Genomic DNA, 517348 nt, shown 5'->3' on the forward strand with positions numbered 1-517348 from the left:
TCTGGGCCTCCGTTTTACCATCAATATAAGAGAACACTTCCAGACTTGCTGCAAAGACTTGATGGGATGATTTGTGCAAAGTGGCTGGCACTTAGTAGGCATACAATAAACACATGTGGCTGTTTGAGGCCACCACATGATGGAGAATTTTCCAGAAAAAAAAAAAAAGAATGATGATATGCACATTGTTCCTTGTGAAAAGAAGGCATTTAGGACAGTATACCTGGCACCTAGTGAGCACCCAGTCAGTGCTGGTGATGCTCCTGGGGGAAACCAGACAAATCCTGGCACTGCCAGTTACCAGTTGTGTCTCTCCATCTCTCTGAGCCGCTGCGTCCTCATCTCCACAATGTACATATAACAGTACCTACTTCGTGGGACTATCGAAAGACTCAAATGAGGTAACTCGTGCAAAGAAACTGGCATTTGGCCGCACTCGATAAGTGTCAGCTTTTGTCACTTTTGCTTTCAGTAACTGGAGGATGATCATTTTAGAAACTACGGCTTGATGATAGACTATATCCTCCTTGCAGGGCAATTTAAGGATAGGGGAAGTGTGAGGTTTTCATTAGGAACATGCTCTGTCTTCCCTTCTGTGTCTCTCTTCTCTTTAGATGTGGGCCTTCTTCTTTGTCTGGGCTCCTAAAATCCTTTCGATGCCCTGGCTGCCCAGGCTTCTACATTCTGAATTAACCAGACCTGTCCCCTCTATAGCTTCTTTTTAAAATGTGCATTTTGAGATCACTGTATATTCACATGCAGTTGTAAGAAAGAACGCAGAGAGATCCTATATAACCTTCACCCAGTGGGATCCCTGGGTGGCTCAGTGGTTGAGGGCCTGCCTCCAGCTCAGGGCAAGATCCTGGAGTCCCAGGATCGAGTCCCACGTCAGGCTCCCTGCATGGAGCCTGCTTCTCCCTCTGTCTGTGTCTCTGCCTCTCTCTCTCTGTGTCTTTCATGAATAAATAAATAAAATCTTAAAAAAATAAAAGAACCTTCACCCAGTCTTCCTTAATGGTAACATCCTACATAACAAAAGTACAGTATCGCAACCAGGACATTGATATGATACATCCACCTTATTCCGATTTCATTAGATTTACATGCAATCACTGAAGTGTGTGTATTTAGTTTTGTGCAGTTCTATCACACATGTAGATTTGTGTGGACACTACCAGTCAAGATAAAGAACAGTTCTATCTTTGTCTACCGCTGTTTTCATCCCAGACCTCCCCTGATGCTACCTCCCACTATTTTCCCACAAAATTTCTGTCTCGGGTTCAAGGATTTGCTAAGTGCATGCTTAGCCCAGCACAAATCCATTCAGGCTAGGGTTGGTGGACAATCGCTGTTGAAGGGGTCATACCACCAAGATTGTTGTATTCCCAGGGACAGCTTTAATGATTTTACTCTGGAGAATGAGCAGTAGACAACCCGAAGAAAAACGCGGCTCACAATTATCAAATATGAATGTGCATGAAAAAGGTTGGGAGTGGGGAAGAAATATGGAAGCTTCCTCTATAGCCCCAAATGCTCCAGGCTGATTCACCTAAGTGGAAATTAAAACACACACACACACACACACACACACACACACCAGCCTTAATCTGTTCAGGCATCTATAACAAAGTAGCAGACACTGGGTGGCTTTTTAAAAAGAAGACATTTAGGGGATCCCTGGGTGGCTCAGCGGTTTGGTGCCTGCCTTTGGCCCAGGGCGCGATCCTGGAGTCCCGCGATCGAGTCCCACCTCGCTGCATGGAGCCTGCTTCTCCCTCTGCCTGTGTCTCTGCCTCTCTCTCTCTCTCTCTATGTCTATCATAAATATATAAATAAATAAATCTTTAAAAAAAAAAAAAAAAAAAAGAAGACATTTATTTCTCCCAGTTCTGGAGGTTGGGAAGTCCAAGGTCAAGGCCCGAGCAGATTCAGTGTCTAGTGAATCTGCTTCCTCATAGATGTCACTCTTCTCACCGTAACCTCACATGGTGGAAAGGATGAGGGAGCTCTCTGGGGCCTCTTTTATAAGGGCACTAATCCCACTTATGGGAACACTGCCCTCATGAGCACTCTGCCCTCATGATCTTCCAGAGGACTTACCTTCTATATCACATTGGGGCTTAGGATTTCAACAGATGATCTTGGGGGACCCAGACATTCAGACCATAGCACACACACCTTTTTTTTTTTTTTTTTAAGATTTTTTTTTTTTATTCATGAGAGAAACAGAGAAAGAGAGAGGCAGAGACACAGGTAGAGGGAGTAGAAGCAGGCTCCATGCAGCGAGGTGGGACTCGATCCCGGGTCTCCAGGATCACGCCCTGAGCCAAAGGCAGGTGCTCAACCACTGAGCCACCCAGGCGTCCCTCACACACACCTTTAAAACAAGAAACCTCTTGGGAACTTCTCTCCTCCCACTCCGCGACCCACTGGAATAAATAAAAACTCTCTTTGCTGCAGCTGAAGAATTGGATCTCGTTCCCATTTCCTTTGAATAGCACAGGGCAGAAGTTAAACAATCAATGCCCGGATTTGCAATCGCTACCCCAGAGCCCCACTTGACTATCTGTGGCCAACCACAACCCTCCGTGCCGATGACCCTGACTTGTTCTATAAGGCGCAGAAGGCACTGGCTTAACGCCTGACCAGGCCTGAGGATGAAAAGCATTCCTTTACAAGTTTTGACATAATTAGATTGCATAGTGGTCCACAAACATTTCCCCCCACAGACTTTTAAGAGAGCCTGACAGCTATAGCACGCAGTCCCGGGAGGAGGAAAGTGGAAGCCTTCATCCTCAAGCGCTTTGTCTCACATGATTGCCCTCCTACAGGGGAGCAAAGCCAGCCCTGCTGCCTTCCTGTGATGCTACTGGCGATTGCCAAAAGGGTAATGGGGTCGAAAAGAGAAAGGTGTGAAGGAGTGATGTGACTGGAGGGGACAACTGACACACGTTCCTCATGTTCTAAAAGCCTGGGGCCTGGATCACAAGGGCAGCAGCACCCTGTTACCTGTTAGGGTGCAAGCTTTCTGGCTCCACCCCACGTCTTCAGAATCAGAAACTGAGATTATGTTTTTATAACGTTTCCCATCCGATGAGCACTGGTGTTATGCTAGATGTTGGCAAATTGAACTCCAATAAAAAATAAAAAATAAAAATAAATAAATAAATAAAACAAAATATATAAAGCAAAAATAAAATGAATAAAATAAAATAAAATAAAATAAAATAAAATAAAATAAAATAAAATAAAATAAAATTTCCCCATCCCCGCTCCAGGTGATTCTGAGGCATGGTAATGTTTGAGAGCCATTAGAGCTTCCAACAAGAGGTGGCAAAAATAAATTTGTTGGCCCACTAGGATGGAGAATCATCCCCACAGAGATATTGATGGAAGATTCAGGATTAGATTTAAAGTATTTATTTATTGTTTTAATTTATTTATTTTTTAGATTTAAAGTATTTAAAGTATAGATTTAAAGTAGATTCCTACTTTAAATTCAGGAAAGAAATGTTTGAGCATGTACAGATTCTAGGCAGTACTTTACGGACAGAGGAATGAACAAGACAGTTGAGCTCTTAGCTTCATGGAGCTTACATTCTAGCTGTTTGGTAATAAGTGCTCTAAAGAAAAAAAAATGCATCGGATATGGGGTGCGGCTTTAGCAGGGTGGTGAGAAAAGGTGGTGGTATTCGAGTAGGACCCGAGCAAAGCACAAGAGCCAGCAGGCCATGCTAAGACCTGACAAAGGACATTCTGGCAGAGGGGATTGAAAGTGTGACAGCCTGACATGCACATGAGTTTGATGTGATCAAGGAAGTCTGACAGGTGGTGTAGATAGAAGAGGAAGAGGAGAGCAGGTTAGCTAGAGGTGGGATGGGGCTAGATTATTCGGGGTCTTCTAGGACTCCTGGGGTTGTTTGGATTTCTTCTGAGTGTGATGAGAAATCATTGGAGGCCACTAGGTAGGAGAGAGGCATACTTTGTGTTGTGTGTTTAAGACAATTTGGCTGCTGTGTGAAGGTTTGCCTATAGGAAGACTAAAGTGAAAGCCATAGTATTAGTTGGGAGACTAGTGTGATAGTCCCACTATGAGATGATAGGTGCTAGAGAAATATGGTAGCGGTAGAGGTGCTGAGTTTGGTTGAATTTGGGTGTATTTTGTTTTTGTTTTTATTTATTTGTTCATGAGATACACAGAAGAGGGAGAGAGAGGCAGAGACACAGGCAGAGGGAGAAGCAGGCTCCAAGCTGGAAGCCCAACGTGGGACTTGATCCCGGGACCCCAGGATCATGCCCTGGGCCGAAGGCAGGCGCTAAACCGCTGAGCCACCCAGGGATCCCCGAATTTGGGATGTATTTTGAAGATAAAGCTGGGATGTGGGAGAAAAAGGAACCAAGAATGATGTCTAGGCTTCTGTTTAAGGTACTGGGTAAACTGCAGTACCATTTACTGAAAGGAGCAAAACTGTAGAAAGAATCAATGTGTAGAGAAAGCCAAGAATTCTGTTTTGGTCATGTTTTGTTTGAGATGCCTGTGTTAACATCCAAGTAGGTCAGGGCATCAGATAAATGAGTCATTTACTCAACGGGTAGATGGAATTGGACTTCCAAGTGTGCGTAACTGAGTAAAAGCACTATTCATTAAATTATAGGCAAATATTTTTTTAAGATTTCATTTATTTGAGAGAGAGAGGCAGAGAGATCACAAGCACAGGGGAGGGGCAGAGGGAGAAGCAGACTCCCTGCTGAGCAGGGAGCCCCATGTGGGACCTGATCCCAGGACCCTGGGATCAGGATCTGAGCTGATGGCAGACACTTCACCAACTGAGCCACCCAGGTGCCTAGGCAAATATTTTAAAGTAAGCATTGTACAAAATAGTAACTTCAGCTTTTAAAATTGCTTTTTCCATTCTCACACTCCTTGGATCTATTTTACCCATACTTTCCATATGGGTCTTCTATAGCAGTGTCTTTTCTACCACTAGAACCACGTTTCCAGTCTTCTAGCAGTTTTCCAGAGCACATGATGTTCACGGACTGCTGAGCTGTGTAGATCTGTGTATGCTGTTGCCTCTGGACACTTCATCCCAACCACAGAAATCCATCTGCTACTTGCGAGCTCCACACCAAAATCACACATGATCTTGCCTTGTAAGGTGATGTCTAGAATTCTTTTTTCCAGTTCATGTAGCACTGGTGATCCCAGGAAAAGCTGCCAAATCTAAGTTACATTTCTTTGCCTCCATTGTTCAAAATTTAGGGTTCGAGTGAGCACCGTGGTAAAATAAGAGATGTCGTAAAGTCTAAATATAAGCTCTGCCTCTTTCTTGAGGGACGATTTAAGAGATAGAGTATCATGCATTTCTGCAGAAATATTAAAGGCTAAAGGATTGTCAGCAGACTATGTCTGGGCCTTGGGCCTCAGGCCTCATACCTACCCTCTGCAATGGGAGAAGAGCTGAGGTCCTTGCGGAATAATTTTCAGATGTTCATTTTGGTGTAGTCTGGCATAAATGCAGTGGTGACTGTGTAACCCAGGGGATGCAGAGAGAAGGCTGGTGTTGCTGGCTTGGGTACACTTTAGGGTGCCCTTAGGCATGTTGATTTGAGTGAAAAAATGAGATTGTCAAATGCCTTCAACATAAGTATTCACATTTCTCTGTGCCACTGAAATCATGATTTTTCTTCATTGAGAAGAGAGGATGTGACAGTCGAGGGGCTTCTCCATAGGACCGTCTAACACATCTGGATTTTCCTCTCTAGACCGTTGAGTCCCGTAGGAAGTGTGGGGATGCGCCTGCTGCCTTCTCCCACCGTGCCCGCTGAGCTGCAGTCCCACACAGAGTCGTGTGCAAAAGCAAGACTACGTAGTCTTTGGACTGAGAAAGTGGAAGAGAGCAGTTATTTTCATGAAACTATCCTGGCATTGCAATGTATGTGTTTCCATCCCCCAGGTGGCCTTCCTGAACTCTCCCTGCTGTCCCTATGCCTTTGCTCCCTGCACCACACTCCCCCCGCCCCACCTTTTTATCTCTCCCTGCCATGTCCTTCCTGCCACTTCATCATCTGGTGGATCCCCGGTTACCCTGTGACACTCGCCTTTGGCAGGACCTCATTCCACGAGCCCCCCCGCCCCATCACCCTGGCCACCTGGCTTGCTCCTCCATGATCTGCTAGTGGATCAGGATCGTGTCCTCCCAGAGGCATGGCAGTAATGTGTTCCTGGGTGGGTGTCTTCTGGTTGAGGGGGACTCTCAAGTGAAGGGACTAGGTAGTGACCTGGGCATCTCAGAGTCTTTGCTGGACTCTCAATAACCTTTGCTGAAGGACTAGCCAGCTGTATGATGAAGGGCTGTCTTTGCTTTGGTTTGGTTTTGTATTTTTTAATTTGGTCTCATGTGTAATCCATAGAAGGAGACAGAATGTGCAGCTATATGAAATGTGCAGCCGTTTGATGTCAGAAGGGGTTCTCAGCTTCTAAACATGATATATCCCCTGCCATCTAAACTGAACCTGAAATTGCTCCCCTAAAAATTACATCCCGTTTAAGCTTTCATGAATCCACCGGCCGATCTATAAATACCCCCAAACAGCCTTGGTGAGAATAAACTACCAAGTTCAGTGCTTCTTAACTAAATGTGCATACAAACCACCTGGGGATCTTGATAAAATCCGGATTCCAATTTGGGGGAAGGAGAGGCTGAGATTATGTATTGCAAATTAGCTGCATATCTACAGACCACACCTCAGGTGGCCACAGTCTGCACAGTGGTTCTCAAACTTTAGTGAGCATCAGAATTCCCTGGAGAGCTTCTTAAAATGCAGACCGCTGGACCTCACCCCCATATTTTCTGATTCAATAGACCTAGGGCTTAAGATTTTGCATATCTAGTGGGTTTCCAGGTGATTCCACTGGTTCATGGAGAATGGATTTTGAGCCACTCCCATGATGGCTTTGAGAGAAACTGGAGAATGTCACACAGGCCTGCAGTGACTTGGCCTTGACCTGCATCTGCAATTTCTCCCATTCCCCTTTGAGGCCAGCACCACTTTCCATCACTTTCTGTAAACCTACCAGCATAACCTCTGCTATTTCACAGAGAAAACAGAAGCCTTTGCTAAATCAAAGTCTTTTTTTTTTTTTTTTTTTGCTAAATCAAATTCTTATCTGGTCCCCTACCTACCAAAATGTCCACATCTATTTCATTCTTGAGGCCTTTTCTCATAAGAGACGAGTAAGCGACGCTCTGCCCAAACAAAATCAATCTACCTACGGGGCTCTGGATCTTATAACTACCACCGTTAGGATCTTTCTTCTTCACTTACTTCTCCAGTTCCTTTTTCTTCTTTCTTTTATTTTAATCATACCCAGGCTTTTCTCATCCTCAAAAATTCCTTTCATACAGTTTCCTTCATTACTCCCTTTCTAGAAAAAAAAATGAAAACCTGAAATGGGTACTCATTACTTTCTAAAATTCTCAGACATTTTAAAAATCGAGGGGATCCCTGGGTGGCTCAGCGGTTTAGCGCCTGCCTTTGGCCCAGGGCGCGATCCTGGAGTCCCGGGATCGAGTCCCACATCGGGCTCCCGGCATGGAGCCTGTCTCTCCCTCCTCCTGTGTCTTTGCCTCTCTCTCTCTCTATGTCTATCATAAATAAATAAATCTTTAAAAAAAAATCCACTGTGACCTGGCTTCCATCCTCAGGAGTCCCCTGGAAATGCCCTTGTTAATAGCACCTACTTGGTACCAAATTCACTCGATGTTCAGTCATCTACAGTCAAAACACATTCAATTACCTTAACAAACATCTATGTATGGTAATGAGTCCTGTGTCAGGCAGGAAAAGAGAAAACATTCTAAATTTAAACATACAAGGAACTTCATCCTTACAGGTGCTGAAGAATTGGGAAAACAAACAAGCGGTATTGAGACAACCTAGAAATCAGTGGCAGGAAACTGCTACCTCCTGGCTGGAGGGATGGAAGGAAAAAGTGAGGCTATACCATGGCTCTGTTGCCAATGGTTCTGGTGCCCTGGGGCAACTGGAGCCATAGTGGAGATGAGCCCAGGAGGACAATAGTCTAGAGTAGAGAAGGGGGTGACATTTCCTGGCTTCTGCCTTATTCTCTCCCACCATGGCATCTCTTTGGCCAAGAGATGGGCCAACCAGCAGCCCCTGAGAAGGGAGCCTGAGACAAAACCTGTTGAGGTCAGCAACCTGTTCTAAAGGGCAGAGCAAGAAAAGCATCCAATGGCAAGTTGGCCAAGGACCAACACAGCTTCTATATCAGTGTAGGCTCTCTAGATCTATTTCTTAAACATCAAAAAACTATCGTACATCTTGATCCGGATGCCCATAGGCACCTCAAACTCAACATTTCCCCAAATAGAACTGCTATCTTCCCTACCCAGCCTGGTTCTCTCCTGCTTCTCCTACCTCTGTGACTATCGCTAAGATCAACCTATTTCCGTGAGTCTGAACCAGACGATTGTCCTTGGCTCCTTCTCTCGTGCTGCCCAATCCTACTGGTCACCAGGTTTTGCTGATTTCTGCTTTGTATGCAGTTGTCATAACTACCCCCTCCTCACTTTATGTTGCAGCTTTGTTCAGACTCTCTTTGTTTCACCCCTGGACAAAGGCAGAGCTCCCTGACTCTGCAGTCACTGCCATATCTTCTAGATAGACTAGAACTAGAAGTCTGCCCTCCATGCTGCTGCCAAAAAACCCCTTCCTAACATGCACATTGAACCACATCCCTCCACTGCTCAAAATCCTTGTTTCCCCAGTAAGATCCCAAGTCCTCACAGAACAAATAAGTTCTGAATGCCTTCAGGTCTAAGCACAAAATAACACTCAATTCCAAACAGTGGACTGTTGTTTTTCCAGGAAAAAGAAGAATCTAGATTAAAGGAAGTGGAGGAGACCGTAAGACATGAAGTTTTGCTGCTAGTGATCATGCGCACCCTTCCCAGTATCATAGGACAAAACTGCAAACGGGGCTCACTTCACGGCATTGCAAGCTGTCACTCAGAACCCCAAGCTTGGAAGAGCCCACTTTGGTTAAATGCTCCACTGTCTCTGTCCTTGATAATTTTGAGCAAGGATCCCCACATATCCATATTGTCACAATGGGCCCTACAAATTATGGAGCAAATCCTGACCAGGAATATCTTATGAGTCTAAATAACATGAATTGAAAGATGGGAGCCCATACGCCTAAGCATACCTAAGCTACATCAGACTTTATAGTCTAGAAAATATAAATATCCCAGGTAGGGAATGACATGATCCATAAGGTATGTGAAAGGGGTAGACGGGTCACTGAGGACAACACGTGGAGTGAGAATGGGAGAAAGGTATTTAAAGCTAATAGGAAAATATCACTAACAGTACAATCATGTGGAAGTCGTACCAAAAAAAACATTCATAAAACAACATGAGTGAAATGACTATAGCCAGGGGGCTGAAACTCTGGATTGAAAACATATTGGGGATGATTTAGAAAAAAAAAAAGTAAAGGTCATTCATTATTTTTATATCCAAGATCATAAGTAGCTATTTTTTTTCTCTTCACTGAGAATTGGAGAGTGGGCAGGGAGGATCCCCTAAATTTCTGAAGGACATGCTTTGGCTAAATCATGGAAACACCTTTTATGTGTGGATTATTACAAATAAATAGTAAATCACCAAAAAGCCAAGACTCTTCTTCTATTTTCTTGTGGCTCACCTTTCTTGTCTCTTCCTCTTTCTTCTCCTTCCTTTTCTGTTCATCATCTTCTTTTTTTCTCTTCCCTCCTCTCAACCTCAGGAAAGGAGCAAGAAACAACAATATTTGTACCAGGTTTTGTTTGAAATTTCAGTTTAGGCCAACGGTCTTGGAAGTCAGCTTTGCGTGTCATGTGGCAAGAGGAAGCAAAACATCAAGCGCCCATAGTGGCTATGACTAGGTAAACAGATGGAGCTACCAGGGACGTGGGGATAGTGGGGTTTATAAATAGGAGGTGGTGGGACAGGCAGCTTCACCACTGCTTTTACAGAGATGCAAAAAAAATTGCAAGTGACCTCTGTATCCATAGTGAAAGGCACGCAAGACAACAGGGGCTGCTATCCCGCATCCCCCTGCCCTCCTCCATCCGTGCATGTGGGCCAGATGGACAGTCCTCACACCTACCACGGTTTAGGGAAAATTCTATTCCCTAGTACGATATCGTGAGCACTGAGGAATTTTTAGATGCTTTACAAAATTCCATCTCTCTTCCCCCCGCCCCGTGTTAACAGACATAACAATAACAACAACGAAAAGAAACTTAAAATTAGCATTTAAGAAATCCCAGGGGCATTTATATCAGCATGTGCTATGTGCTGATGTCTCATTATATTTTATAGCTTTCAAGACTCTTATTATAGGTTGCTGGGGTTAATTCAGGTCCTCCTTCCCCTGGAATAATTTGAGAATAAAATAACAAACATAGGAACTAAAATGGTGTAGATAAAAATAGTACTGGAGGCAGAGGGACGGATTAGGAGCTTTTGACATCTCACCATCCTTAAACCTGAAAATAGCCTAATTGGAAGCCCAAGGAAGGTAATAAGTGACAATTGTTAAATAAAAGCTAATGATTCAAAAATATTAGGTTTTTGAGGTTAGGTGGGTAGATGGAAAAAAAAATGTGGTAGTATTGATTTTGCATTTGCAGCAAAGTATGATGAGTGTGATTTCTGTGTCTTTAATGAGCTCAGTTAGGTTCACCCAAAAATGAATCTGAAAAGCAGGAAATAACTCTGAAAAGGTCTGAGCCGACACTGTCTAGTAACATAGCCACTAGCTATATATAGTTATTAAACTTAATTAAAATTAAATACAATTAAAACTACTTCCTCATTTGTACTGGCCACATTTCAAGGGCTCCATCACTACATGTGGCTAGTGGCTACCATATTGTACAGTGCAGGCACAGGCCACTCCTGTTATTGGAGAATGTGCTAGCAGATGAAAGATTTATGTGCTTACACTTGTGTTAATGTTAAAAATGTTAAAGGGGTGGGGTTTAATATTTTGGAAAGCATTTATTAGAAATATTATGGTGGCAATGATGCTAATTTAAACAGAAGTATTTCAATTAAGATGAAAAAGTTAAGCAAAGAGTTTTTAACAGGAGTATAGACAGGAAGGCATGTAATCAATAACTGAGTAAATGATGATCAAATCTGAAAATTTAAGAATTCATCCCAGCAATAGCACATCCTTCTAGTATAAGGAAGTGATTACATTGGATAAACATATAAGCAGAATTAAAATGAAGCTTTGCTGCAAAAACCTTTTTTTTAAAAGGAAATAAAATTTGAAGGAAAATGATAAGGGATAAGGGCTAGCCCTAAGCTATTAGTACAAAATGGGGGAGGGGGGCAGTGATGAGAGTTTGTAAATAAAACCAGCAAAGAAAGGGAAAGAGGAGCCCATGAATAAATCTAAAGCTCTGGAGAAGATAACACAAAGAAATTTAGAGAAACATTTGCAAAAAAGTAGGACAAACATTTGCAAAATACTAGAGAAGTATTTGCAAAAAAAAAAAAATGACAATAGGATTTGTAATATGGAGAGCCCATGCAAGGGGAATATCCAGACTCTTGCAGGCATATGGGCAAAGGATAAGAAAAGAATTCGCAGAAGGGGAAATAAAACTTGAACACATGGGGAAATACTGTCCTTCGTTAATGATCAAAGAAATAAATTAAAACAAAATGAGGTTTGATGGAACGTTTATCAAAGCAGCAAAGAGAGGGAAAGACGGAGGGACTGCGATATGATCAAAGCAAGGGCCAGCGTGAGAGACCAGCCTCTTTCCCATGGTTGTCAGAAGGGAACTTGCAGCAACTCCTTCAGCATCTAGTAAAATGTAGCAAGAAACTGTGCACACTCTTTGACCACGAATTCCACTTCTGGCTCTGATATTAAAGCATCCCAAAGCTGTATGATACTTTCTGTACAAACGTTGATGGCACCCTAAAATACCAAGCTGCGGCAAAATCATAGCACAGTGGCTGGACAGAAAATTCTGGGATAAAAATGCTGTGAAGAGTTTTTACTCTTTATTTATTTATTTATTTTACTCTTTATTTTAAAATGCACTATGTGAGGGGGCGTCTGGGTGGCTCAGTGGGTTGAGCGTCTGCCTTTGGCTCAGGTCATGATCCCATAGTTCTGGGATCCAGACTCACATTAGTCTCTCTGCTCAGTGGGGAGCCTGCTTCTCCCTCTCCTCCCTGCTCCTTTTCTCTCTGGCTATCTCTGTCACTATTTCCGTTTCTCTCTTTCAAATAAATAAATAAAACCTTTAAAAAGAAAAAGCACTGTGTGATATTCAAATGCATCTTTTAAGTCCTTTGAATACATTTAAGTCAAAAATAGAGAAAGTGGAAGACCCCCTTCGCCTCCTCCTTCCATCCAGTCCACTTCCTAGAGGTTGGAAGGTATACTTCGGACACCTTCATATCCATCTATCCATTTTTCCATCAGAAATCACACCATGTAGGAGTAGATAGCATACTTTATGGGGTTTTGCTTTACACACAAATAAGATCGTGTTTAAACATTATTTTATAACTTGCCCTTTCACTTTAATATTGGAGCCCCTGCCCTTATGGTACACAATGACTTCCCTCACTCTTTTTAGCTGCTGCCTAGGGGTTCACACATTAGCAAAGGCTGCTTTTTAAACAATTCTCCTGTGGCTGAATATTTATGTGGTCTTCAATATTTGGCTAATAAAATCAGTGCTGCAACAAGTCTCTGTGCTCCTTTGTGCTCAAGTACCACTGATTCTTCAGGATACATAGTGGGAAGTGGAATTGCTGGCTTCAAATGACAAGTGCATTTTAGAATCATGATTGATATTGCAGCAGTATACCTGAGTCCCTATTTCTTCAGACTCTCAGTAACACTGCATGTTATCAAAGATTTAAAATTTCTACCTGTCTGATAGGTGAAGAGTATATGCAATTGTTTTAATAATATTGAGTTAGTTATATTTTGGTCTATATTAATTCCTGGTTTTAGATTTAAAATATTTTCTAATCATCTTTCACTTATTTTAAAACTTTACAATAGCGCCTTTATCATAAAGTTTAAATTTTTTTTTGTGGTCAAATTTATCAGCTTTTTGCTATGGCTCCAAGTTGATATCTTTTTTAAAATGGCTATCGTCAGGCACCTAGGTGGCTCAGTTGGTTAAGTGTCTGCCTTCTGCTCAGGTCGTGATCCCAGAGTCCCGGGATCAAGATCAAGTCCCATGTTGGGCTCCCTGCTCCATGGGGAGCCTGCCTCTCCCTCTCTTTCTGCCTGACACTACCCCTGCTTGTATTCTCTCTCTCTCTCTGTGTGTGTCAAATAAATAAAAAGTCTTTTAAAAAATAAAATGGCTATCATTCCCCAGAGATCATAAAAATATTTATGCACATTTTCTTGTGATATTTTCATGATTTATTTTTTTCCTACTAGCTCATAATCCATCTACAAGCTGTACTGCAATGTGTAAGAGAAAAGCTCACATTATAAAAGCAGGTGGAAAAATAATATGAAACAAAACACAATGGTAGAAAAGAAATTAAAATAAATATATCAAAACAATAACAGAGTTGTCTTTGGGTAGGGAGATTAGATATGATTTTTTTCCTTCTAATTGTTTCTATGTTTCAGATTTTAGATAGTATTGGTTGTATTTATTAACGCATGATGGCCTTCTATGTTCTTTTTCTGCCGAGTACAGTAACCGTTCTTTTTCCCTTTCACCTTGTGGTTTGGTGAAGACTTCTAATCACAACACTCCACCCTGGCCACAGATGTGGGCTCACCACAGAGTCCTTCGCTGGGATTTCCCTAACTGCTGCAGATGGTGAAGAGCTTCCCTGCTCATGGTCGCAAGGCTGATGGGTATGTGGCCCGAGCTGCCAACAGACCTGGTTCTAGTTGACCAGATCATGACACAAGTGACCGACACTCAGAGAGAGAGAGAGACAGAAAGAGAGGACCATACATCATGTAAGCCTGTGATCTAATTTTTTCCCCAAGCTCAGGCTTATCTGTGGTTGAGTTACCTGGGCTGATAAATCCATTCCCTCCATTTTTTTCTTTAGGGTGGCTAGGATTTCAGTTACTTGTACCAGAGTGGCCTGGATGAAAAAAGGGGGGAAAAAAAACTATAGGAAAAATAAGGTGAGAAAAAAAAGCTTCAGAGATATGAAAATATCATTAGAAGGAAGTAAATACACATCTAGACTAAAGCAATCCTCACTCTGTAGAAGGGGGCACTAATACAAATAATATAAAATTGCAACTACTTGGTTTACAGCCATTAGGGCATCTTATCACCAGAGAGATAGCTAGTAAAATAAGGTGGTAGCAAGTGTATGCATAATTTCATAATTTTTGCATTCCCAGAAAAGCAAGGACGGCCCCTGGAATTAAGAGTGATGTTGACAGAAACAGAGATTGTGGTCCTAAGATATAGCACCTCAAACTAGCTTTGAAGAGATACCTATAAATAAACATATGTACATACCTTTGTAGGCATATATATTAGACTCCATTTGTGGATTTTATTTTTTTAAAGATTTTTAATTTATTCATGATAGAGAGAGACAGAGACATAGGCAGAGGGAGAAGCAGGCTCCATGCAGGGAGCCCGACACGGGACTCGATCCCGGGTCTCCAGGATCACACCCTGGGCCGAAGGCAGGTGCCAAACTGCTGAGCCACCCAGGGATCCCCCATTTGTGGATTTTAATAATGGGCATTTGGTTTCATCATAAAATCAGGTCAATGTCTTCTTACATCATGGAACTCAAGAGTCGGAAGGCCTGAAAGAATACAATTCATTAATCTTAGAGTTATTATGTACCCTGCAGAGATTAGGGGACTTAACTAGTGTCCCATGGCTAGAAATCCCCAGAACAGGATTTGGACCCAAGCCTCTGGGATACATACCAGTCAGCGTTCCTTCCATTGCTTTCAAGTGTCAACATGAGATGACAATATAAGATCACACACACACACACACACACACCCCACATACACCCCAAAATAGCAAATATGTGTTACACTTAAAAAGACAGTTATTCTATCATTTTTATGCTCAAAAAGAATTCAAGACTCTGGGAGGTATTTTAAAGTTGAAAGTACATTGTGTTGTTAAAGAGGGCTTAACTTAATTGCTCATGGAAGAAACATTTATCTAGGTAGAGGTTTATGCTTGACTTACACAGGCTTTCAGCCTGAAGGTTGTAATAAATGAGTGATTCTCTTAGCCTTAATCTATTTTTCATATGGTGGGATGACAGTCATCATCTGAAATCATTTTGAAGTTTCCCAGAAGTGTGGAAAAACTAACCTAATCTTACTTTTCTAAACTGTTTAAAGGACAAATTTTTACTTTTAGTTTTAAAATAACTTTTAAAAGGAGCTACCATTCTCAAGGAATCCAACAATTTAAAGTTCGCAAAGACATGGAAGAGCTACTGCTGGTGAGTAAAAGTCTGTTGTATTTCTGCCCTGGTTATGGCTATGCCTCATTTGATAGCCAGATTTGATTTGGGGAGCATGATTATTGTTTTTCTGAAGACTGAATTTAAAAAAATTGAACAGTATGTCAAACTGAGCCTGATTTTTTTTTTGCTATAGTTTTTCAGATATATGTTGTTGTTGTTGTTTAATGCTCTGGGTATCTTAGGGGCTAGGAACTCAAAAGTTTAAGTATTATTTAGGATTATAAGCAATCAGGCACAAGGCAGCCAGTTGTCCTGGGGTTATGGAGTGGTGCTTACTGCAAAGCCCACTCTTGGTCTTCATCAGTGCTTCTCACACTGTTTGGCCAAAGCACCCTGGATACAGGGGAGAATGGATCCCATCCAAGGTTGAGAAAGTGGAGTTCAGTGTGATGCTTGATGCTTGACACGGCCACTGCTGCAAATTTTCATTCAGATTTTACATTATTCTCCATATGATCCTTATGTTTGTTTTAATACATTTATTTGTGTTAAGTATATATGAAATATCATACATATCAAATACAAATAGCAATACCGTGTAATAAATATAAATATAATTTTAATTTTAATACATAATTATCATTTAATAATGACTAAGAAATTAAACATTAAACATTATTATTTATTTGTGTTAACCTTCTAGCACCTTGTTTTACCCCCTTCCTCTGCTTTGTTTTTCTCTATAGCACTTATTGGATCTGTGAAACCATATAATTCATTTATTTTCTTTGGTTATTGTCTACTTCCCTTCCCACTGAGGGTTATTTTGTTCACTGCTGCATACCAGTACCCAGAACAAAGCCTGGCACTCAGCGGGGCTCACTAAATACATATTGAATGAATGATGGAATGTTTCAGATGATGATGTGTTAAATCAGACTCTCTGGAAGATTTGTCTTCCCTAGCCTATGACTTAGGGGCACACCTCATCCTTGGCGGGAAGCGTTCCTAGTTTTGGAAGTAAAACTGCTATGTTTAGGGAACAGGGGGGACAAAGCATCAACGAATCCTCCCCATTTGCTTGGCATCATGAGCTACTTATTGACTTCTGAGCCCGCGAGCACAGTGTGTCATGAGCTCATATCATGAGATACTTCTTGATTCCTGATGAATCAGGTAATTTGATTTTACTTCCTGCCAAATGTACTCTCATTTCATGAGGTTGGTCTTCAGTGGCCTGCACAATGCTGCTTTCCCTGCCCATCTAGATCCTTCTCAGCCCTCAAAGCCTAGATTGAGCCGAACTGCTTTTGTGACATTAGCCTGCACTTAACGGTCCCGATATTAAGGCCAATCTTTTTCTCCCAATCAGAGGGCAGTCTCTCAGGCCCAATGGGGGTATGTATGAGCTCTGTTGAGGTGACCTAAGAAAAAGAACAAGCTGATTTCAAAGCATATATAGCAATTTTGAAAGAAAGTACAATGGTGTAAATTAGTACCTCTCCTACTAATCCACAAATATAATCACAGACTCACTTAACTCTGTGTTTCCGCTCAGTTCTCAGGAAAACATTTACTCTCTCTCATCTATGGCAATTTCAGATGTAAAAAGCCTTATCCTTGGCCTGACCATAGCTCCTTGATAAGATGTAGTCAGGCTTTAAAAGCATGTTCTTGCTAGTTATGGACAGTTCTGAGTTTACTAAAAAGAGAGCTACCTCATTATTCTTTGAGAGTAACCCAAGTCACTGTGTTTGTATAATGCCATCAAAATATTTAACATAATGAGCTTTTATATAGACCTTCCTTAGGCTAGGCCCTCTTCTAAGATGACTGCACATATTAACTCATTATCCTACAAAAGAAGTTTACTATTAGGTAGGTGCTACTATTATCTCCATTTTACAGATGAGCAAACTAACGCACAGTGAGGTGGTGAGTAAAGGTATATATATTGTTGGTAAGTTCAAGAGCCGGGGTTCAAACCCAGACACTCTGGCTCCTGAGACCACATACCTAACCACTAGCCCACTTGTCTCACAGCTTTGTCCCCTACTATCTCCCTGTCCGTATCTGTCAGCCAACTCCTTGTCCTGGATCTTCATTCTTCCTGGTCAAAAAAGATCCTGCTGCCTCTCTCTAAACTCATCTCCCAGATCTACCAAGGAAAATTTCTTGTATTTGGGATGAAACCATTTCAGTCACCCTTCTTTATTCTTTGGAAACACTCACTGATACTGATTAGTATTAGGCTTGCCTGATACTAATCAGCCATGCTTTGGCTGGCCTCATGCTTTTGATCAAACACACCCATCTGTTAAAATGCTCAAACTATCTTCTCCCTCTGAATTCTTGAATGGAATAATTATAAATGAAAAGTTCAACCAGGATATGCTGTGATCTAAATGGATTTTTTTTAAAAAATATTTATTTATTCATGAGAGACACACATACACACACACCCACAGATAGAGAGAGAGGCAGACACAGGCAGAGGGAGAAGCAGACCCCATGCAGGGAGCCCGATGTGGGACTCGATCCCAGGACTCCAGGATCACCCTGGGGGGCTGAAGGCAGACGCTCAACCGCTGAGCCACCCAGGCGTCCCTCTAAATGGATTTTGGGGGAAGAAGAATCTGGTGGTGTTATCTAGAGGGGGTTTAGGAGAGGGTGTGTCCCTTGAGAAACTGGGTGTAGTGAGCCCTGTTAGAAACTTTCACTTTTGAAGCCACGAAATACCATAGGAACTTTGGACATGGAAAGGAAGTGGTGGATGCGACAGGCATTTCAGAAAGAACAATGGGTTGGACTTGTGGGCACCTGCCTCTAGGGATAAGGTAGAGAAGGGAGTTAAAATGATACCGCTATTCTGGGCCTGACTGATTACAGAGTGTCATTACCTGAAATAGTCATATCAGGAAGCTAATCTGATTCAGGGAGAACAAAAAGTTCATTTTAGAGTCTCTGTCATCATCCCAGTGGAAATGTTCAACAGTTGGAAGACACCATAAGTGAGCATTTAATGAGCTCCCTTCAAGTGTCTAGCAGGGCACATGATGTTAAATCTCCTACAGTAATTATGGTGGAAGGAAGCTGAGGTGAGGACACCTTCCACGCTGGCCTCATGGAGGCACCTACCAGAGTATTTGGCGAGTTAGATCCTCCTCAGCCCTCAGCTACGAAGATGGAATTGGGCGGAGGGTTTTGGATGTAAAGACAACGACTTGCTATATATCCTAATCCCAAACGATAGCCCGCTTTTCTTTATCCCACGTAGAGATCCCCAGAAAGCGACAGTGTCATTGGTTAGATGGTTATGGGCTTGGTTTTCAGGCCCTCACTTGATAGCAGTTTTAGAAAATAACAAACCCAGGCAGGCTTGAACTCTTGCCTCAGTTTGTCTCTCCAAAGGCCTCGAGGGTACCAGCGGCCTACGGACTGAACGGTGAGAGCTGAAAGCTTCTAGGCATGTCGCCTTTACCATCAGGCCCTGAAAGACTTACAGACTTAGCTGGTCACCCTTATAGACCTAGCGGTGGCCCTTACAGACCTAGCAGGTCGTCCCTACAGACTCAGCGCGTCACCCTTACAGACCTAGCGGGTGACCCTTACAGACCGAGCACGTAGCCCTTACAGACCTAACGGGTGACCCTTACAGACCGAGCACGTAGCCCTTACAGACCTAGCAGGTCGCCCTTACAGACCTAGCTGGTGGCCCTTACAGACCTAGCAGGTCGTCCCTACAGACTCAGCGCGTCACCCTTACAGACCTAGCGGGTGACCCTTACAGACCGAGCACGTAGCCCTTACAGACCTAACGGGTGACCCTTACAGACCGAGCACGTAGCCCTTACAGACCTAGCAGGTCGCCCTTACAGACCTAGCTGGTGGCCCTTACAGACCTAGCAGGTCGTCCCTACAGACTCAGCGCGTCACCCTTACAGACCTAGCGGGTGACCCTTACAGACCGAGCACGTAGCCCTTACAGACCTAGCGGGTGACCCTTACAGACCGAGCACGTAGCCCTTACAGACCTAGCAGGTCGCCCTTACGGACCTAGCACGTCGCCTGGGCAGCTGGGCCTAGGGACGGGGCGGTCAAAGGGACTGAGACGGTGGCCGGCGGTGTCCGGAACCGGCATCTCGGAAACCCAAAGGACTCTGACGGTTCGCGCTCGGACGGGGCCCCACGTCTCAGACTGATAGACCTTCCGGGGCTTCACCCGAGGCCGAGAGTCGTCGCGCCGTGCGCCGCAGGCACCAGGAGAACGACCTGCGGCCAAGCTCTTCCCGCCAAGTCCGGGTCTGACCCAGCGGCCCGCTTCCCGCCAATCCGGCGTCCACCCTGCGGAAGGGGCAGCCTTGGCCGCGGCGCCCGGGCCGACTGCTTGGAGGCGCCGCGTTTGCGGAGGCTGAGGGCAGGGGAAATAAATCCAGTCCGGGTTTTGTCTGAACGGGGGGACCGGAGAGCGGCGAGGAAGGGCTCGCGAGGCGGGGGGCGGGGGTGGCGCGCGCACAACACAAACAGCTCGCGCCGAGGGCCGGCAGCGGTAGGCCAGGACCGCGCGGCGCAGCGGCCCGGGAGAGGCGCGCGCGGGCCCGGCCGCCGGCCGCATGGAGCGCAGCGCGGCCCGCGGCTCCGGGGCGGCGGCGGCGGCGGCGGCGGAGGCGGCAGCGCGCCGCTCGCTCACACCCACCCCCGCCCGCGGCCGCCGCGCCGCCCCGCCGTAGCCGCCGGCCGCCGGCGTCCCCGCGGGCCGGTCCAGCGAAGGCGGCGCCCGCGCCTCTGCAGCCAGTGGCAGCTGCAAGCCCGGGGAGGCGGCTCCCGCGGCCCCCCTGCAGCCCCGCGCGCCCGGGGCGCCTGCGACCACAGCGGCCGCCCGGGGAGGAAGAGGAGGCGGCGGCGGCGGCGGCGGCGGCGGAGGGGGACAAACTCTCCGGCTCCGCGCCGCGGCTGGCAGCCCGCGGTCAGGCATGCAGGCGCGGCGTCTAGCCAAGCGCTCCAGCCTGGGCAGCCGCCGGGGGGGCGCCGCGTTGCAGGCGCCCGGCCCCGCGCCTGCCAGGGAAGGCACCGTGCCCGGCCTCCCGCCCCTCGGCCCGGGCGCGAACCCGGCCCCGGCCCCGGCCCCCGCCCCGGCCCCGGCCCCGGCCCCGGAGAGCTGGAGGCCGCCGCCGCCGCCGCGCAGCGCCGGGACCGGCCCCCCTCGGGCCGCCGCCGCCGCCGCCTCGTCGCCCGTGCTGCTGCTGCTCGGGGAGGAAGACGAGGACGAGGAAGGCGGGAGCAGGCGGCGGAGGGGGCTCGGGCGGGTGGAGGAGAAGCCCCGAGGGGGCGCGGAGGAGGAGGATGACGACGAGGAGGACGAGGACGAGGAGGTGGTCGTCGAGGTGGACGACGACGACGAGGACGGCGAGGAGCGCTTCCCGCCGCTCGGCGCGGGCCGTGCGGTCCCCCGGGCCCCGGCGCGGGGCGCCCTGAAGGTGCGTGCGGGGCCGGGCAGGGCAGGGCAGGGCGCGCGGGACCCGCGGCCGCGGGGGGCGGAGACGGGCGCGGGCCGGGCCGGGGGAGGGGAGGGGAGAGGCGCGGGCCGGGGGCCGGGGGCCGGGGGTGTGGCGGCGGCGGCGCGGGGGGGGCTGCGGAGCTCACGCCCCGGGCCCCCCGCACCTCCCGGGGCGGCCGCTCCCGCGCGGCTCCGGGGCCCGGCGGGCTGGTGGTGCCGTGTGGGCGCAGGAAGGGACGCTTCTCCCCGGCGAGGTAGGGAACTTGGAGACGGGACCCGGTGGGCGCGGGTTGGCGCCGGGGGGCGGGGGGGGTGCGGGGGGGCTTTATTCTTCGCCCAGCGAGCAGCACTGTCCTCCCTGCTTTGCGGGCTACTCAAGCTTAATGAAACTAGCAAGCGGCTTCTCCTGCCAGCCTTTCCCAAGCCCGCCTTCATCCCAGAGCAATTGTTGATGAGTTTCCATCACGGATGTTTGTGAGGGACCCGGTGAGCCCAAAGCGAACCCCCAGCCCTTGCTTTCTGCGTGCATTTTGCAGGCTTTTGGCAGTGCCCGCCACCCTCCCCTCCCCTCCCCTCCCTTCCCTTCCCCTCTTTAAACATTGTTTTAGCATTTGGGGCTTTTTTTTTTTTTTTAATGTTCCCCTCCTTGCTCAGAATTGCACATGGGGAAAGAAAGAGGAAATCGGAAAAAGTGGGGATCATTTGGCATTTAAAAATGGATGTGAGTTTCTGCTGAGAATTGTAGTGAAGTCTCTCCGGTGCAGGGAAGCACGGCGAGATCGTTCCGTTTGTGTATCTTCAGGAGATAAGGGGTTTATTATTACACAACTGACTGGCTGGGCTTTCAGGCCTGCGATTGGACAAAGCAAACCACGTTGAGGTTCATGCACAGTGTATGTTGCTAAGAAGTTTTGAGGGCAGCAAGTGGTAGGCGATGAAGTTAGTGCTTTTCCTCAAGAGTGGTTCTGAAAATCAACTGAGTAACTATTTACTGGAGTTTTCAGAGGATCGTGGTATATCAGGAAGAAAAAAAAATACATAAACAAGTGAGCTTAATAGAGACTATTTATCTTGTGGGGCTTGGGGGGGGATAAAAGCTGCTCAAAGCATGAAATTGCAATTCCAAAGAAATGCTAAACATCAGCATTTAGAATATCCCCAGAATAGACATAGGCACACATTTCTTTCCTAGACCACCCTGGAAGTACCAGCTCTAGGAGTGAGAAATTCTCAGCAAGTAGTCTTTCGGGATGATAGTTTTTGACAGTTGCTTGTTGGAATCCAGACCATGAGCACACTCATTACCATGGCCTGCTAAAAAGCCTGCATTGTATAGGCTACAGGATATAACTGGGTTGGGAATTAAGTCACATGGCATCAGTGACATTAACAAGAGTAGCGGTGATTCCTTAGCGGTTTTTGTTCAGCAATACTGAAAATAAGTCTTGGGGCTTGTAGTTTGTGACAGAAAAATTCATTATAATTTATGCTCTGTGATCAAAGTAAACCCAATGTAGGAAAAAATCAAACCTATAGAAACAGAATAACTGGGGTGCGATATAATTCACATGATCAAAAAAGATTGGGACGCCTGGATGGCTCAGCGGTTGAGTGTCTGCCTTCTGCTCGGAGCATGCTCCGGGAGTCCTGGGATCGAGGCTCCATATCGGGCTCTCTGCATGGAGCCTGATTCTCCTGTCTCTCTCTCTCTCTCTCTGCCTATTTCTGTGTCTCTCCTGAATAAGTAAATAAAATCTTTAAAAAAAAAAAAAAAAAAAAAAGATTGTTCACATCTCCGAACAGATTTATCAAATTTTTAAAAAAATAGGCTTCATTTTATAACATTTTTTTGTGGCCACAGCTTTTCAGTAATGTATATATTGAATAGTTTGAGGTATGATTCTTCCCATTTTTTGCTGTTTTAATGACATCTTGACACTGTATCTGAAGAGATTTTCCAATGGACTATATAACAAGATCACTTTATTCTAATGCATATAAAATGTCAAATATATATGTATATGCATTCATTTATTCAGATATTTATTGAGCATCTCCTAGGTGCCAAGTGCTATTCCGGAGCATAGCAGTGTACACCTTCCAGATGCTAACATCTAGTAAGAGGAGTCATAGCAACGATCCAACAAACAAACAAACAAACAAACAAACAAACAAACAGGTGTGGTGCTGGAGATTGTGATGCATGCTATGAGGGAAGTCATGATATCACAGAGTCTAGGAGAGAAGAGAAAAATACTGTGAGGTAGACCTCCCTTAGGAGGAGACATTCAATCTGAGACCTGAGACATATAGCTTGGGAAGATCTGTCCAGCAGAGGGAATAACAATTGCAAAAGTCCTGGGGTCGGAAGGAGAAAAAAGTGTGTATGGCTAGAACTTGGTAGGTATGAAATATGTCAGGGAGGCAGATAGGAGCCAGCAACATAGCCCTTTGGTGGACTTCTTAGAGTGTGAAGTCTTTGAAAAGTCTTAGACAGTAAAGGCATACAAGGTGGTTTGTTTTTTTTTTTTTTTAATTCCTGCTGTATGGATTATAGAGGACTGCAGGGAGAAGCAGGGAGACCAGTTAGGTGGCTATTGCTGCAGTCTAGGTGAGATGTGAGAGCAGTTTGGACTAGATTAACAGGAGTGGAGTTAGAGAGGAGTGGACAAATTGCAGATCTATTGTGATGATTGACCTGCAAGGACTTGCTGATGGATTAGGGGAGGAGGGTGAAGGAATGAGAAGCTCCAGTATGAAGGTTTGTTACATGTGCGGTTTGCTGAGAGTGAGAAAACTAGGGGAACAACAGCTTTTTGTGAAAGAAAAATCAAGTGTTCATTTTGGACATGTTAGGTCTGAGATGACCATAAGACATGTAAATGGAAATGCAGTTAGACAGCTGGCTGTAGGTCGTGGAGCTGAGGGGAGAGGTCAGGGCTAGAGAGAAAAATTTGGGAGTCAACAGCATATTGATGTCATTGAAAGCTAGGGACTAGAAAGGGAGTGTAGTAGATCAAGAGAGGACAGCGTTAGCCCAGACTTGGGCACAGCACTGTTCAGGTTTGGGTGTAGGAGGAGAAGACAGCAAAGGTGAATGAGAAGCAGCAGCCAGACAAGTCAAAGGAAACTAGAGAATGTAAAGTCCTGTAAGCCAAGAGAAGAGATAATGCTAAAGGTGGACCATGGTGAGTTGTGTTGAATACTCTTGGGGTATCGAGTAAGATAAGCATAGAGACATAACCATTTAGGTTAAGTAATGTGGAACTTATTGGCATTCTTGACAAAAGAATCTGAAGGCAGTGATGTGAATACGGTGGGCCGAGCAGTGAATGGGAGATGAGGGCATAGTGAGAAATTTAAAAACTCTTTCAACAAGTCTTGTTTGAAAAGAGAGCAGAGAAAAGGGGGACTACCTCAAAGGCAAATAGAGTAAGTACTATAGCATTATGGGAATTTTCTGGTGTGCGAGGGGGATGCTTTCATTTTCTATTGATGTGTAACAAATTACCACTAACTTTTGGCTTACAACAGTTTTCACAGTATCTATGGGTTAGGAGTCCAGGTTCCACTCAATTAGATCAGCTGCTAAGTCTCAGAGCTGCAATCAAGGTGTTGAGAGGGCTGTGTTTTCATCAGGAGGCCTAACTGGGGAGGAATGGGCTTACAGTTCTCTTCAGGATGTGAGCAGAATGCATTCCCTTGCATCTAGGTCTGAGGGTCCCAGCTTCTTGCTGGCTCTTGCCTGGAAGCTGCCCTCAGCTCCTAGACCCCCTTTCCCCCACGCCTGCTCCTCACAGTGCTTTGTTACTTGGGCTTCTGCAGCATGGCCTCTTACTTCATCAGGCCAGCAAGGGGAATCTTCACGCCTGCCTGTCTTAGTAAGGTAAAGTCTCATATAATTCACTGTAATCACAAGAACAATACTCCATCATTTTTGCCATATTCTATTGATAAGTAGTGGGTCATGAGTTCCAGCCACACTTACTGGAAGGAGGTATTATAGAAGGGCATATATACTGCCCTTGGAGCAGGGTGAAGAACATTCTTGGGAAAGCCACAGTGGAGGGACCGATAACCCAAGCCCAGGGGTTGGCCTTTGCCAGAAATGAGGAAACTTTCTCACACTGAATTAAAGAGAAAGTGGAGAAAATGGGTCCAGATGCAGGTCGCTGTATTTTGGATGATGGTCAGATGAAGTAGTATTTGTCTAATGGCCTCTGTCTTCCCCATGCAGCAGGAGGGAGATTCATCAGCTGAGTGTGGAGGAGAGTTGAAGTGAGAGTTGAAGGCATGGTGCAGTATTTTGGGAGAGTAGGATAACAAACATACGGAAAGTGAATAGAGTTTCTAGATAGTATCAAGGGCCCATCTGATGTCTGTGGTTTTCCATTTATGGTTAAGCAGTCTGTCTAGGTATGTGATTTTCCTAAATTCATTCCACTGACTCATATGTGGAGTAATAATAATAAACAATGCTTACTGGGTGCCTACTATGGTCGGTGCAAGTCTAAGTATATAGTCTCATTTCAATTTCATTACATATCCATGAGTCAGGCATTATTATTATCATCCTCATTTTACAGAAGTGATAAGTAACTTAAAGATCCACAGGTATTATTAGGTGGCAGTGTTTGAGCCCTAGGAAGATGAACTCCAGAGCTGCCACCCTTATACCTTAAACCATACTATCTCTTGGTAGACAAAGCAGAGAGCAGGATTGAACAAGGATAGGGTTTAGCCAGGTGGGTGAGCAATGGAAACAAAGAGAGGAACATACTGTGGAGGAAGTTGGCACGGCTGTGACTGTAATGATAGGCTATGGGATTTAAGAAAAAGTAAGGACAGGAAGGGGTGAGAGATGGTATAAAGGCTGTACATAGGTTAGTAGATTGGAGAAAACAAAGAGTTAACCAATAAAATCAGTAAGAGAATGGGAATGAAATGCAGGACAGTTTGGATTCCAAAATATCATTAGTATAAATGCATATTTGCCAAATATTTATGAGGCAAGAAGTGTACTAAATACTCTGTATGAAGGAGGATCACATTAGAAATGATGATTTGGGAATCAGGGTGGCCCCTTCTCCACAGCTGAGGACACTGACTCAGAAATGAAATACTACACCTGACATGGTGTAGCCACAAGTGGGAGCATGGTTCACATCCATGGCCTGTGTTTTAGTCACAGAACTGGAATCTCCCAGAATTTATTTGCTCATTTACTTCCAGGAGGACTTGGGATGGCTAAGAAGGTTGAGGACTAGATGCCATGAAATATCTGAGATGTGTTGCGTGATTATTATAATGGACACTAATTTAGGCTTTAAATGAGATAACAAGAGACATTTTGTATTACAGTTTTCAATTTCTGATTAAAGGAAGCTGACATATTTACCCATGGTGATAAGATTCCACCTTCCACTCCCCCCAAAATCATGAACCTCCTGGGCTCCTATATGAGGAATACTAAGTAGTACAGTAAACAATATCTTTATCCAGAGTTTAATTTAAAAAAAAATACAAGTTTGGGGAATATAAATAATAGTGAAAGGGAATATAAGGGAAGGGAGAAGAGATGTGTGGGAAATATCAGGAAGGGAGACAGAACATAAAGACTCCTAACTCTGGGAAACGAACTAGGGGTGGTGGAAGGGGAGGAGGGCGGGGGGTGTGGGGGAATGGGTGATGGGCACTGAGGGAGACACTTGACGGGATGAGCACTGGGTGTTTTTCTGTATGTTGGTAAATTGAACACCAATAAAAATTAATTTATTAAAAAAATAAAATAAAATAAAATAAATTAAAAAAATACAAGAACACTGTCAAGTGGAGGAAGGATTCCTTAATAAGTGGTTATTTAATGACGCAAAACATTAGGAGTGGAGATGACAAGGCCTAGGATTGTGTTCTGGATGCTATGTATTAGTGTAAAGATTAGAACGGAAGCATCTGAAGGGATTGATAGTTTATTGGCATAAGTTTAGGAAAACACTGGACATGAGAGACTGCTAATGCTTCTGTCAAGATAGAAAAGCTGAGGAAAGGCTTTTAAATGAGATATTATATGTCAAAATCCCCACTGCAGGTGCTCAGTAAATATTAATTGAGTGGAATCTGCTTCCTATGTGCCAGCTCTCCAGGGATGGTGAACACATCTATTAGATTATATCTTGAATATCAGATGACTTGAAGAATCCTTTGGCAGGGTCTGTGCCGTAAACACTGAATTCGGATTTGCTAACAAGCATGTGTCTTGCAAATGGTCTGTGTTGGCTCCAGTGAAAGACATGTGCTTAAGATACCAGACAAAGTTGTCATTCACTGAATCGTAGACTGCTGGAGCTGGAAGGGAAACAGAGATTATCTAGTAATCCAATACCCTCATTTGACCATTGAGGACAGGGAGACCATGAAAGGGGAAATGCCTTGTGCAGATACAGCTGCTTAGCAGGTTTGGTGGGGCCGGGATTAGCACCCTGGTCTGCCAACCCCAAGTTATGGCCCTCCTCTCTGGGTTAGTTTCTCACACCTGGGAATGTTGTATGTACAGTTCACTCCCTTAGACTTGTGGCTGGAGAAATCACAACTGTCCGAAGTGATCTGTCACTGCCTATCAACTTCTGTTTTTGGAATGTTCTTCCTAGATAAAGCACCTTAGGTAGCCGTGACCTCACTGTGGCTATGGTAGTGTGTGATAGGATGGGTAGGCCCCTCCTGGGAATCCTGCCTGGGCTAGTCCTCCATCCCTGTGCAGTTTCCAAGGGATATATATGTGTATGTGTACTCAGCCCTCAACTAGGACCAGGCCTCCTTTGCCAAAATTTTACTACTATATTTGACTGTGGAAGCATTAGAAAAAAGAGGAAGAAAAGTGAGAAGTCAAGCCCAAGCCCAAATCTTCTTACCCCTGCCTCTGAGTGAGGAGTCAGAGAGAGAGAGAGAGCTACAGCCCTGTGTGTGCTTGGTTTCTGAAAACACAGAGACCCTATTCATTTGTAAATCTGTCCCAGTCAGATTGCTGTGTCTTCCACCTTAAGGAAGGCTCAGAGAGAAACGCAGGAGCATTTTCCTCCCCAGCTTCGTACCTACACAGAACAACTAGTCTTATTACAGTGACTTGATATAAAGTGTGCTAAAGCAAAAGAAATTTGACCTTTTAGTTGCCCTGTGCAATCTCATGTTAAAGTAAATGCGTGGTTTCCATTAGGCTTTCTGAAATGGTTGAGAATATTCGGAGGTTCTCATAACCAGAGAGAACCTCCTGGCCTAGCCAAATCTATATCATTGAAATAAGGATGCTTTTCTTTGGGTTTGCTATTCATGTTCCTGTCCACTTCCTCAGTAAACATTTACTGTAAGCTATTGTTTATCATGTTCCTAATACACATGTGGGAAAGAACAGTGAATAGGACCTATTTTCAGGGAGCCCGCAGTCTAACAAATTCCTGCTAAATTGCCTATGAAGTTCTAAGCCCCTTTCCCTCCTTATCGCTGAGACCAAGATTAGATCTGCTGAGAGCTTACTTGGCTACCACAATTTGGAGTGTAATTTTAGTATATTATATTATATACTAAATATACTCTAAAACAATTGTAGCCAAATAATTTTGCAAATCTATATGAAAAAAAAGATGTTTTGGTTTGGCCAGGAGGTAATTTCTGAGTAGCTAGTTTAAGCATGAGTTTAAATCACTGAATTTGGCAAATAACCTTGGTTATGCTCACTTACTGGATGAAATGGAGCAGAATATAACTCTAAGATATATGTAGTATGATTAGAGCAATTACATTTTTACACTTGATTGAAGATACTGTTTTGGAAAATCCAGTGTTATGATGTATATGTAGGGAAAATAGGCTCAACTCTAGAATTTTGAAGGTGGGTCTGTAATTTCAGGGTAAGAGGGGTATGTTTGTCCTGCAGAACACTATGCAAAGTGCAAAGAAATAAAAGGATCCTGCCTGTGTGTTGCTCCATGAGGACTGAGTGCTTAGAATGCATTGTCTTGACGCTATGCCCGACCGTTACCAGTGACACACTTGCTTTCCTTATGTTCTTGTCATAATGGAAGGTTAAGTGAAAGTAAAATCTCCCTGATTCAGACTAATTGGGGATGGCTCGTCAAAATCAGTGAATGTCAAAAGTGCTCCAACACTTTAAATTAAATCCAATTTTTAAAGAGGCTGTGTGCCTTGAAATATGATTTTATAAAACCTGCAGACAGAATAATTTTAGTCCATTAGTGTGACCTTCATTGTGGGCTCGTTGGTGAGATGGGAGAGAACAGGCTTGAGTCAAAGCAGGTGATCTGTTAGCTACTCGTCACTCCACTGTTACCTCTCTGTAGATCAAGAAGTGAGGTGACAGGCTCTGGTTTCAAATTCTGACATCCCCTCCTGCTAGTTTCATAGCGTTAACAGGTTGCTTCAGTGTGAGCATCTATAAAATTGGGATAACAGTGTCTTGTCATTGCCTATTATTATCGGATATGGCCCAAAGACCTCCTGAAATGTGATAGGATGGCAGTTTGTTTCCTTTATGCTTTCAAAAAGGAATCTTTTGTAAAATTTTGCTCAAGGATCCAAAATCCCACAGTTATTTTGACTATTACAACCTCTCTTTTGTTCCATGCTACCGAGGTATTTAAGAAAGCTACTTCCTGAAGTGACTTCATTCATCCGAACTCTCTGGTGTTCCCTCGTGTATGCGGTGAGCTTGAATCTTCCTTTTCATCTCAGGAAGCTATGAGTCATTTATCAACTTGTGCAAAGAGGACAGCGATATTCTATCTCTTAGGTTCATCAGTTTGTTAGCTCTATAGCTCTTATATTGAAATAAACCTGGCTACTGTCCAAAGGGGCAGGAGGAGGCTTCCCAAATACATTCAATGTGTGTTGTTAAAAACTGTGGTTGAAATACAGTGATGTCACCTTCCACCACCTCTAACTTGTATATGGCTAAGAATCTCTCAGGTGTGGGTTTGCCCTTCCCATCCTCCTCTGCGTTTGTGTCTAGGACCTCTTGTACTTTGGTGAAGAAGTCATTCTTTGCTTTTTCAGTAGATGGGGATGTGTAGCCTAAAGTGTACCTTTAAACTCTTGTATCTACTTGCTTCTACTACTGGAGAGATATCCACAAGGAGAAGAAAAGGACACTATGGCTAAACAGCTTGGGGAAATTCCAGTTAAAAAAGAGGCACAGATTTTTTTTTTTTTTTAGGTTCCAAAATATTTTAAACATAGAGGAAATTGGGAGAGTAGTCCAAACTCATATATGTATAAAGAAGTTATTGGTCATGGATACCAAGGGCCATTTTGTTTCTAAGAAGATGAATATAGGTTGTGACATTTATATATTTATTAGATTACAGCAGCTTTTTTTCTGGAGCATCTTCTCCTTGGTGTACATTTTAGGAAATAATGGTTTATAATTATTTTTATAAATGATAAATCCATGGATAAGCATATTATACTTCGGACAAATAACTAAAACTGCATTATTAAAGAAATAAATTGTCACATGTGCAGACAAAGATTAAAATGTTGTTTATAGGGGGCACCTGGGTGGCTCAGGCAGTTAAGCCTCCAACTGATAGATTTTGGGTCAGATCATGATCCCAGGGTCATGAGATTGAGCCCTGCATCAGACTCTGCGCTTAGCATGGAGCCTGCTTAGATTCCTTGTCTCCTCCTCCCTCTGCCCTTCTTCCCCATTCGTGCTCTCTCTGAAAAAAAAAAAAAAAAAAAGTTGTTTGTGGGTCATGCAACCTTCAAAATATTTTCCGTCATAAAGCTGATAATTTTTTCAATATCATTTCTAAAAAAAACCAGAGTATTTCATGTGGTAAAATTTCACTTGTGTATCTGTGAATACTGTTTTTGTGTGTGAAATTTAAAAACTGGTAGAGAACATTACCTTTTTCGGTAAATTAGGCTCTACTATGGGTCTAGTGGAGACAGGAGTTGTGAGAGGTGCTATCATAACAGAATTAAGTGCTGAGGGAACAGAAAATCACAAGGTGTTTACACCCAGGAAAAGGTATTCAATATGTTTTCCACATTCTAAAGGAAAAATCTAAAATATCAGAATAGTCCAAATGAAAAGAGCATATGAAATCACTAGGATATTGGGATTAACACATTTTCTGTCAACAATGGTATGACTGTTGCAAAAAGGCATTTGTGAACACTGAATACCTTGTATAAGGAGTCTTTATTGGATACTGTTTAATATTTCTATCAGCATTACCCAACATTTAACGTATTCTAATTTACAGAGGGCTCTCATAGTTAACATCGTTTGACTCTCTTTGTAATCTAGAAGACCGATTATCCCCATTTATAGGTGTGGAAAATAAGTCCCAGAGAAGATGGGACAATTGTTTTCTTTTCTTTCTTTTCTTTTCTTTTCTTTTCTTTTCTTTTCTTTTCTTTTCTTTCTTTCTTTCTTTCTTTCTTTCTTTCTTTCCTTCAGTCATAATTTTGTATCAAATGACATAGATATTTGTCAAATATTGCAGAAAACAATGGGGATCAGCATATTTTAAAAATAATTGAAATTGGTATTTAAGCAACAGTGGTAATTTAAAGAGCAACAAGACTTTATTATAGGGTAAATTATAAAAACCATATGAAATGCAATTTTCATAAACACTTTCTATATAGGTTGTGTGTGCTTTACAGACCAACTACAAGTGCTTAGTAAAGACCAAATCTGACTAATTTCTATTAATTTGGGTTAGGACCCAAAGTTTATTTAAATAACAATTTAAAAAAAATAAACTTTTGAAGCATTAAGAGAAAAACAACATACATAAAAGGGAACCTCCATAAGACTATCAGATTTCTCAGAAAAAACATTAATAGGCCAGATGGGAGTAGCATAATATATTTAAAATGCTAAAAGGAAAAAGCTTCCAACCAAGACTACTTTACCAAGAAAGGTTGTCATTCAGAATTGAAGAAGAGATAAAGAGCTGTCTAGAGAAACAAAAGCCAAAGGAATCCGGTGCCACTAAACCAGCCTTACAAGAAATGTTAAAGGGTCTTCTTTGAGCTGAAAAGAAAGGGGACTAATTAGTAACAATAAAACATGTGAAAGTAAAATTTTCACCGTTAAAGGTAAATGTAGTGAATTAATCACTTATAAAGCTAATGTAAAAGTTAAAAGACAAAAGTAGTAAAAACAACTATACCTATACTAATTAAGGTACACACAAAATAAAAAGATGTAAAATGTGACCTCAAAAACATAAAACTTGGGGAAGATAAGTGAAATGGCAAAGTTTTAGAATGTGTCCTAAACTTAACGTGCTCTTAGCTTGTTATAAAATAGACTGTTATATACATAGGTTGTTATTTGTGAGCTTCCTGATATAACCACAAAGCAAAAAACCTATAGTACATCCACAGAAAATAAAATGAAAAAGGAACCTAAGCATAACACTACAGAAAATTATTAAACTACGAGGGAAAAAAACAAGAGAACAAAGGAACAGAGAGAAATATTAAACAGCCAAAAAACAATGAACAAAATGGCAATAATTACTACCTATCAATAATTACTTTAAATGTAAATGGACTAAATTCTCCAATCAGAAGACAGAGTAGCTAATGGATTAAAAAACAAGACCCATCTATATACTGCCTATAAGAGTATAGGCACTTACTCGGATGTAAGGACGCACACATACTGAAAATGAAGGGACAGAAAAAGATGTTTCATGCAAATGGGAACCAAAAGAAATATGGGGTAGCTATACTTATATCAGACAAAATAGACTTTAAAGCAAAAGTTGTAATAAAAGACAAAGATGGGCATTACATAATGGTAAGGGGGTCACTTCAGCAAGAAGATATAACATTTGTAAATATTTATGCACCCAACATAGGAGCACCTAAATATATAAAACAAATACTAAGGAGATGCCTGGATGGCTCAGTGGTTTAGCACCTGCCTTCAGCCCAGGGCATGATCCTGGAGTCCCAGGATCGAGTCCCATATTAGGCTCCTTGCATGGGAGCCTGCTTCTCCCCCTGTCTGTGTCTCTGCCTCTCTCTCTCTCTCCCTCTGTGTGTCTCTCATGAATAAATAAATAAAATCTTTAAAAAAACAAATACTAATAAATTGAAAGGGGAAAATGACAGCAATACAATAATGTTAGGGGACTTTAATATCCCATTTATATCAATGGATAGATCATTCAGGCAGAAGATCAATAAAGAAACAACAGCACTAGATGACACAATTGGTCAGTTGAGCTTAATAGAACTCATAGAGTTCTATTAGAACATTCCACCAACAGCTGCAGTATACACATTCTTCTTCAGTGCACATGGAACCTAAGTGTACATATTGTCCAGGGTAGACATATGTTAGGCTGAAAAACAAGACCCGGTAAATTCAAGAAGGTTGAAATCATGTCAAACATCTTTTCTAACCACAATGGTATGACACTAGAAATTAATTACAAGTAGAAAACTGGAAAAATCACAAATGTGTGATTAAAAGACATGCTACTGAACAACCAGTGGGTCAGTGAGAGATATAAAAAAATACCTCGAGACAAATGAAAATGAACATTTAATACACCAAAATCTATGAGATGCAGCAAAAGCAGCTAGTTCTAAGAGGGAAGTTTATAGCAATACAGGTCTACCTCAAGAAACAAAAGAACCTCAAATAAACAATCTATTCCCTAAAGGAACTAGAAAAACATTGGTAAAAGGAAGGAAATAATAGAACAGAAATAAAGACTAAAAACGCAATGAAAAAGATTAATGAAATTAAAACTTGGTTTCTTGAAAAGATAAACAAAATTTGCAAACCTTTAGCTAAGAAAAAAATGAGAGAGGGCTCAAATAAAATCAGAAATGAAAGAGAAGTTTCAACTGATACCAAGGAAATACAAAGGATCATAAGAGACTATTATGAATAATTATATGCCAAAAAAATTGGATATTCTAGAAGAAATGGATGAATTTCTAGAAACATACAATCCTCTAAGACCAAATCATGAAGAAATAGAAAATCTGAATAGATTACTAGTAAAGAGATTGAATCAATAATCAGAAACTCTCAACAAACAAACGTTTAAGGGACCCCTGGGTGGCTCAGTGGTTGAGCATCTGCCTTCGGCTCAGGGCATGATCTCGGGATCCAGGATCAAGTCCCACATTGGTCTCCCTGCGATGAGTCTGCTTCTCCCTCTGCTTATGTCTCTGCCTCTCTCTATATCTCTCATGAATAAATAAAATAAAAATCTAAAAACAAAACAAAAGTTTAAGACTAAGTAGCTTCATCGGTGATTCCTACCAAATGCTCAAAGATTTAATATTATCTTTTTCAAACTTTTTTAAAAAATTGAAGAGGAAGGAATGCTTCTAAATTCATGTTTAGAAGTCAGTATTACTATGATACCAAAATCAGACAAGGACACCACAAAAAAAGAAAATTACAGGCCGATATCACTGTTGAACATAGATGCAAAATCTTCAACAAAATATTAGCAAACTGAATTCAACAACCCATTAAAAGAATCATAAACCATGAGCAAGTAGGATTTATTACAGATATAGAAGGATGTTTGGGGCAGCCCCGGTGGCGCAGCAGTTTAGTGCCGCCTGCAGCCTGGGGTGTGATCCTGGAGACCTGGGATCAAGTCCCGCATCGGGCCTGCTTCTCCCTCTGCCTGTGTCTCTGCCTCTCTCTCGCTCTCTCTGAATGAATAAATAAATAAATCTTAAAAAAAAAAAGAAGGATGTTTGAACATCCATAAACTAATTAATGTGACACAAACACCTTAAAAAATGAAGGGTAAAAAATCATATGATCATCTGAATAGATGCACAAAACATTTGACAATATTTAACATCCATTTATGATTTTTAAAAAACTGAACAAAGTGGGTATAGATGGAACATACCTCAGCATAATAAAGGCCATATACATATAGGACAAGCTCACAGTTAACTGTGACACATTATACTCAATGGCAAAAATCTGAAAGCTTTTCCTTTAAGATTAGAAAGAAGACAAGGATGCCCACTCTCACCACTTTTACTCAACATAGTATTAGAATCTTAGCCATAGCTTTTAAGCAGTAAGAAATAAAGGCATCCAAATTGGAAAGGAAGATGTGAAACTGTCACTATTTGCAGATGACATGATTTTATGTGTAGAAAATCGTAAAGACTCCACCAAAAACCTGTTAAAACTAGTATGTGAATTCAGGAAAGTTGCAGAGTACAAAATCAATATGCAAAAATTTGTTGCATTTTATATACTAACAATGAACTATCAAAAAGAGAAATTAAGAAAAATAAACCCATTTGCAATTGCATTAAAAATAATAAAATACCTAGGAATAAATTTAGCCAAGGAGTTGAAAGACCTGTACACTGAAACTATGACACTGAAGAAGACACAAATAAATGGAAAGATTACATATTCATGGACTGGAAGAATTAATATTGCTTAAGAGGTCCACATTCCCAGAGCAAATGGACATTTAATATACCAAAATTCCTATTAAAATTGAAAAAGGCATTTTTCACAGAAATAAAACAAACTTTTTAGGATTCGTATGGAACCACAATAGATCCTGAATAGCTAAAGCAATCTTGGGAAAGAACAAGCTGAAAGCATCACACTTCCTGATTTCAAGCTTTACAAAACTATAGTAATCAAAACAATATATTACCATTAAATATCGATGGAACAGAATAGAAAGCCCAGAAATAAACCCATGCATATATGATCAATTAATTTATGACAATGGAGACAATAATATACAATGAGGAAAGGGAATTCTCTCCCACAAATGCTGCTGGGAACACTGGACAGCTACATGCAAAAGAGTGAAACTGGACCACCATCTTACACCATACACAAAAATTAATTCAAAAAGAATTAAATACTTGTATCTAAGGCCTGAAACCATAAACCTCCTGAAGAAAACATAAGAGGTCAGCTCCTTGACATTGGTCTTGGTGATGTTTTTTTGGACTTATCCCCAAAGCAAGAACAGCAAAAGTAAAAATAAACAAATAGTACTATGTCAAATTAAAAAGTTTCTCTGCAGTGAAGGAAACTATCAACAGAATGAAAAGGCAATGTACTGAATGGAAGAAGATACTGCAAATCATATATCAAATAAGGGATTAATATCTAAAATATGTAAAGAACTCTTACAATTCAACAACAACAGCAATCCAATTAAAAAATGGGCAGAGGATCTGAATAGATATTTTTCCAAAGAAAAGTGTTAGCCAAAAAGTATAAGAAAAGATGCCCAACATCACTCATCATCAAAGAAATGCAAATCAAAACCACAATGAGATATCACCTCACACCTGTCAGAATGGCTATTATCAAAAACAGAAGAAATAACAAATTGTGAAGAATGTGGAGAAAAGGGAACCTCATGTGCTATTGGGGTGGGATGTAAATTAATATAGGCACCATGGAAAGCAGTATGGAAGATACTAAAAAATGAAAAATAGAACTACCATATGGTCCAGCAATTCCACTTCTGGGTACGTATTTAAAGAAAATGAAAACACTAATTCAAAAAGGTATATGCAGCTTTATGTTTATTGCAGTATTATTTACAATAGCAAGATATGGAAACAACTGAAGTGCCCATCAGTTAATGTATAGATAAGGATGTGAAATATATATATACATACACCTGTACACAATGGAGTACTACTAAACCACAAAAATAATGAAATTTTGCCATTTGTGACAACATAGATGAACTTCTTATGCTAAGTGAAATAAGTTAGAGAAAGACAAAAACCATATGATTTTACTTCTATATGGAATCTAAAAACAACAAATGAACAAAGCAAAACAAAACTCATGGATACAGAGAACAGATTGATGGTTGCCAGAGGGGACAGGTTTGAAGGGAAGGTGAAATGAGTGGAAGGGATCAAGAGATAGAAGCTCCCAATTATAAAATAAATACGTCATGGAGATGTAATGTACAGTGTGGGCACTGTAGTCAATACTATTATAGTTCAAATTTGAAATTTACTAAGAAAGTATATCTTAAAAGTTCTCATCACAAGAAAAAAAGAAATTTTGCAATTTTGTACGGTGATAGATGGAAAATAGACTTATTGTGGTGATCATTTATCAATGTATACAAGTGTCAAATCATTATAAGGTACATATGAAACTAATGTATGTCACTGTATTTCAATTTAAAAAAGTAAAATTTAGAAAATGTTTTCAATTAGCAGGTTCACACACAACTGAAAGTCAGTTTAACAAAATATAGAAAAATAGTGTAAATGTTAGAATAAGGATCTTAGAACTTAAAAAACTAAATATGTGAAGAGCATGTGAAAGAAAAATAATCTTGTGTCATCAAATATTAGTTGCAGTATCTCAAGAAGGAAGGAAGATGGGCACCTGACTCCATGGAAGCCCTGACCTAGTGGCATCAAAGTGGGAAAGTACTGGTTGGCAGTGAGAGAGGAGTTGCTTGAAGGTTTGAAATGACCCAAGGTAGGGTTCACAGAAAGAGAGCAGGGACTGCTATTTGCATTTCTTGTTACATGAGTGCTTGGTGGGTGGTTAAGAGGTTCTGAAAATGTGCTTTTAGCCATCTGTTGGGTGACAGCAATTTTTTTAGCTTTTTATTCTTATTCTAAAAGAGATTTCTGTTCAAATAGGTCGTTCTCTCAATTCCCTATATTGATTTTGGTCACTCGAATTTTTCTTGCAATCTAGCATACAGGTTACTAGGAGAAACTATTTTTACTTTAAAACTTTTAATAGAAATGATGTTGTTTTCATTGTTTGCAAATGCTGCCTGTGTTTTTATGTTAAAATTGAGATACCTTAAAGATCTTGTTTAAATTCAGTGATAAGTTGATGGTTTTATTTTTTTAAAGATTTGATTTATTTATTCATGACTGACAGAGTTACAGACAGAGGGAGAAGTAGGCTCCCTGCAAGGAGCCCAATGTGGCACTTGATCCAGGGCTCCGGGATCACGCCCCAAGCTGAGCTGAAGGCAGACGCTCAACTGTTGAGCCACCCAGGCGTCCCTAAGTTGATGGTTTTATTGTTTAAAAATTTTTTTTGTTATTTCATTCAATTTTGTGGTTATTTCATTCAACAAATATTCACTGACCTCCTCCTCTTTGCCAGCTGCAAGGATACAGGCAAGAACAAGACTGAGAAAGAGTTCCCATTCACACTTTACTTGGGGAGATAGTATACTTTGTACACAGTGGTATGTTACTGAGATAGGAATGCATGGAGGAGGAAATATGTATGTCATAAATATTATATAATTGATAAGCCCCTAAGCTCTACTGATTTCAAAAAGAGAGAGAACACAAATTACTAATATCAAGAATGAAAGAAGATGTCAGTGCAGATCCTACAGACATTTTTTTTTTTAAGATTTTATTTATTCATTCATGAGAAACACAGAGAGACAGGAAGGCAGAGACACAGGCAGAGGGAGAAGCAGGCTCCATGCAGGGAGCCCGACGTGGGACTAGATCCCGGGTCTCCAGGATCACCCCCTGGGCTGAAGGCAGCACTAAACCGCTGAGCTACCCGGGCTGCCGTGATCCTACAGACTTTAAAAGGAGAATTAGGACATATTACTATATGTTAGTAGAGGAGTTTATGCCAGTGCCTTTGATGACTTGGAGGAAATGGGAAAATTCCTTGAAAAACATAAATTAACAAAACTGACTACAAGAAGTAAGAGGATATTTCAATAACCTGCCATCTGTTAAATAAATGGAATTTATAATTAAGGACTTTGAATATAGAAAACTCTAGGCCAGAATGGCTTTACTAGGGAAATCTATCAAATACTTAAGGGAGAAATATTACCAATCTCACAAAAACTTTTACCAAAAAAGAAGATGGAATCTTTTAAATACATTTTATGAGGCCAACATAATCCTGATAACTCAAAATACACAATGACATTACAAATAAAGAACATTATAGACTTTTATGTACATAGACACAAAAATACTAAACAAAATATTAGCAAATCAAATCTAGACATATAAAAATGGATAATATATCATGATCAAAGTTTTCTCTTCCTAGGAATGTACTTTTGGTGAAATACTTGACAATCAGTTGGTGTAATTAAGTATATTAGTAGATCAAAAGGGAAAAGCCACATGATCATATCAATATATGCAGAGAAAACAAAGTTCAAAACCCATTCATGATTTTTAAAAATCTCAAGAAATTAGAAATAGAGAAATTCCTCAAACTGGTAAAGATCACATACACGAAATCTCTAACTAACATCACACTTAATAGCAAAATCAATCCACCAATATAAGGAACAAGGCAAAGATGTGTGCTCTAACCCCTTCAGTCAACATTGTGTTGGAAGTTTAGCCAGTTTGGTAGGGCAAGAAAAATACATGAAAGATATAAAGATTAGAAAAAAAGAAAGTAATGACAAATACCCACCATTTGCTTCGACCTGGATGGAACTGGAGGGTATTATGCTGAGTGAAATAAGTCAATCAGAGAAGGACAAACATTTTATGGTCTCATTCATTTGGGGAATATAAAAATAGTGAAAGGGAATAAAGGGGAAAGGAGAAAAAACGAGTGGGAAATATCAGAAAGGGAGACAGAACATGAGAGACTCCTAACTCTGGGAAACGAACTAGGGGTGGTGGAAGGGGAGGTGGGCGGGGGGTGGGGGTGACTGGGTGATGGGCACCGAGGGGGGCACTTGATGGGATGAGCACTGGGTGTTATTCTATATGTTGGCAAATTGAACACCAATAAAAAAAATAAATTTATAAAGAAAAAAAGTAAAACTGTCTTTATTTGCAGATGATATGACCATAGAGAAAATTCTGAGATTGACTAAACTACTAGAACTAATGAGTGAACTTAGCAAAGTCATAGTATACAAGGCCATTTTATAAAAATCCATTGCAGGGGGCAGGAGGTATCTGTGTGGTACAGTTGGTTGAGCAGCCAACTCTTGGTTTTGGCTCAGGTCAAGGGTCATGAGATCAAGCCCACATTGGATTCCATACTCAGTGCCAAGTCTGCTTGGGATTCTCTCTGCCCCTCCCCATCACACTCTCTGTCTCTCAAATAAATAAATCTTTAAAAAATCAATTGCATGTACTGCATTTGGAAAATCAAATTTAAAAAAAATTACAGTGACATCAAAAACTAAACATTTGTGAATAAAATTCAATAAAAATATAAAAAAAGATGTGTGAGATCTATACAACATTGATAAGAGTAATTTAAAAAGACCTAAATAAATGAATCAATATGCCATGTTCAGTGAGACTTAATATGGTTAAGATGTCAGTTCTCTACAAATTGATTTATAGATTCAACCTAGTCCCAAACAAAATCTCAACAGGAATGTTTGTGGAAATCGAAAAGCTAACATAAAATGTGTGGAAAATGCAAAATAACTGTAATAGCAAAACAATTTTTAAAAAATAAGAGTGAAATTGGAGGACTTGCTGTATTTGATTTTGGGACTTGCTATAAAGTGAAAGTAATCCAGACAGTGTGCTACTGGTACTACAGGATAGACAGGTTTATGCAGCAGAATAAAGAGCTCCCAAATTGACCCACACAAAAATGGTTCAACTAAGGCACCAAAGAAATTCAGTGAAGTCTTTTCAACTAGTAATCCTAGAAAGCCTACCCATATGAAAAGAACAACAACAACAACAAGCCCCGGTACCCTTACCTTGTACCATATATACAAATTAACTCAAAATGAATGAGATACAAATATAATAGCTTACAAGCTTCTTGAAGAAAACAGAAGAAAGTATCTTTGTTACTTCAGGATAGGCAAAGATTTTTCAAACAAGAACCAGAAAGCACCAATATAAAGGAAAAATATTGCTAAATTAGACAATCAAAATTGAAGACATTTGCTCAGAAAGATACAAGAAAATAGATCAATGATTAAGTAAATTTCTTCTGCCGTCACTTTCATCTTGGGACATCCAAACATTAGATTCAGTTAGTCCCTGCTTTGTACCATCCACTTTACTGGATGCAGAGAACTGAACAAGAAGAAGGACATGGTCCTCACGGAATATTCAGTTTGGTGGGAGAACAAACTAATAAATAATATGAAATGACAACTGCAAGAATAGTGAAAGCATAGGACTCATATTACAGTTTTCATCTTACAAATGTAGAAACCTGGCAGTGGTTAATAATTTGCTAAGTGGGAAAGCCAGTCTAAGCTCATTTTTGCTGACTCCTATTCTCCTCCCCCCACCTTCTTTTTTTCCTGTTGTTTTAAGCAAAAAAGAGTGGAATTCAAAACTTAGGCTTACTGACTAGGATCAAGTAGTAAACGGTATTCATGTTTTTAGTTTACTACAAAGAGAAATAGAATTGTAGCTATTTAAAGAAATTCCATTTTAATGTTGCTGTCTTAACAGCCTTGTTTTAAAATTAGTTTTTCAGACTCTGATACCACCACCAAAGTTAAGCAAGTTTCTCTAATTATATTCTCTTGTAATGTAATGCCCAGTGAGTTGGAAAGGAGAGCTCTGCTCAGGCAGTCCCTCTAATCTTTGCTGAGTATTTTTGGTGTATCCTTTTTAAAAAGTTGGCAAAGTTGACAGGAAGGCGCTGGGGAGTAGAAATAGGAAAAATATAAGACTTTGAGTTTATCACTTGAGAAAGAAGTCTTTACTTTTTAAATATGTAATGGGAAATGAATGTTTTTGTCCTTCTTTCCACCCTTCAATTTGTGACAGCAAAACATTGATTATGTCTTAAGTTCTTATCGTGCTTTATACTCTTTAAAGTCATTTCGTATATAGTACCTCATACTTAATCCCTGACAGTCATTATTATTTCAGTTTAATCATGAAATCAGGCAACCATGGCAAAAGGTTAAAAGGTTCCTTCTAGATGATGTAATAAATGACTTTGAATCCTTTCCTTCTGATCTTCCTCACTGCTTTGGCCTCATCTGCCGTATGTTTGTAGATTTTCTGTTGATATGTTCCATTCAGACTCATTCTTGCATTAGTCTTCTGTTTACTCATGTCAAACTAGTGATACTCATCTTGTCTCTCAGCAACTTCCAGGCCATCATCATTGCCTCTCCTTCTTCCAGAACGACCTATTGATTCCCATTTACTCCATTCTTAGTGGTAGTAGTACCCAATAAAAATACCTGTGTGGGATTGGGTGCTCAGTAAACACTCAAATGAATAGGAAATGAAAGAGCAAGCAAGCCATCGTACAAATACTCTTGACGATTTTCTTCTATCTCCTTTCATTCTGTATCTCATCTTTTACTACGTTCTGTTTGTTTTTTCTGTCATGTTGTTTTCTTCCCCAGTAATTATTCCCTTCATTCCTGTGGTATCCTCACTGCTTACTTTTTGCTTGCATTTCCTCCTCATTTAAGTCTGTTTTTCACAGAATTGGAATTTGATATTTGGAAACTGGAAATTGGAAAATTGGTATTTCCATCTAAAATAATCTAGGTTTGACATAATTTTTACATGATAGAAGCAATACTTGTAGAATATTTTGAAGTGCTAATAAGAAGAAAGAAAGAACTGAGGCATGTAAGTGGATCAGTTGATTAAGCGTCTGCCTTCTATTGAAGTTATGATCTCAGGGTCCTGGGATTGAGCCCCACATTGGGCTCCCCGCTCAGTGGGGAGTCTGCTTCTCTGTGTCCCTCTGTTCCTCCACCCTGCTTGTGTGCTCTCTCTCTCATAAATAAATAAATAAATAAATAAATAAATAAATAAATAAATAAATAAAATCTTTAAAAAGAAAAAAGGAACTAATAATCACCTAAAATTATCTTTCACAGGTAACCACCATTCAGTCACCTTGTGTATATCCTTCCAGACCACAAGAGTGTGATATCACTTACAGGGAGATCACTTACCTAGCAAACTATTCTTGGTGACCTACCTTAAAACAAAAAATGTAAGCTAACTGCTTGAGTAGCTGAAAAACACATAAAAATACAACTCATATTGCTTAAGTCAAATCAGAAAACATCTACTAAGTGCTGTGGTATACAAAATACCATGATAGGCTCTTCAGGGCTCAAAAATAGCAATAGTTATTTCTTACTTTCTAGAAGTTTTCAGTCTAGTGAGAAACACACACCCATTACCTTATTCACTCTCAATACAGTCCCCACAAATGTGGTATGTGGTTTCTTGGATTGCAGCAAATTAAAAGTTGGGAATTAACAGGAAGAAAGTACATCTCCCTACTAGCAGTCAGTGTCCGAAGAGCAGCAAGCATCAGCTGATGTTGATAGAGGATACGGAATCTATATTTAAAATACTGTGCAAGTTGAGCATATGAAATAAGAAATTTTAACACTCTGGATCCATTTAATGTGGTGGCAAGGAGCTCCTGAGGCCATATCACTCTGTATTACTGTTTAATATTTCCATGAACTTATACCATTAAGAAAAGTTTGCTATGTTCGATAGAGAGACAAGAGGCAACTAATACATTTCAGAGAAATTTGCAACAAAAATTATTAACGTTTATCAGTCAAAGGGGTAGAAGCTTGTTTTATTAAAAGCTGATTTATGTGGCATGGATCCACTAACATTGATGGGATTATTATCTTTATCATGAGTATGACCATATGGAAATACATTCCCAAATGGTTTTATCCATTCCCAACAGCTGTCTGAGGGTTCTTGTCAGCAAAGCTGCATATTGCTTTCCTTCCTTGGCTTTCTAGGTGCAGATCTTAAAGGTCCAAGAGATGATATTCTAACCTCAGGGTCCAAAATATGTTGGACATATACTGTAGAGTGTGTTTTTCAGGAGGTCCCTCCTAACTGAAGGCACTAGATTCCTTTCTTAGCATTGCCCTCGAAGTCAGATTGCCCCATAGAAAAGTGAGTCCCACCCCTCGTGTGCCTTCTAACATCCAGGGTCCTGAACAAGCATACATTTTCTCTCTCAGCCTTTGCTCTTTAAATAGGGATCCTGAGGGATCCCTGCCAAAGTCAGCTGGAAAAAATAATTATGTCCCTGCCTTGTAGTTGGCACATGCATTTTCCTTAGATCATGAGAATAAACTTGCTGCTGCTGCTTTCCAAAAACAAAACAATAGCCCAACCTAGCAGGCTGATGGCTGGGGACAATCAGGAAGCGAGCCTGCTTTACTTGTCACCTGCTTTGGTCAGGCACTTTCCCATGGTCCCCACCTGAGGTGTTCCTGTCAAATAGGGGAAACAAACCTAATTGCAGATATTTATAATACAGCCTCCTGAGTTTGGTAGTAAATGAACTCAAACGTATCCTGAGAGTACAGGAAAGGGAAAGTTAACTACTTACAGGAGTCCATGAAAGCTTTGGAATAAATGATATTAAAACTAATTCTAAAAGCTGAAAAAGAGATTGTAAAGTGGAGAATGAGCTGAATGGTTCTCTAGGCAGAAAGCAAAGCAAAACAATGAAAGGCACATAGTAAGTGAGGAGACCAGTGGATAGGAAGGAGCCTGGTGGAGGGCAGGGAGATTGGGGTGGCATCAGCTTTGCTGGCTTTGCTAGAGACACACCATGCCACTGTCATCCCATCATATAAGAAGCATTTCAATTTCGTAGGGAGGTTTTTTGGGGGGAGGGAGGCAATTAAGAACTCTTTATTCCATGCATGTATTATGTACGATTTTGAAGTCGTGTTCTTATAAATACAGGAATAAGCTACAGAAAGATCATATCTCACCCATCCACTGTGTGAAAAATGTGCACACAGCTTAGTTTCTATGTTAAAGAATCCTAACAACAAACAAAAAACGACCAGTTTCTGGTGAATTTAATATCCTAGCATGCATGTGATATAAAGCATATTATGGGGCTATAATTAAAAAGCAAGCCACAGTATTAACCACAGTTAGGAATGAAGTTCCATCTAGGACATGATTAAAAAGCAAATATGAATATGGGTACAAAATCAGCAAAATCAAAATAAATTTGAGTAAAATTCCAGAAAGTTGTCATTGCTGATTATTGCAAAATAATACTTCAACAAAAACTGATACAAAACATAACAAACAACTGAATCCCAGTACTAAGCTGATAATGTAAAAAAAAAAATATATATATATATATATATATATTTTATCGGGAGCAAGAAAAATTGAATTCTAAAAAATAAACATATTTGGGGGCAGCTGGGTGGCTCAGTTGGTTGAACATCTGACTTTGGCTTAGGTCATGATCCCAGGGTCCTGGGATTGAGCCCCATGTCCAGCTCCCTGTTCAGCGAGGAGCCTGCTTCTCCCTCTCCCTCTGCCACTCCCTACCCCTGGTTTGTTGCTCTCTCTGTTAAATAAAATCTTTAAAAAGTAAGAAAATAAAAGCAAATATAGACGTATTTCAGTGAACATTAAAGTTACATAACCAGTGCCCAAAATTTACAAAACTATCATAAAGGTTTTCATCTTCACCCACACCTTAAAAATCCACCATCCTCAGGGCCAGGTAAACAGAACCTGAGAATCCATCACCATTACCAGAACCCCAACGATACTCTTCATTACCAGAACTCACTGCAGTGCAGATTGAGTCAGCCCTGTGTGCAGAACACCGCTTTCCAGTCCTTTTGCAGTGTCCTGTCACAAGGTTGATAACTATTAAGATGGAACTGAATATTAAGTAATACTTTTATCACTTTGACCCACAGATTACAATTATGATAAATTTAAAACTAGACTCTGAGGTAAATAAGAAAGTCCACCTCAGATAGTCCAGATTTATTTGTGACACCTGGCTTACTTCTGTGAGGAAGAGGACCTGTGTCTTCCTCAGGATGCTTTGTGTTGCTGGGCTTCCCATTGAGGAGGGTGGGGGGCCAGGGAGCAGACACCAGTCTGGTACCCATGACGTGCCCATTTCCTGTGGTGGTCCTCCTTCCACCCAGAATGTGGTATCCTAAGCATAAAATATATTTAAGGATAAGTCTGTGCATCTGGATAAGAAAAAGATAAGAAATCCTTTTCTTCTAGGTCTTTGTTCGTCAGTGAGGTTATTTGCCTTGGATTTGTTCGGATTTGTAGTAGAATTGTATGACAGACATGTTTGTGCCTTTTTTCTCTGAGTTCTTATTATATCTAAGTTAGAACTGTGTAATACTTAAATTTATTACCCACTTATTGCCTTAACATTATTCCATGTATCCTTAACTAGATTTTTAGCTGCTTGATGTTATCTTTATTATTTTCCTCTTTTTTAAAAATGGGTTATTTGTCTAATTGTTGAATATCTATTTTTTTAAGTAAGCTCTACACCCACTGTGGGGCTTGAACTCATGACCATAAGATCACAAGTAGCATGCTCTACTGACTGAGCCAGCCACATGCCCCTGTCTTTATTATTTTAATCCCCCAGTATGGGATGGAACAGTAGTGGTTGCTTAGTTTATTATTTGTGTTAAGGATTATGGCACAGAATCCTTAACTGGATTCTGTGGAAGGTTCAGAGGCCTAAGTCTTATTTTTTATTTAGCTCTTAACTAGCAGTGCAAATTGAGTAAATTCCTCTAGTGTTTGTTCCTTTTTTTCACCTGTAAAACAGAGGTAGACTCTGCATCTTTCTTTATCTTTTTTTAGCTTAAAAAAATTCAAAAGATAATTATGAATTCACCCACAACTATAAGAAATAACACAGAGAGGTCCTGTATAACTTTCATCCAGTTTCCTCCAATGGTAACATCTTACTTAACTACAAAATAATATCACACCCAGGACAATTGATATTGATACAATCCACTAACCTTATTCAGATTTCATCAGTTTTAACGCACCTGTGTGTGTGTGCATGCAATATTATCACGTGTAGACATATGTGACCAATACGACTGTGAAGATAGGGAACAGTCCCATCACCAGGATCTCTCCTGTTACCCTTTTATAGGGATAGGTACCTCTTTCCCACCGCTACCTCCCTAACCCCTAGCAACCACCAGTCTGTTTTCCACATCTTTAATTTTGTCCTTCAAGAATGTTATATAAATGGAATCACACAGTGTGTAACCTTTTGAGATCAGATCTTTTCACACAACATAGTTCCCTTGAGTTCCATCCAAGTGTTGGCAAAGGTAATTGAGAGGACGTGACTGCCAGCTGACCTGAGAGTGGGACCCAGGCAATCAGAGGCTCCTCACCCCTCCCTTGCTCTTGGAACGTACATTCTGCTCACTATTCCCACACTAGGAGCTATTTTAAGGTTGTAGGCTTCAGAGACTAAGGTGTATTGAGACCATCTGAATGGTCTGACTGAACCCAACTAAGGCCTCTATATAAACTTTTAAGATTCTGCTGGGCAGGCGTGGAGATCTACTTGTCTTGTGGCTGTCTAAGAAAAGCCTGGAATGTTAGTTCTCTTGCCTCTGAAACCCGCCCCCTACCCATCTGGAACTCTCTGCCTCTTTCTTCAGTCTTTCCTTGCCCTCCAATATATGAGGGCCAGTTTCAGATTTCGTCAGGAAAGCTCCTAAGGTTTTGAACCAACACCAAGTTGTTGCGTGTATCAGTAGTGTATTCCTTTTTATTACTGGGCAGTATTCCATGGTGTGGATGTACCATAGTTTCACTAAGTGAAGGACATTTGGGTTGTTTCTGGTTTTGGCTATTATGAAAAAAACTACTGTATACATTCACGTAAGTCTTTATTTCTCTTAGATAAATACCTAAGAGTACAATTGCTAGATCAATTATGGTTGAGTGCATGTTTAGTTTTATAAGAAACTGCTATAGTGGGCGCCTTGGTGGCTCAGTCCATTAAGCATCTGCCTTCGGCTCAGGTCATGATCCTGGGGTCCTGGGATGGAGCCCTGCCTTGGGCTCTCTGCTCAGTGGGGAGCCCGCTTTTCCCTCTGCCCACTGCTCCTTGTGCTTGTGCGTGCTCGCTCGCTCTCTCTTGCTCTCTCTCTCTCCCTCAAATAAATAAATAAAATCTTAAAAAAAAAAAAAGAAACATTCATACCAGCAGGGTACTTTGAGTTACTTTTTATAGAACATATGAGGTGTAGGTTGAGATTCATGTTTGCCTATGGATTACCAATGCTTCAGCACCATTTGTTTTAAAAAATCATCTTTCCTTCATTACATTGTGTTTCTACCTTTGATAGAAATCATTTGGACATATTAATGTGGGTCCGTGTTTGGGCTCTCTACTCTGCTCCATTGGTCTATGTGTCTCTCCCTTTGCCAGTGTCACTCTGTCCTGAGTATGGTAGCTGTATGACAAGCCTTTATATAGGATAGAGTGACTCCTCTCACTTTATTCCTTTTTTATCAAAAATGTTTTGGGGCACCTGGGTGGCCCAGTCAGTTCAGCACCCTACTCTTGATTTCAGCTCAAGTCATGATCTCAGGGTCATGGGATCAAGCCCTGGGTAGGCTCCGCGTTCAGCAGGGAGCCTGCTAGAGATTCCCTCTCCCTCTGCCGTCTAACTCATGCAAGTTATTATTTATTCTCTCAAATAAATCTTTTTTTTTTTAAAGTTGTACTTTTTCCAGGTATCTGTGCCTTTCCATACACATCTTAGAATGAACATGTCTGTGTGTATGTAAGAGCCTCGCTAGGACTGATGAACTTACAGATCAATTTTGTGTGAATTGACACTTTTACCATATTGAGGCTTCTGACCCATTGCCATGATATGTCTCTCCATTTATTTAGGACTTCCCTTGTTTCTTCAGCAGCACTTTCATATTTTCAGGAAACAGATCCTACATGCTTCTGCTAGACTTATACCTAAATATTTTATTTTGTTTTATTTTATTTTATTTTATTTTATTTTATTTTATTTTATTTTATTTTATTTGGAGTGATTGTAATTCTGTTTTATTTTACTTTTTGTAATTATGTTTTAAATTTCAGTGTCCATATGTTTGTTATAAGTATGCAGAAAGTGCATTTTGTTTTTGCCTCATTTGTCTTGTATTCTGTGATCTTATGGAGCTAGGTATCTTTAGAAGTCCATTTAGCTCTGAAATTCTAAAAGAATATTGACCAATTATTCTTTATCTCCAATGAGGATTGAATGAGTGGAAGCCAGTTTAAATTTTTCAGGAGTGGAAACCAGGTTAAGTCCAACCAAAAGCATGACTACATCAATAGACTACCTAGAAAATACCTCCTTCTTTGAGAGCTCTGACAGTGCTATAATTAGCTTTTTATGGAAGACATGCTTCTTGACTTTAGATAATCTATTTAGTCCCCCAGTAAATCCCAAAGATCTCTTGATTCATTTAAAAATGTACCAGTAACAGTATTCTCAAAGTAGAGGATTTAAGATATGTGTGTGTATGTGTTAAAGTCTCTGTATTTTAAAAGCCGAGTTAATAAATTGGAATGCCTTTTAGTACATGTCCTTCAAGACAAAATATGAATTTATTTTAAAATATTTGCTTAGGAAATGAATAGCTGCTAGAAGCTACATGTTAGTCTCACTTAAGAGCAACTGCTAAAACACACTAGTGAAAAGCGTGCAAATCATTAGTCAATGAATTGAACAGATCAGTGATATTGGTATGGCCCTGGACTACCTAGGTAGGGATGCAAATCTCTGCAAACCAAAAGGCTGATTTAGTCATGCATGATTCATGAGCAGCATTTCCTGATAAGATTAAGGGAATAAGGTAGCTTTGTGGTCCATCCTTCTAAATTTTGAACATACAGCACAACACTCAACAGTATAGAAAGCAAAAATACATGCTTTATATTATTTATTTAGTATTGCTAAATGTGGATAGTGTCACAGCAGAGGTTAGGAGTTTCACCATTTTACTTTAGCAATTTTTATCAAAATCTCCTAAAATTAAAGCATGCACTTCCCTCCCCCAGTCAAGGGTGAACATGGTAATTTGGGAGCATCAGATACGGAGGTTTTAATATGGAGACTCTTATGTCATTCAGGGCATTAACACCTGAGTAAATTGACCGCAGGCTGCTATGATTTTTCCGATTTTTTTGTGTTCTTCCTCCGTTTTGGGATATTCGGGTGTGACTCTTCTGCTTCAAAATATTACCCTATAATCAAGTCTGAATTCTTGGTTTTGAGGATAGTTCCTTACCATTTTATTAATATTAAATCCCAAATCTCCAAGACAGTTCTTTCATCAGTGCTGAAAGACCTTCTAACTTCTCAGCAATATTTGCAGAAGTTTAGATATGTGGAATATCTCATCCCTTAAAGAGGAATGCAGAGTATTGGAGCATACTAGCTCTTTTTTGTTCTGATATAAGCCAGGCGATTAGTGTGAGAAAGGTAAATAGCACAAGTCACACAGCAGCACTTTTAATCAAATGCTTGAACTTCCTAAATGTAGCCAAGACTCTTCTTATCAGCAGGGTCAGCCTCCGGTGTGAGGAAATTAAAGTGCAAGTGCAGGAAACGTTCTGCATTAGATTTGGCATTGAACGGGGCCCTACTGATGACTGTGTTTGCATGGAGCTCTGTGGGACTAGAATCGCTGTAAAAGTGAGGAAGGGTGTGGCATAGGTGCTGTAGGGCCATATATACTAAAAAATATAACATCTATGAATATTCGTTTTTGGTGGTCTTGAGAAGGTAAATCTTTATGGAGGGGAGCATAAATATATAATAAGAAAATAGAATTGTCCTCTGTAACTTCCATTCACATATCTTCCCAGTTAAGTACCTTAAAGGCTCCAGGTTTTTTTGAAATCAAAGTCAAGAAATATTTCACATTCAGAAACATTTTTTTAGAACTAAAGAATTTTGACCATTTCCACATAAAATTGTAATAGCATAGTTTGGAAGTCAAGCTTTAAAATTTAAAAACTCCAAGATGAAGTAAAATGAGAAACACAGCTTTTGTTTTCCTGTCCTTCAAATCTTTAAATGACTTATCAGATCCCTTCCTCCCAACATGAGATGGCAAACTGACTGCTCGGACAGTGTCTGATTGTCATTGTGGAAGGCTGGTGCAGAAAACAAAAATCTTCTCTCTGGCTCCGCCTCCTTCACCTCCCCTCTAGCTCAAATCCAGCATCCATTCCTAGTGACTTTACTTCCTAAGTATTTCTCAAGTATCCTCACCATGGCAGCCACCATCGCAGACAGACAGTGAGCATCTCTCCACTAGGCTGATACTGAACGCCCCATAGTTGATCTCCCCATATATTAGGGTCCTGTTGCCATTATAGCAAATTACCACAAATTTAAGGACTGAAAACAACACAATTTTATTCTCTTTCTGTTTTGGAGGGTAAAGGTCCAAATGGTGCTCACTGGGTTCAAGTCAAGGTGTGGGCAGGCTTGGTTCATCCCTTCAAGAGGACTCTAGCGGTGATTCCGTTCTCCCAGCTTTTCCAGCTTCCAGTGGCCACCTACATCCTATGTTTTGTAGGCCTGTCCTCCATCTTCAAAGCACATTGCTCTGCTCTCTGCCTCCATCATTACATGCCCTTCCCCACTGTGAAATCTCCCTTGTGATTATAGTTAGAGCCCACCTGGATAATTCAGGATAATCTCCCTATTGCAAGACTTTTAACTTAATCACATCTGCAGAGTTACTTTTGTTATATAAGGTAAAATTCACAGGTTCCTGGGATTAGAAAGTAGATGTTTTTGGGAGACTTTATTCAGCTTACCACACCCTGCCACACTTGGTCTCTGCAGTTCACCCTGACACCACAGTCAGAGCAACCCCTTCCACCCCCAGTTTAAACCCTATCCATGGATTCCTTCGTTTTAGGATCAAGACCACATTTTTTATTACTCCCTATGGCCTTAGTTTGCCAAGGCTGTCATGACAAAATAACATAGACTCTGTTGCTTAAGCAACAAAAATTTATATTCTCAAGGTTCTGGAGGCTCAAGGCACATTGCTGAGAACCTTGGTTTCTTCTCATGTCTCTCCTTGGCTTGCAGATGGCCACTTTCTTGCTGCACATTGTCATTTCTTGGTCTGTGTGTTATCTATGTCCTAATTTTCTTATAAGGACACCAGTTGTATTGGATTGGAGCCTACCCATATGACCTTATTGTACCTTAAGTACCTCTTTAAAGATCCTATATCCAAACATAGTCACATTCTGAGGTATTGGGGGTTAGGATCTCACCATGTGAATTTTAGGAGGACACAATTCAGTTCATAATATGTAGTATGGACCCCTCTGTCACTTTGGCTTCATCTCATGCCCTGTACCATCCCTAATTCTGGTTGTTAGCTTTGGTGAATTTTTTTTTCAAGTTCTTAAACTTGCCATGCCTTCCTGTCACAGCTGCCCCACAATTTTTTTTTTTTTTCCATTTCCTTGTTTAATAAGTATCAGGAAGCAGCATGTAGTACAGAAGTTTACTAATTCTGTGGATGGCAAGATCACTTGCCATCTAAATAGGTCCACCTCTCATCAGACCTCAATCCAGCCATCACTTCCTGATATGGACTGATGATATTTGGAGATGGGACCCTTGGGAGATAATTAGATTTAGGTAAGGTGGACACCCATGACAGAATTCATGTCCCTATAAAGAGATAAAGAGTCTGAGAGCTCTCACTTTCTATCTTGTAAACCAGGAAACTGGTCTTCGCCAGATAACAAATCTACCACACCTTGATCTTGGACTTCTTGGTCTCTAAAATTGTGAGGATCAAATATTCATTTAAGCCACCTAGTCTATGGTATTTTTGTTATAGCAGTCCAAACCAACAAAGACACTTTCTCATAGTCGCCTTCCCAGACTAATTTATCGCCTCCTTTGTGTTCATAGCTTTTCCATATACCTCACTATCAGAGTGTTTCATACAGCTGTAATATTGTTTACATTTGTGTAATTCATTTATTTAGGCCCCTCACTCCCACTAATCTTCAAGTTCCATGAGTGTAGGCACCTTTATACCTTTTTTATTAGTTCATACACACACACACATATCATTATTATCTCCTTTGCCTATATATAATACCTAGTAAAAATATTTATTGAATGAATGACTACTTTTTCAAGCAAACATTCTTTTCAAAGATCTACTAAGATATCTTTCTTATTATCATTGGGGAAAAGGAGACTGGTGTGTGTGTGTATGTGTGGGTTGGAATAAATATTCAAGCTTTAGAATTTTTATCTTCTTTAAAGCTTTTATACAAACCTCTTTTATAAAAAGTCCCAGGAGAATGATCTTTAAATAAGAAAACTAAGAGGTGTTTTAGTTGGGAATTAATGTATTAACATATACTTAAAAATTGTGTGTTATACGGAGATACAGAAGGTGTTTATATAGTGTCTATCACTTGTCTGCTGTTTTCCTGGAAGAATGTACATGTTTTTGGCTGTAAACAACTTATTTGCCTTTCGAAGCTAGAGAATAAATTGTGGCTTATTCATATTTTACCTTCTTTTTATAGAATATCCTTCAAATAGCTAACACATGAGCAAAAAGTTTCAACTTTTAAAAAAACAGAATATGTGACCTTTGACATTCATAAACACAAGTCTTTGCACTGTGTAAGGTCCTGGGATAAGCACTGCTTGGCTGCCAGCCAAGTTTCATTTCTTATACCAGGGGTGTCAAGGCCACATGGTGTGTTTGTAAGGAGAATATTAGTATATGAAGCCTGTAAACGACTGACAAAATCCCTTCTCCTACAAATTCCGTCTTTGAAAGCACTAAATTAAATAGCACCATTCTAGGATATACAAATGAATACACAGGTCCTACTTTACTAAATTGGTGAAGTTTATACTGATAGACAGTTCCTGTTTTTTTTTTTAAACAAAACAAAACACTATATATGGAGTTAGTCCATAGGCCAAATATATAAGATATATTGGTGGAAAATAGTTTCTTCTACAAGTCACCAGTACGCTTTAGCAACAACCAAAGTAGGGTAGTCTTTTGGCTCATTCCCTGAGTTGAAGACGAAAGCGCACATGGGCAGGCGAGAAGGTAAGCCTCCTTTTGGCATGTTACCCAGCTTGCAGGACTGCCCTCTCTGTTAAGGAGACTCTTCCACTGATTTGAGGAAGATTGCTGCCCTTGTTGAATCAAGCTCTGCGACAAGGAAGGCGAGGGATGGTGTGCCCTTGCTGAGCACTGTCTCTTCCTGCCCATCTTTCACTGTGGTTTCTATTTCTCAGGCTTTTCTGAGGCAGGTTAGAGCTCAGCAAGTAGGATAATGGAGACAGTGGTCAGAAACACTGAGGGCATCCCACTGGGCTCGCTCCGGGCACCAACTTTTAAGCCAGCGAGATGGATTTCATGATCTCTTCCTGGTTTTATTGCTGTCCCTATTTTTCTTATGACCCACTTCCCACTTTACAGTGGCCCATACTGTTCTCTCTGAGCAGAGCCTCATTGTCCTCCACTGGGGCCTCCTTTTCTATGTGTTTCTAGTTCCTTTTACACATGAAGCCTATATCAGATTGCTACAACCCTCTGCCTTTCATTAGCCATCACAATGGATATTAATCACTCTCACAAACTAATTCTCAAGAACGTATTGAGAGAGAGAAAGGGCTAGAGTTCATTGCTTGATTACCATGGATCAGTCACTTTGTTAGATATTTCCGTTTAATCCTTTCTACCCACCTGTTATCACTTTAAAGAAGAGGACCAGATCTTAAAGTGCAGAAAGAGCTAGGATTTGGCCCTGGTTTTATATAATTTCACAACAAATATAGACTCCTTTTCCTGGGATATATATAGTTTAGCCAGAGGTGCTGGATTCATGATATAAATACGACTTAACCCTATTGTTGGAATTTCTGGCATTATTCTTAGCCACTGGGATATAGATCCCCACCAGGGATCTTTCTACCACCTTCAAGTCGTGATACATATGTAGCTGCCTACTCTAATGATGTTTTTAAAAGTTTAAAAGTTAGGGGCGGGATCCCTGGGTGGCGCAGTGGTTTAGTGCCTGCCTTTGGCCCAGGGCATGATCCTGGAGACCCGGGATCGAATCCCACATCGGGCTCCCAGTGCATGGAGCCTGCTTCTCCCTCTGCCTATGTCTCTGCCTCTCTCTCTCTCTCTCTCTGTGCGACTATCATAAGTAAATAAATTAATTAATTAAAAGTTAGGGGCACCTGGGTGGCTCCGTGATTGAGTGTCTGCCTTCTACTCAGGTCGTGATCCCGGGGTCCCGGGATCGAGTCCCTCATCAGGCTCCCCATGGGGAGTCTGCCTCTGTCTCTGCTTCTCTCTCTCTCTCTCTGTCTCTCATGAATAAATAAAAATATTTTTTAAAAAGTAAAAGTGTAAACATTATAACTAAACAATAGTTTATTAGCAATCGTTTTTATGTGGGATGTTACAGTCCTAAGATCTTTTTAATTTGATTCTCTCAATACCATGTGGGTTCTTGGGATTAAGAATGGAAGTCGGTAGTTTAGACTGGAAAGCATTGTGGTAGTCCATGTCAAAAATGATGGAAGCATTAGAAAAAGAAGTACATAGACTAAAAATATGTGTTGGGGGGATGGCTGGGTGGCTCAGTGGTTGGGCTTCAGCCTTCAGCCCAGGGCATGATCTCAGAGTCCCGGAATTGAGTCCCATATCGGGCTCCTTGCATGGAGTCTGCCTCTCTCTCTGCCTCCCTGTCTCTCATGAATAAGTAAATAAAATCTTAAAATATATGTGTGTGTGTGTGTGTGTGTGTGTGTGTGTGTGTTGGGAGTAGCATACAGAAGAGTCTGCAAAGACCAAAAATTTTGAAATCTAGAATTCGGTAGATCCTAGCTCTATGGTGGTGTGATAGAAACTGTAGATTGGTTCCTTCAGTCCCCCTGCCATCCCTTTCTGTGTTCTTCTCTTATGCTGCCATGGCCAGGGTTTCCCAGAATGAATAAATACCTTGCGGCCAGAACTGTGTGTAACTTAAGTTCTGCCAATACCGTGCCTCCACCTGAGGCGCAAGCAAGGCTGAGGGGTAGCCACGTGCCGAAGAGATCTTCTGGTGGAGTCTCCTGGTGCTGCCAGGGCATCTGTCATGGAAGCTCCAGTTGTCCCTGTTGTCGTGGGATTTGAGTGGTGGGAGCAGTGCTGTGGTCCTTTTGTTGGCCCAGACTTGTGATATGGTGGAACTTTCCTCCTGGCTCTGAGCTTCCTGCTCATCTTTCCCCATGGTTTGTGTAGCTGCCCTTTTGAACATCCCGGTCTGACCCTCCAGGTTTCTTGGAGGTTTCTGAGCCAATAACCCTCTTTCTGTTTACACTAACTAAGGAATTCTGTTGTGTTCTCCTGCAGATAAGATTTGGGACTCATCCTGCTATCATAAAGCCAAGAAAAGATGAGGCTTCAAGGAATCTAATGGTGCCTAGTGCTATGGAGAATGGAAATTGCAAAGTGTGCATTTATTAAATTTAGTGATCTAGAGTTCATTGTGACTCTAGCAAAAGCATCTTTTCTTTTGGTGGAAGTAGAAATCAATTACAGTAAGTCAAAGAGCTAGGACAATAGAAGGTAGGGAAGTGAAGACAGCTCATGTGGACATCTTATTGGTAACTTGACTGTGACAGGGACCACAGCAGAGCTGTAGTAGTTGAGCGGGGTCAGAGGTCAAAATAGAGCTGTTGGGCATATTTGATTACTGTTGGGAAGTAGCCAGTAGAGAGGTAGGTACAGGAGAAAGCTGGTGAGGGGAAAGATCTGTGAGACCTTGAGTCAGTTATGTACTTTCTCTGTGCCTTCGTTTCTTTACCTGTAAAATTTGGATAACAGGATCATTCTCAGAATTTTGGAGGCGGGGATTGGAGTGAAATAATGTGTATGAAGAAATTTTAATGCAATTTCTTGTATTTAGTAAGGGCTTAATAAATGTAGTCACTATTGTCATTGCTACTATTATTCTTATTATCGTCTTCTGTACACTTCAGAATATTGCGAATATGGAAGAGTGATCACTCTGTCCTCTGATTTTACATACCTTCCTTTCAGCTCTTGCAGACTGGCCCAATGCCATATTATCATCACTTAATTACTTTAAGTAAACATTTATCAAGCACCCAGTGTGTTCCAAGAATGCATATAACAGGTGTCAAATAAATCTGATATATATATCAGATACAAAGCTAAGCAAAACTTGTCCTCTGCCTCCAAAGATCTTCTAGACCACTGGAGGAGAGAGATGGACAAAACATACTTTATACTAAGTCTTATATTATGTGAGTCTGGTTCAGCAGGAGCAGAAGTGCTAAGACATATGTATGTGTGTATTTATTCACTTACATATACATGCACGCACACTTACACACACACACACACACACACACACACACACACACACACACATTTGCCCATTTATTATAGCTGGCTAAGCAAACTTGAAGCATCAAAGCAGGAAGGAAGGATCAGGAACAGGCTGAAATGCCATAAGCACACCTTTTTTATCTTAAGGCCTGCCTGCAGTCATTTATCATGGGTTAGCCCATTTCTTCTGTTGACCCATTTGCCTCCTTATGAAAGACTGTGCTGAAGTGGAAGATATTTCTCCTTCTTATTCCTATCTTCTCCCATATATACCAGTTGGACCTTTATTTTAAAGGATTAAATTTATGATCAGCAGATATACAAATTTATTCTAATATGCACTGCTTAATTTTTTGAATACACTCTAGCTGCATTTATTAACAGATTTTATTTAGTCATCTGTGCAGCTAGTTAAAGTGATTGGCTGGCTGTGAATTTAAGAGCACAACCCAAGCTAAAATGTGAATTCATTAGTTTTCAACTTTAGTTTTTAATTTCACCTGCTGTTTACTGCTCCAAGGAATAATAAATTGTATTTTAAATGAAATGTATATTCAGAGAAGAAACTTTAGCAACCAGCTTTGTTTTTTGTTTTTCTACTGAAAATGTGCATCTTAATCTCTCTGCAAAACGAGTTGTGTCAGGCTGTGGCAACCGTTTTTGAGTTTGAAAAGCTATTTTTATAGTTCTCTTGCCAAAGGAATTAAAGGTATTGGGTTAGTCTAACACTTTTGTTTTTCATTGCAAGACATTGAAACCCATGCAGGTTTTACAGAGAAGAAAAGTGGGGTGAGGTGGATGGATGGGGGTTATGTGTGTGAGGGGACTATCGATCAAGGCCTGTAGCTGGAGACAGCTGCTGCCAGCACTCAGGTGTGGATGGGTAGAGGACTGGGGGTGTGGAGAGTGAGGCAGCTCTCAGATCCCGTGCGTCTGAGGATCCTTCTATCCTCTGCTCCTGTTTCCCTCCAGAGTCTGTGTATCCCTCCTCTTCACTCTTCCCTGTTTTTCTCTAGTTTCTCAGGTGCATGTGGCCTGGCCTAATCACCTGCACATCAATTTCTATTTTTATTTTTATTTTTATTTTTATTTTTATTTATTTTTTTCAAATTTTAAAAATACTTTATTACTAAAAAATGCTAACCATCATCTGAGCTTTCAGAGAATTTTAATCTTTTTGCTGGTGGAAGGTTTGCTTCAATGTTGATGGCTGCTGACTGATCTGGGTGATGGTTGTTGAAGGTTGGGGTGGCTGTGGCAACTTCTTTAAATAAGACAACAATGAAGTTTGCTGTATCAATTGAGTCTTCCTTTCATGAACATTTTCTCTGTAGATGCTGTTTGTTTCTTTGTAGATGCTGTTCCCATGATGCTGTTTGATGGCATTTTACCCACAGTAGAACTTCTTTCAGAATTGTAATCAATCTGGTCAAATGCTTTATCATCTAACTTTATGTAATATTATAAATCCTTTGTTGTCATGTCAACAGTTTTCCCAGCATCTTCATCAAGAGTGGGTTCCATCTCAAGAAACCACTTTCTTTGCTCATTCATAAGAAGCAACTCCTCATCTGTTAAAATTACTCTTTCCTATCAGACTCCTGAAAGGAAAGATTCTCTTGGCCCTGTCTGTGCCCAGAGAAATTGTGTCATATGCTCTTCAAGAACTGATTTGCCTTTTTATTTATACATATCAGAAGTACATTCAGCAACTTTCCATAAAGTTCTATTCCAACCACGTTTGGGAAATGTGTGGTTTCATCAGAGAAACTCTGTTTTAAAGTCTGATTTGACTCCCAGGTCAGTGGCAAATAACTATTTAACCCATTTTTTAAAAAATTAGCTTTTACATACTGCTTGAGTTCCCATGAATCTCTTTTTCTTGCTATGTGTTTGTGCTTAGGATTCAGGCCAGGTGGGGACCAGGGAGCTCAGAGATGCTCAGCAGGGGAGCAGAGAGGCCCTTTGGGAGATAGGGGTCTCTCTCCGGTATCTTTCTATAGGGGCCTCTCTCCGGTATCTTTCTGTATCATATCTCCTATAGGGATTTGGGAAAGGCCCTGTGAAGTTTGTGGTCTCTAGAGTAGCCCCTTGCTTCAGCGTGATGAGACAGGGTAAGGTTCCAGTGACAGGGGTCCGGTGAGAGGCTCCAAAGAGGAAAGATCAGAGACAACGAAGGTCTGTTCTGTGCCCCAGCTCCTCTTGGCAATGGCAGTGGCAGTGGCAATCATTGAGACTCTCTGCGTGACAGTCACAGCAGTTGGTATGGACAGTCTTCTATAGGTCAGCTGCCTCTCAGTAAAACAGCTGCCTGTACTCTTCAGAACGAAGCTTCTAAGAAAAAACTTCAGGTGGGGCTCAAGTAGTCACTGTAGACCAAATGTGGAAGAAATTGAAGGTGACATTGATTATCATTGTTCTTGACTATAAATGTTAGAATTCATTGGGAGAGCAAGGGGGCTGGATCTGCTGGGAGCCGCAGGCAGGTGTGAAGAAGTGTCCCTCGGCATCCCTGGGGATCAGGCTGCTTGATGACCTGCCCCTAACACTTTGCTCTCTAGGAATCTTCACTCCCCAGGAGTTTGAAAATCACAAAACTTTAGCTGTGACTTGCTTCTGAAATTATGCCTTATTTTCTCTCTATCCTGGTTTAACCTGGTGATATTTGTAGAAGGAAGGTCCAGAGTCCCTTAATTTAGAGAGTAAAATAAATCCTATATTTTCTGTAGATTTTATTTTAAAACAAGGATTACACTCCCAGAGATAAAATCCTCCAAGAAATAAAGTTGAATACTTTGATAAGGAAAGGATTAAGATGGTGACCGTTCTGCGCTTCACTTATTTCTTCCCCAAATATAGCACAATCCACTATTTCCTTCTGGTAGCTTAGGAAATTTCTTTTAGACCGAGGAACCCCATGCTTTGCAGCCTCAGGAACCTGGCGTCCATCCTCCTTAAACTTTATTAGTAGGTGCTACCATGTATAATCACCCAAAATTCATTCATTTATTCCACAAATAGTTAGTGAGGCCCACCCACTGTGTTTCAAACATTCTTATAGGTGCTGGGAAACCATCAGTACACAAAATTAAAAAATGTCTCCCCTCATAGAGCTAACATTCTGGTGGAGCAGCCCGGACCATAAGTGTAATAAATAGTCAATTATATGGTTTGTTGTGAAATGTTAAATGCTAAAGAACAATGTTAAATGGAATATGGCAGATGTGGAGAGGAAGAAAGGTGTGCTGCAACTTTAAAGAGGGTGGAGACATTTGCACAAAGAATGAAAGGGTGAGAAAGCAAGCAATGTGGGTATATGAAGGAAGAACATTCCTGAAAGATGGAGTGGCCAGTGGAAAGGCCCCAAGACAGGGGTGTGTCTGGCATGTTCAAGACCATCATGGATGGGGGAGAGAGGAGAATGGAGGGAGGGAGCAGGAGAGGGAGAAGGAAGGATAGAGGGGAGCCAGCTCAAGTGAGGCTCTGGAGGCCACTGCAAGGACTTTGGCTTTTATTCTGTGCAAAATGGGGAGCCATTGGGAGGTTCTGAAATGAGGAAGGGCATGATCTGACTCTTGTTTTTCAGAGATAAGACTAGCTACTGTTACTGAGAAGGAACTGGGGCATGTGGATGGTAGGGCAAGGATGCAAACAGGAATCCAGGAAGGAAACTATTGTACAAATCCTGGCAAGAGGTGATGGTGGTTTGGCTGTGGAAGGTGGTGGGAAATGATTGGATTAGGATATATTCAGAAGGTAAAGGCCAGAGCATTTTCCCATGGATTGAATATAATTGGTTGAGTTTAACTTTAGTTTATATAAAACAAATGGAATACCTAATTGATGTGATAAGTTACAAATTCTGTATACTAAAGTTAAATCCAATAAGGCCAACAACCCATGTTGATATTGATTTCCCTTCTCTCCTTACATCTGGTTTGAAAAGATATGCAGGCAACTTTAACTGAGCCTGAGTCTATATTGGACTTTAAAGAAATAGGTATTTCCATTTTGGGGGCGCTTTTCAGAAAACATTTTTAAAAATACTTAAGTTGTGTGTTCTCACTTGCATAATTTGTTTCCACTTGCATAATTTTAATAGAAGACTTGAAACCTCAGCCAAGAAGTCATCCACCAAATATTTTTGCAATAACTTTCCTAAATGTGCAGCTGACTAATTGCCATCAGGCAAGCCAAGTCATGCTTTGTTGAATATTAAGTCATCACGATATTAAAGTTAAAACCTGCTATAGTAAACCCAGGATTAACAACCCTGATTGCTGAGATAGTGGACTTGTATGGCTAGAATGCACAATGCCAGAACTTAACAAGGATTTCATCTCTGTTGTGATTTTTACTTCTTGCCCCATCTTCACACCACCAAACCATTCTGACTTTCATCTGCCATTTTACGGTCTTGGTACAGAGAAATAATGTACTTGAGGATGAAGCAGTCAAATACTTTGTTGGTTTCAGAGGGCTAAGGGATATAACCAAGGGCCTAGTAATTGCAAGCAATTGTGTTTAAAGTGTTTCTATTACACCTATTTGTTAGGACTGGATAGATTTGCCACACGACTTATTTTTCTGTGTAGCTAGCATGAAATTTGAAGAATTTAATGTGAAGTGACGAGTAGAGTTCTGTTGACTATTTTCGGACATACTTCGTAACAACTGACTCAAGAGTCCAATCTTTCTTTGAGCATGACCCTTAGTGGTAATATTTTAAGTTAATTTAGAGTCAGTTTTTCCTATTATTAATGTAACCTTTCCTTTTTTGGTGACACATTTGAAAATCTTTGGGTCTGACTACTATTCCACACTGTGGTTGATGTGCCATTGTCATCAGTCACTAAATATGTAGTATATATTTGTATGTTTTGAAAGCAAGCTTAAAAAATAAATCCTAATGTAGGAAAATACTATCTGAAATAGGAAAAATTCTCTTACAGAGCCTTTCAGGTGTGACTGTGTGGTTTCCTGGTGAATTGCAAAAGTCTTAAAGAGTTGATTGGCCAAGTAGACCATTCACTTGCTTCCTAAGGCTTGCTCTCCAAGAGTGGTTTTGCTGTGGCATGAATTTCATTCTCTTTTCCAAAATTTTGATTCTGCTTTCTTACTCTGCAGAAAGCCCCAAAAGGGTTGGCTTTCTGCAGATTGTTCCTGGAAATCCAGTTAATCTCCAGAGCCAACTCCTCAAATTTTATTGGTTTGAGATGAGTAAGCAAGGACGGTTTCCAAGGGTGAGTGTTGACACATGCTTTTTGGCATCTTACTACTATAAATCCATAGGGAGGGTGTTAGGATCAAGGTGGCCTGGAATGCACTTGAGTATAGACAGAAGAAAGGATTGATCAAGTTAAGTGGGCTGATGTTAGAAGCCATCCTCTTTTCTGATGAGCTGTTAGAATCCTCCTATGAAAACCAGATGTTTTTGTATTGAGAAAAGCTGATGAGCTTCAGTCCCTGTCTTAGAAAGTGGCATCCAATTTACAAAGGACACCATTTAGAGAAATTCAGGATTTAAATAGATACTGTTAACTTCTTGTTTAAGATATTGCAATTTTCCCAAGTATATCATATTTATAGTTATGCTGTTTATCTTCTTTTAGGAAAACAAAAGCTGTTCACTGGAAGAAAAATTTTGAGTTTTATTTGTTCATTAACTCAGTAATTGGTAGTATTCTCATATAATTGAACACTGAAGCTTTGTTCCCATGCAAGAAATTACACTGGATAATGCGTGTATCTGTGATGTGCTGTATGAAGGGCTTCTGTGTTGGGTAGAAGGAAGGAATTCAATGGTAGTTATTGTAGTACAATATGATTGAGAGGTACTGATAATCAATGAAAGTAATAGTGCAAGCGAATGTATTATTTTAAGTAATTCATTTTTCCCCTTTAATATATGCATATATACTAATAATTGCAAGTTAGTAGAAGAAAAATTATTCTCTATATAAATGCCAGATTCTTGAGAAACAATTATATAAAAATGATGCGTATTTTCTCATCATAGAATAACTGCATAGGTTGGTTTGTTTATTTATTTTTTAATTTAAATTCAGTTAATTAACATATAACCTATTAATTGGTTTCAGAGGTACAGATCAGTGATTCATCAGTCTTATATAATACCCAGTGCTCATTACATCATGATCCCTCCTTAATGTCCATCACTCAGTTATTCCATCCTCCCCAGCCTTTCCCCACCAGCGACCCTCAGTCTGTTTTCTATGATTAAGAGCCTCTTATGGTTTATCTCCCTCTCTGATTTTGTCTGGTTTTATTTTTCCCTCTCTTCCCTTAGGATCTTAGGATCCTCTGTTTTGTTTCTTAAATTCTACATATGAGTGAGATCATATGATAATTGTCTTTCTCTGATTCATTTATTTCGCTTAGCATAATACACTCTAGTTCCTCCATGTTGTTGCAAATGGCAAGATTTCATAGTTTTTAAAATACCAAACTATATGCAAACAAAACAGAAAGCAAAATTGACCTATAAGTCCGCTCCCAAGGAAAATGATTCCTAATATTTTGGAATATCCTTTCAGAATTTTCCCTTCTTTATGTGGACACATCCCTCATCCCAGAGATCATATTTCATATACTCATTTGGATTTCCTTTGTTTTCAGTCAATACATTAAATGTCTTTCCATTTTAATAAATACAAAGATATGTCTCAGTTTTTAGCCAGACATTTTGTTTATACATACTTAACCCCAAATTTATTGATTTTGCATTTGTTTAATGTTATAAGAAGTTCTGTAAAAAAAAAAAAGTTCTGAGATAAATATCTTTGTGTGCTTTTCTTTTTTCCCCCTTAGATGTAGAATTGATGCACAATTAAATTTGCTACCTTTCACCAGATCTGCCTCCTACAACATGTGTTTTCCCTCCAACAGTACTTGAGAATCCCAGTTTCCTTTATGTCATCTAGCAGAGCATTATTCCTCATTATTTTTGTGATTCTTAGTTTTTAAATTGTCTTTATTTTTTTTTAATTTGAGAACCTTAAAAACATAAAGGTCTTCCATAATCTCACCACCTAAAAATGTGTGTGTGTGTGTGTGTGTGTGTGTGTGTGTGTGTGTCCCCATCCATAGGTATTTCTAATTATATAGGAAAAGAAGTCAAAGTGCCCTTTTGACCTATTCAGTCTTCTGTTCCTCAGGATGTATAGCTTTTTAGCCAACTACTCTGTTTTTTAAATGCAGTGCAATTATGTCTAACATATTAGTCTGCAACTTGTCTGTTTCTCTTAATTGATCATGGACAAATGTTTTCCGCTTAATAGATCAAGGATATAGTCTGATGACCTTCTTTTAGTGACTTCATGGTATGTCCATTGTGTGGGTGTTCCATTCTTTGTTCCCCCATGAAGAAAATTTTGGTTGTTTGATTCAGAAATTTCAGCCTCCTGGAATTTTTCCTACAAAAATGCTTGCATAAGTGCATAAAGCAATATGCGTACAGACACAAGGATGTTCATTGTAGAATTATTTTTCATAATGAAAAATTAAAAAGAAGCTCAGTGTCTGCCAAGAAGAGATTTAAAAATCTGATCTCATGAACTGTTATAATTTTCAGTGTTTTAAAAATTGGCCTATCTACTATTATAATGAAAAGTTGCCCATGATTTATTGTGAAGTGAGAAAATAAGTTGCAGAAAAATATATGTAGGGGCACTTGGGTGACTCAGTGGTTGAGTGTCTGCCTTTGGTTCAGGTCATAATCCTGGGGTCCTGGGATCTGCATCTCCCACTGCCTGTGTCTCTGTCTCTCTCTGTGTGTCTCTCGTGAATAAATAAATAAAATCTTTTTTAAAAGAGAAGAAAAGTAATGTAGTATAATCACATTCATGTTTAGACACTCCAAACAGTATATGTACATGGATAGGTATTTAATGCATTTTAAGTAATTTAAAGTGTTGCAGTACATTGTTAAAAGCTGTTCTGTCGAGGGGTTGGATTTGACCAGGCAGGGCTGGGAAAAAGAGTGGGGAGGAATAAAAGCTTTCCCCCATTTATTTCATACACATTTTTATTAAAAATTTAATAACAAGCATATATTTTGTAATAAACATTTTAAAAAATGAAAGATCCATTTAAACTCTGGAAAGAGTGAAAAATTAAATGTTTAAGTGAGACAAGGTAACTTCTGAGAATCTACCTACTTACCAGTTTATGACTCCATGAAGATACAGTTAAGTAGAAAGTAGTATTTCTTACAAAGTATTTCTTTTACAATGTGGTAAAAAAGTAAGAAGAAGAAAAGAAGAAGAGACAGTACCATAAGGTCAGAAGGGGGTTAGCTAGAAGCAGAGGTGGGTGCCACTGATCCTGTTTCTAAAGGAATACAGAAGGACTCAAATTCCTCTTCTTCCAAGAGAGCTCTCCATTCATCTAAGAGCAGCTGTGTGGGGCATAACCTGTCTGTTTTCTAGACAAAATATTCCCAGTTCCTCCCAATAAGATCCTTTGCCATGCTGATCATTCTTGTGTTTGTCCCAATTTGTGAGTGACTGTCTTGAAATGTGACAACCAAAATCAAATACACTACCTTCCAATTTACAGTCTCATTACAGTGAGACAGATTAATCCTTTCCTGGGCAGGAGACACTTTTTTTTTTTTAATCTAGGCTAGGATTAGTCACAAACTTTAGCCTTGTATTTTCTCCTAGAGATTACTAGTCAGTGATCTTGCTGTTTTTCTTCGTTGTTTGTCACTGGGGCTTCTAGATTGGGCTTGTTTTCTGGCTGTCTTCTGTGTTGAACCCTTTGCCGCCTTATAAACTGTAGCATAGAGTGCTGCTTCTTCTAATACCCTCAACATTTTTACTATCAAAACTATCCAGCTTATATGAGTCACCTAATGAATTGATATCTGCTTCCAGGAAGGAAGCTAACTTGGCCCAGGCCACGTAGGTCATCGGAAGACTTTCCTTTGGTCACCAGGGCATTGTGCAAATTGGGGAAAAAATGAATAAGAGTGCCCTCTTTGGGCAGATGAAGTACAAAAATTCCTTTCGGGTTGGAAGAATTGGAAAGTGTCCCTCTTCCATGGGTGACAAAGCCAGAGGACATAGCTTGAGTGGGGCTGGATTTTAGCCACATCTTACCAGTATGCAGGATATAACCATACAGTTGCTTGTGGCATATTACCACCTGTGTTTCAAAAAAAAAAAAAAAAGAAAGGAAGAAAGAAAGAAGAAAGAAAAGAATAGAAAAGAAGAAAATATTTATAGACTTTATGGAAGCCTGTTTACAAGCACAGTTTCCCAATATCTGGTCTCAAGGTCCTTGTAAATATACTTTCCACATCAGTTACTCCTGGTTTAGTTCTTTTTTTTTTTTTTTAATTAACAGTACTGTTGAGGTAAAATCTACATACCATAATAGTCATCTCATTTTAAGAGTTCAGGGCACCTGGGTGGCTCAGAGCTTGAGTGTCTGTCTTCGGCTCAGGTCGTGATCCCAGGGTTCTGAGTTGAGTCCCATATCAGACTCCCTGTAGGGAGCCTGCTTTTCCCTCTGCCTATGTCTCTGCCTCTGTGTGTGTGTGTGTGTGTTTCTCATGAATAAATAAATAAATCTTTAAAAAATACAGTTCAATTATTTTTAATAAAAATATGCATTATGCAAATGTTGTTATAGTCCAGTTCTAGAATATTTCCCCCACCATAGAACATTCTCTGGCATGCATTTGCTGTCAATTCTTGCTCCTACTCCCAGCCTCAGGCAATCACCGATCTGTTTTCTGTCTTTATAGATTTGCCTTTTCTGGAAATCTCATATAAATGGAATCATATCTTCCTTTAGCTTCTTTGTTCTGCTAATCTAATAGGGATCCAAATTTAATCAGGGTTCATATGTTCCCTTTGCTGTATTCTTTGCTAATCTGCTAGAGGTGCGACAACTGGATGTTAGTCCTATCCCCTTCTACTGCTACTACTATCCTTACTCATCTCTTTCTCTCCATTCTGACTCAGCTTTCAAACATGCTCTATTACCTCTCATCTTAGAAAAGTCTCCCTGTCCAGCATTCTCTCCAGCCAACACCCTATTCCTCTGAGCCATTTCAGAGCCCAGCTTCTCAAGACTTGACTTCATGTACTCTTCCCACTCTCTACTTTCCTGTGAACGCTCCTTCAAAAAAATCTTTTTAATATTAATATCTAATATCTATAAAGGAATGTTAAAAACATATAATCTCTATATGTAAATTTTAAAGCATAGTAACATAATGAAGACTACACCTGTCACCCACTCCTTCCACCAACTTTACACATAGTGGAATCCATGACTCAAAGTACCTAAAATCTCTTACTCATCACTATATTTTTTTGTCCTCTTTGGTCTATCTCTGACTCCTTTTAATTCCACTTTTAATATAAGGAGTTTGGGCTAAATAGTCTCTGAAATCCATTACATTGCTAAAATTCCCTGATTACTATTGAGAGATTAATTTTTTGCTTAGGATGTATTGTGGAAAATTTATAGCTTACATTGTTGAATATTAACTATATCTTTATGAGGTCTTGGCTAAAAACATGACATATAATTATAATATAATTTCTATAGGAAATTTATTCTATTTTCTATTAATTTGCCTTAGAATGCTGGATTATTTTTTACCTAAAATTTTGAAGCTAAAAGTTTAGCTTCCTATAATGTTCTCCACTAACCCTGTCTTTGAATTGAATTCATTTAACCAGTACAGTTAGCCCCAAGGGAGGTATAGATGTCAATTATTGCCACAACTTAATACTAATGACTACTTAAATATTTAATTAATGTAATACTTGACACCTAGGGGGAAACTATTTATAATCATCAAAACCAGGCTTTTGGGGAATCCCTGGGTGGCTCAGCGGTTTGGAGCCTGCCTTTGGCCCAGGGCGAGATCCTGGAGTCCCGGGATCGAGTCCCACGTCCGGCTCCCGGCATGGAGCCTGCTTCTCCCTCCTCCTGTGTCCCTGCCTCTCTCTTTCTCTCTGTGTCTATCATAAATAAAAATAAATAAATCTTAAAAAAAAAACAGGCCTTTGTTTTCATGTGCTATACCTGGTGTTTAGTGTATCCGTGTTGTAACACAGGTTTGGAATGAGGTGCTATGGAAATGAAAAAACACTTCCCTCTCCTACCTCCAGGCAGAAAAAATTACATAGAAAGTGACTTGTGGTGGATATGTGAAATACTCATAATTACATTTGTCAGTTTTCCAAGCTACATTTTTATTGGGCATTCTGCATTTTTTGAATTTTTAAATATTTTATCTTTTTCTATTGTATATTGATGTCATTAAAACAGCTCTTAAAAGCACTCATTTCAAGAAATATGGTAACTTTTTTTTAAGACCTTTTCTTTTTTTTTTTTTAATTTTTATTGATTTATGACAGTCACACAGAGAGAGAGAGAGAGAGAGAGGCAGAGACACAGGCAGATCTGACAGGAACACCACAGGAAGAAGATCATTTTGCCTTGACAAGTACAGGCCAAGGAGAGAAGAGAGCTCAGTTTAAAGCTCCGTGTTCATAGGAAAAATACATTCCAGCCAAGTGGATTCCAAGGCATAAGTCATCTCTGGGTTCTGGAAATTCTCATATGTGAGCAAGTCCTGTGACTCTAACGTGCATACCTCAGAGTTTCTCTTTAGTCTGGGAATTTCTGGTCTTTAATATCATACTTTGCCAGTCTGCTATTATCGAACACATATGTTCTCATTTTATTCTGAAAATGCCTTGTTTGTGGCTTTAGCTTCTGTAATTCTAAATCTATTTGATCAAATTTTGTGTGCTTTTCCTCCTATCTAAAATTAAAAAGAAAGAAAAGCATATCCTCCATTTAAGTTGGTAAGTGAAGATTTATTGTTTTTATAGACTAAGTCCACACAAGGGAGGAGCTGTCATATGGGCCAGTGATATGTCTTAACAGGTGTGCATAATTTTGAAACATACTCCACTTATCAATAGAGTACTGATTCCTTTTCTGGTTTTTTTTTCACTTTTTTTAAAAAAGATTTTATTTATTCAGAGAAAGAGAGATAGTAAGAGAAAGCATGAGCAGGGTAGGAGCTGAGGGAGACGGAGAAACAGAGTCCCTGCTGAGCAGGGAGCCTGACACGGTGCTCAATCTCAGGAGCCCGAGATCATGACCTGAGACAAAGGTGGACACTTAACTGGCTGAGCCACCCAGGTCCCCCCTCTGCCTCTTCTTTGTACACTCATGACTTTAACAAGTTCACTCCAAACCTCACTCACAATACCAGCCAACCACCTTTACAAAAATATTTCTTTAATTTCAGGCTTTGTTTTTAGTTATCACAAATTCTGAAATTACCAGAGTCAATGCCCTGAGGCTTAATTTTATGTCTGTCTTAAGCCTTAAGCATTGTTGGATTTAGTAAAAAAATGATAAGAAAAATTAATGACTTTTTAATCATCATATTAATGAGGGATTTCATTAAGATCTTAACTGTTGTAGATAAAAGATAAAACCAGTTCTTCCTGAACTAAAGAGTATGGTTAAGATCATTATTTATAGTCCAAGATAAAGCTCATTTTATGTTTATAGCACTCTTCTATTCAACATAATGAGTGTGAAATATTTAAGGATTTATTTACTTGAGTTTCTCAGTTGTAGAAAACAGTGATGTATTAAATTTTTAGATTTGTTTTAGAAGTATTATACTTTCAAGTCTTCAAAGTTTTTGTATGACTGAAAGGTTCCTCTTATGTTCGTGATGCTGCTTGTTTGCATTATGACAGATGATGCATCAATCATATCTTATTTTATAATGTCAGTTATTTTATTTCTCTGTTACATTTTTCTCTTTTAAACTATAAAATCTTCAGCAAGGAGGTCTCTGGTCTGTGGTATTTTCTAGGGTCATCTACATGGTCATGCAAAGCTTGATGTTCTGGGTGAGTAAGGATTTTTGTGTTTCATTTCACAGGTGGGGAGCATTAAGCGGGAAATGACCTTCACATTTCAACCAGAGGACTTAAAACGTGACTCTAGTAAAAAAATGTCTCATCAACACTTGTTTTCCTTGGCAATGGAGGAAGATGTGAAAACAGCAGACACCAAAAAAGCCAACCGAGCCCTTGACCATGAAAAAGAGAACACTCGCTCCATCTGTCTCCTTGAGCAAAAACGAAAAGTTGTTTCTTCTAATATTGATGTTCCTCCAGCAAGGTAAGGGAACATTAGTCTTTCTATGTGTCTGCCTCAGAAAGCCAATGGAGAGTGTGTATACAATCTCCACCACACTATCTCTCTAAAGCATATAGACTTTGGAAGGGTTTTCTGCAAAGAATGTTTTCATGTTGCTTGTGTCAAATAGAGTTTGTAGCCCTGCTCTTCACAACTGACTTTGAGGCTGCACTGGTTGGTAATATTGTAGGTTTAGAAAAGAATGTTTTATTCGATTTTGGAAAATGAATAATAAAGAGTAAAAGATTAAATGTAAAAAAAATAAAAAGCCATGAAATGTAGTACTAAGCATAGCCACCTAAAAAGCAGGGATACTCAGATACTCAGATTTGGGGCAAAGGTTGGAGAGTGATGACCGCAGTCCAGATTCAGTCCCAGGCATGTTTTTTTATAGCCTATGAGGTAACAGTGGTTTTACATTTTTTAAGGGTTAAAAAAAATGAAGAAAATGTGGCACAGATCATAGGTGGCCTGCAAAGCCTAAAATATTTATGTGTGACTCATTACAGAAAAAGTTTGGTGATCCCTGGTTTATATCATGGTAATCCTTTTATGACAGATCAACCTTAGAACTGGGCCAACAGGGTTTATGGAAGTATCAAAAGGTTTTTATCACATTATAATTTTACTTATGCTACATCCAGTAGCATTAAATCAAAGGACAATATTATGGCAGAATGACAATGGAACAGTAGTAGGATGGAACATACTAGATCTTTTACTTATTTTCGCACTTGTTATTTATTTCACGTAGAAAATTAGTTCCATATCGGCCAGGATTTTAGTCCATCTTGTTCATGCTGTATCTATAGCACTAGAATGATGCTTAATTATGTGCTAGGGGCTCCAAAAATCTTTGTTGGATGAAGAAAAGAATGAAAATGCTGTAGCATGAAAGCTTGATATATGTACGCCATATTTTGTTACCATAAACTGTTTATAATGAAGCTTTGTAAGCAATTTTTTGAGATGTCCTCTATTTGTTTGAAAGGTTTCAGACAGCTAACTAGGAAAATAGTATCCTTGGAAAAGGAATAAATGTTTCTTTTCTACCTATTCTCTTATTATAATTAGAATTTCATTGCTTTCTATATTAAGTCAAAAATATCTCCTCTAGAAAATATGTATTTTTCCATTCTGCTACCAAATTTGTCATACTTTCTAAAATTATAGGTCTTTTTGTTTTCCTTAACCTTCGGTTGAAAATGTTTTTATATTCATTACTTCCACTTAACTACTTGGAATTATTTGTTTTTCTAATTTTTTCATATCAAACACATATTAAATTCTTCAGGATTAGTTCCGTTAACTGGGGGCTCATTATAAAATGTTTTATCATGCCCTAAAACTGGTAGGTACTTCAATTCGTATCTGTTATTTGGTTGACTCATAGGAAAAGTGACATGTTAATTTGAAATGTGAAGAGCTATGGTTTTACTTTCTTCCTGAGCTTGTAGTGCAAAAATTAGACTTCCTGGTGTCAGATCCTTTAGTGACAACCTGCAGTTCTACAAGATTTACTCTACCTAAAATTTCCACTAGAGCATTTTATATGTTAAAAGACCTGGGATTAATCATTTTAAATTACCATAGATTGTTTTAGATATATCTTTCTTCTTTAATTTCATCCCACTTGCAGTAGGTTCTGGAGAAAATAATGAAAAGGAAAGGAAGAAAAATGTTTTCTTCCTTTTTTGACTCTGATATGTGGAATATTTTTCCTGCTTTCTCCAGTTTTACTAAGTGTACTTAAAAGTTATGAGTCAAGACAGTGTTACTGTAGTGTTGTTAAACAGTATAGAAAAGTTAATTAGATTTTAAATCCATTAATATACAGCAAAAATTCCCCAATGACAAGGTATAATTTAGAGGTATTCATCTATTATGGGAAATACTAGTTAAAAGCTTCATTGTTTGAGATTTCCACTTATACACTTGTTTTCATTGCTATAGTAAGAATTTAATCATCATAAATATGCCAACCGTTGGTTAAATAAATTGTTGTTCTTCTTAATGACAATGAAGGAATCAGAAATCGTGAGATCTAGTTATCTAACTCTCAATTCTTTTGGTCCTATTTCTATTGACTGTCATGGAATTATTTTGTAATGTCAAATTTCCACTATCATCTAAGTGGACCAATATTTTGTTTCAAAGAAACTCCTTTACCTGACATGGTAGGAATATACAGGACTTTTCTTTTTGTTTAGAAGGAGAATATAATTCTGTCTATTGGCAATGTATAAATAATGAAGTTTGAGTAAGTCTACGGGATGAAAGTTTATTGGTGGAAGGAAATCTATATCTTATACAATATATAGTATACATATGTATTATATATAGCAATGCATTATATACATATATATTATATATATTATATATATAGCTCTAGCCACATGAGTATTTAAACTTATTATCTTAAATCCAAAAGTTATATATTGGATAGTTCTTAGAAAGACAGGATAACCATTTTTGACCAATACAGTATCACTGTTACAGAGTTTCTCAACAGTTTAAAATCAATTCTTTATAATCTTCCTTGCTTTATCTTTTGCTTATTCCTACTATAGCTAAAAAGATTTTTGTTGATGTTTGCTTTCTATATTTTGTGAAATGGAACTTGAAGTTTATTTTCTATGGTTTGTATAATGAAGATCATAGATATGTTTTATGTTTTTTTTTTTCAAATCACTAGAAGGGGCTAGGTACTACCCCCCCCCCCCCATCTATACTTCACTGTGATTGAGCATTTCCTGCTTCTATTCAGTGGATTATATACTGAGTATCTACTATAAACCCAGAACTCAGTAAAAAAAAAAAAAAAAAAAAAGAAAAGAAATGGAATGGAATGGAATGGAATAGAATGGAATGGAATGGAATGGAATGCCAACCCTCTAGGAACTCACAGTTAAATCATAGAAATAGACATCTAAGTGCCAAAGTAGCTAATTTCAAGTAACAGTTCCTATGTTGATCCCTTCTTATTAGACCTGGATGAATTTGTACATAAAGAAGAACCTTTTTCTATTAGGAAAGATATTAATTTGATACAACTATTTAAAAGCCAAATTTTTTTTTGTTAGTATCTTTTTCAAGGTGGGGAATCAATGGAGCAGAGAAGGAGGAACTCTGTATCTGAGATCTACTTTACAAAACCCCTGTTTATTTATCTACTTTCTGAGGCCCCATTTGAAAGTTGCTAGTTTCGGGGAAATATAAATTTTTATGAGTCATTAATCTTGATGTGTTAGGCTGGGTCTTCCAAGAAGCAAATGCCAAGACAGGATTAAATGCAAGAGTTTTATTGGGACAGATACCTGTGGGAGAAAAGGGGTGGGGCCAGGGGTCAGGGGCAGGGGCAGGGAAGGAGGGAAATGCATGTGAGACCTACCTCAGTTGTAGGTCTGAGTCCAGTGAGGGAGAGAGCCAGGGAAATTTGGATAGAATGTCCCGGACTACCTTGTAAGGCCATCAGGAGTCCTGCATTACATAAATACAGTAGAGCCCACTTATCTGTGGGATATTGCATGATCAATTTTAGGAAGAAACAGTCTTTGTGGGGTCATAAGGGTTGAAGTGAGTGCATTATAGAGTTGAGGTGCTCAGAGTATTCCAAGTTCTTCAGTGGAGAAAACTAGGCAGAGAGAGCAGAGTGTATGAGAGAGCATGTGAACAAAACAGTGTTTCTCTGGAATTAAAGATCTGTTATTAACAGAAAAAAAATTCTTTGCAATTTGAAGGACTGTTGGAGAGCAATAGTTTGGGGTTGAGGGTTACTGGGAGTGTCAGAACTAATAGTGGAGACAAGAGTCTCCAAGTGATACATCTCTTTTTGAAGTTTTCATCGCTTATTCACTTGTTAATGTCTGGTTATAAAAGACAACAGCCCCCTCCAAATGAGATTGTGATTGGGGAATGAAGAATTACTAATTATAGTTATGTCCTATTATCTCTAGGAGAAAATACTAGCTGTCTTGATCTCTATGGAGAGTTGAGAAAAATGAACTACAAGAGTGTAAAGAGACAAGGGTGTGAATTCTTGAAGAGTCCATCTAGAATGCAATTCCAATACTGTAGTTCAGCTCAAGGAATGAATAAGAGGCCAAAGGTCAGTAAGTAAGACATTGCCAGTCAGAGGTTTCCTGTGGGCAGAGTTCAGGGATTCCTTAGAGAAGACAGTGATTTTAGCCTGATTTGAAAAAAATGAACCAGGGCCCAGAGAATAAATGAATCATGCCCAGATTAGTGGTGGAAATCTGGGGAGAAATAAAGAGAGATTTTAAATCCAGCATAGGGAATTTACAGACTAGCCAGGGATATGAGGCATAAAAGTAGTTGGAAGGCATTTTTCAGTTCTTGGAGTGTGTGCCAAGCTGTTGGAGTAACGGAGTAACATGAGACTCCTTGTGAATTGGCTTGCTTGAATGGAGTTGCTAACACCAAATTCTTTCACAGTCCAAAAAGTGTTGGAGTGTTTGAACTGAAAGGGTAACTGGGCATGGTGGTAAAATCTTCGAGTATCAGAAAAGAGAACATGAAGGACTCAGGAGAGTCCATTTTAGAGGAGAAACTTCCACTCATGTTAACTTTCCCTGTTGTGGAGAATCGCTGGGGATGCACCTGGGCTGACTCCCTTATATGGTTCATGAAGACAGCTCTAGTATTTCTATATGTTTTAAAGATTGTATGTAGGATATTTTGGCATATATTAATTGAAATATGCTGCTTTTAAAGTAAACAATTTTATAAAATCTGATTTTTAGTAAACAGTGTAGATACTTACCAAAAGAGAAACAACTGCTGGACAACAAGTTCGATAACATCATGCCAGAATTAAGAAATTGTAAAAGAGTTGTAAACTATGAGAGAGTATAAACGATGGTAATAAAAATGAAGGTTTTTGTTCTCTGTGTGCCAGATATCTGGAGCAAGCTTGGATTGAATTGGGTACCCCCAAAATATGACAAAGTCCTTATCCCCCAGTACCTGTGAATGAGATCTTATTTGGAAATAAGGTCTTTGCAGATGTAATCCAATTAAGATGAGGTCTTTAGGGTGGGCTATAAAACCAATATGACTGGTATCCATATAAGAAAAGAAGGGGGAGACAAAAGATACACAGGAAGAATGCCAATGGAAGCAGAGATTGGATTGATTTGTCCACAAACCAGAGGACACAGAGGATCAGCAGCAACACCAGAAGCTAAGAGAAAGGCATGGAATAGATTCTCCCCCAAGAGCCTTCAGAGAAAGTGCTGTGGTGTGAATGTGTCCTCTTCCAGGTTCATTTGTGAAACCTAATCCCCAAGGTGAAGGTATTAGGAGGTAGAACAGGTCATGAGGGTGGAGCGATCACGGATGGGATTAGTGCCCTTATACAAAGACTCAGAGAGCTCCCTTACCCCTTCTACCAAGTGAGGATACAGGAAGTATGCAACCCAGAAGACAAGAAGATGGCCCTCAGCCAACCATATGGCACCCTAATCTCAGACTCCCAGCCTCCAGAACAGTGACAAATAAATTTCTGTTGTTTGTAAGCTACCTAGTCTATGGCGTTTTGTTACAGCAGCACTAAAAGACTAAAAAAATATGACTCCCTGACATCTTGATTTCATCCTCTAGCCTCCAAAGTTATGAGACAATAACATTCTAATGTTTTAAGCCAACAGAGTTTGTGGTAATTTGTTACAGCCACTCTAGGTAAGTTAATATAGGTTGCTAGTACTGATGATCTATAGATTGCCTTATAAATTTACTTTGAATAGAGTAATCATTCATATTCATTAATTAAGACTTAATAACATTATTAGTTATCTATGCCTCTCAGGGAGAGCACTGTCATTGCATTTTCTATTATTTCTTATTATGAAAGAAACTTTAAAAAAAATTTATTCATTCATTCATGAGAGACACAGAGATGAAAGAAACTCTTATTCAATCTTTTCATAATAGCATTTTCATTAGGACAGTAATTTATTGTAACTTACCTCCTCTAATACATCATTAGGTAGAATTTTGCTTTTCCTATAACTATTCAATTTGTGGATATTTGTTCAGTTTGTCTCTAAATCAAGTTTATTGAGGTATAATTCATGTAGGAAAATGCACCCACTTTAAATATATATTTTAATGAGTTGTAACAGATATATGTACCCATGTAATTAATGCCATGATCAAGATACAGAAAATGTTCATCCCCCCAAAAAAGTTTCATTGTACCCCTTCCCAGTCAGCCTGTCCTCTCACCTTCAGTACTAGGCAGCCAATATTCTATGGATTAGTTTTGTCTTTTCTAGAATTCATATAAATGGAATCATACACACTGTATTTTCAGGAATCTTCATTCACTCAGTGTGATTTTTTTTAAAAGATTTAGTATATTTTTCTTTTGTGTTTATCAGTAGTGTATCACTTTTTATTGCTAAAGAGTATGCTATTGTGTGATTATATGATAATTTGATTATCTGTTCACTTCTGATGGACATTTGGGTTGTATCCAGTTTAGGGTTAGTAGGAATAAAGCTGCCATGAAGGAATATGTTTTCACTTTTAAATACCCAAGAATTGAATTAGTGGGTCATTGCATATTAAACTTCTTAAAAAACTGCCCCACTTTTTCAAAGTAGTTGTACCATTTTATGTTCCCACTGGTAATGTATGAGAGTTGCAGTGGCTTTATGTATTCAACAACACATAGTATTGTCAGTATACCTAATTTTTTTATGAAAGTAAGAAAGTATTCTTCCTAATTTGCTGAGAGTTTTTTCCTCCAATAGATATTGAATATAGTAACAAAAAATTTTACGTCTATTTACATGAGAATACTTTTTAAAATCCTTATGTTGAATTACATTGATTGGTCTTTGACCTTTGAGTGAACTTTGCAGCCCTGTACATACCAAAGGAACCATTTTTGCTAAAATTATGTTAAGATTCATTCATTTCCATCCATTGACCTGTCACTTTATTTACTTGGATCTCTTTGTCTGATTTTAATATAAGTTTAATGATAGCCTCATGAAACGAGTTAGGAAGTGTTCCCTCCTCCCCTATTTTTCAGTTTGTTTTAGGCCTGGTATTACTTTGTCTTAAAGGATAGATCCACCAATGAAGCCATCTTGACCTGGAGTTTTCTTTATGGACCTGCTTTTAATTACAGATTCAGTTTTTAAAATTGATAATGCTGTTTAGCTTCTGTGTTTCTTTTTGATTCGGTTTTGTAATCTGTGTCTTTCAATATATATTTATCCATTACATTAATTTAGATGTCAAATATAGTTATTCATAATATTGCCTTGTTTTTTCTAATATCTGAGGATTGTGTAGTAATGTTCCCTCTCTCATTTCTGATACTGGTCAGTGTGTTGTCTAACTTTTTTTTAACCAATCTAGCAGTTTATTAGTTTTATGACTGTTCTCAAAGAGCAATCTTTGTATATATTGATTTTCTATTATTTGTCCATTTTCTATTTCATTGATTTCTTTGTTCATCTTTGTTATTTTCTTCTCTCTGATTATTTTGACTTTAAGTTCCCTGTTTTGCTAGCTTCTTAAAGTAGAATTTTATCATTAACTATAGATCTTTCTTCTTTTCTATTGTTAGCATTTAATACTTTTCTACTTTTAGCAATAATAACTTCTTTGAAGCACTTCTTTACGTGTCCCTCTCAAATTTTGTTTCTTCTTAAAATTAGATGAGTAGAATTAGCTTTTATTGTAAAAAGCAAGGGGTACAATACATTTTTCTTATTAATAATTGAGAAGACCATATAGAAATATATAGGATATTCTTGAAATGAGATAATTCATTGCATTCATTATAATTAAACTGACATGTTTAGAATTTTTTGCCATCTTTTCTTTTAAAACCATGCTTTACTATTCTCTTTCATAGTGTTATTCAAGAATTCTGCATAGTTACTGACTTTTTTTTTATCTACCTGTGTCTACCGTTTCTGTATGTTATTGATTTTTCTTGTCTACTTCTTTACTGATTTTGTCTACTTCCTTCTCTTTTCAATTTATCAGAATTTGTTTCATGAGTTTTAAAATCAGTATGTATTCTTTTTTTTTTTTTATCAGTATGTATTCTTGATGAATTGACCTTATTATTACAAGATGTTTCTTTTTGAGAATTTTTGCATCCATGTTCATCAGGGATATTGTTCTGTAATTCTCCTTTTTGGTGGGGTCTTTGGTTTCAGAATTAAGGTGATGCTGGCCTCATAGAACGAATTTGGAAGTACTCCATCTCTTTCTATCTTTCCAAACAGCTTTAGTAGAATAGGTATGATTTCTTCTTTAAACGTTTGATAGAATTCCCCTGGGAAGCCATCTGGCCCTGGACTCTTGTGTCTTGGGAGGTTTTTGATGACTGCTTCAATTTCTATTTATCCTTGATAATATACTTTATTCTGAAATCTACTTTGTTATTAATATAGCTACATTAACTATCTTAATATTATACCAGTTCACATCTGATACAAGAACCTTACAACAGGGAAGCCCGGGTGGCTCAGCGGTTTAGCACCACCCTCAGCCCAAGGTGTGATCCTGGAGACCCAGGATTGGGTCCCACGTTGGGCTCCCTGCATGGAGCCTGCTTCTCCCTCTGCCTGTCTCTGCCTCTCTCTCTCTCTCTCTCTCTCTCTCATAAATAAATAAAATCTTTAAAAAAAAAACTTACAACAGTATTTTTTCATTTCCCCTTTTGTTCTTTGTATTATTTTAGTTATAAATTTTATTTCACTAAATGTTAACAATCCTCAAATTACATTTATTGATTTGTCTTTAGTTATCTCTTTTAAAAATAGTTTTACTGAGATATAATTCATGTACAATACAATTCACCTATTTAAGGTGGTTTTAGTATAGACCTGTGCAACCATCACCATAATTAATTTGAGGACATTTTCACCACCCCCTCCCCCAAAAAACCCTTGCCCACTAGAAGTCACTCTCCATTATTCTCCAACCCCTGAACCCTAGACAACCACTAACCTACTTGCTCTCTCTATACATTTGGCTATTACAGACATTTCATATAAATGGAATCATAGAATATGTGGTCTTTTGTGTCTGACTCCTTTCACTTAGCATGTTCTCAAGTTTTAATAATTGTCTTTGCTGTTTAGGCTGCTATTACAAAGTAATATATTGACTGAGTGGCTTATCAACAGAAATTTATTTTTAATGGTTCTAAAGAGTGGAAGATCATAGTCAGGTTCTGATGAGACCCCTCTTCTGAGTTGCAGATTGCTGACTTCATGTTGTATCCTCAAATAGAGGAGACCAGTTTTGAGAGCAGTGGAAACAAGCTCTCAAAACTCTGGATAGGGCACTAATCCCATTCATGCAGGTTCTAGTCTTATGACCTCAGCTGATCTTAATTAATTCACAAAGGCCCCACCTCCTATGGGGGAGTAGAGTTTCAACATATAAGCCACATTAGAGGGAGATACATTCAGTCAGTAACGTTCATGTTTTAGCATTATCAATACTTCATTCATTTTTATTGCCAAATAATATTGCATGTTATGGATTTATCACATTTTATTGATCCATTCATCAGTTGATAGATATTTGGGTTGTTTCCAATTTTTGGCTATAATGAATAATGCTGTGTGAACATTTCAAGTTTTTGTGTGGACAAACGTTTTTAGTTTTCATAGGTGTATATCTAGGAGTAAAATAGCTGGATCATATGGTAACTCTGCATTTAACTATTTGAGAAACTGCCAAAGTGTTTTTCAAAGCAGTTCCACTATTTTACATTCCCTCTAGCAATGTATGAGTGTTCTAATTTTTTCATACTCTTACCAACACTTGTTATTATCAGTCTTTTTTTTACTATAGTCATTTTAATGGGTGTGAAATGATACCTTATTGTAATTTCGATTTGCATTAATAGCTAATGATGTTGGACTTATTTTCTTATTAGCCATTTCGATGTTATTTTTGGAAAAATATCTATTCAGATCTACTGCCCATATTTTTTACTTTATCATTTATTTTTACTTGATTATTGAGTTGTAAGATTTCTTTTAAAAAAAATTGTTTATTCGAGAGGAGAGCAGGAGCAAAGGGAGGGGCAGACAGAGAAGGAGAAGCAGATTCCTCACTGAGCAGGGAGCCCTATGTAGAGCTTGACCTGAGCCAAAGGCAGACACTTAATAGACTGAGCCACCCAGACACCACAAGTTGTAAGATTTCTTTATATATTCTGAACACAAGTACCTTATCAAACACATGATTTTCAAGTATTTTCTTCCAATTATGGATTGTCTTTTTCTTTCTCAGTAGCATCCTTTGATAACAAAGGCTTTTAATTTTTATGAGATCCAGTATATCTGGGTTTTTTGTTTGTTTGTTTGTTTGTTTAGTTGCTTATGCTTTTGGTGACATATCTAAAAATCCATTGTCTAGTCCAAGGCCAAGATTTAATCTATATTTTCTTCTAAATTGTTTTATAATTTTAACTCCTATATTTAGGTCTATAATCCATTTGGCTTATGGTATTAGAAAGAAGTCTAAATTCATTCTTTTGCATATGGACATCTAGTTTTTTAAGACCATTTGTTGAAAAGACTACTCACTCCTCACTGAATTATATTGGCATCTTTGTTGAAAATCAGTTGACCATAATAGAAGATTATTTCTCAACTCTCAGTTCTGTTTCATTGAGCCATATGTCTCTTTATGCCAGTACCACAGTGTATTTATTGATCACTGTAACTTTGTGGTAAGGTTTGAAGTCAGGAAATGTTATTTTTCAATATTATTTCTGAGTCCTGTGCATTTCCATGTAAATTTTAGAATCGGCTTGTCAATTTCTGTGTAAAATCAGCTGGAATTTTGATATAAATTGCATTAAATCTATAGATCAATTTGGAAAGTATTCCCATTTTAGTAATATTAAGTTATCTAATTCATGAGCACAGAATTTGTTTCTACTTATTAAAGGTCTTTAATTTCTCTCAACAGTGATTTATAGTCTGATTCAGAGTACAAGTTTTATACTTCTTTTTAAAAACTTATTCTTAAGTATTTTATTTTTTGTTGCACTTAAAAATGAAATGATTTTCTTAATTTTATTTTGAAATTGTTTATGGCTAGTAAATAGAAATAAAACTTGTTTTTGCATATTAATCTTGTATCCTACAACCTTGCTAAATTCATTTACTAGTTGGAACAGTTCTTGTGGATTCCTTAGGATTTTATATATAGAAGATCATGTCATCTGTAAAAGATAGTTTTACTTCCTTTTAAATCTGGATGCCTTTTTTTTCTTTTTCTTGCCTAATTGTCCTCAGTAGAACCTCCACTATAGTGTTGAATAAAAGTGGACATCTCATCTTGTTCTTGATCTTAGAGAGAAGCATTCTGTCTTTTGTATCAAGAATGATTTTAGCTGTGAGTTTTTGGTGGATGCCTTTTATCAGGTTGAAAAAGTTCCCTACCATTCCCAGTTTGTTGAGTATTTTCTAACAAATGTATTGGATTTTGTCAAATGCTTTTTCTGTATCTATTGAAATGATCACACAATTTTTGTCCTTTAATATATTCTACATGTTATAGTAATGATTTTCAGACATTAAACCAATCTTGCATTCTTAAGCATCATTATGGGGTGTAATCCTTCCTGTATATTGCCTGAGTTGCTTTGCTAGTATTTTGTTGAGCATTGTACATCTATATTCACAGGCAATATTGATCTGAGGTTTTCTTTCTTGTGATGTCCTTATCGGATTTTGTTATCAGAATAATACTGGCCTTGGAGAATGAATGGCGAAGTGTTCCCTTCTCTTATATTTTTTTGAAGAATTTATAAATCACTGATATTAATTCTTTAACGTTTGGTAGCATAATCGATTATCCTTTAAAAACTCTTTAAACAAAAATTATGTTTGTCTACATACTGATATAGTTGAATCTCTCACTTTGCCTGCCTCCTATTTTCTCCTCATTACCAATGGCTTTCACCACCTGGTAGAGAAGATGAATAGAAAAAAAAGGTTTTTTTCCTTCCAGCACTTGCCCAGAGGCAAAAGGTTCACTGTGGCCCAGAAGCAAGAGAGTATCTTACCCTTTAGGTTCACAATTTTTTTTTTCTTTAGTAAGGACCCTGATTATCCCAGCTTGTGTCAGTGCCATTCCCAAAGCCATCACTATGGCCAGGCAATAGAACCTGTGACCAGCCTGGGCCATGTGCCTATCCCTGTTCTCAGGAAATTGTTGGAACAGTCAAAAACATTGCTGCCACCCCGCTACTTTAAAAATAATTTTTATTAGTCGCTTGTAGGTTTCCAAGGTTGTTAGTCCACCATTAACAATTGTGGATTCATTTAGGATAGAATAAAAAAAAAATAGGATGAATGGTAGCCTGTTTTCTTTTTCTCCTTCCTGTCCCTAAGGAGCTCACTGTGACTATTTGGAAAAAAAGTTTTGTGCTTACTATTGTTAGAATACTCACAGATAAAGAGTTCTCATTATAGACGCACTAAAAGTTTAACCATGTTTTTCTGACTCTATTAATTGGCTTATAACCAACAACAAGCTAGTTGTATACCTTGCTAATAGTTTGTGGATTTATTAACAAGAATGTAAAAGTATATGTATACTTCTGGTGAGAAGAAATACTGCCATGTTGTTCAACTCCAATAAAACCAAGAAGATGATATGATATGAATATGAGTGACCTGGTAAAATGTCTGTTAGTGAGTGCTAAGTCTGGTGAGAAGTCCATTTCATTCTTTAATTTATTCAACATATTTCTTAACTAAGTGGATTTTATGTACCAGATACCAGAATACAGGATAAAATAAGTTAGACATATTTCCCACCCTCATAAAATTGAGGAGAGATTCTAAATAAATAATACACATATAAATACATAATAATAAATGGAATGCACAGGATATTATGAGAGCCATAAACAGAAACACTTATTGTAGGCTGAGGCATAAAGAAAGGTCTCTTTGGGATCACTTTAGCTAACACCTGAAGGATAAGAAAGAGCCAGGCTGAGTTTGGAGGAAAATATTCCAGGTAGAGGAGAGCATACAGGAAAGCCCCCAAGATGAGAAAGAGGGCTGATGTGGCTAGAGCAGAGCATGGGGGAGAGTGGCAAGAGATGAGGTTGGAGAGGTAGACAGAATCTGAGGAAGCAGAACCATGTTGAGCTATATTGAGTTGTGCTACAGATCTTTAAATTATATATTTAGATCATGAGAAGGAGTTTGTGGAGAAGAATGAATGATTCCTGTTGTATTTAGGAATGATCACTCTAACTGTTACACATAGATCAGCTTGGGAAGGTAGCAATAATGGATGCAGGGAAGCCAGTCAGGAAGCTACTGCATTAGTGCAGAAAAGATATCATGGAAATTTGGACCAGTGTGCTGACAGTTCAGATGAAGAGAAGTGGACAGATATGAGGTATATTTTTGAGGTCAAAGTGAGGTTTCATGGTTGTAACCAACAGAAAATGAATGGCTGATTTAATAAAGGATCAATTTTTTTGAAAGGCTAACAGTTTCTGGGAAGGCTGGAGAACCAGGTTAGAAAGTGGATAGGAAGGTAGACAGCCAGAAGCACGGTTATGTTCATTCATTCTATAGAAGCAGGATTGCAAACTGGGCTCTTTGACTTCTAAAGTGAGAGCTCGGGCAGCCCCAGTGGCCCAGCGGTTTAGCACCACCTTCAACCCGGGGTGTGATCCTGGAGACAGGGGATCGAGTCCCACATCCGGCTCCCTGCATGGCGCCTGCTTCTCCTTCTGCCTGTGTCTCTGCCTCTCTCTCTGTGTCTGTCATGAATAAATAAATAAATAATCTTTGAAAAATTTTTAAAAAATAAAGTGAGAACTCTGTGTGCTTGGAAATTCCTTAGACACAGGAAGGCACTGGACACCCACAAAAATTGACAGATGTCTATCATAGTAAAGTATCATAAATCCCATTTTACAAATGAATAGATAGACTCAGAAATGTTAAATGATTACCTAAGACGCACATTTAACAAATGACAGACCTAAGACTAAGCTTGGTTTCCAACCCCCGGTGAACTTTTGTTCCCTATTACCACTATTAGTGTTTATCAGTGAATATTCATTTACTGTCACTTGCAAATGTGATGCCTTAAAATACATTGATTATTCTAATATCACTTGTTATCTAGCCTCTTAAAAAAAAAACTCAACAGTTAGGAAACATTATTAGATAACCTAGATTATTAGAGCATGGCATTTGTTATTCTCTTTTTGCCAGACATTGTTTTTTTAGAAGTGCTGATGTTTAAATTGGTTGGATTTCACCCAAACAGCAATTACAATTTGATTATGCAAAGTAGTAACTGTCTTCTAATTATAACTCTAAAGCTAAAGAAATCTATTAGCAAACCAATTGTAACAAAGAAAAAAAGAGAAATTTAGCCAAAAATATTCCTAGAACTAATAGTAGTTTATTAGAATACTCCAGATTGTTAGTTTGCTGTTGGAAAAAAAATGAACCATAAAGTACTGTTTGTTTTGCAAGGTTTTTAAAATACAATGATGTCATATTTGTCACATGCTGGATAAGATAAAATCATCTTCTCCTTGTAAGATGCCATTCTGGGAATTGTCTAGTCTAGAAGGAAGTTCAGAAATGCATTAACCTTTGAGTTCACAATTGGGAAATGACCTGAGCTAAAAGCAATATCCTACCTGTACAGTGGAAAATTGTGAATTAATTTGACTAGTATTTTCAGTGGTGGTGTCTATAGCTTCTGCTTTGTGTTTTATGTACTGTATACCATTTATAGAAAATTCTTGTGTGTCAGATTTGGAACTAAGTGAGACATAAGGCAAGATTGCAAACATTATTTCTGAATCTCTAGAAACATAGCAATTCCTGGAGCAAATGTTTAATTAAATGCATTAAAAACTTCAGGTCACAAACTCAGCAGCCAATATGAAACAACTGAAAAAAGAGAAAGGATTAAAAGTTCAGTTTAAGCTTCTTGAACATTTTTTCAAAAAAAAAAAAATGTGTTGACAGAAGAGTTGGGTGGGAGGATGGATGAAATAGGTGATAGGGATTAAGGAGGGCTCTTGTGATGAGCACCGGGTGTTGTATGGAAGTGCTGAATCACTATATTGTACACCTGAAACTAATATTACTATATGTTAACTAACTGGAAGTTAAATACTTAAAAAATATATTGGCAGGGGACCGTATAGATACCTACCTATGATAGAGAAATACTAATAATATATAATTTGTGGACTCTTGTTAAGAACAGAAGCAATCCCCATAACTATAATGATTATCTTTTACAGGAAATATTTATCCATTTCTGTCCCTGCTCATCATCTTTGTAATTTGGGTGAGCAAGTCACTGTTATTCCAGTTTTCTTGACACAGTCTGTTTGTTATACAGCAGCCAAAATGATCTCTCTAAAACATAAATATAATCATGCAGGTAGAGGAATGGAGATCAAAAAATGCCAGGAGCCAATATAATCGATATTAGGATTTAGTGAAACACATTATGCCATCAGTACACAATCTTGCCAGGTATTTAGATTCTAAAGTCAACAAATAAGTCAAGATTAAATAGAGACAAAATTATTCCTTACAATGTCTTCAAACACCTGTGAGACCAGGACCCACCACGAAAGACTTGGGGTTTAAAACAAAATGAAAAAGAGACAGTTCTTCTCACTCTTCTTATTCTGGGACAAAATTTCATTGAATGGAATCGGAGGAATTTCTGTTGTTAATTTAAAGTAACTCTTCCTGCCAAGTGCCTATAGTTGAAATTGAATTTCTGTAATTTAAATGCACATATGTTGCAACTCCACTCTCCAGATATCCTACTAAAATCTGAAGGAAATTAGAAAGGTAAGACTGAAAACCTTTCTAAACTAGCAGTCCTCTTTCCTGTATTAACACTGATGACACTGATTGCTGTTATCTTTATTTTCTTAGTTATAACTTAGGAAAACTTCTGTGTTGTGATATAAATTTGGCTCAGGTTGTGTGTGTGTGTATGAAAGAAAACTTTATACCCATATTTGTGCTAGCTTTAAATATGACATTTAAAATTAATCAATTTTTGAATTGTTAATTGTGTGTTATATCCCTTCATTATAAGCACATGTTAGTGTCAAATTGTGCTATATCAATTGTGTGTTATTAATTTTAAAAATTAATAATTCATGTCACCTTGCTATTAATGAAGGATATATTCTCTAGATTCATTACATAGGTATTATGTAAAATACTACAAGTATGATGTTCAGGCATTTGCAGACATTACTTCCAAAGAGTCCTTGGGCAATTAATAAATGTATACCATTTCTGGCAACAAAATGGAGAAGATTTGACAACTGAGATATCAGAGGACTAGGAGCACCTATTGTGCTAGGACCACTGGCTTTGTTGCACAGGCTGGGTATATGTAAATGTTCCAAAATGCTTAGGTGTGCCATTATTTTGCTTTCATATACCTACCCCTGTTCAAAACTTACGCATGTAGTAGAAATCATTGGATTCCTATTGGCTCCTACTCTCTACCTCCTTCTGCCAATATAGATTCTGTATTCTGCTTTTATCACAGAAAGACAAACAATAATGGAACAGGATGTTGGTCATTATTATTTAAAAATAAACACGTTTGAAAATACTGGCAAACTGAATCCAACAGAAAAAAAGTCATTCACCATGATCAAGTAGGACTTATTCCCTGGAGGCAAGGGTGGTTCAATATGCTTAAATCAATCAACGTGATACATCAGATCAGTAAGAGAAAGGATAAAAATTATATGATCATTTCAATAGATGCAGAAAAAGCACTTAAGAAAGTACAACATCCATCCATGTACAACATCCTCAGCAAAGTAGGTTTAGAGGGAACATACCTCAACATAATAAAGGCTGATATGAAAAACCTATAGCATATATCATGCTAAATATGGGAAAACTGAGAACTTTCCCCCTAAGGTCAGGAACAAGAAGACAAGGATGTCCACTCTCACCACTTTTATTCAACGTAATACTGGAAGTCCTAGCCACAGCAATCAGACCACAAAAAATAAAAGGCATCCAAACTGGTAAGGAGGAAGTAAAACTTTCACTATTTGCAGATGACATAATACTATATATAGAAAACCCAAAATACCCCACTAAAAAACTACAGAACTGATAAATGAGTTCAGTGAAGTATCGGGGTACAAAATTAATGTGCAGAAATCGGTCGCATTTCTATACACTAATAATGAAGCAGCAGAAAGAGACATTAAGAAAACAATCCCATTTACAATTGCACCAAAAAAAAAAAAAAAAAAAAGAGGATACCTAGGAATAAACCTAACCTAAGAGGTAGAAGACTTGTACTGCACTTGATGGAATGAGCACTGGGTGTTATACTATATGTTGGCAAATCAAACTTCAGTAAAAAAAATAATAAATTGAAGATGACACAAAGAAATGGAAAGACATTCCATGCTCATGGATTCGAAGAACAAATGCTAAAATGTCCATGCTACCCAAAGCAATGTACAGATTTAATGTAATCCCTATCAAAATACCAATAGTATTTTTCATAGAACTAGAACAATCCTAAAATTTATATGGAACCACAAAAGCCCCCAAATAGCCAAAGCAATTTTGAAAAAGAAAAGCAAAGCTGGAGGCATCACAATTCTGGACTTCAAGTTATATTACAAACAGTAGTAATCAAAACAGCTTGGTAGTGTGTGATTTGACTCATATGTGGAATCTAAGAAACAAAACAAGCAAAGGCAAAAAAGAGAGAGTGAGAGAGGCAAACCAAGAAACAGACTCTTAAATATATAGAGAACAAACTGATGGTTACTACAGGGGAGATGGCGGGGGGGATGGGTTAAATAAGTGATGAGAGATTAAGGAAGGCACTTGTGATGAGTATACGGTGATGTACGGAAGTGCTGAATCACTATATTGTACATCTGAAACTGATCTTACACTGTACATTAACTAACTGGAATTTAAAACTTTTAAAAACATATATAAAAAACAATGTGGTATTGGCACAAAAATAGAGCCATAGATCAATGGAACATCATAAAAAACCCAGATAAACCATGATTATATGGTCAGCTAGTCTTTGACAAAACAGGAAAGAATACCCAATGGGAAAAAGAGGGTCTCTTCAACAAATGGTGTTGGGAAAACTGGACAGCTACCTGCAAAAGGATGAAACTGGATCACTTTTTTTTACACCATACACAAAAATAAACTCAAAATGGATTAAAGGCCTAAATGTAAGACCTGAAACCATACAAATCCTAGAAGAGAGCAGAAGCGGAAATGTCTGTGACATCGGCCATAGCAACATTTTTCTAGATAGGGTCTCCTGAGGCAGGGGAAATAAAAGCAAAAATAAACTATTGAGACTACATCAAAATCTTCTGCGCAGTAAAGGAAACAGTACATAAAACTAAAAGGCAACCTACTGAATGGGAGAAGATTTTTGCAAATGACTTATTTTATAAAAGGCTATTAGTACCCAAAATATATAAACAACTAATGTAACTCAACCAAGAAAACACCCAAAAAATAAGTAATCCAATTTAAAAATGGGCAGAAGACATGAAGACACATTTCTCCAAAGAAGACATGCAGATGGCCAATAGACATGTATAAAGATTCTCAACATCACTTATCATTAGGGAAATACAAATCAGAACTACAGTGAGCTATCACCCCACACCTGTCAGAATGGCTAAAATAAAAAAATTCAAGAAACAACAAATGTTGGCCAGGATGTGGAGAAAAAGGAACCCTCTTGCACTGTTGGTGGGAATGCAAACTGATGCAACCAGTTTCCTTAAAAAGTTAAAAATAGAACCACCCTACAATCTAGTAGTTGCACCACTGGGTATTTACCAAAAAAATACAAAAACACTAATCCAAAGGGATACATAAATCTTTATGTTTATTGCAACATTATTTACAATAGCCAAATTATGGAAACAACCCAAGTGTCTATCAACAGATGAATGGATAAGAAAAGGTGAGATAGATAGATAGATAGATAGATAGATAGATAGATAGATAGATATAGATATAATGGAATATTACTCAGCCATAAAAAAGAATGCAAACTTGCCATTTGCAATGACAATGATGAAGCTAGAGAGTATAGTGCCAAGCAGAATAAGTCAGTCAAAGAAAAATACCATATGATTTCACTCATATGTAGAATTTAAGAAAACAAAGGACCAAAGGTAAAAAGAGAGATGGGCAAACCAAGAAACAGACTCTTAACTATAAAGAACAAACTGATAGTTACCAGAGGGGCAGTAGGTGAGGAATGGGTAAAATAGGCGATGGGGATTAAGGAGTTCAGTTGTCAAGATAAAACATTGGGTGATGTATGAATTGTTGAATCAATATATTATCTACCTAAAACCAATATAACATCGTATGTTAGCTGTGCTGAAATTAAAATTAAAACCTAATAACAAAATGATTAAAAATAAAATAAAAAGAATTAGGTTTGAGCAGCACTGTCCAATAGAAATTTCTCATGAGCCGAATTATATATATATTATATATATATTATATTATATATAATTATATAGAGCTACGTTAAAAACAGAAAAAGAAAATAATTTTAATACTATATTATTTAACTCAGCATATCCTAAATATCATTATTTCATGTAATGAATATAAAAAGTTAATAGTGAGATATTTCACATTCTTTTTTTACATACTAAGACTTCCAAGTCCAGCGTATATTTTACTCTTACAGCTACTCTCAGTTTGGACTGGGCACATTTTGAGTGACCAATAGCCTCATATGGCTAATGACACCTGCATCAGACAGTACAGCTTAGATTAAAGCATCTGTTAATTATACATTTAAAAAAAATTATACATTCAATAAAAAACTGCTGATCGTTTTTCTCTGAGACAGTGCTTTCTCTTTTTTTTTTACCCAAACACACATGAAGAGAATTCTTCACTCACACCAGTAAAGTGGAACGGTGACCTCCTATGGCAATATTTCTTAAGGGTCATGGAGGAGGAAGGAGCATCCCAGTAAGGAGGGGACAGTCAGCATCTGTGGGGTCAGGGAACATATAGTTGTGAAAAATCTGCATCATGATTCCAGAATGTCTTCTAAAGGGAGAATGTCTCCCAGTTGTGAATCACTGATGTTTTTACAATTACTATTATGAAGATGTTTAAGTTCTAGCTAAGTCAAAGAAAGGTTAAATTGGTATTATCACAGTCCTGGCTCTTTAAAAACATAAAGGCTGCTGCATTTCCAAAGTTTAAGAGCTCCTCTTCAGTTGTTACCAGATGGACCCTGACACTCCCTATGGCAGCAACCGTTAGGACAGTACAGACATGCCAGGTCAAGGTACTTGAGGCTTGGACCTTGCCTACTGCCCTCAGTGCATTTGCTTATGCTTTTTGATATAATAATAAAGTAGTTAATACATGCCACCTGTAAACTAGGAAATGCAAAAAATATATCAAAAACTCTTAAAAACTCCTAAGTACAAACCGTTTACTTTGGCTTAAACTATAACTGATTCTCTTTTTAAATATTAACTTGTTTTTTTTCCTCCTACAAACAGAGTTCTGGGTGGAGAAGTGTTAAGGAATAAGCCTGGAGAGTTAGGCTTAACTTGAAATACTTTTGGAATTTGATTTTTATCAGGTAGGTGATGGAAGTCTATTCCAGTGATGCCTTAGAGTGACATTTCATTTTTTTTCATTTCTTTTTTTTTCTTTTTAATACCGTTTTATTTATTTTTTTAATTGGAGTTCAATTTGCCAACATATAGCATAACACCCAGTGCTCATCCCATCAAGTGCTAGACTGACATTTCAGAGCAGTCACCTGGTATGCTGTGAGGATGAGGAGGCAGGGAGGAATTACATACATGTTTTGACACGTGGCGGGTGGGGGGCAGAAAGAATAATTAGGAAGCGCCTGGGTAGCTCAGTGGTTAAGCGTCTGCCTTTGGCTCAGGTCGTGATCCCAGGGTACTGGAATCAAGTCCTGCATTGGGCTCCCAGCAGGGAGCCTGCTTCTCCCTCTGCTTATGTCTCTGCCTCTCTGTGTGTGTCTCTCATGAATAAATAAATAAAATCTTAAAAAAAAAATAAAGTAAAGAATAATTAGGAGGCAGGTGTAGAATCTAAGAGAGATCATCATCAAACTTTTACGCAGGACAGAGCATCTGGTAAGAGGGCTGATATGTTCAAGGGGGTATGAGGTGTAGATGCCACAGAATTTGAGGTGAGAGTAAAGCAGATGGGGAGCTGAATAAAAATGAAAAGGTACTAGGAAATTCTGGCTTGGGCATCTTCAGGGAGAAAGTGGTTGGTGATGCTATACCAAAAAAGAAAAAAAATTAATTCAGAAGTAATGCAAAAGAAAACAGGTGTCGGGAAATAAGGGGTTTGGGTTGTAGACATGTTGACTCTAAGTTGCCTTTACAATTAAACAGTAGCAAAGGCTTGCAGACTTTGAACACCTCCAGGGCACAATGCATGTATTCATGAAGGATGGTTTATAGATCAACTTAGAGTCAAATCATGATCATAATGTAAATAAATGTACCACAAGTGCTTGCTATTTTAAGATATTTTGTTGTAAAGTAAATATCGCTTCTCTACATCTTGATTTTCATTTCATATCGGCTTTTCTTAAGGCAAGCTTTACTTGCACAGCTTAATCCCTAAATGATGAAAAGATTCTGATTGCTCTTCCTCACTCAGGATTTGTTTTGACTGGATGTGGCAAACATTCACTTCTTCAATGGACTGCATAAACTCAGAAATCAGCCCCAAAGATAGTACACAGCCATGTAATAGATTTGCCTAATTTTGCTACCCCTTTCCAAGAATAACATCTCATAAGGTCATCTGCTATTTTCTACCACCCATTTGCCACCACATACTAAAAAGGGCATAAAGTGGGGCTTTCATCTACGGAGCGTGAGATTTCATCAAATCACAGTAGAAACATACATTTTTATTCCTTGAGATTGATTACACCAGGATAGCTCTAATCTTTAATGTTGCTTGGATGTGACCAGACTTCATCAAGTCCTTTAAAGTCCACTCAGTAAAACACAGCTCTGAATTTTAAATACTGGAAAGCAGGACCTGTTTGGGAGAAGAGACTGTGCTCTCGAAGCACGGTTGGTAAATGCATTACTCGCATGGTTTTCAAAATATCACCTCAGTTTTTTGCACATGTGATGTAATGTCACGAATACTAAGCAGGTAGCATTGAGGATCATACAGAACTATGACCGTTGAAAGTGCCAGACAGCTGCCCGTTGACAAGGAGGGGCAGAGGCATGAGGAACACGGCATTCGGCTATTGAGCCTCTCAACCTTTCCAGAAGGCATTACCCCCCCACCCCCGCACCAAAAGCTAAATATTTTTCAAGAATTGGATTCTCCTGCATATTTTTCTTTCAAGGCTAACAAGTGTCCCTTTTGACCCATTCCTAACCATAAACGGTGCAGTCATATGTCCCTCACATCCACAGAAAATGAAACAACTTGAAAATTAACATTTGCAGTTGTAGGGAAACATGGCTACAAATCTGAAGGAGTCGCATTTTGTCTCCTGCAGTCTGTATTCTCACTCAATTTCAAATTGACCCTTGCTCTGTAGGCAATCTAAACAAAATAAAATTCTCAACTTAAAAAAAAAAAAGTCTTTCTGCTGTCTGTTGCAGATCACTTTGGGAAGAATGTGATTTCAATCAATAGGAGTTCTTAAAGAGTGTGTTCCTATACTGATAAAATAGCTTGGAAAACAGAACTGGTAGTTAGGAGGGAGGAGCTTGGGTGTTGTGCTGCTCGCTGATCACAGGAGGTTCTTTGACCTCCTCCCATATGTCCAGGGCCAGGTGTGGTGGTGGGAGCCTGGCTTTCTGGCCATATCCTATCTCTCTCCCCCTGGTGGAGAGTTTCCCTTCTCGCAACATGTCCAAAGAGAATTCAGTAACCTGGACTTCCCTTTCATATGACCAGGTTGGATGGAGAAAACCAAGAAGATGTAGAACTGTATTGCCTTCTTCCCAACTAGGGAGGCCCAATAATCTGTGAGGTTAAAAGGAAATAAAAGCCCGTTTTTTGCTTTTGAAATATTCAACTCATGTTTACAAAATGCTTATTGTTACTATATTAAATTTCAATATTCTTCTAACCACAGTAATGGATGTGAAAACATTAGGTCATTCCTCTCACCAAGGGATCAGATGATGGTGTACTATATTTTTACATTTATATTTTCATATTTCAACTATTCTCTATGGAAACAAATGAAAAAATACATGAAGCAGAGCTGATACAGTCATAAATAAACCAGGCTGGCATATGTATTGCCCACATTTGCTACTCTAAGAATGTTGGTTCATTGTCTATTGGCTAACTTTTTCTGGGGAGGGGGCTCAGTTTTTGGATAACCACTTAGAAGTCTGTTGGATGTCCACTTGGAAGTGACAGTTGTGATATGCTGTCCCAAGACCTATCCTATATAGCATTCAGTAAGCTTTCTTTTTCATTATTTAAGAAACACACTTTTCTTCACTGGATAGGTGCTCTGATGGAGAATAGGAATCTGATGAAATGAGTTCTTAGCTATTACTAGTGGCTGTGGGGCCTTCCTGCCTCACTCATCAGATCATGGCAAACTCCATTTAGCAGTGATGAAGAGCTGCAGCCCTTGGACTCACCTGAATGTGGTACCCACAGGCAAGGTTATCACCTCGCCTCTGGACAAGCAAGTGGCCAGGTCAACACATCTACTAAGAAACAGGTTTTCACAGCTTTTCATTGATATGTGTGATGTTTCTGGGCTCAGAATTTTCTATATTGAGTCACTCCTTCTGTTGCCACCCTCGTAAATACAGGGAGACATTATTATGTTGGAATTATGCTACTTGCATTTCCTTTGGAATTATGCCCAGCTGAGCTCACCGAGTCTGCTGTTGGCTTCCTTTGATCTCAAAAGTGAAACCACACCAGTTTGCAAGTGTGCTCCAGTATCCACACCCAAGACGGAGAGCTTCTGCTTCAGTCATTCCTCCAGCGTGTGGTGAAACTATACAAACGAGAAACGATTTCTTTGTGTACACATGGTATCAACCTGAGGACAACCTGGCCCTGAGTAGCAGATGTCACATCTAGAAGTGACCCAGTGACAAACATATCTGCCATAAAGGATGTTGCTCTGTTTGGTTGTCGGTCTTATTCTTTATTGACCCTGGTCAAAATCAGACAGAAGTCCCTCCATTTGCAAAAATCAGTTGGTGGCTTGAGGATGGCTTTTACTCTTCTTTAGGTCTTGTCTCCATGTTATCAAATCTCCAGATGTCCTATTTGGTTTCAGAAGAACCAATCTTAATGGGGGGCGGGGGGAAAATTCCCAGACTAGAATTTTAAAACAATGAGTTTTTCTGAGCCTATGGCTGAAACTTGAAGTCCAAATATATTTGTTGCTTCTTTATTTCCCAGACCCTGAGTAATTTAATTATATTGATTCTCATTATCCACATAAAGGAAAAATGTAGGCCTTTTCTTCAGCTTACCTGGGCTAGAAGTAAAACAAGATATTTTGTCCAGCTGTGGTAGTGCTGAGTATGATTGTCATTATGTTATACGAAAGCCAGGTTTTATATCTCACAGAGCAGAAAGAATTATGAGCATCTTAAAAATCATCTGGTCATCCACATTTTTAAAAGTTGGGGAAATAAGGTTTCTTTAAAGCTGAGAGTCTGAGTTTGAATAATGGACTTAAACAATTTTAAAAGCTGATTTTTCAAATTTTGCCACATTTTCACTTGTAAGGCAGCACTTAAAATTCATCGAGCCCTACTTTATTTGCTGATGTGCTAATAGTCTTCCTTCTTGTTCGAGAGGAAGAGATGCTACTTTCTGCTCCATCCTCTGAAACACACCACCTGCTTCACCAAGCTGGAATGTGGTATTTTTCCACCAAGGAGTGCACTTGTTTTTGCAGTTAGAATGCAGCAGCGGTGTTTAAAGACTACACTGATGATAGCAAGAGATCAAAGGTGGAAGGTGATAGCAGGTGGCAGCTTAGGGGATGATCAGTGCAACTAGTGTGGTGCATGGCTGTGTGCAGAAGCATAGGAACCCAGTGAAAACCCTAGAGTTAGGGAAAAAATTAAAAATCCAAGGCAGTCATAGTTTCATATAAATCTGGCCATTCTAGGTGAAGGAGGGGAGGCCATTGTTACTATAGTCAGAATTAAGATCAAGGACGCTTAATTCAATGGATAGAACAACTCATCTTTGTTTTCTTATTCCTGTACCTTTGGACACGAAAAACAAATCAACATATTTTAAGCAAATTTAGTGAGAAAGAAAAAAATTAGCACTCCTACAATGAGAACGATGGTATCTAATTATAATATTCTTTCCTTGACCCTTGAGAGCTTTATTTCTCTTAGTTGACTGAAATATTCCCAAGCAATGTTCTGTGTTATCTAAGGGTACATATAAGATCAAGGCTGGGTCCCCCAGGATTGCACTAAAGACTCTGCAGTTGAGCTGGTGTTGGTTGGAGGTTGTGGACTTGAGAATGCAATGCTGTGTCTTGTCTGAGTTTCTTGTTCCTCTTTGTTTACTGTGCTCCCCAGAGCTGTAGCATCACAAGCCAGTAGTGCTGGGGAACAGCATGGATTGTCAGCTTTAAAGGCACTGATAATTCCGTTAAATGACAAGGTGGATCCTCAAGCTTGAAACTCCCACAGCAGGCAACTGGTCTATTGTTGAAGGGTGGGGTCTTATACACCTAGCCTTTGCCTGCCCCAATGGGAAGCCTTTGATTTTTACAGCTTGATCATGTTACTTACAGTTACATCCCCGTAGCATTTTAACAGGAAAAATCATAAAACTTAGTGGTCACTAGCTGGATGCCTGAAATGGTGATCAGAAATAAGAATTAGTAAAAAAATGTTTGTCCTTCTCCGATTGACTTATTTCACATTATATGGTCTCATTCTTTTGGGGAATGTAAAAATAGTGAAAGGGAATAAAGGGGAAAGGAGAAAAATGAGTGGAAAATGTCAGAAAGGGAGACAGAACATGAGAGACCCCTAACTCTGGGAGACGAACAAGGGGTGGTGGAAAGGGAGGTGGGCGGGGGGTGGGGGTGACTGGGTGACGGGCACTGAGGGGGACACTTGATGGGATGAGCACTGGGTGTTAGGCTATATGTTGGCAAATGGAACTCCAATTTAAAAATATGTAAAAAATAAATTAAATTAAGTTAAAAGAATTAGTAAAACAAAACAAAACAAAGCAAAAGTTACAAAAACACAAAAAAATCAAGAGGTATATTACAGCCTATATACATTGGTCCATGATGAAGTTTTCACCCTAATGGACAGCCTTTTGTTTTGTGTAGTACCTATATCTTTGCTGTTAAAATGGCTTTCCTTTTATGGAATCATGGTGATAGATAGAAGGTTGTTCTTAATATTTAGATTGTGGGCAACTTAACACATTAACAATTTCACGTTAGGTCCCAATTTTTTTTAAAGATTTTGAGGTCTTGAAATTCCAAAGTCTGTAAACTAGAGGAAAGAACTGTTCCCTAAAAGTCAAGAGACTTGGATTCGTATACTCTATTGACTGCATACTGTTGGTAAACAAAAATCTCCATTTTGACATCTGTTTTCATAAATATTTTAGACACTTGGACCAATTGAGCTCTTAAACTCTCTTCCAGAATGGATAGTCAAGAAACATTGGGATTCATTATCAAATATTGCCTTGTCTCAGGAGAAATCAGCATTTATCTTAGAGTTCAGGTCTACAATGGAAAGATAAATCCAACTAAACCTAAAGCAATTTAGGTTAATGTGTTAAGCACGTGTAACACATTATTATAAGTATTTACTTGTGACTTTTAATATGTATTATTGAATAACATCCTACAACTTGGAATGTTAATAGTAACTTCCAGGTTTTATTTTTTTTTTTAAATAATCAAATTTTTTTCAAAGAAGCAAATGGTTATGCCACTTAACACAGATTTTGGAGCAGTCAAAATCAATTTCTTTCAATGGATTATTAGTATCATCACCAAAACCCAAGTGCCTTTCTACCCACAAGAGGTATTTGGAAATATCTAGGAGGCAGTTTTGGTTGTGAAAAATAGTTCAGCAGAGTGAATAACTCTCCTGCCCCAAATGCCAATGAGAGATGCTGGCTGGTTTCATATTTATGATACAATGGTGGAATAATATTGGACATAACATGATTATTACATTAACTACACAAATACTGTACACCAATATCATTGTAAAATACTGAAGATAAAATATTGTTTAACCTCAAACGAGCCTTACTGTGAGTCAGAACACTGTTCCAATGCAGTATTTGAGGGATTTTATTTCATTTTATAGCTTAACATAATGTGAAAGCGTATTTTCCATGTTCCAGTCAGTCCTGGGTATATTTGGCTGATAGTTTGAAGAAATAAAATCTTCCTGCAGCCTTCAGTTATTAAAATAGAACCAACCACCCACTCATTTTATTACGTTCAGTGGAATGTTTTTGAATGACAGTCTAAGTATTTTAATTGGTCTCTGGCTGATTTATAACCCCTTGTTTTATGTTTCACATTTTATATCTCAAAATTACAAGTTACAGTCCCATTTTTATACTGTGCCATTTAAACAGAGCGAACAGCATTTTTTTTAAAAAGGAAAAGGCAAGTTCCATTCAGAAACCCAAGGGTTATTCATTTGCATTGTCTCCACATTTTTAGGTGCTGGTGCTTTCCCGTCTGTCCCTGCTGAGTATCTCTCATGCTATTCATAGAAGTTCTATGTGTTGAGATGGGGGGTGGGCCGGGGAAGAGGAGCAGTTCCCCCAAGTCTGGATTCTCTCTGCAACCTGGAAATAAGATACGGCACCTCATCTCCTGGTTTTGAACACAGACTCACTCACCCTGTGTTCACCCTGTATACTTCCATCCCCATGCAAGGCTTCATGCTCCGTGCATGTATTCTGTGGCTCTTCGCTTTTGTTTTCATAAACTTACATGCAAAAGTTCCTTGGAATTCCCCTTATTGGACCATAGGGACCAGAGAGGGAAAACAGTGCTAGTTCTTCCTCCAATCCTAAGCCTTGAGTCATGCCACACTTGCGTCATTTTACATATCTACCATCACCGCTTCACTTATTCAGAATGGTAATTACACATCCACTTGTCGGTTTGTACCCAGGCACAGCTTTGTGTGTGTCCAAACAAAAGCAAAATCCGTAATTAACTGTACTTGTTTGCAAGGACCTTGGCAGTTTTGCTGTTTGACCACCTTTATCTAGGTGCTTTGGTTTTATGTTGTATAGCTTTCTCTCCGGGAGAAGGTGAGCATGTTAGGAAATTAAAATAACTTTTCTGTTCTTTCAGTGTGATATCTTGCTGCCCTAAAGAGTTTTTTTCTTCTGAAGAATATATTTATATTGGGTGGTTGGCTCTTTCTGGGCTGTTTCCAAGAAAGATTTTTGAAACGTGGAACTATATGATGAACAGCAGTTTTCTTTGACAATCAACTTGCTCTGATGGTTTTCTTGCTTAATTGCATCAGAATCAAACTCTGAATTATTACTATACGGGTATATTTCTTCAGAAGGCTAAGAGAATTGAGGAAACTCAAGCTTCTGCCCTGAAAGTACTTGTATTGGAAGGAAACCGGTCATCCAAGCACAAAAGTCCAAACACACCAAAACAGTATTAAGAATTCCTTAGCAGTAATACGTTTCTCTTCCTCTGCGGTGTGCATACCTCTTGTCTATTTGTGTTTGCACTGCTTAAACCCCCTCAGTTTTGTAAGTGTGTTACTGCTCAGTTTTGTCCAAGTGATGTCAATTTTCTTACTATTTGCTTCCAGTATAGATTTCAGATGCTGTCTATGTAATGATTCCTACCCAGTTGCGACACTCATTATGATGGCTTTGCCACATTTGAAATTCTTCCACTTTCTTGTTTATATTGGATATTATCCAATGCACTTAGCACGTAGGAACAGATCACCCTTCTTTCACTGATTAAGAGATGACACTGCGTTGTCTCAGATAACCAGTTCCCTTTTCCCTGCCAAATCAAAACAAGTAACTCTTCTCAGTTTTCATCCTGGCACATAGAAAGCAATCAATAAAAAGAATGAACGAGACCTCCTTAATTTACTGTGGTGGCCTATATGGCTTATGATCCTTTTTTGCTTATTGTTATTTTCTTCTTATTGATGCATTTAATTGTTCTTTTTATTATAATGCAGGATACAGTCATTTTAAACAATTTGTATAGATAAGCAGAAGAAACAAAACAAAATGTGCCCATAAACCAGTCATTAGATAGTAACTACTATTAACACCTTAATGTGCATTTTTCTGTTCATTCCTTTAGACTTACGTACACAAAGCATACTTATTCCAAGTAATAGTTTATATGACTTGTAATTTTTGAACTTTTAAGAAACGTATTGTAATTAATACATTGCAGACAAATTTTATGAATATCTACATTCATCTAGGACATAAATTTAATTTTAATTATATCATATGTATATACTATTTTTATTTAACCAATAAATAGTGGCCACTTTGGTTGTTTCCTTTTATGTATTATCACAAACAGAATTATAATTTACTGAACTGGTTATCGACTGCAGTATAACAAGTTATCCCAAATTCCTATTGGTTTAAAACAATACAAATCAGTTTCTGTAGTTCGGGAATCTGGGTGTGGCTTGGCTGAGTCCTCTGCTTCAGGAGCTTTCACAAATCTTCAGTTAAGGTATTGGCCAGGGTGGGATCTCATCTAAATGCTTGACCAGGGTTACTTGTACTTTAAGCTCATATGATTGTTGCAGAATTCACTTCCTCAAAGTCTATTGGACTGAGGGCCTCAGTTCCTAGCTGACTGTTAGCTGGAAGTGACTCTCAGGTCCTTCCCATGTGGGCCTTCCCAGCGTGCCAACTTGCTTCAGCAAAGTCAAGAAGAAGACTCCTTCTTCACTCCTGATATGTTGAAAGGATATCATGCACTTACTTTGCCAGAGAGAAGGTCTGCCAGCAAGACAAAAGTCAGCACCTTAGGTAGCCTAATCAAAGAAGCGATGCACCATCAACTTTGCTGTGTTCTGTTTTTCAGAACCAAATCACTAGGCCAGCCCACTTCAAGGGGAGGAGGTTATACAAGGGCATGAATACCAGGAGGTAGGGATCACTGGGAGTAATTTTAGAGTACACCACCAGGGTTAACTGTCCTGTAGCTAAGCCTTGTGCACACTCTTACATATTTCTAACTGATAAACCTGAGAAGAAAATATTCCTGATATGCGGGGGGCCGGGGCGAGGGCGGTGATGTCTATTGCCAAATTGCTTTGCAGAAGTTGTTCGAGTTTGCATTCCCAACAGCGCCTGCGCTTCCAGAAAATCTGAGCAGTTCTGTTTAAAATCTTAAACAGTCTAATAGGTGAAAGAGGTACCACTTTGAATCCCTTTCCTTTGACTTTCATGGTGTTGAATTTTCCAGCATTCCTGCTCACTGGCCTTTTCTTTTCTGTCTCTTTTCTCTACTCTTCTTTCTAACCCCATATAAGATGGTGCCCAAGGGGTCTGCTCATCAGCCTAGTTTTTCTTTTCCCAGCCATTCAGCAAATGTTCAAGGGCTGACAATGCCCCATACCTTCAGTGAGGTCACCTACTCCAAGGTCAGGCACCCCTACTGTGAGCTGATTGTCAAGCAAAAGTCCAACTTGGCCCTTCCCCTGGATTTTGTTACCATGTTCCAACCACCTGCAGATGTACCTACGTGGATGTGCCAGACATACCTTGGACTTAACCTGTCCACCAGATCACATTTTTGCCTTGGCTTTTTACTCCCCACATGTGCTTCCCTTCCTAGCTGTTCCTTGCTGCCTTCCTGACAGTACTGCCACCATTCTTTCAGTCCAGATGACTATACACAAAAAAACTCATCCCTGGGAGCCAGCACAGAGTAGGTTTTGGAGGTATAGGCAGTAGTCACTTTGGGAGTAGGGGAGTTCAGTGATCCACATTCTCCAATGAATCAGTCTGCTAATAGGACTATGGTTCCCACAACCTAGATTCAGTAGTCATCTCTCTACTAACACTGAGCCACAAAGGTTCTAGACATTTCCTGTGCCTGGGATAGCCTGCTCCTTTGATAATATATAATTCTGGGCCCTGCATTTCTCCCCTGCTCTGATTGGTGATGGAAATCTCTTTCCCCCTCTTGGGAAGATTTTGCTGTTTGTTTTTGCTTAGGGATCTCCAGGGACAGGGACTGCTCTAGCTACAGACACACTATTGTTCCACTTCACCTCTACATATATTCTTCTGTCACAAAGGTGGAGTGGGAGCCAAGGTCTTTCTTCGCTATTCTCTTTTACCCAAAAGTGCAAGGAGGCTTACACATGGAAAATACTCTTATATTCCTCACTCTCATTTTAATTGTTTCTTTTCTTTAAGATTTTGTTTATTCATGAGAGACACACAGAGAGAGGCAGAGGCACAGGCAGAGGGAGAGGGAGAAGCAGGCTCCTCACAGGAAGCCCGATGCAGGACTCGATCCTGGACCCCAGGAGCATGCCCTAAGCTGAAAGCCGACGCTCAACCACTGAGCCACCCAGGCATCCCATTTAAATTCTATTTCACCTGAATATATTGGGCAAAGCAATACCTTTATCTCCCAATGGGCTGAAAGATCTCGTGCATGTACTAAACCAGCTCCACTTCAACTTGCAGTGCTCTGCTCTGGCGCCCACTTTTCCCGCCTCACCCCCAACCTTATGCTGCATCCTAAAATACTATGTGAGCTCTTCTCTTCATTCATTTCCCTCCACCCTGACACATGGGCCTTGTGATGTACATCTTTTTTCCCTCTTCACAAGGGTCTCTCAACCTGGATTTTTAGTTCATCCTTCCTTCGTTGTCTGCAGCACCTTCTACGTTTCCTCCTATCTTAGTCCTTCCCCTTTCCTTTGAGGATCCCACAGCATCCTCCAGTAGTCTTACTTCCATGCCCTCAGAGCTTGCCCAGTATGCCCAATGTGCTCCTCACTGAAGCCTGCACCTCATCCTCTCACTTGGGATTTTGGCACCTGCCATTAGCTGCTCTTCCTGCTTCTCCATGCTGGCATTCATCCAGGAGGCTCCTGCCACACCAATCTTTCTTTAGGATCCTTGTCACCTGGTCAGTTCCTCACCCATAGTTTCCCATTTCCCACCATTGTTTTTTTTTTAAGTCTGTAAATGGACCCCATCTTATGTATGTATGCATGTATGTGATTTTTATTTCCTGTAACTTTCTGACACACTGTCATCACTGTTCATCACTGTCTTTTGCCCATGGTTCTTCCTTCCCTCATCCCTTTCAAATCTTCCTTCCCCCTAATTGATCTAATGTCCCACCCATCCCCGAAGTTCAGCTCAAGGCCCATCTACTCTCACTCCAGCCCAGGGATCCTTCACTCTAACCACATGATAGAGTCACCTGCAGTATTTCTCAAATAATACTTAACCTGGGCCTGATCCTGAAACAATTGAAGACTGAACTCTTGGGTGAGACTCAAGCAGCTTTCTTTTTTATGTATTCCCCCCATGTGATACTAATGCACACTAACCAATGAGAATGGCAACTGCTAGCTGAATACAATCCATGGGCAATGCTGTGGCTCTTAGAACCAGCCCCATACAGTTTAATCCTCTTTCCCACCTCGTTTGCTTTTATTCTCTGACCAGAAGCTGATACGTGTGCTCATCGGTGAATATCTGTTGACTGACAAGTCACTTGATTTTAACATACAAATAGCACATTCATAAAAATTTATCCTTCATCTGTTTCTTCTTGGCAGCCTTTGTTGAGTCTGATAATCTATATCCTCATCAGAGACAGAAGCCAGCCTTGTGATAATGGCAAAAGCTTTGAAGACACTCACTTTGTTATATTCACCCAGTGTTTAATCGTTGAAGCCGAACCACATGATTTGGGGGTGGGGAGGTTATTATTTCTGATCTTTGCAGTATTCTTGGTATTTACCATCTTTAACAACCCATTTTTATTTAGCCAATGACAATATTTTGTCTAAATTTACAATATCTAAATATCTACCTATCTAAATATGGTAGCTAAAATTAGACATGATGATCAAGAGCCAGTTGCTCTGCCACCAGAACCTGACCCAGGGACGCTGAGACCCTCTCAGAAGTATGCCTTAGTGTCCATGCTGTGTAGCTCCTCACAGTAGGCCAGTTTTTAATCATCTCTTCACTTTACAATTATCATCAAAATGCCTTTTTACTCTTTCACAGCATCACTCGGGTTTCTTCCTAATGAGTGTTTTTGGAGTGTGTTTACTTATGGTTTCCCTTGGGTTTAGCATGGTGTCATTATATGGGAAAGCTCAGTAACTGAAGCCAGAGGGGCACAGAATATTATTTTACTTTAACACTTTGTAATGCTTTGAAGTACATCATCCTCCAAACAACGGCAATTTTAATTTTAAACAATTCTTAATGAAAACTTACTTCCAGAAGTTCATATTTATTCAAAGTCAGCCAGCAGTATTTCAGAGTAGAGGTCCTTAGGAGATCTGCTTTAAGAATAAAAATGGGCAGCGGTGAGTATCTTAGTTGTTTTTAAGTGGGTATTTTTAAATTACTTAAGGGTGCTTGACATTATTTTTATCAGTTAAAATTGTTTTAGCAACAAGTAGTAGAAACTTCAGTAAGAGTGGCTTAAACAAATTCATTTTTTTCTCCTCTGCGTAATAAGAAGTCTTAAAGAAACCACTTCATAGCTTATAGACCCCTGGATCATAACCGGAGCCGAAGGCAGTTGATTAACCGACTGAGCCACCTAGGTGCTCTGAGTTTGCTTTTTTAAAGGCCTTCACTGAAGGCCACCTTATGCCTTCCAATCATATCTCATAGGACAGAATTGTCACTCAGCCACTCCTACAGCCTGGGAAGTGTACTTTCTGAATGGGAACATCACCATCCCAAACATTCTGATAGTAAGAAAGAAGGAGAAACTGGTTATAGAATTGGCAGTGTCTGCCATTCTATTTCAATGATTATTTTAATTCTTTTTCATAATTTGTTGTTAAAAGTTATGAATTTAATGGTCTTAAAAGACAAGAAGGGCTATTAACTCAAGACCAGCATATGTGAGATTTTTATAAATTATAAACAAGTTGGGTTCAACTGAGCAGTTTTACTCTATTGGTTTTCCTTTTTTATGTTTATAGTAGTATTCAGCTATTTTAATTGTTCCAACACTTTTTAAATATCTTGTCATTGCATCTGTACGAAATACTGATTATTGTCATGCATGGAATTTTATTAATAAAAATAAAATGTGTCATAAATTCATGCTGCCTGGTGTTTTGATTTTGAAATTTGCAAATATACTTGAAATCCTGCTAATATGGGAAAATAGGAACCTGCTGAATCATTATGGCTTCAATATGGCAGAGAAACTGTGTATCCCCCTCCCCCCACACTCCCATCAGAGTGGGCATTTTTAGATGAAAAGTTTATTATAATTAAGATAATTTTATAAAAGATATTAATTCCTTTATAAGTTTTTTTCTTCTTTCTTCACAACATCCTGGTGGTACTCGTTGGTCATTCTCTGTCACAAACTCCATTGTGAAGCACAGACCTCAGAAATTGGAGGGAGGGAAGGCGAAACTGAGCTGTGATTGTTGTCAGCAGAAAATATACTGGGAAGGAGTGAACACAAGGCAGTAAAGATTTGTCTTAACATTTAAAAGAAAGAAAATAGAAGGGAAGGGAAGAGAAGGGAAGGGAAAAAGGGAGGGAGCGAGGGAAGGAAGGAAGGAAAGGAAAGAAAAGGAAAAAAACTACAATTAGATGAATCAGCCATTCTCATTGAGTCAGCAGAAATACATTTTTATTCATTTAATTTCTGCTGATCTCATTCTGCACAGTTTATAAGAATATAGGTGCATGTGTAAAATGCAGTTACCCTCCACGTGATGCCACGGCTGTGTTTATTGAAAGTTTAGCTTAGGAAGCTCTTTCATCTTCTGACAGTTGTGGGGTGTGTGTTATTCTTTCTCTGAGTAGGAACATCTGGGGTGCTGATGACATGTTGGTGACATGATTAGACCTTTATCATTATTTACAGAGAGTGAAGGTATGTGAGTGTACGTGCACGTGTGCAAATGTGCATGTACACACGTGCTCCCATGTGCATAATTTTTAAGGAAAAGGGGAGGTAAAGAGCAAAAGAATCTGGCAACATATCTGAAAAAGGTGTTCAGAATTGCCTGATTTCCTTGGATGCTATCCCAGAAGCTTCTCATCAGATGAACTAGCACACAGCACACAGCAGATGTAAAATAGAGCTCAAAATCTTTTCTCTACATGAGGTTATTGCAGTGGTTCAAATATTTGCTGTAATCTTTGCAATTAAAGTGTATACTATCCACCTCTACTTCAGTCACATTTATTCAATAAAAACAAGTCTCTTCTGTTCTTTAGTATATTTTACTTCTGTATTTAAGAACTAAAGGGAACTTATTAAAAATGTGTTCTTTTTGTATAATAATAATCCGGAGTCTTACCTATTCATTTATTGATTAAAAAATCTTAATCTTTTGGGCCATAAGTGCATGGGTTTATATTATAAGACCATTTTTGTAAAAGCAGCTCTTATTATAGGGTTAAGACTTTTTGCCTTAGGAGACATGGCATCGCTGCTCAGCCTTTTGGCTAAGATCAAGTGTAGTATCTGTTCTTATCAACTTGGGAGACATGGCTCTCAGTGAGTCCAGTCTGTGACCCAGTATAAGAATCTCCATCATAACATCCAGGGCAAGCTAATGGTCACTCAGTCTCTGAGCTTGTCTATTTATTCAGAGTTTATGACTTTTCATGACCAGCTCATTCCTTTTTAAGACAAAGTTCCGATTTTTATAGATTTTTCTTCATGTTAACTTCAAATTGTCTTCCATGTAACTTCAATGGTTGGTTCTGGTTCTGCTCTATGGAGCGACCCCAAATTACCCCTCTTCTATGTAAGTTACTCTAATATTTGAATGTAACTATTATATGCTTTCTAAATATTTTCTTCTCCAGACCAAAAATCTCCATAAAAGTTCAAAGCAGGGCAACAGTAGTGTATGGAGGTGTGGCAGGGCATTTTTCAAGTAAAGGCCAGTGGGCCCCTGACAGACACAGAAGTTGTATGTCTTAAGAGTTGACCAGATAGGTGAATGCAACTCAGCACCTAGGCAGCTCACATAAGAAGGGGGTTTAAATGCAATGCCACATTTATAGGTGTGTGTGTATAAACAAGGACTAGTATAATAGTTCCTCCTTCAGCTGAGATAACCTAGAAGTAAAAACACTCTGGTAGCAACAAGCGTACCCCACACCCAGATGGTGGTTTTCAATACCATCCTCCAGTGAAAGGAACCGGGTCGACGTTGAAAAAATGACTGATTCTAGAACCAAGGAAAGAAATATACAAGATGAGCCTAAAGAATCTTGTCAGGCCAGGAAGTAAAGAATTTAAAAAAGCACATTGCTGGGTACATGTCAGAGACCACAGGATCCAACAGAAAGAGCTTCTAATGTCCAAAGCTGAGACTATTCTAAACAACAAAATAAAATAGTATTGGATTATAACTCAAAGCATAGAATAAGTATCCATGAGCTCATATAGATATAAATGAACAATCTGAGAAATAAATTATAGAGGAGAAAATCTCTTGTGCAAAAGAATTCCAAATAATTTACATAAATATTTCCACTTCAAGAGCATAGGGCATAAATCCACTCCTTCAGTGTTGGTTGCTCTTAGTGACTCCTTCCAATGAGTACAGTATTAAGGAAGAAAAGTAACTTTACAGTAAGAGAAACCTAACAAATACTACTTCAGCCAGGTTATCTGCAGTGATAAGTCATGTTACTATTATATACCCTTGATACAATGTGATGAAAGTGACATTTTACTTGTGTGATCTTCTTCCAAACCAGTAACTCCATTCTAATCACGCAAAAGATTTATACAAATCCCAGTTGAGGGATGTTCTATAAAATACTTGACTGCACTCCTCAAAACTGCAAAGTCACCAAAAACAAGGGAAGTCTGAGAAACTATCACAGCCAAGTGGAGCCTAAGGAGACATTACAATTAAATGTAGTGTAGGTATCCTGGATAGGATACCAGAACAATGAAAGGACATTAGAAAAACTAAGGAAATCTGAATAAATTAAGGACTTTAGTAAATAACAATATATGAATACTAGTTTTTCAAATTGTGACAAATGTACCATATTAATATAAGTTGCTAATAATTGGAGAAACTGGATGAGGAGGTTTAGGGGAGCTCTGTACTACCTTTTCAATTTCTCTGTATATCTAAACTTCTAAAAGATAATGTTTATTTTTAAAAAAATTTTTTACAGATGTCTAGGAGGGACACTTGGGTGGCTCAGTGGTTGAACATCTGCCTTTGGCTCAGGTCATGATCAAGTCCTGGGATCAAGTCCCACGTCAGGCCCTGCAGGGAGCCTGCTTCTCCCTCTGCCTATGTCTCTGCCTCTCTCTCTCTCTCTCTCTCTCTCTCTCTCTCTGTGTGTGTGTGTGTGTGTCTCATGAGTAAATAAATGAATCTTTAAAAAATAAAATTAAATAAAAATTAAAAAGTTAAAAAAAGACAAGATGCCTAGGAGAAAACCTGGAAGACCTTGTGTATGTTGATGCCTATTTAGATACAACACCAAAGGCACAACCAATGAAAGAACCAATAGATAAGCTGGACCTCTTAAAGTTAAAAACATCTGCTCTATGAAAGACCGTGTCAAGAGAATGAAAAGACAAGCCACAGACTGGGAGAAAATATTTGCAAAAGACACATCTGACAAAGGACTTGTATCCGAAATATACAAAGAACTCTTAAAACTCAATAATAAGAAAACAAACAACCCAGTTTAAAAATGGGCAGAAGATCTTAATAGACGTCTCACTAAAGAAGATATACAGATGTCAGATAGGCATGTGTAAAGATGTTCAACATTACATGTCATGAGGGAATTGCAAATTAAAACAACAAAGGGATACTGCTACCCACCTATTAGAATGGCCAAAATCTGGAACATTGTCAATACCAAATGCTGGAGGAAGAGCAACAGGAACTCTCATTCACTGCTGGTGGGAATGCAAGATGGTACAGCTACCCCGGAGGACAGTTTGGCAGTTTCTTACAAAAGTAAACATAATCTTACCATAAGATCCAGTGATCACACTCCATGGTATTTACCCTTGGTATTTACCCATGCTCCATGGTATTTGCTCCAGCTACTCTGAAAGACAGTTTGGCAGTTTCTTGCAAAAGTAAATATGTTCTTACCATATGATCCAGCAATCACGCTCCATGGTTTGAGAAGTTAAAAACTTATGTTCACACAAAAGCCCGCACACAGATGTTTATAGCAGCTTTATTCATAATTGCCAAAACTTAGAAGCAACCAAGATGTCCTTTAGTAGGTGAATGGATAAATTACAGTACATCCAGACAATGGAATATTATTCCCTAAAATGAAGTGAGCTATCAAGCCATGAAAAGATATGAAAGAAACTTAAGTGCACATTACTAAGTGAAAGAAGCCAATCTGAAAAGGCTCCACACTGAAGAATTCCAATTATATGACATTCTAGAAAAGGCAAAATTATGGGAACAGTAAAAATATCAGTGGTTGCCAAGGGCTCAAGATAAGGAGAAATGAATAGGCAATGCACAGAGCGTTTTTAGGACAGTAAAACTCTATGATATACCACCAAAAGTGAGTCCTAATATCATCTGTGAACTTTGGGTGATAATGATGTGTTAATAATATAGGTTCATCCATTGTAACAAACATACCACTGTGGTGCAGAATGTCAATGATGGGATAATTTGTCCATAGGGCAGGGAGCGGGGGGTGGTGGGCAGGGAGTATATGCAAACTCTCTGTACTTGCCATTCACCATTGCTGCAAACCTAAAACTATTCTAAACTATTGTTTATTAATTTTTTAAATGCCCATAAGAAATCTATTACATCCTTTCCTAGTAGTCAAGCTGAATGGAAGTCAGATTTCTAAAGTTTATCTATTTATACAGAGTTGCTAGAATTAAGTAAGTTGCTAGAATGTGGCATGAGAACAAGGAGAGACTTAAATTGTATGATTTAAATGTTGGATGGCGCCAAACTCTGATAATAGAATGCTCTCATCTTTCTCAGACAGATAGGCCTTCTCTCCGTGTGCAATGCAGGATGGGCAAGATGAATGTTTGCTTCTGTGACTCCCACTTTGGATCCTGCTTCCTGGTACATATACATCCCTCTGCTGAAGCACACATCACATTTTCTCTGCATTCCTTCAGGTCTGCTTTCCGGGAATCCAAATATGTAGACTTTACACTTTTATGGCTTTGACCTATTTTTCCTTGATTGTGTAGCTTAACTTTGAAAAATGTGACACTTACTTCATTTCCAAATATTTCCAAGTACTCCCTCAAAAGCACTGCTGACAATTCCGGCTCCTTCAAATATTCTCAATAAAATACATTTTCAGGCTGTCTCTTCCCCTGGCCCTCCTCTGATTACAGTCCCATTACTGAATGACTTTCCTACTACCTTATTTTAACATTCATTTTAAAACCGAATGCCCAGAACTGCGGAAGGGCTCTTACGTGTCATCTGATTATCTCAGAGTCCAGTGAACTCTTGTATTCATCTGGACATTGTAATTACATTAATGCAGCCAAAAATTGTATTAAGTACTTTAGCAGCCCCATCTCACTAGCTTTGTTGAGACTGTAGTTAAAAACATCCCTGAGGCCTTTATCCTGTGAACTGGTGCATCACGCAGCTGCTCATAAAGTCTCTCCTCCAACTTGTGCTTTTATAATTGAATCTCTTTAAATGTAAATGCAGACAATTACATTTGTCCTAGTTAAATTTCATCTTATTTTGAGCCCAGAGTTCCCGCTTATTGAAATCTTCTAGCATCTTGGTTCTGTCGTGGGTCTCTGTTATGTGTACTTGTTTTTGTCTGTGACCCAGGTAGAGGAAGCTTGCAGACGGTTCTAGCCTAGCTGGGCTAACTCAAAGCTGGAGGTACGGAGAGGAGACAGCAGCGGTGATTGCCCAGGAATGGAGAAGGCAAGTTGCCTTCTCTCACCAAGTAGCAGTTCCCTGAGGTTTTGGTGGCAGGTCACAATCCAACATCATAAAATACATTGAAAGTCTTGTGTTACTCATTGCATTTAGCATACTGGAGTTTATGAAGGACTGATAAATTAGAAGGAATTTGAGGCTGTATCCTCCCCTCCACGGCTCTGCATTCTCTGAGACATTCTTCAACGGGGGAATAGGGGGCAGAACTGAACTAGTGAAAACCTGGCTTTTTCCTGTAGGCTGCAGTCTATACATTAGGTCTGCCCAGCACTACTCAGGACAACGGCCCTCGGTCTATTTTTAAGTCTATAGCGTGCCTGAAGGATCGTGTTCCCACGAGTGACACCCTTTCACAAGTGTGGTTGCACGTTATGGGCTGCTGCTTTAACAGAGGTTGCCAGCATGCTGGGGGTTATTCTAGTGCATCAGATGTTTCCCCTACTCCTCTCTCTCCTGCTGCTTCATGGCATGCCCCTGACTTGAAAAATATCTCAGCTCTAACATTTAAAGCAGTGATTTGCAAACTGCAGCATGTTAAAGCTGGGGTTGGCAAACTATGGCCCGTGGACCAAATCTGGCTCACCACCTGTTTTTGTACATTGTTAAATGGATGAGGGGCAAAAAAGTTTTTTTAAAAAAGAATATTTCCTTACACAAGAAAATTATATGAAATTCAGTCTCATGTAATAAGGTACATAATAAAATTTGATAAAGTTGTACTGGAGTACAGACACTCTCGTTTGTTTATATATTGTCAACAGTTGCTTTTGTGCTACTTTAGCAGATTCAGGTCTTGGGACAGAGATTTTATGGCCACAAAGCCTAAATAGAAATATATCACTTGGCCCTTGACAGAAAAACGTGTCCATTCTGTGTTAAAGGATCACTTGCATCAGACTCACCTGGGATGCTTTCGAAACTAGATTCCTGAGCTCTACCCCATATGAAAGGCATCAGAAGGGGCACCGGGGTGGCTCAGTGGTTGAATATCTGCCTTTGTCTCAGCTTGTGATCCCAGGGTCCTGGGACCAAGCCCCGCATCAGGCTCCCCACAGGGAGCGTGCTTCTCCCTCTGCCTGTGTCTCTGTGTCTCTCATGAATAAATAAATAATTCTTTTTTAAAAAAAAGAAAGGCATCAGGATTTGAAGATAGGCCCCAAGAATGTGCATTTTCAGCTAGCTCATGTGGTTCACATCTTGACAAATGCTAAGACAAAACTAATGATAATGAGCTGAGTGTGTGGGAAAGGAAAAGAGTCTACCCTGCTTTCTCGGCCCAACCTACTGTCTTTTTATCCCATGTGATGTAATTTTTCTACAAACTGTATAAATTATATTGGTCAATTTTTAAACACTTCTCCAAATCAGCTCTCTGGCAAACTTTTCTATTCTGTAGTAAGAATGCTATATTAGGGGGCAGCCTGGGTGGCTCAGCGGTTTAGTGCCTGCCTTCGGCCCAGGGCATGATCCTGGAGACCCGGGATCGAGTCCCACGTCGGGCTCCCTGCATGGAGCCTGCTTCTCCCTCTGCCTGTGTCTCTGCCTCTTTCTGTGTCTCTCATGAATAAATAATAAAATATTTTTTTAAAAAGAAAAAGAATGCTAAATTAGTTTTCTAGAGCTGCCATAACAAATTCCCATGAATTGGGTGACTTAACAGAAATTTTGTCTCTCACAGTTCTGGATGCCAGAAGTCTAACATCCAGCAGGGCATTATTCCTCCTGGGAGACCTGAACAAGAGTCCATTCTCTGCCTGTTGTAGTGTCTGGTGACAGTTAGCATTCCTTGATTCATGGTCTCATCACTGCAGCCTCTGCCTTCATGGCCACATTGCCTCTTCTTCCCCAAGTCTTCTTTTCTGTCTCAGATCTTCCTCTGCCTTTCTCTTATAAGGACACTTGTCATCGAATTCAGCACCCGCACAAATAATCCAAGATGATCACATCTCAAGAGCCTTAACTTAATTGCATCTACAAAGAACTTTTTTCCAAACAAAGTCACATTTCCAGGTTCCAGGGAGTAGGGCATACATGTATCCACCCGGCAGAGATGCCACCGTTCTCCTCTTGCTCCAGTGACCATTCGGCTTACAAGTCTTGAAGATCCCTCCCTCCCTCTCCAATCCTACTGGTACCATTTTTATTCCATTCTGTCCACAGGAATCTCTTACTTAGGAACGTATGGTGGGGTCCTGTTCTCTGAAAAATTTAGAACACATTTCTGAGCCTGGAAGTAGGGGCTTTCTAGAGTAATATTGCCAGTGGTATATTCTGTTTCCTTCTCCCTCTCCTTCCTGGTTTGTGTCCTTTACCTTCCAGCCACACTGTACTATTTGCTATTACTGTTCCTGCTTGTATCTTCTCTCTGAATTCATTCACGCTGTTCCTTCCTTCTGAAAGACTGGATTTTCCTCCATCCACCACTAATCCTGCCCTTGTATTATCTATGACCCAAACATTGTTCAAAGCTCACTTGTCCTACCTCCTCAAGAGAGCTTTGCTGTTTCTTCCCCCTGGATGTGAATCTCTGAGACTTTGACACCTGTTATGGCATTGACCTTATTCTACCTCATGTTATAATGTCTGTATTGGCATTGCCATTATTCTACACGTAAACTTCTTCAGGCCAGCGATGGTGAGACAGTATACTGAGTGGTTAAGAGCTGGGGCTCTGCATCAGACTGCCTGGTCAGCTCCAGTCACTTACCAGCCATGGATCCTTAGGCAGGTTACTTAAAATCTCCCCATTATAGTCTTCATTGTAAGTGGGAGAATAATAACTCCTTCCTGGAGCTGTTGTGAGGGTCACATGCAGTGATGCACGTAAAGTGCCTAGAATATTATAAACGTGCAACATTTAGCTTTTTGTTATTGTCTGTCTTCTGTCTCCTGGTGGCTAAGACAAGGACTTCTAGAAATAGGTACGAAATAAATACCTCTAGTGTTTAAATCATGAGATTCGAACCCGAAACCAGAAGCAGGTGACCTGAGTTTCTCTGTTCAGACCCCACGTTTATCAACTCTAGATATGACGTGTCATTTGCAAGAACCAATATAAACAAACCAACTTTCTATCTTTTGCTGGATGTGAGTATCGTTAGAAATTCTGTGATGGTGTTCTTTTCAATACTGTTTCTTTCCATCAAACAAATAGTTGGGTGTTTAACTATGGTTTTAATTTTTTTTTAGTGGTTTCTATCATACAAACTAGTTTATAGCCAAACACTAACTAGCCTGAAGTAACCAAACCATAGACACTTCTGTTGTTATGAAGTCCATGGAAAGGAGCAAGCGCCTGGGAAAAGGAAAGCAGCCGTGGGCCTGTGATGCCTGTCAGTAACTGGTACATTTATAGATTTCTCCTCAGACTATGGTGATGCTCATAAGGAAGAGCACCCCCGTGGCAAGTCTCATTAAAAATGGCCCTTGAATACTGCATTTGCTTCGTGATTCGTGATCTGACACACTGCTGTGGGCATGGGGGCTCCAGGCAGAGAACACTCTGGGTGGCTGCAGGGGTGCCCAGCACTGGCAGGCCTTGAGACTGGACTGGCTTACAGGTGGCCAGTCTCTCAGCCTCTTAGTCCAGTTGGTGGACATGGTTCTAAAGAGGATTTAAAATGTGTTTTTCAAAACGTGAGGTCTGGGTATCATGGTAGGAAGTAGTAAAGGAATGTGGGCAGAGCTCTGGCTTGGAACCAGATTTTGAATAAACTTCAGAGGAGTTGTTGTAATTATAGAACTTGGCAACACAGTTGGGTTGCAATGCCAGATTAATCTTCCCCAATAGAGAGCCTGCAGTTTTATAAAGTAGGGACCTGATTAATCTGATCTTGTATTCTGGGGTTGGACTTTCCAGTCTCTCTTACAGAATTTTGCTCTTTGAGACTTCCCTGAGAATGTACTGAGCAATCCCATGCAGAAGCAGCTTTTAGATATTATTAAACTTCTTCCAGACATAAATTCCCCCCCCTAAAATGGATTTTAGGATTTTAGGATTTTATTTAGGGGTATATACTCTGGAATTAAATGTATATTTTTTCCATAGAAACACAGTTACTAGGTTTACTTCAAAGGATAATTTTAAAAAGCAAAGCAAGTTTAACCCCTTATGTAGCCAAAATGTAGTATATTGGCAATAATATATACTCTTAAGAATGTACCTTTTGACAGTATTTGACAGCTATCCATACCTGGAAGGCATCCTACCCCTCAAAGAACCAGAGAAAAATAGCTGGGTAACGACTTTTTATCTTTCCCTCCAAGTCTCTCCTTGTACGGAGGTTAAAACTGAAGCTCTCTGGATTCGAGGGACAGTATCAGATGGGAGTTCCTTTGGAAGAGGCCAAGTTTGTGTCAGGCTTGGCATATGGGATTTTTCATTCAACCCACATGGGACCTCTGGTGCCTAAAGAATAATAATTACAGTGATTTTAGAAATAACAACTAATGCACACTTACTATATACTATGCATGGTCCCAAATGCTTTATATATGTTAATTCATTTAATCTTTACAAAAACTTTCTGAGATTGGTTCTCACCATTTTCCACACAAAGGAAACCAAAGCATGACAGAGGTTGAAGAAGATGCTAAGATCAAACGGCTAAGGAAACAAGACCCAAGATGCCAAATCAGGCAGTCTATCCTCAGCGTCCAAGCTGTGGATACTGTTCGACCACCACCGATTCCTCCCTGTGCAATCTTAGATGCATTTTTCTAGCATCTAAGATGTATATAACAGTCTGTTATGACCTCAAGGAAATGAGGTCACACATCACCTACCCAGGGAATGCCCCACTGCCCACCACTGCACTATCCAGAATTGCCGTTGGCCTTTGTGTGGCCCTGGCCTGTGTTTAGACTCCATTGGTGATTGTTGATGTGTCTTCAGGCCAGCTTTTCCCATTTGTCCCTCTTCCACTTGCATTTTCCCCTCATCCTGGCTGACCCCATACGGGCGATGGTGTCCACTAACTTTCTGGATAGCTAAAGCTGAAACCAATCTGATACCACTCACTAAAGCAAAGCAAAACGAAAAACCAACACGATGATCTTACTCTTAATGCTGACAGGAAAAGAAAAATGAGTCTAATCAGAGGAATAGGAAGGGTAAGAATGTAGATGGAGATTTGTGACAGTCTACAGGAAACTTAAGGTTTTTCAGGAACGTTAAAGATTCAAGGACCTGAATCTATGTTAAGTCTCATTTCACTTCGTTTCTTATAGTACAGTCTTATCGGCACCTGTCTTGCCTTTCAATTTGCAGATGTAGTGAAGTGAGGAATGATTTTCCTGAGATATCTAAAAAAGAGTGTCAGACTGTGGAAAGAGAGCCCGTGTGAAGGCACCTGTGCCGCGAGCAGCAGTTACCTGTGATGACTGATGAGTTGTGATTGGTGAAAAGAAAAACACAGCTTGTGCATGCTCTTTTATGGAGGGAAAATGCTCATTTAGGGAGAGAGGTGAGGTGGTTTCCGTGCGATGATGGGAGGGGATTGCTGACCAGAGAAGCAGGTGGGGGTGGAGTGGGGATGGGGTAAAAAAGGGCAATGTGCAGGGTCGTTGTTAGCATATCGTTTTTTAAGTGACTATACCCTGGGCCTTGTCTAGAAGAACACTAATCACATTTCCTCTACAAGTGCATTGTCTATAAGTATTGATCACCTACCTAGAAAAATTAAAATAATGAGACATTTTGAAAAGTAATTCTAGAGTTCAGTGAAGTGACTGAAAGTAAAACTAATAAAAAAAGAAAGCAGTTGCCTCTAGTTAGAGGGTGATTCCAGTTTATAACCAGTAAGAAAACATAACTTTAAAAAATTCTCAACAGCAGAGTAATGTAAGAATACTTTTTTTAATTTTTTTTATTTATTCATGAGAGACACACAGAGAGGGGCAGAGACACAGGCAGAGGGAGAAACAGGCTCCCGTGCAGGAAGCCCGACGTGGCACTCGATCCCGGGTCCCCAGGATCACTCCCTGGGCTTCAGGCAGGGGCTAAACCCCTGAGCCACCCAGGGATCCCCTGTAAGAATACTCTTCGTGAAAAGTGTATGATCTATACAAAGTTTTTTTTAAATTTTGCTATACAAAAGATGACTTAAAGAAATATATACTCTTTTATATAATAAAAAGATGGGGGAGCCTGAGTGGCTCAGTCACTTAAGCAACTGACTCTTGATTTCAGCTCAGGTCATGATCTCAGGGTTGTGGGATACAGCCCCAAGTAAGGCAATCTGCTTAAGATTCTCTCTCCCTCTGCCCCTCCCCACACTGGCATGCACATACGCTCTCTCTCAGATGAGATCTTTTTAAAAAATGTCTATTCTTCATAAATTGATTTTAAGGTTAACTGTAGTTTTTTTTGTAAATGTTACAAATTTTTATTTATATAATTATATTACTGATCAAAATTCCAATAGGATTTTGGGTTTAGAACTACAAGTGAGGAGAGGAAAAGATGAGACTGGGACTTAAAAGGATTCTAATATCTGTTAAGAATCACACACAAGTGAGGAAATGGTCAGAGAAATCTAAATTAAAAGAATGCTGTAGGGGTGCCTGGGCGGCTCAGTTGGTTGAGTGTCTGCCTTTGACTCAGATCATGATCCCATAGTCCTGGGATGGAACCCCTTGTCGGGCTCCCTCTGCACCCCCCCACCCCCACTTGAGCACACTCTCTCTCTCAAATAAATAAATAAATAAATAAATAAACTTCAAGAAAAGCATGCTATAAAGCAGCTGGCCTGTACTTTTTTTTTTTTTTAAATGTCATGTCATGAAAGACAAAAAAGGGAGAGAGAGATGGAGAGAGAGAGAAGGAGGAGGAGGATACAGAGGGAAGGAAGGAAGGAAGGAAGGAAGGAAGGAAGGAAGGTAGGAAGGGAGGGAGGAAGGAAGGGAGTGATCAAGACAGAGAAGAAAGACAGGTCAAAGGGCCTAGATTAAAACACATTAAAGAGGGCAGCCCCAGTGGCCCAGCGGTTTAGCACCGCCTTCAGCCCAGGGTGTGATCTCGGGGACCCGGGATTGAGTCCCCACGTTGGGCTCCCTGCATGGGGCCTGCTTCTCCCTCTGCCTGTATTTCTGCCCCTCTCTCTCTGTCTGTCATGAATAAATAAATAAAATCTTAAAACAAAAATAAAACACACTAAAGAGACAGGACAACAACTAAATGTAATGGGTGATTCTTGATCAGATCTCTCTTTTTTTAAGCTATAAATTTTGGAAGCATTGAGAAAATTTAAATATTGATTGTGTATGGGATAATAGTTCAAATGCAATAATGCTATTTTTATAAAGGAGAATGCTCTTGTTCTGAAAAGATATATACTGAAATATTTAGAGATGAGATGTCATAATGTCTCTGGGTTACTCTCAAATAGTTCAGTAAAGAAAGTACGTGTGTATGTGTTGCATGTATACAAATGCAGAAAAATAAAATGTGACAAAATTATAGTAATTGGTGAATCAAGGTGAAGGCTCTATAGGAGTTCACTATCTTTCCTTCAGCTTTTCTGTAGATGTGAAATTGTTCCAATTAAAATGTTGGCAGTGGAAGGGGAGGCGGGGTATAGCAAACAAGAGAGAGTATTAAGGAAAATTCTAAAAAATTAGTAACGAGAGCTGCTAGTCCTGCCAGATTCTGTATTCATTAAACAAGCAGTTTTTTAACTGTGTATTATGGTCTGTGTTGCTACAGTAATGGCACAAAGTTAACCAGGAATCAGTGGACTGACCAGACAGCCAAAGGACCTGGCATCACTGAGCATTTCTCACATGGTAAATCAGTGAGGAAGGTCAAGATTATGCATGAAATCATAATGAGACAAATTCTTAGCAATTTTTTAAAAAATCAACTTTGCCCTTCCTTTCAAAACAGACACTGAGCTAAATTATGTTGGATAGAAAGTCAAACTTATAAATAAATAAACATCAAAAGAAATAGAAAGAATGAAGTGAATAACATTCCACGCGTAAACAGAACAAGTCACAAAGAAGAGTCAGAAATTTTAACTACATAAAAGTTAAAAGCTTGGCAGACAGCCTATCCTCTGCTGTCCTGCCTGCCACTTCTCTAATGTATCCAATAGACTTCTATCTCCTAAAAAAAAAAAAAAAAACCTTGTCACATTAAAAAAAAATGATTTGGAAAACAATGTGCAGGTTGACATTTTTAAAAATATTTTATTTATTTATTCATGATAGACATAGAGAGGCAGAGACACAGGCAGAGGGAGAGGCAGGCTCCATGAAGGGAGCTCGACGTGGGACTCAATCCCAGGACTGCAGGATCACGCCCTGGGCCAAAGGCAGGTGCTAAACCGCTGAGCCACCCAGGGATCCCCAGGTTGACATTTTTTATTATTATAAAGAATTCATTCAAATTGATTTTTTTAAATCCCCCTAACCAAGAAAATAAATGGCAAAGGTCACCTACAGATACTTCATAAAAGAAATGAAACTAGTAAACCACAGCTAACTAAATCATTGCAAATTAAACAATATTTCAGCTCTAAAAATCACTTTTTTGTTAAATAACAGTTGACTTGCAGAAGAGGGTGGAGATAAGCTCCTACTTTCATACGTCGTTGGTGGCATTATAAAGCCATACAATTCTGTTGGGAAATAATTTATCAACTCTTATTATGAGGCATAAAAATCATTATAACATTGATTCGATAATTCTATTTCACAAGCTCTAGCTTAAGCAAACTAAAATAGTGGGTACAGTGAAAACTATACACAAAAACTTGTCACTCATATTATTATTTATTCAAATGAAACATTGCAAGTGCATTAAATGTTTAACAATAATGGACTATTTAGTGAATTATGATATAGTACCCAAAGGAATATTGTGCAGCTAATAAAATAATGATTATGGAGATTGCGTGAAAAAATTACTTTGAAATGTGAAGTTTAGAAATGTTGAAAACTTACGTGCATAATACAAATGCCAACTTTATGAGCTACTCTTTATCATTATGATAAATACTTATTCATCTTACTGAAGTTTTTATCCTTTTTTTTTTCTTAAGGATTTTATTTATTAATGAGAGACACACAGAGAGGCAGATACACAGGCAGAGGGAGAAGCAGGCTCGCTGCAGGAAGCCCGATATGGGGCTCGATCCCAGGACTCCAGCATCACGCCCTGAGCCAAAGACAGACGCTCAACCCCTAAGCCAGCCACCCGGGCGTCCCAAAGTTTTTAATCCTTTATAGTATATCTTTTTTCCCACTCAAGGAGGGAAAATAATTCAGTGAAGTCTCCTGTGCAAGGCAGCAACTTATCTGGGTATTAAAGACAATTTTCTGGAATTTTCCAGAAAGATAGGTATTCAAACAACTATATTTTATTGTTGTTCTTGCTGTATATTTTTTTCTGTTTTGCCCACCCTCTCATTTTCACCACACTGAGTAAATCAAGAAAGCAGATTGAGGGAAAATATTCTCAGAGAATGATGTATTTGAGATATGGGTACCCCTGGCTTTCTGAAAGTACACCACTTTGCTTTTACAAAAGACCTACGTTAGTGCCTGGTTTTTCTAACCAAAAGAAATTCAAAGTGGATTTTTGCTTTTACAAAAAAAGACAAAAGTGAAAACATCATTCCATGTTTGTTTTTGCAGCAAACTGTTATAGAAGCAGTACAAACCCCAACCAGCAAGGGTGGCCCCGCCAAGCTCTTTCCCTGCCATAACTTTGAGCTTCTGTGCTTTATCTCTATTTATTTTGTACTTCATTAGCAAGATGGGTGCTAAGGTATCAGAAAAGCCTAGAAGAGGTTATTTGGGGAGTTTGGGAGGCACCTGGTTGGCTCAGTGGGTTAAGTAGTTAAGCATCTGCCTTCGGTTTGGGTCATAATCCCAGGGTCCTGGGATTGAGCCCCTCATCAGACTCTGCTCAGGGGGGAACCTGCTTCTCTGCCTGCTGCTCCCCCTACTTGTGCTTTGTCAAATAGATAAATAAAAAAAAAATTAAGTTCCTATATAAATTAATGGTAATTGTTTCTTTGTTTTACACCATTTCAGCTCAAAAAAGATTTAATAGGAACACTCTGCTTTCTGATAGCAGGGGAAATCTGTATTTAAATAATGGTTACTATTCTAAAATATTTACCTGCGATAGATTTGCCCCATCTATGTACAGACCACGCAGGTCTACCCACACAGCTGAGTACAGTTTGTACCAATCTACTCAATAAACACTGAAAAATAATTTGTTGAAAACAACTTTGTAATTTATTTTACCTTTAAGCATTTTGTATGTCTTCTCAGGTGCCACTATTAAAAATACCAAAAAGGCAGACCTATAGGACAATCAATCAATAGCATCCATGCTTTTATTCAAATGTAAGTAGAAAAGTTGATATTCTAACTTAAAAATTATTCCATGTTATGTAAATAGAAAATGAAACAAAGATCACAAACCCATTATCTTCTCTACAAACATTATCAGTAAATTCTTTGCAGGTTATCAAAGCACAATTGTGGGGGTTTTTTGTTTTTGTTTTTAAAGATTTTATTTATTCATGAGAGAGAGAGAGAGAGGCAGAGACACAGGCAGAGGGAGAAGCAGGCTCCATGCAGGGAGCGCGATGCCGGACTCGATCCCAGGACCCCAGGATCACACCCTAGGCTGAAGCCAGGCGCCAAACCGCTGAGCCACCCAGGGATCCCCACAATTGTGGTTTTATAAGCGAGATATTTGATGCTTCATAATCATGGCAAGAATATCAACTAATTTGTTGAGAATCTAATGGTGTTTTGTTTTGGGGTTTTTTTTTATCCCTAAGGTAACAAAGTAGTTTTAAAAAAAATAGCCGGGGGGCACCTGCGTGACTCAGTAGGTTAACTTCTGACTCTTGATTTCAGCTCAGGTCATGACCTTAAGGTTGTGGGATCCAACCCCGTGTTGGGCTCTGTACTCCGAGCAGTCGGCTTGTTCCTCTTCCCCACCCCGTCTCTTTCTCTCTCTCTCTCTCCCTCAAACACATAAAAAAATAAAAGTCTTTCTTAAAAAATAGCTGAGTGGGAGATTGCAACTTTCCAGAAGATTGAGTAAACATACTTTTATCTATTCTTTCCCATAAGAACTAAAAACTCTGGACATTTTATATTTAACAAACATAAAGATGAACAGTGGAGAGAAGTAGGCAGACTAGTTAGAGACCTCAGGACCAGAGGAACAACAGGGTGGTGAATTCCTTGGGTTTTCTTGTTGTTTCATATATCCAGAACTTGTTGAAGAAGTTGGCAAGCCATGGAGCACCTGGGTGAGTCAGTCAGTTAAGCATCTACCTTCAGCTCAGGTCATGATCCCGGTGTCCTGGGGTCAAGCCCGGAGTCAGGCTCCCTGCTCAGCAGAGAGCCTGCTTCTCCCTCTCCTCCTCGCTTGTGCTCTCTTACTATCTTTGTCGCTAGCTCTGTCTCTTTCTCAAATAAATAAATAAAATCTTCAAAAAAAAAAAAGAAAAGAAGCAGGCAAACCAGAAATGCCAACTACACAGACAGAAAAAGCTCCAACAACAAAAATGCCTGTTCCCTCCTAACCAAAGATAGGCAAGGGGCAGCCTAGCAAGACAGAAAACTTTTAGACAGTAACCCCTCTCTTTCAGCCAAACATCTCAGAAACAAATATGGATCCAACCCCACCCATACCAGCAAAGGTACAGTGAGGAACCTAGACTTCCACCCTTGTCAAGCTATCAGGAAGGCCCCAACACTCCTGCTGGGGTGGCTTCAGAGAAGACAAAGTAGGAAGCCTAGACTCTCATCCCCACTGGGCAGTAATGACCCCTTCAGTGGAGAGCATGCGGCGAATCGGAACTCCCACCCCTACCCAACAGGATCCCCATAACCTCAGATACCAACAGACCCAAGTGGGGAAACTTGACTTCTACCCCCACTTTGCAGGAACAAGACCGGACCTCCCCATTTCCCTTGCCAGAAGCATATCTAAGAAAAACGGTTAGAACAGGTTTAAATGGCATCTAAGGTTTCATCACATACTACACAATGTCCAGGTTCCAGTTGGAAATCACTTCTCATACAAAAAAACTAGGAAGATCTCAAACTGGAATTAAAAAGGCAGTCATTAGAGGCCAACACCAAGCTGACAGAGATGTTAGGATCATCTGACAATTACTTTAAATCAGTTGTGATAAAAATGCTTCAGTGAAAAATTATGAACATGCCTGAAACAAAAGAAAAAATAGAAAATCTCCACCAGAAAATAGAAGATATAAAAAAAGAACCGAATGGAAATTTCAGAACTGAAAATACAATAACCTAAATAAACAGTTCAGTGTATGAACAAAATTGCAGAATGGAGGGGACAGAGGAAAGAATTAGTGAACTGGAAGAGAGAACAACAGATATTACTGAGTCTGAACACAGGGAGGAAATAGGCACCCTTGGGAATATAACAAAAGATCTAGCATTCATGTCACGAGATCCCTGGAAGGAGAGGAGAGAGAGAGGCTAAATAAAGTACTTGAAGAAATAATGGCTGAAAATGTCACAAATTTGGCAAGAGGCTTAGACCTATAAATTCAGGAAACTCATTGAACCTAAACAGAATGAATGTAAAGAAATTCATGCCAAATGTATTAGTCAGGGTTCTTCAGATGCGCGCGCATGCGCGCGCACACACACACACACACACACCTACCTATTGATTTTGTTACCTTGCAGATTTTGGACTTGCCAGTTTCTACAAAATTGTAGGCCAACTTTTTAAAATAAATCTCTCTCTCTCCCTCAGAAAGACAGAACTAATAGGATATATGTGTTATATGTGTGTGTTTGTGTGCATATATATATAAAACATACATATAACACATATCTAACATATATACATATGTGTGTTATGGATGCATATATGCACACAAACATATATGTATTGTATATGTAATACACATATGCACATATATGAATACATGTTCCTATATGTGTGTATATAAAATAAACACATACACATGTATATATGTGCATAGAATACACACACACACACATACACACATCCTGTTGGTTCTGTCTCTCTGAAAGAGAAAGATTTATCTTAAGGAATTAGCTCTCATGTTTGTGGAGGCTGGCAAGTCCAAAACTGGCAAGGGAGTCCAGTAGGCTGTAGACCTGGAGAAGTGTTGTTGTAGTTCCCAGTCTGAAAGGAGGCTACTGGCAGAGTTTCCTCTTCCTCAGGTGAAGTCCATTTTCTTTTCTCTTAAGGCCTTCAACTTATTGGATGAGGCGCATCCACATTATAGAGGCTAACCTAGTTTCCTCAAAAACTACTGATTTTAATCTCATCCAAATAAAACTTCACAGAAGTTTTATTCTAGAAATATCTAGTATCATATTTAACCAAATATCTGGGTAACATGCCCTAGACAAGTTTACGGATACAATTAATCATCATACCAAGAATTAAACTTCTGAAGGTTTTTATTTTATTTTTTTTGCCTGAGACAAAAATCTTGGAAGCACCCAGAGAAAAACGACACCTATAGGGGCGATAAAAACAGCAGATTTTTCATGTACTAAAAGGACTATCAACTCAGCATCCATACTTGGCAAAAATATGCTTCAGTAATGAATTGGGAATCAAGGTATATTCTTGGGTAGAAGAAAAACCTTGAAACATCAGGAAAGAAGAATGAACATGGTAAGCAAAAATATGTATAAATACAATAGGCTTTTCTTCTCCTCTTGTAGTTAATATTACCCTGATACCAAAACCAAAGACAGTAAAAGAAAGAAACTATAGAGCAATATCTCTCATGAATATAAAGTCAAAAATCCTTAACAAAATATTATCAAATAAAATTTAGCAGTATATACAACAAGTTGTATATTATGGCTAAGTGGGGTTTATTTTAGGGATATAAGGATGATTCAATATTTGAAAATCAGTCCATGTCATCCACAACACTGACAGGCTAAAGAAGAAAAATTATATGATCATATCAATGCAGAAAAAGAATTTGACAAAATTCAATATTCATCATGGTAAAACTCCAAGAAAAATAAGAATTGGACATCCAAAGGCAAAGGAAAAAAAAGAACCTTGAGCTAAGTCTCATACCTTATACAAAAATTAACTCAAAATGTCTCGTGAATTTAAATGTAAAATGTACAATTATAAAACTCTTAGAAAAAATAGGAAAAAAATCTTTGGAATGTGGGGCTAAGCAAAGAAATCTCAGGATTGACACCAAAATTATAGTTCATAAACTGTAATTGGACTTATTCAATTGGATAAATTGGACTTTATCAAAATTAAAAACTTTTATTTTGCAAAAGACCCTGTGAAGAGGATATAGAGGTAAGCTACAGAGCGGGAGAAAATATTTGCAAACCACATATCCAACAAAAGACCTAGAATATATAAAATTTCTCAAAACTCAACAGAAAAAAAAACAAATGATCCAAGTAGAACATGGGCAAAGGACTTGAACAGACATTTCATTGAGGAGGATATATAGGTAGCAAATCAACACATGGAAAGATGTTCAACATCATTAGCCATCAGGGAAATGCAAATTAAAACTATAATGAGATATTACTATGCATCTATCAAAACAGCTAAAAATTTAAAATTTGTGACAACACTGAACACTGGCAAGGATACAGAGAAACTGGATCACTCATATATTGCCAGTGGAAATGTAAAATGCTGCAGCCACTGTGGAAAAATTTTCTTGAAAATCTGCGTAACTACCATATTACACAACAAATTGCACTCCAGGGCATTTATTGCACAGAAATGAAGACTTATGTTCACACAAAAACCTGTACATGAATGATTTATAGCAGTTTTATTCATAATAGACCCTAAGCTGGAAGCAAGCCAAATGACGTCAGTGAACGAATGATTAAACAAATGGTGGTGCACCCATCCATATAATGGAACTCTAAGCAGTCAATAGGAATTACCAGTGAATTATGCTGAGTGAAAAAAAGGCCAATCCTCTAGTATCGTATACTGTATGATTCCATTTATTTAACATTTTTGAGAGGACAAAACTATAGAAGTAGTAAACAGATGAATGGTTACTGAAGGTCAAGGAGAGTGTCAGCGTAGGAGGTGAGTGTGGCTGTAATGGGATAACATGAGGGATCCTTGAGGTGATGGAAATGTTCTCTATCTTGAGTATACTCATGGCAATATCCTTGTTGTGAGATTGTGCTGTAGTTTTGCCAAGACTATGAAGTGGTAAAGGGAAGTGGTCTCTATCATTTCTTACAACTTCATGTGAATATGTAACTATCTCAAAATAAAAAGTTTAATTAAATATAGCTGAGTAAGTGGGTCCCTGCAGAATCACCAAATCAAGTATTTCAACAATAAGTATTCTCTCAAAAAAGGGAGGGAGTGCAGTTTTCTTAAGGTTCCATGTCATTCATTGTCTAATAGAATTTTTAGTATCTCTCAAGATGCTCACACCATCATGGACCATCTGATTCAACTGGGAAGGATGGTCATATATTAGGACTTTAACTGGTTCATACATTTTATTACACTAAGCTGTGAGCTGCTTAATGGCACAGACTATAGGCTTGTCTTTGTACCCTCAATATTTACAAGGTCTAGCTAGCACACATTAGATTTCAATAAACATTTGTTAGATGGTTGGATGAATGGATGAAAACAGTGTTTCCCTGGTGAATGTTTAACACTTAGCTCTCCAGAAAAAAAGAAAAAAAGAAGCTCTGATTTGTATCATTTCTGGATTTCTCTGGTATAAATACTCCTATTTAGCCAATTTCACCCACAGTGACGCTCTAAATGCTCAGGAAGAGATATTAGCAGTCGCCCTTCATGAGCCAGCATGAGCTGATACCAGCACACCACTGGCTGGAAGCGAGTTGGGTAGTGTTAGTGTGTGATGCTGAGTGCCCTTATTTTCTGATGCCAGCCTTACATACTCCAATTAAAATTATAAAGGAAACCAGGCCTCTTTCACATGTACTGTTAAGATGTCATATATTGGTTTAAGAGATCCATCGAAAATCAGCAAGTAATTATTTCAAAGCAAATTCATGATCTCCCCCTAGAAATGAAAAATAAAAAGGAACTTGGCTTATTGTTAGTGAATACAAACAGTTTTGTGATGAATAGGACATTCATGTAGGGAGCTAGGAAAGGTGTGAATTACAGTGATTCGGGGTCCAGCTCTTGATGGAAGCAGGCTAATTTTTCCTGATTAGCCTTTTTATTTCTCCCTGAGGGTAATTACTTATAGGAGATGTACTTAAAAGGACATACAAAATAAAGCTTTATTTTTTTAAGGGGTCTGAAAGGAGAAATCTCCACTTGGCTTTGTGAAATGGGCTTATTTTTGGGATTAGAGCCTTGTTTCTAACATCTGAGTAATCACACATACCCTCAGCTTGTTTTCAGTCTTGTTGAATATTTCTGAAAACTGTCTCAAAGACAATATTTTCTCCTCACTCTATCCTGCAGCTGCTACATAATCTACACTCAAAGTTTGTGTTGCAACACACATGCCCTTGGGCCATAATCTCTGCTTGCTTTGGCATGGTTTATTTGTTCCAAAGATATCAGTGCATTTGGGTTGCTATAGAGATTTCAAGTGAGCTAAACTGTCCGAGAAAACCTCAGAGAAGCCAGTTGAGTATCCTCTGAAGCTCACAGTAATTAGTAAGACCCAAATATTTTTAAAATTTGTGCTGTAAGCAAAGGAACCCCCAGGGAAGATGGTTTGACACCCCTGGCTTGAGGGAGTAATTTTGAAAGCAGCAAAAAAGGCTGAATAGCAAGAAGTGGGAGAATTTCTTTGTAAACATGGTTATAAGAGAACACCTAGGGTATTGATTAACATATTAAGGTCTATTTCTTTGGGACATTGAATGTTAGCTGTTCAGTATTAAGGTTTATTCAAACTAGCCTAAGAATTATGTGACTCAAGGTCATTGCTTAGACCAATTTCAGACATAAGACATGAGTGTTTTCTTTCTGCTTTTCTATATTTCCATATTTTCTTTAATATGCATTATTTTATTATTAAAATCATACGTTATTAGAAAATGAAGCAATATCAGTATTATTGCTAATTATTATATGTGTAGCAAATATTATACAGTCTAGAAGTGAAATAGTTAAACTGAGCCAGAGTTAGATTAGTAAACAGAGTTCCTTTTATTAAAATAATTTGAACACTGGTGACCATGTGTTTCTCCATGTGGTTAGAATCAGAAATGAACACTTCTATGGGTGAAATTAAATAAACTGTTTTTAATTTTTGTAAGTTTTTTATTAATTAACCAAGCTAATTTCAAGTCTTTGAAAGATGACAGATTTGTGAGAGATCTCTATAACAAAGCTCAAACTCTTTAAATTAAGCCTCTATAAATTCCTTGGAGTAATGCCAGAGGATAAATAGCACTCACTGAAATGGGTGTAGAACGTCATGTTTCAGGAAATTCTGGCATGGACTAATTTTTTATATTGGAAAGTAGATTCACCTCCCTATGGTGCAGTTTTCTCACTTATAAATGAGAGTCAGATTGGATACCTCCTAATGTTTCTCTCTCTCTCACTTTTCTATTCTATGGCACAGCAATCAGCTGGATGTGTTGTAATTTAGTAATAGAACAATCATTTATAAGCAAATACAAGGGACCTGGATATTTCAAGACATCAATAACATAAATTGGGAAAGGGCAATTCAGAATAGTGAAAAATCTTGATCCATGTATCAGCTAAGTCTCTTTCGATGGGGATGAGTGAATCTCAACTTAAATTTGCTGGGATCTCAATGTAAGTTTCTGGCTAGGCCTCTGTGACCCAAAGAAAGAACAGGGGTGCAATTGGACTTTGGGAACTACAGCAGCAAGGACTGGAAGGAACCAGGCTCTCCCTGTCTGTCTCTGCTTCTTCCGGAGTGTCCATGCCATTCTCTCCTCCTACAGAATGTCTTCCTGCATACAGCAGGGAGCATGGCTGTGGAGCATCCATGTTTGATTCTGACAAATATATAACTCAGGGACTCTTCACTAGTCTCTCCTGCCCCACATTAAAACAAAATTCTGGAGAAAAGTACTCGTTGGCCCAATTGAGACGAGGTGCCCAACCTTAGATAAGCTGCGGTGAGCAGGGAAGTGAGTCGTATAATATAAAGAACAACTAGAATAGAGACTAGAATAATACGACTGAGATTAGGAGAGGTAGCATTTTCTAGAATGGAAGGTTACATTTACCAATAGAAGGGAAGAGGTAGAAACTGGACAATAAGATGGTAAAGTCCACTACCTTTTTTCAAAAATTGTTAAATGAAATGAATATTTAATACTTCTTGTATATGTTGTAACTACACTAGTGAACTATTATTGCTTAGTAAATGTGCCCACAGTTTCATTGATACTATACTAGAATTTACCTGGCCCCAGCGGGTGCTAAATAGATACCTATTATTTTTATGACCTAACCAAGAGATTAAAATCACAATTAGAAATTGTGATATCAACTCTTTGAAAGTAGCATAAAGATCCACAACACAAAGAAACTTACTTTTAACCAAATGTAGTAGTTATGTATCACCACATAACAAATTACTACAAATCGGCAGTATAAGACAACACAGATTTATTATCTCATAGTTTCTATGGGTCAGAAATCTGGGCACAGCATAGCTAGTCAACCTAGGTTGACTACCCAGGTTCTCTCTCCTGAGGCTCTATGTAAGGTGTCAGCCAGGATGAGGTCTCATCCGGAAGCTTAATTGGGGAGGGATCCTCTCTCCAGCTCACTTTTGAAGTTGTTGGCAGGAGTCACACCTCCTTTTGGGTTGTTAGACTGAGGGCCTCAATTCCTAGCTGGCTGTTGGCCCAAAGCAGCCCTCAATTTCTTGCCATGTGGACCTTCCCAAAATGATGACTTGCTTCATCAAAGGAAGTGAGATGGGGAGTCTGCTACAAGATGGAAGTCATAATCTTACGTAGCCTAATCATGAAAGTGACATCCCATCAACTTTGCCATATTTTATTGGTTACAAGCAAGTCACTGTTGCCACCCACTCGTGGGAAGGGCATTACACAAGAGTGTGAATAATATCTTAGGGCCTGTCTATCACACCAAAATATTGATTTAAATAGTATTCACCCAGTGTAAGGCTGATGTGTAGGAGTGAGATATTTAGCTAGTGAAAAAGCAGCTTTTAGAAAAAAAAATAAAGTCCTGTAAAGAAAGCCCAGCCTTAGATCTGGTGTTACTCTAGAGTCCAAAAAAAGTATATAAAAAGCTAAGAACATTCTAGTTAACTGCTCAGATACCCATAGTCTCTAATTAGTTGTATGAAAAACTCTTTTATTCATATTTTACCACCAGAATTCCCAGCTTGGTAGCTAACTCATAATAGATGCTAAGTGCTGAATAATGAATGTTTTTTTTAAAACCTACCATTTCCATATGGTAGGAAGCCATATAGTGTACCAGTTCAGAACATGGACTTTGAAGCCAAAAAAAACCTGGGATTACATCCTTTTCTCTGCTAAGTAGAAGTAAATTGCCATGTGACCTTGGGCAAGTTACTGAAATTCTCCAAGCCTCAGTTTTCTTCATGTGTGAAATGGGGATAATAAGGCCATATTGAATAGCATCTGAGGCACCATGGGTTTTAGGATGCATCATTATTTTATGTGTAATTCATAAAGAAAAATGGCTGCCAATTAAACCATGATATGATTTGATTGGTTATAAGGTCTACTCTGATTTCAAACATACTGGAATGTGGGAAAAAAGTGTGTAACTTTAAAATTGTTGTATCATGCCAGGGCCTACCTTTTTAAATAAGGTTTCAATGAGACAGCATGCATAAGACACTTAGCAAACAGTACTTTTCATATTGTAAGAGCTTAGTATCAGCTATTTAATCATCATGAGCTATTTGGTCATCTTACAAACCCTAAAACAAATCATTATATTTTGCTTTTTTTTTTTTAATACCTGAAATCGGGTTGCAGGACAGAACTACATGGCCAGTGTTGACTTCTGCGCAGAAGGAGTGAGGTATTAGCAAAATGACTGTCTCCGACCTGTCGTTCTGTCCAAAAAGCTTAGTAAGTGTGGCACTTCACGAAAGCCTTTTGGTGGAGAGAGCACTTGCCACATTTCATCTCTTAAACGAAGGTAGAATAAAGGCCCAAATTATACTTAGTAATTCAACAGGTCGAAAGCCAGTTTTTAAAGCAGCTCTGCTCTGCTTGCCTGTTCCTGTGATAGATGATAATTTGGTGACTAGCTGAGCAATTGCTCCACAGTGAACTGAGGAAGGCCTTTATGCATGAAGCCAGCAGTACTTCAAAATGACAATGAAGGTCTATTTGAAGCAACATGATATTGATAGCAGTTGCTCTAAAGGAACAGCTAGAAGACAGCACCAGAGAAGGACAGAATCTAGACAGAGAGGGTATCTGTTAAATTGGCTACACGTCTAAGAAGGAAAATCCAACACATTTCAAGTATATGGAAGAAAAGCTGACCACTGTTTGTCTCCTTGGACACCTTGAAAGACTTCTTAATACTTGTCTCATCATCACCCTTAGCACACTACTCTTGCTATTTAATTGCCTGTGTGCCAGGCTGAACTATAAGCTCTGAGGGGATGGTGAGTGTGTCTATCCTGCTTCCCACTATATCTGCAGTAACTAGCACTCAGAAGGTTCTAAAATCTTCACTGGACAAATTTGTGGATACTGTGTAATCTTAGGCACAGAAGTGGTTTATGTATAATGATGCCAAACTTTAGCAAAATTTAAATAAAATAAATACATTTGAATTTGAGTAGGAATGATTATTCAATATGTATTTGTCAGAATTATGCTTTATGGTCTCCCATTAATAAGACATGTTCTTTCGATTAAACCAAGTTCCCAAGAAATAGGTAATATGACAGCTAGAAGAGCAATAGAGAAGCTGCTATAAACCACCCCTCTCTCAGTTTTACTCCAAATTATAGGGCAGTATGGAACCCCCTTATTCTTTGGTCATGTTCAAAGCCATGTGACAGTGGGCAGTCACTTGTACTTGTAGACTCAATTGCCTAGCCTATAACATGGAAATGATTATACCTCCTCATGGGGTTGATATGAGGATAAGAGGAAACTGTATCATTAAAATACCTAATACTATTCCTGATGCATTGTAAGTAGTGAAGGAATGGTAAACAACATATGGTCATCATGGTGGAAAGCCTTGTGTTCATTATATCTGGGTGCAAAGAGACTATGGAGCTCTTAGGGGAAATGAGCTTATAGAGTGTTCTTGAATATTTCCCTGCTGGCATCCAAAAACCTTGGGTTTCTGATGCAGCAAAACATGTTCTTTGAGGGGCCCCAATGATACCCTAGCTCTTCAACTACATTTTCTCTGCTAACAGACTCCATATGTCTATAGTGTTCTGTAGGTCCAGTTGACTTACTGCCCTGAGCCTGAATTCACACTGACTTCATGTTCAGAGTCCTATAGGACAGCTGACTCTCTGACTATTGGGCTGACAAGTACTAAAGTGTGGGTAGTAGAGCTATGGCTTCCGGTTACTCCAGGGATAGGATACTAAGAGTGTGAGATGACCAACAAATAGAACTGGGAACATGTTCTGCTGGACCAGAGGAAAATCAGCAACCCCTGTACCTGAGGACACTCATTTCATGTAACATGAACATGCTATTTGCAGGTGCTATTATTTGTAGATTTCACTTTTTCCCATAATATTTAATGTCCCAGGATTGAGTTTTGGAAAATAGAAGCGTCTAGTAATGCGAAGTCATGGTTCTCAAGCCTCGGTGCACACTAAAATCATGAGGGTGGTGGAGGGCAGGGAGGGGGTGCTTAGGGAGGACTGGGAAGCAGTTCAGATCCCTGGATCCACCTGGAACCAAGTCAATCTGAATCTTTGGGGCTGGGCTCAGATGACCACTCCATATTAAGAACCACACATATAGAGATTCTGGAAGTCACTTTGTTTCTCAGCAGTCGTATCTGCTTTCCTTAGCTGGATCCATTCTGTCTTTCTTTTTCTTTTTCTTAAGTTTTTTTTTTTTTTTTTTTTTTTACTTTTGGTTTCAATAGAGCTACCAGAAGATGTCACAGGAGTTGACAAGATGAATCTTAAACTGTGGTGGGATCAGATCATTAAGTAAGGATCAGTCTGAGTGCCTTGTGGTTACCAAGACTTGTGAGGGACTTTCACACAATGATCTTCTGATAATTATTATTAATTGTTGACTAATTTTCTTATGAGTCACATTAGGCTTAGTTTGCTTTAGTAACAAGCAATTTCCAAATCTCACTGGATTTAAACATTGCAACAGCAAAGGTTTGTTTCTGACTTGTGCTTCATCTAGGATTCAGGGACATGTGATGAGGAAGAGAGCAGAGGCCTGGGCCCCAAGCATCAGGAAGGTGATGCATGTCACTTCCTCTCACATTCTACCAACCTTCAAGGGAGCAGAGCCCACAGTTCCACCATAGGCCTGGAAGGAGGAGAACAAGGAATAGTCCAAAAGACCCAAACACTAAAAATTTTGTTGTTGTTGTTTAGTAGCAAGTCAGTTTCCTTTGCACTTATCCATTTATGAAATCCCAAACAACTCTACAACTTTCAGAAGTGTTTGTATCTCACATCCAGTGAAATTACTTTATGGCCCATATGATTTTGGTATTTTTAAGAAATCTTGTGGAGCTTTTTTAAATTTAATACTTGTTTTAATTTTTGTTGTATTAATGACAGCATGGGAAAATAGCTGCTTGGCCGCAGATATTTTTTATTGTTTTGTTTTATGTATTTGTTATACTAGTTAGATGTGGCTACATGTGCGAGCGTGGAAGAAATATTCATCCAAACCACTAAATGGCTGTCCGGCTTGGTGGTGCATTGATGAGAGGTCTTGCTGTCTTGGCCACTACATGTCCAAGCAGTCAGTGCCGTGATAGAATATTGAGCCAAAAGAAATGTTGAAATTAATTCAGAAAATATGATTGTAAGAAAAAATACCCTGGAAGCAAAGAGTAGGGAAGAGCTCTTTAGGCTTGGGAGCAGACAGGAGAGAGTTTTGTTTTGCTCAGTTCTAATATGGCATGACATTCTGTGGTTTGGAACTCATGTGAGTAAGACCTGCAGCCACTTGCTCTGGGTGTCTGTGTCAAGGTCTCTGCCCATGCCACTTCTTCTCCACCTGATATTCCCAATGCCAGGTGTTCTTGGGACAAAACAGCAAAAATGCTAGGAAGTGTTTTTCAGTGGGTCAGAGAGTTTTGGCAACTTCACACCACATATTCTTCCTCCATCACCTCTGCAGCTTGCTTTGGGATTTAACTTTTCTCAAGGGCTGCCACATGTTGGGGAAAGTCGACAGCTCCAGCGTGGATGATATTACTTTAAAAATTTCAAAACATGCTGTCCTCTTCATAGAAATTTGCTTCACTGCTTTCTGCTTTACAGAATATATCCCCTCAGAGAAGAGGACACATTTTACTCATTAGAATTAGGAGAAAAAAAGCATTCCTCAGAGCTACAGCCAGTGCTTACTGCTTTTGAAGAAGGAGTGATATTTGACACAGAAATGCATCAATGAGAAAGGCCACATTTAATGTTTGTTGTTTGGGTTCAGCACTGGAACCAAACCAGTTTTTCTTGTCCCCTTTTTTTTTTTTTTTGGTCTGAGTGGCAGAAAGCCCAGAAATATAAGTTTGCATGCCAAGAGATGGCTCTAAATATAGTGCTGGGTGGGCAGGAAGATTGTTTCCTCATGAATGCAACTGGTGTGTGCTGAGTACTTCTCGCCGTCCTCCACGGGAAGGGGCGAGTTTGGCTCTGCTAACCCTCAAACCGCAGGCTCTCCTTCTGACGGGAAAACTATAGAAACATGAGCCTGGACAGGTTTGCTTTGCACTCACATCTCCAGCCAAGGTATGTAGATCAAACAATCACTACCTAGCTGGCTGGTTTTACTCTTTCGGATTTAAAAGTGCAATTAAACACATAACAATGGTCAGCTTTTAGAGACTGGGAAGAAGGCATTGTGTATGTCTTGTTTAAACACAGATTGTTTATAAGAGGTAGAAAAAAAAAAAACAAAAAAACTTTGCTTTGCCCCTGTTTGCTTGGAAACCAGGAGGATGTTGCTGGCTACTGTCTACCAGCCAGCTTTGAAAGTTGACCACTTTTTGCTTGTTCACCAGGGCGATTTTTTGCTCCTTCCTACCTGTTTACTCTTGCTGCAATTGAAAGGAAATAGAGCTAGTAGGATTACTAGACCTGCTTGAAAGCACTAACTTAAACATTGTTTTTTCATTTTCCCAAAAGCAAAGCAGGCCGCCACCCGAAAGGAGCTTAGCTCAAAAATGCCTACTATTCTCTTGCCCTCGGTAATTAAATAAAATATACTTGGAAACTGCAGCTTACAAATCAGATTGCTCCGAGGGGTTGGAGAGAGCCGGTTTGATGATTATTTGAGTCCAGTTTCTTGATAAGGATTTACTTTATCTCACTCTTTTTTTTCTTTTTTCTTGGCAGTGGCCATAAAATGACAGCTTTGCAGATTAACATTGATTTGGGTTTTATGGTAAAAGCTTGTTATGCCTAAGGAAATACTGGAAAGTAGCCAGTGCATGTTATGTAATGAAATCATCTATGTCGAATGTATTAACATGGAGCAATTAAACTGAGCACTCGGTTGGTTCTAAAACCCAGTGTTTCTTCACCAGAGACCATTAACTCAATAAACAAAGAAGCAGGAGGAGGATCTCCTCTCAGGGGGATCCTGACTGACAGAGTGCCCTACCACTCACGGAAGACAGATTCCACTGATTGGGAAAATGCAAGGCAGAGACAAGGTTTTGCTATGAATTTGTATTTTATTCATTATAATATCTCCTATGGACATTTGGAAAATAGTACAACTATATGGTAGACAATTCGAAGCCCCTGAAACAGTGTTTGCCCCATAATCAGCAGCCAGTAAATAGTTTCAACGGAGAATTAAACATTATTTGGTGGATTGTTCGTGTCCATGCCAACCAACAAAAACTTTAAGACCCGTCGTTTGGAAACCAAAATGCAATCTGTTTCTGTGCCTCTTTATAGGACTCTTGTCTTGCCCCTGTTAATGAAGACCAGGAAAGAAGCAGCGGGGTGACCAAGGTGTCATTCATGGGTCACAGCAGAGTGCCCCAGTGGTGAAAAGCACCTTACTGCCCACTTCATGTCACACTGTGATCATTAATGTGATTGCCTGCTGGAAGTTTAAAGATTTTTATTTGTTTATTTGAGAGAACGAGAGAGTGCACAAGCAGGAGGGAGGAGTAGAGGGAAAAACAGGCTGCCCATGGAGCAGGGAGCCCAATGCAGGACTCGATCCCAGGACCCTGGCATCATGATCCCAGCCAAAGGCAGGCGCTTAAGCAACTGAGCCACCCAGACACCACAGCCAGCTGCAAGTTGAAAGACTTCCTCAGCTTTGCCACTTCTCAGTGTGTCCAGATATTAAGATTGCTAAAAAGAAGCAAAACTTTTCTCATTAACATTCTTCTGTTAAAACAAAGTTAGTAGGTGAGATGAGTACTGGGTGTTATACTATATATTGACAAATTGAATTTAAATAAAATATATGTATAAAAAAGCAAAGTTAGTAGTTTACACTGCAAGAATAAACATTTTACCACACAGAACTTATTAGATCTACTATCTTATAGACATTTTTAATTTATCCTTAACTGATCTCTATGCAAAAAGATGTGTCTTGGAACAACCATCCCAAGATGTCCTCATAGATTTCACTAAACTCCTTAGATCTGTGCTGTCCAGTATAGTCTCCCTGTGGCTGCTCAGCCTTTGAGATGTGGCCAGTCAGAAGTGAGGTGTGTTCTAAGTTTAAAATATACAGTGGGTTTTAAAGACCTTGTATGGGGAAAAGGATGTAAAATAGCTCCTTAATAATTTTTCATATTGATGATATTTTTAAATGATAATATTTGTATATGTCGTACTAAATAAAATACGTTGTTAAAATTAATTTCTACTTTTTTTTTTAATGTGGCCACTAGAAAATTCAGATTGATGCATGGGGCTTGCACTATAATTCTGTTAAGCAGAGCTTCTCCTGAGACTATGAGAAGATCCCATTCCTCTGAGTCAGTGAATGAGAAATAATACAGGCCCTGAACCCCACACCAGTTGGTACTCACTGCCCCTTCTAGGAGTAGATTAGATTGATCTGAGTGGCCTTGAGGCCAACCCTGACTCGTGTTGCAGCTGCCTGAGGGATATGTACTGAGAAGGAACAGAGGCCATCCCCTGGCTGAGTGGAAAGCAGTGCCCAGAACTCCTGGTCTGAACTTTGTTGGTCCACCCAGGAGGAATTCGATTCAGTTACAGGACAGTGGAGCAGACACTTCTAAGGCACCAGACTAAGTTTAAGCCAAAGTTAAGGTGCTTGCTTGTATTAGAAGTTGAAGGAGTTGACATGGGGCTGGGAAGGGAAAGTCTGAATACCTGGGATGATCCAGGCTGGTTGACCACCTTTGGTAAAGAGGGAAGAAAGTGTGGAGTGGGGAAGGGAGGGCCGATCCTCTGCCCAATCACTGACACCACAGGGGTAGGGTCACAGGTGCCCATTTCCCCGATCAGCCACAGATGCCACAGGGGTGGGGTCACAGGTGCCCATTCGTTGCTATGCTTCACAAGGACAGTGTTCCCCAGCAGTAGTTACTGAATGTTGGCCACAGTAGGCCCTTAAACAACACTGCACTGAACGGCATGGATCCACTTATATGCGGATTTTTTTTTTCAGTAAATACAGTATAGTACTGTAAATGTATTTTCATTTCCTCATGAGTTCCTTAATAATATTTTCTTTTCTCTAGCTTACTTTATTGGAAAAAATACAGTATATACAATGTATAACATATAAAATATGTGTCAATCGACTGTTTATGTTCTCAGTAAGGCTTCCTGTCAACAGTAGACTATTAGTAGGTAAGTTGTGAGGGTGGCAAAGCTAGACACCAGATTTTCAACTGTGTAAGGGGCATCAGTCCCCTAATTGCCACGTTGTTCAAAAGTCAACTGTACACATTTATTAAATGCTAACTACAGGCTAGAAACAAGGTTTCTTTCTGGGCATTAAATGCTGAAATAAAAAAATACGATACAGTCTTTGACCTCAAAGGGATTATAATGTACTCGGCAGGTAAAGGCCATTTGTCATTTGAAGATTGTAAGGTACACTCCTTAGAAGTACCTAGGGACATTCTTCTGTCCCTGGGCAAAGGGGCTGAATGCACACCTCACTTGTTGGGCAATGGCCCTAGATATCTGGCTGCTTTAGACCTTCCCACAGAATCTGAGTTCCATGAGAGCAAGGATTTTTCTTTCTGTTTGTTGACTGCTGAATCTCCAGCACCAAAAACAATGATTGGAACTGCTAAGTGCTGAATAAATATTTGTTAAATGAACCAGGGTTTGGATGAAATTCCTGCACACTCCGTTTCTCTCCAAAAAATAGGCCCAATATGGTTCTTGAAGTCCTAGAAGTGGGGAAGACATCTTTAAACTAGATGCCTCTCTTCTTCCCTCCCTCTTTTTTTTTTTTTTTCTTTTCCTTTCCTTCCTAAACTTTCTTCTAAGATTTAATGTCTTTCCTGATTCTAGGCCAAGTTGCTCTGGCCTCAATCAGTCTTTCTCTTTCCAGAACTTTTTCCTACCCCTCTCTTCTTCCCACCCAAAAACAAGTTGCTTTTTCTCTTGCTGTTTCCCATGGTCATTGCCAAATCTAAGATGTGGATTTTATACTGTGATTTGAGCCCAAAGGCAATGAGAGGATCCCGTGAGATCTTCCCAGGGTAGAGATAGGCGTCTAAGCTCAGAAGTCTGATTGCCTACAAATATAAGGCATTGATGCCAGGGCTGGGAGGCTCAATGATGGCCTTAACCCAGATATGTAGGCACAATCTATTGTTGGTAAGCTTGTCCTTTCCAAAGACATAAAGACACCTCTGGTTCTTATTTCATCATACACACTTTCCCTGTTCACAGGGGAGGACTCTTGAGTGTACCCAGGGTGGGGAGAGGGCTCCATTACACTTTGCATGGGGCTGCCTTTTGTTAGACATACCAGTGATTTTGTGTCCGGGTAAATCTGTTTCTGAGGATGGAGTATAACGTTCACGTACACCCTTGCCATTAATAGGAGCATTGCTCTGTGTAACAGCTTTTGCAGACTCCCAGAGGAAAATGTAGTACTTTAAACTTTTTTTTTTTTTCAAAATCTATGTAAATAGGCTAAGATTCATGGGGCCGGAGTGACTCATCATAATTACTGCTGCAATAGTAAAGGCCTTCAGTCTGCCTAAGTTCACGCCATGGAATGAGAATGGCTGAATATAGTCTGTGTTTCTCTAATGACATTCTTAATATCTTTTTTTTTTTAAGATTTTTATTTACTCATTCATGAGAGACACAGAGAGAGAGAGAGAGAGAGAGAGAGGCAGAGACACAGGCAGAGGGAGAAGCAGGCTCCATGCAGGGAGCCCAACGTGGGACTTGATCCCGGGACTCCAGGATCATGCCCTGGGCCAAAGGCAGGCGCCAAACCGCTGAGCCACCCAGGGATCCCCATCTAATGACATTCTTTATCCAAGTTCATTTTGATGCCACAGTTTTTGGAAAGAATCATTTTCTGAGCCCCCTTCCCCAGTCCCACTTCCTACTCAGGTTTTTATTCAGAGGCTTATGTAGCACATGCAACAAAGCAGCAAGTGAAGATCAGAAGTTTTGCAGCAGAGTTAGTGTTTTCTGAACACCTTTATAGTTCTGCTTATTTATGGTGTAAACTGTATTTAAGGGGCACCTGGGTGGCTCAATGGTTGAACATCTGCCTTCAACTTAGGTCGTGGTTCTGGGGTCCTGGGATGAGCCCTGCATCAGAGTCCCCTCGGGGAGCCTGCTTCTCCCTCTGCCTGTGTTTCTGCCTCTCTCTCTCTCTCTGTATCTCTCAGGAATAAATAAATAAAATCTTTAAAAAAATAAACTGTATTCAAGTCCCAAAAAACAGAACCTTTCAATTAAATTGAAAAAAAAATTATTAAGTGCTCAATGGGTTCCAGAAGAGCAAAAATCTTAGTTGTTTCAAAAACCTATTTCATGCTTAGAGGCCAGTACAGCCTACCACCGAACCACACCACAGACTGCAAATTTGACAAACCCAGAAACTTATCTGGAAGTCAGAATTGGCCCCATATGATTAAAAGCAATTTATTCAATTACTTGATTCCTTCAGGCAGAAAGCTAGAAGTGCTGGGATCTAGGAAACAGATGTGGAAAGCCCAGATTAACCACGTGCATTAGGACAACAACATATTGTCAAAGAGACAATAAACCGGATTCAGGACCACCCAACGGATTTTCTATTTTAACACTATTGCCCTTAAAATGGAAATAGTACTGCTTTATATGATAAAGGACTTAGGGAATGATTAGTGCCTTCACAACTATGTTTTTATTTCATCTTCCTAATAATATGATGAACGTGTGTGTACATGGTAGCTGGTTTACTCTGCAAATTCCTCCAGGAAGCCTTCTGTGGCCTATTCCCGCAACCAATATCTATATCACCAAGTGCTGGGTTCCACATACTCCACAGCACTGAGTCCTTACCCCCCTCAGCACCTCCCTACTCTCCACTGAATTTACCTCCACCATCTGCTGCCCCACATTAGACCTGTAAAGTACTGGAGAGCATGGTCCTGTCTATGTAGTTCTATCTAGTTGATTTTTGTGCTCCATGACCTAGTACAACACCCAGCATGTTGAATGCACTGAATTGAATTACAGAGGTGGAAACTAAAACTCGGAAAACTTAAAACATCTCGCCCGAGGCCCTAGAATGTGAAGGCCATAAGAGTAAAGACTTGGACCATCACATTCAATACAATATCCCTAACATCTAGAAAGAGTGCTTGGTGGGCACTCAAAAATGTTGAATGAATGAAGGTAATAGGTGACTAGTTGAGCAAGGACATAAACACAATTCTACACTATTGAAACCCTATACTCTTCCTAACATCTCCAAAAACATGAAAGGAGATCAAAAATATTATTATTAAATAATAGAAGCTCCTACCATGCACACAGCTCTGTGCTGTGACATACATGATCTCATTTAATCTTCATGACAGGCCTGGGGTTACATTGGTGTGAGGTTACATTTCTCTTGAATAAATACCCAGAAGAACAGAAGAGATGCTTGTTTCACTTTGTAAGAACCCGTCAAACAGTTCTCCAAAGTGATTCCATCATTTTTGCTGTCCTGAGAAAGTGTGTGTTATACTGGGAAATTAAATCTACCCTCCCTTGACAGAAATATATTTAATCAGCTAAGAGTACTTGAGACAATGCTGATGTTTTTCTTATCTTTCCAAAGGGCCACTTGTTTCTGTATTGACTTTAGAATCGCTGGCTCTGAGCTCATGTTCCACATCATTTCAAAATGCTCTGATTTTTCAACTGTAATCTGATACGTGGAATGTGGCCTTGCTTCTGTACATTTACTGGTGTTCTGCGATGTGAAAACACTTCCAAAATTACAGAAAGAAGAGTTGCAAAGCTTTTTTGTTTTTTTTTAATGAACACACTCATGCATAGGGATACCTCCTGTTATGATATATATGTTTTATGGCAATGTTGCAAATTTTCTAGAGTATTCTATTTATTAAAATGGTAAGGGATCTCCCATATTTTTAAAACTTGGTTGAGGTAGGTGGCCAGTCTATTAGGATGCTGAACATTATCAACATAAGGTTTTATTTCTCCTGGGAGAAATCATTCCTGCTTATGGTAAAATTACCCTTGAGAGCATTTTTCTAGTGCTAGAATTTAGCTGCATAATTGCCACAGCCGGAGCAACCAAAGCTAAGGAATTTCCCTCTGTGCTTGGGGAATTCCTTGAATTGAAATTTCTCTTTTTCTTTTGACTATCTTTTAAACTTAACAGTGGATAATAACATGACAGAAGTAGGGGCTGCCATCAAAAATATAACACGACTCTAAAGCAAAATTCCAAGGGGACTGAAAAAGAAGTAAAATTACTTAGTTTCATAATTATGAGCTTGGGAATTTCAAAATTTTTATATCAAGTATATTGAGCTGATGATACCTATACTTAAACTATAGAAAATTTTAGGAAAAAACAGAAATGGAATGCTACACAATGTTGTCTTCTACACAATATGGGTCTTCTCGTTAAAAATAATTTTTTTCATTCTAAACTTATACATTAAAGAAGTTGATTGTCTGAATTGTAAATATTTTTTTCTAAATAACTGACCATAGATTTTTTTTTTTAAGTAGAATCCATCAATCCAAGTTTTGTTTGTTTTGTATTGTTTTGATTTCCTTTTATAGCAATTTACTACTACAAGGGAATAAGTTAAAAGTTTAGGAGCCAGTGAGCTTTGAGGAACCATCAGAAATGAAAATACATCTGTTTATCCTCTAGTTTAAATAAACCATGTAATTATCTAATTGAATATTTAATATTCCTAAGTTTGTGTCTGTTTTTCCATTTCCTCTGGCCTTTCCAACAGTAAAGGGGGCATTCCATTAGTTAAGCACATTAGTTTAAACAAAGACCACCCTTTCCTTGGCTCTGTGCATAAATAAGTATATTTGTGCCAGTTGAGTGCATTTGTGGATTGTGATAAAACTGTCATGCACTAAATTGCAGCCAGATTAGATCATGACAAATGTAGCAGGGATGACAAGAAGATTTCTTGAATGGATATTTGAAATTTTCCATGATTTGAAAGTCCCTGAGCATTTTTCTCTCATAAGTGATTACATTCTACAACGGAGGAGACAATATTTAATGATGTGATTAGCAGTTTGTGACATATTTGGCTTCATTTTTCCCTTGTGATTGAGTTACTTTCAAGCAGTGCCTTGGGGAGATGTATTAACTCTTTCATGGCCCTAGGATGCAATTCAGTGGAGTACTTCTCTCAGTGCTACTTTGGTGTTTTAGCACGGTCCAAAAAGATAAATTGCAAGACACGTGTAGTTTTATGTTTTCTAGTAGCCACATTTTAAAAAGTGAAAGGAAGCAGTTGAAACTAACTTTAATAATGTATTTTATTTCACCCAGCGTGTCCAAAATGGCATTTCAGCATGTAATCACTATTTTTTATTATTGATGAGATATTGTAGATTCTTTTTCAAAATAATTCTTCAAAATCTGGTGTTTATTTTATACCTACAACACAGCTCAATTCAGACTAGCCACATTTCAAGTCTAGAAAGAGCTTCTTATCTTGCAGCCTGGAAGCCACTCACTTGGTTGAATCATGAAAATTCCTAACATTTTTTTCTTCATTTAGAGCCACATTTCACTCTCAGTCTTTTTTTTTTTTTTTTTTTAAGATTTTATTTATTTATTCATGAGAGACACAGAGAGAGAGAGAGAAAGGCAGAGATGAGACACAGAGGGAGAAGCAGGCTCCATGAAGGGAGCCTGATGTGGGACTTGATTTTGGAACTCTGGGATCATGCCCTAAGCCAAAGGCAGACGCTCAACTGCTGAGCCACTCAGGCGTCCCACTCTCCTTTAGTCTTAAGATCATTAGAAAAGGAAGTTTTTTATTTTCATTGTTCATAAACATTTATTGGAACACAGCCACACTCATGTGTCTACATAATGTCAGTGGTTGAGTAGAAAGGGAAGTTTGGATAATTGTGAAAGCCAGCACTTATTGAACCATCCACGGTGCTAATAAGCCAAGTCACACTAATTCATTTTCTCATTTAATTCTCACATGACCCTAGGCAGTTAGGCATCAATTTCTTCGTGTTACACTTGAGGAGCAGAGAGATTGATCCACCTATTTAAAGTCACGTGGGTAGTAGGTGGCAGAGTGAAGATTTGGATCCCAGTTTGCAGACCCTTCCCCCTAGCTAACTGTGCTGACCACAGTCGTCTGAAGCTCACGGCTGACTGGGCTGCCAGGAGCCCTCAGAGATGAGCCAGAATGGAGATGGTGCAGAATGGCAGTGGCAGCTGAGAAAGCTGCTAGATCAGCTCTGAAACCTACCTGCTTTCCTGAACATCCTCAGGTGCTTCTCTCTTCTCAGACCACACTTTAGCTCATATTTATTTAGCGGGACACATGAGGATATTTACTTACTAACATCATAGAGACATATCTTTAAGTGTATTTATAAATTCTGCTGAGTCCTTACACCCTGTATTATTTGATGAGGAAGAGGCTTTTTCTTTTTCCCTGGAATCTCGATCTGGACCTGGTTGTCTCCTAACTGTGAATATAGGTGAGGAAGCAACCTACCCTTCCTTCTCTGCTTCTCCAGCAAATAAACAATGCTTCAAATGGAGAAGAAGGAAAGCAGATGTGGCTTCTGAAGATATTTTCTAGCTAAAAGGCTGAAGAGAAGGAAAATGTTTTGCAGTGTAGTTGATCTGATGAGCTATCATCTTCCTGTGGAGGGCTTTGCCAAGCCCTAAGTTGTTAGCATTTTGACCATTTGACCAAAGCTGGCCTTTCCTTTGGATCACATCCATGTGTCCATCTACACAGCAAATAGGACAAGGTCAGGAAGGATGGGGAGAGAGGATTGGAGGTTTGCTGCCTTTTTCTCCATAGCTTTGCCCTTGTATCTCAGAGAGACAGCATTTCAATTAAACCAACATGTGGGCCATCTACCTGAGCCATCTGGGTATCTAGAGGAAAGGATCGGCTGAAACATTGTTTGTTTTCCTGAAATCTAGAGTTCCAAATAAAGATTTGGAGAAAATTAGTTATTAGATATGACCCAAAAATATGATTTTTAATTTTTGATGGGATGAAAACAACCCACTACCTTAGAAAGCCAAAAATTACACTCATTTTGCTTGAATGGATTTCTGGGCTGAATATTTGCTAGGTTACCCGAATTGGCATCTGTCTTTAGTCATAATTGTCCATCAAAGTAGGAGCAAGGAAAAAGTAAACTAACATCTCCTATTTACCCTACAGTTCTAGCCTGATCCTCAGGTTCTTTTCAGTCATTCTAGTTTGAGCCCTATTGTTTCTCAACTCTTAATCTGAGGATTAAGAGATCAACCATTACAAGTTCTGGCATCCCATGGCAGACATTCAGGACATTGTGGGACACTGTGAAGAAGAATCTTTTTCTTTCCAGCCAGTAATTATTCACTGAATACTAGGTGCTCAGAGGAGACAAAGTATATAAAATTATGTCACTGCTTTCAAAGTCAGATTAGAGAAGTAGGTATGCATCTGGGAAACAATATGCAACAAGACATAATCAAGCAAGCCTTGCATTGCCCTTTTTAACATGTTCTTGGGAATTTTGTATAATATTAAAAATATATTTGAATGGGACTAAAAACAGGTTCTTATTATTGCAAAGTCTAGGGGGCTCAGTGACAAGAATATAGACTCTGGAATCAAACCAACCTTGTGTCAAAAGCAAGACCTTACTAGCTGTGTCACATGAAGGAATAGCAATAGTCCTTAGAGGATTGTTATAAAAACTGGGCAGCCCAGGTGGTTCAGCAGTTGAGTGTCTGCCTTCAGCCCAGGGCGTGATCCTGAAGACCCAGGATCGAGTTCCACATCTGGCCCCCTGCATGGAGCCTACTTCTCCCTCTGCCTGTATCTCTGCCTCATTCATTCTCTCTCTCTCTCTCTCTCTCTCTCTCTCATAAATAAATAAATAAATAAATAAATAAATAAATAAATAAAATCTTTTTTAAAAACTAAAAGAGATGGATCCCTGGGTGGCACAGCAGTTTGGTGCCTGCCTTTGGCCCAGGGCACGATCCTGGAGACCCGGGATCGAATCCCACGTCGGGCTCCCGGTGCATGGAGCCTGCTTCTCCCTCTGCCTGTGTCTCTGCCTCTCTCTCTCTCTCTCTCTCTCTGACTATCATAAATGAATAACAATTTAAAAAAAACTAAAAGAGAGAATATATGTGTGCAGCTTTAAAACATGTCCAAATATGGTGCCTGGGTGGCTCAGTCGGTTAAGCATCTGCCTTCAGCTCAGGTTATGATCCCCGGGTCCTGGGATGGAGCATCGGGCTCCCTGATCAGTGGGGGAATCTTCTCCTTCTGCCTCTGCACCTCCTCCCCACTTGTGTTCTCTCTCTCTCAAATAAATAAATAAAATCTTTAAAAAGAAATAAAACATGTCCAAATAAATCATACAAAAGAAGCTCAGATAATTTAAGTAGATACTCCTCCAATAGGTAAAAGTTATCTCCTTCACCTTGAGTATGGGCTAGATTTGTGACTCACTTCCAAAGAAGAGAGCGTCCAAAGGAAAAAAATACTAAATATATGGAGAAACCTGGTGGATACCCCTTTAACCAAATGATCAAGGTTAACATGATGAGAGAGAAGTCATGTTAATGTGATGTATCTCCTGAAGTGTTCTCAGGAGAAGAGCACTTCGCTTCTGTGGTAATCTTTCTAAAAACTCACAACCGCAGTCTAATCAGAGAAAATATATCACACAAACCCAAATTGAGGGACATTTTGAAAAACAAATGACCAATGCTCCTTAAAACTGTCAAGGTCATGAAAAGTATGGAAAAATTAAGAAATTGTTACAGACCAGAGTGGAATGGTAGCCAAATGCAAGATAGTATCTTGGATGGACCTTAGAAGAGAAAAAAGGACATTAGTAAAGGAAAGCAGTGCTATCTAAAGGAAGCCTGGAATTTCATTAATAGTAACATACTAACATCAGTTTCCTTAGCTTTGACAAATGTACCAAAGTATCATGAGATAATGACATTAGAGGACAGTGAAACTCATTGTGGGGTATATAGGAAATAACTGTATTATTTTTGTAATTTTTCTATAAACCTATTCAAAAAAATTCTTCCAAACAAAAAGCTCATTCTGAAATGCATCAAATTCTTTGATACTCCACCTTCAAAAGATGGAGCTTGACTGCCCTTCCCTTGAGTGGATTGTATTTTGTGATTCACTTCTAATGATAAAATGTGGTATAAATGATGACATGTAATTTCAAGACCAGGTCACAAAAGGCAAGTGACTTCCTCCTTGTTTTCTATGGGATCATTTGTTCTAGGGGAAGCTTACTGCCATATCATGAAGTTCCTCAAGTAGCTCTAATTGGAGGCCTCACATGCTAAGAAACTGGTGACTTCTACCAACAGCCAATAAGAAACTAAGTTTTTCTGCCAACAGCCTTGCCACTGAGCTTTTTTATAAAAGGACCATCAAGCCCCAATCAAGCCTTCAGAGGACTGCAGCCCTGCCTGGTATCTTGCCTACAGTGTCAAGAGGAACCTTGAACCAGAATACTGAAGGAAGTGGCTCCCAAATTCCTGACCACAAAAACTATGTTGTTTTTTGTTTGTTTGTTTGTTTTTAAAAACTATGTTGTTTTAAGCCACTAAGCTTTAGGGTAATTTGTTATGCAGCAATAGATAACAAATACAGTATGAAACATGGTTAGCACACTGGCTATTATATATATTAATATTCAATAAATTATAATTTCTATTATTGTTATTCAGAAACAATTATTTTTTTCCTGTATTATTTTAGACCTCCCATTTCCTGTCCACTTGAAACAGTGATTCTTAACTGTAACTACACATCAAAATCAGCTAGTGAGCTTTTATAAAAATACTAGGGCCCAAAGCCTTAGACTAGATTAATTAAATAAAAAATTCTAGGATGTGCCCCATCAATATTGTTTTAAAATTTCCTTAGTAATTTTCATACAAACCCAGGGTAAAGGACATGCCTATAGAAACAGCAGCATTTAAATAGGAGCCACCAGATTTCTAAGACTTCTGAAGCTAGGTGCATAAAGTTGTATTTCTTGTTAGTACATCAAAATAGGCTTCATGCATTGGGAAAAATGTGTTACCAAAAAAAAAAAAAAATTCAGAAACTGTCCACTGAAATAGCATGTGATTATATAGCATCCCTTGAAAGGACTGAAACAATCTTTAACTAAAGGAGTTTATCAACTAGGCAGAGAAACCACAGGATAATTCTATTGACCTTACAGCAGCAAAACAGATTATTTGTGAACTGTATTCCAAAGGACAGTTAATGTTTTCCTTGGTTAATGTACTGAACTGGAATTTCTTCTTTCCTGTTTACGTTTTCTTTCTGTCAAGCATAACTACGAAAGCAACATTTGCTGGGTATGAGTCTAAGAGAATTATCTGTGTAAGGCATTTAGGAAAAAATAAATTACCAATTTGTTTAAATATTCTTTATTTGATCCCCCTTTAAAAAAGGCTTCATATTTATTTTTTAATTAAGTTTTTAATTTTAATTCCAACATAGTTAATATCCAGTATTATATTAATTTCGGGGGTACAATATAGTGATTCAATAATTCTATACATTATTTAGTGCTCATCATGTTAAGTGTACTCTTTAATCCCTATCACCTATTTCACCCACCCCCCCCCCCGCCCACTTCCCCTCTAATAATCATTAGTTTGTTCTCTACAGTTAAGACTGTTTCTTGGTTTGTCTTTCTCTCTTTTATTTTTCTTTGCTCTTTTGTTTCTTAAATTCCACATATGAGTTAAATCATATGGTACTTGTCTTTCTCCGAATGAAGTCTTCATATTTTATACTGAAAACATGAAGCCATGAAACAGAGAACATATAATTAATGTAGACGAGTTTGTCATTTCATCTCTTGTATAACCCAAGGAAGAAAATAATCTACCAGGAATGAGATCTCTATCAAAATGAGTTTTGACCTTTCTGTTTTGTCATCTGGATAGCTCATTGGTAAAGGAAAGAAGAAAATAGTAATTTGGGGGATAAGCAGACCCATTATGGTCCAATGAAACTTTGTTACTTAGGTTTGGACACTAGGTTAAATATATTTTAAAGGCATTTGTTTAGCATAGATTTTGTGAGTGGCATTTCAGAAGATTACAGAGATTCCACCCCTGACTCAGTAAGTTTGTAACACCATTGATAAAATGAAAGCTATTATAGAAGGTACTCCAACTTTTTGTACTTTAAACCATGAATAAAATATAATTTCAAAAAGAATGACAGTGGAGCACCTGTGTGGCTCAGTCAGTTAAGTGTCTGCCTTCGGCTCAGGTCATGATCTCCAGGTCCTGGGGCAGAGACACATGTTGGGCTCCCTGCTCAACAGGGAGTTTGTTTCTTTCTCTCCCTCTGCTCTTCTCTCCCTACCTCCCTGCCTGCACTCTCTGCTCTTGTGCACTCTCTCTCAAATAAATATACAAAAGATATTTAAAAAAAAAAAAAGAATGACAACCATAAATCAGTTTTGACAGAGAAGATATGTAGGAAAAGGTAGTATTTGGTCCTTATAAAAAGAGTTCTAGGTCCTTGATATTTGGGTATCATTTGGACAAACAGGGAGAAAGGAGAGCACCTAAGCTGGAAGAGAATCACAAAAGCAAAAATACGCATCATGTAGGGAATAGTGAAACAATTGACTTACATAAAGTGGAGGTTTATTTGAAAAGTAATGGGAAGTGATTTTGAATAGGTAGACCAAGAGCAGAAGATGTTGAAGCCTTGAAGGTCAGACTGAGTACCCAAAAATCATTGAAGATTCTTGAGCTCACTGAAATTGTATGGATGGTTATGTACCAAAGAGAGGGAAGAAGTCAGCAATTCAGGATGATTTGAAAAGAGTAGGAAATAAGAGAGATAGACAAATCCAAGACATGGTAGAGATGAATTGAAAAGCTTGAACTTGATTTATTAGATTCATAGTCTCCTCTTAGCAAATATGTCTTGGGCTGAGGACCAGCTTTAGGTGGCAGATAGCCATCAATAGTTAGTGATGGTGGTAGCCATATAATCAACAAATAACCTACTTTGAATATTTGAACCCCAAATCTATAAACCAGGAGTGTGATTCTATAATTCCTGTAAAATTTGAACACATGGTAAAACTTGCAAAGGTATTTTTTTTAAAATGTTCATCTTTCTATTTTAGGTAAACTCAAACAGCATTTCTGTAGAAAAGTTTTGTCTGTAATATATACTTAACATGTTTCTTTTAAAATGAAATTTTTACATCTAGGAATTTGTTTTCTCCATTTCTGATCAGTAGTACCTAACATTTTAAGTTGTAGTATATCATGTTCAAGCATGTGCTAGATATCTAATTCCTGTTACTAATAATCATATCACTTCAAAAATAAGATTTCCTTATGTATTTGAAACATTTCTAACTGTCTTTTGTTCAGTAACTATCTTCAAGGTAAGCTTTCTAAAATAATGATGATATCAAACAATCCAGAAAACAGTGGGGATTATTCTCAGTGGCCTGTAGGCCTCTCCACAGTGCTGATTAAGTATCCTTACAACATGGCTACTAGTTCTCCATAGAACTATAGCCTGCACCCTCTTCTGAAGGCTAAATGTTAAGAGAAATGGCCTGCTTGTTTAGTGATTTGGCCTTGGAAGAATTTGCTTGACATTCCCTAAAAACTATTTATTTCTATCAATAGGGTTTCTTCACATTCTGCTATGACTAGCTGACTTGTCACAAATGAGTGGATTGGCAGTTGTTCACAACTTAATTTAAAGAATACTGGTTCCTATAGTATGAGAGTAGTTTGAAGAAGTGATGCTGTTAGACCCTTAGCCAAATAAATTAAAATAATGTATATATATTTATATGATTATATATATTGTATAGTTTTTTGTTTACTGAGGTAGCTGTAATTCTAGATTCAATAATAAAATCATGCAAGGACTTCAATTTCTGTAAAGGTCAAAATTTAGGCCAGATCACCTACTGAGAATAATAAAATCTGGACAAAATATGCTACAAGGAATCACTTGGAGGCACCAGAGACCTAACAAGTCACAATTATTGGAAAGATGGGGAAATGAAGAAATTCTAGAGAGATGAGTCTACCATGAGAGGCCAGTTTTCCACTCAGATATATGTTGGTCCTGGAAGATATAACTGAGAGGCTGAGAAATTGAATAGGGCTTATGACAGCCCTGTAAACAGAAGAATAAAACTTGGAATCTAGAACCCACAGAAGTTGGAAATGAGGCTTGTAAATACCTCAGGCTCTCAATTAAATCACTGAATGTCTCCTATTAGGAATAAGAATGAAATGTAAGTAGATTGTCCTCTCCAGCCTGAAGTTCAACTTCAAGTGATTTTTAATCCTTGAAATTGAATCAAGATGATCCCAGATTGCTGGGTTTTAAACCTGCCAATAACAAAGGAAAGCATCACTCAAGGAAGAGAACATCATCAAGTCTCAAATTATTTCTACAGATTTTCACATACTGTGTCTACTACTCAATTAATAATAATCAGATGCATGAGGAGATAAAACAGTATGGATGAGAAAAAAAAACAAGAACAACAACAGGTGATGGACACATGGGACTCTACATAATAAATTTAGCACACACGGGGACTTAAAAATGTCTTTTTAAGTTTTTATTTAAATCCCAATCAATTAACATACAGTGTAATGAGTTTCAGGTGTATAGTATAGTGATTCAACATTTCCATACAACACCTTGTCCTCATCACAAGTGTACTCCTTAATCCCCATCTCCTATTTAACCTAGTCCCCCCACACATACCACCCTCCTAGTAGCCATCAGTTTGTTCTTTATAGTTTAGAGTTTGATTCCTTTTTTGCCTCTCTCATTTCTCTTTGCTTGTTTTGTTTCTTAAATTCCACATGTGAGTGAAATCACAGGGTATTTGTCTTTCTCCAACTGACTTAGTTCACTTAGCATAATACTCTGTAGCTCCATCCATGTCATTGCAAATGGCAAGATGCCATTCTTTTCCATGGCTGAATAATATTCCACTGAATATATATGCCACATCTTCTTTATTCTTTCATCAATTGATGAACACTTGGGCTGCTTCCTTAATGTGGCTGTTGTAAATGATGCCACAGTAAACATAGGGATGCTTGTATCCCTTTGAATTAGTATTTTTGTATTCCCTGGGTACAATTGCTGAACCATAGGGGAGTTCTATTTTTAACTTTTTGAAGAACCTCCATACTGTTTTCCACAGTGGCTACAACAGTTTGCATTTGTTACTAACAGTGCAGGAGGTCCCCCTTTCTTCACATCCTCACTAACACCTGTTGTTTCTTGTATTGTTGATTTTAGCCATTTTGATATGCATGAGGTGATATGTCATTATGGTTTTGTTTTGCATTTCCCTGATGATGAGTGATGTCAAGCATCTTTTCATGTGTCTGTTGGCCATCTATATGTTTGTTTGTTTGTTTGTTTGTTTGTTTGTTTGTTTGTTTGTTTGGAAAAATGTCTGTTCATGCCTTCTGCCCATTTTTAATTAGATTATTCATTTTTAATTGTGCAGTTGTATTAGTTCTTTATATATTTTGGATACTAATCAGTTTATCAGATATGTCATTTGAGATATCTTCTTCCATTCCATAGGTTGTCTTTTAGTTTTGTTGATAATTTCCACCACTGTGCAGAAGCTTTTTATTTTTGCTCTAATCCTGAAAGTGTATTTTTGGGTTTTTTTTCCTTGCCTCAGGAGACCTATCTAGAAAAAAGTTTCCACAGCCAATATCAGGAAAAATAACAGTCTGTATTTCCTTCAAGGACTTTTATGGTTTCAGGTCACATTTAGGTCTTTAACCCATTTTGAGTTTATTTTTGGGTGTGATATAAGAAAGTGGTCCAGTTTTCCCAGCATCATTTGTTGAAGAAACAGTCTTTTTCCCATTGGGTATTCTTTCCTGTTTTGTCAAAGATTAATCGACCATATAATTGTGGGTTCATTTGAGTTTTCTATTCTGTTCCATTGATCTATGTGCCTATGTTTATGCCAGTACCATACTCTTTTGATCACTATAACTTTGTAATATAACTTGAAGTCCAGAATTGTGATGCCTCCAGCATTGCTTTGCTTTTTCAAGCACTTGCTTTGTCTATTCAGGGTCTTTGTAGTTCTATACAAATTTTAGGATTATTCTAGTTCTGTGAAAAATCCTGTTAATATTTTGATAGGAATGCATTAGATATATAGTTTGCTTTGGGTAGTATAGACATTTTAACAATATTTGTTCTTCCAGTCCATGAGCATGGAGTGTCTTTTCATTTCTTTGTGTCATCTTCAGTGTCTTTCATCAGAGAGTACAAGTCTCTCACCTCTTTGGTTAAGTTTATTCCTAGCTATCTTATTATTTTTGGTGCAATTATAAATGGGATTGATTCCCTAATTTCTCTTTCTGCTGCTTATTAGTATGTAGAAATGCAACAGATTTCGGGATCCCTGGGTGTCTCAGCAGTTTAGCACCTGCCTTCGGCCCAGGGCATGATCGTGGAGTCCCGGGATCGAGTCCCACATCAGGCTCCCTGCATGAAACTGGCTTCTCCCTCTGCCTGTGTCTCTGCCTCTCTCTCTCTCTCTCTCTCATGAATAAATAAATAAAATATTTTTTTAAAAAAAAGAAATGCAACAGATTTCTTTACATTCATTTTGTATCCTGTAACTTTACTGAATTATTTATCAATTCTAGCAGTTTTTGGTGGAGTATTTCAGGTTTTCTATATACAGTATTTTGAATATGTTCAGTGAGTTTTTTTAATGGCTGGAAATTTTATTTTTTAAGGATTTTATTTATTTATTTGAGAGAGAAAGCAGAGCATGAGGGAGGGGCAGAAAGAGAGACAGACTAGGGAGCCTGATGCAGGCCTTGATCCCAAGACCTTGGGAGCATGACCTGAACTAAAGGTAGACACTTAACTGACTGAACCACCTAGGTACCCCAAGGCTGGAAGTTTTAGAAGAGAATTGGAAATTATAAAAATAAACTAACTGAAAAATCCAAGAGCTGAAATTAAAAATTTTACAGGTGGGTGAATTAGCAATTTATTGCTATGTAACAAATCATCCTAAGACTTAATGATTTAAAGCAACAATAATTATTTAATCTTTTTCATAGTTCCTATGAGTCAGGAATTCAGGAGTAGTTAATTTGGCTGGTACTTGCTTGAGGTCTATCATGAGTTTGCCATCAGATACTGACTGGGGGCAGTCTAAAGACTTAACTGGGACTGATGCCATCTGAACAGAACTTATTCATATGGATGGGAATTCGATTCCTTTCAATATGGGCTTCTCCAGGGAGCTGCTTGAGTGTGCTCATGACATGGTGGCTGGTTTTTCTCAGAACTAGAAATCCAAGAGAGCAAGGCAGAAGCTATAATGCTTTTGATAACCTAGCCTCAAAAGTCACACACACCCCTACTATCATACTCTTTTCATCATAATGATCAGCCCTGATCTAACGTAAGAGGAAACTACCTAAGGATGTGAACATTAGGTGAGAATTATTGGTGAAGGAGGTAGGGAGCTACTTGATAGCTGGGTACCACAAGTAGGCACAGCAGAAGAATTAATAGGAAAAGGGAATTGGCAAACACAATAGAACACAATGAGACAAAGGGATGGAAAATGCAGAAGAGGGGGTGTGGATATAATATGTAATTAAATTTTCAGAGACCAGAAGAGAGAAATTAAGGCAGAAGCAGTATTTGAAGAGATAACAACTGTGAGTCTTCCAAACCCAATGAAAGATACAAAGGCACAAATTCAATAAGCACTATGAATTCCAAACAGGATAAAAAGTGAAAAACTGTAGACTCTCCCACGTTGTATGCACATATAATTGATCTTTACTTAATATTTTTAGCCTGTGTTTGAAGACATAATTGCTTGTTTGAATGAAGTTATTCATTTTTGTAATTTTGGAGAATTCCTGCCTTAATGTGACAGGAGATTTTGCTACTGTTTGTGTTTTATTCTTAATTGTTTCCAGTCCCTGGTTACTAGCTTTTGGGCAAGCCTGAAGCACTATACAAAGGGAAAATGTGCTTTGTGGGAGAAAACACAACTCCTATAAACTTGATGTTATCCAACTGTCTAGCATTCAACTATTCCTAACTTTCTTACATACTTCACACTTACATACATCTAAAAAGCAATGATAGTTCAAATTTGTAGAAATGATTCTGAAGTTCGAAATCCCATCAGAATCTTTCTTTCAATGTTCAGTATCTACTGTATTTGGGGGTTAAGTATGTCATTATATAATCCAGTTCTTTAAAAATTAACCTTGTGCATAAAGCATTGTTAATTGAGTCTCTGAATAACCACACACACCATTTATTGACCATGCTATATTAGCAGGAGTTAATTTGACAATACCTGACTCTTGTTTAGAAAAACTACCATTTTTACTTCTACTAGTTGTTTTTAAATGGCAAGCATTTTAAATAACGGCAAGCATTTAACAAGAGAAATGTTTATTGACATTAAGCTCCCAAAATGTTGGTATGGATTGTGAAACAGTGAATTCTGTCCATCTAGAGATGGAATCTGTTCACAACAGGTGGGGACAGATGGCCATTCCAGCTTCAAATAGAGATTTGTTAGCTGTCATAAGGAAACAACTACCTTAAAGCAGATTGGGCTTAACCCACTATCTCTCAGATTGGCTTCTTTCATTTAAAAAAATACTCAAATGAAATTGTTTTTCTCCAAATGTAAGCATTCAAAAGCAGGGTCCAGTTATCAAATTATATGATTTGATTCTATTCATTTCTTCAAAGTTTAACACAAACTTGAGGGAGTCCAAGATGGTAGCATAGGAAGAACCTAAACTTACCTCCTCGCATGAACAAACCAAATCTACATCTACATGTGGAACAATTGAAAAAAGACCTGAAAATTAGCTGAGTAGTGCTATCACAGCAAATGATAAAAGGGCCATATCAAGACAGGTAGGAAAGGCAGAGATGTGATCTCACCAGAAACTCTACCTCTGGCATCACAACCCACAATCAGGATGAAGCTCACAAATCCAGAGCTTCGCCCTGAGGAGCAAGAGGTTTTGCCTCAGGTACCCCAACACTTGGAGCTTGCATCAGGGAGACAAGACCTCACAATGTTTTTCTTTGAAAATCAAAGGTCTGGCACACCTGGGTGACTCAGTGGTTGAGCATCTGCCTTTAGCTCAGGTCGTGATCCTGGGGCTCTGGGATCCTGTCCCACACTGGGCTCCCTACAGGGAGCCTGCTTCTCCCTCTGCCTGTCTCTGCCTCTCTCTCTGTGTGTCTCATGAATAAATATCTTTAAAAAAAAAAAAGAAAAGAAAAGAAAAACAAAGGCTGTAGGGAACCAAGATGCTGCTCTGAAAGGACTCACACACAAACTCACTTGTCTGAGGACCCAGTACAAAAGTAGCAGTGCCTAGACTTTATGTGAAAGGAGATTCAATTGTTAGATTTAAGCATCTGCTAGAGGAGCTGGGCCCTATTGAGACTCTCCAGGGATGGAGCACTGGCAAGCATCATTTTTGCATTCTCCCTTACTTGCTGGCCCTAGAAGTCATGCACAGCCCCTGCACTCTCACTGCCATCCTAAAGCCAGTGAGCATGCCCCAGAACTCTCCCACTGTCTTGCTGGTGGTGTACTCTAGCCTCTAATTCCTTGGCTCAGGCATGCACAGTCTACATAGGGGACACTCCTTTATCACCTGGCTCTGGTGGCTAGGGGCTCTTGCATCCCTGGGTCCCATGTGACTATAACAACTGGAGAGACAGTTCTTGGCAGGCTACCACCCCAAGGCACTGCACAGACAGCCGACTGAAACACATCTCCCATTTTGCTAATTTTTTTTTTTAAAGTGAATTTACTTCTCCTGTAGCTTTAGCCTAAAGGGCAGACTTCATATTTTTTACACATTTCGAGGCTACTGAGGTGCTGTCTGGGAAAGTAACATCATCTTTGTGTTCTTCCCCAGCCTCGACATGACTCTGGTATCTTTCAGAAGGGAGTGTATCCACTCATATGGAGCAACTGTCACCCAGAAGACACCTCCAGATCACTTGGTCTCCAGACCAGGGTTTGTGACTGCATACTTTAAAAGCTGCTGCCTGAGGGTCTGGCTTCCAACCAGCCTAAAACTAGGTGCTGGCTGAGATTCCTTTTTTTGGAACATTGTCAGGTTTTGACAAACTGTCAATAACTGTCAGACCTATTGAGAATAAATCTGGCTGTTCAGACAATCACAAAGGTTTAAGAGATGACCAAGAGCTAGGGCAAGATTAAATTATATGTCCCACTTCCTACACAAAACCACTCCTTTAATACTGAGAGAAGTGGGATCCCTGGGTGGCTCAGCAGTTTAGTGCCTGCCTTCAGCCCAGGGGCTTGATCCTGGAGTCCCAGGATTGAGTCCCATATCAGGCTCCCTGCATGGAGCCTGCTTCTCCCTCTGCCTTGTCTTTGCCCCTCTCTCTCTGTGTCTCTAATGAATAAATAAATAAAACCTTTTTAAAAAAATACTGAGAAGTAACTATCAAGTAAGACTATCAAGTACTATCAAGTAACTATCAGTAAGAATCAAGCAAAACTAGGAAACAGAGGAATATATTCCAAGTGAAAGAATGAGATAAAATCTCAGGAAAAAAAACCTTAATGAGATAGACAATTATTTTATGTGATAAAGAATTTAAAGCAAGTTTCATAAATATGTCGCTGAACTTAAGAGGGTAATGGATGAATACAGTGATAACTTCAACAGAGCAAAAGAAAATATAAGAAAGTATCAAAGAGAAGTCACAGCTGAAGAATACAATAACTGAACTGAAAATACAGTAGAAGGGTTCAAAAACAGACTAGATGAAGTAGAAGAAAGGATCTATAACCTAGAAGACAGGGCAGTCTTCTCAAATAGAGCAGCAAAAAGAAAAAAGAATTTTTAACAAGTGAATATAGTTTGAGGGACCTATGGGACAGCATCAAAAGGAATAACATTCACATTATAGGAGTCCCAGAAGTAGAAGAGAGAAAGAAGGAGAAGAAAACTTATTTGAAGAAATAATGACTGAAAAATTGCCCACCCTTGGAAATAGACATCATTATCCAGGAACCCATTGAATTCTAAATAAGATGAGGCCAGTGATATCCACCCAAGACACATTGTATTTAGATGTCAGAAGTTAAACATAAAGAGAGAATCTTTAAAGCAGCAAGAGAACCTCCATCAACCTATCAGCCAATTTCTCAGCTAAAACATTGCAAGCCAGAAGGGAGTGGTATGATATATTAAAAGTTTTGAAGGGAAAAAAACTTCCTACAAAGAATACTTACCTGACAAGGTTATCATTCAGAATTGAAAGATAGATAAGTTTTGCAAACCAGCCTTACAAGAAATGTCAAAAGGCCTTCTTTAAACTGAAAAGAAAAGGCAGTAGTTACAAGAACACATATGAAAGTATAAATCTCACTAGTATAGGTAGTGGATTAGCACTTATAAAGTTAGTATGGAGATTAAAAGACAGAAGTAGTAAATTAACTATTACCATAATAATTAATTAAAGATTCACTAAGTAGGGACGCCTGCGTGGCTCAGCAGTTGAGCGCCTGCCTTTGGCCCAGAGCATGATCCTAGAGTCCTGGGATCAAGAACCACATCGCGCTCCCTGCATGGAGCCTGCTTCTCTCTCTGCCTCTGTCTCTGCCTCTGTGTATGTGTGTGTGTCTCTCATGAATAAATAAATTAAATATTTTTTAAAAATAAATAAAAGATTCACTAAATAAAAATAGGTAAAATATGATATCAGAAACATAAAATACGGAGGAGAAGGTAGTAAAAATGTTGCGTTTTAGAATGCATTCAAACTTAACTTGCTATCTCTATGCAATAGACTATAATACACATAGGTTGTTATATTTGAGCCTCATGGTAACCTCATAGCAGAAAAACCTAGAGTAGATACACAAAAGATGATGATAAAGGAATAATACTATAGGAAGTTATGACTTTTATTTAAAAGTGTTGAAAATCCTAGCCAGAGCAATTAGGCAAGAAAAAGAAAGAAAAGGCATCCAATTTGGAAAGGAAGAAGTCAAACTGTTACTATTTGCAGACAACATGATTTTATATATAGAAAGCCCTAACAAAAAAGAAAGCCCTAAAGACTCCACCAACAAGCTATTAGAACTGATAAACAAATTCTGTAAAGCTGCAGGATAAAAAATCATTACGCAAAAATCTATTGCATTTTTATACAATAATAACTATCAGCAAAAGAAATTAAGAAAACAATTTCATTTATAGCCTTATTAAAAAGAGTGAAATACCTTCAAAGAAGTGAAAGTCCTGTACACTGAAAAATTGAGACATTGGTGAAAGAAATGGGTGAAAACATAAATAAATGGAAAAATAGTCCATGCTCATGGATTAGAAGAATTAACATTGTTAAAGTGTCCATACTACCCAAAGGAGTTACATATTCAGTGCAATCCCTATCAAAATTCCAATGGCATTTTTCACAGAAATAGAGCAATCCTAAATTTTGTATAGAACTACAAAGGACCCCCACATAGCCAAGCCAATCTTGAGAAAGAAGAACAAACCTGCAGGCATCACACTCCCTGATTTCAAACTATATTATAAAGCTACAGAAATCAAAACAGAGGGCAGCCTGGGTAGCTCAGTGGTTTAGCGCCACCTTCAGCCCAGGGCGTGATCCTGGAGACCTAGGATTGAGTCCCACATCAGGCTCCCTGCATGGAGCCTGCTTCTCCCTCTGCCTGTGTCTCTGCCTCTCTCTCTCTCTTTCTCTCTCTCTCTCTCTCTCTCTTTGTCTCTCTCTCATGAATAAATAAATAAAAATCTTAAAAAAAAGAAATCAAAACAGAAAAAAACAGTATGATATTGACATAAAAACAGATACATAAGTCAATAGAATAAAATACCCCAAAAATAAACCCATGTATATATGATCAATTAATTTATTTCAAAGGAGGCAAGAATAGTCAATGAAGAAAGAACTGTCTCTTCAATAAATGGTGTTAGGAAAACTGGACACTCACATGCAAAAGAATGAAACTAGACTGCTGTGTCCACCATATACAAAAATAAACTCAAAATGGACTAAGGACTTGAATATAAGACCCAAAATCACAAAACTCCTAGAAGAAAACACAGGCAGTAAGCTCCTCCAATAGGTCTTGGTAATGATTTCTTGGCTTTGCCTCCGAAAGCCAAGGCAACAAAAGCAAAAAATAAACAAACAGGGCTGCTTCAAACTGAAAAGCTGCTTTCTACCCGGAGAAGGAAACCATCAACAAAATGAAAAGACAACTTTCTGAATGGGAGAAAATATTTGCAAGCATATATCCAATAAAGAGTTAATATCTACAATATTTAAGGAACTTACACAACTCAAGAGCAAAACAAAACAAAACAAAAAAATACCCAATCTGAATTAAAAATTGGGAGAGGATCTGCAAAGACCTATTCCCACAGAAGACACAGATGGCCAACAGGTACATGAAAAGATGTTCAACATCACTAATCATCAGGGAAATGCAAATTGAAACCACAGTGAGATACCACCTCATCCCTGTTAGAATGGCTCTTACCAAAAAGAGAAGAAACAAGTGTTAGTGAAGATGTGGAGAAAAGGGAACCCTCATGCCTGTCAGAGGGAATGGAAATTGGCATAGCCACTATGGAAAACAGTATGGAAGTTCCTTAAAAAATTAAAAATAGAAGAACCATACGATCCAGTAATTCCACTTCTGGGTATTTACCAGAAGAAAACAAAAGCACTAGTCAGAAAGATATATGCACCCCTGTGTTTACTGCAGCATTATTTACAATAGCCAAAATATGGAAGCAGCTTAAATGTCTCACACACACACACACAACACATACACACACACACACACACAACACACACACACACACACACATACCACATGCCATGGAATATTACTTCACCATAAAAAAAGACATTTGTGACAAGATGGGTAGACCTAGAGGGTATCATGCTAAGTGAAATAAAACAGAGAAAGACAAATGCCATACGATGTCACTCATATGTAGAATCTAAAAAATAAAACAAATGAACAAAAAAAAAAAAAAAAAAACTCAGATACAGAGAACAGAATGGTGGTTTGCCGGAGGGGAGGAGGGATAGAGGACTAGATGAAATAGGTGAAGGGGATCTAGAGCTACAAACTTACAGTTATAAAGTAAATAAGTCATGGGATGTAATGTGTAGCATGGTGACTATAGTCAATAATATTGTAGTACATAGTTTAAAGTTGATAAGAAAATAAATCTTAAAAATTCTCATCACAAGAAAAAAAAAGTTTGTGTAACTTTGTATGGAAATTATGGTAACTAGACTTACTGTGATGATCATTCCCCAGTGTATACAAATATCAAATCATTATGTTGTATGCCTGAAACTAATATAATGTTATATGTCAAGTATACCTCAATTAAAAAATCAAAATTTGAGCTCGCTTCACCAGCACATATAATAAAAAATCAAAACTTGGGCCTATGAGGCGTTCATATGATACCTTTTTACCAATTTGTAATAAATTCAACTTGTATTGTTCAAGTGGTATTCCATTTCATTACAGAGATTAATTTCCTGGTATAAACCACCCACTTTACTGTGCCAGGGGAAAGTTCAAGTAATATTATTTGCAAACATCCAGTTTGAAAAGGTGGTAAACTAGATGCTCCCACAGAGAAAAAAAAATCTAACTTCTTTCTTAGAAATTAAAAATATTTTTTACTGTTGGAAATTACTATACTCTATCACCTGGAACCACAATTAGCTAAATCTACAACTGTCGTTAAAGGATTGCTACACTAATACAGCATGGTTTCAGACATAGTCATGAAGTGTACAAACAGTATTTTCTGATAGCATATGTATTTCCTCTTTGAAATGTAAGAGAAGAAATGCTTTCATAGGAATTATATTTTTTAAGGGTACTTCCTTGCCAAGTTCCTTTCTTAGTGCCAGTATGACATCTCCCCAGAAGCTTCTGTTTCTGGCATCCTATGGCACAGATTTTGGTGCTGGTAAATCAGACTACATAATTTGTTTAATAGGTGTCAGAATTGGACATGTAGTTTTATGGATAGCTATCTTAGGCACGGATAAGCCGCCATCCAGGTGATTCTCTGCAGTAAGATAGATCAGAAGTTTGATCTTGGTGGGGGGATGGCGATCCAGTAGTAATCAAAATCAATTCTCCGTGGATGAGATTTCATTATACCTAATCTTCCTAGATTCAAAGAAATCTCATATGTAGAGGATAGATTCTCTCTTCAATGGGAATCCCCCAGAGCCATGATTGCATTTGCCATCAAAGATCAGTGCTACAGCTGAGCTGAAGTGCTCAGTTACCTGCCAACCAGATGGTGCTTCCCCAGTTTGCAACCAGTATTGGAACGAAAATGCCTGAGAGGGGGTGGACTGTAAATGAAAAGGATTTCAGTAGAAAATCCTCCCCCACCAAATTCACAGAAAAGTGATAGGCTCCAACTTAATCCAGTGAGGGTGACCCAAGAGGATGTCAGGTTTCAGGTATTATGAGGGGGGGAGTGGATTCTAGGTCCCTATCCTTAGTTATCACGCCCTACCCTTCATTGAGCTCTTATTGCATGCCAGGAACTGGGTTCAGAAGTGTACTCTACCTTATTTGAGCCTGACAATGACTCTATGATAGGTTTATTATCACCTCATTTTATAGATGGGGAAACTGAGGCTCAAAGCCTTTATATCTATTGTACAAGGCCACCTAGCCTCAATAGTAGAGTTTGTACCCAAATCTAAATCCTTAAGACCCTAGAGCCTCCCTCCCACAACCACTGTGCTACATTTCCTTTCCTTTTAGTAGTCTTCATCCCACCTTCTCTTCTCCATCAGCATCCAAAGCCCCACAACACCTCCCCCCCTCCCCACTTCAAATACCAATCATAAATCTAGGTTCTTGCCTATCCTTCTGACCGATTAGCTGTAAATTGGAGGTTCCCACAGCCCTCTCCTCAGGTTTGATTAACTTGCTAAAACAGTTCACAGAACTTGAGAAAACAGTTTGCTTACTGTTTAGCAGGCTATTATAAAGGGCACAGATGGAAGAGATGGGTAGCAACAAGGTATATGGACAGGGGCAAAAGATTCCATGACCTTTCAGGATGCACCATTCTCCCAGCATTGCCATGTGTTCACGAACCTGGAAACTCTCTGAACCCCATACTTTGGGGATGTTTATGGCGGTTTAATCACATAGGAATGATCACTGGTTAACTCCATTTCTGACCCCTCTCCCCTCTCTGAAGACTAGGGGGTGGGACTAAATATTTGAAGCTTCTTATCATTGCTTAGTCTTTCTGGTGACCAGCCACCATCCAGAAGCCCATCAGTAGTCACCTCACTAGAACAAAAAAACATTCCTATCATCCAGGAAATTCCAGGGGGGTTTAGGAGCTCTGTGTCGGGAACCAGGATCAAGGACCAGTGAAAACAAAAGATGCTCCTAGTGCTTAGGAGATTGCAATTTTATGAGCTCTGTGCTAGGAACCAGGGGCAAAGACCAATACCTAATTTTTTTTATTTCATAATATGTTCTTAATAAATATTACTCTCCCTGAATTTTCCCTTTACAAGTTGGGTATCTAATGTGTCTTCTGAAATGAGAAATGCCAGGCGTGGAAGATATCCCAGCTTTAGTCATCTATGATTTCTTGGTAGAAACAATACTTTCTTCTATATGTTTTTAAGTTGTTATTATTAAACATCGCCATGCATCCAGCAGAGCCATGCTGTGACCTACAGAGCAATGTAGCACAGTGCAGGGCTTTGGACCGGGAGTCGTCAATCAGCTTTGCCAGTTGCTGCTGGCAACTTGGTAAATTATCTACTTCTCTGCCTCTGTTTCCTCGTGTGTGTGTGTGTGTGTGTGTGTGTGTGTGTGTGTGGTGGGGATAGAGGGTTATGCCTACTTAGTAAGGTTGTAATTGGAATTAAATGAGATAGTACGTGTAACACATTTAGCATAGATCCCAGCATACAACAAGAGCTAAATAAGTGATGATGGTGATGATCATTACTATTATTTAATATTGTTGCCGCAGTTTTTTGTATACTCTTGGGCTAAACACCTTAAAGATCCAATTGCAATCTCTCACATTGCAATTGGACCCTGTTTTTGAAGAATGCTGGTTACCTTCAGGAGTCTGAGAAGTGCAGTAATTAATGACTTATTTACTGATAAGCTCTGTTTTCCTTTGATGCAGGAGCTGATACTAATGCAGGCGATGTGTTATGTTTCCCACGACACCTTTGAATAAAATGCCATTTCCTCAGGAACAGCTAGAAATACCGATGCTAATTTTTCCCCGAGCTCAGGAAAAGCAAGAGCGCTCCCGCTGCAGTGGGCTGGATGGAGCTCTCCAGAAACATTATGTCATCCTCATTTGCGCTGCCAGGGGATGAGCTCATGGGGCGGGGTCTCACAGGGCTGCAGCTGTGCCAGGTCCTCACTTGTGGGATGTGCGTCCTCCTAGCGCGCCTCTCCCTGCTACCCCCTCAACCCACCCCCTGCTGCTGCGCCAAACAGGAGGCACTGCGTGGTGGATGATTGAAAACCGAGATGAAGTCCTGCAAAATAGAATCAGGCATCAGAAGGCACAAAAAAAGGGCAAATTGTGCGTTTTAGTGGTTTTGTGTGCCCAAAACCAAAAACAAACAAACAAACAAAAAAAACAGTTGCAGAACTGCTGTTGTCAATGAGAGGAGACTTCTGTTGGTTCTCTTTGCTTCTCCTCCTTTGTCTGAGAGCAGCATCTTTCCCTTTTTCTATTTCAAACAGCAGCTTGATCTATGACCAAACCCTGTGCAGGAAAGGAGCTGATAACGGCTGGCCCCAGGCCACCTGACTGCTCAAGGAAGAAACATGTGGGTGATTTCCCACATTCTTCTCATTATAATACGTATCATGGGTCTGTATATACGCCTTCTAGTCTACCTGGCAGCACAGGTAATGGTTAAACACACAGACTTTTAGAGCTGCCAGGCTGACTCCAGATCCCAGCACAGACACAGGTGACAATTGTGTCACCGCCTCAAGCCTCGGTTTCTCTACCTGTAAAATGGGGGTAATAATCAAGCCGAAATCAAAAGATTATTGCAAACATTAAATGAATATTGTGTAGTAATTATTAAGCACAATGCCTGGCCCATGGAATATACTCAGTAAATGTGAGTGATCATTAATAAGATATACATGCTCAACTGCCTTATTAACCAGCCACAGCAAGAGAATATATATAATATATAAATATATTTTTGAATATGAATTGGAAGGTTATAAAAATATATATACTTTCAAGGATATACTTTCAAGGAAATTATTCACTCATTAAAAAAAAATACCTGTTTTGGGTTTTACCTTTTATTATGGAAATTTTCAAACATACACAGAAACAGAATCATATACTGAGCCCCCCATACACCCATCACCCCACTTCAGCAATCATCAAGCATTTTAGGAGCTTTGTTTCATCTGCTCCCCATGCTTTTTTTTTTTAAGGTGGGGTATTTTAAGGGCAAATCTCTGACATTGAGTCATTGCACCCACAATACTTAAGTATGTGCCTCTAACACAAAAGGATTTTTTTTAACTTAACCACAACAATAAAATCATTCCTTGTTATCATCTAATAATGTCCAGTCCATATTTAAATTTCCCTAATTGCTCAAAAATGGCTTTTAACACCTTTTATTTAAAAATTGCAGAAAATATTTCTCAATGCTTAGATTTTTTAAAATGATTTCTAAATATGGTATATGAATTCTTTTTCAGAGCTAAATTGCAAGCATTGAAAAAAGCAATATACAGTAGAAAAGACAAATTATGAATTTATTAATTGTTAATCTGAATGATTTGTTTTAAAGTAAGAGGTTCTGTACTGGTTAGGGTACCTAATAATAAATATGTGTTAATTTTTTAATCATTAATTTTATGTGATTTAGAGGGCCAATATTCTGATGTGCTCATTTTCTAAACACATGATTTAAAAATCTTACTTAAACCAATACTTAATGTATGAACAAGGTCATAATTTATTGATTCTTTCCCTGCTTGTTTCGTATTAATTTAATGTCTATAAATCACTATCTACACTAGAAATTTGTTTAGAAAAACATTTAATGTTCAGTATTGCCAATAGCTGTTCTCAGTTACATGTAAACATTTAATTTAACTTCCCGAAAATATATCTCTTTCCATTCAAAGGCAAGCTCTGTATGACTCCCAATGTGTTTAGAATTCATATAATCAGTGTTAACAGTAAGTCCCCACGGAGGCATGAGTTATGTGCATAAAAATTTATGTGTACACTCTATTTTTCATAAAGGATAGTTTCTGTTTCATTGCTGAACATAAGTTCCCAGAATGACATCATATTTTTCTTTGACAAATCAAGGTCATTCAAAAGGCTTTGTGATCTGGCTCCATTACTTCCCTGGCACTATCTCTCGTAACTTCCTCTTTTCTCTGTCCTCCATACACACGAGGCTGCAACTGTGTTGGCCGACTAGCCATTCTCTTTGTGCTTTTCTGTCCCTGCCCTTCTTGTTCTCAAGCTATTCCATATACCTGAGGGGGAGTTGCCAAATTTAGTAAATAAAAATCCAGGAGGCCCAGTTAAATTTGAATTTTGGATTAACAATGAAGACGTTTTCAGTGTAAGTATATTCCAAATATCACATAGGACATACTTAAACAAAATTTATATTTGTTTTTCTATCTGAAATGCAAATTTAACTGGCAGGCCTGTGTTTTATCTGGCAATGTTCACCTAAGGAAACACTTCAAGGGCTGGCTTTTCTTCCAGGAAGCCTTCCCAAGTACCCTCCTATCCTGCTACCACAGCATTTTGCTGGAACCTCTCATTAAATACATAAGTACATTAACATTTTAAAAGCAGTCATATGTATATGTGTCTCCCTACCACTTTTCAATACAAACAACATTCCTTATTCCTAGAGTTCTGGATTTAACACTTTTACCCACTCCCCCTTTCCACTCCAGGGATTAGATAACACTAACCCATCACAAAATCTTTCCTGGTGAATTGTTTTTTTGGTTTTTTTCATGTAAATCTGTATGGCCTATATCCACTATTATTGGTTGCTTCACAGTATACCAGGCACTATGATAAGCAGTGGAGGTAAAGAGGGGAATTAGATAAGTTTCTGTCCATTAGGAACTCACAGATTGTGATCTCAGAACAGAAACACGTAACTGGGCAGGGGTTTTGGTAGGTATGATTTATTTAATAAATACTCATTAAAAGCTCTCTATATGTCAGGCCCTGTCCCAGGCAGTGAGTGTGTGGCTATACACAAGGAAAGCCCATGCCCTCCTAGAGTTCATTTCCCGAGGAAGGAATATCCGACTGGTAAATATGAGTGAGAGGTCCAGGTAACCTTCCAAAATACTTAATCAATAGGTTAGGTCCTGAAGTAGAATAGGATTTGCTAGACAGATGAGGGGTGGGAAATTGGCCCTCCCGAAAGAAAACTGGACCATGCAAAGGAACAGACTATGAAAAAGCCCAGAATATAACCTCTATAAGGGCAGAGACTTGGTCATCTGCTGCTGGAAATCCCATGCATTAACTAGTGTCTGGCACAGAGAAAGCACTTGGTAAATAGTTGAATGGGTAAGTGAAAGCAAGCATGATGTAGTCAGAGAAAGGCAAGAGGATTGGAAAGGCCAGGGAGAAGGGCAGGAGGCATTGCTCTAAAAGTAGACAGAGGGCAGAATCAGGAAGGGTTTTATAAACCACACCTAGAAATGTGAATTTGTTTTTTTAAAGATTTCATTTAGGGCAGTCCGGGTGGCTCAGCGGTTTAGCGCTGCCTTCAGCCCAGGGCGTGATCCTGGAGACCCGGGATCAAGTCCCACGTCGGGCTCCCTGCATGGAGCCTGCTTCTGTGTGTGTCTCTGTCTCTCTCTCTCTCTCTCTCTCTCTGTGTGTGTGTATTCTCATGAATAAATAAATAAAATATTTTTTTAAAAAAGATTTCATTTATTTATTTATTTGAGAGAGAGAGAGAATGAGTAAGAGAAAGAAGGAACAGGGAGAGGGACTGAGGGAGCTGGAGAAGCAGACTCCCCACTGCCTGAGGAGCCTGATCTGGGGCTCAATCCCAGGACTCCAGGATCATGACCTGAGCCAAAGGCAGATGCTTAACTGACTGAGCCACCCAGGTGTCCCAGAAATGTGAATTTAAATTATAAACAATGAAGAGCCACTGAAAAGTTTTCAGGCCTGGAATGACATGATTTCAATTAACTTCTGAAGACACTGCTTGAGTGGTGTTGTGGAGAATGGATTAAATAGAGTGGAGATTAGGGCAGGGATATTGGGTAAATGGCTATTGTTTTAGGAGGGTGAACCCAGCAGAGAGGAAATAAGTGTCTGTCTACATTAGGCAGTGGTGGCACAAAATTAGAATGGGAGAAGGATTTTAGGTTATTTCTGAAGTAAGACCCATACTATTTTGAATCAGTTGGGTAAAGGGGTCAAGAAGAGGAATAAGCCCTGGACAACTCCCAGTTTTCTGGCTTTCACAACATTTGGACAAAGATTCCAGTGTGGCACACAGGAAGCCAGTTATAGAAGGACTGGACAGGAGGGATATTTGGAGGAATCATTGGTAGTATTGAGAGATAGAGCCATGATGATAGATGAAGCCACTCAAGGAGAGTGTATAAACTTAAATTTGAGGGAGGCCTGGGAAATGCCATTTTGCAGATATGTGTTTATATTTGTCATTTTGCAGATATGTGTTTGTCATGTACATATACACATGCATGTGGTTGAATGAACCCAAATCCAGCACCAGCTTGGAAAACGAATAGTGCGTCATTAATATGGCTTTGCTATTCTACATATAGAATATTTTTATAAATTAGAAAACTCATCAATTTTATTTGATATATTATTGACACTATCCGTGACTCTCCAAAGAAATATCACTTGGAGCGCCTGGGCGGCTTGTTGGTTAAGCATCTGACTTTAGCTCAGGTCCTGATCTCAGGGTTGTTGGATCAACCCTTCGTGGTCAACGGAGACTACTCAAAGCCGACAGGCTACTTTCTAGATAAGCGTCTTCAAACTTTTTATTCATGAATTCTCTACAAGAATTTTGAAACCTATGTACCCTTTCACACATGTAAAGGTTGGCATCTTCAATTTTACATTATAGGTTTAAATAGCAATACTGTATTTAGATAATTTAAGTAATAATATTGATATTTTAATAAAAATCATAGCATCACTTTTAAAGTACCAGTGGAATCTAAATACCATAGAGATTTGATAGTCACCATCACATATTTATACATTTTTTAAGTACACAAATAGAATTTTTTTTAACTGGCAGAAATTTAATTGTTCATTTTCTTTTTAACTCCATTTCCACTCCACTTTCTCCACAGAACTTTATCCTAATGAAATATATTTATGTTTTAAAGGTTTTATTGATCACCCTACCATATTTCCCTACAACAAAAATACACTTATAAATTTCATTTAAAATATTTTGTTTCCTGTGGCCATGGTTTTTTACTAGTAGGTATAAGTTATACTTACTAGTAGTCAGCATTGGACTAACATACATGTTTCCATTAAAAATTTGATATGCAAGTGAATATAAAAATATTAAGTATTGAAGCCACATCTCTTTATTGGTGTATAAAAATGCAACAGATTTCTGTACATTGATTTTGTATTTTGTGACTTTACTGAATTTGTGTGTCAGTTCTAGTAATTTTTTGGTGGAGTCTTTTGGATTTTCTACATAGAGTACCATGTCATCTGCAAATAGTGAAAGTGCAACTTCTTCCTTGCCTATTTGGATGCCTTTTATTTCTTTTTGTGGTCTGATTGCTGAAGCTAGGACTTCCAGTATTATGTTAAATAATAGTGGTAAGAGTGGACAACCCTGTCTTGTTCCTGACTGGAGAGGAAAAGCTCTCAGTTTTTCCCCATTGAGGATTATATTAGCTGTGGGTCTTAGGTATATGGCCTTTATGATGTTTAATTATGTTTCCTCTATCCCTACATTACTGAGGGTTTTTATCATGAATGGATGCTCTACTTTGTCAAATGCTTTTTCTGCATATATTGAGATCATATGAGTCTTATCCTTTCTTTCATTAATACACTCTATGTAGAAAGCCCAAAGACTCCATTCCAAAATTGCTAGAACTGATATGTGAATTCAGTAAAGTCACAGGATACAAAATCCACATACAGAAGTGTGTTACTTTTCTATACACCAATAATGAAGCAGCAGAAAGAGAAATCAAGGAATCGATCCATGTACAAGTACCCCAAAAACCATAAGCTACCTAGGAATAAACCTAAGAGAAGAGGTGAAAGATCACTACTCTGAAAACTACAGGACACTTATGAAAGAAATTGAAGATGACACAAAGAAATGGATAGACAGTCCATGCTCATGAATTGGAAGAATAAATATTGTTAAAATGTCTATCCTACCCAAAACAACCTAACATGTAATGTAATCCCTATCAATATACCACCAGCATTTTTACAAAGGTAAAACAAACAATCCTAGAATCTGTATGGAACCACAAAAGACCCCAAATAGCCAAAGCAATCTTGAAAAAGAAGAGCAAACCTGGAGGCATCACAATTCCAGACTTCAAGCTATATTACAAAACTGGAGTCATCAAGACAGTATGGTACTGGCACAAAAACAGACACATAGGCCAACAGAACAAAATAGAAAACCCAAAATTGGACCCACAACTATATGGTCAACTAATCTTCAACAAAGCAGGAAAGAACATCCAGTGGGAAAAAAGACAGTCTCTTCAAAACTCGGTGTTGGGGAAACTGGACAACAACATGCAGAAGGATGAAACTGGACCACTTTCTTTTTTTTTTTTTATTTATTTATTTATTTATTTATTTATTTATTTATGATAGTCCAGAGAGAGAGAGAGAGAGAGAGAGGCAGAGACACAGGCAGAGGGAGAAGCAGGCTCCATGCACTGGGAGCCCGACGTGGGACTCGATCCCAGGTCTCCAGGATCGCGCCCTGGGCCAAAGGCAGGCGCCAAACTCTTGTGAATAAATAAGTAAAACCTTTAAAAAAAAAAAAAAAAAAAAGACATCCAGATGGCTAACAGACACATGAAAAGATGCTCAACATCACTCATCATCAGGGAAATACAAATCAAAATTACAATGAGATATCATCTCACACCAGTCAGAATAGCCAAAATTAACAACATAGGAAACAATGGATGTTGGTGAGGATGTGGAGAAAGGAAAACCATCTTGCACTGTTGTCGGGAATACAAACTGGTGTGGTCATTCTGAAAAATAGTATGGAGGTCCCTCAAAATGTTAAAGTAGAACTACCATACAATCCAGTATTTGCACTAGTCGATAGTTACCCAAAGGATACAAAAATATTGATTCAAAGGGGCACATGCCCCTTGATGTTTGTAGCAATATTATCAACAATAGTTAAATTATGGAAAGAGCCAAGTGTCCATTCATCGACTGATGAATGGATAAAGAAAATATGGTGTATATATACACTATGGAATATTACTTTTCCATCAAAAAGAATGAAATCTTGCCATTTGCAATGATGTGGATGGAGCTAGGGTGTATAATGGCAAGCTAAGTAGGTCATTAGAGGAAGACAAATACCAATACCATATGGTTTCACTCATTTGTGGAATTAAGAACAAAGCAGAGATCATAGGGGAAGGGAAGGAAACTAAAATAAGATAAAACCAGAGAGGGAGGCAAATCACAAGAGACTCTTCAACTATAGAGAACAAACTGAGGGTTGCTGGAGGGGAGGTGGGCAGGGGATGGATTAAAGGGGTGATGAGTATTAAAGAGGGCACTTGTGCTGAGCCCTTGATGTTATATGTAAGTGATGAATTACTGAATTCTTCTCCTGAGACTAATATTCTACTATCTGCTAATTAACTAGAATTTAAATTAACACTTAGAACATTAAAAAAATAATACATTACATTTAAAAAGACACATCTCTTAATGGCACAGAGGGTTTATTGTTTTTTCTTTTTAATTCTCAATTTTATTTTTTCTTTTTTAAATTTTTTAAATTTAAATTTCAGTTGCCAACATACAGTATAACAGCCAGTGCTCATCCAATCAAGTGCCCTCCTCAGTGCCCATCACCCAGTCACCCCATCACCCCACCCATCTCTTTTTCTGCAACCCTTTGTTTGTTTCCCAGAGTTAGCAGTCTCTCATGGTTTACCTCCCTCTCTAATTTTTCCCACTCAATTTCCCTCCTTTCCCTTATAGTCCCTTTAACTATTTCTTATATTCCACATATGAGTGAAACCATATGATTGTCTTTTTCTGATTGACTTATCTCACTTAGCATAATACCCCCCAGTTGGGATGGAGGGTTTTTAAAATGTATTTATCTGTGGATGAAGATTCATATTACTAGAATGAGACACTATTCATTATTAATGTTATTCCTATTTTTCATTTTTAATGTGAGCACTGAAAAGAAGTTATAAGTTATACATACGGACAAGTAAATGGGAATGGAAAGAACTGTATAATATCAGCGTCACTCAGTTATTTGAACTATTTTCAAGAGTGAGAAATTCCAAATATAACATAGTACCATATCATCAAAAACTATTTTTTTTTCAAAAACTATTTTTAATGATCTAATCTTCCTTCAGTTTTCTTAAACCAAAGAATTAGAAACCACTTGAATGTCAAAAGATTTTTTTTTAATCCAATACTCAGGGTCATTCAGGTTTTTTTTTCTTTAGTTACCCAAACACTAATTTTTCTAATTGACTCCTCAGTTGCCATCCTGGAGCTTTTGCCAGACTGGGGCAATTTATAGAAACATGGATGAAAGGTTGCCCTTTTCATAAAGTGGGAGAGGGTATTTTGGGGATGTGGACAAAAAGGATCTACTTTTCCCAACAGCAAGTATATTCCCAGATCAGTTGTAGAAGAGAGAAGAACACTGTACAAAGTGTACATAAAAGTTGAAAAGTCATAATGAATTATTTTCATAAAAAATTGCTTTGAAAAAGGCAATTTGCTTTAACAATTGATGACACACTAGGTGCTACAAAACATTATAAAAAGCTGGAAAAATCTTTAAACTGTGCACTCCTCTTGCTTGGTAAGTGTCTTTAAGTTCTTGTTTCACTTTAAATCACAGCTAAATATTTTCTACAGTTCATGGCTTATGCAACAAAAATGAACGCTTAATAAAAAGTCACCAGGTGTCAGGACTGTCCTAATTTGTTTTTAATTTGTTTTCATTTGCTAGCTAACCCTAACCACAGCCCCGAAAAGTACATAACTTTTCGTTCCCATTTTACAGATGAGGAAGTTCAGTTGGAGAGAAAGTAACATGCTTGAGATCACACAGTTAATAAGTGACACACCAGCCAGTTTGTCTCCAGAATCTATGTTCCTAATAAGTAAGCCTGTCCTCTAAGATCTTGATTTTGTTTTTTGTTTGTTTTTTTAAAGATTTATTTATTTATTTATGATAGACACAGAGAGAGAGAGAGGCAGAGACACAGGCAGAGGGAGAAGCAGGCTCCATGCCGGGAACCCGATGTGGGACTCGATCCCAGGACTCCAGGATCGCGCCCTGGACCAAAGGCAGGCGCCAAACTGCTGAGCCACCCAGGGATCCCCTAAGATCTTGATTTTGGATTGAAAACAAAACATGTAAAGGGGCACTTGGGTGGCTCAGTCAGTGAAGCGTCTGACTCTTGATATCAGCTCAGGTCGTGATCTCAAGGTCGTAAGATGAAGCCCCACATTGAGCTCTGGGCTCAGGGCATAGTCTGCTTGAGATTCTCTCTCTCCCTCTCCCTACCCCCCTCACACTCGCTCTCTCTCAAAAAAATAAATAAATCTTTAAAAAACAAAATAAAAATAAAACAAGTAAGGTCCATATTTAGCCTTCTTATGATTTTGCTCTTGGTTAAGCCTTTCTGATTAACTGATCAAGCAAGCATGTTAAGGGGTCTTCCACTGGAGTGTAAATGCTAAATAATAGTGATAATTTTAGAAACTCTAAGTCAGCAATGATGCAGGGCATCTTCTAGTGTCCAAAATCTGCTTAGTCAGTTTGCTTACAAAAACAAACAAAAAAATCATTATACACATAGTAAAAATGGATACTAAGAAGTTAGAAGCAATTTTAAACAAGTTCTCCTGATTTTTAACCCATACCTACTATGTCTCTCCTTTTAGTAGGTCTTTGGAGAAAAATTGTCATTATACCTTTAGGTACATCATGGAATATGGTTAACAGTGTAAATACCCAATATTTTAATTAAACAGACAATTAAACCCCTGTGCAACTTCTGTTATGAAGCACCCATGATCACTTTTATCCCTCCCTTTCTACCCAATCTTCCATGCCTTCCCCCACTCCCTACTTTCATTTCGCATGTCTAAGATATTCAGACTGTGACATCCTCATTTTCCTTCCTTTTGATACAAAGGAATCTCAAGCTTCTTCCCCCTTCCATTTCTTCAAAGTTAGCGCAGCGTTCCAAAATGAAAATTCCTTTTCTCAAGATTTGACACTTAATTTGCAAATCTCGGTTTAAGCATTACTTCAGGCCAGACTCTGTGTTAGGCTCTGGATATAAAGCAAGGAGCAGAAGAAAAGTGCTTCCTCCCCCACGGAGCCTGCAATCTAGAAGAGGTGTGAGCAGTTGAGCTGCAATCACAATAACAGCATGATCAGTGTAGAAGAGGGATGGTGGGCCTACTATGTGAATGGTGCCCAGGCAGGGCGGAGCAGAGGAGCCGTTGGAAATCTGCCTTTGTGTTGTCAGTGCTTGACCTCCACCTGCCTGTTTGGCTGACTGATGACCCTCTCCCTTGGTGACTGGCTGCATGACTGAGATTGATGAGACTAACCAAAGAGCAGTTGCTGGTTAACCTTTTCGGTGGCTAAGGGCAGGGCTTTGGTCCCAGCTTTTCAGTTTTCCCTTGTAGATGAGAAGGCGGGGCGCTGGAAACAGTTCTTCCTGCTATTTCTACTTTACCACTGAGGGGAATGAAAGGAGTTTTTTCTTGGTCCCCCACACCTCCCTCTGGCTTGGGCAGCTCTTACTGCCCCAGCTACAATTAAGGAGGAAAGACCATGGGCAGCAGGAGAATACACCCCCTTCCTTACCTAGGTACTTAGCCTCCTCCATGCTGAGTTCCAGAAATGGGACATTCTGGGCTAGTGCAGAAAGAAGTTCACTTTGGAAGTTTTTGTGGCTACGATGCAGAGACTGCTCCCTAAAACAGTCTTGAAAATTCACTTCGTCTTTAGCATTTCCTATGTGCAAACATTTATAAAAAGAAAGTTTGGAAGTTCTCTTATAACCTGCATGGCCTAGGCTGTAAAACTTGGAGAACAAGAAGGAGGAAAGAGGATGAAAATCAGAAGTGCCTTGGCAGATGGGGCTAAAAGGCTGTCTTAAAATGGAGGCGTGGGACACAGAAATATAAATCTCCTTGTCCAGGGGGCTGGTCAACCTTGGGATACAACTGATCTTCAAGGAGTGGCATCTGGGTAATGGGGAAAAGCTGCCAGAGTCATCAATAGGAGGCACTGGTGTCCTAGGAGAAGCATGGATTTTAGATGAATCCAAACCCAGGCTTTGCCATTTAATAGCTGTGTGACCTTGGACAAATCAACACCTTTAAATCTCCTCACTTTCCCCAGAGTATTGGCCTTAGGATGAACTGAGACCATGTGGATAGGCTGACGACATCCCATCAATATCAGTTCCTTCCGTGTCAAGTAGGCTAATTGATTTCCTGAGGTCACACAATTGGTTAAGTGGAAGCCAGTCTGGGCTGGATGGCGGACCCACTTCTCAATATGGAGCCTGCTCATTTCTCATGTGCTTGGTAACCTACTTCTGCGAGCTGCAACCGTGACCTGCTTTCTCCCAGTCCTCAGCTTCTAACGCGTTGCCTAAAGAATAGACTGATAAACAAACCTCCGTTAAGTCAAACAGCCTTGAACTAGCCAAAATCCTCGGTGAAAAGGAAAAAAGAATGCCTCCAAAGAAGATTTGCAGAAGCAAGAAACCTTTTGAGTGTATGTCAGAGATCCCCAAATCTGCCATTTATAAGTAGGAGCTCCTTTGTCCTAGTCCCTTAAAGCTTTGTGATAATTGACCTGTGTCACATTTTGAAAAGAGTCCCCCTGCCATTACTGGCCTAGCAACTAATAGTTATTTGTATACGAATCAGTAGTTACTGTTACTCTGATCTTTCCTGGAAGCATGCCCTGGAAGCCGGTCAGATGGTTTCCATACTGCCACAGGGGGCACAGTAGGTAGTCTTTGATGATAATCAAGACATCACTAACTAAGGGCTCCCTCTGTTGATTGTTAACCTTGGTAAATTGTTTGTTACCCAGTTGGAACCAATACAAACATAGAGAGTGCCTACTCCGTGCAAAAAATGGACCTGGATGCCTGGGTGGCTCAGCGGTTGAGCGTCTGCCTTCGGCTCAGGGCATGATCCCAAGGTCTAGGATCGAATCCCACATAGGGCTCCCCGTGGGGAGCCTGCTTCTCCCTCTGCCTGTGCCTCTGCCTCTCTCTCTCATTCTCTCTTTCTTTATCACGAATAAATAAATTAAAAACCTTTAAAAAAACAAAAACAAAAAGAAATGGACTAAGTCACTAAAGGACACAAGGACCGAGACAGTGTGGCTGCTGGCCACTGGAAGGAACAGACCTGTGTATATGGAAAACTAAAAGACAAAACCACACAGAAACGGTTAGTTTGCTTGGCACACCAAGGCTGAGTAGCAAACCATTCCAATGTCAAGGGCTTAAACAACATTTATATTCTCACTCATTCACATGCAGCCTGGCTGGCTAGCTTTGGCAGAGCTGCACTCCAAACTGCTTAAGTTCAGGTTTGCTCCACGTGACTTTCATCCTCCTTCACTTGGTGAAGGGCCTGGTTACAGGGAGGAATGAGGTTCAGTTACAGAGGCCGCAGAGCCTCTTTTTTATTTCGATCATCCTCCCGCTAACGTCGACGTCTCATGAGTTCAGCTCTCTGGTTTTCTATTGTGTCCTCGGTGCCTGGCACAGAGCTGCACATAGTAGGAACCAATGAATATTTGCCCAAGAAATAATGCAATAAGTGGTGCTGTGTTCATGAACAGTGCTGTGACAGAGCAATGGGATGCTTGAACATCACCTCACAGTAGCCCTGAGTAGGGCACCTGGGTGGCTCAGTCAGTTGGGTATCTGCCTTCGGCTCTGAGGTCCTGATCATCGGGCTCCCCTGCTCAATGGGGAGCCTGCGTCTCCCGCTCCCTCTGCTGCTGCCCCTGTTTGTGCTCTCTCATTCTCTCGCTCCCTGTCAAGTAAATAAATAAAACCTTTTAAAAAAAAATAGCCCTGAGTAATAGCCTTGCTGTTAATCCAAGATTTATGGAATGATGGGAAAACCATGGTTGGACTTAAGACATTTCACACACATATTTTTCTATTTAAACCTTACCCTGTCGAGAAGGCTTTTACATTAGCTAAAAGTGTGCAGAGAGGCTTTAACTGCTGGAGTTATTTAAAGAGTATGGAATGCCTTTGCAACTTAAAAATGGAAGTGTGATGAAGTTTAAGCAGTATTTTAATTGGCCTTTCTTCATTTTCCCTGAGGCGGATAAACCAAACCCACAGAGGAAGCTGACAGTGAGTAACAGCAAGTAACAAATCTTGCTGATCTGGCACTTAGGTATTGTTCCTGACGGCACATGCCTTCCATGTAGAATCTAATATAAAGCTCCTTTTGTAGATAAAACTGATGCATATTATAATCCCACTTTGAATAGATTCTTGAGTTCTTGTGTTCAGATTTTAGGAACAGACATGCAATCTCAAGGATACAGAACAGAGACCCATGCCAAAAATGTAACTATTTTGCTTGAAATAGCTTTATTATGAACAAAAACAATTTAAATGACTCAAAATGAATTAGTGGAAGTTTTCTGGACATGCAATTAGACATCTGTCCAAAAACTCCTTCTGTGGATGAGGTCCTGACATAATAAGTTTCCTGTGAGCAATCAGTATCAGTTACACTGTTTAAGAATGGCAAATGTCGTCTTGAATGCTTGGGCTCCAGATGCTAAAAGACTAAGGGAAGATGTCTTTGGGTGATTCAAGGATAGAGGGTCTCAGATGAACTAAGTCCTTCTGTGAATTGTTGATTTCTTTTTAGGCAATCTGATTTCCTTTCACACTACAAAGGGAAAGAAATATTTTAGAAAATAGGCTGGGCAGAAGGATATGGATCTTTTGGGGTACCTGGGTGGCTCAGTTGGTTAAGCACCTGACTCTTGATTTCAGCTCATATCATGATCTCAGAGTCATGAGATCAAGCCTCTCATTGGGCTCTGCACTCAGTAAGGACTCTGCCTCAGATTCTTTCTCCCTCCCCTACTACTTCTCCCCCTACTCATGCTCTCTCTCTCTCTCTTTCTCTCTAAAATAAGTAAAATCTTTTTTTAAAAAAAGCATATAGGTCTTTTAAGTGTTGGAGAGAATTCTAAAGTTACTTGACCTATTTGCACCATGGCCTTTGAAATTAAACTCCCATAATTCCAATGTCATGTGACTTGGTTTAATGCCCCTATTCCTAGTGTTTATAATGAAATTTAAAAGAAAGTAGATGATACCAAAAGAGACCCTCTGAAAGGCCTCAGTAGAAGCCCCAGTCTCTTGTCATGAGGACTTCTTCGTCTGTCAACCTCTGAAACAGCCTCAGTAGTTCTTAACCCAGAAGATTTATTATTAGACTCTCCTGGGAAGTTTTAAAAATATCATTGCCCCAGGCCCATCCCCAGAGATTCTGATTTAATTAGTCTGGAGTGGAGCTGGACATCTATATTACTTTTTAAAATTCTCCAAGGGAGCCCAGTGTGCAGGAAGGTTTGAGGAATGCAGGGCTAGACCAATCTTACCAAGTCTCTGGAAGGTGAGAATGGAGGCATCTCTGGCCTCACTCTCTCATTTGAGCCTCCTGTTCCTCCATAACCCCAGATCCCCAAAACAGAAATTGGAAGCCACAGAACATAGGGTCTTGGAGTTGCCACTCTAGTCCACATGGCAAAACCACTGTCATAAATGAGTTGCTGCCAGTGGATGTTGTCCCAAAGTACTGTGCTCTCTGGAACCTGTTCTGAGGCTTGTAGGGCCCTCCAATTGGACCTCAATGCCCCTTTTACAAGAGAAGGAATAAAATGCTTACTTTTTAAGCATTTTAAGCATAAAAACATGCACCTCAATGGTCTTACTGAAGATAAATGGCAAGGGCCGCTTAATTCACATCTTGTTCAGGCTTAATAAATTAACAGTGATCCTAGAAATACACCCTATATTTCTGCACATGAGAACAGGGGAGTAAATTATTCTTTTGCAATATTTTCTCATTCCTTTTCCATCTGATAGACATCAGTACCTGAATGCAGAGTATACACATTTGGCCTGTAATTTAATGAGCAATTTAATTTGATGAGTCAGAATTTGGGATTTGGCAGCCAAGAAATATGATCAGCATGCATCCATAATTCTTTTTCATCATAGAAATCACTATTGTTTCCATGGAATCAGTTGAAATGATGAATATTAACTCTGACTTCTCCTTGTGTGCATGGAAGCAAAATGGCAGACAAGAAAGATCAGTGGCAATAGAGAGATTTTGTGTTAAGCAAAATATTTATACTGAAATATCACAGTCCAGCCTTATCAGCTTCCTGCTACCACCCCCCTTATATGACCTATAACAGGACCTGTATGTTACTCACATTTGCACTTACGAGATGACTTATCAATCAAATGGAAACCAGTGGTTGGAGCTCTTTTTTCTTGAAGAAACTGCTGATGTAAATATGTAAGCCAGGAAGAAAAGATCAAAGGCATGCAGAGGAGATTGATCAGAGGAGATCGTTAGTAGTGTCCAGTGATCTTATGGAATGAGATTGTCTACCAGAAGCTTCCAGGCAGTCACTAATACCTCCTCAGGGCCTTAGGAGCAGTCAATGGTTCATTGACCAAGAAGGAATTAAAAAACAAAACTTAGCAATAACAACAAAAACCCAGAAAGTTTGAGACATGCCGATGAACATTTGAAAAGTCTCATGGACAGAAGAACCTACAGAAGAGGCCAAGGTTTTGAACCATGCAGAATTTTTCCTTGATTCACTCATTCATTCAACAAATAAGTATAAGCCATGTCAGGGATTGTTTTTAGCACTGGGGATAAGGCTGCTTTTCATCAATATTGATAGAACTTCACCTCAAAGGTGATAGAGGTTTCAGGAAAAGGTTTTCCCTGTGGTACATTTAATTTTCATTAGCTTCAGTAGAACTTCCTCCTAAGTGAAATATTGTTTTTCTTTGACTCTCAAACTTCCTGCAAGATGGCAGTTTTCATCAAGAGGAAGAACATGCATATTATGCTGTGGCTGCTGGTGAAAGAATTTGGGACCAAAACTTTGCTCAGACAGCTGGTATTTATCTAGAAAAAAAGTGGCAGCAGTGTTAGCAGACCCTCTCAAATATAACAAGTTGAAGGAGTCATTTTAGGATTGCAGTGCATTCTTCCAGAACCCAAAGTAAGACTGTATTGGGTGAAGCATGAGTCCCAGCTGTCCCTGTGTACGCTCCCTTGGTACCAAAGAGGGTATTCTCTTCGACGTCAGTATCAGATACAAAGAGGGCACATCTCAAAGTACAGCACTCACTGAAATAAATCTTAAGCAATGACATTGAAACACGACTGGCTTCTAAGATGACAGTGAAGACATAATTGCAATTAAAAGAAATTATAGATTAAAGGGACTCTCCTAAAAGACTATTGAAGAACATCACTATTTGAAATTATTTTATTAGTTTACTTATGTAATATCTGTCTTCTCTATGCCTGCTCCAAAAAGACAGGTCTTCATCTTATTCACCAATACCTAGACCAGTTGCCTTATATGAAGTTTATTAAATATCCCATGACCTGAAAAATTGATGTAGATGATACAAACCTGGAAGGGACATCAGACTCTACATCCTAAAGCTCTCAATTTAGTGGAATGGCCAACTGAACTGAAAAGGTGGCATTAGAGCAATAAAGATGAAATCTATTATCTGGTTCACAATTAACATCTACACAGGGGCAGGACTGAGGAGATTTGGCTTCATGGCAACATGTATGAAACACTTAGATGGTTTGGTTGACCATAAAGTCAGTATGAGTCAACAGTCTGAAGAGCAAATGTCCAGTATCATTACTAGAAGTGAGTCCCCATTATAGTCAATTGATTTTCAACAAAGGGGCCAAGATAATTCAAAAATTGTCTTTTCAACACATGGTACTCAGACAATTGGATATTCAAATACACAAAAATGAAGTTAGACCCCTAAGTCAATAATACAAAAAGTGGATCAGGGACCTAAATGTCAGCGGTGAAACTATAAAAAAACAATTCTTAGAAGAAAAAATAAGCATAAAGTTCATGACCTTGGATTAGGTAACTATTTCTTAGATGACACCAAAAGCACAAATGACAGAAGAAAAAAGATAAATTGGGCTTCATCAAAGTAAAAAATCTTAGTGCTGCAAAGAGCACTATCAAGAAAGTAAGGACAGCTCACAGAATGGGAGAAATATTTGCAAATCCGGTATCTGATAAGGGTCCAGTATCCAGAATCTTTAAAAATGCTTACACACAATAATGAAAAAAAATAATTAAAAAGGACAACGGATTTGAATAGACGTTTTTTGAAAGAAGATTGCAAATAGAAAACAAGCATAAAAAATGCTCAACATCATTAGTCTGTAGGACAGTGCAAATCAAAGTGATTCCACACACACTATCATGATGATTATCAAAAAGATGGATGTTATCGAAACACTAAGCGTTGGAGTGGACGTGAAAGAATTGGAACCTTCATACCTAACTGGTAGAATTGTAAAATGGTGCAGACTCGGTGGGAAACAGTTCTCAGTTCCTCAGAAAGGTTAAAAACATGGAGTTTCCATATGACCCAGCAATTCCTCTCCCAAGTATTTGTCCAAGAGAAATTAAAACACAAGACAACACAAAACTTGTGCATGAATATTCATAAAAACATGATTCACAGTAGCCCAAAAAAGTGGAAACAACCCAAATGTCCATCAGCTGATAAACAAAATGTGATATACCCATATTGTGGGATATTATTCATCAATCAATAAAAAGAAATGAAGTTCTGAGACATGCTACAACATTTAACAAACCTTGAAAACATTATGCCAAGTGAAAGAAAACAGTCACGAAAGGTCACATTTATATGAAATGTCCAGAATAGGCAAATTCATAGAGATGGAAAGATTCGTGGTTGCCAAAGGATCAGGAAAAGGTAGTGACTGCTAATGGCTACAGAATTTCTTTGGGGGATGATGCAAATGTTCCAGAAGCGGTAGTGGTTGTACAACTCTGTAGATAAACTAAAACACACTGAATCATACCCTTTCACAGCATAAATGTTATGGTGTATAAATTATACCTAAATAAGGCTGTTACCAAAAAAAGGAGTCCCCCAGAACCAGGTTCCCTCTCATAGAGCCCTGATCATCTCATACATGAAGTACTAAATTCAGTCCTAGGCATAGGACAGAAGCAAATCCGAGCTTAGCTCCAGTAGAAAAGCAGCTGGGATAATTAGGACATTTAGATTGTTCTGGACAACATATAGAAGACACGTGGAAGTTTAACCTGATTTAAAAAAGAAAAAGATTTACAGGGAGCATTCTAGTCCTTCAAATCTGAGTGACATTTGTATGGAAGAGGGATGAGAATTGCCCTCTGTCACCGTGGAACACTCAGGTATCTAAGAAAAAGGTCCTTCCACACAGAGGAGAGCTTTCTAAACATTGAATATTGTCTGAAAAAGAAGGAGCTCCCTTTAGGAATGATGCGTTCCTCGCCATGAAGCAAAGCCTCAGTGTCCATGTGCTAAGGAGGCAATGAAAGCCACCAGTGGCTTCAGATGACAGGTTGGACTAGTTGACCCTGAGATAGTTTTCCTATTACCGGATTCTATCACTTAATCCCAGGAAGCTCTTCTGGGTTGTAACTGATCACACAGATCTCATGTGCCTGAAAGTCTCTGATACTTTTTTCCCTTAATGTATTTCTTACTTTGCACTTGCTCACATTAAAATGCACCAATGTTTTTATCTATTTAATCCACTCTTAAAATATCTTCTGAAATCCATCCTTATCCACTAGAAATCAGGATCATCCGCCAGCCCAGAAGTTTTTCTGTACCCTTGTCCAGATCACTGTAAACTGGTCCTAAGTGACAGTTTTATGGAAACTCAATACCCATTCGTTTCTACCTTTTTTTTTTCCTGTCTCTAAACTGGTTCTTTATTTATGACAAATCTCCCTCGATTCCATGATAACGTCATTGTAAACAAATAGTACATAAGAAAGAAACCTTATTACAGGTGTTTTTTGAGGACAGGGATCGCCTTCGGTGTACTTTTTGCCACAATTTGAATTGGTTTGGGAGACAAGCGTGGTCTAACCTGCTAGGGGCTATCGCTAAACATCAGTAGAGATGGAGGCCAGTGAGCCATTCCATGCACTGCTTCCCCCTAAGCCACACGCATATTTATCTCCTCAAAGAATAGTAGTAGATGATTCAGGCATAACTTGCTTTTGCAGAAGTTATGTCACAGGCTTAGTGTTCTGTGGCCCCACCTTTTTAATTTCACCAGCATAAAATGTAAAAAAAAAAAAAAAAAAAAAAAAAAGTCCATGCCTCAATAGTTGATGGTTTCCACTATCCCCTGGGAACCCTTCTTATAAAACAATTATACAAGACCATTTAAAGATAGATTGTTTATTTTAAGCTCCACAGGTCCTTCCTGAAGTTTCTTTAATACAGTGAGTTTTTAACGTACTGGAGGTTATAGGTCAATTTCAAGGAATCCATTAACCTACTGAAATAATATACAAAATCTTGTATGCATGTGTATGGACTTTTTTTTCTTTCCTGACACGGATTTTACACCTGACCTGCCACTCCATCCTCTGGTACGTGATCCAAACATCATTAGTCCCACTGTCCATGAGACTGTTGCTGTTGCTGTTCACGACTATTCACTCCCATCGCCTCTGTGTGACCTGTCATCAGGGTCGCTGTCAGTTCCCACCTTCCCACCTGCAGCTTTGTCAAAGTCTCTAATGTCTGCCACTTGCAGGCCAGACCACGCGCAGCTCTCAGAGCAGTTCTGATTGCCACCAGAAGTGCGCTAGGAGCCACCAGCTATCAGGAAGAGCTGGGTGGGCCTGGGCCTGGGTGCCTGCCTGCCTGCCTGGCGGGGCTGCAGTGCACCCACGAGGTGAGCCCTTGCCCCTCTGCTGCCGAGCCGGCCCGCTTGGACAGTGGCTGCCTCCCTGGTCTCTGGCCCGTGGCAAACTGCACTCATGTGTCTGGCCCCCGATTTGTTTCCCTAACCTTGCCAACCTCTTTCCCTGGCATTCTGGGCAAAAATCACTGTTTTGGTCCGCTCGGACTGCTTTAACAAAATACCATAGACTGGGTGACTTAAACAACACACATTTACTTCTCAGGGTTCTGGAGGCTGGGAAATCCAAAATCAAGAAACCAACCATTCGGTTCTTGGTGAGGGCCCTCTTCCTGGCTTGCAGATGGCTCCCTTCTTACTCTTACTCTTCTTAAAAGGCTGCCTCTTCTCCTTCTCTTCTTATAGGGACACTGATCCCATCGTCGGAGCTCCACCCTCATGACCTCATCTAAACCATTACTTCCCTAAAGCTGTTCCTCTCAATGCCATCACCCTGCGGTTAGAAGTTCAACATAGCAGTTTTGAAAGGACATGAACATTCAGTCCATAGCAAATGCATACTGTGGCATTCAGCTGCCTACAGCTCCACCAGCCTTACATCTCTGTGTCTCAGGAACATCACCCCCCAAAATGGTGATAATAATAGTCTTGGCCCCATAGACTTGTTAATGAGGATTCACTGAGTTCACGAAAATAAAGGCCAGAGCAGCGGCTGATATAGCACAGATACTGCATAAAAGTTAGCTGTTAGGATTTATTTAAGGAGATAGATTACACCGTGGGTTTGACCCAGGAAAGACCATAATCCAGAGGAGTTATCATAAAGGCAACTCTTGGGCAAATACTTTGAAAAGTTCTGGTGACAAGAAGGCCTCCCTGATGTTTTATTTAACTCAACCATCTTGTTCCTCTGTACCGTCACAGCAAGCATCACCCCTGCCAGCTCAGGAAAAATACGTGGCCAGCAGCTGGTCCTTAAGGAATGTCTCACATCTTCACCTGGTGAAGGGGTCCAGCAGGGTGGTGGGGGTGAGGGTGAGCTTTGAAAGAAACAACATCCCCTTATTAAATTGCATAATCATCAAAAAGAAACAGCCCTTGGTGGGGGGACATGGAAGCGTACCAGTCAGATCTTTCTAGAGAAGCAGAGCCTCCTGCTGCTGCTCTTTTGGATGCCCTGCAGCCACCAAGAACACACTTCCCTGGGCCGACCCAGTGCACACCGGGCTGCTAGAGCCAGGCCATCCTGACACAGGCCACCCTTGCTCAGATGCCTCATCAGACTTCCTTAAAACTGCTCTGAAGTACTTGGTAGCTACCCAATCTTCCTGTTCCTGGCTTCTTTCTCACAGGGGTCAGCCCTGCCTGGGAGCCTGAGGCCTTCTCGGGCCCCACCCACCCGATCTACCATACGCTTCTCCCCCAGGAAGTTGCTTACAGTACTCATCCTGTCTTGGGGACAGCAGACTCAAACTGACTTTACAATTGCTCCCTCTCTGAACTTCTTCTAGAAGTTTACCTGCCTACAAATGAAAGCAGGTGCTTATTTCTGTCTATGCTGGATGAACCTTTGTAAAAACAACATATCAAGTAAGAAAAGAAATGTTAGTGGAGGGACGCCTGGGTGGCTAAGTCAGTTGGGCATCTGCCTTTGGCTCAGGTCATGATCCCAGAGTCCTGTGTCGGGCTCCTTGCTCCACAGGGAGCATGCTTCTCCCTCTCCCTCTGCCTGCTGCTTCCCCTGCTTGTGTTCTCTCTTTCTCTCTCTGTCAAATAAATAAATAAATAATATTTTTTTTAAAAGTTAATGAAGCTAATGCTATATAATACTGAAAAAAGGCTTTTTTTCCTCCGTATTTTTATAATCATTTTTAATTGGATCATTTTCTCATCAAATTTCATGTGAATCCAGATTCTGTAGTCTATGCTTGTTAATTCCTTATCGTGAGCTCATGGGTTCAAGAATGCAGAAAGGCAAATTTATAAGTCTTCCCAGTGATTTAAAAAAAAAAAAAAAAAAAGGAAAGAAGACAGATAGGTAACCACTGAGCTGTTGACTAATAGAGGCCTATTTGCATTTGAAATATTTAGAACTTCAGAATAGCGTAGATTTGAAGATATATTGAATTGGTAATTCCACCATGGTTTAATCAACATGCTGTTACAGTAAGTGCACCTATAAACCGCTAATATGACAACCTAAATGAGTGAAAAATTACCAGCAGCGGTGGAAATTATTATTTATACCTGATAGCTACACAAGCGTTTTTAGTGATGCTTTTTACATTAAATATTAACTCCAGCATCCTAAGCTTATAAGCCATTTATATTGTTTTCAGAAGAAATGTGAAACAGTAGCTGCGATGTTTTCCCTAGACTGTGGACCTCCCTCGGCTTTAGCCTAAGCCCCGTTTTGGCATCACTAACCCGTATGCGTCCACCTCTTCTTACAGGAAACTAGATATGCCCTGGCCAGTAGCCAATCAGCCACATTACTGATCTGCTGTTATGCCCAGCAGTAACCTCTGCATTGTGCTCCTCACTATATCAGTTTCTCCTGCTTATTCCTTTGGGGGAAGTCATGTTCCTTGTGCATAGAGTATACATAGCTAAATGTGCAATTGTTCGGCCTTGGGTGTTTCAACAAATAGGTTTGATTTCATAGTCATTGGACTGTACTGTTACAAACAAATTTAAGAATGATAGAATTACCATTTTCTAGGGACAAGACAGTGTGAATTGATCCGTCATCAAATAAGAGTTGGATGGATTGACTGGGACATATATTGGTAGCATGGGTAAAAAAATAAATGAAACAACACAGGAAATAGAGCCAGTATTGTTGTGTGTATGGGAATTCTCCCAAGGGCAACATAGATACTTCCATTTGTTCCCAAAACCTGGACATCCTGAGTGCCTATGTAGCACATTGACCAGTATGGGGCAAAGGAATCTGCCTAAAGCAATACCTTGCACACTGTAGATATTATCGAATTGAGGCTTGCTCGAACTATATGAATAGATTGCCTTCAATAAAAGTCAGCTCTAGAAATAAAATCACCTACAGTAGACACCTTAGGAAAGAGAACTATTGTCTGGCTCATTGATCTGAAACAATCAATTTAAAATGAGGATAAATTGGCTCACTTCTGGCCTGTGAAATGAAAGATAAATGTTTAAATAAGAGCAAATATCAGATGGAACTGCTACTTTTGTGGATAAAAAAAAATAGTGCATGTCAGCAATTTCACACGGTTCCACCTAACAGTATGAAGGAGGTATTGGTGGAGGGGTCAGGATTTGGTTATGTGAGTTAAATTGAAGTTTAATCATTCAAAACATTTTAAGCATATTATAAGAACCCCATTAAAGAAATCCATATAGAATCCTTTTCAAAGCAAAACACTCTTTTTTAATGAGTGATAAACCCATAATTTCATCTACTTTTTTTTTGTCAACTTGATCTTTTACATGCTAAAAGTTTTCATCAATTTGGAATGTTTTCATCAATTTGGAATCATTCACATCTATAAAAAATATATATTTTTAAGATTTTATTTATTTATTCATGAGAGACACAGAGAGGCAGAGACATAGGCAGAGGGAGAAGCAGGCTCCCCTGCAGGAAGCCGCATGTGGGACTCGATCCCCAGACCTGAGGTCACACCCTGAGCTGAAGGCAGACACTCAACCACTGAGCCACCCAGGCTAAAAGAAATCTTTTTTATTATAAGAGAATTGTATTTATTTTTTAAAGATTTACTTATTTTAGAGAGAGAGAACACACATGCCTGAAGGGAGGGGCAGAAGGAGAGAGAAGAAAGAGAAAATCTCAGGTAGACTCCCTGCTGAGTGCGGAGCTTGTTGCCAGGCTCAATCTCATGGCCCTGAGATCATGACCTGAGCCGGGATCAAGACTCTGAGGCTCAACCAACTAAGCCAGCCAGGCGCCCCAGATTACTTTAAATGTAATAGAGAAAAGAATTGCATAATCTAAAATGAATTGCATTTGCTTTACAAATACGTTTCAATTATAGAAGATGGCATGTATGCCTCAAATTTAAAACAAGATTAGGGAGATGATCGTGAGAACAGCATTAGTGTGTGGCATGAAGACTCCATTGGCCCCTGGAATAAGGCAGGCCTGGCTGACTGGCCTTAGGCAGACACCAGTCTCTGTATTTGTAAAATGGGGAAATAATAGCAACCCATGGTAGCAATCTAAAATAGTGTACATAAAGTGTCCAGCATTGGAAGTGCTCAATAAATATTAGCTATTATTAGAAAGAAGACGAGGGTTTTGAAAAAAAATATTATAATTTTTTTCTCTTTTTAAGCCAAATCTGGAACTTAAGCAGCTTACAAGGGATTAATTCCCCTTACCTCCCTAACCAGTCTGTTCCCCTCTGCATAGCCTCAGACAGTGGAGGCATCAGCCCTACCATGGAGTAGCCAGAGGTGGACAAAGTCTACAAGCAGGTCCCAGACAGGTTAAACATGAAATAAATCAAAATTCAAAAATATATTTAGAAGTCCAAATTCACCCTCAACCTAGAGTATGAGAGCAAATGAGCCTCAACCTAGAGTATGAGCTTGACCATGTCTGACAGTTCTGTGCCCAGCTTGACTGGCTGCTCCTGGATGGGAAGGGCTTTCCCTCAGAGCTCATACCCCAGTGCCTTTGCAACATGTGGGCAGAGATGACTCCACACCTGCTATATCAGATGGAGAGCTTTCCCAGGGAGCCTGGTGGGTGACTTGGTTGGAAACAATATGAGTCCTCTCTCTTTGAAAAAACAATTAAGATAAAATGGCTACAACCGTCACTTCTAGCCCACATAATAATGTTACTATTTTCAGGTAAGAGAAGCAGCAGAAATAAGAAATCCAGTATTTTTTAATCTTATTTTTTTTACATCTAGAGGGAAGAAATTATCTTATTTTTCTTTAATTGGCAAACTAGAAAACCCTGGATTTGTTTTCTCCCAACTGAAGTATGGTCAACATAAAGTACAGCTGGGAGTTCTTTCTATCCCTGAGGCCTAAAAAGATTTGAGGCCTCGAAGCAGTAATATAATGATACCAACTGGTATCTGGAATGGCCCGGCTGAGGCACTAACATAAGAGAGAGATGCAATTTTGATTATAGTTGTCTTCTTGAGGATGGCTACGGCATTTCTCAGGTGCATTGTTCCCGCAGATGGCCTGAGTGACCCAGTGCACTTTCTCCCCAGTAGCCTGGGCCCCACCACCACTGGACACATGGAGGCCCTGCTCACACGGAGGTCCTGCTCACATGGAGGCCCTGTACCTATGGTAGACCCAGGTCACATGGAGGCCCTGTTCACATGGAGGCCCTGCTCACATGGAGGTCCTGCTCACATGGAGGCCCTGTTCACATGGAGGCCCTGTACCTATGGTAGACCCAGCTCACATGGAGGCCCTGCTCACTTGGAGGCCCTGCTCACATGGAGACCCTGTACATATGGTAGACCCTGCTCACATGGAAGCCCTTCATGATGAAGTGCTCCCCAGGACTTCAGCTGACTAAATGCTTCCTCAGACATCCACACGCTCTTTTCAAAGAGTCTAACAACTTTGCTTTGGCCATTGCTGAGAAGCAGCAGACGTTTCGTACAGCAGAAAGAAGCCAGCAAAGATTTTCCCATCCCAAAGAGCTGGGGAGAAAGAAGCTGGCCACCCATGGGTGAGTTACAGGGCCTGAGGGCACAGCCATCTCCCTCTCCTATCACCTCCACCTCCACACACAAAACACACCTGTGCACACAGCATGGTGTCCACGTACAGATACACACACAGACCTAGACACGCAGATAAGCACACACAGACACACAGACACACCCAGACATTCACACACACAAACACACAGATACACACAGGACACAGACACACAGATAGGCACACAGATACAGACACACAGAAACATTCACACACAGACCCACACAGGACATCACCCCACATAGAGACGTGGAGAGAGACATACACACACTATCAGGAAGGGAACCTGATATGTTCCTTCTGGTCTCCTGTCCCCTGGTGCCTAAATGGCAGCCCCAGAAGGGCATCCCAAGTGCACAGAGGGCTTTGTGTTCAGAGAGAACCTCATGGATATGAGACCGGCCTGGTGACTCCCAGAGAACATGCCAGCTTCAATGAAAAGCGCCAAACCTACAAAGCGCAAAGGCCATTGGGGGATGTTCACAATGCTTCCCTGAACTACACTTTGCAGCCTGCTCACATCAAGAAGTCCAGATTACACACAGAATTGTTTTCAGGGGACTTGGAACTTATTATTTAATAATGTTATTGCTGCCGTTCTAGAGTTCACTGATAGGTCTGTGAGCCTGTGTGAATATAGAAGAATTATCGCAGACACTGGAACAAAATCAATTCTGCATAGATAGGCCACCATCTTTTAGGCCCAGTAAAAAAATTTATATAAATGATTAATTTAATAGCTGCATTTTTGAGGAATTGTTTTCCACCAAAGGAAATGAATAAATTACCAGATCTAATAAGATGAGAAAGAGAGAATGAACACAGAACAACGACAGAAGTGTCTGTGCTCCTCCCTGCCATCCCTCAGCAACTCTGAACCACTATTACTTAGTGCCAATTTGTCAGGGGGGGGGGGGGAAAAGTTTATTAAGAATGTACCTTAGGCAAGGTTTTGTACCAGATGTTAGAAATAGATGCCAGACTGAGTCCTGGTCTGGAAGGTGGGAGGAGGTGAGAGCACCAGCAACCCAGGTGATATATCGCAGGAGCGGAGGCCCCTGGCACCGCTTGGCAGGTGCAAGCAGGCTTCCTGGGAGTGGGACTGAGCCTGGTGTGGGAGGGGAGTGGAGTGGGCCAGGTGCAAAGGCAAGAACGAAGAGGGCGAAGCTTGTGCAAAGGTGTGGAGAGGAGGAGGTTATGGAGAACCGCCAGGAGTGTGGAGCTGCCCCTCAGGGTGCCTTGTGGGGGGTGGGGAGATGCTGCAGAGACGCAGCTAGAGAGAGCCCAGCGATCCCTGCTCCAGGGCCGGACCTCACCCCGAAGGCTGTGGGGAACCTCCCAAGAATGTGGTTCTCCGTGTCCGCGGCCATGGACCAGCCCTCTCCTCTCCTCACTTGTGCAAACCTTCTGCCTCAGGGAGGCCTCCGCCTTGTGCCCTGGGACACTGCCGCCGCCTTGCCCATTCGTTCCTTACTGCAGGCTCCCCAGGGACAGCTCCCCCTCCTGCTCGGGGCTGCCACCCCCTGGATGGGCACAGCTTCCCCTCCTGCTCAGGGCTGCCACCCCCTGCATGGGGCCCCCGGGGACCCCGCCTGCCGCCCTCGCCCCCTCCTCCCCGTGCTTGCAGCCCCTCTGTCCCCAGCCTCCAGCACACCTCTGTGTGGGACTCGGTAGGATCTCAGGCTGCTCCCCCTCAGCCCCCTGCAGTCCCCCGCCCTGACTCGGGGCTCAGCCCCTGGAGCTGCGGTCACTTCACTGGGACAGACCCCACGGCTGCATCCTCAGCAGAGCTGGCGCTGCAGCCCGACAAGCTTGCGAGCGTGTGGGTCTCCTCTGAAACCCTTAGCACACCAGAGGCCCCCCCCCCCCCCCGCCTCGGGAGGGGACCGCGCTGCCCTCCGAGGAGGGGTCAGAGCCACTGCCTCCAGGAACATCATCAGCTTCGGAGCCCCACACCTACAAATGTGCCCGCACCCAGGCCACGGCTGCTCTCCATGCTCCCCTTCCAAAGGCCAGTTGTTCCTCCTTCATCTAAAGAGAACTCCACCCAAGCCGGGGACCCCACTCCAAGGCAGCCTTGTCCCTTCATAAGCCTTTCTCTCCTGTATCTGCTACCTCTCCAGTGCTGTGGCTCTTTCCTGGAATGTGCTGGAGTTCCATTCTTCTGAAGCAGAAAAAAACCCAAAGAGTTTAACTCCCTCAAAGAACCACGCTCTTCTTCCTTCATGGCCAGGCTTCTTTAAAGAATCACCTACATACATACATACATACATACATACATACATACATATATAAAAGATGATGATAGATGATAGATAGATGATAGATGATAGTCACCTACAGTCACAGTTTCTCACCTCCTGGTACCCATTCACCCCTCGAGCCACAGCCATCCCCCTTCTGTTCCTGCTGAGGTTGCTGCCTGCTTCTTCACGGCTAGTCCCGGGGAGCCCTGAGGATCCCGATCCGGGCTGGCCTGTCTCCCACATTTGAAGCTGCTAACCTGTCCCTCCTTGAGAGTCTCTCCTCTCTTCTGTGCTCTAACCACCCTCATTTCTTTTCTACGGCTCTGTGCATCCCTGCTCCGTGTCCCTGTGTGCAGCTGGGAAGACATCTGGGCTGTCAGTAGACCCAGGGAAAAGCCAGTGCGAACGGGAGGGAGGAGCAAGGCCTCAGAGGCAGGTGCGGAGAGTACAGGCGGAGGCAAAGAGGAAAAAGCAACACCTCCACCTACCTTTGAGACTGCAGAAAGGAGGTAAAAAGCTCAGGGTCAGTGGCCTGAATTTTCCCAATAAGGTAGGAGGTAAGAGTGTCTGCTGTTTGGGTGTGTAAAGAGGTGAAGACAGAATAATTGCAAGTGTGAATGGGAATAGGTGCTGACCCAAGGCAGGCGGAGGATCTGAGGGATGAAGCACAGGTAGGGTCTGTGCAGAGGTCTGGTCCACTGAGAATCTTTGGTGTCCTCCATCAGCGCTTGGCCACCCCACGGCAGAAGAGGAAAGAACAGCCAGGGGAAACCCAGCCAGGGTTTGGTTGTTCTGGACCAATGAAGCAAAAGGCTGGAAAGGCTAGGGATGCAGGTTGCTGGTGAGAGATGCGTCCAGGCGGTCAACTGGTGAACCCCAAACAGTAGAGAAGAAAGTAGGCAGCGGCAAGGTGGTGACCTGGAAGGAAATGGAGGAAGCCAAAGACTGGCTGTCCCTGGGAGATGGGAGTGCAGACATAGTGAGACAGTGTGAGCTAGAAGGAAAGGAGGAACGTGAGGTTGGGGTAGAGCAATAACAGGTGATGGCCAAAACCTGATTTGTGTTCTCCGTTTTTATTTGGACTATGGAAGCTTCAAGGGAGCACAGAAGTGCGAGAATGACCCAATGAAGTGCTCAGTGCCCATCCCCTTGCTTCTAGAGTTGTCAGCATTTTACCCATTCGATTTCATCTACTCATCCTCCAACTCACATTTTTGGGGGCGGGAGAGTGGGAGGCTGTAGTGTATTAGAACAAATCCTAATTTTCATGCTACTTCACCTATAAATACTTCAGTAGATAAAATTTGGGTTTTTAATTGGAGAACAGTTCACTGAAATAAGAGTTTGGGGAAGGGATAATGAACACAATGACTATTAATTGAGTCTTTAGTATATGCCAGATATTTTTTACACATACTATTTAATTCTTCTAAAACCTCATGAGGTTGCTGTTATTATCGTTCACATGTCATAAATGAGGAACATGAAGCTATACAAAACTACATGATGTGCCTGACATCACTCTGCTGGTAAATGCAATTGTTGGGGAATTAAACCTAGTCCATCAGACTGTAGTGTCCTTCCCATCAAGGTCAGGACTCTGCTGAATGTTGTTGGTATGAAGGGAACAGGAACTACAAAGTTAGGATGTGGGATGCTTTGACTATATCCCCAGGATCATAATTCGAGATGATGTAAACATAATGCCTATAATATTTTTTAATAAGTAGGCTCCACACCCACCCAGGAGCCCAACTCTGGGCTTAAACTCACGACCCTGAGATCAAAATCTGAGCTAAGATCAAGAGTCAGATGCTTAACCAACTGCACCCCAATAATGGCTATAATTTATGTGCCAAAATATTTGGTGACTTTTAGGGGAGAGAGGTGCTCATAGACGATCTGGTCAATGCTCAAACAGGGAGAGAGAGAAAACAGCTGCATAGCTGAGCCACTGGGGACTCGGGTTTCTGCATTCAAGGGGAGGGATGGTTTAGGGGAGGCAGGTCAAAGGCCAACAGTGGTGGTGACAGGGTAACTCCAATGAGAAGGAGGAGTGACCCTGGTGGAAAGCCCAGGTACAGTAAAAGGGGAGAGGGTAAGTGAGTGGCTATTCATAATGGCATATGGAGCCCAGTGAGCAGAGTGACAAGGGCCAGGAGAGAAGTCACAGTGGGAGGATCCAAGAAGAGAGAGCAGCAGGTGGGAGAAAGAAAGGAACAGGACTGAATATCGTCTTTTGGGGAAAAAATGAATTGGATATCAAAGCAATTGCCTGGTTCCATGCTACTCAACATAGGCCAGTGACAGTCTACAAACTCTCCTACCAGTCCCCCATGACCTAGGTGCAGAAATTGAGGAGAAGCAATAGTTTACAGGTTCGTGTAGCAGGATGATAGAACCCCAACTGCCATGGGCCAGGGCTTTTCTGTAGTTTACAGAAGTATCAATCCATGACAGATTAGAGATTTCTTTAAAATGACCCTTCACAGGGCTCCTGGGTGGCTCAGTCAGTTAAGCCTCTGCCTTCAGTTCAGGTCATGATCTCAGAGTCCTGGGATGTGACCCTGCATCAGGCTCCCTGCTCAGTGTCGAGTCTGCTTCTTCCTCTCCCTCTGCCTCTGTCTCTGTGGTTTCTCTCTCAAGTAAATAAATAAAATCTTTAAAAAGTAAAATAAAATAATCCTTCACTTGTGACAAGCACTGGATATTATATAAGACTGACAAATCACTGATCTCTACCTCTGAAACCAATAATACATTATTATATGTTAATTGAATTTAAATAATTTTTTTAAAAATCAAAAAAAATCAAAACGATCCTTCACCACGGGCAGCTTTAGAAGTATTGGTCTATATTCCCTACGTATTATGATGTGTTTGCTCTAATTTTCCCATCTTGTTTGATCAAGGCCATGGGACACTTCATTGCAATAGGCAGCTTCCGTAATCTTCCCTATAGTCTTAAAAGAAACAACAGCCAAAACAAAAAAAAAAACAAAAAAAAAACAAAAAAAAAAGAAACAACAGCCAAATTTAAATTGGAGGAGTTAACATTGACCACTTTTGCTACCAGCTACCTTGAGAGAGGAAACAAAGCTTCATGCTTTTTTTTTTTTAAGATTTTATTTATTTATTCATGAGAGACATAGAGAGAGAGAGAGAGGCAGAGACAGGCAGAGGGAGAAGCAGGCTTCCCATGGGGAGCCAGATGTGGGACTCGATCCCGGGACCCTGGGATCACGACCTGAGCCAAAGACAGATAGATGCTCCACCACTGAGCCACCCCGGCGTCCCAAGCCTCATGCTTTTTAATCACATTTAAAAGTTAACTGAACCCAGTTTTCCAAACTTTTAGTAAAAGCTTTCTCAGAATTCTAAGATTGGCGATGGTTACTGTGGCCTTCCTGAAGAGATTTTATTTTCAGACTTTATTCCTCGTTTTAGGATTACCACAAGTTTTAAAAGTAATTGAACTTGGTCTAGACAGCAGATTTCAGTAGTTGCTAAGGAACTGGATTACTGCTAATCTAACGAATGTATTATTCATTTTTATTTCCGTTTGTTACTACAGTACTTTAATTGCAGATAAATGTCTTTTATGGCTCTCCAGGATGTAAAGCATTTCTCTGTTAGGTGGTGGGTTAGCCAGGGGAGACCATGTTTGCATGCACCCTCCAAACAGATGGCATTCAGGCATGAAGTGGCTCAAAAGAAGAAAAAAAGGCTTCTTTCGACATAAACAATAGCTGGCCTTGTAAGCAAGGCCACGGCCGAGTGCCCAGGGCCAGGCCAGCATAAGACCCACGGCCTAGGGCCGAGGCCGCTGGTGCTGCGCACTCTCCTGACTGCCTCTTCATGTCGCAGATGATGTCATTCTGCAACCTGCTGCCACAGTCAGCAGGCAGTCAGGTCCTCAGATAAAAGACTGGTTGTCAAACTAAGAAACTCATTTTCCACACGGCAGCCAGAGCAAGCTTTTGGAAAATAAATCTGATAGCATCACCCCAACCTCCCTGACCTCTCCAACCCCACTCTGCTTGAAACACTTGAGTGATTCCCAGGGCAGAATTAAAGATAAGAATTAAAACCTGAACGGGACTTCAGAGACCCCACCTGGGCCGTCCCCTCTCCAAGTGCACAACACACCGTGCTCAGCCTTTCTATTCCTTCGAAAGGCGGCCTTGTCCATACTTTTTGTTCCACCCAGCCCACAGCTCACTCACAACTCACCAGTGCTCACTGCCAGTCCCCCTCGGTGGGAAGGTCTCCCCCTAGCCAAGAGGTCTCCCCTCAGCTGGCAGTCTCAGGTAGGTCCTCATCAAATCCACACCACTCCTTCCTGGCATTTGTCCCATCTACTGTTTAATGTTTATTTGTCATATGTTTGATTAAGGACTGGTTTTTTTTTTCTTTTTTTTTTTTTTTGTTTAAGATTTTATTTATTTATTCATGAGACACACAGAGAAGCAGATACCCAGGCAGAGGGAGAAGCAGGCTCCATGCAGGGAGCCCGATGTGGGACTCAATCCCGGGACTCCAGGATCACGCCCTGAGCTGAAAAGGCAGACACTCAACCACTGAGCCACCCAGGTGTCCCAGAACTGGTTTTTCAATAGACTAGAGCTCAGGAAGGCAGAAACTGCCTGATTTTTCTTCAGACTGTACTTCCAGTTTCTAGAAGAGCCCCTAGCGCAGAGCTAGCACTCCAAGAGTCGAAATGGGAGGCAGAAATTCTTAAACATAAACTCCAAACCACCTTCCAGGCTATGTGAACAGTCCTCAAGGGCCATGACGTCATGAGCTGGATCGTTGCCAAGGCATCAACGTGAAGCTCTAGCAAGGGACCCAGCAGCTGCTCCTCCATGTGCCAGTTGCCACCTCTTACAGAGTAATTCCTAAGAACTTAAAACAGTTTTGTTCTTTATGAAAAATAACACCGCCACCACCAAAAAAAAAAAAAAAAAAGGCAACAACTGCTAGTGCTGGTGCCTAACAAGAGCAAGTGAAGCTATGTAATACTGCCATCTTTCACGGGGGATATATGCTATGGGCATATTCATGAATTTGAAGGTTAATAATAGCTAACGTCTATGAAACTCTGACAAGGGATGAGGCTGTGTGCTGGTGCTTGGATATGTTTTCCCACTTAATCTTCTCAACAGATCTATTTTTATCCTCCTTTTTCAGATGAAGAAACAGAGATTCAGAAATGTCACGTGATTCATCCAAGGTCACACAGCTAGTAATGGCAGAGAGTCGAGTTGAAGCCCCATGACCTAACTAACCCCAGAGCCTGCACTCTTAACCATTACCTTTATCACCTCTCCCAGAGAGGTCCAGGCACATCCTTAGCAGATATCAAGGGAGTTCTGTACTCTTAGACTAAATATTCTTTTCATAGAAGAATAGCTGTTGCTTAATCTGATACTTTGAGTTTAGGTTAAGACTTCACTAAAAATAGCTAAATAGCTCACCTTTAGTTTCTTCATCTTCAATACATCTTCAATTTTGATCCATTTCTAAAATACAGATTGATTCTCTCTCTCTTTCAGGCTCAGGAATGTTCAATGGCTTCTCTCTGCTTAAAAGAATACGACATAAACAATAGCTGGCCTTGTAAGCAAGGGTCCCTTGCTAGTGACACCACTTAGCCTGGCACATGGGACCCCATGAACTGACCCAGGCTCTGTCCTCTCTCATCACCCACTGCATCCTTCATATAGGACTCTTTTCTTGCCTGAAATGTGTGTCTCTCATCTTGAAATGCTATTCATCCATCCAAATCAGGTCAATCTGAGGGACAAATCATATATAGAATGACAACAAATATTACTATTATTTTAAATGAATTTAAATATTATTTTTTTAATTTAAATATTAAGTTCCATAATACTCAACTAAGTCTGAGAGGAAAGATTAATTGAGGAAAAAAAAGAGATTGAGAAAGCTCTTGGCCTTTTGCAAACATGATTGATAAGGTTTTCAATAGCAGATTCAATTTCAAATTAGGAAAGAATATTTAACATCACTTCTAGAGGGTTTTTTTTCCCCCTCTCAACAAATCTAAATCTACCAGAAGGGCTTTGCAGCAGTTTTCTCAAAGTGTAACAAATTCTACTTTGTATATCATCTCTTCATGTTTAATTATAAGGATTTGAATTTGCAGCACCAATTAATCAGTAATTAGATAGTACTGTACCAAAAGAAATTAAACAAAGATAAAAACAAAAACACAACTCAGCACAAGACCATATCATCTGGTAACATTTCACATAGCATAATAAAAATACTCTAGGAGACATACAGGTTAATTGAATCAGTAACAATATATTCTTTTGACTTTTGGTTACTATTGTTGTTCATGATCTCCAAGGCCAGTGGGAAAGTCAAGGGTAATCCAAGTAAAAAAAATGCTCTGATTATACTAATATTTATTCCTCTTTTCACTCTTCATCAGAAATCCAGTTCATGACACTCAATAATTGTTTTGAAATGTAGTGGTAGATTTTGGCAATGCAAAAAAAAATTATAATTCCTTCTTTTTAATTTAAATTCAATTAGCCAACATATAGTATACTCATCATTAGTTTCAGATGCAGAGTTCAGTAATTCATCAGTCGCATATATAACACCCAATGCTCAGCACATCACATGCCCTCCCTAATGCCCATCACCCAGTTACCCCGTCCCCCCACCCAACACCCCTCCAGCAGTCCTCGGTTTGTTTCTATAGTTAAAGAGTCTCTCGTGGTTACTTTCTAATGATACTTTCTCTGTTGATCTTCATGTTTAAAAAACACATAAATGAATTTTGGATTTAACTGGCATTTAGACCTCTAAAACAGAATGTTCGCCTTAGATATAAAAAAATAAAAATCCAAAAAGATACAAAGCAGATTGAGGAAGGAAAAATGAATGTTCCTGAAACGGAGCTGTAGGAGAGGAAAAAGGCGTGCCTGCATAGCAAGTCCCTTTAGAATCAGGGCAGAGGGCAGGGGCACCTTCTCCCTACAATCGTGTCATTTCCCTGTGCCAACTCATGGCTGCTTCTCCTGGTTTCCAGCCTTTTGTTAATAAGCAAAAGAAGAGACTGACAGTTGGAAACAGAAATCAGCCTCTCTCATAATTCAGTGTGGAAAGAGATGTCAGAGCAGCCTGTTCGTGTGTGCCCCCCACTGGCGTGGAGTGATCCCTACGGCTGGGCTGGGTGGGTGGCAGCCGGTCAGAGGAGCCCCACAGTCTACAGAGCTCAGTGTGGAGCAAACCTTTCTCCTTCAAGGCCTCCCATTACTCCTTCCCCCGTGACCATGACTACGTGGGAGAATGAAACAACAAAATACTCAAAATCACCTTAAGGCACTTTAAGTTCCTGTTTCAAGAGGCTTTGTTTTTGTAAGAAACTGGCATCACCTTTACTCCCAAATATGAGGATCAAGTCAATTATGGATATTGTAAAATCTTTTAATTGTGTGCCAAATGAATGAGCAGGTTTTTCCCTAAGTATATGAGATTGTCTTGAAAACTCTGTCAAAGTGAATTTCACTGTGTACTCTCAAGCTTGCTTTCTAGAAGCATTTAATTACCATTCTCTGAAAAAAAAAATTAATGTGTCTTTTGATAGAAGAGTTTGCCAAGAAAGAGGGTAAGGTGCTTTGAGAATAACTATATGAGAAAATTTGAAAGATTCTCATCTTTTGGTACCTTGGATTGAAGAGTAAGCTTTGGGGACGCCTGGGTGGCTCAGTGGTTGAGCATCTGCCTTTGGCTCAGGGTGTGATCCTGGGGTCCAGGATCGAGTCCCACATCAGACTCCCTGCGAGGAGCCTGCTTCTCCCTCTGCCTGTCTCTGCTTCTCTGTCTCTCATGAATAAATAAATAAAATCTTTTTTAAAAAAGGGTAAGCTTTGTTCAGTAATTAGCATCTTCATGGACATTGGAGAGCCAGATTGTAATAATTTTAATAACTTCATGATGAAATTAATCGAGCAGCCCTCCCAAATTGGGGAACAATTTGATTTTTCTCCAATTTAGGAATCTCTTTTCCCTGTGTATTGTGAAGTGATGCTATAAAGTTTCCATCTCTAAGAGTTCACTGCTTTAAAAATTATACAGCACACCATCCATGCCTTAGCACGTTGGTAAACGTGGCATTCGTTGGTTAATATGGTTTATTAATCCTCTGTTGTACATCTTTGACTGTTCCCTAGTTTGAAAATGTTCATCTCTCAGGAGGTGGTACAATTTATCTGATGCCACTGTACCACATAAATTTTTGCCTCTCGATATTAACTTCTTTATTGAAATCAGCTTCAGCAAGCTGGCTCCAGTTCTCAATGATCATTATCTTACGAACCTTCACTCGGGTTAACTGGCCAAAAGTAATGAACCAGAGTGACCTCTTCATGTCAGTGAAGATGGCTCTTCACTTGAATATCGTGGTAACTACTCCTATCACCCGTCCTTCCTGTAGGAGAGTGTGGTGAAACAGAGCACTGGAGTTTAGACACCTCTCATTGCATTTCTCCTCCACTGCCGCCCATTTCAGTAAATGGTGCTAGTTAATGCTGAAGCCAAACACCTGGGAGCCATCCTGGAGTGCTCCCTTTTGCTCATCTCCCACACTCGGTGCTCCAGCCTGTCCTGCCCCATCAGGCGCCTCTGCCCCTACCCTAGCTCAAGCCACTATGTCCTCTTATCCCGATTCCTAGCAATTGTCTCCTAACTGGCCTCCCTGTTTCTAGTCTGCTTTCCCTAAAATCCATTCTCCGTATAGTAGCTCAGATCATTATTTTTAATCATATTATGTCACTAGGCCTGTGTAAAGCCTTCCAGTGACTTCCTATCCCACTTTGAATAAAACTGAAACAGCTCCCATGGCCAAAGGACCCCACATGACCAGCTCTGCACCCTTCTCCCCTTCTCCCCCAAAGTAGATCCTTCTTCAACTACCCACCATTTATTCCCACCACCTAGCCTTTACATAGCTGTCCCTTGTGCTTGGAGGGCACATCCCTACCTCCTTAAAACTGATTGCCCCCCCCCCTTCACACTTCACCTCAGATGTCACCTCCTCAGAGAAACCATCCCTGGCCACCTTAAGTGCAACCACCCTCAATAACTGTCATGTCAACCTCCTTATACACTTCATAGCCCTTGTCACTATCAGAAATTATTCTATTCCTTTTTGTTTGTTTACTGGTAATTGTGTTTCTCCCCACCAGCCTTGTCTGTAGTTCACCATGCGTTACCTATGCCTAGAACAAGGTCTAACTCATAGTGCACTCTCAATAAACACTTGTTAGATAATAGCCAATGAATGAACCCTTCTCTTTTTCATACTGTAGGATTTCGACTGGATCACTTAATCTCTGGACCTCAGCAGAATTTCTGATCTGTACAATAAAACTAACAAAAGTTTGGATTTTATGGGGATAACGTTAAAGGTGTAAATGTGTGTAGTAGCATGTGGTACATGGTACATGTGGGGCACATGGCCCACAATAGGCACAGAGCGAGCACAGATAACAGTGTCCCCCTTCCCTGTTTTACAGGAAATCTTCGGAGGAACTGGACATGGACAAAGTGACAGCAGCAATGGTACTAACCAGTTTGTCTACCAGCCCATTGGTTCGAAGCCCTCCTGTGCGGCCAAATGGTAAGCCTGGGCTATGGGGCATAGGGAAGGGACCCCTGACACCAAGAGCAGAGCCTCTCTTTGAGGGACCTCATTTCTGTCCAACACAATAAACAGTTAACTGTCACCCATTAGCAGAAAGCAAGGAGAAATGTGGGAGAAATGGAGACATCACAACTATCCTCTTCCCCCTCATCTTCCCAGGGACTTCACAACATCTCATTCATACCTCCATCCACTCAACTCACATTTACTGAGCTCCAGCACCTTTCCAGAACACAACTTTCAATGCTTGTGCTCCTTTTTTCCCAGGTAAATGGAGATTGGTCCAATGAAGTTATTTTCACCAGCATTATTTCTGGTCCATTGGACAGGCGGTTGGATCAAAGAACTCTGGATATTAAACATTTTGAAAAAGTATTATCCTAACAGAATAATAAAATTAATCAAATATAAGTATGTAGTGCATTCACTCATTCAATATATATTGATTAGGTACCATACTTGATGGTTTGGAAACATCACTGAAAACTGTCCGTACTCAATCGTTCATATTGTACAATTTCTTTGGGGGAAAAAACCTATCAATTAGATTGATGACTAGCATTCATTAAGCACTCATTGTGTGCCAAGTACTAAGCTTACTGCATCTCATATAATTCTCCCAACGACTCTATGAAATGTTACGATCGCTATTTTACACTGAGGCAAATGAGGGGTAACTGCCTTGTAAATATCAGAGCCAAAATCCCCAATCCCCAAAGATATGTGGATATCTTTCTGATTCCACATCTTCCATCTTAATTAGGATATAATATTGACGCACGTAATTCCATAGGCTAAATCAGGAGGGCAGCAGATGAGGTTGGAGAGCATGACCCAAATTGATCAAGAGGAGCCATGTTTTCCTGGCTAGGAGTTTGAACATTAATCTGAGGCAATAGGATAGCTATTAAGTGGTAGGCCCTGGAAAGTTATGAGGGGGATTACAGGCAAAAACAAAAAATACAACCCTACAGGTGTCCTGGACCTTGGTGGTCACAGTGGGGATGAATAGGACATAAATGAGAACGGTGAAGCAGGTAGTATCAACAAGACTTGGTGAGAGATGGAGAGGATGAAAGAGAGGCAGCCATAAGGGTGACTTCCAGGCCATCAGGAGGAGGCTCCTCCCTGAGATAGGGAGCAGAGCAGAGGCATAGATCTTTGGGCGACTGTTAGGGGAAGAAGCAGGGCTGCTGAACAAGATGAAGGTCTAGTCTGAAACATGTTCAGTAGGAAGACCCTGAGGACCTTCCAAGGGTCCGGGTCTGGTGGGGATTTGGGTACAATCTAGGCGAGAGACGGGGCTGATAATGCAGGACTGGAAGGCATCATGGTGAAGCCAGGGAAAGAGATGAGATCCCCTCAGGGGGGCTGTGTAGAGGTAGAGTGTGACAAGAAGGTGGCTAAGGGCAATGGTAAGACCCGTCATCATGTAAGAGACCAGCAGAGAGAAAAGAGCCCGAGGGGAGCCTGCAGGCTCCCCAGAGATCTAGAGGAGAACCAGGAGAGTGTGGTTCCATGCAAGTCAAGGGAAAAGCATGTTTCAAGGAGAGCCTCTGGTGCTACCGAAGGTCAATCATGAGGACTGAATTCTGTACCAAGTAGAAGGTCACCAGTGGCTTTGGCAAGAGCCTTCACAGTGGGCCAGCCATGGGTGGAAGCCAGACTGCAGTTCACTGAAATGTAGTGCACTTGATGAAACTTTCCAGCAAGGGAAAACCTTCTCTAGCCTAGTCGGTTATGGGATTGAGCCACGGTTCCCACATAATTTGCTTTTCAGCATGAGATATTAAAATAAATATGCTAAATATCCAGTGAGTCTTCACCAGCCCTTACTCTAATCCAACTGGGGTGTAAGGTGCTCTGGAAATAAACCTGACCATCCCCGTTGAATGACCTGACCTTCTCCGGGCTTCTTGGCAAACAGGCATCCTGACTTACCTTTCTCAGCTTGGCAATGCCTCTTACAGAGAGATTACAGTAAACCCCAAACTGAAGGCATCCGCAAAACCCAACAGAGAAAAAAGGAACTGCAGAGGAAAAAAAAATTTATGTTTTTGCTATAATCATCATTTTTACTGTTGTAGTCTTTTTTTTTAAATTGAGAACATCTTTAATGTTCTTCTGTATTAAAAAGTTAGAATCAAAAGAAACTTTTCACTTCTTCAATGAAAACTTTTGTTAGCACAGTTATAAAGAAAGTAATTCAGTGTTTGTTATGATCTAAAAAAAATAATAACTACCCAATTAATAATCCCAAGTTGTCTATTATCTCCCGTTTAGTCTACAACAGGAAGCAAAAAAAATTTTTTTGGAAGGAAGCAAATTTTTTAAAAGGGAAAGCAGTTTATGAAAATGAAGGAATTGTTCATTTCTTTAGAAATCAAGATTATATCCAGAATTACCGTATGTCGGTGAGTTTTTGAAAACTGTTGTGTTCCTTTTCTGGGTCTGAGAAGGATCGTTTTGTCCGGATGTGGGTCTGCAAAGACAGAGTCCAGCAGTGTGTGTCTGCATTTGGGGGCAAATATTTGTTTAAGAAAAGAAGATGCTGTTCTCTAAAAAAAAAAAAAAAAAAAAAAAAAAAAAAAAAAAAAAAAAACACTCTGAACTGGTTCTGACTTCTTTTTTGAAAACTTTAATTCTATATCAAATTGTCCTTCTGTTTAAATAGTGTTTCTAAAGGAAAGGTGGCTCACAAGTAAACAAGGTAACTTTTGGCATTGACATGAAGCAGTGTAGCCACACCGTGATAGTAGATTTATTTCAGAATAAATTCCGTCACTCATACCTAGCATGACTACACATCTAGCACCGTGAACTTATTTTATTTTTCAGGTGCTTGCCACAGTAGATTTACAGGCCTCCTAAGCCGGCCATGCCAAGTAATTGTCACTGCAGGTAATATTACCTAGGGCCCTACATTAGGCTCCCCTTGAAACAGTGTTGTAGTGAATGGAGCTTTCTTGTTTACAGTAGGTGACTCGGGCCCCATCAGTGCCTCAGTCTCTGTGTAGACTGCAGGGGTGAGAGGCTAAGTTGGGTTTTGTTGAGGCTGGCAAGGTGTGAGCCCTCACAAATGACCACTGCATTCTGTTAGAGCCTTGCTTGAATGAGATGGATGACTTACTCTTGCTGTTTCAACGTCAGTCCACTCAGTGAACTTTTTGTTTGACACAGCTGAATCTATACGCTAGCAATCCGTAATTACGTAAGGCGGTTAAGAACTTTTCCCTTGAATCCAATTCTACCATTTGTCTTCATTACTAATTACACAGATGTTAGCAGCATTTTTTTAATGAGGCGTTTTGAGACTTTTCCCCCCTTGTACTTAGAATATAGTTTTAATATATTCAGAATGTACATAAATATGAAGGAGAAATTATCCTTTAGAAAGAATTTATACAAACACTCATTAAGATTGGGCATCTTGAAAGATAAAGCAAATCCTTAGTGATTAAAAGAGTCCCCTCCTCTGCGACAAGACCTTCTAGCTGGGCAAAGATCTCTCCACATTAGCAAACATTTCATAATGTTTCCCCACAAGAGGAAAGGTAAAATCCCAGACCAGTCTCATCAGTACTAATTACCAATAAATTCTCCTCTGATCTCAGCTTTGCTGAAGACAAGGGAGGCTGCTCACGACACAGGCCCACATGCATGAAGGAGAAGAACAACTGGTAGACCAGGCTTTGGGCCTGGCACCCGTCTGAGTTACATACCAGTCATGTGGCGGGTCACTTAACTTCCAGGTGCCTCAGGACTTCCATCTGTAAAATAGGCATGAGGTTCCTCCCTCGGAGACACAGATGGTGTGAGATCGTATGAGTGAGCTCTGGGAGATGCAAGACACTCATCAAATGTAGGGCAGTATTATTCGTTCGAATGAGCTGTTACAATAAGGTAGATCTGTAGGTAACTATCCGGAAATTAATCTCTTACATCAGAGACTTTTTCTATAAATGTCATGCAAGGATCACAGACCTCTGAGAAAGTTCTCTTTAAAATAGGGAATGAGGGCAGAAGAGGGGGGAGACTACTGCCCAAGATTTTTTTCTTAGAAAGGCAAAGCGCCCCCACCCTCCGTAAGCAAACACAGCTTATTTTTCTTCTTATTTTCACATAATCTCCACTGTCATCCTGCAAAACTAGCGTCGAACAAAACCGCACACATCAGAAAACTGTTAGGAAAAACCTGTTGTGTGATTGAAATAGCTGTTTACAAAGTATGGAGCAACGCGACACCCCCCCCCCCACGTTCAGAGTCAGTCTTACCTGCCCAACCGTGGCAAACTGTCGGGAGGGCGCAACCGCTTTCCTGAGCGGAGACCCGCGCCCCCGCTGCGCGCACACACGCACGCACATGCACACACACGGGCGCACACGAGCACACACGTGTGCACACGGGCACACGCCCTCACACACATGCGCACACGCACGCACGAGCACACACGCGCTTACACATGTGCACATGCGCGCGCACACGCACGCACACGAGCACACACGCATACGTGCACATGCGCTCACACACGTACGCACGCACACAGGCACACGCGCGCACACGAGTGCACACGCGCTCACACACATGCACACACGAGCACGCGCTTACACACATGCACACGCGTGCGCACACACGAGCAGACGCACTCACACATGTGCACACAGGAGCAGACACGCGCACGAGCACACGCATACGTGCACACACACGTGCGCACACACGAACATACACGCGCACGCACGCACGAGCGCACACACGCACGCACACACGAGCGCCCGTGCACACGCGCTCACACCCGCGGTGCCCCCCGCCCCCACCCCCACCCCCACCCCGGGGCGCAGCCCGGCGGGCGCTGACGCTGTGTTTGTGCGCAGGGCCCGAGGGCCTCAGCGGGTCCTGGAAGGAGGGAGGCGGCGTGCCCTCGAGCAGCAGCAGCAGCGGCTACTGGAGCTGGAGCGCCCCCAGCGACCAGTCCAACCCGTCCACGCCGTCGCCGCCGCTGTCCGCCGACAGCTTCAAGCCGCTCCGCAGCCCCGCGCCGCCGCCGCCGCCGCCGCCGCCGCCGCCCCCGCCCCCGCCCCCGGACGACGGCATCGACGAGGCGGAGGCCAGCAACCTGCTCTTTGACGAGCCCATCCCCCGGAAGAGAAAGGTTGGTGTGTCGGCCACACCGCTCGGGGTGGGGGGCCGGTGCGACCTCCGGTGCTCGTCGGCCTGCCCACCGGCGAGGGGTCCTGGCCCAGGACAGCGGCCGCCGAGTCCTGGGTCGGAGGCTCCACGCACACGTGCCCGCCCCCGGGCGCTGGGGGAAGGGCCCCGGCGGGGGAGCTGCGGCTCGCCTGTGGGTGGAAGCTCCAGGAGCGCACTGGAGGCTCGGTCTGGCAGTGAACTCACCCGCACCCGCTTGTTGGGACTTTTATCTTTTCACCTGTAAAATAAAACTCATACTCAATTTTTCACTTTTCTGCTTCAGTAAGCCCTGAAGGGTTGTTGGGAAGCATATTCGGCGTCTTATTTTTATAACAGGGGCTTGGAACATACGTGCAAGCTGACATACAACCATTTGTGTGCACTCAGATACTAAAAAGTGCATATTTACCCAATCAAAAGTGAAAAAGATCGAATTCGTCGATTTAATGAATTAATTGGTTCTATTTTTATGTGACCCTCACAGCAGTCCCGCATGGTGAGTATTATTTTCCCATCCTGACAGGAGGAGGTTGAGACTCAGGAGATCATGCGCTCACCTCACCCCTATCATGCAGGCGAGAAAGGGCCAGAGCTGTCATTCAAACACACACAGGTCTGCTCGACCTAAATTAGCTCATATTCTTTTCATTTTGTTCACATACGCTTAAATCGTTATGTTCACCCACAATTCTCCAAAAGTATTTCTATTTCACAGAAGAAAGCGAAGCTGCTATGTCTCAGCTTAACATTATTTTTTAAATCTCCATATAAATATGAAACTGTTCTTTCACATATAGGTCTTTTGTTATTGGTTGCTTTGTTATTAATGACTATTCACAAACCAAGGTCCAAAGCAAAACCCTGAGGACTGCAGTTGCGGTACAACCTTTCTTTCTCCCCCAATTCATTTCAAAGAGCAAAACAAAGAGATGGCATCGATCCAGCTGTCCCTCCCTGCCTCTCTCTTAGCATCATTCAGCGTGGGTAGCAGTGGAGGTTGTACAGGCAGTCTCTCGACTCAGAACAGGGCACTCACATAGCCTCTGCTCTTTCACCAGGGGAAGTAGCATGAAGAGTTGCTGTTTTACACAGCACTCCATTGGGCAGGGGGGCTGGAGTGGTACCAGCATCCTTTGGGTCCCCAGGGATTCTGTGTCTTTGCTTGACTACTCAGGGAGAGAGGCTGGCACTTGTATCAGTGGGAACCTGCAGGCGAGACAGCCGTGTGGACCTGAAGCATTGTCCTTTTGCGTCGGGCTGCCCGGACTTTCTTTCTGGGGTCATCTGAGTGTGTTGTGTGGCTCTCATTAAGCAGGTCCTGGCCCTGTGGCAGGGACTCTCAGCCCCTCCATCCCCATGGCTTGTAAGGTGCACCCCTGAAAGCCTCCCACAGCCTTTCATTCCTAATGCAGTCATGAGCCAAAAATCAAGCGCTTGCACAACTAAGTTGCATTGGTCAGACTTGCACTTAGAGTCTATAGGTTTCAACTAAATGAGTCACCAAAGGAAAAGGGAGAAAAAAGCTTCCTTACAAAGTGACTTGATTTAAGGGCACAGACCCACTCTGCAGGATACTAGAGAGTAGGAATAAATGCATGAATTAGAAACATGTTCATCCTTCTTTCTTTATGCTTTTTCCCCTCTGTTCAGACCCTGGATTTTCCCAGGATGATATCCCTACTGTCTGTGCTCATAGTCACTAATTTTTAAATCATGGACCTCATACAGACCAGGTTGTTGCCTTTTTAACTTAAAATTTTGTTGAATAGTGAGAGTAATGGGAATGTGGGATGGTTGCTATTCATTTTTTTAATTTATTGAGCCAATATTTATTGAGCGCCCATCAGACACAGGGCACAATGTCCTGAGATTGAGGATAGCCACTTCCTCTAAGGTTGGAAGTTGGGTGGGTAGACTCAGATGTGTAAAGAGACAGCAATGATCAGAACTGACAAATGCCGTGCTGACCATGTGGAAGAAACTCAGGAACTGTGGTGCAGTTATTTTAGTTTTTAAAATCCTATTTCTAAAGATTTCTAAGAGTTATTTGCCTAATCCATTTAACAATACATCCTAGTCAGTGACACTTTGAGTTCATCTTGTTTTTCTCTTCATTCCCTTGATTCATCATATATTTGAGACCATGAACAATTGTGGTGGCTACATCTTGTATGGGGATTGTCTGAGAACCTTCCAGATCAGTATTTTCCAAACTGCAGGTCTCACTCCACTAACGGGTTATGAGTCAATTTAATGAGCTGTGAATAGCGCTTCTTTAATGAATAGGACAGAACAGGATGCATTGTACTCAACCAGGGTCGGTGTTGTCTCCTGATGCTTTTGTTTCGATTATACACTTAACGTGTGTAATGCACAAAATATTATCTCATACTGGGGCTCACGGTTTAAGAAGTTTGGAAGCCCCTGTTCCATATTTGAAAGAGAGAACGTGGTGGGTGGTTAAATGAAGGAGCCCTGAACAGTCAAAAGACCCACATTCTACCCTCAACTTTGCTACCCTGAGAACTTAAAATCATCTCACCTCTTTGATTATCAGCTTCTTCATCTCTAAACGCAGCAGACAGGTATTATCAAACTTCTCTCTGGATAATGGAGAAGGCAAAATGTGACCATTAGTAGAAGGGATGTGCAGACCCTAAAACCCCATGTGCCGGAATGTAGCAATATTGTAACGGACCTCTTTGACCGCTAAGCAAAGGTGACAGCATTCCCAAAATCGGATTATGAAGAAGTGGCCCTGGCCCTCCTCCTCCTTATGGAAGCTCTCTCGTCGCTCCTCTCACCACCCTCCTGTACATGGACACCTCACTGTCACCTCGTGGGGTGACCCATGCTCCTCTTATGTAAAGAGGAGGATAGTCTGAGCCCTATTGCCCAGGCCAGGCACTATCTCCTACTACCAGCAGTGAGGAGGAAACATTGGCTGAGAACAACTACATTTGCAAATTTAGTGACAGTTTACATGCTTTTAAGTGCAGCATTTCATTTCATCATCACAAAAAAGCCTGGGCATCTTCAGAGCCCCCTCCTGCAGAGGACGCTTGCCAAGGTCACGGGAATCGCCCAAGGTCCTGTAGCTTATAATGTGTTAGAGGTCAGCGGAAACAGCAAAGATGAAACCCTTGAAGCGGATTAACTCAAGGAATCCACATCTCCCTCTGCCCGCAGGGGGGAGTAACGGGAGAAAATCACCGGAGGCAGCGATAGCCAACCTCACGTGGCAGCGTGGGCTCCCGGTGCAGAGGCCCGGAGAGACCCGGGGGCAGAGCGGGGAACTCCAGGCGCTCTGCAGCAGGCCCACTGCCCGCGGGAAGCCCCCGTGGCTTTCCAAGCAGCCCCGGTAGTGGCGATTCGAGAACGGGAAATGAAAGGCTGCTTTCTCCGGGCGCGGAGCAGCCAGCCCCGTGGGCGAGCAGGCCGGGCGCCAGCAGCACCCACCCGCGGCCACGCCTCTGCGGGCTGAGGGCGTGCAGTTCCCGGCACGACCACCAGGTGGCGCGGCGGCCTTAACCACCGCCGCCCCCCGGAGCCCGGGAGGAAACCTGTCGGGAAGGCCTCGGGTTCGCCTCCCGTCCCCGGGAGACCTCCAGAAAACGTGCTGCTAACCGCTAAGACGGACTCTTCGTTTCCGTGGCAGAGTCCTGATTCCGTCAGAGTCTGAGTTCGGGCCTCCCGGAACAGGATACATCAGCTCAGACTCTGGGATTCGCACCCCGGCTCCAGCACCTGGGCGACCGTAAGCAAGTGGCTTGGCTCCCCTGAGTCCCGGGGTCCTCGTTTGCAAAATATGGATGATGATAGCACCACGTTGTTGGGGAATGCTGGCCGCTAACACTCTGCTTTCCTTTTTTTACCCATTTGATACCTGTTGAATAGAGATTTGAGAAGCGTGAGTGCAGAGAGAAGGGGGTGCTCACCTCGCTTCTGCATCCTGTCCCCACTTTGGCTGTATCAAGACACTTGCATCCCTCGGCCACTCCGGCCAGCTTGGGCCCATTGAGAGTTAAGGGGAGAGGCCAGCCTCCCACCAGGTGAGGGGTGAGGGCTGCAGTGACAGGGGCAGAAATCAGGGGCCGGCCTACAAGGGAACCTGACTCAGGACTCGACATTCCAGAACAGCAGCAGCAACTCAAAGCCGGTCACTACATTCCGGCCTTCATCATTTTCATTTATTTTACAGGCCTCTGGACTATGAACCCTTCTTACCCGTGGACTGGGGAAAATGTCAAGTCAGAGGGGAAAAGTGCTGAGTTAACATAAGGTGCTTTAGTGATGATTGTGCAGTAGTAAACAATGAATTCATCATTTGCTCCGCTTGGCATTTTCAATCTCTCAGAACCAAAAAAGCAATGAGTCACTTTAAATTGTGAATGAAAAGGAAACAAACCCGTAAAGCCCTCCCGAAGAAGAAGAAGCGGTTGCCAGTCTCTGCGCTGACTTAATTCCTAACCCACTAATTCCGAGCAGATAGTGCCTTCTGCAAGAACTGCCGCTCCAGAAATAGATCCATCTGTTAGAACTGCTGGGGAGGGCGGTGCTAAGAAAAGCAGCTCGGGGTCACACTGTAGGGATTTCATGGTGATGACACAGCATCGCCAGCCAGATCAGGGGAGCGGACTGGCCTCGGGGAGGATCAGGATACAGGAGAGTGAGATCTAGGCTCTTGAGTGACAGGACCTCAGAATTCTCAACCAAGCAGTACATAAGATCTGGAGTCTTGGACCTCAGGGGACTTCGGCAATCACCCTTTTCCAAGTTACAGGACCCACTTGATCATGTCCAGAAATGTCCAGATTATCCCAAACATGAGATGCACTTGTAGAATCCACCGATTGAGAAAATGTATGAGTAGGGGGTTTTTATTATCCATGAATGCTTTTGTCCTTGTTACAGAAATCATTTTTTTTTTAGTTTTTTTTTCTTTTTTTTTTCAGAAATCATTTTAAATCAACTTTATGTAGGTATAATTTCCACACAAAAAAATGAGCCCATTTTCAGATACAGTTCAGTGGGGTTTGACTGATTTCTCCACCTGAGCAACCACCACCCTAACTAAGGCCATTACTCCTCGTGCCCCTCTGCAGCCAAATGCCCCCCACAGCCCCTACAAAAACTGACAACCAGTTATCTGACTTCCGTCACTGTAGGTCAACTTCGCATATTGTAGCATTTCAAGTAATTGGGATCCTACAGTGTGTACTTTTTGGTGTGCAGGATCCCACGTATTGGCAACAGGAATTCTCATTCATTTCTGGTGGGAATGTAAAATGGTACAACCACTTTGTAAAACAGTTTGGCAGTTTCTTGTAAAGTTAAATATATGCTTACCATATGACCCAGCAATTCCACTTCTAGATATTTACCTAAGAGATAAGAAAACATATGTCCACAAAAAGACTTGTAGGCTTGTAGTTCATAGCAGTTTTATTATCACTCCAAACTGCAAACAATCCAAATGTCCATAAATAGGTAAATAGACAAATAAATTGCAGTATATTCACTCAGCAGAACACCACACCGCAATAAAAGGAAACAAACTACCCACACATGAAACAGTGGGTGATTTCTAAATTCCTTATAAAATTAATTCAACCTAAAAAAAAAAAATCCTGAAGTGAAACAGTGGGTGAATCTCAAAAACATTATGCTGGTAAAGTCACCAGACACAAAAGAATACATGCTGTATTATTCCATTTGTAGAAATCTTTTTGTTATTTTTTTATTTTATCATCACGGCAGCTGCAAGCAGTATATATAGATGGGAGATGTTTAATCCATGTTTGGTACACATTTGAGTTCACCCATCACTTTGCACTAACCTCACACACCCCAGAGACTACTTGTTCCCTTCTGCTGTCTTACAAGTAAAGAAATAAGGCCCCAAAGTTGAGATGACACGTATAAGGCTATTTCCCAATAAAGGAAAGGACTGGAACCCCTACCAGCTTCTAGGCAGTTACTGAATCTTTAAATACCATCTGTTCACTTCTCAATCTTTTTGGAACGTGCTGAGGCCCTGAGGGGACCTCTTGGTCCTCAGAGAGCCATTGGAGCCTCTGCCAAGTAGTGTGGGTTCCTCCCACATGAGGCAGCCTGAGGAAGCATGTATAATGCAGCAAACTCTTCTATGATGAATAATTGGATGCTCCCCTTCCCTCAGGGACCCTGGTCCTCTCTGGGGAGGCTCGGGTGTATGAGCATCCACCCCCAGTAGACACACACGTACACACAGGTACACATACATGTACGCCTCAATCGCCACATAAAACATACCTGAGGATCTTCACAGTTGCCTCCGAAAAAGCAGCTTGGTATTGACCCCAGGCCGCTGTGTGGTAAGCTGGGCAGTAAAGTGACGTGCATGTACCTTCTGGAATGTAGCTTTCATTGGACTTATCCCTAGGCATGTGATTGAATACTTCAAAATTCAGCCACGTTTCCACTCTTGGAACTGAAGGTGACCTGCAGTCATCTTGTTAGTCCTGCGGACCAGTCTGGGTTCTTTCTGGAAGATAGAAGCTACGCCATGTATTCCAGGTATGAAATGATTCAAAACCAGGGTTAAGCCTTGCCGTGGAAAGGGCGAGCAGAGAAAAAGATGAGGGAAGCCCTGGCCAAAGATCTCAGCATCTAGCTCCAAGTGGCAGGGGTCCGAGACCATCTGAAAACTGCCGCAGAGGTGCAGCAGCTCCAGGGGGCTGTCTCCAGCCATCGGGGCCTACTGCACCCAAGGCAGGTGACTAAAGAGCTTGCCTGGAAGCTGCTGAGAAGTTCACCCCAGGCATGGGTGTCTGCTTGTAACTGCCAGGAACTCTACTCCCTGGGGTTGTTGTCAGGGTTAAGTGAAGCTAATGTATGGAAGACCCTAGCACAATGTGGTTCCCAACCAAGGGTGGCCTCGTCTCCCTCGGACATCCCAGCTCTGTGAACTTCCTTCTCTTAGAGCTGCAAGGGGCAGCCAAGGCTGAAGCATAGGTGGACACGTTCAGACTTGGCCGCTGCGACTCTGCCAGCAGCTCTGCTTGCTTTGGCCTCCTTGGGCGAGCTAGGACCCATGTGGCAACCCAGGCAGTGTTTATTCAGCTATTTTTTCCTGTTCTCCTCCTCCCATGGCTTGTTTTGTTTTGTTTTTAATGTAACAGCAAGTAGTCTGTAGACAAAGGATTTGTCTCCATTGGATGTGGTGAGGGGAGTTTGCAGAGTACGTAATCACCAGGTAAGGGGCCTCATGGTTGGACATAAGAACATCCGTCACATATGGAGAGAGAAGACACTTGGTTTCATTTGAGTTGAGATCATCCTTTCAGGGTACTTTTATTCTCCCAGATTATTCAAGCCAAGCGTTAAGAGGGTGACTTCCATTTTTAAGGAAATGATTTCTTAAAATTAAAAATAGGATAATTTTTACATTTGAGGATAATGTACAAATAAGACATCCCTCTCCAATATTTCCACCTCACAAAAATACATCTTGCTTTGCATTCCATACCCTCCCATCACAAAGAGATAATGCTCATATGCTTTTTTTCTTATTAAGATTTTATTATTTATTTGAGCGAGAAGGAGAGCACAAGCAGGGTGAAGAACAGAAGGAGAGGGAGAGGGAGAAGCCGGCTCCCCGCCAAGCAGGGAGCCCGACTCGGGGCTCGATCCCAAGACCCCAGGATCATGACCTGAGCTAAAGGCAGATGCTTAACCGACACAGCCACCCAGGCACACCTGTTCACATATTTTAATAACCTACAACCTTCCCCCTGTATCAGTCAAGCGTCGGGCAGGAAGCAGGTGGTGTACTCAAGTGGAGTAACTGAGAAGAGTAGAATGGAGAAGCTCTTGACGAAGGTGTAGATAGGGATAGGGGACATCAGAAGAATCTACCCCATGAGCTAACATTACCACCCCTAAGCCTTAGAAGCAAAGAAACAGAGGGGTTTCCAGAACCAAGGAGGTTACCCAAACTCTGAAAATACCACCAGAAATGTTAGTTTTTGGAGGAGAAATCTAGCCACTGCCCACCTGTGGCCAGGCAGGCAGGAGGCTGAGGGAATCCATACCCTCTTGCCTTCCAGTCTCTCCTCCTGCCTCCCCACCTGCTGTCACTGCCTCCCGTTGGCCAAATCATCCAGAAGCCAGCGGGCAAGGAGACCCACTGAGGCATGAAGGTTGGCCTCCAGGCGCTGAGCAGGGTGGAGAAGGGAGTGGTGAGAACCTGTACAGACAAAGAGGAAGTATCAGCAATTCCCTTACAACACTGGGAATTTGTTTTCTCACATCAGAGAAGCTTTTCTTTCAACTTCATTTTTAAAATTCCTTAATATCCAGTTATATGGAATTAATTTAACCAACCCCTCTGTAATCTCCACAGTAACTGTGAGATTATTTCTGATTTCTCACTCACAATAAGCATCTTTATACACAGTGCGATGAGCATCTTGGCAGACATTTCAAATGATTTTCCTAGGACAGATCCCCCCAAGTTGAATCTGCCAGTTTTTTATAAATACGAAGATTTCTGGACTGATTCGGAGGGCTGCTCTGATGAGGAGCCTGCTTCTCCCTCTGCCTGTGTCTCTGCCCCCCACCCCTCTCTATCATAAGTAAATAAAAATGAATCTTAAAAAAAAAAATTAAAAAGAAGAACTCGACATACTTTACCTTACAAGAATCCTACGAAGTAGATATTACTAGCTTCACTTTATAGATAGGGAATATTAGTCTCTTACAGTATTTATGCTCATACGTCATCTAATTGTAAAATGACAAGGGCTAGTCTTTCAAGCCTGAGAACTCCCTGAGACCAGAGTGAAAGAAAAGCCATTTCACAGAGAAGTAATGGTACTTAGAGTGACATTTCAGTGGATTTTCTGGTAAATCCCAGTTCATAAGCATTATGGATGTTAGTTTAATGGAATGGAATACGCATTGCATTGGCTCCTGTTGAAATTTTAGGAGAATTGTCTTAAAGCTTCTGTTTCCTTAACAAATTAAGTTACTTTCCTAAACCAACATTCTTTCATTCAAGACAAAACCTTACCTTCTTTCCTTTTGTAGTCCTTCAAATTGGAAGGAGAGCTTTGTAAACTTCAATTTAGTATAAATTAAGAACCCTTGCCAAGTTGACTTCTCTTAATTATACTGTAAAAAAAAAAAAAAGTTATATGGAATTAATTAATTAATTAATTAAATTAATTAATTAATTAAAATGATAGGCGTTTTCCAAAGCTTAACCTATATCGCTCTTAGATTTAGAGATAGCAAATATCTGTGCATGGATAAATTATGGCAAAGCTCTGGCAGTTTGGGATAAAATGGGATAATAAATGAAAGATGTTATTCAAAGGAAATGCCAAGAAGTGGTAAAGGAGAGAAAGCAGAGCTTTCCTTCTCTGAAGGGGTTTGGGAGGGCCCCCTTCCCAACCACAGCTAAAGGTCTCCCCATTATACGGAAGTATGTTTCTGAGTCCTCATTTGCAACCACCTTGCAAATCGGCAGGAACTTTCTCTTTCATCTGGAGTGTAGGACTGCATAAAAGGCCTTCCAATTGCTTATGCTGATGACCCAAATCATTATAAATTAGACAATCATTTTTCCGGCTGCACATTTGTCATTTTCTTCTGGTAACTTAGGCCTTCCTCAAATACCTACTAGTGCAAGGTGTGGAAGGCTGGAAAAAGAAAGTACTTAAGAAAGGAAAAGAAACCCATCTATAATTCAATGTTCACCATGCCCGCCATACGCCTACACTGAGAAGTTAATTTATAGCCAGGTAAGATAATCAAGTGGTAATCGTACTGGGAAATCTTCCTGAATTCCTCAGAACAATAACCTTTTGGACAAACATTCTTTGAACATCGACTGTTTACTAAGTAAATTCCAAAATGCTTGAGTAAATTAAGATGTCTCAAATATGGCTCATTGCTGTGGGCCCCAAAACACAACTTTCCCAAGATTCAACACAACAAATACTAACTGCTAAGTTATGTTGGGCCCAAGAGCAGAATGTTGGGCAAGAAGTCACGGGTCCTCCTCTCAGAGAGCTTCCCATGATCAGAACTATTTAGTCTGTCCCCACCACAGCATGTCTCTCAGAAACCCAGCAAAAGAAAAAAGCAAGGAAGGAGCAAAGTTGATGGTTTTTTATATCCATTACCTAGTTTTCTTTGGGCAACAGATTTCGCAGGGGCCAAAAAAAGTGAGGGTGTGATTGAGATGATACTCAAACAATGGCAATTGGTAGTTACCCTAATTCCAAGGGATTTCAAGAGGATCTTGGTCAGCTTCATTGTAGCTTTTGGATTTGAGAGTCCTTTATCAGCTATTTCCTCCTAACTAGGGAAAAGAGTTACACCAATGATATTTCTTTTTGTGTAATCAGTACCGAGCTTTCCTGCTTATCAATTAAAAAAAAAAAAGTGTTGACATATTTCTGCAAGGACTAGGAAGAGCAATCTAATAAATAATACTTGTTGTGGCACAAAAATACCAGTCTGATAGTCACTTCCTGAGACAATCTGATAGTCACTTCCTAAGACAATCAGCAATTTGAACCTTTAAAAAATTCCCAAGATGTAGAAGGAATTTGGCTCTGTGTGTTATGGAATACTATTATATTAATTATGAAAGCCTCTATCTAACTGACTGATTGGTAGGAACCATCAAATGACACTGGATCAGCCTCATAACTTTTTGGGTTGTCGCTTGCCCCCATGAATATGAAAATAGTATCATATGCCTCGCCTGGCCCTTTCTCAGTCTCTAAAGCAACCATTTCAGCCTCCTGTGCTCTCCTCAAAGCGCCCACACAGCACCCCCACTTTGCCCTTTGCTTTGACCTCACTTCCTACCTCACTGAAAAATTAGAAGCATTCAGACAGGAATGCCTTTTTTCTTTTTTTTTTAAATCAGCAAACTACCTGAATCTGCATCCATCCCTTGGTTTTCTTTTCTTCCAGGGGAGAACTGCCCTGCTGCCATCCAGGGCAGCCCTCCCCTCCTCCCCCTGCCGGAGGCACTAATGCCGAAGCCTCTTTCTTTTGCAAGGCCTCTCCCCCTCTCATCTTCCCCCATATCTCTACTACGTTGTCCCTCTTCTTCCTTTGCAACTGTTCCCATCAACCTAAAAACTCACTTCAGTATCACTCATCTCTACAAACTCTCCCATTACTACTCACATATATCAGCCACCTTTCCTGGAAAAGGTGGCATTTACTCCACTGCTTTCAATCCCACTTACTCACCAACCCCTGGACCTCTGACTTCCAACCCCACTACCCCATGAAACCTGCGCTTGTCCTACATGGGCCACCGACAGCCTCCATGTATGGTCTGTAGGACTCTTCCCAGTCCTCATTCCACGCAGTTTGCCACATCTTCCTTCTTGAACACTTTTTCCACCTGTGCTGTAATACCACACTGTCCTGATCTCCTCTCTCTCTCTTTCTCTCTCTCTCTCTGACTACTCCTGCTCCCTCTCCAATGGAAAATACTGGATGCTGCAGAGTCCTTGGCCTTCTACTCATCTCTAGTTGCATTTTTCCCCACAAGAGCTCATCCAGAACGAAGTTATCAGTAATCCTTCAGGTCCTGACTCCAGATTTCTGCCTCTCACCCTGACCTTCCCTAAGTTCCAGACTCATATGTCCAGTGTCCTACATGTCACCTCTCCATGACCTATAATAGGTATCTCTAAATTAGCATATTCGAAACACAACCACAACTTGCCTAGCGGTGGAAGTCGTCTTTAACACCATCCACGTTAACATTTGTCGTATTCAACCCAGAGCAAGTACTGTTGGATCTGCCTCCAGAATACATCCTAAGTGTATCTGCTTTCCTCCATGCTCACTGCCGGTCTTCTTCCATCCACCATTTTCTCTGACCCGCCGTAGCATAACACGGGCAATTATTGCTCTCTCCCCAAAACTGTTTTTTTAAACCCAAATCCTACAGTATCAACCCCCTGCTTAAACCCCTTCAGTAGCTTCTCTTTTATTTCAGAATAAAGTCCAAATTCCTTACTTTCACCTACAAGACCCTCAAGATCTGGCCCTCCTTGTCTATCTATCTCAGATCATTCTCTCTCTCTTTCTCTCCCCTCCACCACCCCCCACCCACTCCCTCATTTTCTTCTATTTTTTAAATGTATTTATTTATTTGAGAGAGAGAGCACAGAGGGAGAAGGAGAAGCAGGCTAGGTCCCAGGACCCTGGGATCATGACCTGAGCTGAAGATGGACGCTTAACCCACTGGGCCACCCAGGCACCCCCTCCCTCATTACCATCCAAACTCACTCCTCTCTCTGGCCCTCCAGTCTGCCTTCTTCCTCTTTGCCCTGGAAAACACCAGCTCTTAGCATGGCTCCCTGCTGCTCCAACCTTTAGGTCCCAGCTCAAAAGTCACCTTCTAGAGGTCTTCTCTGACCGGCTCCATTCCCCTCTCCAGCAACCTTACCAGAGCTGAAGCAGTTACTGTTCATTACCATCTCTGTCTCTCCCCCACTAGCATGTAAATTCTTGGAGAGCAGTTTCTCTCTCTCTCTCTCTCTCCCTCTCCCTCGCACCTATAATATTCCTTGCTAAATAGCTGTTTAGTTTAATCGAATAATACCATCAGCAAAAAGGTTTGGAATGAATCAAAAATTATTTTCAGGGGCACCTGGGTGGCTGGGTTAGTTAAGCAGCTGCCTTCAGCTCAGGTCGTCATGATCCTGGGGTCCTGCAATCGAGTCTTGCATCAATTGTCTTACCCGCCGCCCCCCCCCCCACACACACTTGTGCTCGCTCACTCTCTCTCAAATACATAAAATCTTGTAAAAAAGTGTTTTCATCTATCATGACTTTATTTCCAGACAGACATTTTGGACTCTCAAGATACATGTAATTTTGGTTTGAGTCATTAATTCCCTTAAGTGGAAAATATTTTAATAGTTTCATTGTTTGAAAAATGGGTAAAAAGCACTCCTAGTGTGAGGGTTTATTCCTTAATATTGTTAAGTCATTATGTGCTTTGAATAAAAAATACCAAACAGAGTTCCTTTCTGTGAACCTCTGGGGCCAAGGGGGTAGGATTTAAACTCTCCCCCTTTTGTTCATCTTACAGACCGTGTGTTTACATCAATGGCCCAAGGAGATCAGGGAGCCTGAGATTTGTGAACGGTCTCCTTAGAATAAACACAGACTCATTAGGATCATGTACTTTAAAGTCTCCTAAGCATGTGTTTGCTTCTCAGCTTCCTTCACACCCTTCTCGGGCTCCAGCCCCAGCTCCTCGTAGCTGCAGCTTCTGTGAAGCTCAGTACTGCCCACTGCCCTGGCGAGCAGCCCCCAGCGGCTCGTGATGCCCAGGTCTGAGGCAGGGATGGCCAGGTTGCTGGGTCATGAGTGCCAGCCACCTAGGCAGGGCCTCAGGGACACAGGGGGCTACTGTACTCCTGCTGCTGTGCCTCAACTTACCTCGCTGACTGCAGCTGTGCCCTGCTGTGATTTTTCCTCCACTCGCCTTGCTGAAAGTGTCCATTCCCCAACACACAGGATATCCTCAGTTCCTGAAGTTCCCAGGTGTCTTTTCAATTGAGAAATGCACAAAAAGTCTTCGGGGTGTGGGGGGGTGGCCGCCTGGATCAGGATACTAATCCCATCGGCAATACCTGAGTGAGTCGTCTTCTAAATGTGTACATGATTGCTCCACAGAACAGGGCATATACTGCTGGGTCCCCACAAGGGCTTGATGGCAGAAATAAATCCTACCGGGCTTGTAAACAAAGTGACATCAATACCCTCAGTTCAGGGAAGGTGTCACCGCTACTGTGTTTATTGGTAGGGAAGAGCAGGCTTACTGTTGGAACAGCCTATTTCCAAACGTCCGTGGCTTAACACTGTGAAGGTTTATTTATTTCATATGTCACAATCCAATCAGGTCAGTGGGAATGGTGAAGGGGGTATCTCTCCTCCAGCGACCCAGGCTCCTTCCTCCTACTGCAGGGGTTCTTAACCTGAAGTCCACAGGTCCCCAAAAGGGTATACAGAATTCAGAGGGTCTGTGAACTTGGAGTGGGGAAAAAGTATATATTTTCATTATCATTAAGCTCCTAACTATAATTCCACGTGTCCTGTAATAATGGTTGACAGCATCAAACCATAATATTAGTGCCACCTGTGACTTTACTACCGATTGAAAGCATAGGTATTTTCATATCACATTACAATTTTAGCAGCTATCATGAAATATCATTTAGGCTTAACAATGCTTTGAAATTATGGTTAGTCATTAGACTCACTTCAAGATCTTGCTATTCAATATGTTAATTAAAGAGTGCATGGAGAACCATATCACAAAATACTTGTAATACTTTGATAACTGTATTTCAGTACACTTGCTCTTTTTTGTATTTCTATATGTTTTATTTTAAATGTTAAAAAAAATCCCTTTCCATAGGTTTAGTGAAACTGCCAAAAGGGTACAGGGCAAGCAAAAGATTGAGAACCCCCCCCCCCCATTAAGTGGTTCTGCTGTACCTTAAGTCCTTGAGTGCCATACTGGTTGCCAGATAGTTGAGGGACAAGTCTCAGAAGGAATATATATTGCTTCTGCCCCCATTCCATTATCCTAATTCAGTCACCTGCCCCCACCTGACTGCAAGGGAGGCTGGGAAATGGGGTCTGGCTGTGTACTCAGAGGAAGAGAAAACGGGGCTTCGTGAGCACACAGCAGTGACTATCACCAGGCCTGTGGGAATAATCAGCCAAGCAGTGGCATCTCAAGGACAAGGGCCCTCTCTGGAGAAAACTAATCTCCTGGCACATTCATTTCAGGAAGTATAATCATAATAATACCATGACAACTACCACTGTTTGAATAATTATTACTCCTGTTGGTGTTGTGCTGAAGGATTCACTTTCATGACCTCGTTTAATCCATTAATAACCCCATGAGACAGGTACTTGAGAAAGTAAGTCCAAAATCAGTGCTCTCAATCGCTGTGCTGTTTTGGGGAAACACTGAGACCCTCGTAAGAGAAGGTGGCATTGTGTCCTAGAGGAAAGGGCAGTTCCTGGTGCCAAACTGCCTGGATTCCCAGCTTTGCTAGAAGCTAGTTCATTCACTGGGCACCATTTACTGAAACTCTATGAATCTATACAATGGTGGCAATAATAGGATCTATCTCTTGGAATTATATGAGATAAACTTTTTTAACAGCACTTGGCATATGGTAAGTGCTCAACTAATGTTAGATACCGTCATTAATGCCTAACTAATGGCACTGTGACCACCTTAATGAAAATGAACTAAATATTCAGAGCGACTTACTATCCATGAAGGATGCAGGAAAATGTCTGAGGTCAGCAAGATCGTCACCAGCTGGGGGAGGGGGGGGTGTTCCCTAGAATGGCATGCTGAATTCTACTCAAGATGATGGGAAGTTGCCACCCTTCTTTTTTAAGACTTATTTATTTTGGAGGGAGAGAGAGTGGGGGGGAGGTGGGCAGAAGGAGAAGGAACAGAAGAGAATCTGAAGCAGAGTCCCTATTGAGCACTGAGTCTAACGTGGGGCTTGATCCCATGACCCCGAGATCATGACCTGAGCCCAAATCCAGTCAGACACTTAACTGACTGAGCTACCCAGGCACCCCAAGTTCTTACCTTCCCTTTTTTTTTAAAGATTGATTGATTGATTGATTGATTGATTGGAGAAAGAGCGTGCATGAGCAGGGGGGGGCAGAGGGGGAGGGAGAAGCAGGCTCCCCGATGAGCAGGAAGCCTGATGCGGGCTCCATTCCAGGACTCCAGGATCATGACCTGAGCTGAAGGCAGATGCTTAACCGACTGAGCCACCCAGGTGCCCAATTTGTTACTTTCCTAACAAAAGGGGAAGAAATATGTTGGGATGACAGAAAATATTGATGGGTTAATTTTCATTTCAATGTAATTTTCTCCTGTTTACAGAATTCTATGAAGGTGATGTTCAAATGCCTCTGGAAAAACTGCGGGAAGGTGCTGAGCACTGCAGCAGGTATCCAGAAACACATACGGACCATTCATCTTGGGTAAGGCAACCCTCCCTTCAGGGCTTGATGTTTAGTCTCCACGAGTTCAATCTAGGGTCACCTGCACTCAGATATTATATACCACACTATGCCTTAAAAGTTCTGAACGCAGGAATAGAGACTGGGCTTGCTTGGTCTTCCTAACCCCTATGGAGACGGCCACTCAGATAATATAGGCCAATATGGCACAGTGGAAAGAATATGGATGTAACCTTGCAAAGCCTCCTCAATTTACTTACCAAGTAACCTTAGGCAAATCACTGCTCAGAGCCTCAGTTCCCTCTGAAAATGAGGCTAAAAGTAATAACAGCCCAGCCAGGTCATGTGTAAAGAGTCAAAAATAAAATGGATGTGAGCGTGATTTGTAAAATATAAAATACTAGCATAGAGTAGGTTCCTTGGACCCCCTGAAATTGTCAAATTCGATGTGCATTTTTCCCAATGGGGAATATTCATGACTTTGAGTCTTAAAAGCACATAGATAGCCAGAAAAGGGTTTAAGAACCACTGTGTCAATCGGCGCTGTGGTTTCTACTCTTATGACACCTGATGACTTGGCTCCTTCATTTTCTGTTGTTCAGATAAGCCCTTTATGTGTACGATCTATGCTTTTCCTTGGGTTATTTAAAAACCGTTTTAAGGAAAGCGAACACGCAGTTTCCAGCAGCAGTGATAAGGAGTCACACTACAGGGGCAGTGGTGGTTCTGCAGTCTTGTCCTGTTGGCTCTGGGTCTTTCCTGCCCAGGAACATTGGACTCCAGAGGAGCTTGGGAGGCTGTAAGCCATAGCCAGTGTGTATAAGGCAAATCCAAACGCATGACCAAGTCCCCAAATGCTTGGACAAAGGAGTCCTTTCAATGAGATGAGTGTCGAGAAATAAACACTCCAGTCACTCGGCCAAGCAAGGGACAAATTTAGGAAATGCATCATCCATAAAAAAATGGTATTAAAAGAAAATAATAGTGGGCTCTCTACAGTGATTTTGCTGGTCTGTGCAGGTGGGCTCCTTCAGTGACTGTGGAGAGAAGCAGGAGTCTAGCTCACTTACTGATGTTTGGGGACACAGCCAGACCCTTCCAGAGAACAGCACACAGGAGGTTACCAAGCCCTGTGGGTGTGGTGCAGCAGGGCTGAGCTTCTGCTCCCCTCACCAGGGGGGTCGTGTCTACCTTTACCCTCCAAGAAATACCCCACTGAAACACCACAGAACACCCTCACTCCTGTTCCTGAAGTCTCCAGGGATGGAAATCCTCCAGTGTCTCCCCTCAAGCCTCATTGTCAGGACAACTCATCATGTAAATAGCTCCGAGTTATTTAAAGGTCTAGAAAAAACTTCCTGAAGCTATAATCAGGAGCTAGGGTATTTGTTTTAAAGTCCATCTGCCTAGAAAACTGAATCCTATTCGGTACCTCAAAGAAGTCCATGCCACATATATGTATTTATAGACTATAAGTGGCATCTCACGATTTTTCTTTGAGCTTCTGGGCTGCTCTCAAGGTGGGCAAAATTCAAAATGCAGCCACTAGTGTTTGCTTCCCTAGGATTCCTTTTACACTGTGCATTTTTTTAAAAAAAAAAATTTTACTTATTTATTTGACACAGAGAGAGAGAAAGAACGAGAGCAAGAGCAGGGAGCCAGATACAGGGCTCCATCTCAGGCCCCTGGGATCACGACCTGAGCTGAAGCCAAACACTTAACCAACTGAGCCACCCAGGTGCCCCTACACTGTGCTTTTTAAATTGTCTGGGTGCATCAGGACTCACAACCCTGCCAGCCACTGCACAGGGATGGGCCTGGGTTAGCAGAACTCCGAGGCCAGTTTGTACATATGAAGCCTGAAGCCTGAGCTCTCTCATGAACTGGGAGAGGAAAATCACCTTTGCTTTCATCCATGAGCTCGATTATGGGATGTAGGATGATGGAACATTTTCAATGCATGTTGGCTGGCAGGGAAGGCAGGGGAGCCCCCACCCCCCAAAATATGTATATCACATCTGCTATAGCTGCAGTGCCCGCCAAGAGTATAAGAAAAAAACACTGTTTTTTCTCTTAAATCTCACTCCACTCTTGTACACCAGGGGCTGATCCTGATTTATCCCCATGTGGGACACACAATTTCCCCTAGGCCTGTGTGTCTATTAGTAGCACTCAGCAGTCAGTAGCCACTCGGCCTGCCCTTTACTGGAAAGGAAGTGGGGACAGGAATAGAACAGGCGCACATTCTTGGGTCCATTCTCTGGGGTCTTTAATGGTATGCTTGTCACAAAGCCAAGCCCTGCCAGACCTGGGAGAGCAGAGACACCTCCCCAGACGCCCCAGCCTGAGAGCTCCGGGGACATGGGACAAGGCTGGGAGAAGCCGCTGATTTGACCAAACAGAAAGGCCCACGAGACAGAGAGATTTTTTATTTTAGGTTCTATATAGGGCTTGGGAGTAGGGGGGAAAAAAGTTTATTCCAAGTGAGTGATCTACTACTGCTGGATATGTTCATGAAATCTGGGGCTACTTCACAGAAGGGAGACATACAGAGGCTACCTTATAAAGCCAGGTGGCTAGATGTGCACCACGTCTCTGGAAATTAAATCAAACACATCTTTTCTAAAGAGATGGATGGTTATTTTATTTTACTCAAAACTTTCTGTGGGAAAGTACAGTTGCCCATGTCTCATGGAGAACTCAGCACCACGAAGAGATTGCTCTGAGCGGTAGTAAACGTGGAGGCCTTCTAACTCCAACTTCATTTTAATTCGATAAGCACTCAGTGCTTACTATGCATGAGGCACGCCTCTACAGCCTCTATATTTATTGGCTTAATCCTCACAATAAGCAGGCACTATGATTATCCCCATTTTATCAGTGAAGAGCCCGAGGCACTGGGCCTGTCAGCTGCCACAGTCACACACACAGCTGGAAGGTGTCAGGATTTGAACCCAGGAAATATGACTCCAGGATTAATGCTCAAGGACGTCAGCTTCATCCATTCAACATTTAACAGGTACTTTGTGCCAGAAACATCGATGTGCGTAGAGTGACACAGAATGAACAAGATGTAGCCCAAGAGGCGCATAGTCTTAGGGAGGTGGCAAGGGTTTAAAAAAAAATCACAGAAATGTGCCAAATAATTAAATAAAGTGAATAAGAATTAATACTCTTCAAAGGGAGCTCAGACGATCTAGCAGTGAGGAGCCAAGTCCTGACTCCTAACCTTCAATCCCAAATTTGACTTCTGGGCACTTCCATCACCAGCCCCCCTTGCCCGGACAGTGGCTACAGCTCACCTGCACCAACGGCCTCCTTGCCAGCCTCCCCTTCTGGCTCTTGCCCTCTGTCCCCTATTCTCCAGACACTAGCCAGAGGGATCCTTCTAAAAAGTACCTTATAGGGTCGTCTGGGTGGTTCTGTTGGTTAAGCATCTGCCTTTGGCTCGGGTCGTGATTCCGGGGGTCCTGGGATTGAGTCCCATGTTGGGCTCCTCGCTCGGTGGGGAGTCCGCTTCTCCGCCTTTCCTCCTCCTCCTCTCTGTGCTCTCTCAAATAAATAAATAAATAAATAAATAAATAAATAAATAAATAAATAAATAATCTTTTTTAAAAAAATAAAATAAAAAGTACCTTATATTCCTCACAAGCCCCCTGGCTTCCATCACACTGAGAATGACATGCAGAGCCATTCCATGGACTACACAGCCCTGTGCCATCTTGCATCTGCCTCTGTTCACCAACCTGGTGCCCTGAGCTCCAGCCTCCGGCCTCTCTGCCCTGCGTGGAAAACACCAAACCTGACCTCCCTAGGGCTATGTGCTGCTGGTGCGGATTTTTCCTTCATGTCACTCACGCCCCCGATCAAATGTCACCACTTCAGTGAGACTTCCTCTGGACATTTCTCTTTAAAATAAATGCCCACCCTTCATCAGTTACCCTGCTAAAGGATGCTAAATCTGTTTTAATTTTTCTTTCTGGGATATGTCCCTACTTGACATATTAAATATGCATTTCTTTGTGGGTTTCCTGTCAGCATCTCCCACTAGGATGTAAATTCCATCACAATTTAAATATATAAATAAGGGCAGCCTGGGTGGCTCAGCGGTTTAGCCCCGCCTTCAGTCCAGGACGTGATCCTGGAGAACCTGGGATCAAGTCTCACGTTGGGCTCCCAGCATGGAGCCTGCTTCTCCCTCTGCCTGTGTCTCTCCCTCTCTCTCTCTCTATCTCTCTGTGTGTGTGTGTGTGTGTGTGTGTGCTCTCATAAATAAATAAATAAAATCTTTTTAAAAAAAGTTTAAAAATAAATAAAGTACGTAAAAATGTAAAGTATAAATAAATATATAAATTCATTATAATCTCTGCTTTGTTCATCATGCTATCAGGAGACCCTAGAAAAGTGCCTGGATGTAATAGGCTCTCAGTAACTTGTTGCTGAATAACTGATTGGTTAAATAAATTGTTTTAAGAGGTCAAGGAAGGCTTCCCTGCAAGTGGACAGTAGAGTTGAGTGTTGCAGGATAAGTCAGAGTTTGCCAGACAGACCAGACAGGGGAAAAGCATTCCAGACAGAGGGAAGAGAAAGTGCAAGATTTCGGGGCAAGAAGGCAGACTGGGTTCGTGTCATCATTTTTTGCTCTCTTTTGCCCCAGGCGTGTTGGGGATTCCGACTACAGTGATGGAGAAGAGGACTTTTACTACACTGAGATCAAGCTCAACACAGACTCAGTGGCAGATGGACTGAGTAGCCTGGCCCCGGTGTCACCTTCTCAGTCCCTGGCTTCACCTCCCACTTTCCCCATCCCAGATTCAAGCCGAACAGAAACTCCTTGTGCCAAAACTGAGACTAAATTGATGACACCCTTGAGCCGCTCAGCTCCCACCACCCTCTACCTCGTGCACACCGACCATGCTTACCAGGTGACTTGCAAAGGACCTTGTGGGTAACCACTCTGACCCCCCACCAAAAGCAATAGCATTCTGCTTTTGCACTGGAAAGGGTACAAAAACAGCATCACACAAGTAGCCTAATAGCTGAGTTCTTTTTTTCTTTTTCTCCTTTTAAAGTTCAGACCTCACACAGATGGGGCTCTGGGGATTCTTGGACTCCCCAATATTGACTAAAGATCCAACCCTTTAGAGGTTGTCATAGGACTAAAAATCCTTAATATTGTAAAGATCTCACAATTGTGCCTGGCCCACGATCTAAGTATCTGTTAAATAAAAAAATATAAGTGAAAAAGTGAGCACCGAAAGCTTTGGCACAATGACATAACCACACTGTGTCCCAACTCTGGGACTCCATGCCCTGTCTTCTGAATTGGTAACTAACCCTCACAGATCAGAGCAGTGATGATCAATGTTCCCCAAATTAGCAGTGTCAACATCACCTAGGAACTTGTCAGAAATGTAAACTCTTGGGGCAGCCCCAGACCTTTTGGGCAGGAGGGAGGGCTGGGGGTCCAGCAGTCTGCATTGTGACAGACCCTCCAGGTGATCTGCTTCACTCTAAAGTCCCAAAAGACCTTACAGACAAATCCTGCAAATAGGACACAGCTAAAGCTCTTCTGTCCCCCCAGCAATTATTAACTCTTTTAAATGTTGATTTGTTTTAATGACATATCAAAACATTCAAATTTTAAGAAAACTTTTTTCCCAGAATTCTCAACTACTCTGTACAACCTAAAAAAAAAAAAAAAACTCCTGTCCACATTTGTAATTGTGTTCTCCCACCCTGGTTTTATAAACATTTTCCATATAACTGACTAGTTTTCAGTTAAATCGAAACACCAAGTTGTTTTAGTCATTCTCTTACCGTTAGCTCTCTCCTCTTTAATCTCTCCAGTTTTTCCACTATCATTAATAACTCTACTACGAACACCTCCATGCCAGTAGCTTTTGTTTTTTTCCCTTTGAATTCCCAGAAGAATAATTATTGAGTCACAGGATATAACATGAACAGCTTATGGCTCTTGCTATGTATTGCCAAAATATTTTCCAGTGGTGCCAGTTATAAAACCACTGTCACGAGCAACTACATCTATAATTAGAAAAACTAAACCTGTAGAAGTACCCAGCCACTGATTTAATAGGCTTACAGTCAAGAGCAATGGAATAGAGCTAATTATTAAATTAGTTGATGCAATAAATTTCATTCCTGACTCCTGTTATGTTGGTCAAAAAGAATACTTAATTTCTTTGTTTTTGTTTGTCAGTGTTGTATTCAGAACATTGGTTTGAAATCATGGGCCTGAACAAATTTCAACTATTTTGCTCATCTATATGAGAGTTGGAACATGCACGAGGTGATCTAAAAGGTCCTTCCCAAACCATGTATTCATAATATTGGGATTATTCTATTTATAGACATTATGAATGTTCAGTATCAAAAGTATTAAAAACACAAGCAAATGAAGAAAATTCATCCCTGAATCCCAACAACAAGAAAGCCCCTTGGTTAATATTTTTTGTATGTCCTTCAAGACTTTGTTCGATGTATATATAGTCATTTTTAAAAAAGTAATTTACTGTAATACTGTTTTTCTTGTGCTTTGTTTTTGCCATTTAATATATCATGAACATTTTCCCATGCCAACAAGTATTCTTCAACAGCATCAGTCTGTGGGTATATCATGACTTACGTACCTACATCCCTATTATTGGACATTTGCATTTCCAGGGTTTTTTTTACATAATACATAGTTCTGCAATGAACATCTTTATATCCATTTCCTTAGAATGAATTCTAAAAGTGCCATAGCTAATATACAAAATACTGAGAATTTTGATATATATTGCCAAATCACCCTCCCCAAATGTTGTACCAATTTACACAACCAGCATCCCTGTAAAGTTGTTTATTTCCCAATTTGATGGTGAGGCATAGTGTTTTACACACAAATAGGCCTATGTCCTAAAATAGGTACATGTACGTATAATAAAATTTCTTTTCAGAAATCAGCAAAAAACCTGCTCTTATTCATTAGATTACTAAGATTTATAAAAAGCTTATTTCTAGCTATTCTCTTCAGCTATGTTTAATCTCCTGTTGGAGAATTAGTCTAAGTTATTAATACAGCTGAAACCATTTTGGGGCCCTACTTTGGCAATGATAGCTTAGGACTGTGAGGAGAAATGTTGTTTCATAACAATGTTCTCTGTTTTCTGTGGAACAGGCCACACCCCCCGTGACCATTCCAGGATCGGCCAAGTTCACCCCTAACGGCAGCAGCTTCAGCATTTCTTGGCAGTCTCCTCCAGTTACCTTCACAGGCATTCCAGTAAGTAGAAAAACAAAAAGCCAGAAATCTGGTCAAAGCCAAACATAAATTTAGAGAACAAATTATAAAAACATGCAATAGAAAGGCAAAACTCAGAATACCAGAAGTACTATTCCTTAAGTGATACTTGTACACTCCCCAGCATGTATTTCATGGTCCAGCTCAGCCCAGCTTGTCTGTGGTAAAAGGTGTTACGACTGGCATTTTAGAAAACCAGGAGAGTTGCAGCTGCTGATAAACAACTTGTTAGAAATGTGTCAAGAGTGTTTGTGTCCATGGTGTACCTGTATGCTTCCAAAAGTCTTTATAGAATTACTGGCTGAACTCAGACGCTGAACGTAAAAGAAAAAGATCCTGTACACACATGATATTTATTGTTATGAGTAGCTTTATAAAATTTATGACTTTGAAATTATTGTTTGTGGGTATGTCATTTTGAAAGGTTCAAAAAAAAAAAAAAAAGAAATCACTTTTTTTTCCAAAGCTTGAGTAATCCATGCTGATGGGTACTCTGAAAATAAAGAGTGCTGAACTATGCAATCAGGTTTAAGTGGTATATAAGAATTGATTTGACATAGTAAATGATTGCTGTCTGATAAATCGCCATGAATTAACTTGATTCCTAACCATTCATTTAAAATTATATGGGGTCTTTTGTAGCTTATCACAGAATATCCACAGACCTAACACTATTGATGTCCACAGTGGTTTATAACTCCTGATAAGGTTCACAAAGTGGCTTATGATAACAGACATTATCCTTATTTTCTCCTCTCCACCGCTCTCCCCAAGGACCTCACAAAAGCTTCTTATTGTCAACCACTGGCAACTTCTAGAGGTTTCCAGAAAATACTAAGCCCTCCTACCACGCTGATAAAACTGAAAGCAGCTCAATCAATTATGCTGTGCCCTGTCAATGAATATTTATTAAATTCCCTAGGAGAATAGCCAACAATAAAAAGTATCCTGCTGGCAGCAATTTGGGGAATTTGTGGCTTCCAGAAAATACTCTTGGAATTTGATTTTTTAAATAATAATCAAGGATCTGGAGTAATTATGAAAGTCACCCACTTCACGAAATAGTAATAATGGCTGGCTACTCTGAAAGAGCAAGAATGCAAGGAGGGATCTTGTTAGCAGATATTAGAAGAGAACACACAGGTATCAGTTTTGCTTCTGGCAAGAACAATGATCAACTGAGGAAGGTGTCAGAGGTTAACAATCAGTGCTTTGGGAGACTTCTCTTTATTTTTTGAGGGGTAGACATAAAAAGACCCAGAGTGGCTTTCAATATCACATTTGAGACAACCCTTCTAACCTAGAAAGACAGCTACAATTACAGAATTATAAAGACCCACTATTCCGAATCCTGTTAATTCCTTTGATTTGAGAAGAATTTTTAAGAGCATATACCATATTGCTCACCTGGGGTACAAACAAGTGTAGCAAGTGGCTGGAACAGCCCAGTTTAGACGTCTTTTCAGGTAACCTCTGTGACCAACCAAAATGGAGTTTCTTTCCCTTTTGCTTTATTAATTAAATCACCTCCTTCTGAAGTGTAGAGAAACCCCCGAGTGGTTTATGACTAGCTACATGTCCTCTAAAGTTCTCAAATGTTTTACACAGTTAGAGACCAGCCAGGAGGGATCCCTGGGTGGCGCAGTGGTTTGGCGCCTGCCTTTGGCCCAGGGCGCGATCCTGGAGACCCGGGATCGAATCCCATATCAGGCTCCCGGTGCATGGAGCCTGCTTCTCCCTCCGCCTGTGTCTCTGCCTCTCTCTCTCTCTCTGTGACTATCATAAATAAATTAAAAATTAAAAAAAAAAAAAAAAAAGAGACCAGCCAGGATACCTTCTATTGTTTGTTTTCCAGCAGCAAGATTTTAATGTTCTTCTCTGCTGTGGACACTGTATCTCTACCCTCATCTCAGTGCGTTAGATTTTTCAAAGTCCCTAATTTCATTAGTTACCAGGGACAGTCCAGACAAGAGCTTTGACAGCACGTGTATAGAGTGGCTGGTTAACTAGGTATCCCACTAAAATCCTCATGTAGTTTCTAGTGTAGTCTTTCGCCACAGAATCCTCAATCTATCTGGTTGTGTAATGTTTCCGCCAACACTTCAGACTGTTTTAGCAGCCATTCCTATTTCAAACTAAAGACAAGGGGAGTGGATGCTATTTTCCCAGGCTTTGTTTTCATCCTAGAGAGAAGGCTCACAATTAAAAATGTTCTGAAGTTGCTATACTATCAAGGCTTTAAAAAAAAAAAAGTAGGTGCTTACTGTTTGCCTCCTTCTGGTGGGGGATCGTACAACGCCACACCACGTAAGCACAGGACTGGCCCACGTCCACTGACTGGGTGCCAGCAACAGTTCCTGAATTCTCCAGGAATGCAGTCCCTGCCCCTAGGAGACAGAGAGCCAGGTCAAATCTAAAGGCATATGAATTCCTACTTTCTAACTCAGTGTAATAGGGCTTTCAGACAGAAGCTCTAAACATTTCCAATGATAATGAATTAGTATTTGTGATGGCCTCAACTGTATCCAAACGTTAGAACAAAGCAATTCCCATTTTATGAAATGCTCTTTAAAGAACATGTTTCTCTTTGTACTCCAAAATAAATACCCTGAGGCTGTCAACCCCATTTAAGTTTTGCTTTTTTCCCCCACATCTTGGAGACCTGGTATTGAGGAGGGGATGTTTTTATATGCTTCCTAGAGAATGGAAATAATCTCCTTCTGAGAAATCCCAAGGTTTGCAGGATTTTATTTATTCATTTGCCTGCACAAGATTTCCTGAACATCAGGCTTTAATAAGTTCCCTGGGTAAGACCTCTTCCCAGAGGTGTGGAGTGGTGAAGGCTGTTCTGCATAGTTACAAATATAACTGGACGCTCAGTCTTTTCTAGCCAAAGGCCATGGACAGAAGGGTGGGGAGAAGACCCTCATTAATTACAGCAATCTTTGAGCTGTTTTTCCCGGATGACCCCATCTTTTCTTCTAATTATCTACATTCTTTTCTCTGTCGTTTCTTGACAGAAAGCTGAGCTCTTCACCTTGTATGAGTCTGCTCATACTGCCATAACATAATACCATAGACCGGATGGCTTTAAACAACCAAAATGTATCTTCTCACAGTTCTGGAGGCTAGAAGTCCCAGATCTGGGTGCTGGCTAGTTCAGGTCCTTGTGAGAGCTCTTTTCATGGCTGGTAGAGAGCCACCTTCTCACTGTGTCTTTATATGGCCTTTTCTGTTGGTGGAGGTGAGGGAGGGGGTGTAGGGGGAGGAAGGAGAGAGAGCCCTTTGGTATCTCTTCTTTTAAGGACACTAATCCTATAGGATCAGAGTCCCAACCTTTTAACATTATTTATCCTTAATTATTTCCTTAAAGACCCTGTTTCCAAATATAACCACATTAGGGATGACCGTGTCAATGTATGAATCGGGGCGAACACGAACATGCGGTCTATAATGAGCCCATGCAACCAAGAGCAAACTGATCTGCCATCCAAGGGCCATTCCAGGAGGCTTCAGGCTGGAGGGAGGGTCTCCAAACCTAAAATAGCAGTTCTTAATGATGAGATGTTTGGCTGGGTTGCTTTTTATGTTTTTTTTTTTTTTTTAACCTCAAAGGAAAATTCAGAATGGTATATTAAAGAGATTACCACCAAGACAAGGATCTGTTTTTTTCCACTTGAGAGATAGAACATCACAAAGAAAAGAAATGTCCCTGATATATTTACAGAAGGACACAACATTCTTACTGCTTTGGTATGAGGCTCAGATGCAAAATCCTGGCTCTGCGATTTAACAAACTTTGACGTCTAGCCAGTCCCATGACCTCTCTTAAGCAATGCCCTCCACTTGAGTCTACCTCAGAGAGGTGTATTGTTGAGCACAGTGCCTAGCACTGGCTCACAGTACAGAACATTATTGCTGCCTGTGATGCATCTCATTGCTGCAATACAGGGCTCAGAAGAAGTGTATTCTATTTAAGATTGACTGGTATATGACCTATATACTCAGCATGGGGGAGAAATCAGCCATGATCTTTGCAGAATAAAGTTCTTTAAACTCAGAATGCCTGGGTGGCTCAGTGGTTGAGCATCTCCCTTCGGTTCAGGTCATGATCCCGGGGTCCTGGGATCGAGTCCCACATCGGGCTCCCCGCAGGGAGCCTGCTTCTCCCTCTGCCTGTGTCTTTGCCTCTCTCTGTGTGACTCTCTTGAATAAATAAAATCTTAATAAATAAATAAAACTAATAAAACATTTTTTTAAAAAAGGAAATTAAAAACCAATCTAATAAAGATTGAAATGTGGAGGCCACCGGGAGAGATAGCCAACATAATGCTGCACAGGGCTTTATTTTAGGGCACACCGTATTTCCATCAGCTACATGGCACGATTGAAGAATGGAAAGAGCAGGGCCTTGCATCATTCCAAACTAGTTCCAAGGTCAGCTGGTACGAGACAGACCTTGTGTTCAAGCACTGGCCCCACCACTTACTGTGTGGCAACTTGACCGAACTTCTCCACTCCCTTATCGAGAAAGTGGACGTGATGGCAGTACTACTTATCCTAGGGTCGTGGTGAAGATGAAAGTAGATAGCACTCAAAGGCACTTAGTGTAACAAGCCCTTGGTAAATTACTACTACTGCTACTTATAACTCCGGGATGCTGTACAGGCCACCTCCCGGCTCGAGGTCTGAATTATCTTATCTACAAAATGCAGATAACAGCACTTCACTTGCAGGGGTTTCTTGAGGATTAAATGAAATCATATATAAACTCAGGCAGCCTGCCTTTCCCATTTGCAAGTGCTAAATAAATGTCCGTTCCCTATCCTGGCTCCCCATTTCTCTCCCCCACCCACGGCCCCCACTAAAATAAAAAGCTAAACCACGATTGTCTTGCTATTAGAAGTCTCCAGGAAAGCTCACAAGTTAGGTCAGATTGGTCCTCACACAGAACTGAGCCCCAGGCCAAGGTGGGAATTAGGTCCTGGCTTCTGCTGTGTTGGACCCAGCAAAACCTGGGGCTGCAGTGGAATGGGATGGGGTGCAGGGGGGGTGCTGCTATTGGACAGGACCCTGCACGCAGCCCCTGAACGCCTGAGTTCAGAAGGCCATTAGCAGGAATAAAGCCTGGAGGCAGGGGTTATTTTTGTGGTAAGCCCCTGTGGCTCAAACGGTGTTTTTGGAATCTTCAAAAGCCTGATCCTCACTCCTTTTTCGAACCAAGCACGTTACCAGTTTTCCCATTTCAGTAAATGGCACCACCAGCCCTCCAGCTGCTCAGGCCCGAACCTAGGATTCAACCTTGACTCCCCTTGATCCATCCTTGATTCTTCTAAAGATGTGTCTTCGTTTTTTTCCCCATCCTTCCATGTGTCCCAGACCCTTCCATGACTCTTCTATGGGCCCAGCCCCTTCCTACCACCACTGCCACACCCCCGTCTAGATGGCCGGCACATCTTTCCCCCCAGAATAGTGCAAGAGCCTCTTAACCCGACTGCAGGGCTCCTCTCCAGGCTGTCTCCAGTGCATTCTCTAAGGAGCCAAAGGGATCTTTTGAAAGCATTAATCAGATGTCTCACTTTAAACTCTCCAATGGCTTCCCTGGCACCTGGAACAACAGTCAAGTCCAATTTCCCCATCACAACCAGGAGGCATAACCTGAATCTATCACCTCTTGTCTTCCTACCCCAACCTCCACAGCGTCTTCTGGCCCCATTGGCACTGTGCACCTCAGAGGCCTCTGTCATTGCTTCCCTCTTCTCCAGAGCACCCTAAAGATAAAAGGCAACCCCTCAGGTAAGGGGGGCCTTCTCACCAGCCAAAATAAATAAGTGTCCTCTCCCTCGATGAGGCTTTGCCTATTGGCCTATTTTATTTTCTTCAGGTACTTATCACTAAAACTATCTTATTTGTTTGTATTTGTTGTCTGTCTCCCCACTCCAATGTCTGCTCCATGAGAACAGAGACTTGGTGTTGTTCACAGCTGTATGAACAGTAGTACCTGGTGCATAGTAAGAACTTCATAAATATTTGTCGAATGAAGAACACCCTATCATCTCATATCCCCCCACATAAAAGAGGTGTGGCAATTTTGCACAATTTAGAACCTTCCACATTATCCCCAGCTGATGGAAGTAGTGTCACTGTCATGTCAACTGAACTTCTGGTTCTCTCACTAAATAAGGCAGTATTTTTGGGAATTTGGGAATTTTATAATAATTTTTAGGTGTTTTTTTAATTGTCTTGACCATTTAAAACAATTCATATGAGCACATTCTAGATGACTACAGTGGCTGTGAACACCTGGAGCATTCGCGCCCTCTGGTTTGCTGTTACACACTCTGGTCAGAGGTGGGACACAGGGTAGGTGTGGGGGGATGGGAGGAGGGGGACATTCTGCTCCCAGAAAGACCTACATATCTATCCACATCAAATGCATACAGTGAACTCCAAAGCTTTTATTTTTAAAAAAGTTACATGTTATCTCACCCCTGGCCCTCAGGCCTACCCAGCTTTAGCAAAAAAGTAAAGACTAATGGTACAGAATAATTCAGAATCATGGCAACAGTGGCTTAAAATGCTAGGTTTTTACTAAGTTTTTAAATTAACATCTAGGAAGATAACACTGATATATATTTCTTTGAATTGAAAGAAAAGAAAAAATGGTAGCACCTGTCCTAGAGAAATTCAATTCTATAACTATGCCTTAGGAATGTTCCCATGACTGCTAATTGGTCATGGTTCTTCCATGGCCATGTTGGCTTCTACATAATTAAGTTGCTAAATTCATTAAATGTCTGTTCTTCTATATATGGCAATGCTATATATTTCCTTGAAATATAATTTCTTCTTATAAAAATTTGTTTTTTTAGCTGTTGAGAATTCCAGGTGCTGGCACGATATTTAGTATTATGAGAGCAGGTGATGTGAAGGGACTGGTAAGAAATGCAAGAGGAATCAAGAGCAAGGTGCCCTCGTGTTATTATGACTGAGAGACAGAGGTATAATGTGGTCAGGCATATGCTCTGGCACCAGAAGAGCTCACGACAGGGCTAGCTCTGCTGTTACAAGTTCCCTGACCTTGGCCAAGTTATCTAACCTCCCCATGCCTTGGTTTCCTCATCTATAAAGTGAGGAAAAGGGACACCTGGGTGGTTCAGCAGTTGAGCATCTGCCTTCAGCTCAGGGCGTGATCCTGGGGTCTGGGATCGAGTCCCACATCGGGCTCCTTGCAGGGAGCCTGCTTCTCCCTCTCCCCATGTCTCTGCCCCTCTCTCTGTGCCTCTCATGAATGAATAAGTGGGAACAAGAATGATACTTACCACGTGGGGGAGTTGTGACAATTACAGCTATTGTCAGTGAACCTGGCACATAGCGGGTGGATGACATCTGTTCTTGATTTGCTTGGACTCTTTGCTTGTAGCCTTTATCCCTGTTTGGACCTGACCCTCTGCTGTGTGGATGTCTTATGCAAGAAGCCATTTATTCAGGGGCTGACAATGATCTCGTGGAGCAAACAGAAGGCCAAGGTCCATGTTGTTTCATTGGCATTGACTGCCCATATAATTTTAGATGACTCTCTTAACCTCTCTAGGTATTTGTCTTTTTTAAAAGGTAGATCATGAGGCTTAGAATAAGTGAGATGCTACTTTAAGGTTTGGAACGTTATTCGAGTGAAAATATGTCACTGTGGGAAACAACTTGGAATACACACGTGAAGTCATGAAGATTTTTTAAGTATTAATTGTTGCTGAGTCTTTTCTGTTTGGGGGGGTGGGGGCGAGGGGCGTTTACATCCTGCCATGAGCATCTGCTATCTGCGTGAACCTACGTCTTTGTGAAGGTGGCACTTCCTCTCCGTGTCTGATGTTGACCATTGCCCATGTGGCAAAGGCTAACTAAATGCATGATGAGGAGAACCCGCCCCATCAACTTTTGTTCCCTGTACTTACCAGGTGTCACCAACACATAACCATCCGGTGGGCACAGGAGAGCAGAGGCAGCACACTCACACGGTCTTGTCCTCCCCACCCAGGGGGACCGTCAGCCTGAGGTATGAGTGCTTGAAACCCCACACTCCTCATCTCATGGGAATTAACTGAGAAACCGAAGAATAGCAAGGAAAAGAGAAACCAGAGATACGATCTTCCATAAAATTTCCCTGGAATGGACAAAACACCCTTTCTTTTGTTGCCATGATTGTTGCCCACCCATCAATTATCAAGGAAGATGTGTTGTTGGGCTGGGGAGGAGGAGGCAGGGGGATGGTAACAGTTTGCAGTGAGTTTTCTTGAAGAATAGGTAATGGTGATCCCTGGATCTCTTCAAAGTCATACTGCATTAACCTCTGTATTAAAAGAACTTTAAGGCATAATTTTTAATACAGATCGAGGAGAAACTCCTCAGGATTCCCTTAGCCAGAATGCTAGAAATTTGAGAAGCAAGAGAGCACTTGAAAGCACATATTTAAAAGAGTAAAACTCTCTCCTGGCATTTTTTGTATTTACTTGTATAATTCAATCCAATGAAGATGGACATGCCCACAAATGGACCAATAGAGTCTTCAGAGTTCTAGCAATGAAGCATGATAGCTAAGCATAGTGGCCATGACAACATCCAGCAGGTGGTAAAGCCTGGGCCTAGCAAGAACCCCTACTAGGGGCGCCTGGGTGGCTCAGGGGGTCAAGTGTCTGTCCTCAGGTCATGATCCCAGAGTTCTGGGATCAAGTCCCCACCATAGGCTCCCTGCTCTCCCCCCTGCTTGTGACCTCTCTCTCTCTCTCTCTCTCTCTCTCTCTCAAATAAATAATAATAATAATAATAAATCTATAAAGAAAAAAACCCTACTAGGTTTCTTAATATTGTCTCATGCTCTTTCATGGGATTTCAAGCCCTCCAGAGAATGCCCACGGTGTAAACGTCCCTTCCCTGTCTTGCAGAAAGCCCCGGGGAGAGGGCAAGAAGTGCCGCAAGGTGTACGGCATGGAGAACCGGGACCTGTGGTGCACGGCTTGCCGCTGGAAGAAGGCCTGCCAGAGGTTCACCGACTGACACACAGGTCCGCCCAGCCCAGCTGGCAGCCTGGGGGCCACTGTCCTCGCCCTCCACCGCAGGTTCTGGAAAAACGCTTTTTCTTCTGAACAAAACACACTTGAAGCCCGGGGAAAAAAGCACCTCCAGGAAACTTGGTGGAATAACAGCAAAAAATAAATAAATAAATAAGGTCACCACCCTCACTGCTCTGGCTGAGAATCCAGCGTGGGGCAGCTCTATTTTTTTTCCTTGAAAAGTCAGCTTTTGGGTTTATTTTTTTTTGTTTTTTGGGGGGGGGGGGTTTGTGCTTTTTTGTTTGTTTTGTTTTTGCCGTACGTCTAGGTCTGGAAAAAAAAACAACAAACGACTGTGGACTTCTGTAGCAATTGAACCAACAAAGCCCATTTTGCCTAGAGAGGAGGCATATTTTGATAAGCTTTCTGAATCATGCCATCTCTGAGATTTTTTTGACATTAAAAAAAAAAAAGAAAAAACAAGGCTACACGTTATTCAGTAGCATTTGTACAGAGAACAATACCCGCTTTCATTGTGAATAGGACCTTCCCTGTTTCCCAGCCGCCCCCAGCAGCGCGCACCACGCTGGGCCGCGGCAGGTGCAGGTTTGGCTCCTCCGTCCTGCTCGTCTGTTCTGGCGTCGAGGACCGGCCAAGGCAGAGCGGAGCCCGAGCGCCCCGGGGCACGGACGCGGACAGACGGGCGGCTGACCCCGCCGCCCACCGGTGAGGCCGGCCCGGCCACCTGGGTAAGCTCGATGCTGCGTTCTGGGGCGTCGCTGCCAGGCTTGCGGGGCATCGGGCCTGCCCTCAAAACCCCACCCCTGACCCGGGTCAAGAACCGCAGAGAACTCGGGCTGTCCCCGCAGGTGCGCCGCCTGCGTCCCCATCCCTCCAGAAAGACGTGTGAGCTCACCAAGCCAACATCCGTTCCCAGTGCACTTTCATAGGTTTTATGCTTTAGCATGTCTGGGGGATGGGTTCAGGAACCATATAAACGTGATAGGGGCACGTGGGAGGGTCCCAAATTTTATTTTTCTTATAAAAACGTCGGAACTGTTCGCGAAGCATTTGCTCAGAGGGAACACCAAAAGGAAAATGCGTGTTGGTATAGGAATCTCTCAGTCTAGCAGGGCCAGGGTTTGCACCTGGCCGCACCTGGCGCCTTGCGCCTATGTTGGTTGGTTGGTTGGTTGGTTGGTTTCGGGGGTAGTGTTGTGGAGGAGGGGAGCAGTTGTCAGGCTCTCTCTATAAGTTCATAGTCTCTCTATCCTACTCTGGACTGCCCTGCTTAACGAGTTGTTTCTCCTATACCTATGCAAAGAAGTTTTTTAAAAAGCACCTTATAGGATGCACTGTGTCAGGACGGGGAGCCTACGATCAGCCATAGGAATGTTCGATGAAATTGCACAGAGGAAAATTTAATATATGTTTAGAGACTGTACGTACACTTTTGTTTTAAAGAGTTGAAAGAAGGCATCTAGTAATAACCAATATCTTTTTCCTCTTATGATCGAGGGAAACGGGGAGGTTCCACAGTGTGAGATCCACAACCTGTCCATTCATATATTTGGGCAATTTATTTTTTAAGCTTCCATTTGACTTTTTAAACATTCTTCCTTGGAAAGGATCCTGTTCTCCCCCTTTCGTTTTATTTTTATTTGAAGAACAGTGATTTCAAGAGAGCAGGAAAAGAGCTTCATTTAATTTCATGATTACCAGTCACTAGTAGCTACAGCACCAGCTATAATGTATGTTTTAGTATTTACAAGGTCAGCCAGGAAAGGGCTTTTTTTCTTTAAGTGCAGGAATGCATTTGCATCCTCAACCCCAGCATTTCTTTTCTCTTCCCTGGAGTCCTGTTGCTCTGCCTACAGACACCCTCTGCTGTGGCATGATGCTCTCTGGCCTGGCCCAGGAGGCCTGAGCTGCAGGTGGACTGCCCAGTGGCCACAACAAGCCCAGAGCTGAAGAACCATTTGAGCAGGTTCACTGTGTACAGAAGTGATGGTTCGCTGAGATGCAATCCCAGAGCAGAGGTTTTCCTCTTCGGTGAAGCTCTCTGACCCAAGATCCCTGGATTAAGTCATCTAGCAAAAACAAAGTGATGGGGGGCTAAATCTATCCTCCCCAGCCCCCAGGACTTTGGATCACAAGGAGGAAGAGGTCTTTTCTGTGAAGCAGTCAGTCCTGGAGTGAGGTTTTGTGGCTGTCCCCCAGAGATGCAGCCCGTGATGAGTTCTGAGCGCTGGCCTGGAGGAACCAAGCTCAGGCCTTCCTTGGTTTTTAGCCAATACACAGAGGGTAAGCAGAAGTGTAAAGCTGAATGCAGCTTCCCTGGGATTTCTTCTTTCTAAAGCCTTTTTTACATGTACTCTTCTGCATCTCCAACCCACATAGGGACTCCCTTCTGCCAACTGGCCCTCATCCCTGTGTATCTTCTTTCCAAGTGTGCACAGACCCTCAGTAGCTTCCTGCACATACAGACATCCTTTCTTTGTATCAAGACATGTAATAACTAGAGAACCATCAAAATTCACCTGGCTGGCCTTGGGGAAAAAAAAGGTGATTAACTTCTTGCAAGCCACCCAGAAAGCTATGAACTGCAATCTACAGCACTGATTGTAAAAGCTAAAATTAAAAAGAAAAAAGTCATAGAGCTATTTTGTTATATTTTGGAATTAAATGAAGTGCCAAATTGAGCCCGACATTCATTTTATGCCATCTCTGTTGTACCACGTTTTTTTAATGTTTTCATTTGGGAAGGAGAGGCAGAGGACAGGTGGCAAGGGTGGTCAGTCCCACAACATGCCGGCTGGTTTACTGGAGTTCCGTCCATCCCAGGGATCTCAGACACCTGTCTGTGCAAAAGGAATGGCAATACAAAGGATTCTGGACCCAAAGTATTTTCAAACAAGGCGTGCTATAGCCTTTTGACCTTTCTCTCCCTTGATACACCTTCCTTCAGAAAATAGCTCTCATCTCTGTCTAAAGAAGGCATTTCATACTAATGGACAGGCATTCTTCAGATAGGAGCTACAAGGCAAGGAGAATTCATCAGGCCGTAGTTTTAAGCTATAGTCCTTCCCAGAGGATGTGCGCTCATTTATGGGAAGCAGTGTAACAAGTTGGGGAAAACACCAGGGTAGCAAGTGGGTGCGTTGGGGACCAGAGAAGAGGTAAGAGGCCTATGGACATCTGGCTCCCACTCATCTTCTTAATGCTGGTCGTCCCTGGGCACCTCTGAGGGAGCCATCATGTTGTCCCTCCAGGGGACAGAGCAAGCAGAGATCTCCCTTAAGGGAGGCAGCTCTGACCAGGGATATAGGGCCACTGCGCACATCCGTGGGGGGCACGGACTTCCCACCTCGCCTGCTGGCAGGTTTCCCCTCTTGGCTGGGAAAAGCCAGTGTCAAGAATGCAGTGGGTTTCTTGATCAAATGGGTGCTCAGCTGTGGAGTTGTCTGTCAGCAGCTCCACGCCCCAAGGTGCCCTTTCTTAGAGGATTCCTTGTCCAGTCATAACCGTGTTGCAGATGAAAACTTTCAATAGACCAGGATGGGTGTTATGGTTCTCGGGCATTCCAAAATCTTTACATGAAATAGTTCCATGAGTGTTGCAAAAGATTTCTGAAGCTGAAATGCCCTCTATCAGATTTCAAGGTCACTTGAGTTTCAGTGTCACTCTAAGCCACACTTTTGAAAGCCACCCTGGGTTCTGAATTAGCCCGCGTGGCTGAACCCATTTCCTCCTTCATCAGACTTCACTGGCAAATGAAAGAGCAGCATCCACTTGAGAATGCGGAGAGAGAGGTGGCAAGGACTGTACAAACAGGAGAGAATACCTTGAGAATAGTAGCAAAATACTGTAAATAATATTCATTTCCTCAGGGAAAATTAATGGGTATGTGAAAGATAGATTTGGGAGATCCTACGAGTAGAAAGACTTTTATTATCTCTAGTGTCTCTTCAAGTCAGAACAGCTTGGTGTTTGGGGGGTTAGTTCTGTTTCTGTTTCTGTTTCTAATGAACATGATCATTATTTCAAGACAAATTTACATGAACCGGACAGTGTCAACTTTTGGAGTTGTGGAGGAATGTTCTGTGTAGAAGGGGTGTTTCTTCGTAGCTGACCTGCAGTCTGAGGCTGACACTTGAACCACAGGCACAGTCCCTGGCAGGTATTCATAGACTTGTGTAAGGCTTTTTCTGAATGTAATTGTGAATACGAAGCCTTGGTGTTCCTCTTTATAATCACCCGGTTGGACGACTGCACGCAGATATTCCATAGGTGGAAGCTGTTAAAGACGTGCGTTTTGCTTTAATAGCGTGTTAAGGAGCAAACTTCCATGGACTTGTATGGACAAGGTGCTGCTTTTTCTCATGACCCTGTAGAATTTCCATCAACCACATCAACTGTAGCGTTGACCTGTATGAACACAGGGAAGGATTTGTGCATACAAATGAGAGGAAACAGAGCAGAATTCATGAATATGGATGAGGATGTGGATCATTCTGGAGAAGGCGCTAGGTCCACGGGTCAACTGGAAATTTCATTTCTCTAAGAAAATAATCCTACCAGCGGCACGCACACTCTCCCTATTCCTCATACCTGTGGGGATTCCTCCATACTGGAACTGTTGCGTTGTGTCTTTTTGCATTGTTAACTCGTCAAACCAGAAGTCAGTAAATAAAACGAGATTAGCACTTTTAGGTACCAATTGTATGAGTAAGTAATGCACACCAGTAGAGCAAGAAAGTATAAAGTGTATTTAAGACCAACCAGTTTGTTTATGGGGACTGACTGAAAAGGCCCATCTCCAATGATACCCATGCTTTAAAAGGTGTACCTATCATAGGGCTGGAAATCAAAATGGGAATTGTACTTCCAGTCCCGTTTTTGTAAATAGTTGCTTTTTTTTTTTTTTTGAAGACAATCTCATGTTTTATAACTTTTCTTGTAGGTCTGAGAGTCACAATGGTAATGTGCTGTGTCAAAATGTAATCTTAAATACGATAATGATTATAACTTAATTTTCCAAATAAGACAAGAACTATACTGCGTTAGGCTTCTACGATTCTGAGAGACATGACACTTTTATAATAAGCATTAGTACTTAACTTCTCAAGTTAGCAGAACTGGAACTATTTTACAAGATGCAGTGTTTTGTAATCACAAAGAACATGAACATTTTGTGGGAAATGACCTTGGTTTTATACATTGTAGCTTATTTTTTAAAATACAGTATTTACCAGACAGGAAGTGTGAGTATTATAAGCAATTCCTGCTCTCCAAACAAAGGGCTATGCCTCTTTTAAGCAAGTGTTTTGATGCATATCTTTTCAATGAACCCTCTGCAGCAAGGGTAGAAATGCAGATCAAATGGAAAGAGTATCACAAGAGAGTCAAGAGAGCAACAGCTACTCCTTTTATCATCGCCAGTGTGTTTGCAAAGTATGATGGAGAAAGACACTTTAGGAATCATCCTATGCATCTTAAGTCGGAAAAAAAATGTTACTAGATATGCTTGTAGGCAATGGGAGAAAATTCTTGGAATTTTGGAAATTCCTTAGTATAAAATGAGTTTCTGTCACAAAGATAAGCTTACCACACGCCTGCATCTAACCAGCAAGTATCATCGGGTGGTAATCTCTCAAACCGTGGTATGGAAGCCCAAAGATAGAATTTTGAGGTGATCGGTGGTGTTTAAAATAAGTTTTTCCTCAGCACTAACTAAATAACCTTAATTTCCTTATCAAAGCAAGTGCTTGACTTTTCACAAGAAGAACATTTGAACAGACATGCGAGGTTGTCATCGCAAAATCACTGTGTTCCCAAGGGTCGGGAAACAAGGGAGGGAGCCATGGAGAGTTTATTAACTGCACAAATAATTTTGAGCTTTGCCAAAACCATTTCATAATGCTGTACAGTTTTTTCTAGCCCACTCGCTGTTTAAGAAAGAAAGAAAGAGAAAGAAAGAAAGAAGAAAGAAAGAAAGAAAGAAAGAAAGAAAGAAAGAAAGAAAGAAAGAAAGAAATCTTATTTCTAAGATTTCAGTAACTCAAAAGCTAGACTAATTAGCAGTATGCAGAAAACATCAAAAGAAAAGCTGGGATAGAATGACCGTATACCCACTGAGCAACTCCTATGAAGTAGTCAGAGGGTCACTCAGACCTTGCTTTCCAACAGGCTTTAGAATCTGCACACATGAGGACTAGAATTGCATAGAGATGGGGAAAACCGTGTACAGCTTTGGACTCCTGGTCTCTGAGATGAGGCAGTCTGCAAATCTCTGACTTCATTCCCTTGACTGTCTCCATTGTTAGCATTAAATCCCCCAAGAAGTGCTTATTGCTGTATGGTTTTGAACCAAATACGTCTTGCTTCTTTTTAAAATGGCAGCTAGGAAGCTTCTATGGGTTAATAGCAGAAGCCTTAGAAAAGCCAGGCAGGATCTGTAAATGAACGATTCAGATCAGGCGAAACAGGGACACTACGGAATGGTGGAGATCATTGTGAACCAGAGAGCCCATGACCCCATTGCATGCAGCAACCAGCTCTAGACAATCAGAACCATGCAGAAATCAGGCCCAGGGCTGCTAGATCTTCTGACTTGGAAATATGATGTTACCTGACATTTAAGTGTTGACAACTAACTCAAATTCTTGGCCAACACTGTGCAGACCAAAGAGAACCTGTCTATGGGCAGAGGCGGCCTCTGGCCACCAGTCTCACCTGCTGGGGAAAGCACATCTCATCTCACATCCTATGTCCCCTGGGTCAGATTCCTCCCTCAGCCCCCACAAACTCACCTGTTAGTACTCTCTGGGCACCTAAAATCAAAGAAGGGAAGGAGGTCAGTTCTCCCAAGAAATCATTCTCATGGAAGACTTGAATATAAAACCTTAAACCAGCCTTGCCTCGGATCCAAATACGCTGAAGGACTATCCAGCTCTCCCTCTGCCCCCTTCTGGCGTGCCCAGGCCACACCCCAAAGCACTGAAGAACCGTCACCCCACCTTAAGTTTTCACCTACCGTGACCACTGTGATGAGGGGCTGGCAAGGAGCAGCCTTGTGCCTTCAGAGAAGGCAGCCAGGAGCCCCCGCAGTTTGAGATCGCACACACCGCCAGCCCCTCCACACCCCTTCCCGCTCCAGTAGTTTTCCAGTAGTTTTCATTCCAGCATAGAATTTCCATTGTTGCATCTCCAACATAGCAACATCCTTGCTCCAGAACTGGTAGGTATTTTAGAGTGTCCACTAACCCCCCCCAAAAGGAGTTTTTCCACATAGAAAACCTTAGCGCCTCTGTCTGAGGGCAAAGACAAAATGGGAATAAATGTATCATGGAAAAAATGAGAAGCTGCTGCTTTTGCTCAGATGGATTGACTTTAGACTGTGTCTTACACCAGAGTCCTAATGGCATTGGGATAATCCCTAACCCTTTCACATATACAAAAAGGTATGTCTCTTTCTAATACATTATTTCCTTTGACATTCCTAAGGATCCAGTGTAGAGTAGGAGTATTTAGGATCACCTCCAAGGCCAACCCATGGTAGTGTTATGTCTATGAGTCAGCCTTATCACTGCCCAAAGGGAGAAGGGGAAGAATTTGGAAAAGCACTTGGCTTGGACCTAAGTCTTCCAGAAGCTAAACCGGAAAAGACCCAGGCCCCCACCAGGTTCTCAATCCGCCCTCTCAGCCCTGGCCCTTCAGCATAGAAAAAAGAAGCACATGCTCATTCATGTTGTCACATGCCAACTGAATCATCCCCGACTGTCCCCCGTTATGGTGCTGCCGTGTCCCGACTCCCAAAGTTCCAGCCAGCTGAGTGGTCAGTTAATTATAGGAGTTTCTCAGCTAATGTGATGTTCTGAGTAAAAGCTTTGCCTCCTTGGGGAAAAAACATTATTTTGCTGCTACCATTCAACATTGGTTGTCCTTGTAAACGTAAATCGCTGCCAGAAAATTTTAAAACTACTCAAATGGGCAATGTTGAATGATCAAATCAGAAAGGACTGTCAACTCAAAGTTGGAAACACTTGGGGAGATGGTTAAGTCACGTTTAAAACATGAATGCTGTTTAAACAACCTTGTCAGCACCTGAGATTTCTGTCCGTGTGACTATTAAAAGGCTGCATCCACCAATAAAGAGGTCACACGAGCCCTTTCTCCCTTTAGTTTACCAGGCTTCATGGGGCGAGTTTAGGGTGAAGCCACTCACAGGGAGTGCGGCTGTGGAGCTAGAAGGGGCCTACACCATGGTGACCTGCCACCTGCTTCACTCTGATAAATGATGTGTTTATCATCTGTCTGAGGATACAGTGCTGGAGGAGGGGACACTCGGGCACTTTCCTCCTGTGCTGGCAAAGCAGCCAGTTCTGCAATGGTGACACCCAAGCCATAGGCGCGGCAGGGCTTAGCAAACAAGCAGGAAGCTGAGGTTCCAGTAGAAGATGACTATAGATTCTGAAAGCAGGCGGAGATTGGGAATTTGACCCTCACACTGTAATCCTTGCTTTTTAAAAATGTTCCTTCATATTGGGCACTGTTCACATCCTTATTAATGGCCAGCTTCCAAAGGGAAAAAAATCCCTTTTATTTATAGTATGAAAATGTTGAAAGTTAATTCTTGAGCCTAAGTGTTACATTTCCTTACTAAGGGCAATTGCCTGATTTTTTTAATTCAGAAAGTTTACCATAGTAGAAAGCAGCAACTCCTGAAAAAGGCAGGAGAGCTGTCATGAAAGAAAATTTTCTTTAAAAAACAAACAAAAAAAAAGAGTTGCTCATCTGTTTTCTCCTGAATTCTTTCTACCTCTCTGACTCAAGAGGAAAACCAGGACTCTGGAGAAGAAATTGAGCAGAGAGAGAGAGAGAACAGTCCCCATTCTGGTGACTGGTCTCACGCACCCACCCCCACCCGCCCCAGCTTGGCAACCACGTCCTGTCCACTCGCATAACTTTACTGAGGCCATGCTGTTATTATGTATGTTCCTTTCCCAAAATTCCAAATTAAACACTTTTGCTTCTGTGCTGCTGACTTCTCACTCTCCAATTAAGGCCCAAGGGGAGAAATATTACTGTAACTTGTATGTGAGGTTCAGTCAGTGAGGCTCCCCTCTTCCTTCTGACAAAAATTTCCATCTGTCTGAGCAGTTCTGGGCGATCATTCAGAGAGCAGGTCAGTCAGCATGCAGCCTGCAGTCCTCATCACAAGAGATTCAGACTCGCTGATAAAGACAAGACATAGATCTAATCCTTTCACTTGGACTCAAAGCTCTCCACGCAAGTCACCTCCCACCAGGCCTGTCCATGGGGAAAGCCAACTGTGTGATCAGAACCAACATGGAAGGACAGAAGAAAAGAGCGTCATATTGAATTTCCCTGGGCCCTGACCTCTGCCCATAATGATACAGCTTGAAAATTGACTTGGCCTTTATTGTGTGAAAAGAAAGTGGCTCCTGCAAGGTGTAATTGTTTTAACTTGATGCTCATGCAAGGAGATGACTACTCCAATCTGCTCTCACTGTTAAGCACTTGTCCCTCACCCTGGTGGAGCCCTCTTCCCATGCTTTGGGCCCACGTGGCCAAGAGAGCGAAGAAAAAGGTAGAGCTTTGGGGGCCAGCAGCACCAGAGTCGGAATTACCCCTCAGGGATCTACAGTGTAGTGTAATTATAAACTAACCCCCTTCCAAAAAAAAAAGGATGCATCACTTTGCAGATTACAAACCCTTGCTTTGCTTTTTACGCCTTTTTATCCTCCTCTCTGCTAATTGGAAATCAACAACTGTGACTTGACCAAGCCCTGTGATGATAGCAAAGCCCCTTCTTCCAAAGTATCCCAACTGTCTGGGGAACCTCTGTGATCACTGGTAGAAAGCTTTAGAATAGACTTAGATTTTTAGGAAAGAACTCAATACCCCCAAAATGTTCCATAACTTCAATAACTGAAAATGCTCTGGGTGTAAAATAACCCAGGAATGTGGATTATATATGTTTTTAAAAAAAAATGCCATTAATCAATATTTTCCTACAACATGACCTAGAATTCCTATTTTTGTAATTAATGGTTGGACGATGGTCAGCCATTTAAACATAGGCTCTCTGGAATAACCAGATACTAGTGTAGTTTCCAAAGTGTTTCATGTCTCAAAATCTATATACTTAGAAGAAGAACTCAGGATAAGAAAAAAATCGCTAGGTCCCAAAGGGTTCATGACCATCATCAAATGCAACTACCGAGTGGCCTACGGTCATCTTTCTCAAATGAAGGGGCTGAGGAGCGAGAGAATAAGTTATCACAAACCCTCTGTTGCCCTTTGTCCATGGTAAGGTTTTTTAAAAGCAAAAACAAAACAAAAAAATAACAAAAAAAAACCTCTACTTCTCAAAATTAAGCCATCTTTTGAATTGTTTTCTACACCAAATCTAAAATGTGATCATGAAATTATACAATATTTCAAATGGGGTATTTAGTGGAAATGTTGTCAGTAGAAAGCATTGCTTTTTGAGTGCCTGCTAATCGAGGAAAGCCAGACTGAAGAGAAAGAAGCAGTCCCTCCTGTGTGATGCCAGTGGTAAAATGACAGGCGTTAACTTGTAATTGGGCACAAATTCAAAAGCAATGTGGTGATGCTATCCGATTTTTAGAGATCTTTTGGAATACAATCTTACCACCATTTGGAGGTAAGTAAGTACTTGCTTACAAAAGTCTTTTAATATTAGTGAATGAATGTATAAAGTTACAAACTATGCATTTTCAAAGAGTAACGTGTATTTTGTATCAAATCCAAGTAAATTTTTTTCATAGACTTATCACAAACACAAATTATTCAAAATAAACTTGAACACATAACATTACGGGAATGTGGGACTCCCATCTATACTCTTCCAGCTGATATTTTTAAAGATCGCGCATTGAAATTTCAAACTCTAAACAACTCCAGCCATTAAGGTAACTAAATAGGAAATGGTTTCTATTTTACTTCTTAAGCAGGAATGAGAAATGCTGGCTGTTACAAAACGTGCCCAGTTTTTTGAAGGTGGATGTTCTAGTAACCTTGGATTAACAGGCAAACGAAACTGCATAAGGTTAATGAGCGTCGCATTGGAGAAAAAAATAGCAGAGGTTGTGTCTGTTGTGTTGAATTTTCAATCTGAGAACAAAAACTACTCTCCAAAGGGTTTGGGTTATAGCATTTCAAAGAACAAAATATAAAAATGCTGTCCATCAAAGCAAATCATCCGGCTTTTTTCAAAAGTACATGGAGATAATGACTTACATTTCTGGAACGTCCAGATAGAATATACACACATATCTTCAGCCCTCTTGCTGATTTTTTATTCCCATGAAACCCTTCCCCGAATAATTTATCCTTGCTCCTTAATTAGTACTTTACTACGTTATGCAGCATGAAAAAATATTCTTTCCCTTCATCTGACAATGTTGAAATAAATAACTCATTTCTCTGCCATCCTAGTTTTCGTCTATGTCCGTTGAGAAAGTTTCTCAACTGTTTGTAGAAATATGAAAAATAAGGAAAAACGCACTTCTAAACCTGGTACTTACGGTTATACTGGATATGTTTGCTACCTATTTAGAAGTTACTGGGGGTGGGGATGTGTCTTTTTTATATGATTTTTAGCCAAATTCAGATGTTCTGATTCTACATTTCTGAATACCTATCTGACTGTAAATACAGCCTGTGGAGGTTCAGGTTAATAAACCTTTTATGTGACTGTTCCTCAGACATGCTCCTTGCCAGCTTTTGGCACATTGTACATAGATTTGTTGAATGTTTCAATGATGTTGTTTTTCTAAACGCTGTTCTCTAAAAACTTTTTGAATGTTTTTTGCTTTCCATTGTTTGGGACTTTGTGTGTTGGTTTAAAATAAATAAATGTTTCCTAAATATTTAACACCAGGAAAAAGATTTACAATAAACTGGTGCTAATTGAAATAGAAGACAAATTTCAGATTTGAAGACTTACAATATAAAATGTTCACACCAGTTAAACTAAACTGCACTTTCCCAAGGGGACAGCTGGTATCTACCTGCAATGGGCAGCAGTAGGACCACTGAATGTTTACAGTTTCTGTGGCCCATTTAAGTGTAGAACATAAAGATGGCACTGTCCCCCCAGAGTTGAGGATTTTCCACATTGGTCCTATGGAAGCATTTAAGTAGAAGTAAAGGCTTATAGTAAGAATCAATTTAGTAATAGTCTTCTGGTCTTTGGACTTTCATGTTCTGTAATGCTTAGCTGTAACAATGAATATGGTGTTGCCAATGTAGTCTGACATCATCGTTGACCTGTACTTATTGCGTGTATGGTTCTACCTTGGGTTGCACTGGCACATGCCAAGCCGGAACACTGGACTTTCAATAAGACCATTCTGACTTCTACAGTGTCCACACACATGAATTTAAATGCACTTGTAACTGGTTAATTACCATGGAGTCTAACTTCCACTTAATAAAAAGTTTTTGTGTATCTGCTTCTATTGGAGGGCTGTTTATCTAAGTAAAGGATAACTAACTCACACCCGAGAAAGGCTCATTAAGGACAGAGGGTTGGAGGTTTTACCTACAGTTGTAAAAAAGAATTTAAAACCAAAGGGATGTCTTCCCCGTATCAATGTTCATCATCAAAGCTATCTTTAGAAATGTGGAAGACACATCTCTCTTCCAGAGTTTAGCCCCAATAACTACAACTCAAGCCCACTCCCCAGGCCATGACTGCCCAGGTATGTTAGCTGCTCACCCTGTGCTGCTAGTCCTGTTGTACCACACATGTAGACACAACCTGGCAAAGAGAGGAAAGGTGATGTCTATTCTTGTGCCAAGCTAGCCTGGAGACCTGCCCACAGGCCAAGGCTGGGTCCACTAGAACTTGATGTATTCACCTACAAGAGCCAAGTGTATGTGTATGTGCAGCGAGGAAGCAGGCTTTGGAGCTCAACAGACTTAAGTACAATTCCAAGTTTTGCTTCCTGCAAGATAAGTAACTGAACAAGTGATTTAACCCTTAGAAGTCCCATTGTCATGGGACATGATAATAAAAAAGAGAACTAATTAGCCTGGCATGGGCAATATCTTACCTACTCCTAGTCCAATCCTCCTTAGCTGGGGTGGGAAGGATTATAACCTCTGTCCTTCTGCCTGGTTCAGAGAAGTTCCCACATCATGGGGCTAGTACTAGAATTACCCGAATTAACATGTCACCAGGCACAGAAAAGTGGCCCACAAATGGAAGCTAAAATATCAAAACCTGGAACCCTCAGACATCCAGAATGAGTACTTTCAAATACCGGAATTTCCTTTTCAGTTTCTTAAAAAGATTCTTTCTAAAATAAAAACATCTTGGCTTCTCAAATAGCTTACACAGCACACCCGAATGTTTTCTTGGTCACCCCCAATCATCATTATTTGATCAATTAATAAAATGAGCAGCGGAGACCGAGCTGTGTAGCTCAGCCTATTCCAGAACCGAAGGGCTATGAAGTCAGATGCCCAGTGCTTTCTTCTGTGCCAGCCCCAGCCCCAACCCCACTCCTGGTTCAGCTCCCAGTCACTGATTCTGTGATTTCCTTGTATTCAGCACACAGCACACGGAGCCCCTCACCCTTTCCCGAGATGCAGTAGGACAGGAAATAAAAGTAGCCTTACTGAAGTCCTACTGTGTGCCAGGCAGCATGCTGCTTGCTTTCATGTGGTCATCTCACTTAATTCCCTCAACAGCTCTATGTGTGGGAACTGTCACTCTAGTTTTATCCAGAAGGAAGCACCTTCCAAAAGTTAAGTAACTGGCCCAAGACCACACAACCCAGGTGTGGACACGGGCCTCCCCCACTCCTGACCCTGCCCAGTGGATGATCTGTGTTTTTAGGGACCTTTCAGCATGAGTGACTTCTCTTGTGACTTCTCTAAAGGTGAGCTCATCTCTTGTCTCTGCCCATTGGCTTTCCTCTACTCTGGAAGCCGGTGTGGGCTGCTCGTCACCCCCTTGCTGATTCCCATCTCCTCCCAGTCATCCACTTTTGTGCTGCTGTTCACGCTCCTCTCTTCTGGCTCTGGTCTCTCTCCAGGGTCCGAAGGCACCACAGGGACAGCCGGGCCCTGCCTTCCCATGCAACAGTTAGATTCTCCGTGTGCTGCCCACAGCATCTCTGCCAGGCCCACAACCACGTGGATGCCAGCCCTCCTTCCACTGCAGTAGTATCCTCGGGCCTCCCGGAAATGGTTGCCAGACAGTTAACTCCCAGCACCTACATTTCTTGCGATGAAAGAGGATGAACACAGCATTATCTCCGTGAATGGTGCTCAAACCGCATGCACATTTTTGCTTCTCCCAGGCTCTCCCTGCAAGGTTCCAGGAAGCTGTCCTCTGAGAGCCACTTTCAGAGGCTGTGTAGCCCTCAGGGGTGGGAAGCAGGAGAAAATATTGAGAATCTGGACTAGAGGGCAGCCCTGGTGGCTCAGCAGTTTAGCGCCGCCTTCAGCCCAGGGCATGATCCTGGAGGCCTGACCTGAGATCGAGTCCCACATCGGGCTCCCTGCATGGAGCCTGCTTCTCCCGCTCCTCTGCCTGTGTCTCTGCCTCTCTTTCTCTCTGTGTCTCTCATGAATAAATAAATAAAATCTTTAAAAAAAGAGAGAGAGAGAGAGAATCTAGGCTAGAGATACCCCTGCAAGGTGATGTGTAAATCATCTGTTTGCAAAACAAGTATTTATCAAATTCTTATTATCTAAAGGGATGCTGCATACCAAAAGCGCATGAAGTAATGAATTAATGTGGAAAATGAACGCTACTTTTCCCTCAAAAAATATCCTCCAAGACCTTACCTTTCTTGAGGTTGCAGACTATGTCTTATTTTTCTTATCCACCTTTGAGAATACACTACCAGGTGTATACACTAGGTGAGCAATACATTTTTTTAATGAATAAATGAACAAACTGATCAGAGCATTTCTTCAGGCTTTGGATATGCTCTCTGCTTTCAATATACCATTGCCCAAACAAAGCAAAGTGGGAGGAAGTAAGTGAGCATTTTGAAGACTTTTTAGTTTCTTTAGAATGTATATATATTCTAAAAATTCTAAAATATGTACATTCTAAAGAAACAGCCAATTCCCAATAACCATATTGATTACCTAATAATTACCCAACACAGGACAAAGTGTACAGTAACATCCAATGTTTTTAATGTACAAATCCTTGCACATAGCAAGAATTCAATAAGTATCTAAGCAAAGAATAAAAAGAAGAATGCTTCTAAATGAAATAAATTGCAAAATGAGTCAGCACTATTAAAAGCACGCACAGTAAATGGAATGAGACCACTAGGATTTGAGTCAATAACACAGGAGAGAGAATCTAGGCTGGCACTAAGACATAACAGACACTATTTTATTTATAATGGGGAGCTAGGTATCATAGTGATTGTATCTAAGTAATATATGTAAATAGTAAAAATAAAAAATTGAGGCAGTAAAAAGCTTACATTGAAAGCAGACCCCTGCTGCTCTGCCCCCTTGAGCCCCTTCAACATACACCTAGAAGCAGCTATTTCTAACTCATTTAATTGTTTCTTCTAATATTCGACTCCATTTTTTTTTCTAAATTATATGCAAGTATTGCCTGGCAAACAGGACGACCAGCACAGGCAGAGGTATCCACAGTATCCAGCGCAAGAGACACATGGCCCAGCAGGAGGCTACAGAGGGACGCACAAGGACTGGCAATGTGTCCATCCGGCACAGGAGTGCCTCCGTTTCAAGGGTGCTCCTGTACACTGTGGAGATATAATGTTCTGAGCAACACATGCATGTTGCTGGCATCAAAACGTTGATCCAGGAGCCCCTCGTGAGTTTGCAATCAATTCCCTTAAGTATAGTAACCCCTGGGTGACCTGAAAACTGTCAAGTGTCCTCACCTCTAAGTTATATCTGTAAACTAACCTCCACTCCCGACCAGAGCCATCAGCCGACCAGCTGGCTAGTGGGTCTCTCACCATCTCTTTCAATAGCATTTTCACCATTCCTTAATTAGCGGATTTCATTGTAATGCCCGAATCATCACAGGAAAACATCTCAAGTCAGATTTCGAAAAATGGCTCAATGCGCAAATTCTTCATTATTCGCCTTGAGGCTATACCACACATGCTGCAAGCCAGTACATGGTTGGTAGCACATAATAATCCCATTCAAGGGCAGCCCAGGTGGCTCAGCGGTTTAGCGCCACCTTCAGCCCAGGGCTTGATCCTGCAGACCCGGGATCAGAGTCCCATGTCAGGCTACCTGCCTGCTTCTCCCTCTGCCTGTGTCTCTGCCTCTCTCTCTCTCATGAATAAATAAATAAAATCTTTAAAAAATAATAATCCCATTCAAACTAGATTAAGCAAACACAAGTAGGGAATATATTGAAAGGACACAGGGTGTCTTGTAAGATCTAAGGATAATGTGGCAAGGCCTTGTGGAGGCCTAGAAGCAACGTTGAGAAAGCCATTGGGAAACACAAAAACAATACCCCCCTGCCTTTCCAGTCCCATCCCCTGCAGTGGTGAAAAATGGCCACCAGAGGCCCACCAGCACCTGTCAAGAGTAGTCTAACATCCTGGAGTGCAAACTCCAAGCTCAGGAGTCATTGGCCCAGCTTTGGTGAAATATCATCCCCTGCTCCTATCAACGGGGCATGGGGGCAGATGTGGTGTTAGGAATCATGGTGGAGGGTCCCTAATAAAAAGGCGTGAAGTTGGGAAGGAAATGATGGAGGGAGGAAATAATTAGCATTCCTACTATAGAATCTAAAACTCAGTGTTTCTAGCTAATCAATATAATTGTAGAATTTACACCCAAGGGTGTATTAAAGATCACCTAACTTAACTCTTCTACTTCATAGATGAGATTCATGACCCAAGAATGTCATTTTGCATTTATTACTGTTGTTTGATGTTTGTTTTTCCTAAGATCTTGTTTGCTTGTTTTCTGAAAAACAAAGCTATCTATTCTCTTCAACATTACCATGCAGCACATACAGAGTAGGACCACTGGAGCAACACTAGCTGAATTCAAATCCCAGCTCCACCATATACTGGCTGTGGGACCTTTGTGGGGGGGGGGGGTTAATTAACCTCCCTGTGCCTCAATTTCCTGCTCCATAAAATGTGAGGAATAATATGACCTACCTCCTATGAGTATTGTGCATTGTAAATGAGTTAATATGTGTAAAGTGTGCAGTATGGTACCTGATGCATATTGAAGGCTATAAAAGTATTATGTGAGTCATCGACACCATCATCATCATTTAAAAAGCTTGAGGCAAATGCATTTGCCAACAAAATCACATCAAACCATTAGAGCAGGAGCCATGTTAAGTTGCAGTAAAGCTACAGGTAGATGTTTATTTCCAACAAAGATTATTTTCTAATTTTTCCAACTTAGAATTCTTCCGTACTACAGGAGAACAAAAAAGTAAAAAGAAAATAAAATTACTGATAATTACAACACTCAAAGAAAAAGGATTGTAGATTGGTGCATTTTTTCAAACTATTTCGGTGCATATTTATGTGCATAGTTGTGATCACACTGTATATATAATTCAGCATGTTGCTCTTAGTCACTTAACATTATAGCATACGCATTTTCCCATATCATTAAATATTTTCGAATACCTCCACTTCAATGGCTGTGTAATAGTACAACATATAGTTATGCACTGATTTCCTGATATATTCCCCTATATGGAAAACAGGTTGCTTCCGATTTATTTTTTAAGATTTTATTTTTAAGTAATCTCTACACCCAATGTGGAGCTTGAACTCATAACCCCAAGATCGAGAGTCGCATAGCCTACCCACTAAGCCAAACAGGTGCCCCTTGTTGCTTCCAATTTTAAACGCTTTTAAGCTTTAATACAGATTACCAAATTACTATCCAAATTATTTGGTTCAATTTATGCTCCCAAAAGCAAAGTGAATGAGTATCTTCCTGCATGCTCAACTGAAATGAGCATTATAATTTTTTTAATCTTTCCTAAATTGAGAGGTTTTAAAAGGTATGTCATTCTTGTTTTAATGTATACTTATTCAATACCAGCTAATGATATTAAATATTTTTCCAGGGCAGTCCAGGTGGCTCAGCGGTTTAGTGCCACCTTCAGCCCAGGGTGTGATCCTGGAGACCCGGGATCAAGTCCCATGTCAGGCTCCCTATATGGAGCCTGCTTCTCCCTCTGTCTCTGTCTCTCTCTCTGATGAATAAATAATTTTTTTAAATCTTTAAAATAAATAAATACGTACATACATATTTTTCCATGTTAACCATCTCAAGTATTCATTTATAATATATCAATTCGGGATCCCTGGGTGGCTCAGCGGTTTAGCTCCTGCCTTTGGCCCGGGACGCGATCCTGGAGTCACGATATCGAGTCCCATGTCGGGCTCCCAGCATGGAGCCTGCTTCTCCCTCCTCCTGTGTCCCTACCCCCCTCTCTCTCTCTCTCTCTCTCTCTCTCTCTCTCTATATATATATATATATATATATGTGTGTGTGTGTGTGTGTGTGTGTATATATATATAAAATAAATAATCTTTAAAATATATATATATATATATAATATCAATTTATGTCCTTTGCTTATTTATCCTTTGAGATCTTAACTTTTCCTTACATATTAGTAGGAGTTCTTTATGTTGTTAGGAGGTAAACTTCTGTCTTATTTGCTCTAATATATACTCAATTTATATTCATTTTAAATTCAGTCAGAGACATTTCTTCATACAAATTTTTAAATCACTGTGTCATGAAATCTGTTGATGTTTTTCTTTAAAATTTCACATCTTATTTATAGCTTAGATAGGCCCCGCATATTCAGGTATTAGAAAATATTGCGTTACATTTTCTTTCAGGTATTTTATATTATGGGGGGCGATTTTTTCTATCTAAAATATTTTGTTATAGGTAAAGAAAGATCAAAATGTATTTTTTCATCCCAAATAGCCAATTGTCCCAGTCTCATTTATGATTAATCCAGCCATTTTCCAGATTTGCACTACCATTATTACTGAATTGTTATAATATTGGGATCTACTCAAGGCTCTTTTGTTCACTTGGCCACTCACGTTATCTCCACTCACGTTGGCCACTCACGTTATCTCCTGTCTCCTTTTCTTTGGGCATTTGCACAAGATCAGTCACAGGGATGGTGAGGTGGATAGAATCTGGTTCCAGGGATCCCTGGGTGGCGCAGCGGTTTGGCGCCTGCCTTTGGCCCAGGGCGCGATCCTGGAGACCCGGGATCGAATCCCACGTCGGGCTCCCGGTGCATGGAGCTTCTCACAGAAGCTCTTAAAAACTGCTTCTCCCTCTGCCTCTCTCTCTCTCTCACTGTGTGCCTATCATAAATAAATAAATAAATAAAATTAAAAAAAAAAAAAGAATCTGGTTCCAGAAAGTCATATGCTGTCATCTGCTGAGAGGTTCTTTCCATCTGGTCTTTGGACTTCTGTCTCTATCATCCCATCATTCACTCTTGATGTCTGTGACCCTGCGTGGTTTCTAGTTGGCATAGTCCATGCACATCTACTGATAATACCCCATGTTACTCCCTCCAGGACCCTTCCAGCACCCTGGCCTTGTCTCGACTCTTCTGCCTCTCTCCTGGGATCCTGGGAGACTCAAAGGCTGTTTCAAACCATCCTAGACCTTGACATGCCACAATACCTCCCTTACATGGCTTTTCTGGTGCCTCAATGGACTCTTGCTGCAGCAAGCTCTGGAAAGCAGGGCACAGAACCACTCAACTTTGAAGTCTCCCTAAATTTATTTGGCATTGTTCATACTGCCCACTCCCGCAGGATCTTTGGTGAGACCAGAGCTTTGCTCTCCTTTCTGCCTCTCCAAATTCTTTTCCCTCCTCCCCTCCCACAGTGAGTCTCTACCTTATGGTATCACATGCCCCTCCCAGCCCAGTGTCATCTTTGACAACACCTTCTCCTTCACTCCTTGTGACAAGTCCATTACCAAGTCCATTGGATTTTACCTACTAAATATCTCAATAAATACTCAATCTGTGTTTCCATTCCCACCCAGGCAGAAGACCCCATCCTTTACTCCCTGTCCTTCTTCAATGGCACCTAGCTGGTCTCCCTCAGGTACTTTTGTACCCTTACACTGCACTCTTCTCACAGAAGCTCTTAAAAACACACATGTGATCACACAACTCTTACTTTATCCAATTTGGCAAATTTCCTTTGCTCTCAGGATATAACTCCAGTTCCTGCCAAGGCCAGCAAATGTGAGTCCCTGACCACTTCGGCTATGTCCAATGGAACCCTCTCTCTATCTGCTGGCCATAGCCCCTTACACATACATCCTCTTTCCCATTCCAGCACCTTCTCCCATGTTCTTTCCTCTGCCTGGGAACTCCCCCTAAGTTTTACTGTCCCTTTCCCTGCATTCACCTCCACTCCCATCCTTCATCTGGTTAACTCCTCATCACTTCTTTGGAGGAAGGTTTCCACTCTGCCAGAGGTTAGGTATCTCTTAGTCACTGCCCAAGAGCTCTGTGAGGGCAGGGACTATGCTGACCTTACTTGCTACTTCTCTGATGTGTCGTAAACAAATGGGTCATAAATGACTGACTGAATGAATGAATATAAAGGAAGGATGCAGGAGATGCAGGTAGGAAACATGAACTGAATCGTAAGTACCCAAAGTGTTTGTCTCTATTCAATATCAATCATCTTTTCTTTTTTTTAAAAGATTTTATTTATTCATGATAGACGTATATATGGAGAGAGGCAGAGACACAGGCAGAGGGAGAAGCAAGCTCCACGCAGGGACCCCAACGTGGGACTCGATCCCAGGACTCCAGCATCACACCCTGGGCCGAAGGCAGGCTCCAAACCGCTGAGCCAGCCAGGGATCCCCTCAATCATCCTTTCTTATATGTTATTATCCCAAGTCACGCACCTTAGTTTGTGACACTTAGCTTGTGGTTGATCAAAATTTCCAGTAGCAAATTGGACATATTTCTTTCCTTGTACATAATTTCATAGTCTCTGTCTACCTATTCTACTGAAGGCAGAAATGAAAGAGTAAATTCCAAATAGACTTAGGAGGGAATGAGGGTGATCAGGCCTGGAATGATACACACATCAAAATGTACTTGAAAGTTTATCAAATGAATAAACAGAATAAAAACTGCAAAGCTGGGGTGCCTGACTGGTTCAGTCAGAAGAGCATGAGACTCTCGGTCTCAGGGTTATGAGTTCAAGCCCCATGTTGGATGTAGAGATTACTCAAATAAATAAACTTTTTTAAAAAATTGCAAAGATACTTCAGTCACACAGAGTCTGATCTTCCAACACCCTCTACCAAAAAAAAAAAAATATATATATATATATAGCAGAAAAATAAAATATGAAGAGCAGCATCCCCCTCTAAGTTTTTTGTGAGGTGGTAGCAATGGAAAGAGGATGGTTTTCTGAAAAAACAACTCAAGCAATAAACACCTCTGAACAGAGGTTTAAGTCCTAGAACTTTTATAATCTGACAACAATCTGGAAAAACGGGATTATAAGCATGCACCCTTGGCCTTGCCTAGACAAAATGAATAATTCTCTTTTCTCTGGCCAGTCGGTGTTTGCCATCCTCTGCAGTATCACTATTTTCAAGCAAATCTCACAGTCCAAAACTGTTATGTAAGCCACAACACCTTCACATTAAATTATTTACTTTTAATAATAGAAAAGTTATTTTTGACTGCAATGAAACCATAAATCTAGCCTGTTTTGCTTCAGTTCATTTGTTTAGTTGGCCATCTGGCAAGATGATTCAACATAATGCACTCTTCCTCAGTACAAGTCAAATATTTTCTATTTGAAAGTTAATGTTGAAAAAAAAAAAGTTGATGTTGTGCCTACGGCTGAGCTCTAATTCTTTTTTCATTTTCTTCTCTTTGCTTTTTATAGCCACATAAACAACGGATTTGACTTAGAACTTCTTGTACATGTTTATTCACCATATGATGATAACGTAACAAAACTGCTTCCAAATGCCACATTCGAAAACCAGTGTCATGATGATAGAGAAACCAGAATTGGGTGTAAATTCTTCTGCCTTCTGGGATTGAGGGATCATTCATCCCTAGGTAGACAGGTCTTTGGTTTTTGAGGGAAACACTTCAGAGAGCTTGGACAGTTCTTTTAGTAATAAAGAAAACAGGCTAGGGATGCCTGGGTGGCTCAGTGGTTGAGTACCTGCCTTTGGCTCAGGGTGTGATCCCCCGGTTCCGGGATGGAGTCCCACATCGGTCTCCCTGCATGGAGCCTGCTTCCCTCTGCCTGTGTCTCTGCCTCTCTCTGTGTGTCTCCCATGAATAAATAAAATCTTTAAAAAACAAACAAACAAACAGACTCTTTGGGCAATCCTTAATGGCCAATTTTTCTGCATAATACACAAATGGAATTTGGACAGTTGGGCAGCATGTGTGGAGGGCACAGAGGATAAATGACCTTGGACTAGGAAAAGAAGCAGGGAGATTTGAGGAGAGTACAGTGCTGTCCAATAGAACTTTCTAAGATGATGGAAATGTTCTACATCTCCCCACCACAGTAGCCACTTGCCACAAGTGGCTATTGAGCATTTAAAATGTGGTCTTATGACTGAAAATCTGAATTTTTAAAATTATTTAATTTAAATTTAAATTGCCACATGTGGCTAATGGTTATCCTCCTGGATATTGCAGAAGAGAGGACTCTTGACATCAACCCCCCGCCCCTCCCCAAACCTGAGCTGAAAAGAGCAGGGAGAAGGCTGAAAGCTCCAGAAAGAATCCCCCAGGGTAGGGACTCTGAAGAACTTTCAAGAAGGCGATGAGTGAGTGAGTGATAGTCAATTTTAAGTTGCTGCTTGGTCTATGTTTCCTTTCTGTTGCCCACAAACTTTCAGTAAACATCTCCTAGGCTGAAGTGACTATGCATCTCAGCTTGCCTGGGACTGCCACTTAGTGTCTGATGCCCTGGTGCAATTACTAACGATCCCTGCTTCACTCTCAAGTGTCCCACTTGGACAATGGATCATGTCAACTCCCTACTTATACACATAACCTTGTATTGGTGGTAGTGTAGAGATTTGGGGAAAGGAATGTGAAGAGAAGCTCAGACTTCCCCATCACCTCTCCCCAGAAGCCTTGTGCAAGGGCTTGGGAAGGGGGCGCAGGGCCAGCAGAAGCGCCAAGCAATGTGGCGGACCAGCTCACAAGTGGGCTGGCAGGACAGAAGAGAGACCAAACCATCCTTCTCCTATGTAAACGAGGGGAGGGTGAAAGTGGGGGGAGGGAGGAGGAGAAGAAAGTCAATTACAAAAAAAAAAGAGAGAGAGAAAAAAAATACAGTTTCTCTGGCATTCCCAGATACATTCTCAAGTATTACTAAGAAATACTGGACAGATTAAATGTCTTTCCACTTCTGTGTATTTGGTAAAATCAAATATTAGCATGCAAAACACTCTATTGCAGTTAAACCTGTATTAACACAAATTTTCAAGGCATAATTAAAGTTTAAAATAAAATTATCTGAGTTTTCTATAAGGATACAGTACAACCAAACAACCACATCTAAGGTAAAGTAAAACCCAAAAGTCCTATAGCTTGAGCTTTAACTAAAATATACTATTTGGCATTAATTTGTAACTTGAGATCCAACATTTTGTTTGTTCATGTGTGTTTTTACCGTGTGTGTGTGTGTGTGTGTGTGTGTGTGTGTGTGTTGTGTGGTCAGAATACTGAAGATCTACTCACTTAGCAAATTTCAAGTATATAATATAATATTTTCTCCCTATTTCCCCTACCTACCTGCCCCTGGTAACCACCAATATACTCTGTTACTATGAATCTGACCTTTTTAAAAAACAACTTAGATTATTTCCATATCTTGGCTATCGTGAATAATGCTGCAATAAATGTGGGAATACAAATATCTCTTCAAGATAGTGATTTCATTTCCTTTGGATAAATACTTAGAAGTGGAATTACTGAATCATATGGCAGTCCTATTTTTAATTTTTTAAGGAACTCCATATTGTTTCCTATAGTGGCTATACCAATTTACACTCCTACCAACAGTGAACAAGGGTTCCCCCTTCTACATGTCCTTACCATCCCTTGTTATCTCTTATCTTTTTGATAATAGCCATCCTGACAGGTATGAGATGATTTCTCACTGTGGTTTAATTTACATTTCCCTAATAATTAGTGATGTTAAACATCTTTACATTTACCTGTTAGTCATTTATATATCTTCTTTGGAAAATGTCTATCCAGGTCCTTGCCAATTTTAAAATTCCTTTTTTTTTTTTTTTTTTTTTGCTTCATGTGTCCTTTTAAAGTCTCACACAGAACATTAAGTGATTTCTCACTTAGCAGATTTGTAAATAAGAACTACACACATCTTTGGGGTGCTTGAGTGGTTCAGTTGGTTAAACGTCTGCCTTCGGCTCATGTCATGAGCCCAGGGCCTGGGATCAAGCCCAGCATTGGGCTCCCTGCCCAGTAGAGTCAGCTTCTCTCCACTCCTCCCCACCGCTGCCCCTCCCCCTTTCACACTCTCCCTTTCTCAAATAAATAAAATCCTTTTTTTTTTTTTAATTTAAAAAAGAACTAGACATTTTTACTACATCAGTCCTAAATCCACTGTAATCCATTTGAAGAATAAATCACTCTCCTTTACTTCTAGACCTACGCGTATGTATTTTTGTCCTTTTTATGACCCAAGCAGATAAATGCCTAGAGCATATTTCCCCTAAGTATCACTGAGGTGATAGCGGCAAGAAGCAGAATGGCAGAGTCATTAAGAAGGTGGACTCCAGAGTCAGACTTCAGGTTTGAATCCTGGTTCCACCAACTTAGTTTTCTCATCTGTAAAATGCAGATACTTTTAGTAATTACCTAATGAAGCTGTTATGAGGATTCAGTTAGATAATCCACATAAAGCATTTAGCACAATTCCTGGCAAATATACTATGTGCTTACTAAGTGCTAACTGTGACAATAATGATAATGAAGAGGATGATGATATTTAGTGATTAAATTGGTAGAGAGAGAGATAGGAAAATTTGAGAATTTAAATATAACCTTAAAAACAAGTTACAAAGAAATACTTTAAAATGAGTCCTGGAGCACCTGGGTGACTCAGTCAGTTAAGCATCTGATTCTTGATTTGGGCTCAGGTCATGATCTCAGGGTCCTGAAATCAAACCCATGTCTGGCTCCACACTGAGTGTGGAGCCTGTTGAGATTCTCTCTCTCCTTCTGCATCTCCTCTCAAAAAAAAAACTTTTTTAAATGAGTCCTGAGGGTTCCCTTTTGCTGCTCTAAGATGACAACAGCCTTGTAAGTCATTTATTCATCATTCTCCTTTCCACACACTGTGACAAAATTTTTTTCTAAGTGTTTTCTAATAAACTATGAAGTCCGTGAGATATTTTGACACATATTTGTATTTTGACAACTAACAAGAGTATTTGAAATAGGGAAGGTAGTCAATAAATAGTTATTTTTTTAAAAGACTTTATTTATTTGTTTATTTGAGAGAGGGAGGGAGCACAAGCAGGGGAAGGAGCAGAGGAAGAGGAAGAAGCAGAAACCCCTAGGCAGGGCTTAATCCCAGGACCGTGGGATCATGACCTGAGCCAAAGGCAGACGCCTAACTGACTGAGCCACCAGGCACCACAATAAGTATTTCTTGATATCAGTTTCTCGACAGTTTTTGAGCATCTGCTGTGTGAGCAGCACTGACTGCGTTTGATGCTAAGGACATACACTTTGCTCACTATCGGGGATCGGTGAAATTAGTTGATCACACAAAGCCAGAACATTCTCTTTTATGGGCAGGAAGAGAAGAAATTGGCTTTTTGTCAATAAATTCAGTATCAACTTCTCACAATGTCCACTCTTTGCAGTCCCATCTCATAGAGGACTTACAGAACCCAGGAACCTCACCTAGCACTGGCTTCACCGTAATGCAGAGGAAGCAGTGCAGCTGTAAGGTTGTCCCCAGTCAACTAGGCACTGGTTTCCCATCCCTCAAGAACTATTTCTATTGGAACAGTCCCAGAACCCCAGCTTCCAGGTCCCAGTGAGGGGAGAGGCCAGCTAGTACCCACCATGCTCAGGAAGCCCAAAGCTGTGCCTTCTCACCAGGCACGGATATTCTTCTATGGTCCATACTCAGCTCGGCAACCACAGGTCATTCTTACTGTAAGCAGTGTTGCCTAATAAATAATGTAGCCAGCATTCACCTCTGTCAGGTTCCCAGGCAAACAGAGCCAAAAAGTTAACCCAAGGTTATTTTATTTTTTTATAAAGAAGGGGAAAATATTTTTATTAATCTTTCACTCACAAAATCTCTATTCTTGACTCCTCTGAGCTCCCAAAATCTTATCAGAAATCACCCGGGAGAGAGAGGCCTCTGATGCACCCTCAACTCAGTATGAACAAAACCCACACGATTTCCTCCTGTCTCCTCACCTGGACACTTCATGTTCCCTGGCTTAACTTACACAATCATCAACCATCCAATCACCCCCCGCATGGAATTCTTCCCTGGCTTTCCATTCCCAAGTCTAGAGCATGACAATTAGGGCTCTTTGGAACCTAGATACGTCTGCGTCCAACCTCTTCCATAGCACCCACCCTGTAGACAAAGCCTATTTGTCATTCTCCCATTTGCCATCATTAGAAAATACCTATAGCCTTTGCTCAAACCTAGAATAGCCTTCTACTGACAAACAACTGGTCAATCAAGAGCTTCTAACTCTTGAAAAACCAACCGCCCCCTCTAAGAAGACACAAATTCATCCCCAGTACAAACCTGCCATTCCCTCCGTGTTCTCCCGCAGCACCCTGGAGGTCCCCCTTGCAGCACTGCCCACATGGCTGTGGTCCCCATCACCTACAGAGCTGCTGCAAGAAGAAACCAAGCCTTATCCATGTTGTCTCTCTAGAGCCATGAACACATCTCTGTACATGGAGTACCTCAAAGTCTACTGGCTTGAATGCAAACAGTAACATTGAAGCTGTGCCTTAAGAAACCGGTAGAACTTCTGAGAACAAACAAGGAAGAAAAGGACCAGAACCAAGAAGAGTTGAGAGCAAACACAGTCCACTTTGCTGATACATGGGTCCTTGGAAGGAAAGGGGCATTTCAGATTCATTGTGATCCTATTACAGCCTTAGAGACTTAGCCTACAATCAGTAGGAAATAGCTGTGACTCACTGTTACAACTATGCAAGGACTTGAAAAAAATTAAGGGCCTCTTGGGTGGTTCAGTTGGTTAAGTGTCTGCCTACAGCTCAGGTCATGTGCCTGGAGTCCTGCAATCAAGTCCTAATCAGGATCCCCGGTCAGCTGGGAGCCTGCTTCTCCCTCTCCCTCTGCCATCCCTGCCCCACTGTGCTCTCTGGCTCTCTCTATCTCTCTGTCAAATAAATAAAATATTTTTAAAAAATTAAGAGGTTATGCCACAATCAAGTCTCTAGGTATGATTATTTCTAAATGATAAAATACACAGATCTTTTAGAAACAAAAAAAAGGGGGGGGGGTTCTCAAATCAAGGCTAAAAGCTAAACAAAGGATATACATCCAAAAAGTACTAAGATTTTTATTTGTGATTTCATCTATCCCAATACATGATCCTTAAAATGAGGGACAAGAGGCTCAGGTCCTTCTGATAGAGACTCATGGGGGAAAAAATGGAGGACCATCATCAGTGTTAACATTGCGTGGAACCACTAAACCCATATGAATGCTGTCTTTGGCTCCTGAGGACCCCTTCATACCCTGTCATCACCCAGTCACAGTAATGAGATTATGAACACCTGCCAAACTGACAAAAGAAAAGAAAGGAGCTGGGACAACCCACAGACCAAAATAATGCAAGGTTTTGCAGTCAATTTCAAGTGTTAGAAGCTAAGAAAAATACTAAAGATTATCCAATGTACCTTTTCTAGGGGGAAGGAGTTTTTTTTTTTTTTTAACTTATTTTTGGAAATGAACAAAACAAATTCCTCAATGTGACTACAATTCTTCTTTCTTACCTCATCAGGGGCAGACTGACATTTCAGCCAATCAATCCCAGAATGGTTAGTAAACACTTAAACTACTTTAACTGTTGCTAGTACTCTCTCTGATGCTGAGAGACAAAAGGGGGGGGGGGACGGGGGACGGCGGAGGGGGACGAAGTTCTAGTCATTGAGAAATAAAATTGAAAAAGCTAAGCCATAGCATAAGGAGACTTCTAAGATACACTGCTGAATTTTAAAAAGTGATATACAGACTAACATTGATAGAATATGGTCCTATTTGTATAAAAATGTGTACAGTATATACATATGCTTATATAGGCAAGTTTTTGCATTGAAATTTTCTAAGTGATATACAAAAAGTCATGACTGGTGGTTACCTCTGGAGAGGTCTGGCATGTGGGGTCAGGAAGATGTTTACAATCGTGTATCATCTTATACTATTTGTTTACCATGTGCATGTGTTTAATTTTTTAAAAATCATAAATACAGCAAACAGAAGTTAAGCAACATCACAAGTCAGGAAACAATTGGAGTGACCAGAAGAAAAACCAACATTTATTGACTAACGTCTCTGCGCCAAGCATACCTCCCAGCCGCCTCCTAATCATTACCGCCCAACGGGTGTGGCTGCAAAGTTTCTAGCCCCTGGAAAACAGCCCGAAACCTCTCCTGGTGCTGTTCCGCCACCACAGTCAAACCCACAGTTGGCTCTGACTCTGAGCTTTTTCTAGCATATGGAATGCAGCCAAATTTGGATGGTTTCCCAGGGAGGGTAAATAGTGTGTTGGAGATTGAGTTAAAACAACCAAACTCCTTTTTAGCAAGCCAATGGGATCAATCCAGGGCTTGTAAAGTACTACCTAAATTGTTTTTAGTTCCTTTGATTGCTTTTTTCAACTTGAAAACTGTAAAACACACACCCTATCCAACTTAGGATCTGCTGCTTTTAAGAACTATTTAACCAAGCATGCGTGGCTTCTTTACTTCATTTGTGCTGATGGAGGCAAGATGGAACTTTCTACTGTTATCATTGTTAATAAACAAATTAAACTTCTGCGATATCTGTAAATTACAATGTATATTTCTATTAACCCTTATCAAATGCTGCCCTCTAGTGGACTATTCGGTAAAAAAACGTTCTAAAAATAGATTTTAATTAAGGTTTAAGATGTTCTAAAAGGGAACAGTAATGATAGATGCACATCTTTCGAAATTAAATATTCACCATCCAACAATAATTTCAATTAACTCTGCCCTTCATAAAATGTTGACATTGTCATCGTTTCCTTAACTATTTTAAATATTTACCTTGCTTGGGAAACGTTTGCCTTAACACACAAACAGGGTCTGTTTCCTAAAGCAGACCTGAGTTGACTTCACAACCACCCCAACGAAATGTTTAAATGCCTAGTACTTCATAAAAGTGACCTCTGTAACTGTCTAGATATTCGCAATAATTTTAAAATCATGTATCAGCGATCCTGTTCTGAATGCTCGTGTTGTTAAAGCAGAGCTCAAAGGGGGAGCAACTTTTACTATGTGAGGACGTTTTAGCAAGAAAGCAGGAGGGCACCTGAGTTTGATGTCCCTGCTTTGGACGGATTGGCAGCCCCTGGGAAACTCCTGTCTTGCCTTTCTGCCTCATTGCCTGCAAGTCATTCATCACTTAAATATAACTCGGGACGCAAACACACGCAGGTTGCCAAATTCTCTAAGCTTTAAAAATTATTCTTTTCCAGCCAGATCACGCTTTGTATTTACAGTATTCCCCCCCCCCGCAGCAGTAAGTTCAGAGCGCTCAGCCTGGGCCTCCACGGGCCTTTCTTAACGCTATTACCTGCAGGCGCCAGAGCCTGTGCATCCTCCCAGCCCTGGCGGGGGGCGGGGGGCCCCCTTGCAACTCCCGTCCCGGGGCCTAGTCCTTCAGGGCTTTGGCAGCTCTCGGTAAAAGACCGGAAGACAGAGACGACGGAAATCTCAAAGAGCCTCAAAGAGCCCGGTGGTTCGCGGCCCGCCGGGCGGCACCTACCCGGAGGCGCCCCCACCCCCGCGAGTAGCCCCGCGTCCCTGCATCCCTGCCGCCCTGCGTCCCCGCATCCCTCCACCCCGCATCCCCAACCCCCGCAGCCCCGCATCCCTCCACCCCGCATCCCCAACCCCCGCAGCCCCGCATCCCTCCACCCCGCATCCCCAACCCCCGCGCCCCCGCAGCCCCGCAGCCCCGCAGCCCCGCAGCCCCGCAGCCCCGCGAGGAGGCGCGGCCCGGGGAGAACCCGGCGGAGCTCGGCCGCTTCTGGAAGGTCACCTCCGCGGCGCGAACACCAAGCCGCTCGGCACAGGCTCAGACTCCCATCTCCGCTCCGATCTCCGCCCGCCCAGCCAGCGCTCCCTGCCCTCCCTGCCCTCCCTGCGGCCCGTCTCTAAAAACGACCAAAGCCCACGGAAACACCACAGTAAAACACCCTGTCGCTGGAACCGCTGGCTGTGAACATCCAAGAAGGGGAGTGAAATAACTGGGCAAGAAAAGAAGTTGCCATGGGAGAAATTCCTCGGGGGACCCTCCTCCGGCCGCGCGCACCCACCCTCCGCAGCTTTAACTCTCCCTCCCTTCCGCTAAGTGCCTGCTCTTATCACCTCGGTTATAAAACTCAATTTACAGCGAGCACCCCTTGCGTCCTGCCTGAGGGTTTTCCATTTGATGCCTGGCGAGCTCCGTGGAGCTGCTTCCCCTCTGGAGGTCCCTGAGCTGTCATTTCTGCCACTTTCTTCAAAGCTTTTTTTTTTTTTTTAAGAGTTTATTTATTCATGGAAGACACACACAGAGAGAGAAGCAGAGACATTAGGCAGAGGGAGAAGCAGACTCCCTGTGAGGATCCCTGTATGGGACTCGATCCCAGGGTCCTGGGATCAGGACCTGAGCCAAAGGCAGACGCTCAACCACTGAGCCACCCAAGCACCCCTCTGCCACACTTTCTTCAACTTTTCTAGATCCTCTTTGCTTGGCCAGGAGAAACGGATCCGGGTGGGGGCAGGGAAGCTGCATTTAAGCCAAGTCGATTTTTCTAGGCACTAACATTTGTGCTAAGACACTATTGGTCTTTTAAAAGCTTAACAAATAAATAGCTCACATAGGTTTTACTGAACCAGAGAGGAGACAGAAAAGAGTGGGAGAGAGAAAGGAGTGGGAGAGAGGAAAGGAAGAGAAGAGGAAGAGAGGGGGTGAGGGGTGAGGGATGAGGGGAGAGAGGGAGAGGATGAGAGAGAATCTGTCTTCATCTCTTCATCAGGCCACATAAAAGAAAAGCAAACCCCAGCTCCCTTCCTACATAACTTGCAGACTGACTATGTATCTTGAGGGACCTAGTACAAAAGGAAAATGAAGACCCTTTCTTCAAAATGATTTAAGTGAAAGTGATTAAAACTTCCAACTGAGAGGGCAACTGGGTGGCTCAGTGGTTGAGCCTCTGCCTTCAGCTCAGGTCATGACCCTAGGGTCCTGGGATTGAGTACTGAGATTGGGTTTCCTGCAGAGATCCTGCTTCTCCCTCAGTCTATGTCTCTGTCTCTCTCTCTTTATGTGTCTCTCATGAATAAATACAATCTAAAAAAAAAAAAAAAGAATTTCAAGTGAGGAGGGCAGAGCATTAGCCCCAGCACAGGGCTCTTCAGAGTAGAGTGCAGGGCTGCCTGTGACTTCACCACACTAAGGCCACACACCCTCGAAGCCAGCCTTCTCTCCTCCCATCAATCAAGAGGGCACTCTGGCTGTGCTCACTGTTATTTGGGCTTTGCCCCCACAAGGGTCAGCCCCTGCTTGGGTGATCAACTTGTCTTGCTTTGCCCTAGACTATCAGAGGCTTAGCACCGCAAGTCCCACATCCCTGGTACCTCCTTAGTCCCAAGCACATGGGGACAGCTGGACACTCCCTCATTCTCTGGGGACCCGTTCTGCTAGTGACAGAGTTGTCCTCTGCTCTTCTACTGGGTTTTTAATTTCTTCCTCTCAGAACCAATAGTGATTGTAGGCCAATCCCTACCTCTGTGGTGGGGCAGGAAGCCATTGCAAATGCCCCCAGATTTATTCCCCTCTTTTTCATATGCCCAAAGAGAAGCCTGCCGAACCAGGACTCCGGATATTCCTATGTGCTGAAATGTGCATATATGTGGCAGCACCTGTTGGGATTTCTTGTGACTACTTTGGAAAGAATGAAGTTTCCACACTGTGTTTCAGGATCTGGTGGTTGTACACTTGTAGTGTTTTTGGTTTTTTTTTAAGGTGTGATACTCCAACAATGTATCAAGCATTATTTCTCCTAAGATAATCACGCAATAACAAAAAATATACCCATGGACAAGCTAATAAACTGCCATTTATTCCAGGGGGACAATCTAAACTACAAACTGAACTTCACATGCCCGTCTACTGTGAACTGAACATTCACCAAGCACTTTGCTGGGCCTGCAGACATCTTGATGGATATCGTGCCATACCCTCCCTGGAAGTGCTGAAAGATGAATATCTAGATGTTCACAGTAATGTACAAATATGAACATTAGTCAATTAACTCCTTAAAGAGTTACTCAAGGACTGCTTGAGTCTTCCTATCTTTCCCTAGCATGTATCACACCTATTGATTACATCTAGTGGGTATTACACTCCCCTGGAACATTGCGTGAACTAAAACTATTTCATCATTTCTCCTCATATAGCTACTACTGTCCCTCACATCAGTTAATGCTCTTGCAGATCTTCCCTGAGAAAAAGAGAAGCCATTGGACAAGAGCTCACTCCAACAGCCTCCTCAAAGTACAGGGACCAGTCTACCTTCATCTGTGCCCAACCTTGCTGGCCTCTTTTCTATAAGCCACAATGCAGTGCCCTGGTCCTATCAGCATCCAACCTTCCCTGATACTCTGCAACTCCTCAAAACACTTCCCTTCCATAGCCAAACCACTTCTAAATATTCTTGCTCTTTTGTAGTTCACGTTCCAACTAAAAATCATAGCCCTGGAGTCATGGGTCTCAAAGTGTGGTTGCTGAACCACCAGTATCAGCATTACCTGGCATTTACTAGAAATCCAATTACTTGAGCCTCGCCCTAGACATACTGAATCAGAAACTCCAGGGCTGAGGTCTAGAAGTCTGGGTTTTTGTGTTTTTTTTTAAAGATTTTATTTATTTATTCACAAAAGACAGATTGGGGGGGGGCGGTGGTAGAGACATAGGCAGAGGGAGAAGCTAGCTCCATGCACGGAGCCCAACGTGGGACTTGATCCAGGTTCCCCGGGATCACGCCCTGAGCTGAAGGCGGCGCTAAACCGATGAGCCACCCTGGCTGCCCAGAAGTCTGGGTTTTAACAAGCCTTCTAGGGGGTTCTGAGACTCACTAAAGCTTGAGATCCATGGATCTATGGTCAACACTCCTTGGCTTCCCTCTGCACTGCTCTACACCTGTGTCCACATGCAGATGCATAGATCATCCAATGAGAGAGCTCTCTGCAGAAGGCTAGAGATTGCTGTCCTTAGCCCTCTCCTGATCCTATTTTTATTAATGACTCAGATGGCGGCACAGATGGCACACTGATCTCATTAACAGATGACAGAGAGCTGGAGGGGGCAGAGATGTTGAATGATGACATCAGTGCCCAAAGACACAAAGTGATGGTCCACGTCTATCAAGATGAAACTTAAGAGGGCATATTAGCTGGGATTAGATTCAGCTTTGAGTGACAGAAAATCCAAAATAGTATCAGCTTAACAAGAGAAGGGTATTTCTCTTTCATATAAATGAACTCTGGAAGTGTCAGGCCAGAGTCAATGTGGTGGCTCTGCTTCCTAGAATGGCCAGGATTTGAGCTCTCGTTTGTCTCATTCCTTAAGGAATGGTGTCATCCTCAAGTTAAAGATGGTGACCTCTATGTTTCAGGTAGCAAAATGGGGGAAGGATGTCTTGCTGTCTTTAAGGAATCTGGATGCTATCACATTATCTGTCCACTTAGACCCTGTTGGCCAAAACTTAGTCTTCTGGCCATAGCTGCAATAGAGACTAAGAATTGTCTTTATTTTTCTAGGCAGATCAACTAGAAATGCTATTACATGGAAGTAAGGAAGAACAAATATTGGGACACAGTGAGTAGACTCTGCAAACCAAAGCAAAAACCAAGTCCTTTAAATAAGGCATAAAATAAGAATGTCTCCAATTGAAAGCTTTAATGAAGAAGGGGGAAATAGGGAGTCGAAGCCATGCAAGCAGCCCTCTGCTGTCTCCATTTACAAAGGCAGTAAATCCAAGCTATACTTGCAAAAGTAAGAGAGAAGGAACGGATACAACTGAAATTCTTAGACACGTTGCTAGCTTCAGGAATATCTCAAATGACATTATCAAGATTTGACACTTTTCCGTATCTCGGTTCCACAGTCTTCCATGTTGGGTTTATTCCTAAGCTTCATGTGACAAGATGTCTGCCTGAAGATCCAGAACCTTCTCCCTTGAACCTGCTGGTAGCCCAGGAGAGGTTCAAAATCAATCTTCCCCACTTTCATCTCCACTTGTTTCTCAAGGTCAGCTTCCTCTAGCAAAGTAGTTCTCAACCCTGACTCATCACTGGAATTCCCTCAGGAGCCTTTTAAAACTATACCTAAACCTCTCTTCCTAAATCTGATTTTATTGGTCAGGGTGGGACTTTGGCATTTTAAAAAACAATCTCCCCAGAGTGCATCTAGAGTGAAGAACCCCTGATCTAGCATACTGTGAAAAGTGGAAGCTTTCTTTTGCCTCTCGAGTTCCTCTGGAGTTGTCTCCCCAGAGACACTGCTCCTCACCACCTGGACCTACAACACCGGCATTCCCTTCACAGGATCTAGCTTCCCTCTACGGAACCTGAGGGAGGGAAGGTTGAGAAGGCACCCCTTGACTACCCTCCCTTTCTGTCTCCCCAAGATCTCTACACATGGCTGTCAAGGTTGACTTTCTTTTACTAAAGAGTAAAGAGTGATTTTATTTTTTATTTTTTTAAAGGTTTATTTATTTATTTGTTCATGATAGACACAGAGAGAGAGAAAGAGGCAGAGACACAGGCAGAGGGAGAAGCAGGCTCTATGCTGGGAGCCAGACGCAGGACTGGATCCCGGGACTCCAGGATAGCGCCCTGGGCCAAAGGCAGGTGCTAAACCGCTGAGCCATCCAGGGATCCTGAAAGAGTGATTTTAAAAGGGAAACACAGTATGAAGGAATAAATTAAAAGCTTGGCAAGCCATCTGCTCGTAAACTATCATTGAAATCTAAGACCAGGGATCCCTGGGTGGCGCAGCGGTTTGGCGCCTGCCTTTGGCCCAGGGCGCGATCCTGGAGACCCAGGATCGAATCCCACATCAGGCTCCCGGTGCATGGAGCCTGCTTCTCACTTTGCCTATGTCTTTGCCTCTCTCTCTCTCTCTCTATCAAAAATAAATAAAAAAAAAAAAAGAAAAAAAAAAGAAATCTAAGACCAGAACTTGAAGAATGTCAAAAATTAAAAGCTCCAACGCAAGGATCAGCTGATCAAAGAAGCTGTGAAGGATTATCCAGAGACGTCACAGGAAATGCACAAGAATATGGACTCCTGGATGCCAAGAGAACAGAGATTGGAAGCACCAGGCCTAGCTCACCCACTTCATTCTCTTGTCTAGCGACCTGGCCTATTGTCATCTACTCTGGTGACTTCCTTCGGTGAAAGGTGAAATATACAGAACAATGCCACAATTTCAACAAATTCAACAAATGCTCCAATTTCACTTGAAGCTCAAGTTACTACATTTTGATATGTTGTTAGTAGATATTCAGATTTCCCAACAAAAAACAGAAGCTCAAAAAAAGCTATGAGTTCATCAAAAGATAGGGTTCCTCAAATCCTCACAAATATTAAATCAAAGAAATAGAGTCCCAAACTATATGGGCTGAGTTGCCCTAAGTCACTGCAGTGAATCAGATGGGCCCTGCAGGAGGCTTTAAATTTTTGAGGGAAACGTGACAACGTGTGCTCAGGCACAAATTTTACTACCAGTCATTTATCTGGGCCTGAGTACTTAATAAGCTGAGATGTTATTATATATTTTTTGGCCTAGGGCCCATGAATAAATTACTGAGTTCACTCTAACCAGGAGCTGAGAAAGTTTAAGAACCTCTCTGCAGTAGGTAAATGACTGACTCCTGCAAGCCAATAGCACTCTCTAACTCATATTTGCCACCTTTGCAGCTGTCAGCCTGAAAATATGATATCCCAAGAGTACAGGAATTTGTTTCTTACTACAGCTCAAAGGGAACTGTTCCTATTCAGAAATTATAAATCACCTATGGGTTAGGTGAAATTAGAATTTACAATGGAAACAATCTAGATAGTATACTAAACTAAAATATTTTATTTCAAACCCCTGACACATCTAAAGAAATCTATTTTATATTCAGAACATTTTCAGGCTTCCTATCCTTTGCTTTCAGCCAAGCACTTAGGATGGGCATCATAAAAACAAGCAAGCAAATAAAACCATGAGTTCAAAATTATAGGCTACATCCTAGTTTATGTCAATTAAAATTGTTCAATTCCATGGCCAAGAGCACATTTCTAATTTTATATTGTATCTGTATTATATCTGGTTTTATATGCATACTGGTCAGGACAGTCTTGGCTATGTTGCAGTAAGCCCTAAAAAGGCAAACTTCAAAATATCTGACTAAACCCAAAAGAAAAGCTTTGTTTTTCTCACTTACCTAAAATCTAATGTGGCCTGGATGTCTTTCTTCCACCCTAAGCTATGTCAGTTAAAACATCCGGCCTCTAAGATCCTGAGCTTGGGAAAGAAAGAGATGTAAGAAGCACCTTAGTTCATTAATTGCCTCATCTCCAGAGTATAACACAGGTTATTTCTACTCATAATCCACTGGCTAGAACTTGTCATGTGGCTACAACCTCTCTGCAAGGGATGCTGGGAAATGTAGGAGAGAATATGGACATTTTGTAACACTATTTCTGACACAATTGACTTGGTTATTGTCACATCAAGTGAAGATACAAGTTTACTTATTCACTCATTCATTCATCAAAAACTATCTGTTGAGGACCTACCACATGTCAGGTGTTGTGCTTACATCCTAGTGGAGAATGTTATACAATGAATAAGACACCAAATAAACGAACAAAGTAGACAATCTCAAATTGCAGTGTGAATTTTTCATTAATTAATTCAATAAATTTAGGTTGAGTGCTGGTTTTGTACCAGATATAGTTCTACTGCCAGGGCTGTAACAATAATGAAACAAAATCTCAGCTCTCACAAAACTTATTTTCTGGTGGGAAGGATGGACAACCCAGTGACAACACACAAAAATGGTCAAGTGGAGACAAGAATGACGAAGAAAAACAAGGCAGGGGGTTCCTGGATGGCTCAATCAGTTGAGTGTCTGCCTTTGTCTAGGGTCATGATCTTGGATCCGGGGATGGAGTCCCGCATTGAGCACCCTACCCTGCTCAGCAGGGAGTCTGCTTCCTCCTCTCCTGTTTGTATTCTCTCTCTCTCTCTCAAATAAACAAAATCTCCGAAAACAACAACAACAACAACAAGGCAAAGGAGCTAAAAGAGATGTAATGTCCTCTCTGCTATAGTGACGCTTATTTCTGAATTCCACATGGATGCTACTAAATCCAAGAGTAGGGTATCTCCCCTCCCTTCCAGATTGAACCTCAATGTGGGATTACATCAGATTTTAATTATTAGCAAGCGAAGATTTCCAAAACATGTTAAATTATAATTTTAAAATTCAGATTCAGGGGTACATGGATGGCTCAGTCAGTTAAGCATCTGCCTTCGGCTCAGGTCATGATCTCTGGGTCCTGGGATGGAGCCTGTTACTCCCTCTCCCTCTGCCACTCCCCCTGCTTGTGCTCTCTGTCTCTCTCTCTCTGTCCAGTAAATACATAAACTCTTTTCAAAAAATAAAATAAAATAAAATTCAGATTCAAAATGGTATGTACACAATAATCTCATTCCCAAAACTGGATTACATGAGAAAATATGGAAGTCACATTTATATGCTAACAGAGCAAATCCTAGATGTCAAAACTATACATAATTTTACTTCCTTTTTTAATTTACATTAATTCACATATATTCTCTAATTTGCCTGCAATAAACATTAGTTATTAGCATGATAAAATAAAATATATGAAGACTTCATAGAGATTAAAGGCTAAATAATACATGTTAGATAAGTTTTCCTGGGAGAATAAAGATATAATTTTTTAAATTTGCTTTTGGGAGAGTCAAGAAGACAGCCAAATTTGGAACATGTGGAGGTGTTCTCAGAGATAAGATTTATTTTTCTTTTGTGGGATGGGAAATGTGGGTTTTCTTGGAAGAGAGGGAAAAGAGGTAGTAATAGTGCTAATCTATGAAGAAGAAACATGACCTTTTCCTGGGATAAGTCTGAGGGGCTTTTCTACCTCTAAGTGCATGCTCTACAAAACTGTCAGTTCTAGGGAGATGGTGTGTCACTTACCTGGATGAAGATGCAATCTATAGTAAGACTTAGAGATGTTGGAAATCACCCTGCTTCATGAGGTTCCAAGAGAATGAGGGAGCCCCTTTTGCTTTGGCCCAACCAACAAGCATCAGAAAGCATGAGGAGAGCCCAGGGAAATGAACGTGGAACAAGGAAAAGGCTGCCTAGGGATTCTGGATATTAAAACAATAATAACTACCACCATCATTGGTATCATAATGATGATGACACATAGTTACAGAGTCTATTTAATAGAACACCAAGAAATTTGTTACATGTGTTATTTGCACGATCTTATTCAATATATCATGTACAAATCCATTCATATTCATGTTATGTAATATATTCTATTACTTTAATATCATACATATTCAGTGCTAGAACATTCACAAGGAAGATCATGTAAGAAAGAACACTTCAAGGCTCAGGCAGGTAACAATTCCCAGGTACAGAAAGGAAGAGTCCTAGAAAGCATGGGCAGGGAGCCCATGTGGCAAGAGACACGGAAGTTATATTAATAATAGATACATAAAATGATTTACTATTTCTGGATAGGAAAAAGTTCTGGATGGGAAAGAATTCTTTTTCTCACTTGGGAGTTCTCAAGTGAACTCTGAAGACTAAAGAAATAGAATCATAAAAGAAGGCAAGTGGGAAAAGATCAAGAAAATGGCAAGTTATTCCTTGTGCTTCTTTGCTCCTTTCCACCTAGGCACTTGGTCATTCCTATCCTATCCTGGGGCACAGTTCCGGGATAATGGAAATATCTGCTTAAGCCAAAACTGAGGCTCAGGAAAAGAAAATGTTAAGAAGTATCTCAAAGGGCTGTTTCTTCATTCATAGGCAAGAGAATATATCTGAAAAAGAGCGAAGAAGCAGCTCATCATCAAACACATTATTTCTACAGCAGAAAAGAATAATTGTATGAAATAGGAAAACAAGAACAAAAATAACTTCATGTTAGTTCAGGCCAGGTTTTCCAAGTACTATGTAGAGTACCCACCTACATCTAAAATTCTCTGTCTCCATAGTTCCAGCTCGTCTGTGGTCTTTGAGCACACGATTAGCCTAGCAGGCTAGTCAGCTATTCCAAACAATCTATGTGCTTGAAGATTTTCCGTTTTGCTTAAAAAAAAATTTCTTCTTCTTTCAGTTTTCAGAGACTTAGGATTTGGGAACTGCAACTAAAGGATTGTGATAGGGATCTGTAATTAAAATGTTTACTATGTGCTTTTGCAGTAAAAATATTGTAAAACTAAAGAAGAGGTTAAAGTCTAATTTCTGGCTGTCTGATAGTCAAACCTTTTTTTTTCCTTTTTAAGATTTTTAAGATATCTCTACTTAAAAACATGGGGCTCAAACTCACAACCGTGAGATTAAAAGTTGGGTGTTCTATCAACTGAGCCAGCCAGGGGCCCCTGATACTCATTCCTTCTAATTGCCTTTTATGTAGGCTTTAAATTGACAAGCTACCATCATTTAATTTAAATTTCTTTGTTCTGCATAAAGACTCCTAACTCTGGGAAACGAACTAGGGGTGGTGGAAGGGGAGGAGGGCGGGGGGTGGGGGGAATGGGTGACGGGCACTGAGGGGGACACTTGACAGGATGAGCACTGGGTGTTTTTCTGTATGTTGATAAATTGAACACCAATAAAAATTAATTTATTAAAAAAAATTTCTTTGTTCTGTTTGTTTTCTACACAGCAGAGAGAGCACAGCTGTGTTTCCTTCTGGTCTCCCCCAAAATGACTGAGTGTTACTAGAGTGTGTAGGCCCCCAGGCCTCCCTTTTGCCTGATTCTCTGCCCTCACTTCCATTAGGGTCTGCACTTACTTACTACTTTTGGTTTCTGAACAGCAAAAAAAAAAGTGTTTTATGGATTTTTTTTTGACAACTTTATATATCCAAAAAATGAGCTTTCTCTTTAGACACTGAATTCTCTCTTAGGCTTATGAACCATATATCTTCCTTAGGACTAAAGAGCCTCATCTCTTGGCCTGCCACATTTCACCTGATGCCCCCATCCTTGTTTGACTATAAATTCCACCCATAGCCATATACTCCATCAGAGACAGCCCTTAAAACATTTATGCTGCATTCTTGCTCTCTTGACATGTATGATTTTTTCCCTCAAAATATTTAATTATTCTTACACTTCTCACATGGATTCTCAAATTCAGTAAAAACTCCTTCATAGAATACCACCTTCATCCTGAACTTGTAATGACTACTGTATTAGGGTTTTCCAGAGAGAGAACCAATATGAGATTATACACATATATTTTTTATTATTATAAGATTTAGTATAAGATACTGGTTCACATGGGGGTGCCTGGGTGGCACAGTTAGCTGAGCATCTGACTCTTGGTTTCAGTTCAGGTCATAATCTCAGGGTAAAGAAATCGAGCCCTATATCTGGCTCTGCACTCAGTGAGGAACCTACTTAGGACTCTATCTCTCTCCCTCTGCCCCCCTCTCCCCATTCTCTTTCTTTCTCTCTCTCTCTCTCTTTCTCTCAAATAAATAAATAAATCTTTAGGGGAAAAAATATACAGACTCATGTGACTATGAAGGCTAAGTAGTCCCACAATCTACTGTCTGCCATCTAGAGACCCTGGAAAGCTGAAGGTGTAGTGTGAAGGTCTGGGAGCCTGGGAACCAGTCGTGTAGACCCCTATCCGAGTCTGAAGGCCTGAGAACCAGGATCACAGAGGCAGGAGAATATCAGTGTCCCAGCACAAGCAATCAAACAGAGAGACTTGAACCTTCCTTTGCCTCTTCATCCTATTCAGGCTCTCAACAGATTGGGAGATGCCTACCCACATTGGGGAAGGCCATCTGCTTTATCCAGTCCACCAATTCAAAGATTTCTTCTAGACACACTCTGATAGATACTCTCAGAATAATAGTCAATGAGTCATCTGGGCACCGCATGACCCAGTTAGACTGACACATAAAATTAACCATCACAACCAGATATGTTGATGTAAGAATATCAGCCTTGGAGGTCAGAAGCCAGAATGCTAGCTCTATCTATGCTTCCAACCACTTCAGTGAGCTTGGCAATGTCAGAGAAGCTACTTGGGATCTGCTGGGGGGAGGTGTGTCCAGGGCTTCCTCTTGATGCCTTTCTATGCTCAGCCAAACAGCCATCTCTGATTATGTTTACTCAAGGCAGCTAGGCATTGATAGAGGGGGTTCTCATCAGCAGTTTCCATTAGGATTCCAGGGTGAGAAAGGCTCAACTTACCAATATAAACAATTTTAGGAATAGAAGACAGGCACAGCAGGAAGTAATAACGCTTTTCCAGAAGAGAGGTCTGGGCTTTTATGGACAAGATCAAAGGAAAAATGACACATAAGCAGCCTGCTCAGCACTTGTTTTGTCCCACTAGAAGCCCATTTACATTGAAAATTATGTAACGCTGAGGAGTTCTAGCCCTTTCGTGGTTGCACAGTAATCTAGCTGCAGAGTCGTCTGCATGCCACTTCAACAGTTTCAAATGAACGCTATGCATTGCCCGTGCTTTATGATGATTTTTGCTTAAGACAAAGGCCTAGGAAGCAATTCTTTCTAAAACCACTTCTGATATTGTCTCCCTTAAAAGAAACCTTCCATCCATGCAGAGGGATTTCTTGGCAAGTAGTGTCACGGTCTAAGAAAAGGGTGAGAAGGGCACCCATGAATGAGGGTGGTAAGGGCAGCTTTCAGAGAGGTTTTGGAGCTCAGGCAGGTAAAGAAGGTATCCACCAGGGACACGGAGGGTTGGATGATGGGATGGATCTGGAGGTATTCATGCTGAGGAGGCAGCAGAAGGCATGGGGGATGGGTTATACATGAGGGGATTGATCAAATAAGTGACTATTTATATTACTGTATTGGGCACCTGGGTGGCTCAGTCAGTTAAGCATCTGCCTTAGGCTTAGGTCCTGATCCCAGAGTCTTGGAATTGAATCCCACGTCTGGCTCCCTGCTCAATGGGGAGTCGGCTTCTCCCTCTGCCCCTCCCCCACTTATACTCGCTCTCTCTCACTCTCTCTCAAATAAATAGAACTTAAAAAAAAAACAACTATATTAAGGATGATGGGAGCCAGCTCAAATTCTGAAATGTTGTGAATATCAGTGGTTTTTGATAGACTATTAGATAGATATGCTTTGATACAGAAACATATATGGTATGTATGCTCATACGCGTTTCCTAGCTCTGTCTGCTGAAAGGGCCAGGGAGCAATGAGCATATCCCAATAAGCACAGCCCAATAGTGATGAGCATATTGGCACCTAGACCCTGTTTTAAATACCATTCTCCTTCAAAATAACCTAGGATTCCTTGCAAAAATGGCTGATAGCAAGGCTAATGCAAAGAAAGTACAGGATGAACCCAGAACATCTTGTTGGATCAGAAATCATGGAAATGCTTGAAGAATGAATGACAGAGCCATGTCAAAAGGACACAAGAGTCCCTTGAAGGAGTCAATTCTGGAACAATTGGGGGTCAACCCAATGGTAGTATTCAAGATTCTGGCACAGAGGCCCACCCAAAAGTGTCACACACCCAATCAGTGGTCCAACTGCATCACTATCATTTCCACAGGTGTTTTTGCATGACTTTCTGCAGCCAGTGATTCCTCCCCAGTGGCAGTAGTAGAAGGTGACACACAAGCATAGCAACTAAGACAGGCCAAAGCCAAGATCTGGGGAGCCATCAAAGACCACACTTACACATCCTCTCGTAAATTAACCCTCTCTTCTCTAAGCCATGCAAAACTGTATCTTCAGAATCTGGTCTGTGCAAAATTATCTCCCTACTATCATCAGAGGTTATTTACCTTGTTTTAAAAATAATGCCCTGAGGGGAAACGCCTCAAAATTAAAAGGGGTCAATCCTCAAGACACTTGTTCCATTGCTTCTGCTTGATCTGACTTTGTCTTTCCCTATCACAGGAGCCACGACTCAATGGCTCTCTGAGACAGAAGTGGGGCAGATGAAGCCATGATGAAGGAGGGCTGGCAAATTGAAAAGAGAATGAAAAGGACTTCTGACTCACTCAGGCCTTGAAACAGGGGTTCAGGGTGAGTTTACTGAAACCCCATGGGGCAAAATGGAAGATAAATGAAGAGTATTTTTAGTTGCAACTGTCAGAAACTTTTTATTTAATGCAGATTTAAATCCGTACACTGTTGAATAGATTACCCTTCCTTTTTTTTTTAATTTTTTTTAGATTTTTATTTATTTATGATAGTCACACAGAGAGAGAGAGAGAGAGAGAGGCAGAGACATAAGCAGAGTGAGAAGCAGGCTCCATGCACCGGGAACCCGATGTGGGATTCGATCCCGGGTCTCCAGGATCGCGCCCTGGGCCAAAGGCAGATGCTAAACCGCTGCACCACCCAGGGATCCCTAGATTACCCTTCGTAATACAGGTGGGTCTCATCCAGTTTGAGGCCTTAAGAGGAAAATGACTGACCTCCTCCAAGAAGGAAGGAATTGCGGCTCCAGACAGCCTTTGGAGTTAAGACCACAACATCTGCTCTTGCCAGAATTTTTAGGCTGCCAGGTTGCCCTACAGATTTTGGACTCACCAGTCTAATGATCATCGTGTGAGCTGATTCCTTAAAGTACCTCTCTCAATCCAATCTCTCCCTCTCTCCCCACTCCTCACCCTTCTCCTCCCCCTTCCTTCCCTCTCCCTCTCCAGCTAATACCTTTACATGTATGAGATAATATAGTAAAATAATTTGATAGACTCCCTATTGAATTAGGTAACACTGTGTGGGAAGAAAAACTAATACAGGACAGGAGTTAGAAGATCATATTTTATCTTACTTGAATCCTTTACTTAAGCCTAATTAATAACACAATACTGGGATTTATTTATTATATTAGTATAGTTCCAAGTGATCTGTTTCAGTTTCTCTTTAATTAAGTGGAGACATAATACTCATTATGGATTCTGCTTTGCCTTAAACAAGTTTGCATTTTTCTATTTCCACAGCAAAGTGATATACATTTTGTTAGTAAGCAGAGCTCTCTCAAACTTTAATGTGCAATATGAATCACCCAGGGAATCTTTAAAGTATAAATTCTGACTCATTAGATCTGGGCCCAAGATTCTGCATTTTCAGTGAACTCCCAGGCAGCACCAATGCCATTGGTTTGGGTTCCACATTTTGAGAAGTAGGGAACTAGAGCAGTAGTTCTCGAGCTCCAGTAGGCATCAGAATCATCTGCAGAGGGGATCTGGGTGGCTCAGTGGTTGAGCATCTGCCTTTGGCTCAGGTAGTGATCCCAGAATCCTGGGATCAAGTCCTGCGTCGGGTTCCCTGTGAGGAGCCTGCTTCTCCCTCTATGTCTGTGCCTCTCTCTGTTTCTCTCATGAACAAATAAATAAAATCTTTTTAAAAAATCAATACTAGGCCCCACCCCCAGAGTTTCTGATTCAGTAGGTCTAAACTGGGGCCCCAGAATTTGTATTTCTAACAAGTTCCCAGGGTGTGCTGATGCCACCGGTCTGAGGGCCACACTCTGAGAAACACCAATCCAGAATAGTATTTTCCTAGTCATGAGAATCACCTGCAGCACTACTCCAAAACTACAAATTCCCATGCCCCTGTGTTAAGAGTCTGGTTCAGTAAATACAGGGAGGACCCAGGAATCTGAGCTCTTAACAAGCATCCCAGATTGTTTTTTGAAAGGCGGACCCCAGCCAAAGAGTTCCCTTGATGTTTTTCAAAACCCTGTGTCAATACAGAAGTGTGAACCCAACCTAAACCCCCTGACTCCCACCTTTGGAAACAGGTTTCCAAGTATTTACACACTTGGAACATTCACAAGTGATCGTAACACATCACAAAGCTGAGAACCACTGAACTGGAGCCATGGTCCCCAACTCTGGCTGCACACTAGAGATTCTTATAAAGTCACATTAGTATCATCAGCCGAGGTTCCGATTTAGTTAGTCAGGGGTGGGATCCTGGTGTTTTAAATAGTCCCAGTAGCTTCTAAGATTCTGTGAAGGTTGAGAACTCTATTGGAGTTTCAGCCCCAGATGGGCTTCAAGGTGAACTTGAAACTACTTTTCCCCTAAGCCCTGGGGCAGAGTGAGCAGAGCAGCCCACACCACATCTCCTTCCCGCTTGTACATGGGACACACCTACTCCTAAGGGTAAGTACTCATCCTTAGCAAGAGGCACCCCTGCACCCTGTCTGACCAAAGCATCCTCAAAGAGAGTGAAGAAAAAAAAGAGAGAGACAGAATGAAGAAAGTGGCCTCCTCGGAGGGGGGTGGTGGGATGGGGTAACTCGGTGATGGACATTAAGGAGGGCACATGATGTAATGAGCACTGAGTGTTATATACGACTGATGAATCACTGACCTCTACCTCTGATACTAATAATACATTATATGCTAATTGACTTTAAATAAAATTATAATTAATTAATTAATTAATTAGGTGCCACACTCAGCATGGAGCCCAATGCAGGGCTCAAACTCAGGACCCTGAGATCAAGACCTGAACTAAGATCAAGAGTTGGCTGCTTAACTGACTGAGCCACCCACATACCTCTGAAAGGAGCTGCTATTAATTATATCAGGCCTACAGGCACAATCTAGACTGTCCCCCAGAAAGAGGGACATTTGGTAACCTTACCTTTAGGTCAACTTGTACTGTGCTCCACTAAAGAACTCAGTGTTGAAGTATGGAAAGGAAGAAGAAAAGAAAGAGAGACAGAAAGCAAGCAAGCAAGCAAGCTCCTCAATTTTCCATTCAGGCCCAAACTCATTCATTCATTCATTCATTCACTCATTCAAAATATTTACTATGTTCTTATTGTGAGCCAAGAACTAAACTAGAATTTGGGACAATAACAAGTTGTGCCCCTGTTTTTAAGAACCTTATGATGTAGTGAAAGATTCAAGCAAATAGGGGCGCCTGGGTGGCTCAGCGGTTGAGTGTCTGCCTTTGGCTCAGGTCATGATCCTGGGGTCCTGTGACTGAGTCTTACATCAGACTCCCTGGAGGGAGTCTGCTTCTCTCCCCCTGCCTATGTCTCTGCCTTTCTCTGTTCCTCTCATGAAAAAAAAAAAAATCTTAAAAAAGATTCAAGCAAATAAATGCTACTTTGACTCATATCAACATTCTTATTCTCTGAGATTTAGGGGATGGGGAGGCACTCCAACCCCCCCCCCCTCAGAATTAGATGGAACAGAAGATTGGTGACCTACACTGTCTTTTTCCAGCCACAGGCCCCTGCCTGCCACACTGGGAAGGGGCTGTGTCATTTTGTAACCTCACTAGGCAGATGTGCCCTTTGAGAGAGCACTCAACCCAGCAGAACTGTAAGTTTATTTTTGTTTGACATGGAGAGTTCTGTTTTCTACCATTTCCCATAAACTGAAATGCCTGCAGGAGGAGTCACTGCTGTGTCCCAAAGCACAAGCCATCCTGGTGGTCAACCTAGGAAAGATTACAGTTCCCCAAAGGGCCTTCACTATCTGAGCCAAGTGCTCCTTCTCACTGCCACTCTCTGAGGCATCTTGTCATTGGTTAGGGAAGGAATAATAACAATATCTTGTTGGAGCAGGAGCAACCACATCTGAACTTGTGAGCAATTGCCCCCCTCATAATGAGAGCATCGCATCATCTTCTTGTGGGTTCCTGATAGAAGAAGTCATCAGTCCATCAGCTATTTTCCACCATTCTGGCTTAAAAGTAAATAAAGTATTTCCCAGTGCTTCATGTCATCCCTCCTATTAGAATGTGATGAAGTATTTCTACTGATTATCCACAGCCATGTTGTCAAACAACAGTGGGTTGTTAACATCTGGAGGGGAGGAGATTGGTGAGGAGAGTTTTAATTTAGTGAAGAGTTTTCTTTAATGAATCTCATTTTGGCAGGAGGAAGTCCTGACAGGCATCATAATGCCATCTAATCTGCCACAACCTTTCTAAAGTTGATGTTTTTCCCTTTCCTCAATCAATCCTGTTATTCCTTCCCTTTCAACATCCTCAAAGGGTCAAGACCCTGTAGCTAGAAAATATATTAAGTGGCTAGCTTCTCTCTAAATGAAAAATGTTTCACATTGCTTTGTCTTAATTTACTGGGTTTTTTTTCCTTCTAAAGTGTACAATTTGTGCCTGCCTAAAGGCAGACTGGGTCTAGCTTGTTTGAAATGTTTAATACACGCAGTCCTAAGGCTTTGCTGAAAAGCAAATTAATTTTCTAGGGAAATTGACAAGATTAACAGGTCTCCATTGAAGCCAGCTTCCAAAAAGCAAAGCTTAAATCTGTTACATAGGTCTCCTGGCTTCTTCAATTCATTTCTGGGTTGGTTCATTTTTTTTAATTTGTGGAAATCATTTTTTTTCCCAGAAATGAGACTTCCTCAGACACATGAGTAAAATCAATGGTGTGGTTGTGAATACCACTCAGCCACTTGCTTACTGTACAACTTCTATTACCTAAGCTCTGTAAGCCTCAGTTCTTCATCAGTAAAATGGGGCTAACCTAGTACTGATGTCACTGCGAGCATTAAATGTCAACAGACAGACACCAGGCTAAGTGCCATGCTTAGCCACAGTACAGTCACTCGGTAAGTGGTTTTTACTAATAGTCTATTATTATAATTCTCATTAGAACTAATAAGGAAGGGTTTGGATAAAGTTATATCCAGGCAATTATTTACATTTTTTAAAATATTTTTTATCCTTTGTTGTAAGATCCCAGATATCTGCTTGTATATGGAATCTTTTCAGAAACGAGATTTGGAGGCAAATTTGTAGGGTGGACCACAGAGATGCAGGCTTGCTTTGCCAATGTAAGAAAGAGAGCAATTCTTTAGAGAAACGTAACATTCACGCATTAGTAGCATACCATCGTACCTTACATCAAAGCAGAAGATTTTTTTTCTGTAATACTTTCTGTAGAAGCAAAATAACAGTGTGGAAGCTTAAAAGTATTGTAGAAAAATGTCACTCTTTAATTACTTTACAATGCTCCCTAAGTGAAGGGGGGTGGGGATAGTAAAGGAGCATGAAGTCCTGAGTTTGAATTCTATCTCTGCTACTAATTGGTCACCTTGAGCAAGAATCAGGGCTTCACAATTTTAGGGTGAGAAACTGTGTTCATCCATTGGAAAGATCTTTATAAATGTTATGATATCTGAAGGAGATGTGACATTATTAACAAATACAACAATTTTCCATTGACTATAAAGAGATTAAGTGGTACTTTCCTTGTTGACATTGTACCAGATTTTTATAGTACATTTCAGTAAGAAGATGGCTCTGCTGTGCACAAAACCATGGTGCCCAGAGTTGCCTATGCTATCGATCCAAGCAGATAGAGAGGAATTAATGGATTCTCAAAGCCAGGGTCATAACTGCAGGTGCCACCAGGAAATTCCACACTGCTGCCTGGAGACAGAAACAAAGATAATATAATAGAGAAGAGAGACGAGGAGTCAGCCCTCTCAGGTCGCCTTCTGGGGTCAGATAACCTAAGATGAATGTAAGCTGTTAATTACATCCCTGCGATGATAACACTGAATTTGTGAGTTTGTGAAGGGTGTTAACATAGAACTCCCTCAGCCCAATTTAAGTGTAATTATAACAAAATAGTTTTGTTTCTTTTTTTTCATCATGTGGACTCACAAAGATACCTGTGCTCCCATAGCACTTTGTCTATATGGGAGTATATGGTGGCTTTGTAAAGTCATTTCACAGACAAGGTCAATGTAGTGTGGTTAGCCACCTCCCAAGCCCTCTTCCCCGCCAAAAAAATTGCCAGTGATTATAAAGAGAATAAATGCTGTTTTCCAGGTTGATAGAAAAAAGAAAGAGGAAAATTGGTCCTAGAATGAAATCTAGAAATTATGGTGGTTTATAAAATAATAGTAAACATTTTGGCTTTCTTCTTCCTGAAATGAATAGGTCATATATTCACTTTGACTGCTAGACAACATACACATGGATCCATACCGCCAGATAGTAGACAAGGGAAAATTGACAGTCAGTCAAAAAGATCAATAGGTTCATACTGTCACCAGTTTACAGCCATGCCTCAGGCCCTGTTGTACCAAAGCAGCTGACTAATGCTCTGCCTTACTATCTCCACACCTCCCGAGCCTAGATATACACAGGAGGTTCCACTGACATTAATTCCAAATGACAGCAGCTCTTAGCATCAACAGGGCAACAGCAGGCCCTGAGCTACTCCTCCCAAACCTCCCTCAGTTATTTCTGGGTATCTCCAGGATGGTATCTCAGGTATATCCACTCCTAAATCTATCCATGTTTACCTTCTCCTACTGTCACTTCAGGACACCATACCTGCCTTTGCTGTCCACCCCTCCCCAGTGTAGAAATACGGTGTCTGAAAAGGAGAGGCTGTGTCAATATCCTCCCCAGATCACCAGTCCCCAAGATGTCATGGCACTGCTAGGTCCTGCGGGGAAGTGGGAGGGCACCACTTTGTCACTTAGGTCTGAAAACTTATGGCAAGACTCTCTGAGAATCACCCATTAAAAGAGTTTGTTTAGCTTCCAGATCAACTTCTTTCTCTGCTGGGGCCTCCAACCAGACAAAGGGCCTAGCTAGAAATCAGATACATACCATCTCCTTCCAATGTCACTGCCCCTTCTATCTCCCCATCTTTGTTCTACAAGATAAGCAAGAGAAGCAAACAAAAACTCTCCCCTTCAATTACAAAACAAAACAAAAACTTGGGGCATCTGGGTGGCTCAGTTGGTAAGCATCTGCCTTTGGCTCAGGTCCTAATCCCCAGGTCCTGGGATCGAGTCCGGCCTGATGCTTCCCACAAGGAGCCTGCTTCTCCCTCTGCCTATGTTTCTGCCTCTCTCTGTGTCTCTCATGAATAAATAAATACAATTTAAGAAAAAAACAAAAACAAACCTCTAAAATACCGTATTTATCAGTCAGGATAGGCCAAGTTACGCAGCAGTGACAAATGAAACTAACAGTGCTGTAGCATATAGCGACTTTGTTCTTTGTGTCTCCTGCATATTCTTTGTAGGTTGTTAAGGGGGCTTTGCTCATCTGAGTCACCTAGGAAACCAAGCTGATGGAGTATCCTGACAGGATCCTATGGCTCCTGTGGTCAGGCTGCTGTTTGATGTGACACAAATCGCCTCTCAATGCATTTCTTCAACTAAAGAAAGTCCCATGGGCATGCTTGAACTGAGGGCAACAGAAAAGCACAACTTTATCACGTCCTTGGAAGGGAGAGAAGTAAGATAGTTGTTAACAGCCTGATGACATCAGACAAACCCATTCAGATAAATGTTGACCTCCCTGCCAGGGGCACATACCCCCAAACTCTGAACCCTGTTGAGGCTTAGCTGGAACACTGGCTATGATTATGAAAATGGTAAAGTCACTTTGGAAGTGCAAGCCGGCACCCGAGCTGTGTAGGTGCATCCTTTTAGCAGGCCTTATATAACCACTGTTGGGACCAGGTGGCCCACATGTCACTGGGAAGAAAAACACTGTCATATTCAAAAACTCATTTTCAATGCCCAAAGACTACAGATGTCTTGTCAAAAAGTAGAATGTTATCCAGAAAAAAACAAAACAAAACAAAACAAAAAAAACCAAAAAACAAAAAAACCCCTCTGTTTTGGTTTGGGTTTTTTTTGTTTTTTTGTTTGTTTGTTTTTTTACTTCCTAGAGCATGAAGTGAAGCAGCCACACATTTTCAAGTGTTATCTGTTCCAAATAAATTTTAAATGTTTTAAAATATGTCTGCTCGCAAACATCTGGCCCTCCACCTTTCAGTCTGCAACCTCCTTCCAACGAGTGAATGAGGGAACACATGCATGCACACATGTGCACACACATACTTTAAAACATCTAGAGCAAGAAATAGCTTAGAGGGTATTTAATTACAGAACACAGTTTCGAGCATCACCCACTAGAAATGGAAGTCAAATAAAAATTAAGGGGTACTAGGAAAGCCATTTCACACAGAGGAATAAGAGATCAGAAACTCAGGAGCCAGAAGCATGAATGCTAACCGTGCCAGGACCCTCTGGCAACGTGGAGAAGTGGCAGGATCCTAGTTCCTCAATGTCTTCATCTTGAAACTTTTTTTTTTTTTAATTAAGATCAACCAATCACAAATGGTTCTTTAAAACATAAATAAAAAACTAACACTACTTTCACATCAGAGTTTCTCAGATTGACTAGAAAAGCAAGGGTTCTTGGAATCATAGACCTTTTAGAAGCACAAGGTCTTAAAATAATCCTGGACAATGTGGTCATTTTACACGTGAGGGGTGGCCTAGGAAGACCAGGATTACCCTAGCCTAACCAAGAGAGGGAGTGGTAGTAGGACCAAGGAAACAGCCCTGCTAGAGAACATCAGGAGACCCAAGTGTGAATGTAGGATCCACCACTTACAAAGTGTACAACCCATTGGTTGCACACCCTTCAGCCAACAGCTCCCCTGGAGATCACTGGAATAACAACCTACCCTAGCCTGCAGGTAGGGAAACTGCCAGAATGAGAAGAGACAATGAAGGCAAAAGAACCACAAATCAGAAGCATTACACAATTACCAATGTTAGTCTTCCCTTGAGTCCCTGGGCACCTCTCCTCAGAGATCCCACCATACCCCTTTCCCAGTCAAAACCTTCATCCCACTGTGTTGACATTGCCTATGGACACTCGGATCTTCCCCCAAGATCGTGAGCACCCTGGGGCCAAGGGCTTTGTCTCTAGATGAACATTTGCTGAATGAATGAACCTCTAAACCTCAAAGCTCACAAACCAAACCAGCTGAACACTTGTAGGGTCTCACTAAGGATAAAGCAAACGTATTTATATAAATTTATAAATGAAACCTTTCTGAGAAAGGTTTACTGCATTTTAAATATGTAACTTGCAACGGTCATTGTGCGGCAACCCTACAGAGTGACATGCAGAGAGAGAGAGGAAAAGAGAAAGAAATGACTATAATTCAGGATGCTTCCAGGCTCCTAACTTTGCAGGTTCCTCTCTTATCCCAAATAATAGATCCACCTAGAATCAAGCTTTCAGGTCTACAAGCCACTCATTTGAGAAACTAGTCACTCGGTATTATGAAACTTCAGATGCTCACTCCAGTGTTCAAGACCTGGGTTTGTTGTGGGAGTCTCAAATTAGCCTGCTGCTAAGTATGGACATATGCAAAGCTCCCTTTTATGTAACTAAGCATTAACGCCTACTTTATCTCCTACCTCGTCATCTGTCACAGTCAAAAACTGGCAGCACAAATTCAAATTTCAGGGAAATAAAAAAAATATATTGCGCAGGAATTCCCCTTTAAAGCATAACCTTAAAAAAATTCCTTTGCTCTATGTCTTCTGGATTAGGTAAAGTAGGGTGGTGAGAGAAATGATTGAATTTCTGTGAACCTAAAAGCCCAACAAAGGTAATAAGCATGGGTACTATTCTGTATCCCACACCTCTTGGCAACAGTTCAAATCCAAAGAGAATTGAGAATTTTTCAGATTCAAATTGTGGAAGTGGGAGATTTTCATTACATGATTCCCATAAAGGAAGAAGCAACACAATCCCTGCCAAAATATACATAAAATTCCCCCACTCTCTACTGCTAATTTTCTGCCCAATAATCTACTTTCACATAGTACCTGTTTCCATGTCCTAGTGAAATGCTCTACTATTTTGAAATTTAGAAGTTTTTTTAAGTTTAAGAAATAATCTTTATTCTAAACAGCAAGCAGTTTCTATAGCCAGCAAACATAAACAATGATCTTTAAATCAAATAATAAAGTAACAAAATTACATTCAATCTCAGGGAATTTGGGCTTTATACAAAAGCCAAAGTAATTAATGCAATGCTCCTAATTGATTCATCCTATATTTATCAACATCTATAACGTGCCACTGTTTTGGATCTTGAAAATGTAGCAATAAACAAAGCAGACGAAAATCTCTGCCCATATATTCTAGTGGGAAGAGCAACAAAATTCTATAGGCGTAAAATGTAAAATATGCCAGGTTGACAGGTGTTGTCTTTGATTGCATTAATATCCCCAATTTTGGGGGACATTGACCATTTTTGGTCATATACTCTGTGATGAGCTGGGCTTCTCCCTTCTCCTTGACTTTGAGCCTGAACTTGTGACCTGCTTTGGCCAATATAATAAGTAGAAGCAACAGCATGCCAGCTCCTGAATCCAGAAAAACGTAGACCTGGAGAGGCCTTCATGATTCCAATGCTCATCTTGCTCCTCTGCCATTGCCATGAGAATATGCCCAAACCAGTCTGCTGGTCACCAGAAAAAGGTAAAGTAAAGGATGTGAAGCAGAGCTGTTCCAGCTAAGCTTCTCCAGCCAAATTCAGTCTAAAGTAGAGCCCCCTCGAGCTCTACTTGGATATATGTATAAACTAAGCTAACATCAGCAGTGCTACTTATTGTGACCTGTAGGTGACCTCCTGCTGACACACAGATGCATAAGCTAGAATAATAAATGACTGTCATTTTGGTTTTGAGGTTGTTTGTTATATCTCAATAGCTAATCAATGCAAGTGCTAAAAAGTAGTCAAAATAAAGCATTAAAGAAGAATTGTGTGTGTGGTAGTGGTGGGGGAGGCAATTTTAAATAATTTCCTTGTATACAGTCATTTTTCTAATATAACACATTATTAGTGATTCTAAGAACATTGTCTTTTCAAGAATTGAGAGGTTCTTTTGTTCATTACCTAACGTCCTCATCATATATTTGGCACTCTCATCCTAGTACTACATGAGCCCAAGCAAATGGGAGACAGAAAAAAACGTGCCAACTTGCTCTGGTATAAGAACCAGAGCAAAAAAAAAATTTAAAAAAAAAAAAAAAAAAAAGAACCAGAGCAGAAATTAACCCCCATTTCCAGGTCCAATCCAGCTATATATTCTTGCTCTTTCTCAAGTTTGAAATGGAGTATGTAAACTCGGTTCTTGTTTTGTTTTTGTTTTTTGGCACTGGGACCTGGATAACCCAAGCTACAAATGCTTTAAAATATATTTAAAATATGCTTAGAATTGGTACTAAGAGTAAATTGTTATTAAAAATAATAATCATGAAGCTACCATTATCTCCCATTCACTATGTGCCAGGGGCTGTTCTGAGCATTCACAAGCAATGGCTCATCTAATCCTCACAAAAATAGCCAGAACTGTCATGTCCCCAGAGGAGGAAACTAAAGCTCAAACTAAGAATCAGCTGGCAGATCTGGGATTAAAACTCAGATCCAGAGCCACCGATTTCAACAATGTTCAGAAATATGGCTCCTCTGTCCAGATGTCTGTCTTCCAGGTGATCAGAAACCTCTAGAGGTGAAGATAGTATTAGGAAGAACTCCAGTTTTCATAGTCTTTGAACATGGCATCCTGTGGTTCACTATGGCTCTACTAAAATCTTGCCCAGAAGCACTCTCCTCATTTATCCCAAATTCACTTAGAGTTAACGACAGAAGTAGGGAATAGAAAGCTATTGGTTTAAGTTTAGCCAATAGAATTCTTCCAACACTGTCCTGAAGTAAGGAGAGGGTTTGGGGTTCTTTCTTTCTTGATTCTTTTCAATTGTTATAAAAGTAGCTAGTGGTGGTATGGATGAAAGCCTTTCCAAAGGAGCCACCCTACCTTTTAGCAAGGTAAATGCAGGTTCCATTGCATTCATTTTGTCCACCCACTTGAAAAAGAGACCCGAGACCAGAGGGTTCCAGACCAGCTTTGATTTCCTACTTCATCCCAGTGCTAACTGTGCAATTCTCATCTTGTCATAAAATGGTTGCACTGACGGAAATGAAGTCACGAGTTCCAATTCAGAGTTCTGGAAGATTCTAGTGGCTAGAATTGGCTCTAGTACCAAGAGAAGCTCAAGTTGAATGTATAAAGGCTTAGGGGGAAAAAAATCCTCTCAATCCCTTGTCTTCTAGGGAGTTACCTGTTGGTGGCTCCAGCGGACTGGTGGAACGGTTTGAGAGCTTCTTGATTAAGGTATTTTCATGGGCCCCTAATCTGTTTTAAATCTTCCCTTTCCTTCATCTTTTATGGGTTCTAACAATTGACATCATATTCCAGAGTTGTATGACCTTGGGAAAATCACTACACCTCTGTAGATTCTAATTCCTCACTAGTAAAATAAAAATTGAAGTTCCTCCTTGCCCTAACATTCTATCACTAAAGTACACATGGTTAAGCTACTGACTACAACTTAATGATAATTTTCAGCCTGCTACAGGCTACAGCCCTGGACACAAGCTAACAGAGTTAAAGTAGTTTAATAAAACGAATTAGATCTTTTATCAATTTTTTTGAAGTCCTAGCTGTTCGTATGCCTTTTCAGTCTTAAAACTTTTACAAGCACGACAGCAAAAATGACAACCATTTCAAAAGCCCTCTCCGGATCCCAACCATTTGGCTATTTAGATTTCTAGATAAAAGAAGCCATCGTTCTATAAGAGAGTATCAGAAGTCTTCGCAAGACTTTTCCGTTCCATGATCTTAGGCAGCGACCAGGCTGGTAAAATTTTTCTGTGAACGCTGAGTTTCTCCAAGCCAGACCTAATAGCTACCGGTTCCCAATCAATCGCTATTCACACTCACACATCTGCACACATAAAGCCACTTTAAACATCAAGCTGTGGGGTCCTGACATGATGACAGAGCCACCAGCTGTCGGGGCACTGCGCTGAATTGGGGACACAAACCCCATTTTCCTATGTAAATTGGCCTGGACGCTGCTTCGGCCCCCAACAAAAGGGGACGGTCCTGTTAAATGGGGCCATCTGGCCGTCCCCCAGCCCCACTGACACCTCCAGCATGGGGGTGGGGATGGGGAGAGCTGGCGGGATCTTCGGGGGACCAGGAAGGTAGCTCCGTAGCGCACAGCTGTCACTCCGACCCCAGGGGTCTGGCCTACAGAGGTTGGAGGAGAGCAGACTCGCGGTGGTCTTAAGCCGCCGGGCCTGGGGCGCCTGGAGGTCTCGGAGCACACCCGAGGTGGGGGAGGGCGCGCTTTGTTCCCGGGCCCCGGGCGGGGGCGAGGCGCCAGAGCCCCGGGCAGAGTCACCGCTCCGTCCCCGGGGCCCCAGGGCAGCTCCCGCCCGGCCGCGAGCCGCCGCCGGCGCCTCCATAGCAACCGCGTGGGAGCTCCGCAGACCCGGGAGAGGAGCAGGGGAGGAGGCAGGAGGGGAGCCGGAGAGGGGCTGGGGAGAGGAAGGAGGAGGGGTCCGGGGGTGGAACGGAGGCGGCAGGAGCGAGGAAAGCCAGAGAGGTGGTGGGAGCGGGAGCACGGGCGCAAGGGAGGTGCAGAGGAGGAAGGGCGGGGGGGGGGGGCGGGGGGGGGATCAGGAGGGGAGGGAGGAACAGGATGGGGGGGGGAAGGGGGCGTAGGGACAAGGGAGAGCAAGGAGAAGGGGCACCGGAGTGAGGAGGAGGGGTGCAGGAGAGCGGAGCAGCGGGGAGCAGGGAGGGGCGCAGGGGTGGAGCCCCGGAGGAAGGGAGGAAGGGAGCAGGAGTGGGGCGGGGGGCAGGGAGGAGTGCAGGAGGCGGAGAACCCGAGGAGCGGCGGGCAGCTCGGGAGGCCGGGAGGGGAAGGGAGGGAGCAGGGGAGCAGGGCGGCAGCCGGGGAGGAGGGCGCGGCCCCCCGCCGCCCCGCCCAGCCCTCCCGGGCGCTGTGCCTTGGCCCGGGTTCTCCGGCCGAATTCCGGCCCCGGCGGGGGGGGGGGGGGGGGGGGGGGGGCGGCGGCCGAGCGCGGGCGGGGACGGCGCTGGCGGGTGGGAGACCGCGCTCCGGGCGGAGCCGCGGGAGCGCGGGGCGGCGGGGAGCTGGCGGGCCGGGCGCCGCTCTGCTCCCCGCCCCCGGCCCGGGTGGGGCGCCCCGGGGGCCGGCCGTAGCCTCCCTCCCCTCCCCCTCGACGGGAGGACCCGGCTCCAGCTGCGCCGACCCTCCCGGCCCCCGAGCAGCGCGCAGTCCTCCCGGGATGTGCGCACCTCCCCCGGGGTTGCAAGCCAGGCTCCCGGGAGGACGCGCTCCGGCCGCCGAGAGTTCTTAGCTGAGACTCGCCCTCTGCAGGGGTTTCCAGCAGAGAATATTTTCTGTTACAAAACTGCTAGAAAGGTGATAGGAGGTTTTGTTTCGAGTCCACCCCCTTCCACAGCTCCCCCCGACCAGGAGGGACCTCGTGGAGGGAACTTATTACCAATATTGAGCTCGGAAACTGGAATCGTATTTTCTGATATCCAGCTGAAAATTTTTGGGAAAAGCCAAGTCAACAAACACATCGTTCTTAAGTACAATTTGTTGAGCAGCAGCTTGCACAAAACATCTCACAAAGTTGACCAAATGGCTGTGATCCTTGCTCTCCAAGAGTTTACCACAAAAAAATGGATCGCTACTACTCTGAAAAGCATTTTAGAATAGCTCTTATTACCTGGCGTTAAATGTGTGAGAAAAGCAAAATTTGGTATTTCAAAAGAAACCAATAGCTGTAAGTGCTGTATAATTTGTTTTAAAAACTTTATAAAAAGGAAAGGAAAGAAAAATAAACTTTTGGACGTTCTCAGCTAACATGGCCTATGGGAAAATGAAAATAAACTTAATTGAAAAAACAGTGCTCACCATAAATAGGTTTAGCTTTCAGGCAAGGAACATGGTTTAAAAAAAAAAAAAAAAACTCGGAGAAAATTCTCCAATCAAATCTAAGATTGTCCATGTTTCATAAAGCAAAGGTCAAAAAAAAAATCATCTCAAGCCTTAACACTGTTTTGGTATATATAGGCAGGGCTTTTGTTTTGTTGTTTGTTCTGAAACCCTTCATCTGTAACTCCTGTTTTCAGGTATTACTCCAAGGAATATTTTTTGTTTTCTTCTACCCACATAATCTCAAATTAGGTACAAATATAAAAGAAACATAAAAATTTATAGGTTTATGATTATGTGATATCCCATCTGGGTTCAACTCTATCTTTGACCAAAAAGAAGAGATGAAAAATGTAGGCAAACATCCAATTATATTTATAAAACTAAATATTCACTTACTCTGACATACAATGAATGACTTCTAGTCTTTGCTTCCCATCCAGTTGATATATAACATTTTTGAGGGCTCACTGGAGTCCAGGTATTATTTTCAGCAATTTCTAGATACTAGCATCTAATTTAATCTTCTTAAACTAAGAAGGCAGTACTAATACTCTACCATTTTATAGATTAAAAAACTGAGGTCTGAGGCACCTGGCTGACTCAGTCAATGGAACTTATGTGGCTTGATCTCAGGATTGTGAGTTCCAGCCCCATGTTGGGGGTAGACAGGTTATCTAAAAATAACATCTTTTAAAAGAAAAAAAAAAAAAGAAAGAAACTGAGCCTTAGAGAGGTCATAAAAGCTGCCCAGATTCACACAGCAGAGATCCGCAGGATTGAGCCAAAGATCCAAACTAGTCATCACTGAGCAGCTTATTTGCCCCTGACTACACACTCCACAAGAATGGGGCTTTCCTTGCATCTTATTTAGAATTATACTGAATAAAACCTTGGACCAAATATATTCATGGATCAACTGAATTTTTCAATTTTATCCACTTTTTCTGACATTAGGGAGTCACATAAATTCATGTGTCATTGTTTTCTGGTTTGTTGTTTTTTTTTTTTTAAGTAAGCTCCCCGCCCAAGTTAGGGCTTGAACTGACAAGAACTGACAACTCTCAAGAGCAAGGGTCATGTGCTCTAACTGAGTGAGCCAGCCAGGCACCCCTGTTTTCTTACTTTTAAAGTGTTCCTCTATTAAATTTGTGTATGTTATTATAAACCTCAGAAATATAGAAAGCAACAAATGTCCAGGGCTAAATCTACTAGGTACAAATTGTTTTGGTGTTTTTTTAAGATTGTATTTATTTATTCAAGAGAGACACAAAGAGAGGCAGAGACATAGGCAAAGGGAGAAGCAGGCTCCATGCAGGGAGCCCGATATGGGACTCGATCCTGGATCCTGGGATCAGGCCCTGAGCCCAAGGCAGACACTCAACCGCTGAGCCACACAGGTATCCCTAAGTACAAATTGTTAATGTAGCTTCACATAAGTATTAAGGATTGTGGCAATATTTAAAAATACATATTCTGAATTCAACAATAAACCATATTTTTTTATATTTTTGCTTATATATATATTTTTTTAAGTAACGAATTTGATGTACTTTATTCAAAGAAAAACAATCCAGGATCCCTGGGTGGCTCAGCAGTTTAGCGGCGCCTGCCTTTGGCCCAGGGCGTGATCCTGGAGTCCCTGGATGGAGGCTGCTTCTCCCTCCTCTCTCTATCTCTATGTCTATCATGAATAAATAAATAAAATCTTTAAAAAAAAAAAAAAAAAAAAGGAAAACAATCCAAGGATTGGGGGAATACAGTGCCTCCCAAGCAGTGGCATGCTGCTTCTAAGAGATTCAGGCAAAATGAGTTTTAAAGATTTTATTTATTTATTTGACAGAGAGAGTGAAAGAAAACGCAAACAAGAAGACAAGTTGAGTAGAGGGGCAGAAGAAGAAGCAGATTCTCCCCTGAGCAGGGTTTGATCCCAGGACCCTGAGATCATGACTTGAGGTGAAGGTAGCTGCTTAATCAACTGAGCCAACCAGGTACCCCCAAAAGCAAGTTTTATAGAACATTACAAGAAGTAAATCAGAAACAGGGCAAGATTGACTAGGAGACTGAGGACTTCCTTCTAAGGCTAGCAGGTCCCATTTTCTAGGATAAGGTTAGGGCTAGGGTTAGGATTGTGATTGGTGCATTTTAGGTTTCCTTGACAGGTGTTACTCATGAGTGGGAGCTGACTTAGGTTTAGATTTGTGAGGTGGGCCAGACCCTGGGGCAGCCTCCACTTTGTGAGTCCCAACATACTATTTAACTTTATCAGTTCCCTCTGTTTTGTTTTTTTGTTTTGTTTTAAGATTCTGTGTATTCATTCATGAGAGACACAGAGAGGCAGAGACAGACACAGGCAGAGGGAGAAGCAGGGGAGCCTGATGTGGACTCAATCCCAGGACCCTGGGATCACAACCTGAGCCAAAGGCAGATGCTCAACCACTGAGCCACCTAGGTGCCCCTCAGCTCCCTCTGTTGATCAATACTCATTTTTTCCCCTCTCAGAAGGATTTTATTGTAAATACGTTCTTTTGAAATAAACAAATACTGCATTCAAGACTATTTATCTGCAAACTTGTTCTAAATAAAGGAGGAAAAAATGAAGCCAGGAACCACTTTGAAATAGAGATTCCTAGCAAAGACGCCTGCATGCCATGCTAAGCCCCTTTCCCCAAGAAATAACAGAATGTTAACAGAGAATATCACATATCTCATTTGCCTCTTCAATTAACATAGGTTTTGAGTTTGGCAATTTTCTCTTGCTCTGTAAACGGAACTGTTCCTTTCTTCAGTTCTAAGAAGTAGAATGGGAAAACAGTCTTCAGGGCCCAGCATTGACAAGAAAGATCTTGACTCTGTATTTAACTCTTTGTTCTCAAACAAAATTGTTCACCACTTGCCAGGAGCAAGTACACAGTAGTCCTTCAGCACTCTAGCCCATTGTCCTGAGACTACTGATCAAAAAGTAAAATATTAGCACCACCACTGCTCTGGGCTACTGCTTCCTGTTGACCTTGGGGTCAACTTGGATCTCAGGCTGGAATACATAGGTTAGGATATCGAGGCCTTGTTCCCTTAGTTGGCTCTTTTCATCATCCTGTCTTGGGTGTAGGCAATGAGAAATCATTTGTCCAGTCACCAGTGGTTGCACCCATGCATGTAAAGCTCTTGAGGAAACACAGTGAAGCAGGGAGACTATTAGAATGACTATAAGCAAAATAATATCCAAAGTTTGGAGGGGACTCTGAAGTCACAGCCTACATTACCCAGACCAACGTAGATCAAAGAAAGACCCCATTGAAGGAGTCACTTTCTTAAGCCAAGTGGCTTGTTCAGTGATATTATGTAACCAAGTGCCAACTTCCCCAGAGGTGTTAATCCAAGTGCAACAAGTAGTGTTGGCCATGACACAAACACCACCTCGCTCAGCTAAAGGATAATTGAGGGCTCTGCAGTATCTTCAAAAGTTAAGGAAAGGTTCCTTACTCCCTCAGAGGAGTAGGGATCCACCTAAGGAAGTTAACTGGGAATCATGAATACCTCCTGGTAATTTCCATTCGAGTCTGTGGTTCAGAACTGGAAAGGTGATGATCATGGAAGCCATTAAAATTTTCACATCTGTAGACCACACATGTGGTTTTATTTTAGTTACCCTTGCCTTGGGACCTTTTCTTTGCACAGAGCCTGGATGCAAGGTTCCCCAGATTTGGGATTGTCCAGTGACTTATACTTTGACTCCCTTATTTTCTAATATCTGACCACAATCTTAAATTCTTAGGCACCTATGAATTAGGAGGAATACACTAAGCACTATTCAATGTTTGTACATTGAAAGTCAAGTGGAGCTTGAGAGTCTTCTGCTGAATTCAGCCTCTATAAATGGGTCACAAGAATATACCCACTGCTGAAATCTTTTGCCCTTGCATCTTTTGTCCTGTCTGAATCAGACCTATAGTGCTTCCCTTGACTTAGCTAGAGGAAGAATGCACCTGTGGGCCCCGGAGGAAAGGAGTGAAAAAGAAACAAAAGTGAAACATTTGGGAGGAAAGCAGCAAAGAACTAACTTCTCCCTGTGCAGGATCAGCACAGCCGGGAGCTAAAAGTGGGCAGGGCTCAGGTTGGAGGAGAGAGGGGGAGCGAGTGAGGCCTGGTAAGGTGGTTGAGGCCCATTTTTTAGGCTGAAAACTGGAGGGAGAAGTGCTTCTTTGCAAGCTTGGCTTAGGGGTCAAGTTTGACTTTCAGCTGACTCACTGGGGATGGGCTGAGACCCCAGCCTAAGAGGCCAGGCCTCCAGGAGTATGGATTTACTCTTCCCTCTTCCTCCCACTGAAAAGCTGAAGGGGGAAAAAGGGTATTGCTCATGGTCAGAGCCAATTTCCCTGATGACCCACATGTGCCTGTCCAAAGGCCTGGAGAGCAAGGGGAGAAAGGGGGACCCATTGTGCTCTGCCTTAGCAGATGCCACTGGCTAGCTCTGTCCTTCTGCCTTGACTGCTTGCAATTTCAAATCGTTTTGTTTCCTCTAATTTTCTAAAAAGATTTTTCCCCTAGGAAAACAACCCCTCATTAACTTTAGTCCAAAGGTGATTTTTTTTTTCCTTTTACAGAATTTAGGGGGCAGGGGGAGTGGGAATACCCTGTGACTATTTTTAGCACATGTGAGAGAGAAGAGATTATTTTTTCTTGCTTGGATATTCTGATATTCCCACCACTGGTAACTGACATTTCCCAAAACTAAAAGTGAAATTTCCCAGTAGGGTCTCAAGTCTGAATAAGATTTATTAGAAAGTAAGAATGAAGAAAACAGAGAGGGGGAGAAAGAGAGAGAGAAAAAAAAAACTATTAAGAATTTTTCACAGGATTCTAGTTTTTGTCTCCATAAAAAAGTAGAATGTCTTTCAATTCAATTAAACCTTAATTGAATTCATAAGCAGGATTTTTGCTATAATATGATTGCATGCCTCGTTTTTCCTTTTTATATCCACAGACTGATTTTTAGCTTTGAAATTTAAAAGAATACAACTGAATGTGGTTGTGGTTTTTTCCCTCCTCACTAAGGAGTTCAAACAAAAAGAAGACAGTTTCATCAATATAGAGTTTGGGTCAACCAATTCAAAGTGACTAGATGAAGGTCTACAATGAAAGCATTAAACAGCCACTGAACAGAATACCTAATTAGTATTGATCACCAAATAATTATAAGCATATGTGCTGTTCACATAGAAAGGAAGCAATATATTTTGTCCAAAAAATAAAAGCAACAACACTCTATCTGGAGCTCATTAGCATGAAGAAAAGAGAAAAAAGGGCTGATACAGTGCAACTTATGGCCCTGCCACCTTGGAAACCAACTTCATTGGGCAGGATAACTTAATTAGCAGAAGCTGTAATAATGTCCAGGGACAGAGGATAAGATGTGGGATGAGAGCTGTGCTAGCAGAGAAGTCTGAGTGAGGACAACAGTACAGCTTAAGTATCCACCTGGGCTTTCTGCTGAGACAAAGGACACCTGACATTTTTTCGTGTGCATGATGCTAGGCAGTAAAGTTACACACATTGTCTACAATCCTCATATAGGCCCTAGGGGGCCCAGCTATCCACTGTATTCATACTGTGCTGATTATACAGGTGAGAAGACTTGAGGATTGGAGAGGCCAAGTAACTGACCCCAGGTCACCCATATCCTGAATGGCAAAGGCGGAATTCCATCTGGATTCTCTCCTCATCCTTCCATCATAGCGATTAGTGATTGGGGGGGGGCGGGGGGCACCCCTCCCAGACTCCCAAAGAAAAGTCTACATGGACGAGCACATTTTGGCCCTAGAGCTCACCATCTTCCACTTTCTACTCCTCACATCACAGGAAGAAGCCTGAAGGGGGGTGGGGTTGCTGGCTTTCCCTGCAGAGAGGAGATAACGTCATCTCTTTTACCTAAAATCAGATTAAAGCCAGAGGCTATCTCTTGGCATCCAAGTGTGCTTAGAAATATCCAGAGGACAGATTACAGTTTTCAGTTTTGAACTAAAAGTTTTGGCCCTATAGAACTGTCAGGGGATGATCATTGCTTAGGAAGTAAACTGAAAGAATGCGAGAGAAAAATTCTTAGTTAAATTCATGAGCTGAAACATGAAATAAAGATGGAGGACAATGGGGATCCTTTTACTATTAAATCTGATTGAAGAATCCTCCTTCTGTGAAATTTGCTACTTTGGAAATGATTAGCTTCTTTCTTCATGGCCTTGAGGGAAGAATCAGGAATAGAGACACTGGGATTGGGGAGGAAAGACTCCCCTGAGGTGATTTTCAGCAGCCTCATAGTTAAGAAGGACCCAACCTTGGGAAACATTGAAAAGGAAAAGAAGCTGGGATGCAGGGATGCAGGGTAGATATGCAAAGACCCTGTGAAGCTGACAGATTGGATTTTGCTGGGATTCACCCTTTCATCTTTTGTCTAAGAGCCAAACTTTCAGACCAAGGACATGTTTTATCTGTACTGATTTCCCCTGTTAGCCTCAACCAGACCACAGTGTTCCCGCCCCCTTTTATGTATTCCCTCAACAATGTTTGCCCTATCGGAGAAGAACAAACATTATATGGTCTCATTCATTTGGGGAATATAAATAACAGTGAAAGAGAATAGAGGGGAAGGGAGAAGAAATGGGTAGGAAATATCAGAAAGGGAGACAAAATATGAGAGACTCCTAACTCTGGAAAACGAACTAGGGGTGGTGGAAGGGGAGGAGGGCGGGGGGTGGGGGTGACTGGGTGGCGGGCACTGAGGGGGGCACTTGACAGGATGAGCACTGGGTGTTATTCTGTATGTTGGCAAATTGAACACCAATAAAAAATAAATTTATTACTAAAAAAAAAAAACACAATGTTTGCCCTTAGGAATTTGTTGTAGGGTTTCAGGGACACAGGCATACTTCCTGGTCCAAGGGCAAGTGCACCTGGGGGCCCCAGCATGGACTTGGTCCCAAACCTCAAAGTCATAAAAAGTGAGGAAAGAACATCCTCACCATTTCTGTCTTTTTTCTCTATTTTTCTTCATTAAGCCTCTTAACTTTTCACCTCTGCAGACCTTGCTTTACGGTGGCTCCTATGAACATGTGATGGATGAGGTCACAGAAAAGCTGTTTCTGTCACCTTAGCTCCAGGAACACTACTCACTGAACCTCATGTCCACACACAAGGGCAAAAATGGGACTGACCCAATTCAGTCAAGTGTTCACCGTAGAGCCAATCATCTGTGGCTGCGAATGTCAATTTTTAAATAGGGAGAAAATTCCCTCCTGGAGAAACGGGTTTGGTGTGAGCTAGGCAGGCAGCCTCCTACAGGTTCCCTGTTGCTTTCCACATCATGTTTTAACTCCTCATTTCATGACTTCCAGATTCTCTGAGATATATTTTTCCCCCTTATTTCATGTTAACTGCTACTTACTCTTCTTGTTACTTTAAAAATAATGTGTCCTCTGCTTTCCCCAGCCCCAACTTCACAACTCAAAGAGACACAACACAAAGAGAATATTGCTCTTCTAAGAACCCCCCCTCCTGGGACACCTAGGTGGTTCAGTGGTTGAGCATCTGCCTTGGGCTCTGGGTGTGATCCCATGCAGGGATCGAATCCCACATCAGGCTCTCTGCGAGGAGCCTGCTTCTCCCTCTGTCTGTGTTTCTGCCTCTCTCTCTCTGTCTCTTGCAAATAAATAAATAAAATCTAAAAAAAAAAAAAAAAAAAAAAAGAATCCCCCACTCAGTCTTGTCTCCAGATTAAGGGGCAGGAAGGAAGGCTGAAATGTTGCAATGCAATCAAGTACAGTATATTCTTTTAAAAACAGAAGTGATAATAATAAGTCTCCTTTTTAGGATTAGATTAAGCATCTGTTTGTTTGTTTCTTTCTTTTATTTTAGAGATCATCTAATCCTGTCCATTAAGAACTAAAGATGTTAAGTGCCTTGCCGGCAGTGAACATTTGTGGCTGAACTCTCTGTACTGGGCTTTTCCCGTTGTAACACACTGCCTTCCACCCAAGTGTGTTGGGGACCAAGGCACAGAATGAGACAAGGAACAGCAGGAATCTCACCAGCCTATGTCTCAGCTCAGAGTGGGCAACATTTACTGATGGGCTCCTGCTGGCACATGCATGCCATCATACAGATGTTTGGAGAGGCAGAATTTTGGATGGCCAGAACTTATCTGTAGTCTAAGTCTTTCTGCATTCTAGAGAGGCTTTGCACATAAGAAAGACCAGGGATGCTGTTTGGGATGCTGCCCACCTTTAGGGCCCAGTGGACCTTCCTTTGCTGAAAGAGCTGCTACATCATAGAAATGGGATCTTCTAGAGAAATCACATGCAAAAACAACCCTCTCTGGGCCACCATTACCAAATTAAATGTTTGGATAAGAACTAAGTGACTTCCATGACTGCCTGAAGCTCTAAACTCTCACAATTCCATGGTGAATATGTAGAAAGAACAGGAGAAATTCATCATACAAGAAAACACAAAAGGGATAGATAGGAATTCCTCAGACTAAATACAATTTTTTAAAGATCTAGGCATTTTTAAAAACAGTCCAAGTAATTAGCTGCTTAAGAATTTTGAGTAAATGCTCTTGTAACCACTGTGTAAAGGAAGAAACAATCTCAACAATAAACTGTTTTTAAATCATAAAATAAAATTCTACATATTTAATCTTTAAGACACAAGCAAGCTATTCTCTTCTGCAGCTTATGAAGCTCATTAACTCGTGGCAATGATCCTGGTCTGGAGCAGGTAAATACCCACTTGATAAATGAAGACACTGGGGGATCCCTGAATGGCTCAGCGGTCTAGCACCTACCTTCAGCCCAGGGCGTGATCCTGGGGACCTGGGATCTAGTCCCACATCAGGCGCCCTGCATGGGGCCTGTTTCTCCCTCTGCCTGCGTCTCTGCCTCTCTGTGTGTGTGTGTCTCTCATAAATAAATAAATAAATAAAAATCTTTAAAAAATAAAATTAAATAAATGAAGACACTGGGATTCAAAGAAATGGGTCTCAGGCAAAACAATATGCTCATGAGATCATACCACAAGGTTTCAATAGGTTGACAGAAATGGAATTTTCTGAAATCAAGAGATGCTTTATTTTATCCAATGAACATACCCTCATTTTGATTCTTTTTAAAAAGAATAATGAGAACATACCGTCATTTTGATTCTTTTTAAAAAGAATAATGGTCACCTGCGTGGCTCAGTGGTTGAGCAACAGCCTTTGACTCAGGTCATAATCCCGGGGTCCTGGGATGGAGTCCTGCTTTGGAAGTCCTCCCTATAGGAAGCCTGTTTCTCCCTCTGCCCATGTCTCTGCCTCTCTCTGTGGCACTCATGAATAAATAAATAATTAATTAATTAAAAAGGGTAATGGTGAAATCTCAACTTAATAAATGCTAAAACAATTTTGCAAATAAAAAATGATATGAAATTTTTAAATTATGTAGTTCTGTTTATATATTTGACAATATGAATAAATGTATTTCCCCCCAAAATGCCAAAATTGATATCAAATACTCAACCAATTTTAAGAACTGAAAATTTTTCTTCATGTTTGCCAATTTAAAAAATCATCTAAGAATGTGTGCTTGTGTGTTGTGTTTCTGTGTGTCTGTCTAATTGCATTAATGGTGTTAAATATGACTGCCACATAAAGTGACGAAGAAAGATTTATGGAAGAAAACAAATGTCAGTTTTTTAAAAATGGAAAAATACCTATGTACTTACTTTCTCCTAAGGACTTCTTCAGAAGGAGCCATGATGCAATAAAAAGGATGCTATTTCAGGCAGCATTTCCGAAAGCATAGAAAGGTAGATCATTTCATGTGGCATATGAATAAACACTTTTATTTGAATAATTATGCATTTATTTCTTTTTTTTTAAAGATTTATTTATTTATTTATGATAAACACAGAGAGAGTGAGAGAGAGAGAGAGAGAGAGGCAGAGGGAGAAGCAGGCTCCATGCCGGGAGCCCGACGCAGGACTCGATCCCGGGACTCCAGGATCGCGCCCTGGGCCAAAGGCAAGCGCCAAACCGCTGAGCCACCCAGGGATCCCCCTATGCATTTAATTCTACACACACCCCCACACCCCCTGGTCAACACTCTGCCTTTGAATCATTGGTTTCTTTTTTAAAAAGATTTTATTTATTTACTCATGAGAGACACAGAAACATAGGCAGAGGGAGAAGCACGTTCCCTGTGGGGAGCCTGATGCGGAACTCGATCCCAGGACCCCGGGATCACGACCTGAGCCGAAGGTAGATGCTCAACCACTGAGCCTCCCAGATGCCCAGAATCATTGGTTTCATTCACAGAATTTATTTAGTTCCTCTTGTCTGCTGCCAACATCCCAGGCTCAGAAGGTCATCCCTTGCCCTCTTCTGCCCACTCAATTTTCTGCATTACCTTTTCTTTTTCTTAAAAGATTTTATTATTATTATTTTTTTTTTATTTTATTATTTTTTAAAGTAATCCCTACACCCAATGTGGGGGTCGAACTTAAAACCCTGAGATCAAGAGTCACATGATCGCCTCTGCATCCTCTTTTCTGACCCCATCTCCCCATCCTCCCTAACCACAAGAACCCTTGCCTGTGCCCTCTGATACTCACAGTAAATCCTCAAAACCCAATCTACAGAAGCATGTTTAGCTGTCCGTCCAACAAAGCCATCCCCTGTTAAGCAAAAGTCATAGGTGACAGTGAATGGCTTGCTTTCTATTTCGGTTATTTTTTGCTACGGAACAAATTACTCCAAACTTAGTGGCTTAAAATGACAACCACTTTGTTTGCTTTCTAGCTTCTGTGGGTTGACAGCTCAACCAGCAGTTCTACTGGCCTCCCTTGGTGTTTTCCAAAGGATGGCTGCAGTTGGAGGCATCTGAGCCACCCCCATCATCCCTTACCCCCCCATCTCCTATCCCCACATTTACTCCCCCACCCCAGAGGCCAGCAGGCTGAGCATCCTCACTCTCCATGCAGGGCTCATGTGTGGTAGTTTGGGGCTCCCAAAAGAGACAAAATGGAAACCTCAGGCCTTCTTAAGGCTTAAGCCTACAGCTGGCATTCCATCTTTGTACCATCTTCTATTAATTCTGGCTCTTCTAGAGCCAGCCAATAATCAAAAGGAGAAGTATATTCCACCTCTGAGGTCAGGGAGGTGGTGATAAAGAATTTGCAGACATATTTAACTCACCACAATTTCTCAAACAAGAGAGTTCCTTTTAGTTTCTATCCAGAACAAGTACTTTGAAGATTCAAAACCTATCTACTATCCTTCGGAATAAACTTTAGTTTCCTTGTATAAATAGCATGATATCCCCAAAGCAGTGCAACGCTGAGGTTATAGAGCTGGTTCAGACAGGTGCTAAGTGATTATAAAGTGATTATATATATATATGTATGTGTATATATATATATATATATATATATATATATATATATATATATATATATCTGTAAGTACTACTAGCCTTTCAAACACCACTCTGAAATCCAAATTATACAGCCATGAACCTCACCTTGTAGATGCTCTCGCATTCTCTACTTTCCAAGATACTAAAATTCATTTTCTGATCAGTAAGGACATTTCTCTCCATACTTCTGAAAATTAAAAAAAAAAGACTATAATTCAGAAGAAGTATCAATGTTGGTTATATATGAATAGATTTTTCCCCCACCCCAAATATATCTAAGCAAATAAAGAATACAGTTTAACCTAGCATGGGAACCTTTTCTGCTTTAATCTCCACTCCCTCTGAAAAATGTTCCAGACACTTTCAGAATAGGTGCCTCTACTTCTGCTCATTTCACAACCCACCTCTTCTTTCCTCCTTTTTACCTACTCAAAATGTACACATTTATTTAAGGTAATTAAAAAGAATCTACAGGGGGGGAAGCAGTTGTGTGAACAATTTAAAAATCACTCACATTTAATTTGGTAGATAGACTGTACTTCCATTTTGAATGCCTGTATGAAGTTTTTTTTTTTTTTAAGATTTTATTTATTTATTAGAGACACAGAGAGAGTGAGAGATTGAGAGAGAGAGAGGCAGAGACACAGGCAGAGGGAGAAGCAGGCTCCACACAGGGAGCCCCATGTGGGACTCGATCCCGGGTCTCCAGGGTCAAGCCCTGGACCAAAGGCAGGTGCTCAACCGCTGAGCCACCCAGGGATCCCCGTGAAGATGTTTTTTGAGTCAAATCTTTGCACTGTGTGGGGAAAACTGCCAATTCTGCTGAACTGCTCCTGAGTGGGTTACTCCCTGCAATTCTACTTATGCTACAAGTAGATGCTGAAGAGATTGGGTTCCCTTTGGCCTCTTCTGCGACTGGTCTGGGACTGGGGTTGATGAATGTTTGGGTTCAAAGGGCTTTTCTCTCTGCAAAGTAAATAGAAGGAACGGAGATGTGAAGAGTGCAAGTAATTAAGTAGGAATATATTGTCAATTTACTGGAATTTACAGACATTTTTTTTTTGGGGGGGGGGGTTCATTTTCTATCCACGTCGTCATTCGTGGACTGTATTTGCCTTGGCTGGTGCAAAATGTCGCCCTGAAGTCAACAGGCTGGAAACAGCCCTACTGGTTACTGACGGTGATGTGGGAGTTTCGCCGGCCCAGATATTTATCTATAACAAAACAGGGTAAAGAGTTCTTTACATCAGAGCTTTGTAAAGATAACGCGAGGAGTGACTGACGTGGCAAGGATTGCGCCAACACTGCAGAAGGAGAACCGCGAGCATCCTACGATACCTGGTTTATTCACGACTACAAACACAGCCATTTTCAATGCTTCCTGCTCCTAAGAATGTCATCCAGGTCGAGGGCAGAAGAATCCCCATCACTGAGCGGATTCCTCTTCCCGTCGCATCCAAATTCTCCTGCCCCTCTCGGGGGCGGGGGTCCCGGGGTTCATTCCCGGGAGGCCGCTCTCTCCATCCAATCTAGGGCAGCTTACTTCGGGGTGGGAAGATCTCCCAGACTTTGAGACTCTTGAGAAAGAGCAGTGAACTCCCGTCCCTCGGTCCCGGCTGCAGGGCAGGGGCTTGCGGCTGGCACCGGGCTCTCCTCGGCCTTCGGCCTCTACTCCTGAAGCCGTCCAGCTGCGCAGATGGAAGTTCTGTTTTCTCAGTTAGCAGAAGGGGGGGGGCGGGCTGAAGAGCGGTTTCCCTCAAGAACCAACCGCGGACGCCCGTCTTTCGGCGAGAAAACGCCTCCTTCGGCAGCCACGACGCACGCACAGCGCGAGGCCCTGGACGTAAGCGCCCAGCCGTCCGGCGGGCCGCGGCGAGGGGCCGTGACGTCATCAGCACCCGCCCGCCGCGCGCCGGGTCGGGAAGGTCACGGAGGGCAGGGCGCGCAGGGTTTCCTTGGTGCGGTCCTCGCGCCGCGCGTCCCCGTCGACGCCGGGCCTCGCAGGTAAGCGCCGCGGCGCCCAGGAGGCAAAGACGCGAGCGCCCCCCACCCCACCCCCAGGCCGGGGAGAAAACAGCTGAACACAAAATCTGTAGATGGCCTCCTTGTGGGGCGGGGGGCAGTAGCCTGGAAGTTTCCAAGTATCACGGGGGAAAAAGAAAAAAAAATCTTAAAATACTGAGCAAAGAAAAAAGAAGAAATAAATAATAACAAATATTTAATAATAAATAAAATAAATAAATAAGAAATACTGAGCAAAGAAAATAAATGAATAAATAAGAAATGCTGAGCAAAGAAAATAAGTAAATACTGAGCAAAGAAAATACTGAGCAAAGAAAAAATTATAAGAAATAAATAATAAATATTTAATAATAAATTAAATAAAGAAATACGGAGCAAAGAAAATAAATATATAAGAATTACTGAGCAAGGAAAATAAATGAATAAATAAGAAATGCTGAGCAAAGAAAATAAGTAAATACTGAGCAAAGAAAATAAATACTGAGCAAAGAAAAATTATAAGAAAAAATAGTAAATACTTAATACTTAATAAAATAAATAAGAAATACTGAGCAAAGAAAATAAATAAAATAAATACTGAGCAAAGAAAATAAATATATAAGAATTACTGAGCAAATAAATAAGAAATGCTGAGCAAAGAAAATAAGTAAATACTGAGCAAAGAAAATAAATAAATACTGAGCAAAGAAAATAAATAAATAAATAAGAAATGCTGAGCAAAGAAAATAAATAAATAAATACATACATACATACATACATACTGAGCAGAGATCCAGCGTGGCTTCAGGGAACAAATAAAAGAATAAAATTCTAGTTAGGTTTTCCTACATTAGTGGCTAAATGACTAACAGGCATTTGCGAAAAAGATTTGAGATTTCGGGGCGCCTGGGGGGCCCAGTGGTTGAGCGTCTGCCTTTGGGTCAGGGCGTGATCCCGGGGGTCCTGGGATCAAGTCCTGCATCGGGCTCCCCGCGGGGCTCCCCTTGTCCCCCTCTGCCTGTGTGTCTGCCTCTCACTGTGTGGCTCTTGTAAGTAAGTAAGTAAAATCTTTTTTTAAAAAAGAGAGAGATTTAAATGATGAACGCTGGCGTTACTTTAAAAGCAAAGGGAGGGGACGCCTGCGTGGCTCAGCAGTTAAGCGGCTGCCTTCGGCCCAGGGCATGATCCCGGAGTCCCAGGATCGAGTCCCACATGGAGCTCCCTGCGAGGAGCCTGCTTCTCCCTCGGCCTCTGCCTCTCTCTCTGTGTGTGTCTCTGTCTCTCATGAATAAATAAAACCTTAAAAAAAGATGGATGAAGGCTATTAAGCCCCAAAACTAGAGAGCACACAAACCCTGGCAGAGGGAGGAGGTACTTCATGTTCTGAATGCTGCCCTAAATATGGCTAAATTCTACAAGGAAAGATAATTTCTATAAATGTTAATAATAGAATAATAATAGAATAGAATAATAGAATATCCAAAAGAAACAGATGCTGTTGTTCTGTTTAGAAACTCCTGTAGAAAGGAAGATAACAGCATCTTAAATATTCAGGAACAGCATCAAGCTCTTTAAAAGAACCAGGAAATCACTAGCAGAAGGAGGCATAGTTAGAAAATCTACATATCAGTTTAAAGTCATTGAATGCAGTTCAGCATGAGTTGGTAGAAACCTGTGTGTTGGCTTATACTGTCTTTTTCTGAGGATTCCAGAACCTCAGGCATTCACTGGGATCACCTTTCTGTCAGTAGGTCCACGACATCCACCAGGCTCTGGGAGCAAAGCACAGACAAAGCTCTTCCGGTCTGCTTTTATAGATTTTTGATGACATTCTCCTCCATCAAAATGTTTGCATGTTTTTTCTCCCATCATTGACCTTTTCTGTATTTTTCTTGTCCCGCAGATATATACAAAGTGATTAAAAGATACTAATTTTAATTTCCCTTCTTATTTTTGTACTGAAGGTTTGTTGTAGTAATACAATGATAAAGATAGTATTGTCATTTTAAGGAGGTTACTTAAGCAATTATCTGACTTTTTTAAGATTTTATTTATTTTTTCATGAGAGACAGAAAGTGAGGCGGAGACAGGCAGAGGGAGAAGCAGGCTCCTTGCAGGGAGCCCTATGTGGGACTCTATCCCAGGTCTCCAGGATCAGGCCCTGGGCTGAAGGCAGCGCCAAACCACTGAGCCACCCGGGCTGCCCTTATCTGATATTTTTTTAAAGATTTTATTTATTTATTTGAGAGAAAGCAGGGGGAGGGGCAGAGAGAGGAGAATAAGCAGACACCCCGCTGAGCACGGAGCCCAATTTCATGCTGGGCTGGATCCCAAGACCTGGAGATCATGACCTGAGCTGAAGTCAGACACATAACCAACTGAGCCACCGAGGTGCCCCAATTATCCAACATTTTACATTACATTGGTTAAAGAACATTAAGATAAAATCTGTTTTTTAAGGGAAAAATATATCTCTAAAGTGTGTGTATATATGAATGTGTGTGTATCATGTATGTGTATATATATGCTAAGGTGCATACAAATCGATCTTCTTTAACACCTTAATACATGACCTGTGAGATGTCATGATCAAGCAAGATGCATTGCCCTAAAAATTTAAACACACAATTGCAGAATTCTCATACTTCCAAAGTTTCATCCATTATGCCTATAAAACTCCCCTTTATTACTATCAATGTGTGAAATATGGGCCTAATTCAGTAACAAGGGTTTTCTACAGCCTTTCCATACATTTCTACGTAGTGAGATGCCTTACTGTACTTAACTGTAAGCATGTTACTAGAAATTATGTCTTTGGTTTTGCAGCTTCAAATTAACCTTCAGCCTCTCAGCCTCTAAAAACAAGCAATAACTTTGCAAGTGAAAGTTAGAGTCCTGAGCACCTTAGAGAAGCATTCCCTGAAGTCTATTCTGTGGACAGCAGTAAGAACCTGTGTGAAAGCCTGTGTTTAAAGGAGTGGGGGCAGGTGGTAGGATCCTTGTTAAAAACATTTTGGGAAACATTTTATATCCTCCCTGTTGGAGATTCACAACATACATTTACATATTAAAGACTCTTACACTTATGCTCAATTGATTTTCAACAAAGGTGCCAAGGCAATTCAATAGGGAAAGGGTAGTCTTTTCAATGAATGGTGCTGGGACAATTGGATATCCACATGCAAAAAAGATATATTCAAACCCTTACCTCCCATCACACTCAAAGTTTAACTCCAAATGAATCATTCATCTAATCGTAAGAGCTAAAATTATAAGACTCTTAGAAGAAATATAGAAAATCCTCATGACTTTCGTAAATGACCAAAAAAGCACAAGTAATAAAAGAAAAAATTTGATAGGTTGAACATTATCAAAATTAAAAATATTTGTGCTTAAAAAGACACCATTAAGAAAGTACAAAGGGGGGATCCCTGGGTGGCGCAGCGGTTTGGCGCCTGCCTTTGGCCCAGGGCGCGATCCTGGAGACCCGGGATCGAATCCCACGTCGGGCTCCCGGCTCATGGAGCCTGCTTCTCCCTCTGCCTGTGTCTCTGCCTCTCTCTCTCTCTCTGTGACTATCATAAATAAATAAAAATTTAAAAAAAAATTTAAAGAAAGTAAAAAGGGGATCCCTGGGTGGCTCAGCGGTTTGGCACCCGCCTTTGGTCCAGGGTGTGATACTGGAGTCCCAGGATCGAGTCCCACATCGGGCTCTTGGCATGGAGCCTGCTTCTCCCCCTGCCTGTGTCTCTGTCTCTCTCTGTATCTCTCATGAATTAATAAATATAATCTTTTTTTTTTTATGATAGTCACACAGAGAGAGAGAGAGAGAGAGAGAGAGAGGCAGAAACACAGGCAGAGGGAGAAGCAGGCTCCATGCACCAGGAGCCCAACGTGGGACTCTATCCCGGGTCTCCAGGATCGCGCCCTGGGCCAAAGGCAGGCGCCAAACCGCTGCTCCACCCAGGGATCCCAATAAATATAAGAAGAAAGAAAGGAAAGAAAGAAAGAAGGAAAGAAAGAAAGAAAGAAGGAAAGAAAGAAAGAAAGAAAGAAAGAAAGAAAGAAAGAAAGAAAGAAGGAAGGAAGGAAGGAGAGAGAAGAAAGAAAGAAAGAAAGAAAGAAAGAAAGAAAGAAAGAAAGAACAAAGAAAGAAAGAAAGAAAGAAAGAAAGAAAAAGAAAGAAGAAAGAAAGAAAGAAAGAAAGAAAGAAAGAAAGAAAGAAAGAAAGAAAGAAAGAAAAAGATGGGACACTTGGGTAGCTCAGTGGTTGAGCATCTGCCTTTGGCTCAGGTCATGATCCCAGAGTCCTGGGATTGAGTCCCACATCAGGCTCCTCTCAGGGAGCCTGCTTCTCCCCCTGACCTATGTCTCTGTCTCTCTCTCTCTCTCTGTCTCTTATGAATAAATAAAGAAAAAAAATTTTAAAAGAAAAAAAGTGAAAAGATACACCACAGAGAAGGTATTTGCAGATATTTGATTAAGGCTTTGCATCCAGAATACAAGGAACTCTTACAACACAATAATAAGAAAACAATCCATTTTAAAAATGGACAAAATATCTCCATAGACATTTAAGCAAAGAAGATATGTGAATGGCCAATAATTACATGAAAAGCTCCTCCGTATTATTTTCCATTAGGAAATCAAATCAAAACCACAAATGAGGTCAGCCCGGGTGGTTCAGCAGTTTAGTGCCACCTTCAGCCCAGGGTGTGATCCTGGAGTCCCGGGATGGAGGCCAGCGTCAGGGTCCCTGCATGGAGCCTGCTTCTCCCTCTGCCTGTGTCTCTGCCTCTCTCTCTCTCTGTGTCTCTCATGAATAAATAAATAAATAATTAATTAATTAAAAAAACCCACAACTGAGATGCCACAAGTCACCACTAAGATGAGTAGGTGGGGAAGATGTGGGAAAATTAGAACTCATACAGTGCAAATGGAAATGCAAAATAGTGCAGCCATTTTGGAAAGAAGTTTGGGGGGTTCTTAGAAAGTTAAACATAAACTTTTATCATTCACAACTTTAATCGTAAGTATATACCCAAGAAAAGTAAAAATGTCTGTCCACACTGTACATCAATATTAAGTAGCATTATTCACAGTAGCCAAAATTCACAGTGGAAACAATTCACATGCCCATAAACTCATGAATGGATTAAAAAAATGAGTTATATCCATATAGAATACCATTTGTCAGTAAAGTAAATGAAGTACTGATACATGCTACAAAGTAGATGAACCTCAAACACATTATGCTTAATGAAATAGACACACAAAAATATTGTATGAGTCTATTTATGTAAAATTTCCAGAAGAGGCAAATCTATAAAGACAGAAAATAGATTAGTGGTTGCCTGAGGCTGGAGGTGGGAATTCAAAGTAATAGCAAATGAGAACATGGGATGCTTTTGAGGTGATAAAAATGTTCTAAACTTCTGTTGTTAGCAGTGGTTGTACAGCTATGTAAATTCACTAAAAATCATATAATTGTGCCTTTAAAACAAGTGAATTTCATGGCATATAAATTATACCTCAATGAAGCTGTTGTTGTTATTTAAAGGAAAGGGTGTTCTCTTTTGAAAACAGTTTGGGAAACATTTTATATCCCGTGTCTCTGAGAGTCACAGCATATATTAACATATTAAAGACCAAGAAACTCTATGGTAAAGAACCCTATTTAATTTTTTAATCCAACATAAACCAAATTTATTTGACCACAGGAACTTTAAAAAAAATTACACCAATTAAATCGTTTCAAAATGAGTGTTAAGGGAAACAATTAGGAATTGCTGAAGGGAGTTCCCTCCACTCTGTCTCCCTTAACTTCTCCAAGGCCTCGAGTTTAAGGAAATGGCAAATACTTGACTAATCTTGAGACTTTTTAGCAAAAATAAATACAATTTATATATTTAGTGAGTCCATATGAATCAGCAAGCTGGAAAGGCCTCTCTACCCACCCAAGACTGATGTTGTGTGTACCAGATTTCTGCTGGGGTGTTAGGCTGAGAGGCTGAGATTAAACAGTAATTATAAATGAAACTGAATGTAATTGATTACATAATTTTGAGTTCCAGGTTAATTCCACTACTAAAATTATATCAAAATTAGAGCATTAAGAAGGATTACTGTTAAAAGAAAAGTAGATGTGAATAAAGCACCTGATCCATGTGTGAATCGTGTTCAAAGGACTTGGCTCATATTTGAATCATGTATAACAGTTGAATGACAAACATGTACTTGCTAGATTCCTCATAGTCATTAGTTAAATAACTGATGTAGACCATACCTAGAGTCCTGATCATGGGAACTAACATTGGAAAAGACTGGGAAGCCACCAATTCATAGGTCTGTTGTTTTTTATGGGGGGTAGGGTGATTGCTGCACCTAAGGTCTGAGGAAAATTTTATTAGAATTATTTACATAAGGAAAAAAAGGCATTTTTAAAAGGATTAACAAGTAAGGTATATTCTGCAAACAAGTATTTTATAATTTTCTGTCAAAGAGAGAAATGATTGTGGGGATGAGAAATGGATAAAGGAGGTATTATACCCAATTGGTTACTTTATGAAAAATTTCTTATAACCATATTAACAAAGAATGGGGGACCTGGATGGCTCAGTCAGTTAAGCAACTCCTGATTTCGGCTCAGGTCATGATCTCGGGGTGGTGAGACTGAGTCCTACAACTGGCTCGGTGGTCAACATGGAGTCTGCCATTCTCTCCCTCTACCTCTCCCACCTGCTCATGTACACACTCTCTTTCTTTCTCTGTCTAAAATAAATAAATCTTTTTTTTTAAAAAAAGAAAAGAACTACTACAAGCACATATATATTTCTAAAGGTTTTATTTATTTACTCATGAGAGACACAGAGAGAGAGAGACAAGCAGAGACAGGCAGAGGGAGAAACAGGTTCCATGCAGGGAGCCTGATGCAGGACTCAATCCCAGGTCTCCAAGATCACACCCTCAGCTGAAGGGTGCACTAAACCACTGGACCACCAGGGCTGCCCATAAGCACATATTTATATGAAATACTACAGGATGATGAAATGGATTTGCTAAGAGAAGGATAATTTTTAATGATCCTTGTTTGGAAAGAATTTGACTTCGAGCAAGGCACAGAGAATGTTATTTGTCCTTTGTCCTTTTTCCAAATATATGCAAATAATATTGATTAGCCCAAAAGATACCAGCCAGAATTTCAGAAATGTTGGTTTTCACATTTGGGAAATGAATATAAACTTTTGTGGAATTATTTTAGGGGCATGCAGGGTAGAAAACCAAAAGAACATTTTAAATACCATTTTGTATAAATTTTGCAGTAATCTATTCATAGTTACTTGTAACTAGAATACTCTTTTAAACAAAAGTTTGCATTGAACAGGAAAACAAAAATCATCCAAAATTAAACTTGTTTAAGCAAGAGGAGAAAACTCTCCTTGTTCAGATAAAGGGAAAAAGCAAGAACTTTTTGATAATGTCTAAAATCTGAATTTGTGTTCTAAGTACACATGTAAACTGCAGCTTAATAACATGCTTATGACAAAAGAACAAGTCAGAAAGTCCCAGTCCACTTTGGAAACCCAAAATACCCTCTTTCTCCTAATCATCCCTATCCAGATTAATCTGATTTTTGTCCATAATCTAACTTTTGTTTATACCAATACTTGTCTATAAAGTTTGGGTTTCAACTATACCTATTTTGCAAATTCCACTTCCACTTCTTACTGGCTTTCTTATGCTAGATTTAAGGTCTTTCCCTCAAAATCAGGCTTACCTCTGACAGTATCACATCTTCCTATATTCTTCATAACTCTTCATGCTGACTGAATCATGTTTTCTCAAAAACAACTTTGCAATTTCTCATGTACATTTGCTGTTTTCTAAATTGAAAAGTAAAATATTTTTCACTCCTACTTATAAACAGAATGCCTTATGTTAACTCCAGGCTGAATGAAGGGTTGAGGATGTGAAGGAGTTAGATGGAGAAGTCAGGCAAAGACTCTTTTGAAGGATAGGAGTAGAGTTTATTTGTTTTTGTTTTTTTAAGATTTTATTTACTTATTCATGAGAGACACACACAAAGAGAGGCAGAGACACAGACAAAAAGAAGCAGGCTCCATGCAGGGAGCCCGATGTGGGACTCGATCCCAGGACTCCAGGATCACACCCTGAGCCAAAGGCAGACACTTAATCACTGAGCCACCCAGGCATCCCAGGAGCAGGGTTTATTTGTAAGGGGACTCTTCTGTTCAGTGATAAAAGTCACCTCTAGGTGCCTCCTGAATCTGGGTAAAATGACAAAAGAAGGACCCCTGTCAAGACTTTCTCCATATTTATGTGTCACTTCATTTTAGCCTATAGCTTAAAATGATCCCTATTCTCTCTTGCTGGATCCAAGCATTGTTAAGTATCTAGTGATTGTTTTAAATAACTTTAGTAATAATTATGTAATCACCTTCATGGAATGTAGAATGAAATGAGAAAAGAAAAAATAATCACCCTTTGTTCTATTACTGTTAGAACATCCTTTGTTCTATTCTGCAACTGTTAGCATTTTAATGTGTTTCCTTCCTTTTTCTATCAGCTCTTTTTTGCATAGTTGTATTGATAATCTAGTTAAAATTTGGGGTTCACTTCTATAGAATGAGATCTCCCTGGTTACTGAATGTTCTTCATAATCATGATGTGCAAGCTCTATATAATGCAACAAACTTGACAGTCTTTAATTTAAAACATTTAAAAAATCATAAACAATACTGTGATGACCATTTTTCTGCATATGCTCTATCAATATTTTGGGTTTAATAATTATCTTTAATGAATCAGCCCTCCAAGACTCAAACAATACAGTAGAGTGGCACTCCAGGACGGAGTCCACAATGACAATGGATGACAACCTTCTAGAAATTTGCACTGATTTTAAAACTTTAAAAAATGTATTAGGAGTCAGATTTGTAGTTTGTTTAAGTCAGCAGCCACTCAGAATTATAAGCAAAAGAGAAAAGATGAAAAAAATGTCAAGAGGAGCAGAGAGCCTTGAAGTTCATTTCTTCCAACTTTATCAGGGAGGGTATCCTACTGCTAGAGAGCAAGTAGAAATGCTGTCATTCCTTTGATTGGATATCCAAAGGAATACACCCTTGTTAGTTAATGTCAGACTCCTGTGGACTTGACAGCTGCTATTATCAAGATAAAAAATAGATAGTTTGACTTAAATGGGAATAAAAGGAAAATTAGGATTAAATTTTTTTTAATTTATTTATTTAAATAATCTCTACACCCAATATAGAGCTCAAACTCATAACCCCAAGATCAAGGGTTGCACGCTCTTCCAACTGAGCCAGACAGATACCCTGAAAATTAGAATCCCATAACCTTTTTTTTTTAACCTTTTGTTCTTTTTTTTTTTTTTTTGGAAAAATTTATTTATTCATGAGAGACACAGAGAGAGAGAGTCACAGACACAGGCAGAGGGAAAAGCAGGCTCCATGCAGGGAGCCAGACATGGGACTCGATCCTGGGTCTCCAGGATCAGGCCCCAGGGCGGCACTAAACCTCTTGAGCCACCAGGGCTGCCCTTTAACCTTTTGTTCTTAATAAACATAGTTTACATGGGGCATCTGGCTGGCTCCTCAGTAGAACATGTGACTCTTGATCTTGAGATCGTGAGTTTGAGTCCTATGCTGGGCACAGAGATTCCTTTAAAAAAAAAAAAGTAAACCTTTAAAAAATAGCTTACATTTTATCTTCATTAAAGAATCCAGCCTGCGGTCATTGACTGGCTGGCTCAGTTGCTAGAGCATGAAACTCTTGATTTCAGAGTTGTGAGTTCGAGCCCACATTGTGTATAGAGATTACTTAAAAATAAAATCTTTAAAAAAATAAAGAACTGAGGGAGTGCTACTCAAGGTTATATGCTGTAGTATTTTCAGTATTCTCATAGATGGAAATGGTTGATAAGCCACAAACTGGTTTCTTCAATCTCATTCTTCATTACTTCCTCCCAAATAATGTATTTCATTGTTAATATAAAAGTGCACTGTTATATTCTCAAAAGAACTTGGCAGTTCATAAATAAAGAATGGGGGGAAAATATGCAAATCTTTGCCAACCTCCAAGTCCCTTCAGGTTAATTTAACTGTCACACGTAGTTTCCGAGGAAAGGAAGCAGCCCATGACTGTAAACCAGCTGGTTAATTCATCTACACTTGCATCAAGAATTTCACTGAATTGTAATTTTTTCATCACAATTTGATTGACTGTGACAAAAGCATTGATGAGGTCAGTAACTATATTTTGCTCAAACTGATTATTCAGTAACTGTAGGTAAATCTTGAAGCATCCTGCAGCAAGTAACAGTTCCTTTGTCACGACGTCACAGAATACAGCATTAGATAATTAAATTAAATTTCCCATACCTGTAACACGATTCTTAACATGTCAGTAAGATAATAATAGAGTTGTTGTTTATAGTTGCTTACAATATTCTTTTCTGCTTCCTCAAAAAAACAAAACTCCAGACATTACAAATTCATTTTTAGTGTATCTGTTTGAACTTTAATGGGCTCTAATTAATTTCCTAGGGACTGTTTGTCCTAGTTTGGGTCATCCTGTTGGTTCTTTTTTTTTTTTTTTTTTTAAGATTTATTTATTTTATTTGAGTGAGAGAGACAGAGAGAGGTGGAGGGAAGAGAAGGAGAGGGAGAGAGAGAGAGAGAATCCGAAGTAGGCTCCCCACTGAACATGGAGCCCATGTAGTGCTCCATCTCATGACCCTGATCATGACCTGAGCAGTATTCAAGAGTTGGACACTTAACCAACTGAGCCCCCATCCTGTTGGTTGGAATCCTATTTGGATTTGACCATGTTGCTTGTCTCTGCAACTGGGTTAAGAACAAAATAGAAGAGAGGGCTCTGGGGCCCTAGCTCTTCCCTCCATTTCCACTGGCATGTAAACTAGTGGTGGCTGTTCTGGTTATCTATGGCTGCATAGCAAGCTACCTGTACTTAGTGGCTTAAAACAACAGCTATCATTTATTTTGCTCATAAATCTACAATTTGGACAGGGTTCACCAGGGACAGCATCAGCTGGTGACAACAGCTGTGGGCTGGAACCATCATCCAAGGACCCACTCACATGTCTAGCAATTGATGCTAGCTGGCAGCTGGGACATTAGTTGGGGCTATTGGATGGAACACCTGCATGTGGCCTCTCCATGAGCCTGCTTGGCTTCTTCACATAGAAGCTGGGTTCTATGGGATCCCTGGGTGGCGCAGCGGTTTGGCGCCTGCCTTTGGCCCAGGGCGCGATCCTGGAGACCCCGGATCGAATCCCACGTCGGGCTCCCGGTGCATGGAGCCTGCTTCTCCCTCTGCCTGTGTCTCTGCCTCTCTCTCTCTCTCTCTCTCTCTCTCTCTCTCTGTGACTATCATAAATAAATAAAGATTAAAAAAAAAATTCTTAAAAAAAAAAAAAAAAAGAAGCTGGGTTCTAAAAGCAGGTGTCCTAAGAGGACAAAGCAAAAGTCCATGGCATTTTTAAGTCATATGGCATCACTTGCAACTGTATATATTGATCAAGACAATCACAGAGATCTGCCCAGGTTCAAAAGGAGGAGACCTAAACCATACTACTTGATGGAAAGAATGTCGTGTCTCATTGTTCAAGGAGCATGTGCGATAGGGTATATTGTGGTGGTCATCTTTGGAAAATAAAATCTCCCACAGTTGCTAAATGAATCATTCAGTTGGAAATGTTCATTTTTTTCAAAGGCTGTTTTAAAAATATTTAGGTACTACTATTCATGTCTAAGTAAAATTATCTAAACATTGGCAGTATCTCAGGGATAGTATTGGTATATGTTGAACACTAAGCTAGGGGCTAGGGTTCTAAGGAGGCATTGTCTTTGCCTTCTTTTTTTTTTTAAAAAAGATTTTATTTATTTATTCATGAGAAACACAGAGACAGAGGTAGAGACATAGGCAGAGGGAGAAGCAGGCTCCCTGTGGGATCATGACCTAGCCAGAGGCAGAGTCTTAGGCAGAGGGAGAAACAAGCTCCCTGCAGGATCACGACCTGAGCTAAAGGCAGACACTCAACCACTGAGCCACCCAGGTGCCCCGGTCCTTGCTTTTAAGGAGTGTATAATCTCTTGGGAGATATCCTGAAATAAAGAATTACAGTTATATGTGATGAGTGCAACAGTGTACGTATTAATATGTATGTGAAAAGTAAACTGCCTCTCATTCATTCTATCTTAGTGAAATATAGATGCCTTCACAGAAGAGGACCCTTTATACTGGCTCTTAAGAAGTATAATAAAAAAGAACAGAGAAGGAATTATTTATAGTGGGGGGAACAAGATACCTCATTAGTCCTATTTCTAATGAGGATACCAACTTTCAGACTATTGGAAATAAATGATCTTGTCCTCAGGTTATTCTGGTTGCATCTTAAGTTTAATTTTACATGCAATATATCTGAATAGGTCATAACTGACTTAGGAACACTTTAATATTTCACAAAAGAGAATGGCACACAAAATAGGAATTAGTACATAACAGAAAATGTTATAAATGTATAACTCTAAATATCTGATATTTCCACAAGACATGAGAATATTGGTTTTCAAACCATTATTTACCAATAAATAGGCATTGAATCAATGAATAGCCATTTGTCATTGTTCTCAAATTGCACTCTCTCAAGTATAATGTGTTCCTTAATTACTCCTAAAACAAACTTAAGTCATGTCTATGTGAGATCAAGGAAAACGTTTTTGAAGATTTTATTTATTTGACAGAGAACACAAGCAGGGGGAGCAGCAGGCAGAGAGAGAGGGAGAAGCAGGCTCTCCACTAACCAGGGAGCCTGATGTGGGCTCAATCCCAGGACCTTGGGATCATGAACTGAGCCAAAAGCGATGCTTAATGAACTGAGCCACTCAGGCACCCTGAAGATGTTTTTGGGTAAAAAAAATAAACATCCAAATCCTTTTGCATCTGCATTTTTAGCATAAATGAGGTCATTTTATGCATATAATACTGAGACATTTTCACTTTAAATTGATGGTGAGTATTTCCCAAGCCAGTTCATATAGTTCTACTTCATTCTTTTTAGCATAGGGTGTCTTAGTATGTATATACTATAATCTAACCATTTCCTACTGATGGGCATTAAAATGTTTCTAGTGTTTCACTGTTACAAACAATGGCATCTCTGGGTGATTGTGGATTGTTTTGACTTTTCTGTATTTTCTAAAATTTCATTTATAAGAATTATGAAAAAAATTTGTTTTTAAAAAGATACCAATGTATCATATGCATAGGATAGCCAGAGATAGGTTACTTATTATGTAAGTAGGCTGTTCACATTTGGTTTTAATTATGCTCCCCATTTTATTTCAAAATGTTTGTTTCTAAGGGGAGTCTTCCAGAAAAAAGCCTTCTGATTGGCCTTTTATTCACCCTACTTTTACTCCAGCTAGGCAAACAGTATAGGAGTGAGGGAAACATTTTGGGTAAACAGTTGAGAACAGGTTGGAAATAGAATCCTTATTTGGACAACTTTTAAAGAAATACCTTCTTGCATGTGGATTTATCTATCAGAGAGCTTGTATTATTTTCTTGTTTAAAAATGTACTCCTTGTTAGAAGTCAGGATAGTGATTACCCTTGGATGGAGAGAGAATAACTGTTAGGGGTCCCTGGGAAGGACAGACTTCCAGGCTGCTGGTCATGTTGTTTCTTAAAAAGGGTACAAAGTTCACACAGATGTGCTCACTTTGTTAAAATTCATCTAGCTCTTTACTTTTATTTCCTTTGCTTTTCAATATTATGTTATTCTTCAAGTAAAACTTAAAAAAAAAATAAAGGACCGTGGAGTAAAAGATGATGTCATTTTGACAAACTCAAAGAAATCAATGAAATAAAGGATGAGGCAAGAGGACTTGTAATTTGAGTAGTTTCAGGACAAAATTCTATCTATATAGCATTCAAAAAATGAGAAAAGGTGGCTAATGACAAAATTTCCACATCAAATAATATTTTTGTTCTCATAAAAAATTTAACAATACTGCAGGTCTTGGCTATTATTCATTTGTCTTATGCATAAAGTGGTCACTGTTAATCTTTCCCAGGTGAATCCCTCCACCTCTATACTTGATCTCTCACCCCTCAAATCCACCAACACTGTACTACATCAATTAATCATGCCCAGTCGTGGCCTTTGCACTGGTTCCTTTACCTCAACCTGTAAAAAATCTTCAAATCTCTTCCTATCCTGGAAAAGATCTCCCAACAACCAGGTTCCTTTCCCAGTGTTTGTCCTCTTCTCTTGTCATTTCTTCCCTGCTTGCAGTCTTCATTTACTCTGTTTTTAACTATCTGTTAATTCCATGCCACTAAAAGTGGTTATGTTGGTCTGTTGTACTATTATAGGGTATCATAATCATTTATGTGTTGCCTACCCCCACATTATCAGACTAGCAGCAGTGAAGAGACTGCCCATACTTATTCATCATCATAGGAGCAGAACCCAAGTACAATGTCTTCCTTTCTGAAAACTGTATTCATTGTTACCACCAAGAAACTCTTGAGTAAATGACTCCCCGAGAGCCATGATATAAGAGTACATTCCACCTCCTTCCTCACTCCACCACTGCCTCTCTTCTGACTCAAGCTCTCCTAGAGCTGGTTAGTCCTGTAAACTCTGGAATTTATCCTTCCCACCACCATATTCCCAATAATTGACCAAATGCCCAACTCCTGGCAGAGGCTTCATAGGTCTTCCTCTAATAAATGAAATAAATGAATAAATAAATGGGTGAAAAAGAAGTGTGGAAGTGAATCTGAAGTATATTGGCAAAGTTTTTGGAGCTGGTACATATATAAGACATTTTTAGTTTTCATTCTTTGCTGTATCCTAGACAAGAGCAATGTTTTTCAAACTACTCATTAAGATCAATTAGGAAGTTGTGAAATCAACTTTGTGAGTCATAACTGACTTTTTGAAATTAAATAGAGTATGATAGAACAAAACAAGAATAAGATGGAATGGAATAGAAAATAAAATATCTGAATTGCAGGTGGCAAAGGAAAGAAATATTTCCATAACACTTTCTCAGTTATATGTTTACATGTAAATGCCTGTTCTAGATTTCAATTTAAAATATTTCTTATGATGTGTCAGGCTCAAAAAACTGGAAAGCTACTGCTCTAGTAATCTGTGCAAGATAGAGTTAATGGAACTTCCAAAAGTAGGTAGCCATGAGAGAAATTAGGTTATCATAAAGATCAGCAAAGTTTGAGCTGCTTATTTCTTTATTATTTTTTGTTATCTTTTGGTATTTTTGGCAGCACAAAGTCTTCTAAACAAGTTAATCTTCAACTCAAAGTCACAGTTCATTTCAAAATGTCCAGAAAAACTTCTTGAAATAGGAGATAGATAAATCAACGATCTGTATAGAATGTATTAATGTACCAGTCTGACAATAACACCTTATACAATAGGACTCGGAGTAAAGATAGCATGCACTATTTTTTTTTCTTGTTCAAAAAATAGTTTCAATATATTTTGGATACATATATGCCATTTAATATAGTTTAGGAATATTTTTACTTGATTTCAATTATCTAAAAATGTTCCGAGGTTCAGGTATGCCCTTACATTTTCTTAATTCTTTAGCAATTTCTTAATGAAATCTCCTTTTCCTTTAATATACCTAATTTTCTTGCTCTCCTTCCAATCAGATTGAGCTGGTGACCTTCACTCTGACTGGTCACTTTGACTCTCTCTGACCATGTTACCCTGTAGTTGAAAGTTTCACTATAGTACCTGTTATTGGATCTTGCTCTGGACACCCGTGTCTGGCAGGAGGCAATTCTTAGAACCCCAGACAGAGATAAGGGATCATGCGATGGCTTCCGTCATCACATGGAATGCGATGTTGGGAAAGCAGGTTAGGGTGACATGCTTGCCCATAAAAGTAGGGCTGGGTTAGCTCTGCATTAATCACATGGACAAAGAATGGGAGGAAGGATGACATCAGAGATCTTGAGAAGACAAAAGACTGAACAAAACAAACAAATGTATCCCCCAGGAGGTCTCCCAGCTTCTAGACTCCATTGCACATCAGACTGTTTCTCTAGACAGCTGACTATTGAATGCATGAATGAACTATACTGATGTGCAAGGCTCAGTTGTCACATACTCTGTTCATTAAAAATATTTTCTTTTAAGACCTCCTACATCCAGATTGCATTTAGGAGGAAAGAAAGGCTGAAGCTGTCAAGACATAGAACCAGACCAGACAGGTAATTCCAAACACTTTTCTTTCAGGTACACAAGAGAGCAGTTTTTTGCCATTTTCTCAAAACCTATTATTATCGTAAAGGGAAGACAATGAAGGAACATTGATTTCAGGTGTGGTGAGATTTCTGTCATTGGACCTTTTTCAGTATGGGCCATGTGATTATTGTCTGAAGTGTGAGGAAAAGAATGCCAGCATTGAGGGTTGGGGATAAGCCCACAGCTCTGAAGCCATTTTATCTCTTAGAACCTGTTTCTAGAAGTTCTCCCAAATCACACAAACAAGCGAAAGGTGTTCCAACTCCCTGGTACCACTGAGGCCCTGAGTTATCTGTTAAAGGCCTGAAGCCACTTAGGGTGCTCTCTGACAGCCACTGATTTTTACAGATGGCTAGAATGACTCATAGGGAAACACAGCAATTTTGTGCCTTTACTATTTGCTTCTTGTGCTCTTAGAAACCTATACAAGAAAAGGATTGAACGCTATAAGCTTTGTATATGAAAGCCCTATAAAATATATTTCAGGGAAAAATAGGAGTTATTGTTTCATAGGCACAGAGTTTTAGCTTTGCAAGATGAGAAAGTTCTGGAGATCTGTTTCATAACAATATGAATATATTTAACCCTGCCAAACTGAATACTTAAAAATGACTAAGATGGTAAATTTTACGTTGTCTTTTTCACCATAGTAAAACTATATTTCATCATGTGTTTCTTAAAATACTATTTAAATAGGAACATTAGATAAAGTGTCTCTTCCTTACTCTTCAGTAGTCCCCAGGTTCAGAAATGGATTACAAATCAAGTCAGGTATTTCAAAGTTGTGTGCCATGTGGGTGTTATCCTAAAAATAAGAGTAGTTATAAGAATCCAGGCACACGTGAGCTTTCATGGTCTTACTGAAGCTGCTGCCTGGGTGCAAAATACGATTAGTCACCTCACCCAGTAAATACTCAGAGCTGCGTGTAGCCCATGGGCTAGGATGCAGTTTTCATGGGTGCCTACTCAATGGTTAACAATGAAGAGCTGTGAGCCAGAAAAGGAACTTAGTGAATTTTATAATATGTGAAAGGATATGGCATAGTTAGTGGTAATTTCATTATCTCTTTTGCCACTCAAGATAAACGAGATTAATGTAAATCAGAAAATTTTCCCAGTTCTCTAGGTTGAAGTGTGCCATGATACTTGGAAAATTCATTCTTACAACGTGCAACTGGATAAGGTGATAATGTAGACAGCATCCAGGCCAGAGCCGGGTACATAGCACAAATTTTTATCTCTTTTATTATGTAATTACCTACAACAATACAAATATGTATAAATTTTTATCTCTTTTATTATGTAATTACCTACAACAATACAAATATGTATTGAGTATCTACTCAATACGTATTTGTTAAATATGTGAATAATGGGAATCTAAACTAGTGCAGCCACTATGGAAAATAGTATGGAGGTTCCTCAAAAAATTACAAATATAACTACTATATGATCCAGCCATTCCATTTCTGGATATTTATTCAAAGAAAATGAAAATGCTAAGTTGAAAAGATATATGAACTGTATTCATTGCAGCATTATTTACAGTAGCCAAGTCACAGAAGCAACCCAAGTGTTCTTTGATAGATGAGTGGATAAAGATGTGTTATAGACACACAACTCAGCCTTAAAAAAGAATGAAATCTTACCATTTGCAACAACATGGATGGACTTAGAGAGTATTACACTAAATGAGACAAATCAGGCAGAGAAAAACCAAATACCTTACGATTTCACTTATATGTGGAATCTGAAAAAAACAAAAACTGCCCCCCAAATCAAAAAGCAATGGAATAGAAACAGACTCATAAACACAGAAAAAACCTGGTTGTTGCCAGAGGAGAGGGGGTAGATGAAATAGGAGATTAGGAAGTATAGACTTACAGAACAAGTCACAGGGATGAAAAACATAGGGAATATAGTCAATAATGTGATAACTTTGTATGGTGACAAATGGTAACTGTAGTTTTCATGATGAGCACTTCATATTAAATACAATTGTTGAATTACTGTTTTTTCAGCTTTTTTTTTTTTTTTTGGCCAAACTACCTTCTTTTATTTGATTTTCAGTAAAAACACCAACCACATCAGAATTTCCACACACACTCTAAAAAGCATAGCAGACCTAGACCCAAACAGGGTGGGCAGGAGGCATGCCCTCTATCAGGTTTTGAGGCGGGTTGAGCGCCGGGGAAGTGGGGGCGAAGGGGGTTGGGCTGTCACCTTGGTGGGGGTTTTAGCTGTATCCTGGCTGCAGGGCTGGCTGGGTGCACGGCCACCAGAAGTGAACAGAGCAGTCAAAGCGTTCCGGGCGTTCCGGGCGTCAGCTGTTGCACAGCTGAAACTGATATAATATTGTATATGAACTATACTTCAATTAAAACATTTTTTAGTGAGAATGGGGAAAATTAACAAGGCAGGAAACCACAAATGTTGGAGAGGATGCGGAGAAAACACTGTTGGTGGGAATGTGAAATGGTGCAGCCACTCTGGAAAACTGTGTGGAGGTTCCTCAAAGAGTTAAAAATGGACCTGCCCTACGACCCAGCAATTGCACTTCTGGGGATTTACCCCAAAGAAACAGATGCAATGAAACGCCGGGACACCTGCGCCCCGATGTTTATAGCAGCAATGTCCACAATAGCCAAACTGTGGAAGGAGCCTCTGAGTCCATCGAAAGATGAATGGATAAAGAAGATGTGGTCTATGTATACAATGGAATATTCCTCAGCCATTAGAAACGACGAATACCCACCATTTGCTTCGACGTGGATGGAACTGGAGGGTATTATGCTGAGTGAAGTAAGTCAATCGGAGAAGGACAAACATTATATGGTCTCATTCATTTGGGGAATATAAATAATAGTGAAAGGGAATATAAGGGAAGGGAGAAGAGATGTGTGGGAAATATCAGAAAGGGAGACAGAACATAAAGACTCCTAACTCTGGGAAACGAACCAGGGGTGGTGGAAGGGGAGGAGGGCAGGGGGTGGGGGTGAATGGGTGATGGGCACTGAGGGGGGCACTTGACGGGATGAGCACTGGGTGTTGTTCTGTATGTTGGCAAATTGAACACCAATAAAAAATAAATTATAAAAAAACACATTTTTTAAAGTAACTTTTAGGGAAAAAGTAGGGAAAAAAGGGTTCAGTAAATGTTAGGTAACAATGTCTTAGATTTCTAACATAAAAAAAAATGCACCCCATGGAAGATGTGACAAAAGCTGAAAAAACTGGAGCAAATTGCAGTTCAAGATATTGTGCAGTGGGGACACCTACACGGCTAGGTGGTTGAGTGTCTACCTTTGGCTCCGGGCGTGATCCTAGGGTCCTGGGATCAAGTCCTGCATATCAGACTTCCCAGAAGGGAGTCTGCTTCTCCCCCTGCCTATGTCTCTGCCTCCCTCTGTGTCTACCATGAATAAATAAATAAATAAGATTTTTTAAAAAAATATTATGCACTGGGAAACTGGCAAAAAATCCACATGAAATAAGCAGGGCAGTGAGACTTAAGAAAGATAATAAAAAAAGAGGTAGCGTTTGGAAACCTGGGAACACAACGATATGTAGTGACAGGCTGTGTTGATAGATAGTATTCTCACACTAACACATGTAGCTCTTAGACTTTTGGTTTTTTCTCCATGACTCAGTTCCTTCAGTATTCACTTAACACACATTCAGTAAGTGCTCAGTGCTGTGCTTCCTGGGAAGATCTGAACATGTGTAAAACCTTTAAAGAGCTCGCAATGAGGGGGGAGTGTGGACACACAACAAAATATGATGTAATGACATAACACAACACAACATAATGTAATATATAAGTGTCCACATGGAAGAAGGATGTGAGCAATGTTATCTAGTTAGTATGAGGGATGGAAGAGGTGGAAAAGGTTTCCCCGAGAAAGCAGTAATATTTCTAACGAGCCTTTGGAGTGGGAGTTTGCCAGACAGCTAACTAAAGAAGATAGATGAAAGAGGAAGGAAAAAACCCACTTTAATAATAAATCACTAGTAGTAGTAGTAGTAGTAGTAATAATAATAATAATAATAATAATAATAATAATAAAGGCCTATCATGCACCAGGCATTGTAGCAGACATTTGTCACACACTCTGTGTTACATTATGTAATATTTCAGTGACCAGCACGTGCAGCTATACATCTTTGGGAACCCCAAGGAAAAGAGGAAGAGGGCCTGGTAGAAAAGACAAACAAAGGGATTCCCATCCCTTTGCCTGTAGTCTCGCCCCTCTGATTCCTCTGGGATCAGATTCCCTCTGCCTACTTTCCTTTCCTTCTCCAGAGCCTTAGGTTTCATGCAGAGCCAGAGTAGCCCTCCTTACTCATTGCACCTAGAGAGATTCAGCTCTCAAAAGCAGAGGCATCTCAGTCCAGGAAGAGCAGCAGTGGGGGGGACAAAGTGAAGAAGACAGTGACAGTGATTCTCACCTTTCTCAGTCACGTGGCAAACACTCTCAGGATGCCATCCTTCATGGTTCGGCTCCAGTATTGCAAGCACTCCGTCCCCAAATATGCATACTCTGTAGAAATACCGTGAGTATGCCCTGACAAGTCCTCAAAGAGTCTGCACACATCAACCACTTGTCTACAGCATGACAAGCTGAGGAAGAAATGCGTAAACACTGAATAAACCTCCAGCTCTCTAGGATGGATCCTAGCAGGCCTGAGCCTGGGGAAAAGGATTCTACAGTCCTGTTTAACCACGGAGTTTTTCTTCGTCCTCCTCCTCCTCATTCCCTTGGAAATTAATCATGAACTGCAGTCTCACAAGGCTTCACCTACTCACTGCATTTCATACTATTACTCTTGCCATCACCTAAGAATAAGAAGAATCTCAACTTGGCTTCTTGCATGTCCTCCCTCCATCCAGGATTCTGCATGACTCTTGGTGGAGGCTCAGTAAAATACAACTTAAAAAAAAGTTATCTCAATAGGTCAATTTATGAGACAGATACTATGTGAGTGGGCATATGAAAGGATGTGGACTGCAGGCTCTGTGCAGCGGTTCCTATTTGAGCTCCTCAGAATCCCTCGAAAGGCCTGTTAAAACACAGACTTCGCGGCCCCACCCTTCCTGCACCTTCCCACCTCCCACACCCGTCCTCAGCCAGAGGACCCAGAGGATTCTGGGTGGGGCATCCCAAATTCACATATCTTAGCAAGCTTCAGGTGATGGTGCATTCTTTGAAAATCACTAGTTTAGGGTCATGAGGTTTAGTTGACAATTGAACCAGGGTGTGGGAGATGTTTGGCTTGTTTAGCTGCAGCCTCCGATGCAGATAGTCAGGGAACCCAGAAATCTAATTTAGAGATCATAGTTATCTGATGAGAGAAACATCTCAACCATTGTCCTTCCATGTCAGAATGTTTGGCAAAGGAACTACAGTAGAGGCTTTTAGAAGCACCACCTCTTTAGTGAGAAAATAAAACAGAAAAGACAGCCAGCCAGGGCATTGGTTCCTGGAGAAGGTGACAATCTGTATATCTAAATGCAATTCGGGTTCATGAGATATGCCATCGTGCTGATGCAATGTTGGGTCCAGGTGTTTTGTGCCAGTCTCCCAACCCTGGGTGTCAGAGGTTTTGTTGTGTAGCAGTGTTACTCCCCCAGGCTCCAGAATCTTACTTGGACCCCAGAGTGTTGAGGCTGGGCCTCAGGCAGGGTTGAAAACCACCATCTAATACTGAGCTCAGAAACAAACTCGTGATACCAGAATCTGAGAGACACTTCAAGAAAATCCCAGGAAAACCACCAGCTTTATAAAGGAGCTTAGGGAAGGGTGCGGGAGGCACACAGACCCAGGTTTACGTTCAGCCTTGCATTTCATTTGCTGCATTGGAAAATTTCTTAAATACTTAGTCTCTGTTTTCCTTATTTGTGATTGTCAGACATTGAGGTGGTTTTTATTTTCTGTTTTTCACAGTGGTGTACAATACTGTGATCCATACCAACACATACATCCTCGAATTAATCTATTACTATTTAGAAGAGAATCTCAGAAGCTACATCCGTTGGTCAAAGGTATGAATTCAAGGCATATGGTCATATTGCCTTCCTGACAGTTTCCAGCATTTTACATACATTGACAGCAAATGAGAGTGCTCATTTCCCACCATCCTAGGTATCAGGCGACAGTTCATTCAAAACTCTTGATTTTTGTGGATTTTACATAACCATATGCATCCCATTGTTGTGTTCCGTGCACTGTAATTACTAATGAAGTGTGATATTTTTACACATTCGTTGGCCATTTCTATTTCTTTTTTTTTTTGTGAATTGCCAGTTTATGACCCATATCTATTTTTCAGTTCATGTATTGGTATTTTCCTTACTGTCTTCTAAAAATTAATTATACCCACAGAACAGTAATTTTTTTCTGTATGTTGGTAAATTGAACACCAATAAAAATTAATTTATTTAAAAAAAAAGATTTTATTTTTAAGTAATCTCTACACCCAATGTGGGGCTCAAACTCACAGTCCCAAAATCAAGAGTTGCATGCTCTACCAACTGAGCCAACCAGGCACTCCAGTAAATTTCTGTCTGCCATAAATTTGTAAATTTTTGTCTTTTTATTTTTTATCATGGCTTTTTATACTTAAAAGCTTTAAGATTTATGTGCACTGGGGATCCCTGGGTGGCACAGCGGTTTAGCGCCTGCCTTTGGCCCAGGGCGCGATCCTGAAGACCCGGGATCGAATCCCACGTCGGGCTCCCGGTGCATGGAGCCTGCTTCTCCCTCTGCCTATGTCTCTGCCTCTCTGTGTGTGTGTGTGTGTGACTATCATAAATAAATAAAAATTTAAAAAAAAGATTTATGTGCACTGAATAATTTCTGATGCTCTTTGAAAGTATTTGTGGCATGCATTCCTAATGATTTGGGGGAGGAAATCCATTTACATGTACATAGACTTTCTTTGGACCGCATCCATGGAAGGTTAGATGTGCAGATACTAGAAAGATATACAAAGTATAGAAAAGCCAGAAATGAAGGAAGTTGCTGGGTTTTTTAAAAAGATTTTATTTATTTATTTGACAGAGCACAAAAACAAGGGGAGAAGCAGCAGAGGCAGGGGGAGAAGCAGGCTCCCAGCTGAGCAGGGATCCCAGTGCAGGGCTGATCCCAGGACCACAGGATCATGACCCGAATTGAAGGCAGACACTTAACCAACTGAGCCACCCAGGTGCCCTGAAGGAAGTCACTCTTAAACATCTAATTATAGAACTAATGTTTAATGTTTAGTCTAGAAATGTATAGTATATATATATATTCATACATATATATATGAATCAATATAATTCTTTTTTAGTAATTTCAAATTTTGAATATACTTTTACATACTTGCATCATGTATTTTTGGTGTTTAAATATTTAAATAAAACTTTTTAAAAAAAGATTTATTTATTTATTCATAAGAGACAGAGAGGCAGAGACACAGGCAGAGGGAAAAGCAGGCTCCATGCAGGGAGCCCAATGTGGGACTCGATCCTGAGACCCTGGGATCACGGCCTGAGCCAAAGGTAGACACTTAACTGCTGAGCCACCCAGGCGTCCCTAAATAAAACATTCATTGATAGAGATGATGAAATGTATTTTTCCTGGGAAGTAGCAAATGCAAACTACACCAACAAAATATTCCACACTTGTGTTTATTCAAGCTAACACAACAAGGTAAATATGAAGACTAAATACTGTTTTTTTAAAAATTTGTATACGTCTTAAGACTCATTCTCTCACATGATTCCGTAACAGTGGAGGGATCATGGGGAACATTTTCCTTACCTTCAGGTAAAAGAATCTGACGTTTTACCAAGAAAAGCAGCATGTTAACTTTAGGATATGAAAAAATATCAGCTTTCCTTTCCATCACACAGAGAACTGATAAGAGGAGGGATTGAGATAATGAGGAATAAATTCCTGGTACTCTGAATTGTCAAATTTGTAAATAGCCAAATACAAAAAAAAAAAAAAAAAGCCTAGGGAAATATTAAAACACATAAGCCCTATCACTGTACTTTAAAAACAGTCTTGCTTTGCTCCAAGTTACAGGCAGGTAGAAGCCCGTGGGGGCAGACCAGAGTTCTGATTATAATCACAAGGTCTATATTTCTAAATTATATACAGGGGTTAACACACTAATACCAACTCAACCACCTAGATTTCTGTTCTCCTCCCTCCGTCCTAACATAGAGTGAGGACCAAGAAAGGACACTGATTGGCCCCATCCTGAATTGTAGGGATAAAAAGGAACATTTAGGGGAACTGAACACCAGAATTACCACAATGGATTGAAGAAAGACAGAAGCTGTGGTGAGATTTTTTTTCAAGCAGAGTTTTTTTTTTTCATTGAAGTGTAATGCATACAGAAAAGTATACACATTTTACATATAGGGTTTGATGAATGTTTACAAAATGAAAACACCCCTATAACTATCACCAAGATCAAGAAATGAAACATAACATTTGAATTTTTAAAAAGTTCTCTTAGGTCTTAACTGGCTTCATTTGAGACTCTTTTGGGGCAGTATTCTATATGTACTACTTCAATAAATAAATTTCCTTAAAATGATAAAATTATAATCACCAGTGCTAGTAATCAAAGAGTTAATTTAGTCTTTTAAATAATAAATACAGAAATCTTTTGGTTTTCAAGAATTCTCATTCTAAGAAATATTCATTTAAAAAAAATAGAAGGAAGCAAAAAGGATGTGAAACTATTCTCAGAATTTAAATGTCTTCCCACCATTTGTTGCTCAGTAGTCTGCACTCTATCTGTCCCCGTGTCCTGGGGTTTTCTTCATCACCTTATTCTCTACAGTGCTATAGAATAAGCAATGACTTGATAATTATCTTTTATATGTTGCTGTATTTTTATTTTTACTTAGAAATAAAGTTATAATTGTAACAAATAATAGCAATTCCAATATGTTTTAGCAAAAGGGAAGAGGCTTATGTTTTTTTCCCAAGGAACTATTTTCTGTTTCTTTTTTTTCACCTGTCTCATATTTTATTGGTTAAAAACCAGTAACGGGGGCTCCTAGGAGGCTCAGTGGTTGAGCATCTGCCTTTGGCTCAGGTCATGATCCTGGAGTCCTAGGATCGAGCCCCACATTGAGCACTCTGCTCAGCGGAAGGCCTGCTTCTCCCTCTCCTATGCCTTCGGCTCTGCCTACTTGTGCTCATGCCATCTCCCTCTGTCAAATAAATGAAATCTTAAAAAAAAAAATGTTTTAAATAAAAAACAAGTCACAGATTCTATCCTTACTTAAGAAGAGACCCGAGTAAGTATTCTCTAAAGTAAAAGTACTATATGTTTGTGTTAAAGTTTTGGAAATACCAAAAGAAATTATAAAGAAAATGAAATTGTCCACAATCCCATTAATCAGGAATAACCACTGCAAATGCTAAGACTTTCCAGGTTTTAATTTTTCTGTGAATATATATATACTTCTTTTGCACAAAATTAAGAACCTCTGTGAATATATACTTCTTTTGCACAAAATTGAGAACCTCTGCCAGTTACGTATACTGCTTATACTCACCTTTACAATCTTACGTGTTTCTCATCAGAAAAACACATAACAAGAAATGTAAGTGAAATTAAACTCACATGCTACTCAGTAGTAGTTCACCTTGAGCAGAAGAGGAAGGCTATAGAAATAGAGCATCTCTGTGGAACCAGAAAGAAACAAAGTCCTAATGGCCAACTCTACCTGCAAACCCATAGATCTCATTTGGGGAATGATAAATCTCAATAATAAGAACAGATAAAGAACTTAGTGGAGCTTTAGAGAGATTGACATTTTAGCCAGTTTCTCCACGAAGTGTCACAGGTACACACATAAGCTATACAACAAATGGGGAATCCCTGGGTGGCTCAGCGGTTCAGCGCCTACCTTCAGCCCACGGCCTGATCCTGGAGACTGGGGATCGAGTCCCACATCGGGCTCCCTGCATGGAGCCTGCTTCCCCCTCTGCCTGTGTCTCTGCTTCTCTTTCTCTGTGTCTCTCATGAATAAATAAATAAAATCTTAAAAAAAAAAAAAAAAGAAAATCTATGCAACAAGCACTTTCTGTATTACATTTTATCTCTTGTGGGAAATTAATAAGAGACCACCTAAGAAATCATTTAAAATGTGAGATAACTATTTAGAGAGTATTCTGAGATTATTCTCTAGGACTGTCTTTCCACAGTTCATGGGTTTCTCTGCAATTCATAAACAGGAAGCACGGTTTCAAAGGTAACTGAATCTGGGATCCCTGGGTGGCGCAGCGGTTTGGCGCTTGCCTTTGGCCCAGGGCGTGATCCTGGAGGTCCGGGATCAAATCCCACGTCAGGCTCCCGGTGCATGGAGCCTGCTTCTCCCTCTGCCTGTGTCTCTGCCTCTCTCTCTCTCACTGTGTTCCTATCATAAATAAATAAAAATTAAAAAAAAAAAAAAAACAAAGGTAACTGAATCTGTTAAAAAGCAAAGTTAGATTTTAACATGACAAATTCAGATGTCAAGACTTGTAATGGAGAAGAGGATATGACAATAAAATTGTTATCTAACTTGTTGGGACTGAAACCAAGGTGAAAGCGTACTAAACTCAGATCCTCTGACATGAATTTCTTCTAAATAAATTGCCAAGCGATCTTACTAACAATTTGGGGATTTGCTTACTTTAAGAGAAATGTTGAAAGGAAAATACAGGGCTATTTTAATAATTTTGAATTGAGGGTGGCCTTTCTTTTTCTTTCTTTTTTAAGATCTTATTTATTTATTTATTTATTTATTTATTTATTTATTTATTTAATTAATTTATTTGAAAGAGAGAGAGATAGAGAACATAGGGGGAGGAGCAGAGGGAGAGGGCGAAGCAGCCTCTGCTGAGCAGGAAGTCTGATCCCAGGACCCCAGGACAAGACTGAGCCTAACAGAGACTTAAGGACTGAACCACCCAGGTGCTCGGAGGAAAGCCTTTCTATACAAGACACTAAAGGCAGAAGCCTAAATTTAAAAATCCATACAGCAAAAAGGTAATAGATAAAACTATGTTAAAAAGGTTTTTTGACTGTATGTATTGTATCACAGAAAAACATACCTCTGTCCACTGCAGGGTTTGTTTTTTTTAAGATTTTACTTATTTATTTATTCATGAGAGATACAGAGAGAGAGAGAGGCAGAGACACAGGCAGAGGGAGAAGCAGGCTCCATGCAGGGAGCCCGATGTGGGACTCGATCCCAGAACTCCAGGATCAGGCCCTGGGCTGAAGGCGGCGCTCAACCGCTGAGCCACCCGGGCATCCTTGTTGTTTTTTTTTATAATGTAATTAATTTGTTGAGCTTAATTCATTCTGTGCCTCGGACTATGCTGGCCAATTTGTAATTTGTTTTGAGTGGGATATGGATCTTGTAGAAACAGGCCTTTGTAATTACATCAAAATAACTTCTAACAAGGTTTTTATTGAATACCAAAAATTATACTTAATTGGGGTGGCAGATAAATTATAAGGATCCAGGCTAGCACTGCTCAGGAGCACTTACAGCCTTTGAAGACTCCCTAATCTAGATTTAAATTCTGATCCTGTACTTGCTAGCTGGGAATGTATTTACCTTCATGACCTACAGTTTTTAAACCTGTGAAATGGACCTAAAAATCCACTATACAAGGTTTATATGATGATTAAACAAGAAAATGTGTATTGGGACTTTGGCAGAGTACTTGGCAAACAAAACATTTCTGAGTACATGGTCACTATTAATGCTCAGTATTCCTTTGTGGCAGTTGCTGAATTAAAAAAATAGCAATATTTAAGCAGTACGAACTATAAAAAAGAAGCATGTACAGAAGCTTGGGAATGTGGCTTCCCAAGACCATAATACTATGGTAACGTCTTTGTCTTCAATATCAAGTCAATTTTGTCTCAGTAAAAGTATAAAAACATCAGGAAAATTTTACAAGAAAGAAATGGAATTCATAAAATACACCACTGCATTCAGTGAACATGTTCAGTTTCTGGAAAAGCAAAATCATTGTGATTCTAGACCAGAAATGAAGGTGTTCAGCCTCCCTCTAAATTTTGTGGTTTTAGGATTTAGACTGGAAATGTATGACATTCCTGAGGGATTTTCTGTACCATCCAAAGAACAGTTTTCAAGAAGGTTAGTATCTAACTGAAGGAAACTTAGGTGTGACACTGATACACTTCTTGGCAGAAAATGAGAGCTTTGAAGGGAAGCATTCAGCTATAGAAGTCAGCAAGCTCTGGCCCAAATCTGACCTGCCGCTTGTTTTTGTATGATTAGCAAGCTAAGAAGAGGGAGAATGGTTTTACATTTTTAAACGGTTGAAAAAAAATTTTTATGGCATGTGAAAATTATATGAAATCAAATTTTGGTGTGTATAAGTAAAATTGAAATGGAACACAGCCACACTCATTTGCTAAAGTATTGCCTATGGCTATATTCCCAATGCAGTGACAGAGTGACCAGTTTTGATAGAAACCATATGGCCCATAAAACCAAAAATATTTACTCTTTGACACTTTACAGAAAAAGTTTGCTGACCACTCGACTCAAGATAAGCTTAGGTAGAAAGAAATACAAATGGCTGTTTTAATAATTTTGAAGTAGAGAAGGTTTTTCTAAACATACAATCAGGGCGGCCTGGGTGGCTCAGTGGTTGAGCATCTGCCTTCAGCCCAGGGTGTGATCCTGGGATCCAGGATCGAGTCTCATATCGGGTTCCCTGCATGGAGCCTGCTTCTCCCTCTGCCTGTGTCTCTGCCCCTCTCTCTCTGTGAGTCTCTCATGAACAAATAAATAAAATCTTTAAAAAATAAACACAATCAAGTATAAAGCAGTTGTTAAAATGATGAAGTAGACCTATATTATTAACATAAAAAGATGTTACTATGTGGTTACATGAAAAGAAGCACAGATTATAGAACAGAGCATGTAATATGATCACATTGTTTAAAATATAAAAATAGATTAATCAACTGATTGATAAACCAATTGATAGATTATGACAGGGTGATAATTAACGTATTTTGCTACCAGTAGGCATAGACACCAAACCACCAGAACAGTTACCAGTGGTAAATAATATGCTTATTTATTGCTGTATATCCCTGAAAACCAGCCCTGGAAATAGACATATATGCATAAATGTTATTTGGAAGAATATACAATAAATGATAACAATGACTGTTTCTGAGTATTGAGATTATGGGGAATTTTTCATGTCTCTTTTTATTTATTTGTACATTTCTGTATTTCCGTGCATGTGTGTGTGTGTGTATGTGTGTATTTAAGTAACAGCATCATTACCCTTATCAGGAAAAAAAAAGAAGCTATGTTTTTTTTTTAATTTAAGATTTTATTCATTTATTCATGAGAGAGAGAGAGAGAGAGAGGTAGAGACACAGGCAGAGGGAGAAGCAGGCTCCATGCAGGGAGCCAGATGTGGGACTTGATCCTGGGACTCCAGGATCAGGCCCTGGGCCGAAGGTGGTGCCAAACCACTGAGCCATCCAGGGATCCCCAAGAAGCTATGTTTGTTTGGAAAATGAAATAAAGCAACCAACTAATCAAAGAGCACAATTTCCATAAGCTCTGAAATGGAAATGATCTTTGTTTCCTAAAATAATAAATGCTTTGATTTATATATGATTTATCATATAATATTCCGATTAAAATAAATGTTTATTGGAGAAAATTTGGAAAATATAGTAAGGGATAAAATTTATCCAAAAGTTAACATTTTTGTGTATTTATTTACAGTTTGTGTCTTTTTGTCTTAATATTTAGATAAGATAATACACTAAATTATCAAATATTCTTTGAAAATATTACTTGGTACCTAATATATTTATTCCTACATGACTGGAATATATTTGTTTTTTTAAGATTTTATTTTTAAGTAATCTCTGCACCAAGATGGGGCTTGAACTCACAACCATAAAATCAAGAGTTGCATGCTCTACCAACTGAGCGAGTCAGACACCCCTATTCTTTCTTATAAATAACACTTTGAAAAACATTCCTGTATAAAAGTCATCTCTGCTGTGGGACAGTTTTCTTGAAGTGCTTTTGGGGGGCATAAACATTTTTTAATAACTCGTGAAACATATTACCAAATTGCTTTCCAGAGAGTCTCTTCTAGGAGTCATGATAATCTCAATTAACCTCATACTTACTAATTTAGAGTATTACAGTTTTAAGAAATAACATGATCCATTTCCTAGAATATTTTATCTTTCACCAGTTACACTGAATTATTTTTGTTTGCTTATTTGCCATGTAAATAGTATTTTGATGGCAAGTGCTATTACCATAGCACTATCCTGATGATAGTTATGCAATAAATTATGGGCCAGAAATTTTATGGTTAAGGAAGAATTTTTTCTGTAACTCTCTTAATTTCTGTAGATTTTTTTTTTTCCAAAAAAGTGATGGCCATCTATTAATCCACCACATGGGAGTATTCTGATATTACAGTATTTTAATTTCAGTTGTTTCATCCTGGAGACCTGAGATCAAGTCCCACATCGGGCTCCCTGCATGGAGCCTGCTTCTCCCTTTGCCTATGTCTCTGCTTCTCTCTCTCTCTCTCTCTCTCTCTCTCTCTGTGTGTGTGTGTCTCATGAATAAATAAATAAAATCCTTAAAAAATAATAATAATTTCAGTTGTTAAAGTGATAAAGAACTTTTGGTATTTATCTTAGGCCTAGATCATAATCATTATACTAAATCATTAAGGAAAAGAACTATATCAAACATTGATATTTGCCATTGATATATATGTCTATAAGTTAACATTCAAAAGGGCTTTTTATTTCTGTGGAATATTTTCCATGCAGTTACTATGTGGTAGCATCAGATAACTGCAGTGGCCTGGTTGTTTACTTAAAAAAAACACAGGGGCAAAAAAAAAAGAAAAAGAAAAAAGAAAAGAAAAGAAAGAAAGAAAGAAAACAACACAAGGGCGCCTGGGTGGTTCAGTTGGTTAAGTGTCTGCCCTCCACTCAGGTCATGATCCTGGGGTCTTGGATGGGGTCCTGCTCCCTGCTCCTCTGCTTCCCACCCCTATGCCCCTCCCCAGTGGCCCTCCCTCTGTCCCTCCCCCATGCTCATGCTCTCTTGGGCACCTGCCTTCTCTCTCTCAAATAAATAAAATCTTTTTTGAAAAAACCAAACACACACACACACACACACACACAACCAAAACTTTAACTTTTAATGTTTAGGCTTAGATGCTTTAATAAAGCAACTTAGAACTATGAAGGGGAGCAATCTTTTGAAACACATGTAACTAAACCTTTCTCACCGAACCTGAAGTGCTACCAAACACCATTTAATATAATCCTGATATCAATATATATGTGTATATATATATATATATATATATATATATATATATATATATATATACAGAATCCTGATATCATCTCCAGTCTTAATTTATACTGTTTCTTCCTACATTTCTAAAATCTTATCCTAGAATCACATAGTTTTTTAGTTGGCTTTTCTCTCTCTACTTCATGTATGCTACCAATCCTAATTAACATTCCTCCATGTACTAGAATCACTGGCTTTGGTTGACTTTTTCAGTAAGCCCTGATCAGCTACAAATAGGACAGCTCTTCTATTTTCTCATTTGACAAAACAAAAACCAGGAGAAAAGAGGCACACGGAGTTCACTATACACTGCAACCATAGATCTTTCCAACACCCTCACCAGCAGAAAGTGGTTCTTTCAACTCTCTTCAAAGAAATTCCTAGTTGGAGAAAAAAAAAATAAAAGAAAAGAAATTCCTGGTTGGTAGCATTGTCATTGGACCCAGCCACTATGATTCATTCCCTTCAGCACTGCTTAGTGATTTCTACTTTTACAAATAATTGGAAAGAGAATGCATCAAAGATAGCTTTTAGGGAGGAACTTTTTATTCATAGAACATTTAATACATACACTCAAACATTTTTATGAACAAGGATCTAATGGGTTGCATAATAATGGTCATGTGAAGATCATTCCAATATACTAATGTGTTTGTTGAATGAATGTTAAATAATTTTAACATTGGCCCTGTCTGCCTCAAGTGTGGGAGAGTGGGGGGATGGCACCTTACATTTCCCGAGATTTGAATCCAAAGTCTGTCACCTGTAGCCATGACCCCTTGGGCAAGCTAATATCCTTAAGCCTCATTTGTAAATAGGGATAATAAAATGCGTAATCTTACTGGTTTTTAAGGATTAATGGATTAATATTAGAAAATATTTAAAGCAGAGGCTGGCATATGATAAGCACTTTATAAATAAAAGCTACTATTACTATTATCACCCATGAATATTTTAAAATTAAGTTGGCAGTTAAAATTAAAAAAAAAAAAAACACTAGGCCAGGACACCTGGGTGGCTCAGCAGTTGAGTGTCTGCCTTTGGCTCAGGGTGTGATGAGTCCCACATCGGGCTCCCTGCAGGGAGCCTGCTTCTTCCTCTGCCTGTGTCTCTGCCTCTCTCTCTGTGTCTCTCATGAATAAATACATAAAATCTTTAAAAATTAAAAAAAAATTTTAAAAACCCACTAGGCCATGAAAGCACAAGGAATAAGATAAAAGTGAAGCTGTTTTAGAGGTCTGGTTGAGGGCCTAGGGCCCCACCTACTCTACACCAGCTAACTCCACACCCAGAGAGGCATCTTCAAAGAACCCCTACAATCCTAGAGCACAGTTTGAAAATCCCTGAAGAAGGTTATTTAGAAGCGACAACAATGCTCCTCTTTTGAGGGCTGCTCTGCATTCTTAGCCAGTTGGCTTAAATAAGAAAGGTCATAGGGCAAAATGGTCAAATTTAAGGTAGAGAGTGATACACTAGGCAGTAAATTTACACGGTTACCATTAGAATAAAACATTTTTAATTGACATTATTTTTGGCAAATAAGATTAACATTCACATCAGGTTAGTCTGAGGATGAAGTGAATCCTTAGCTTTGTATTTATATCTAAAACTGGATATAGTTGAAAGAAGTTAGCCAAAGATCAGAGAAAGGTAAACAAGGAGCTAAAGTAGTACCCGCTGAGATGAGGGTAGACAATGTGTGACTGCCTGTCAAGCACAAATGCAAAAAGAGAAAATACAATGTTCAAACAATGGATTCACTTTGAAAATTCACGTTACAGGGACGCCTGGATGCCTCAACGGTTGATCATCTCCCTTGGGCTCAGGGCATGATCCCGGGATCTGGGATCGAGTCCAGCATTGGACTCCTTGTGAGGAGCCTGCTTCTCCCTCTACCTATGTCTCTGTCTCTCTCTCTGTGTCTCATGAATAAATAAATAAATCTTTTTTTTAAATCCACATTATATATACTTTTACTGTATTATTTATTTTAAAAATGAATATTGTTACTAGCAATTTTTTTTTGTTACTAGCAATTATCCTACAAAATGGGATCCCTGGGTGGCGCAGCGGTTTGGCGCCTGCCTTTGGCCCAGGGCGTGATCCTGGAGACCCGGGATCGAATCCCACGTCGGGCTCCTGGTGCATGGAGCCTGCTTCTCCCTCTGCCTATGTCTCTGCCTTGTCTCTGCCTCTCTCTCTCTGTATGACTATCATAAATAAATAATAAAAAAAAAAAGAAGTCTTTAAAAAAAAAATTATCCTACAAAATATTTTCTCTTTAAGGATGGATTTTAAAATAGAAATGCTTTGGCTGTGTTTGAGGAGTTCATGCTAATTAGTTTAGTCACTGTATAATACCACAGTATTATGGTAATTTTGATCACTGTGAAGAAAAAAACAGGGACACCTGGGTGGCTCAGCGGTTGAGCATCTGCCTTTGGCTCCAGGCATGATCCCAGAGTCCTGGGATCGAATCTCATATTGGGCTCCCTGCAGGGAACCTGCTTCTCCCTCTGCCTGTGTCTCTGCCTCTCTCTGTGCCTCTCATGAATAAATAAAATCTTTTTTTAAAAAAAACAAAGAGTCTCTAATAAAGCTAAAGAAACATACCTAATCTGAATAATAATGATCTCATATACCAAATGGACACATTAAAGGAAAATTCTTTTATTACTCACCAGATTTACTGCTCAAACATATAAAGTTCACATGAAACTCCATCATTTATTCTGAAAACTTTCTAAATCACATCTTCAAATAATGAAAATTTTTGCTTGAGGAATCATCTTTCCAATATAGTGCACCTCGTGAGGCTTATGTAAGTCCCTTCTCCTGTGTCCATGAATGAGAAAGCCACATAAATGAGTTGTGGCTTTACTTCTTAGAAGCCTTGGAAAGCTTTCAACTCTGAAACTAAAATATCAAAGGGCTTAAATATATACCATACTCTCATTATCCATCCCACAATGAAAATACTTTTAAATATTCTTAAATTATTACACTAGAACTCAATTATATAGTCTTTAATTTCAATTGCTTAAGACTTGGCTTTACTGTCAGGCTTGAGTTTGGGTTTCTGCATGTACTTGTGGCTAAAAAGTAAAACTGATGCTGTTTTTTTAAGACCTGCAAAATGCAATTGTCTTATTGATCATCTCCAACAATGAATTATGTTAATAAAGGTGAGAATATAAGAAAAAAGATTCCATTAAAAAGCAGGACATTAATGACAGTATGATAGATTTGGAAAATTCTCAAATCAGATTTTTCAAGTCACTTCCTTTATACATGCACAAAACAGACTTATATAGTGGCAAACAATCTAAGTCAAAATTTTTATCTGCTTGCAGAAAATACTATACATCTGCATCATTTATGCTTAGTTTCCCCAAAATGGCCATTCAAGATCTAGATTAGAGTCACAGCAATACTATAAAGAAACTGCTTACATTAAACTTAAAGCTATAACCAGTCGGCATGTCAGTAAGTGATAAATGCTTAAAGAGTGAAAACATCCTCATCTTCTCTCATATCCATAAATGGCTGAAAATGGCAATGACATTCATCACCTACTCAGGATTCTCAGATCTCTTCTAGGATTTTTGCTGAGACAAAGATGAAGGATATGGTGGTAACTTTCAAACAGCATGCAATAAACTTTACAAAATGTGCTTTTCTAACTATTTTAATGGAATTTCCTGATTCATATTTCTAAAGTTCACACGTTGAAGAAAAAATATGCTAAGGAGCATTCAGTACCTAATGGCTACCCTAATAAGGACAATATTCTCATTCTTCCATCAGTGACATAAATGTACTAGGACTGTACTCATAAATTTTTTCAAAATAAGTATAAAAATAAAAGCAGCCGTAATTATAAATCTATCTTGCTGCTTAAGGAGAGGACTAGTTTGGGCCTAAGGGACCTGAAGTTTTATAAGAACTTAATAAAAATGAAAAATTTCTCCCTTCTTTTAGAATATGATCTAAAATGCGATTAAAGGAAAAAGTAACTCTCATCCTCTTTGTAATACATTTTATAAAGGGAGTTAAATCGTTAAATTTATACATGTTAAAAATTACACTGCATTTAAAATCAGTTAATTATAAAATTCTTGAAAGCCCAGGATTAAGCAACATTTAAATTTTTATATCAAGCTGCAAACTTAACCTTATCTTGGAGAAGCAAGTTTAATCTATGTTAAGTGTTCTATACCAGTGCCAGCAAATTAATATTCTACTTTATGAGAATTATTTTGGATGCTTTTCCTTAAAAATCTTTTTTTGGGGGCACCTGGACGGCTCAGTTGGTTGAGGGTCTGCCTTTGGCTCAGGTCATGATCTCGGGGTCCTGGAATGGGGCCCCACATTGGGCTCTCTGCTCTGCGGGAACCTGCTTCTCCCTCTCCCTCTACCGGCTGCCAGCACCTTACCTGCCCTCCCCCCCGCCCCCCGCCCCGGCCCAGCTTGTGTTTTTTATCAAGTGGATGAATAAAATCTTTTTTTTTTTTTAAAGATTTCATTTATTTATTCATGAGAGACACAGAGAAGGAGAGGCAGAGACACAGGCAGAGGGAGAAGCAGGCTCCATGCAGGGAGCCCGACGTGGGATTCGATCCCGGGTCTCCAGGATAGCGCCCTTGGCCAAAGGCAGGCGCCAAACCGCTGCGCCACCCAGGGATCCCGGGACTGTGTTTTAAATAAAAAATTTGACTATGAAGAATTGTGTTCTATATTGGTTCATTTGACAACGTATTTAGTAAAAGCCTCCTGTTGCAAGAAACTGAGCAATGTAAGACCACAGGACTATCTTCATAGGGCTTATGATGGGGAATTAGTATGTCTGAAACAATGACAGATTTCCAGTTCGGTAGTCTTCAGTTTTGAGAATATTTCCTCAGGGCTTGAAAGTATTTTTCAGGTCAGACACTTTGGCTCATTTACTCACAAGCTTAGCATTTTCAAGCTATGTTCAAGATGACTGAAAAGTCTAATTTACTGACAACTTTTATGAATGGAGCTATTAATGAGACTCCCTAAATAGTTTACATTCTAAAGGCTATGTAAAGTCAGTACTTAGATTAAGGTTGAGGCCTGATGTAAAATAAAAGCATCTTTTAATATGGGATAAAGTGGAAATAAAAAGGCCTAAATTAGACAGTCCTACTGTCTAATCAGAGCCAAGATGGTAAGGTTTTCATCCTTCCCAGCTAAAATGGTGCCACCAAGGTGTGAGATCTTGTTGCTATGCCAGGTCTGTAATTCTGGAAGGAAAAGAATTCATTGATATTAAGAAGGCACATCATTCTTTGATGTATCTACTGCAAACACAGAGATAGCAAGAGAGAGAGAGAATGAATAATGTGGAGTAGAGCGAGAATTTAATAGATCAGGGGTCAGCAAAGTGCAGCCTACTGCCTAATTTTCTAAGTAAAACTTTATCAGAACACAGCCACGCTAATTTACATGTTGTCCATGGCTGCTTTGATACAACAGCAAAGTTGACTAGTTGTAATGGGAACCTTATGGCCCGCAGAGCCAAAAATATTTACTATCTGGCAAAAAGCTTGCTGACTCCTGCAATTAGAATCCTGACTAAAAAGCAAACTGTAATACAGGCAAACGTGCAAAGACAGCCTGGAAGTTTGAACACTGATTAGATATTTGATATTGAGACTCTGTGAGGTATAAATACTATGCTAAAGAAAAAAAGCTGCATCAAAATGGAGTATGATACTTACAGGCTATTCCTTTCCCTAAGAATTAATTCGGAGTGTATGTGTGGGGGGGGAGAACTATATAGAAGCTTGCAATTTTATCCTTTGAGAAAAGGGGATATTCTTTCCCTATGCCAAAAATAAGTGGACTGAACATTAATCCCAAGGGCCTGCAATTGTACTGCTTTACTGGATAGGAAAACTCTAGGTTCGAGTAACTTCATCGTCTCTCCCAACCTCCAAAGAGGAGGTAGACAGTTTCCCTGAGTACGTAAATGGATCCTCTGAAGAAAGAGCTTGCCTAATCTTACAGACTTGTCCAATATAGTCCTGGTCCTACAGAACTAGGAGGCACCTAGGAAGTAATATATTCCTATCTCAGAAGAGATAACAAACATTTGTTTGCCACTTAAGACAGAAATATTAAGGTCCACGCAAAAGTTATATGGGAAGCAACTCCTTTTCCTCTGTAATTTTAAGATATATCTTCAAGGTACAAGTATTTTCTCATTTTATGTTGAAGGGAGACAATACAAAGTGCTGTGTATGCATTTTCTTAATCTGCACCACTTTATATTTTTAGTTATCCTGTCCACAATTCCCAGTCCTTCCTAAAACCACTGAAATGCAGTCTTTTTGTTCCTTGCTAAATTCTGAATCTTTTCCCACTGCAAATCTGCTTGTAGTAGATGAATTGAGAACAGGAGTGAGGTCATTATCGGTCACAGGTAACCAATTTTCTCACAAGTGAGTCTTCGACATTTATCTGTTGAATAATTTATAACCAAGAGAGGAATCCATAGGCTAAAATAGGAGCTCCCATTTGGAGTAGGGTATAAGTCACTGTGTAAGTAGTAACAAAGAAGGGCCAGAAAACAGACTGCGGTACCAAGTTATCTACCTTCAGAAGGCACAATAGCCAAAGTTTAGAATGAATGGCTCCAAAAACCTGCCTGAAATCTAATGTAGGATTCTAACAAACATCTTTAAGCCTATGAAACAAAGTCCTAAAAGCAAATTTAAGAATGCCAATAAAAAAATCCATGCCAACACAAAAAAGGGTTTCAAATCTCAATTGCCATGGGTGAGGGTAATTCCCTGGACTCAGTACCTAGACTTGCTCTTCTTTGGAATGAGGTAATTGATTTAATACTTTTGATGGCAATTACTAGAAAAACTAGTGCGGTAAAACCTACTTTGGAGAATTAATTACCCGTGTGTCTATGTAAATGCCAACATCCCAGTTTAAGAATCCAGGTCTTACCAAGAACAGAGAAAAGGGTGAGGGTGACATGGGTGACATAAGTACTAAGTTCCATCTTCCACATTAACACACATTTGTCTTTCATATGGTAAAATATAAATGCCCACTCTACAGGGCTCTCTACAAGACAAAAATCATTACCAGCAACAAAAGCATCAAACCTAAATGCTTTATTGCTACATTGTTGCACTCTACATCAAGGTGTAAACTTTCTCTAAGGTTTTCACATCTTCCTTATATACACTGAATGTTAGACATTTAAGATATTAGTGGTGACTATACCAGTCATTATTTCCAAACAAAACATTTTGTAGCAAACAGCTAATACTTAAAGCTTGTCACTAAGTATTCCAAGTTATGTGGATGGTGTTAAAAAAAATCAAAAGGCTACTTGCACTGAGACTTCTATAGTAGTATTTGCTATAGGTTGGTGTTTGGTCATGATGTCTTCAGATACAGTCACCTGGGGGAGTACTGAGGAAAGTCCCGAGGGCTCCTCCATACTCTGTGCTTGTGCTTGTAAACCAAATTAGCGTGTTAACTATATGCCACTAGATACTAGCAATATCCGTAAAAATTGATGTCACATCTTTTAATAGACATTTAGTGAACAACATGTTTTCCCAAATCTTAAATCACTTATTGAACAAGTTTGATACAGGTAAAGAAATGAAAGTTCAGAAGTCCTAGATCCCAAAACGGATTGTAAAGTCACTGTAGGAACCTCTCTGGGGAATCAATTCCTTATTGCTCTTTCCTTTTTTGGTATCAAATTTATGCATGATTTTGTCAACGTTATTGCTAAGCAAAACAAAAACCTAGTTAACTACAATGGTCCAAAAACCTACACACACACACACACACACACGTTTAGGTAGAAATGTTTGGTCTGTATTATCTTAGCCAAAATGCTTGTCAGGTATTCTTTCACTTTCCCTAGAATACTTCAACAATAGGAGACTAGGTTTCTTTCCCAAGCAATCACATTTCATCTTTTGATAATTATTAAAAGCTGCTTTTTTAATCTTGAGACAAGTGGTCCAAATCCTTACCTCTCAAAGCCATAGAGAATATATATCTAATTTTTTTTAAAGACTTTATTCATGAGACACACAGACAGAGAGACACAGGCAGAGGGAGAAGCAGGATCCGCCTGGGGAGCCCGATGTGGGAGTTGATCCCACGCCCCTGGGATCAGGACCTGAGCCGAAGGTGGACACTCAAAACACTGAGCCACCCGGGTGTCCCGTATGTAATTATTCTGCCAAGTGACAGTTTTTACAATTTTAAAACACCGTGCCGGGCAGCCCAGGTGGCTCAGCAGTTTAGCGCCTGCCTTTGGTCGAGGGCCTGATCCTGGGGCCCCGGGATCGAGTCCTGTGTTGGGCTCCCTGCAAGGAGCCTGCTTCTCCCTCTGCCTGTGTCTCTGCCTCTCTGTGTGTCCCTCTCATGAATAAATAGATCAAATCTTTAAAAAATAAAGACCCTGTGCCTTATGTGTTACATAGGCAGCCTTCTCCAAACACAACTCACTTCTTTAGTAAAGTGTCTAGTCATTTCTATGATTTCCTTTGTTCTATTACTGCCACCACCACAAATTACTAAAAGAAAAAAAAACCAGAAAAATGTATTGTGTACTATTAAAGTTTCAAAGAGTTGAAACATACTTATAATTTATTAGCCTGCTAATATGCAGTAAATATGGGATAAAGTAGCTTACCTTTTTTTTTAAACATACATTTATTCATTCATGAGAGACACAGGCAGAGGGAGAAGCAGGCTCTCTGTTGGGGAGCCCGATGCGGGACTCAATCCCAGGACCCCAGGATCACGCCCTGAGCCCAAGACAGATGTAAACCTTAAGTACAAAGATATCTGAATTATACACAAGTCAAAGTTTACAAAGGTGTTCCCCCCTACCCCAATTAGTCTAAATCAGTACACTTTCAATGCAAAGAAATCTGAATTAAATGTCAGAGTCAACAAAATTCACAAAGCCAGAAGCAAGTTTAGTGCTCACAAGTTTATATTTTTAGGTTTGATAAAGATTCTTGTGTATTTTCTAAATACACAGACAAAACAGGTTTGGAAGTTTACATACATGTCTTAGGACACTTATACTAGGTAGGTAAATTACATTTAAAAAAATTGGTCTTCGTAAAAGATCTTCCCAAAGAGCTTTTACAAACAGCAGGCAGAAGAAAGCGTTCTTTTATGTTTACAGTGTTTAAAATGCTGATTCTCCCATTTCATGATGGCCTCAACCATCCCTCTCCCCTAAACCCAAAATCTTGTTCTCAATAGCCAGTGTACTCCAAATTAAGTACCCAATGTCATAAAATCCAGGGCTAAAAAACAACTTGTAAAGTGTGCTTATCCCTAACACATTTTAAACTATCTAAAACTGTTCGACTTCACTTGAAAGCAGGGATACAGCAGGAAAAAAACTTTCCACTTTAAATCCTAAAGTGACTACAAAAAAACACCTGTTAGTTCTAAGCACATATATTATGTATCATAGTTAAGTTTAAGGATCTGGGTGACTGAACGGCACAAAAACTGGGGTTCACATCTAGTTCTTCATTTTAAAACCATCCTTTCAAAAATAAAAACGCCACGGCCAGTTAATAGCATGTGCTACACTGAGGTCAGGTATCTTATTTATAGTCAGGTGACAAAACTGCTGTACTCAGAGGAAAAGAGTGATAAGGATATTTAGGGAACGAAAGATGAGGCGCTCAAATTCCTAACAAAGATGGTTTACAGGGAAAATAGGTCTCCATACACAAACTCCTTTAAAGCACTGAAATTTTATAAAAGTTGTTCAATGAGGCAGTTAATAGAGCCCCATAAAAAGAGCATGGGCTTCATTCAAAATCAAATTTGGTCAAAACCCAGCTCTACCATTTAGTACCTGTGTTATATTGGGCAAGTTACATTATGCAAATCTCTTGGAGCCTTTCTTTTCCATAAAATGGAGACAGTAGCACCTACCTTATTGGGAATTAGATAAAATGTAAAGCGCAAATGGCACATGTAGGCACTGGGGAAAAAAAGTAGCTTTTGGAATATTATTCAGAAAAATAAACTTTAAGTTGACAAAAATCCTAAAAATATAAAGTTTACCAAAGTTTTGAAATTTAGGATATTTTCAAACTCCTCTTCCATCACACTTTTCCCCATGTTATACTACTCCAGTCATCTTCAGGCATTTTACACTTTACTGTATGAATATAGATTTCCCAACCCTGATGCTTTCACTTTGTTTCTCCCCCTTTCCTCTTGGTTCGCATCCACTATTAAACTAGGATGTATTAGGCCTCTATTATGTACCAGACAGTGTTTGAAGCGCTTTACGTGAATTAACTCCTTCATCTTACTCTTCTCCATCAGGACGGCTCTGCCAAACCCACCTAGTGTTTCCTCCCCCCACCAAATTTCAAGGCTATTCATTAGTGTTCAGTTTCCCTTTCCTACATTTTTTTAAGCTCTTAATTGCTAGGGTGCTAAAATGAGCAAAATATCTAGTGAATATGAAAAATGAGGGCCAATAATAATGACAAAGCGGGGACCATATGAAAGTAACTGTCTCTGAGAAGCCTAAGAATACATGATCTTAGTTTGGATGAGAGGGTCTGTTACTAGAGTGAATAGAAAAAGTTTATATTCTTCTTCATTAAAATTACAAGCTCTAAAATAGGTTTCATTTAAAATATAAGTTACAAGAGAAAAATTCAGCAAATGTGTGACACATAATTCTGCCAAGGCTCCACAGACAAAATTATGAGTATATCATTGTCACCTCTGAGACCAATCATAAGTTCTTACTATCTATCAACTTCCTGAAATTGTACTGTAAGTCAGAAAAAGAATATACTTAAAAAAAAAATAGAAACGTCCAGTAGTATACCTTAGTACTAAAACTATTTTTAAAAAAAGACCTAGAAGGGAAAAGGCAGTCCCTTGAGATCATGAAACAAAATAAGTTAGGCAGTCAGCAAGTAGAAAAATCTGTCAATTCTGTTTCTGGTAAAATGCTTACTTTAAAGAAGAAATTTTTATATAGGCTGAGGCTAATATATTCAGAGTATAAACATTATTCCTTTGGATTACCTTTCTAAAAACAAACTTTTAAAGTATCATATTTCAGTTGACTAAAAATATAGCCAAATCTGTCACAACACAACATAAAAGGTAATGGACAATTATAGAATATTTTAAATTAACAGTAACAAGCCATCTACATCAAACCTTATTTCCAACTAAAACCAAAACAAAAGCACAACAATCCCGTAGTGTACCAAGTGTGTATTTCAATTTACTGTATGCAATCTAACAAAAATTTGGTCATAATTTACCAGATATACATAAATGATTTAAGTAGTAAAAGAAAATTCAGTTTAAAGAGAGTTAAGTTCATATCTTGAGGAAAAGTAAAAGTACATTAAGAATGTAAAGCCAAGTCCAGTTTCTATGCAATAAGTGAACTGTAGTCTAATAAAGCAGATTTAGGTGATTTTCAGATATATATCTTTTCTCTTTAATATATATTTATATATAGACAGATCTACCAATTGTAAACTATGGTTTATTTTAAAGGAGGGGGATAAATGGGACGAAAGAAATCTTTATACTATACTTACATATTCACAAAGCAGAACATTTTACGTTTAAAATACTTTTTCATTCATAGTATCTTTGCCCAACTAACGTCTACTTTGGACCCCACCAGAATTACATTATACTCATTTGTCTAGAACACTGAGAATAAGATGTACTCTTCAGTCTTAAACAAAAATCAAACCAAACTATTCATGTCAGTTTTACAGTTATGTAGAAACTACAATAAAGTTTAGATGACAAAAGATGTATCTAACCACTGTAACTGTACTTTATATCTTTGATTTATCCAAGCAGAAACAATGTCTAACATTAAACCATTATACTACCAAAACTGGAGACGAGAAAACTTGTCTCTTAAAAAAAAAAAAAAATCAATCTTCAACTTTGATCAGATGGAGCACCAAAAGGATTATGTCTGTCAAAGTGTACTTTGCAATTTTTCCACACAAATAGCACAATTTAGTGACCTGATATAAAATAGGAAAATATACTCAATTTCTTTTTAAAAGAAAGCTGAAAATATGATATCCCTCAATCTTATATAATATACAATGTTCCTGATAAATGTCATGCATGTTAATTTAATTGTGAAATGCTGCTGTGAGTTCAACAATCAGCTAATTCATCTGTCAGGAGACTAAATAAATATAACTTCAATTTTATATCACCTCTTGCACCCTGAAGGATTTTAGTCAACAGAACAATCGTAAAGCCTATTTTATTTTGTAAGATTTTTTGCAGACTGTTGAATCATAGTGACTACCAGAAAGACTATATATGAAGATGTAGTAACTTTGAGGAATTGAAAAAATAATTATCTATCATAATTTCAAAACACTCAATATCCCGGTAAGTATCAAACAAAAGAGAATTCACTTTTTGTGTTATTTTTAATGGTAAAAAGGGCACAGGAGTAAAAACCTGATATTTCACTTATATTGCATAACAAGCTAACCAAACTGGACATGGAGGTCAAATTACGAAACAAATCATTTTACTTATTGTTTCTATGACTTTTCTTTTGATTAGATTTCTCTTTTCAAATAGGACTGAGGTATAGTACACTGGCAAAAATAAAAAGAGGCAAACAAGAATAGTGCCAAAGTAGCAGATACTCAAAACCGAATACCATGTCAGAAGACGTCATATAATAACCATTTCAGATTAGAGCAGCAGGAGAAAGTTATTTCTAAATCATAATCATTTTAGTGGTATTTGTCAACTTCGCCACATTAACTTTGTAACATCATTTCTTCATTTGTGAAGTAGTAAAATTCATGTCAAAAAGGAAAGGGGGGAATGGAGGAAGTCAGTTAGTTCATTCCAATAAATTACCTCTCCAGTTCTTATAAACATGCCCATCAGCACAAAATTGAGAAATAATACCTAAGACTAGAGGAGACTTGGTTTAAGTTATGAAGCAAATTAAAATGGAAAAATACAGAAAAGTAGAACCAATGGGGTTGAAAAGGCCCCTCACTGAAAATCTGTATTAAAAAAAATAAAATTAATAAAAATAAAAATAGAAACAAAACTCTACTAGTACAAACTAGCCTGAGTGGTTTGATGGACAGAGTAATTGGGTCAGCTGTCACTGTAGTCTTATAAATGGATTTTCTTCATTCATGTTAAAGTGGCACATGAATGTAAGCTCTTTAAGGATAGGTACTATATATTCGTAGGACCCAAATAGTTATTGTATATCCTATAAATAAAAAATATTTTTACTTTGATAACTGACTGAAGATGTGGGGACTCCATGTAATCCAACCACAAGGTTGTTTGCTGTACAGTCCTGTGCAAATATAAAAAAAAAATTTTTTTTGCTATAAGGCTTTTTGACCCTACAGTTTTCACAGCAACATAACTACCATCCAGCATGTACCATATTTTGCAAGCCTTCAAGTTCAACAATTCAAATTGTCGATTCATATTATGTCCAAATGCAGCATCCTTGAGGAGTATAGGTCAGTTAATCATCTAGAGACATACAAACATCTCCTGATTCATCCCATCGAGATGGATCATTCTGATCTTCTCCATCATCAACCAGCTCTTCATCAGCTTCTCCTACTTCATTCTCCTCATATTCTTCATCCCGAGGGAAATCTGTGTCCTGTCCCTGATCTACACCTTCTTGTCCTCCTGGTTGTGATTTATCTGCACAGTCTACACAAACACCATAGCGTCGAGATCCATGTCTTATTCCAACACTGGCTGCTAACATGAAGATCTTCTTACACACCATACATTTGTATTTTTTATCCTTTTTATGCACCTAATTGAAGGGGGAGAAATCCAATATAAGGACAGTATAGACAATAATGCATTTGAACCAATCAAATTAAACCACCTGTTTAACAATGGTTGAATGTATACCCTTGTTTTTCTATATGAAGCTCAGTTCATAAATCATATTCTTTGTTTAAAACAATTTGTTTAATAATCCAAGTTCTCTAAATTTTAGGTAACAATGTTAAAATACCTTAAACTTCACTAACATACAGTTTATCTTAAAGATCAGTTATATTTAAAGTTACTTACCAGGGAATGTCTTTTCACATGTTCTCTGCGAGTAAACAGTTTTCCACAAATATCACAGCTAAATGATCTGACTCCCGTATGAATGAGCAAATGCCTTTTTAGTGTTCGTCTGTATTTGGCTACATAGCTACAATGAGGGCATTTTAACTTGTTCATGATTAGAGATGATTCACCTTTGAAAATAAAAAAACACACACACACAAAAGCAATTATATATTAAACAGAAAACTTGCTATCAAAAGTTTGTCTGTCCCTGAGAATAGGGATTATAGGACTACCAGTATTTTGATTTTTTAAGACCCAGAATATGGAAGCTTTTAATTGTGAAAAATCATTTTAAAATTCTGCAGATGTTTAGTTGACTAATACTTGCCATTTTCCCAAGTTTCTTGTTTTGGCCAAGATTCGGGCAATAATCCATACTTGAAATCGTTTGAAGCACCTGGTATCAATCCATACTTGAAATCATTTGAAGTACCTGGTAGCAGTCCATACTTGAAATCACTTGAAGGGCCAGGCATCAAGCTATACTTGAAATCATGTGAAGTACCTAACAGAAAAGTGATTTTAATGTAATTATGGTAATAAAGATATTTATTATTAGAATAAAACAATATAGGACATAAAATTTATTATATCTATGCAATATTATGATAGAACAGCTCATTAAAATAGCTGGATAAAAATCTCTACATTGTAATCTAAAACCGAGACGTCTTCATACTTTATTATCCTAATCGTAATACTCTAATTACAGGCATCTTAAATAGAAAAACTAAAATTTAAAATACTACCAGAGAGAAAAATTTGGCAAAATAAATGTCAATATTTAATAGTGCATGGAGGCCACATGAAACTTTTAAGATTTTATTTATTTTGAGAGAGGACAGCACAAGCAGAGGAAAAGGGAGAAGCAGGCTGCCCGCTGAGCAGAAAAGCCTGATGTGGATTTCTATCCCAGGATCCCGGGATCTCGCGACCTGAGCCAAAGGCAGACACTTCAACTGAGCCACTCAGGTGTCCCAAAACTTCTTTTTTATACTATATTTCAAATATATTCAAAACAGAACTCTCTCTTAATAGTTACTTTTAATTATTCTATCACTTGAGACTACCGCCCTGAAGCCCAGCTTTGGAACAGGAGAGCTCTGCATTGCCCCCAAAACAATCACATAATCTTGTCTTAAGACTAATCAGTATGGGGCGCCTAGGTGGCTCAGTCGGTTAAGCATCTGCCTTCAGTTCAGGTCATGATCTTGGGGTCCTGGGATTGAACCCCACATCTGGCTCCCTGCTGCTCAGTTGCCTGCTTCTCCCTCTGTCCCGCCACTGCTTGTTAGCTTTCTTGCTCTTAAATAATTGAGTTTTCAATAAAAATATTAAATCTCTACCCCTACTTCATTGTTCTCATTATTTATAGCTGATACAAAAATTCTTATGGTAAAAATAATCTATTGTACAACTCACAAAGACCACTCTTCAACCATATTTCTAAACCAAATATAAAATACTTATACCATTAGCAATTTTTTGTACAAGGAAAAAGTCTTCAAAATTCAACCCCACTGTTAACTGCTCATTTCAAAACTTTTTGTTAATTCTTTTCAACAGTTGGGAGAAACCACCTTAAGGCAATTTCTTTTCTTCAGAATTAGGGCTTAATTTTGGTCAGTGCATACATATTATATTCAGAAGCTTCTGAAAGCTTGAGTACTTCTAGCCACCCCCTGCCCATTAATTTAAGGAATTCCAATGCTATGAGAAGTTGAATCAATGAACATCCATATTCCTTTTGTGTGCCTTTGACAAATGTTAATTTTGACACATGTACTTTCTCTGTGAACACACACTTTTTATGTATTATTTACTCATCACTTTACCTCTCAATATATAGCATTTATTTTCTAGAACCTTCTCCTACATAACCATAGTACTTTATCATATCCACAAAATTTAAAATTGTCAAACTATTATTTAACCCATACTACACAAATTCCAAACTGTTCTTCAAATGTCCCCCTCTCCCTTTTTAAAGACTTTATTTATTCATGAGTGACAGAGAGAGAGAGAGAGAGAGAGAGAGAGAGAGAGAGAGGCAGAGAGAGAAGCAGGCTCCCTGCAGGAAGCCTGATGGGGAACTCGATCCTGGGACTCCAGGATCATGCCCTAAGCCAAAAGCAGACGCTCAACCGTGGAGCCACCCGGGTGTCCCTCAAATGCCCCTTTAGTCATTTTAGAACTCTGATCAGTCATCAAGATTGACCATGCATTTTGGCAAGTATACTATGTAGGTGATGTTTTGTGCTGGCTAGTGCATTACATGTAGAGGCATGGTATCTCTGCTGCTTTCATTATAAAGAAATCTTTTCCTCTTTGTTTAACTGAAGTTATCTGGGACGATAGGGAAACTATGTGAATATACTATAACAGCCTTTTGCATTGTGGGATAGCCAATCAACAGTGGCTTAATATCCATGGATGATTTTTTTTAAAGATTTTTTATTTATTCATGAGAGAGACAGAGAGATAAGACAGGCAGAGAAGCAGGCTCCCTGCAGGAAGCCCAATGTGGGACTCGACCCCGGAACTCCGGGATCACTCCCTGAGCTGAAGGCAGATGCTCTGAGCCACGCAGGTGTCCCTCCATGGATGATCTTGAATTATTTCCTGTGGGGTATTTTTCATTTCTGTCATTATGTATTTATTAGCTTGGCATTTTTCTCTAAAGAAAGTTTTTCCCCTTCTTTATACTTACTTTGTTCTCTGGAATATTTATGGATTCTCTGCCTCTATGTGAAGGATACTTTTCCGGAAGTACAAATGACAGAAACATCACTACTATAGAATTAACATTTTCTTTAGATTACCATACTATTATTTTACATCAAAGCCAATTAAAATACGTTAATCAGCCAACTGGATAATTACCATTTTCATCCTAGTATATACTAGCAGGAAGCCACCAGCCCTATTAACTTAATTACTTTTGGTATTTAAGAATTTGAAAAGCTCTAAATAAATGGCTCTCCCAAACAGTAAGAAACACCCATCCATTTGTATTTACCAGGTTTCCAAAGTCTTATCATAAACATAGCTACCATGGATCCAAAGTATTTTCATATAATACTCTCCCTTAAGGGAGAGAAACTGCAATAGGTCCTTAAACATGTACACAATCACTTCCCAATCTTCAAATCCTCTCAAACATACTCTTACTGTACTTTTGTAAATCCTACTATACCTACCAGCATCACCTCCATCCTGACTGGAGCCGGCTTCTGCCAATAAATTTGTATTCACATTCCTATCACAATCTGGCCCTGAGAGTAGAGCACCATCCAGATCTGAAAAGGAGATGTACAATAATCTGTTACTTACAACCACACTATAACAATCATCAACCACTCCCTGCTTGGTAGTTTCTTATGCGGACTAAATAGAAAATTATCTATCTGCAAGTTATAATACCTACTACGTGCTTAACGCGATTAAGGCATAAAATCAGACATGGTTTTCAGCCACAAGAACAAGCACACGCTCGAGAGTAAGAACAGTGTACTGAATAGGAATAAGCTTTAAGAGGCAGGGTGAATTAGGTTACTGGCTATGTGAGCATGTGCCTCAATTTCCTCATATGCTTCCAAATAGTTCAGATTTGATTAAAAAAAAAATCAAGTCAGATAATCCAAGTCAAGTGTTACAAATTACAGCGTTTGGCACCCAATGACAGCTGCTACTGTTACTAAGCACATGTATAAAACGTTACTGTTTCTGTATTGATTCAGAAGTGAAAAAGACCAATTAAAGCTAGAATAGTAAAGGAAGATTTCAGAGAAGATTAATTCCTTAATCTTAAAATATGGAAAGGATGTAGAGAGGCAGCTTAAAACAAAATACATACTAATGAGATGAATGCTTTTGGTTCCATCTGTTAATTTCTTTTAAATCTATTCCATCCCTTCTATTTCATTATCACTGCCTTAATTCAGAGGTACCCATCATTGTTCCCTTGGATTAGTGAATTACTAAAATAGTTTCTTGGTATCCTTGCTTCAAAACATAATGCTCGTACTTCTGAAACATGAATCCTAAATCTTCAACAGTTCACCAGAGCTTTTAGGCTTGCCCTCAAATTCCTTAGTTTAGAATACAAGGTCCAAATATTTGGGTTTCTACTAGTGAATCTAGCATCATCCCATTGGTACTATCTACTCTCTCAAATGTTATGTGAAAAACATTTTTAAAATGCCACTTTTTATGGACAATCTTTCATCTCCCTGTCACTTAAGACTCATGTTTGATATTACCACCCCCCACCACTCTGGCTTCCCAACACCAAGATTAAAATAATAAAGGAAAAATTTTTTAAAATTCTGTTTACATAAGCAGGTATTGAATTCAAAAAATTGGTGGGCAAATGAAATAGAATGCCACTCAGTAATGGTTCTAGTGCATAATTTTAAAACCCCAAATCACTTAATAGATCTAGCACTTATGTTCTAAGAGACCAGTTGGATTACATCATAATGGCACAATAGAAGGAGATCCTCAAGCAGGCATAGACAGGTCAGAGTGCTACAGATTAAGGTGAGGATTTTGGCCTTTACTCTTAAAAGTAGTAAAATGATTTTTAAAATGGCATTAAAAAAACTATTCCTGGTATCATATGAATGAATTAAAGGAGGAAAAGGAGATATAGGGAGACTAGTTAGAAAGCTCTTTATAGAAATTCAGTTGAGACTGATGGTGGCCTTGACTTGGTTGATTGTAGTGGCAAATGGGAGGAAAGTAGATTGTTTGAAGCAGAACTAAGAAGTGCTTGGTAAGACTGAAAATGGGAGAGGCAGTGTTTGAAGGCGGGAGCGAAGTTTCCATCTTATACCAATGGCAGTCAGGGAAATCTGAAAGAGGACCAATTTTAGGTAGTTAAGATATTTAGTCTGACAGACCTTAAGAGGTAGTTTGGATAAGCTCTAGATACTGCCTGAGACCTGGTCTCAGCTGTCACATCCCAGGTGTGTGAGTCGTGAAGCACATTATTTTGCTTCTCTAACATAGTGGTTCTCAAAGTATAGCTCCTAAATCAGCAGTATCAGCATTATCTGGCAACTTGCTAGAAATAGAAATAGTTTCAGGTCCCATCCCAACCTACTGGATCAGATACTTTGGAGGTGGGGCGCAGAAATCTGCATTTTAAAACACTCTCTAGGTGATTCTGATGCCTACTAAATAAAGACTGAGAACTGTTTTATTGTAAAGGCAGGGAAATTATCAGGAAAAGAGCTATGCTGCTTTTAATTTATTATTATTATCTAAGACCAAATGAGATAATAAATGAAAAGTGCTTAGCTCCTTGCTTGGTATGTAACAAGGTCTCAAAATTTTAACTTTTTTTTTTTTTTTCACTTAAGCTCTGAAGTGGAGAAATCAGTACCAAAGGCTATATACATACAATGCTTAAGCTGGTGATAAAAATGAGTTTTCAGGATGTTTGGTAAATAAGGTCATGTAAGTAAACAGATGGTGACCATGAAGAAAAAACTGTGACCAATATATTGAGGAATCTTAGCATTTAATAAACTGTAAAATGATGCAGAATTTAGGAAAAAAGTATTTCAAGGAAAATTCCACTCCAACAATGCTGCCAAAAATTTAAGGTAAGGATTGAAACATGCATTACTTTCACCCAATAAATGCTGAGCACCCAGGAGGCCAATGATGAGGTCAGCGCAACTGACTCTAGTAGATCAGTGGGGCAAGGAGAAAAAGTAAGAGTGGCCTGTGTTGTGAGCAGAAATGATGAATTATGATATATAATACAATTTGAGAAATTTGGTTGCAAATGGGAAGAGTGAGAAAGCCTTTTTTTTTAAAGGTGAAAGTACAACATTTAAACGCTGAAATGAAGAAGTCACTAAGAAAAGGAGAAGTTAAAAATACTAAAGAAATTCAACGAATTTCTGGAATCCAGAAGCAAATGTTTAAGTACTTAGGAAAGCAGCAAAGACAATCAACATATAGGGAGAAGTTAGAAGACAGATACTTAATGTCATTCATCTGCCAGCATTTATTTTCTCTGTAAGGTGTAATATTAATAGACGAGGTTATTGCCTAGAATAAATGTGCTGGAAGTCAGTAAAATGAACAAATATTTCACGTGTAGAAGAGGAACAGTAAATAAATTCCTTTACCTGTTTCCTGAGAGGTGGGAGGGATACTGGTTAGGTTTTATTTTCCCAGCATTCATCCCAATGTATGACAAAACACTTTTCAAACAAGGGTTGTTAAATGTTGGTTTGAATACTCTGCCCTCTGCAACCTCTATTACTAGTTCAGTTTTAGTTAATGGTTAAAGAATAACTTGTTTTCTGGTATATAGTAAACACAAAAACATACCCTTAAACTGAAAATAGTTAATTGAAATTTAGTGGCTTTTTTTTTCCTATGAAAAGCTGAATATATTTCAATAAATAATTTAAATCGTTCAAACAACTGTACTAGGTTTCCAGCTTTTTAAAAAATGTCATTATTCTGGAGTGTACAGTCTGCTCAGAGGGCACTTCTTAAAATTCTGCCAAGTGGGTTTGTAAATACAGACAGGGTGTTTCTATTTATGTAACATTCTATAGTGATTTGTTGAGGCTTCCTCAGCTGGTTCTTAAAATAGACATTTCCTGTCTTCTACCCTACCTCTTTAAGTATTAGAATTTGTGATCTTTAATCCTACACCAAGCACAGAATACCTCAACCTGAAAGCTTAATAGATGACAAATATATTTTTCCTGTTTACAAGGTTTCTTCTGGAAAACAAATTCATAACTATGCTACAGATATCAAATCTCTTTTGAAAGATACTACGTGGTTCTTGATTTCAAAAACAAATCTCAGAATAGGTGAGCTTTTCCAGGTTGACAATCAACTTTCAGAAATAGCACACTTAACTCATGAATCAATACAGACGTGGTATCATTGTTGTACCTTATTAGAAACCAGTCAAACTGCCTAGCAACTCATTTCTAATCAGTTGATCTAAGTGGGATAGAAATGAGGCAACCAACCATTCACTTGAAACAGAAATTAATTTTGCTTTAGTAGGAAGAGAAAGCAGTAACTCTTGGTCATCTTTTTCTCCAAAATTACAGGATTAAAAAATAAACTCAACTATACTTGGTTTTTGACATTCGTGACCTTCCCATGAAAATCTGTCACTTGATTTAAACTTAGCAAAATAGAAGACCTTTTTGAAGAGCTATTAAAACAGTTTCAGGAGGTAACTATCTACACTAAAGGTATGGACCTGGCACACACACAAATCAAAAACAAAAAGAAAAACAATCTGCCATACTAGAAATGAGAGTGAAGAAGTTAAAGTACATCCACCTTTAATTAACCTTCGTAGTGATAGGAAGGTTATACTTTTTTGCTAATGAACAAAAATAAACCTTACACTCTACGTTAAATCAACATTCACTTTACTAATTCCTTTATTTAATAAAACCATTTCCAAAACCTCAAGTCTACCTAGATATCAGCTATCGTTCTTTATAGTTAGTACATTTTTGTCTATCCTTGAAAGCAATCTTCTCTTCCGGTTCATTTAAAAATATTCTGATTAACCATGTTTTGCATGTTTTAAAAAGATCTTTTTCATAGATTTAAAAAAAATCAATTGAACAGTAATGAAAAAAGAATGAGGCTAAAAAAAAAAACAGTATAGTAAATCTCTCAAAATTTATACCAACTTTTTCTCGCATAAAAATAGAGTAGCAATGTTTGCCCACATCACAAAGTTGCTATGAAAAGTGACATCAGTAAATGAAAACACTAAGTAAAATGTAAAGTACAACATAAATCTAGGTGTCATCATGCTAGGTTAATCTTGGTGCTGATGGTTATACGTTTCTCTTGGACCACAGCAGGTTTGCAATGCTTCCAAGTCATCTGGTAAGATAATATAGTACAGCACCTGCTTGTTAAGTGCTAAACAAAACTAAGCTGGGAATAAAGAAGGTTTCCCTGACCATTTTATTTTGGTTCTCAAAATTGCAGAACAGAGGCAAGTGCAAGTGCAGACTGACTTAGATTTTCTTAAATGATAAATATTCTTGAGAAGAATGGAATAAAGATGACCTCAGAAATCAAGGTTTTAGAAATAACTCCATTGTACAAAAAAAAAAAAAAACTCAGATTCAGTCTATCCCCACTTTCATTTTCACATAAATATGTCAACATCAAGTTTCTTTTCTCTGAAGACAGTTTCTGAACTTTTCTTTTTTATAAACAGATAATTTTTCCTCTTCATTCACTGCGATCAGGTTTTTCCATTTTTCTTTGGAGTAAATTCACTTACAAATTTGTTATATAAAGCACCCTTGACAGTTCCTGTAGCACCCCAGAGACTAAACATATAGTTTCCATTCACACCCCCACTGACTCAAGCGACTGCTCCATCTTAGACTACACTGTTTCTTCTTTGCACTACTCAAACAAGGGTGTTATTTCTGTTCTTGCTAGGTCCTTAAAAGGTCCACCCAGATCACTCCCACCCCAATCTATTTGTTTTTTCCCAGAGGCATATTTTAAGGGACCAAAGTTCTAGTTAAAAACCTCCCATTGCCTCAGTCTGTAAAATACAATCCACAAATTTGCCATGTAGAACAAGGAGAATCACTATCTGGCCTAACCTATCTGCCAACCTCATTTCCCACCACACTCTTCTTTCTATTCGTTTACCTACTTACCCTGATATTTCTTGCTACCTTGTCATCAGTGAATGCCCTTCTCCCTCTCCTGGCAAACACCTACACATGATCCAATTCTTATTACTGCTTTTTCTATGTAGCATTCTCCAACTCTTCTGAGCAGTTGGGAACCTCCCGCTGCACCCCCTGCCATATGTACTATTTTAACATTTGTCACTGCAGTGGGTATGTTTCTACCCCACAGCAATCTTATGAACAAGTTCCAGGTAAGGGACTCCTCAATCTTGACATCAATATCATCTGGCAAGATGCTTTTTTGGGAGGACTTAAAATTTTAATTGCCAAATTCCCTATTATGATGTGGAAAGCTATTCTGGTATCCCAGAAAGTACTATTTCGTTAGAATATAACTTTACACTTTTGAGTGAAGATTTAAGACCAGCTTCCCATCCCAGAATATTAAGACTATGTCAGAAATCAAAATTTCAGTTTTGTAGATGTCTCAGGCATTGACACTGAAAGGATTTAGACAACTTGATACTCTCAGGCAGGACTCACAAAAAAGCTCTTATAACTCATCCACAAGGCTTCTTTAACACTCATCTGGCCACACAGATTCTATTTCTTTAGGGTTTTTATCTAGCAGGTTAATAAAAAATATAGTCATCTCGGGATGAATACGGCAGACAGGGGACGTAAGAACACTAAGCAGAGGAAAAAAGAAGGAAAAAAAGATGGCAGAAAATTCCTACTACCGTCTAGTTACCTACTATCATCTTCCTAAGATTAAACATTAGAAGATTTTTAGAGATTAGTATATTTTACAGCCCATTAACTACTGGTGTACCTTTATTTTTTAAAATGAACATCAGGCCTTCAAACTACCATTTAACATCCAATTTTACTATTTTCTAAGAAAAGTGACTTAGCATTATCACTTGTAGCTCATCGTTCCTAACATTAAACCAAAAGGATGTCTGAAAGGCAGAGCAGAACAGCTGGAACACCCTAAGATTTAAAAACACAACTAATCCAGATCCATAAATCTATCTGAAATGCTTAGAGGAAGATGTAGAATGCAGCAATTTTCAGATTTTAGAAAAGTAGTTAACTACAATACTCCCAGTGGGGTCTAGGGTAGCATCCTATAATCAGAACAGTATTTCTGCAACAAAACATGAATATTCACATTTAAAGGAATGAGTAAAAGATAAAAATAGCTGGGTTTGCTGCCAACTGAGTATCAGGTTTTGTTGCCAAAATGATTAAGAAAAAGCTCTGGGTAGTTTTTACTGGATTTCAAGATGTCAGAATTATGAAATTTTTCTTTCTTCCCATTAGAGAGACATTATGTGGGATACACTCAAGGCTAGTTATAGCTACAAAACTGAGTAGTAACAACACTGAGTCCAATGGCCACATCTCTTTAAACAAAGCTAAGTTCCATGGTTTTTAATCATATTTAAAATAGTTTTTAAGAGATTTTATTTTTTCATGAGAGACAGAGACAGGCTGAGACAGAGGCAGAAGGGGAAGCAGGCTTCATGCAGGGAGCCTGAAGTGGGACTCGATCCTGGGACCGCAGGGTCAACTCCCTGAGCTGAAGGCAGATGCTGAACCGCTGAGACACTCAGGCATCCCTTTAAAATAGTTTAGATGGTAAATTTACATGGCATGGTCAAAAATATTACTCTCAAGTGTGATAGCCAGTTTTAAGAACTGTAAAAACTTAATCTTTCAGAAAACATTTTAAGATTCTGCAACATCTGAAAATAATGCCAAATATCAATCCAAAACATAGAAGTGCTGGTTAGTAGATAACTCAGGAGTTCACTATAAATAGAATAATTCATTACTTCAAATATGACTTAGAATATCTTAGAGGTATTTGGCTTGTGCATTCTGTTCTCAAGGCTGTCTTCTAAATACTCAAATTATGTGCTTTCTAACCAAAGCTAAATATGTGAAGCTGAAACCTGATTTCAACTCTACTTTTATAAGAATTTATAAGAACTAATAAAAATTTTCAAATGTTATTAAAAACTGTTTTCCCCAGAAGTACATATGAAAGAAAGGAATCTTTAGATTTAAAAGAACACTAGGGCAGACTGGGTGGCTCAGTGGTTTAGTGCTGCCTTCAATCCAGGGTGTGATCCTGGGGACCAGGGATAGCGTCCCGCATTCAGGCTCCCTGCATTGAGCCTGCTTCTCCCTCTGCCTCTCTCACTCTCGGTCTCTCATGAATAAATGAATAAAATCTTAAAAAAAAATTAAAAGAGCTCTAAATTCTTTGCTAACATAAAATCACCTTGCATCTGAATGTTTGTATGACATTGAGAAAAAATTAAATCATCTATATAGAATTATATCAGCTTTTATTAAAGATACAAAACTCAATCATATAATCTACTGCTTCATTTCCTAGAAAATGTTTTTGAGGAGACTGTTTACTATATTACATAGTCTCAACTATATAAAACCCCACTGGAGAAATTCCTTTCAAAATTCAGTACTGGAGAAGTTTGTCATCCTCCAGAATTGGCATGTTTCCTCCTTTTGAGAGGCTGCTTAGTATTTTAGAGCCAATTAAAAGCTTAATTAGGGCAACCATATTAATACTCTCCAGTAGCACACTTAACTTCTTTACTGCTGTATTTTGTTTTGCTGATGTTCAGTCACTTCAAAAATGTTTGTTCAAAATGATGTATGTGTGCATAAATTAAATGTGTACACATCAAGAGCAATTATTTACAATAGGTGCAACTTACTGGTGTAAATGAAATAACAGAAAAATCTAGATTCAAAAAACCATGTTCCTTAACGATCACAGGGCATCAAAAGATCAACAATGAGATTAACGTGACTTGCTCTGATTAAAACAGCATGGGGCAGCCCCAGTGGCTGCAGCAGTTTAGCGCTGCCTGCAGCCCAGGGTGTGATCCTGGAGACCCTGGATGAGTCCCACGTCAGGATCCCTGAATGGAACCTGCTTCTCCCTCTGCCTGTGTCTCTGCCTCTCTGTGTGTCTCTACGAGTAAATAAATAAAATCTTTAAAAAATAAAAAAATAAAACAACAGCATGTGTGAACACACTATAAAAACGACTTTGGTGTTATATTTACTCCTACAATTTAATTTCTAATCTCAGATTTTTATATGCTTTACTTGCCTGAAATTTGTTTTCTGGTTGTGAATCAGCAAAACAAAGATTTGAAATCTTTATATTACCAGAGTAATTTCATTAATGACACCTTTTTTCCTGTTTTATTACCTAGAATTCTTTCCTGACAGTTTTAATTATTCCAGAAGCTTCAATAAAACAGTAAAAAGAACAGAAGTTTATATCTAACCTTTCCTAAATTCTACTTTCAAGTATCCTCATATATCAAAAATGATTTGAAGCCAATTACAGTAGTGAGTCAAGTAACAGCTATGCAAGTTTAAGATAAAATCCACCTAAATAAAATCCCTGATATTTGTGGGTATACCTTATCTCAATATCTTAGATCATATCTCACATATTACAACAATAATTCCCTACAACATCAGAACACGAGCTTCAACATTATGTGGCAAGAAAATATTTAGAGTCTGTGGTTTACAGACTTTAGGCTTAAGAATCTGGGGAAGTCATAGTTCTTAAAGGGATTCACAAATCTGAATATGCCAAGCACTGCTCATAAATCATATCAATAACTTTCTATGATTTAAGATATTTACAGAGTTTTAAATTCACTTAAAAGCATCTATTTCACAGTGCATTTTCAGTATTTTCTCAATAAATGGAAACAAAGTATAACCTAATGATGGTGCAGTTCATAAAAATGTTTGAAGTTTTAAAAGGACCCATTTTTTAAAAGACTGAGGCTACCAGTTCATTATTTGCAACATTTTAACATGAGACAGTCTTAAACATGAAACCTGCTCTATTTTTACTAGCTCAATGACCTTGAGACAGGCCTTAACCTTGATAAACACAGACCCACTGTGTTCTATATTGGTCAGAATTTGCCTGCAGAGTTCCACTTAATTCTGTACACCAAAATTTCTGGGTGAAAAACATAAGTTTGACTGTGAGAAAAAAATGGTAAAGGGGCTTGGAATTCACTTAGCCCAGAAGAAAAAGGGACCTCAGGGCAATATTTATTATCTGTAATATCTGAATAGTTGGTTATCAGGTAGATTAGAGGTTAGGCTCAGATTATACTACTCAAAAATGGCAGAATCATGAAGGTAAAAGAATGAATTTTGGCTCAATATAAAATAACTTCCTAATAAGTATCATTCTACACTGAAATGGGCTGCTTAAAAGAGTATTTTTTAAATTATTCAAACAAAAAGGGCAAGCTGAGGCTATTAAGACTACCTTTCCCAGAATTTAGTAAAAAGCACCCTGCTGGAAAACCAATTTTAAATAATCTCAATAGTCTAATTTTGAAGGGATCTATAATGACAATAGTTGTACTTTTGTACAACTATTCATAATTATTCTATAAACTAAATACTACACTCTAAAGATGAAATTGAAGACAGGACTTTAATTTTTAGATCATGGTCACATAAGTAGGTAGGTACAGAGATCATCTTCAAATCGTGACTCAATTTGGGCTGTCAGTGGATCTCAACCTGCACTTTCAGTGTAATCACCTACAGAGCTTATAAAAATTCCAACAACCAGGCAGTTTCTCAGAACCAATTAATTCCATCTTTACCAGAAAGACCAAGCAGGGACGCCTGGGTGGCTCAGCAGTTGGGCATCTGCCTTTGACTCAGGGCACGATCCTGGAATTCCCCCAGGTCGAGTCCTGCATCGGGCTCCCTGCAGAAGTCTGCTTCTCCCTCTGCCTGTGTCTCTGCCTCTCTGTGACACGTGTCTCTCATGAATAAATAAATAAAATCTAAAAAGAAAGAAAAGGAAGGAAGGAAAGGAAGGAAAGAAAGGAAAGACCCACCAAGCATCATGGTCTGCAATGTTCCCAAGTGATGTCAATATGCATCCAAGAAAAATTAAGACCCACTGCTCTATTCCAAGGTTTGGCAATGAAGGTTTACTAAAGCATATTCATGTTCATCTGTGTTTACTTTATGTCTGGGACCACTTTCATGCTACAATGGCAAAGTTAAGTAATTGACCTAACGACCAGCAAAGCCAAAAATATTTACTGTTTGGTCCTTTACAGTACAATTTGCTAACTCCTGGCTCTGTATTATATCCTAAACATAATATTCTTATAAGATCGCCATTTTCTCTCATTCAGTGAGATTCGATTTAGAGGCACTAAAAAGTTGCAAAAAGTTCAACAGCTGGAATACAGCACATTACTGATAAAATCAAATGTCAGTTAAGCAAGGTTCAGACACCAAAGTGATACCCATAACATAATAGAATTCTTTTATAAGATATAAGAGATAAATTGAAAGCATGTAAGGCTAGAAATTTATCATCTAACTAATCCTTCAATACAAACTCAGCTGAAGGGGTGCTTGCAGAGTTAATAGCTAGTAATGTTATTTTTAAGGTATGCATTGGTTCAACAGTAATGCTTCTTTGAATCACTCCAATTTATATGTGGCATTAAGAATTGGGCTATAAGCTGATTAGTTTTACCAATTACTACCCCCCAAAACCTGCTTATGCCTTAAATCATGTATGTGTTTGTGTATTTAAAAAACCCCACAGGGTTCCCATTACACTGTTAAAAGATTAATCTCTGTAGCAGAAAAACAATGTAGCTTATTTTTGAGAATTGCTTCAAAGTCTTCTATAAGAAAAGTTAAGCCAAAATAAAGTGATGCTAAGAAAACCTACCCTTAATACTTTAAAGAAACTGCCTCTGGGATTTTATTATTAAACAACAGTCAATAAGTATGAGGGAAAAGATCAGTAAATAGTATTCATCATGCAGGCATGTTGATTTCCACCTAAGTAAATCTGAAAACCAATGAACACTAAATTCAAACCTAGAAAACCAAAACATTTCACAGTACTAAGGCATTCTGCTTTTTTGAGAACCAAAAACAATGATTCTTTTTAATGAAGTACTCCACCCCCAGATAATCATCATCATGTAAATCAGACACTGAATAGTTAACAAGGCTTTGAGAGAGCAAAACAAATATTAAATCATAAATGACAGTGGTAGACATATACCTCAAGTATGGGGTCTGCATAGGAAAACCTCAAATCCACTGCGCTACTTCTTCAAATAAAATTTAGGAAAGGACAAGTTTCAAATCTTTCTATTTATACTCTGTAACAATGGTCCCCTACCCCATTTAAAAAAAAAAAGTCCACAGTAGAAATGTGATATGCTATGATTTTGTACATACGCTTTTAGTTGTATTAGTGAAGGGAAAGGTCTGAGTCCCCTCTTTAACAAATGAGAATGAAAATGAGGCAACAACAAAAAAATGAGGCAACAGTGGGACAAATTCAAAACATTTCAGCTTCTGTAATATGTATAGTAAGAATAGAGCAGTAGCTCTAAACAAATAATAATCCCACCATCATTTTCAAAATTCTATAAAAACACTTAAATGTTTAATTACAAAAAAAAAAACCTGGAAATAAGAAATGTTAGATCTCAAAAATATTCTGAAATGACAAACTGATTATGTTCCAATTAAGATTACATTATTTTATCTTTTCCAGCACTGGGTACAAACAAAGGGATCACAGCGCCAAAGATCAGAGAAATCAAAGAATTATAAATGAAGAAGAGCCCACAGGGCCACTTAATAATGTAAGTTAAAACCTGATTATTAACACAAACTTTGAGAAACACATGCTGAGAGGAAAAAAAAAAAGATATATCAAAATTATACCAGTAATTTTCTTTTTATTATGAACACTCAAATTTAATATTTGTGTATTACATTTAGGTTTAAAAAATACTTTGAAAATATACTTCAAGATTATATGCAACCATAATTCATAAGAATGAAAATGGAGATATCTTTGTATATAAACCATTTACCTGGTTCTTCCTTGATGAATGATAAATCTTCTTCTGGATAGGCAACAGGTGGCTGCATCACTGAGCAATCTTCTAAATTTGTTTCATTAGGTGGTATATTATAAATAAATCTCTTTGTAGTTTGGTTTTTCCTCCTTGTTTTGCCAGTCTCTTGAATTCCCTGGGAGCCCATATTATTCCAAATAAACACTTTTGTTTGACCTTGAGATTCATTTTCAGCCAAATCAGGTGAACCATCCTGGACCCAACTACTGTCATTCATTTGGTAGTTTTCTATTTGGCCCTCGTCGACGTTACAACCATCATTTTCAATTTTTACGTTACTTGCCAAATTGGTAAGATTCCGTGTTGCCCAAAAGCTGGCAATTTTTTGATCCCGTGATGAAGATAGACCATCTCTATTAACTGGTTTTCTATTATTATAGTCCACAACTACAGACTCTGGAGCTTCGGATTTAATGCTTATATTTAAGGCATCTTTAATGAAATTTCGGCAAGTTTGAACAACTTCACTCATCTGAAGATAGCTGGCCACTGTCATCACTTCAATGGCATTTTGGCTTGTGAGCACCAGGTTACCAGAATACAAGAAGTCCAAGATGACTGAAAAACCTTGAACTGCAGCAATATCTAAATGGGTAGTATTGTTTTGGTTAGGGCTTTCTTTGTTTGAAAAGCAATATAAAGTCTTAAAGAAACGGCTGCCTGCAACCAGGATGTTCTTATGAGCTTTAAAGATTTTTCCGCTCACCACGATGCTGACATCGCAAAGAATACCTTTCTTTCTTTGTTCATTTAGTTGTCGAAGAAGTTGATAGCAATAAGAGTTCTCATTTGGCCTACTATTAAAGTCACAGTACCCCTCCTCTGATGGTATTTCTGACTCCTGTAATTAGATGGAAAACATTAATATTAAATTTTATTTCTTTAAATCCCCAAATGAAGGAAAATATCAATATAACTTTTTAAAAAGCGCTAATCAAATACACTAATTCATTAGCAATCATGTATTGAGTCTGTAGCATTCACAATCCCAAATATTGAGAAGAAAAGTGTGAAGAGCTTGGCACAAGTCACTGTCATAAGGAAAGTCAAACATCTGAATGAGGATCAGCAGGATTTCATTTAACATGTATCATGTATAATCCAAGGACACAGATTAAGAATTATTTAAAATTAAAATAGCAATTACTTTTTTATGAAAATAAAGTTTCATATGTAGAAATCAAATTAGTTTGCCTCTTCTCTTTAACTGCTAGGAGATGCAGTGGTTTTTTTTTTTTTTTTTTTTTTGCAGTGGCCTTTCTGACTGAACTTAAACATGTCCAAGTTAAAATGCTGGGTATTAAAAAAAAAAAAAAAGTTGGGTATTTTTATCCTATTTAACACTACTAAAAAGGTAAATTTTAGGTATTGGCAAACATCCAATCAAGTAGTTCAGGTCAATGAAGTTAGTTAAATCTAACTAAAGATAAAGTTAAGACCCTGATAGGGAGGGGGGAAAAAAATACCCTGATAGGAAAATATATTTCAACTATAGGAATATCCACCTATATAATTTCCCAATCAATTTTCAAAATGACTTATCTTTTTAGGGGCATAAATAGTAAATATAAGGTAAAATTCTTGAGGTCAATTCCTTTCTGTGTTTTTTTTTTAAAGACTATTTTTTTTTTAAGATTTTATTTTTTAAAGTAATCTCTATACCCAAAGCGGGGCTTGCTTGAACTTACAACCCTGAGAACAAGAGTCACATGCTCTACCAACTGAGCCAGCTCGGCACCCTGGCACTCAAAATTCTCAGTTTATAATTTTCTTTCCTATCCATCTGACATGTATTCATCATAGTTCTGTTTAGCATCACTAAAGTTATGGTAATTCCTATAAAATAATAGCACATTTTAATAATATCCGTTAGATAATTTTTTCCAATCAAATGTGCTTAGATATTTCCAATAGAAATGACTGAAAATGCCGATCTTAAGTGTTAAAAAAAATCCGTATTTTCTTTGTATAAAATATTAAATACAGGCCATTTCTGTAAAATAAAGACACACACTTCTATGACTATAGGGCATGGGGAAAAACATGGAAAGGTGCATACTCGATTGTAAACATGCTGAGAGGACTGATATTCTTGGAGAAGAAGAGAGGAAGGGAGACTCCAAGAAAAAAATTGAAAGGTGTTGGGAACAGAGTTAAGACTGCAAAAGAATTTTCATGGAAATAATATTTTAATTGGTGGTGAGATTCCTAAACAATCACAAGTCCATTTAACCCCACATGGGTATGGCTAAATTACAAAATTAGGTTTAAGTCTGAGTACTAAACACAGGAGGCCATACATACAATAATTTCAATTCCCTTGAAACTAAACCAGGTCACATGGTTCATTTAAGAAGGAAAATATCAGAATTCCACGTCCCTTCAGTATTCCACAGGGGTAATGGAATAGTACACAGATAACCCTGCGAACCTGGGGTATATGATCACTATTGAAGAATGCATGGTAAGTCGAGATTTTCCTTTTCGTTTCCAACTGACCCTTGGCAATCTATTACCTTGTGAGTGGTTCAGGCCCCTAATGCCCTTATACTGTAACACTCTATTCCCTCACATTCTTGATCATACAAAAAAGCCTCATGCTCTAAATTAGCTATTTTTACCTCCTACGAAATACCCCATCTTCAAAAACCGGTAAGAGCCAAGATCTGAGTCAAATAAGCAAAACAAATAATTCACATCGAAGTTCCAAATTTTTGCTTTTGAAGGTGTGAAGGAAGTGCGATTAAAAAAGACTGTTTTAACCTTAGAGCTCACATAAGCCAGTATGTTGTGAAATATCAAATGCTTTACCAAAAGGGAATGAAAAATCTGTGAATATATAAAGAGCAAAAAAAAAAACAATACTAAAAACACCTACAATTAATGCTACAATATAATTTTCTTTTTTTTTTAATTTTTATTTATTTATGATAGAGAGAGAGAGAGAGAGAGAGAGAGAGAGAGAGGCAGAGACATAGGCAGAGGGAGAAGCAGGCTCCATGCACCAGGAGCCCGACATGGGATTCGATCCCGGGTCTCCAGGATCGTGCCCTGGGCCAAAGGCAGGCGCTAAACCACTGCGCCACCCAGGGATCCCACAATATAATTTTCTATAGAAGTATCATACTGTTTACTTGATGTCCCTTTTGAGACTATTTGAATAAAACTTTTTACTAATTTGCTTATGCTTGCCCCTCACTAAAGAAATATCCCAAGTTGAAGAATCTTCCATTAATGCCGGCCTGAAACTAAGCTCTGCTATGCATGCCATACCTGCTCAGCAAAAAGCTCACTTGGTTCAAAGTTCCGATGTTGCAATAACAGTATAAATACTTGGAAGAAACAACAATTTTAAGCACTGATCAAAATTTGGCAGTACATCATGAAGTATTTGTGGAAGCAGTGAATCCACCTGGAGTTTATACATCTGGCAGTTCAAACCTTTCAGAAGGAGACTATGTCTAACTGTAGCAGTCATTTTTAGGCTATGGTCACTATGTTCTGCATTTTCTGGGCCCGTCCCAATTTCTGAAGTTCTCAGCCATTATCAGACCAAATGTCCTAATTCTTAAAAATAACTCAGACAAAAGCCTATCCACGAAAATATTTGCCCCTTCTATTTTAGCACAAACTATACAAATCAAACAAAACTATTCAACCACAATTTTTTCTCTCATTACTGTTTTACAAGAATAATGTTCTTTGCTTTTATGAGCAACACCACCAGTTTCTTTTTCACTACTGATTACAGCACTGTGCCTTGTTTCTGTAGCACCTACTAAATACGCTCTTCACAATGAAGGGATCCCAAGTCAAGAGTATGTGTACTCTCAGAGGGGAGTATTATTTGGGCATTTGGGTAAAACAGAGCTTAAATAAGCACACTGCATTAAAACAAACTGCTGGTATTTGCTGAACTAAATAAATTAAAATCTTATCTAAACAAAAATCTTTAAGTAGTTCCTTAAGAACTCATACCATCTCTGTCTCTGGTTCCTTCTTTAACATTCTGAATGTGCACTCTGAATATATGGATAACATGAGTTCGCTGATATGTAAAAATATACTGATGAAAATATTCAAGTGTTTCTAGAACTGGTATTTTCAGATGTTGGGAAACTTTTCTGTTCCTTTTCCCAAAATGGAAAACACAACTTAGCCCTGACATTAGTCTAAAGATTTTAGGAAAATGGACATTCAGACTTCAAAAATCAGACAATGTTACAATCAAAGGTTCTACAAATGTGAAAAGTCTTCAAGCCTTTTATTTGTGAAGATGCCCACAAGTAAAATTATAATTTTAGATCTGGAACAGACCTTAGAATGAGCTCTTCTAAAATTATTTAAATCAAAAAATTAAATACATAACATCTTTAAATTTACTTCCAGAGAAGCTAAAAAAAATAGTATTTTATTCAGAGGAAAAAGCTAAGGGCTCCAATATCCTGACTTCACTCAATTATTAAATAAGCATTAAGTGAATGCCTACTTTAGATAAATTCTACAACTGGGGGCCCAAAATGAGTAAGTATAGTTCACAACTTGAAAATCACTAGTGGGCAAGATTCTTAAGGTACTATAGAGTGTAACAAAGTTATTAGGAGAGCAGAGAGGAGGTTTATCTCGGAGGGCAGTGGTGGTGGGGTGCTTTCTGGAAGCAAGATCTGAGCAGAGCAGAAGATGAAAAGTGAGAAGGGAGGATGAGCATTCTAAGTAGATAAAGCAGTATAAAAGGAAACAAGACCATCTTAGGGCATCCTCACAATTCCAGATTTATGAAACAACCTCAAGGTGGTCCCCCCACCAAAAGCCCAAGAAATTCAAGTATACACTTAAGGAACATTTTTTGAGGCAAAGGTCTATAGCTTCCATCAGTTACCAAGAAATTCAAATTCCCCCACAAGATTAAAAACCACTATGACAGGTGCCTTACAGAGCTTTTAAAGCAGTGATCTGATTGGCTGGGAAGATGTAAGAGATGGCTATATGACAGTAAAGTAGAGGATTAATATCAGGGAACTAAAACTAAAGATACTGTGACCAGGGGGAGGTAGTGTTAACAGTGCAACAAATTTACAAGAAACCAGGACCTTAACTAACCTACGATGGATAAATGTTAAGGGAAGGGGAGGGGGTGATGAGTCAGAACCTGGAAAAGTATCTGGAAGATAAAAATCAACAGAACTTGAACGATCTGGGACGCCTGGTGGCCCAGCGGTTGAGTATCTGTCTTTGGCTCAGGGCGTGATCCCAGGACCCAGGACCGAGTCCCACATTGGGCTCCTTGCAGGAGGCCTGCTTCTCCCTCTGACTATGTCTCTGGCTCTCTGTCTCATGAATAAATAAATAAATCTTTAAAAAAAAAAAAAAAAAGAACTTGAACGATCAACTAGATGGAGGTTGGAGAACCATAAAGTCAACCTTCAGCACCTCTAGTTTGGGATGCCAGAAAATGCCACCAACTGGCAGAGAACCCAAGACCACCATCCAATCTTCTCCTACCCTTATGAGAAAAAGAGTTGGAGAGAGAACTTCAGTTGCAAACAGTGAGTTCATGTGTCGTCAATCCACAAAGGATAAGAAAATACTATTTAGGTAAAAAAATCAACAAGTAATTAGTATTTACTTTCCCTACCCAGGATTATAGTCCTTTCAATAAAGGGATTAGCAGGAAAAAAAAGGCATTTCCAATGCAAAACATCCAAGTGTAAACGGAAAGCATTAAAAACAATCTTTATTACTTTTGTTGCAGCAGCCCACTGGAATGCTATATTGAAAGAGTAAAAACATTCCACCTCCAAATCCAAATCTTAGGGAAAAAATGGGAAATTCTAATTCTATAGGTCCAGTGGTGGAAATCTTCAGGTGTTTTTAACCTCCAGGCTATTTTAGATTATCAAAGCTATACTTTTTTACCAGCTCTCTTCTCAAAACGTAACTACACAGGTATCTCTGAACAGCAACATATTTCTTCGTGATCCTCCCATTTAAAACTGCTAGTTTGCCCATTTGTTTACAGAATAAAATATCATTTTAGCATGACAAAAGACCCTCCATAGTTCATTACCTATTCAAACCTGATTTTTCATCCTGCTCAACAACCAAATTAACCACTTCTCAGACACATCAGTTTTATTTTGTTAATGCTGCTTCCAATTGAAGTGCCAGGAATGCCCTTCCTTCCCTGTTGAACACCTATTCATGTAACACAATGAAGTTCAAGAGCCAATTATATAAGCTTCTCCCAAACTTTACAAGTAGAATTGATGACATCCTTTAGTGTTTTCACTGTAACCTGAAGATAGTTCTAAAATGGTACATGTCATTTTACTATATCTGTCTCTTCTTACCCAGTCATAAGTTCTTTGAGAGCAGAAAAAACGTCTCACTTACAGGTTTCATCTCCAGTGCTTTGGATCTACCTAATGTAAGTAAATTTAAGAGGAAGAAAGAGGAAGAAAGAAGCCAATCCTAGATTGGCTTTGACTATAATGGATAGTCGAAGACACTACTAAAAGGTCAGAAACACGAGGGAAATGAACCAGCTCAATCAAACATAATGAAAGTTAGAACCTATATAAATAATATTACACAAAAGGCTTATTTCCTGGGCCAGAGGTTCTTTATTTGAAGTAGCCTACAACCCAGTGTGGAGTCCTAACTCGCAGGGCTTTGAACTCGACCGTGAGATCTAGAGCCCAACACTTTAACCGACTGAGCCACGAGGTGCATCAATATTTTCAGACTTTCTTCCTAAATTGTTAAAAACAAAAAAAAGCCCTTAAGCCTTATTTTTGTCAAATAGAAAGCTGGTAAACCACCTCACTTTTGCTTTAGTTGCTGACCAACATATTTTCACTAGTAACGTCAATCAGATCACTGATTTAAACTCAATATTTACTTTCTAGAAAGATTAATGAAATTTATTAATACGTTTCAGACTTGGTCAACTGGCAAGAGGCGACAAAATGTGTGATCTACACTATGAAAATTTCACAATTGGGTAGAAAGTGATCCAAACCAAGAGACAGTGGTAACCACTGTTATTAAAGCAATTTTAAAAGTCCTCTGGACCAAATGGTCAAATCCTCTATGAGCTAATCATTGAACTCCCCTCAATATAGACAGTTATTACTCAAATAAAAACTCTGTATCACCCCTTACATCCTTATAAAGAACATAGGGCTCTCTCTGAAACAGAATACTCAGAAAACATTCTGAGAGCATCTTTTAACTCTTCCATGAGCAGTCTTGACAACCAACACCCAATTAACAGAAGAACAACAAACTTTTAAGGAATGTGCTATTAATTCTTTGGTCCGATTTAATGAAAAAGAATTTTTCTTACTTTCAGAAAGCCTAAGAAAAGTAACACTTAGTGAAATTCTAAGATTTAGCCAGTCTCCTCTCAAAAATCATCCCTCTTAAAAAAAACAAAACAAAACAAAAACTGGGGAGGAGTTGAGGGGAATAAAGGGTGTGAACTACCTTTAGCCTCAAACTGAGTTCTTGCCTGAAGAACTCCAGAATTCTCATTTTCAGGACAGGAGAAAGCTATTGTAAGGTATTCTTATGAAGTGGTGAAAGAATTTGAATGGATGAGAAAGTCTCAGAATGTTCAGAAAACTAGATGGCCAGTCTCTGAAGGTATGAAAAGGAGAACTGGTTTATTCTCCTGAATTAGGATTGATGCCATGAGATAAAGTGGTTTCCGAACTGTCAAAATTTGTAACGCTGAGACATACGATACCAGGCTACCAAAAATACTTGTTATAGTTATCAGTAATAAATATACATAATGATAATAAACAATGGTTAGCATTTACTAAGCGCTGGCAGATATACTTCGCACATACAGGGGAAGTACAAGTTAACTCATTTGCCTGCCAAGAAAGATGATTAGGATTCAGGTCCCCCTAACCTTAAGCCCAAGAATGCTCTTACAGATTGTGTTATACTGCCTCCTGCAGGTAGTCAAAGGCTACAGGGCAAGGGGGAAGAAAAAAGGCCAACTGAACTCTGCCCATATGAGTAAGTCAATTCTAGAACAGGTCACTCATGTTAACAAGACAAAGAGATATGTTGGTGGTACCTGCGGTAACACTAATAAGGTCAACACCCAAACTAACGTTACAAAGAAAAATGGAAAAATTAGGATCAATTCAGAGTGGAAACATCCAAAATCCAATCGAGGAAACCAATATATATCCTTAGATATACAATTTCCTAAATTTACTAATTGTCCTCAGCCTAATGAAAAGAATGTCCTAAGATGGTGTGCAGATTCTACCTATAAAAATATTATATTTTATCTTTTAAGGAGTCAAAGGGAAAAGGAGGGATAATTCAAAGATCAAATTTAGAAAAGATTTTACCTAGGGAATGAATCCCCTGATCCAGATGTTAACGCCTAGGGGAGAAGGATACACCACAGGAAATCTATCGTAAGGTTATCCAACTAATTCCCCTTCCTCTGATTTCAGGTTCACTAAGCAGCTAATTATATTTTGCATTCCCATTCAGATTGGTCTACAGGGACAGACTATGCTGATAAGAGTAACTGGCCCACTGTATGTTAAGAACATTCCTTCTAATTGTCTTTTTAAAATTTTCCGAATAACCGACCTGCCATTATTTAGAAAAGTACGCTTTCATTTTCACAAGTCCCCCATCTCCATCATCTCACAACTTATTAACTCTTTAAAGCCTCTGACTCTGCATCCATATAATAATAGTAATAAAAAAATAAGATAGCGGAGTAAGGAAGGTAATGTGTACTTGGCATACAGGACACAAGGAAATGTTATATTTCACTCCACGGCACAAGCTCACAAAGCTAGTAATTGTACAAAGCTGAGATCTGAACCCAGATTTATTTCAAAACCCATTCTTTTTCCATTACAACATCCCCTATAGGCTCTAGTCTCCGTTATCATCAACGACTCTAAGGCTTAGGACAATTTACTTAACTTTTTGGGACTGTACATCTTTGAGTGACCTTCCTTGCAGGGCTTAGGCAACTAAAATTTGTGCAAAAACTATTGCCATTCTCCACTGGGAAAAATAACCCCATGCTTTAAAGTTAACTTCAGAAAAACTACCGTGCTTTGGGGGTTATGGGATAGCACCTAATTAACTCCAGTGTAAGTGTTCTGAACAGCAAGATTACCCCCAATAAACACATAGCAGGACTAATACCTAAAAGCTGACTTTCTCAAATCAATGACTGGCTAACCAATACAAAAGAATGAATTCCATCTACCACACAGGTTGTCTGAAAGTATTAAAATGAGAACTGCTTGACATCTATTTTGGCTTGAAAAAGAATTACCAAATTGGCAAGCCTACTATCTTTAAACTGGAAATATTAAAACAAGAAATAACAACTAGAGCACAGCTTATCTGTTTTGTAACTGAGGATTTATACTTTTCAAGGAGTTCAGTGAACACATCCTACACCAGCCTACTACCTGATAGAAATAATAACCTCACAAATATCTGCAAAGTCTAAAATAAACTGCATGTACAGGGAACTTTTAAAAAAAAGGGATTTCAGAAAAATCTCAGTGCAAAAGATCTGGGTAGTAGAGGAAACAAGTAAAAACTCCAGTAGTTTACCAAAAGCATGCCTCTGGTAAGAAAGTTCAACAGAAAGTTCAAGGGAGAGGAATTTAGTAAAATTATTCACAAGGAGTGTTATCCAAATAGCTTCCTCTACATTTACATGCTGCTCTCATATTTCACATTATCCCGACCTGATGTAAAGAGTTTTCTGAGTTGAATGTTTTCCTGAAAGGGTTAGCGTCAAAGGTTAAGGAAATTGTTTAATTCATTCTTCAAAGAGTTGCCATATTTGACTTCCATCAGCACGCTGAACGACTATGAAACATAAGGCAGCTTTTCTAAAAAATCACAGCTAATAAACATTTTTGACCGCAAAGTCAACCTTTTAGGGTTAAAGCCTTCAACCTTGCTTTCTTAAACCTTAAGAACGCAAATCTGATGGACAAAGAATGGAGTTAAATAAATAAATAAATAAATAAATAAATAAATAAATAAAATCAGCGCTACGGCTGGAAAATTGTCATTCCATCCCCCACCCCCCAACGCAGAGGAACTTCTGAAAACTTGTTCCCAGGCTCCCTAAGCCCCCCCTCCCGCCCCCCACGCCTCAGCTCTCCGCAATGCCACGACGGGAACGATGCCTTCACCCAAGAAAGTGGTGGGGTTTTCTAGCCGATAAACCTCCTCCCTAAAAAGATCTGGAAAAAAGTAAGGAGCGGGATATACTGTACCTGGGCGTTGGCTTCGTGGAGTTTGTGCTCGGTAGAGACGTGGTGTCTCAGAAGCAGGGTTTTCTTGTAGTTTCGGGTCCCTCGAGAAAGCTCGTCGTGCCCCACCGGCGGAAGGTCCCCGCTTCCCCCGTCCTCAGGGGTCTTCTGGCACCAGCCGCAGGACATAAGGCCAGTATCCTTGGAATACCGCAGCCAGGGGAAATCTTTGAGCCAGGAGGTCTGGAAGGAGCACTGGAGCTTCTGCATCAGGGACTTGGGCCGCGCGAGCGCGAAGTGCTGGACAGTCTCTCCTTCGCCAGCGCCCACGCCGCTGCCCTCCGCTTCGTCCCCGCCATCGCCGCCCGACCGCCTGCTGCTGCTGCAGCTGCCGCCTTCCGCCCCGCTGCCGTCGCCCAGGCTCGCCCCCTCCTCCTCGTCCTCGGTGCTGTCGCTCAGGGACGCGCCGTCCTGCATCAGCTCCTTCCCCTCCAGCGCGTCCAGCTCCAGCTCCACGGCCGCGGGCCCTCGCCCATTGAAATGCCTCAGGGGCCACGCCGAGGTCTCGGGCCGGCCGCGGCTGCTGCCATTGTTGCCGAGACCCCCGCCGCCGCCGCCGCCTCGGAAGGCCAGAGTCCGACGGTTCCTCTCCGCTAGCAGGGGGCCCCCGGCGCCACCGCCGCCCAGCGAGGTGGGGCCGCCCGCGTCCTGGGGGAGCAGCGACTCCTTGGCTTCCTCGGCGGCGGCGGCGGAGGCCTCCGGGTCTTGGGGCTCCAGGCCCTCCAATTCCGCTTCCTCGTCGGCCCCCCGCCCATTGAGCTGCGGAGGCGCTAGCGGCTGGGGCTGTCTCGGCTGCGGCGGCTGGGGCCAAGCCGAGGCCTCCCCGCCCGCGTTATTGTTCGTGGAGCCGCCGCCGCCGCCGCCGCCGCTGGCGGTGACCAACCCGCCTCCTCGGAACGCCAGCGTCCTGCGGTTCATTTCACTGAACGACATGGCGCGCGCCGCCGCCGCCGCCGCCGCCGCCGCCGCCGCCGCCCGGTGCCCCGGCTCGCGCCCGGCCTCGGGCCGCGTCCCGCGCGCTCCCCGCCGCTCCCCCTCGGCGTCGCCCCCGCCCCCGCCCCCGGCGTTCCGGTCTCGCGCGGCCCGGCCTCGCCCTCGCCCTCCCGCCCGGCCGCCCGGCTCGCGCTCGCTCCCGGGGCTGCCTCACGCGTCCGCCGCCGCCGCCGCCGCCGCCGCCGCCGCCGCCGCCTCGTCCTCCACCCCCGCCCCCGCGGAGAGCCCCGGGCAGCGTCCCGCGCGGAGAAGGGGGCGGGCGGCGGAGAGGGCAGCCGCGAGCCGGGGGGCGCGCGGGGCCTTGGAAGTTGAGAGGCGGAGTGCGGGGGGACCCTCCGCTGCCCCCTCTCTCGAGCCGCGCGCACACACACCGACCCTGCCTCCGGCGCGCCGAGGAGTCCCGCCGCCGCCGCCGGCTCCCCAGGCGCCGAGCGCGGGAGGCACGTTAGGCTGCCGGGCTCCGCCACATACCGAGCCGACAATAAAGCCGGCGGAGCGTTTCCGTCCGACCAGGCCCCGGCGGAGGTCGAATGGCAAATGAACAACGGACCGTGCGCCCACAATGCACCGGGGTAGCAGTAACCGCTGGAGGGGGAAAGGGTGGGGGCCGGGCTGGGGGAGGGGGGCTGGGCTTGGGGCTGGGCCGGGGTGGGGTGGGGGCGCCAGGGGACCGGGAAAGGGGCCGGGCCGCGCCTCCGGCCTGGGGGCGGGGGTGCGGCCGGGGCGGGGGGGAAGGAAGTCGGCCGGGGGCCGAGGGGCGGGGGGCGGGGGGGGGGACAAAAGGCCGGGCGGGCGGGCGGGCGGCCGGCCGGGGGTCTCGGCGCGGGGGGGGCGGGCGTGTGCGGCCGGGGCCGGGGCCGGGGCCGGGCTACGCGGAGGACAAACAGCTGGCGAGTGTCAGGGTCTGGCCGCCTCCCCGCCGCCCGCACGCACCTACCCGCGCCCGGGACGCACATTTTTTCCTTCTCTCGCCACGAGTTCACCTGGGACTTTGGCACTACCCGTGCGGTGGGGAGCTGCGCTTCCAGCCTTGTCATTTGCTATCGGGGGGGGGGCGGGGGGGCGGGGGGCGGCGCCCGAGGAAGTGAACTTAATTTTGTTCCTTCACAAAGACCGGCCCGGGCGGTGCGTCTCACGCGAGGAGGTTGCGGCCCCCGACACCTCCCGGCCCGCAGCCCGGTGCGCGCGAGGCGGCACCTCCGGCCCGAGGCGATCCTCATTTCAACAGAAAATGCGCCGCCCCGAGTGTCTTATTGCTGTGATGAAATGGAAATTTAAATAAAAGGTCGAACACGTGCGTTCGCTGGGAAGTATTGACATGGGTGTTACATCACCACCAGCCAATCAGAGGCCCGCAGTCGTGTTTATACTTTCTACAACCACCTTGTGAGTATTACAGTATGTCATAACGTTATAAATATTAGGCAGGGTTTTCCCCGGGAGCGGGGAGGAGTCCGCTCAAGACCGACGCCGTGTGCGGCTCCCGGGGATTGTGAAGCCGAAGGCAAGGATTCGTTATTAAGCTTTTTTATTTTTTTTATTTTTTTATTTTTTCGAATTGTTTACGTTGCATCCGGCATTTAGAATGGTTAGAAGAACAGCTGGAGCTAGGAATGAAAACTCAAAACCTCGGTCGAGTCTTCTCCCCGCCCCCCCCCCCCAAAAAAATTAGGTTTTCCAACCTAGAGCCCTTTCTCCTTCTATATTCTTGACATTTTAGTATGCTCAATTTCGAAAATTCTAAAGGGTCTGGACTCGTTCTACCGTTTTTAACACGTGAAACTGAATCTTCAGTTACTTCTATTCAAGCCTATTTCAGGCTCAAAACAAAAAAAAAAGACGTTCTCAAGCTATGGGGAGGCTCTTTGACTTTTTGAAGGAATATAGTGACGCTGAGAGTTCAATCGCAAACTAATAGGAAACATGTTCAAGATTACTCTTGAAAAAGGAAGAAAGGAAAAAAATAAGGAAGAAAGGACATTTATATGGCAGGTACACTTTTTACCTTAGTGTATGTTAGGATGTGCATAGAAAAACTTGAAAATATGCGCAGACTCTTAAACTTACAAATTGTTTATTAGAGGCTTTAATCCTCTTCATTATGTATTGATAGGAAATTATATGTTTAATAAAGTGCCTGTGTTTTTCTTTTTATTATTATTATTTTTTATTTATTTATGATAGTCACAGAGAGAGAGAGAGAGAGAGGCAGAGACATAGGCAGAGGGAGAAGCAGGCTCCATGTACCGGGAGCCTGATGTGGGATTCGATCCCGGGTCTCCAGGATCGCGCCCTGGGCCAAAGGCAGGCGCCAAACCGCTACGCCACCCAGGGATCCCAAAGAGCCTGTGTTAAACAATTTTTAGGCCCTCTAGTTTTAGGATTCTGTTTCCTTGAAATTTCTATTTTTAAAATAAAGACATTTAAAGATCTGAATATGTAATGTGGAGTATGGAATATGGTATAGTGTCTCAAGATTAACAGATTTCCTCAGACACATTATAAAATACCAGTGGTATTAACGTTTTTCAATGGGTAAACAGATGCATTCATATTGAGACTCATACTGTTGATCATATGATTCAATCATATATTCAATCAACTTCCTGTTAATTCACTATGATCTTAGTGTCTGTATAAGTGAACAATATATATCAAACAAAAAAATGTTAGTTCTATCTTAAGGTGTGATGTGATTTTAATGTAAAGCACAATACTATTAACCTGCCATAAAAAGATTTTGGCTTTGAGTTATTTTTCCAGTAGTAATCATATTGTCACCTGCCTACCAGTCAGTGATCAACAGCTTGAAATTCTGATTGAGATCCTCAGATCGGTACTGTTTGTGGTTTATTGTTTTTGTGGTTTATTTATTTATTTTTTTCCTTTTTATTTTGGATTTTTAAATTTTATTTATTATTTATTATATTTTATTTATTTTTATTTTTTATTTTTATTTCTTTTAGTTGTTGGAAAGTCTGAGGGAGTAGAATTGTGACACTGACTTAATTTGTACCTTGGAGAAGAGAGGATTCTGTTTGCTTGGAGGCATATAATATGTCCCTTCCATGGATATATGGAAGAATGTTGTAATAATAACTGTACTTTGTCCTTAATGCATTTTTTTCAATTCCAGGCACTTTGCAAATAAATGCATTATTTATTGTATTTTAACCACTGCTGCCTCCCCCATGAAAATAATTATTGAAGTTAATTGCTTACCTAGGATTAAGGTAATGGTAAGTGAAAGTGGACTTAAGAATTTTTATTTCAACTTTACAAATTGTTTTCACTCCCAAACTATTAAATTCATAGCTTTGCTTCTTTTTCATTTATATGTCTGGTACGCAATAGGCACTATGTAAGTTTATGCTAGTATTATTATTTTCGCTTTCTGGTAGCAATAGTCTCCAGAAGTGTTTGAATCCCTCTCTAATGGTGTGAATTGTGTCCAGACTGTATTTTTCTCAGGCATACATCTTACCTTCTATTTTGTAAAATCCACCTTTGTTTTCTGTCTGGAATTATAATTTAAACTTGGACGAACTATGAATGAACACTAGATTCAAATGGTACAAATAAATGACTTAAGTTCTAGGACTACTGAACTTCTCACAGCCAAATAGCACTGACTGGGGGGTGGGGTATGTTTATATTTTTATCATTTTTTCTGTATAGATATGTATTCAGTTGTCTTTCTCTAAACCTTAAGGAAGATGGAATCAGAAGCAAAGTAGAAGAGCAGAGAACACACAAATGTCTCAAAACAGCCCTACGAGGGAACTTTGAGTAACAGAAGGGGATCTCCTGTTCTGTAAATGGAGTTTTTAAGAATTCCCCCACCCCTTCCAGTCTCCTGCTAGCAAGCAGGGATCTGTTCTCCCCTTAGCCCCTACATTTGCTGTTGGGGCTTCTACCATATTTAAGGGGATTCCCCTTTATGCTTACCAGGGGAACCCCTCAAGAATGGGGCATTCCCCAACCAATTTATCCCCTAATTTCACTTTAGGCTATGTAAAAGTGCTGTAGGCTACCTTGACCCTGTCCCACTATAACTGCTGTGAGGCTGAGATCCTATGCCTTGGTCAGCGGATCTTTGATAGCCAAACTTGACTGTCATTTGCTGCCTTGGTAGAGGCACGTTGCCTCTTTGAGGTTCTAGGGACAATGACCTATGATTCTGTCTGTGGGTTTGACATGTGTCATCCACCAGAATGAAGTATCTGAAAATGGTAACTGAGTGTTACTCACTCCTACAACCCCCTGCCCCAATCTCAGTTGGGTAATAGTAGACAATTAGCAAATGTTTGTTGAATAATTTATCTTTCCTTGCAATTTGTTTTGGTAGGCAACTTCTTCTGTTTCTTCTTTTTTCTTTCCTTACTAAGTAAAAAGCATATTTTTAAAGGTATTGAACTAATGTTTCCATTGCATTTACATTAAAAACAATCATATATATGCCATGGAATAGTCTATCTTAAAAAAAAAAAAAAAAAGGAAATCTTGCCATTTGCAACAGTATGGATAAAACTGGAGGATATTATGGTAAGTGAAATAACCCAGACACAGAAGGAAAAATACTACATGATACTACTTTTATGAGGTGTTTAGTCAAACTCCTAAAAGCAGAAAGTGGAGTAATGGTTGTCAATGGTTCGGATGGGGAGAGGGAAATGAGAGATACTAAGTCAAAGGGTACAAAGTTTCAGTTGTGCAAGGTGAATAGTGTTGGACATCTGTATAACATAGTGCCTATATTTAATAATACTGTACTGTAGAGAATTTTGCTAAGAAGGTAGGTCTTAAGTGTCCTTATCACAAAAAAGTAATAAAGTGAGCAGTAGGAAACTTCGGAAGGTGATGGATATGTTTATGGCATAGATTGTGGTGATGGTTTCACAAGTGTATACTTATTTCCATACTTATCAATATGTATACATTAAGTGAGCAAGGTGCCTGGCTGGCTCAGTCAGAATAGCATGCCACTCTTGATCTCAGGGTTGTGAGTTCAAGCCCCACATTGGGTCTAGAGATTACTAAAAATAATAATAATAATTAAACTTTGAAAAATAATAGAAGAAACAAAAGGTTTAAGAAATATATACGTATAGCTTTTTGTAGGTTAGTCATGCCTCAAGAAAGGGGTTTAAGCCAAAAAAGCAATGATAATACTGTAGTTGAATATAAGTAATATTATTAACACCATTTCTGTGTAGCTTACAGTAAATTACAGTCTACACAACTGCCTTGTAAGTTAAATTAAGGCAAGTATTATTATCCTCATTTAACAGAAGAGGAAACTCAAGAACAAAAGTTAAGCAACTTGCTCAAGATTACAGAATGAGGCAAAAGTTGTACTTTATGTTTGAAGACAACCTCTAGTCTAGGGCACCCTTCACTACTAAAATACACATGATACACCATATCTGCATTATTATAGGCTTACACTGAATTTTAAGCTTTTTTTCATACTTTAAACATGCTCACAGGAGAAAAAATAAGAAAAAAGATCACTCATTTCCAAAACTATCCGCTATTATGTAAATACAGTCTTCTTTTCCTGTGCCTGGCTAAAATTGTTTTTTGGTGTTTATGAATTGGACTTTAGCATATTTGTGCTTGTATTATTAATATGATTTACTATGATTAAATATTTTTAGTGTAATTTTAATGGCTATGGATATACCATAATTGATTTAACCAGCCTGCTATTGTTGAACTTTCCATTTACAGGATTTTTGGCCATTATAAACAGTTTTTTATTGACTGTCCTTAAAACTAAAACTTTGTGTCTATTAGAGGATAAATCCTAAGGGAATTTCTTGCAAAAGGGAATTTCTTGTAAAATAAACATTTTAATAAAGTCATTAGTATCATTTGATTGTCCTCCAGAAATGCTCTCAAAAGTGTAAAAAGTACCAAAAGAAAATACAACTAGGGAAGTATTTTTATAATATTGGGCAGTGAAAGACCTAGTTCTAAGTGGAACACATAAACAGGAGCTTTAAAGAACAAGACGGACAGAATTAACTATATAAAATTATAAAACTTTTGTTTTTCAAAGACATAATAAAAAAATTTTTAGGTGTCCTGGGAAAAAGAAATCTGGGATAATATATGACAGTCAAAGGCTTAATATCCGGCAGCCCGGGTGGCTAAGTGGTTTAGCACCGCCTTGGGCCCAGGGCATGATCCTGGAGATCTGAGATCGAGTCCCGCAACAGGCTCCCTGCATGGAGCCTGCTTCTCCCTCTGCCTGTGTCTCTTGCCCCTCTCTATCTCTCTCTGTGACTCTCATGAATAAATAAATAAAATCTTAAAAAACAAAGGCTTAATATCACTAATATACAAAGGGCTCTTACGAGTCAATAGGTCAAACATATATAGTAGAAGAAGAAGAAAAAGCACAAAAGACATAGAAAACTATATAAGAAGAAATACAAATAATTAGAAAGTATGGGAAGATAGGCAGACTTGGTCAGTAATCAGAGGAGTGTACATAAAAATACCAGTGAATATGTAATTTTCTAATTCATTAAAGGTATAGTAAAATAAATGGGAATGTAGAATAACTTATCTGGTAGGCTGTTTGGCTATATATGTACCAAAATAGAAAAAAAATATGTATCTTTTCACCCAGCATTTTCCTTTCTAGAAATGTATCATAAATAGGCATATTAAGGCATTTTCCTTTCTAGAAATGTATCATAGATAGGCATATTAAGGCAAACATATGCAAATCTAAAGAAACTGAAGACTTGGGGCGCCTGGTTGGCTCAGTGGTTGAGCATCTGCCTTTGGCTCAGGTCGTGCGTGATCCTAGGGTCCTGGGATCAAGTCCCATGTTGGGCTCCCCGCCGAGAGCCTGCTTCTCCCTCTGCCTATGTCTCTGCTTCTCTCTGTGCAAGGGTGTTCATTATAGCACTGTTTATAAGCCTAAAAAACTTAAGTTTCCATCAGTGTGGGGGCACATGCTTATAATGAATTGTTGACCAACCATTAAAAAGGTTAATGTGGTGTTTTATGAGTCCAAGGCTTATTGTTGAGTGAAAAAGGCTATATATTAACACATATAATAGGAATAATTAACTCATCCAATTAATATTTATTGATACTATGGTCCCTAGAATATATGCATAAGTTCATATGTGAATACTAGCAAGGAAAGTAGTTTAAAAGGATAAGGATGATCACCAGAATGGAAACAATAATTATCTCAGTAGCTGAATTTCAGTTTCTAAAAAAATTTCTTGACACACTTTCTGTACTGCTGTATATTGAGAATATAATTTATATTGGGTATGCAATCCAAAAAAATCAATAAGGCTATTTTCATTTTGGGAGAAAAAGTTAACTTTGATAATTGATGACACGCTTTTTCCCAGGACTTCTGGGAAGGAGTATTATTCATTCCTCCCCCACCCACCCCACTCTCTGTAAACCCATTTTGCCTTGCCCCTAAAAGATAAACAAAAGATTGAAGAGATAAAAACCAGTGTTTCTTTTCTTAGAAAATCCCAATCCCTTTAAAACCTGATTTTTGAAAGTCTGAAGTTTACATGCATATGTTCAGAGAAGCACCTATCTCAGTAAACGTACATTCTCGCCCTGCCCTCTAATCCATTCCTACAGTGAAGCCAGTAATCTTTTCAAAATGCAAATCTGATCCTATCACCCCACCCACACTCATGCTTAAAACCCTACAAAGGTCTCAGTTATTTTCTGTTGGTCTACCTATCAAAATGCTTTCTAAATGCCTGTAATGTCGAGTAGGCCTTTCATACTCCAGCCCCATGCCTGGTTTCCTCCGACCTCTTAACATTTTCCTCCCAAAGCTAGCGTTTTTCTTTCCTTCATGTTTGCTCTGATACCTGCCTGGCCTTTGTACAAACTGTTCCCTGTCAGTAATGTTTTCCCCTCCTTTCTCCTAACTAACTCACATTCATCCTTAGATCACTTCCTCAGGGCAGCTTTTCTTAATCACCCACACCCACCAATATTCAAATATCCTGTTGCAGATTCTCTCAGGCTTTTCTAATTCTCCTTTACAGCATTTGTCATAATTGCAATTTTTAAACATGTAATTATTTGATTATTGCATGTTCCCTCAATAAACCAAAACTACAAGAGAGCAAGGAATATTTCTGGTTTTGCTCAATATTGTATTTCCATATCTAGAAACAGTGACTGTGAACATTGCAATCAGTAAGGATTTGTCAAATGAATCAATATATGAATGTGTAAATTTGCAAACACTAGGTATACACAACCTTGAACTTACAGAATAAACTGATCAGAATAAACTAGAAGAAATACCGTAGATATTAAGTGTTGATAATATTTACGTGCTGTGCAATGTAAGGCATTTCTAAAAGTATACAGTTGTAGGAAGATTGAAGTCTTTAAGAACTAAAGCTAGTAAATAAAAATAATTCTAATTACAACTACTACACCAGGTCATTAAAAATATACACAAATGAAATGTTGCTTTATCTGTGAAGTTACGGTTTTAATAAAAAATATTTGAAACTTCAGGGGTGGTTGGCTGGCTTAGTTGGTAGAGTGTGTTAACTTGATCTCATTGTTGTGAGTTCAAGCCCCACATTGAGTGTGGAGCCTACTTAAAAAAAATGTTAAAAAATAAAATAAAATAAAATAAAATAAAATAAAATAAAATAAAATAAAAAAATTTAAATTTAAAAATTAGGTGAGTAGCATTTAAAAAAATACTTGAAAAATCAGAATTTAATGATAGCTGACCATTTTGTGATTGCAGTTTCTGTTTTAATCACAAATAAGGGTTAGTTCACCATTCTCTGAGAAAGATGAGGTAAAAAATAAAACACCTTCTTTGTATATGTGAGTTGTACAAAAATATATGATTTTTACCATGTGAGTTTTTGTATCAGCTATAAAGAATGAGAACAATGAAGTAGGCGTAGAGATTTAATATTTATCTTTATTGAAAACTCAATTACTTAAAACAACGTATACATTATCAATTTTTTTTTCAAAGATTTTATTTATTCATGAGAGACACCGAGAGACAGGCAGAAACACAGGCAGAGGGAGAAGCAGGTTCCCTGTGGGGAACCCAATGCAGGACTCGATCCCAGGACCCCAGGATCATGCCCTGAGCCAAAGGCAGACGCTCAACCACTGAACTACCCAGAGGTCCTATGTTATCAATTTTTATAGGAGATCCATCCCAAATAATTAGTTTATAAATACTGTTTGGTTTACAACCCTGATAGGTTGATTAACTAGACTCTGATCAGTAGCCGCAGATTTCACACTAATCCACCTCTTTCATAAGTTTACAGATACAAACCAGCTACCTTCAGAAGGATCAGGTGTGAAAACATGGAAGGGAGAAAGATGCCAGGGCCATAAAGGTACAGTATTATGAAGAAATGTCCTAAAGCAGGACATTCTACACAACTTCATGCAATCATTTCACAGGGGGCTTGAATTTCCAATAAGTTAACTTCCTCCCCCCCAGAATTTGGAGGTAATGAGGTAATGACAAGGTCAGAAAATACCACACTTTGAAGTTAATAGGCCTAGTCCCGTGCTCTTCAAATTGAGGTGTGCTCAGCTCTGGAGGTCTACAAGGAATTTCTAAGAGATGTGTTAGCAGTACATAGATGTTTTTTAAAAGAATTAGTAGTCAGGCTTCCAACTTCCATATGCACTGTTTTTCCAAAACTGAGCTGCTAAAGAACCCGTCTTCCCCTGCGCAATCATCCTTTTCCCCTTTCACCAAAAAAAGGCACACCTTTCCTCTAATCTTACTGTGTTAACATTGCCCCAGGACGGAAAAGTGGCATCAGAGACAAGTAAAATGTCCCTAATTACTTGGTAGCTACACTTTTGCAAATGGTTTTCAGCTTTAGCTTTCAACAAAACTGAAGAAGGACTTAAACCAAAGTGTCAGTTAATCATTAAAAGTGGTTTTCAACAATAGATCACTAAAGGTTTTTTACACATAACTTGGAGGGAGTTTAAAGAATCTTGTGACGTAGCAAAAACAAAACCCCTTCTATTCCCGTCATAATTTTTTGTGAACAAATATTCTCAGCACTTCTTCAGAAGAAGAAAAAAAGGAATAGAATGACAAACCCTTTCTCAGCCCAGCAAACATATTCTTACCACATTAGTTAGTTGAAGAAACTTGGCTAATTAAAAAATGTATTTTCAATACATGTTTATATCATGTTTAATATTAATACATTTATGTTGCTTTGTCCAAATGTGCACTAGTAATTATAATGGTAACTCATTTCAGGGTGTAACATTTAGGATTATAGAAATTTTTAAAAATTGAATTTCAATTGATAATAGACTTCTAAGTTTAAATGTCATAAAACTGGAAATAGAATGGAAATAAAGAAATAATGTAAAGTTTTCAAATGTTAATATATTTTTAAATGAATGATGGTGGGTATTAAATAAATATGGAATAAGATTCCATTGGATGGATTTTCTAAGATATTTTATTTTGTAGTGTCAATATTTATAACATGTCAGGAATGACATTCATTACAACAATTTAAACTTATAATGAAAATATTTCAGGTGCTACCTTAAAAATGTATAAAAGGGTACATAGTATTTCAGAATTATTTTGGGGAGGACACTGGCCTATTATAGTGAAATGGAAAAAAAAAACTAGAAAAATTTTCATAAAGTTAACTTTGTTCAATTTAAAAGATTATCTTAAATTATATACTTTCTCATTGTTTAGACTTAATATATGTTTTGAAATTTTGATGTTAATGGATGGTAACCTTATTTTTAATGTTCTTTTCTTCATTTTTTCCTTAAAATGCTTTTAAAAAGTTATTTTTACTAACTCAACAAAATTCAAAACCCTGAGGGAACCACTGGTCTAATAGAATGTAAAGAGGAATGTTTATTTTATAAAACAATATTCTGGAATTACTGAGGAATGGAGATAACCAGTTTACTCCCTAGTTTAGTGAACATAGCCAACAAGCACTTTAGAGACTTTTTTTTTTTTTTTTAGTTTTTATTGTATACTAAATATTTATTTATTTGAGAGAGAGAGGAAGAGGGAAAGGGAGAAGCAAACAACCCATTGAGCAGGGAGCCCAACATGGGGCTCAATCCTAGGACCCTGGGGTCATGACCTGAGCTGAAGGCAGACGCTTAACCAACTGAGCCACCCAGGTGCCCCACAAATTGGTTTGAGATAGTGTCCAAAATCTAATATATCTCGAATATAGTGAATGAACCCAGTTTTGGGATGCCCCAACCTGAGTTATAGATCTGAGACCATATTATTTGAGTTCAACAAATTATTTCTATTTCTCAAAATCCTAAGCTAGTGGATCTTCTGAAGACTTTTATCATAAACTACAGATTACGTACCCACCAGCCTCCCAGGTCTACTGAGAACTCAGTAGTCATGATGAAAATAATTTCATAAAAGATGTAATGATAATCTAAAAACCCTTAACACAACTTACAGAAATGAAGACGAAGCCCTTGCAAGCATTTGTGATCAACCAACATAAAATTTGCCTCAAACTTTGAGATATTACTCCTGCAACAAGAGCCATAAAGAATGGCCGCACCATTATGCCTCTGTTCTCAGAAGGAGTGGACCAGACAGCGTGGGTGGAGAAGGAAAACTCCATAAGCGCCTTTGGATCAACTGCTCAAAGTTGTTGCACTACTTACTACTTGCAAGGGGTTAGCGGAGTCTTCTGCATGAACAAGGATAGTTGGCATGAGTGAGGTAAGTTGTTTTCCTTTTGGTGAAATGAGAATCAATTCATTAATTTTGGCTTGATAAGTTTTTTGACTGCTCTGAGATATATTCCCCCAGGCCAGTCACAGTCAGTGTTGTACTGTGCAAAGTTATTATGCCTCACTGGTCAGTGGAACAATTAGGCTCACTGAACAAGTACAATTCAGGTCCAGGCTACTTTTTTTCTTCTGTTCAAGGAACCTAACCTAACAACCGTGGGATTCTGTTGTTGACTCTTTAAATATTTCAGGATTTTCAGGTTTGCTCAAGAAACACAAATTATCAATTTGAGATTCAGAGACTTCTTCCTGCTTATGTGCTTGATACCACATTCGTTAATATATTTATGCCTACAAAGATATCCACGAATGATGGGCTTATGGTTTTACCGTAGAGGACTTCAGTTTTCATCTTGCAAAGACTTGAGAAAATTACTTTGTATCTCTAGACCCTAGTTTTCTTATTTCTAAAATGGAGCTAATAAGGACACCTGGGTGGCTCAGGGGTTGAGCATCTGTTTTTGGACCAGGGCGTGATCTTGGAGCCCTAGGATCGAGTCCCACATTGGGTTCCCTGCATGGAGCCTGCATCTCCCTCTGCCTGTGCCTCTGCCTCTCTCTGTCTCTGTATCTCTCATGAATGAATAAATAAAATCTTTAAAAAAATAAAAATAAAATGGAGCTAATAATAGAAAGGCAGTAACCTTATAAATGTGTTGTGAACATTTAATGAAATTCTATATGTAAAGCACTCAGCTCAGTGCCTAGCAAATACAAGCCAACAAATTAATTTATGCAATTCTTCGAACACTACATGCCAGGTAGTAGAGATGGGTACCAGAGATAAAATAGTGAGCAAGAATAGACAGTTCTGGGATCCTTGGGTGGCTCAGCGGTTTAGCGCCTGCCTTTCGCCCAGGGCATGATCCTGGAGTCCTGGGATCGAGTCCTGCATTGGGCTCCCTGCATGGAGCCTGCTTCTCCCTCTGCCTGTGTCTCTGCCTGCCTCTCTCTCTCTCTCTCATGAATAAATAAAATATTTTTTAAAAAAAGAATAGACAGTTCTTGCTCTCATGATGCAAGAGGAAGAGGAAGTTGACCATCAATAATCACGAAAACAAATGTAAAGAAGAAGGGAGGAGAGATGAAGGAGAAAAATGTGGTTTTGGAGCTTATAATAACACTTGGCATTTTGAGAGTGATCAGAGATTTCTCTGGGAAAGTGGTATCTGAAAGATAAGTAAGAGTTAACTCAGAGAAATGGAAAAGAGAGATAGCCTTCCAGCCTGTTTAGAGGCCTGGAGAAGAATGAGGCTTGGAGGATAGAAAGCAAGCAACTGCTCCAGTGGATGGAGCAGTTGAGGAGGAAGCAGGATGTGAGTAAAGGTAGGCTTGTGATGAAGTGGATGTGATCCATTGAAGAGCAGTTTTAAGTTTGTTTTTTTGATAAGAACAATGGGAAACTGCTAAAGGACTTTTGAATGCGGTAGGAAAAAGGGACAGGATGAAGCACCATGATCAGATATGGATTTTCAGATCATCTTGGCTGTAGATAACGGATAAGATGAGGACTAGAGGAAATAGAGGCTATTGTAAGAGATGATGAAAACTTGGACTAGATTCATAATGGTAAAAGTGGAGAGAACACAAATTTAAGAGATATTTTGAAGGGAAAGTTTATATAAGCTGGTGATGGATTGGATATGGGGATTAAAGAAGAGTAAAGTGTGGAGGATGACTCTTAAGTGTCCGACACCAATCACTAAAACAGATAACATCAAAAAGCAAAGTTTAGGGGTAAAGTTATGAATTCATGTTTGGAAATTTCATTTTGAGTCTCCTTTGAGATATTTATGAGAACATGTTAAGTACACTAGAGCTCATAGGATATATATGTATCATAGATATACATATATGCATACACACATTCACATACATTTATGTCATCTGTGGATAAGTGGTGACTTTTGCACCTGTAAAATGGGCACACTAATCCTGCCTCACAGGAGTGTTGTAGGAAATTAGTTGGAGAAGATGCACATAAAGTGCCTAAGTATATGTGTCAATAATTGTGCCAGGCCAAGAGATGGAGGAAAAGGCACTAGGTCCAGTAGTAGCAAAGTGATACGGAAATGCCTAAGGAAATTATGCAGGGAGTGTCAAATGAATGGCAGCCAGAATCTAGTGTGATAAACACAAGAGTTTGCTATATACCACTCTTGAAGGTTGATCACTAGATTCTATCAGTAAGCTACCTAGGTGTTTTCTAAATGAGCAATTACTGAATCTGAAGTCTGGGAAGGCTCTTAGACTAGCTACGACATTAAAGTATTCAAGGCAAGTTTTCACGGAAATTCATGAGCATTTATTGAGGGTTGCTAGTCCAATGTGGTAAGGTCAATGAAAAATTCCTGGCGCTGAAGAGAAGTTGAATACAGAAAAAAGGGAGGTGGTATGTTCTAGGAGGAGTGAAGAGTACTGAGACTTAACAAAGCACAGATCTGTAAAAGCACAGCCGGATGAAAGGAGTGAAATTCTCTTAGAATTAATAACATTAAAAAAAAAAAAAGAATTAATAACATTTGGGGAGTGATTATAACAGGGTATGATAATGGATAGGTTAAGGGGCCAAATGATGGAAACCAAGTAAATAATGGGATCTATCAGAAAATTGTAAGCAGGGAAATGCTTGGACTTGCTTTTAGATAGAAAGGTTCACACCAAGATACAGACCAAGCATGGAATTGAAGATTGGAAGAGATAGGGTTATCAGTTATGATGCTATTGCAGTAGAACAGGTAAAAGACAGAAGCCTGATGTCCAGGGGGCATTTGGAAAGTAGTCTGGACTGAAGATACATACAGTATATAGACTATACTATACTATATAAATATTGTGGTATACCGTAGTATATGCTACACATACTGTAGTATAATGTGTATATACTATATACACTGTAATATCTATTATACATATAACATATAAATTATGTATATTATATGTGTATCCCCAAACATACTTGTTATGATTATCAGCTTATAATAGGTAATTTAAATCAATGTAAATAAAATTAATTTTAAGGACAAAGTGAAAAGAGAAAGAGTTTAAGAAGGACCCTCTGAAACAGCATCATTTAAGGAATAGGTATAACAAGAGGATCCTGAGGTCTCTGATCCAATAATCCTCATTCTTAAAAGTTCTTTATGTCTAACTTAGATATTTCATGCTGTAGCCAAAGTCTGTTTCTTCTCTCCACTCTCCAGTTAAGATAGAAAGCAACTGTTCATCATCTTGTATATAACAACCCTTCCTATGCTTGAATACTGTTATTAAGAAACCTGGTAGTCTTCTCTAACTTAGGCTAAATAATTTCTAGCTCCCATTTTCCCAACCCTTTAATCATCTCTGTGACTCTCTGTTGAATCCCTTCCACTTTCTCCACATCCCTCTTTGGCTTGTGGAGTCCGTTGCTGGACGTTGTGCTTTTGAGATTCACTTTGAGGATCATGGAAAAACTTTCTTAAATTTTTTATATGGTAAATTCGTGCATTCCAGTGCTATGCTTGGATTTGCTCCATGTCAAATACAGGATTTGTAGTAAGCCTGTTATTTTGGCTATTTGTGCCTAACTGGCTAAATTTTTGTATCTGTTGTTAACATTAAATCCTTGTTTATTGTAACATTTCGAAGAGATAATTCTCAATACTGTGATTGAATGAAATATGTTTATGTGCCTGGTCTCAGTTTGGGTAGGAGGTAAAAGCTTTGTACTCCCACATACTTGCATAGGATGACATAGATGAAGCACATGTTCTTTTCCATCTTCCCTTTCTTGTTTAAGCTGTAGAATCAGATTAAAGTCTGAATGTGAAGGAACCTCACTTGTTCCACATATCTGTCCCCAATACTCCATTGTGAGCCCCCTCAAGGAGGAACTGAATTCTGGTTATCTTTATATTCTCACTTCACTTTTTTATCTCCAGGAAAATCACATTTGATGCCTGCCTTAAATCAAGTGTGAAAAGGGAAGGTCTTGACCAGCAATGGCAGTCACGTTCCATCTTGCTTGTCAGCTTCAATTGACTGATAGCAATTTAATTATTGCTGATTAGAAGGATTCTGCAGCAGAGTCCGAGATCATCAAAAAATATTATGGCAAATTAGAATTGTCAAAAATTAGAAATGTAAATTGTCATAGCAATTGTTTACCTTGATTGGACATGGGACATAGGAGAGGAGGCACAAGTAGCCCATATTTGCTGTTAAAAACAATATGCCTTCATTCCTGTGCAATGCCATGGTCCCAGACAAGTAATGGCCTACTTCTATGAAAAAGAAAATAGCACTTTGTTCAGTTTATAGATCATAGTGAAAACAACAGAAGATCTCAGAGGTCATGGCCCTACTTAAAAAAAAAAAATCCACCCACTCATTTGGTCCAATTGCATAAGATCTATCTTTAGTAGCTCTTGGAAATTGTGTCAGTGCTAATCTGCATGGTTGCCACACATGATTCTAAAATGTCATTATAAGAGTTTTATTCATGGTTCTTTTCTTGAAGCTGCTCAGAAAATAGTTTTGATTTAACTTAAAAGTAAACAAAAATTGGAGTTTTAAAGACTAATCAAGGAATTCAGCTGCTACTTTAAAAGTTCTGTAAGAAATCTTATGGAACTATTGCTAATTGTTACTTTGTTAGCATGTTGTCAAAAGATATATATATATATATATATTTTTTTTTTTTTTTTTTTAATTTATGATACTCACAGAGAGAGAGAGAGAGAGAGGCAGAGACACAGGCAGAGGGAGAAACAGGCTCCATGCACCGGGAGCCTGACGTGGGATTCGATCCTGGGTCTCCAGGATCGCGCCCTGGGTCAAAGGCAGGCGCCAAACCGCTGCGCCACCCAGGGATCCCATAAAAGATATATTAATAGACAACTGAATCACTAAAAATTTGGTGATATCTCTGCTAGACAGGTAGAGTTTGATAAAAAAAAAAAAAAAACTAAACTAAGAAGTAGAACAAACCTGAAGAATTATTATGTTAGAGGGTATTGTTGTGCCCCTGGAATGTAAGAGACAGTCCTGATGAACTGTCAATATATTTAATTTTAGATATTTTGTTTGTTTGTCTTTGTTGTTTTGTGCTTCTTCACTTAATATGAGCCTCCATCTCTAAGACTCGGAAGATAACCTCAAAGATACAGAAATTAATGATGAATCAAGGGATCCCTGGGTGGCGCAGCGGTTTGGCGCCTGCCTTTGGCCCAGGGCGTGATCCTGGAGACCCAGGATCGAATCCCACATCAGGCTCCCGGTGCATGGAGCCTGCTTCTCCCTCAGCCTGTGTCTCTGCCTCTCTCTCTCTCTCTGTGACTATCATTAAAAAAAAAAAAAAAAAAAAGATGAATCAAGTAGATTGATCCAGTCATGGGGGGTATTGGATCTAAAGTCCTCAGTTAATGGTGAAGATAAACACTCTAAAAGTATAACTTCACAGTGAGTTGAGAGGGAAAAATTCTCTCTACAATCTTTCTGAGTTGCTTGACCCATTGACATGATTTTAACTATCACTTGATAATGTCACTAAGTCTACAGCTGTACCTCAAAACTTTCTGCAGAGCTGCTGATTGGCTGCTACATCTATGCTTCAGTTACATCTCAGACTCAACAAATCTAAAATTTTTGAAGTCATTACTTCCTGTGAAACCTACTCCTTCTCCTATATTCTCTTTGTACTTGGTATGGTGCTACGCTTCACAGCTGTCTTTATCTCTCCCATTTTCTGTGTGTCCCATATTCAATCAATCACCAACTTTTATGCATTTTACCTCCTAATTAGTTCTTGAAGTCTTTTGTCTTTAACTCTTCCATTTTCTGTGTGTCCCGCATTCAATTAATCACCAACTCTTAGGCATTTTACCTCCTGATTAGTTCTTGAAGCCTTTTCCTACTCCGCACCTCTGCTATCACTGTCCTAATTTTAGGCTCTCATCTCTCATTCTGAATACTACAGTATCCTTTAACTAGTCTTCTAGTCTCTGGTTTGGCCCTGTCATTATCTTACCATTTTTCTCTCCCTATTTAAACATTTCAGTGAATCATCATTGCTTGTGAGATAAAGTTCAAGCTCCTTAACATGGAATTCAATAATTCTATGATCTGGCCTCCATCTGACTTTCTGTTTTAATCTCTTATCATTTCTCTCCACTTCTTATCTTACTTTGTTCTCTAACAGTGGTGCTATTTCTATCTGGAACACCCTCCTTTCTACCCTCTTTCTCATCATTTGATTAATTACTAATTATTCTTTAATAAATAAAGCCTACCTCAGTTATCATCTCTTCCTAGAAAGTCTTTTCTACCTACCTACCTACAGATAGACACACACACACACACACACACACACACACACACACCTTTTTGCCTTCATAAATACTCAGGACCCCTACCTATCATTACCCTTACCACATTATATTAACATGCAGAGGTATGAATTTCTCTTCACCACCACGCTGCTACAAAGTCTCTAAAGGAACAGCATCTCTCATATTTAGTTTTGGACTATCCATAACAGACTAACATAGTGTCTTTCACTGGCAATTTTTCTGTAGATGTTGATTGAAAAAAATGACAGTGTATCATTATTAGTGCATGCAGTAAAACACAATTACAAGCAATAATATCAACTTGAATTTGCAACAGATTATATTGATATAAATAATATAAAATATAGTGACTAAGCAAGGATAATAACTCTTGTTTGTACTTTTAAATCCCCTAGAAATCACTGAAACCTACAATTCAAGGGAATATAGCAAATATGAATAAGTATAATTATATAAGCCAAATTATCATAAATGACTAAGTAATATATTTAAAGGTTGCTAACCAAATTAGAACTATTAAATAACACACTTCTAAATAAAAGTATTTTGATCAAAAAAAACACTTTCCTGGAGAAGTACAAGCCCCTCTTAGAAGGGAAATCTGCAAAAATGTATTACTGTTATTCAAAGCACAGGACAATTAGAATCATCAGTATTACAAAAATAAAAAGAATTTCTAGTTATGCCCTATTCTTTCCTTCCTTGCTAGTCTTCAATAAAATACATCATTTGAGTTCTAAAAGTATATATTTTTCTCTCAATAATACAATTTCCATTTTGAATGAAAAGTTTTAAGTTAATTATAATATTTTTATTTTCCCTAAATTATCTCCTGTGCCTCCTCCCACCCACAAAAAGGAACCAAGATTCTAAAATAAAATGAACTGGATAACAATTTGTTGTTTGTGGGAGTCTTGGAATCTAGGCCTTCCCTTGCCTGGTAACTTTCCCTGTTTATTCCCCCAGGTTAATTATTTTTCCTGCCAGCATGTTTTATGGTTGTGCATGTTTTTAAATTGTCTACGAACTTGTGCAACAAGCTTATTGAAAAACCTTAAATCTTACAAGACAACTACAATTTTTTTTTAAAGACAACTATAATTTGAAGGTCAGTTAAGTTTCAGTTTTGAAACCTTTACTAATATTTTCATTTTTAGAAAGAAAATCATGAAAATACTTCTTTGCTTATTTTGGAATACCTGGTGAATTTTAACGATTCATTCTTTGAATGTTTTGGTTATTGTGCATTCTGTTTTTACTAGACTATAAGTTATTCATATTTTGCTCACAGAAAATTATGCAAGCATATGACCGAGACTGAAATACCCATCTGCCCAATCTTGGTTGATTAGTAGGGATGTTGGATGAACGTTAGCGTTCCTCAGAGACTTCAGTAAGAGGATACTAAGAAGTCGGAGGGGCCGCAGTTTTCCGTTAGAGGTCTTTGTTGTCTCATTTAATTTTTGCTGTAGATAAATTTAGAATGAGATCATTTAATGTAAAATTTAGTTTTCATGTCTAAGGGACAATCTGAGTAAAAGGTGCCTCTTTCTTGAACTCATATGAAACAAAAAGATGCTCTGTCTTAAATATGTGCAATTATGCCTCTGTGCTTCTTTCTAAAGGACCTGTGCCTACTTTCTAAAGCGTTATTATTTTTTTAATAATAAATTTATTTTTTATTGGTGTTCAATTTGCCAACATACAGAATAACACCCAGTGCTCATCCCGTCAAGTGCCCCCCTCAGTGCCCATCACCCATTCACGCCCACCCCCCGCCCTCCTCCCCTTCCACTACTCCTAGTTCGTTTCCCAGAGTTAGGAGTCTTTATGTTCTGTCTCCCTTTCTGATATTTCCTACCCATTTCTTCTCCCTTCCCCTCTATTCCCTTTCACTATTATTTATATTTCCCAAATGAATGAGAACATATAATGTTTGTCCTTCTCCGATTGACTTATTTCACTCAGCATAATACCCTCCAGTTCCATCCACGTTGAAGCAAATGGTGGGCATTTGTCGTTTCTAATGGCTGAGTAATATTCCATTGTATACATAAACCACATCTTCTTTATCCATTCATCTTTGGATGGACACCGAGGCTCCTTCCACAGTTTGGCTATTGTGGACATTGCTGCTATAAACAATGGGTTGCAGGTGTCCCGGCGTTATTTTTAACACTCATTCTCTTTCAGTTCAATAAAGTCAAAAATCTTTAGAGATTCAAGAATTTCATATAGGTTTATTTTTTTAAAATTAACTTTTACAGTCAGAATAATAGTTCATGACTGTCAAAGGTTCTTAATAGATACGTGTTGAATGAGTAAACAAAGCAACCAGTCAATGACATGAAAAAGATGATATGCTTTAAAATTTTCAGTGTAATCTTTTAAATATGTTATTCTGGACATCTGTTGTTTTGTCAACCAAGTAATTGTTCTTCTCGGGTAGCCCCTCCGTTGATTCCTAACAGAACTGCCAGGTTCCCATGTGACACTGCTGGACATAGTGGTAGACACTTGAAACAAGCTGGTTCAATAAATCCCAGGATTTTTGAACTTTTGATCTAGAAAATAAGGCCAGTCGCTTTCTAATGGTTGAAATTATGAGGCATAAAGTCTGGCTGGTGTTAGTGGTAGCTTAGCAGTCTGAAATGTGGGCTCCAAATTAAAAGCTTGCTGTGGCCAAGGGTGGGACAATATGGACATCAATAAAAATAGTAAATGCAATGGATTGAAACAGTCAAATATGTTAGAATCGATGAGTTTATAATGCTACCAAGAAATACTAGTTGGGTACTTTAGCTAGGGAATCAACTCATTATTTTGAATACTAGTTAATAAAGGAAAAAATTAAAGATTTACATTGCCTTCCTTAAATTTACTGTACATTAATTAAGATAGTTAAATAGTTAATGAAGAAAATTTTAATCTATAGAACTATTCCAGCTAATAAACAGAGAAGGAATAATAGAACAGATTATCCTCAACTGCAGGCCCCGTGATGGGCTATTTGCAATATAAAATCTATTAGCCATCCGTGGTTATTGAGCACTTGAAATGGGGCTGGTCCAAAGCAAGATGTGTTATAAGCAGTGATGTGCTGGTAAATGTTTAATTACTGGCTATCTGAGATGGAAAAAACATGCTTTGTGATATTTGTTATGGTATAAATACTACCACCATAGCCAATGTTTAGCTATCAATGGGATGTCGTGAATGTAGAGTTCAGATGACAGCTTTCATGGGCCAGTGCAAGCAGGTTCTAACACATACCAGCTATGAATGGAAAAAACACAGGACTTTGAAAAATTATATGAAAGTAAGAATATAAAATATCTCAATCATTTTTAATAAGTGTTGAAATGATAATATTTTAGATATATTGAGTTAAATAAAATATATAATTAAAATTATTTTCACTTTTTAAAAATAGGGGTACTAGAACACTTAAAATTACATCTGTGGCTCATTATATTTATCTTGGGCAGTGCTACTATGGACAGTAATCATCACTAACTGCCAACATACCAGGTAGATAGGTAGATAGACAACCAGTTATTATGTGACTCCTGAAGGAAGTATATAACACCACCTATGAAGCAGCCTTTTCATAGAACCAACCCTGTTACAAGATCAATTTTTTTAAATAATTACTAGGTTAATAGGAAATACTGAAGTCAGAAGAACATGTTCAATGGCATCATAGGGCTGTAGTCAGTAAAGTCTAGGATGTAGGATATACCGTAGGACCAAATTTCTTCAACAGATACGTACATTACAAGGGAGAGAAAGAGAAATGAAGGAGGACCTATACAATAAAAGAGACTTGAGAAACTGTCAACTGATTATAATTTGTAGACCTTACTGGAGTCTTAAACAAACATATTGTATGAAAGAAGTCCTATTATGAAATTTATGGGACAACTGGAAATTTGAACACTGACTGGATAGTTGATGATATGAAGGTTTTGTTGTTAATAGTTTAGATGTGATGATGGCATTTTTATTATTATTTTTTAAATCCTTATTTTTTAGGGATAAATACTATTTATAGATTAAATGTTACCATGTCTGGAATCGCTTCAAAATAATATGGGAGAAGATAAATGAGTGGGGTTATATATGAAACAAGGTTAGTCATGATTATTGTTGAAGCTTATCAGGCATAGTATGTTTACTATTAACATGTTTAAATTTTACCATAATAGAGTTTTTTTGAATTTGTAAAATAGTTAGGTATAAATGTATTTCCATCTTTTGTATATGTTTGAGCATTGGATCTCCTACGTACAGGAAAGTGTTTGAGTACTTAGAGGTATATGAATCCTTTGTCATTTACAGGGAATGTAATAGGTATCATGTATTATTCCGCTATATATGTATTTTTAGAGCAATAATAATATTCTTGGTGACTGTCACCAAAAGTTATTTCTAAATTCCCATTTTACTTTTGTTCTTATGTTTTATGCCATATGTCAGTTTCTATTTCAAATATAACTATTTAGGCCTTATCTAACCTAATAAAGTGTAGGTTCTTAAAAAGAGAGAGAGAGACTTAAGAGATATGGTGATCAAATGTAATGTTTGGATACCATTTGGAACTCAATGCAAATTAATCACCTGTAGGAAAAAAAAGTTATGAAACAACTAGATATTTTAATATAGACTGGACATTTGATGACTTTTAAAAACGATTTTATTTATTCACGAGGAACAGAGAGGCAGAGACATAGGCAAAGGGAGAAGCAGGAGCCTCCCAGGGAGCCCAATGTGGGACTCGATCCTGGAGCTCTGGGATCATGCCCTGAGCCAAAGGCAGATGCTTGACTGCTGAGCCATCCAGGCGTCCCTGGATATTTGATGATGTTAAGAAAATGTTAATTGTTAAGTGTAGGGACACCTAGAACCAAAGTGAACATAAGTTGAAACCAAAGTGAACATAAGTTGATGATTGTTACAGCGTGTGTGTGTCCTAGATTGTCATAGCTAGATTAGTCCATTCACAGGATTCATTGTACTAGTCTTTCTACTTTTGTGTATTTATTTTAAAAATATCCCATAATAATAAGTTAATGGGCTCTGGCAATAGACTGCTTGGATTTGAATCCCAGCTGGGCCCTTGTTACGCTTATGACCATGAACAACTTACTCAGAGTCATCATCCTCATCCATAAGATAGAAATGTTATTTGTATCTACCTCATAGTATGAAAATTAAAGTAATTGACATAGAAGTAGGGAAGGAGGTAGATGTGAAAAGGCACAGAGATTTGAGACAGTCCCCCACTGTCTCACTGACTTGATGTGATTGAAGTCCTGGTGTCCAACTCCCCAAGCCCATATTACTCTCTTTAGGTCCCATAAAACACTCCAGAATCCTCCTAATCAGTTCCTCTTTTTACTCAAATAGGTTTAAATTTGTGTCTCTGTCTCTTGCAGCTTAAACAGTGCCAGCTAATAGATAAACATATACTTTCACTCTAATATCCTATGAATTTGAAGTTTGCTGTGTGTGGGCTGGGAGCAGCCTGTCTTTGACTGGTTACTTGTCTGGAGTTGCTACTTGGGCTCCAGGATGGTAGCCTCTCAGCTTGGGTAAGGGTATTTTATATTTAGATGAGAACTTCTTTTGTTATCTGATTTGTTTGATTGAGTCTTAAGATTAACTTGACTGCTCTAAAATATTATCTATCTAGATGTTTGTCTGTTTATATATCTGTCTATATATCTGTCACCTATTTTTAAATATTTCCTTCATTCAACAAATGTTTGTTGAGGGTTTTCTGGTGCTGGGTACTCTGGTAGAAACTGGGGGAGATGGCAGAGAAGAAATCAGAAGGTCTGTACTCCACGCATCTTATACTTCAGGGAAGGTATGATTTAAGAGTACATCTGACTGCACTAGCAGAAATTTTTCCTGAGCATGGAGATAGCTCTGGGTCTCACATAAAGTGAAGTTCACAGGGGCAGCCAGAGCAGGGCCAGAATTAGGTTGAAATGAATAGAGGTACTTACTTCAGGTGTGAAATTTGAGGAACTGCCAAAGGACTTGGTAATTAAGATGAATAATGGTTTACTGTTATTTGGGGGGAGGGGAGTGCCCTAAGGTTATTTATTGATAGAATAAGTTCAGAGAAAAATTTCAAAGCTTAATATTCAAACTTCATGGCATGTCATGATCTACAATTTCATTTAAATTAAAAGATTTAAGGTGGCTTTGATTCTTCCAGGAGTTGTATGTCTGAAATAATAATACTTTGTTTTTTAAAATTCTCTAGAGCCAGTTAACTTCCAGAGTATCATGATTTATTGGGGGACATGAAATTGAGACCATTTTTATCTCTATTTATTTTATCTACACAATAAATTACTGTAGAGATTAGTAGTATTTTATAAATGAATATAATTTATGGGACTACTCACTAAAAATTTATTTTTACTCATTGGCATGACAAATTTTTAAAAGTTTAGATCAGGGATTTGTAACTAGGAGCAATCTGGCCCCCACCCCCTCTTCCCAAGAGGGGCAGGGTCCCATACCTCCAGGATCCTCTCAAAAAAAAAAAAAAAAAATTAACAGAGATCACTATTACTATTCTCAGCCAGTGAGTTTAAAATCTTCCTTACTCACAATGGGCTTATACAGCACATCCCCTACCTCATTCTTCACCTGCTTACTTCTGCAAATTGAATTTATGATATTCATTCCGCATACAATACTCCTTCCAGCTGGGGTCTCAATACCACTAATTAATCCCAGTTTCTTACTCACTTTGGAAATACAGCCAGTCATTCTAGAAACCTTCATATCTCTCATAAGCTAATACAATCAGTCATCAAATCCTATTTATTCTATCTCCTAAATATTTCTTGAACCCATCCCATTCTCCCTACACAATGAGATACATTGCCAAGTCTCATCTGTACTGTTGTAATGACCTCACCCTTGACCCCTCTGCCCCTAGTAGTCCTTCTGCATTTAAATTGATTTCTCTCCAATTTGTTTTCCACCAAGCAGATGTAGTGATTTCTTTAAAATACAGGTCTGGTGTTGTCCTTCTCTGATTTAAAACCCTTAAATTCTTATTCATTGCTCTTTGGGTAAAGCCCCAAATCTTTAAGTCCCTGTGTTTTTTCATTCATTCTATAAATAATTGTTCTAGGTACCACTTTCTTTCAACTTATTTGTAGTTCTTGTTTATATTTCTCAGGATATCGTTCATAACCAAACAATTCGTAAAGTTTTTTTTAATAATAAATTTATGTTTTATTAGTGTTCAATTTGCCAACATATAGAATAACACCCAGTGCTCATCCCGTCAAGTGCCCCCCTCAGTGCCCGCCATTCAGTCACCCCTACCCCCTGCCCTCCTCCCCTTCCACTACCCCTAATTTGTTTCCCAGAGTTAGGAGTCTTCCATGTTCTGTCTCCCTTTCTGATATTTCCTACCTATTTCTTCTCCCTTCCCCTCTATTCCCTTTCACTATTATTTATATTTCCCAAATGAATGAGAACATATAATGTTTGTCTTTCTCCAATTGACTTATTTCACTCAGCATGATACCCTCCAGTTCCATCCACGTCGAAGCAAATGGTGGGTATTTGTCATTTCTAATGGCTGAGTAATATTCCACAATTTGTAAAGTTTAAGGTTTCTACCCAAACTTGCGTGCTAGTCACTGTACACCTTACCACTTACTAGTTGTGGGGATTTAAGGCAAGTTAATTAGTTATATAATTAGAGGGCTATCATGAGGCTTAAGTAATAGAAGGATAATAAAACAATTCATAACACCTAGTTGGAATTCCATGAATTTTCTTTTCTGTCTGGCTTCCATGGTTAAGGAAAAGGGACTCAGTCCTTGTGCCCTCCAGGGTGTGATTCTGAATCCCTTTTCCCTAAACACTAATCAGATAGGTCTCTGGGCTGAAATTCAAAGAGATCTCTCCAGTTTTAATCCCTTATTAACGTAATGAGTAATTAAGTTTTTTGTTTGGTGAGTAAAAATTGGGCCTGAGTTCTGTAATTTAGCTGTTATCTATGTGCTTAACAAAGGAGAAAATTATAATTTTCTACAGATCTTATTCCATCTTTCCCACAACAATCAAATACAAAATCAACTTAGTGGTAGGATATGGAGTTGATTCTTGAGCCTGGAAGCCCATCCGTTAAGCTGTTCTGCTAATGCAGGCATGAAGTGAGGAGGGCCTCTTGGCAGGACTAGAGAGAGGGGAGAGACAGGAGAAATATCCTAAAGGGAGGCTTTTTCTGATGATTAACCTAAAGTAGCTACTCTCTATTTACCATTTTGTTCTAATTTTCCATGAAGCACTTAGCATTATCTGACATTTTTCTTGTTTACTTCTTTGTATATTAACTGTCTCCTTCCACTAGAATGTAAGCTCCAAAAAGTAAGGAACCATGTGTGTTATCTTTGCTATTAGAGACCTAGCACCCAGAGCAAGACATAGCATAAAGTAACACTTGGTATATTTGTGGAAAGAATAAATTGTTACTAGAAACAAGAGGCAACCAAATATAGTCAAAGTAATTTCAAAGTTTAAAGCGTGATCAAGGTAATAAAGTACCAATAACAAGGAGACATATTCTTATAGAAGGAGTAAGGAGGTTTTTGTTTTACTTTGTTTTCTTGTAGGGGGAGATATGAGTTTTAATAGTTTTAGACATGTTGAGTTGAAATGGTGGGAAATCCTGAAAGGTGAAAATTTCCAACAGATGGCTATTTACACTATGGGATTAATTTTTAAATTGAGATTTAAACAAAACAAAACAAAACCCTCTTCTGGTCCAGGCTCTGTCCTAGGTTGTAAGGACAAAAGATGAACAACAAGCTTTACTTTGGGAGCCCATAACTAACAGGAGGAAATAGATAACCAATTATGATATAAAATAAAAGTTTCAGTAATATAATGATAGACAAAGTGAAATGGGAACACAGAGGAGGGAATATATTATAGAAGTCCAGGATGTCTTCCCAGGGTGAAAAGATGAGTATTAAGTTCTAGGAAAATAAAACTGGGAGGAAAGCCCTGAGTTTGATAGTAGTATTCATGTATAACACATGGTATATGCTCCACAAATCACTGCAGGTGACCAGTGGGCATGAAGTAAGGTACTAGTTCATTTAAAAAGAGAGAATCCAGGGGATCCCTGGGTGGCGCAGCAGTTTGGCGCCTGCCTTTGGCCCAGGGTGCGATCCTGGAGACCCGGGATCGAATCCCACGTCGGGCTCCTGGTGCATGGAGCCTGCTTCTCCCTCTGCCTATGTCTCTGCCTCTCTCTCTCTCTCTCTCTCTGTGACTATCATAAATAAAAATTAAAAAAAAATAAAAAAAATAAAAAAAATAAAAAGAGAGAATCCATATCATTGTCTATTTTGCTGATATTAGCAACCATACTTCTATAGAATTTTTAGTAATATAAGAAAATGTTTTTACTTAGACTGTTTTTAAAAAGTAGAATATAAAATTATGCACACAATTGGATTCTAAAGATTTATTTTTTTTCATTTAGAGTTTCCAAATGCCTCACAAAGGGAATATATTAATCACGCCTCTCCCCATTTATAACCAACACATTTACCAAAGTAGCAGAAATAAAATAGGAAAACAAAGAAATGGAAGAGGGAGATATATAAGAATATTAGTCATAATTGTCTCAGAATGGTGAGGTTATGTGTGATTTTTGTTTCCTTTATACTCTTCTGAAATGTCAAGTTTTCTACAAGGAACTATAATTGAAACATGAGAAAAATAGATTCCATTTACTTGCTCATTAATTCATTTAACAAATAAGTATGTGTTTAGCGCTTATTATGTGCTTAGCACGTGCTAAAATTAGAAGCTTGGAGGTTATTTAACATAAGCAATTTGTTTGAGTTATTAGAAAGACTCAGAGAGGGGCACCTGAGTGGCTCAGTTGGTTAAGCGACCAACTCTTGGTTTTGGCTCAGGTCATGATCCCAGTGTCCTGGGATCAAGCCCCAAGTCAGGCTCCCTGCTCAGCGGGGAGTCTCCTTGTCTCCCTCTCCCTCCAACCCTACCCCTACTAGCATTCTCACTCTCTCTCAAATTAATTAATTAAAAAAAACAGAACTCCTAGGACATATGACAACCTTAGGTGGATAGGTAGTAATCGGACCCAAACAGGGATCACTCTCCTCTGGTTCTGGACTTTCTTTTTTATCATCTTAACACTGTGCAGGAAGGAGTGATTTGACCAACCACATAATCAAATAGCAGTATGTCCCTTACTGGATATCCTTCCATAATGTATCCCTTGTTACACTAACTTCACATTCTGCATTCAGAAGTTCTGTTTTGTAAATACCATTTCTCCATTCTGAAACTTTTACAGGCTGCTCTTTCCCTCTTGGGAAAATAAATAAAGTTTGGACTTTTCTACCTTGACATTCAAGGCCTTCTTTAGTCTGGTTTTTACATATTTTTAATATATTACATTTGGTCTGCTCATTGCTTATATACCGAAAATAACAAACTTATCATGTGTGATTTTCATGCTCCATGATTATTCTCAGCTTTCCAAATATTATTAAGTAATTTTCTCAACAGAGGTGTGTGGTCAGAGGGAAAGACAGCTAGTGGCTAATCAATGAACAGGACTGAACCTTAAACTATAGAACATAAAAGTTTAGCTTCTGTTGGGTCTCTACTTAACAGGTGTATGATCATTGGTAAATAATTTTGTCTTCTTTGAAAAGCCTGTGCACATTATAGGATTATTGTTCATTTCTTCACTTGTAAATTCTCATGTAATGAGTTTTTTATTACATATTTCCTATTCACCAAGCTCCTTGGTGCTGGGCATTCATCAGAATCAGATGGGCATAGTCTCTGTGATCCTGGATGTTCAGGGAAAAGACAAAAGCACCAAGTAAACTAGTCACTACAAATTGTGACAAATATGAAGAAAACAATACGAGAGCAAGAAAGGGAAATTAGGAAAGAAATAGTATGATAATATTTTAGCAAAAAAAATGAGGGGGAAGTAGCTTAGCTAATGGTAGGGAATAGGTTTTTTAAGTAGAATATTATGTACAGAACCCTGAGATGGGAAAGGCTTTGTAATACTCGAAGAACTAAAAGAAGACTCTAGCCAAGAATGAAGTGGAGAGGACAATGGTATGAGATATGCTGGAAATGGTCAGGGACCAGATCCTTAGGGCCTTACAGGCCATAATAAAACATATAAATGTTATTCTAAGGGTTAACAGATAGCAGGAGGGTTTTAAGCCAGGGAATGACATAACTGATTTAAATGGTCTTACTTTAAATGGAGAATGGAATGAAGAAAAATCCAGTAATTGTAACCCAAGGCAGCAATAATGAAGGCCCAGACAAAGGAATGACAGTGAGTATAGGTAGAGAGAAAAGGAGAGAGAGAGAGAGAGAGTAGACATACTTAAGACATATTTTTGGAGGTAGAAATTGTGAGGACGTTATAGAATAATGAACTGGACAAATTAAGTAAACTACAAAATACTGTGAACACTTAGAGTTTTACCGCCACCCCTTTGGGCCTTGTGGAACTGAGAGGGCAATAAGGATTTCTTCTGCTGCCAGTGAGGCTTTCTTGTGTCTGCTCTTTGTATACATACTGGATCACGTGTCCTATCCAACTAAATCTGCTCTTCTAAAAAATTTACCTTTTTCTTAAACTCATTTATTCAAAAACTATTGAGCTCTTAGCATAAAGGTAAAGGATTTGAATATAAGTTGATCCAAAATATGATTTATATATTGTTTTCATTCAAAGATATTCTTTAAATACAAAAGAAGCTCCTTTATCAAACTATGAGAATTGTGTGCTGGCATAAGCAAAGTATGTTGATGGAGAATATAAAAACAAAGTCATAATTTGCACTAGAATTTAAAGTTGCAGAGACTCAGTATTTTTATATCTAACTAAGGAATAATGAGCTAACTGTGTAAAGATTATTAAAGATGACCATTGCATAGAAATAGGTCTTTGATTTTAGAATCTTTATTTTACCAATAAAATGTAGTACTGTAAATTAATCTTAGTGAATTTCCCTACCTTAGTAAGCTCAAATATGCTTCTAGACAAACAAGTCCCCCTACCTACCAAAACAAAATGAAAGATGCTTTTTTTGCTCCAGTTTAACCTCATTGTTCTTTGAGGAGGTCCTGAATTTCAAATAGATCCAGTCATTCCAAAATAATGATAAAATCTAACCAATCTACCTACTTCAAGTTCTAGCCTTTGTTTAAAGTAAGTGGATTAACATTTTCATTGTTGGGATTTTCTCCAATCTAGGTTTGATAGGTTATCAGAAAAAAAAAAAAAAAACCACCATGGCAGTCCTCCTTAGCTCATTCCCCTCACTTTATCCTCCCATTCCTAAACCCTTTTCTTTCTTATAAGATCATAGGATTCTTTTTTTTTTAACAAGGCAATGGTCTAATACCTCCCTTTAATCACAGTTGGAAAAGTTTTTCTTTGTTGAGAAGCTTTTGACAAATGTTTGCCTAATATTGTTTTTAAGTGCAGATGTCTCTCTAAATTTTTTAATATGGAGAGCATTAATGATTTCTGTTCTTTCCCTATCACTTTTTTTAGAGCACTTGTAGTACGAGACAGACCAAAATAAAATTTTCAAGAGTTCATGCTTCTAACCACCCCAAGGGGTGGCTCACTGGTCTCCTTGTGCTTCATGCCTAAAGTTGTCTGTTTTCCTATGTAATCTTTTTCACTGCATTGGCCCCAAAGGAGCAAGTAACCTAAGTCCTTTTAACAAGTCTATACATGTTATTTGGGAATAGGAAGACTGTTTCAATGCCATGATCAGTCCTTGGCATCAATAGATTATACCTCCTTTTCTTTTTTCCCACTTCTTCATGATCTGGTCAAGTATACATTCTCTCTGGATGTTTCCTAGACACTGAAATGTATAGCTTACATAATTTCATTATCTCACCAATAATGGCAAATTGAAAAGCAATTATGGCAAATATTGATCTATGTTCTCTGATATGCAATGTAAAGTCATTTTATATATGTAGATATATAAAATATATTCCATTTATTCCTGTCTCTCTTCCTCCGTCTTTTTTTCCTCCGTCTCTTCTGACCAGATCTCAAGTTCATATCAGCTGTTAGCAACAAGACCATTCCTTGCACAAGGAAACACATCTACATTCTGACAAAAATGGTCTTCTAGGAATGGCAGTTTTAACCTATATCGTTGACTTTCTAAGCCTTTCCCCTTGGAAGGTGCCGGAAGTTTCACTGTCAGCATGGGGATAAAGGTAATTGAGAACTTTTGAAACTGGAGAGGCAGTTACATGCAGCAGAGCTGGCCCAGAAGCAGCATTTCAGAGGGTGGGTTCTTTCCAGTCTGAGCTGGAGAATCTGAGCAAGAAGATACTTACTTAGCTTATCTGGGCCTCGGCTTCCCTTTCTGTTAAATAAGAATAATACTTTATAGGTTCAAAAGTATATCAGTGCACTTTATAAAATATGTTAATTGTTGCTATCACTCAGTTAAAAGTAAAGGCAACAACAAAGTTTTAAAAGTAAAGGCAAAAATTATAAATAAAGAAATAAAAGTAGGAATTTGAAAAATCAAACTTTGGAGGCTCTGGTCCAACAATACCTTGTCCTAATCTGAATTTCCCACCTTTCTGTCATTAACTTGCTTTGCATTCCTCCTCTAAACATATGTGTGAAATAATATATATTCTCAGTTGTGTTTTTAAAGAGCTCTACAAATACCTAGAACTCATTAGTCATTCACAACTAGAATGTTTTAATGGGAAGTTAAGGCAACTACACTGAGAACATAGAGGAGTTTTATTAAGGAAGAACATAGCAATCATTAGGAAATACGACATTTTCAAGGAATTGGATCAGGCCCAAACAGAAGGAATCAGTGAGGTCTTGGGACAGCACTGGGATCTTAGAGAATCACCAGCAGGAGAGAGAAACAGGGAGAGAAAGGTGGAGATAAGACAGACTTTACATCTTGTAGAATTTTCCTCTTTATGTAGAAAATGGGGGAAAGCTCTCTTTACTCCTCTATCCTCAGTAATTCTTCTAGGACTCAGAATTCAAGCAAGTAGTATATATAAGATTAACCAGGTTTTTGTGCACTTGCCTAGGAACTCAACCATCACAGTGTTTCTGAAAGAAAAAATGTATTCCAACTTCCAAAGAGCCAACCCTCAAATGCATTTTTGGAATGCAATCTGTTTGAAAGTGAAATAACCAGGCAGCCTGTATAAGTTCTCTTTTGAAAGAGTTTGCAGTTAGAAACATACCAGCTTCTGTGAAAAACTGTTTTCTAATGGGGGCTAAATCTTTTGTAGCTATCTTATATACTTTCTGGAAGGAGATGGACTATAAATATATACATGAGGTGTATAGATTAAAACATTTAGGTAGATTTTAAGATTTTCAAGACATAGCTGTAGAATACTTTCTCCATATTCAGACATCCTGGAGATCTTTTTTTTTTTCCCCATAGCCCTGAAATCAACTATTTACTTTAGGATATAACAGGCCTTTCTTAAATATATCTTAAGAATAATCTCATCTATAATAAATCATATCTATATGAAAAAACGCTCGGCAAAACGTGTAATACTGTAGCCATGTCCATGGTTTATTAAACCCTTTCTGGAGTGTATAGAATCACTTATACTTACAATTTAAAAATTAAAATGGCAGGTTGGGTGAAATAATTTCCAAGGTTCAACAAGTATTTGAACTTTTTCCGATCAGGAGAGTTATAGCTTAGAATTTCTCCTATAGTAATTTTACTCAGATAAATGATATGAATAATGAATTATTCATTACTAAATTATGCCAGCCAACTTATTCTTTTTACACCCTAGCTTATGACTGCAACCCTAGTAAAATTCGTGTTCAAGAAAAGAGATAACATATCTTTCTTCCTAAGGGTAGTCACCCATAAGTAAGGTCCAAACCAGGACACTCTTCTCCAGAAAAATGCTAAACCAGACACTAAGCATAGAATAGGACTAACGTGGGAAATCCTGACTCTGGTACCCAAGGCATAGTTGTGCTTTGGCTGCCCAAATTTCCCGCTCAGCACGGTGTGATCTGAGAGGAGGTAGCGTGAATTAGTGCAAAGAACTCACTGACCCAACTGATTCAGGTTCTCTGCTAGAGAACTGACACATCATCCACCAGCTCTTTATAACAGGAAACTGGAGAAAGCTTTCCTTCACCTCCATCTTCCAACCACTGATTAAATCTTGCTATTTTCACTTCTTACTTCCATCCACTTCTATTCACTCCACTATCACTACCTTAGTTCAGGTCATCATTGTCCATCACCTGCATGATCACAGCAGCTTCCTATTGGCTTTCCATTACATCCTGACCCCTCCAATCCATTCTTCACATCAATGCCTAACCAGTCTTTCTCAATTGATCATTCTCCTTCTTAAAATCCTTATTGGGTCCCCACTGTCCTCAGATCAATCTTTGCCTTGTCCTGTAAGACTGTCCATAATTGGATACTTCTCTCCAGCCTCCCCCTTCATCGCTCCCTGCCCACTCCACCTGCACACCATGCTTCAACATATTGAATTTTACCCAGTTCCTGGAATGCACCTCCCATTTAACAATATTTTGCTTAAACATTTCCTCCTCCATACTCCCCATTCTAGCCCCCCATCCCACTCCTGTGCCTGAAATTCCATCTTCATTACTTACATCTCATCTTAGAAAAGGCTACCAGAAAGCCTACCTCCCTGTAAGCCCCTAGTCCTTCTTATGCACTACCATCACAATAATCTCTACTTCTCTCCTCAGAGCTCATATTCAAACTGTGGGTTGCTTCTTTGTCTGAAATCCCACTGGACTGTGATCTCTGTGAGGGCCTGCACTTCAAGTTTTCCTATCCTTGACTTTCCAGCAACCTGTTTTACACAACACATCAAGAAAATCTGTTTGCTTCCAAAAATGCCAACCTGACTTTGTGCACATTCCTAATCCCCAGCTTTCAGTCCCAATTTTTATATTTTTTTGCAGATCACAGTAAATAGCTAATCATACCATCTTGACTCATTCATTTTCTCCCATGCTCTAGGGCTTCTCCTTCAGTGGAAACGAATACCATGTACCTTATGAGTGCCTTAGGGCAAACAACATATGGAAAGGAAAATTGGCTTATTGCCATAAAAAACACAAACTCAGCAGATTTTTCTTTCCTCCTAAATTTAACTCAATGAAGAAAAGTGCTTACATCACCAAAGCTTCAGAGACCCCAGGGAAGTCAACTGACAGCTGATTTCTCAATCTCTCCTCAAAGTACTGTAAAGGGCAAATGCCTCCAGTTTTAGGATCCATACATTCACAAATTGGTGAAGGTGCTTAAAAATCATAAAATACTATGTAGAGATTCATTAAGACATGTTTATGATCACTATATTCTTATTTCAAATTTAAGACTGTCCTTCAAACACAAAAAGATATAGAAGCATAGGCTCCCCCTCAATTGGAAGAATACCCTGGAAGCACAAAAATTCAGCTATGTGAAATAGACAATGAGGATAAGTTAGAGCAAACAATATATATAGTGATCTTCTGGAATTCAAGTATGAAGATGGCAACATCCATCCCTGGCTAAATGCAACCACTTTTCTATGAGCTCTATCTCAGGTCATACCGTTTTTAAAATCTCATGGCCAGACAACGACAAACTAGATGAAATGTTGTCATTTGGAACCAGTGTGCCCAGAGTTTAAAAGAAAAAATTTTTGCCCCTTGGATCCTAATTTCAGTAACTCATTTTTTCTGTGGATATTTATTTAAGGCTGGTTGAGAAGGGTGCTGTGATGGTCCAAGCTACTATCAATACATAATTGACTAGAGCTGTTAGAATAATTGATCATATTTTAGGTAACTGTTTAGTATACTAGTATTCTTTCTGTATTTTGAAAGAATTCATTTTAGAAATTACTTGAGTATCTGGGAAACACAAGCGCTTACTTACATGCAGCATAGGTTAGCACTCACTGTATCTAGTAATTTAGATCGTGAGTAGCCTACCCTGTCCACTTTTTTCCTACTGCAATTAAGAGGAAATCTCATAATGTCCCATCCTGAGTGATCTGGTCTTGCCTGTTTCTCCAGTTCCACCTCGTTCCTTGCCCAGTATGCTGTATCCACACTGGACTTATTTCAGGTCCTCAAACACTTGAGAGTCTTACTTGGCTGGACCTTTTGCACATGCTGATCAGTCTGGAATGCTATGCTCTTGCCTCTTTCCTGGCTGGCTGCTTTATAGACCTTAGATATTAGTCTAAAAGTAACTTTCCTAGAAAAGCCTTCTTTGACTATCTGTTTCCTCTCTCCTATTTTTCTCTAACATAGCCCCAAGATTTTCCTTTCACAGGGCTCATACAATTTGTTACTATTTGTTTGTGTGTTGTCTCTTTCCTACTAGACTATAAACACCTTGAGAGCAGGAGCTGCATCTAACTTATTCATTATTGAATTCCTAGCACATGGCCTAGCACAATGCCAGGCTCTCAATATGTATTTATTGAATGAATGTATGAATACTGGATTGGAAAAATACACATGATGTTAGTTCTGTGAATTAGGCATTGCTTTGTATGGGTTTATATTCTATTAATCTCAACATATATTTAGAAGAAATATTCATATAGCATCAGTATTGAATCATACATACAAAGATATTCAGACTTACAGTAGTAAAGATGATTTTAAAATACTTTTGAAGAACACCAGTTCTCCAAGGATTTGTGGTCACTAGAATAGATGTGGAAGGTTTAGAAGATTGTGTTAAATCTTGCTTATACTGTGACATAGCCTGGAAATCATCTTAATCATCTTTTCATTCTTTCAGTCATTTTTTTTAAAGATTTTTATTTAATTACTTGACAGAGAGAGAGAGAGAGAGAGAGAGTGCAAGTACAAGCAGGGGGTGGGGAGAGGGAGCAGCAGACTTCCCACCAAGCAGGGAGCCCAACATGGGGCTGGATCCCAGGGCCCTGGGATCATGACCCGAGCCGAAGACGCTCAGCCGACTGAGCCACCAAGGCACCCCTCTTTCAGTCATTTGAAAGAGATCCTTGGTAAAAATGTTTTCTTCCTGAGACTTTTTAAAGCATAAATAGTGTAAATTTTCTCTCTTCAAAAAGTCCAGTAAATTCAAGTAGTTGATTCTAATCAGTTGAGGTTTTTTCTGCACCTAACAATCACTGGTCTAATCTTTGCTTTTCTGTACTTATGTAAAAGCGTAATTTAACTTTCTTTAACTCTTACTAGATGCTCTAGAGACCAAGATGAGTTCCCTATAATAGGCCATGGCCCAACAGGAAACATGCATAAACAGTTATTTATAATTCAGTGTAGTCAAGCGAGGGAGTTATGCTCTCAAGAACTACTTCAACCAACTTGAGGGCATCAGAGTCAGTTTCCTACAGGAAGTGGCACATAAACTAGAACTTCAAGGGTGCATAGAACTAAACTGGGAGAAGTGGAAATAAAGGGCACAGCATGCACAAAGACAAAAAGCATTGAAACAAGAAGTATTTCACTGTGTTCCAGGCATCATAAGCAGTTCAGTGTCCCTGGAGCATAAATTTTGGAGGAGTGGAAACTGTTGAGGCTCGAGAGGTAGTCAGGGCCAGATGCAGGAAAGGGAGCTTGTATCTTATTAGGGCGCTTGGACTTTATACTCTAGGCCATGGGGATCCACCAAACGGTTTCATGGGAATTGTTAATAGTTAATCTCTCTGGGAATATATCCAAAGGAAGTAAAAACACTAACTTGAGAAGATATATGCACCCCCATGTTCATAGCAGCATTATTTATAATAGCCAAGGCATAGGAACAATCTAAGTATCTATCAATAGATGAATGGATACAAATGTTGTCATGTATGTATATATATCTATATAGACAAATATACGGACACACAATGGAATATTACTTAGCCATTAAAAAAAGAGAAAATCCTACCATTTGTGACAACATAGACAGACCTTGAAGGCACTATGCTAAGTGAAGTAAGACAGAAAGACAAATACTATATACACACTTGTATGTAGAATAGAAAAAAACAAAACCCATATGAAGAGGTTAGACTTGTGGTTACAGAGGAGGAGGATGGGAGAGGAAGAAGGAATTGGAGGAAGGTGGTCAAAAGGTACAGACTTCCAGTTATAAGATAAATAGAAGGAAAGGATACGATGTATAACATGATGACCACAGCCAGCACTGCTGTGTGATAGATAAGGAAGTTGTTAAAAGAATAAAACCTAAGAGTTTTCTTTTTTCTTTTTTTATACTGTATTTATATGGAAGATGGATGTTATCTGAACGTATCATGGTAATCATTTCACAATGTATGTAAATCCATCCATCGTGCTTTATGCCTTAAATTTATACAGTTATGTATATCAATTATTTCTCAATAAGACTGGGGAAAAAATAGTTAATCTCCAAGAACATGTGAATTGAAAAATTTTATGTAAATTACTTTCCATTTTTACACTACTAGCAGTTGGAAGAGACATATCATGAACAAAAACTTCAAAAGATTTACAATTGGGCACTCTTAATTGTGTTTATTCCAAACACTTTCCACATCAAAACGGATGTTTAAAATGAATAAATTTGATATTGTGAAGTAGTCCATCTTTAGTCCTGATGTTTATTAAATAGAAAGATTCAAAAATCATCCAATTATTCTTGGAAAATGTGCATGAATGTGTGGTATTTGGAACTCTATTTTAGAACCCAAATGTCATAGACATCTGGACACAAAAATTATGCAAGAGAGACCTTTAGAAATGTGTTACTAATTATTGACTCTTCCCTGCAACAACACAACTGAGCCTTTGTTATACGCACTATGTGCAGTACTGCTATAGACTGTGGCTTTTTCACATTATGGTTTATTTTCATAAGATATTCCTTATAACTAGCATCACAAAACACTCCATGGAGTTAATAATAAAGCTAGTAAGCCTCACAAACAAATGAATTATGTTAGCAGTGATGAACAGACTAAACAATAGCTTAGGAAAAATTGTATAAGGGAAGTAGAAGAAATATGATCAAGCTAACTGAAAATATAGGCAACTAGGAAAATTCAGGGTGACTAGCTATAATGGAGAGGCCATGTGCAGTTGCAGAATCAGTAGAACTGGACTTATGACTTACCAAATATGTCTATTCATCTCTCTGTGCCCTAATTTATTATCCATAACAAAATGATAGTGCTTTGTAGTATTAAGGTCTTCTTCTATTGTAAAATATAAATTATAAAAGTTTAAAATACCATGAGTTCAGCTACTATTAAGTACCTACTACATGCACTAGGGACAGTTCTCAGTGATAGTGTCTAAGAACCAGGCAAGATCTCGGTTCTTATAGAGCTTAAATTCTAGTAAGGAGGAAAGACAAGCTCTTTTTCCTCTAGTTGGGAAAGAGCTATAAATAAAATAATTGTAGCTAGTAGCAGGAAAATAAGACAGGATCATATTCTAAAGAGGAACTGGGTGGTCTGGGGCAACATTACAGAGACAAGCAGGGAATGGCTAAGACCTAAAGAAAGAAAAGCATCCAGATTTGTGAAATCCAAGAGCCAAGACATTCCTGCTGGAAGTTCCAGTGCCAAAGACCTGGGTAGGAAACAGACTAGACTTCCTTTAGAAACACAGAGAAGCCAGTGGGGCTGGAATATAGAAATGAATGGAAGGACAAGAAAAAAGGTAAACTAAGTCATGTAGATCCTGACAGGCTATGGTAGGAAGTTTGAATTTTATTTTAAGTGCAATGGGGAGCACCAAGAGTAATTTAAGCTGGAAAGTATCATGATCTAATTTATTTAAAAATATCACGTTGGCCGCCGTGTTGGGGCTTCATTGCAGATGGCACAGTGAAAGCAAAGAAACCAATGTCAGAGGCTATTGTAAAATGCCGGGTAAGAGACAATGGTGACTTAGACTAGATGAAGAGAGAGAGGCCTGAAATATGTTGAGTGGTGATATATTGTTCTAAATCTTTGTATTTAAATGTCTTCAGTGTTAATGTGATATTTTAGAAGCTGGATCAGATTAACTCATAAATTTTGTAACCTTGATTTAAACTCAATGAAAAATGAAGGAGGTTAGTTAGGATAAGAGTAATACCAAATAAATGTCATTTGCTCTGAAAATTTCTTTTTTTTTTTTAATTTTTATTTATTTATGATAGTCACAGAGAGAGAGAGAGAGAGGCAGAGACACAGGCGGAGGAAGAAGCAGGCTCCATGCACCGGGAGCCCGATGTGGGACTCGATCCCGGGTCTCCAGGATCGCGCCCTGGGCCAAAGGCAGGCGCCAAACCGCTGCGCCACCCAGGGATCCCCCTGCTCTGAAAATTTCTATACTGAATTTGGTGCCATATGTATTTGGGGATTTTCACCCAGGTTTGCAAATAAAGAAAAATGGGGAATTTAGAAGAATAAATCATATATCTTTATGATAATTTGACCAGCATGGATTCCAGTAGAATTATATATTTTTAAATATGAATTTATTATTTTATGAAGCATTACAGTAGATATTTTCAAAAGATGGTCTCCTTACTTTGAATAATTCCCTCTAAGCCAGTTTGGCACAATTAAACAACTGGGACTATCCTTTAAAAATATATAAAATGTACCATTTCTGTTGCAGTTTCATTACATTTGTAAAGTAATACGGAAAAATAAACTGGCCAGTAACAGTAGAAAATCAAGATGTGGGGATCCCTGGGTGGCTCAGCGGTTTGGTGCCTGCCTTTGGCCCCAGGGCGTGATCCTGGAGTCCCGGGATCGAGTCCCGCATCGGGCTCCCGGCATGGAGCCTGCTTCTCCCTCCTCCTGTGTCTCTGCCTCTCTCTCTCTCTCTCTCTCTGTCTATAATAAATAAATAAATAAATAAATAAATCTTTAAAAAAAAAAGAAAAAGAAAATCAAGATGTGTACTCAATTCTAAGAGAGCTAAGGAATAAAGGATGTTAAAATTACCTGCTTCTTATTTAAAGATATTAGCATGCTGTATCAAAATGTATAATATAAACATAGATACTTCTTAGGTTTACAAAATGTCATTTGTAGGCTGCTTACTTGAAACTTGGGAATAATTTTCCCATAGAAATAATATAACCTCCCAGGCCAGTCCAAAAAAATATGTTTAACCAGTATATCACTATGTAGTCAAATATTAGTGAGTGGTACCATACGTTAAGGTTACAGGAAGCATAAGGGCCTCCTTATGTAAGAGGAATATGAAGAATAAAAATATTCCCATGCTTTCTCTAGATATAGGCATAACTCTGGAAAATTACCTTGCCATATAATAATTTTGGCAACTCTGCTCTGAAAGTACTGGCTCTGGGCAGCTCAGGTGGCTCAGTGGTTTAGCACCGCCTTCAGCCCAGGGCCTGATCCTGGGGACCGGGGATCAAGTCGAGTACCATGTCAGACTCCCTGCATAGAGCCTGCTTCTCCCTCTGCCTGTGTCTCTGCCTCTTTCTCTGTGTCTCTCATGAATAAATAAATAAAATCCTTAAAAAAGTCCTGGCTCTTATATTACTTGCACACCTACTAGTTAGTTGAACCCTATTTTGTATACTCCTCAAATTGCTCTTTTCCCTCAAATTATCTGCCTCCTCTACTCGCCAAATTATTCTGGTTTTTCTTCAGTGTCATTTAAAAGTTAGGAAAGCAATCTGACTAAACAACGTATTAATCTATAAATGACTGGTCAATAATTAAACTTCAGAACTATGTGTACCTCAAAAATGGATGCCTATTAGCCTGACTGAATTCCTAACATAAATTCAGGCATTCTGGTAAAGTAAAAGGATTTTACACAATATGGGATAGCATATATTAAAGAGAAAAAGAATGGAGCTGCATAATTTTTCCTACTTTCTTTACTTCTAGAGTCTCAGCTCCATGTACAAATTCCTTGATGTATTTTTAACCAAGTTGGTCTTTATTACAGTTCTTTGAGTGGGTAATGCCCTGTTTACAGAAGAAATTGATATATCTCTACTTTTCTCAGCCATATATCAATAATCCATCCCATTAGAACATAGCCCTGTTGAGCTTTTTCCCCCAACCAGGGCTAAGTACCAATCCTTCACTCATCTAAGAGTTTTTCCCCTCCACTGAAATGGTTCTTGAAGTCTTTCACATTTTCTATAAAGTTTTCCTAGGCAGGTCAGAGAACAGTAACTGCATATATGGTGTCACTCTGTCTGGAGCTGAAGACACCTACATCTTTGCCTCCTGTTTGGTGATACATAGTAGAAAGACCAGTTTTTGTGTTGGTGCTGTTACTAAGCTTAAGCAAATCATTTCCATTTTGTGTGTCTGTTTCCTTATCCAACTGGAAGATGGACATGTGTGTATAGGGAGTTGTAAGGGGTATGTAATATCTGGTCATCTTCTCTACCAAATTGATGTCCAGATCAAATAAAATGATTTATGTGAAAACTCTTTGAATAAATAGAAAGCACTGTATTTTAAAACACAGCTATTTGTTGAGCTCTCACTATGTCCTGGCAGTGTTCAGTACTTCTCTATGCTTTATATCATTTAATCAACAAACAAGAAGGTATTAGTAACTCCATTTTACAGAGGAGGAAATGGAGGCTTAGATCAGTTAAATGCCAAATGTCCAAAGGATGTGGGCAGATCACTATAGTCATATGGCATGTCAGTGGTAGAGCTGGGCTGTGAACCCAGGCCTGTCTGGCTCCAGTGCCTGTCTCTTCACACTGGATTATACTGCAACCCATTCTACACATGTTAAGTCAGTATGAGCTGCCTCATTTATTTTTATGAACCCTACATACACTTATCCCTAAAACATACACTCTAAATCCAATTTATTAATTTTATGGTGACTTACTCTACCAATTTTGCTGTTCATGTGTTACATGTTAATGTACTCTGTAAAATCATAGACTTCTTTAAGGTCCATTTTCTCTAGCGTTCTTTATATAGTTCTTAACACAGATGTATAAGCAATCTTTCTAAATATTTTATGATGAGGAGGAGGAAGAATCAAGAATCTAGGTTGGGGGAGGGTGAATGAATCTATTGAAAAGGGTTCACAAAACAAATACTCCTCACAGGAACAGCTGAAAGTTTTAATATTTCTAAGTGGCCAGCTATAGTATAGTTAAGCACCAAAATATGCTAATATTGTATAAAGATAATTTTAAAAATTGTGTGTGGGTAGTGAGTTGTGAGTCACATACTGAAAGAGGCTTAGCTTTTTTTTTTTTTTGTATTATATAAATAATTGGAATCACATTTCAGAAAAGCGTCCAAAATAGAGCAACTAGGATTAAAACTTTAAAAAAATACACTAAATAATTTCTTTTTTCTTAGAAGCTGGCATTGATTTATATCTATATAGTAGATCAAAACCAAGTATATTTTATCTCTGTTATACAGGTGTGAACATAATGCAGATAATATACAAGTTATGCCCCTCAAGGCCATAAATAATTGTGGCCAACCTTGGACAAGAAGTCAGGCATCCCAAGAGTGGAATTAAAAAAAAAAATGAAGTCAAGTCCTGAACTACACAGAGAATACCTGTACACACACTCTCTTCTGAGCCTCTGTGACCACGGAAAACCACGGGGGAGATGATGTGAACAGAGAGCCTCTCTTTCTAGTCTCTGGCAGTGAGTAATTCTACCCAATATAACTTTATGAAGGTCACCTCCCATCTTCTGCTTTTGAGTAGAGGCAGAAAGAGAAATGTTTTGAAGGGTCAGTATGAGAAAGATTCAGCTCTTCATGTTTAATTTTGACTCTTCTTTAAAACGTCATCTTGGGACTGTAGTTGTAAAGACTATCATGTGTCAGGTATAGTCAATATCGAGGGAACTACCGTTAGGTACTTCGAGAATGCTATTGCCTAGGAATGAAAATCAAAAAGTATAAAAATATGGAGGATAAAACCTGTCTTCTGTAGATGAAACAGATCGTAATTGAATCCCTGAGAAAACTGCAACCAGCCAAGTCTTAATAAGGGTGTTCGCCTTACTCCTCAATCTACCTGTAAGGTGACTGAGAGGAAGTGAAAATCCTAACTTGGCCAGGACAAAAGGCCAAGTAGCGAACGTCAAGAGTAAGAGGGGTGAGTTCTGAGGTCACTGTTTACTATGCACTGTCTAAACAAAACAAAATAAAACAAAACAAGTCAAAATTGTTAGCAGACTGTAAGAATCTAGGCAGTGGGAAAGACCAAACCATCTCCCCAAACAGACAGTAGGTAGTGTTTCTCCTACACTGGTCAGGAAAAAGTCATTTACCCTACCAGACACAGGGTGTCCAGGTCCTGAAGAATAATTGTACTCTGTTACAGTGAAGTCAGGGATATTTCATCTGACTTTTTTTCTTCTTCTTATGGTCTGGAAGAAATGTCTTATAAGCCTGGCCAGTTTCCCTTTGCTGTGAGTCCACACTCAACAAGTGGCACTCTGATTTCTAATTTTACCTCCTGTTTAAGGCAGGAGTACATAGGAATAGCAGGGTATCTAAACATGTCTATATCTTTTATTGTTAATACATTTGCATTTTGTTTTATATCTCAAGCTTTTATGGCCGTTGAGAGTCATAGCTATACCTAATAATTTAGTCAATTCACGTTCATTTTCAAAGTCAAATTTCTTAGACACACCTAGACGTATCTGGACTAAAATCTAAAACACGTGACCAGAGCAGAATAAGGCAAGTAAGTTGGTCAGCTAGCTTTTCTCTATGATTACTTTACGCTATAACTCCAACAATAGGAAGAAGATTTTTGTGGTAAATGAAACAATCTTTTGTACTTCATGACTGAAGACAAAGAATGAGCAAATGCTATAGGTGACAGAGGCAATAAAGCTGTTTCAACTCCAGGCATCCATCTGGCTTTTGAAAACATTTGCATGTGGGGTGCCTGGGTGGCTCAGACAGTTAAGTGTCTGCCTTCAGCTCAGGTCATGATCCCAGGATCCTGGGATGGAACCCTGCATTGCAGGGGAGGGTCTCTGCTCATCAGGGAGCTTGCTTCTCCCTCTTCCTCTGCTTGCCACTCTGCCTACTTGGGCTTTGTCTCTCTGTCAAATAAATAAAGTCTTTTTTAAAAAATCGCATGAGAGTTAAAAAATTTTCAAGTTGTCTGCATTCCCAATATCATTTAACATAGCTAAAGACTATTATACAATATTAAAGGATGCAATCAATCTTTAAATTATGTGTCCTATTTCATGTTAGACATTTTGTACAATGTCTGAAATCCAAACTGAACAAGGCATACAAATAAATAAAACGATCAATGATAAATTGTGAGAGCGTATACAAGGTGTAGTGATGGCAAGAGAAAGAGAAGTCCCTGCTCTTGGGGCTAAGAAAGCTCCCCTTGAGCTAGGTTTTGAAAGAAATGCAATGTACTGCTCTCTTGGCCTAGGAGGAGAAAGGGAATTCCAGGTAGAGGAAATAGCTGGGAACCAAAGCCTGGAAATTATGAAACAGATTGGTTTGCACAGCACATTGCTGGAATATTGTTTAAGCAATGGGAAGAGGAGAAGGCATGCCTGTTAATGACTTGTTCAAGAGGGGGTTGGAGGGGTTGTTTGTTGATACTGAAAATAGGGAAACAGCATGACATTAAGAAAAGTATAATTGTCATGACAAAAAGGCAAAGGTGAGCAGGAGAGAAGGAGAGCAACAAAAAGAGTGTAGGTCCTGAATTGAGGCAGTTGTAATGAGACTAAAAAAGAAAAGGCAGGTTTGAGAATGGTTTGGCAGCTAGAATCGGTAGGGCTTGGTGACAGATTGTATTTGGGGGCGAGAGAGGGAGGAACTAGCATAACGCCCAAATTACTGGCTTTGGAACATAGGGATCTTTTATTATATCTTTCTCTAAACCATTATACATTATTCATTGTGAGATTGAAGATGTGCCTTAGTCGGAAACATCATTCATTTCCCACTAAGGGAATCCCTAGATTAGAAATCAACCCCACCTACTCCCATCTATGCTTTTCCTGTCCATTTTGTGCTTTTCTCAGGAAACTATGAGATCTGGCTCCAGGGGAATAAAACAAAAACAAAAACAACATGTATAACTAAAACAGACCTATTGTCCTAGAGAAAGAAATATGAAAGCCAGAAGATACAATTAAACACATTTGGAATGCTTAGAACTAAGTGTCCATGGCTTTATCACAGACTGTAGCTGTACTCTGCCTGGGTTTCATTAAGCATAGAAACTGGCTTTCAATAGCAAAAATGTAAAACCTTGTTCAAGTTACAGGATAACCAGAGACTTGTGCTTGAAAATTTAGATATATATTAACAAAATTCCATCTTGACTTTTTCTATTGGATAAAAATAATAAAGCAAATATATAATATTCTAAATATGTATTGCATTCTCATATTAAGGATGTTTGAGGGTTAAAAGGTTTACAGGGATATCATTTCTCAGATTTTGCTCAGAGTGTCATATTGCTTCATATCTTGTCTCTGTGTGGCCATTAGGGAGGCATTCTAGTGTCATGGTTGGTAAACTAAGCCCTGGAGTTAGATTGTCCCAATTCAAACACTGGGTCTGTCACTTATGCCTTTGGGCACTTCATCAGTTGCCTCTATTATCTTCTCTCTCTCTCTCTCTGTCTCTCTCTCTCTCTCTCTCACACACACACACACACACATACACACAAAACTAATAATATCAACATGATCCCTGGGTAGAGCCCAGTTCCAATAGAAATACTAGACCGGATTTGACTTCAAGAAATATATGATCTAATTCAGTGGTTCTCAAGCTTTATTGGGCATTTGAATTACCTGGAGGGCTTGTTAAGACACAGATTGCTGGACTCATCCCCACATTTTCTAATTTAGTAGATCTGGGATGGGGATCAAAAGTTTGCATTTCTAGCAAATTCCAGGTGATGGTCTGGGGCCCATATTTTGAGAAATACTGATCTAAGTGAAAAGAGAATTCTTTAGAAAAAAAGAAGAAAGTCATAATAGTACTTAGAAGACATGAGTATACAGTTTGTCATGATACTGTTTAGGAAGCTAGACTATAGATACTGGGAAATCCAATGGTTGATGAACCATTCGTTTAAGTGAGAATCACTAACTTTGTTTTAGTGGTAGGATGACCTTGAGTTTCGACCACTGTAGGAATTCATTCACATAATTAGAGTGTGCATTAGCCCCCAACTCAGAGAAACCAATTAATTCAACTCACCTTTTCCAGTATTTCAGGGTTTTATGCTTGAACCTGAACCACACCAAAGTATGAACCACTAACTGGATATACCAGATTAATTTGTTGAACTTCAGAACTAAATTAAATCCCAGATACCCTTAAACCTTTCCCTCAATTCTGAACCAAATGAAAGAGATTTGTTTGTTTAACAAAAAAAAAAAAAAAAAAAAAAAAGTGAGCTGGTTCAAATTAGAAACAAAACTTTTAGTTTTTTTAAAACAATTGAAATCAAAGAGTATATTTCCTAACACACCAATTCATTAAAAGTGAAATGAAACAAAACAAAATGTTGTTTAAGATATTCCTATACTACATAATAAGTAGTTGACTGAAATGCTAAAATAGTAAATCCAGCTAAGAGTCTGGGTCCCAGCAAGAAAGAGCATTCCACTCACAGGGTTCAAATCAAAACACTTTAATGAAAGACTCCTTACAGTGATGTGGGAAGGGATTTAAGGAAACAAAAGAGGGATGTTGGAGTATCAGAAGACTGGCAACAGCAGAAAATCATGACCAAGGGGTCTAAGAGGCTGAAGAAGAACATGGCCTTTACTCAGCCCAGTGAGAAGAGGAGGCATGGAAAAGAGGCTGTCAGGCTGGAGATTTAGGCCTGGAGAATGCCTCCCCTCCCACCTCTGTGTACCACAACATACACAAAATAGAGTTGCTAAATCAAGAAGGAAATGGAGAAGAAATACCTCAGCCTTTCCCTCTTCCCAGCCTCTGATCACTTCCTGATGCCTCCCCCCCTGTCTGAACTGAAAATCTGGTGTCTGTGGAGTCCAGTGGAGCCCCAGTGACTGATCTGCAGGGGTCTGCTTTCTGACAGGGCAGGGCAAGTGGTGGAGGGCAAATGGAGATTGACCAGCACAATCTCTCTTTTTACTAAGTTAATGCTAGACGTTAGATGAAGTATTAGTAACTGAGTTAATGTATGTAAAATTCTTAGAAAAGTCCCTGGCAATAAAGAAGCACCATACTCTCAAAGTTAGCTATTATTGTTGCTACAGGCTGCCACTGTTTTGTGGATAAGGAAACGAAGGCTCATGGTCTTTAAGCAACTTGGTTGGTTAGCACTAGTGACAGAGCCCATGCTCAAATCCAGGTTTTCAGATTCTAATTTTGTATAAATTCTGCTATGAAAAATGACTACCGTAACATACAAGGTAATGTGTTGCATGCATAATTAATTTTATAATTTCTTGCAGAAAAAAAAGCATCTTTACTCTCTGGACCTGACTAAAGAAATCTGAAACCAGATTAATACCTTATATAAAAAAATAAAATAAAATGAACTTCATTTCAAATATATTTCTGCACATATAATAATAGTTGAAGTAATAGTAATGATGATAGTAGTAGTAATAGTAATAGCTGTTAAAATTTTTGAATGTTTATTTTATGTCTGGTACTATGCTATATTTCATGTCTTATACTAATATAACCACGGTATAGTTTTTTTAGTATATTGACACACAATGTTACTCTAGTTTCAGGTGTATTATTCTATGCTCACCACAAGTAGAGCTATCATCTGTCACCATACAATGCTATTACAATACTACGGACTATATTCCCTATGCTGTACCTTTTATCCTTGTGACCTATTCATTCCATAACTGAAAGCCTGTATATCTCACTTCCTTTTACCCATTTTGCCCATTCCCCTCCCCCCATGTCACCCATTTTTGATTTCCTGTTTTTCTTTCTTTATTTTTTTTCAGCTTGGAAATCATCCACTTGGAGGATTTTGCAATTGGTGAGTTAAATATGTTTTATCTGAGTCTGCTGGCCCTTGACTGACGATTTAAGGTTTTATAAAATCATTTTAAATGTAAAAAAAAAAAAAAAAAAAAACCCTCCCAGATAACAATATATTTTTTTCCCTATAACGGTTGGGAAACGTGTTTATCCCATTATCTTGCCATGATACAACATTAGCCCTAAGGTCATGAGTTGGCCATGCATTCAGTATTTGATTACATGAAATAAGACATCTTGAAAATAAACATAGCTAGCTTATTTGTGTCAAGTCAGCTCTTTTGGCAACAGATTTTAAACAATGAGATAACCATTTACTCTTAGGTCTTTGCATTTTAGATTTTTGGAGTTTCAATTCATAGAAGGTATAATCAACAAGCTGAAAAGTAACATGTACATTTTCAGTCAGCTAAAGAAACAAACAAGAAATGTTTTTTTTTTCCCCCTGTGGGGATGTTTTCTATCCTGTCACACTATCTGTCAATTTTTCTCTGATGATGGAGCAGTTATCAGACAAGGGCACTCTAACCAGTGCCTCATCATGAAATTTCAATTCTTTCTTGGCAGTCAAGTTTCAGAGTTGTCACTAAGAGTCTGTGTAGCAGTAGCATTAGAGAGATGGCTCTATTTTGAAAATCAACCGCATGAAAGAAAACAATCTTAGATGTGTGCCCTGTGCTTCACTTCCTGTTTTGTCATCTACTTACAGCACGGGTTGGCCCAAAAGAAATTACCTAGTTATAGTATAAGCCGAACCATATGAAAATCCAATATTTGGCCAATAATTGATTGCTAAATGCCAATTTGATATCAGACGGCAGTGTCTTATGTTTGTCCTAATAGTTCTGATACTGATTGAAGCAGTCCATGCCCATGGAACAGTGACATTTCATTTGCAGCCTCTTATAAAATTCACACTGTTGGTAAACATATTGTCTTTGCACATTCAACAAATGAGGGTCACTTTTAATTTGTTCCCCTGAAATCTTTTGTTGAGGATTTCAGGCAAATATGAACATCCAAGAAATCTGTGCAGTGGAGATTTTAAGGTGTCTCTAAAGGGTTTATATGTGTAAAGTGTCTGACCAAATTCCTGGCATATGATAGGTACTCAGAATAATTGAGTCATTAGGTCTATCTAATGGTAATATAGTAGCATACTGTGTGATGTGGTCTTTACTTGTGACACGATGCTGTTAAATGCATGATTTTACTTAGGGTCAATTTTCCCTAAAAACCTATTACTAAGACAGTCAACTGACACATCAGATCATGTTCCAAGTTTAAAGGGTAGTATTGCATTATTATATAAATACTCTTCCAGTTAGCAGAGAAGATGAAAAGAAAAAGAAAAGAATTTTTTTTAAGCATTTGTATAAACTGGATATTAGAAAATGTTATTATGGTTTATTTTTTCTGGTGAGATTGGTAGGTGATTTCTTACCAGTGCCTGTCTTTTAGTGAACTTGAGGAAATGAAATATGTGATTAACAAAACATCAGTATTTATAAGGAGTTTTGGAGAGCAAGATACTGATTAAGTAATTATAGTGTTATACTCCAATTCTCACTTATTGTTTGTACCCAAATTCTTATAATATGACAGGTTTACTCAAACTTACCCTGTAAGTTATTTTCTCTTTGATGTTACTATCACTGCTCTTAAATACAGAGGAAAATGTGTGATGCAACAGGCGGATGGGTAGATGAGTCAGCTGGCCATGACAGCTGTACACATGGTCCACAGGTGTTTGTTTGGCTTTGGTATACTTTATAGGCAGAAGTTTTTAAAGGGTCCCACACCACTTTACAAATCTATTTTTTCTGCAGTTCCTTTGTACCAACCACATCTAGAGAACAGGCCCTAAATTTTAGAAGTTTTAACCTCCAGAGGAGAGGAAGTTGGTTGATTTCCTCAGCAGTTTGGAGCCAAGTCAGATCCCAGGACTTTGCAGGTGCAGATTTACAATGCAGATTAAATTTCAGCAGGTCTGCGGCCTGAAGCACTGCTTATTTAATAAATTCATTAAATGCTTTTAAATCTAAAATTAAATGCTTTTAAATCTAAAATAAATAAATAAATAAATAAATAAATAAATAAATAAATAAATTCAGAGGACATCCTGATGCTGTTGCTCAATGGACCACACTTTACTTTGAGTAGCAAAGACATTTCTACTTTTTTAACCTGCTGGTATCTTAGAAGTAATGAAACCAAGCTCAAGCTCACCACCTTCCTCCCAAAACCAGACAGTCTTCCTCTTGAGTTCTTATTAATTTGTACCACTATTGATTCTCCACCAAACCTCAGAGTAATGTGAGGCTCCTTATTATGCCTCCCACTATCACATCCAAGTCAGTTTTGAAGTTCTGATTCTCCACCCATGTGTATGAACCCCTTTCCTTACTTTTCATCCTGCTGCTGCTACCTGGACCAGACTCTAGGACATCTCATTCCTAACTGCTCTGTCAGGGCCTCCCATCTCCACTCCATCAACCCAGCTCCATGCACAACTGCCATTCTAAAAGCAGTGCTTATTTATAATAATATTCTGCCGATAACTCACCTGGAATAGAGTCTAGAATACCTTTTTTGGAACGTCAAGGCCCACGCTCCTGCTCTTCTTTTTCCACGCTGATCTCTATGTACATTCTTTTACGTGAACCTTAGGGCTTACCTGAATACCTTTGGTGCTTTCAGCTCTCCTGACTGTCCCAAGTTTCTGTGTGACTCTGAGAGTCATATAAATGCTACAAAATGTCATAAGTATCTAAAATAGCCTAGAGTGAACAGCTTTGTGACACAGGTGGCATTTCATTGGGCCTTGAGGGTAATAAGGATTTCTACAGAGATTATTAACTGTTTCTTCCTACATTTCTTTGTTATTGGACTTATGTAATGGACACTCATCATTTAAGAAAAGAAGTTTAGAAAAGAAAAAGAAATTTAGAAAGAAATTTAGAAAAGAAAAGAAATTTAGAAAGAAAAGAAAATTTTCAGTAAGTTTAAATTTTCAATGAATAATAACAACAAAAGAGCATCCCTTGGGCCTCTGTTCCCATTGCACAATCCACAACCAAGCAGGTACCCCATTGCAACTATTTTTCTTTTTTCTGTTTTACACCAAGCTTCTCCCCAGGAGGGAGTGTGCCTTGTTCATCTCTGTATCTCCACCATTGAGTGTAGTGTGTGGTACAAGGTAGGCATTCAATCAGGAGGATCCAAGGTTTAGAGCCTGAAGTTTATACAATATAAGAGCCCCTCTTTAAGAAATAAAATTGAAATTTTTCTCTAAATTTTCAAAAACATAAGATCTTGAGAAATATATTGCTAGGGCCCCTTATAGAATCTCAGAAGGGTGGCATGCAAATGTGGGGTTGGGGGGGGGGTAGATTCCAAAGCTTAAACTACTTTAGCCCCATAGTATAGCCACCTCTGCTGCATTATTTTTTTTTCTGTTGTCATTGTTAGGTTAGTATTATTATTTTAATGAAAGAAAGATTGAGTGTTAATTCTAAAATAGAATATGAAAGGATTCATGGGTGCCAGGCAAAGATCATGGTCAGGAGTGCAGAATCTGCCTCCACAATGGGACCTCTTCAGTGGTACTTGCCTAGCCACTCATGTCTGAGTTCCCTGTAGCAATGACAGTAGTTGAAAAGCACTTAAGCTGCCAGCACCATAAAAGTCCCAGTGACACCCCATTTCTTCACATTGACATACTTGATGTAACACCAGTAGTAACCTCTTTGAAACACTCCAGCAGTGCCTTTGGGGTAAAATCCCACATCAGAATCCAGGTTGGCCGTTCTCCTAGTTTGACCTCCATGAGCTTCTTCTCCTTCACTGATGTGAATGACACCATCTTGGAGTCCTGGGTGTCCACTATCAGACTGAGTGAATCTTAGAGTATTTTTTAAATTTTTTATTTATTTATGATAGTCACACAGAGAGAGAGAGAGAGGCAGAGACATAGGCAGAGGGAGAAGCAGGCTCCATGCACCGGGAGCCCGACATGGGATTCGATCCCAGGTCTCCAGGATCGCGCCCTGGGCCAAAGGCAGGCGCCAAACCGCTGCGCCACCCAGGGATCCCCGGAGACTGAGTGAATCTTGTTGATTCATTTGTAATTTTCACATCCATGATCCTCTCTGAACATGGGGCATCTGACATACATCTGAGGGTGTTCCACTTTTAGGAAACCAACTTCCTTCAGGTTACATGCTGCAAGGGCACTTGCATTTCTTGGACTTAGTAGGAATTTCAGAGACCTCCTGGGATCATCTTTAACAGCACAGACTTTACTAACAAATGTTGCAGTGAAACTAGCAGTTTTCAAACTCTGTTTGTATTTTGAAATGAAAACATTGTCTTTATAACACCACCATTCTCTAAGTCTTTCAAAATGTGTTCCAAATATTTCCTTCTAATTGGAAACTTCCCTATGAAATCATAGAGTTTGAATTCAGTTTATATTCTTTTTGATGCTTTTCAAGGGCACATTCCTTATAGCTAGTTTTACAAGAGGGAACACTTCTTGTAAAAATATGAGAGAACTTAGTAGTTTCGTGTAATTAAAAATATATATATGTGTGTGTGTGTATATACATGAAGTACATTTTGTATATATGTATTTTATTTTTAAGTATTTCAGAAAAAGTTTCTGAGATTCATTAATATTTGCTATTTGTGTGAACAGGAGTGGCTGAAAGGTACATTGGCCAGCATCTCCTTATCTAAAGTTGGTTCCCCTACCCCAGCTACGCTGTTGTCACCCTGTTTGTTGCATTCATAGCACTTACACCAAACTGTTACTCTCTGGCTAATATCTTTGTTTATTGTTTATCTAGGCACCTCTTAGATAATGTGTAAATACTCTTAAATGTCGACTGTTCTTTAATGACACTACTGGTGCAAAGACTGTCCCATTTCCCACCAGGTTTTTAGATTCCAGGTCTGCAAAATTCTGTTTGAGAAAAGAACTGCTCCCCCTGGTTGATTTGTGTATGCTTCTTGCATCAGCTCCAAAGGGTAAATTTATGAGAACCTTTCAGCCCCCTCTTCCTCTCAGCTGCCAGCTGACTCCTTCCCTTGCCCTTCTACTACCTCCTACTTAACACTTTAGTTCTGCCCTCCAAATAAATCAACCTGATAGTCCTTGAGTGCCTTTGTTCACTTCCTTTCCCCTGGATTGCTTTTCCCCCCAATCCTTGCCCAGCCCATGTGGAGGAAAAATTTTCCTTTTTAGTAGCCAATTATCTTGGACAGACCTCTCTGAACCTCAGTTTATTCATCTGTAAAGTGTAGATATTAAGAGTACCACCATAGGTGGTATCTCATAGTAGGACTTCAGTAAATGACAGCCATTATCATCGTTGTTGTTTTTATTATTAATTTCTTTCAGCTTCATTTCTTTGGGTTATCTTCAGTAATTGTTTATAATTACTGATAATTTGAAAATAACTTTAGAATCATTTGTATGTTTTACTTTTTTTTTTTTTTTTTTTTTAAGATTTTATTTGCTTATTTGAGAGAGAGAGAGCACAAGCCAGGGGAGCAGCAGGGAAAGGGAGAAACAGGCTACCTGCTGAGCAAGGAACCTGATGCAGGACTTTCATTTTATGACCCTGGGATCATAACCTGAGCTGAAGGCAGATGTTTAACTGACTGAACCACCTAGATGCCCCTGTATGTTTTACTCTTTAGTTACATTTAAACTCTTTGAAAGGACATCTACTGTTACTGCTTTATGTACACTGCTATGTGCATATGTGCTGTGTATCTAAAAGCAGTGGTTATCTGCAGTGGGATTAATCCATAGCACTTGAGGAGTGTCCTAAAAAAAGTACAAAATGTATCTTCTGCTTATTTGTGGGTATTCTGCTCTTGCTGTCTGTATAATATAAGTGCCTCTTCTAGATTTGAGGACTTCTAGAAGCTTTCCCCAGTAAAGATAATAAGGGGAGAAACTTTTTACATCTCTACCTTCTATAAGAATTTCCCTCAATTTTTAAGTTATTTAACATTTTTTTAATTTCAAATTGTGCCTAGAGTTTCAAGATTTAATGCGAGATTTAATGACCCTACAAGATGGCCTTCAGAGAACTAAACCGGAAACAGCAAATCTGTAGAGTGGGTGATAGGATTAACCCACCCTAGGAGATGATATATGAAGTGGAAAGGATTAGGAATAGTCAGATTTTTTATCAAGGAGGGAGCAGGGTAGAGGAGTTATGAAAGCTGTTACCTAATCCATTATACTACATCCTAACAAAGAAAGAATATGTTAATTGAGAACTGGCAGGAGGTGATATTACGAAATCCTAAAGAAAGGAAAAGCCATTAATTAAGATTTTGGACAAAATTAAATCAAATATTCTTTTGGAAGGAGCTAGTCAAGAGATACTGAACTGACTACACAGGAATCATCTTTCTTTTTTTTCTTTTCTTTCCTTTCTTTTCTGTTCTGTTCTGTTCTTTCTGGGGTGGAGCCTGATACAGGGTTCTTCTATCTCAGCACCCTGAGATCATAACCTGAACCAAAATCAAGCATCTGATGCTTAACCCACTGAGCCACCCAGGCACCCCAACCACACAGGAATTATGGACATACTCTGTAGGTGAGTGAGGATGGCTCTGAAATTTGCATGGTCTGCATAAACTAACTCCTGAGACCATTCATCTCTCTTGGCTTCCTAAGCAACCTTCCGAAGATTTATTCAGCCTCCTAACACCTCTACCCACTGATAACTGGAATGCTCTCTAGAAAATTTCCTTCCTTCATTGGAAATTTGCACTCTAATTTAACCATAAGTTCCTTGCAGGGACAGATCCACAATTTGTGAGGGACAGATCCAGAATTGTAAACATTTCTGGAATTAGGAGGGGCTCTCTTTGAGAAAAATAATACAAAATGTCAAATAATGAAACTGCTTCCAGGGTGTTGAAAGGGACGAGCACAGGCAAGTGGGCCTGAAGCTTTACCTTCGTCAGCATCACAGTGAAGCCACTGGAGTTGGATCAGTGCGGGTTCTGAGAGACCATCTGCTCTGGGTGCACCATCCTGCAAAGCTGAGGGCCAGACCCAGGGAGCCCCTCAGCAGCAGCCTCTCTTTCCCACAGACTTTATCATCTTAATTATAAAAATTACAACAAAGGAAACAAACTCCCACTGTTTCTTAAAAGGATTTTGGCACTTTAACTTTTTATGACCCCTTCTACCTATATTATCATCCTGTTTGAAGATACAGAAACTCTCATTTCTTTTTTTTTTTTTTTTTAAGATTTTATTTATTTATTCATGAGAGACACACACAGAGAGAGAGAGGCAGAGACACAGGCAGAGAGAGAAGCAGGCTCCATGGAGGAAGCCCTACGTGGGACTCGGTCCCAGGTCTCCAGGATCAGGCCCTGGGCTGAAGGCAGCGCTAAACCACTGTGCTACCCTGGGCTGCCCAAAACTCTCTTTTCTTAACTCTTCCCAGATTCTGTCCAGTTTTCTGTATTCCAAATAGACAGCAACATTACTACATAAAGTACAAAAGAGAAATCTATGCAGATATAACAGTGCCCAAAACAAGATTTAAATGTCTATGGACCAGAAAGAGGAAAACTTAGAGCAGTGGGCATGATGGGAGCCATAGTTTATATTAAGATGCATATCTAGAAAGCAGGACGTCACAGACACAGCCCAACCCAGAGACTAGGAATTGAGCCATGTTCAATTTGGTCCAAAAGCTATTAGGCGGGATGGAGTAAGGTCGTGCATGGTGTGGGTGCATGAGTAGATTCATGGTGGCCCAGGTGGGGTGTCAGAGCAAGGTGAGTCCATATGAAGTCCATGTGTAGTGTGTCCATGTGAAGGAGCTGTCTGGTATGGGGGTTGGTGAAGAGGACATTCACATGGATGGCGATAGTTGTGTTAGCTACAAAGGAAACATTACATTGACTGATCAAGTAAGAAAATACTAAGGATAATGGTGTTGAGCTGGAATTGAAGATTGGGATGTGAACTCATGGTTTTCAATGGGACAGATGAGAGAGAAAGAAAGGAGAGGTATTCAAATACATATATTCCTAGTTTTGTCCACTGAAAGGGACAAATGGCACCCCAATGGCATTGAGAATATCTAGCATTCGGATCTTAGTTGACTTCAGTACTGAGGGAAAGAAAGTACAAGTTGAACTCAGAACCTCTTCTAAAACCTGAAACAAAAAGTGCTCAAAGAATGATGGGGACAAAAAAAAAAAAGAATGATGGGGACACAGAGACCATCTTGAAGGGGCTCCTACTGGAAAAATGTGGGGTAATTTCAGCAAGAAAATGAATAATAATAGTACCAGACTATAATGCATTCAATAAAATAGGAAACCATGAGTTCAAACAGATATAAAAAGATAGTAAATAAGTTAATAGTTTGATGAGTGATACATAATCTCAAAACCTCCTCACAAAATATTTATTAAAAGTAATTTCACAGTGCAGAAGCCAGCCAGCCAGGAACTTTTTTTTTTTTTTAAGATTTCACTCATTCATTCATTCATTCATAAGAGACACAGAGAGAGAGGCAGATACAAAGGTAGAGGGAGAAGCAGGTTCCCTGCAGGGTGTCTGATGTGGGACTTGATTCCAGGACCCCAGAAACATGACCTGAGCCAAAGGCAGACCGTCAGCCACTGAGCCACTCAGAAGTCCCAACCAGACAGGAACTTAAGCAAGTGATTGAAGTTAATGTCACCAGTAGTGGTACAAATACAAATCTGATGGCACTTGAATAGGATAAAATGAGAATGCATCATTGCTTCTGTGATATTCCTGCCTGAGATGTATAACAGGAACCTAATCATGAAGAAGCATCAGACAAATCCAAACTGAAGAACGTTATGCAAAATAAATGGCCTATGAATATTGCAAGTGTCATACTTACATAGTCAAGGAAAGACCAAGAACTGTTCCTGATTGAACAAAACTAAGAAGACATGATAACTAAAAGCGTCACCTGTTTTGCAATATCTGGATTTAGAACTGCCTCTTTTTCTTACAAAATGCATGCTCTAGGATAATTGGAGGAACTTGAATAGAACCTAAGAATCATATTAAAGTATCAATATTAATTTCCTGATTTAAATGGATATGTCTCCTATATACAGGAGAATGTTTTTGTTTATAGGAAATACACACAAAAGTGTGGGAGAATAATGGAGCATAATGTTAGCCAGTTACTCTCAAACAGGTAAGGAAAAATAGTTTTTTATATTGAAGGTATACATTTTCTCTGAGTTTGAGATTGTATGTATATTTATGTACTTCTTTGCTTTTGTGTGTCTAGTGTTTTGAATATCCATGTCCAGCCAAGTCCCCTCCAAATAGATTTCAGTAGGAACTATCAGCTGTGAGCAATGACCTTGGGAAAAGTGATTACTTTTGCCATGCTACAATGAGAAAAGCTTGTTTTTCTTTTTAATGACAATGCGTAAAATGCTCAAGATGCTTAATGAGATGGATATCTTTGACAGGTCACCATGCCCCAGTCGTACAGACTCAGCACTGCTACCCTAGGTAAAGGCCATTCTGCAGTATTTTCCAGAAGCAGGCACGCAAATGGTGGTAGGATGAGGGACACCAGTGATGCCTTCTTCCTCTGTAACTTTGTCACTTTGCATATCATGTGATCAGAAGAGCTAATGATTTTAATGATTTAATATCAATCCTAGCAGGTCCTCTTTTGTTTGATTCTTCTTTTATTCAACATATTTTTATTGTGCCCCACCCCACTATGTTACAGGTCCTATAGTAATCTTAGAGATACAAAAGTGAAAAAAACGCCCTCAACAGTTTCCACTGGGAACAAAGGAGGGAGTAAGATGAGGAAGCAAATATTTACTATCTAAAGAAGGAGTGGGACACATGGGGGGAAACTGATGGTCTCTGAGGAAGGCTTCACAAAGGAAAGTATTATGAGCTTGGGGTTAAGGAGTAAGGTTACTTCAAATTTTACCAAATGTTTAGAAATTTCAGTTATATTTAGATGACTTTTTTGTATTTGGACAAAAAAGAAAAACTAGAAGGAAAAATGGGGGAAGGAAGGGAATAGGAAAGAAACAGCAGTTTTAAGGAAAATACCTAAAGAGTGAAAATATTGTGTACATAGCTTCAACTACACGATGCTACTAAATAAATCCTTTTAAAAGTACATTTGGTGGGGGGACAGCTACATGGCTCAGTCGGTTGGGCATCCAACTCTTGTTTCAGCTCAGGATGTGATCTCAGGGTCATGAGACTGAGCCCTCTGCATTGGGCTCTGCACTTGAGATTCTCTCCTTTTCCCTCTGCCCTGACCTCTTCACTGCAGGGTGCTCTTTAAAATAAAATAAAATTTATAAGTCCATTTTTCAAGAGATAAAGAAGTAGATAAAATAGTGAGTTGTCATGAAACAAATAGATATATATTTTTAGAGCTTTATCTTGTGTTCTCAGGTACCTGTTATGATCTTTGTGTTTTAGTTTTATTTCATTTTACTTTTTTTTTTTTTTTTTAGCTCAAATCATTCTCCACAGGGTTCTCATTCCCGATTGCTCTGTCACTGCCCACTCCATCTCAGAGGTGATATTCAATGCCACTCTGAAGACTCCCGGCACTTGACTCATTTCTAAAGTTTCTTTTTAGTTTTAAATCTCCCAAAGCTGTAACTCAGTTGTCAGCCTGTGGAAATGGATCATTTGGCACTTTTGAAACTTTCTCAGTGATTTCCTAGGGACTTAGCTGTCCTACAGCTGATGTCTTCTGTGTCTGATCCCTTTGGGAATGCAGTGGACTAGGGGGCTCTTGGACTCTCCAGTAGTTGAACTATCCTTTTTAGTTTCACCAGAAACATTCTGGACTTTATCACTTCCTTTCCTTCTGGCCTGATATTTAAAAGCCACATTGGAGTTAACTAAGGGCCAGATGTCTAATGCTTTTCTAACAATCAAGTCACTGTGAACCAATGATGTAAAAACAGTCCTAAGCTATAATAATTCCCAGCTACACAGCTTGGTACTCCTCATTTTTAGTATTGTGACTATAATAAATGTAGGTAAGTATTGTTATCTTCCTTATGTTATCATCATCTTTTTTTTTTTACTTTTTTTACATTTGCTTTAGAATTGTACTTCACTTTCTTTGAATTGTTTCCTATCTTTGGGGGCCAGGATCTTGTTTAGATCTTAAATTATTATTCATGGCTCTGAAGACTTTTCTGGATAAAAGTCACTTTATCTCACCAGAGAAAAACACTGTCCCCTCCACATGGAATGGAGTAAGCCCTCGGTATTCAGAAATTTAACATTTTTTGTAAAAATGCCTCAGAGGACTGTGCAGAAAGCACATAATTTTGCAGGAATGGAGTTTAATCTCAGGCACAGGGTAGGAAGAAGACACGTGTAGTGAGAAAAAAGATATGGAGTGAGTGAGAAGGTGCACTTCTGGGATGCCTGGGGAAATAGTAAGCAAACCTGACCTTGCCATCTTCCTTATTCCTTTGTCATTCAAGGTAAAGATGGAGAGGGGGTGGAGTCCCCAGCACAGCACCAAGTTTGTAGATGTTTGGGGTGGTGAGGATAGGCATAGCATGAAGGCTTAGCACCAGATTCCACTCACAAGGAGATAGGGGGAATGCAGTGCCCAGGCTCCACTCATAATTTGGCATTGTTCTTGTTTTTGTATCATTGTGGCCAAGAGAAGTAAAGAATATTAATAAATTTTTAAGTGTGCATTATTCAGATTGACATCATTGTTACACATAGTATAATGGTTCTTACAAATTTGGGGATTTGGGAAGCTCTCTGGGAAAATCCTTCCAAAAGTCAAAAGTCTAGATTCTAGAGTCCACATCAAACCCAGTTATCTTCCTGTCCATTGGCACTGCCCCCAGTAACCCAATGACCCAAGTTATCATGGTAATCACCTTGTAACCAGTCTCCCTGCATCCACTTTAACTGCTCCTGCCCTCAATTCCAGTCCATTCTCTTCAGAGATACTTGTTTTTTAATTGAAATTTTTATTGAGATAATTGTAGACTCACATGCAGTTGTAAGAAATAATACAGAGATCCTTCCACCTTTTGCCCAGTTTCATGCAATGGTAACATCTTGCAAAATTATAGTACAATATTACAACGAGGATATTGACATGATATAATCCTCCAGCCTTATTCAGATTTCCCCAGTTTTACTTGTATTCACTTGTGTGTGTGATGTGTGTATATCTGTAATTCTATATAATTTTATCTTACATATGTCCACCATCACAGTCAAGATAGGGAAGAGTTCCATCATGCAGAATCTTCTTGTTGCCCTTTTATTAACCACACCCACCTCCCTTCTTCCCTCTATCCTCCTTCCCTAACTCTGGGCAACCACTAATCTACTCTTTATTCCTAAAATTTTTTCATTTCAAGAATATTAACTCAAGGAGAATCATATGACATGTAACATTTGGCCTTTTTTACACAGTATAATTCTCTGGAGATTCATCCAAGTTTCTGTGTGTGTCAGTCATTTATTCTTCTTCACTGTTGAGTAGTATTCCATGGTATGATGGATGTACCCCAGTTTGTTTAACCAATGAACCATCCATTGAAAGACATCGGAATTGTTTCCGGTTTGGAACTATTAGAGATGAAACTGCTATGAACATTCATGCATAGGTTTTGTGTCAGCATAAGTTTTCATTTCTCTAGAATAAATGCCCAAGACTAAAATTGCTGTCTTGTGATTGCAAGTATTATTCTTTAAGAAACTGCCATACTGTTTCCCAGAGTGGCTATACCATTTTACATACCCTTCAACAGTGTATAAGTGATCCAGTTTCTCCACATCCTCATCAGCATTTAGTGTTGTCACTATTTTTTATTTTAGCCTTTGTGACAAGATGTGTAGTAACACCCACTTGTGGTTTTAATTTACATCTCCCTGATGGATAATGATTTGGAACATCTTCTAAGTTCTTATCTGAAGTCATCAGCTTCTGCGCAGTGTCCCAGCCTCTCTTCCTACAATTCAGCCTGTACTTTCTAGGTGACAAAACATCAGGACATGAGGCTGCAGGCTCTGGATTATGTGGGCTTTGTGTGTCAAGTGCTAAAGGAGCTTTGAAGGGTCTGGAGAACCTCATGACCATATCTGTATTTTGATTGTCCCACTGAGGAGGACAGTCAGGAAGACTGTGAGCCAGGAAGCTATTACAGGGAGAGGCATGAACTCAGGCAATGGCAAGGGAGAGAGGAAGAGGAGGTGGTTTGAATGATAAATGATAACTTGTTTCAATAGAACTCAATGACCAAGTGTAGAGGGACAAGGACAGGATGGGCAGGGAGACTGGAGGGCAGGAAAGACATCTGGCTTGGCTCCCTCGACTCTCTGGTGCTACTGCTCACCAAAACAGACCATTGAGGAAGAGGTGCCATTTTATGTGGAAAGATGTTAGGTGTGAGGTGCCTTACAGGGCAGCCAATGGAGAATTCTGATAAGTAGGTACATGTCTAAGTCTGGGTCTCAGATTGCACATAATTTAAAAAACAGTTTTTGGGGTGGGGGTGGGGGTGGGGGTGGTGCCTGGCTGGTACAGCATGTGACTCTTGATCTCAGGGTCATGAGTTCAAACTCCACTTTGGGTATGGTGCCTTCTTACAATAAAAATTTAAGTAAGTAAATAAATAATAAAATATAATTTTCCATACACAAATCACTTTTAGAAGTGATTGTTTCACCTTGGAAAATTGAAAATGTTGAGACACCCAAGCTACTTTTGCTGTAGGCTTATGTTGGAAATTATGACCATCACAGATCACTTTGCATCCTTTGTTCAGGGCTATGGAAGAACAGTAAAGCTGGAAAATACTGATACTATAATTCCATTAGATCTAGGGAGACCAGAATACAGGACTAATTTTTTCAATGGAAACAGAACTAAAATGAACTATAGAATTCTGCTCCTAGAGCAAGTGGGGTAATCTCAATTTAACTCTAGTGCACAGGACTTGGTAACTGATATTGTAACCTGGAGCATGAGAGTTCATTGGCATTGACATAACCCACAGTTTTACTGAGCAAACAATATGTGAAAAGTGGCCCACCACAGAACACACATGGGCTACTATTTGGTATTTGTAAGGAGGAGAACCAGGAGAGGATTCATGGAAGCCTAGACCACCACAGAAAACCTGAAGCTAACTGGGAGCTTGCATCTGCTCCTAGGCCACGAGGGCAAAGAGCTGTGAGGAATAAAGCTGTCCTTTTTGGCAAAGAATACACTGTATCTTGTAAAGTCTCAGTGACAGGGATGCAAACAGCAGCTGGACTTGCCGGTAGTACCATTCAGCCAGGAAGTACAGTGAATACACAAAATCCAAAATGATTTCCATAGGTTGATCAGTTACACTTAACATTAGAATTAATTTTTAAAAACCACACCACGAATAACAACAGCAAAACAAACAAAACCCTGCAAGTACAGATGAGAAAGATGTGGTCAAGTAGAAGCACATGTAAAAAAGACTGAGGAGTTTTGATTATCTCAGTATGAGTCAGCCGTGTACAATGAGGGTGCTGAAAAAGTTAACATGGATTTGAGCTACATTCAGAGTATTGAGGATTCGGGGCGGGGGGGACAGTTCTTTCCCACAGTATGTTGATAAAAGTGGGATTCTGTGTTTAAATTACATACATGGAACATTTAGTAAATGCTCGCTATCAATCAGGTTATGGGCTAAATGTTTCACATGATCCTCTTAATTCCACACAACAAGCCTTGGGTCATGTCCTGTTACTGTCTCCCTCCCATCCAGCGCGTGTAGATAAGGGCATCATCCCTCCATGGCATTGGACCTATATGTAATCTGGCTAGGGGCAGGTCTAACTCTTAGCTGGGAGCAGATTACCAAAAGCTTGCTATTGGAAAACAGCAGGCCAGTCTTTGGCCATACCACCCTGAATGCTTCAGATCTCATCTGAAAGACAGCAGGCCTGAAGGACACCGGGAGCTGGGTTGAGAGGATCTAGGAAATCTAGCACATGAGAAACTGCTGGAAGAACAAACACTGTTCAAAAAAAAGAGAGAAAGAAATAGTTGAAGCACGTGAGTCAGAGAAGAGGAGTGAGATCACGCAGCACAGCCCCAGGAGGCAAAATAAAATCAGCTAGGTAAAAGAACACGGAGGTGAATCGGTCTACTTAAAGATAAATTTTCTGTATAAAATAATCATGGATATCTCAAAATGGAACTGAGTGCCCACCTCTTCAGGGACTCTAGCAGGAAGAAAATGACCATCTAAAGGGAAGAGGCCTCTGGACCCTCAATACAAAAGTAGCTGATGGTGTGAAATTGCCCTTTTCCTACTGCTTGCACAGAGCCCAGTTTTTTAAACAGTGAAAATATGTCTACATGACAATATTCTATAATCTGGTGCTTTATCTGGTGAAGAGAAAAGCTCAGGTCAGGTCTTAAACAGCAGGAAATACTAGTAGTAGTTGAGTATTGGAAAATTTAGTGATGGCAGAGAAAATGGAGAGCAAAGTATAATTTCTTTTCAGAAGAAAACAGGAAGTTAACAACTGATTTATAGCATCAAAATGAAGATCTTGTATCTCCCTTATTGCTTTGATAAAAATGCTTTGATAAAGATATAATAAATGTATGATGTTGTAAAACAGTCTCTTAAAAGCAAAGTTAAGTAAGGGACTTCTACCAGCTTCTTCTAAAATAATTTAGCAGAACCTTCACTTAATGATATATTAGGATAACATATAATGTCATACAGATTCTACAGATGGCCTTTGGCTCTCTTTGCCGTACTAATCCGAGAGCAAACAAAAACCTCATGATTAGCGGTAGTATTTCCACTTCTCAGCAAACTTTCTTGAAAGAATAGATATTGATAAGAACAGCACTTAACCATTTTACTGCCCATTGTAAATTAACAAAAGTAAATTAGCAATTAAAACTCAGAATTATTCATTGCAAGATTGGCAAGCATTCTTTTTCTAGTGGTGGGGTTCTTTTTTTCTTATCCTAGAAGTCTGATGGCAGCCAGGTAGTATTATTCTAACTATCAATGTAAACTAATAATGAAATTAATCTTTCATATATTCTTTCATGTATATTTGTTTAGAAGTAAGAACAATTCTGTTAGTTATAAAGTTTTTTTGTGATTCCAAGTTCAGGCTCAAAGCAAGGGTAACCTTGCACTTAAATATGAGAAGAATGAGAATTTGGTTTGTAACTAGTCTGGTTCCATTTCTTTTTGTTAGACCTCAGCAGTCTCTTCCTCACTGGCTTCTGTTATTGTGTGCTCAACACCCCACCTTCCACAAAGCAGAGAGGGATATCTGCCTAATTGACCAAGGATTGTCATTTCTCTTTGGATAAAATCCAGACTCCATCCCAAGGTTTAAGGCTGTGAATCTCAGCTCATGCCACTTTTCCTTTGATCATCATGCCCCAACCACACAGTTTTTTCAAGTCCTTGATAGTGCCTTCCTCTCTTCTACCCTACAGCCTTTAAATTTTCAGTTTCCTTTTACTCAAAGGAACCCCCATGGCCAAAGCCACCAGCCACTGCTTCTATCCCAATTATCTGTTTATTTCCTTCACAACATTTTTTAAATATAAATTTATTTATTTATTTTAGAGAGTGAGAGCTCAAGGGGAGAGGCAGAGGGAGAGGGAATCTCTAGCAGGCTCTCTATTGAGCGAGGAGCCTGACATGGGGCTCAATCCTATGACCCTGAGGTCACGACTTGAACCAAAATCAAGAGTTGGATGTCCAACAGACTGAACCACTCAGGTGCCCCTCCTTCACACCATTTAGAGCAACTTATAAATGCCTGTATTTGTTTGTTGGGTTGTTTTTATCTGACCCCAACTAGAGAGGTAAGCAGGACTCATATTGCATGAAGGTCATGTTGAGAAGAGACTTGACCCCAAAAGAAATGCAGAACCAGTGGAAAGTTTTAAACGAGAGAGAGAAGAATGAAATTATATTTGCAGTGGCTCTGGAGCAGAACAATTTGAAGAGTGAAGTTTGGAGGGTAACAAGGGAGGGAGCCCCATCAGGGTACTTACTGTTGGGGTAGCATAAGCTGGGAATGGTTAACATGAACTAGGGTGGAAAGAGGTAGATGGGTTTAAGAGATAGTTAGCATATTGCATCAACAGACTAGAGATTTTATGTAGAGAGAAAGAAAGAAGGAGAAATCCAGATGATACCAGGTTTCTGGTTTGGGCAACTAAGTGGATGTTGCCTTTCCTGCCATGGGAACATAGAATGAGGAGCACTCTTAGGAGTCAGTAGTCAGTAAAGTCTTCGTGGGATATACTGAGAGTGAGGAGAGAAGTGAGGGGGTAGCCCATTGAGAGTCAGAATCCCCCCGAATATATCCAGCTTAGGGATATATTCTATTCATATCTTTTAAAATATATAAACTAATATTTTTTATTAATTGCAATGTCAACAAATGGCAGCCAAAAGAGTATTAAGAGTATTAATACTTAGATCTAAGTTCATTGGGGGTGTAAGAAAGCATAGTGGTTAAGAAGTATGCCTGTTGTCGGGGGATCCCTGGGTGGCGCAGCGGTTTGGCGCCTGCCTTTGGCCCAGGGCGCGATCCTGGAGACCCGGGATCGAATCCCACGTCGGGCTCCCGGTGCATGGAGCCTGCTTCTCCCTCTGCCTGTGTCTCTGCCTCTCTCTCTCTATCTCTCTGTGACTATCATAAATAAATAAAAAAAATTTAAAAAAAATTTCTATCAATTTAAAAAAAAAAAAAAAAAAAAAGAAGTATGCCTGTTGTCAAAGTCAGTAAGAGTCCCAGCTCTGCACTACTTATCCATGTACTCTGTGAAAGTTGCTCTGCCTTTTGGGGTATCAGTTTCTTTATCTGTCAAAGGCTATTCTTTGACCTACTCTTGGTGTTATGCAGAATAAATGCAACAATCTCTGCAAGATGTTTAGCGCATGCAAAGTGCTGCATAATGTTAATTATCATCAATATCACCATTATCCTTTACTTCAAAAACATCTTCCTGTACTTTATTTATAGGAGAGGAAGAAACTACTAGCCTACTCCATTATCTAAGGGCTATTAATTGCCTTTCAAGGTGATTCCAGCTCAGATACATAACATGATGTCATAGAGGGCTAATTTAACTCCATTCTGGGTTTGGTTTTGTTTTTTTATAATATTTTTTGATAAAACTTGGGAGCAGAACTATAGACATTCTGACTAAATTTACACAGATGTCCAAAAAAGGCTACAGTTACTTCACAAGGCAAAATCACCACCCGCCCCCATAAGATACTTGAATGATGTTCCTAGCTCTAAGTATACAAACTTTAGTCACAACTGAGACACAATCAAAAGTGAAAAATGTAGTAATAGAAAGACATCTGTTTGTGACCGTGTTTGAAGGCTTTTTTCTAATAGATTTGTGGTACTGCATGAATGGCGGAGATAACCTGCACTAGATGACATGACTACACAATTGGAATATTCTGCATCAAGGCGAATAAACTGTACAAACATTTATTCAGGCAACAGATGATACCGTTCTGAGAAAAGCTTCCCATTTTGTAGCTTTGTGCTATTGGAACACTATGAGTTATAATTAACTACTGATGTTCTTGTTAGTTTATTACTCACTCTATGTAGTGTTCTACCCTTCTCTCTCTGTCTCTTTTTTTCCCCTCTCTTTTCTTTTTTTTATATACTGTTTTAGATATAAACCATACTTTTCTTCTCCCGGGCAAGAAAATAAAAAACTAGATAGCAGGAAGGAATGAGTATTTGATTGAGAAGACAAGTAACAGATTTAAAAATTAATGTTCTTATAAATTTTGTTCCTAACATTTTTCTGATACTTGGTAGAAATTTGAAGGTGCACATATATGACTGTCAGGAAATAGTTAAAAATTCATTTCCATTTGTTTAAGCAAGAAGAGTGGTTATCCAGTAAGTGGCAGCAAACAGCTTATATAGATTCATCTCTTCTGATTTCCTAACTCTCAGATTCTTATGAATGAAGCAGAATCATTGATCGAGCAAACGGAAATAAACTTGAAAGTAGAGGATGCACATTATGACTCTCCTAAGAAGCAAATATGAATCTGTCACTGCCTCTTTTCCAAGAAGTTTTTCAGGGCAATAGAGTGTACTGATGCATGAGCCCTCAAATGACAGCATAAGGCATTTTATGCATGACTTAATTCTTTTTTCAGACATAAAGAACAGATTCTGATGATTTTCTGTGATCAATTTAAATTCATAACACTGCATCACCAACATTTAGGAACTGCAGAGTACTTGTTTAAAGGATAATGAAAAGTGCAAAATGCTATATGATTGTCATGGTCACTCCATGTCCCAGATTTTTTAGAATAGTCCTAATTGCAAAGCTTCTCTCTTGTTATCCTTTAATTTACTCCTTTTTTTTCTTTTTTATCAGACTGCATTTTTTTAATCAGAATGCATTCCGGTTTAGAAAATATGTCTTTAAAAAGTCCACTGTTGTTCTTAGGTAGATTTAATATTTTTCCAGGACCAAGAACTTGTTTTTAAAATATTACATAAATTTTTAAAAATTATATAAAGCAAAGTAAATTGCATTCTTACAAATTATAGGAAAGCAGCCTGAATAGCTTGGCTCTTGGCATAGACTGATTACTTTAGCAATTTTCATGTTATTGCAGTGGTATTAATACACTGGGATTTTATGAATGCCAGTTCCACAAGCACAACATGTAGGCACATGGAAGTATTTTTTTTTTAAGATTTTATTTATCTGAGAGAGAGAAAGATCAAGGGGAGAGGCAGAGAGAATCGTAAGCAGACTCTGAGCTGAGTGCAGAGCCCGACACAAGGCTCAGTATCCCAACCCTAAGATCATGACCTGAGCTGAAACCAAGAGTTGGACACGCAACTGACTGAGCCACCCAGGTGCTCCAGAAGTATTTTGTAAGGACATCTAAGAAGTACCCTTTTAGTTTAATTCAATTCTTGTTGCTGTTTCTTAGAATCTGAAAGAAAATGTTAAGTTCTAGAATGTACATGATACAAAGTTGCTAATCAGAAACAATATATTTAGACTACTCTTCATTCTAATGGCCACAAGATGCCCTGGAAAAATGCCTTTAAACCAGAAAGGGTCAAAATATTTATGATAATTTTAATATAAAATTCCTATATTGCTGAAAACTGAGTTGGATTAAAAGTGAACCTCCAGATAGCCTCTGTAGAAATGCAAGCTATGAAACAATTTGAAAAGTGTATCAATTTCAAAATGCTTTTAAGTGAGTTTTGAAAAGAGGTGGTTTAGCATACAGAAATGCTACCTCCTTATTTACATTAAACTTACCAAAGAATTCAAAGCTTGTTAGGTATACTCTGCATAGACAGTCAATATGGTATGCTTTGCAAGTAATGTTGTTTGCGGATATTGTTTTAAGGATCATCCATTGTGTTTTTTAATTATTGTTCAAAACTAATACTTACTTGTCATCAAGTACTTTGCACCATCATTTGTCTGACACCTGCAACCTAACTCACTTTCCTACTTATTCTGTGTAAACTGGCTTACACAAAATGTCTCCATTCCATTCATCCTTTTTATGCTCTCAAGACTGAGGGCTTATTAGGATGACATGGTTTGTAAACTGAAGAGGTCAGAGCTGCCAGATGATGGGCTGGAATATTGTTCCCTTACCAGAACTTTTCCTTCCCTTCAAGGCAAGGGGAAGATCCAGAGACATTTTCAGTGATTTTGTAGTTTCATCCTTATTTAGCTCAACAAAAATACAATGCTCATAATGGTAAAGTGGAAAGACCAGGGTTTTTATAGTCCTACAAATCAGGGTTTGAGCTCCTGTTCTGTTACTTACTGCTTATGAACTATATTCAGGGTAACTCTGAGACTCAGTAGTGACATCTATAAATGGGGACAATACTAAGCTCATACAATTTTTCTTTTTTTCAAGATTTATTTATTTATTCATGAAGGCACAGACTGAGCGAGAGAGGCAGAGACAGAGGCAGAGGGAGAAGCAGGCTCCTCACAGGGAGCCTGATGCGGGACTCGATCCCAGATCCCAGGGTAGCGACCTGAGCTGAAGGCAGGCTCCCAACCACTGAGCCACCCAGGTGTCCTCAAGCTTTAGTACCTGGCTCACAGTAGGCTCTGGATAAATGTTAGCTAATTTGTTTTAAAAAATTATTATAAGCAGATGAAATACAACATAAAAGGGAATATTGAAGTAAAACATCTTTTGTGCCCACACAGTATGTTACAATTGGAAAAGTATGAGATTTAGTGGCCAACCTGTCTTCATCAGATTTCCCAATCAACTTAGCATCATTTTTCTGATCTGTGAAAATAAGGGTGATTATACTGCCTCATGGAGTTATTGTAGTATAGTTAGTGGTATAGTTAGGCTCAAGGTGTCTATATAATAGATCTTAGTTCCCTTTTTCTTCCTTATCCTTTAATACTCTTTTTATAGCATATTTTCTGCCCACTCCTTTTTGGACAGAGACCAACATATAACTTAATATCACTCTCATAATGTTTGAAGAATAAGAGAGTGGAAATCAAACTTGAACCAATTTAGATTCTTGCTTATATTTCCAGTAGGAGAAATATATTTATATTGACAGTAACATATTTATATTACCTGTGGGTCTACACTCCTAGGCAGATGAACTGAGGACCGTAATATGAATGAGTCAAAGATGCCCATAAGCTCCATAATTTCTGATTTGCAGTTGTTCTGATTTGCTGATTGCAGCTCATTCATTCAACTTATATTCACTAACTGCCTACTATGAACAGGCATTGTACTAAGGGCTAGTTATGCAACTATGAATAGAACAGTATTTACCAAGAGAGGCATATGAGACAAATTATTATAGCAAATTATTATAGCAATATACATATATCTATATATATTCAATTTATTTATTTAAGAACCATTTGTTGAGTTCCTATGGAATATTGGGCACCCTTCTAGTGCCTTGGATACAACAGGAAAGAAGAGAGATCTAGTCCTTGAATCCATCAAGTTTATAATTTATTGGGGAAGACACATGATTACTCAAGTGGTAGCAATAAAGGGTTCTAATGGCGGAAATATGGAGATCTATGAGGAAACTTAAGCTAGTGTATAATCAAGCAGACCTTCTGAAGGAAGTAATGCTTAAGCTGAGAACTGAAAGACAGATAGCAGTTAGGCAGATAAAGAAAGAGGGATGGAGAAAGAAAGTTCCAGGTAGAGGTAATAGTGCATGGGGAAGGCCCAGGGGCCATAAGGAGTTTGGCATATCTAAGGACCTGACAAAAGTCAGATTTGACTAGACAGAGAATGTGAAAGAAGGGTTAGATACAGGTATTATGAAAGGAAAGAAGATGCACTTAGCTATGCCCACAATGTCGGCGAAGGATGCCAAGAAGGGAGAGAATTAGAACTGAAGCATCCTTGCCAGCAGAACAAAGGAAGGTGTGGGCATGTCTCAGAGAGGGGTATTAAATACCCAAAGATGAGAATGAGACCACCACATTCTGGAACTGTAGCTCACAATTGTGGTTTAAATGAGCATGGATAGTGTGGAGAGTGATGGGAAAAGACAGAGAGGGGTCAAATCATTAGGGACTTTGTTTTAGGGAAGTTGGACAGGATGCTATAAACTAGGATGGGGTTCCAGAGGATAATTTTAAGGAGAGAGACAGATGTGCAGAGAATTGTGTGCCTGGGAATGTAATAAGAAGGGTGAGTTGCAGGGTAGGCCAGACCAGATATAAGACCAAATGGGAGGTTAGTGCCATCATTTAGGCAGGATATAATGATGGTATAAGAAGATGGGGAAATGGCAGGCTGGGGGTAGTATTCAAGATTATTTATGTAGTGTTAGCAGATCTTGATCACTGATTATATGAAGAGATGATAAGCAGGTGAGAACAGGCATGGCTTTAATCATGACGCCAATGAAGAGATAACTGTGGAAGGAAGGTGATTTTGGAGAAAAGATAGATTTTTGCAGTTAAGGAGATAGTGAATTAAGGTGTCCATGGGACATCCAAGTGTGAACAGTCTGCAGTCAGAGGTATATGTTGGTCTGGAACTCAGAAGTCTGGATGTGGATTTGGGTGTCAGTGACAGTGACTGTCTTTTGCCCTCTCTCTCTCAAATAAAATCTTTTTTTTTTTTAAATGTTCATAATTAGTAGCCCTTCTTTTTTTTCCAACTGGTTGAGAGCTGCTGATCTGATCCAAAGAGGGCATGCATTGAAGAGAGCAACAGAAATGTAGAATGACTAATGCAAAGGGAAAATGGAGAGGAAATTGCCTAAAGGTCAGTTTTAAATGATTGAAATTAGACCTGTATTCTTCTTCTTCTTTTTTTTTTTTTAAGATTTATTGATTTATTGATTTGAGAGAGAGCAAGCACAAGGAGAGGGAAGAAGGAGAGGGAGAGGGAGAAGCAGCCTCCCCACTGAGCACAGAGCCCAATGCGGAGCTCCATCTCAGGACCCCAGGATCATTCTCTCAGCTGAAAGCAGACCCTTAACAAACTGAGCCAGCCATGTGGCCTCTTGTTATTTTTAATGGTGGTACAAGCAGACAACATTCTTAAGCAGACAGTGGGACAAAGTGGTTAGAAATCTGGGCTGCACATGATTTTTCTGGACAACAATACAAATTGGGAAGCATACCATTATTTACAAAAGTACCATGCAACGCATCCCATAGGTTAGTAGCTGTTGTGCCACCACAGAGGATGCAGTGCTCTCTGAACTGTAGGTAGACAATAATTATATAAACTCTGCGATGTTTATTGTCAGGATGCCCTGGGAGCTCTAAAAGACTCACAGGTTTGCAAATGTAATAAGGTTAGACCCCTCCAGAGAGCCATCACACAGTAACTTGGAAGGGCACACATATTTTCAAAATTAATTTTTAGGTCAGAGCAAGAGATAATGGGCGTGACCTAAAGTGTTAATACGGCAGGAATTGCCTGTGTCTGTTTTAAGGACATCATCTAACCCATCCAACCAGGCTCCTTCAATAATTAATTCTATTCCTGGGAGAGACTTGAAAATCCTGGTGAATGTGTATGGCTACTCCAGCCTAGAGAGGTTGGTTTACTCAGTGACAGGATTTATTGGATTTTAAAATGTTTTCCTTTTTGTGATTTTTCTGACCCAGAAATATGCTTTTTATTTTAGCAGCTCTCAAAAGAGCTGAATAAATGACAGTCTCCAAACAATCACTGTTAACTGTAAATCAAAATGTTATGTTTCCTCAGTTATGCTAAGATTCTTCAGTTTGTTTTCCTTCTATCACCAATGAAGTATAATCCACCACCAGAATGATGATTAAAGCATTCTACCAAAAATATTTACTCCTTCCTGTGGCAAACACTTGTCATCTCCAACTTAAGTTGAACAGCCCTTGCTTAAGTGTCATTATGCTTGCTTCATGAAATACAGGCATCTGGAATTTATTCTCTTATTCTCTTTCTAATTATAGCTTAATTTATTAACTACACATTTTTTAAAACGGTTATTCTTAGTAGCTTTCACCATTACAAAATATACTAGAAGTATTCATTTCAAAATAATATTGTTTTACTCTTCTGAGGGGCAGATATCACACTTATTTTATATAATCTCTCTACATATACACAACTGTATAATTTCTAAAGTTATGTTTTCTAAAATTACCTCCCTACCCCAGCATCCCCCCATCTCAATTAAAAAAAAAAAAAAAATCTCACCCTCTCATGGCAGTCTCTGCTACATGGCAGACCTTGTGATGACCTTTAGAACTGGAAGTGACCTTGGAGATAATTTTTTTTTTTTTACCTTGTAGATAATTAGTTCAATGGTCATCAACTTTGCAGCATATGAGAATCTCTTTAGGGTGCCTGTTTGAAGAGTGGGTTTGGAGACTCCAGTCCCAGAAATTCTGATTCAGTAGCTCTAGCGGTAGAGCCTAGGAATGTATTTTTTTAAAAAAGCACCCCAAATAGTTTTGACCCCATAGATTACACATTTAAAAACCCTAATTGCTCTAAACTCTTCTTTTTAAAAAAATTATTTATTTATTTATTTATTTATTTATTTATTTATTTATTTGAGAGAGAGGCACGTGCATGAGCAAGAGTGTCAGGGGAGGGACAGAGGGAGAGGAAGAAACAGGCTCCCTGCTAAGCAGGGAGCCCTACAAGGGGCTCAATCCCAGGACACCAGATCATGACCTGAGCCAAAGGCAGACACTTAACTAACTGAGCCACCCAGGCACCTCTCCTCCTAATTCTTCTATAGGTAAGGATGCTGAGGGTAGAAGATAAGGCTTGCCCATGATCTTTGGTGATCTGATTAATATAATTTATCATCAAAGTGTTTCCACAGCGGTTCTTGACATCCCTCTACTTTTATTCTAAAAGAACAGGAATCAGAACATGGTTGCCTTCTTATGAAGTTTCCATTCTTGCCTTAAGGGGTGAGGGTGGGGTTGGAAATTTTTGAAAAAATGCTATTGCTCTACAAAATAATCAAATGTTGGCATCATCAGAAAGCAACAACCATATGGGGCACCTAAGTGACTTAGTCGGTTAAGCATCTGCCTTCAGTTCAATTCATGATCTCGGGATCCGGGGATCCAGCCCTACATCAGGCTCCCTGCTCAGTGGGGAGTCTGTTTCTCCCTTTCCCTTTGCCCCTCCTCCTGCTTCTTGCATGAGCTCATTCTCTCTGTCTCTTTCTCTCTCAAATAAATAAATAAAATCTTTTTTTTAAAAAAGCAGCATCTTAAATGTATAATGTATAATGTTTTCATGTGGCCGTTTAACAATATTTGTGGACAGAGGGTAGACACTGCATGAATGAATTAGTACATGTGAATAAATGAATGAGTAAGCTAATGAGTTCTGCCCAAAAACAGGATGGAAAAGGTTCAGGTAGAGGGCTGACTGTCTCAGGGTACCTGAAAAAGTCCCTATTTTACTCCCTAATTAAGTCAAAACCTCTGTCGGGTGGCAGGAGGAGAATTCATCTCTAGAAAAGGAAACGCTTCTTAGTACAATTCTATTATCTTATTAGCTTTCTCTTTAATTATTTGTAAATAGTTGAAAAGTACTTGCAGATTTCAGTAGTTAAGGTATAGTATTGGGTTATAATTTAAAGGTTTTATTTAGGTTATGTTTAGAAAAGAGTTTCTCTTCCCTTTTTTTCTTACCTTCTGTGGGAGGTGGAGAAGGTATCACTGTGGGAGTTTTTCACTCTTTTTAACTAGTTGACTTTTGCTGATGAAGAGGTTACTTCAGTTTGTTTGGCTTTTTGATCTATCATGTTATTCATCTTTGGTTTTGCTTCTAGTCAAAATGGAAAGCAATTGTAGTTTGTCTTCCTTTAATGCTGGGAGATGACAGGAAGCTGGGTTTTATTTGTTTTTCTCTTTGAAGTGATACAGCTGAGTGAGCAGACGTAAGTGTTTCATTTTAACCAGCAATTTTGCTTAACCTCATAGAAATAGCTACTTCATTGAGAACTGATGGCCTGCTGGGCTTGGCTTCTGCAAAAATTATCAGAGGAGAACATGGAAAGGTAATAGGTGGTTCCAGAAAATACTGGAGGAAGCACACCAGTGACCAGAAATCCAGTTTGATTACGTAGTTCTAAAACAAAGCAGACCTAATCAGACCATGCTCTGTGGGCCATATGGGCACAAGGCCTCCTCCCTATGGTCTCTAATCCTAATTTACATTCTCTACAACCAAAAATGAAAGAGACGACATGAACAAAAATAAAATAACTCCTCAGAGACTTTGTGAAGACTGCTCCAGGCAACAGCGTATCTATTAAAAGCGACAGCCTCTATGGCATTGAGAACCGAGAGCAGCACCAGGATGGAGTGGGGCAGAAGAGAGTACTCTCCAAATGGAGAGTCCAAGCCAGAATTGATCACAATCAGCATTTTTATGTAAAATCTTCACATTTTTTATGTTGACTCTTTCTTCCCCCACCTCCAAGGCTCCTGAACTGCAACTAAGTCTACATTTCTAAAGCCAAAGCCTTTGCCTCCTGGAGTCTAGAGTCTATACTCCATTTTGTAAATAAATTCTGGTCTCTCCCAGATTTCCATATCAGTCTATGGAATACACTTAAGAAAATATTTCTGATATAAGAATTGTATTTAATTTTCTATAAAACAGGATATAGAAGGGATCTCTTGGGAATAGAGTGGTGGAGGGAGGGGAAGCAAAGTCCTTGTTTGTGTATTATCCTAAGCTTAACAACAAAGGAACTCAAACATTTCCATTTACAATATTGATATTAAAAATGGGTATTAGGAAAGATACCTTCTTTCTCCACCTTAGTAAACTTTCTAAAATGCAGTCCTTAGGGCACTATCCTACTTGTTGCCTGTCAGTTGTTGTCTGTCTATAACTCCCTGTTGCTCTACAAAACTAAATCTGACCTCTTTAGCACAGCGTTCAAGATCCTTTTGTGTACAAGTATCTTTCTAGTCTCATCTTCGCTCTTCTTGTTTGCACTTATCTAATTGAGCTAATGCTTCTGTATAATGAAATGCATAAGACTTAAGTGTACAAAGAGTTCTGAAAAATGTAGATACTTGTGTAACCAACCTCTCCCTGTCAAGGTAGAGGACATTCTTTTTTTTTTTTTTTTTTTTTGTATATTTTTTAATTGGAGTTCGATTTGCCAACATATAGTATAACACCCAGTGCTCATCCCGTCAATTGCCCCCCTCAGTGCCTGTCACCTAGTCACATCATCCCCCCACCCACCTCCTCTTCCACTACCCCTTGTTCATTTCCCAGAGTTGGGAGTCTCTCATGTTGTGTCACCCTCTCTGATATTCCCCATTCATTTTCTCTCCTTTTCCCCTATAATCCCTTTCACTATTTTTTATAGGTAGAGAACATTCCATCACCTCACAAGTTTCTCCTTTGTGTTGCCTTCTGGTTGATGCCCACTACTCTAATTCTCTGATTTGTATCTCCATAGATTATCTTTGCCTCTTCTTGCGTTTCCTGTAAGTGCAATCATACCCTGTATACTTAATTGTACCTGACTTCCATTTTCTTCTGTGTATCAATTGTTCATTTTTCTAAATTGGGAAGAAGTACATATCATATTGTATATATGTATCACAAGTTGTTTATCCTTTCTTCTTTAGGTGGGCCTTGGTTGTTTCCATGTTTTGGCTATCATGGATACAGCTGCTAGGGACATTCTCATGCAAGTCTTTTAGTGGGCATTTGTTTTTACTCCAATTGGGTAAACAAACCCCTGGAGTAGAATATCTAGGTTTCTTTTGTAAGGAATTACCAAGTAGTTTTTCAAAATGTTTGCACCATTTCAATGCCCATCCACAATGGGTGAGATTTCCAGTTATTCTACATCCTCACCAGTACTTGGTTTCAGTTTTTAAAATTTTACCCTACGGGATATAATGGAATCTGTGGTTTTATTTTGCTTTTCTTTGATGACTAATAATGTTGAACATCTTTTCATTTGCTTTTTGATGATTTGTAATCTTCTGTGAAGTGCCTGTTCCAGTTTTGAGTGTTTATTGGGTTGTCTTTTTATTATTGGTTTGTAATTCGTTATATGTTCTGGATACAAGACTCTTGATAGTCTTGTGTTGTTGCCGTTTCATTTACTAATGGTATTTTATGATGAGCAAAATTTCAAACTTTAAATTTTTTATACAGTTAATCCATTTCCTTTTATGTTGAGTCCTTTCTTGGCACATTTTCTTTAAAAATCTGCCTACTGAAGTTTGCTAAATATTTTCCTATATTTTCTTCTGGAAACTCTCTATAGTTTGAGCTTTTAGTCCAAGACTCATCTTGAATTAATTTCAGTATATAATGTGACATAGGGACCATACTTCAATTTTTTTTGTACAAATTTATTCAGTTATCCCCAGCATAATTTGTTGAGAAGATATTCTCCCATTGAAAAAGTACATTTATAAAAATCTTTTGACCATGTAAGCGTGGGTCTGTTTCTAGACTCTATTCTGTTTCACTGATCTATGAAACTATCCTTGTCTGTGCCAATACCACACTGTGCTGATTACTGCCATATATTGTAATCTTATATTAAGTCTTGAAGTACAATTATGTGAGTCCTCCAACATTGTTCTTTGCTCTCAAGATTATTTTGGCTATTTTAGATCTTTGGCGTATCCATTTAAACTGTAGAACAATTTTACAATAACAACAATGTCAATTTTACAATAAAGCCTTTTCTTTTGGGTTTGTGACTAGGAATGCATGGAGTCTAAAGATCAGTTTGGGGAGAATTGACATTTTAAACCATATTGAGTCATTCAATTCAACAATAATACTTATCTTTCCATGTATTTAGTTCTTTAACTTCTCTCAGCAATGTTTTATAGTTTTCATTGTATAAGTCTTGTCCATAGTTGTTAAATTTATCCTTAAGTATTTAATATACTTTGATGCTATTATACAAGTTAATGCTACTATAAACAAAATTTTAAATATTTTCAATTTCCAATTGTCCACATAGTACATAGAAATAAATTGATTTTTGTATATTGACCACGTATTGTACAACCTTGCTAAATTTATTTATCCTAATACCTTTTCGTAAACTCCTTGGGATTTTTTATGTGCATGATTATGTTACATGTGAATAAAGACAGATTTTTTCTTTCATTTCTACCTATATGTCTTTTATTTCTTTTTCTTGTATTATTTTACTGACTAGGATATCTTATGTAATATTGAATAAAAGTGGTAAAATTGAACATTCTTCTTTGCTTTGTTCTCCATCTTAAGGGGAAAAAATTCAGTGTTTCAATAATAAGTATAACAGCTATAGATGCCCTTTATCAGACTCAGGAAATTGCTTTCTATTAGATTGCTAAGAATTTTTAACGAATAAATGTTAGAGTTTGTAAAACACTTTCTACATCTATTGAGATATGCATATAGTTTTTCTCCTTTATTCTGCTAACATAGTAGATTATACTGATTTTTTTAAATGCATACTCCTGGAGCAAACCCAACTGGGTCATGATATCTTTTCAATATATTTTTAGATGTGATTTGTTTATTTTTTCTTAAGAATCGTTGCATCTGCATTCATGGGGAATATTCACTTGTCATTTTCTTTTCTTGTGAAGTCTTTGGCTTTATAGATGAATACTGGCCTCAGAAACAGAGTTGGAAAGTGGTTCCTTCAATTCTCTGTGTTGAGTTTGTGGTTTGGGATGGGTTTTTTTTACCAAATGTTTAATAAAATTAACCAGAAATTGGGCACCTAGGTGGCTCTGTCGGTTAAGCATCTACCTTCAGCTCAAGATCCCAAGGTCCTGGGATTGAGCCCCATGTTAGGCTCCCTGCTGAGAGAAGAATCTGCTTCTCCCTCTCCCTCTCTGCAGGCCCCCACCCCCGCCACACCCTCCAGCTTGTGCTCTCTCTCACTCTCAAATAAATAAAGAACATCTTTAAGAAAAAGAACTAACCAGATATCATTGGGACCTGGAGTAGTCTTTTGGGGGGAGAGTGTTCTTTTGATATTTTTTTTTCTTTACAAAAATTTCATTGAAATTCATGTGGGAAGGTTTTAATAATATATTGAATATCTTAGATATAGAATTGTTCTGCTTTTTAAAATTTCTCCTTGTATCAGTTTTTATAAATTGTGCTTTTAAATAAAATTTTTCCTTTTATATAAATTGTTAATTTTTTGGAACTGCAGTGATATTCCCTCTTTTACATCTGATATTAGCAATTTGTATTTTCTTTCTTTTTTCTTGGTCAAACTTCCTATTAATTTTTTCAAAGAATCAACTTTGGCTTTGGTAATATTCCCTATTTTTGGTTACCTTTTTTAAGATTTCTGCTTTAGTATCAATAGATTATTTCCTTTTTTCTATCTTTAATTTCCTTTGGTTTCCCTTGTTTCTTAATATAGAAACTTAGATCACTGATTTAAAACTTTAATTATCTTCTTTTTTTTTCTTTTAATTTTATTTATTTATTCACCAGAGACACAGAGAGAGTCAGAGACATAGGCAGAGGGAGAAGCAGGCTCCTCACAGGGAACCAGATGTGGGACTCTATCTCTGGACCAGAATCATGCTCTGAATCAAAGGCAGCCGCTCAACTGGTGAGCCACCCAGGCGTCCCTAAAACTTTTATCTTCTAATGTAAGCATTTCAAGCTACAAATTTTGTTCTAAATGCTGTTTTAACTATATAACACATTTTGTTACTTTGTGTTTTAATCATTTAGTTTAGAGTAACTTTCAACATTCTTTGTGATTTCTTTTTTGAGCCAGGTGTTATTTAGAAGTGTGCTGTTTAATTTCCACATATTTGGAACTCTCTTAGATTTCTTGTCATTACTGATTTCTAATTAGCTTTGGGGTGAGGAATGTATGTAAGATTTCAGTCTTTTGAAATTGAGACTTATTTTATGGCCTAATATATGGTCTGTTTTGGTGCATATTCCATGTATGTGTATTCCCCATACAGAACACACACATGTTCTGTGGTTGTTGGAGGTAGTGGTCTATAAATGTCAGTCAGGTTAAGGTGGTTGATAGTGTTCATAAGATTTTCCATATCCTTTCAATATTTTTGTTTATGCTATCAATTACTAAGAGGGTGGTGGTAACATCTCCAACTGTCATTGTTTGTTTCTTCTTTTAATTTATATATACTGAAGGTTTATCATTAGTTGATCCATACTTACGATTGTTATGTCTTCTTGCTAAATTGATCCTTTTATCATTTTGAAATGTCCTTCCTAATTTCTAGTGTTACTCCTTATGGTCTACTCTGTTTGGCATAATATAACCATACCAATTCTTATGCTCACAATTTTTTGTTTCCTAGCCTTTGACTTTCAACATGTCTGTGCTTTTAGACTTAAAGTGTATCTTCTATGAACAGTAGATGGTTGAGTCTTGCTTTTTAACCCAGTCTATAAATATCTTCCTGTTAATTGGAAGGTTTAGTCTGCTTACAAAAATTTAATTATTGATAAGGTTGAGTTTAGGTTTTCAATTTTGCTACTTGTCTCTATCTGTCCCATCTGTTCTTTATATCCCTGTTCCACCTTTCCTGTCTTCTTTTGTGTTCATCAAATCATTTTTCAATATTTCATTTTCATTTTTCTGTTGGCTTAGCTATCTGTGCATTTTTTTCAGTTGTTGGATTACAAGACACATTTTTACCTTATTAGAATCTACTTTGAATTAAATAGTACCACTTCATGTAAAATATAAGCTTCTTGAAACAGTACAGTACCATTTACATTTATCTTTGCACTAGTTTGAATCTATATACATTATAAATCCCACAGAATGGCATTATAATCTCTGCTTTAAACAATAATGTCATGGGATCCCTGGGTGGCGCAGCGGTTTGGCGCCTGCCTTTGGCCCAGGGCGCGATCCTGGAGACCCGGGATCGAATCCCACATCGGGCTCCCGGTGCATGGAGCCTGCTTCTCCCTCTGCCTGTGTCTCTGCCTCTCTCTCTCTCTCTCTCTGTGTGACTATCATAAATAAATAAAAATTAAAAAAAAAATAAACAATAATGTCTTTAAGGAAATTAAGAGAAGAAAATATATATGATATTTTCATTTGCCCACATAGTTCACATTTTTAGTGCTCTCAATTTTTTACTGAGATCTAGATTTTCTCCTGATAACATTTTATTCAAGCTTGAAGAATTTCCCCTAGCATTTCTTATAATGAAGTCTGAATTTGAGTGGTATTTATACATGGATGTGGGGGCTTCTTTCCTCTACAGCTTCCTCATCTTTGAGATAATCTCTACAATTTCCAAATACTCTAGCACCTTGGAATTCTGTCTGCTGACATCTCAAGCCAAGTAGACTTGGGAAATATCCTAATAGAAATGCCATATAAACTTGAGTCTCACACAAGAGGTCCCATCTTTGAATGGTTTAATCCTTTTCAGGGTCTTCCTGCTTTTAGTTGCTCTCCAAAGTCTTCAGATAGTTGGTTTTAATATTCTGTGGAGAGTTTATAAATGTTATCTGTGGGAAGGCTAGTTTAATACAAGCTACTCTGCCGCGAGAGGAACTTACTATTCACTTATTACTCTATAGTGGGGGTCAGCAAACCTTTTTTCTTTTTTTGTAAAAGGCAGACTAATAAATATTTTAGGCTCTGTAACCCAAGAGGCAAAATTGAAGATATTATGTACGTATTTATAGAGACATAAATGTCCACAAAAATTTATTAATGAAATTTAAAATGTAGTAATAATTAAGTATAATTTTGTCTACTAATGAGAAGAATGGAATTGGGGAGTAATAACATTTTGCTTGATTGGGGCTCAATATTAACATTCTCTATAATTAAAATTGATTGCAGTTTTTCACCTGTTGATGCTACTCTGTAATGAGATTTTATGGATTTTATCTTTGAAATGTCTTTTTACAGAGATAGATACTACCAAATACTGTTACTAATCCATTAGCATACAATTTTAACTGAACATATTCATTGCTTAGAAGGCATTTACAGAATTCTCTTAGATTCTTTTCTTAATATTTGCCTTTCGACATGCCGTTACATTGCAAATTAATCACTTCTAATTGAAAGTTATGTAGAAGCTCCTCAATTGCACAGTTAAATTGATTTTGAAATATGGAAATTTCCTTTGGATCTTGCATTGAGATGCAAAGAACGCTGCTGGTTTTAGAACTTGGAAGATATACCTTATGCAAATTTCTGTAGAAATGGAGATCTTCCTTCTTGTTTCATTTTTTATAACATAGGAAGTATATAAAGCAACTTGACATTTTTCATGATTTAAACAACATTGTCTTCAAAGTAACTCTTCCACAGTATAAGTTTCACATAAGAGAATGGTTTTAACTAGATTTTGGTTCAGTTTATTAATAAACATTATCAGATTCAAAGCAAATCTATTACAAAGCCACTTGGTGTTCAATAATAGTAGTTGAGGGTGGTTCTCATTCAGAAAAGAAAATTAGTCTTGTCCCTAAGCTTTAAAAAAATCTCAATAAAACTTTACTGTTAAGATGTTGAACTGCTGTGTAATTAAGTTAGGATGTTTAGCTTCTATTTCTGACAAAAATTCATGAAACTGACAACTGTTAAGTCCTTGAAAGCAAATGAAGTTCACTACTGACATTACTCTTTAAATGACACACAACAGATTCACAAACTTTCTTCAAAATAGCTGCCAATGAACAATACAATGAACAACCTTACCATTTTACAAACTTTGTCATTCTTTCCAACTAAGCCTTTTTATGCTGCACACATATTTTTATGACCGTCAGCTGTAACACATCATGGTAGATTCCACTTCAGGTTGTACTGAATTAGCATTTTCTCAACTACTATCTTGCCTCTTCTTTTCTGTGTATACTTTTCATAGAGGCTAATTCTTCAGTCACTTCAAACCTGACCTAGCTCCTTGAATAACCAATCATTAAGAATATGAGTAACATCTGTCAACTCATCAAAAGCCAAGGGAAACAATTCAAAATCATTTGCCTTATCTTTAAATTGGTTATTGACCTTCCTCTCCATGTCTTCAATTCCACAAGCAACTGCTCTCACAGAAAGGCTAATAGTCTTAAACATGGTTTGTTTGTGTTTTTTTGTATGTATATATTTCTTCAAATGCTGGAATCAAGCACAATTTAATTAACCTGTATTGGTAAATGGCTTTCTGCTTGAGTAACAAATCACTTGGGAAGTTATTTTGATTGCAGCCTCATTTTCATTTTTTGCAGATATTTTGCTGTGATGAGATATTCTGTTTTAAATTAAAAATATCAATTTTTTCTGTTACTTTCCTATGAGTTGGAATGCTGAGAGGTTTAGCCTGGTGACATCAATGTATATTATATTCTTTTAGCACAACTATTGTGTGGTCCTGTAATAGATGCAGTGTTTTGCCACATAGTAACAAAATAATCCACATTACACTTTGCTTTAAAACATAACATTTGAAACCTACTTTTCTCTTCTTTTTCTTGTTTTGACATGATAGGTATGCACTGGTAATAAACCTAAATGTTTTGGTATAATGATGTGTGTGGCACTCAAAAAGCTACAGAGTCAAAATTGCATCCTTGTTATTTACTGTACACTAAGCAGCAGTGAGAAGCAGTGAGAATGCCATGTACATTCTCTCTTTGAAGTACTCAGCTCTGCAGGTGTGGTGCAAAGGCAACCATATACAATATACAAACAAGTGAGTGTGTCTATGTTCTAAAAAGACTTTATTTTTGAATATGGAAATCTGAATCTCATATAGTTCTTATGTATCACAAACTATTCTTCCTTTAATTGTCTTTGAAACACTTCAAAGTGTTGTAAAACTCAGTTTTAGTTCACAGGCCATTTGGAATATTTGGTCTGTGGGTCATATTTTGCCAACCACTGTTCTGTACTAATCCTGAATCATTTAGTATTCCTTATCCTTTTCCGCATTATTCCCTACCTCCGTGCCTTTGCATATACTGTATCTTTCCCACTGGAATGCTCCTCATCTCTATATCTTACTTGTGTCATTTTCTAAGACACTGGTAAATTATAATCTTCTAGATTTTTTATATTGTTCAATAGCTGTACTTTTTGTGATTTTGCTATTGCAGAGCTAAGTCCAGAACGAATGTATAAAAGAGTAAAAATCTGTTACTTCACTCTTACCTAAATCACATACAAACAACCAGTTGTTTTGTTTTGCTTTTAAGTAATTAACTAGAAATTGTCCTGAGAGGGTGTGTGAGGTTTTCAGGATCAGAGGAAAAGTCCAGAAAAATATAGTTTACACCAAAAGATTGTGATGAGGGTTAAATAAGATAGAGAATGAACATTCTAATCATAAAGAAGGCTGGTAATAAAATTAGGTTTCTTCTCTCTTTTTTTCCTCTGAAAATGTTTGATTTTTAGAGCAAACTGGTAAAAGCATGTGTGTACTACCACACATAAAATTTAGCTTCTGGGCAGGAAATCTACATAGATTTTCTTATACCAGTATCATCTTTATCTACTAGTTAGATCTCTTTGTGATTCCGCTTCTATTTCTGTGAATAATGTATAATTTTCAAAATTATTTTTTTTTAAGATTTTATTTATTCATGAGAGAAAGAGAGGCAGAGACACAGGCAGAGGGAGAAGCAGGCTCTATGCAGGGAACCCAATGTGGGACTCAATCCTGGGTCTCCAGGATCACACCCCGGGCCAAAGGCGGCGCCAAACCACTGGGCCATCGGGGCTGCCCTAATTTTCAAAATTATTTATTGGAATGTTTTAAACACATGTAGAAAGAAAAGAAGGAACATTTCCTTTAAGACCCTCTTTGTATTATAAACCAATTTTGTCACAGATTTATGGCAGGCTGTAAAATATTGAGGTTTGCAAAGAACGTTGTTCAAGTTTTTGTTGTATGTAAGAAGCTGGCTCTTGGACTGTCAACAGATCTTACAGCTCTCATGCTGTAGGATGAAGAACCAGGAAATTAAAAGGACCATGATTATTATTATGCCATGGGGCACTAAAAGCAATCTCATAGTATCCATGAGAGGAAGGAGGATTTTTTTGGCCAAAAACATAAAACAACAAAAAAAGCACCTCACATCCTCATAAAGAGAACAAGACTGAATTCTAGCTGGAGTAATAAAATTAAATTAGGTCAAGGGGCACTTTCCTCCTAAAGCCTTCCCTGATCTCACCTCACCCATCTCCCTGCCAGAACATTACCACCTCTCTGTGCCTCCACCATTACCATATACGTGGCTTGGGCAGACTACATTCAAAACATGACTACTCTCCTCTGCATTTCCTTTTTTACATTCCTGCCTCCCATTACTGCAGCAAGCCACAACTGGGTTTGAATCACAACTTTACCACCTAACTCTCTAATAACTGTAGCCATGTCTTACTTCTAACTCTGTGTACCCAGCAACTAGTGTAGTGTAATAAATATCTGTGGAAGAGAGAAATAAAGGACTGAATGGATGGGATGAAAAAATAGGGGAAGACAGCTAAATGGAATCTCTTATGCTGATGGGCAGACCGTGTGTCTTCCACAGCACTTCTTACTATCGCAGCTGCCACCACACACACCCAGGTTTTAAACAATGTGTATTGCTAAGTTCTCACTGGAGAAAGGAAAATTCAACGTTCAGTTATGACAACTGACAATCCATGTTAGATAAAGTGTATTGTGAGGTGCCTGGGTGGCTCAGTTGGTTAAGTGTCTGCCTTTGGCTCAGGTCATGATCCCCTCATTCAGCTCCCTGATCAGCAGAGAGTCTGCTTCTCCCTCTGCCCCTCAACCCCTCCTCATGCTCTCTCTTTCTCTCTTGCTCAGATAAGTAAATAAAATCTTTTAAGTGTATTGTGAGAGAAGGCACCAGTCTAGACAGAGGGAGTTGTGTGTGTGTCTGTGTATGTTTTCATGACAGGTTCTCCACTGATTTTATAAACAAAGGAAAAAAAGATCAAGAACAATAGGGAGGGATAGACTGGAATCATAGTAAAAGAAGGGCACTTACAACTATTGTTAAACATTGTGTTAAAAAAGGCAAATCTCCAGGTCACCTGGGTGGCTTATTTGGTTAAGTGTCCAACTGTTGATCTCAGCCCAGATCTTGATCTCAGAGTTGTGGGTTCAAGCCCTGTGTTGCGTCCCACGCTGGGCATGGAGCCTACTTTTAAACAATAAATACATCAAACTTCCAGTAAGCCTCAATTTCCATAGATACAGTCACCCAAAATGGTATTTGGATGGCTAGGTGGCCATAGAAATTGTTTTCCCCCTACTTAATCAGCTTGGAATTTCTTCTTCCTCCCCTTCCTGTTATCTGCAGCTACCTGCACATGGTCAAAATTATTTGCCTCACCTGAATGCCTAGACAGTCAGATCTATGATGGCAAGATCAAAGTATCAAAGGAAAAGGGAAGTTGGAAGAATGGCTTCTTGTGACACCCTCTTGCCCCTTTTGCTACCTCTCTGAATTCTGCTTTGGTGTCCTAGTCAGTCGCTAGCCTTTATACCTATGCTTCTTAAAGTGTGATCCTCATTGGACCATCTACATCAGGATCACCAGGGGAAGCTTATAAAAAAGGTAGATCTTTGAGCTATGCTTGTGGAATCAGAATCTCCAAAGTTGGGACCTTGGGAACTATGTAAGGTTTTTTAGCTGTTTGTATGGCTTCTTAATTATTTTATTTTTTGAGGAAATAGTATATTCATGTGATTCAAAACTCAAAAAATGTACAAAGATATATGGTAAAAATTCTTTGTATTAATCCTGTTTCCTGCCTTCCCAGTTTTCCAATTTCTCTATTACAGACAACTACAGATTTATGTATTTCATTTATTGACATCTCTTGGGAATCTTTTTACATTAGGACAAAGGAGTCTTTACATTCTTTTTTACAATGGCCTATTTTTCCATTGAATGGACATACCATAACATATATGGTTTTTACTGTATTTATTTGTACCAAAATTTATCATTTATCTTTTTTGTTTGTGTTATTTACATGCCATACAGACCTTAAAAATTATTTTATGAAGTCAAATAATCCATCTTTTCTCTTATGTTCTCTAGAGTTTGAGTTCTATTTAGCAAGATGTTAGGCATTTTCCTTGGCACTTTCACATATTATGTTATTTTCAAAGTGTTTTGCTGTATAATTCCAGATGGAAAATTCAACAGGATAAAATAACTACCTCCCCATCAAGTGTTTTAAATGTTCATAGCATTGCTGTGTCAATTTAAAGCTCTATAGGAATAGAAGTTCACCTATGTTAGTAATTTTATGGTTCTCTCTCTGTTTTTTAACACTTAAATCTTTTCTTCTGTGTTTTAATAAGCCCTCTGGATGATTCTTACATACATCAAAGTTAGAAAACCACTTCTTCACCAGATCTCTTATCTATCTCCTCATCTCACCTCAGAAAGTTTCATTAAGCCTCAAAGATCCACTTTTATCACCACTGTGGTCTCTATATTTTCCTGTAAGAAGACTTAGTACGGTGTTAGGGAAAGCCCATTTCTTATGGTCTTACTGGCAGTGTCACTTAGACAGGGACATTGCTTGTCTCAGGAACTGAACTGAGATAACTGAATGTGTTCAAAACATCTTCACTACTCATGGTTTTGGTAGGTATTTTGACCTCTAAGAATTTCATTTCCTCGTCTGTAAGACAGGAGACAACATTGCCTGTCTCAAGATTGCAGTGAAAGTTAAACAATACTATGGTCTAAAGTGCACAGTAGAGGGCTTGATACACAGTGAGCAGTCAGTAAATGGCAGTTGGTATGAACAAGGTAGGCCAGAAGTTGTGAGGCTGTCTTGTGTCCCACACTGTACCAAGGGAGGAGATAAACACAGTTGGAAATAACAGGTGGTAACAGTGGAAAGGAAACAGGCTGGCCAATCCCTAGGGCTCAGAGAAGAAAGGAAAGAGGGCTTTTGAGAGCTGGCTAAAGACCCGGAATGTCCTCAGAGTTTTATGTTGGCAAGAGGCCTCAGCCTCCCACAGCTGCTCACCTACCAACTCTTTGGAATTTTAGATTTCAGGCACGAGATGATTTATATGGTTGCTTGAGAGCAGTAAATAAATGAAGGGAAAAAGTGTCCATAAAAAGACCAATTTAGTAAAACTTCTGGTTTTTCTTTCTTTGTTGGTGGTACCCTGCCAAGACCTCCATCCAAACTTGGCTCACAGCTCCTCTGCTCTGTGACCCACAGCTCACTAGGGAGGTCACAAGCTGGTTATTATCCCATAGCCACACTGCTTATCAAGCTTTGCCCTTGTCTTCTTCAGTGTGAATGCTTGGGCTCTTCACTATGCAATGAAAATAAACAGCTATGTAAATGGTCTCCTGGCTACTTGATCCAAACCAATAAGGAAAACCTGCTTTACAAGCTTCCACTGAAACTTCTAGTAGAATAAGCAACTGATAATTCTACACCAAATGTCTGGCTTTTAGCCAGGACTAACAACTGTTCCCTTTTTGCAAGCCACATTCTGGTGACCATGGAGAGTCAAAATAGACATTTTGATTCTAGAACATTTTTTAAAGAAGGTGAAATCACAGTGCCATTATGCAAGCTAACTATAGGTTTGGGATGAAGAAAAAGTTAAAAACTTTAAATTGGTTGACTGCAAATCATTCACCAAAATATTACTGTTTTTCAAATTGTTGGTACTCATTGCTATTAGAATAGGGTTGCCACATTTAGTAAATAAAAATAAAGGGTGCCCAGTTAAAGTTGAATTTCAGATAAACAACGAATAGTTTTTAGCATAAGTATGTCCTATGTAATATTAAATATTTGTGATATTTAGAACATGAGACATACTTATGCTAAAAAACTATTTGTTGTTTATCTGAAATTCAGATTTCACTAGTTGTTTTGTATTTTATCTGGCAACTTCAATTTCGATGTATTTTCTTTATGATGCCAAGAAATATGAGAAGGGCAAGGTAACATTTTAAAATTCTGATGAGATAGTTGAACTCCTTTGCTAGGTCAAAGAATGATAATGACCTTTTCTTTTTTGCCATTTGTCTTTTATTAAAATTAATTCTATATTTTCCACCAAGCTCTGGAGTTAGAGTTTTTATTATCCTTTTAAAATATGTGTGAGGCAAAGAATTAATACGTATTGAGTCCTTGATAGATGCCAAGCATTTTTCTAGGCACTTCAGATATTATATTACTTTAAATAATTTTCCTGTATAATTTTAGTTTGAGAGTACTCCACAGAATAAAATTATTGTCATCTGGATGGATCTTTATAATATATAGAGTGGCAAAGTCCATTTAAGTCAATAAAAATTTATTGAGCCCAAGATGAGTTGTATACTGTACTATACAATAGCCCTAAGAAGGATATTTATTTATTCATTTATCTTTAGGAAAAAAATAGTCTTCATCTTAAACACTAATGCCCTTTTTAGCAGCAGAACATATTAATTCTAACTTGAAAGTTAAATGAACTATTAACAAATTTGCTAATTATTCTTGCTTGTAGATATAATTATTTATTCAACTAACATTCATTGAGTGGATATAAGTGCCAGGCCAAGAAGCTGAGGCTATAGTCTCTGAACACATATCACTTACAGTCTGGTGGGGGAGACAGACAGTATGACCTTGGTTGCAGAGAGCCTCCTAGAGTGTGAACAGTACGCATTCCAAAAAAGTTCCCCACAGGCAGACAGTCAACTGTGTGAGAGCACCTCAAAGACTCTGTACACTCAGCACGTGAATTCAGATGACCCACTTGGCACCGTCTGGAAATCCTACAGAGTTACAATAGGAAGCACGTTAATAGACTTATCTAAGAGTTAGTGTAAATATAATTTACAGGAATTGCCTTAGTGACTGACGTCAGACTACGTAACACGGGTACACATTGTATTCATTAGACTGGCAATGTCCCATTGGTAGATGAGATCTACTTGAATGTGATTTCAGTCCTGTTTTTCAAATAGTCTGGCACAGGCAGACAGAATATCCCATGGTAATAGGTAGAATGTGATAGGTTTTCTGTTTTTTTGTTTTGTTTTGTTTTTTTTATGAAGGAATCTCATGGGCGTTCTTGTGATAACTGTGCTAGTTTGCTATGACATGCTTGACAACAAACAGTACACATTTTCTAAAGATGCAAATTTCATATATTCATTTGTGTGACTACTCACATATATACCACCTACAAATAATCACAAATCTTTTCAAAGATTAAAGAACCAGGAGCTACCTCACAACTGTAAGTGCTTGGTGTAAGATGCAGGGTATCTTAAACTCAGAGTTGAACTGATAACAGTGGCTGGTGTTCATGTTCTTAAGGTCTTATGTCCTATGAGTATTTGAGATACTAAGTTAGACAGGTTGATGCCAGGCATGCAAAGAAACTTGGCCACAGCAACTTCTTGCAAGATACATCTATGAAAGCAAGGGAAACAAAAGCAAAAATGAATTATTGGGACCTAATCAAGATAAAAAGCTTCTGCACAGCAAAAGAAACAGTCAACAAAACTAAAAGACAACCTACAGAATGGGAGAAGGTATTTGCAAACAACCTATAGATAAGGGCTAGTATTCAAGATCTATAAAGAACTTATTAAACTCAACACCCAAGAAACAAACAGTCCAATCATGAAATGGGCAAAAGACATGAAGAGAAATCTCACAGAGGAAGACATAGACATGGCCAAAAAGCAAATGAGAAAATACTCCGCATCACTGGCCATCAGGAAAATACAAATCAAAACCACAATGAGATACCGCCTCACACCAGTGAGAATGGGGAAAATTAACAAGACAGGAAACAACCAATGTTGGAGAGGATGTGGAGAAAGGGAAACCCTCTTGCCCTGTTGGTGGGAATGTGAACTGGTGCAACCACTCTGGAAAACTGTGTGGAGGTTTCTCAAAGAGTTAAAAATAGAACTGCCCTATGACCCAGTAATTGCACTGCTGTGGATATGCCCCAAAGATACAGATGCAGTGAAACGGCAGGACACCTGCACCCCAGTGTTTATAGCAGCAATGTGCACAATAGCCCAACTGTGGAAGGAGCCTTGGTGTCCATTGAAAGATGAATGGATAAAGAAGATGTGGTCTATATATACAATGGAATATTCCTCAGCCTTTAAAAATGATGAATACCCACCATTTTCTTCGACATGGGTAGAACTGGAAGGTATTATGCTGAGTGAAGTAAGTCAATCAGAGAAGCACAAACATTATATGGTCTCATTCATTTGGGGAATATAAAAAGGGAAAGGGAATAAAAGGGAAAGGAGAGAAAAGGAGTGTAAAATATCAGTGAGGGAGACAAAACATGAGAGACTCCTAACTCTGGGAAATGAACTAGGGTTGGTGGAAGGAGAGGTGGGTGAGTGGTTTGGGTGATGGGGTGACGGGCACTGAAGGGGGGCACTTGACAGGATGAGCACTGGGTACTATGCTATATGTTGGGTAAATTGAACTCCAATTTAAAAAAATAAAGAAAATAAAGCATTGAGACAACCCTCCAGTTTCTTTTAAACTTAAAAAAGAAATTAACTTCAGATGATTGAGTTAAATATTTGGAGACATCAGTTTTTTAGATTCTGTAACTACTTAAGTCTTCCTTTTGGCACACTCTTTAAAGACACAATATAAGAGTATTTGAATATATCATTGAGGATATTCAAATTTTAATCAGTCTGAGTGTTCATGTGGCTAAAGCCTCTAGTGAGTTCACTCATGATATTCAGTGCCAGTGCCTTCAGTTCTCTTTCATTTCAGTTGAGGTGTGGGTGACCTGGAACAAATTCCAGGGTTTGGGTTACCCAGGACTACCTCCAATGTGTTTAGAGAGAGGAAGCCTGGTTAAGTGACAGTCTTAAGGGCAAGAAGTCATCAAAGGGCAGCATGCAGAACAAGATGTTAGTGTGTGGGAGAAGAATTCCTACTAGTTCTGCTTTGATGATAAGCAAGTGTGAGATGAGTTATAAACACGGGGCCATTCCCTTTTATCCATTGGGTGCCCTTCCATCTTTCCTGAATACATGCAGTGAATTTTGTCCTGATTTGCCATAACTCAGTGTCTAGTTAGAATAAACCTTACTATTTATTTCCTCATTCTGGTTGTATTTGCAGCTCTAATTCTAATACCAGTCAACTTTTTGGAAATCATCAACTTAGGACTAATTAAAAGCAAAATAATTACCAGACATCCTGCCACAGTGGAATTTGCTTTTTTCAGTAATCTATACAGAGTCTCAATTTAATTTTTTACAAAATAATTAATCTAGTTGACTAATCTTTTCTGTCCCTGTTTAATTTAACTCAACAAATGTTTATCAAAGGCCTGCTTTGCGATCTGACAGCAATGTTCAAATAGGTAAGGATTAGTCTTAGAATTTTGTAGCTTGAAGCCAGGAATAACTTTATAAATCACCTGGCCCATGTTCCTCAGTTTACTTACATAGAAAGTAAGTTTTAGGATCAGGCCACCTACTTTTTTTTTTTTTTTAAAGATTTATTTTTATTTATTTATGATAGACATAGAGAGCAAGAGAGAGAGAGGCAGAGACACAGGCAGAGGGAGAAGCAGGCTCCATGCCAGGAGCCCGATGCGGGACTCGATCCCGGGACTCCAGGATCGCGCCCTGGGCCAAAGGCAGGCTCAAAACCGCTGAGCCCCTCAGGGATCCCCTGGCCACCTACTTTAAATTACAAGTTACCATTTATTCTCTTTCAAAGTGCTATGTGTACTTTAAATGAAAGTTTGAGTTCATTCCAATCCATCTTTCCAAGGGAATGAGAAAGGGGATTTAGGACTAGAAATCACAGTATTGTCCTTTTTCTTCCTTGCTGGGAAAGAAAGGCACAACTCCCACCTCCTCAGAGGACGTGGAAAGGCAGTAAACCAGCTTCTCTCCTATATTTGCAGATGAGCTCATGCATCTCTTGGCTGCCTCTGCTCTTCTACCAAACCTTGTCTTTACCAATGCCTTATGTGGCTCACCTGCCAGGATTGTAGATGTTTTCATTACTGAAAAACAGATGGAATCCAAGGGTTTCACAGGAACAGATAAGAGCAGCATTCCCAATTGCACATTTTTCTAAGACATTCAGTTCCAGGTATATATTCCAAAGCAAAGTTTTTTTTTTTTTCCATGATCGTTCATGATCTCATCATTGGCTGCAATAGGAACAGAGGAATATTTTACCATTCAATCTTGAGAAATACATACATATAAATTATCCTTTTAAATCATATAGGTAAACAAAATTTGAAAGGGTAGAGATCCTTATGTTGTGAGTGGTTATCTGTGAATGTTAAGTTTATGGGTGACTTTTCTTTGAGATCTTGCTTATTTCTGTGATTATTTTCAATGAATAAATAACCAGGAGAAAAATTTTAAAATCATACTTCTTATGATTATGAAATCATGTTCATAATTTCTTAAAATTATGATGCTCTTGTCAAGAGCATACAGATGTGGTTGTAAGGGTAACTATATTCTCACCTGAAACTAATATACACTGTATGATAAACTAATTGGAATTTAAGTTAAAATTTGGAATAAATAAGCTCTCAAATGAATAATTTCAACACATCAACTTATATGTAAATCTGAATTTAACTTTAAATATAAATTTAAGATATGGCATTATAATAAAAAATTAGAACAATTATATTCTTTGTGCAGTGTTTATACTATTGCAGAGACAAAACAAGCAAACTGAATGGTTAAAAAGAATTAAAGACCTTGGAATACTATGAATCAAACAAATGTCTAGGGATGCCTGGGTGGCCCAGCGGTTAAGCATCTCATCTGCCTTCCGGCTCAGGGGTCCCACCTTGCACCCCCTACATGGAGTCTGCTTCTCCCTCTGCTTATGTCTCTGCCTCTCTCTCTCTGTCTCTCATGAATAAATAAAATCTTTAAAAAAACAAACAAGGGATCCCTGGGTGGCGCAGCGGTTTGGCGCCTGCCTTTGGCCCAGGGCGCGATCCTGGAGACCCAGGATCGAATTCCACATCGGGCTCCCGGTGCATGGAGCCTGCTTCTCCCTCTGCCTATGTCTCTGCCTCTCTCTCTGTGTCACTATCAAAAATAAATAAAAATTAAAAAAAATAAAATAAAATAAAATAAAAAAACAAACAAATGTCTAATGATAGGGATTGGTTAAATTCAATGCAAGACTATAAGCCTATAAAGAAGGATGTTGTATATTTGCATATATTACATGAGAAAATGTCCATCATAAATGTTACATAAGGGGTGCCTCGGTGGCTCAGTTGGTTGAGCGGTTGCCTTCAACTCAGGTCATGATCTCAGGGTCCTGGGATGAAGCTCCAATTCATTGGGCTTCCTGATAGGCAGGGAGACTGCTTCTTCTTCTCCCTCTGCCATTTCCCCTGCTTATGCTCATGCTCATGCTCTCTCTCTGTCTCTAATAAATAAATAAAATCTTTTAAAAAATTAATGTTACAGAACTTTATATGTAGTATGAACCCATTTATGTTAGAGAGCACTGAAAGGACATATTAAACTCTTAGAAGTATTTTGTTTTATTCTGAGGGTGGAATTACAAGAAAAATTTAACTTTCCTACTTTTATACTATGTTAGTTTGCTAGCACTGCTATAACAAAATACCACAGATTGGGTGCCTTAAACAATGGAGATTTCTCAAAATTCTAAAGGCTAGAAGTTCAAGGACAAAGGTGTCGGGAAGTTTGATTTCTCTTGAGTCCTCTCTCCTTGCTTTGCAGGTGATCACCTTCTCCCTGTCCTCACACAAGAATCCCTAGGTCTTTGGGTTATCTCCTAATCTCTTCTTATAAAGACATCAGTCAGGTTGAATTAGGGCCTTTCCTAAAGGCCTTATTTTAACTTAATAATCTCTTTAAAGACTTTATCTCCAAATGCAATCACCTGAGGTACTAAGGTTAGGACTTCAATGTATGAATTTGGGGAGTGAGGAGTAGCAGCACAAGTCAGCCCACAGCATATACTTTTGTATCTTCTTATTTTCCTCCTGTAAATGTTTATTAATTTTACAACCAGTAAACAACCATAAATATTCAACTTTGGAAAACACTATTCAAGTGAATAATAAATACTGTGTATTTCTGTCTTCCAGAAGGAAATGGTACCTGGATGATAGTTCTTATGTATGCTAGTATTTTCTAATGGCTGGGCTTGGGATTTCATTATTCATTTAATTTTATAATCATTACTATTTTATATTTTCTTTAAACATGGGTTGTTCAAGATTCTATTTTTTCTAAATATAAAATTCCAGTATAACTATGAACGTTAAACATAGATAAAATAGTATTAGCTAAATGACCTTATATAAAGAATATGACTTCTTACCCTTGAGTTCATAAAGTCATCATAATGATGATAAATTCACATCTACACTGGGATTATTTTGAACAAATCTGTTTCAGTGCCATTGATGAGTATGAAAAAGAGAGGTAAAATATCTAAGTTTGATTATTAGACCTGTAAATCACAGTCCTTCCTAAGTTTTATTAGTGATGCATTTTGTTGTCTAATATACATGCGTTATATTGCATTTGCTGTATTATGATATATAAATAAGAAAACTATTTTAGTAACTGGAAAAAGAAAAAAATAATTTCTTTTAAAATCCTAGGAAAGTTTGTAGTAATAGAGTTTGAATATTAAATTTTTCTATATATAATCTCAATTTCCTACCTAATAAGCTAAGGATTTATGTATGTATTTATACAAATTCAGCCCTATATACTATATGAGAAAAGATCAAGCTGTAGGTTTCAATTTTAATGTGCTTGCAGTCAAGTTGATGAGGGACAGATAACAAAAATGAAAGGGTGACTAGTACAAGGTCGTAGGTAAGTAATGGTAAATTATGATTGGTGTTGTAGGTCTAAGAAAACAAAATTATTGTGGATTTGGATAATGGAAGGAGGATTGGAAAGGAGCTGTGACTAGATCCAGGCCTTGAAGGATTGGCAATAAAGAGACAGAAGGAAGAAGGAGGTAGGACTTTCCAGACAAGATGATAATATGGAGATGAGGGCAGGGATAACAGTAATGAGAATGATGCATTTTGAGAACAATTAGTACATTTTTGAGTGAGAGAGGATGAGAATATGATATAAAAAACAAAGCTGAATAAGTAGGTTCATGCTAAGTTACAGAGAACTGTAGAAGCAAGGGAGAGAAGTTTGGAACTGACCTCATTAGACAACTAGAGCCAATTTTTATTTCCAAGGAGGGGAAAGATGTCAAACGGAGATTAGAGAGACCCCACCCCCCACCCCACAGAAATATGTAAAGTCATCCAGAGGAAGGAAATTTTTCAGAGAAGACAACCAGGTTGCATTTGCTTAAGGTAAGTAGAGAAGGATAGTTGTAAGAGATATTTCAAAGGAAGAAATGACCATGATGTAATACAAAAGAAAATACTTATTTGACCCATCTTGTTCCCCAAACTCTGTAGCACCCCAGAGATGGAGACATAAATTCCCTCCTGATCCCAGTTTCCAGAACCCATTCTAATCTCAGAAATTAAATATTTCTTAGCCTCTAGACTAACACTCAGTGGTTCAGATCAGTCTCTCATAGGACCCAAGTTTGATTACTATAGTTCTTAAAAATTGAGCTTTTGACTTGATCCCTTATTAATTTCCTTTTTTAGAATCTTTTAATTACTCTAGTTCCCTTTTGGGATTGGGTCTTGCCTTGTTCTTGTCAGTTCCCCTTCCAAGAATAAATATGTTTTCCTTGAAATTAAAACACAAAAGCAAAAAAACCTGAAGAAAAAAAAAAAAAAACCCAAGCAAAAATAGTAATATGATTATCTGAATAGTAAGATTACTCCTACTTTTCATTTTGCTTTTCTCCATTATATAAGCTTGCTTGATGAAGCATGTGGTTTATTTTTAATGCAACGATAAACAAAAGAAAAACATTTAAACTTAAATATTAAAGGGAAAAATAATTGGTTAATATGAGTTATTGCTTACAATACCAAAGTTGATGGTATTGTCATGATAAGGAACACATCTTGTCATAGGAAATAAAAAAAAGAAACTCATTTCCTGCTTATGGGTGAAGAGGGTGAGGACATTGCTTCATTCTTACAAATTCAGAGAAATCATCTGCCTTCTCAGTTCTCATTCTAACATTGAAATAGTGTTTTCTACATAAGCTTAGCCACAAGGGGCCGTGGGATAAGGCTGTGTGCCCTGAGGAGACAGGCTGGTTTCAGTCAGTAACTTGCTGGCATATAATACCCAGTTCTTTTTAGGCAGTACAAAACCTCTTTGACCTGATCTGACAACTATTTCCTGATGGTTACATCTAGGCCAGACACAGAATAGAAATTTGACCTGAGAAGTCTTCCTTTAAGAACTGATCTAAAAATACTTTTCTCCTCTGGTTTTGGAGGATGTTTCTCTCTAATGATGAGAACTCTGATGACATATCAGGGTCTTCACAGCTGAACCTTGACTACCCACTGCAGGGCAGTCAACTTAGAGTATACAGGTTCCACATTAGCCCCCATCCCAACTGAACCCTACATCCTCTCAGGGAGTATGGTATCACCATTAGGCAGTGATGTGGTAACTCTTGGGTGGAGGAAGGCAGTCTCTTTTCCCCCAGAAGAGCTCCAGTCAAAAAGGGTGCCTCATCATTTAATCCAGCAAGTCTCAACAATAGCCATACCTCAAAATCACTGAGCAGGTAAAAATATATCACTATCTAAGCTCCACCCATTTTAATTAAATCAGAATCTCTGGGAGTATGGCCCAACCATCAGGGTTGGTTTTTGTTGTTGTTGTTGTTGTTGTTGTTGTTGTTGTTGTTGTTGTTGTTAAACACTGCATGGTTGAGAATCACCAGTGTAGGAAGTCAAGATCTTTCAAGGAACAAAACAGAATCGATGCAGTAACTCTGATCTGATATTGCATCTAGAAAACCCCAGTGTTCAGGAGAATCCTGGCAGAGTTACAATTCCCTGGAAGCTCACCTTGTATCCCATCAGACTTGCTTGCCCTGGCACCATAACTCTTGCTGCCTATTATATCCATGAATGACACTAGCCTATGTGACCTTGAGCCTATAGCTCTACAACTGAAATTTATGCTAACCTACTTGCCCCTGCCTGTGGCTAGATGCAAGTGCACAGACACACCCTTCCACCTGGGTTCTACAGGAAAGCATTAAATGCTACTGTGTTTGATTTTTCCCCAAATACAGACTCTTCCTTTCTACAACTTTATCTTTGGGATCTGATGTGTTTTGTATATAATTATATCCTGTCATGTCTGTTCACCCTAAAACCATTGCTCCATGGAGATCTTTGTTCTACTTTACTGGCTCCAAAATGAATCTAACCTATCTGGGCAGTTAGCCATTATCATCACTTGCTCACCTTTAAAATCACCAATACTAGTGTCACTATGACACAATATTAGAAAAGTATAAAATTTTTTATTTTTTTTAGAAAAGTATAAAATTTTTTAAATCTTTGTAGAATTCATTTAAATTGTCAACTTCTTTAAAGCAAATTCTTAATTAACTCTACCCATTGAAATTTTTTGCCTTATCTCTGAAAAATGCCAACAGTTCTCTATAAAATTTCAGACAGTGAATAAAGACAGAAAATTTCTGTATTAAAAAAAAATCTCAATTTCTGTGGATTCGATTTCCCCATTTTTAAAATGATGGGATTAGGGGCACCTAGGTGGTTCAGTCAGTCAAGCATCCAACTCTTGATTTCAGCTCAGGGCATGATGTCAGGGTCCTGGGATTAAGCCCCACGTCAGGGTCTGTGCTCAGCAGAGTTTGCCTGTCTCTCTTCTCTCCCTTCTTCCCCCTTTGCCCCTCCTCCTCTGCCCCTCCCTGGCCCCCCATGCATTCATGAATTCTCTCTCTCTAAAACTAATCAATCTTAAAAAAGATAAAGTAAAATTGAGGGGATTGGACAAGATAATCAAGTCCCATCTAATTCTCTGACTTTATGATCCATTTTTACAACTTATTTGTCCTCTAACCCACAGGAAACAATCCTGAACAATACATACCAGGTATTATTCTTAACAAAACATATTTACCCATAAGATATGATATATTTTTTAATAAAGTAAAAACAAGCATTGTTTCTTTCTAATAAAATCAAAAAAGTTGTTTCAAGTCCTAGTTCTACTAAGTTATGTGACTTTGGGCAAGGTGCCAAGGTGGCTTAGTTTCCACATTTGTTCTTGTTAAAACCACTACCATTTACCTCAAAAAGTGTTGTAAATGTTGACGCACTTATGAATGAAATAGGGATTTATTTTCTATTAAGTGGTTGTAAGGAACAAATGAGATAAAATGACCAAAACTTCTGAAAAGCTTTTTAAAAAAAACTTTAAAATCTTTACCAATGTAAGATCTTTGTAACACATCTTAATTTACATATGTGTGACCTAATATAGGCACTTTCACATTCCATGTCTTTCTGAAATTGGAAGCTGGCTAAATAAAGTGATAATTTTTCAATGCAATCAATTCTTAAAAAACACACTTCAACTGGATTCTAACAGTATTTCACTCTGAGGAGTAATTTAGAGTGTCTGAAGTATGCTCACTCAAATTATCTAATTTTCATAAACAAATTTTCCCATTTTTTGCATGTGAAAACTGAGACCAAGTGTGGTTTTTCACTATGCCAGAATAGTTTTCTAAGTGCTCCATGTTTATGTGCTTATTACTAAGATCTCAAAAGAGATATGCAGTTTGTTTTTTGTTTTGTTTTTTGGGTTTTTTTTTTTTTTTTTTTTTAGTTCTAATCTAGAAGCTCAGAATCATGCATCTGATTTTAAAGTGGATTATATTACTACATATTTTGTCCACACCCATGGCTTTTGTAAACTACATTATGATTGTGTTTAAGAAACGTGCCATAAAACCCCATAGGCTTTTCTTCTTGTTGGGGAAGTAGGCCTCGATGCACGCCAAACTGGAAAATCATGTTATAACCATCCATACCAACTTGTCTGAAATCTAACTTGAGAAAAGGCTAATTGTAAATATCTCCAAAGGAATTTGGTCCTGAAAGAATGTGAAAAAATGGGCATGAACAGCTGGCCATGCCCCTTTAGGAAGGTACTCCGTGGCTAGTATCTATGTGGAGAGACCAGGAAGAGTCATAAGGCCCCAGGGAGTTTCCAGGGGTGATGACAGACCATCTCCTCCTCTTCCCACAAGATACAAGTGGGGATTTCTTCCATTGCTGAATAGTCCTGAGGACTTCCCCAGGCTCCTTAAGAGAAGGTACCAAAATGGAACTCCCCACTGCTGGGGACTCCTGAGGTTCTCTTTACATTGGAGTTCTTAACCCACACTGCATTTGAGAAACACTGGGGGACTTTATAAACTATATCCCTGGACTCCATCCCAGATCAATGAAATCACTCGGCTGGAGATGAGTGGTAGGGTCCAGGCTTAGGCTGTTTTAGAACCTTCTAGGTGAGGTTCATGTATAGTAGAAGTAGAGAACCACTGCTTTAGGCTGTCTGCCTGGTCACCACAAGGGCCCCTGCACCCCCACTCTCATGATCAGAAAAATTGGAGCATATGAAGATTTGGGGTTTGGCACTCGTTTTTCTTTCCTATCCTTCAATAGCCCTTCTCCATCCTCTTCCCATGCCCAATGCTTTTAGGTTCTATTTCTTTCTGCCTCTCTCCTGTATCTCCTCTCCTATAGACATCAACTCACAAGAAATTATCAGGAACCCATTTATATTAAAATATATAAAACTGATAACCTTAAGTGACCATTCTATCAGTGGCACTGTTCCATTATTCGTGTATACTATAGATAGAATACAGTTAAGGGAATAAGGCTTTAATATGCCATGGACAGTTGGACAGTGGGATTTGGTGGAGCACCCCATACCACATCCTCTACTACACCCATGCTTCGGAAAAGTAGCATCTGTTTAGTCAGAAGATGCCTGCTCCCTTTGCCCTACTGGTCAGGACTCTGAGGGCTTCATTTGACACAACTGTATCTTGGTTGGATGCTCTTGGGAGCAAACTGTACATAAAATTAAAGAAGGGGAAACGAAAAAAAAGTATGCGTTGACTTCCAGAGATATTCTATATGACTTGAAAAGTGATCAGAAAGCAGAAAAATTCTGTTGTGCCAAGGACCAGCTCTCCTTTCCCTGAAAAAGGAATATTTTTGCCCTGAGCAAACATAAGGAGATGGGATATGATTCTAGTGTAAGAAACCAAATAAGTGTTTAGCTATATCCTACTTATCTGTGTGATAAACAGTCAAAACTAAACTGTATGTATCTTGTGTGGTTTGAATTGAAGCCAATAGATCAGCGAGAGTATGAAGGATGAGTCATTTCATGCTTTCATGATGTTTCACTGGAGAATGGGCACTGCTGCCCAAATGATGCAGCTTTAAAACAAACAGCAAAAGCCCCTTGGTCATCACAACCTCTTTACATCAAAACTAGTACTGTGTTTACATCCTCTGGGAAAGTCACCACAGAACAAATAATGAGACTTTTGCGCATACAGCATAGCACTTATCAGAAGAAACCAAAAAGTCTGTCCTTTCAGAGTAGCTGGCTTCAAATATTTATTTATTAAATGCAGCTAATGTTTGAGCCCAGATTGCTTATTAAATATCAACTCCAGGATTTGAAATGTGACAAGCTAAATTAGTTATAAATGACATACGAGTAACGTGGGAGACTTAGCTATGTTGCTGACTCGCCCAAACGTTCTGAACCAAATTTCTGTTAGTAATGTGTTGTCAGAGAAAGTGAGGGGAAAAGAGATACAGCAGAGAAATCTATATTCTGTCCTAAAACCTAGTGTGTGACTGATGAATGGCTGCCATGGTCAAGGATGAAAAGAGGACAAACAAACAATTGATACAAATACATTAAATTCACAGAAACTCTTCAGGACCTGACTTTATGAAACAGAAGCAGCACCAGCCAAGACATTTTTAGATGGCCCTTTTGTGGTAAAAATAATTTGAGGTTATTCTATTCTTAGAAGTTTGGAAGGAATCTGTTGACATATGGCTCTAACAAATTACAAACACCCCCAAATTTTTGTTAGGAAAACATACCGCCAACTGTGAAACGTGTGGCTCATTACTATTTGGGAAATGCTTCTGTAATAATTTAATAATAATAATAGCAATACTTTTAACTTCTGACTGTTTTATTAATACTATTTACCATATCCTGTTGGCTAACTTCACATTAGAGGTTTCATATTTACTATAATAATAATAATAATAATGGCATCTAACATTCATTGAATGCTGTCCATGTGCCCAGAATTGGGTCAGGGGCTTTGTGTGTATTATGTCATAGAATTGTCATTGTTTCCATTTTGCCTATGAGGAAAGAGACTCTGAGAAGTGAAGTGACTTACCCAATCATGGCCACTATGCATAGGCTGCATATTTCAGTTCCAACTTTGTCTATTTTGCATATCTTTGCTTTTAACCACTACACTTGATTGTTTCCTCATAGAAATTCATCAGCAAACTAAGAAAATAAGGTCTAACTAAGCTATATCTTGGAAAATATAGACATATCCAGTTGGGTATGACTGAAATATTTCTCTAGCAGTTTAGACCACTTGGTAGCATTTTTTTTTTAATTTTGTGGGAGACAGAATAAAACAAGAAAATATACAGTATGTTATGGGAGAAAATCTTTGCAACTTTGAGGCAAGCAAGGATCTCTTGAGATACAGAAAGCTCAAATAATAAAGAAAAAAAGTTGATAGTTGAACTGCACCAAAAAATTTTAAATGTTTTTTCTTCAGGAGACACCAGCATGAAAATGAAAGCAATCTGTGCACTGGGAGAAAATGTATATAGTGCAAATACCTGACAAAGGACATGTGTCCAGAATATATAGAGAATTCTTACAACTCAATAAGAAACAATAACCCAATTAAAACCATGGGCAAATGATTTGAACTGATACTTTACCAAAGAAGATATATGGATGGCTGATAAGCAAATGAAGAAACACTTAACACTATTAGTCATAGAGAAATGCAAATTTAAACCACAAGGAGATACCACTACCCACCTACTACTATAGCTAAAATTAAAAAGGCTGAAAATATCAAGTGTTACCAAGGATGTAAGAGCAACTAGAATGCTCATACGTTACTGGTGAGAATGTAAAATGGTACAATAACTTTGGAAAACGGTTTGGCAGTTTCTTACAAAGTTAAGTATATACTTACCATATGACCCAGCAATTGTAGGGATTTACCCAAGAGAAATGTGAACATATCCATGCAAAGTTTTATAGATTTTATTTTATTTTAAAGATTTTTTATTTATTTATTCACGACAGACACAGAGAGAGAGAGAGAGAGAGGCAGAGACACAGGCAGAGGGAGAAGCAGGCTCCATGCAGGGAGCCTGACGTGGGACTCGATCCCGGGTCTCCAGGATCATACCCCGGGCTGAAGGCGGCACTGAACCACTGTGCCACCGGGGCTGCCCACCATGCAAATTTTTATACAGAAGCATTCTAGAATGTTTATTCAGCTTATAAGAGTCTCGACTTGGAAACAAATCAAATGGCCATAAACTGATGAATTAATAAATAAGTTGTGGTACATCCTTAAAATAGAATATACCAAGAAATAAAAATGAACCACTTATACATGCAATAATATGGATAAATCTCAAAAAAAAAAAATGCTGAATGAGAGATACCAGACACAAAGAGTATATACTAGAACAATTCCATCTATATGAAATTCTAGGAGAGGCAAATATAATCTACAGTGATCTGCATGATCTATCTTTCTTCTCTACTGGATCTTTCCCATTAGAATAAAACATGTTGTTCTTTCTCCCACACCCAACCCAACATTAAAGAGCACATCAGCTGTTGCCTGGAGCCAGGGTTGGGGAGATAAATTTACTGCAAAGAAAGGGTCAAAAGGAAACTTTTGACCTGATATAAATGTTCTATGTCTTCATTGTGGTAGTAGTTACATGTATATAAGTTTGTCAAACCCATCAAAAGGCACACTTAAAATGAGTGTTTTGAATTGTATGTAAACTATAGCTCTGTGTGTGTGCATGTCGCACTTATTAAGTTAAATTTTAGCAAATGGTAGAAACAAAGTAAGGAAGAAGGATAAGGAATGCATGGGAATGTGGTTTGATGTCATTTTTAAGTAGGTAGAAGCAGGAAGACCAATTAGGAGGTTATTGCAATAATCTAGGAGAGAGATGATGATGATTTAGTTAGACCGTAATGGCAGCAGTAGAGATAGTGAAAAGTGACCAAATTTGGGTAGATGTTGAAGACAGAGACATAGGAGTCACTCATGAATTGTATTTGGGGTGTGAGTAAAAGAGAGGAGTCAGGCACTAGTCCAAGATATTAAGCCTGAGCAACTGTGAGGATAACATTGAGATGGGGCAAACCTTATGGGGGAGTTTTTAGGGAAAGACCAGGAATTCAATTAGGACATGTTAAATTTGAGTTATATGTGAGACATCCAAGTAGAGATATTGAGTAGGCAGATATGAATCTAGAGTTCAGAGGAAAATTCTAGACTGAACATATAAGTTTAGAAGTCATTGCCATACATATGGTTTTTAAAACACCAGACTAGGGATCCCTGGGTGGCGCAGTGGTTTAGCGCCTGCCTTTGGCCCAGGGCGCGATCCTGGAGACCCGGGATCGAATCCCACGTCGGGCTCCCGGTGCATGGAGCCTGCTTCTCCCTCTGCCTGTGTCTCTGCCTCTCTCCCTCTCTCTCTCTCTCTCTGTGACTATCATAAATAAATAAAAATTAAAAAAATAAAATAAAATAAAACACCAGACTGGATGAATTCACCAAGAGAGTAGAAAGAGAAAAGAAAAGAGTTCCAAGGACTGAGCGTGTAGCACTTCAATGTCCAGAAGCCAAGGAGAGGAAGAGAAATCAGCATAGAGAGAGAAGGACAGAACAATGAGCAAGGAGGAAAACCAGAGTGTGCATTTTTTTTCCTTAGAAGACTGTTGGGGAGGAGGTGTTTTTATTTTTTTTTAAGCTTTTTATTTATTCATTTGAGAGAACACGAGCAGGGGGAGGGAGAGGGTTAGAGTTTGAAAAGGGAAAAGCAGACTCTCTTCTGAGCGGAATGCCCAACTTGGGGCTCAATCCCAGGACCCGGGGATCATGACCTGAACCAAAGGCAGTTACTTAACTGACTGAGCCACCCAGAACCCCTGGGAAAAGTGTTTTTTAAAAAGGGAGTGAATACCTGTGCTAAATCCTGCTGACAGATCAAGTAAATTGAGGACTGAGCTGACCATTGGATTTGGCAATGTGATGGTCAACAGTAACTTTAACAAGTTTGGTGGAGTAAGGGGGGGAAAGCCTCATTGGAGAGAATTAAACCAAGTGTGTGAGGGAAGTAATTGGAGACAGCAGTGTAGAAAAAAATTTTAAAGGACTCTTGTTATAATGAGGGGAGTGAAATGGCCCAGGAACCAAAGGGAAAAGGAGGGATAAGAGAGGATTTGGGGGACAAAAAAGAAATAACAGGATTGATGCTGATGAGCATGACCCAAGAGAGAGAAGAATTGGTGATGCGGGAAAGGGGAGGGGTAACTACCAGTACAATGTCTTTGAGTTGGCAAGAGGCAATGGGAGTGTAGCAGACAGGCCATAATTTGAGAAACATAAAACAGGAAAGGACCCTCAATCAGACTTCCAATGACACATACGTTGTGATTCTCTGGGTGCTCCCAGTGTAGCTCTGGCTCGATATCTTCCAGATGTGGACCATAAAGGAAAAACCTCCCCTTGCTCAACTGAATGTCTGGCCTCTCACCCCACTATGACCCTGGCTCTCCATGCCACAAATCCTATTGCCAAGTTTCTGAATGTTGCAAACACCCTTCTCCAATTTATGGGATGTGACTTTTCCTTAAAAGTCGCAAATACACTTCTTTTTCTCCTAATTCTGACATTTTCATATTTGATGGATGTTGAATTATTCTCCCAAATAGTTTCTGGCAGGATAAAACCAAGTGAGCTTATTTTAGCTCTCCGTTGTTTTTCCTGTGGCATTTTCTCTTATGCCAACCCAACTAAGGAATGAGGTATGGTGGTGAGTGGCTGCTGCGGAGCTAGCAGACTGTGTTCCTAATCCAGGAGGTAGGTCAGGGAGCAGTCCTGTGGAGTCCACAAGAACCACAAAGTTAAAAAAAATACTTTGTAAACAAAGCCACTAAAAAAACAAGGGTTACATAAAGGCTCTGACCAGCCAGTTATATCATCTGAGATGGAGTACAAGAATTTTTAGCAAAAAAGCCCAAGGTATATGTTGTAGGATGAAGCCTTAATACCCTTGCCTAATCAGTTCAACCACTGTAGTAGTTATGCCTTGACTGCCAGGAGCATAAATATTTTGAAAGTCTTTGCCATTTTTATTATTTTAAGAGTGGGTTTCTAGTTTCCATGTGATAGAATTGAAGTACATGCTGCTATAATTACCTTCATATCTCTAGTTACTCTGCAGGGAAAAATATGGTTATGTGAATTCATTCAGAAACTTTAACAACAGCCTTCTATGTGTTAGGCCTTGCACTGGCCAGTAGGGATTTTAAAATGATGAAGGCGTGCTTTCTGCTTCTAGGGATCTCACTGTCTAGTTGGGTAGACAAATGAGAAGTAAGTATGTGGTAAATGCAATGAAAGTGATCAGTAGGGTAGTAGACCTATCCATAGCCCACATGGAGAGTCTGTGCAGGCTGAGAGGCTGCTAGAAGTTTCATAGATGATGGAAACACCAGAAACCAAAGAGATGACAAGGAGATGAATGGGAAACCAAAGATGTTCAACATTTCTGAACCATAGAGTAGGAAATTGGAATGAGTTGAGACTTACAGCTGGAGAGGTAGGCAAAGGTAAATAGGGGCCAGCCTTGATTGCCACATGAAGGCATCAAGTAAGTGGTGAACATCTACTGGAAGCTTTAGCAGGAGAGTGGTGTGATCAAATCTTTCTTTCTTAATGAAATAAGTAAGTAAGTAGGCTCTACACCCAACATGGGGCTAGCCAGGTGCCCCTCAAATCTTTATCTTAAATTTCTGGTGAAGGAATTTTAGGAGAAAGTGTAAGTTGGATTGTCCAAGAGGCAGATCCTGAACCAAGGACTTGAGTTCAAGTAATTTTTTTTAAGGAAATGATCCCACAAGAAACTAGTAAGGAAATAGAAGAAACAGGATAAGGAGAGGCAAGAAGCCAAGCAGAAGAGCCGTTTCAAGTTAAGTCTCAGACAGCCTGATCCTGTGAGGAGCTCTGGAATATAAATTACACTACAGTTTGCCCCACCTTAAGGCAATGAGCTGGTTTTTGTGCACCCACGCCAGTCAGTTGTCCTCTACTGTCCACCCTGGGGGAAATGAAGATTCTTGGGTAGTTCCTGTTTTCCCTATCAGCTAGCAGTTTCATTGCCAAAGGACAGTCCTCTTTCACTTACAGGTACTGGCAAAGCATGCAGAAGCTGGGGGATGTAAAAAACTGAGCTGCTGAAAGAGATGGAAGCAATTTGAACGAAGCACCCAGAGTATCCACAAGGGAACTAAATTGGAATAATTTGTTTGTTTTAAAAATATTTTTTTTAACAAATAAGTAATTTGTTCAATAGGTAGCTATAGCTTCTACCCCATTCCTTAATCTTACCCCATCTCTGACTGTCATTTCACTTCTAAATGAGTGATGGTATCATCAGCATCCTTGGGCTAACTGAAGGGATAAAGGACAAAGTGATAATTGGGGATGAAGTAAGGGTAATGAGAGCACACATTAACAACTGGTAATGAATAACAATTCTTTTTTTTTTTTTAAGATTTTGTTTATTTATTTGAGAGAGAGAGAGAGAGAGGAAGAGAGAGCATCAGAACCCTGAAATCCTGACCTGAGCTGAAGGCAGATACTTAACCGACTGAGCCACTCAGATGCCCCGAAAAACAATGATTCTTTTAAAACATCTCCAACTTGCTTTTCCAAGTAAAAGAATATATAGAAAAATGACATTTATGTGGCTTGAGATGGGACACTAATTAAGAAGGTGCTGCCATATGAGGGTGAGGAATGAAAAGGGGCAAGAACTCCTCTTGGGCTCATCAGACCCATCCCTTGGGAAGGGCAGCCAGGTGGGCTCTCCCCTTGGAACATTATGCCTTTTATTTTACACATAATGGCTGTGTCTCCAGATTAGGGGTGCTTGGGACTGGCTGACTTCCCACAGTTAATAATTACATATTGTTAGAGCTTCTGCTCATTAAATCTTGAATTGTCTAGACACTATCTAAAGAAACAAGGCCCTTTAAACACTGTCAACTATGTTGATTTAGCTGTGACTCATTTAGCATTTAGCCTTACATTGGTCCCAAATCATAATCTGAGATAAATATTAAGAGCAAATCTAGATCACTGGCTCTCAAAAGGGGTGAGGGAGTACAATTTTGCCCCTCAGGGAGCATTTGGAAATATTTGGAGATCCTCTGGGTTGTGCCCAGCAGGGGATTATTCAGATAGTGCTGTTAAGTATCTAGTGGGTAGAGGCAAGAGATGCTGGTAAGCATTGCACAATGCACATGACAGTCTCCCTCAACAAATAATTATCCGGCCTCAAACGTAAAACATAACAAGGTTATAAAACCCTGATTTAGATAGGTTTGTTGCAGTTGGGAAACAATGCAACAAGAATAAAAACCAAAGGAGGAGAGAATATTGGAGAATGTCAAACTTGGAGTCAAGTAATGGTATCTTTGCTCCTCTAACCTCTCTGCTTGGCACCTCATCCTGTGTAACCTGTGCCGTTCGTCCATCAGAGTCATCTCAGAAGCCCATCTCCTCAAACATATCCCTTCCCTCCTTTGTATCCCTTTTGCTCTGTGGTGTATCTGTTAGGACATCGCCTTACTTTGCCTTATGTTAGTTTCTCCTTTGAAACCTGTCTCATTTCCCTCTCCATGATAGGAAGTCACACAGGGTCTCCAAGTTTGACATCCCCAATATTACCTCCTTTTTTGTTGTTGTTTTTGTTGTTGTTGCTTGTTTGAATCAAGTCAAAATGGATTAAATTTAATGACTTGCTCAGTTTATATCTAGCAATGGGATGAGTCAGAGTAGACAATGATGTTTACTCTTCGTCTTCTGGTCTGTCGTTTTCAGTCTTCTCCCTGGAGTTTCAGTGAACTCAGGGGAATTAGATGATCCTTATCCATTTCCCTTTTGTTCTACCACCAGTTCCCTAATAAGAAGTGGCCCCGACTGTGAAATTCTTTGGAAAACAAGTCCAGAACTCTAGTGAGTAGGCATAAATACTGAAAGAGAGAATACTCCAAGCCTTATAATATTTAGATGGATGTTTTAAGATGGTGTGGTAGGCAGAATTATGGCCTTCTAATGATGTCTGTGTCTAATTCCTGGAACATGTAAATATGTTACATTACATGGCAAAGAGGAGTGAAGTAGCACATGGATTTAAGATTGCTAATCAGCTGACTTTGCAGTGGTTGATAAGCTTGGATTGGGGTGGGGGGGGAGTAGTATAATCACAGGGGCCTTTAAATGTGAAAGGGGGAAACACAAGAGTCAGTATCTGATGTGAGACCCGCCATTGCTAACTTAGAAGATGGAAGAAGGGACCATGCATCAAAAGCAAGGAGAGGGGACACCTGGGTGGCTCAGCAATTGAGCATCTGCCTCTGGCTCGGGGCGTGATCCCAGATTCCCAGGATCGGGTCCCACATCAGGCCCCTTGCATGGAGCCTTCTTCTCCTCCCTCTGCCTGTGTCTCCGCCTCTCTTTCTGTGTCTCTCATGAATAAAGAAATATAAAATCTTAAAAAAATAAAAATAAAGAGAGTAAGCCACTAAAAGCTGCAAAAGGAAATCTGTACCTCCCTAGAGCATCCAAATGAAATCCATTCCTGCCAAATTTTTTATTTTGGCCCATTGAAACCCATTTCAGAATTCTGACCTCCAAAATCATAAGATAATAACATGTTGTTTTAGGCCACCCAATGTATGGTAATTTGTTACAGCAGCAATAGGAGACTAATACAGCTGGACACTTAAGTTTGTTGTCTATACAAATTGGGTGACAATTTTACAGCAATTTATTTTTTAAAAAATTGCATCTTATCATATAAGTTTCTAAAGTTTCTTCCCAATCACAAAATGTTCCTGACACAGGAGGGGAAGAAAATTAGAAAAATTTAAACTGACACAATTAAAGACAAGCCTGAATCTTGTCAAGACTTTAATGACTGAAGAAACATGCTGGCAAGATGGCCTCATCTTCCAGGCTTTGTTTCTTGAGACTCCCAGATACCTCACATTCAGAAAAAGAGTAGGAATAAAAAAGATCGAGAGCTAAAAAAGAAAAATCAACTTTAAAATACTGTGCTTCCAGAGTACCTGGGTGGCTCAGTGGTTGAGCATCTGCCTTTGGCTTGGGTCATGATCCTCATCTTGAGCCCCTTGTCAGGCTCCCTGCTCAGTGGGGAGCCTGCTTCTCCCTCATGTTTGCTGCTCCCCCTACTTGTGCACACACTCTCTCTCTCTGTCAAATAAATAAATAAAACTTTTTTTTTAATTTAAAAAAATAAACAGTGAATAGATGTTTAAAGAGTATCCTTTTGAAAGGGTACTAACCTGTTATCCTGTCTCTTTGGCACTGGTATTTGTGATGTGTGTGTGATAAGATTCATCTACAGGGGGCAGCCCAGGTGGCTCAGTGGTTTAGCACCACTTTCGGTCCAGGGCGTGATCTTGGAGACCCGGGATCGAGTCCCACATTGGGCTCCCTGCATGGAGCCTGCTGCTCTCTCTGCCTCTCTCAATCTCTCTCTCTCTCTCTCTCTCTCTCTCTCTCTCTCTGTGTGTGTGTGTGTGTCTTTCGTAAATAAATAAATAAAATCTTTAAAAAAAGATTCATCTACAGGGATATTTAAGGTCATTTTTCCCTAAACTATTAGGGTTTTGGAGTAATCTCTGACTTTTAGGAGCCTAAGAATATTAACTTATCTCCTTAGGGATCCCTGGGTGGCACAGCGGTTTGGCGCCTGCCTTTGGCCCAGGGCGCGATCCTGGAGACCCGGGATCGAATCCCACGTCAGGCTCCCGGTGCATGGAGCCTGCTTCTCCCTCTGTCTGTGTCTCTGCCTCTCTCTCTCTCTCTCTCTCTCTCTCTGTGACTATCATAAATAAATAAAAATTAAAAAAAAAAAGACTTCAGAAATCCATCTTTAAAAAAAAAAAAAAAGAATATTAACTTATCTCCTTAGTTTTATTGTAACCACAGTCTTAGAAGTGAAGAGCTGTTTGGTTGCCATGTCAGAATCGAGTTGCATTTTAAATAGCCAGAACTTTTAAATGACTCTGAATCATTTAGTATTACAGTGTTGACATGTAATAGTATATGGAAAATATAAACAGACTAGCTTTCAAAAAAGAGATACCCCACACTAATTCTGGTAGTGCTCTGTTGTAAAACGTGTATATTTTATGATGAGTCTGGAGTGGAGAAGTTAGAATCAGAATGCAGTATTTTAGGTCTAAGATCTTAGTTCCCCTTCTTAATATGTAGTCAAAATTAAATGAGAAGACTCTAAGTTAGTAAAAAGTGTGCTGTTCAGTTTTTCTGGTGCTTGAATAGAATTGAGAAAGGTATTATATAGGAGTTTTCAAAGAAGAACCAAAAAGAACCCAATAGAACCACTGGTGGTTCTATTCCTTTTAAAGGATTGAAAATAGTATAAAAGTGAAGCTAAACTTTTAAGTTTTCAACAGAAAGGTATACATCTCAGTTCTATAAAAACAATCAACAGGGTTTGAATATAGGCATTTAACTGTAGGTGAGAATAACTGACAGAGGTTCAAGCCCTCCTCCTGCTTCTCTAAGAAAAGTCAGCTACATCAGGGAAGTGAGGGAAACCAGCAGGAATACAGATGTTCAAAGAACCCTTTTCCTCCCCCCGCCCCTCCGTGGCAGTTCCAGGGGGTGGCTGGGGGCAGGGAGAGAAGGGAGATGGACTCTAGTTCCCTACAACCTCCCTTTCCCCAAAGTCATCTTCCAAAACAAAACAAACCTGCAAGCCCAAACTCTGTCCGATCAATGCAACTTCAGAACGAGCCGTCCAGTCCGCTTTGCTAGCTCCACCGGCGTCCCTCAGCCCTCCTGTATAGTTGGAGTCCTGACTGCTTCTCACTCAAGGACACAGTGAGGGGCAATTTGGTAGGCATGGCCCCGTGTTCTCGTGACACCTCATTTACACCTTGTAATAAAGAGTCATCTCTCTGACCTTGATAGATTTTTTTTTCCAGAAAAGTGAATTATTTATATCTTCTTATAGCCACATATGCTGCCCAGAAGTCACCCATTTATCTGACATGTTTTATTAAGGACACCAGATGTTCCTGCAGTAAGTTTTAGGTATCACACCCCCTGACAGAGTCTAAAGGAGAACCAGACCTTCAAGTGAATGTATACAGAAACTTCGTAAGCCTCTAAGAATGGAAAATGTATTTTGAGACATTAGCATACGGAGGCTGAGAATTGCCCATTTCTAACTCCTCACGTGTAAATAATAATTGATTCACATACCTTCTCTTCCCTGCCCACACCTCCCCCTCCTCCCTGCATCCACTCCCCGAATACTCCCCCCCAACTCAGGAGTTAATGAAAGTTATTAAAACTTGGAGTTTTACTGTCTATGTATCTGTTAAGTCAGGCTTTTTTGGACAATAGTTTACTTTGATTCTCCTGATGTCTACACAGGCCAAGGTAATTAGTCATTAGCAATTATGTGCTGCTAATTACCGCTAGTGCGAAGTGCCTGGGAGACGCCAACACAGGGTGTTAATAGCAATTTGTTTTGTGGGTTGGAGTGGTGGTTTGATTCCATTTCCTATTACATCCTCAGTACAGTGTATCTTAAGTGGCGTTGTAGATTGGAAGTGGCATTAAACTTTCAGCAGAAGACATCCTTCCCACTTGGACATTTTCATGCTAAAACAGCCCACTTGTCAAAACTCTTAGCTATCAGGGTGACAGATGTTACATGATACACAACTAGGTAGAAAGCTGGCATCTGACATCTTTTAGCTGTGCGGGCACACACGTCAATATGCCATAAAATGCAGACACTTCCCCACAGAATCTGGATAAACACTTCTTACTGCGCCTTTGCTGTATCAATTTGGAACAGATGGGTTGCTGTTTTTCTGATGTATTATGACAAGCAGCAGCAACTACTAATCATAGCACCAAGAACTGTTGGTGTCTAATGCTGTTCTTTTTCAATGTCACCCATTAAGTGACATTCTTTGCTCCTGAACAGAGAATAAAATTTTTCATTTTTAAAAAAGAGAGAAAAGGGACCCCTGGGTGGCTCAGTGGTTAAGCATCTGCCTTTGGCTCAGATCATGATCCCTAGGTCCTGGGATTGAGTACTGTATTGGGGTCCCCATGGGGAGCCTGCTTCTCCCTCTGCCTAAAAAACTAAAAATACAAATAAAGAGGAAAAGGATTAATTGATAGTTCTCAGGGAGAATGTGAGAGCCTTTAAGACTAGGGTTTTCCTCTTCTTTTCTCATGCTTTCAGATCTTGGTCTGCACACCACCATGTATACTGAATTTTGTACATTTTCCTAGGCGCCAAACTTTGAAACCAGGTACCTAGACAGCACGTTAAGGAGGCAGGGCCAGGGGATAAGGGTGGGTGTAGCCAGTGCCCATTAGGACCTGAAGCTCCCATCAGCACAATCAATCTATAGTCATTCACCCTCTCAGCACAGGGGCTATGGTTGGTCCCCTGCTTCCATCTATGTGCTGCCACTGAAGGACCTGCAGATTTGTTTTAACCTGGTTTTATTTCTCTTTTTTTCCCAAGATTTTATTCATTTATTCATGAGAGACTAAGAGAGAGAAGCAGAGACATAGGCAGAGGGAGAAGCAGGCTCCTCATGGGAAGCCTAATGCAGGACTCGATCCCAGGACCTAGGGGTCATGATCTGAGCCAAAGGCAGATGCTCAACCACTGAGCCACCCAGGCATCCCAACCTGGTTTTATTTCTATACAAGAACACCAGGCGGTACACAGACTGAGATCTCCTGTGTGTACCCCCACAGCCCAACCTCATGTGGCGGTCCTGCGTCATACATGCCATCTAGGCGTCCCTGGCACCTCAAACCAAGCATATCAAATCACCAGAGTCTCTTCATCTGATTGGGTAGTAGAGGGTGGTTTGGGGAAATAGGGTGCCAGAAAAAGGAATCAAAGTTAGCCTAGAATGTCCCCGTGAACTCCCCAAAGCAGCCTTGCCTCTCCTTGGTACAGACTCCACTTTCACGGCGTGGGGGCTGCCCTCACTCCCCATCTGACTGCCGTGCTTCATGGGGCTGCACAGGTTTGTTTGCTTTTGAAAGAGAGTGTAACATGACTTCGTTTCTTTAGTGACAGCTACACTGCCTACAAGCTGGCTGATGTCTACGGAATTCACAGAGTGTGAAGCGGGCCTCTGTGGGTCCAAAGGGGAGAAGAAAAACCACAGAGTGATTTATTGCCTCGAAGGCCCTATTCACAGATAATGGAGAGGAAGAAGCCTGTTCCAGATCCAGAAGGGGTGGCCTCTTGTCTCGCATCTAGGTAGTGGGAAGCAAAGGCAGTTTAGCCAGTAATTCCACGACATTAAGATTCCTTACTTATATCTAAAATGCAAAAATTCCACCTGGAATTCAGAAATCGTGTCCTGATAAAAGATGCAAAATTAAGTACAGTAGTTAATGGTGTGGAATTTGGAGTCAAACATTCATGCTCCAGCTGGCTCTGACAGTTGCTTGCTGCATGACCTTGGAAAAATTACTTAAATTTGGTTTCCTCATCTATAAACTGAGGATAACAGAATCCCATTTTACAGGGGCATTGTAAGAATCAAATGAAACGTTGTATGTGAAATGCTCTGTGTCTGACACAGAAGAAATGCTGCACAAACCAACATATAATTATTGTTTAGATTAATAAAGCAGGGGAAGGGGAAGAAATGGTGAAGGCAGGAAAAAGTATGATTTATTAAAAAAAAAAAAAAGGTATGATTTATAGAGGCACCTGAGTGGCTCAGTCGGTTGGTGGGCATCGTGGACTCTTGGGTTCAGCTCCAGTCATGGTCTCAGGTAGTGGGGATCAGCCCTGTGTCCCTTGGACCACTCAGCTCAGAGGCTGCTTAGAATTCTTTCCCTCTCTCTCTCCCTCCCCATCTGCTCCTCCCCTGTTCACTCATTCTCGCTCACTCGTGTGTGTGCACTCTCTCTCAAACAAATAAATAAAATCTATTTTTAAGTATGATTTATATATGACCATGGTTACCTATAAAGATTTTTCCCTGAAGTAATTACATTATCTTGAAGATTCAGTAAATTCGACCTATCCCAAAAGGGGACTTAGAATTCCTTTGCATTCCTATCTGTGGGATGCAATCTGACATTTACTGCCACTTTATCGATTCAAGTTTGCAGAGACTTTTATCTATTCCAATGAATTTTGCCTAGGAGCAGGCTCCACTGTCTCCAGCTAATGCCTTAGGACGGCCTCCCAGAAGTAATATCATGACAGGGATGAGTGACAAAGGAGTTATTTCTCTTCCTCATTTTTTTTCCTTCTTCTTTTTAAGAGGTGACATAGCTATCTAGTAAAGCAGCCAGATATAAATATAAGTAATACTGGTAAATTTAAATAAATATTAAAGAACCCCATTCACAATTTCTTAAATGCAATAAAATTTAACTTTGGTTTCATCTCCATGCTTAAAGAGAACACTTCTTTTTGCTCACCATAAATCTTCACCTCTGGATATTAAAGGGTCAGCAATTTTATTCTGATAAATACCCAGTAATACCACGTAGCCCAGAAAATAGTCCTCACAGCAGCTTCCTTAAGTGAAGGAAAGGAAACATTTGATAATCAGATATTTTAGGGTCCAAGATTCAAATTTTATCCTCAGTACAAGCCTTTTCAATTTCACAAAGAAACAAAAAGCCTTCCAAAAAAAATACATAAATGTCAGAGAAAATTTAGTTAAAAAAATCCCTTGATTTTATTCAATTAGGTTTTGGTTTTTTTGTTTTTGTTTTTTCTGTTCACACTTAAAAGACAAGAAGTAACCTTAATAATGCACTCTCTGTTTTAGAATACGGGGTAGCAGTTTTGTTTTTCCCAGTGTCTCCCCTGCTCTTACAGTTTTCTGATTCCTCATTCTATTTAAAAAGATGAGGGATTTTTTAAAAACAAAAACAAACCAACCAACTAAATAGTGTTTCTTAATATGATGGGAGCAGGTCATATTTTATTTTCTAATGAAACCTCTTTCTGCCTCACTGCAGGCAGCCCTCTACTTTTATATACATTTCTATAAATGTGTTTGAAGATTAGATATGTGAATATGAAAAATCAGATTTACGTGTTGTAATAGGCTGACTGGTGGCCCCCAAAGACACCCACATCCTAATCCCCAGGACTTACAAATGTGTTACTTTACGTGACATCAAGTATTTTGCAGCTTAAAATTACATATGATTAAATTAAGGCATTTGAGCTACAGAGATTATACTGGATCATTCAGGTGGGCCCAATGTAACAAAGGTCCTTATGAGAAGGAGGCAGGATATCAGAGAGGAGAGGAGATGCTATATTGCTGCTGACTTTCAAAATGGAACGAGGGGCCCCTAGAAGCTGGGAAAAGCAAGGCTCTCCCCCAGAGCCTCTAGAAGAAATGCAGTCCAACAGACTCCTTTTGGGCTTCTGACCTGCAGAAGTGTAAGCTAATCTATTTGTCATATTTCAACCATTACATATGTGGTAATATGTTATGGTAGCAACAGAAAATTAATATATATGCTATATGAGGATTTGGGATCCCAGAGGAATAAAATACATTATAAAATCTCTTAGAGTTCCCACTGTTGCTGCTGCTTTCAAGTACTGAAAGATTCTGAACAGGTTAGACTCTTCCCAGGTCCCAGGATGGGAGATGGCAGGGTAAAAGAAACCAGTCAGGCCGTCTCCTGTCATCCCAGGGCTTTAGGAAGTTAAGCTAGGTATTGCCAAATCTGCCTCCAGTTCTCTCTCCTCTCTGCCCACTTGTGCCCACTCGTGCCCACTGCCTCTTACTCTGCCACATTTAGATCACAAGCAGTTGTGATCTCTAACCAGCCTCATACTGATGGCCGGGGATATGGGCATGAAAGGAGTCTTTCTTCCTCTGACACCCAGCCAAGTGGTGCTCTGGTCTACCAGAGAATGCATACAATGCATACAACTACCAGCTGAGCTACCCCTGGCGGATTTTCAAGCAAACCTGCCTTTGCTCCATGCCTACCCTTGAGAATAAGGAGGGAGGGTAAGGCAGGACAAGGGGATGATTCCTACCCTGGATGTTTTCCTTGTGTAAGCCAGCAAGCTTGAGGGCCCTCGGCATGCTTTAGAGGCTTGGCAAGCAGAATGTAGCGCAGGTTGGGGGCACAGGCGGGACCTGTCAAAGGTTTTAAACAAAGATGCATACTTGTTTCCACATTCACCCCAAATTTCTGCTCAAGGAGTAATGGAAAATGATCCAAAAGAACCAATTCAGAAAGTCTAGGGAATAAAGGCATAATTCATTTGATGTGGTTTGGAGACACTCCGGTCTGCTTCATAGCTGAAACTTAATCGCAAATATGGCCCTCGTCACTTTAAATATAGAGATTAAATTTTATAGTATTTTGTAAAGATCAGGATGCCTGGGTGGCTCAGTGGTTGAGCTGTGCTTTTGGCTCAGGGCATGATCCTGGGGTTCAGGGATTGAGTCCCGCATCAGGCTCCCTGAGAGGAGCCTACTTCTCCAGCTCTGCCTATGTCTCTGCCTCTCTCTGTGTATCTCTCATGAATAAATAAAAAAATATTTAATAATAATAATATTTTATAAAGATGGGGCATTAGTGTAGATAGGTCACATTCAAACTGGAGTCAAATCCTTTTCCCCTCCTAAATTTAATGATCTAGTAAGTTAGTCTCACAATCAAACTTATTCTATTGGCTTGAAATCTTTGTGTTAATGGGCTGCTGACTTTAGTACTAATGAATTAACCCTTTATACTATGCAAAGTGGTTTTATTACCTATTTTAGACTCTTTAGATTGCATTCTTAAGGGCTCAGATTTTTTTTTTCAATTGGACAAGGAGAGGATTCCATATATTGAGACAAAACTTCATTTTATGAAATACAGAAGAAGATAATAGAAAGAGCCCTGATTTTATCATCAGGAGACCTCAATTCTCTTTGCTCTGCAGCTTCTTAGACACCGGCCAAATCATTTAACCTCTCTGAGGCTCTGTCCCTATTCATAAACTAAAATAATCATAGTGTCTATTTCTTGGGGTTGTTCTGAGGAGTAAATGAAATACACTATGTGAAATGTCTAGCATAATGCCTAGTACATGGGATGTACTCAATAAATATTAGTAATTCTTGATATTTTATTTTTATCACTATTATCTTTTTTCCTCTATCTTACTGAGCTGTTTGGAAGCCAAATGAGGTCACTTCTTCCAAACATTTATTGAGTTTTTGCTATGTGCCAAGTATTACAATAGATGCAGAACACAGATGTGAGTGCCTTCAAGGAACTTGCACAGAAAAGGCACAATTTGATACCTATTAGGAACCATAGGAAAATCAACAGAAATAGAAGACAAGTTTATAGACAAGTCAACAACCTAGTTAGCAATAGTTAAGCACATGAAAAAGCTAGCCAACTCAATGTGTATAATTGGCATTATCTGTGTGGAAAGTCAGCCGAGGGAGGGATCAATGGGTAAAGATGTGTTGTTCACCCTTGGTGATGGCAAGAGATAGAGTGTGATGATCAATATTTATGGCTGAAGATGAGACACTGAGGGAATCATTTGCTATGATTCTACCCTTCTAGAAAGCACCAAGTAAGTGAACTTCAAAAGCTTACTTAACCCTGCTTTGTGCCCATTCTTCCAAATTCTATTTTTCACTGACAAGCTTCTTTTTTTTTTTTTTTTAAGATTTTATTTTGAAGTAATCTCTACACCCAGTGTAGGGCTCAAATTTATAACCCCAAGGTCAAGAGTCCCATGCTCTACCCATTGAGCCAGCCAGATGGCCCTAGACTTTTCTTATAAAAATAACTTGTGCTCATTGTAAAAAACTCAAAAACATAAAAACAAAATAAAAATCATATATAATTCAATACTACAGAAATAAGCACTAGGAATAATTTGTCTTTTTTCAGGGAATTTCTAGAAAAGTTAAACTTTTACCTATGAACCTGAGATGTCTGCCAAAGTTACCCTTCACTCTGAGCTTATAGAGTAGGTTGGCTCAAGGCCCCTCCCTCATCTCCCTGGAGTTGCAGTTCATGCTCTAAGATTGCTTCAAGTTCCCCCCGGGGGTTACTGTCTCTTAAACTGGCTCCCAGTTCTGATTCTACCGAACTTAATCTTAAATCCACCTTCTCAAGCTGTTCTTTTTTTCTTTATTCCCCACCAATCTAAAGGTGGAACTCTACCCCTATAGTTTGATTTTTCTTGAAACTGTCACACAAGACATTCCTATATTTAGCAGATTTTACCAAATGAGAAAATGGAAAAAGTTTATATTGAATATATGAGACTTACAGTTGAATATTAATATCCCTTTCCTAAAATCTTTTAATTCTAATTCACCAAGGAGTATTTTTTACCACCTCTCTGTAGGATCCAGCCTCTATCTTCAATGTTATTTAAAATTGTTTTGTCAAATGATACCAAGAGTGCTTTGGGATTTTGATTGGAGTTGTATATTAATTTATGGATGATTGATACATTTAAAGTAGTGGACATCTCATATCTTTCTACTTAGCCCCTTTTAGTTCCTCTGTTTCAGTTGTAAACTGGATTTTTTTTTTAATTAACTGATGGCCATGTGTATGTACTTTAATCACTTTATCAGGTATTGTATTAGCCTTAATAGTTTTGTTTTGTTTTTAGTTTTAATAGTTCTCACCCCGCTTCTACCCCCAGGCTTCCTTCAAAGACATGCCTCCCTCCACCCTCTAACCAGAAATACAAAACTTAAGTTGCACTGTCCAGCCACTTTGTCAGCAGTTCTGATCACCTTTCACCTCTTTGCAGTATTTGATGATTGAGGACTCTTTCTTCAAATTCTCTCCTTCCTGGGTTTCCATGACACCACATCATCTTGGTTTTATTCTTTTCTCTCTTTTTTCACATACTCATCTGTTCTTTCCCCTTCTTCTCTTCCTTCTTTTTTTTTTCCTTCTTTTTTTTTCTTCTCTTCCTTCTGTCTTTCTTTCTCCTGCAACAGCATTTGTTTTCTTCTTTCTCCTCCTCTCTAACCTCTTTACCTTAGGGAACAGTTCTTTCTCATGCACCGACAGCTCCAGCTCTTGACCTCTCACCTGAATGTGAATCCTGCCTGCCCATAACTGACTATTGTCTGAATGCCTCTACTAAGAGATTCTGCAGGATATGCTGATTTGTGTCCAAAATTAAACTTCTGATTGTTCCTCAAGTCCACTCCATCTTCTAGTTTCCCATTTCCCACACAAACACCAAAAAGATTGTATCTTAAAATTACTTTGGACTTATTTTACCTACATTTATACTCATTCCTAACTCCAGACCTTGGAGCTTGCTGCTTTCTCTACCTAGAATACTTTACTCCCTTCTATTTGCCAAATTTTATTCATCCTAAAAGGTTTAGTTTCCACCTACTTGTCTCAAGTGGCTGGCCATGACTACTCGTCCACATCGATGTCCTCCTTTCTGCATTTCCCTAGCACTGGCCAGTTCCACTTGTGGTGGCCATGGACACCCCTAGGAAGTGATGGGCCTGAATTCAAAGCCAGGTCTGTCTGATTCTAGGGTCAGTGCTCCTAACTACTAGGTCTTGTCCACTGATGTGTTTTAATAGCTGACTGAAACAATCTCCTAGGGATCCCTGGGTGGCGCAGCGGTTTGGCGCCTGCCTTTGGCCCAGGGCGCGATCCTGGAGACCCGGGATCGAATCCCACATTGGGCTCCCGGTGCATGGAGCTTGCTTCTCACTCTGCCTATGTCTCTGCCTCTCTCTCTCTCTCTGATGACTATCATAGATAAATTAAAAAAAAAAAAAAAACAATCTCCTAATAAATAGAAATAAATTTCAGATAAAACACTAGCCCTTCACTACAAATTTAATATAGTAGAGGAAATGCATATGATGTATTATTTGTTCTTGGTATTATTTTAATTGTTTTTGCAAGATGATGATACCATTGAATGATACCACCATTGAGAGGTGGAGTTACTAGTGATATTTATGGAAGCCTGTTTTGGACAGTCCTCATTCTTTGCTCATGTACTTCCCTCCATGGATCAGCCTTCGCTGGTTCCCCTTTGCCTAGCTAATTCCTACTCCTCCTTAAGTAGCAGCCAATATTTCACTTTTAAAGAAAGCCTTTTATGTCCCTCTTGACCCTCCCCCACATCACAACTGATTGATCTAGAAGAGAGTTTCTCAATCTCAGCACTATTTACATTTTGTACTGGATAGTTCTTTGTTGTGGGAGGAGGGGCTGTCCTATATGTTGTAGGATGTTTAGCAGCATTCCTTGTGTCCAGCCACTAGATACCAATAGCACCCTCTCCACCCCCACCAGTCATAACAATAGAAAATATCTCCAGACATTGCCAAATATCCCTTGAGGGGCAAAACTGCCTACAGTTGAGAATCACCAGTCTAAGATGGGCATGTGACCCAAAGTGGGTTGATTTGAGTTCTTCCCTGAGGATTTTTAGATTGTAATTGAAAAAGAGGATCCAGTCCTCTCTGAGTCAGGTCCTAGGTTGATGTGAGGCTTCGAGTTGATGGAGGCCTTGCTTCTTGACCTCTCACCTGAATGTGAATGTGGAGAGATCTGGTTTGTGGTAGGGATAATAAAGCCTACATGTGGAAAAAATATACAAGACTCCTGGGGATATTCTAGTGCTTGATTCCAGTTGGTACCGAGTTCTTGCTATAGCTCTGCCTCAGAGCATCGTTATTCCAACCTTCTTTCCCTAAGCCAGTAAATATTAATACTTTTGTCTAATCAATTTTTGAATTGGGTTCATAACCCTTATAACCATAGGATTATAATACTCCTCTTTTGTGCTCCCTCAACAGTGTGCGCTATATTTACTTACCTGTTTCTATGACTAGACTATAATCTCCTTGGGGACATGAATTTCTCATTCACTGTTAAGTCCCAGCACCCAATAGGCAACTTGGCACATGGTAGATAAGCAATAAATATTTGTGGAATAAATTTAATTAATAAATAAATGGGTGAATGAATGAAGCAGGATATGTTATTCTCCGGGTCTCTCTTACTTCACTGCTTCCCATCCTTTATACCTCCAGAGGAGCTAAGCATGGGCCCCTTGCATACTTCTTTTTTTTCTGAACACTGTTCAGGAACCACAGTGTTCAAAAAATCACAAGGACTAGTTACCATGGCCTCAAGGGCAATGCATGACTAGATGAATTCCTCTGGCAGTAAGGAAATAAGATGGAGCCAAATCCACCAGAGAAGAATCTGTGATGCAAGAGGCAGCACATGACAAGAGACAATCCTCTGGCAGTATGGCCTGAGATCTGTCTGAGCCAGCCAGGAAGGAATCCCAGTCATTATCAGAATCTAATGTAACTGTAAAATATGACCTAATTAAGAGGTGTGTCAGCAACAGATTGAGAGTGTTCCCTCATACTTCTTTTAGAGCAATAAACAGAAATAACAACTACATTCTAATGTAAGGGTAAAAATAGTAACCACCTTTTATTTTTTTTTTATTTATTTTTTTTTTTAGTAACCACCTTTTAAAATTATTTCAAATTAATTGATGCACTCTCGCTGAGGACTCTCCCTGGAAAGTAGCATGCACCAAATAAGTGGCCGCTATTGGTATTATTGATTGGATTTTGATTCCCAAAGTAGGTTTTCTTATTTTGGAAATCTTTTTTCTTGGGACGCCTGGTTGGCTCAGTGGTTGAGTTGTCTGCCTTTGGCTCAGGGCATGATTCTGGGGTGTTGGTATAAGTTCCACATCGGACTCCCCGCAGGGAGCCTGCTTCTCTGTTTGTGTGTGTCTCTCATGAAGAAATAAATAAAATCTTAAACAAAAAAAAATATTTTTTTTTGGAAATATTTTTTCTTTTTCATAGGTGAAAGTCTCTCCACAGAAAGTCTTGGGAGGGAAATGATTTTGTTTTCTCCTAAATCTTCAATTAATTTACACTATATTTTTCAAAAGCATTTTATAAAATCCTCATACTTTCAATTATTATAGTCTAATGAGTGAAAGGCATTTTTCAAATGTCTTACTGTAAATAAATCTTATGTTAATAGCCAGAAGTAAAGGATCCCTGAAAAATAAGTTTCTCCAAAAATTTTTATTCTATACCTGTGTCAGGCAAATTTATTGCCCTCGTGCAGCACACAGATGAGCAGCTGGAAAGGCACTGAAAATTTCTGCAGATATAATGGTAATACTGAGAGGGAGCACAAACTGTCTCCTAAGGGTCCAGAGGGTTGGTTCACAAAGCCTTTTTTGAGAATGGGTTATTTACACTAAAAGCTAAAGAATAGGGTAACTATGTTGAGCGTTGGGTTGGGAAGGTCTGGAGAATTGTGAGAGATGACAGAGAAAGAACAGAGCAGTAGGGGCCTGAACATTAAGCTAAGATATTCCAGGCAAAGTCCCAAGGTAAGAAGGAGTGGGACATTTCCATTTCTGGAATGGAAAGCCTGAGGGACAGAATGACATGCGATGAACCTTTACAACACAGCAGAAGGAAGATCACACACAACCTTGTGGCTCTTGAGGACTCGAGCTTTTATCCTAAGACCAATGGGAATTCACTGAAGAGTGTAAGGGGAGAAGAGACATAATCACACGTGCTTTAGTGGCAGGGTAAAAGATTGTCACAGAATACAAATGAAAGATGATGATACCTTGGACTTAGCAGCATTCTGTGGTGGTGACAGTGACAACTTAAGTAAGTAAATGGATTGAAGAAGTGTGTAGGAGATAGACTGGGAAAGTCCTGATGGTTAATAAATTGGAAGAGGAAGCATGGTAAGGAAGAGGTAGGTAAAGGATAAATCAATGACTTAACCAACTGAGTGGATGGTGGTGGCCTTTACTAAAACAGAGAACACTTGAGAAAGTAAATATTTGGAAGTAGGAAGATAATGAGTTCCGCTTTAGAAAACATTGAGCTCTGCATGCCTATTATGAAAAAGCCTATGGACGTATCCTTTTGACCGCTAGATCGATAGGAAGTTCTGGGAAAAGCCTTTGCCAGAAAAATGGATTTGAGAATCACCAGCATGAAGATGGAAATGGGAACTCCAACATCTTATGAGATCCCCTAAGGAGAGTTTTTAAAGTTTTTAAAGCAAAGGAACTCAGGATAGAGTCCTTCGGAACTCCCGAATTACATGAAGAACAGAGGAGACAGAGCCATCAGAGGAAACTGAAAAGGGCAACCAAAGTAGGTGGGCACCAGGAGACTGTAACGTCACAAAACCAGCAGAAGAGAAGGTGTCACAAAGGGGTAATCAGTTGCCTCAAACATACTAAGGAGTTGAGAATTAAGTCTAGATTTAAAAACATGTTAGATTTAGCAACATGGAACTCTTTATAGACCTTAATAAGAATATACTCAGACAAGCAGAGGCAATAATCTCTTAGGGAGAAAGTGAAAGACCTCTCGAAGCCAGAGTAGTTGTTTTTGTAGCAGGCTATGATTTATCTCTAGAGTGAACCAAAACGTCACTGTGGGAGCTGTGACTACAAGAAACCTACTGACAGGGGAAATGGAAGCATGTGGACAATTTATGTAGTGGTACTGCAGGCAAATTTTATATATTTCTTTTTTTTTTAATTTTACATATTTTTAAAAATATTTTTAAAAGATTTATTTATTTATGATAGAGAGAGAGAGAGAGAGGCAGAGGGAGAGAGAAGCAGGCTCCATGCCGGGAGCCCGACTTGGGACTCGATCCCGGGGCTCCAGGATCGTGCCCTGGGCCAAAGGCAGGTGCCAAACCACTGAGCAACCCAGGGATCCCTTAATTTTACATATTTGAGAGAGAACATGCACATGAGCAGGAGGACAGGCAGAGGGAGAAGCAGACTCCCAGAGAGCCCAATGTGGGGCTTGATTCCAGGACCCTGAGATCATGACCTGAGCTGAGGGCAGACATTTAACTGCCTAAGCCACCCACGTGCCCTATGTATTTCTTTTATTGTACTATTTGTGTAATACTTTATAAAAATTTTTGTGGATATACCTTGGGGGAAAATAGTATTCCTGGAGAAAAAGAGAATGTGGACATTTGGGAGGTGAGGAATGCAGAGGACGAAATAGGTCATTAGAAATAGAGCTCTTTGGCCATGTCTGATATAAGGGATAGAGCATCAGAGCAGTGCTACATGGGAACCTGCAGTTGGGGAAGGCGTGAAAGTGTTTAATATTGATGTGAAGAAGCCACAGAGGGCAAGAGTAGAGTCCCAGGGAGAAGAGAAGACCTGGAGAGTGCAAAGTTCCAATAAAGAGTAGGATGCTTCAAAACAGAAAGGAGGTCCAGGGAGAAGAGGAAGGCTGTTGTCATGGTAGTTTGGCGACAGGAAGTTGATAGTGATCTAGTCAAACCACCCTAGTTTCCCTGGGAGGCTGACAGTGAGAATAAGAGGGGACAGCAGGTGGTTAAAGGAGGTGAAGAGAGTAGACAAGGGCTGGAATATGTTTCAAAGAGCTTTTTATTAAAGTAAGCATGGTTTGGGTCTTAGGAGCTTGTAGTCTTGTCTGTTCCTACACTTAGCAATTAAGTACCTACTCAGGAGCTTTGACATGGTTTACATTATACTCTAGAGATCAATTAAGAAAATGATACTAGTCTCAGAAAATTCATGATTGCAGTGGAATATACAAAACATTAATTACCGTTAACATATCTTTTGATTCGTTATATATATGTGATTACATTTTGACACTTGAAGTTATATTTTTAAAACTTCACATTGGCTTGCCACAGTTGTATGTTGGGCCTATGTAAGAATGTTCTTTTCATCAAAGTGAATTTAAGTGGATTTTGCCCCTGTCCTTTTGCAGTATTTTATTAGTTTTCTGCCATTTTCTAACCTGTGTCATAGCACATTGTTGTATATCCAATCCTTAAGTGGTTTCTACTCTCCTACCCTTCTGAATAAACTGCCCACACTAATACCGCTTTCTTCTCTTAACTCACTAATTTCCCTTTTATTTAACAGCAATAACTAATATATATTGTGTGACATACATGCATTTTTCATGACCTTCATAATCACTGAAAGATGAGCAAAAAAATGGGCTACTCTCCCAGTGAGGGCATGTGACCTCAGCTAGGGTAACAGAGGTGTGTCTGGCTTTAACAAAGCCTGATACTTAAACCCAATTGCCTCTCCTCTAAAAAAAAAATCAACTGAAGGGGAAATTATATTACAAAATGACCTTTTCAGAGTGCCAGGGTGGCTCAGTCAGTTGAACGTCTGCTTCTGGCTCCAGTCATGATCCCAGAGACTTGGGATTGAGCCCCGCATCAGGCTCCCTAGTCAGCAGGGAGTCTGCTTCTCCCTTTCCCTCTGCTTTCTGCTCTGTCTCTTTATGCTCGTTTCTCTCTCTCTCTCTCTGTCAAATAAATAAAATCTTAAAAAAATTTTTTAAACCCAAAATAAACTTTCATTATGAAGATCTTTAATAATTATTGATAACAGCTCTTCCACAGGAGGCCTGCATGCCTGCACCGCCATGTCTCTAGTGATCCCTGAGAAGTTCTAGCACATTTTGTGAGTAATCAACACCAATATGGATGGGTGGCAGAAAATGGGCTTTGCCATCACAAAAATTAAGGGTGTGGGGCGAAGATATGCTCATGTGGTGTTGAGAAAAGCAGACATCTAGCTCACCAAGAGAGCCGGAGAGCTCACTGAGGATGAAGTGGAACGTGTGATCACCATTATGCAGAGTCCATGCCAGTATAAGATCCCAGGCTGGTTTTTGAACAGACAAAAGGATGTGAAGGATGGAAAGTACAGCCAGATCCTGGCCAATGGTCTGGACAACAAACTTCATGAAAACCTGGAGAGACTGAAGAAGATTCGAGTCCACAGGGGGCTGCACCACTTCTGGGGACTTCATGTCCAAGGCTAGCAAACCAAGACCACAGAGTGCTGTGTTCACACCATGGGTGTATCCAAGAAGAAATAAGGCTATAGGCCTTGTCTGTTAATAAATCATTTATACACCTAAAAATAAATTATAGATGACATTTATGTGCCTGGTGCTTTACTCTCAATTCTCATAGGCATTAGCTCACGTGACCATTCCACCATCTTTTGAGATAAGTACATTTATTAAGCTATTTTTAAAAAATTATTTTTATTTGTTATTTATTTGACAGAGAGTGTGCACACAATCAGGGGGAGCAGCAGAGGGAAAGGGAGAAGCAGACTCCCCACTGAGCAGAAAGCCTTATATAAGGCTTGATTCCAGGAATTTGGGATCATGACATGAGCCAAAGGCAGACACTTAACCAACTGAGCCACCCAGGTGCCCCAGGAGACCCAGATTCTAACCCTGCTTCTATCTATCACTAGCTGAGTCACAATCCTTAGACAAATCACTTAAATTCTAGTACACATCTATTTAAAAAAGTAGAATTTTGCCATTCTTAATGTCCTCTTTATTTCTAAACTTTTACCCTTCGAGTTATTAATAATATTTCTATGTGTCATGTCAGGAATACATCAATTGCATAAATTGGATGTATTGCTGAGGACCTAAAGCTAAAATCAAAAATTGTTTTCAATTGTTCTGATAAAGCACCAGCCTTATAATTCCTATCACTTGTCCTAAAAGAAAGAAACTGGGTTAACTGACCTATTTCAAGTAATAGGATTGGAGCAATTATTAATATGTAGCACTTGAAGTGATAACCCAGAAAACGAACAAACATTTCTGGAGCAAGCATTCTAGCAGGACATTCTGGGGGACCCAAAGAGATAGTCTTGTCCTTAATAATAAACTCATGGACAATTGAGGAAACAAGATCAAACCCATGAAAATTTAAATTGCTGATCGAAGTATAGAGTTGGAAAGGCCTTTTCACCTCATCTAGTCACAGATTCACAGAATGGGAGAGCTGGAAAGGATCTTCCATCTTCCGATGGGCCCACCTCTTCCCCTCCCTGTACCACCCCTCATTGGTGGCTGAGAAGACCAGGGGCAGAAGGGTAAGATCGCCTGTCCACAGCCAGGCAGTGAGTTAATGAAAGAGCAGGGATTAGCCATTCAAGAGCCACAGTAGGTCAGTTTAATTGGAGTGGAGAACTCAGGCCAAAGAATGGTTGCCGATTGGGTTGTGTTATGGAGGCCTTTCTGTATCATACCGGCACACTGAGAAGACCCAAAAAGATCTTCCTGGTGGAGAAGGGTTCACTGAACAGTGTAGACATTATTGCATGGAAAAGAGCCATTAACAATTACATTAAGCATGTCTCTGTGAGCTGATGTGGAGCAATCAGCATGCACTGTTTTTAAAAAAAAGCAAGGTGTACAACAGTGTGTGTGTGTGCACACGTGTGTGTAAATGCATAAAAACTCTCTGGACAGATAAGTAAAAACATGCTTATTGTGTTTGCAGGGAAGGAAATTGGACGTCTGAAGTACAGGTGTAGGAGTTGGATATAGTTTTCATTGTATGTTCTTTTGAACATTTTTATTTTGGGATCTTTTCCCTATATTACATAAAATTATCACTTTTTAAGAAGGTATTTTTGTCCGGTTTGAAAAGCTCTTTTTTTTTAAATTAGATAATTTTTTTTTCTTTGGCGATAGATACTACTTTTTGGTAAAATAGTTGTCTGACTACAGAGTGTTAAGATCAAGGTTAATTGTACTGTTACTGTCTCATTCATATTCAAAAATGTTAGAAAGGGTGTGATATGCTGACATTAAAAGTTGACTTCTTTTCCCCTGTGCTCACTCTCCAAGCAGTGACTACAGTTGTTGAAAGGGTGCCAGATACTGTCACACACAACTCAGATGGGAATCTAAACGTAGCCATATCCTCCCACAGCTGGCTGAGGACTTAGTGTGTGCTATAAATAGCAAGGACAAGTACAATCAATCCTGCTTTCAAAATGCAGTTCATGAGATATTTGTAGAAAAGTGAACTTGATAACATATTGGAATCTTTCTGTAATGGAATTGAACTAGTTTAGTTTTAAGAACACAGTTGAACCCAGAGCTCATCCAAATCTACTTCACAAGCCCAGTTTTAGCAGGCTTAGACAGAGTCTACAAACATGTGGTTCTGTTCCTCCAGAGAAAGACCTTCCCAGCTGTTTTGGTTATGGAGGAGCATCTGCTCCCTCTGAGATAATGGTTTCAGGGCTTTTGTGATGCATCCTCAGCCTCATAATTGCATATTTTGGCTAGCTTTAGATTTTCTAGAAAGTGAAATCCACCTACCCAGTGGATTTATTTTTTAAATTTTTATTTATTTATTTATTTATTTATTTACCCAGTGGATTTAAACCTTTTTTGAGTAGCAGAGGTAGCAGCAGTGACCTGCTCCTCTAGAAATTCTGCCCAGTGACTTGCCATTTGGGAAATTTTCCTGGCCCGCTTTGTAAACCAGAGTCAGATCCTGATGCTTACAGGTTCAAACTGATCATAAGGAACAAGTTTCAGATTGGCTCTACCTTGACTCCAGTTGCTTTCAAACACGGTGGTGGTTTCAGAACGACCTAAGGAATTTTAGGGAAAAGTGGGTACCTGGGTCTTCCCTGTCTCTAATCTCCTGAGCTGTGAGGAACCCCAAGGAGAGTAGGGCAGTGGAGAAGATGGGGGAATAGTGTTGTGGGGTATAGGAGCATACTGAAGAGTGGAGCAGGGGCCTGCTCTTTCATGGCCTCCAGACCATGGTGTGGATTTTGATCTTTAGTCTAAGAGCAGAAGGGAAACCATTGGAGTCTTAAGGAGAAGGATTGCTCAGGTTTATGCTTGCTTGTTTTAATCCACCTGGCCATAGTACAGGGACTTGGTAGAGGGGACTAAGTAGATGGTTGTAGCCCATTTGGAAAATCCAGGCATTCCCAATAGTGCATGAGTGTTCCTTTTATACCACATCCTCGCTAACAGCTGTTGTTTCTTGTGTTGTTGATTTTAGCCATTCTGACTGGTGTGAGGCAATATCTCATTGTAGCTTTGATTTGTATTTCCTTGAAGGTAAGTGGGGCTGATGAACATCCTTTCGTGTGTCTATTGGCTATCTGATTGACTCCTTTGGAGAAATGTCTGTTTACGTCTTCTGCCCTTTTTTTAATTGGATTATTTGTTTTGGGGGTGTTGGATTTTATAAGTTCTTTACAGATTTTGGATACTAGCCCTTTATTGGATATGTCATTTGCAAGTAACTTCTCTCATTCGTGGTTGCTTTTAAGTTCTGTTGATGGTTTCCTTCACTGTGCAGAAGTTTTTTATTTTGATGAAGTCCCAATAGTTTATTTTTACTTTTGTTTCCCCTGCCTCAGGAGATGTGTCCAGAAAAGAGTTGCTATAGCCAATGTCAGAGAAATTACTGCCTGTGTGCTCTTCTAGGATTTTTATGGTTTCAGGTCATAACATTTAGGTCTTTAATTCATTTTGAATTTGTTTTTGCATGTGGTGTAAGAAACTGGTCCAGTTTCATTCTTTTGCATGTGGCTGTCCAGTTTTCCCAACACCATTTGTTGAAGACATTGTTTTTTTCCCACTGGATATTCTTTCCTGCGTTGTTGAAGATTAATTGACCATATAGTGGTGGGTTTATTCTGGGTTTTCTATTCTGTTGCATTGATCTATGTGTCTGTTTTAGTGACAGTACCATACTATTTTGATGACTACAAAAGGAGGAGTGTGGGAGGATGGGTTAAATAGGTGATGGGGATTAAGGACTGCACTTGTCAGGATGAGCACCAGGTGATGTATGAAAGTATGTATGATGATGATGAATCACTATATTGTACACCTGAAACTAATATAACACTGTATGTTAACTAACTGAAATGAAAATAAAACCTTAAAAAAATCCAACCAACGTGGCCTAGGAAAGAAGCAATAGAGTTAAAGAGGAGCAGATAGTTGGAGAGGTATCTAGAAGGTAGAACCAGTTCAGAGACAGTGGTGATTGATTGGATATAAGAAGGAGGAAAAAGGGAGGAATTGAGAATAGTTCCCAGATTCCTAGGATTCTGACAAAGACGGGAAGTTCTATGTCTGACTAGTCCTTCCTGGCCTGGCCGTGCACTGGTGCTGGCTGAACTTGCCCGGGGGCCTGGCTGAAGGCCACTCCTGGCAGTGTTTCATGAATCAATGGTTCACCAACCTGTTGTGTCCTAAAGGGCTGCGTGCCCACATAACCACAACCCTGGCTCCAAAGAATAATACCGTCACCGAATCTTTTGTGCCTTTTTTAAGCTAGAGAATGCAGTTTACAAGTGTTAGAAAGACATTTAATATTTAGAGACTCAATCACCAAGTGATATTTGGGGAAGTTTGTACTACATAGAAATAAAATTGAAAGTACAAAATTTCTAGAAAATTTTTTCAAATGGTTAAAAAAATAAAAGCTATTCAGAATTCTATCTTAATTCAGTTATTTTACCTTTAGGTGAGTGTAGGTATGTGTGTCAGACAGTTTTGAAAATATGGTTGATCTTTCATATTTTTTTCTTAATTAATCCCTGAGAAGCAACATAATATCACCATGATGTGTATGGTTAAGAAAATAATTCTGTCTTGATAGAGTAAGTTTGATTTTTAAGGTGCAAATCAATAGTCAACAATTAGTTGAGTCTAGACAGATTGGTACTGGCCTCTCTTCTCTTGATTCCATGGCTGAAAAAAAAAGGTTCTAAGAGATTTAACAGCTCAGTGATGATCTTTTATAGTAAGAGTGAAGAGACCAAATCCCAGAGACTCCCCTTTGAGCTCCTACTTATTCTCACCCAGTGTTGGATAAATGCACATGTGCCCTCTCAACCAAGCCACGAAGAGATCATTCCCTTTGCAGAGGAGACTGTTTTATAAAAGAACTTAACAGCAGGCATTTTGAGTCCTCCATCTTACCTCTCTTTGTTGAAATAGCTTATACCAGTAAACTGCGGCTAATGAGGTGGTTTATCTGGTTTTATTGTCCTTAATTTTATTACCTGCCCAATATAATCTTGGCCCAAGCTTTCCCTGCTTCGAGGCATGGTAAAACCTTTATGTCTAGGAAAGCCCCACCCAAGAGGAGATTTTGCTTTCTTGAGTGTGGGCTCTGAGCCAGGCCTGTAGGCTGAGGTGCTGGTTTCTGTAACAGACTAATTTAGAAACTCTAAACCATTCTGTAATCTTATTTTCTGGCCCAGGTGGAGGTAGAAACAATCCAGAGAACAAAGATTAAGTGAATAAGCCAAAAGAAAGAGGCAAAGATCTATTTCTCCATCCCCCAAGGTTATCAGAATCTCCGTTTTAGATTTTACTTTTGCCTTAGCATTCAACCCCTGAGAAGGGTTCACAATCAGAAGGAGACATCAGTCATCTTAGAGTCATGGCTGGGGGCTGAGCTCAAGCGAAGCCTGTCACAGAAGTCAAATAAAGCAATTGGGCTAAGAACAGTGAGGTGGGAAAAGACACAAGCAGGTAGAAAATGGAGGAAGTGAAGTCTAATTTTCAGTGAGGAAGTCCAGAGCATTCCCTCCTCTCCTTCATCTGGCACCAGGCCCAACCTTGATGTCCTGCTGTTCCCCTTCTCTAAGGGGATCTCTCTCCAACACCACCACCCCCACATTCCTCCGACTTCTGGGGAGCAGGTTTGTCCACAGGGACCCCAAGTCCCTTCTTACTCCTCATACCCACAGACTGAGCTTTCATATGCAGCTGCAGTTACCACTTTAAGGAGCCTGGTGTTCCTGAACCCACTGCCTTTTGAACCCTTATAGAACATTCTTCCCGATACCTTTTATTTAAACACATGTAATAAAACACTTTTGGGTGCTAGCCTCTTATGTCAATTTGATTTGACTCTTGTCGCTCTTTCCCAACTACTCATGGGAAATTTGTTTTCTCTTCCTTCTTTGCTACCCTCAGCCACACCCCTGCTCTCTGGGGCTGGTTTGACCACAGCCGGCCACAGGCCAAGAAAACATGGGTGGGCGGGTGCCAGTCTCTGGCTGCTAGAAGCTGCTGAGGATAAGATGGGGGAGTTCCAGGGGTGGAGAGCCAAGGACGGTGC

At 39.7% G+C, this 517348-nt stretch overlaps 2 protein-coding genes, 2 long non-coding RNA genes and 3 pseudogenes across 23 annotated transcripts; 3 read left to right on the forward strand and 4 right to left on the reverse strand.

The window, feature by feature from the left end:
• Nucleotides 1-20018: 20018 nt before the first annotated feature.
• On the forward strand, nucleotides 20019-251848 carry ZNF704 (zinc finger protein 704). 2 transcript variants are annotated; one of them, XR_011996596.1, is made up of 10 exons: nucleotides 20019-20966; nucleotides 70191-70432; nucleotides 201637-201740; nucleotides 206637-206914; nucleotides 222917-223017; nucleotides 227654-227921; nucleotides 230177-230281; nucleotides 238255-238352; nucleotides 239239-240095; nucleotides 241204-251848. XR_011996596.1 is itself a non-coding variant. In XM_072734426.1 (9 exons), exons 1-9 carry the CDS (start codon nucleotides 20463-20465, stop codon nucleotides 239348-239350), a joined length of 1812 nt encoding a protein of 603 aa, XP_072590527.1. In that variant the 5' UTR covers nucleotides 20019-20462; the 3' UTR covers nucleotides 239351-251848. The 2 variants fall into 2 exon arrangements, 1 of the variants encoding a protein (XP_072590527.1); XM_072734426.1 differs by having other exon boundaries at nucleotides 239239-251848.
• On the forward strand, nucleotides 106244-106350 carry LOC112932537 (U2 spliceosomal RNA; annotated as a pseudogene).
• Nucleotides 196436-206474, reverse strand: LOC140595178 (uncharacterized). Of its 8 annotated transcripts, none has more exons than XR_011996599.1 (7): nucleotides 205487-206474; nucleotides 204170-204246; nucleotides 203706-203794; nucleotides 201968-202112; nucleotides 197823-197878; nucleotides 197560-197663; nucleotides 196436-196987 (listed from the first exon to the last, which is right to left on the reverse strand). It is a non-coding gene; the product is annotated as an uncharacterized lncRNA (long non-coding RNA). The 8 variants fall into 8 exon arrangements; XR_011996598.1 differs by having other exon boundaries at nucleotides 197765-197878; XR_011996597.1 differs by having other exon boundaries at nucleotides 197560-197666; nucleotides 197765-197878.
• LOC140595179 (uncharacterized) lies at nucleotides 206908-310963 on the reverse strand. Of its 11 annotated transcripts, XR_011996606.1 has the most exons (12): nucleotides 310420-310953; nucleotides 309187-309268; nucleotides 238252-238397; nucleotides 232564-232686; nucleotides 226396-226548; nucleotides 216008-216108; nucleotides 214990-215182; nucleotides 213247-213478; nucleotides 212302-212336; nucleotides 210580-210838; nucleotides 209495-209555; nucleotides 206908-207190 (listed from the first exon to the last, which is right to left on the reverse strand). It is a non-coding gene; the product is annotated as an uncharacterized lncRNA (long non-coding RNA). The 11 variants fall into 11 exon arrangements; XR_011996615.1 differs by lacking the exon at nucleotides 238252-238397 and having other exon boundaries at nucleotides 215064-215182; XR_011996605.1 differs by lacking the exon at nucleotides 238252-238397.
• Nucleotides 310964-351833: 40870 nt separating this feature from the next.
• Nucleotides 351834-384107, reverse strand: ZBTB10 (zinc finger and BTB domain containing 10). Of its 2 annotated transcripts, none has more exons than XM_026014117.2 (6): nucleotides 383012-384107; nucleotides 372672-373557; nucleotides 360238-360336; nucleotides 357366-357542; nucleotides 356993-357165; nucleotides 351834-356726 (listed from the first exon to the last, which is right to left on the reverse strand). In XM_026014117.2, the coding sequence occupies exons 1-6, from the start codon at nucleotides 383978-383980 to the stop codon at nucleotides 356421-356423; spliced, it is 2610 nt and encodes an 869-aa protein (XP_025869902.2). In that variant the 5' UTR covers nucleotides 383981-384107; the 3' UTR covers nucleotides 351834-356420. The 2 variants fall into 2 exon arrangements, with proteins under 2 accessions (XP_025869902.2, XP_072590529.1); XM_072734428.1 differs by having other exon boundaries at nucleotides 357471-357542; nucleotides 383012-384079.
• Nucleotides 384108-384862: 755 nt separating this feature from the next.
• LOC112930568 (small ribosomal subunit protein uS13-like) lies at nucleotides 384863-511358 on the forward strand (annotated as a pseudogene).
• Nucleotides 435900-436165, reverse strand: LOC112931411 (ATP synthase subunit f, mitochondrial pseudogene; annotated as a pseudogene).
• Nucleotides 511359-517348: the final 5990 nt, after the last annotated feature.

The sequence above is a fragment of the Vulpes vulpes genome, chromosome 13, assembly GCF_048418805.1.
Source record: "Vulpes vulpes isolate BD-2025 chromosome 13, VulVul3, whole genome shotgun sequence".
Classification (NCBI taxonomy): Eukaryota; Metazoa; Chordata; class Mammalia; order Carnivora; family Canidae; genus Vulpes; species Vulpes vulpes.

Excerpts from the sequence above, each read along its gene's own strand:
- ZNF704 (XM_072734426.1), top strand. The coding sequence starts at position 20,463 with ATGCAGGCGCGGCGTCTAGCCAAGCGCTCCAGCCTGGGCAGCCGCCGG. Across the intron at positions 70,433-201,636 it reads ATTGATGTTCCTCCAGCAAG|GAAATCTTCGGAGGAACTGG; the intron begins GTAAGGGAACAT and ends CCTGTTTTACAG. Across the intron at positions 238,353-239,238 it reads AGGGGGACCGTCAGCCTGAG|AAAGCCCCGGGGAGAGGGCA; the intron begins GTATGAGTGCTT and ends CCTGTCTTGCAG.
- ZBTB10 (XM_026014117.2), bottom strand. The coding sequence starts at position 383,980 with ATGTCGTTCAGTGAAATGAACCGCAGGACGCTGGCGTTCCGAGGAGGC. Across the intron at positions 357,543-360,237 it reads TCAGGATGGAGGTGATGCTG|GTACTTCACATGATTTCAAG; the intron begins GTAGGTATAGTA and ends CTTTTCTGTTAG. Across the intron at positions 357,166-357,365 it reads ACAAGAAACTTGGGAAAATG|GTGAATCATCTCTAATCATG; the intron begins GCAAGTATTAGT and ends TTATTTTCAAAG.